This window comes from Choloepus didactylus, chromosome 12 (genome assembly GCF_015220235.1).
Source record: "Choloepus didactylus isolate mChoDid1 chromosome 12, mChoDid1.pri, whole genome shotgun sequence".
Lineage (NCBI taxonomy): Eukaryota > Metazoa > Chordata > Mammalia > Pilosa > Megalonychidae > Choloepus > Choloepus didactylus.
Genome location: NC_051318.1, coordinates 74308040 through 74884755, shown reverse-complemented (window position 1 = coordinate 74884755; position 576716 = coordinate 74308040). Strand labels below are relative to the sequence as shown.

At 34.8% G+C, this 576716-nt stretch overlaps 2 long non-coding RNA genes and 1 pseudogene across 2 annotated transcripts; 1 reads left to right on the top strand and 2 right to left on the bottom strand.

Moving 5' to 3' along the window:
• Positions 1-64491: 64491 nt before the first annotated feature.
• LOC119507394 lies at positions 64492-65500 on the bottom strand (annotated as a pseudogene).
• Positions 65501-190051: 124551 nt separating this feature from the next.
• LOC119506715 lies at positions 190052-209517 on the bottom strand. The gene is made up of 2 exons (XR_005211056.1): positions 209280-209517; positions 190052-190289 (listed from the first exon to the last, which is right to left on the bottom strand). It is a non-coding gene; the product is annotated as an uncharacterized LOC119506715 (long non-coding RNA).
• Positions 209518-209883: 366 nt separating this feature from the next.
• On the top strand, positions 209884-481074 carry LOC119506988. Its single transcript, XR_005211086.1, has 4 exons — positions 209884-210071; positions 227187-227279; positions 479068-479216; positions 479765-481074. It is a non-coding gene; the product is annotated as an uncharacterized LOC119506988 (long non-coding RNA).
• Positions 481075-576716: the final 95642 nt, after the last annotated feature.

Sequence of the window (576716 nt, the reverse complement as noted above, 5' to 3'; positions counted from 1 at the left end):
CCATAACTCTGTTTTTCATAGTGTAGGTTGTAATTTTCTGTTGTCTAGGCATGGTTTCCTTGGTTATCCAAATCAGGTTTTCCCAGACCAGAACAGGCTCAGGTCCCAGAGGGAAGAAATATTCAGCATCTGGTTTCCCTGCGGGTGTGTCTTAGAAAATTGCTCCACCCTTTGATGCCTCAGGTCACTATGCTTTTCTGCCCAGCAGGTGACGCCTGTTAGCCTATAATCCTTGACTGGTGTGAAGAGGTGTGGCCATGTTCCCCCAGGCTCTGGGGTCTGGTTCTGAATGGAAAGGGCCCCACCCCTTTCCTCCTAGAGAAGACAGACCCCTTAGGTGGAGGTCATTAGCATTTCAATGGTTTCGCTCTCTGCTTGTGCTGTCTCCACCCTTCCCTGAGTCACAGCCCTGGAAACTGAAAACGACTGGGGCTTTCTCCACTGAGCCGAAAAAGAAACAGTCCCCTTCAGACCCAGTCCAAGGTGACCCTCCGGCTCTCCCAGGTCAGTCGTCACCCAAAGCCTCTGTCTGTTTTTCGGGGATGCGTACCTTTAGTAAACAGTTCACACTCGCTACTTAAAACCCCAGTTGGAGCTCAGCTGATCTGTATTTGCTTGCTGGGAGAGAGCTTCTCTCCGGCACCACAAGGCTTTGCAGCTTGGGCTATGGGGGAGGGGGTTTCATGACTTGGATCCGCAGGTTTTACTTACAGATTTTATGCTGTGTTCTCAGGCATTCCTCCCAATTCATGTTGGTGTATGATGAGTGGATGGTCTTGTTTGTCCCCCTGCAGTTATTCTGGATTATTTACTAGTTGTTTCTGTTTTTTTGTAGTTCCAGGGGGACTACTTAGTATCCACTCCTCTCTATGCCACCATCTTGCCCGAGACCTGATTGTATACTGTGGATGGATTATATGGTGTGTGAATATATCTCAATAACTTTGCATTAAAAAAAACAGCAGCATGATGCAGTTGAAGAAGTCTTGGTCGCACATCAAATTAGAAACATGCAACTTCCTCCAATCAGTTGTGGAATTTGAGCAGTCACTTCTCCACTCTCAGCCTCAGTTTTCTTACCAATGAGAGGAGGAAGACATGTGAGATGATCTCAACAGTCTCTTCCATCAATGAGTTGTTTGTTTCTTTTTTCTATTTTTATCAGCTATCATGCAATCTAATGAATCATGTGACCAACTGAGGCCAGAAATTACAGCCATCAGAAAATCAAGAGGCTCCACACTCTGCTTAGTTTCCCACAGCAATGGTTTAAATATAATGGGGATTTTTCCCAATACCAGGCATGATACTGAATATTTTACGTAGATTTCTCATACAACCATTTTAAAACTGTGATTTAATATGATTATCATCTCCATTTTATAAACAAGTAGAGTAGGCTTTAAGTAATGTTAACAACTTTCCCAAATGTTTTTTTGCCAATAGTAAGAGAGTCTCCTGGACTTTGAACTCTGGTAATCCTGACTCCCATCTTTTGTGATGAATTCCAAATGTCAGTTTATTTTATATGTTCAATGGGACTCTGGACAACCATCTCACCCCACTAGAGGAAGAGGTGAAAACAGAAAGAGAATTTTCTTCCAATTCAGAACCACCTGGGTTTGAATTACCTATCTACTATTTAAATTGTTTAATCTCTTTATTTGTGAAACAGAAACTTGTATTTTTACCATATTTATGAGAGGGCAGTGAGGAGAATTAATGATAAATAAATATATAATTTTAGGAGCAAGAATTAGATAAAATAGACACTATAAAATGGCAGCAAAAGGAAGAATCAGTTCAGTCCATCACCTATTACCTATCAGTGCCTTAACAATTTCCTGGAGCACAGCTGCTCTTTCAAAGAATGAATAAACAATTAAATTGAAATGCCAAAATTAGAGAGGTATTATTTTGGTGGGACCAATGTAATCTGCTGCATTATCAATCTTATTTTAAAATAATAATATTCATTTTGTCAATTAGCTGTTTAATTGAGAAAATAGGCCTGACCCCTCCACTATTACATAAATCAATAGAACAATACCGGGATTGCTGGTTCATTGTAAATCAAGATGTTTATAAAATAGGGAAATTAGAATAAAAACCTTAAACTGATTGCTACCCTTTCATCATTTGCCATAAACTGAGAAACAAAGAGCTGACTTTATTCATAAATCTAGAATCAAACTTCTGCTTTTTGTAAGCAACAAAAATATATATTTATGATAATGAATAAATTAGTTTGAGCTTAAGGGAAGGGATTCTTGATGCTAATTTTGATTGCTCTGTATTCTTATGTTTATATGAATGGTATCTAGGAGATTTTTTTCAATGTATCTACTCAACATAAGAGGTTTTTATGCATATCATTAAGTACACAGTAATCTATTCATTATCTTAATTATTTGCATGGAATGCAAATTATAGTCTGAAGCTGTTCAATCAATGTATTTTTGAAAAAGTCATGCAGAGGATCAACATTAAACTAGTATTTGCTTTCAATTAGGAATGTGTGACTTTCTTAGAGCCGATCATCTGAAAATATAATTTGCACACTAATTGTAAATTGCAAAGTTCTCTCCCAGTTACACTGCTTCTCAGGACCTTTTTTTTTTTCTTTAGATTTTTTTATATTATAGTGTTAATTTTAACTTTTCATCTCTAGATGGTGCTCTAAGTACCTGAATTGCAGCCAGGCTTATTGATGACACCAGTATAAAAAGTGAGCAAATCAAAAGCTTAAAAATAAAAAATGCACTAGAATCAAATAAATTAACTTAGAAAAATTCTTGGAACTCTTGCTTTTAGCCAGAAAAGCATACGTTGTCAGGTGATTAAGCACAGGACAAAGTTAGTGCTCTCTTTATTAGGATTAAGAAAACAAGAACTGTATGGAAGTGTTCCAAATCTAGTTAGCAAATTCAGAATTGATATTTTCCAAAGTAACTTTTACACTTTTTCTGACATCTATGAAATGTAATGTTAAATACTTTGTAGAAAAAGAAGCTAATGTAAAAAAAAAAAACTGAATTATTTAACCAGGAAGCAACCTTACTCGCGTCCTTGGCATTAAAGCAATATATAAATGAAAAGCTGTAGCACAGCTAATTAGTTTTTTTTAATCAGTGTATCATGAGTCAAATCCAGCCCACTGCTGCCTGTTTTAATATGGCCTACAAATAAGTATGGCTTAATATTTTTAATAGTTTTTTTAAATCAAAACTATAATATTTTGAGACACATGAAAATTACAGGAAATTCAGACTTCAGAGTCTATCAGTAAAGTTTTACTGGAACACAGCCATGATCATTTGTGTAAGTATTGTCTAAGGCCACCTTCACATTACAACAGCAGAGTTGAGTTGTGCAACAGAGACAATATGGCCCGCAAAGCCTGAAATATTTGCTATCTGGCCATTTATAGAAAAAGTTTGCTGTCTTCTGGTATAAATAAAAGTTGTAGACTTGCATGATCTGGTCAGCTGGTAACAATATTATTAAATATGAAGACAGCCAAAATAAACAGACTGAGCTCTAACCCAGTTCTTTCATGACAATCAAATTTACCCTAAATTAAAATGGCACAGTCAAACCAATAGGGTAGATTTAGTATTTTTTAAATTTAGTGATTTAAGGAATCCTTATTAAAAGAAACTCTGAATCTTGTATCTACCCAGGAACAAAATAACATATTCTAAGATTTAAAATTCAGTCAAAGTCATTGCCAAAAGACAAAGAGGAGTCAAACTTGCCCGTTTAACAGCATTTTATTCAGAATATCAAAAGATTTGCTGCAGCAAGGAAGCATTTGTGAAAATGTAGCAGCTTTCAGTTTCTAGGGATGGCAAGCAATCTGTGAATCTACATGGATTTAGGGATGGCGCCACCTTACAGAGGTTATAGGGGCATTGTTTTCTATTGAGCCACGTGTAAACAAACAGAGGTTGGATTGGCTGTCTTGGTGGAGAAATTTGAATTTCAAAAGAAGAAACTTCAAGAGGAAGTAGAACATGGGTTTGGGAAATTTAACTTCTTTGTTGGTTCTGAGAAAACCCAGGAGCTATTTTTGATCATTTGTATCATCATCATTTAACATCATTAGCTAAGACGACTCCAGTGTAAATTCAAAAGAATTTTAATGCATTTGAATGGGTTATATGAATCTGCTATCTGGACCATATTTTTTTCAATGACTCTCCTCAATATGACACTTGCTAACTCATGAGAAATTAGGTCCTCCAAAACATGTTCATTTTCATCAGTTGTTCCTAAACAGTATTTTCTTTTGAAGAGAACTAAAGGAAAGTTGTATCTGTTGCTAGAAACCAGAGCCTTATCACTCCCCTCTTTTACAATTCCTTTGGCCATCTATTTGTTTAATTGTATTACTCAGTACCCTAGGTTGCAAGTGAGAGAAACACAATTCGAGACTAATATAAGGAAAGAAAAAAAAAAAAAGGAATTTGTTGGAAAGACACTCTGGCTTTCCATGTAATAGAAATGGAAGAAAGAGTAGAAGGACCAATGTTGTTCCCTCATTGTTATTGTCTCTACTTGGCATCCTTGTGCTCCCTTTTCATGCTAACGAATGCAATTTTTAGAGTGGTTAAACATCAGAAACACTAAGAAGAAAAAGTAATATTGTAAAAAAAAAAAAAAAAAGTATTCCATCCCAACCTGTCTTTTATAAAATGAGGTCTGTGTAGCACATGGAATATTAAAGAAATAATACAAATAATTGAAACTTTAGATTTGCTGTTATCTCAACTCTCCACTCCACTTTACTAATACAGGCTATTACGTTGGCATAAGTATTAGTGTTGCTTAAATTATAGAAACACTTATATTATGAAAGCTGTGATGAAAAAGAAAGTAACTGCACCAAAAAAAAACTAGAAATCATCACAACCTTAGACATTAAACTACTAAGGCTCCTTTCTTACCCTGTGCATCTCATGAACAAACAGTATTTCCTTTGAGACAGACTTTAGAAGCTAAATCTAGTAGTATTTGATTTGTAGTACAATTCTATTAGTAGAAATTTACTCCTATAACTAGGAAGTTTTACATCAGAGTAATGGATATGCTTCACAATGTTTGAGAATTGGTATATGCAGAATTTTTTAACACAGCCCATTTCTAAATAATATAAATAACCAGACCATAAAGCTTTTATTCAAGATACTCCTTTGGCTATATGGCCAATTTAGTCAGCCACATGGTCAATACAACTGATGGGTAGCAATGAATTGGCAATTAACATGGCTCCTAATACAAACAACCATGAACTAATTTTTAAAGCAGTTTTATTGAGATATATTCACATACCATACAACCCATCCAAACTGTACAATGACTTTTAGTATATTCACAGACTTGTGCTTTCATCACCAGAATCAATTTTAGAACATTTTTGTTATTCCAAAAAGAAAAACCCCATCTCTTAGCAGTCACCTATCAATCCCTCTAATCCTACCCCAGCCTACAAAACTACTAACCTATTTCTGTCTCTATAGATTTATTTATATTTACATTTTATATAAATGGAATCATACATATGTAGGGTTTGTGTCTTTCTTTCACTTGGCATAATGACTTTCTTTAAATTGTTATCATTAGTTTTTTAATTAGAGAAATAGGTTTACTGACAAGTCATGTAAAAAATACAATATTCCCCCCTACTGTTGACACTTTGCGTTAGTGTGATGTCTTTGTTGCAATTGATGAAAGAATATTAAAATTGTACTATTAGCCATAGTCTATAGTTTACATTAGGTATATTTCCCCATATACCACTTTAATGTTAACATCTTTTTATTAGTGTCACACATTTGCTATAAATCATGAAAGAACATACCTACATTAGTACTATTAACCCAAGTCCATCATCCACAACAGGAATCACTGTGTTATACAATCCCATGTTTTATCTTCTTTTATTCTAGTAACATACACAACCCAAAACTTTCCCTTTCAACCACGTTCACATATGCAATTCAGGGCTGTTAATTACACTCACAATGATGGGCTACCATCACCACCATCCATTTCCAAATCTTTACAATCAACCTAAATAAAACATCTAGATAAATTAAGCATCAGCTCCCTATTCTCTATTTCCATTCTATCTCCTGGTAACCTATATTCTAGATTCTAACTCTATGAGTTTGCTTATTATAATTAGTTCATAGCAGTGAGATCATATGATATTTGTCCTTTCGTGCCTGGCTTATTTCACTCAGCGTAATGTCTTCAAGGTTCATCCATGTTGTTGCATGCATCAGGACTTCATTCTTCTTTATGGCTGAATAATAGCCCATTGCATGTATAAACCACACTTAGCTTATCCTGTCTTCAGTTGATGGGCAGTTGTGTTGCTTGATCTTTTGATAATTGTGAATAATGCTGCTATGAACATTAGTGTTTAAATGTCTGAGTCTCTGATTTCAGTTCTTCTAGGTATATACCTTGAAGAGGGATTAATGGATCATATGGCAGTTCTACACGTAGTTTCCTGAGGAATGGTCAAAATGTCTTGCACAGTAGCTGCATCATTTTACATTCCCACCAGCAAAATACAACTGTTCCTATTTCTCCACATCCTCTCCAACATTTATAGTTTATTGTTCATTTTTTTTTTCTTTTAAATAGTGGCCATTCTGGTAGGTATGAAATGATATCTCATTGTGGTTTTTATTTGCATTTCTTTAAGAACAAGTGATGTTGAGCATCTTTCATGTGCTTTTTAGCTACTTTTATTTTCCCTCTATAGAAATATCCATTCAAATCTTTTGCTCATTTTGTCATTGGGTTGCTTGTCCTAAAAGGACAAGTGTAGGATTTCTTTAGATATTCTGGATACTAAATCCTTATTGGATATGTGGTTTCCAAATATTTTCTCCTACTGAGTAGGTTGTCTTTTCACTTTCTTGACAAATCCTTTGGTGGACAAAAGCTTTTTTAATTTTGAGGAGGTCCCATTTATCTATTCTTTTTTCATTGCTTGTGCCTTTGATGTAAAGTCTAAGAAACCATTGCCTACCACAAGACCTGAAAGATGCTTCCCTTCTCTCAGGAGTTTTATGGTCTCAGTTCTTATATTTAGGTTTTAAATCCATTTTCAGTTAATTTTGGTATATGGCGTGTTTTGATTTGCTAAAGCTGCTGGAATGCAATATACCAGAAATGGAATGGTTTTTACAATGGGATTTATTAGTTTACACATACACAGTTCTAAGGCCATGGAATTTTTCCAATTAAGGCATCAACAGGATGATACCTGGATTCTCAAGACAGGCTGCTGGCATCCAGGGTTTCTCCATTACCTGCCATTTTCTTTGATGTAATCTTGTGTGGGTAGACATATTAGTGTTGATTAGATTATAATTCTTTGATTCAGTGTTTCCATGGAGATGCAACCCACCCAACTGTGGGTGATAACTCTGATTGGATAATTTCCATGGAGGCATGGCCCTGCCCATTCGGCGTGGGCCTTGATTTGTTTACTGGAGCACTATATAAGGTCAGACAGAAGGAGCAAGCTTGCTACAGCCAAGAGGGACACTTTGAAGAACACACACGAGCTGAGAGAGGAGCCGCAGATGAGAGACAGTTTGAAGATGGCCGTTGAAAGCAGACTTTTGCTCCAGAGAAGCTAAGAGAGGGAAAATGCCCCAAGAGCGATTAAGAGCGACATTTTTGAGGAACTGCAGCCTAGAGAGGAACGTCCTGGGAGAAAGCCATTTTGAAACCAGAACTTGGAGCAGACTCCAGCCATGTGCCTTCACAGCTAATAGAGGTTTTCTGGACACCATTGGCCATCCTCCAGTGAAGGTACCTGATTGTTGATGACTTACCTTGGACACTTCATGGCCTTAAGGCTGTAACTTTGTAACCAAATAAACCCCCTTTATAAAAGTCAATCCATTTCTGGTGTTTTGGTTTCAAGCAGCATTAGCAAACTAGAACACCTGGGAAGGCAAATGGCAACATCTGCTGGTCCTTCATTCCTGGGTCTTGCTGCTTTCAGCTTCTGATTCCAGTGGCCTTCTCTATGAACTTCTGTGGGTCCTATATGAACTTTTGTGGGTCCTCTCTTAGCGTCTCTGGGGCCTTTCTCTCCAAGGTCTCTGGGTGTTTCTCTGAGCACTCTGGTTTTTTTTCTGTCCTTTATCCTCTCATAAAAAAAACTCTAGTTGAAACAACCTAATCAAAGTGTCCCACCCACAGTAGGTTCACACCCACAGGAATGGAGCAAAAGGCGAACAGATCATGGCCTTTTCTGGGGTATGTAACAGCTTCAAACCAGCATAGGGTGTGAGACAGGGGAGTTTTTCATTCTTTTGCATATGGATATCCAGTTATCACATCACTATTTGTTGAACAGGCTATTCTTCCCAAATTGACTGGACTTGGCAGCCTTGTCAAAGATCAGTTGGCCATAGATGTTAGGGTCTATTTCTGAACTCTCAATTTGATTCTATTGATTGATAGATACATCTATCTTCATCCCAGTACCATGCTGTTTTGATCACTTAGCCTTATAATATGATTTAAAGACAGGAAGTATGAGTCTTCCAACTTCGTTCTTCTTCTCCAAGATGTTTTTGGCTATTCAGGGCTCCTCACCCTTCCAAATAAATTAGATAATTGGCTTTTCTATTTCTGCAAAGTAAGTTCTTGGAATTCAATTGGGATTCTGTTGAATTTGTAAATCAATTTTGGTAGAATTGACGTCTTAACAATGTTTAATCTCTAATCCATGAACTCAGAATGTCCTGCCGTTTATTCAGGTCTTCTTTGATTTATTTTAGCAATGTTTTATATTTACCTGTGTACAAATTCTTTACATCTTGGTTAAATTTATTCTTAGATATTTGATTTTTTTTTTTTTTTTTTAGTTTCTATTGTAAGTGAATTTTTTTCTTGATTTCTTCCACACATTGCTCATTACCAGTGTAAAGAAACATTAGCAATTTTTGCATGTTGAACTTCTACCCCACCACTTTGCTGAACTTGCTTATTAGCTATAGTAGTTTTGTTGCAGATTTTTCAGGACTTTCTATCTATAGGGTCATGCCATCTGTAAATAGTGAATGTTTTACTTATTCCTTTCCAATTTAGATACCTTTATTTTCTTTTTCTTGCCTAACTACTATAGAAAAATGTCGAATAACAGTGGTGACAGTGAGTATTCTTGTCTTGTTTCTGATCTTAGAGGGAAAGTTTTCATCTTTCACCATTAAATATGAAGTTAGCTGTGTTTTTTTCATGTATTCCCTTTATAACGTTGAGGAATTTTCCTCCTATTCCTATTTTATGAAGTATTTTTATCAAGTGAGGATACTGGATTTTGTCAAATGCCTTTTCTGCATTGATCAAGATGATTAAGTATTTTTCTCCTTTGATTTGTTAATAAGGCATATTACTATAATTGATTTTCTTGTGTTGAACCATCCTTGCACAACTGGGATAAAACACACTAGATCATGGTGTATGATTCTTCCAATGTGCTGTTGGATTCAATTTGCAAGTATTTTATTGAAGAGTTTTGCGTCTATATTCATCAGAGAAATTGGTCTATAATTTTCTTTTCTTATAGTATCTTTATCTGGCTTGATATTAAGGTGATGCTGCTCCAGAAAATGAATTAGGTAGTGTTCCCTCCTCTCCAGTTTTTTGGAAGAGTTTGTGAGAATTGGTATTAATTTTTCTTGGAATGATTGGTAGAATTTTCTTTGTTGGAGGTTTGGTGACTGATTCTATCTCTTTACTTATAATTGGTATATCGAGGTCTTCTGTGTCTTCTAGAATCAATGTATGTTGTTTATGCATTTCTAGGAATTTGTCCATTTCAAATAATGGAATTGTTGGCATATAGCTATTCACAGTATCCTCTTATGATCCCTTTTATTTCTGTGGGGTCAGTAGTAATGTCCTCCCTCTCATTTCTGATTTTACTTATTTACATCTTCTCTCTTTTTTTCTTTCTCAGTCTAGCTAGAGGCTTGTCAATTTTATTGAACTTATCAAAGGGCCAATTTCTGGTTTTGTTAATTCTCTCCATTGTTTTCTTTAATTATAAACTTCATTTATTTCTGCTACAATTTTTACTCCTTCTTTCTTTCTTCTTGCTTTGGGATTAGTTTTCTGTTCTTTTTCTAGTTCCTGCAGGTGTGCAGTTAGATCTTTGATTTTTGCTCTTTCTTCTTTGCTAATATAAGCATTTAGGGCAATAAATTTCATTCTCAGCACTGCCTTTGCTGGATCCCATAAGTTTTGATATGTTGTGTTCTCATTTTCATTCATCATGAGATATTTACTGATTTCCCTTGCAATTTCTTCTTGATGGACTGATTGTTTAAGATTGCATTGTTTAAGTTCCTTTTTTTTTTTTTTTTTTTTTTTTTTAGTTTTCCAGTTCTCCAGTTGTTATTGATTTATGGCCTCAATCCATTATGGTCAGAGAATGTGCTTTGTATAATTTTGATCTTTTTAAATTTATTGAGACTTTTTTTTTTATAACTGAACATTGGTCTATCTTGGAGAAGGATTCATAAGCACCTGAGAAAAATTTATATTCTGCTGTTTTGAGGTGAACTGTTCTGTTAGGTCTTGTTCATTTATATTATTCAAGTTTTCTGTTTCTCTATTGCTTCTCTGTCAAGATGTTCTGTCTATTGATGAGAGTGGTGTATTGAAATCCCCAAATATTATTGTAGAGATAGTCTGATAATCTTCATTTATAAACTCCATGTCAAGCCTCTCTGTCATGTCCTTTTCCTTTCAGCCTGCAGAACTCCCTTTAGTATTTCTTGTAGGATATGTCTCTTATCAATGAACTCTCAGTTTCTGTTTGTCTGTGAATATTGTAAATTCTCCCTTATTTTTGAAGGACAGTTTTACTGGATAAATAATTCTTGGCTAGCAGTTTTTCTCTTTCAGTGCCTTAAATATATCATACTACTGCCTTCTTGCCTCAATGGTTCCTGCTGAGGAATTTTCACTTAGTCTTATTGTGCTTCCCTTATATGTGACAAATTGCTGCTTTCAGGATTCTCTCCTTATCTTTGGCATTTGACGTTCTGATTAGTATGTCAGAGTAGGTCTATTAGGACTTAATCTGTATGGAGTATGCTGCACTTCTTGGACATGTGTATTTCTGTTTTTCATAAGATTTGGAAATTTTTTGGCCATTATTCTTAAGTATTCTTTCTACCCCTTTTACCATCTCTTCTACTTCTGGGACACCCATGATGCATATGTTTGTGCATTTCATGATGTTATTCAAATCCCTGAGACTTTACTCATTTTTTTTCCCATTCCTTTATCTATCTGTTATTCTAGACCTTTAGAATAGTCCATGTTTAACCAATCAGAGTTTTTCAGCTTTTCTTCATCTGATGGTTGCCCTGAATATGTGGTATAAGTTTTAAGATTGCTCTATTTGTGCAATTGTTTAATCCCTAGGAGAAAGCTTCCTTTCCTCTGTTTCTGTTTCTTCTCTGGGAATCTGGATCTGTTTGTTTTAGTTTTGCATCTATAGTTTTTTGTTTTTAATTTTTTGTTTTGTTTTGTTTTAATAGTCCTTTCATTTTCATAGCTGCTTTTGCCTGGAAGGCAAATTCTGGATGAAGGTTCACCCCAGAGGGGACTTTCTCAGGTCAGTATTTCCCAGCCAAAACAGGTCCAGGGACCTATGAAGGGGATGCAGACTGGCTCCAAAGTGCCCTGTGGAGGTGGTGAGCAAAGATGCCAAAAATTCCTTTTTGACAACTCCCAGAAGCTGTACTTCCCTGACGTGCTCAGCAGATGGCACCCTTCAGAAAGTGGTTCTCCACAGCCTTAAGGAAGCACTTGTGTCTTTAAACTTCCATTGCCTCCAACCCTGCTGCTTTTGTCCAGGACAGGTTGAAACAGTAGCTCAGAGTTGGGAACCCAGTGATCCAAATTTTCCAATCAAAAGCCATGTGCTTGCATATGCCCTTCCCCTGCACACAGGGGATTTTTATGCCCTTTTCTGTCCACCACAGCTAGCCGGCCACTGGATCCCAAGGCAGTCAACAGATAGTGAGGGATGGGAGCTGGTAGCCACCATGCAGAAAAACTAAATACAGTTCTTTACCAGTTTATCTCTCTCTTCCATCCTCTCTTCCCTGGATGCTGTACAGAGTTTTTCTGGCTTCTGGAATCACAGAACAGTTGTTTCAGACAGTTCTGCCTGTTCACTAACAGTTTCATCATTGCCACCATGAACTAATTTGCTGTACAAGTACAGAAATGACCATGGGTCTGAACATGTTTTCAGGTAGAAATGTATAATTCATAAAGAATATAACTCATAATATATAAAATCATAGTTATTTTCATGCAGTTTTTACCAAGTACTTCTGATTTAATCTCGATATTATGAAATGTCTAAACTTGAGATATTATATTTCCTTGATTCTTCTCATTCCCAGACTAAAAACCTCAATTTTTAGGCCAAGTCCTATTATAACATGATTTCCTTCACCATTTTCATTATCTGCTATAGAAATACTAGTTTGTCTATGTCTCTTTACATGTGGTGCCCAGAAATTAAACTGCAGATGGGCTATCAATGACTCATCCTAGATACTGCAAATCTATTAATACTGTACTTTTGGCAACTCCATTATACTTTCTCCACACACTTACTACATAGCCAGTTCAATTTTCAAACTTTGTTTCCCACTTGATTCAATTAAATACTGAATTGCCCTTCCTCATTTCTACGGTTTTCACTACAGAAGAAACTACCATAAGGAAAGAAAGTGATCTCTGAATATGAGGCTCTAAAAATGTGATTTTATTTTATGTACTGCTATATACACTTTGAATATTATATTTACTTTAGTTGGATAATTAACTGGGAATAAGCCTTTGTAAAATTATTGTGTACTTTACTTAACTATAATGACTTGAAGCCATATTGCGACTACTGTGTTTACTTTCTGTGCAAAGCACTGTTAGATTTTACTTTAAAAAAAATGAAAAGTAATCAAACATCAAATGGTCGGTGAAAGCACGCCTAAATGTTTTCCAAAAATTTTACAGAAATGACTTGATACAATCTTCATCATGAAGTGTGACATGGTATAAACAGTATAGACAATAGATGAGAAAATAAGCATCATTCTAAACATGTCAATTTACTATCTGGAAACTGCAGACAAATTATTTAACTCATTAATTTCTTTTGTCACATATGGGAAAAGAAATATTGCTTTACTTGCCATTTTCCAGATAGGTCATGGGCATCCAAATCTTCTTAAAATTTCTCACACTGTGACTTTGATCTGAAAGGCTCTTAATTTACAACTCTACTTAACACATTCCTCTGTGTGCTTCAAATCCCCCATAACAATTTTCCCATATGCCCTCTCTGACACACACAGGCCAAAACAATTATATCATGCCGTTTTCAAACACACATGAACTCTGAGCCAGAAAATGAAGAAGGATATGATATACAGCAGGCAAAGATGTTTGTGTACTGATCGTCTGTGCTTAGCAGTACAGATGTACTTAGATGTACAAATGGGAGGGCAAATGGACAGTGTGAGCCATCACCAGAAGAAAAGCCCTTTGAAGATTATTCACTTGTATTGAAAATAAATCATTATAATTGTTTTTAGTGATACCGGTCAAATAATTTTCACTTTTAATGAAAAAATTACTTGAAAATGTGTTGTTTTGAAGAGGTCTCTTGGGTATTTGGAAAGCTCTTCAGTTTTTAGAGAAACAAACCATAGCTGCCGTCTTCACAGCTCAGCTCTCTTGGGCAAACTTTTATAAAATATTTTGCTGCTGTTATATCCACAAAATTTCCCAGTAGCTACCATTTGCATAATATTTATGTTTGTCACGTTTTATGTCTTAATCATGCCTAACCCCAAGACAACCAGATGCCAGAGGGAGCATTCTATTTAGGTAACACAATTTAGCACTCCTGCTTGACTTTTAATGTGCCTGCAATACTCTACTTTAGTGGTCCCATCACACGGCCCTAGAAGAAACATACATAACATATGAATTGTGGAGGTATTAATTCAGGTAGATTAAACATATGGCAATGCTGTTTTTTATTTTTATTTTATTTTACTTTGACATTTAAATTATTTTATGACTGTGTGTATCAGTCATCACACTGCACTCATTACCAAAAGGCAACATTTTGGTCCTACCTAGATCATCTCCTCATTTGCTGAATAATCTTAAAAAAAATTCCTCCAATAGTTTTATGCTTAATGACCTTGAACACCCCTACCCACCTTCCTGAGAGTTCCACACATTAATTTCCTTATCTGTGAAGTGAGTTGCTTGAACCAGACCATTTCTAAAGTATAATTTGAGTTTACCTGAGGTTGATTATGGACTTTATTCAGCATTTCCCAAATTATACTTTCAATGTGGTCAGTTCATTTACAATTAAAAGCCAAAATTCAAACAGCATAAGTGCAAGCATTAAAACCATTCAAATATTATAACAAAAGTTGAAGGCTAAAAGCAAATGCCTCTTCCGAAACAGAAAGGAAAAGCTGTTTGTTTTTCATTTAATAAAGGTAATGCAATACCTTTTAAGTTGTATGCTTGTAAACTGAAAATTAATTCTGCATCTCTGGTGGGAAGAATACGTTATTTAATGCAAAAGTTTTGATTAAATGAGGTTTCTATAATTTCTGTACTCTTAATAGAGTGAAAACACTCTTGTTCTGAACATAATTCCACCAGATCTGCAAAATTACACTGAGTGATGTGGAGAGAAATGGAGGGAGCATGGTGTTGGCATTGACTGAAGAGTACACGCTGTGCTAGAAACCTTATCAACAGTGGCATTGGCTCTCTCCTGCCACAAGAAAACCACCGTTCCAAGGGTCAAATTGCTGGTTCAAAGGCACAAATTAAATAATTGGAAGGGTCTGCTTTGACTTGCTAGGTGTTCAGCCCCCATATTCTGTGTTTCTTCCCCTAAAAGATTTTGGATTTCAGAAGCACGTGTAATTCTAACTCCATTCCTGTAGCTCAAATAATTGGAAACTGTTCTTGAAAGAAGAAAAAGAATTGCAACACATTCTTTATTAATGAATAATGTACTAAGATCTTATTTAAAACAATTTACAAAGTTGGAAGAAACAGTAAAGTCTATTACCACTCAAAACATTAAAAAAGCTGTTTTAAATAAGGTGATCGGGATATATCACATGAAAACAATTGCTTAAAGTAGTTCTTCAAGTGTGATTACTGACACATTTCAGAACAGAGTCTGAATTCATTTGCTGAAAACACTAGTTCCACAAATTATTATTCTGACTAAAGAAAAATAAAAATGTATCACTGAAGAGCATGACCAAAAATTCGAAATACTGTCAGAGACCATCATTTTCATCCCAATAGGAGTCGTTTTTCCAGTGATTTTGATTGGCATTTTGAAATGTGCTTGTGAATAAACAGAAAGAAAATGGCATACCTCACATTCAAATGCCCACACAGAGATAATAATGGAGGCAATGATTTATGGGTCATTGAGGAAGGCAATCCCCTGTGCATGTTTGTTCCTGGGAATGATAAGAGTGACTATTCTTATGCATCATATAACCCAGGGTAGAAGCAAGTCTGGTGGATGGTGATTGATTTAATACAAAAAGGCTGAGGAACTGAGGGTGGAGGAAATGAAATGAGAAAAAATAATTAGCAGAAGTTATTCTGGATTCTTTGGAATCGTGATAAATTCAAAGACACAAAATCCTGAACCCAGTCCTAAGGACAAATCTATAACTTTATCTTCTCTTCTACACTTAGGTAAGAATTATAGAGCAAAGGGAGACACAATTTTCAGAGAGACAGTTTTGTTTCTTTTTTTACCTGACTAGAATAAGCGCTTCCTCCTAAACTTTCCAGAACAGATGGTTATCTATTCTAGGATGAAAGATTACCAGTGAAGGAAATTCCCCAACCTTGCTCAAGAGCATACAGTCTGTGCTTGCAGAGAGTAATCAGAAATAAAATGCCCCTCTTGAAGCAATGTTTTCAAGAAAGCTTGAGTTTGTGAGGTAGAGTGGTAAAGAGAATTCTCCTTTTTCTTACGATTCTTCCCTTCCCTCTGCAGCCCCTGAAAACTTCTTCTCAACCCACCCCCCACCAATAGTTTCCATTAAGGCAGGAAATATATTTGCTTGTAAATCTTTCTATTTTTCAGACATCTCCTGTAAAAATATAATTTCTTTAGATTATCATGTACAGAGTGCAAAAATGACAATCTGTATACAACAGTTGTAGATGAAATCATCTGATTCTTAATTTTTTGCAAGTAATGGAGGAGGAATTATGCATAATCTTATGTTCTGAGGTTAGTAAATATTGTTGTCCATCACTGGGAATGGATAGGGGTGACAATTGTTTGTTAATGAGATTATATGTATCAGAGCTGCATTGAAGGTGAACAGGGGTTGTTTAAAGGCATGTATCCCACAGATCAGCACTATAAATACAGATTAGGTGCTTGCATGATATACTTCTAAGCTATGACACTGGCACAGAGAGCTGACAACAAAGTGGTATATGGGAAAAATCTACCTATTGCATACTAGGGATTATAATTAATAGGAATAAAAAAACAAACAAAACATGGCTGTAGGTGATTTTATTGGATAAAAAGTTTTGATGGGACTTTAAAATTGAGTGATATGTTCATCTGACTTAAGGATTAAGGTGCCTTGTTTTATTACATTTCTAATTCAACCTCTATAGCAAGGGTTTCCATACTAACAATTAAAGCTTTATCAGTTACTTTTGATTATACATTTAGTATAGATAATAAGTAAGTATTAAGTATTCAGATTTTTTGTGCTTTTGAACATATGCCTGGGAACAGAGAAGACCTCAAAATAAAATAATAAATAACAATATGAGTGATACATGGGCTATAAAAGGGGATTTCTGCTAGGCTTAACAGTATAAAGAAAGATGGGCCAGGACGTGGGCAATTGGTCAAATAAGAATACAAACAAAAATGCTTTTCTGTACCCCAGAGATAATTAATATTATGTTCTGATGCTCTGTATTCAATAAAGATGTTTTATCTGCATGATAAGATGAGTTTGGAAGACAGAAATCTAGGCTTTTGGAAAAAAGAGCATGAAAGCCAGGGAAGCATCTTTTCTTGGTTGGAGAGGCTGTGCTTCCCACTATTACACCAGGGGTGAGCCGGAATAGCAGTTTTGACAATATTATGTCATTGTATTATAATTACCATGCCATTCTGTTTTATTTTGTCTTTTTAAATTTATTTTTTGGGCATCCAGAAAATTAGACTAATCACTCTAGGAGAATAAGCAATGTAACACTAATATCAGTGTGACCTGTCTGTACATTTCACAATGATTCCGAAGTGCCATATTTTAATTTTCTTTTCCTGATGTAATAGTGCATACATTCAGTAAAGCATGTAGAAGTAAACTGGTAGTAAGTTTAATTTATAACATATTTAAAACACTGAATGATATTTTTATTAATTCTAACGCCTGGTCTTCTTTACTTTAGAGTCAATAATTGGAAGCTATGATATGCTTTGTCATGCATTACATTTCCTGATTTATAATTTATTTCCAGTACTACACCTCTTCCCCACAGCCTCTTAAAATCATTAAAAATGTGTGTACTTCAAAGCCATATCAATGCCTGACTCTAAACGTTATGCTCTATTTTATTAATACTTTGGACAATCCAGCAAAATCTGAGGAGACAAGGGATTTATTGGCATTTAGTTAGAATAATGACTTGGTTAACTATTTTATATTCATGAATAAAATATTTTTACCCTTTTACTAGATTTTGGTTGAATTATTTAGTTGGAGATATGTACCACTTCCCAGTCATATCGAGCCACATGCTACCCTTTAGCATAACTATAAGGAAAAAGCAGAAAATAATTTCTTAAGGGTATGGTTTTCAAATTATCATGGTTAAGTTGAGAAAACAACACAAAACAAAATAAAAAACAAAATCCAGAGATAATATGAAAGATAAGAGGTCATGAAAGCTAATTATTACTTTTTTCTGCCAAAAAAAAATGCAAGGAATGCAAGGAAAATGAAAGCAAGGTAGTGTACAAAACATAAAGGGGTGGCAAATAACCATGCTACTTTTCTTAATTTTTGAAAATCCTCAAACCTGAAGTATTTGCTGAGTAGACTTTCATTTGCAGTTTCTTCAGCTGTTCATTTATAGTTGTTGTATTATACAAACAGTTCAAATTTGAGACAGCTTTACTTTGCACCTGTTCAAATGGAAATTACTGACCAACTGGAATTCTCTATTTTGCATGTTTAACTGGCTCTGAGTCAAATTGAAAGAAAAAAAAAAAAAAGCTAACTCTCATTCTTCCTTAGCAAGATAAATATAATTCACTTATTTATATATCTGACCAAACACAATCAATAAAAATGAATGATCCTTACTTTTTGAGCTTCCACAGTCCATGGGAGGAATGTCAATGAAACAATAACAAGAACTTTACACATTCAGTACTCTAATCAAGATTAAAATGCCAAAGAAGCACTATTGCTTCATCAAGCCAAAGAGCTCAGTGTTTTTTCCCTGGATTTTATCTATCTCTAAAGATAAATAATGTCTACCTGTGGGAGACACTGTGAGAAATGTATAGAAAGTCCTTAAGACAATAGCAGAGGGTACTTAGAATATTTCTTGGACATTTTTTAATTTAAATATTGCACATTTTTCCTTTTTCATTCTAATTATTAAAAAATGTGCTTGTGTAAAACAAAGCCCATCATTCCACAAGCCACATGTTCTAAGAATTGGCTTTGACAGTACTCCCATCGGGGTGGGAGGGTAAATGTTCTGTGTCCCTTCTTCTTGAATCTGGGAAGTCCTGTGATTCACTCTCATTTAATAGAATGCAGCATAAGTGACATTGTATGATTTCTAAGGTGAGGTCATTAGAGTCAACGAAGTTTCTCTCTGGTTCCTGGAACACATACATGCACTTGGAGCCCTCAGATACCATTTAAACCACTGATTGCCCTGAAGTCACCATTTTATGAGGAGGCCCAACAAGCCCATAGACAAAGAACACAGGAAGAAGCCCTGGGAGGACATGAAGAGAAAGAGAGACAGGCTAGTCCCAAGCTGCTCAGGAATCCTCTGTTCCAGCTCTGGCCACTGACCACAACTTCAGGACATAACTGGAAACAAAACCATTTAGTTCACCTTTCCGAATTCCTGAAAGACAGATTGTTGCTGCTTTAGCCGACTACATTTTGGGGTGATTAGTAACACAGCAATAGAAACCAGTAACAGATGTAATCTTTATAAATGGGCACTTAGAGGGATAGGGAAGTCTAATTCCTGGATAGAATTGAAATGGGGTTTGCATTTTTAAAATCTCACGATTTTAACTGTTTCTCCCTACATTTAACATCTTTATATGTTTAGTTATTTTATTTGCCAATAGCGTTAATTGTCTCTCTGATGAAATTTAAACTACTGAAAACTTAGATAGAATTTGATTTTAAAGAATGGCTTTAAAATACATATTGAATTGATTATGCAGTTTTCTGTTTTTATAGATCACTACAGTGGCAGGGCTGAGAATGTATTACATGTGCATGGTGCCTAATAAACTAAGATATTATGTTAGTTTATCAAAAAGTAAAATAAATGTATTTACTCGGAGCAATAATGTCAGATTCTGTACTAAGCTCTAAGATGATTATGCTATGTGCTTCATGGGCCATAAAATCAGTCAATTCTGACAAAAAAAAAAAAAACACATATATATGCAGTAAAGTCAGGTAAGCTTTAACATAGAAAGGGAGCAAAGAAGCACCTCAGAACATGGGGATTTGTGGGGAAGGCTGACCACTCTAGAAATCAGAGCCTTGCTAAAATAAGAGGAAAATAATTTAGAAAAAGTGTTGGCACAGCTCTCAGAACAAACATCATTTGCTTTAGAAATTGTTCTAGACCTGGTCTCTCACCTCTGAATGGTCTTGATTTTAACTGCTATTGAAATTAATAGCAACTTACAGTGTCTGATTACATGGATTTGCGTTAACTTATTTGCTTTCATTTTTCCTCTTTTTAAGTCCAGCACATTTAGCTTGACAGTTCATGTTCAGCCAAGCCCAAGTGAGCTTCCAAATTGAATGTAAAACTGGTGAATTTCAGCCAACTCTTTTGGGTTCACCAGGTTTTGACAAGTATTGTCATGTTTTACAAAGAAACCTGGTGATAAACTCAAATGGAATCACAAAACCTCGTTGATTCTCAAGGATTTACTGTAAAAACTGGACAGCCGAATTAAATTGAAACAGTGAACCTAGGTCTCAGCTAATCCAGAAAAAATGAAACACTTCATTTAGAAACCTGACCAAGGTCTAGACAAACTTGACTTTTTCTAAAGTTGAACTCCCAAATTGCTGAGTTTGCATGCTAGTGGATTTGAAATGAAATCTCACTTTGATGTTTACTGATACTGAAAGCATGGATTTAAAAAAAAAGCCATAAGAAGAGAAAAAGAGGTATTTCCTAATTGGCTTATTAATTACTAAAGGGAATGTCAAAAACATTTTCCAAGGCATTAAAACTCAGTTCATCTTTGGAGTAAACACAGCAACACATTCTTTGATATTCTTTCCATGGGTTCTATTTCTCCTCCATTTAAAGATGGGCAGCTGGTGACTAAAGATAGAGAATGGTGGAGGTGATGCTATACCAGTTCAAGCAGACCCAGCCTTTACAAGGATTGGCAGGTTCTGCTTCCTCCATTTGTAGCATCCACTTTTGGAGCTGTGGGCTGTCATAGAAGTAGTATACTACCTTAATAGAGGGACCATTAGAAAGGTCCTGAAAATAAGCATGGAGGAAAAGGGACTTGGACGAACTTGCCCTCTAGGTGTCACTGCGAGGGACTTCACATGTGAGTGAAAATGCTCTCCCATCTCTAGATCAGCCCAGAAACCAGCTAAATAGCTTGAGTGGCAATAGGTACCACCACACAGAGAAGTATTGCCTGGTCAAATGGCCTAAATTGCTAACTCAGATTGTTGTTTTAAACAACTATTTTTTTTTTAATTCAGCAGAGGCAGGCAAACCTAACTATTAAATTAGCCTCATTATTTACTCTCTATAATGGAATATCTTGATTTCTAATAATCAATGGAATATCTTGATTTTTAATAATGGCTGTTTTCAAACATAGTTTTCCAGAGCTGCTATGACAAATACTACACATTGGGCAGGTTTCAGCAACAAGAATTTGTTGGCTCACAGTTTGGAGGCTAGAAATCCAAAATCAAGATGTTGGCAGGGCTGTTCTTTCCCCTGGAGTCAGTAGCTTTCTGGTGATACAGTACCTCAGTCACACGGCAATATCCTTGTCTCCTCCTGTGAATTTTTCTGACTGTGTCTGAATTTTCTTTCTTTATAAAGCCTCCAGTAATATGAATTTTTTTCCTTCCCCATTCTGTTTGGTCACACCTAAATAGGATCCTCAAAGATCCTACTCACACATGAGTCTGCGCCTTAACTAATTTATAACTTCTTCAAAGATCTGATCTATTAATGGGTTCACACCAGCAGGAATGTGGATTAAGACTTGAACATGCTTTTGTTTTTTTTGTGAAAGTTACAGGATTCGATCCCCACAATATCCCAGAAGTAATTTGATCAGCTTTATGTGGCTTGTACTCTAAATGTGAGTTTCTTTCAAGGAAGTAATGAATAATGCTGCTAAGCAATAATTTTTTTTCCAAACTAAATAACCCCTTATACATAATCCTACTATATAGCATCTAAGATATGATTTCAGAATTTGTTTAAAAATTACATTAAAAATGAAACAATAATACAAATAAAAATATATGTGGTACTTTAATTATTCTTTAGAATTTATTCTAGATGTTATAAAAAGTGCTACCTTAATATAATATGAGTTCTTTCACAAGACTAACAGTCATAGAATCAGCTGTTTTCCAGTTGATTGTTATTTTTGCAATATAAATGACTAATTTCTGTGCCATTGATCCAACTAGTCATGCAGTCAATAGCACAACTGAAAACAACATGAAGAACAGACTGTTTTTAAATGTTTTTACTGTTAAAACTTAGCAATAGTTTTTAAGTATGTAAACAATATTGATGTTTATGCTTTTATAAGATAATTGTCTAAGTCTTTGAGAATAATGTTTTAAGAACAATTTTAATATCCCAATTGAGAAATTGCCTTAAAATATTTTTGCTTATTTCTAAGGAAAAATTATTTGAGACACTGTAAAAATAAGTGCTAATGCAGAGCAATACATCACAAAGGAGCCAAAGAACAGAGAGAAAACAAATGTAAATGAAATAATGAATAAATTATTATTCCTACATAATACTTATTTACAGAATTTTAAAGACACAACAGCAAAAGTTTGAATCAGTCTTTATTCCATTTAATTATTCTGAAATAATTTATTTCAATACTTAAATAATAATAGTAAACAAATTCCTTGGTATTCTACAATTTCTACAAGTTCAAATCACGAAACTTAGAAGGTTTCATTTTCTTTCGTCTCTATCGTCTACAATTTTCAGCTCTGTAAATACTATTCCTTCGATATTTTTAACTTTATTTTTCATGGAATTCATAGGGTATTAGGTTTGAATATGTCTGAGACTTTCATTTTAATCCCTTTTCTATGCTTCAATCATTTTTACAGCAACCCTGAGAAGAGTTTGTGCAGATAAAGTTTAAACATTTTCTCCTTGTGGACAGCTCTGAATGTTGAAATGTTCATCTTTATAGTGAGAGAAATGCATTTTGCCTTCACTTCCATTTGCTCCCACTTTAACACTTGGGATCATATAGAATATTATATCCATCTTCATGGATATTTGAAGATATCAATCATATGCTTAGTATCAGGACATCTTTCTGATGAAGATCATAAAATCCTCCAGCCATTCCTCATATAACATAAGATCCTTTACCATCCTGATATGGCTATTCTGAATGTGATTTTCTTGAAACACACAGTTTGGAAGTAAGGATAGTATATTAACTATGTCCCAAATAGAATAGGGTAGACCGAAACCACTCCACTCTAATATATTACAGTACTGTGTTCAATTAATTCATATAATCAACATCTATTGAGCACTTACTCTTGCCATAAATTTTGAGACTGAAGATAGAATAATTTAAAGTAAAAGACAAACAATGAAAGTTCTGATTTTATTATGTACACATTTAGTGTGTATGTATTTTTGTGTGTGTGCACATGCACATGTGCTTACATGGGGGGCAAATGTTGCAGAGAGAATACAACAAATGTAATGCATGAGGGAATTATATATTGTGCTAGGAAATGAAATGTGCTGTCCAAAGAATACAGCAGGATAAGAGAGGTAGAAAATTATTAGCATGGTGAATTCTACTTTTAAAAGGGTTATTATAGGAGGCTTCTATGATAAGGAGAAATTTGAACAAAGTAAGAGGATGACAGAGGATGGACTGGGGGATATAGCAACAAATACAAAGAAGGGAGAGTTTGGCCTGTTGGAAAAATGGCATGATATCAGCAAGTTCAACATGCCTGCACAAGAGTTTCTATTATATTTCTTAATACTCTGTCCCATGAGTCCTCATTTTCTTTCAGCTTGTACATTTGGCCCTTCACTACAAATATCATCCAATAAATTTGATATTCCTCTCAGGTTTTTATCATTTGTAAATTTGGTGTTCTCTAGGTTTTGATTCAGATCATTGATTAGATTGCTAAACAGAATAAAGTTCAGGGCATTAGAATAGGGCATTAGAAAACTTTCTACTGACTAAGTCATATTTTCAAATTTATCACATTTTGGGCATGGAAAAAAATGCCTTTTTTTTTTTTTTTTTTTTTTTAGTTTATTGAGCCTCCCTTTCCTTCAGATACTGGTTCTGTGCAATCCTGACATAAATCGCTTTTTGATCTTACTGAAATGATTCTTTTAAAAATATTTTTTTTAAAAACCTGGCTTTTACATACTGTTCCAGTTTGCTAAAGCTGCCAAAATGCAATCTACCAGAAATGGATTGACTTTTATAAAGGGAATTTATTAGGTTACAAATGTACATTTCTAAGTCCATAAAAGTGTCCAAACTAAGGCATCAACAAGAGGATACCTTCTGAAGAAAGGCCGATGGCATCTGGAACACCTCTGTCAGCTGGAAAGCAGGTGGCTGGCATCTGCTGGTCCTTTGCTCCCAGGTTGCATTGCTTTCAACTTCTGATCCCAGTGGCTTTCTTTTTAAGTGTCTGTAGGTTCTCAGTTAGCTTCTCTGGGGCAAACTCTGGGCTTCATCTCTTAGCTTAGCATCTCCAAACATCTTTCTGTCTGCATTTCCAAGCATCTGCGTCTGTGTCAGCTCTGAGCTCTCTTTCTTTCCCTGAGCTCTCCTAAGGACTCCAGTAAACTAATTAAGACCCACCTTGAATGGATGGGGTCACATCTCCATGGAAACAACATAATCAAAAGATCCCACCCATAATAGCTCTGCCCCCACAAAAGAAGATTAAAAGAACATTAAAAGAACAGACTTTTATGAGGTACATAACAGACTCAAACCAGCACCAATACTTTATTTTACTTATCCTTCATAGCACTTAAAATAATTGTATTTGTGGAATTATTTGTTGGTCTATCTCCCTATTAGTTTTATAAATGCCATTGGAAAATTACATGAAATTTTTTGAGCCCTTTATTTCCCATCACCCCACCACATAGAAATTCTTTGATAATAGATGAAATATTTAAAGGATTAGTCAATTGTGACATGATTATTTCCTCAGAAGGATCTCTTGTTATCACTGTTCAAAACATCACCTTTTTGCTGATAAAAATAATGTTTGTTGTATGAATTTTCACATTTATACAATACTGCATAGTATACTATACTGCAAGTACCTCAATATAATGCAACATGTTTTTTTTTTAAACTTAGTGTTAAAACTGAGGTAAAAGTTTAACAAACATATGTTCAATGAAGGAACCTAATCCAACAATTAGCTTGTATAAAATTAATCATTAAACATATTTTGAAAAGCAGATACAATGTAAATTCAGGTTCAATTGCACGTCTCAAAAATCCTAGATGTTGAGTAAAGTAATTAATTTTTTAGTAGTCAGTACACACAAAGTATACCACCTTATGTGTCCTAAGGAAGTCAAAGACCAACCGCACAGGATTGTTTTTCCTTATGAGGTTATGTATTCATTGCAAGGGCATTACAACCTGAAAAAGCAATTAGAAAGTTTTGCAAAGTACCATGACACTGTGAAATGATTTTTCTAGAGTTAAGGATATGCAGAAAAATTTGGAAAATGTAGTTATCAAAATTACAGAGATGGGAAAAATTCACTGCCAATCTCAATGGAAAAGAGGAGATTAATGTCATAAATTTGGGATGAAATGAAAATTATAATCCTTAAAGACCAAAGTTTGCAACTGTCTCTAGGTTTCAGTAGATACCTAAGAAAAATGTTAGACAAATTAATTAATTGGCCGAATTAATTAATTTTGGTTAAAGTGAAAGTCAAAAGATGAAATGTAATGAGGATAAAATTAAATTTCTAGGTAGATAAAACATAAAACTGAGCATGTATGCAATCATGAAGACTATTGGAGTTTAAAATAAGAAATACCTAGGGAATCTTAATTTCCTGTGTGCTTTGTGTCCAAGTGTGTGACATGCCAGCCTGGACAGCTAATGCTACTTTGAACTTCATTATTCTAAACAGAACAAACAGTTCAAGAAGTTTACAGTCTGTCTGGGTATCTGTCCGGCATCCTCTGGTATACTAGGTACAGTATTTCTTCTTCAGAAACATCTCTCTATATCTTGCAGGATAAAATCTAGATGCATGCTTAAGATCCTTTTTAATTTACCTCCAACCTCTCTTTGGAGGCTCATCATCAGCTGCTCCCCACTCCCACTCCCATATCTGAAAATACCATCAATGGTTTCTTAGGCAAAAGCCAACAGGGGTCAAAATGCTAAAGAGAAAGAGGAGAAGTTCGTGATGAACAGAGAGTAAGGCTTCATCTAAAGACAGCTGCTTTTACCGGGTGCCTCAGAGACAGCCTACCAGATACCATTTGCAAAGAATCCACCCAGTGGTTGTCATCATTCCAGAAACTTTCTTGTATTCACTCATCTTCTGATTTTGTTTACAGTTCTCTCTTACATGGATTTTATTGATTCCCTTTCATCCATTGTTGGAGTTCCCATAAAAATAACAGCTGTCCGAATGAATTGTCTGTGTCTCAGTCAGCAATGTCTTTCCTTATACCTTGTTACCAAGGAAGTTCACAGATATCTTTCTTAAAGGATCATATCATATTACATTAATTTTACTATTTATAACTTTAAAAATTATTTTTACCACAGTGGCACATACACATATAAACCAAATCAAACTCATTAATCAGTTTTAAAAATTTAAAGTGCAAGCATTTATTATAAACCAATTGTGAACAACCAACATATTTATGGGAAAATAAAAAAGATTACTTTAGATTTGGAAATGAAGTTGGCCCTCTTTCCAGTAAGTCATATGCTATATCCCAAGGTTAAGAGATATTGTAGATAACATATGGGTCTAACCCTTTATTAGAATTTTTCTTAAAAATACCCTTGAAGAACACAAGTAGGATTGAGTTCAGAGTAATGAGAAGAGAGCTTGTGAAAGGATCCACCACAATACCTGCTGATTAAAAAAGGCATCTGGGGTGTATAGACTTTGAAGGATAAAATAACCTGAGTGAAAGGCAGAGGCAGTCAGAGTGAAGTTAATTAAGGATACTCTGGAAAAATAGAAGTTTATGATTACAGAGATAAAGCTTTGAGGTAAATGAATTTTTATTTACCACAGAGCAATTGCAAATAGTAGTAACATCTGGGACGGTGCCTTGGCTCTGGAAAGGAAAGGAGAAATACAGAGAAAGACATACCAAGTTGAAGATCAGAAATTCTGAGATTCTAATTTTGTATCAGTCATTCACACAAACAGCGTCATCAACAAGAGGGGATGGTATGTCTTGATGTAAGGTGGAAATGATGAGCTAGGTCCCAGGGAATTCAATCAATACCTGGGAGTGATAAGAGTCTGGTACATTACGGTAGGGATGAGGGGCAGTAAGTAATTGAGCCAGTTATTTCGAGCCTTGAATGAGCAAGTGATTTTACACATGAGTGGAATAAAGAGTGCAGATGTTTCAAAGGGGAGTCAGATGAATTCTGACCCACCCATAAGCCCGTGTTACGTGGGACATGGGAAAACAAACACATTTTATTTGACAACACTTGAGTGGACGCAGTATCCAGGGACCGAAGCGGATTTCTTTCAGTAGAGCCAAGGATCAGAAAGTCAGAATTTATAAAGGTTGAGGTTGTAAGCAAAACTGTTCAGTGTGAAATGGTTATTCTAGAATGTGCAGTTTTGCCATTTGGTGTGGGGGTATAGGAAGAAACGGCCATTATAATTTTAGTAAAAATCCAAAAACATTATGAGGATAAAAGTACTAAAAAGGAGAGAGGAGCAGGGGCCTTTACATCTATAGTAGTAATAGGAATGCAATGCAAACATGCCCATTGACATTAGCTGGACCTCAAATTTCAAGAAAAGTTCAAATTATGATACTATCTAAAAGAACAGGCTTTCTTAAATCTGGGTAGGAAGGTTAGGATGCTGTGTTTTTTTAACAGACTCTCAGTAGAAAGTTTCTTTATTATTCTCAATGTTCGCCACACCAGTTGAGCCAGTTTTAGTAAGTGGTTTCACACTTGAAATACTTTTATACTTTTTCTTATGCATGACTATAGCAAGATATTATCTTGAAACATTTTTCTTCTCCAAAGACCTTTATATGTGATAATTTCACTATTTATTCAGAGACATGCATATGGCCTTGAGATAAAATAGGTTGCTTTTAATAGGAATGCAAAGAAAAAGAAACAATGTCTACTTTTGGACCTCCAAATTAAGCTCTTGAAGCCCATGTCAAAAGTAATCATTCTGAAAACTAAAGATTGTGATTTGCATGGCTGGATATTATGAAGTAAAGGAAAGTCACCAGAGTCTATCATTTGGGAGTTAAAAGGGGAGATCATATAAGTATCCTTACATTGACAGGGAAAAGGAGTGGGGAGTAGCAATAAGTATACACAGGGAGAGCACTTTGGGACCTGGGAGAAGGGGCCAGATCTGGAACATCCCATATGGAATTGAGTGGATCTAGAGTAGAGAGGCTACAGAGCATCTCTAATTTGCCAAAGTAAACACATGGAAGGGATGTAAAGATAATGAGCCACCTGTGATGAGGAGACACATGAGTTGTGTGTGTGTGTTTTATCCCCATTGCTCTTTGGTCAGGACTTCTGAATATATTTCCCCTGACATTTCCAGCATGAAATATCTAGCGGCATTGACTCATGCCCCACAATCATCTGCCCAAACTATACTGGCTTTATTTTCAATGGTCTGGGATGTTCATAAATAGGATGTCCATCTAATACATTTACAATCTCAGTTTCCATCAGTTATATTATCTTGCACTTTCAAATGTGACCCAGTTTAGACAGTAAATTTTATGGTCAGCCTACTCATAAGATTCTCTGTCCCCAATCCTTCTGCTCTCGAAAGAGGGTCAAATTCTTAACATATAGGCGTAATGATGAGGAAGGAGCTACGCTTGGGGGAACTAGATTGTAGTAAGTCCTGCCTTCAATGTAAACAGGTACTAACAGAAAAATATATATTATTCTTTATTAGAAAACAGAGAGATTAAGTTTCTTCATGACTATCCTTACTTTTTCTTCTTCTTTGACATCTCCTCCTTTTCCTCCTCCTTCTCTTTCTCCTCTTAATGACTGCCTAGTATTTCCTTGTGCATGAGTGCCATCATTTATACAAGCAATCTCATGTTAATGGATGATTTGTTTTGTTTTTCAAACAAAGTCACAATGAATTTTGTTTTGCATATGCAACTTCACACATCTGAGTATATCTGGTATAAAAATCCCTAGAAGTGAAATTGCCAAAGGAAATAAATATTTACACTTTTTACTTGTCTCCATAGAGTACAGTTTGTACTAATTCACACCCCTACTAATTTCTCTGAGTCTTTGTCAATGTAGCATCTAATCAAATATCTTACCTTTTGCCCATCTGATAAAGAAAAATGAGTTTTCATTTTAGTTTTAATTTATCTTATGATGAGTCAAATTGAACATCTTTTCATATGTTTAAGATTCAGTTTTGTTATTTTCCCTGTATAGTTTCTGGTCATGTGCTTTGCCCATTTTTCTAATTGTTTTAGACTTTTTCTTATTCATTTTCACAACTCTTTCTATAATAAAGTCAGTTGGTAATCTTTTGGCTTTGTTTTTAAGCATTAAAAATAACAATTATCAGTTTTTAAAGTGCTCTTGGGTTTTCTGTCATGCTAAGGAAAGCATTATCTTGTCAAATATTAGTTTATAAATATACTGCCACTTTTTCTAATATAATCCATCATATATTTTAATTTTAAATTTAAATTCTTGATCAATCTCAAATTTGTTTTTGTGTAAAGTGTGAAGTTAGGATGAAACTTTTTTTCTACATAGAATTGCACGAATGTCTGAAAACATTTCCTAAGTGAACTGTCTTTTCCTCAATAGCTTTGTTAATTAAATATTTCATCCTATTCAGCAGTTGCTTTTCATTTTCACCACTTCTTGGGTATTGAATCCTGTGGCCCATAAAGGCATTTCAAGTCCTAATCCCCAGTCCTGAGGATATGAACCCATTTGAAAATGGGACCTTTGAAGACGTTATTCGATAAGTTGTGCCCAAACCGAAGGAACGTGGGCCTTAGTCCAATATGGCTGATGCCCTTACAAGCAAAGGAAATTGGACACGGAAGAAGAAGCCAGGAAAGGATAGCAGCCATCATGTTACAGAGATAGAAATGCATCTACAAGCCAAGGAATCCTAAGTTTGCCAGCAAGCTGGGACCAGAATGCTACAGAATCTGGGAGAAAGTGTGGCCTGCCAATACCTTGACGTTAGACATCTAGCCTCCAAACTGTGAGTCCATAAATACCTGTTGTTTAATCCAACTAGTTTGTGCTATTTGTCATAGCAGCCCTTGAAACTAAGAGTCTACCATAGTCTTTCAGTGAAGAATATGGTAAATTGGTAAAAACAAAAAAAACAAGGTGCTAAACAGATTTGTTTAGCCCTGAGCACCTCTCTGATTATCATTGTTTTCTCCTTAAATTGTGGATGATATTGGTTACCATTACTTATTAGCATTTTGCAGACTTAGATGTCATATTTTAAGCTGCTTTATATCTGGGATTTAATAGTCTCTTTATAAGTGTTATTTCCTCCTTTCTCATTTTCTACGTTACCTATCCACTTATCAGTGTGGTCTTGGACAAGTAGCATCAGTATCACCTGAGAACTCCTTAGAAATTAAAATGCAGTGACTCCAACCCAGACCTACAGAGCTGCTAGGGCCCAGCAATCTTTATTTTTTTAACCAAACCATACAGTTGTCCTGATGCAAGTAAAATTTGGAAACCACTGTTCTATACCACTAAATTGAATTAATTGATAGCTACCTATAGAAAGGAGCCTACTTACAGAAGAAATGTATATGTGGTTCCCAGAGAAAGACTCTGTTACTAGTTGTAAGCAAATACCTAAAATGTTTTCCTGCTTCATAATTTTGTTTAGGGCTACTGTATTTACATCAGTGTTTTCACTAAAGAGGGGTTTTTGCAAGATGGGAAAGTTTCACATGGGTTGTAGAGGATTTGCATGATGAAGTAGGTCTATCTTCCCTGCAGTGCTGATAGCCAGATATAAATGAGCCTCAGCACTAGCTATTAATCTTGGCTAACTTAATTGGGTTATGTATTATTAGTCACTTCTTGTTTACAAGTCTAAATTTGCTCATTGATTATATCTGTGTATCCCCACGTATTTGATACCATGCTGTTTATTCAAATGTCAGGGTTTTATATTCTAATTATTTAAACACAAGCATTTATATAGTTTAAAATAGACCCACTGTAGCAGTACAAGCTTAGTTGTATTATATGTACAACAAAGCAATTTTTAACAATATAAGCTGACATCATCATCTCGTCTTCCACCTTATTACTGCGATACAGTGACCTTTAAATTATAGCTTTGGAGTTGTTATAATGTAGGTGTTGGAATCACTGATAAAATTCTCAAAATGTTTAATGTCAATTCTCCCCCTTAAGGAATAAACTCTGTATGAGGAAAACAGTAAGGGTTAGACTAGAGGTCAAAGCATTAAGTATATCATCTCAGTCATACTAATAAATTCATACACTGTTAGCTGATAAATAATGGGCAAGAATAGGTGAAACTGGGGAAATGTGTATGTTCAATTATTGGGCTGAATTATATCCCAGATGCTTCATCTGATTTATTCTTTAACCTGCATTTGCACTGATTAAAAATCAGCAAGTATATTTTACTTATTCTTACACAAGCCAAAATCAGGATCATTCTAATATCTGTTAAGTATCAAACATAGATCCAACTACTTCAAAGACTATATATTTTTAGTATTACATAAATAAGATGCTTGTTTTGTCAGCAAATATAAAGAAAAATATTACATCTAACAACAATAAACTCAGTGTGCCAGTTTGAATATATTGTGTCCCCCAAACGCCATTATCTTTGATGTAATCTTGTGTGGGCAGACGTTATCCATGTTGATTAGATTGTAATTCTTTGAGTGTTTCTGTGGAGATGCACCCCACCCGACTGTGGGCGATGACTCTAATTGGATAATTTCCATGGAGTGTTAGCCCGCACATTGGGTGGGCCTTGATCAGTGGAGCCATATAAATGAGCTGACAAACAGAAGGAACTCAGTGCAGCTGAGAGTGATGTTTTGGAGAGGAGCTACAGCCAAGAAGGACACTTTGAAGAAAGCACGGGAGCTGCAGATGAGAAAGCAGACTCTTCTCCAGAGAAGCTGAGAGGACAAATTTCCCAAGTGCAACTATGAGTAACATTTTTGAGGAACTGCAGCCTAGAGAGGAACGTCTTGGGAGAAAGCCATTTTGAAAACAGAACTTTGGAGCAGACGCCAGCCACGTGCCTTCCCAGCTAACAGAGGTTTTCCAGACACCACTGGCCATCCTCCAGTGAAGGTACCCGATTGCTGATGTGTTACCTTGGACACTTTATGGCCTTAAGACTGTAACTGTGTAATCAGATAAACCCCCCTTTTATAAACGCCCATCCATCTGTGGTGTTTTGCATTCTGGCAGCATTAGCAAACTAGAAAATCAGGGAAAGAATAAATGAAAGAAAAAACTTCACATATTCTGGATATTGCTGTACCCTAGCAATTAGAATGGTATCTAGAATATGACAGATAAAAAATAATAAATAATAAATTTCTGTTTTTCCATTTTTTCTATACAATTTTAGCTGATGTTAGCAATGAAGGGTAGAAAGAGGTTATTGGTTGAGGATGGTGTGTTCTTGAATAAATAACCATGGCAGGAATGGAGATAAGAAATGCAGGTACAAGAGAAGAAAAGAGAGGAAAGGAAACAGAGGAAGACACTTTTTTTTTCCTGAAATGCACATTTTCTTGCAACTTGAGAAAGTCTTTGACTTGGAAAGACTTAAACTGTGACAAAGCTGACTTGAAAAGATGAGCTTATGGTTGCTGTCAACAGCAACAATAACAAAAAATTAAAGTGGAAGTTGAACAATGACATCAAGTTAAAACAAGCCCATCTGGACTAGGACTGACACTGCTGCATTTGACTTTGGCCATTCTTGACCAGTAGTTATGAGGCCAAAATCAGTGTCATGACGGCTTCAGAAAAACAGAAGTAGAATCTGGAAAACTAGAAGATAGTGTCGGTTGCTAGGAGAGAGAAAAGGGAAGTATGCCATCACTCAAAAAAGAAAAGATTTTTTTATAAACTAAAAGTATAGCAAAAGAACAGCCTCATTGTTCAAGTTCAACTTAAAAAAATCCCTCCAGAAAGACTGGATTTATCAATAATGCTTAGTGTTATTCTGATAGATAGAACTTGCTTTTATAATAAAAAAAAATGATATACCAAGTTATATCAATATCAACTACAAAGCTATAACAGTGGAAACCCCTTATGAATCTAAAGGAGATACAAGTCATTGATCTTTAAACCTCTTCCACCAAGCTTAACTTAACTCAGAGGAGGTTTTTATACTTAAAGAGCATTCTTTGCTCAAAAAATGAGTAATTTATACAAATAATTTATTGTATCCGAGTGTGTGGATTTTGGAAGATCAGACTGTCAATAAAATCCATTACATAAAAGTTCATTAGTCTATGATTGTAGAACTAAAATTAATTTGTTCCAAGAGTACAAGATAATGTCTTTACATTTTTCCTTCATGTAGTTTTTTTCATAGCATTTAATTAATCTTTTCAAATACATGTAATAAGATGAAAAAATGTCGTTAATTCTCTTTACCAGTAAAATTCAAAGAAACTTGTGCTAATGTATAATTGAATCTTATCAAACTAAGCATAGATTGCAAGAGTTTCTCTTGACTTGAAAGCCAAGAAAAGTCATTCAAAAAGATAACAAAAGATAACAACAAAACAGAAATATACCAGAGTCTATTGGTTCTCCTTTGTTCTTTTCATCACATTTTGGTTGCAAAGTAGATAAATAGCTGAATTAGGACCATCCCCTCTTGAGATTAATATTTCCATATACCAAAATAAGAACCAAACAAACAAAAAAATTAAGTAACATTTAAAAATGATTAAAATCTTAAAATTCAGATTTTAGGTTTCAGAGGATAGATAGCATTAGTTTTATAATTGATCACTTATTCACTACACTTCTTGGTATGATAACCCTTTAACGGAAATCAGCAAATGTTGTAGATTAAATGACTAGGCTAATTTTTGGCAAAAAAAAAAAAAAAAAAAAAAAGGAATACACTCTTGATAAAGTAATTTTAACCAATTTGAATCAGAGAGAAATTTACTGCCAAAGAAAATATTGTTTTTGGTACCAGTTCTTTTATATTTATTGCTAGGGTCACAAAGGATCCCATTTCTATAATGTTGTCAGCTATTAATCGCTTATATATTTTAAATTAGAAAAACACATAGTAACCTCAAGCAGGACACGTATTCCTCTTTCACATTCTTCTTACAGTTAACATTAACATTTACACATTTTACACATTACATTACAGTTTACACATTACATCACATTTTACATTACTGTTAAATTTTTAAAAAACTGTTATTAGAAAATATTTATCATAGTGCACTATTTAGCACATCAGTTAAAACTCTTCTCTCAAGACATTTAAAACAGTCCTCTTTGGCTCAATGGCTCTACAAAGAAAAGTCCCTTAATCCATGTCTGTTTTAGGAATGAGGTCTGGTGTTTGTGATGAGGCACTGACAATTTCCTTAGCAATAGTCTGAGTAGCCCTTGCATTAGACAAAAGGTTGGGCATACTATGTGTTATAGCAGTCAAGTACAAGTGTTTTCATTTACCGTGAGTTCCTGCTAATATTTTTCTTTAGTTTAGGCAGAGTTGGCCCAAATGGGTGCTTTACATAATATGATATAGAAGAAGGATGGAAGATATTTTGGACTGAGGACTCACGGAGTCCATCACTACTGCTTTCAAGATCACAGAGAACTTGTTCTATGGCTGCAACCATGCCTTGCACACAGGTAGCTTCCCCTCTCCATTGAAAACTGACAATACACTAAAAAATCCAGTAACTCTTGGTGACTTAAAATGATACACGATGAACTCTCAAACACAGGATATCCTGAGTGAGGAAAGACTTCTGGGAAGATATGCCTTTTGAGTTATAAATGAAGAGCGGGTATTAGTCACATAAAGTTAGGAAATCTGGGTTGAGGGAACATCCTTAACAAAGCTCGCATATTAAAAAACAAAACAAAACAAAACAAAAACTCAGGGAGTGTCTTGAGAGTTGATTAGGCTTCAAGACCATGAGTGGTGAGATGAGACAGGCAATGCAGGCAGGTGTCAGAATGCAAAATTTGGAAGAACATCTCTGTCAGTTTAAGGAACTGAGATTTTATCCTAGATAAGAAAGGATTGCAGAGCTTTACCTAGGATGTGCCAGAATTGGATTTTTTTTTTAGGCAGTTTACTCGGCAGCTGTAAAGAAAGGCTATGTAATGGAAATAATACTTCAAGCAAAAAAGAAAATTGTTGAGACTTTTTGCAGTCATCCAGCTTTAAAAAAAAAGTAAATGTCCTCAACTAGAGCAGCAATAGAAATATAAAGGTGCTGTGAATTTAGAAGAATTTTTAAATTTATTGAATGCTGTAAATATAGTAGTGGGAAGAGTCTAAAATGAGTGTCATTTCTCTTTCTTGATTAACTGGGTGCCAAGAAGGACAATGAAGAAGTGAAGATGAAAATGAATTTTACAGAGTTGATTTTAAGGTGCTCATGGAAAATTCAGATATAGATATTGTGAAGCCAGACAAATGTGTTCTGTGGTTCAGGAAAAGGTTATGGGTTGGAATACTGAATTGAGACATATTAGAGTGTAGTTGGTGGTGGAAATTAACGAGAGCAGATGAGATACATTGCATAACAAGAATAATAAACTAAGGTTCCAAATCTGAGTAATAACACTTTGTAAGAAATATAATGAGACAGAAGGGTTAAATTTATTTCTTAAGCCATTTGTAAAAATGTGAAAAGAAAAGAGAAAAGTCTTAAAAATATGCTGGAGAAAAAACTAACCTCTTTGTTTTTGGAATGTAAAAGCTAGTGAGATATTTTTCTTCATAAAAGTAGGAAAAATATTACATAAATAAATATATAAATATTTAACAGAACAATTGATATGTTCTATTCAAGTTTAACTGGTAGCCTCATATCTGTTCACAGTCCTTCCACTCCTGACTGCACTAACACCTGTTCTACTCAATTCTGAAATAAAATGCACATCAGATTTTCTCAGTGGATTATAAACATGTTCAAAGGCAGTTCAGGGTGAGGATGTGTTCGTGGTGCAAATTACTTGTTAATATTTCTAGACATATAAGCCTTCCCTCAGCCATCCTCCTCACACAACTTCATATTAACCTAATGATCTTATTATAACAAATCGTCCAACTGCATTTTGCTGCCAAACTGTTTTACAGTTAAGCTGTTGCTTTGTGGTTGCCCCTTTTCATTCAGCCAAATAATTTGCTACTCAGCTCCATGGCATAGTAAAAAGTGATGTGCAGGGATTTGAAATGGATGTAATCATGTACACAGCAAGACAAATACCATCAATTTATTTCCAATGTATTCTACTATGCATGTTTTGTATTTTGTAGTAGAATTATAGTTTTGTTGAGAAAACATCATATAGAGAGATTTATTTTATAGTTGCTTACCATTCAAAAATAATATTCATTAGTATATCATGATAATTCACAATAATAAATATTAAATGGCATTTTCTCTGTTCAAGAAATGTTTTATAATTCTTAATTCCACTGTTAGAGGAACAGCTTATAATTTTGTAGTAATAATGGTTGTCTTCTATGTATCAAAAGTTTAATTTTTAACTCTGATTTAAGTGGCATTTGATCACTAAAAAATATATACTATTCTTCCTCTGAAAGGAACACTTTAATCCACAGACACAATCTTACTGTTGCCCAATAAAACACCAGCAGACAATTACCTGAACTTTTGTTGTTGTTGTTGTTTTTGGCTGCAACCTTTGTTTTATGAATTTCTTATTCTTAAGGTTATTATGGCAATTTAATGAGTCTATATTTCATTCAATATTATCTTATTTCCAGCATTTAACTACCTAGTAGTTCACATTAACTGACTTAAGTTCAAAGTATGCCAACTACTCTTATTTGCCCTTATAATTATCATGATCCACAGAGAGCTTTTAAAAATATATGTTTTCTGTAAATTTTCCAAATAATTATGATGAGATTGAATTGGCTGGTTACAGCTTCTTGACTTGTGTGACATCTGACAAGTCTGCATCAGAAAATACAGTAGCAGGGAGCTTATCATGTCATTCATTTCTTTGGTAAATAAATTTTACTGAATGGTTGATTTGTTTGAGGCACTGATTTAGGCACTCTACATACAAAAATTAAAATGCCTTGTTCTCAAGGTGCTAATTCTTAAGAAAAAGCTCTAATCAGGCACAGAAACTCTTTGGGATACAATAGATGCCCCTCTCCCTTCAAACATATATTACATGATAATAACATGAATAAAATACATTAATAATAATATTTAATGGGAAATAGGAGAGATAATCTTAATAAGAATAAAAATTTATAAACAACAGATCTACCACCTCCAATTCTGTTAGCTTATGAGAAGTTTTTTCTTACTCTTAAGGGCAAAAATTCAGGCAGTCTTGAGGCTAAGGTCTTTTTGAGAGCTCTTTGATAGAATATGACCAGACTGCTACTGCAATTAGTTTTCCCCCTCATCAGTAGTTTTCCTGGCTAGTGAGTTCACAATTCATTGGCTAATCAGAAAATTCCATGACATTTCTTCATTTTCTTTCACTTCATCCTCTGCAACATTGACAATATTGACAAAACTTCACTCAATCAAACTCCCTTCTCTTCACATGGATGGCCTTGCACTAGCCTTATTTGATTTCTCCCCCTCTTTGATTATCTTATTCTTCCCCTCAGTTAGTTGTTCAGTCAGTCTAGCAGTAACAAGGAATAATCAGAAATAAGTTTTGGTCTGAAGGGATTCAAAGAACAATTTTCTATAATCTTTCTCCTTCTATATAAATTATTTAGTGGGAACACGTAAATTTTTACAGCTTCAAATTCTTAGAATATGCTCAACACTTCTTTCTAGTTTCAACTTCTATCCCAAGTTCCTATGTGTTCACAACCCTTGACTTTTCACAAAAGCTTTAAGAACATGAGACATGAGTAATGTCCCAGTCTTTTGATTGAGGGCTTATTCAAATCCCTTAATATTTTAGTCCTTTTTCTTTTGGTCCTCTAATAATGGGACTGAACTAGCTTATGATTGAGATCCTTTTGATTTTAACATTCTATAATGCTATGAATAAGTTGTAGCTAGTTGACTATCTTTCACCCCCAATCCACTTCCCCTCCTGAATTGTCTGTGTGCTTAGGTTATATATGGTAAATATAAAATTTTACCATAATTTGCTTCTTAACAGTTCCTGTTTCCTAATCTTGAAATCTAATTAGTTGCCAGACTGAACAATGGGGGATTTTATTATATTTACTGTTTTTCCTGTAATTCAAGGTGTCATTCAAGATATGAAACAAAAATACATTTATTCAGTGATATGTGGAAGCTTCCAGGTTAGGGTTGTATGGAATATGTTACAATGTGCAAGGAATCTAAATGGGCATATTGGATTCACTTATCCAGAGGAAAATTAGGTTTTGGGGTTCAAGTTTCAAGTTTCTTTCAACCACATGAGTCTATAGTTCAGTGTGAAAAATAAGTTTTACTGTGGAAAGAAAGGAGTGACAATAAATGAGGTTGGAGAATCATGCAGAAGCAAGGTCCCGAAGGGTCTTATGAATCATTTTAAGGGATCTGAATTTTACCTGTAAGTCAAGGGAAATACTGAACTAATTTACAAAGAACCATGACATGATGATTTTCATTTGAAGACCAACTTTTACACCATCTAAAAGAAGAATTGAGGAGACAAGATGGCACAGAGGACTATTTAGAAGGCTTTTGCTGACACTCAAATATAAGATGATGAAGTGCTGGCCCATGGCAATGTTGAGAGAAGTGGACAACAAGACAGCATTGGAGAAATTTAAAAGATCTAAATGACAGGGAACCTTTTCTTTTATAACAAATCACATGTAGGGAAAGAGGCAGGCAGGAGTGAAGAATGATAATAAGTATTATGATTTAGACAATGTGGTGAATGGTGTGCTACTCAGAGAGCTGGGGGGTAAATGGAGAGGAGACATTATTTTGGGAAAATGATTAGCTTGTAGAGTTTGAGATACCTATGAAACATGTAAATAGAGGGCAAGAACAGATAATTGGCATATGATATTCTATATTTTGACTCAAATTTATACAGGGGTAATGGAGAGGCTAAAAGGTCTGGATTGAGGCTCTCACTTCAATAAGAGGAACTCCATTTTTATATGTTAGATTTCCATGAAGTGTCACATATATACAAAGGTTCCCAAGGCTTTAAGAGAATGCAGATGAGTTGTGGCTATACTGCATATACACATTTTCTTATTAATAGAGGAAAGAATAAAAATGAGGTTTTCTGATTTCTTGTCCAGTAATTTAAACTAGTCCACACATATTTATAAGCACTAGATGCCCACACCTAATAGATACGATGGAACTTTCAGAAATATCCCATCACCAAAAGAAGATATACTATGTCAGAGTTGACAAACTTTTTCTGTAAATTGTCAAATAGTAAATATTTTAGATTTTGCTGCAGTTTGTTGGGCAAAACAGTCACAGATGATACATTAACAAACAGGTGTGGTTGTGTTCCAATAAAATTTTATTTTTTGGAGCACATATAGCACCTAAAGTTTTTTTTTTTCTGTTTACAAGAACAAGTTTCCCACCAGATTTTCCCATGAACTATGTACTGCTAACCCCTGTTTTATATGACCCATTAATTATAGAATCACAGATGCTGTATGACTCACTTGAGAGTTATTTCGTGGGTGATAGGAGATACTTAACAGTAACACAAACACAACTCTATCTTAATCTAGAGATTACTAGAATGTAAAATCATGATAAAACCACAAAAAGAGATCTGCTTTTACAAAGTAGAAAGTGTGCGTTAGGGGAGAAAGGAAGATACTGTTATTTGGTCCTCTGATGCTTCCTAATCCTACAGAAAAAGTCTATCAGATTCTGTGAGAGCTATTATACCTTGGTTCACAATTTTTTGGAAGGATAAAGAGAGAATTATTGTCTATAGGCAACTAGTTTAGGAAAAAGAAAATAAGTTTATCTTAAGAGAAAATAGAATTGCATTCTATTCTTATATATGAGCAGGGCAAAGGAAGTCATCTGTGATTGTATTTTTCAGAAAAAAAATGCCTTGAATTCATGAAAATTAAAATTATTTTTGACACTACAATGAGAGTATTTTGTGTTCTTTACTATAGTGCAGAGAACTTTAAGTATGTTTGACCACACAGTTCTTATTAAAATTGAGCACAAGGTACTTAGCATTCTGTTCTTCCACAATAGAGCTATTATTCAAAGAAAAGAAATATGAGGAGGTTGAGGGATCTCTTCTACGCACTTTTTCATAGTTTTTCTTGCCAGAGAAGTGATTCCTTGGACCCTCTTTAATTGGCTTGCTGGCTCCTTTCTGATTCCATTTCAGGGCAATGAATAATGTGTGAAAGTGTGAAGTGCATATGAACTGAACCCCAAAAAGACAATTATTAACATTCAGTTGTTTCAATTTGCATCATATTTATTTGATTGGAAGGGGAAGGGGACATTCAGAATTTGGTTCATATCCATGTTTCAATATTTTTATACTTAATGCTCTAACATTCTAGACATTTCATTAGGAATAAAAATGCAAATATTTTTTAAACAAGGAAAAAATTTCTTTTTTACATATTCCACTAAAAATAATCAAGATAAGTTGTCTTTAAGAATTAAGACAAGGAGGCGGGGCAAGATGGCAGACTGGTGAGCTGTATGTTTTAGTTACTCTTCCAGGAAAGTAGGTAAAAAGCCAGGAACTGCGTGGACTGGACACCACAGAGCAATCTGTCTTTGGGCATACTTCATACAACACTCATGAAAACGTGGAACTGCTGAGATCAGCGAAATCTGTAAGTTTTTGCGGCCAGGGGACCCGCGCCCCTCCCTGCCAGGCTCAGTCCCGGGGGAGGAGGGGCTGTCAGCTCCAGGAAGGAGAAGGGAGAATTGCAGTGGCTGCTCTTACCGGAAACTCATTCTACTGATTCAAACTCCAACCATAGATAGACTGAGGCCAGACACCAGAGACTCTGAGAGCAGCCAGCCCAGCAGAGAGGAGACAGGCATAGAACAAAAACAACACGAAAAACTCCAAAATAAAAGCAGAGGATTTTTGGAGTTCTGGTGAACACAGAAAGGGGAAGGGCGGAGATCAGGCCTTGAGGCGCATATGCAAATCCCGAAGCAAGGCTGATCTCTCTGCCCTGGGCACCTTTCCTTAATGGCCCTGGTTGCTTTGTCTATTAGCATTTCAATAACCCATTAAATCTCTGAGGAGGACCGTTTTTTTTTTTTTTTTTTTTTTTTTCTTAAATCCTTTTTGCTTTTTCTAAAACAATTACTCTAAGAAGCTCAATACAGAAAGCTTCAAAGAATTGAAATTTGGGCACATCAAGTCAAGAGCAGAACTAAGAGAGCTCTGAGACAAAAGGCAATAATCCAGTGGCTGAGAAAATTCACTAAACAACACAACTTCCCAAGAAAAGGGGGGTGTCCGCTCACAGCCACCATCCTGGTGGACAGGAAACACTCCTGCCCATCGCCAGCCCCATAGCCCAGAGCTGTCCCAGACAACCCAGTGTGACGGAAGTGCTTCAAATAACAGGCACACACCACAAAACTGGGCGTGGACATTAGCCTTCCCTGCAACCTCAGCTGAATGTCCCAGAGCTGGGAAGGGGGAGCAGTGTGAATTAACAGAGCCCCATTCAGCCATCATTTGAGCAGACTGGGAGCCTCCCAACACAGCCCAGCAGCCCAGAAACTGCCCTGGGGGGACGGCACTCACCTGTGACATAGCACAGTCATCCCTCAACAGAGGACCCGGGGTGCACAGCCTGGAAGAGGGGCCCACTTGCAAGTCTCAGGAGCCATACGCCAATACCAAAGACTTGTGGGTCAGTGGCAGAGACAAACTGTGGCAGGACTGAACTGAAGGATTAGACTATTGCAGTAGCTTTAAAACTCTAGGATCATCAGGGAGATTTGATTGTTAGGGCCACCCCCCCTCCCCGACTGCCCAGAAACACGCCCCACATACAGGGCAGGCAACACCAACTACACACGCAAGCTTGGGACACCAATTGGGCCCCACAAGACTCACTCCCCCACTCACCAAAAAGGCTAAGCAGGGGAGATCTGGCTTGTGGAGAACAGGTGGCTCGTGGACGCCACCTGCTGGTTAGTTAGAGAAAGTGTACTCCACGAAGCTGTAGATCTGATAAATTAGAGATAAGGACTTCAACTGGTCTACAAACCCTAAAAGAACCCTATCAAGGTCAGCAAATGCCACGAGGCCAAAAACAACAGAAAATTATAAAGCATATGAAAAAACCAGACGATATGGATAACCCAAGCCCAAGCACCCAAATCAAAAGACCAGAAGAGACACATCTAGAGCAGCTACTCAAAGAACTAAAGATGAACAATGAGACCCTAGTACGGGATATGAAGGAAATCAAGAAGACCCTAGAAGAGCATAAAGAAGACATTGCAAGACTAAATAAAAAAATGGATGATCTTATGGAAATTAAAGAAACTGTTGACCAAATTAAAACGATTCTGGACACTCATAGTACAAGACTAGAGGAAGTTGAACAACGAATCAGTGACCTGGAAGATGACAGAATGGAAAATGAAAGCATAAAAGAAAGAATGGGGAAAAAAATTGAAAAACTCGAAATGGACCTCAGGGATATGATAGATAATATGAAACGTCCGAATATAAGACTCATTGGTGTCCCAGAAGGGGAAGAAAAGGGTAAAGGTCTAGGAAGAGTATTCAAAGAAATTGTTGGGGAAAACTTCCCAAATCTTCTAAACAACATAAATACACAAATCATAAATGCTCAGCGAACTCCAAATAGAATAAATCCAAAAAAACCCACTCCGAGACATATACTGATCACACTGTCAAACATAGAAGAGAAGGAGCAAGTTCTGAAAGCAGCAAGAGAAAAGCAATTCACCACATACAAAGGAAACAGCATAAGACTAAGTAGTGACTACTCAGCAGCCACCATGGAGGCGAGAAGGCAGTGGCACGATATATTTAAAATTCTGAGTGAGAGGAATTTCCAGCCAAGAATACTCTATCCAGCAAAGCTCTCCTTCAAATTTGAGGGAGAGCTTAAATTTTTCACAGACAAAGAAATGCTGAGAGAATTTGCTAACAAGAGACCTGCCCTACTGGAGATACTAAAGGGAGCCCTACAGACAGAGAAACAAAGACAGGACAGAGAGACTTGGAGAAAGGTTCAGTACTAAAGAGATTCGGTATGGGTACAATAAAGGATATTAATAGAGAGGGGGAAAAATATGGCAAACATAATCCAAAGGATAAGATGGCCGATTCAAGAAATGCCTTCACGGTTTTAACGTTGAATGTAAATGGATTAAACTCCCCAATTAAAAGATATAGATTCGCAGAATGGATCAAAAAAAATGAACCATCAATATGTTGCATACAAGAGACTCATCTTAGACACAGGGACACAAAGAAACTGAAAGTGAAAGGATGGAAAAAAATATTTCATGCAAGCTACAGCCAAAAGAAAGCAGGTGTAGCAACATTAATCTCAGATAAAATAGACTTCAAATGCAGGGATGTTTTGAGAGACAAAGAAGGCCACTACATACTAATAAAAGGGGCAATTCAGCAAGAAGAAATAACAATCGTAAATGTCTATGCACCCAATCAAGGTGCCACAAAATACATGAGAGAAACATTGGCAAAACTAAAGGAAGCAATTGATGTTTCCACAATAATTGTGGGAGACTTCAACACATCACTCTCTCCTATAGATAGATCAACCAGACAGAAGACCAATAAGGAAATTGAAAACCTAAACAATCTGATAAATGAATTAGATTTAACAGACATCTACAGGACATTACATCCCAAATCAACAGGATACACATACTTTTCTAGTGCTCACGGAACTTTCTCCAGAATAGATCATATGCTGGGACATAAAACAAGCCTCAATAAATTTAAAAAGATTGAAATTATTCAAAGCACATTCTCTGACCACAATGGAATACAATTAGAAGTCAATAACCATCAGAGACTTAGAAAATTCACAAATACCTGGAGGTTAAACAACACACTCCTAAACAATCAGTGGGTTAAAGAAGAAATAGCAAGAGAAATTGCTAAATATATAGAGACGAATGAAATGAGAACACAACATACCAAAACCTATGGGATGCAGCAAAAGCAGTGCTAAGGGGGAAATTTATAGCACTAAACGCATATATTAAAAGGAAGAAAGAGCCAAAATCAAAGAACTAATGGATCAACTGAAGAAGCTAGAAAATGAACAGCAAACCAATCCTAAACCAAGTAGAAGAAAAGAAATAACAAGGATTAAAGCAGAAATAAATGACATAGAGAACAAAAAAACAATAGAAAGGATAAATATCACCAAAAGTTGGTTCTTTGAGAAGATCAACAAGATTGACAAGCCCCTAGCTAGACTGACAAAATCAAAAAGAGAGAAGACCCATATAAACAAAATAATGAATGAAAAAGGTGACATAACTGCAGATCCTGAAGAAATTAAAAAAATTATAAGAGGATATTATGAACAACTGTATGGCAACAAACTGGATAATGTAGAAGAAATGGACAATTTCCTGGAAACATATGAACAACCTAGACTGACCAGAGAAGAAATAGAAGACCTCAACCAACCCATCACAAGCAAAGAGATCCAATCAGTCATCAAAAATCTTCCCACAAATAAATGCCCAGGGCCAGATGGCTTCACAGGGGAATTCTACCAAACTTTCCAGAAAGAACTGACACCAATTACTCAAACTCTTTCAAAACATTGAAAAAAATGGAACACTACCTAACTCATTTTATGAAGCTAACATCAATCTAATACCAAAACCAGGCAAAGATGCTACAAAAAAGGAAAACTACCGGCCAATCTCCCTAATGAATATAGATGCAAAAATCCTCAACAAAATACTTGCAAATCGAATCCAAAGACACATCAAAAAAATCATACACCATGACCAAGTGGGGTTCATTCCAGGCATGCAAGGATGGTTCAACATAAGAAAAACAATCAATGTATTACAACACATTAAAAACTCGAAAGGGAAAAATCAATTGATCATCTCAATAGATGCTGAAAAAGCATTTGACAAAATCCAACATCCGTTTTTGATAAAAACACTTCAAAAGGTAGGAATTGAAGGAAACTTCCTCAACATGATAAAGAGCATATATGAAAAACCCACAGCCAGCATAGTACTCAATGGTGAGAGACTGAAAGCCTTCCCTCTAAGATCAGGAACAAGACAAGGATGCCCGCTGTCACCACTGTTATTCAACATTGTGCTGGAAGTGCTAGCCAGGGCAATCCGGCAAGACAAAGAAATAAAAGGCATCCAAATTGGAAAAGAAGAAGTAAAACTGTCATTGTTTGCAGATGATATGATCTTATATCTAGAAAACCCTGAGAAATCAACGATACACCTACTAGAGCTAATAAACAAATTTAGCAAAGTAGCGGGATACAAGATTAATGCACATAAGTCAGTAATGTTTCTATATGCTAGAAATGAACAAACTGAAGAGACACTCAAGAAAAAGATACCATTTTCAATAGCAACTAAAAAAATCAAGTACCTAGGAATAAACTTAACCAAAGATGTAAAAGACCTATACAAAGAAAACTACATAACTCTACTAAAAGAAATAGAAGGGGACCTTAAAAGATGGAAAAATATTCCATGTTCATGGATAGGAAGGCTAAATGTCATTAAGATGTCAATTCTACCCAAACTCATCTACAGATTCAATGCAATCCCAATCAAAATTCCAACAACCTAATTTGCAGACTTGGAAAAGCTAGTTATCAAATTTATTTGGAAAGGGAAGATGCCTCGAATTGCTAAAGACACTTTAAAAAAGAAAAACGAAGTGGGAGGACTTACACTCCCTGACTTTGAAGCTTATTATAAAGCCACAGTTGCCAAAACAGCATGGTACTGGCACAAAGATAGACATATAGATCAATGGAATCGAATTGAGAATTCAGAGATAGACCCTCAGATCTATGGCCGACTGATCTTTGATAAGGCCCCCAAAGTCACCGAACTGAGCCATAATGGTCTTTTCAACAAATGGGGCTGGGAGAGTTGGATATCCATATCCAAAAGAATGAAAGAGGACCCCTACCTCACACCCTACACAAAAATTAACTCAAAATGGACCAAAGATCTCAATATAAAAGAAAGTACCATTAAACTCCTAGAAGATAATGTAGGAAAACATCTTCAAGACCTTGTATTAGGAGGCCACTTCCTAGACTTTACACCCAAAGCACAAGCAACAAAAGAGAAAATAGATAAATGGGAACTCCTCAAGCTTAGAAGTTTCTGCACCTCAAAGGAATTTCTCAAAAAGGTAAAGAGGCAGCCAACTCAATGGGAAAAAATTTTTGGAAACCATGTATCTGACAAAAGACTGATATCTTGCATATACAAGGAAATCCTACAACTCAATGACAATAGTACAGACAGCCCAATTATAAAATGGGCAAAAGATATGAAACGACAGTTCTCTGAAGAGGAAATACAAATGGCCAAGAAACACATGAAAAAATGTTCAGCTTCACTAGCTATTAGAGAGATGCAAATTAAGACCACAATGAGATACCATCTAACACCGGTTAGAATGGCTGCCATTAAACAAACAGGAAACTACAAATGCTGGAGGGGATGTGGAGAAATTGGAACTCTTATTCATTGTTGGTGGGACTGTATAATGGTTCAGCCACTCTGGAAGTCAGTCTGGCAGTTCCTTAGAAAACTAGAGATAGAGCTACCATTCGATCCAGCGATTGCACTTCTCGGGATATACCCGGAAGATCGGAAAGCAGTGACACGAACAGATATCTGCACGCCAATGTTCATAGCAGCATTATTCACAATTGCCAAGAGATGGAAACAACCCAAATGTCCATCAACAGATGAGTGGATAAATAAAATGTGGTATATACACACGATGGAATACTACGCGGCAGTAAGAAGGAACGATCTGGTGAAACATATGACAACATGGATGAACCTTGAAGACATAATGCTGAGCGAAATAAGCCAGGCACAAAAAGAGAAATATTATATGCTACCACTAATGTGAACTTTGAAAAATGTAAAACAAATGGTTTATAATGTAGAATATAGGGGAACTAGCAGTAGAGAGCAATTAAGGAAGGGGGAACAATAATCCAAGAAGAACAGATAAGCTATTTAACGTTCTGGGGATGCCCAGAAATGACTATGGTCTGTTAATTTCTGATGGATGTAGTAGGAACAAGTTCACTGAAATGTTGCTATAGTATGTAACTTTCTTGGGGTAAAGTAGGAACATGTTGGAAGTTAAGCAGTTATCTTAGGTTAGTTGTCTTTTTCTTACTCCCTTGCTATGGTCTCTTTGAAATGTTCTTTTATTGTATGTTTGTTTTCTTTTTAACTTTTTTTTTCATACAGTTGATTTCAAAAAAGAAGGGAAAGTTAAAAAAAAAAAAAAAGAAAAAAGACAAACAAGGAAAAAAAAAAAAAAAAAAAGATGTAGTGCCCCCTTGAGGAGCCTGTGGAGAATGCAGGGGTATTCGCCTACCCCACCTCCATGGTTGCTAACATGACCACAGACATAGGGGACTGGTGGTTTGATGGGTTGAGCCCTCTACCATAAGTTTTACCCTTGGGAAGACGGTTGCTGCAAAGGAGAGGCTAGGCCTCCCTGTATTTGTGCCTAAGAGTCACCTCCTGAATGCCTCTTTGTTGCTCAGATGTGGCCCTCTCTCTCTGGCTAAGCCAACTTGAAAGGTGAAATCACTGCCCTCCCCCCTACGTGGGATCAGACACCCAGGGAAGTGAATCTCCCTGGCAACGTGGAATATGACTCCCGGGGAGGAATGTAGACCCGGCATCGTGGGATGGAGAACATCTTCTTGACCAAAAGGGGGATGTGAAAGGAAATGAAATAAGCTTCAGTGGCAGAGAGATTCCAAAACGAGCCGAGAGATCACTCTGGTGGGCACTCTTACGCACACTTTAGACAACCTTTTTTAGGTTCTAAAGAATTGGGGTAGCTGGTGGTGGATACCTGAAACTATTAAACTACAACCCAGAACCCATGAATCTCGAAGACAGTTGTATAAAAATGTAGCTTATGAGGGGGTGACAGTGGGATTGGGAATGCCATAAGGACCAAACTCCACTTTGTCTAGTTTATGGATCGATGTGTAGAAAAGTAGGGGAAGCAAACAAACAGACAAAGGTACCTAGTGTTCTTTTTTACTTCAATTGCTCTTTTTCACTCTAATTATTATTCTTGTTATTTTTGTGTGTGTGCTAATGAAGGTGTCAGGGATTGATTTAGGTGATGAATGTACAACTATGTAATGGTACTGTAAACAATCGAAAGTACAATTTGTTTTGTATGACTGCGTGGTATGTGAATATATCTCAATAAAATGATGATAAAAAAAAAAAAAGAATTAAGACAAAATGAAAATGAAAATGACACGTATGTTGTCACTTATAGTGCTTTACTTTAGGAAAAGATATAGGTTTAAAAATATTTTCTATCTTAACTAACAATGCTATTTTGAAGATTAAAAAATAGCAACTTTAATTTTTTTTCTTCTTTTCTATGTGGCTTAGCAAGTAAGACAAAACTCTGCAAAAAAAGGAAAATGTGAAAATGTCCTCATTTATCACTTGTAAGGGTAAGGTGTATCCTAGTATTATTAAATGTTTAATGTAGCTCTTGGCAGGTGTGTATAATGAGCTGTTTCAAGTCTAGGAGACTGCTAATATAACCATTTCTCATTCACCTATTGAAAACTGTGGAAATTATCCCTAATCTTTTGAAAATTCATCAGAGTATTATTTCTTTATAGTTAAGATTATTTGTTACAACATACACAGTTTTAAGATATGCACAATTATATTTGCTTTGAAAAAAATGGACATTTTCCTTTGTTAGGGAACATAAAGCTCAATGTGTGGGAGATTTTACTAGATGTAAGAAGAGTTTGAGTATTAAAGGTCAAGTGCATTGGGAGAGTTACTACTTATTTGATAAAACCTTATAGGATTTATTTAAGTCTGAGAATTTCCTCTAGTGAAGTCATATGCTGTGTTGTGTCCTATTAGATTAACTCATTTTATTTTCTACCTTATTTGGATCAACTACTTGATTTAATTCCTTCAAATGTGTATTGTTCCACTAATTCAACTAGTACTCAAATGACATTAAGTAAGTAAATATTAAGAATTAAAATTGGAATGTTTTAATATGTAAACACTGAAAATAGTAAAATATTCTGTAGACTTATGTTCTAGATTTGAGATTCTCAAATTCTAGGATTTGTAAATATAATCCACCTAGGTGGTTTAAAAAATGCACAACCCAAGGCATTGCCCCAAAAGGTTTTACTTTGTGAGACTTGACAAAACATGCATTTGGATGAAGCACTTCTTGTGCTTTTGATGCAAATGGCAATCCAACTAAACAGAAGCACAGCTAACTGTTACAAGAAACTCATACTGAATATTAATGAAATATATAAAAAAATTCTGCACACAGGAAAGGAGCATGGTATTTGCACAGAATTTGAACTGAACCAAAGATAATTCTGAAGACACATATATCTCCTGCCACAGAAATAAATATCTATGTCAATGGTATTATAACACTGATGATACACTCTCTAAAACACTTGTTGCTCTGAAGACATAAAAATAGTAGCTTGTCTCTGAAGGGAAATAAAAGAAATACTTATACCTAAAGTGGTCATACTAAATTAAGTATCAATTTCCTCAGAATTATTCTATGTTAAAAATATAATAATCACCTGTGGCACTTATTAAAAATACACAGTCTTCGGTCCCACAATTAGATTTTCAGAACGCTGTGGTGAGGCAAGGGCAATTCATTTAGAACATAATCCCATAATGTGGTCCTGATCCAAACAATTTGTGCGCCACATTCTGAGAACACCATACACAGTAACAAGATTGCAAATCATAAAATGATCCAGAATATACACCTTGTTTGAAATGTTAAAGAATAATATTGGGAATGTGTTCAAACCTAGAAGTAATTCCGTGTTTCCTCACTAAGACACTCAAAGTTGCCTGGTTAATCTATGAAGAAGAATTCCCTGTCTACTTCTTAAATATATTTAAATGAGTGCTCAATAATCATCATGAACTTTATTCAAACAAATATATCAGGTTAAAATTCAGATTGCTCTTATATAGGACCTAGGGAAAAATATGAATGAAATACAAATGAAAAGTTACTTGAGCTTAGATAATAAAAAGGAGCATATCATATATAGTATAAAATAATGCTCTGTTGGTTTCTAGTAAACCCATCTCAACAATACATCTGAACAAAAAGGTGTTTAATGTAACTCTTCATGATGTCTTATAGAACCCACGGGAAGAAAATCAACCAGGTCTCACTATGTAAACAGGAGTTATGTCCAGAGTTTCTCATTGTATCTCTAGCATTTAAGCTCATATCCTCACATCAGTTTCCATATTCACTTCTTTCTTTTCTCTTCCTGAAATTAGGTTTCTCTACACCTCTACATGAATGAGTTGAAAAACAGTTATTTGCAGCCTCTGTGCTGTCAATTTTCTTTTTCCTTCAATTTTTATGCTGTCAAGAATGACATTTACACCAAATATATTTAAGCATTATTATTTTTATCTTATATTTTGACAAGACTAAAAAGAAAATCTTTCCATAATACTCCAGATGGACATTCACATTTATTTATTCAAAAAACATATTTAGAATCAACAGCATGCATGACACTCATAATAAATTGGGAAGACAAATATAAATATGACAACTTGGAGTCAAAAGGATACACTCTAGTAGGAGGATACAGATAAATAACACATGATAAACTATAAAATATGAGGATGTAAGAACATCTTCCTGAGTCTTCTGAAGGATTATAATGAGACATCACAAAGAAGGCCATGTTTGAAAAGGAGTTTGAAGTACAAGTATGGATTTTTTACAGATGGACAAAGGAAAATAATATCTGAAGTAGAGGGAAGAGAATATATAAATGCAGGTATACACAAAATAGTGTAATTTGTGAAGGAAAGGATGAATTCTGCTTTGTGGAAAAGGCATAAGATGCAAGTATTAAAATGGCAGGATCTTGGCTAGATTAAAAGCTAAATAATAGATGTTATATTTGGCATAGACAGTATATTGTCAGAATCACACGTTATTCAACACCTTTTGTTTGTCTATCTAGTATCTGTTTTTGCCTTCCCTATGTACCACAATTTTCCTCAAAATAACCCACCTTCATATTCTTAGTCAAAAATTAGGTGAGTGTTCTCTGTGTCTATGGCCAAAATGTAACTCATATCTGGCCAGTCAGCCAATCAGAGTAAAATATTTGCCATATCATAGTGACTGGTTCAAACATTATATAATGACATAATAAAATCAAATTATGTTTATGAGATTATTTTTCTGTGACTGTTGGGAGACATAACAATAGTTCATTCCACTACCAATATTCCGCTATCTATGGCAATGCTTAACTTACTTAGGAAATGATGATTTTTATAAAGTAAGATGCCTGGCAAAACTAGTCACAATTCCTCTCTGGAGAAAAAAAAACATGTCCTTAGTTAGGACTCAAAGTTCATACAAATACTTGCATAAATAAAATTTCTGGTGCCCAGTTAAAATAACCAGCACATGAGGAGAAAAAGAGAAGCCCATGAAAATAGACTTACATAGAAACAGAGTGTCAAATTAGATGAACAGATTTCAAATTAATTGTGCCTACAAAGATCAAAGAGCTATGAGAAAAAAAAAATGAGAATTTTGGCAGTGTAACTGGAAATCATGGAGGAAAACACATAGAAGTTGTAGAACTCGAAAACAAAATAACTGGGAAATGTCTGCTTCCAACAAATAAGGAGTTACGGGGAGTACATCTACCCTTCCCCCCAAAAAAAGAAAAAAACAGAAAAAAAATTATGAAAAGATGTTCAAGAAACTGGGCAGAAAATAAAGGACTGTGATCTTTGAGAAGAAGAAAACAAATGAGGTGAGCCTAACAATTGCCCTAATGTATAGCCTTGAGAGACTTTCCAGGTGATTGATAAGAGAGGGTGGACCCAGGAGGGGTCCAGTGGACACTCTGTGTTGAGAATATGGAAGTGAGAACACAGTGAAACCAAGACAGCCAGGCTTTGCATAGCAGCATCAAAGACATAAGAGACCTGAACAGAGAAGTAACTCCAGAGATGTGCAGAAATTCCACCAGCACAAGTTTAACACTGAGTACATAACAGCACTTTGGTGTGAAGAAACTACAAAAGGCAGTGAAAGTAAACAATATAACTTCTACAGTCAGTTTGTTCAAGCACCACAATTACATGGAACTTTGAACAGGAAGTGAGATATGGTAGGTCTGTATAGGTTAGAGTGAAATAGCAACACAGCCCAAACTAATTTGGGCAGAGAATAAAGATATATATTCGGGACCTCCCTGAGGAGATGGGGGAGGATGCAGAGGTGTTGGACTTCCTTACCTGGACTGTTGCTGATGTTCCCACAAACATTGGGGATGGACAGCTTCAGTGCTGAGCCCTCTGTCTTGGGTGCTACCCTTATGAAGCTTGCAAAGGAGAGGCTAAACCTGCTTCTAATTGTGCCTAAGAGTCTCCCCCTGGGTGCCTCTTTGATGCTTAGATATGGCCTCTCTCTGTCTAACTAAGCCACCTTGGCAGGTGATCTCACTGCCCTCCCCACTACATGGGAGCTGACTCCCAGGGGTGTAAATCTCCCTGGCAATGCAGGATATGACTCCCAGGGATGAATATGGACCCAGCATCATGGGATTGAGAACATCTTCTTGACCAAAAGGGTGATGCTAAATGAAATAAAGCTTCAGTGGCTAAGAGATTTCAAATGGAGTCTAGAGGTCACTCTGGTGGACATTCTTATACACTATACAGGTAACACCTCTTAGGTTTTAATGTATCGGAATAGCTAGACATAAATACCTGAAACTACTAAACTCCAACCCAGCAGTCTGGACTCCTGAAGACAATTATATAGTAATGTAGATTACAAGGGGTGACAGTGTGATTGTGAAGACCTTGTGGATCACACTCCCTTTATCCAGTGTATGGATGGATGAGTAGAAAAATGGGGACAAAAACTAAATGAAAAATAGGGTGGGATGGGGGGATGATTTGAGTGTTCTTTTTTATTTTTATTATTTATTCTTATTCTGATTCTTTCTGGTGTAAGGAAAATATTCAAAAATAGATTGGGGTGATGAATGCACAACTATTTAATGGTACTGTGAATGGTTGATTGTACACCATGGTTGATTGTATGGTACGTGAATATATCTCAATAAAACTGAATTTTTAAAAAATGTGGCATATACATACAATGTACTATTCAGCTGCAAAAAAGAATGAAGGATGGATTCATGCTACAACATGAATGGGCCTTGAAAAAATTATGCTAAATCAAAGAAGCTAGTCACAGAAGATGAAATATAGCATGATTATATCTATATGAAATGGAGACAGAAAGTGGTTCAGTGGATTCCTAGGGCTGGGAATGGGGATCAACTGCAAACAGGCAAAAAGAAACTTGGGAATGATGGAAATGTTTGAAAACTGGATTTTGGTGATGTTTGCACAATTCTATAAACTTACTAACAACCATTGAATTGTACAGTCAGTGGATGAATGTTATGGTAAATAGATTACATCTCAGTAAAGCTGTTTAATGAAAAAAAAAAAAAAAAAGAGGTAGTGAAAGAACCCACCTGCAAGAATTGGTGGAACAGTGCCCTAGCTTACTAAAAGCCAGGAATAGTGCCTACTTCTACCAGCCAGACTGGAAACTCCATTATTCACTGAACATAGTAGAGAGTACACAAAAAGACACTGCATCAATAGTGAAGAATAAATTCACCCTAAAGTGAGCATTGATTTTGTTCCACTTAACCAACCTTAAAAGTGAGATCCAAGAGGATCATACTGTTCCTAACTAAGCTAACCAATAAAAAAAGATCAACAATATTTATAGGAAAAACAAAATACCCAACACTCGATAGTCTAAAATTCATAATGTCTGGTATTCAGTTCAAAATTAGTAGTCACATAAGGGAGGAGGCAAATACTATATATTAAGAGGAGAAAAAGCAATCAATTAAAATGGACTTAGAACTGATACAGATTAGGATTATCAGGCAAGGAAATTAGATGACTTGCTACATCTGAATCTCCTATGATAAAAATATCAGTAGACTTGAAAGATTTTAGCAGACTCAAATCAAATTCATAAATGTGAAAACTAAAATATGTAAGATGAAAGTGCACTGGAATATATTAAAACTAGATTCTATATTGAATTTTAAAAGATTGGTAAAGTTGGCATAGTAATAGGAATAATTAAAAGGGAAAAAAAGAGATTTTTTTTTTAAATGAACAAAATACTATTGAATGATGAGATAACTTCAAGTTGCATACGATATGTGCAATTTGAGTACCTGAAGAAGAGTTACAGAAAAAACTATTTGAAGAAATAATTGCCAAAAGTTTCCAAATGTATGCAAACTGTAAACCCACAAATCCAAGAAGTTCAACGAAACCCAGATTTTAGAAACATGAAGAAAATATCACCATGGCACAGCATAATCAGTGAAATTTCTCAAAATGAGTGATAAAAAGAAAATCATAAAATGGCCAGAAGAAAAAGTCACATTTTGTTCAGTAGACAAAAGATAAGAAAGAGAATATTTCTTATTGCAAAAAATGTAAACAAAAGAACGTGGAAGAACATCTTTAAAATACTGTTGATCTAGAATTCTATACCCAGTGAAAATATCTTTCAAAAATACGAATGAAATAAAGGTTTTTTTAAGACCTCCCCCCAAAGAAGAAATGTCTTTTAAGCAGCAGGTCCACATTTCAAAAAAATATTAAAGGAAGTATTGAGGCAGAAGAAAATGATACCAGATGGAAACGTAGATCTATACAAAGAAATGAAGAATATAGAAAATGGTTAACTACATAGATAAAAACAGAAGATATTTTTCTCTTATTTAATTTTCCTCACAAGATAATTGTTTAACAAAAATAATCATATAGTATGAGAATTATGACATATGTAAAAGTAAAATATATGGCCACAAAAGCACAAAGCTCAGGATGCAAGAAATGAAAATACATTGTTGCAAGGTTCTTATACATGAAGTGGTATAATATCCCTTGAAGGAAGATTATGAAAAGTTAAAGATGTAACTATAGATGCCAAAGCAAGCATCTAAATTATTAGCCAATATTCCAACAAAGGAGATAAAAAGGAATTATACAATATTTTCAATTAATCTAAAAGAAGGGAGAAAAAACAGAGGAACAAATAACAGATAGACAAATAAAATATACACAGAAAGCTGCTATATTTAGCCTAACGATATCAATAATTGCATTAAATTTAAATAATCTAAATATCCCTAGTAAAAGGAAGACATTTTCAGATTGGATGAAATCATCAAGACCCAATTATATGACACCTATAATACACAAACTTTAAATTAAAGTAAAACGAAAACAACAAATACTAAAAGTAAAAAGGAAGGGAAAAGGTAAATCATTGCTTGCATTTATCAGCTTGGTATTGGAAGTTCTAAACAGTGCAATAGAGAAAACAAAAAGATAATCATTCAGATAAAAAAGGACGAAATGAAACAGTATTTATGGAGAATGACATATTGTCTTTGTAGAAATTGATATGGAAGCTACAAAAATCTTCTAGAATACTAGAATTATAAATTAGTTTAGTAAGGTTGTAAGTTACAAGATCATTTTAAAAAATCAATTGTATTTCTATATGAAAGCAACAAAAATTAGAAATTGAAATTAAAAAGACAGTATCTTTTTAGAGAGACATCAAAAATACAAAAATCTTAGGGATAAATCAATGACACAAAGATAACTAGAAGACTCCCTTCTACTTGGGGAAAACACAAACACCTCCAAACACACTTTCTAAATAACCATGGGCCAAAGAAGAAATCACAATGGAAACCAGAAAATATTTTGAGATGAATGAGAGTAAAAATTATAGATTGCCTAATGCTTATATTATAAAAATGTCTAAAAAACAATGAGCTAATCATCCTTTTCAAGAATTAAGAAAAATATCAAAGTAAAACATCAAAAGTATAGGAAGGGAAATACCTAATTAGAGAGAAAAAAATAAATGAACCGAAATGAAAACATACAAAAGAAAAAATTTAGTCAAAAATAGGTGTTCCATAAAAACTGATGAAATGGATAAACTTCTCTCAAAACGGAACAAGACAAAATTAACCAATACCAGAAATGGAAAAGGGGACATCAATACAGAACCAAAAGGCATTAAAAATATAAACTGGACAATATGAACACATGTATGCAAACACATTGGAAAGTTTAGGAAAAAATGGATGAACTGTTAGAAAAATGCAGCATACTAAAAGAAACACAAAAAGATAGAAAATCTGTATGATGCTATTACTATTTACAGATTAAAGTAATCTGTAATAATAATACAATAATAATAATAACATTAATGGTAATGGACTTTCCTACAACAAAAACTTCGGGCCTAGATATCATAACCAGTAAATTTTACCAAACAGTTAAGATACAACTGATTCCAATCTTACATTAACTCAGAAAAGAGATAAAGAGGATTAATTACTTTTAAAGAAACTCATCTAGCATTGATATTTTAAAAAGTTGAGTAGATTATAAGAGTCAGATGCCTATCTTCCCTATGAGCTTAGATGCAAAAATCATAATCAAAATATTACCAAACAGGATCCCCAAACCAAATTGTTCCCACCCCAACACCCTAGGAAGGTTAAGATGACTTAATGATAGCAAATACATCAATAAGTTTTACCACAATGGCAGAAAAAAAGATCATATGACCTTCTCAATATATGCAAAAGAAAAAGAGCATGTGAACAAAATCAACATTTTTCACAATAAAATTTAATATTCTCAGAGCAATAATGAAATTGAGGAGAACTTCTTTAATCTGATAAGGGGTCTTTTACAAAAACTGTATAGTAAAAAGTATACTTAACAGATTAATGTGGAAAAAAATTTCTGTACATCAAATATAAGAGAAGCAAAACTAGCACTACTATTATTCAGATTATATTGAAAGTTTTTAGCAATTGCAGTGAAAAAAGAAATATTAATTTTAAAACACATAAGTATTGGGAAAAAAAACAGTATTAAACCTACCAAATAGGATTGCATATATGAAATTCCAAAATAATTTGCAAAAAAAAATTGGAATGAATAAGCATGTTCAGCAATTGCTATAGTCAATGCGCAAAATCTAATTCATCTCTGCATCACAGCCAAAAAAATTAAAAAATGGAAAACTTATAAAATATATCTTTAAAATATCATCTAAAATATTAAATACCTAGAAGAAAAAAAAAATCAACCACATAGGATCTATATTATAAAAATTGAGAAAAATAAAATATCAAAGTAAATGAAATAATAAGCCATTGTCATGAAATCAAAGACTAAATCTTTTAAAAATATGGATTCTCTTCATAGTGATCTATAATCCAATAAAATCTGGACCAAAGACCAATAGTTGTTTTTGTAGAAAGTAACAAAATGCTTCTAAAATATTTAAAAATGCAAAGGGATAAATATAACCAAGACAATTGTGGGGGGAGGGGGGAAAAGAACAATCTAGGAGGACATATTCTGCTAGATATTATGATTATTTTCAAGTTATGTTAATTAATCAGTATGTTATTGGTGCAAGAAGGGACAAATATTTCTTTGTTTTAATTTCCTAAGACTGCCATAACAAATTTGCAAAAACTAGGTGACTTACAACAGCAGAAATTTATTCTCTTACTGTTCTGGAGGCACGAAGTAAGAAATCCAGGTTTTGGCAGGGTCGGATCCTTCTGGAAGCTCTCAAGGAGAATCTGCTCCATGCCTCATTATCCTAGACTCTGATGGTGGCCAGCAGGCCTTGGCATGTGAGGCTTGTGACTGCAACTTTCCAGTCTCTACCTCTGTCATCACAAGGCCGCCTTTCCTGTGTCTGTCTCTCTGTGTGTTTTCTCTTTCTGATTTATTACAGAACATATCTCAAAAAAACTGTGTGTCATATTCTGAGGTTCCAGATAGACCTGAGTATTTGGGGAACATGATTTAACCCACTACAGTCTATGAAACAGAATATCCTCCTTTATATGTGGACCACTGATTTATGAAAAAGGAGTCCTAACAATCTGTGGGAAATGAACGTATAGATGCTCACTAAGTAGCACTTGGTCAATTGGTTACTTATATGGAATTTCTTAAAAAAAAAAAAAGAAATAAACTGTACCTCACTCTGTATCAAACTAAACACAGAAATAAACAAAACAAAACCTTGAATCCAGGAGGATTTTAGACGTATATCTGATAGTTATAACTTTTAGATAATGTGGTGGTTTAAAGCTGTGTGTACCCCAGAAAAGAATGTTCTTAAACCTAATCCATTCCTGTGGGTGTGGACCCATTGTAAGTAGGAATATTGGTGAGGCTATTTAAAGTAAGGTGTGACCCACCTGATTCAGAGTGGGTCTTAATCCTCTTAGTGGAGTCCTTTATAAGAGAATGAAATTCACACAAAGAGAAAGAAAGCCACAGAAGCAAGAAGCAGAAAGCAATGAAACCCCAAAGACAAAAGAGAGACCAGCAGATGCCGCCATGTGCCTTGCCATGTGACAGAGGAGTCCAGGATCACTGGCAGCTGGTTTTCAGGAAGAAAGCATCATCTTTATGATGCCTTGATTTGGACATTTTCACAGCTTCAAAACTATAAATTTGTAAGCTAATAAATTCCCGTAGATAAAACCAACACATTTCATAGTATCTGCTTCAAGCAGTTTAGCAAATTAAAACAGATAATAATATAGCTTTAGATAAGAATAAAGGAAAACATTTTAATGAATTTATAGTAGGAAAAGCCTTTTAAAATAGGTTCTAATAGACATAATCAAATAATAATATATAAATTTTCAACAATATGATTTTTCAATTAGGAAGTTCTGCCTATCAAATGATAGTGAAAGTGCAAGCCATAGAGTGGGAGTACATATTTTAACACATATTGTGGACAAAAGCTGGTATCCCGAAAATACATCAAAACACCAAAACCTAACAAGAAAAAGACAGACAATTCAATAAAAAATGAGCAAGAAACTTGAAAATGTTTTTCACAAAAAAGATGTCCAAATGACAGTACAAATATTAAAAAGCATTCAAACTCACTAGTAATCAGGAAAATATAAATTATATCAACTAGATACCTCTATACTCCCAACAAAATTGCTTAAATCCCCAAATGTTATCAAGCACATGGGGAACTGGACCTTTCCATACTGCTGGTAGTTGTATAAAGTGGTATAATCATTTTGCAAAGTGCTCTAGAATTATCCACAAAATTTGAATATATGCACACTACCTGAGCAAGCAATTCCATCCCTAGGCATATCCCCAACAGAAATGTATCACAGGAGACAGATGTAAGAATGTTCATAGTGATGTCTTCCTCAGTAATCTCAAAAGGAAACAATACACACATACAATGTGGTGTAGTCATGTAATAGTTCTAACGAGCAATGAATATGTATGATATACAACTATGTACCCAATATGGATGAACGTCACAAACTTAATATTGTGCAAGGGAAGTCTACACAAAAGAGTACAAAATGCCTAATTCCATTTACAGCAAATAAAAAAAAACAAAACAAGCAAAACTATGCTATAAAGTCAGATTTAAGTGACAGCTATGTAAGGAAAATCAGCAAAGAGATTATCCTTCATGTCAGGAAAATGTCTTCCTAGGGTGAGTCTTTAGGAGGGATAATGATTAAGATAGGGCACAATGTGGGGGGCTATATTTCTCAACCCGAGTTACAATTGGTTACAACTGTGTTCATTTTGTTTTGGAGTGGCAGGGGTGGGGGTGAGGGGCATGGTTCTGCGTGGGGGTTGTGCGCAGTATCATTTGCACATTTCTCTATATCATTTCTCATTTTTAAAAAGTTTAAAAATAAAATGATTTCATAATCATAAAGTATTTTTGTAAATCAGAAAAAAATGCATTGCCAAATCTCATGATTCCCAATAACTTTAATCAGGTTGTAATGAATCTTAGACTTGAAGTTTGAAAGCATATATTTAAATTTTGCACTGAAAATCCATATGCATTTTACAAAGTACTTTCATCTCTCAGTCTCAGTTTCATCTTTAGGAAGAAAACAAAAACATTAAAAGAAAAAAGGAAAACATATCTCAGAAGTTATTATGGGCATTAAATAGGGTAATGCTGATTTTGCATCAGAAATATATATATGTCAAGGTCAGCCTCTTCTGTCATTTTATTGCTACAGTCTCCTTTTACCAGAATAATTCCAAAATATGGAATTCTTTTGTTTCAACAGCATCCTCTAACATAGTTTTCTTTTTGTAAAACAAATTGATAGCATCTGTTCTCTTACTATTTTGCTTGGAACCCCTTCACTACAGGATGAAGTTCAATTTCCTGAGCATGACATAGAAGGCTGTTTTCTGATTCTACATTTCACTCCTCTCTACTCTCATTTTCCACAAATCTGCCTCATGAAACCTGTTCTTCCACCACAAGAACTCTTCAGTTACCCATGCTCCTTTTTATTCCATATATCCGAACGAAGTGGCTGAAATGCACCCACCTATCTTCTCTGTCTGTCAAATCCTTATTCATCCTTGCAGATACAACAAAAATTCCTCTCCTTTATGAAATTTTATGGGCTTCCTCTGGAATAGTCAATGTCTACTCTCAGTACTCAGTCGATGTGTCTGTGTAATTCTGGGGGAAATCTGGCCTGATCCATTAGTCTGCACCTAGATTACTTGCAAGCCAAGTTTTAGAACTTCACTGGTATTCCCATGGAAGTGATTTTTTTCTTTATTTTAATATGTTCAAGAAAAAAATAAAGAGAAAAGAAATAAGAACTGTCAGTGGTGAGGAAAGAAAGAAAAAAAGGTCAGTTTTAGAGTGTTCTTTCCCTTTTGCCTTGTGATACTCACATGATTTTATTGCTGTATCAAAGATTTCACAAGAGAAGACAGCAAAAAGTATGCCTTAGAGTTAGCTTTACTTGTGATTAGAAGAGTGGTTACTCTCAGTCAAAATATAGGCATTCTTTCTATCTCTAAGCCCAATTCAGCAAATAAATTCATTAACTTACCTGCATGGGGGACATGACTCCCAGGGGAATGAATCTCCCTGGTGACATGGGACACAACTCCCAGGAATGAGCCTGAGCCTGGCCCTGGCAGCAAGGGATTGAAAATGCCTGCCTGACAAAAAGGGGGATAAAAGAAAGGTAACAAGCTGAGGTCACAGTGGCCGAGAGATCCCAAATACAGTCAAGAGGCTACCCTGGAGGTTTCTCTTATGCAAGCTCCAACTAGACATCCCAAATGGCCACAGCATGCCATGCCCTTACCAAATGTAGGCCCCAAATAACTAGGTCCTTACTTGAGATTCTATGAAGATTCACTCTCTAAGTTTTAGCTCTCAGAAACTTAAATCCACCAGACTGTTCCTATTCCAGACAAGTCCTAAAACCCAGAGTCTTTAAGAACAACAGTCAGATGCATCCCCCTTCCCCATACTTTCGATACCCACTTTCAGTAAAAACAAGTTAGGGTAGTCACTGGAGAGATGGAAAAAGAGATTAAGTGAGAGGAAGAGGTAGCAACAAACAAGATTTAACAAAGGTCTATGAATACTGAAACTTTATATAAATATATGTGTATATACATATGTATTTTAGATGCAGGAGTGGTGGAGTAGCTGGAAGGAGGTAAATGACATAGTGGAACTATAACTTATAACATTCTTGGAAATTTGCTCTATAGCTACTCATTGAATTGTGCTTTGAAAGCCTTCACCTTTCTGTATCTACTGTATGTTGCATAATAAGGAAAGGACTGAAACTGTGGAACTGTATCCCATAACACTTTTGAAATTACCTATATATAAACTGCTTGTTGAGCTGTACATCAAAAGTTAACACCTTTCCATATGCATGTTATATTTTACAATAATGGAAATAGCTGAAATTGTGGAACTTTGACCCATGACATTCTTTGAAATTTTCTTTCTAACTACTTGTTAAATCATACTTGGAAAGTGATCACTGTTATGTATATATGTTAAAGTTCACAATAAAAAATGCATTAAAAAATACAGGCACTCATTGAATTCTAGGCAACTTGTGAAGGTGGGCAGATACCTGGAAGCTTTGTACCCAACAAAGTCTCCTGGAAGTATAGGATGGTTACCAGGGCAGAGAGGTTATCATTCACAACTTTGATAATGGTGAGCAAGAAAATGGACAATTCAAACATGAGATTGCTACAGGATGTTTAGTGAATTTAAGGTGTACACAGTTCCTCTTCTATTTTATGCCAGGAACCATGGTAGGTGATAGTTGACAGTTATTCCTAGATACTGTTTTATGTAGATTATACTCCTTTTTGAGATTCTGGGCACTTACAAGTTGGAAATGGTATTCCACTTTGACAGAAGTATAAATGCATAATTGAGATATATCACATAAAAGATGCTTTACATCAGTATAATTCCTCTGTGAAATTGTGTAAGTTTCAACTGTTGTCAGTACTATATCTGACATAGAACAGAATGTTATACTATAATTTATATTCATGGCTTTCTTCTCTATCAATTAATAAAGGTAAAACTTTTTGTATATTTTTAAATCTTTCTTTGTAGCTCAGTTCTTGGCACAGAAAGTTTGTCAAATGAATGTTCCATTGAAATATGTGTGAAACTGCTTTGAAATTTCCAACATGCTGTACACACAATTTTTATAATAGGTAGTTGTTGCAGTAGTCTCACTCTGAATTTAATATTACTGTCTGACAGTATACCACTCTTTAACTTTTATTTTAGAAAGTCATCTTCGAACATTCCATTTTTGCATAGGTGAGCACACTTTAACCTATTTTATTATTGCTTTTATAAAACTAATTATAAGCATGCTTCTTTCTATTTTTTCCATTTTTTTTTTAATTTTAAGCAGTTTTATTGATATATATTCACATATCATACAATCCATCCAAAGTGTGCAATCAGTGGCTCACAGTATCATCACATAGCTGTGCATTCATCACCACAATCAATTTTAGAACATTTTCATTACTCTAAAACAAAAACAAACAAACAAAAAACATACCAAACCCGTTATGCACAAAGAAGTAGAAATTAAATTATAGTCAATGCAAGTTAGCAGGTTTCTCCAACATAGTCCCTAGTCCACACTGTCAAACACTTATATAGAGGAGGAATCAATTCTGATGATGTTTGCTACCCAGGTCAAATCTTGTTTTATCCATACTACATTTCATTCTTGCTTAACTGAATTTTACTAAGATATATTTTCCCTCTAGAATAGTAGGCATATGCACTAATTTTAGAATACATGGCCTACTGAGTAATGCTCAGGAGAATTGGAAGGCATCCTCCCATGATAACACCACTTTCATATAAAAATTTGCCCTTGTAAGAAGCAGCTTTATCACCAACCTGTAATTTTAGTGTGAAACTGGGAAGCCTTTTAATAGATTGAGGGTTTATTTGAAACCAATGTATTTCACAATCCACCATTTTTTCTGACAATTAGCATTTCCATGGACCTTTTATTGAAGTTTGGTTTCAGCTAATTTGGAAGACAATTGTTTATTTCATATAAATACTCATCTGGGACATGCAAAGCAAATTTTGGATTCCCTGTGTCTTCCCAATCATTAGGAGACAATTCTCCACGGGTCTCTCTATTTTTGCATATCTTGAAAGAGAGTTACTGACTGCCCTTTTCCTGGGAATATATGTTGGTTTGTTTGTTTTTAATTAATAGATTTTATTTTTAGAGCTGTTAGAAGTTTGTAGAAAATTGAGCATACAGTATAGCATTTTTCTATAAGTTTTGACAAATGTATCATTTAGCCGTCATTACTGTATCATACAGAATAACTGCACTGCCTTAAAAATCTCCTGTGCTCCACTTTTTCATCCCTTTCTCCCACTCTTCAAATATCAGGCAACCATAGCAACCATGCTTGTTTTTTTTTTTTTTTTTTTTGTTTGTTTTTTTTTGTTTTATCTTCCACCTCAGTGTTTTACTGAGACCAGCACAAGGGGCACATGAAGCACAAGGACTCCAGTGCCACTCCTAGAAGCAATCCACAAGATTTTCCTTGTAGACGTCATCACTGTAGACAGTCTCGGTCCTCTTGTCCTGGTGGCAACACTTAGGGCTGTTCTGGACAGTGAGGGAGCCCCAGACAGACTTGCCAGTAGCAGCGTCCAACACGGGCTGTTTGTGGGCAATGCTGACTTTGAGCTGTACAGGCTCCACCTGGGTTCCACTGAGCGCAGCTATGGCCTGATCTGCTGACTCCATCTCTTCATAGGTGACGAAGGCACAGTTTCTGGCTGGGTCCATGGAGAGGCCAATGATGTTTCCAAAGGGGGAGACGGCCCCACAGAGGAGGGTGGGAGTTATGTCTTCTCCATACAGATAGACGGTATTCCCCTTCCGAGTGGCCGGGTATTCAGGGAACAAGTCCGACCTGCGGAAGGGGCCCTCTGGGTCTCGGTCTTGGTTCTGCTCTTGACTGTGGTCCAGACTGTGGCTTCAGGGAGGTGAAGCTGAAGAGCGGGTGCTGCCACGTTCTTCATAGCCCCAGATGAAGCTTCGTGGGGTCCATCCCCAGTCCCTGGGCCCTCTGCTTCTTCCCCATCAGGCCCCAGTTCCCAAAGCCAGTCGCTGGAAACACAAAACTCTCATATAGACATTTTCTCTGGGGACATCGGGATGACTCGTGCAGATCATTCTTCTGGAATAGCTGAAAGGCTGAAAAGTGGGGAGTGGGCCCTTCTCGGGGTCCTTTAACATCCCCTCTAAGGTTCGAGAATGTTTAAAGTCCGAGTTCTTGGTCTCGACCTTGGTGGCACTGATGGCCACTGACATCACCAGGGGCTTTGCCTGCTCTGTTGTTGTGGCTGTGTCCACCACAGGCTGCTCCAACAGTGAGTGTTTGACATTGCTCTGGGTGGCTGTGCTGCCACTACTTCAGAGCCAGCAATGCCTTTTTCTTTTTCTTGAGTTTGTTGAGTTTCTTCTGCAGAGCCTCCTCCTCCTCCTTGCTCAGTCCGGGGGGTATCACCAACATGGTACCTCTGGGGTGGGGCTGGAACCAGGCCCCTATGGTCTTGGGCAGCACCCATGCCAGTCAGCCATCATCGTTTTACTGCCTATAGAATTTTGTATTTTACAGAATATCATATAGTTGGAATCATGCGTATGTAGCCTTTTCAAGGTGGCTTCTTTCACTAAGCAATATGCATTTATGGTTTCCCCATATCTTTCCATGGCTTAATAGCTCATTTCCTTTTATCCTTGAATAATATTCTGTTGTGTGGTTGTAACACAGTTTATCCATTCACTTTTTTTTTAAGGGCTTCTTGGTTGTGTCGAGGTTTTGGCAAGTGTGAATAAAGCTGCTATAAACCTTTGTGTATTTGCATGGCTGAGTTTTCAATTCATTTGTGTAAATATCTAGGAGTGCAATCCCTAGATGATATAATAACACTATGTTTAGCTTTGTAAGAAAGTGTCAAACTGTTTTCCAAAGTGGCTGTAACATTTTGCATACTGACCAGTAATGAATTAGCGTTCCTGCTGTTCCAAATCTTTGTCAGCATTTGGTGATGTCAGTGTTTGGATTTTAGCCATTTTAAGAGATGTGTGATGGTATCTCATTGTTATTTTAATTACATTTCCCTAATGATATATGTTGTTAAGTGTTTCATAATGTGATTATTTTCTACCTGCATATCATCTTTGATGAGCTGTCTGTTCTGATCTTTTGCCTGTTTTTTTTTTTTTTTTTTTTTTTTTGTAGCAATGTAAATGGTATTGTATTTAATTCCAAATTCCAGTAGTTCATTGCTGGTATATAGGAAAGCAATTGACTTTTGTATATTAACCTTGTATTCTGCAACTTTGCTATAAACACTTACTAGTTGATATTTTGGAATTTCCGACAAGACAATCTATCATCTGTGAACAAATATAGTTTTATTACTTCCTTCCTAACCTATGTAACTTTCATGTCCTTTATTGTCTTATTGCATTAGCTAGGACTTCAAGTTTGATGTTGCATAAGAGTAGTGAGAGGTGACATCATTGCTTTGTTCCTGATCTTAGTGGGAAAACATCTAATTTCTCACCATTAAGTACGATGTTTACCTAAATATAATTTTTATTTAAAAAGATGTGGTTTATGGAAAAATCATGCAGAAAATACAGAATTCACATATACTCATCTATTATTAACACTTTGCATTAGTGATACATTTTTATAATTGGTGAAAGAATAATCTATTGTTCATAGTTTATATCAGCATTCACTGCTTGTGTTGTACATTTCTGTGGGTTTAAAATTTTTTTTTCTTTATTGTAGAAGTTGTGGGTTCACAGAACAATCAAACATAAAACACAGGATTCCCAAATATCACACTATTATTAACAGATTGCATTGGTGTGGCAGATTTGTTACAATTGATGAAAACACATTTTTAAAATTGTACTATTAACCATAGCCCGTGGTTTCACATAGGGCATACTGTATAGGCAGTTGCACAGATTTTTTTTTCATTTATTCTGTTATGTATACAACCTAAAATTTATCCTTTTAACCACATTCATATACATTCCAGGGCTGTTAATTGTATTCACAGTATTGTGCTACCATCACCACCATCACTTACCAAAATATTTCCATTGTTCCTGTTCCAGGTTGCTAATGCTGCCAGAATGCAAAACACCAGAAATGGATTGGCTTTTATAAAGCGGGTTTATTTGGTTACACAGTTACAGTCTTAAGTCCATGAAGTGTCCAAGGTAACAACACATCAGCAATCGAGTACCTTCACTGGATGATGGCCAGTGGTGTCCGGAAAACCTCTGTTAGCTCAGAAACCACGTGGCTGGCGTCTGCTCCAAGTTCTGGTTTCAAAATGGCTTTATCCCAGGACATTCCTCTCTAGGCTGCAGCTCCTCTTCAAAATGTCACTCTCAGTTGCTCTTGGGGTGTTTGTCCTCTCTTAGCTTCTCCGGAGCAAGAGTCTGCTTTCAATGGCTATCTTCAAACTGTCTCTCATCTGCAGCTCCTGTGCTTTCTTCAAAGTGTCCTTCTTGGCTGTAGCTCCTCTCCAAAACATCACTCACAGCTACACTGAGTTTCCTCTGCCTTTCAGCTCATTTATATGGCTCCACTGATCAAGGCTCACCCTGAATGGGTGAGGCCATGCCTCCATGGAAATATCTCATCAAAGTTATCACCTACAGCTGGGTGTGGTGCATTTTCATGCAAATCTAATCAGTACCAAAAAGTCTGCCCCACAAGACTGCATCAAAGAATATGACTTTCTGGGGGACATAATACATTCAAACCAGCACAGTTCCAAATAGGAACCCTGTACATTTTAAGCCTCAACTTCCCTTTTCCTATGCCCACCCCATGCCCTGGTAACCTATATTCTAGATTCTGATTCTATGAGTCCCCTTATAATTATTTCATATCAGTGAGATCATGTAATATTTGTCCTTTTGTGTCTGGGTTATTCCATACAACATGATGTCTTCAAGATTCATCCATGTTGTCCCATGTAGTAGAACTTCATTCCTTTTTATGGCTGAATAATATTCCATTGCGTTCGTGGGACGGAGAACATCTTCTTGACCAAAAGGGGGATGTGAAAGGAAATGAAATAAGCTTCAGTGGCAGAGAGATTCCAAAACGAGCCGAGAGGTCACTCTGGTGGGCACTCTTACGCACACTTTAGACAACCCTTTTTAGGTTCTAAAGAATTGGGGTAGCTGGTGGTGGATACCTGAAACTATCAAACTACAACCCAGAACCCATGAATCTCGAAGACAGTTGTATAAAAATGTAGCTTATGAGGGGTGTCAATGGGATTGGGAAAGCCATAAGGACCACACTCCACTTTGTCTAGTTTATGGATGGATGAGTAGAAAAATAGGGGAAGGAAACAAACAGACAAAGGTACCCAGTGTTCTTTTTTACTTCAATTGCTCTTTTTCACTCTAATTATTATTCTTGTTATTTTTGTGTGTGTGCTAATGAAGGTGTCAGGGATTGATTTAGGTGATGAATGTACAACTATGTAATGGTACTGTAAACAATCGAAAGTACGATTTGTTTTGTATGACTGCGTGGTATATGAATATATCTCAATAAAATGATGATTTAAAAAAAAAAAAATATTCCATTGCGTGTATATACCACATTTTCTTTATCCGTTCATCAGTTGATGGACACTTGGGTTACATCCATATTTTAGTAATTATGAATAATGCTACTATGAACATTGGTGTGCAAATATCTCTTTCAGCCCCTGCTTTCAATTCTTTTGGGTATATACCTAGCAGTGGGATTGCTGGGGCATATGGTAATTCTGTATTTAACTTTCTGAGGAACTGTCAAACTATCTTCCACAGCTGCACCATTTTACATTGCCACCAGAAATGAATGAGTGTTCCTATTTATCCACATCTTCTCCAAATCTTATTTTCCATTTTTAAATAGCAGCTATTCTAATGGATGTGAAATGGTATCTCATGTGGTTTTGGTTTTCATTTCCCTGATGACTAATGATCTTTTTGGGTGCTTTCTGGCCATTTGTATATCTTCTTGGGAGAGATGTCTATTCAACTCTTTTGCATGTAAAAAATTGGGTTGTTTACCTTTTTATTGTTAAGCTGAAAGGATTTCTTTATATATTCTTGTTGTTAAAGCTCTATTGGGTATGTGGTTTAATGATAGCTGTAGATGTTTTATAAATGCTCTTTATCAAATTGGGAAGTTTCCCTCTATTCCTAGTGTGCTGAGAGTTTTTATCATGAATGGATTTTATTAAATGGTTTTTCTGCATCTACTTATATGAACAACTTTTCTTCTTTAGATTGATTTTTGAATGTTCAATGAGCTTTAATATCTGGAATAAATCCCACCTGATCAGGCTATATAATACATTTTATAAGTTGCTTAATTTTATTTGCTGATATTTTGTTGAAAATTTTTACATCCATTTCCATGAGAGATATTGGTCTGTAGCTTTCCTTTTTTATTATGTCTTTATCTAGTTTTTGTATTAGGAAAGCTGGCCTCATAGAGTGAGCTAGGAAGTGTTCCAGCTGCTTATGTTTTCTGGAAGAAGTAATAGATAATTGGCCTAATTTTTTACGTAAATGTTTGATAGAATTTACCAGTAAAACATCTGGCCTAGTGCTTTATTTTTGCAAAGTTTATTAAATATTAATTAAGTTTCTATGAAACATATAGTCCTATTTGAACTACTGATTTTTCTTTTTATTTTTCTTTCTTTCTGAAGAACTTCTTTTAAAAGTTTTAATAAGGCGGGTCTATTACAATGAGTGCCCGCTTTTTCCCCCCCTCTGAGGAAATGCGTATTTCCCTTTCACTTTAGAAGGATAATTTTATTCAATACAAAATTCTTTTTTTTTTCCTTTGAAGACTTTAAATATTTCACTCCACTATCTAATAGAATACTTTCTGATAATAAGTCAACTGCAATTTCTATCCTTTTTTCTTTATAGATAAATTGTCTGGCCTCCCCCTGGCTTCTTGTCTTTCCTTTCTACAGTTTGAATATGATATAGTTAGGTGTAGATTTTTTGGTGTTTACCTTACTTGATGCCTTTGAGCTTCCTGGGTCTGGTTTGGTGTCTGTCATTAATTTTATAAAATCTTCAGTAATTAATACTTCAAATATTTCTTCTGCTCTTTTCTCTCTTCTCCTTATATTATCCATATTGTGTGCATATGTCTTCCTTTGTAACTATCCCATAATTTTTGAAAGTTCTTTTCTGGTTTTTTATTTTTGTTTTGATTTTGGTTTTTTATCACTTTTTTCTCTTTGCTTTTCAGTTTGAGAAGCTTCTGTTGATGTATCTTCAAGGTCACTAAATCTTTCCTCAGCCATGTTCAGTTGGCTATTGGTCCCATAAAAGGCATTCATTTCTGTTGAAATTTTTTTTTATACCTAGCATTTCCTTTGGATTTTGTGTTAAATTTCAATCTCTCTGCTTACCTTACCCATCTATTGGTACATGTTTTCCACATGTAAGAATAGATAGGTAAGGACTCTTTTCCATTGCAGTCCTTAGCAAATATAGTTACTATAGTTATTTCAAATTTTTGGTGTGATAATTCTAAATTTGCTACCATACCTTACTCTGCTTCAGTCTCTTCAGACTATTTTTTCTTTTGCCTTTTAGAATACTTTGCAATTCCTTGTTGAAACTTGGACATGATATATTGGGAAATTGGAACTGAGGTAAATAGGCCTTTATTGTGAGGGTTTATGTTTATCTGGCTAGGAGTAAGGTTGCTTTTACTGTTTGCTGTAGGTGTCTGAGCCTTCATTTTACTCCAGTGTCTTTGTTTATCTCTTCCCTGATGTCTTTGGATTTCCATAGAAACTTCTTTTCAAATATAGTCTGACCCTTGCAGTTCTTTCAGCTATAATCCTCTATTATTATCCCTATTAATGTAGCACTAAGGGGAGTAAAATCATTGTATAATCCTATGACTGTTTCATTCTCTTAGTGGGCCTGTGTCCCTGGGCACAAGTGTTTTTCCACTTTTTTTATTTCCACCCTAAATGATATAGGAAAGCTAAAGGGGGCTGGAGTTGGGGATTCCTTTCCCCCATGTCGGGCAGACTCTGGTAAAGTCATTAACTTCGAGATTTGGAAGGGAACACAATGATCTACTCATATTTTGAAAATGGTTCCTTTTTCTTTCCCCTTCCTGGCATTTTTCTCCTATTTTCACTAGCTGAACCTGGTGTAATTAATGGAGGGAAATGTCATGATACCGTGGGGAGGGAAGCACCCTAAGACTAGGCCCCCAGGAGTTTTTAGCTCTCAAGTTCATCCACACTCAACCTCCAGCAGCTTAAGTTTTGCTACCAGTCCCTGGCTGCAGTGGCTTTTGTTCCTGGAAGCGAGGATTTTCTATTTTCTCCTGTCTTTCCAGTTTTGCAGACAGTGATTTGCCCTGTGATCTCAATCCTCTGATGGATCTAATAAGAGTTGTTGATTTTCAGTTTGTTCAACTTTTTTTCTTGTTGTAAGGATGGGACCGATAACTTCTAAGTTTTGTACATTTTGGAGTGAAAGTTGGACCTGGACTATCTTTTAAAGGTGTTTGCATAGCAAGTAACCTTGGAAAATAAAGAAAATGTTTCCCCCCAGAACAAAGGGAGGGTTTGTTATAGCATTGGATATATAGTGTTTCTCTCCAGATCGAAGCACCTGCATGCTTACTATCCAGAATATTAAAAGATAATGTCCCCATCTGGAGCAATGGGTAGGCATGCTAACTGCCCATTATAAAAGATTCAGATTCCATAAGCTCAGAGTTCCTTTCCTACAACGCAATCCACTGTGTGTACAGGTGTCATCTGTCTCTCATTGGGTCATGCTGTGAGAATTTAGTGGTCAGAGAACATTACTAGTACAAACATGCTGCTACTTTGGCTAATTGTGAGTTTGCAAGCAGGGTGAAATCTCAGACCTTTCACAGTTGTTAACACAAAACATGTCTTCTAAAAATAGTGATTTTTTTTTTCAGATATTTTCAAGTGATGGCAAGATAAGAGGAAGGCAAATAATTAAAATTATTTGTATAGCCAAATCCCAATATCTAGCATAGTATAAGAGGCACAATAAATGTCATTTGATTGAATAAGTTAGTAAATGAATGTCTTTAAATTATATTGCACTGTAATAAAGGGATAATTTGGAACAACAGGAAAGAAAACGACAGTTCTGTTTGCTTTAGTTTGAAAGGACAGAAAGACAACATATTGGGATTCTGGAAAGAGTGAGTGTGATTGACTTCTGGCAGCATTCACAAACCATATATAAACATGGCCTCACTTTATTTGGACCTGAAAATGAAGCAGTAGACCTCCTGTGATGACCCACTTATTTTTATCCCTTCCTGTGTTAAGTAGCTACTGAAGAAAATAAGGCATAGTTGCATCTCCAAGTGACTAGAGTTAAATTGCAAAAACAAAAAAGATTTAAAAAAAAAAGTCTATAATTTAGCAACCTATTGAGTTATTCAGCTGATTTTTCCTCATGAATTTAAGGAGTAAATATATGAGTAATTTTAATTTTGAATTAATAATTTGTTTGTGCTGAGTAATATATCTGGATTATGCAGTGTTGACCCACAGAGCATCAGGCATTGTTAGCAAACCCCACTGGACAGCTACGAAATTGCGAAGCAGAGTAAATAACGGTAGTAGTATACAAATTGGTGCCAGGCAAACAAACAAAACAGACACCTCTAGAATTTCCATGGGAAACGAGACATTAGAAAGTAAAGTGTCATAAGCATATCAGTACAGAACTGATTTAGTGACCTTGACGATATGTGAATATAAAATGGATCCTATTAAAATCTTGCTTATCATAGGTGACTATCCATCTCAGATTTTGAATAGAAGAAAAGTTATGGATTGATTATTTCCTTGTCAAATTCTAGGCTTTGGAATCCCTTGCATCACTGCCCCCCTATATGATCCAAAGATATAATTTTCTGGTCACATATGATCACAAAAAAACATAAAATTTTATTTTTTTAAGTTAATGAAACCTTAATGATTACCATCATTAACCCAATGCTAAAGTTTATCTTTTATATGCATAAACATCTACAAAGTTCTATAAAGCAAATGTTTCTTTTTTAAAAGAACCAGCAAAGTTCAAGCCTGTCAATGCATTTAGTTCCTTACAAAGAATCTTTAAAGTGCCCTTTCTTGTTTTGATAGCATAGAATGGGTTAACTAAATGAAGCTGCCTTTGTGGAATCTTATACAATCATGGTTTCATTAATAAACTTTTTTACTATTTACTTCAATTGGTTTCATTAAATCTGCTTGTCCTCATTAAAATTTAAATTTGGAATATACAAATTGATTTATCTTCCATATTTACTGATTATATTTGTGAATGTATTACTTTTTAAGAAGCATCACATATGCTGATTACTTTAAATAATTACCCACATGAGTTAATGTCATGTTATTTGAAACAAAAATGAATTTGGAAAGATGAGTTTCCTGATATATCTGGCAATCTTTTCTAACAAATTTTTTTATTCTATTACTATTCCTACAGATTAACTTGACATATGCTGAAATCCACTTGAAAAATTTAATCTAACAATGTATGATATGATCAATTTATAGTTTAAGTTCAAGTATTAAATCTGTGTATAATTATAAATTATTATTTTCTGTAATTATGCTAACATACAAATTTAAGATAGGGCCAAAATATTTTTAAACATGCAAAGAAATATTTGAAATTTAGCTAGTCACTTAATATATTTATTTTTATTATGATAAGAATACACAGCCATACTATGAAGTCTGGAAAACAGAGAAAAGTAAATGAAAGTAAAAATCATGCTATTATTATGAATATTTTAGTACATATTCTTTCAATCTCATCTATGTTATTCACATGCGTATACACACACAAATGAGGATCACAATGAACTTGCAACATTATATTCTTTATTTTTTAATGCAATATTATAAACACTTTCTAGTATCTTTAAATATCCACCTAGAACAAAGGGCTTAATAGCCAGAACATATTTAACAGATTGTTCAGATGCAATTTAGTTAACCTGCTCTTTCCTTTGGGCATTTAGACTGTTTTCAATTTCCTATATTATTATTAATTTAATATGTGCCTAATTGTTCCAAGAATCATTGTCAATTCTGTTTCCATTAATTATCAAAAAAAAAAAAAAAAACTGCAACAACCTAGAGAATAGGCAAATTGTCTCCATTTCATACCTGAGAAACTAAAGCTCAAAAGGTTTAAATGACCTACCCAGGTATATGCATTTAGTTCATACAGGATTTAAGTTTGCTTTCCACACTGGGATTTGGCAAACTACAATTGGAGGCGAAATCCAGGAACTTGTTTTTGTAAGATCCTAGAACTGAGAATGGTTGTTACATTTTTGAGGGTTTGAAGAATTTGTGATAGAGATTTTGTGTGCCCACAGAGCCTAAAGTAGCTGACTCTTTACAGAAGTGTGTAGACTTGCACTACACCAACATACCAGTATATGTAAGTTTTATTCCTTAAGACACACTGGACAATGGAATTAACATTTTAAATAATGTATATTTGTCTTGTTAACTTAGCTCCTCAGAAAGATACAACCAGTGGTTTACTGGAGCTGACTCATACTAGCTATTGAGTACCCACAACTAAATTTTCAGGAATTTAACAAGTTAGCAATCCAGTTTCTAAACCTGGTCATTATTAAAAATTTAATTATATAAACTTACAATTAAATAAATTATATTATAAATAAAAGTAATAAATGCACAAAACTCATTGTTTTCTAATAATTTTTTATTTTACTACTATCTATGCTCATGAGGTTAGTTATATCTGTTGTATCTGTATAATGAAACTATTATATAATGGTAAGCTATTGAGCATTTCTTTTGGATTCTGCATTCATGTAGGTGCTTAAAATTGACCATGGTGAGACTATTTATACCAAGGAAACTGGCAAGTAGTAGAAATCAGAACTTCCCCACCCACCACCAGGAGATCTGATCATTAAGCTTTTACCAGTACCCCAAATGTTAAATCATGATTTACTCCCATCAGTTATATATAAGGGCATTCATTTCTACCTTCATTGCAAACCATAAAAGAAACAATTTATTCAAATGTTTCTAATAGTATACATATTCATCTTTTTTCTATTTTTTGTGAGTTTGAATGTAATTAGGTGTTTATAATTAATTTGCATTTCCCTTTAGCTGAACAAATTTCATTTTCTTTAACAACTGTTCTTTTTAATGATATTAGTCCAATTGCCTGTAGCATATTTTTCAATTTTACCTGAAGTGGGAAACCCACCTTTTATCTTGGTTTATGTTAAATTTGAGGTACAGGGATTTATTACTTTAAGTGGTCAAACCTGTCCTTTTTTAAAAATTTCGTTATTTCCTTTAGTTTTAAGATCTGAAAGGCTTTTCTTATATGGGGTATATCCTCTAACTGTATTTTGTTATAATCCTTTTATATTTTGATATGTAAATGTACTTTTTCAAGTCTTTCTGGGTTAAACATTGCACATCATGAGGCAGGCATCCCCAAATCATTCCAACAAACTCTTTTATTCCTAACCAGACCCTGAATTTGTTCAAGTGGACATCCTTCTAAGAAATTTTTCAGACAAAAAAAACTCACAACTAAGAAAGAAAAATAAGGAGACAGAGTCTCTTCTTCAACTAAGCATTGTTGTATCTGGATACAATGTCTATATCTCAGCAAATAACTTGTGTCCATAAATGGAAACAGTAGATACATAAAGCTGACACATGAGTATGAGAAAATGAACAGAGTAAGAATGTTTGCCTTCATAGCAGCTCCAGGTTGTTGGTTACATAATCCTTTGAGCCCATCTTACCTCTGGAAATCCTGTTTTATGGAGTAAAGACATATTGAAGTATCTTTACTGTTTTATTCAATTTGAGTCTGGATTTATTTTGTTTATGAATGAGAATATTCTAGGTATTATAATATAGTAATTTTTTTCCAAATATTTAGTGAATTGCCCTCCAATAAGTAGTGAATAAACCTCTTTTACCTATTGATATAATGTGCCACCTTCACAACTATATTATGGGCTTTCAAATAATTTTCAATCATGTTGCCTTTATTTTTTGAATTTCAATTCCAAAATCTAATGTGCTTTAAAATTTTAGAAGTAAATATGCTCTCATTTAAAAATATGATTTTGAATATTTTTATTCTTGAGATTGAACTACAGAAGTACTTTGTCAAGTTCCAAAAAGAATTCCATTGTGATTTTGATTTTGTTTAATTAATTCTTCACAGTAATTGGTGGAAAATTTATAACTCTACAATATTCAATTATCTTATATAGAAATACAATATATGTTTCTTTTTCAGATCTATGTTTATGATCCTTAGAAAGCTTTGTATTTTTCTCATAAATATCTAATGATTTTTTTTGTGAACTTAAAACCTCAGTGTTGCATATTCTTATTAATACTAAAAATACATATGTTGCTTCATGTATGCAATAATAGGCTATTACTGATATAGGTGAGAATATGTGTCATTATTTTGCATTTCATATATTTAGTTAGTGTCTGGCTCAAGAATTAATTCCTATATTAGGTCTTTAAACTTTCTAGATAATCCTATTTAGAATTTCTATGTAGAACCAAGTATTACATCACTTGTAAATAATTATACTTTTGCTATTTATATTATACCAAAAATCATGAATATTTTTCTTCTTCAAATGTTCTAACGTATGTAATAATTGCAGCAATTTTATATGATAGGAGTGTAGGTAGAATATTTCTTTCATCACTGGTTTCTCTGTGTCATCGGTACCAGTTTTTTAAATAAATATATTTTGACCGTTAAGTACAATGTTGACTGATAGTTTGATATAATCATTTTGTATCACAGTAAGGAAAAGCACTGTCATAGCACTCATCATAAAAGTAAAATTTCCTTGTTTACTTCTATGCTTCCCTCATTAGAATTTAAGCTCTGTGGGTAAGTTGTCATTTATCTGTTATTTTGATATATATTACATTTATAGGCAAATAATAAGCTCTCAGTATATGTGTGTAGAATGGAAGAGCTAGTCTACTATTCTTTTTTCCATATTGCTCAAAGCTAATACAAGGAGTAGATCATCAACTTTATGAAATGCATTTTATTATAAAAAAAAGAATTATTGTTATTTTTATCCACTGATTTATTTATGCAGTCCATTCTATGAACGGATTTTCTTACTTTTAAGATCCTTATTTTAAAACCTTACGTGTAAATCTTGAATTCTTAGAATAAATCTTAAATCTTAAAATTATTATGTATTATTATTGCTATGATTGAACTGCTCATTTAAAAAAAATTCTACTTATATTAATATGTGGGTGTAGACTTTAATTTATGTTGATAGGATGAGGAGTTGGCTCTCCTTCCCAGGAAAGGATATTAAGATTATGTAAGATCTGCAGGTATTTTTAAAGGTTCAATAGTTTTTATGCTCCTGCACAATTTATGTAGTAAATAATTTTAATTTTTGTACTAGCCTTTGTAGGGACTTAAATGTAAAATTACCTCTCCCAGTGTTGTTATGGGAAGTATTTCCTTGAAAATATTTCCAATTTCTCCCATTTTTATTAGTATGGTCTGATTTTCTAAATCTCCTTGAGTCACTGTTAGTAATTAATATTTTCTTGAAACTTTATACATTCATAATATTTTTCAAATTTATTTACAAAATTAAATAGTTATCCTTAAATAATTTAGTCTTCCCAATTTGTAGATCTTGTTTTTGTATTCATTTCTTTTATTAATTTGCATAGAATTTTTTTGCTATTTAAATGGACTGCCTAATAAATTCTGTGTTTTTTACAGTTTTAAAAATGTCAGTTTTGTGGGTTCCAATGAAAAATCAGCTGAGATCTTCTTAACTTTGTTAAGTCCCAATTTTCTATTTGTTTTATGAAATAGGGAAAGATTTGAAATTTATTTAAATATGGGTTTTTCAATAGATAAATTTAATTTCTACTTAATAAAATTAGGAATTAGATATTCTCACACTGTTATTTTCACCCAAATGCTATTTATAATTCATTGTTTAGTTAATGAATTCCAAGCAACTATATTATTCACCTTTAGAGAAGCAGATTCTTCAGAGAAATTTATCAATAGGCAAATCCATGGACTTAATCCAGCCAAACTTTAAAGAGGTGAGTTTAACTAAACTCCTTGTTTACAATCTACATGATTGAGAGATCAAGTCAAATTGACCTCTCCGTTCTTATCAAATAGTGTACATGATATCTATAGAATCTAAGAAAAAAATAAAATAATTTTGCTGTTCAGATCATGCTTTCATTCTATTTCTTGCTGAAACTTCTATAAATCTAATTTTCTCATAAGAAAAAGGCAAGAACTTTAAAAAGTTTTGAGATATGAGGAACAATTTCTCAAGGTTGTCCCTTCCTAGATGGCAGATGGCAAAGGACTGGCCCCACAGTGCAGTATGTCCAAAGGTACCCTGCATACCATCTTCCTACTTTTGATTTTCATTTTATTTTTATACTATTTTCACTATTTTTTTTTTAGCTGAAGAATACTTCTTTCATTTATTCAACAAATACTGTGCCAGAATCCAGGTATAAACTGGGAAACAAGAGGAATAACTGTGGTAATTATCAATTTAGACCTTGGAAACTAGTGAGAATGACAAACATTAAATGATTCCAACAAACAAATGTAAAATTACAAATGAACAAAGTGTTTTGAAAGAATTAAATATAACTTTAAAAACATCATTGACCAGTTGAATTTGATTTTGTTTGTTTGTTAGGGTGGTAAGATGTCTTTGAAGATGAAACATTTGAAAATGGATTCTAAGATAGGAGTAAACTAGAAGATGAAATGGAGTAACAATTTAATATGAGCTTTTGTCCTATCTGCAAAGTCCAGTAGCAGAAAGCAAAGACAAACAAGTACAAGATGAGGCTGGAGAGGTAGGCAGAGCCACACTGCAACAATTTAAAATCCATAGTAGGGGTGACGTCATCAACATGGCAACAGAAGATGGAAAAGTCTCTCCTCGGAAACAACCAATAAAAGAACAAACCCCACTTGTTTGGAACTCTGGAGGATGATAGAGGCGGGAGAAGGACTCCACAGATGCTGAATTTAAGAAAAAGGGGAAAAAAGGTAGGAGATCTACAATCTGGATGTGCCCATCCAGACCTCCCGCCCCCTCCAACTTGGTCACCTACGCCTTAAGAGTCACACGGAGGCAGCATGGCCAGGGGATGTCCTGCTGCAGATGCAAACTGCAGAGCCACTCACAGCAGTGAGATAGAACCCCGTGCATACCCAGGGACAGAGACCCAAGAGCACAGGGATCTAAGGCAGAACCGGAGCGCTGCTGTGCACATGCGTACAAAAGAGCTCCTAGGAAACAAGAGACCACAGATGAAGGAAGACAGGCATTCACTCATCCCAGTCTCTGATTGCTGGATCACGTGAAAACAAAACAAACAACAACAACAACAAAAACAGACCATTTGAACCTTGGCTCCACCTGGCTCCCTGGGGCTGGACACCCTAACAGGGAAATTGCCCACAGCAGACAAACCTCTTGGTGGAGGGAAAGGTAAACTGCCGTAGGGGAAGGTGAGTCCCAGGGCTGAAAAGCTTAATGAAAAGGAAGCACTGAGTGAGGCAGAGAAGTTAAACAAATCATAGGAGCTGGGGAGAAAATTCTGCACAAAACCAACAGAACAGATCAGGATTCCCAGAAAAGGAGCAGAGGAAAGGAAGCTTTAAGGAAGCTTTCTCCTGGAGGTGAAACAATTGCACAGAAAAGGACAACCTTAAAAGTTGTGCCTGGCCAGGATAGGAAATAGGTGAAGACCCTTACACCCAAAGCACAAGCAATAAAAGAAAAAATAGATAAATGGGACTTCATCAAAATTAAAAACATTATGCATCAAAGGACTTTATCATGAAAGTAAAAAGATAAATTACTCAGTGGGAGAAAATATTCAGAAACCACATATCTAATAAGGATGTATCATCCAGAATTTGTAACGAAATCCTACAACTCAACAATAAAAACACGAACAACACATTTTTAAATGGGAAAAATACTTGAATAGACATTTCTCCAAAGAAAATATACAAAAGCATATGAAAAAAAATGTTCAACATCACTAGCTATTAGGGAAATGCAAATCTAAACCACAATGAAATACCATTTCACATCCACTAGAATAGCTACTATTAAAAAAAAAAAATTACAAGTGCTGAAGAGAATGTAGAGACATAGGAACACTCATTCATTGTTAGTGGGAATGTGACATGGTACAGCTATTGTGAAAGACAGTTTGGCAGTGTCTCAGAAAATTAAGTATAGAATTACCAGATCACCAGGCAATCTCACTTCTAGTTATATACCCCAAAGATTTGAAAGCAGGGACTCAAAACAGACATTTGTACACCAATATTCATAGCAACTTCATTCAAAATTGCCCAAAGATGGAAGCAGCCAAGAGTTCATCAACCAAAGAATAGATAAATTGATATATACATACAATGAAATATTACTCAGCCATAAAAAGGAATGAAGTTCTGATAAATGTAACAACATGGATGAACCCTGAAGACACCATGTTGCATGAAATAAGCCAGACATCAAAGGACAAATATTGTATGATTCCTTGACATGAAATAATTAGAATACGCAAATGCATAGAGTAGGAATCTAGAATATAAGTTACCAGGGCCTGGGGTGGGGGTAGGAAATGACAATTAATGCTAAAAATGAGTTCCAATTTGGGTTGATTGTAAAATTTTGGTAATGGGTGATGGTAATGGTAGCATAACATTGTGAATGTAATTTACAGCATTGAATTACGTATTTGAATGTGGTTAAAAGGTGAAATTTGAGTTTGTATGTATGTTACTAGAATAAAAATTTAATAAGCAATAGCAACAGACATAGGACTGTACAACCCAGTGATTCTTATTGTAGATGATGGACTATAGCTAACAGTACCATTATAAAAATGTTCTGTCATGAATTGTAACCAATGTATCACACTAATGCAAGGTGGTAATAATTGACTGTATTTTATGTATGATTTTTCTGTAAACCCAGAAGACTTCTCTGATAAAAAATAAAAGTGCATCTGTGGCCAATAACTGCACCTATAGAATTCATTTTTTAAAAATCTGTAAGATAATGCATCAATAGGGTGGTAAATGGGAATGTTGTATTTTTACATGACTTTTCTGTAAACCTACAACTTCTCTACTTAAAAAAATAGCAATAATTTTAAAAACATTGTGCTAAGTGAGAAAAACAACACACAAAATACTACATAGTATCTGATTCCATTTGTGTAAAACGTAAATATGAATAAATCTAGAGATAGATTTAGAATAGTGTTTATGTAGGGCTTGGGAAGGATAGAGGGATTGAGAGGTGACAATTAATGGTATTGGTTTTTTTTTTCTTTTTGGATTAATGAAAATGTTTTAAAATTGATTGTGGTGATGAATATACAACTCTGTGATTATCCTAAAAGCCATTGATTTTACCTGGATAGTGAAAAGTAGATTGTAGGAGGAAGAACTTACAAATTACTATATATGGATTGTATGGTATGTTAATATATCTCAGTAAAACTGCTTTTTTGAAAAAGGTAGTGTTAGTAAACAAGTTAACAGAGTTCAAGAAAAATGACATCTAAAAAAACATGACTAAACTTTTTGGGATGATATAAATGTTCTACATCTTGATTGGGGTGATGGTGAAGTGGATATATATTTGACCAAATTCATCAAACTGTACACATAAAATGAGAGATTTTTATTGTATGTATGTAATTATACCTCAACAAAGTTGATTGAAAAGCATTAAAAATCCATGGGAGTTTACCTGAGTATATAGATTTGTTAACACTTATTGAACTGTTCTTTTAAAATGGCTGCATTTTATTGTATGTAAACTTTAAAATAAAAAAAGTACACTTGAAAAATCCATAGTAAATTATTTTCTCTTTATCTTAACCAAACAAAAAGTCATTATCACGTTTTATAGAGACTGGTGTATTAGGAACAGCGAAAATATGAGCAGGGCAATTTAAGATTTTAGGTTCTTGCAACTGTATGTAACGTGCAACAATTTTCTTAACCTTGAATTACTGGAGAGGGACTAGTTTTGGGAAATGGCACTGTGGAGAAAATCTTGAGTTTACATTTAGGTATTTTGAATTTCAGATTTTTTTGAGACAGTTAAATGGAGATTTCATGTAGACAACTGGATGTGCAAATCTGGAGCCCAGTGTGAAAATAAGATCTGAAATTATAAATTTGGTATTGTTCAGTATATAGGCAGAAATTGGTGCCATGAATAAAGGTGAACTGTATATGCAAAGAGTCTAGAAGCAAAATGAAAAGGGATTTAGAAAACAAAACAAGGGAATTCACAACTAAATGATGGATAGAGATGGATACATTTTTAAAGAATACTCAAAAAGGAATAGCCAAATGGAAAGGAGGAGAGCCAGGAGAATGACATTTGACAGTTGGTGGAAGTAGCAACTTTCCCCGAGGGGATCCAGAAACTGTTCCAAGTGTCTTATATGCTGATGGCACTGTTCCTTAGCTTCCATCATTGCCAGAATTTCTCTACGTTTTCAATATTTTAGCTTTTATTTCTAACTTTGTCGCATCCAGGGTTGAGGGTATAGAAAACAAAAATAGACGCATACAAACCCACAGCTTCCAAATTGATCCTAGGTCTGCAATTTTGCTTTGTGTTTTAAGTTTTCATGTATACTTTCTTTTGTTAATCTTTATTTCCTGCTTTCTCCTAAGTGGATTATGTTTTCTTTAATTCATATTGGTAATTTTTATGTCAGTCATTTTATTTTTATGTTAATTAATTGTTCTAGTGATTTACTACATAAATGTAAAAGTAACATGTTTGAGTCAGTTTCTTAGATGAGAAAACAGTATTTTGTTTAAGTAGGACAATGGTTTTATTCTTAAGAGATTTTACTGAAGTATTTAAGGTTTAAGTATAATGCTATTTGCAACTTATGTTTACATGGTTTGGCAAAACAAATAAAAAAGGAATATGTATAAAGGAGATAAAGCAAATGTGGCAATATTGTAGCAACTGGTAAAGCTTTGTTAAAGGCTCCATGTATGTTCATTATACAATTCTTTACAATTTTGTATAGGTTTGAAACTATAAAATAGACAAAAGATGACATATTTGATATTTTCTTTTTCTACTTATAAATATTAATAATATAATAATTTGTAAGTTCTTCCAAATTATTATGGGGCCATAGCATAATATTCTTCCTCCTACAATCTACTTTTCACTATCCAGGTCTTGAGATATAATCTGGGATCTTAAGCTGAATTTCAATTGTATTTCTCAAGTTAGTAGATTTAATACATTGTATGGGACCTTAATATGTATCAAAGCTACTTATATTTTGTGTGTGACTATATACATACAAATTAATAAATATTTGTTTTATTCTCATGTTTAATAGGTTTCAATAATTACTTCAGTTCTTTCATACTATATAATAACTTTTATTTTGATTCATCTTTTCATCAACTGGAGCAATCGCTCAAGTAATATTTCCAGGACAAGAAGTATGTAATATTTTTGATTCCTTGCACCTCTGAAAATTCATACTGTCTGTGGGTACCTCATCCAAGAGTGCTAAGAATTTGAGAAAGTTTGTATTTGCATGTAAACTTCCAACAAAATTTACAGTATGTTGATGTGGCAATTTGGATATATTATGTCCTCCAGAGAAAGCCATGTTCTTTAATGTAATCTTATGGAAGCAGATGAATTAGTCTTGATTAGGTTGGAAACTTTTGATTGGGTTGTTTCCATGGAGATGTGACTCAATCAACTGTGGGTAATAAATTTGATTGGATTATTTCCACGGAGGTTGTGGGTCTTAATTAAATCACTGGACTCCTGTAAGAAGAGCTCACAAACAGAAGGAGCTCAGAGCAGATGAGAGGGACATTTTGGAGAGAAGCTAAGAGCTGATACTGACACTTAAAGATACTTGGAGATGCAGACAGAAGGACATTTAGCTAAGAGATGAAGCCCAGAGTTTGCCCCAGTATATGCTAAGACAGGACCCCCAGGCACTTAGATAAAAACATCCTGGGAGAAAGAACCAAGAACACACAGTAGCTGAGAGAGGAGCTGGAACACAACCCAGGATCAACAGACACTAGCCACGTGCCTTCCCAGCTAACAGAGGTTTTCCAGATGCCATCTGCTGTTCTTCAGTGAAGGTATCATCTTATTGATGCCTTGGTTTGGACACTTTCATGGCCTTAGTATTGTAAATTTGTAACTTAATAAATCCCCTTTATAAAAGCCAATCCATTTCTGGTATTTTCCATAATAGCAGCTCTAGCAAACTGCAACAGTTGAGTTTGAATTTAATGAAGTCTCTATAATGTTTTTAAATACCTCTAGAATGGTACAGGTTCAGCATCTCTAATATCATTGACAATTTCTCTGCAATTCTCTGGAGAATACCATAAAACGAAGGGCATGGAAGATCATCTTTAAGCTTCCATCTGTGACTGAATATCTTGCAAGTTGCAACAACAAAAGAAAACTCAACCACTTTATATAGAAAGGAGACAGACCATGTTACGAGAATCCTGTATTACAAACGTACTCCTATTGCCAGTGTCTCAAAATGTCACATTAGACAGAATCTGATAGGTTTGATTAGACAGGGAAGGTTTTTTTGTGGGTGGTAGAAATGATGAACTATCAGAAATGGAGGATATATTCCGAGCATTGCATTTGAACACAGGAGATATGATATGTGACAGTTAACAAAAGGCAGAAACAAAAACAGCAGAGACCAAAAGATGAGAAAAAAAAGTGATTTCAGAATTGCCTGAGAGGTCCAAACTTTGAGGCCACTTCAGCTTTCATACCTTATGGTTTTTTAGTTATTGTGGCTAAGTGTCTGGTTCTTTTAAATAGAGTCTGTATATGCTATCTTGATACCTAGCAAAAAGCTGGTAAAAATGCATTTGTTTTCATAATCATTTATTCATGTATTCAACAAATATGTAAATTTCCCATGCTATATTTCATAATTCCTTCCCACACCTCTTACATTCATTTCTATTGGATTTTGATTAAATAATCCAAATAATTAAATTTTGGGTAAAAGATTACAAAACCTTATTTGCTTGAGATTGTATATATTGCAACACCATATTAGATGGCAATTTGGCTTCATAAATATTCTAGGCTTAAATTTCTTTTGCTTCAACACTTCAAAAAAATATCACTCCATTTGTGTTCTTGCAAACAGAGGTCATGTTGCAATGCCTGATACCTCAGTCAGATTATTTCCCATTGTAGATAATCTGCCCTTAACTCTTTGACTTTGATATATTTAATTTCACTATATTGTGACTAGATGGCATTCCATGAGCCTATTCTGTGAGCAGTCTTGCAATTTTTCTTTAATTCTGGGGAATTTTTCATTATTATTTCTTTAAATATCTCACCGCTCTTTTTAAAAAGAATTTCATCTTCTTTTGGCAATTTTATTATATCATGTTGGCAATTCTATTACTTCATGTCTGCTATCTTTTCTCTTACATGTTATCTCCTGATCTTTTTTGCTGCCTTCTGGGAAGTTTCTTTTACTGCGTTGTTTCACTCAAGTACACATTCTACTCATCTGTAAGCCTTTCTACTTCTTTTGGACCCTTCAGAACAATATAATATTTATCATATGCAATTGTTTGTTCCACTGTTCAAGTAATTAATTTTTTTTTTTAATTTGTATTCCTGCATCATGATACAAATGCCCTCCCTTATTTCCATGGGTGTATTTATTATGCTCACCCTGCTGGTAATGCTCTTCATGTGCTTTTATGTTGCACAGTTTGTTAGCTTTTATATAAAGTGTTTGAACCACTCTTATCTTTTTTCTTTTTTGAACACATTAGTTGTTTTCCTTTATGGGTAACATGAATTGGGAAAGAGATAAAGCTCAGACTCTTGTTTGTGTCCTTTCAGCAAGTTAAGCTAACTTAACTTTCAAATATAGCAACACTTCTATGAAATTTTATCCAAAAATGGGATAGAAAAAAGAAGATTACCAGTATATCACGTAGAACGTCTTCATGCTTAGTATTTTCTTGGTAGAGTACCTCTTGTGTACTAATACCCATACTTCAGAGATTGGACATTTTCCAAATACAATGATTTTAAGCCAAAGTTTATATAAAAATTATATTTGATTTAATACAGAATTTTTCACAAAGTTAAAATGAGTTCTGTTTAAGTAAAATTTCAAAGCCATCAGAATAACAGTGCTATTGTGTCAAAGACATGCAAATTGCATATGAACTTGCATTTAAAACAATTATTTAACAGCCATGTTTACAGATGTTCAGGAAAGATGCTTAAGCAGTTTATATCCAACATGATAGCATGTTAATTATATAAAAGTGCTTTACTATGATTTAAATTGGATATGGGTTTGTAGTTAAAGTTTTAAACATTTTTTCCCATTTAAAATAATGGGAAGTAACGTGACTCCCAGAGGTGTGAATCCTCCTGGCAACGTGGGAAATGACTCCTGGAGATGAGCCTGGACCCAGCACTGTGGTATTGAGAGGATCTTCTTGACCAAAGTGGGGAGGAGAAATGAAGTCAAGTAGGGTTCCAGTGGCTGAGAGATTTCAAACTGAGTCGAGAGATCACTCTGGATGGAATTCTTATGCCCTATATAGACATTACCTTTTAGTCTTCAGTGTGTTGGAATGGCTAGAGGGAAATACTTGAAGCTGTCGAACTGCAACCCGTTGACTCTGATTCTTGAAGATGAATGTATACTTATGTAGATTGCATAGTGTGACTGTGTGACTGTGAAAAACTTATGGCTTGTACTCCCTTTATCTAGTATATAAACAGATGAGTGGAAAAATGGGGACAAAAATTAGATGAAGAATAGGGTGGGATGGAGGGGATGGAAAGATTTAGATGTTCCTTTTTGCTTTTATTTTTATTTTGGAGTAAAGAAAAGGTTCAAAAATTGATTCTGGTGATAAGCGCACACTGTATGATGGTGCTGTGAATAATTGATTGTACACTGTGGAAGACCGTAGGGTATGTGAATATATCTCAAATAAACTATCTAAAAAAAGTAAATGAACAACGGGAGGAGGAGGTGAATGGGATATTTTGGATATTCTTTTTTATTTTAATTTTCATTTTATTTTTTGGAGTAATGAAAATGTTCAAAGTTTGATTGTGGTGATGAAAGCACAGTGACGATACTGTGAACAACTGATTTTACACTTTGAATGATTGCATGTTATGTGATCATATCTCAAAAAAATTGCATTAAAAAATAATGGGATGTAGATTCTCATTAGTATGATACAAGGCAGGGACTCCTTTATCTTAAATATCTATTTTTCTATTACTTGGCTCTTTTAAATTTGCTACCTATGTAGTTATTTGTGCTATGCCAGAGTTTCAAACTGCTCACAGTATTTCAAGAAGGAGGAAGTTTTCGCCAAAAAAAAAAGTTTTGTTTAGAAAGAAATAAAATATTGCTTCTTTCCTTCTTTCTGTTTTTCTTGCCGGTTAATTTCGATCAATATTTTATGTGATGATAGTCAATGACTGATTGATACTATGATGCATGGCCAACCAAGTTAGCCCATCATTTAAAAAATATTAATTTGAAGAATTAATTTAAAGAACAATGGTATATTTGAAAGAATCAACACTAGAAAAAATTCCCTCCCCTCTTACTGAAGCCCTTGGAAATATTTGCTTTTTGTATGTTTTGAGGAAGTTTCTATTCCTCCTGTTTCTAAAGTCAAACTCATTTTTTTGGTAGTATATGGATTTTGACAATAACAGCTACTAATTAGTCATCATTTAATTTGTAAAATCTCTGACTGGGATGAATGATAAATCATGAAGTTTTTAAGAAAAAACTAAAAAACAAATTGCTTTCTGGAAAATCATGCAAATGTTAAGTGAAGCCTAATATTTTTGGCAAAATAGAAAAATATGCACATTGCATTACTGATATGCAATCTCACTACTCCTCTTATAGAAAGTCCAGTCAAATAATCTCCCTATAAAGTGTGAAAGACAGAAGGATGGAGAATTTTAGACTGTGGCCCTTGCATGTCCTTGTCTTTTAGCAATTCTTCTCTACCCCCTCCAAAATCCAAATTACCCACGAAATGGTTGGTAATGAGCACGAAATGAGCAAGAACAATTCCTTCTTCTCTGAGAAATGTGTCTAACCTTTCCTGCTAAAGCTCTATAAAATGTTCCTACATCTTTCCAAGTCAGAATATTCTTAGAAGCTTTCTCACGTGGCGCATTTTTGAATAAAGGCTTGGGCTAATGGCGTTCTACTTGTTTTTCTTCCACAAAACATATTTCTATGAATTAACTCCCTCTTGTGAACTTCAGGTTACTTGTATAATTTTATTTTTAAATCTGAATTTTTTTGATGCAATTCTGTCATACGGTAAAATATATTACATTCGAGTATAAACGTTTTTACCTTTCCACACAGCAGACAAGGAAACGTAGAAGAAATTACTTTCAGCTACCGTTTCCAAAGATATTTTTGGCACAGTAGTCCCAAGAGGGATTTTGATCAGATAAGTTTGAGAAATGTTGTAGACTGAAGCCCAGTGATCCCCAGCTTTGCCACATAATGGCCCTTGCAGAGTATGACGCTATTTGTATATCACAGTAGCTTCAGCTGAAAGCAATAGGAAGGACAGGTCATGAGCAGCTAAAAAGAAGCCGCCCCAGGTAGAAAAGACCTCCAGACCTCAACCCACTCTATCAAGGCTTGAAAGGGTTCATAGCCAGGCTCAGGGTTTGCGAAGTTCTGATTCAGACCTTTCATAAGGAGTCACAATTTATATTAACCTACGATAGCCTAATTGTATTTATTATTGTTGTGTGTTCTGTTGTAGTTTTGTTTATTTCTTCTTAAAATTTCAGCATATGTTTACTTTTTAAGGAGACCTATTCTGGGAAAATATTTTGGAAAATGTTATTCTAATCCTTTTGAGGCACAAGTTCTTTTCTTACCAACTATGGTATCTATACAAAACAAATGGGAGAAGTAGGAAATATAAATAGGATTTCATGAAAATGTTTCCAAATTTAGGAAAATATTCCTTAATCATACCTTGTGGAAATTATTCAGATCTACAAGGGGCATGGGGCTAACTGTAATAAATTTAATTATATACAAGTAATAGTTTAGAAAACAGCCCTTTTCTTTGCAACATTCTACTATTTTCTTCCCTTTTGTAGCACTATGCTTTCTTTTCTCTAATGCATGCTTCTTATATACCTTTCCAATTTCCCATACATTTCAAATACTATGTAGGTGATAAAATGTGTTTGTGCATGTTGATGAATGCTTCATCACATTCTAGGGGAAATCATTTATTGTCTATTTACAGCATTTTAAGTTAAAATTTATGTTTTAAAGAAAATGTATGATCACCATTTAGAATTACTGAATTCTTATTTAAATATATAAAATTCCACTGTAAATATTATTAATGCAATTATATGTAATTTTGCCATTTTGTAACTAAAAATAATATGCAAACATTTATAAATGTTGTCTGTTACAAGCTTTCACTACAGTTCAGCTAAATAAACTCTTATCAACTGATCTTAAGTAGAGAATATTTTTCAACTCCGTAAATAATGCTTAAAATGTTCACAGTTCTGCTAAGATAGCCATAGAAATAATACATAAAATAGAGTGACTTGCTTTAACAGAACACTTTCAAGTGAAATAAGATTTTAAAGCAGAGTATAGCTAGAATAGTTATTAAAAGACATCGAAGCAAAACCAAATAGGAAGAATTTATGCTCTTGAGTGCTTTGCTGAAATCCTTTCAGTCATGTTGAAGAAAGATTGAGTCTGTGCTTTTCCAGTTTTGTGTGTCAGGTAAAACATAGCAGGGGGTGAAATGAATTCATCTTTCTGTCTTCAAGTAAACTAAAAGCAATTTTGGTCTTCCCATGTGGTCACTTGAGGTGCTTGTCATGTTCGAGCTAATGATATCAGGCACCCTCAGGTTGTTTAAGTATTCATGAAGTAATTAAATTCTCATTAACATATAAATAAAAGAAAACTGAAAACAAGTTTAGCAGGCACCTAACATCTGTTCTAATGCTTTTAAGTATTAAAATGTGCCACACACAGAAGGAAAAGTGCATTCTGTTCAGGGAAATATTTTGCATAGATTATTTATAGAAACTGTAATTAAAGTGATTTGGCATATTAAAGAAAGTTAACAGCAGAGCATTATTTAGATAGTTTGTTGGTCTCTGTCACCTAAATAAGGAATTAAAAATGGGAATGGGAAAAGTAAAATTACATTTTGCTTGTTTTACATTTCAGATAAAATTACAAGAATACTTGAAATGTATTTCTATTCTGAAATAAGTAGGTTACAATTGAGTCTGTACAGGCGTACGTCCAACTTGCAGCTGCAACATAAAGCCCCTTTCATTGTAAATTATAAATACTTTGGTTAGTTGTCTAAATGTTGCACTTGTAACCCATAAATTTACCTTATTCATATGTACAAATGATTTTCTTTTTTGGTGCTTTTTATATATGGATTTGTCAAATGGTAAACTGGAATGTATTGAAGAAAATCTGGCCTTTCATTATTACCCTTTCCATTTCATGCTATTTTTCCACTTAAACTAGATCTTTTCATGCCATGTACTACATTTTATAATTGCAAATTTCCCAAAACCGTTTGCTGTTTCCCAGTCTTCCCAAGCAAATTTGTTATTCAAATAAAATAAACTAATCTAACCTTTCCTGGGGTTGTCAAAATCTATGTTTGCTGAGAGTAAGAGGCCAAAAATCATAAGGTTGCAAACAAAATAGAAATCAAAACATTTAAAGGTTCTAGGCTCCTAAACAGAACACAGGAATAATTTGGAATTTAATGTAATATTAACTTTCTGTTATTTGCTCTTTTTGCATTTAAATTTTGCATTTTTATTATCATCTCCTAGAATTTGGTGTATGATTAGAGGAATATAAACCAGACATTTTGCAGGATAAAATGAGAGTAGGTCTAAGGAAAATAAAAAACAAAAAACACTTGGGTCAAATATTAAAGAATTTTACACCATGTCTACATTTTTTTTCCTCTCTTTTACAACAGAGGAAAATAAAGCAGGCTAAATGTGACAAAGTAAAATTTTAGAGGGAGGTGGTTAATGCTGCTATTTTAGTATATTTGTTTGTAGAAAGGCTTTATAGCTGTATAAGTTCTATTAACCTTAGAGGACCAGAATATTGTGTGGAATTTTAAAATCATATGATGAACTGTTGTAAACAGTAATGGCATTTTTGGAGCATTGCTTTTCTTTTGAAATTTCAGCTCTGTACTTTATAGTAAACTGTTAATGGAGCATTGCTTTTCTTTTGAAATTTCGACTGTGTACTTTCAAATAAAATGTTAATTTCTAAGGTCAAAATAAATACCTTGGAACATTGTAAAATTAATTCATCTTTATAAGTTGCCTATTTAAACATTTCATTGCAAAAAAAAAAAGTCCTTTGTGGTAATTTATTTGTATTTCCTGATAAATCAGACCTACTCATCATTCAAAGTCTAGGAAAAATATCACTTCTTTCAGGGGAGCCTTCCAATTACTTTATTCATTCATTGAATGAGCTTTTTATTCGTTCTTCCATATATCATCCTTTATCTGTTTTCTAGGACTACCATAACAAATTGCCATACTCTTGGTGGCTTCAAGCAACAAAAGTTTATGCTCTCACAGTTCTGGGGCCAGAAGTTCAAAATCAAGGGAGCAGTGCCATGCTCCCTTGGAAGGCTCCAGGGAAGAATCTTTCCTCACCTCTTCTAGCTTCTGTTGGCTCCAGACATTCCTTGGCTTGTGGCCACATCACTCTAATCCCTGCCTCTGTTTTCACACGTTCTTCCCTTCTTGTGGCTGTGTGGCTTTTCCTTTTCTTAACAAGAATATATATCATTGGATGTAAAGCCTATGTAGTTAACACACGATGATCCCATCTCAATATCATCCACTTAATTACATCTGCAAAGACTCCTTTTCTGAATAAGGTCACATTCAAGGTACTGGGGTTTAGTACTTGGATTTATTTGGGGTAGGGGTGGAGAGTTCACAATTCAACCCACTACATATACTTAGTTTTTTACATCTTTTTCTCCCAGGATGTTTTCTGAGTTCTGTGAAGATGAAGATTATTTAGTTGGCAATGTCTCTGTCCTCTACCCTGTGTAATTTAGTCCAGTTCTTTTCACAAAGAATTAATGTAGTATGTTTTCCTAATTCAAATATTCATTAAGGGGGTTTTCTTTAATTTCCAATGGATAAGTTTAATTAAATGAAACAATGATACTTCTAATAAGGAAATAATAATTTTCATTTTCAATCTTTGGATACCAAGTGTTCAAATACATAATGACAAATACTGAAATAATCTGAATAGAACATTATAACGCAATGTAAATGGCCACAAACTTCAAAATGTTTTGATCATCTCTTTTTCCATACAGTATAGGTGAAGTGTATGCTTAAAAATTTTCCATTAATTTTTTTGAAAGTATTAAAACATCCACAGATCAAATAATTTGCATCATATCATTAATACCTGAATACATGTGGAAGATTGAATCATGCCTCCCCACAAAGCCACGTTCAAGTCCTAAATCCAGGCCCTGTGACTCTGAACTTATTTGTAAATGGGACCTTAGAAGATCCTATTTGGATAGGCTAAATTGAATCAGGGTGGGCCTTAATCCAATATGGTTGAAATCCTTATAAACAGGAAGTTTGATGCAATGAGTCTGCTTTTTTGGAAAGGTGTGGAAGGTTAATGAATGAATGAGTGGGATTAGGAGAAAATGTAAAGAGAGGAATTCGAAATGGAGATCATAAACAACAGGAGTTTACATTTTTAAAAACTAGTACATTAATATGGGTCTTGTGCTAATAAAGGCATGTAATCTGTTTAGATCAGTATTCAGGTCAAAGTAGTTAGTAAATATTTGTTGACTGGGCAAATGAATAAAGGATCAACAGCTCAGCCTTGGAGGACAGATCTGTATTATCCCCTGCTAAATGGCCTAAGGTACCAGGCCAAAAAAAAGATTACTAGTTACCTAGATGGAAGGTGTATTTGAAAAGCAAGAAATTATGAGAAACTAAACCTTTTCTGACAACACAACTTCAAAAGTGTATCTGTAGTTGCTTTGGATACGTGTATGTTTTTTTCAGGCCCACACTCACCCTTCTGGGAACCGGCAAATTACATTTCTCTGACTCCATTGCAAATTCTCTGCCAGTTAAATCCTATCAATGGTAGAAGCAGCACATTTGAAGGTGCGGCCGTTGTGGCAGCATCCGCAGGCGGCTGCAAGGCCACATTGTCTACGTAGACACGGGTAGTCTGAGTAGCGGCGGTGGCAAACCGTTGGCAGTTCCAGCTTTGGCAGTAGCGGTGGTGCTTTTTGGTGATTCCATCCTGGTCTTTGTAGCGCCCTCTGGTGGTCCCAGCGTTACCATCAGCAGCTGTGCCTTCAGCAGAGAAGCCCCGAATTCAACCTTGGGAGCACCAGACCATAAACGGAAGCAGGTTCCTGATTTGGATAAAAATCCTCTTTCCCCTTTTACTCTTCCAGCAATCACTGTATTGTTGCTTTTGCTTTCCAATCATTTCAATGCATTTGTAAGCAATTCCCTGTGTTAATCACTCACCCCCATCCCATGCAATATCTAACAAAGCTTCTGTTTTCCTGATAAGAGCTAAGTGTTAAAATTGCCAACTTGTGTTTCTTCTTCATGCCTTGCCTATGTTTACCTTTCTCTAGAATATTTGTGTGTGTGTGTGTTTTCTGTCAATTCAAATTTTAGAATGCCTTCAAGCCCTCTGTCACTCTGTGTGTTTTTGTGTATATGTGTGTGTGTAAGTCTTTTTCAGGACACTCCAGGTGGATCACATGGATATTTCCTTTCTCCAAAATGACTTTCAGGGCAGTCATTGGTGGAAATAAATAACATAGCAGTTGTTTACCATACTGACTTGCAAATTAAAATACATTGCACTTGGATAACCAAAGAAAATAGTTTTGGTATTTAATAGTGATTGGATTCTCCTCAAGAATTCTCTGCAGAGGATAAAAATAAAATGTTCAATTCTGGTAAGCTTAATCTGTTATAATACTTCAAACAGTTCTTTAAGTAAAGTGCTCAGATTTCTCCCTCTTCCTAAACTCTCACTCAAAATATTATCTGGTAATTGAGGTAGCAGGTCTTAAAATAACCTTGAAGAGTTAGGAAAGAGAGTGTTCAAGTCCACACAGCATCTCTTTCTAAAATGGCCTGAGCTACTGCCTGCATGCGTAACTACAGAGTAAAGCAGATTACATTATTGGGAATTTTGCTGTCTTCTGTTTCTCAATTCTAAGGCTGGTTTGCTCCAGGAACTGGTCTCTGTTGCCCTTGGCCTGTCCTAGTTTCTCTTCCAATTCACTTAGCCCTGCCTTAGCTCTCACTGAAAACCCATCTGCTCCTTCATTTGTTCTCCATTTGGCATGAGAATGAAATAATCATAATTGCTTGTCCCTCTATAAACAATACTGAGAATAAGCAAAAGTAACTTAGCTTACTTTCTCCAGAAAATCATTGCTCTTGGACAACAAAACTGGGAACCACCTAAAATAGCTTACTTGTGAAGACTAGGAGCTTGTCAATCACAATTTGCTTCAAGTCGCTCATCTCAAGGTGTTCACCAGCTCAAAGCTATTGTGTCATAATATCTTCCCAATACCAAAAAAACACATCCCCTTCCAAATTCCCTCTTCCAAGACATTAATAAGGGTCTGTAAAGATGTGTCTTAGTTTCCTGACAGATACCAGGCTTAAGAACAGGGATTTGTTGGCTCACGTTTTCAGAGGCTAGAAGTCTTGCTTCCTTCAGGGCTGGGTATCTTCTTGCTGGCCAGCCATCACTGGGGTTCCTTAGACTTTCTGCCACATGGCAATATCCTCTCCTTCCAGAGTCTGTGGACCTCCTGTTTCTCCACATATTTCTGAGTTTCATTCTGCTTTTAAAGACCTTCAATAATCTGGATTAAAGCCCAACCTGATTCTGTTGTCCATACCTCAACTGAAAATAACATCATCCAAAGGTCCTATTTACAATGGGTTTGCACTCTCAGGTATGAACTAAGATCAAGAATATGTTTTATTCTGGGGTGGATAATTCAATCTACCACAAGGTAGTAGTTTCCCTTATTGCAGCAAGTCTGTTTAATTCAGCTATGCATGATCAATAGATTTTTTTATTTTGTTGTTTTCTAGTGGTCTTTTTTGGAATCAACATTTGACTGGTAGTTGGTCCAGTTTGGCCCTTCTTACCTGGACAAATTCCATTATATGCCAAATTCCATTATATCGCAAACTAGCCAATTTCCACAAGCCCTCTGAATGGCAGTATAAGAAATTCTAGGCCCCATAACAACACACAAGAATGGAAGAGAAATCAGGAAAGCTAAATGCTGCTCTTCCTTTGGCCGATACACTTTGCACCAACAAGCTTAATGGATGTGGCCATGCACAGATGGCTATGGGCAGCTTACTGGACTTTTCTTTTTTCCAGTGTCCCAAACATTTAGGTGGGGAAACACTTCTGTCCTTAGAAATTCTCCCAGCCCATCCAAGTCTCTTTGTTTTGGACCCAAGCTTAGAGAACAGTCACACTGAGATTCAAGCCCTTTCCTTGCAGTTTCTAAATTATTTTAACTTCTCTTCCTTGTAATCTCTATGATCAGAAACAGTGATCAATCTCTCTTCCTTCTTATCCTCTTAGATGAAATTCCACAGTTTGCCTCTCAACAACAACTTTGAGACTAATAGTTGATCAATGACTGCTTTGTCCAAGACTAGTTATTCTCAAATACAGGTGATTTTATCACCCAGGGAGTATTTGGCAAAGTCTGGAGGCATTTTGATTGTCATCACTCACGGTTTGTTACTGGCATCTGCTGCTAAACATCTTACAATGCACAGGACAGCCCCAATAAGAAAGAATTATACAGCCCAAAATGTCAACAGTACTGAGGTAAAGAAATACTGTTCTAGACATTACCCTCTTTTAAAATAGCTCATTAACACAAAAAGAAAAATTATGCATGATAACTCTTTTTACCTTAAGGGAAAAATATGAGGCACTTTATTTGTTCATTTGTGCATATATGTGTGTATATATGTATGTATGTATATAATTTGGTCTAGTACAGCTGAAACATTGTTGTATCAAAGGGACTACATTGCATTACTGTTTGCAGAAGCCTTCCCAGAGAAGTAGGTCTTAATTCAAAATTGAATTTTGTAAACATTTATTGTACATCTATTGTAGGTAAACATTCCTGGAGGACCAAAATATGTACAGATGAAAGGATCCTCAATCCAGGGGCTTAAAATCAGTGAAGCCGACTCTGATAAGAACTATTAAGGTTAAAAACACAAAATTCTTTGAAAGAAGAGGGAAAAAAAGGTTAATTGCTGCTGGGAAATTGTGGGAAGACCTTATTCAAGCAGTAGGATTTAAGCATGTAGGGAAATAATGTGGAAATATTCAAGAGAATGAACTTGTTGACAAATGGAGCAATCTAAAGTGTATGGTACAGATATAAGTTAATTCAAATCATCTTTATATGCTTCATATGGGAAGTGAGGATTAAGGAGAGATTTAAAGGATTTTTTTTTTTAAAAGATAAATAATCATCTGGGTATTGGAGATTGTCTCAAGCATATGATTTCACATGAAAATATGCCTGGGAAATTGAAGCAAACTTGGACATGCACAGATACGGACTATTTGAATTTCAGATTAGTTGTTTTACGTATTATACACTAATAAGTATTCGTTTTACATTTTTTGGGAACAGCATTTCTATTAAGCTTTTGCCTAATCAACAATATGGATGTATAAATCTTCAAATGAATATTTCCTTGCAGCACCAAGACTTGGTTTAATCACAGGTTAATGAGATGCATTCGGTTATATCCATATCTAACAATGAATTTATAGGCCTTTGGTGGAGGTACATGTTGTGAACTTCTTTTTACCTTATGTAGTAATTCTACAGAGATACAGCTAAATTGATTCATTGTAGACAATTTCTGTTTTCCATGTGTTAAACTTAGAAAAGAAGCAGGGCAAAAGCAAAATGGTCTCTTTGGGTATTATTAAAGACCAGTAAAATCCCATCAATGACTTCCTCAAAGGTCAGCAGTTTGTGTCCACAGAAGCAAATTTCAATTATCTTGGATGCACTTTTAGCAATTGCTCACAATACTTTATGTATGATACTTGAATATTCAATCTAAAAAATAATGGATTTGTGAGGTTCATTGGATTGCTCCCAGTTGTGAGAAACTATACGCTAATTTTGGCCTTGAGAAAATTTCAAGGCACATTTGTTTATTTTGTATTATATCCTTTGAAATACCTGCTTATCAACTCCAAGTAGCAATGTGAAAATTTGAACACTAATATCAAAAACATTGCTTTTTTTTTATATAGTCCTGTTTTAAAACTTATCACCTATGCTTTTTAATAATGAGATTTGAGATCTATATAAGTGATGCTGAATAATCCGTAAAAGTTTAACCACATTCTTATGAAAATAAGCTCTTTTAGCAAATACTGCATAAGTTACAATCGGTATCTTTTAAAGAGTAACAATGAATAAAACACATTGTTTTTAATAATAGCCACCAGTTTTTATTTGCCTAACATAAATTTCATATTGATTTAAATTATTTTAATGCAAAATATTTGCCAAGATTTGCCGATATTCATTCCCAAATGTTTATATAACTCTTCTAGTCTCTCTAGGAGGATATTTATCATACTGAAATGTCAGTTTCTGGAAGAATAAAAATAAGCATGAAATTTTCTCAAACATGTACGATTTGTGACACCCAAGACATTTCTATATATGGCTGGCAGAGTGGGTTCATTCATAGTCAATCCATTCATTCTCCATATTCAATGATAAATGCTGAAAACTGTAACTGCATTACTCAAGTATAATAGTTAACTGTTCATCACAGAAATAAGCAGATGTGTCCACAACATGGATATTTGTTCTGCACATATGATGTGATGTTGACATTAAAAGTACACTGGCTTTTTGGGTCACCATGTGAACATTTTTTATTTGTAGTAATATAATACTGAGTTGGTTTCTGAAAAGATAACTGCACCATGAAAAAAAAAATGACATCATTGGAAGCAGACTAACCCTTTTATGATAGCAGAACAATTTTAAGCAAACCTTTTGCACATGCAAAGGTGAGGTAGCAAATAGTGTAGTAAATAAACCTTAGTGTTTTAAAATAATCAACTTAGCACGAGATGGTAACTTGGGCCCCTTGAGTACCAGCCTCAATTGAGTGGGTTTCTGAAATTATTCACCACTTTAGCACTCGAGTTAAGAAAAGCAATTTAAATGAAATTGATCATAATGACAAAGTAGGTAAGTAAGAAAATAACGGTTTGAAATTTTAGCCTTAGTGACTCTCCATTAGAATCAGAAGCACTCGTATAATAAAGACTTTCCTCTTCACTAAGAACAGAGGGTCAACTACCCCAATCCTTTTCTGTGTGAGTCTCAAGCTTTGTTATTAGGATAACAGTTTTCATGAGAGCTCTGCAGACTCTCTGTTATCAGGCATGTTTACTAGACAATCTGAGTTCTCAACATTATAGCTCAAAGGTCACAATTTTTCTGGGCTTCATTTTAGACTAAAGCTGCTCAGCTGACAAAATAACTAAATACTTAAAGACTGCATAGCAGCATGAAATGAGGATAATAATTTCCTTTTTAAATATGCATGAATATGCAAAAGTGTGAAATATATTTTCTCTTACTGGCTAATTCTATAGAACATGTGAAAAATAACATTTTATCTATTTTCCCCTAAAATAATGCATGTGTGTATATATACACACACATGCACACACAAGCAGAAAATAGTAGATAAAACCGGTATTTGGTGATATTCGTGTTTCTGTGTTGTTCTATTTTGAATTATTTGTTTATTTGAGTAGGATAGAATGGTTCTATTCAATCCTCACATGTTCCCATCTTACCTAAAAATTATGTTAGGAGGAACTATCTATATGGACAATCATTGTCGTGTTATCTTTAATATATAATTATCATGTTTAGTAGCAGGCAAGAAACAGATGAATTGCACAAACTTCTCACCTTATCTAAATTAAAGCACTAATTCTTTTGTTCTTCCAGATAAAATATGATAAATTGGACCCAACTCTAAAAATAATCAATAACTTACAATGAATAAAATGGCATAAATATAACATTATTAAAATAAATTAGCAAAACATATTAAATGCATTTTATTTGTTATAATTTTGATTTTTAACCCATGGCAAATGAACACAATTTAAAATATCATTTATATAAAGTACATTTCTTCAGCATATTTTTTCAGAGATATATAGAAATAGTGTTGGAATATCATTGCCTCTGGCTCATATTTACTTATGAAAACTTCAAACTTCAGTGAATTTTAACAAACACAAATAATAATTCTCACGCAATAAAATGAATTCACAGATAATATGCCCAAAGCAGTTATCTGGAACTCCAGTTCATTTTCTTAGCATATTACCAAAACAAAACTCACAACAGGCCACACATAATCTTGTTGTCTTTAGTCCATGAATGACAATTTATCATATTTTGCTTTATGCTTTTGTCACATGTCCTAAGTATCTTGCTTTTGAAGTTCAAAAGTATATTTTAAATACTTTAACAATACATGGTTAAAATTATTGGCATATGTTACTGCTCATTTAAAAAATAAGTCTTTCATAGTTGAATAATCTGCATGCTTTTGGGCACTGCCTAAAGTTTTACTGGAAACTATAACGCTCATTGACTAAATTCATGAAATACGAGTTTGAATCTGACTTTTCTGTGACTAAGTAATTGTCTCAATTTGCCAGGCTGCTATGAAAAATATCACACAATGGGTTGGCTTGAACAACAAAAATTTATTGGCTCATGGTTTTGAAGTTAATGAAGTACAAAATCAGCATTGGGGCAAAGTTTGCTTTCTACTTGAAGACTGTAGTGTTCTGGTACTGGCTGTCAGCAATCCTTGTCTTTCTTGGCTTTTACTCTGCTCCCCAGCACATGGCAATGTCCTCTCCTGACTCACTTCTAAAGAGGAATTCTGAGTCTTCTTTATAAGGTCTCCAGTAATCTGGGTTGAAACTCACCCTCATTCAGTTGGGGCACACCTTAACTGAAAATAACATCTAGAAGAGATCCTAATTACAGTGAGTTCATACCCACAAGAATGAGAATTAAGATTAAGAGCATGTCTAAATCATGGTACCTAATTCAATCTACCATATTAATTTATGCATAATAGGCATAAATATATATTATATGATTTACATACATAAGGCAGTATAATTGAGTTGTCATTTGTGCAATACTGAAGTCAAGTTAACTGGGTATGAAACCTTCCTCCATTACTTACTAGTTCATTACAAGAGTAATTCCCCCCAAATATCTCCTTACCTGTAATATATGGATAACAAATGTACATGGGATTATTATGAAGAATAAATAAGATATTACATGTAAAGTATTGAAAATAGTACCTAGATGATAGTAAGCACAGAATAAATATTTTACATGTAATATCTTATTTCTTTTAATATTTAAAATTTAATTTTTCAATTGAACATCTTTAGGGTGATGTACCCAAATGGGAAATTCTGGCAAGAATTGAGCCGAGGGAGAGCCCAGATGTACTGCCAGGTGTTAAAAGTAGCTGATTAAGACAACAAGCCCCACCACTTTGAAATTTAGCTCTAGTAAGGTATGGAACATAGTATTATCTATCCAGAGAGTTAGTTAGCTAATAGTTTTTTGTCCTTGATAGTAAAACTGGTAAAGTCCAAAAAGAAACGTTGAAACCTGTATATGATAAGGGAGTTTAAACTCAACATATAGTACAGGACCTGACCTAGTCTAGGGAATCAGAACAAGTCATAAAGAGGAATTAACATTTTAATAAATAGTCACAGAGGGAGAATTTATCACACAGGAAAGGTCTCAATGAGGGAAAATCACTTGTGGAGTTCCAGGGGCAAAAGAAATCCCAAAAACTTTGGAAAACTCCAAGAAGTCCATTAGGCAATACTAAGTGTGAGAGAGAAGATGGGAACATGTTAAATCAAAGTTTATGCTATGGGATATAACTGAAATAAATTACACATGGAGGGAAATTATTAAATTTACCTTTTGGAATGATCAATCTTGTTATTTTTGAACGCATGGTAGCAAGTAGCTACTGAAGTAGTCTAAGAAGATCTGTATGTCACTTGGATGAAAGAAATGTATGGGTTCAGGAGATACTTTAGGAAGTAGAGTAGACACTACTAGATAATCGGATTTGGCATTGAAAAAGAGAAAAAAGAATTATTAGAAATGTATTGAACAAAGGTTGGAATCATACAATGCTGGAAGAGAAGTAGGTTGGCATTGAGGAATTACATGACTTCCTAGAGGATATTCCATGAGCTCCGTGGCTGTATACTGAAATATAAATCAGGAAATTATGAGCTGGGGTGATATCTTTGGAAATAATCACCAAAGAGGTACTAATTGAACCAATAGGAAGAATAAGCCAATAATAGTGAGAATCAAAATCATGGATGCATTGGTAAAACTAGGAGAGTGTAGTGTCATAGAATCCAGTGGAACAGCATGTTTAAGAAGAGATAAACATAAGACGCTTCTTCTAATTTCTTCACTTAGATTAATGATCTTATTCCTCACAACAATCCAAAATGAATGTACCAATATCCAGAAAACTTAAGTAACTTGCTCAAGGTCACAGACATTTTACATCATGCCTGGAATTAAACTTGAGGCAGTCTGACTCTGGAGCTCCAGGACTCAATCTCCATATTACACTGTCTGTCCAGAGTTTATTTCTCTCTCACACACTCACAAATTTTGTTGTAGGTATTCAAACTGGGTTGGCAAGGCAAATACACTCTAAGAATTTCTCAAAACCCCAGGTTTCTCCAAATCCTCCATATCTATAATATGATATTCATACATATGTTTTGAGATAGCATCTGAGCTTCAAGCAGAAGGGAGGAGAAAGGAATGGAGAAGACAAGAGCAAGGTCATTTTCTAGCTATCTCTTTTAAAAATGCCATTTCTACATACCTTTATGGTTACATTTAGAAAAAATGGATGCTGGAAAATTCAATCTTAATTTTAGTAGCTAAATACACAAGTGAATATTCTTTTACCCTTGGAGAGAGAATGAATGTTGGTGATACCAAGTAGCTTCAATATCCATATTTCCAAGCAACATGCTTTTCTCTTAATTTTCAATGTTAGGCATTGTATATTCACTTTCCACTATGGAAGATGAAGATTTAGCTCTCTGGCTCACCACCCCTTTCCACATCGCTCCCCTTTAAAATGAAATTCCCCTTCCCACATCTTTCTAATATGGCTTAATCTTGCATTTTGCTTATATAAGTAGTCAGTGTTTACATTAATATGATTATACCCAACAATATCTGGAGTTGATCCATGTTAAGATCAGTTACTTTATTCTGCAAAAAAAGTTAATAACTCTATCTTTGTTTGCTTGCTTAGAATCTATAGTATCTATATAGTATCTATGTCCAGTAAATCAGCCTTGAGTTTGCCAAGCAAAACGTAAACATCAGATATCCTGTCAATTTCATCTACATGGAGCCATATCTCCCAGAGCTATCAGTCTTCTGGTGCACTTAGAACAGATTGCTCTCTGGGTCTGTCGCATAGCACTGATGTTGTGATTTCCCTTTATCCGCACACTGGGGATCCCCTCAACTAATTACTAGATGGCCCTCTTGTTTTCTAGATCTCAGGAGTTTCTCTCTCTTGCTTATTCCCTTCTGAAGTAGAGTAGCTTCCTGAGAATGTATGCATATGGCTAAATACCAAAGACCTTGCCTGTTTTAAAATATCTTTATTAACCCTTAATCTTGATTAAATATTTAACAGGGTATAGAAAAAAAATTACAAACCACTTGCCCTGAGTTTGAAACAGTATTGACATTTAAGAAGTAAAATACCATTATAATCCTTCAGCCTTTGCATGTAAATATATTTTAGTTGTTCTTTTTTTTCCCCCTCTGGAAGATTTTATAGTTTTATCTTTGAAACTAGAGCTCTGAAATTTAAATTGCTGGGCTTTGATGTTAGTCTTTTTCCATCTGTTTTCCTGGGCACACTTGAAATCCTTTCAATCTGGAAAAAATATTTTATTTAATTAGTTTAAGAAATTAAAGACACAAACAATAAACTTGGGGGAAAATTGGAAAATAACTACCCACAAAAAAACAATTCTGTAATCAGTCAAGGTAAAAATCAATAGGTTTCAAGACTTACATAACAAATGATTCTTATGGGGTTTAAGCTTCTCTAGTGAATAGAACAAGATGGATGGTGTCCCAATTCTTTTTAAAAATGTTACCATCATACTGTTTTCTAAAAGTTTGCTTCAAAGATAAAAAGAACTTAGTCTTAAGCTCCTGTAAGGAAGCATAAACACTAAACCAGAAATATTAATGAATCATCTCCAACAATTTATTAAAGAAGAGGACACCAGTTTCAAGCAGGGTAATTTCCAGAAATTCAAAAAAGGGGTGTATTAATAAATATGCTACATTTAATCATTAATAGACAAAAAAGTGAAAGTAAAATGTGTTCATTCCAATGAATGCTGAATAGATAATTTGATAAATTTCACTGTTAAGACAAAAACTCCTAATAAGGTAGTCACTTTGGTAACCACAACTTCTCTAGAAGAAGTCTGGAGAACACTAGGGATTTTGTTTGTTCTCTTTCTTTAATATAATTAAAAAAAATTGAAATTAGCACCTACTATCAAACTTAGTTTTGAAACTTTGGAGGAAATTCCAATAAAATCCCAGGAAGTAGAGAAAGCAAGGATGAGAATGAGGCACAGGAGAGAATTGTTCTAGAGGCGTGGGTACCAGTACTGGATAGTGGTACCAATTGAGAGCGAGCAAGCCTCAGTCTCCTCTGACCTCTGGGAGATGCTGAGGGAGTGTCTAAAACATGAATTTAGCAGAGCCACAAGCATCCTGAGTAAATACTGAGAAGGACCAAAATACTCTTCATATTTTTTGCCAGTGACAATGACTAGCAGGTGAGTCTACCACATGATGACTAGACAAAGTAAGCACGGTTGCCAGAGTTTGATGTGATGAGGTGAAAGTTGAATGAAAAACTATTCCAATTAATTTGACTGTTTGCTTGACAGCAAGTAGATGTAGGGAGGACTTGATTTCAAGACATTGAAATCTATATAGTAACATTTAATATGAAATAAAACAAAACATTTTAAATCTATGTAGAATATGATCTAGAAAAACAAAACTTACTCTTTGGAAAAGGAAAATCACATCCTCAAATGCAAGCCATTTGCCAAAGCAAGGACTTGATAGGAAACAAAATTGTTAATGAGATGTGGAAACCATGGTTGTGCTAAAAATAAAAAATAAAAAGGTCTTTTAAAACATGACCTCCAAATTGAAAGCCTTAAAGAAAATCAGTGATAGCTTTGACTGCTGTGATAGACACTGTAGGTTGCTTACTCAACAGATATTTCTCCCACCACCTCTTCCCAGCGTAAAGGTTGAAAATTTCAGATTCTCATTATTATCTGCTCTCCTGAATCCCAGTCCTGACCAATGGTACCGGGGAAGTGGTCTGCTGCTGAGCATCTAGAAAGCTTTTAATTCTTAAAAAAAAAAAAAAAAAGGAATGTGTTCTAGTTTGCTAATGCTGCCGTAATGCAAAACACCAGAGATGGATTGACTTTTATAAAAGGTGGTTTACTTGGTTACACAGTTACAGTCTTAAGGCCATAAAGTGTCCAAGGTAACACATCAGCAATTGGGTACTTTCACTAGAGGCTGGCCAGTGGTGTCTGGAAAACCTCTGTTAGCTGGGAAGGCACGTGGTTGGCATCTGCTCCAAAGTTCTGGGTTCAAAATGGCTTTCTCCCAGGATGTTCCTCCCTAGGCTGCAGTTCCTCAAAAATGTCATTCTTAGTTGCTATTGGGGTATTTGTCCTCTCTTAGCTTCTCTGGAGCGAGAGTCTGCTTTCAATGGCTGTCTTCAAACTGTCTCTCATCTGCAGCTCCTGTGCTTTCTTCAAAGTGTCCCTCTTGGCTGTAGCTCTTCTTCAAAACATCACTCACAGCTGCACCGTGTTCCCTCTGCCCGTGAGCTCATTTATATGGCTCCACTAGTCAAGGCCCACCCTAAATGGGTGGGGCCATGCCTCCATGGAAATATCTCATCAGTTATCACCTACAGTTGGGTGGGGCATATTTCCATGCAAATCTAATCAGCACCAAAATGTCTGCCCCACAAGACTGCATCGAAGAATATGGCTTTTTCTGGGGGACATAATACATTCAAACTGGCACAGCATGGAAACAAAAAATACTGTAGATTAATGCAATTTTATGAAATCTGGAATAGCTGCAGCTGCCACCAATAAACTCAGTAACTTTGCTAGAAACCATTGTCTCCACCACTGACACCATTAATACCACTTGAAGCAATGGCTGGAAAATGGGGTTATGAATTAGTTGAATTGGTGCTTGAATCATATGCTTACAAGCTCCAATCAGTTAGTAAAGTCTAGGTCACATGCCCAGGATTCCAGGAAGGGAGGAGGAAGAGATCATCAACAACTTGTCTTCCACAATAAGAAATAGGGCAATTCTTTCTAGCCACACTCCACTCAAAGAGGAATTACCACTAAATAGAAATGGAATTGTATAATATAGCATGAAAAAATTGGTAAATAATTGCTATACATGTTTCCTAAATTCACTGTGCTTTGATTTCTTCAATGCTTAATGAAGGAAAAAGTAGTAATAGCTAGCATATATTGTGGGCTCATTATGGACTTGTTAAGGTCTTATTATGTATTAATTAGCTATTTAATATCTATTAGCTCATGTAGCAACACAGTGGGATTACTATATTAAAATTATTAAAATTCATGTTTTTTCCAAAAAATGGGTAAAACAGGGGAACTGATTATCAGCACAAACTGTTAAGCAAATGACCTTTGATATTGTACCTTTGGTACATGCTGTTATCAAGTTGAAGAGCATTTCATCACTCCAGAAGGTAACTCTTTGCCCCATCCAAGTCAATTTTACTCCATCCCTTGCCAGAGCAGTCACTGATCTCATTTCTATCACCATGGATTAGTTTACCTTATTCTAGAATTTGATATAAATGGAATCATACACTGTACAACTTTTCATGTCTGGCTTCTTTGACTCAGCAGATTTCTTTAAGATTCAATCATGTCATGTGTTTCAGGAGTTCACTTTTTTTACTGCTGAGAAGTACTAATTGTATGACTATGGAATAGTTTATCCAATTTCTAATGATTTACATCCAGGTTTTTTCTATTGTTTGACTATTATCAATAATGTTGCTATGTGGGTATGTTTTCAGTTTTCTTAGATAAATATCTAGGAGTGGAAATTCTGGGTTATAGAGTAAATGAATGTTTAAGATTTAACAAAACAGTTTTCCAAAGTGATTGTAACATTTTAGACTTTCAACGTCAATATATGAGGGTCAGAGTAGTCATTCTACATCTTTTACAGTATCTGGTGTGTCGATCTTTATATTGAGTAGTTGTGATTTGGTGCCTCCTTGTGCTTTTAAAATTTACATTTGCCTGATGAATAATGTTTTGATAACTTTTTCTTACTGTTTTCATATATTTTTTTTTGTCAAATATTCATTAAAATCTTTTGCCTGGTCTTTTTATTCAGTTATTGGTCTTTTTCTATGCATTCTTAATATATTTTGGCTACGAGTACTTTCCCAGTCCGTAGGATATCTATTCATTTCATTTATGGTTTCTTTTCATGAGGAGAAACTATTAAATTTGATGAAGTCTAATTTATCATTTTTTTTTATGGTTATTGCTTTCTTTGATCAGACTAAGAATATATTTGCCCATCTAGAGGTTATGAAGTTATTTTCCTAAAATATTGTATTTTTAGTCCTACATTTAAGACTCTGATTCATCTAAAATTGAATTAGGTGCATGGTGTGTATCAGAAATTGGCATTTTTTTTACCCTGTGTTGATATTTAGTTATTCCAGCACCATTTGGTGAAGAGATTTTCTGTTGTCCTTTGAATTGTTTGGGCAACCTTGAAAATCGATAGACCATCTATATGTGGGTCTATTTCTGGACTCTCTATTCTGCTCCATTGATCTATTTGTCTATTCTTTTGCCAATATCACACTATCTGGATTGCTGTAACTTTATAGTAAATCTTGAAGTCCTCCAAATTTGTTGTTCTTTTCTCTAAGCTATTTTGGCTCTTCTTAGTCTTTTGTCTATCCAAATAAATTTTAAAATCATCTTGTCAATTTCTAGAAAACATTAGAACTTGAAATGTTATTGCAATTGCATTGAAAGTGTAAATCAATTTGGGAAGATGTTTTAACAATACTGAATTTTCCAATTCATATTATATAATATGTTATTTCAAAATTTCTGGAGAATTTTTTTAATAAGTATTAAAAGAATGGGATATTATTACTAGAAACTTATTCTAAACAGAATAAATGTATTAATTCTAAGCAAATAATAATGCACACAATTGTATATGTACAAGGATATTTCTTAAGCATTATTCCTAATATCAATAACTTGGGACCACCTAAACTCAAAAGTAGACTTTAACTTTATTTCAAACATGAATATTATGGAATAGTGTCACATTGAGAATACAATGAATATGATAATTTTGAATGCATAAATAGAGCTAAGATATATTGATATGGAAAAAAATTAGAAAAACAATGTGTAAACTAGGTGCATTAAGATCTAATTTTTGTAAAAATGCATCTTTCAGAAAGCCTACAAAAATCTGACTACTTTGGTATTTAGATTCTGGTTATGGTTACTCTCCTACATGTGGGGTGTTGTTTTTGCATTTTATAATATTTTCAAGCTATTTAAATGCACATATGGTCTTTTTTTATTCCTCTGCTCACTAACTTTTTTTTCTTTTCCCTATCGATTATAGTAAAACAAAACTCCAAACTCCCTAAGGTGGTAAACAGACCTCCCACGCATATTCTAGGTGGCAAGCAGTTTCTAAACTAGATGTGCATTTATATCACTGCAGAAAAGTTTTTCTTTCTATTTATTTAGTGTATATGAAGATAAACATACTTTCTTTTGAACACTGCTCATTTCTTGATCAAGCAGAATTAATTGCCCCTGTTGCTTTTCATGCTATGAAAGAGCCATATGATGGTGGTTATGTATAAGAATTACAAGTAGTTTTTCAAGTCCAGTTATGGTCTAAGGTTATGAATTAGTAACAGCACCAGCCAACACACTTATGTACTTTTCTTGGTGGAACATGAAGTATCCTGGATATAGAATGGAACAATACAGTTGTATTGATTTTAGGTTAAGTTTGCTAGGAGATTCCACAAAAGGATACTGAAAATAATGGAATTGATGATATCAACAAGAGTAATTTTAATATTGGCTCATAGAGATAAGAATGGGAGAAAATGGAAAGAGGAGAAGATTTTAGAAGGATCAAAAGTATGAAGGATTCTATGTGATAAAAGATGTGTACAGAGATGAAGTTTATAGGGTTATAGTCAGAGCAAGAATTCTTCAATTTCAAGCTTCATAGATGAAGTCTTAAGGAAGAGATTTACAATGAAACCTGGATTCACGGGATCAACTGTTGAAATAGAGTGGGGATGAGCATCTGGACTTAACAAGAATTTAAGAAATTTGAATAATAGTCATCTGTATGAATATTGTAGTTATTAAGATTATTTCAATATATTAGAGGCAAAGCAGGATGGAACAGAAAGATTCAGAAGGAAACAGCAATCGGGATAGTTGTGGAAACAACTGAAAGGCACCATCTTAAGGGATGGAACACATTTTTACACATGCTGGATACACCACAAGTGTAGAAAGAGCACTGAGTTGAGAGATGGATGCTTTCTCCATCTTAGACTCCAAAGTAAATATGAGGGGTGAGGTAAAATAAAATAAGAAAGCTGCAGAAAAGATAAGACTTGTGGTAAGATCTGGGTATCACAAAGACAATACAAGGGATTATTTGAAGAAAATTATGACAATGTATGGGGGTTTTGTTTGTTTGTTTGTATTTACCTGTGGGATAGGATTTCAAAAAGAAAGCAGAGTTTGGAAGAAGACAAGATGTCAGTTAAGGATTGCCTTTGACTGCACGAAGTAAGTGACAGACAAAAGTAGCTTAAATAAACAACACTTATTTTTTCTAATATAAAAAGAAAGTCAGAACTAGGAAGCCTTGGGATGATTCATGAACTCCTTGTGAGAGTCTTCTCTCTCCTTGCTCCACTACCCATAGTGAGTGCTATAATACTCATCGTGACCTGTCTTATGGTGACCTTCAGCCTTATATACAGGCTACACACGATAGATTAAAAAGGAAGCCCCAAGGAGAAAAAGGGTGGCCCCTATATCAGAAAGCAAAACATTTCCAAATATCCTGGCTGACTTCCATTCATTTCTAGGGAGCAATCTCAGCTGCAAGGGAGGATGGAAAGAATAAAGTTTTTTATTGTTTTTGTTCTTTGCTTTGTATTTGAGCAAAGACCATTGACAGACTTACGAAAGCAGGATTCCACTAGAAAGGAGAGAAGAGCTATTGGGATGGCGATTTGTCATCTGTCCTTGAGGGGGTTTTGAATATTACCCAGGGAGTAGAAACATAGAACATGATGGCAGGTAGAAACCAGTGGGAAGAGGAAAGATGTAGGAGAGGAGTCTTTTCATTTCAGCCATTGCCCGAGAATGTGAGAAATATAAAGCCTGGTGGTATTAACTGTAAGCATTTTCTTTAAAATAGTTTAAGCAGTCCTATTCTGAATTGTTTATACTTCTGAGGAATTCTAAGTGTAAGAATCCAAATGGCTAGTATTGGGGATGGGGGTGGGGCACAAATAATTACAGTCTTGGTAATGAAATACCTCAATGTAGTGGAAAAATCCTAAAAGAACAATGTAGAGATCCAGGTAAAATCTATGTATGAGTGTAGGCATCTTATCTCCCCCTTCTCACACCCCCAAACTATTATACACTACTGAAACTTGTGGCATAATCACATGAAATTAGTAAAGGATTGTTCAATGATTAATTAAGAAAGAGAATTTGATGATATGCAAAAAGGTTCTACTATATTGTTATATTGTTAAATGATAAAAGTCTGTTACAGAACTATGTGTACTAAGCCTACTTATAATTGTGCCTACGAGTCACCCCCAGAGAACCTCTTTGTTGCTCAGATGTGGCTTCTTTCAGTGAATTCTGCAGGTAAACTCACTGCCCTCTTCCCTATGTGGGACATAAGTCCCAGCGGTGTAGGTCTCCTGGCAACATGGGACATAACTTGTGGGGATGAGGTTGGCCCTGGCATCATGGGATTGAGAAAGCCTTCTTGGACAACAGGGGGGAAGAGAAATGAAACAAAATAAAGTTTCAGTGGCTGAGAGATTTCAAATAGAGTTGACAGGTTATTCTGGAGGTTATTCATATGCATTATATAGATATCCCTTTTTAGTTTTTAATGTTTCAGAATAGCTAGAAGGAAGTACCTGAAACTGTTGAACTGCAATCCAGTATCCTTGATTCTTGAAGATGATTGTATAACTATGTAGCTTATATGGTGTGACTGTATGATTGGGAAAATGTGGCTCACATTCCCTTTATCCGGTGTATGAACATGTGAGTAGAAAAAAGGGGAAAAATTAGTATGAGATGTTTTGGGTGTTCCTTTTTACTTTTATTTTTATTTTTATTCTTATTTTTAGTTTTATTTTTTGGAGTAATGAAAATGTTAAAAAAAATGATTGTGATGAGTGCACAACTATATGATGATACTGTGAACAATTGATTCCATATTTTGGATGATCATATGGTATGTGAATAAGTCTCAAAATTGCATTAAAAAAACTATGTGTACATTATGACTATTCTTTTCTGCCCCCATAACTAGAAGGATATTTGCCCAATGGTCAACAATGTTTATACTTGGGTGGGATGATTCTTATTTCCTCCTTGCCTTCCTGTTCCTACCATATTAAACATGAATCACTATTGTAATGAGAAAAAAAATCAGCATATATGCTTTAAATGACAGTAAATAACTGAGTTTTTGCTAACGATGTTTTCTGTAAGATATTACCCCTTTCAATGGCCCAAGTCACAATCATCCTTCCCTATGTTTTTCAGAATAGGCCAGATTATTTCTCTCAATCTTGCACCTCTTCCATTCAAGATCAAATGAGGCTCTTTCTTTGGGGTCAGAGACTGGAACACATTGCTAATCTTAAGGACCATCTAAGGAAAATTGATAAATCTAGATACTTAATATTAGGAGACTGAGATAGCTCCATTGCCCCTCATTGGGAGCAATTACTTGCACTCTAAGGAAACCAAATGTCTTTGAATGTTTTATAAATAAGATAAGCCACATAATATGCTACTTTGAATTTCCAGTGTTGTTGATACTGCATAATGTGATGCAGCCTGACATTACAGAGATCAGCTTCTTTTTTGTTTGATGCTGTTTTTAAATGTTTTATTGCAAATCATTATGCAACATGTGCATTTATCTTCATATTACAGTGACAATATATTTGTAACTCACTGAAGTACCGCATTATATTTGCATTTATTTCCTTTAGTAAAACAATAGTTATATATTTTATTCTCATAATTTATACGATGTTATTCATACACACATTAACAATAACAGCAGCCACAGCAACAAAAAGCCCTAGACATTTTGTGATAACACAGCTGTAAAATTCACGAAGAGAAAGATGTGATAATTTAATGCTTTTGATATATAATGAGGATGCTCCTGAAAGAGACCCAATTGTTCACTGAATCTAAGTGTCAGTCAGGAAAAAATACTGTTTTTCAGCTTTTGCAACATTTATTCAACAAATAATCATTGAGTGCCTACTACATGCACCAGAAAAATAATACAAATAACAATAACAATAACTGCCCTCATGGAAGTTGCATTTTTAATGGAGGAAGACAAATAATATAACAGGGAAACAAGAAAATATATAAGGTGTCATATGGTAAATGTTTTGGAGAAAATAAATCAGGGCAAAAAAAATGGGAAGTGTGAATTTCCTTTTGCTATTGTGTAGTCGGGGAAGGCCTCACTGAAAAGGAGACATTAGAGAAGAAGGAGTGGACTTTGTGGCTTTCCTGGGGGTGAGCAAGTGCAAAGACCCTCACATATGGAATGTGCTGGGTTGTCTTGAGCCACTGCAAGGAGGGTGGGGCCCGACAGAGCAAAGGAGAGAGAAAGAGCGGGGGAGGGGAGAGGGAGAGACAGTAGAAGGAGGTAAGTCAAAGTTAACCTTATAGAGCAGTGCAAAGTTACTCTGTTTTAATTTGTGTGATATGAAGCTGTTGAAGGGCTTTGTATTGAAAAGTAAGGTGACCTGATTTAAGTTTCGAAAGGATTATTCTAGTTACCACATTGAACAAAGTCTGTAAAGGGTAGGTATGCAAACCAGGAGATTAGAGAGCTAATCCCACAACCCATGGTGCTCTGTGTTCTGGGGGGTGGTGATTGGGTGGTGATTTCAGGTATCAGCATCTGGATCTGTTTGAAGGTAGAGCCCACAGTATTGCATGTGTAATATGAGAGAAAAAGAGGAGTCAAAAACCACACCAGATTTTTGAGCTAGACCCAAGGGAAAAAGCAGCTATTTACCAATTGTAGAAGGAGTAAGTGTTTGAGCTGGACAGAACATGAAATGTGGCCTAATTATATATTAAACATTTTTAAAAAATCAACAAATCACACATAATCCATGTGGTGTTTGCAAATGTAAATCAGAATCAAATATAAAACCGAATCAGAAGTAATTCTCAGAAGAGAGGAATCAGCACTAGCTAAAGGATTATCAAAAGATGTTTTAGGCATTTTAGTGCAGAATAGTTTCTGGGAAATTCAACACAATCCTGGCATGGAATTTCTTATTCTGTATGTGTTCTCAAGGAGACAAGAGCTAAAATAGTTACCAGGAAGTTCCAGACATCAAATGAAAGGAATGAAAAATACTCAAAGAGACTTCAACTAAGAGGAAAATTTATAAAGGCATAGCATTACATAGCAAAAATAATAAATATCAAAGGTTTATCTGACCACCAAGACTTCCAGTGTCATCAGAAGCGTATTTGAATGACTTTTTCTATAGGAGGAACTATTCTAGAAAGAGGCAGAAGGAAGCAAAGGATCACTAAACACTTATCCAGAATTTTTTCTTGGCTCTGTGGTCAGGAACATACATATGTTAGTTGCAATTTAATAGGGGTGATAGGTGAAGATTGTTGGAGGAGTCAGTATTCTGAGAAAAAGCCACAGTTATTCATCCACAGCTTTTTACATGTTTAAATGAGTCTGTGTATGATATTTAGTATTTTCTATGCATAAACATCCACAATTATTTATTAGAGAATAATTATGTATGTTGTTCTTAAACTATTTTTAATTCAGGGATTCTCTGATTATTTGCATTGCCAGCAAACACTCACTCTAAATTCTTACACGTATAGTATTATTATGTAGTAATTTATTTTATTCTTTGTTTTAGCAAATATGCATGTTTAGCCTGTTTTGTTTGGGTTAATGGAGAGTTGAATAACCAGCCATTCTTTTTTTATTTTCCTCTTGTCACAGAGTATTCTGTCTGTCCTTTTAAAAATTAAATATTGTTAAAATTGAATGAAGTTCAAAAATTAAAATTTAAACAATACATTAAGAATGTATTTTTTAAAAGATTTGATACTTAATATGACAAAATATTTTCTTCTGATTACCTAAATAACAATTAAGTAATTAAGAAAATATGCTTGAACATTTTATGTGATTTGTTCTATTAAGTAAAGTACTATTTAAAGGATTTTTCTTACTTATTCTACAGAATACTTCCTGAAAGTCTTTACAATTTGCTAAATTGATAAACATTAAATTATATATAATATCAGTTATCATTTCTTCTCTTTGAAAATAAAAGTGTGAACCATTGAGGTTTAAAAATATTAGCTGAAATAGTAGATTTTGCTTCAGGTGGAAAATTTGAGTCTTAAAATAACAGACTAAAAATGAGATATATTCCTCACACAACTCTTGACCCATGGTTACATGTTAAGGATCAAGTACTTATTTTTATTTATAATATAGGAATGCTTAGTCATTGTTAATAAAATTTCCATTATGAATATATATGATTTGATATACTATAGGGAAAGTTGTGGTGTGTTGTGTTCCTCCAGGTATAACTCAGTACAATGTCACCAATTCTCTAAGCCTCACTTGGCTACAAAATAGAACTTTGTAACCTCATTCTCCAAACTTTCTTTCATCTTTTTCTATTATATTATTTTAATGAGGAAATAGGCTAGGCAGCAAGGAGCAGAAAAAAACACATACACATACACATACACACAGATATATATTTAAGTGGTTTCAACCAAAAAGAAAATATCTATATATACTATTACACAGAAATTCATAAGATTGGGTGAGTACCTACAGGCTTATTAGAGTCTACATTCCAATTTGCATCATTAAGGATGCAAATTCTTTCCCTTTTTATACTATATCAGCTTTGGGTATCAGCTTTAACCTTGACTGTCTCCTCTCACAGTCACAAAATAGCTGCCACAGTTTGAGGCAGTACATGAAGACACAACAATGTCCAGCATAAGCGTGTGTGTGTGTGTGTGTGTGTGTGTGTGTGTGTCGGGGGTGGTGGTGGTGGTGGTATATTGTTGTGTGTTTCTTTTCATCACTGTAGGAAACTTTTCCCAGAGGCCCCTTACAGCACCTCCCTCACACCTCATTAGCTAGAACTTTAACAACTGACTATACCCTGGCAAGGGGAATTGAACGAAGCTAATATTTAGCTGATTTGCACCAATATGAGACTGTTCCACTTGTTAAAATAGTAAAATAGTTATGGATTACTTGCCAAATAGCTGCTTACTCAAGTCCACCTAGTACCCCTGTTGTGTTATGAAATGCTATTCATGATCTTGAATCCCCAAAACTTGTAAACATGTTTTGACCACAAAATAGAATGTTAACAAATTGAGGAAAATACAGAAATATTGTAAACATATTGATGTCAACTACAATGTGAAAAACATGTTTTTGTAGTAAGTAATAGCCAGATATTTGTGCGAAGAAATGATATGGACTTTCTTTGATATCCTCCACCAGTAAATGTATTTTATACCCTGACCTGGTTATTTAGCACTAGATAACCAGCTTAATTGGAAGCTGCAATTAAGCGAGCAAATAAATTGCACTGAGCATTTAACCTTAAGTCGTGTAAGAACCTGCTTTACTTTCGATTTCGATCTGCTTTTGGTTTGTTACAACAATATTGACACAGCAGCCTCTTACCGCTCTAGGCATAGCAGCTCTTCATATGTACCTCTTCACACCTCCAGCATTCAGCCCCACATAGCAAGGGGCCTCCAGAGCTCCCCTCCAGTATTAGAGTAGGCCTCCATTTGTATTGGTGGATACCTTTGCAGTACTAGTTTCTAAATATTTTAAGGAGTATTAGAATTGCCATGCTTGATTTAGTAGAGTCCACGGATATGTTGAAGAAGTAAGTTCCCTGGTCAAAATCAGTTTTGTTGAACAAGAAGAAAGAGAAAACCAATGGTGACTAGGCCATCTGTGCCAATTTGCATATATTATGTCCCCCAGAAAAAGCTATATTCTTTGATGCAATCTTGTGGGGGCAGACGTATTAGTGTTGAGTAGGTTAGAATTCTTTGACTGAGTGTCTCCATGAAGATGTGACTCAATCAACCATGGGTGAGACATTTGATTGGATTATTTCCCTGGAGATATGGGCCCCACCCATTCAGGGTGGCTCTTGATTAGTCCACTGGAGTCCTATAAAAATTGCTCACAAACAGAGGGACAAAAGAGCAACTGAGAGTGACATTTTGGAGAAGAGCTGAAGCTAAAAGAGACATTTTGGAGAATGCCATTTTGAAACACAACCTGGGAGCAAAGGAAGAAGATGGCAGCCATGTGCCTTCCCAGCTAAGAGAGGTTTTCTGGATGCTATCAGCTATCCGTCAGTGAAGGTACCCTATTGTTGATGCCTTACCTTGGACATTTTATGGCCTTATGACTGTAACTTTGTAACCAAATTAACCCCCTTTATAAAAGCCAATCTATTTCTGGTATTTTACAAAATGGCAGCCTTAGCAAACCAGAACACCATCTAAAATATCAGCCACAATAATGACACTATATAAATCCTTATTATCTATAATAGAAATAAATCCTGCTTTTTATGTGTACCCTCCCTAAGGAATTCTCGAATGCTCTACTAACCCTCAGTGGTTTTTACTTGTAAGCCTAGCCAGCCAGCCACAATAGAAGTCTGCTCTACACTTTTCAGGTCATCACTTATTATTTACTAAATGGTGTCCTGGCTAGTGGAGTTCTCTCTGTTCCACTAAGGCTGAAAATAGTGATGTAACCCTATTAACCCTACTTAAACCCTCTGACACAGGTAAGACCAATGTTAAAGTCCAACAATACTTTATTAAGAACTTGAAGAGTACAAAAGAGGATGCAGTGCAGAAATTTTTAAGAATAACCAAAACATAAAACTGAATGTGTCTCCTAGAATCAATCAGCTACGTAGGATTTTCTATTGACCTTTCTTTTCTTTGACTCCTGGCTGTTGCTCAGTTATGGGAGTAAGTTTAAATTTACCTGAATCAGATTCTTTAATCTCGTGTTCTTATTGTGCCCAGCACTTCAAATCTCCTTTTTCTGAAAGGTGAGGAAAAAAACACCCTTCCATGCCTTGCATGACAGTATGGACTTCAACATCAATATGATCTTTCTGGAAGGAGGCAACTCTGCCCCCCAAAAAACAGTTCTAGGCATTAATACACAGAGCAATTTGCAATTGTTTCAAAGCCTGCTTTCCAGAAAAACAATGTTCTTTTTCATTCATAGAACCAAAATCACATTTATGTGATAACCACACCCCTACTTGCCCCAAAAGATGAGTCCCTAACCACCACCCTGCCCCCATGAAAGGTTGCTCCATCCTGTAAAACTTGGGAATTACATTTCCCCTAATTCTAGCCATCTATTATTCAGATATAGGGGCCCAGTCTCAGAAGACTCTAACAAATGCCTTATAAAATGCCTCTAGGGTTAGTCTTTTCAGCAGAGAGGAGCATGTATTTAATCTGAAAGATAAACAGACTGAAAAAGTCTTATATAGGCAATATTCAGTATGACTGAATATATAACCAATTTTGGTTACTCTTGGCACCAGAAACTAACTGCAATAAATAGAGAGAACTTTCCATTTCCAAACAAATATAGCTGAAGTATCTCCCCTTCTGCCTACCACCCTCCCACCCACATGCACTGGGACTAATGAAGACAACAAAATAATCTGTTGAGAATGAGAGAATAAACCTATACCTTATGAATAAATATATTTATCAGTTTCATATGTCTGAAATACAAATAAAACTTTTTTTTCTAATATATTTTGATCCTTCTTCCTCCCTTACCTATTTCAATAGCACATAAAGTGTTCTTTGACTGCCCCAGGGAAAGACATGTTAGCCTGTAGCCATCTCTTCTGACTTTTCAATTTTACATGAGTAGGCCTTGAGGAGAGTAGAAAGGATTCAGGGCATAAACAATCACCTTTTGGAGAGGTACGTGAAGAAACAGGGATTGCACTGCCCCTTCAGACTGGAGAAAATCATCTCTAAATTGATGATAAAAGAAGTGGGCATGAAAGAGGTAACAGGTAGATAGAAGCAATTCTCTGAGAAAGAAGTTTCTGTTTTCCTGTTCCATTTTTCAAGTCCAAGAGAGATGAAAATATTCCCCCAAATTTTACACATTCTCATAACAGATTAAATAGGTAGAAGTAGGAGGAGAAGGAAGGACTCTGCAACCCAAGAAAAATTGAAAGGCTGTATGATGAATCTAAGCAGATGGCCTTAAACGACATCATAGAGTTTCCTGGGCAGGAGCATAAGAATGATTTCCTTCACTGGGACTTGGAGGATTGAAATGAGGGATGATTCAGTGACAACCCATGTGCTGAGGACCAAGGATAAGACCAGATGATGAATGCTTGTGTAAACACCATCATGGACAGATGATGATGAGAGCCAGATGGCACACTTTCAGCAGCAAGTAACGAACAATCCAAATAACAATGACTAAGCAGTAAGGGCATTCTTTACCTCACTTAACAGAAGCTCAAGGGTTTCAGACTAATTTAGCAGTAACAATGATATCATCATTTATCATCAAGGACCCTGGAGCTTTCCATATTCCTCTCCCTTAACTTCAGCTTGCTGTCTTTTGTTTTCTGTCTTTTCCTCCAGGATCATAGAAATGCTAACACAGATCTTGGTATCCTCCTTACTTCACTGCTGCCAAAGAAAGGGAGGGTATTTTCTCTTTGAAAGTCTCTTTTTATTAGTGAGGGAAAACTTTGCTTAGGATTCCTAATGCAGTGTCCCGATTTGTATTCCAGATGACATTCCTACAACTAGCTGAATGCAGGCTGCAAAACTACTTCCTGGCATTATTGACCTCTGGAAACAGAAGTGAAGTCCGTCAAGAAGAAAAGATTAAGAGTTGGAGGTGCAGGGGGATGGGGGTGTATGTTTCACAGGTAAAAATGGATCTGTCACACTCACACTCATTGTTCTCCATAACACTTATAAATATGAAACCATATTTCATATTTGGGTCATGGATTAATAGAGATTCTTTTTCTTCAATGTTGGCAAGGTGATTTAAATAAAAACAAAACAAAGCAAAAAAACTTACACTGAGCTATATACTAATATAGTTATATTTCTTACAAAATTGGGTTTGTGGGGAGAGACTTGTACCCATAACAGATACAGCTAGCAAGATAGAAACATACGAAATCATACATATTTTAGAGAGGGAAGAATATGTGAAAATCTTAGGCTTAATATTAGAAAAATTGTCCACTGAGATGCTCTTTCTACATTACCTGGACAATGGTCCAGCAGGGATCGAGGCTCTTCTTTCTTTCAGCAGGAGGGGACCACACCCATCGGACTAGCACCTTGTAGTACAGTTACCACGTAAAGTATAGGTTGTCCAGTTAAATTTGCATTTCAGATAAACAATGAATAATAATTTAGGAAAAGAATGTCTCATTTATTGCGTGGTGTATATTTATACAAAAATACATTGTTTATCTGAATTTCAGTATTAACTGAGCATCTTTTAATTTTATTTGCTAAATCTGGCAAGCCTACCTTAACCAGAGGAGCTGGAAAATCCCAGGGGCCCCAAGGTCTCCAAGTGTTCCTGGGCACTTAGATTCACCAGAAAATATTTTAAAACAGCTGATACTTTAAATTCAAACTTCCTGGCATGAAGACAGTTACAGTGCAGGCTGACAATACCACTCTTCACGTTTTCCTTAAATAAGGGAAAAATGTGAGGGTGGAAGCTCCTTCCAACGCACCATGTTCAGCAGAACTTCCTGGCGCCAAATGCCACTCTCTGAGATCTGGAAGAAGGGAGCATCTCGTGCCTTCTCTCATTTTACTGATCAAACCTTATATGACTTCCCTTGCCTTCTTGCTCTTGCCCTAAAAAAGGTGATAGTCATCTCTTGCTTTTATGAGACTACTGCCGCTCTTGAACCTAGTGAAAGATTGGCTGCTTTGGCCACATGGACACATACATATCTTTTCAATCTCCATAACAGACAAAAAGACAGGGTTTTTGTGTGTTTGTTTGGTATTTTCTAGCATGGCTTTATCAGTAGTTCCTTAGACAGTGCTTGGTATATAGTAAACACTTAATAAATTTTATTGAGTGAATGAACCAATTAATTCTACTTCAGGATTGGAAATAATTCACAGATATACTATTTAGAAAAAATAGTCGTGGTATCCTCTGACTGCTTTTGAAAATCACAGGTTGACTTTTAAAGTAATTTTTTACTAGACCAACAATCTGAGTGCAGCATTTGACTAATATTTCTGATGGTGGAGTCCACAGGCTCAGCCCTCTTAGTTATTCTTCCTCATGTGTCAGCATTCTTTTTTTTAATTTCCTGATCTATTCTCATTTCAGGATAAATCATAGGAATATATATGGACTCACTTTGGGGAAAACCTAACCCAGGGCCCAGTTTTGGTATCTTGGCTAGTTCATCAAAGCACAATAATCCACATTAGTCCTTTTTCAGGTTTCAATTTTCGATTAAAATTACATCATAGGTGGATTTTAATAAGATCAATGCAGGTACGTTAATGTTTTTTTTTTTTTTAAATCTGGTCTCCTTGTATTTTCTGTCATTGTCCTGCTCTCATCCTTCTGTGTGTAATTTCTTGAACAGAGGCAAACACCTAGCAAAGAGAAGTCTAAATGGCATTGGGGAAGTTATTATATTAAAGGAAACATAATTCTAAGTTTATGCTCTCAATACAAATGTCTTGTAAATTAATAGGTATAGCAGTTTAGCGGCTTGTATTCCTTTTGCCTACAAACATTTGCTTTCCAGAGTAGAATTTCGTTTAAGATTTGCAAAAAAGGAGAAGTCTAATAAGCTTAATATTTTCCAGAACAAGAGAAAGCTTTCTCTAGCAATGAATATAGGTCTCTATTTTTTGTAATACATTGAACATCATAATTATTTAAATGACAATACTTTACAAGGTCTGTAAAATCCTAGTAACAATTCTTAAGCAAGGGTGGTGTTCAAATTGCCTGTGTTTCTTTTATATGTAGGGAAGAAAAGGAATCCCCTATCTGAAAGAAAGGCAGTAAAAGAAACTTTTCTTTGAAATCCTGCAGAGTCACAGTCTTTTCTGTGTTACTCTTCTCTTTAAAGAGAAGTAGAAGCACTCTAGGAGGTTACTAAATGAAAAGCCAGTTCTACCTTCCTAAGCAACTGGTATAGCTTGAATTAAGGTGGTTAATGGAATAGGCCTGGAGCTGGTCTAGACTGGAGAATACTATTTTATCCCAGAACATTTTCCTTTGCCTACCACTTAATCAGGGCCTCTAAGATCATCCACACTGTATTTAATGTGTAAAATCCAGAAATGGCTGGAATCTGTCACATCCTCTCTTTGTCTCTCTCTGTCTCTCTTGCTCATCTCTTTCTCCTGAAAGTTGTCTATCAGATCGCATTGTGAAAGCTGCATACGTATATCTGATAACCATTCTTCTTCCTGGAAATTCTGTTATTCTGCCTGCTTGGAATCATAGCACAGAAAGGATCCTCAACTTCAGGGGAAAATGGAAACATGACTGAGCAGTTTTATGTTAAAGTTTCCCACATCAAATTGTGTTTTTTGTTAATTTCTTTTATTTCTGATTTTGCTTTATATATTTTAAAATATAAAATAAAGACATCTAATAGCAATATGTGCAGTATCCAAATTAGTTACAGTACAAGGTTTCATTACTCCAAAGGTTAATGAAAGGAGTATGCTGTGAATTATTATAAAGTTACTGAACTTATAAAGCAGGTGATGCAGAGGAAGGATGTCAATCACCGATAATGTTTTATGACCACATATCTATTTTATACATTCTAATTTTTATGCTTTGCAGCTGTTTCCCATTTATTGCTTTCTCCTTCTATTTTTTTAATTAAATTCAGTTTTATTGAGATGTATTCACATACCATACAATCATCCACGGTATACAATCAACTGTTCACAGCAACATCATATAGTTGTGCATTCATCACCCCAATCTATTTTTGAATATTTTACTTACACCAGAAAGAATCAGAATCAGAATAAAAAATAAAAGTAAAAAAGAACACCCAAATCATCCCCCTCATCCCACCCTATTTTTCATTTAGTTTTTGTCTCCATTTTTCTACTCATGCATCCAAACACTGGATAAAGGGAGTGTGATCCACAAGGTCTTCACAGTCACACTGTCACCCCTTGTAAGCTACATTGTTATACAATCGTCTTCAAGAGTCCAGGCTACTGGGTTGGAGTTTGATAGTTTCAGGTATTTACTTCTAGCCTTTCCAATACATTAAAACCTAAAAAGTGTTGTCTATATAGTGCATAAGAACATCCACCAGACTGACCTCTCGATTCCATTTGAAATCTCTCAGCCACTGAAGCTTTGTTTCATTTTGCATCCCCTTTTTGGTCAAGAAGATGTTCTCAATCCCATGATGCCAAGTCTAGATTCTTCCCTAGGAGTCATATTCCATGTTGCCAGGGAGATTTACACACCTGGGTGTGATCCCATGTAGGGGGGAGGACAGTGAGTTCACCTGCCAAGGTGGCTTAGTGAGAGAGAGGAGAGGGCCACATCTGAGCAACAAAGAGGCACTTGGGGAGATTCAGTCACAATTATAAGCAGGTTTTGCCTCTCCTTTGCAGTGATGAGCTCCGTAAAGGCAAGCCCCAAGATACAAGGGCTCAGCACGGTCAGTCCTCAATGTTTGTGAGAACATCAGCAACAATCCAGGTCAGCGAGCCCAACACTTCCTCATTTTCTTTCTCCTTCTATTTTACCTGCTTTTTTTTTTTTTTTTTTTTTTTGGCATATATTTTGTGGGGCAAGGGTTATACAAACTTTTAATTTTCTCTTCTCTGTGTTTCCAATGCTATATACCTGGCATTATGCTTTTTCTTGCTGCTTTTAATACTTGTTTAAAAATAATAAATTTTTTTAGTAAACTTCTACACTCCACAATAAACGAGAGCTTTAACATACCCCCTCAATGTGTTTATCGTTTTTAGGTTGCTTATTGTATTTCTTCTCCAGAAATACTATAATTAGGTTGGACTTCAGGTCTCTAGGCTTAAACCAGATTTAGTAAAAACCACATGGTAATTGTAGTAGTAGAGAATGGTATCTTTGCAAGGTATCTCAAAAAGTTGTGTATTTTCAGTTCTTACTAACATCTCGAATAATCAAGCCCAAGATACAGTAGGTGGAGCTGAATGAGGTAGTTTTTCCTGAGGGGAGAGAGGTGTTTTAAATGAGGAAGTCAGTTGTGCCTTGTGGTATAAGCAGAGTGGTTAAATGCAGAATAATTGATCAATATGTTGCTATATTGTGATAATAAAAGCCATGTTTCCTGTTGTCTGAGTAGGACTTATAAAAATGGAAAGGGAAATATAGAATGGATCCTGGAGTGTTGGATTTGGATTGGAATTGGGAGTATGGATGTAAACAGATGGTTTTAAATAGATACATAGATAGATAAATATGAAAATAAATATAGATTTAATTCTCTGTGTGCAAATACGTATATATGAGTGTGTGTGTGTGTGTAAATAATTGTATTTCCTGACTAGGTCCCCTTATAAGACTTGGGAGCAGTAACATCATAATAGCAGTGAGTACATCCAACCCCCGTTTTGTTTTCTAAATTATATTCCTCAATGAAAGGAACAAGAGCTTATAGGACAAATGGCTGAATCTATGGCTAGAGCAGGGAAAATTCAAGATATGCCTCAAATATTTTGTGTCAGACAGGAAAGGAATGTTCAAAGAATGATGGGAGGTGTCAAAGAACAAGGAAGCTAACTTAAATGGGATCTTCCTGGCTAAATCTGGGAAAACTTGAGCATCAAAATAAAAAATAGTAGTAATGGATTATAATTTATTGAATACAATGTGAATCCATGTGTGCATTCTGAAATAAATATATAAAGAGAAGAGATATTTCTGTCTTACAGAATAATGCCAGTAAATATAGAAACAATGGTAAAAGTAGAAAATCTCTATTCATCAACCACAATAATGATACTTTTTCAAGCACAAAATATCACTGGATGCTATTACTAGAAGGTAAAATTTTTATGAGAAACAGGATATTTATAGGTGTCAATGTAGCTCCCTTTAAATACTTATTTATTAAAAAGTGATGAAGCACAACTCCATAGAGCAGAAACCTGGCGGGCTCAACTTTAATCAAGTGATCAAAATTAATGCCACCAGTATTGAGGAAAAATAGAAAATGGGACCCATTGGATAGGCTGCCATAAAAAGAACAAAGCATCATTTCTGTGCTCTTCCTGCCAAAAATGCATAAACTGACTCTCAAATCTAATCATGAGAAAATATTAGACAAACCCAAATGGAGAGACATTATAAAAAATAACACCCTGCAGTCTTCAAAAGCCTGAGGTATTGTCCTGACTGAATGAGACTAAAAAGACATTAAAACTAAAAGCAATGTACAGTCTTGAATTAGCTCATTTGGTTGTAAAGAGCATAATTGGGAAAACTGACTGACCTTGAATGGGCTCTAGGAGTTAGATGGTAGTGATGTCTGAATCCTAATTTCCTGATCTTGATGGTTCTACAATGGGTACAGGAGAATGTCCTTGTCTCTAGGAATAATATACTAAGTATTCGTTGATAATCGTAATTCACTGAAATTTACCTCAACATTCATCATGAGGATGTCATTTCTGCCATTTACTCTCAAAACCTTTGGGTAAAGCAGTTTATTTTACTATTTTTGTAACTTTTCTGTTGGTTTGAAATTATTAATAAATAAAAATAAAAATAAAACAAATCAACAAAAAACCAGGAGGTAACAGCCAACAGTCCTGGCAGCAAGACTTTTCTGCTGAAGTCCTCCTGGCCCTTGATATTGTCTCCTCTTAAGGGATGGGGAAAAGGAGTCATGACCTAGAGTGGGCAGGCCCACTGGAAAGGACGTGATGGTGGAGCACGCTGCCAAGAAGTTGGTACCGTGGACCCTGTTGAGAAAGGTCTTTTCTTGTAGGGTGATTGAGGAGCCATGACCAAGAGTGACTTGCTTCCCTTAGCCACAATTTGAAATTTCCTGGAGAAATGTTTACTTACTATGACTAAAATATAGGCCTGGTTCCAGGGGTGTAAATCTCCCTGGCAACGTGGGACATGACTCCCAGGGATAAGGCTGACAAGGACTTCTTGACCAAAAGGGAAAGAGAAATGATACAAAATAAAGTTTCAGTGGCTGAGAGATTTCAGATGAAGTTGAGATGTCATTCTAGAGATAACTCTTATGCATTATATAGATATCCCTTTTTAGGTTTTAGTTTATTAGAATAGCTAGGAGAAAATATCTGAAACTTTTGAACTGCAATCCAGTACCCTTGATTCTTGAAGACAATTGTATAACTCTATAGCTTATACGGTGTGACTGTGTGATTGTGAAAACCTTGTGGCTCATAATCCCTTTATCCAGTTTATAAAAAGAGGGACAAAAAGTAAAGGAAATGGGGGGGGAAAGGAGTAGGAGATGTTTTTGGTTGTTCGTTTGTACTTTTATTTTTATTCTTATTTTCATTTTTATTTTTTGGAGTAATGGAAATGTTAAATTGATTGTGGTGATGAATGCACAACTCTATGATGATACTGTGAACAACTGATTGTACACGCTGGATGACTGTATGGTATGTGAATGTATTTCAATAAAACTGCATTTAGAAATTTAAAATAAAAAATATAGGCCTGGAAATGACTGAAGTCTATTGATTATTTCTTTTTAGAAAAAAAATACTTATGTGACTAATTATGCATAGACATTCTTGGTAACATAGTTGCTTCTGGAGAGGAGAAATAGGTAGCTAAGTATCAGGAAGGAGAGGTATTTTTACTGTGGACCCTTGAATTTTGTACCATGTTCATGCATTTCCTGTTCACAATAATATGAGTTAAGTAAAAATATTCAATTATTTTAAAATATATTAACACTAAAACAGGGATGTGTTGTCCCTTTTTTTGACTTGTAGAGAAAATGGGCTTCTAAGTATTGGAATTTATAGTGAGAAAGGAAACAAATGTTCACATTTCTTCTTGCAGTTAATTGGGGCCATAAATAATTAAATTATTGGTAGACTTTTCATCACTCCAGTCCTAAAAGCCTTATGACTAGTATATATTCCTTCTGTATTCTGATACTTGGCTGCCTGTTTGTTTAAACTTAATGTGTTGTTGAGAGCTTTCTATGTCAAGAAGTCTCTATGGGTATCCTAGGGCAATACTGGATAACTATTCATCAGAGGCTTTCAGCAACCTTTTATTATACATCAAAATCACACACACACACACACAAATCCACAATATTGTAATTGCAGACTAGTTCATAGGGGTTGGGGTTATGGAAATCTTTAATGACTTTTATAAGGAACAACTCCCAAACTGTAGAATATAATTATAGAATGTTGGTAAATATGAATAGATTGACGAGTATAGAAAAAACCCATGTCTAATAAAATAACTATATTACTTTTAAATCATGTTTCAAATACAGTATAAAATACTTAGTTTCAAATAACGTAAGGCTACTCTATAAAATGTATAGTGAATACACTATATGCTGACTCATATATGAAATTCAGTTGACATTCCACTGGTGTTTTCAGGCACACTCAATCTTTTTAAATGTGAGCGATAAATAATGTTTCCTGTTATTTTGGAAATAAAGATTCATAGGATCTAGTCCCAGAACAATCACTTGATATTTTTATAAACATGGGGGTATTAATTATGACTCCTGGGGAGGAATATGGACCTGGCATCGTGAGATTGAGAATATCGTCTTGACCAAAAAAGGGAATGTGAAATGAAATAAGCTTCAGTGGCTGAGAGATTCCAAAAGGAGCCAAGAGGTCACTCTGGTGGGCACTCTTACGCACAATATAGACAACCTTTTTTTTAAGTTCTAATAAATTGGAATAGCTAGCAGTAAATACCTGAAACTATCAAACTACAACCCAGAACCCTTGAATCTTGAAGATGATTGTACAAAAATGTAGCTTATGAGGGGTGACAATGTAATCGGGAAAGCCATGTGGAACACACTCCCCTTTGTCCAGTGTATGGATGGATGAGTAGAAGAAAAGCACTCAGTGTTCTTTTTTTCTTTAATTGTTCTTTTTCACTTTAATTTTTATTCTTACTACTTTTGTGTGTGTGGTAATGAAAATGTTCAAAAATCAATTTTGGTGATGGACGCACTGCTATATGGTGGTGCTATGAACAAGTGATTGTATGCTTTGTATGACTGCATGGTATGTGAATATATCTCAATAAAATTGAATTAATAAAAATAACAGGGCAGCCTAATTTACAGGATGTAGTGACACAAAAATGCATATCACGTGTAATTTTGCAAAAGTATTTTGCAAATCATTTCATTGTATGAATATATAGAGTGATAAAAAAATATAAAGCTATGTAATGGAAGAGTTTGCAGAGATTGCAAACTGAAAATTAGTGTTAGAAAAAATTATTTTCAGTTCTTAGAATATTTTCTCAAAGTTTTAGAATTTACACATGTACATCTCAAGATTTGCTGCTGAGCCTCACTCATTTTCTTGTTTTTATTCAAATTCTCCTTTCTTCTGAATTCTGATAAATTGTATATTTGAAGAGTTTTAGCAGATATGACCAATGATTTCTCTCTTTTTATTTATTATGAGAGGTATTGGTCAGTGTATAACTTACTGAAAATATTTTCATGGCTTTTTTTTATTGCTTGCTTTTGGAATATTTCACTACATATTCATATGAGATGGTATGAATTTGAAAAAATATAATGTTTCAAATTGAGTAGCAAATATGGCTAAAATTGGATTTTTAAATATTATGTGATGTTAAAAGTATTGACATTATGAATTTTTTCCTCAATGGCAATAGCATTATTTTTATTATTATAAAATTATATGCATGACCTTTATAAAACATAAATAAACATGAAATGTATTAAAGAATGTGAATATCACTCATAATCTCAACACCTAAAGATAAACTGTTTAGTTACATAGCTCCATATTTTTCATTTAACAATATGTCTAGACATTGTTTCCATGTCAACCAATAGAAATACTTATCTTGATTCATGATGAAGGCAGAGTGTTTATTGTATGGATATACAATTATACAATTCCTTTGTTGAGTCACACTTGCTTTCTCTCCAGTCTTTACTAATATGAGATGCTATTGCATGTATCTTTGTACACTTGTTTATTTAGTTGCTTAGGAAAATTAATAGAGGTGGACTGTCAGAGTCAAAGGGTATACACATTTAAAATTTCAATATACATTAACAAATTACAGTTCTGAAAGTTCCCATCAGTTTACTTTCTCAATTTGAAAGTTATGAGAGTACGTAACTTTCCTACACCCACCCCAATGCATATCAACTATTTTGACTGTTGAAAAATAATCATTGTTGTTTGAATATACATTTACTTATTTACTATTGATTTTTAACATATTTTCATAAATTTTAGTGTCTTTTCTACTCTTGTACATATTAAATGTTCCTTACCTTTGACAGCATTTTCTTAAATGGAGTTTTTTTTTTCTCATTTAATTAAGAAAGGACTTAATCTTTTGTCTTCAAATATTCATCTCCTATTTGTAATTTGTATTTTACATTAAACCACTTTTTGAATTTTCTTTTAATTCTATCAGCATTTTTTTTCATTCAAGATTTTTAATTTTGTTCCCAGGTTTAGATACCCATTAACAGCCCATGTTCTAATAACTAAGTGGTATTTTCTTCTAGTTTTCTATGATTGAAATTCTTACATTTATATTTTCTGTCTGGAATTTTTTTGGTGAGAAATGTTTAGTAGCTTGTCACAACACCAACTATTGGCAAATAATCTATTTCTTTTCCTGATTTAAGGTGCTTTCTTTCCTTTAATATCAAATCACAATATATATTTGGGTCTATTTCTGCATTTTGGATTCTGATTCAGTTATATACATAACTGTCAAAACCATTAATTACTACAGCTTTATAATACATTTTAACATCACACAATATTTCTAACCTCATTATTCTGTCTATATATATATACACACATGTATGTGTATAGACAGCTCCATAATTATGTATACATACAGTTTTATATATATAGGGAAAGTTTTATAATTTTATCCATAAAAGTGCTCACATTTAATTTTATTCTACATCTATTTCTTGTGTTCTATTGCAACTGTGATTGGTATTATGTTGTTGCTGTTGTTACATTTTCTAATTGGCTATTTAAGGAAACTATTAATCCTTGCTTATTGACTTGATAATTTTTAATGGGTTCTCATTCATTTTTCCATATTTGAAATCTGTTCATCTGCAATAATTTGCAAAATTTTTCAATAGTTGGTTTTACTTCTTTCTGCCTTACAGTTTTAAATGTGATGCTAGCTGATAATTATTACAGAAAACACATTGCTTTTTGGGGTGAAACATCTGAAATCAATATTCAACTTGATCATTTGATCATACATTTTTTCAACATGTATCAAACACTTTTTTTTTCACTTTGGAATATTAGGATGACAAATTATGTTTGTATATATTCCAATATTGAGCCATCTTATATTCCTGAAATTTGGACTGCACAGGATTTCAATCATTCCAAGTTAGTTTAGTTATTTTCTCCTTTAGATATTTTTACTTATACTAATAATTAAGATTGATAGTCAGTTTTTGTTCCAGTTTGCTAAAGCTGCTGTTATGCAAAATATCAGAAGTGGATTGGCTCTTATAAAGGGGATATATTAGGTTACAAATTTACAGTTTTAAAGCCATAAAAGTGTCCAAATTAAGGCATCAACAAGAGGATACCTTCACTGAAGAAAGGCCAATGGCGTCCAGAACACCTCTGTCAGCTGGGAATTTACATGGCTGGCATTCGCTGAATCTTTGCTCCCAGGTTGTGTTTCAAAATGGCTTTCTCCAAAATGTCTCTGGGCTTCTGTCTCTCAGCTCCTCTCATCTCTCTGCTTGGTTCTCCTGGAGTGGTTCTCTCTAAGCATCTGGGAATCCTCTCTTAGCTTCTCCAGGGACAACACTGGGCTTCGTCTCTTAGCTTAGCATCTCCAAATGTCCTTCTGTCTGTATCTCCAAGCATCTCCAAGCATCTGGGTCTGTGTTGGCTCATAGCTTCTCCCAGAGGCAAACTCTGAATTACATATCTTAGCTTCTCTCCAAAATGTCTCTCTCAGATTCTCTGAGTATCTTCTCTCTATTGAACTCTCTTGAAGAACTCTAGAGATCTAATCAAGACTCACCCTGAATGGGAGGGGCCCACACCTCCCTGGAAATAATTTAATCAAAAGGTCTCACCAAAGTTGGGTGGGTCACATCTCCATGGAAACCCTCAATCCAAAGGTTCCACCCAAGAAGATTGGATTAAAAGATTATGGCTCTACTGGGGAACAGTTTCAAACTGGCACAGTTATTATTTCCAAAATCTTTGTCAGGTTTTGGTATCAGGTTATTCTGTGTACTGATAGAATTTTCAGAAGCAAACCAAAAACCCACTGTATCCAGTTTGAGCAGAAAATGATATATTGGCAGATATCAGGTAACAAATGTTACTGAAGACAGCCATTTGGAGGTATTGGAACACTAGATGATTCGGTAAGATTCTTGTTTGTCAGAGACTATGAGATTATCCAAAAAATTTAGAGTAGGGGCTGTCAAAGTATTGGAGTTTCTAGAGATCCAGAAGCCTTGGGAATGTAGAAAAAGGAAGTTAAGTCAAGAGCTGGAATGATAGAGAAATAACAGCTTGGCCCTCTGATAAATCTGAAACAATCAAATCCTCGGTGGACTGACTACTTTCCAAATTTTATTACAAAAGAAAGAAAAAATAAAATGCTCATCTTTCTAAACACCTTAAGTTTTTATTTTGTTGTTTTGCTGTTATTTGCAGCTGAGCTTTTTACATTGTAACATGGTTTAAATTGCTACAGACTTTATACCAATACTCTGGCTGTTTCATTTTTCCTGATTGCAAAATTTGAATAAATAAGCTTTGAACCTGGCAGAATCCCACATCAGCAGGAAAAGCCAAGTGGAAACAATTAGAACTTGTCCTGTTTACTAAAACAACAATCCAACAGGAATAATGCATGCCTGTGGTAATTGTAGAGACTAACTCCATGGTTAAAGTTTTCAATAATGCAGCTATGGAGATGCTTATCGTGTACCCATTTATTCCCCTGGTTTGAACTATGGAAAATAATAATAGATTATAAGAAAATTAATCAGTACTGACTCCAATTGTAGCTGCTATTCCAAATGTGCTCTCTTTTCTTGGATAATGTGATAAACCTCTGGCATTTGGGAAGCAGTTTTGTGCCCATAAACTTGTTTTTGCATCCTTTAAAAAAAATCCCCTGCATTCTAGCAAAAAGATACCAGAAATTAATCTTTACATTCTTCTTTAAGGATAGATGACATTTCGTATCTGTGACGTAGTATGATCTTGAAAGTAATTGACAACTTCATCATCTCCAAGGCCATCATGCTAAGATACCACACTGTAACTTTATTGTGAGCAGAATATGATAGAACCAGCAGATCAAGAAGAAAATTCCAAAGTGACGATGGCAAGACACATATGTGTCAGAGTGAAGAATAAATCCAAGGAATATTAAAGCCCTGCCTTTCTTTGAAATAATTGGGGATTGATATATCTGGGCAATACTAGAATTTTCCCTCAAAGCAAAGAACATTGTTCCTCATTTTTCTCTCTCTTTCTTAGTCTAGGTACTTGCTGACCCTTAAATGAAAAAAAAAAAAAGAGCAGTATTTAATAAACAAACTATTTCTAGATTTCTGGAAGGCATGGTTAAGCAAACCCAACAAATGATAGGAAGATGGCCTAGGAAAACAAAGATAGGGAGTTATTATCACTTGAGATTAGAAGGAGCAAAAGTGAGTAAGTACCTGCCCAAATCCTGAGAAAGTAGCTGTTCCTACAGGAAAGGAAATCTTAATAGGAGCTATGCGGCCTTTATCATATGGGGCAACCACCACAAGGTACGCAATGGAATATAAATCCTAACTTTTATCTCCTCCCTCCCTTCATCTTTCACTAAGCTTGATTGTCAACCACTATCTTTAGCTTCAAGGGTGTTCCTTTAATCATATGGGTGTGGCTCACATAAAATAATGGTATTACTTCTAAGGAGCTAAGCTTAATTGGAAAAAAAGAAACCATGAAGTTAATAGTGTGTATGGAATAAATCCTTTGAACCAGTGAAGAATGTATGGTGCTGCCTCTCTAATTCAGTGTGTGTGCATGTGTGTATATGTGTGTTAATACAGGAGACATAATATTTATGTAATGTAGGAGCACTTTTAATTGTGTCTAGTTTGAAAGTTTGCAAGTGTGTGAGTGTACCCACTTAGTAGATGAAGGGTGAGTTTTATTCTTACTTTCCTTTTCCTTCTTAACATCCTCTGTATTTATCTGAGTAATGACACCATGAGAGCTGCATTTTCCCCATTCTACGAAGTCCTATTGAGACTGTCAATCACCATGTCTCAACTGCCACCTATTTTCCCTTACTAAAGGATGAACTATCATTTAATCTGGTCAGAATCTCTCACTTCTGGGCATTTGAATCTGGAGTGGAGTTGTTACAGAATGCACATAATTCAGGACTGAGTAGTTCTGATGACAGTGGCCCAAAAGAAGTTTCCATAAGTCTTTGCAGCTATTTTTTTCTTGTCTTCATTTTATATTTTCCTTTGATTCTGTGAACAGTCAAGTTATCTTTCAATAAATTTCTATTTTGTTTATATTCACTAGGGTCAATTCATGTTGTTTATAATCAAAGAGCCACAGCTTGTATTGTTGACCTTTCTTCACCATATGAATTAGGAATTATCTTCAGCTGTAAGTAACAGAGACCTCCCTAAAGTGGCTTAAACATACAGTGGTTAATTCTCTCATCTAAAATAATACTGGAGATTGAGATTTCAGGGTAGGATGGTAGTTCCACAGTTATTAAGGAACTTTCAGTTTTTCTACTCCATAGTACTGGAATCAGATCTGAATTTCCCTGATATATAACATGGTTGCTAGAGTTTCATGTATGATTTCTGTAATACAGCAAGAAGAGAGAATAAAATAATAAAATAAAATAAAATAGAAAGACAAAATATAGTACTTTCCAGCAAAGTCACCTTCTTTAACAACTTTTACCACACAGTAGTTCCTGGTATATCTGGGCTATAGGTTCACTCCTAGTTGTAAAGGAAGCTGGGAAACATTTATTGACCTTTATTGTGACCAAAAATGGGCTCCACTAAAAACCAACAGTCTGTTACTAATGGCTATTTGAATGATCATATTTCTGCATTCTTCACTGTGAAATCTTTTCCAATTTGTTTTTTTGCCTTTTAATTATGCCTGAAATGCTTTGGTGTTTAAAAACTCTCATTGCACACTTCAGAGTATTCTGGCTCAGGCATCCAGACTAAGTTACACTTTGGTTTTTGAATAATGACGTGCAGAATTCCTAAGGCAGCCATCTTACTTGGAATATGTTTTGTGAGAAAAGACAACAGAACAATCATTGTTTTGGGAACTTGGAGATAATTCTTGATGGTTCTGTTGATTATATTTTGGTGAAAAACATTGAAACACATTTAATTTTCTTTGTATTATGCAAAATCTTATCTGTATGTTACTACTTAGAAATTTGATAATTTGACCATATTTTTTTTTCTTTTCTAAAGAATGTTTACCTGAAAAATAGCTTATTTTTGATAGAAAATTATAAAATACCATAAACTGTATTCATAAACTATATTCTAAATAAAAGTCTCCCAGAATCTCATGTCTCTGAATTATCCTTTTAGGATGTTTATTTTCTTCTGATAAATTGTTTAAATCTATGCTAGCATGTACACACTAAATCTAACCTACACATAGAAATATTCTGATGAATGTATAATTGATTAATAGCTGCTAATATTAATTCCCTAGGGAAGGGAAGGCCTAACAAGGTTTACTTCCAAACTCTTTTTCTGTTGATTGGCCAAGAATGTAGACAATAGTCATCAGAATGTAAAAAAGGAGGCATTTGTGGTTGGAATGAGTAGTTCTGTCTGACTAGGGCTCTGAGATATTTGGAAAATTGAGAAAAGCTTTCCTACACAGTTTATCCTACAAGCTCATCTGGTCGATACAGTGCTTTTCATTTGCTATTTTATTAGAAACTTGCCTCCATCCCTCCCTCATTTCTACCTGTTGAACTTCTCATTGTGGTCTGTCTAGAACATTTTTGCCCTGTGACTTTCTCTTTTCTTTTCCCCTCCATGATAGCCACCTGGATTTTTAACCTGTTTGCTATTCCTCCACCCATCCAATTGCCAATCTTTCATTTTGGTTTGATTCCTCTTTGGTAAAACTAAAGACACTAAGTCTTCTAACTGGAGGGAAGAGGGGAGAAAGAAGCTGGTATTCTGGTACAGCTTGAAAATGGATTATTTTCACATTTCATAGGGCAAGTATTATAAATTCTACCCTATTTCCTGTATGTTACTATACAAGAAGACTTTGCCTACTCTAACTTTAGTTAAATAACTTTAGTGTGTGATAAACTGCCTTGTAAGTAGGGGATGAGGGCTAAAACAAAACAAAACAACTCTATTCTAAAATATGCAATATTGGTTATATTGTTTTTTTTCTGTTTATTAAAGTTTTAAGCAAGAGGAACCTAAGATGATGGCTAGGTGAGACAGGGCAAGAAAAACACCTCCATGGAAAATACTAGATAAAAATCAGAAAGTGACCCAGAACATCAGTTCCAGCGATGCACCAGCTGGACAAGGTCTGCTAAATCCACAGGGACCGTACATTTGGTAAAACCAGGAGTCTGCATTCTGAAACGAGTAAGTGAACCGGCTGAAAGTCCGGTGGCCATGCTGTGGTGTGGGGAAACCATGGGTTGGCGTTTGGAGATCGACTAGCTCTTTTTAAAAGAAAAACCCGGGAGCAGCTGCGGATACGACAGGGAGAACCTCATAGTGAAGCATGGCAGGAGCAGGCTGCACTAATGCCTCGGTATCTGGCATGGAGGATAGCCCTTCCCACACCTGCTGCTGATTGTCTCCGGGCCAGGGGGGCAGAGGGAAGCCAAAAGGAGAAAGAAACTGCACCCCTTGCAGCCATCTCCCAGAGGGCTGGGGACGCTCCTGCCCAGGGCAGGACCCACAGCCCAGAGCCACACCAAGAAACCCAGTGTGATGGGGACTGTTTCCCACAGCACCATGCACATGCCACAATATTGGCCATGGACAGTGGCCTTTAGTGCACCCACAGCTAATTGTCCCGAAGCTGGGAAGGTGGAGCTGTGTGAAAAGGGGGAAATTAACATGCCCCATTCAACCATCTTTACTTCAGGCTAGGAATGCCCCCGCAAGGCCTGGTGGCCCAGGTCTTCCCTGGAGGGCCGGTGCGCACTTGTGATGTGGCACAGCCTTCCTTCAGCAGAGGTCCTGGAAGAGAAAGGCTGAGAAGGGGGACTCACTCAGAAATCCCAGGGACCCTACGCCAATACCAAGGACTTGTGGGTCAGCGGCAGAGACAATCTGTGGCAAGACCAAAATGAAGGCTTAGACTCTTGCAACAGCCATAAATCTCCAGGAACACGTGGGAGGTTTGATTATTAAAGCTGCCCTGCCTCCCTAAACACCCAGACACACGCCCCACATTCAGGTTGGACAGCACCAAAAACACACCCAAACTTAGTGCACCAATTGAACCCCACAGGAATCAGATCTCCACACACCACAAAGACAAAGTCAGGGAGAACTGAACTGAGGGGAACAGGTGACTCGCAGATGCCCTCTGATGGTTAGTTAGAGAAAGTGTATGCCACCAAGCTGTAGATCTGACAAATTAGAGATTGGTCTTTTTTATACACTGAAAGAACCCTTCCAAGTAAAGCAAATGCCAAGAGGCCAAAAACAACAGAAAATCTTAAAGCATATGATAAAATCAGATGAAATGGAGAACCCAATCAAAACACCCAAATCAAAGATCAAAAGAGACACAGTACTTGGCACAATCAAAGAACTAAAGACAAACAACAAGAGCATGGCACAGGATATAAAGGACATGAAGAAGAGCATGGCACAAGATATAAAGGACATAAATAAGACCCTAGAAGAGCATAAATAAGAAATTGCAAGAGAAAATAAAAAAATAGAAGACCTTATGGAAATAAAAGAAACTTGGCCAAATTAAAAATACTCTGGATACTCACAGTACAAGATTAGAGGAAGTTGAACAACAACTCAGTGTTCTCGAGGACCAACAGAATGGAAAATGAAAGAACAAAAGAAAGAATGGGGAAAAAGAAAAAAATTGAAATGGATCTCAGGATATGATAGATAAAATAAAACATCCAAATTTAAGACCCATTGGTGTCCCAGAAGGGGAAGAGAAGGGTAAAGGTCTAGAAAGAGTATTCGAAGAAATTGTTGGGGAAAACTTCCCAAACCTTCTACACAATATAAATACACAAAGCATAAATGCCCAGACAACTCCAAATAGAATAAATCCAAAGAAACCCACTCCAAGACATATTCTGATCAGACTGTCAAATACTGAAGAGAAGGGGCAAGTTCTGAAAGCAGCAAGAGAAAAGCAAATCACCACATACAAAGGAAACAACATAAGGCTAAGTAGTGATTACTCAGCGGCCACCATGGAGGCGAGAAGGCAGTGGCATGACATATTTAAAATTCTGAGAGAGGAAAATTTCCAACCAAGAATACTTTATCCAGCAAAACTCTCCTTCAAATTTGAGGGAGAGCTTATATTTTTCACAGACAAACAAATGCTGAGAGATTTTGCTAATGAAAGACCTGCCCTACTTTAGATACTAAAGGGAGCCCTACTGACAGAGAAACAATGAAATGAGAGAGAGAGAGAGAGAGAGAGAGAGAGAGAGAGAGAGAGAGAGAGAGAGAGAGAGAGAGAAATTTAACAGACATATATAGAACATTACATCCCAAATCACCAGGACACACATTCTTCTCTAGAGATCATGGATCTTTCTCCAGAATAGACCGTAGACTGGTATATAAAACAAGCCTCAATAAATTTTAAAATCTCTGACCACAATGGAATACAAATAGAAGTCAATAACCATCAGAGACTTGGAGAATTCACAAACACCTGGAGGGTAAAAATGAGGGGGAGATGAAAACATTCCTGGATAATCAAAAGCTGAGGGACTTCATCAACAGTAGATCAGTCCTATAAGAAATGCTAAAGGGAGTTGAGCAGGCTGAAAGGAAGGGACACTAAACAATTGACTGACACTACATGAAGAAATAAAGATTTCCAGTAAAGATCATATGGTAAATATAAATACCAATACTACTGTATTTTTGATTTGTAACTCCACTATTTACTTCCTACAGGATCTAAAATACATAAAATGTAATGATAAATCAGTGGTTTTGGACTCAATGCAAAATAAGTAATTTTTGACAAGAACTACATAAAGGTGGGGGAATGGAGGAGTATAGGGACATAGTTTATGCGTCCTACTGCAGTTAAGCTGGTCTCAAAGAAAAACAAGATTATTATAGATTTAAGACATTAAGTTTAAGCCCCATGGTAAGCACAAAGAAAGTATCAGAGAACGTGACCATAGAGATGAAAAGTAGAGTATGGGTTACGAGAAGTGGGGGAAGGGGCAATGGGGAGTTAAAAAATGAGTGTAGGGTTTGTGTTTGGGGTGAAGGGAAATTTCTAGTAATGGATGGTGGGAAGGTGATAGCATTGCAACATTCTAAATGTAATTAATCCCACTAATGGAATGCTAGGGATGGGTTGGATTGGGAAGATTTAGGCTGTATATATGTTTCCACAATTGCAAAAAAAAAAAAAAGATTGTCTAAATAGATGACAATTAAATGCAAAGGATGATCCTGGATGGGATCTGAGGATGGAGGAGAAGAGGCTCCAAGGGACACAGATGGGACATAAGAAAAAAAAAAAAAGAAATACCGAATACAAGCTTTATATCAATGTTGAATTTCTTGAACTTCTTAGCTGTGCTTAATGGGATTGCATAAAAGAATGTTCTTGTTCATGGGAAATGTATATGTGAATTATGTTGTTTCTTCAAGAATGTGTGCAGCTTGCTCTCATATGTTCAGAAGACAGCAATAGATGATGGATGATAGATAAGGAGGGAGGGAGGGAAAGAAAGAAATGGTGGTGTGACAGGATGTGAAAGTTGGTGAATCGGGGTATTGGGGGGGGGGGTCAGGGTATGCTGGAGCTCTGTGTGTGGGGTTTGTATTGTTTTTTGCAACTGTTCCTGTAAGTTTGAATTTATTTTAAAATAAATTTTAAAAAAAAGTTTTAAGCAAACCTTTTACAAGCATATTAATACAGATGAATCCACTGCAGATATGCTTTTGTGTGTCATCTTTACTGTAGAATTTGTGCTTAAAGAAGTGAAGAGGTTGGCCATTTAAATTTCACTTGAGTTAAATGAAAAGGTGGTTAATGACTAACAAAATTTATGAAAGTATTAATGAATGCAATTTGAATATTTCATTTACGTATGTGGATATTAAGCCTAAAAACTATGCATATATTTAATCTGTTGTAGTCATACATAAACTGCACTCAAATGAGAGTTTAGAAACCTATGGAAAATATCCTAATGAGTTACTCATTTAAATATTTAAAATACCAAAATACATTCCTTGGCTTTCTTTATATGTACTCATCCTTTCAAATTGTGAAGTTGTGGTTTCATGGTAACCAATTTGTCAAGAAAACATGTTCCCCTCTTTTTAAAACAGGTCTAAAATGCAATAATATTTCTTCTCTATGAAGTGGTATGCAATTTTTTTTGTAGAAAATATTTCAAAGCATCTGAGAATTTATATTTTGCATGGAGCAATTGAATTATATTATAATTGCAACTTAAAAAAATAAAGAGGAGGAAGATAAAAGTACTCTTACAGAATTTCTCAAATTCTACAGGAATATATCTTGCCATTTTTCCTCATGACTGAGTTTTCATATTGGCAATCAAACTGCAATTATTATTAATTAAACAGGTTATGTCTAAAAATTAATAAAACCAATTAAAGTAAATAAACTTTTATTTATGCAAAATATGCCTCTTTGTTTCAATGGGAATTTCAGACATTCAGTTAGAATAACTCAGACTTTTGTAGGAAGAGAATTCGTTTCTGGGGTTCACTAAAGGTTAACTATGCCTGTAAATTTGCTTTGAAACTCATACAGCAAATTGTCTACAGTTACAGAGTATCACTCTTTTTCCTACTGAGCTTTAAGAATAATGAAGAGCTCAAAATCCCAAATTTATTCTCACATCTTATATGTACGATTAACTTTAACTTCTAGATTATATTCCAAGAATATATGTAATATATTTTGTAGACAGTGAAATTCTTTTCCCAAATGATCATTGGATAGTGAACAAAATAATCTTGTTTCTCTAAAGATATATCTTCATGCATAAATTTAAAACATGTATTCATAAGATCGTAACCAGATTCTAACCATAGTTCTTTAATTTAAAATTGAGGCAGATTGAATGGGCGGGGGGAGTGATAATCCACGCAAGTTCCAAAAAATCATAGTAGCTCCTTTAAAAAAGAAATTAAATTTGAGACATTTCCAGAGTTTTAAAATTCCCCAGCTTCTTTTGGGGTTGAACCAATTTAATATAAATCAGAGTCATTTCATGAAGAAATAATGGGCATTTTTGTGCAACTGCATTAGTTTCCATGGAAGCATATAGCAAATATTCTTTATCCTATTTCTTTTAGTAGAATGTATTATGAATTATTTTTAAAATTACTTTGCATGACTTAGATGTTATATCGCTAATAGAAATATACCATTGGATTTCATAATAGATAACTACAGCCTGTAAATATAGCAAATAATGAAATTCTTATAAACAGTCTCTCAAACTTAAAAACATGCCTTTAGATTTGGATTTTTTTTCTTGAACTTCAGCAAGAAAAGCTAATTTTTAACAAGAAAATTCTACTCTGTTTCATGGCTAACTCTTTAAGGCTGGCTAAGAATGGATTCAGTGGAGTGAGAAATCACATCATGACACTTGAACTTTCATAAGCTAAATAAAAATGTTTGTGGTGATCCCTTCAAAACTTTATCTGACACTCAATACTAGCTGAAGTGGAAAAACCATGGCTCAAAATTCTATAATGCTGTAAAGAAGAAATTGGATCATATTGGCCAGGGTTAGTGAAGGCATGATTAAAAAGCTGAACAGGAGCACACTTTGACTGTGGTGAAATCTCGCTAAGCTGTTAGGTCAAAGCTGTGCTGACAGAGAGCTGTACCAAGAACTGGACAGGAATTTAGAATTGTACTGTGGGAGGGAATTGTGGGAAGATGGTGGAGTAAGAAGCTAGGGGAATCAGTCCCTCCACCAGAGCAACTACTAAACAGGCAGGAACTGTCTGAATCAACTATTAAAAAACTCTGGAGTCCAGTGGAACACTGTAGAACATTCAGGGAAGAGTGGGAGAAAGAGGCTGGTAAATTACAGTAAATACCAGTAAATTATTGTCTCTACACAGTGGTTACCACCCCCCATTCCCCACTCTTGCAGCAGGCAGCAGTGGGGTCTAGCCCCTGGTGTAGCTTGCTGGTACAAGAAAGGGAAATAAAAATCCGCTTCCCTGAGTTGGGGGTGGAGGGCATGTGATGATTGCTGATCACTGCTTCTGATTAGGTACTTTGGATTGCTGGGGTTCCCAGATCTGAAGATGGACATTGCTCCAACCTGCCCCAAACAAAGGTGGTGGAGGAGACTTAAAGAGAGTAAACTCCCTCAGAGACACAGAGGACAGTTGAAGAGCTGCATTTGCCCAGCAAGGGCAGACTCAAGAGATCACAGTTTTGGGGAACAATGCAAGAAGCTCCTGGTGCTCTTCCTGGCCTCTCCCTCAACTGGAGAGCAGTTTGGAGCCAGCCAGCTGTCCCATTGTGGGCCCCTGGCCTTGTTCCCACTGGGAAAGACTGGCTTGGGAAACTCCTCTCCAGCATGCTCCCTCCTCCCAGAATGTGCCCACCAGTTAAAAGCAGCTGGAACTACAAAAGCAGAATAAGAGAAAATTGAGGCAGATGACTGCGACAAAGGCATACTTGCTTTAAAACCTTCAGTGGAACAACCAGGAGAGGGGTTTATTCCTTGAAATGTTTGTTTACTGAGTTTGTAATCAGCTGGTAATATAACAGGATTTTCATGAGTGTCAGGATCTAGCAATCTCAAGCAAACCTAAGGAAGAAGCACCTGTCACTATCTTTGCAAATTGCCTTTGTGTTGACTCGTTCTCTCAGTCAGAGTTCAGCCCTCCTATCTGAAAATCAGCCCAAGGCAAATGTAAGGTGCAGGATCCTCCATATGTCTTTTCCAGGACTTTTTTTTTTTTTTTTTGTCTTGGGTTTGTGCTTGCTGTTGACCTTGTGAGTGCCCCTATATATAAGTTTCAATACTCCCTCTACTTCCAGGAAACAGATCTTCTCCCTTTTCTGGTAATGTCAATTATAAATCTCCAAGAGGAAATAACCAATGAAAACATCTCCTAAACTTGTTCTTCCCAGAACTCACATTTTCTCCCATAGCATATTTCAAACTTATTTTCTACAGTAGACTGAAATGTATTTGAGGGATAGGGACATCCATATTAGCACAAAGAATAATACATTTTAGTCTAGCAGTTGGTATAATATCCCTATAAGATTAAGAACACATTTACTCAAAGTTGGCTGCAATACAAACTTCTGGGGTAACATCATATGCATATTTAATATATGTAAATTAAATTACCACTGTCTGGCAAAAAGGAAATAAAAATATTAAAATTAAAGAGGAACAAAAAGAAAATTTGGATATTGTAATATTTTCCTTCTTAAAGTGAGGCTCCAAAGTAAACATGAAGTGAGAGGCATCTGTTCCTACACTGAAGAGAGAGACTGTGTTGAACTTACTTTGATACAATCTGTTTGATAGTATCTTTTATGGTTGATTGTTGGGATTATTTATGAATAATTTCAGGTATATATGAGTAAATTCAGTGCTTCTGGGTACTGAATTTAACATCTATGGTTCATACAAATTACAACTTGGTGGTTACACTTGATTAATCTCCTGATAAGTGGACTTGGTGCTCTGAAAGACTTGGCCACAGGTGAAGGTGGGAAGTGGACACAGACTGTTCTTGGAAAATAGGTCTTCTATGGCATAGCACATTTCTGTTTTGTAATTTTCAGCATACAGAATTTAAACAATTTTGTTAGATTGATTCATAACTATTCATGGTTTTTTTTGGTGCTATTGTAAACACAACTTTTCTGAATATAAATTTCCATTTCTATTGGTAGTCCACAGAATATCTACTGATGTTTCTTTTTTTATGCTGTATCCTGCAACCTGTCTAAACTCACTTATTAGAAATAGTAACTTTATTATAGATACGTGGGGTTTTGCATGTAGGCAATCATGTCCTCTGCACCAAAAGACAGTTTTACTTCTTCCTTTCCAATCTGTAAGTATTTTATTTCTTTTTCTTAGCTTATAGCACTGGCTAGTACATCCACTATGATGTTGAATGGGAATCATAAATGTAGTAGTACCGTTGCCTTGTTCCCAGCATGGGTGAAGTGGATATTGTATGATGCAGTGGGTATTGTATAATGTTAGATGTTTTTTCATTCTTCTCATTGATACTTTTAATAGGTTGTGGGCAATTTTGTACACAGGATACAAAAATATAAACCATAAAGTAAAAAATTTTGATAAATTGAACTTCATCAAAATTTTAAACTTGTGCTTTTTTGAAAGAAATTAAAAAAAAAACAGGTTATAAACAAGGCAAAAACATTTGAAAAACACACATCTGCTGAAGGAATGTTATCCAGAATATATAAAGAATTATCATATCTATAACAAGAAAATATTGATTTCATCTACACAGTTCTCTAACCACCATGCCCCCTTAGAGTACAATTACTCTACCAATCCCACTCCAAATATTATTTCTATTAATTAGAATCTCTGGTTCCATTGCCTCTATCACTTTTATTTAATCAATTATTTCTTTCATGTTTTCACTTCCATACTTACCATGGTTGGATTCTATGATCAGCTGTTATATTCATGTTGTTGTCGTCACCAGCATCTCAAATGCCTTCTGTCCTTTCATTTTATTGACTTTCATATTAACAATCAAGTAGGTCTAAGTACCATTCAAAAATCACACAACCAAGAATAAACACAAATCTCAACTGTAGATTCAATATTATACTTAGTGATTCTATTTCCATCACCACTTTAGCTGATGAGTTCCATGTTACCATTTCCAGGGATGGCCTCTGCTCTAACTTCACATAATCTTTCCACTGACTTCCCAGGTCGTGAACATATTTTTCTCTATAATTCTTGGATTCTATTGATCCTTGGCAGTCTTTTTTTATTACAATAAATTATTGCTTGTTTTTTTTTTTTTTTCATTTCCGTCTTGTCTTTTGGGTACCCCTAACTCCAATTAATCACCAACTAATGCCTGCTCAGTAGTGAGTTCTGAATCCTCAGTCCACAGACTTTCTCTGTTGTCTCTTCCAGTAATATGGCTTTACATCCCATTCATATGCCAGTGATTTCAAAATTTGAATATTCTTCCCTGATTCCACATTGAGGCCCAGAATAATAAGTCCAATCATGTGATTATAACCTTGATTTGAATACATAATTGACCTCTGAAACTTAAAATGTCTAAGTAAAAACCCTCAATCTCAAGTATCAAAACAGATTCCTACTTTGCTTTCCTCCATCTATGTAAATGATTCATTCTCCACATAGTCACTGTCAGAGCAGAATTCTATAAGTCAGTCCTGGTATCTCCCTTTCCTTCTCCACTCAGCCCTTTTAATCTGTCAGCACATTCTATGGGCTCTAACTTCCTAGTGGGTCCTGAATTCATTCTGTTCTCAATATCTCCTTTGATACCGGCTTAACCCAATTCACCATCAAATCACACCTAGGCTATTTCAATAACATTCTAAATGATCTCCCTGCTTCTCTGCTGTTCCTTAATATCCATTCTTTATAAAGCTGTTACAGTAACCATTCTGAAGCACAAACGTTCCACTTAAAAATCAATTGAGGAGTAAATTCCTCACTTGGGTCTACTGGGGCCCACATTCATCTGAATCTTGTTTAACACTCTACCATTGCTCACTTTGTTTATAAAACATTGATCTCTTTTATGTTCTTCAAAAATGCAAACCTTATTTCTTCCTCTATTTACCTCTGTCTCCAATACCCATAAGAGCTAATGCCTGCCTATTACTCAGGTGTTACCCACTCCTAGAGCCCTTGCCTGGAGACTCAAACTACAGAAGCAGTTTATTTTGTTCTTGTGCTTTCCTTCAGTGGACTTTTTATAATGACCTTTAACTGCATATATTCTTTTTATATTTGGTAACCATTAGTGACATGATCAGGAATCTGTATACATATAAGAAAAATGAATTTTAGGCAACAAGAATCATTGTATGCAAAAATGACTAATTTCATAAAATTCCAAAGTCACTGTCACTAACTACTTTTTTATACTATAAGCTAACTTAGAGAAGGCTTTTTGTTTGTTTTGTTTTGTTTTGTGTTTTTTAATATAAAATATAAGATGGAAAAAAATATAGTCTCGTGGCATAGAAAATTCAGTTCCTGGGTCAAAACACCTCAAGGCAATACAAGGCCATTTACCAAAGCAGCTATGTGTTTTAGAGCTAAATTGTTCATGCTGGTGGTGTACTTCTGTGAGATGAGTAACGGAAGGAATGTGTTTATCTGAGAATGGTTAGATTTTTCCTAAGCAAGCGTGATTGGCCAACTGTTTATAAATACATAGGTTTAAATCACAATACCAAGGCAGAAAGTACATCCAGGACTCATGAACCAGGAATGGAAACTAAAATTGGGACACAAGGCAGCTTCTCTCTCAGGACCTCCCCAGAAAGGCCCAATCTTGCCTCCTTTCTCAGCTTTTTGCCCTAAACCTGTGTGTCTTCGCTAACTGGCTCTCTTTACTTCTTTATTTGCATATAACCTAACATCTCAACCCACAGACATACAAATACTAAGCTTTAGTTATCAGTTCAGCCCAGTTCCAAATTCCTAGGAGGGAGCATTAAGGTGGCCCAGTTTGGATCAATTTCCTAATCCCAGTCTGTCTGCCCTGGCCAGAGGCCGCATTAAGTAGAACAAGTGTGGCTCCAAAAGCAAAGTCATTTAGAAGGAGAGGTTCTTACAGAGTAGTTGGTATAGACGAGGCAACAACAGCTAAAGATCTTCATTATATAGGAAAGTTGAAAAAATTTTTTTAATTTTACTTTGGTTTTATATTTAAATGTATCAAACTTTCAAAGTAATATTTTAAAAATAATTTTACTTTCAATTATCCACCATGTTGGTTTGGAGCTATGTCCTCCATACCAGAAAAACATGTCCTTAAACTTAATCCATTCCAGTGGGTGGGAACTCGTGTAAATAGTTCCTTTTGATGAGGTTACTTCAGATAAGATATGGCCAAGTATAGGTCTTAATCCTATTAATGAAGGCATATAGGGAGGGTCACAGGAGGAGGAAAACACACAGAGGGAAGAATCAGAGGCTTAAAGTCATCGGACCCTGGAAGAGAAGGGAGAGACCAGAAGAGGCTGCCGTGTGCATTGATATATGGAGCCCGGGACCAAGGATCACCAGCAGCCAGCCCCAGATTGCCCAGTTCTTTAGGGAGAAGACATTGCCTTAATGACACCTTGATATCAACATTTTTTTTAACTAAAATAAGATAAGGAGACTGAATATTAGGGGAGGCTTAGTCTTTTCTGTCATTCCAATTATTTTTTATAAGAATTCTTATTCTTATAAGATTTTTTTATTTTGAGTAATACTTTGGTCAGCTGTATTTTATTTTCCATTAGTTTTTTCAGCAATATCTATAAAATATCTTTTTGTTATCATCTTACAGGTAAGTCAAATTAACTTGTTATAGGAAGTATTGAAATCACATTTTTCCATTTTGAGACTCAGTTTTCTGGAGAATTTTAACACTTTGTATTTATTCCTGGAATCTTAATATAATTTTATTATTCTCCTTGGGTGTTGCATGTTATATTTTTATTCATCCTTGAAATGACATAAAATAACATTAGAGGTATTTCGCAAGCCATGGATCTCAAGTCAATAATTTTGTCTGGACAAAAAAGAGAATACAAAAAATAAAGGTAAAATAAAATTAATAGGCTAGGTGAGATGTCAGACATTCTATGGTCTTAGGATATTCAGGAAAATGTTTTATAAAGGAAGTGGCAGCAGTGTTCACTAGCTCCTGACTAGTGAAAGGAGAGAAGTGTGATGTTCAAGTTATCAATACCAACAGAACCACATGTCACATGGTGGCAAAGGGGGTGGGGGTTGAAATATGGGATGAGAGATCAGAGAATAATATTATTGGAGACAGCTAGTGGACATCATTCTTTGGGTATATTTTTTATAGTAACATGAAGAAACTTGTGGAGAATGAAGAGTGTGAAGCTTGTTTTTCAAGTGAAGGTTTATGTGGGTATAACTAAAGGAATCTGAATATATTTTGTAGGAAAAGTTATCTCACAAATGACAGTAAAGAAAGTACATTTAAACTCATTAGGGACACAATAATTATCGGCACACCTCTCCTAAAACTCATAAACTCAGTTCCATCAGGAAGAACCTCTGAAAAAAACAAACAAACAAACAAACAAAAACCCAATTTGGGTAATACATTATCTAAAGGATGGTTCAGCAGTTTTCCAGTTTATCCAGCTGAAGGAAATAATTGACATGTATTCAGATGAAAGAGAATAAATATACCTGATAAAGAATTGCCAAAAAAAAAAAAAATAAATAAACTCATTATATGCAGTAAATTATTCATGGAGACTGTAACCTATTAGATAACAGGAACTATACCTGTCACATTTCCCTCCTCAGAACACAGCAGAGCCTGTTACCTAATAGATTTATAATAGTTATTTGTTGAATAAATGAGTAGATGAATGAGACAAATCCAAAAAAAAGGAATATATTTAATTTTCTTGAATGATCAATGTGTGCCAAGTAATGGACTGAGAAATTTTCAAAGTTTATCTCATTTTATTTAATATTTGCAAAAAATATTTTTATCGCCATTTTCTAGATCAAAAGACAGGAAAAACATTATGTAAGTTTCTCAAGGTAGCACAGTAATGTATAAATTAGACATAGTGTTCTTAAATTAAGGTCAAACTGATTCCAAAGCCCCAGCTTTTGGTTTTCATCGTTTTGCTGTTTGTTGTTACCTTCCACGCTTCCAGAGCTCCAATCCAACCACTCACCAGATGCTTCAGCCAACTCTAATCATACTCCCACGTTTTCATCTATACTAATGTATCAGTAAAGCAAAGAGGATTAGATCAGGAACACTGCCTCAGATAGAGCATGGTTTGAGTCCTACTTCTGTATTTTAGTAGTTGTGTGGTCGATTTAACTTTTCCAAGTCTTAGATTCATCATAAACTGTAACAAATAACAGCACCTACCTGGTGGGATTGTTTTGAGGGGAAAATCATACAAAGTGCCTCTCATTAAACTAGCTCATAGCAAGCACTCAATGTTTATAAGTGTTAATAGGTTGGCATTGCCCTTTTGAGGAACTTCATTTTTGCCAAGCATCTTCTGTTAAAAGAAAGTGCATTATATTAAAACAAAATCCGTTTCAAGTTTTCCCTTTTGGCTTTAGAAATAATTCTGTCTCTCCTAACAACTGTCTTCTAAAAGTATGAAGAAAGTTATTAATTTCTTCATAAATCATATCCTTTCAGGGTATCTTTTGTGATCATTATTCTAGAGTGAATGAAACAACCTGGAAACACAAAATAAGTCAGTGCATCTATTACTTTCAATTAACTTAATTCCTAGATTTGTCCCAATCTTGCAAAGGTAATTCATTCCTAAATTTCCATTTACTTAAAAAAAAAAAATCTGTTCTTTGTCTTGTAGGTGTTTCTTCTCTGGCTCCACTCCCCAGCCATCCCATGAATTTCCAAATATTCACTGTTTTGCATTCTTCATGAATTCTATAACCACTGTAGTGCAATATTATTTATTTGCTTGCTTATTTCTTTTCTATTATCCTCCATTAAAATTTATGCTTTAGCCAACAGGTTATTCTGTCTTACCCACAACTCTGTCACTCATATCTTGAATTGGGCCTGGCATATACTTCTTGTTAAATTTTAGTGACTTTGGTCTAAATACCTGCAACAAACACTTTTTCCTTTGGTCTCCACCTTTGCATATGTCTGCACCTCTCTCAAAGTAGTTTCCTAAATGAAATCAATTTTCTAGCTAAAAGGATAACATGATTTTCATATGCCTCTCCCTAAATATTATGTAACTATAAATGCATCTAAAGTTTACATTAGCATTTTTGATTGACATCACATATGTACAAGGGACCCATGGATCAGGAGAAATTGAATATTTAAGAGAGAAAAGAGGAAATTAACCGAGTATGATCCAAAAGAGGTGAGAGGTAGAACTGGCAACGCAGGTGGTGGGGTTAGAAAGACACAGGGCACTTCTTTCTCTGAGGCAGATGGAAAACAGAGAACATGAAAAATTAAAAGAATAATTAGACAAAGAAGAGGGTAAAGCAGGCTGCATTTTAATACCTTATTTTATTGCTATTAAACTCTTAATGAGTATATGCATTTTTTACCTTCTTCTGTTGCATTGCAAATATTTTTATAGTTCATGTAATAACATAAAAACCACAACAGCGACTCCAACATTATGAAAAACATTATTGATATTAGCTAACACTTTTGAGCATTCAGTATGTACCAGGCATTCTCCCATGAAATTTAAATGATTTAGATCAATCCTCATGATAACGCTATGGTTTAGTTATTATAGTCCTTAAATATTTATTTGTCTTTGTGGCACTAAGGTTTTGCATATGAAGGGCTTCCAATCTTTGTTTAGTATAGGTCTTTTATATTTAAATAAATTGTAAATTACCTGCCATTTTGTAACAACCTGGATCTAGAATTACTATTTTTTCTGCACCAGTTAATTATTCCATAGATTCCTGTTTTTTGATTGTTTTCCTCCACAAACTGCCTTACTCTTTACTCAACACATCTTAAGAAAAATGCATGATTTAAAAAAAAATGGGAAGTTAATTTTTCCAGTTCTTATTCCCCTGTTCTGAGCATACCAATATTATGCTTTATACTGTAATTATTATCTTATTTTCAGCTTCTCTATGCAATTAGATATTATTAAAATGCTTATAGATCAGAATTTAACAACAGAGCTTTCTGAAACTGGTGCTAATAACTCACACTCTTTCAGGTAATTTTTATTTTTTTATTGAAACTTTCAGCGATTCTGAACTGGTTTCAGTTTGAAATAATGCCAGGGAAAAGTGAATGCTCTATTTCCTTTTTCTTATTCCATTTTATTGTGCTTAGATCCCTTTAAAAAAATCAATAACATTTCTATGAAGATTCTAAGGTAATTTACAGAAAATATAATGATACCTCTTACATAAAAAAATACTTTTAAGAACCATTACTCTTACTAAGTATAGTGAAGTGGTAGTTCCTAAAGAGACAGCAATAATACTATTCACTGGATGCACTTTGTTTTCATCATTGCTCCTATACTTCCAATATATTTAGGTTGTCACCTCCAGTTCTAATGGCTCATTGATTTTGGAAGTTGAAGTAGTTTCTTATTTTACATTTCTGTCAAGATAGTTGTGTAGGACGATAAAATCAGAGTGCCTTAAATGAAGTATTTTAATTTCCATATAGGAGACGTTTTCTCAGAAGACTTTGAGTCTCCTACTGAAACTTGGGCAGTAGAACTAGGAATATAAATCCACATGATTGTGTTATTGGGTTTAAGAGTTTAAGAAACAGATTTCTTTTATTTATTAATTTTCTAAATTGCAGAGTAATTCTTTCTCCTTGCATGTCTTGGAGATCCACATTGTTTTGCAACTGCTGGTTGTTACCCTTTTGATACTCTGCAATAATTAATAGTTGAGTTTCTATTCAAACTCTAGATTTGAAACTGGAATTTTAAATTTATTTGCCATTTCATTATGTATTTATAATTCATAATATTTGATCATTTATTTATTTTATTATTTTAACATAAAAATCACAGAGTTTAAGATGTAACACCACATGCCAAATTTTGTTTTGCCAACGGGCTAAATGTCCTTTTTAATACATCCACCAGTGAGAAACTATTAGAAATAGCTGGGGACTGATGGCTACTCAGCAGAGGAATAACCCATTCTCACTTTCATCACCAAACTTTGCCCAGTAATATTCTCTCAGTTTTTCACCTTGTTGTGAAAATAATAAATCTATCATACAGTATCTAATATTGAAGTAGAATTAGAGCACAGGGAGAAAAAGTTAGAATCTGCAGGCCTCCCATATCCTCTTGAAGCTCCTCAAAGTAGATTAGCAGTGCCCAGCTATATATTTGCATAATAGCTTTTCCTTTTCTTTTTTGTTACCCCAACTGATTGCTTGAGAACACTACCTCTGTTTCATTATTCCCCTGATAGGAACAAACTGCCTGCTATGTAAAATTCATGTAATTTGCTGCTTTAAAGAACACTGTCCAAACTATGAGCTTTGGTTTTCCTCCTAAAATATCAAAGGAGACAAGGCCCTTGACGAGGTTTTATAGGGAATTTCTTCCTTTCTTTTGACATTGGTGTAGATGCTTATAAATCTTTGTCACTTATAAAATCTAATAGCTGATCTCTGTAAATCATTGTTTCACTCTTCTGGTATTAGCATCAATATTGATCATGAAATATCCTGAAATTCTGCTGGTTAAAATTTTTGCTTTCTTGAAATTAGTCCAGGAATCCCTAAAGGCCATGGCTTAGGTTTGGTTGAGTATGAAAAACAAAGATGGTGTACACCACTCTGAGATACAATGAATGCAGCTCAGTATTCTCCAGTACTATGATCAGGCTTTGTAGATATCATACTGTTAATGTAATACATGTTACTTCAGTGTCTATTTTGTATAGGAGATTACCTGAGACTCTGAGAGATGAAAGAAAAAGCTCCAGTTCCTTATTCAAGCGAGTTAGCGAAAGAGTAAGAAAAATAAGACAAAGAGATTACTAATTACAATATCAGGCTAATGGTGCTTAGGTATTAGGAGAGCAGTATGTCATTGAGGAAGGTAGCAGAATAGACTGTTTCTAGTTAGGCAAATATGTGAATATTTCATGAATGTAATGGTATCTAAATTTTATGAAATCCTTAGGATTTCAAGGTAGAGGTGGATGTCAGCACAATAAAGAATAAAGGATACATAAAATACAGTCAGAAATGGTAAAGGTATTTTTGGAAATCAGATGTGGGTCTAGTTCTTGGGAAATATAAAGTATATTAGAAAGAGAGAGGCTAGAGCCAAGAAGCCTGGACTGTTAGGCCAAGGGTTTGCTATGGACAAAAGGAAATTGCAAAGATTTTTAAGTTGAGAAATGACGTTCTAGGATCTAGGCCAGATTAACATATCTGTAATCCAGTGAAATATTAAGAGTGGGATTATGGTGCTGAGAATTGAACAAGGGGTTAGAATTAGGGAATGAGGGATGAGTTCATGAATTTAAAAAAGACTGAAGAATAGAAAAAAGATCTGCTGACAACTTATGATAGAATTGAAAAACATTTTATTTTAAAAATGGGCATGATTTCATAACTAATTATAAAAACTGAAAAGAAGTAAAAGGTATCATCAAAAGTGTGCATTATTATTTTATAATTTTTTCAAGATAGCTTTTGACTGACAGAATTGATGCAAGAATTTTCTGTATGTTATTATATGAAAGACCACAGAGCACAAGGGATCATGGATATAATGATGGTTTGTCATCCACTGTTATGCATTCTCAGAGTAGAATACCAAACACTTTACTGCTCTTTCTGTGGGCTCATTTCCTGCAGACTTGCCTTTATTGCCACACAGTCAAAGCATCACTTTCGTTTAAATAGAGCTGTCTTATCTCCTAATGCCTCATGTCAGCACACTGTGCCTGCTGTCATTTTCCAGCCGTGAGAACCAATAGTTTGTGGATTCCAATTGTGCAGTAACATCTTCTTTAATGTGTGTAGAACACTTTGTTATTTATGTGTTAGTATATGTATTTGTGTTTACCCTGCCTTGTTCCAGAAAGGAATGTAAACTGTCTTATAATATGCTAAATAACATATTGAAAAAATAAAAAAAACACTGCCTAGGAATATAAAAAATAAAATATCAGAAGGAATTAGATGAATGCAAAATATGCATTTCATGAAAATCTATATATTTAGAGTTGTCTAAGTTGTGTTAATATATTTTCTATTAGCTAAAAAAACAAAACAAAACAAAAAAACCCAAAAACCTACTCAGTTACAGGATTCACAGAAAATAAGCGATCAATGCCATAGAAGTAAAATTATTCTTGATCTTAAGCACAATAGCTATTTTAAAGTCTGATAAAAATGACACTGATTTATGAATCATTTCCATATTTATTTGACAGTACAATCACTGAACTTTTATTGTAATGGCATGTACTTTCAAAGATGAAAAAAGAAAGATTGTTGTATTATAGTTAATGGAAGGCACCACTACTGTGTGGGAAAAAAGTTAAAGGTATTGAGAGGTTTTGTTATTTTAAAAAAATTTACCAGTAATCAGGGTTCATACTTGCCCTATAGTTAATATTTTATGTACTTTAAAATGGCACTTAGATAATTCATATTTTCAAATTTAAAAATATGTTATTTCTCCATGACATAATTTTATATTTAAGGAAGCTGTGTCATTCTGGGTTTCTCTTAAAACACATTACATCAATTCAAAACCCCCTATATGCCTGGCAACTGTGCTTAGTAAGGGTGGTGAAATGATGAACAAAAATAGACAAGCCTTGTTGTCCTTCAGGAGATTATAGTCTACAAAAGGAAACAAATCTTAATTTTAAAATCTCCTTAATGAATTTAGAAACAAGTTATTGGTTGTGAAGGGAACAAAAAAGCTTTTATGTTTCTATACAAGCTTAAACCAAAAGGTCATGACTTAGGCTAATAATTCAGAAATCAGTCCTCTAAGAATGTCTACTTGTGTTGCTAGAAATAACGTAGGTTACAAGGAAAATTGTCAAAAAGGAATAGCCTGTGTAATGTCCCTCTAGTAGGAGACAACATCAGTAATTGAAGAACAGTAAAAGTCAGCGTGATTGCCACCTTGAGATCAGTAAGAAGCACAATGTGATGAAGGTAGAGAAGGAGGGGGCACAGAGCATGAAAGAACCTGCCTGATTTTTTTTTTCTTTATCCTCTGACCATTGACAAGTAAACAGAAAACTAAATAGCTCAGTGAAAAATCAGTCTTTTATTTTGAAAAATAAATATTAGTTCCAGTAGGTAAATTTATTCGACTTGGGTTATACTTGTTTGGTCTTAAATTTGTTGAGTTTGATGTGCTTTGGAGATACATAAGTGCCAATATCAAGAGGATATTTGGATTGACAACTCACCTGGTAATATTAATTTGGAAATCAATAAAATTATTAAATATCATATTATTATTGTTTGTTGAACAAATAAATGAAAGTGTCAAGTGAGATGAGAGACGGGTCTATAACTGATTGATGATTTATTCTAGCATTACTGGCTTGGTTAAAGATGTTGAGTCTGAAAGAAGACAGAAAAAAAATGGCTATATATATATACTATTTTGCTGGATCCTTTGCTGTCTCATACTGGACCATTGTCCTGTAGTAAGAGAAATGGTGAATTAGTATTAGATTGTTAACTGACATTGTCTGTTACAAAGTTTGTGTTTATTTGGTACCACTGCATCCAAAATGACTAGTGTGCACAGCATTAAACATTGCTGACTGGTCTCTGCCCTTAAGGCTGTCACAGCTGGGGTTGCTTCTAAAATCTTTTTCACATATGCGTGTTCCTGTCATCTGTCCTATATCCATTATTCCTGCAGGAAAGGCTAATGGTAGAGCTGAACTTGGAATGGTGTCTTGAAAGAAGATTAGGGATTCATTGAGTGGATGAGCAAACTGAGCAAATTACCTGTACAATGTCACAGGTGTGAAAGGGCTTTCAGGCAGCAGTGAATGTTCAAAGTTTTTGATGTTTAGGACACATACAGACAGGCTTCCAAACACGAGTTTGGAATAAAACGGTTGGAGAAAGAATGTAGAAGACAGTGTAAACTCTTTTAGGGGGTAAACATTATCTTATAGGTGAATGAGAAGCTAGGGAGTCTCCAGAGATGCCTAAGTAGCTACACAGGTTTCAAACTACTGTTTATTTTGTTCTTGGAGCAAGATATTTAAACTCTTGGCCAAAAATCATATCTCCCATGATCTGTATTACTTTCTGAGTATGCATTCAGAAGTTTCCTAATGCTTAAAATTGCAGAGCCATAATTTGTATTCTACTTTAGTAGGTTTAATCCAACCTCTACATTTTGGCAGTACCATTATTCTGTTCCCTTCCCAATCCACTCATCTTAGCCTTAATTTACTTATACACTTAACTGCAGTTTCAATTCTTTCAAGCATTTCTGCATTTAATGTATATGGAACACCCATATTGTGCCGGGGTTTATGGTAAATGCTATGAAGAAACTGAGAAAAATGAAGTGTTATTTCTTTTCTTGAACAATTTATTCTAATTTTGAATTACTAAGTTAATTTCTTTTATTAATTCATTTATTTGTTCAAGAAATAATAATATGATATTTAATAATTTTATTGAAGCTAACATGTAACTGCCTAGGACCATGATGGAGGTGCCATTTTAAGTTCTTTGTAAATTTAATGCATTTTATCCTCATAAATACTCTATGAAAAAGCTATGCTATTATCCTCAATTTACCAAAGAGACTGAGAAATTAACTCAGAGTTACAGAGCTAGAAAGTAGAAGAATCAGACTAAAACCCAGGCACTCTATTTGCCAAACCTACAACCTTAGTAGTTATTATATTATTCTGCCTCACAGTGTAATAAAGAATAAATAATACATATGTATGTATGTATGCATGTACATACATAAATACACATATATTAAAACATATATAGCATGCTCCTAATATAGAATAAACCTAGCATATGCATAATATGTAAATACAATCTAAGTGCAAATACAGAAAAACAACCACTCTGCTGAGTTTTGAATTTCCATTCCCCTAGGCCAGGTTGGTAGTGTAGATTAATATATGGACTAGAATAATATATGGACACTATAATATTACTAGTTGGAATGACAGACCTTTGGCTTGGAAGTGGAAAGGGAAAGATAAGAAACAGAAATGGCTGATAAATAAATGGATACATAGATTTTGTTTGGCGTTGTGAAATAGCCCTTAGTTTTCCAGGGCTCCTATGACAAATACCACACAATGGGTTGGGTTGAAGAAGAGGAATTTATTATTTCACAGATTTGGAGGCTTGAAGTCCAAACTCAGGTGTCAACAGATCCTACTTTCTCCTAGAGCCTGCAGTTTCTGGGTGCTGGCTTGCCACGGTCCTTGGGATTCCTTGACTTCCATTTCTGCCCCTGTCATATGGAGATTTATCTCCTTGGTTTACTCAGCTGGCTTTTTCTAACTGACTTCTAGTTTCTACTAACTGACAGCTTCCAAAAATCCTTTGTTTGTAAGGCCTTTAGTCATATTGGTTAGATTTGGCCTCATCTAAATAGGATCTTCAAATATCGTATTCACAAATGAATCCATACCTTTAATTACATCTTCAAAGGTCCTATTTACAAATGGGATCACATGCCCAGGAACAGAGATTAAGGCTTGAACATGTCTTTTTGGGGTTTATGATTCAATCCCTAACAGACACAGATATGATATCAAGAGATATAAACTGGCACGTCCATTTGAGATTAAAGAATTAATGCCTTGCTAATTGTTGAAACAGAGAAGGTGTGATTGGTGTGCCGAATAGCTAAATCAATTACGTTAAAGTGAAAACAGTTCCATTAGAACACTCTAAAGTCATGAAAACTAAAGAAGGAGGGTGAAAACAATGACTAGAAATGAAAATGTCAGGGAACTGAGAAGACAGGATTTCCTGAATCATTTGAAATTTACAATCATGTAGGATGATTGAAGACCTAGAACTCTGTGTATATTGTTAGTTTTTTCTAGTGTCTATCAGTAACTTTTTATATAACTTTTTATGCAAATATAATATTGGAAATTAAAAAAATTGAAAGGGCTTATCAGAACATTTAACATTGCAAAAGGAAAGATTGTGAACTTGAGGACAAGAAAATTGAAACTATTAAAACTGTAACTCAGCAAGATAAAAGCATAAAAAAATGAACAGTTTCAGTGACCTGTTTGACAATATCATTGTCTCCAATCTGTCTAATTGTAGTCCCAGGGGAATAGGGGAGGAACTATTTGAAAAAAATATATATTTGGGAAAAGCTAGTAGTAGGATTTCTTCAGGGTTTGTTGTATCAGTGGCTTAGCTATAAGATCAAGGAAGGGGAAATTAGATCTCTTTCCTGTGCTATCTTAGTATGTTCAACTCAGACTAACTATTCTCATAGCTAAAGAATGGTTTTCTCAGCTCCATGCATCAAGGTAGATTTGAAAATGTCTCGTTGGCCAGAGCTAAGTCATAAGCCCATCCCTAACTCAATCTGTCATTGCAAGGGGACTGCCTGTGGCCTATGCGAGAGCATACATAATGAGACAAAATTAGAGCCTTGACATCACTGAAAGAGAAGAAAATGGTTCTGGAGCAGGCTAACTAGAGTGCCTGCCATATTCTGTTTCCTCTGCTGTTAGGTCATCTCTGAGTTTATACACAGCCTACCTTAAATGATCATCTGCAGGTTTGTTTCAGTCTTTGCTCTCCTGTTAATGTCTTCTTTCTTGACCTTTCATTTTTTTTTCCTCCTGTCAACACTTTCGACTCTAATCTGTTTTTATTTTATTTTTTCCTGCCAAGAGAATGATATCAGATACATGATGTACTGTGTATCATTGATGGTTATTTTTAAGACATTAATATACTTTGGAATCAATGAAATAAATAGAAGATCTCCATTCACTTGCTAACATTTACTACCACTCATTGTATAACTTCATTCACCTTAAGTCATAAGAAATGCTCCAGACTGAACAGTGGAATCTGGGAGAGGAAGAAAATAGTATGAAACTAAATCTCAAAAAAGGAAAAATGAATGAGGAATGAATGCTTACATTTTGCATGGGAGGCAAATGTCAGGTTGCAAATTTGTAAGACAATTTCGCTTGGAACTTGGGGATATGTCAACAAATAATTATATTGCAATGCGTCAGAGGTTATAAGGTAATTGGGGAGAATAATGGAGGGTTTTAAAGGCCTTCCCTGGAAGACAAATTAAAGAGTACATTATCGGGGTGAAATTTCCATTCATTCTTTAAAAATTAGAATTCACCAGGAAGAAAAAGAGATGCAAGTACACTTCTGGGTCAAAGAAAAAAAAGTTGTTGCAAATGCCAATATATATGCCAGATTTTCACTGATGTTGATATGGTGACTTTATAAAAAAGTATAGTCTAGTTTGGAGAAGAGGTAGATGATGAAACCGGAAAAGTAAACTAAACAATAATGTTGAACTGCTACTTCCAACCATACTCATAAGATATTTACATTTCTGTTAGTAATGTGGGACCTCTTTTAATATTATTAATTATTTATTGTTAATATTTTCTTTTCCTGTTGTTAGCTGCCCTGGTGCTTAACAAAATATGGTTCTGAACCCACCAGAACTGTTATAAAAATTAGAAAAAAAAAGGGGGGGAACCATATGTCTCTTACAGGTGAATAAGATATAAGAGTATTTAGTAAGTGTGTAAGGATCACATGTAACATTTTGCCTCTGTTGGCAGAGAGACAGTTTACTTGTAAAGGTCATTTTTACAAGATGGCAATGGCTAGTTGTACATTAAGCTAATGTATTCAGAAGTGAGCCTGATACCAATTTTGTATTCATTACATGCTGTGGAAAGAAACTGCACTTTGGTAAAGATGATGGGAGAAGGCCTTTGGAAAATGTGAACTTTAATTTGATTTGGCACATAGCAGTGTTCTAATCTTTGGTACGCTTGCAAAAATTAATTTAATATGTACATTTAAAATAAGAATGCTTGTGGATAGAATCCCAGATGGGGATTACATGCACTCATTCGTGTGCTTCTACACATACAAGCACACACATACTCAGATTTAATATTGAATTTACGCATTTAAAATTCAAACATTCCACTCAGGCCAACTCGTACTTTTATTGCACAGTATCACTTTGTAGATTGTCAGTTCCACCTAGCTTAGGTCCTTATCTTTTTGGGAATATAATAGTCTCTGGGTGATTTTCTTCTTTTCCTCAGTAAAGCTTGAAGGTTTTCTTTAGTTTTAACAGAACAAAAACTGTGGAAAAGAATTGTGATACACACTAAATGGTTTACGAAACAGGTAATATACAAGAAAAATGTAAATTTTAGAGAACAAAACTATTAAAGCCACATTTATACCTAGAGTCTTTTACCTTTGTATGTTACACTTTATTTTTCAATTTTGTATTTGTATTTATTTTTTTCAGTAATCTTGCAATGTGACTATTGTTAAATATATTTTAAATTTGTACGTTAATTCAGAGCACATAAAATCAGCTTTGTGATGTTTAACTGTAGCAAAAACCTACAAAGTTTTAACATAGTTTCAATAGAGGTTATCTATGCAATTAATGAGCCATATTATGTTGCATATGAGAATTTAAGAGATTACCTGTACATGTCATCCAAACCAAATTATGATATATGTATTTTGTTAAAAAACTATTTTGGATTCATTCTCATTGGGACAAAAAGGTGCATTCTTTGTTTTAATTTAAGGTGCACTTAATGGTTATCAAACTGAGCTTCTCTTTAAAGATTATATTCATCTAATTGATGAAAGTGCTGCTTCTTGTAGTGATCACAGTATGATTCAATTTACTAGTGAAGGCAGAATGCCATTATGAAGAATTTCTCAGTGGGGTAGAAGAATTTTTCCCAAACAGTTAGTGCCTATTTTTATATCTAAGTGGGAACTGAGGGAAAAAACCTACATTTAAAGGGAACAAAAAGTTAGAAAATAAAGTAGGAAAAAGACCAATATAATTTTATATATTATGTTTATGTTGTGAATGGGTTAACTTTTGGAAAAATCTTGGCTAAATAAAGATTGATGCTAATTTCTGCTTTGAAATGAAAAATTTAATTCAAAGTATCTGTTTAATTCATTATATTAAATGTAAAATGAAAATTAAAACAATTTTATATTTAATAAACTATAGAATAAGACAGAACTTTATCATCATTAATGCTTTTTGTTTTCTGGGTCCCAAAAAACCAAAATAAAATAGATTCACTAATAGCTATCTTTATTTTCTCTCCCCTAGACAATCCCATCAAACTATCTGAAAGAGATATCAATAGACATCTATCAATTTATAAATTGGTAATACAGTTTTCTACTAAAGCAAGATAACCTAAAAGTATACCTCATATTTAAAAAAAATAGAAATAAAGGGGTGATTAGCAAATTCCAACATGCTTTAATATAGAGTTACTATACCTTCTTTACTTTCCAGTGTAAGGGCAATGCAAACATCGAAGACGAGTAATATGGAAAGTATAGGAAGAGAAATAGGGACAACTACAAGTGATTGTAGAATTTTTCAATTTTCACATAAATTTATAATTTAATGTTGGAAAATGGTATTATAAATAGTATCCAAATTTCTTTTATTCTAAAACAATCTTACTATTATTGGTTGACAGAATTGAGTCATGAAGTGTGAATAGAAACTTTTCTCCAAAAAAGAAACATCTTGCATGGGGGAGACTAAAGCAGTAAAATTTTAAGTAAATTTAAAAATTACTATCATTTTTCCCAGTATTTCAGATGGGTATGTGAGTTTTCATTAGGGATGAATGCTACTTAATGCAAAACATTATTCAGAATGACTTAAAAATGTGGGTTTGCTGTTCTGTGTCCTACTAGGATTATTTAAATAATAAAGCAATATAGGCAACTTGTTGCAAAAACAAAATGCACTTTATTTTTCATGCTAAGCCTTTGTAAACATCTCTTTGGTTGTGATTAACATTTAATATCCGTGGCTCTACCAGGGAGAATAGATTTGAATCTTGTTTTTAAAAAGACTTTGATTTGAAAAGGAATATGCAGTTACAGATTTAATAGAGCAAGATTCAACAAGCTAATGCATGTTGAAATAATTCCATGCTTTCATTTATGCATGTAACAGATGCATCCAAATGATAGGAGTGAAAGCCTTTGAACACTGTTTTGACATTAAAGAGCAACAGATTTAGCTACAATGCGTTAATTTGTTTCCACATTTGCTTCTTTGTTGTTTTTCTCATAGTAAAAAGTTTGAATGATCTTAAACTTGTGAAATTACTGAATATGCTTTTTCTTATATTTGTAAAGAAAGAGTCTTTTTCTGCTTGAATGCACATTATTACTAACTGATATTATAGCCACTTTTAATTTTGTACAGAGTAACGATTACATAAACAATTAGCTTTCAATTAAAACTGTCACACTGGTGTCTTTAAATGCTCTTATAGTAGAGAATTACAACATGATATGCTACCAAATGTTTCACCAACTTTGAACTTTCCAAGGGCAGTTGCTTTACTGTCAATTAACAGTTCAGGCACATGCAAAACTCTTCTTATACTGCCATATGTATGTAGTAAGTTACTGTTTTGCAGAGCTTTCATGATTGACTAGGGAAATGGGATTGTATGTTAATCACATCAAGAAGAAATTTATAACTTTGTATTTAAGCCTCACTAGAGAATGAGCAAAGTATTCAGTGCTTACTGAGGAAGCTTCAAATCCTTTGCTTTTCTGTGGCTCTGAGAACTAGGTCACACTAATAATCAATATCCACATACTTTGTTCATATAGATGGTGAGCTTCCTTTTTCCAGTATAATGGGCTAGGTTATTTGGGGGTCGGGGGATGTTTCCTGCTAAAAATAACCACAAGGGTTTATTATATATAATATGTAACATATAATGATATAATAAAAAAACATAAGAAATTGAGTTCAAAATTGAAGAAATATTGGTGCCCAAAGTACAAAACAATCTGAATTTGCTTTTGGTCTTGAGTGTAGGTTTTATTTATTTTTGATGGAGAAATAGGGCAAAAAGACCCAAAATCAAAGCCACAGAAGATGGTACTCTGACAGAAGACCCATTACCTAAAAAACTAGGTTCCCTCCGAGTTAAGGAAACAACTTTATTGGAGGAAACTTTGTGGAAAATTAAAGTCTAGGTTTCAACAGCCTGGGCAACCAGGGGCAGTCAAGTCTTCTCATGCATGTGGTGATTCCAGACTGGTTGTTTCTCCAGGTGAGTGGAAAAAGCAAATTTTAAGCCTCTCAAAGGAAAGCACCCTAATTTAAGTTTGCACACTTCTCCACAAATATATATATTTAAATATATATATTTGATAATATGATGAACACATAACTAGAGATAGTCAACACACCAGCAAACTAGACACCATGAGGGAGCACCAGTATTAAAAAGGAGACAAATGATGGAAGACATAATTCAAACTTTAAGAAACCCCATAGTCCCTGTTAGGATAATATAAAGGTATCCCATAAATAAACTCTTTAGGTGGAATTTCAGAAAAGAAATACTATATAGAAAATCTTAAAAGAATACAGAAAAGGGGGAATAAAGTAAAATTACTTTCAAAAGAACAACAAAATGATGACTGACTTCTCATGAACAACAATGGAAGACAGGAGACAGTGGAATAGCACCTTTCATGTGATAAACAAAATAAAGTCCACTCAAGTTTTTAATCCAGACACACTTCTTGATCCATATACCTCTCCAAGGAATTGCTTGTTTCTATAGTTAGCTCTAGTCTTATTGTCATATAGTCTTCAGCTTTCAGTGGATTCAGGGACTGCTTTAGCTGCAGAGAGCCATCTTGCCCAAGGTCATGCCTTTCCAGAGCACCCTACATCATATGAATGATTGAGACAGACGTTAAGTCCAAGATGATTTCCCATGGATTGAGTCATTTCAGGTCCACAGGTTTCTGTGGGGCTACCTGCAGCTGCTGAGCCTGTATCACTGCTCCTTTTGATCAATCTTGACATTCCATTCCCTCTCCCAGGTGTAATTTTTAAAGGACACTCCATAGTGAATATCCTAACTCTAATTTCTTTCTAAAGGCATTCTTCCCAGAGAACACAAGTTGTAACTATATATTAATAAAATACATGTTAAGGTATTTTGAGATTCATTACATACTGAGAAAGGTTTTAAGCCTCCAGGAAATTATAAAAAATGTAAAAGCTATATGCAAAAAACAACATAGTAACAATATGCATAGATCACAGAAACCAAGAATCTACAAAAATAAGTAGAAAAATCTTCAAAAAAGTGGGAGGTTTTAAAATACTTCTCTCAGTAGCAATTAGTAAAAGTAGAGAAAAGGATTATATAAATACTGAAGTTATGAACAATAGTTAAGAAAATCAAGAAAAAATATATATATAAACTGTACACAACTGATAATTTTAATTTAGCAAGTTTGAATGGAACATATTTCAAAATCGGCTGTAGACTGGATTATAAACTAAATGTTACAAAAATTTCAAAAGTTAAAATCACATACTATAGGTTTTCTGTTTACAAAATAATCAATTTATAATCAGTAATGAAAAGATTAGTTATACATATGTCCAGGGAAATAAGAAATATAGTTCTAAGTAACTCGTAAGTCAAAGAAGAAATACAAATAAACAACAAATATTTTGAACCAAACACTAATGACAATACTATATATAAAATCTTGGAGGGGGAAGGCAAAGCAGTAACTTAGGAAAAAATATAGCTCTTACTGCAGTTATAGAGAGGAATAAAAGTTAACAATCATGCACAACTCTGATTATACCAAGAGCTATTGATTGTACACTTTGGATGGATTGTAGGGTGTGTGAATAACTGTTTATTAAAAATTAATCAGTAAGATAAATTTTAAGCATTTATAAAAAAAGAAAGTAATTCTAGATAATGAATATCAAAATGACAAATATCTTAAATATAGTATTCATAAATAGGATTTTTAAAAATTAAAGTAGAAGAAAGGAAATAATGTAGAAGAAAAAATAATGGAGGAGAAAATACATAATAGAGAAAGTCAGTAGGAATAAAGCTTTTTTATATTTAGGACTAATTAAAAGAACAATCTTTTTGGGATACTAATAAGTAAACAAGAGAGAGATGAGGTTGGAAGAGAGGAAAAATGGCAAGAAGGCACAAACACAAAATATAGGAATTAAAAAGGTATGTCATTTACCTAAACTACAGACATTAATGAAGTTAATAAAGGAATACTATGGAAGACTTCAAATTTTGAATATTTTTATTAAATGTATACACTTCTGGAGAAATATTTACTGAATGGATTCAAGAAGAATTGAAAACAAGATAATCCAATATCTAAATAAAAGGAATAATTGAAAACTTTTTCCATAAAAAAGTTCAACTAAATACTTAGATCTTACCCAAAATCTTCTAGGATAGAAAGAAGAAATGCTGCCTGATTATCTGAGGTTCCCAACAGGATTAAATTAGATGCAAATTACAGGAAGATAGAAAAATCCATAAATTTATGGAAATTAAAAAAAGAAAACATTTCTAAAGAACCCATAGATCAAAGAGGAAATCACAAAAACAATTAGAAAAGCAAGATTATTATCATAAAATCAAGATAATGATATTCCCACTGAGGTGGTGGTAGATACGGATGTGATAAGGAAGGTGTACACTTGAATCTTATGAATTGCTGCAAAACTGCTTCTTGATAGAGCAGGTTCCTTAGTATACATTTCATAACTTTTCATTTTATTGTACATTTTTCTATGCCTGTGTTATATTTCATAATAAAATGGACTAAATTTTTGAAGGCAATGATGTTCAATGCTACAGTCCCTTCTCAGGAACCATGCATGTATTTTATTTGTTTATACAATTGCAGCACTTTTTTTTCTCAACTTTCCACCTTTATTTTTGGTCTTATGTATGCATTCATCCCTTTTAATAATTTTTCTTTTCTGACTGGTTCCATATCCCCCCGTTTCCTCGACAGTATTCCCTTCTCTATCCTTATGAATTGCAGCATGTTTGTAATCAATCAGTGGTAGATTTATCCAAAGCAAACCTGCAGGTAATACAGTGAAATAATTCAATGACAGGACACTGAAATCATACTGCATGATTTAAATCCTGCATAATCTTGTGGAAATTAGTTAACCTCTCTGAGTTCCAATTTGCTCTTCTATTTATTTTGTTATGTTTATTACATTAGTTAACCCATGGTAGTTAAATGTATCATGGTCAAAACTTCACTGATACTTTTCTTCCTATATTAGCCATTGTACTGGTTTGGATAGGTTATGCCCCCCCAAATAGCCATATTCTTTAATGCAATCTTGTGAGAGCAGAGTTATTAATCTTTTTGATTAGGGTGTGACCCCTTGCTTCAAAGTTTCTATGGCGATTTGACCCTGCCCATTCAGGGTAGGTCTTGATTAGTTTTACTGGAGTACTTTAAAGGGAGCCACACAGAGAGCAGAGGAATGAAAACGCCTGGGGATATGCTAAGCCGAGAGACCCAGATGCTTGCTGATGCTTAGAGAGACTTGGAGATGCAGACAGAAGGATGTTTGTAGATACTAAGCTACAAGATTAAGCCCAGAGTTTGCCCCAGAGAAGCTAAGAGAGATCCAGAGACATTTTGGAGAAGGCCATTTTGAAATACAACCCGGGAGCAAAGGAACAGCAGTTGCCAGACTTGTGCCTTCCCAGCTAACAGAGGTTTTCCAGACCAACCTTGACCATTCTTCAATGAAGAAACCCTATTGTTGATGCCTTAGTTTGGACACTTTTATGGCCTTAGGACTGTAGCTTTGTAACCAAATAAACCCCCTTTAAAAAGGCCAATTCATTTCTGGTATTTTGCATAATGGCAGCATTAGCAAACTGAAACAGCAATAAATGACTTCTAGTGATATTTAAATTTCCTGACAAAAAGGCATTTTTCTTATTTTCTCCCTCCCCTTCTGAACTTTGTTCTCTTTTTCCTTGATTTTATGTGTTTCCTACCTTTTCTCATTTTTCACACAATACTAACTTAAACAGAAAAAAAATAATTTTAGGATTTAAAGAATTTACAAAATACCCAAAATATTAAATTAAAGAAAAAGTATATCTGCTGAAAAACTAAATGATTGGGAATAAGGAAAACTTTTTCCCCATGTGACATGCAAAAAAAAAAAAAAAAAAAAAAAAAAAACACAAACAAAAAACCAGAATGTTAAAATGTATTAACCAAATCTACTTTTAAACTCTGTAAATTACAATTGTAGTCTGTCAGTTAACTAAATAATTTAACACAAATTGAGAAGAAAATTTTAGAGTACTTGAAGTCTTAGAAACTCAAATAACTGTTTTAACCCACTCTTTTCATTTTCAAGCTGCTAAAACAAATACCATGCAGTGAATTGTTTTAACAACAGAAATTCATCAGCTCAAAGTTTCAGAGGTTGTTATGCTGAAAACAGAATGAACAAACTTATTTTTTTTAAATTAAGAGATTTATTACAGGCATTAGCTCACATGACTGTGGTGATTGGCAAGTCCAAATTCTGCAGGGCAGGCCACAAGTTGGAAACTCCAATAAAAGTGAGGTTAAATATCCAGGAGGAACTGACTGGCTGAAATAGAGGTGGAGACTTTTCTTTCTGACTTCTGAAGTCCTTATTCTGGCTATAAAACCTCTGACTAGTTGGACAAAGAGACCCCCCCTTATTGCTGAGGGCAGTCTTCCTCATTGATTGAAGCTGCAATCAGCCATAGATGTAATCAATTGACAGAATGAACAACCTTTGAAAACCAAAGTACAGAAGAAATTTATTGAGCTGAAGTAGCATGAATGTGGAACAGCACCAAAAAAGAAGAGGTTACTGCCCAAAAGGGCTAGGTTTGGGAAGGCTGTTTATAAGGCTGTTTGGGACAAAGGGAGGATGTGGGGGGATAGAGAGGGGTAAGGAAGACATGAGTTGTGACGGAAGTGTGGGCTACGTGAGCTGCAAGGGGTACGTGAGTTGCCTGGAGCAGGGTGTCGTTAATTCATAGTCCATTAATCAGCAACTTGCAGAAGCAGGGTTGTTGATACAAGTTTGTGGCTTATCTGGTGAAGATTAGCAGACTTGCTGGTGCCAGTCTGACTTGTTTTATTACAGCAAGGGCAGGGATCTCTGTCAGTACCACAAGGGATCTTTGGAATGTCAGCCTGCTTTAGTTGCCCTCTGTTTCTTCTTTGTAGTTTCCTGGGTAAAATGGGAGTTCAAGCAGATCAAGATGATTAGTAAAGCTATTTACCATTCCAATATCACAGGCTAGAAACTTGACTTCCTCCGGACGTCAGTATATTTTGGCTGGCCAGCAATCTTTCAGTTACCTTGGCCTTTTTGTCACATGGAACTGCACATACCAGCCTCTTCTCCTTTCTCTTATGGGTTCTGTTGACTTCCAGCTTCTTGCTTCCCCTGTGGCTTCCTTCTCAGTCTGACTTTCACTCTATTTATAAAGGACTTCAGTAATCTGGATTAAAGCCCAGCCTGATTCAGTTGGACCACACCTAAACTGAGGTAACATCTTGAAGAGATTTTATTTGCAATGAGTTCACATCCACCAGAATGCAGAATAAGACCAATTGTCCAAACTGGTTTATACAATTCAGTTCACTTAAAACTGACTGAATCATTGTGGGAGGCATTTTCTTGCAAATTATCTTTGGAATTTTCACAGAACTCAAAATAAGAGAGTATTTTCACAATTATTTCATTGCCATGGAAGTTACAGCAGCAGACAAAAACTCTTTACTACAGGTTGGTTGGTAAGAAGCAAATGGGATTCAAATTTAGATTTCATAACTTCAAGTTCAGAGTTCTTTCTACTTGCACACAGCCTTGAGCAAAATAAGATAAACCATATTATTAATGACAGTACATTTTTCCTGATAGGACAATTACTTTTCCCCTGCAAAAAAAACATTTTTGAGATATTTCCTGAAACTCCAAGAAGTTCATTTCTTTCTAGTCTATATTCTTTTAGTACCCTCCATATCCATCAATTCTAGTAATTTTTTAAAATGGTTTTGTAGCAAATTGTTTACCAGATAATCTTTCATGTTGGATTATGAACACCTTGAGGTCTGGGATCACATTGTTTGGATCATATGCCGTTCTGGTTTGCTAAAGTTGCCAGAATGCAAAATGCCAGAAATGGATTGGTTTTTATAAAGGGGGTTTAGGAGGATGCAAATTTACAGTTCTGAGGCCATAAAAATGTTCAAATTAAGGCATCAAGGGATAGGTACATTCTCTGAAGAAAAGACAATGGCATCTAGGTTTCCTCTGTCACTTGGGAAGGCACATGGCTGGAGTCTGCTGGGCCTCTCCCTGAGTTAACGCCTGATTTCCATTGCTTTCTCCAAAATGTCTCTGGCTTTTGTTTTAGCTTCTCCCTCTCTTAGATCCTGTGCATTCTTGCTTGTTTCTCCCAGGGCGTTTCTCTCTAAGCATCTGGAGGTTGTCTCTTAGCTTCTCAAGGGCAAACTCTGGGTTTCATCTTTTAGCTTCTCTCCTGATTCTGGTCTCAATGGCTGTCTCCAAAATGTCTCGGGGCATTTTCTGTTTAAGCATCTTGTTCTGTTTGGGCTCTGAGCTCTCTCTTAACACCCACCTTGAATGGGTGGGGGTCACATCTCCATAAAAATAATTTAATCAAAAGGTCCCACCCACAATAGGTTTTCCCCCACAAGACTGAATTAAAAGAACATAGTCTTTTATGGGGTACATAACTGATTCAAACCAGCATATATTCCTACAGGACCTATCAAGAATCTGGAATAATATAATATTAATTAACATTTTAATTAAGTGACAACTTAATAAGATTGGAGAAAATAAATGACAAAGCAACTGTTTTTAATATAGGTTGCTGATTACTAAAATGCGCCTCAAAGCAAAGAAATGAGTTATTGTTCCTAAAGTAGAAACGATGGCAGAGAACAAAACATATTTTGCTTCCATTAAAAGCCAGATATGCTGTAAGTTAGGAAAAGTTTGCTATATATTTTTGGACTATCCTTGCCTTCATTATAGCCATCTTAGACTTGATCTACCCAATTGCACACATTTGTATTTCTCATTGAAATAGTTCATATTGATATGAGAGTCTAATGTCATCAGGTTGGGGCCTAAGTACAAACCTTTGAAATGAATCTACAGTGACTAGTATTAGAAATAAACATATTTTATAGCATAAAGTAAAATCTAGTTATATGTCAATGCGTTCATTTTTATGCATTACTAAAGAAAAAATACAGGAAATAATATTCATAAAATCTACTAAATAAATTTAAATAGAAAGGATTAAAATCTACCATGACATAATAATAGGAAAATTCCAAGAGATAGATTATTTTCAGGTAACTCAAATCATGTACATGAAAAGAGTCTCCACAAATACCAGTTAACCTGTTATAACTTGAGGAATTAAAGCATTCTGAAGTTGAGAAAACACTGGAAAGGTGACTTAATTATCCGATTTTCACCATGGCATCTGGCATTACATAGACATGGGCACGGAGAGCTAGCATTTCACAAGCAGCAGTGACCCATGAGCTATTCTAAAAAAGCTTATCCTCAACCTAATCTTCCTGGAATTACAAAAATTTTAGCTAATCAGTTTCTGGAAGTACTCTCATGCAAGTATATTACATCCACCCTAATACAGACTAATATATCTAGAAATTCTTACACTGTCAACAAATTCTTATCATCTAGGCCCAATCATCTGATCACTGCCATTTTACTCTAATCCTAAGTAAGTCATATTTACTAAACCTTTCAACTTTCACTATTGTATATATTTTTTAAAAACTGAATTATCATAGTTTTACATGAAGAGAAACTTTTTAAAGAATTTGCAGCTTCCACACCATCTTTAAAGGAGTGTCTTGTCACAGCTCTTCAGTAGAGATACACCATGAGGCTTTGGCAAAAGACAAAAGTACTAGACTATTTTTTCTCCCTAATAAAAGGTTTTGTAACCAAGAAATTAGGATTTAAGAAATTGTTATGTTTACTGAATCATTGTATAGATATTTACTTTTACTTTCTAGTATGTTAGAAAAGACAGAAAGTAATACCTGGAATTTCTGAACCGTAATCCAGCTGCCTTGATTTCTGATAACGACTGTGTAACTATATTGCTTTTATCTTGTGACTGTAAAAACCTTGTGATTGACTCTTACTTGTACCCCCTTATCCTGTTTCTCAACATTAGAGTCACTAAAGACATCCCCTTATGTTTATTAACGAAGAGCCTTGAGTCAGCCCAGAACTAACCCACCCCAATCCAAAACTATCTTGCCAGATGAAGCTGGATCTAACCAAAATTGGCTCACTGACATGCACAGTAGCTTAAACATTAACCTATAAGACACCTATATCTCAGTAAAATACTAAAATTCATGCCCATCATCAAATTAAGGCTGTAATTTCCTACTTGCATTCTGTGACTAAGTATGTAATCAGTCTGCTCATGCTCAATAATTAGATCATTTCTAACATCATCTTGAGCCATTGTGTTCATTATCCTTAAAACCTGCCTACCTTTAACACTATAAAATGAAAATGATCAGAGTTACTACAGTTCAGAGAGACAGATTTTTAGGCCAATAGGCCATCTGATCTCCTGCTTCACACTTCACAATAAATTCTTTCTTTGAAACCCTGGTGTCTCAAGAATTGGTCATTTGAGCACATCAGGCAGAGAACCTACTGCTTTTGATCAATATCAGTTTTAAGGGGGAAATTGCTTCTTTTAAATAAAAATATTATTTAGAGGCTTGACTATTTTTGTTAAAATAATTAAGTTGATTCTTCTATTGACATGGCTTGATTCTTTTTGCAATTAACTGATTTAATGGGCAGGAAAACTAAGGACTCAAGTATTAAATGACAAAATGGGTTTCACCTTGAAATTCTTAGCAGTATTTTGAAAATTATCTGTTCCCATTTTGTGTGGCTGCCATACCTTCTGATGTTATCGTCTTCGAAGGAAACTTTTTTAAAAGTTGAAATGATACCAATACCATTGTGGATTTTAATAAGATTTTCAGAACATATAGAATCTTGAAAATTGTTGCTTGTCTTCCACTGACAAAAAGTTCTTGGAGAAACAGGCAGTAAACTGTTTAAATTGAGAAAGGAAAATGCTATTGTTTGCCCTGTGGGTGGATTTAGCAGTAAGCAAAATCTTCAGACAATTCTAAGTAGGACTAATGTACCTAGTCTCTGGTTTCTCTGCAGGAGAGATCAGACCATCATGATTGTCTCATGCTAGAAGAATTATAAACAAAAGGACTAGAGGAAACCAATATTTTTGAGGGATTTTGACAGGCTTCTCACCGAGGAGTTCATGTACATTACATTATACCTGTCAGATGTCAGCCAGGTTAGTTCCTTTATCAGGGAAAAAAAAAAAATGCATGCTGATAACCAAAAACAGTTTTCTGAAACATGATAGATAATATTTTTGTGAATGAATTCTCAGTAGTGGACACACTGCTGAAAATCCTTGACTTGTAGGATAATAACAGATTAAATGGAAGTTTTTTGATTAGAAGAAATAAATCCCTGTGTATTCTCTGTAATATGACTGTATTGCTTCAGTTGGCCTCTAGAATGAGGAGATTCTAGGAAATGCAAAGTGATAAAACACGTCATTGGTTCACTTAGACATAATACTAGCTTAAATAGGATATGAAAAGTAGTATTTTAGATTATTCTAGATAAAGTCCCCATAGAACAATCTATATATTCCACTCTAGTAATGATACCTAAACACATGGAAAATATTCTGTCTCATGTTCTTGGTCTTAGGAAAAAGTCACACATGCATTATCCAACATGCCTTTGTGTACAGCAGCAGGCACTTACCTCATTCATTGTAAAGTAAAAGTAAAAGTTGATAGAGACATAAGAAAACTTTATCTGCACAAATGAATATAGTCAGTTCCTCTACAAGGCTAGAATGTTGATCATATAAATTCTACGAGGGCACCAGAGAAGTGAAATAATTGAGCAAGAGGCATGCTAGGAGAAACTTTTTTTTTTTAGATAATCACATGATGGTCCCTTGAGTTGCGCTATTGTGATGGAAATCAGCCAGACGCTGATGATTGAGATTTTGTAATGATACTTGCTTTTGGTGGGTTTTTAAAGAGTGTAATGTTATGGGATGTTAATTTTGGGAGTCTGTTAAATGGGATGTTGAAACTCATTTGACAACTTGAATTCCTCATGCTCACAGGAGAGATATTTGATTTCAAGTGTGCAATAGAAGAAAGATATTGGACTTTCTTGTAGTCTGCTTCATAGGCTAATGTCCAAAAGCTGAAGTTTGCATTTATAATTAAATTTTCTAAAACTTTCTGAGTGATAAGCAAATTTATTTATATATCCTGCTGTAAGGATATGCATTGTTACATAGAGAACACATCACAAAATGGGAGCACATAGATTTAACTAAATATTTGTAAATCGTAATCCCCTCCAAGTCACAATATCACTGAAGATTACCTCTGATAATTCTTAGAATAAGAAATTTATACCATGGACACCGATGTTTTGACAATGCAAACTAGAAGAGAACTGCCTCATTTTCAGGGTCTTAAACATGTTTGACCTGGACTTGTATTATGATGCAGAAAAAATGGCAGCTGAGCTAAAATCAATACTTTTACCAATTATTCACCATTCAATAAATATTTATTTAGAGTCTGGTATAACAGAATTTATAATGGATACTCATATGTTGATGAAACTATTGACAGATTGTGTTTCCACTCCCAGTGTGATCTCTATGTAGTTTTTAGGATATAAGATATTATATACTTCTCAATGCTTAGGAACTCAATAGGATGTTTTAAATGAAGTAAGCAAATATTGTCCTTTATATCATATCATCTAGATAATTCTTAGTTGATATTCTTGGCCCAAAAATGTCCCTTGGAAATGGTTGAGTGCTAAATGTAAAAATTGACAGTCATTTTTTTAAAGCTGATTTAAGAATCATTATTAAAAATGTAAGTGATTAAAAAAAAAAAAACGCTAAATAATTAGCAGCCATGACTGGCCCCTGGCTTGTTCTTAGACTTTGGAATGTTCTGCCTGATAAGCATATTTTTGTTTGCCTGAGGCCTTGGGCCATGCTGTACCTGTATAACCAAATACCTCATGCTAACAGTATGATTTAAGGTGAACTGTTTTTATTCTGGAGGTCTGGATTCTGAGCAGTTTTAGTCAGTCATGTGGGTGCTGCATGCCTTCTTGAATAACCCCCAATAAAAACTCTGAACCCCAAGGCATAGGTAAATTTCTGTTTGGCAACACTTCATAAGTGTTGTCACATATCATTGCTGGGAGAATTAACTGCATCCAGTACCACCCCACTAGAAGGGGATACCTAGAAGCTTGTGTCAAGTTTCTCCCAGACTTCACTCCATTGCTTTCTCCTGTGGCTGATTTCAATCTGTATCTTTTCACCCCATAATAACCTATAAATATAAGCATAAAAGTTTCTGAGTCCTTTATGTATAGCAAAGGCTATAATATTTACTATTTGAACAATTAAATAACAAAAAAAATTCGGACCTCTGCCTTAAAGGAAAAATAAAGGGAGGAAAGAGACACCTAAAATCATGTTACACAGGCAAAAATGGGTAAGTGCTGAGTTTCAGGTAAAAGTATAATTCTGTCATCTTTGCTTTCTCTCATTCTACCAGCTCTTTTGCCTTTTACTTTCTCTTTCTCTTCCTATCTGTGTACATTGGTTGAAATGAACAACAACAACAAAAAAAGATAGCTTTCTGGAGAAGAGGGTCTTAAGAAGGATTAAAAGCATTTTCATAAACAATTTACATATACACATGTTCTAGCATACATAGTATAAAGCAAGCTAGAGAATAGGATTGTGGAATATTTGCTTTTGTTTGTTCCATAGTTTTAGTGCAACATTGGCCCTCTTATATTAGGGAGGAATGCTGTGTATTGGAAGACACCTCAGCAAGGTGAAATGGGCCAGTGTGGTTACAAGATCTGGGATCAAGTTCTGGCTCAGTTTCTTAAAACCTATGAAAATATGCAGAGGTCAATATCCCAGCATTATGCACAACACTTAATAAGTATTTGTTAGATGAGAGAAATTGTTTCTTAACCTCATCCAACCTTAATAACTTATGAAAATTGTAATGCGGATTGAAAGAAAAAGCTAGGTGAACTCTATATCTGACATATAGCTAGGACTTAATAAGATATAGCTTTTATTTTAAAAAAAAATACTGAATTGCTTGTGTATGTGCATGTGTGTGTGTGCACATGTTTTATGTGAAATGAATAAATCAAAGTAGATGGACAAATTTCTCAGGACTTAAAGAAATCCAATGGCCAGTTTACTTAAAGAAATAAGCATTGCTAATATGTTTATTGACATTAGTAATATTCTAAGACAGTGTATATCTTTGATTTAATAAATACTTTGTAAATAATTCCTAAAAATCATTGTTAAATAAATTTAAAAAAATAATAAAGTAGAAGAAAATAAAAATGAGAAATGTAAAAAGCCAAAATTCATTATTTTGTTATTTCTAATTGCATTCATAAAACAATACTTCTGATAATATTCATAGATCTGACATTATAATGCCTCAATAAAAAATGTCAGATATTTACTAAGATGACTTTTCCTAATTTTGATTGAATCTCAATTCTATTCTTTTTGAATGGCATTTAGGGCCAAAAAATAAATCCTTTTATTTTTTAAAATTTCAAATCTACTGGAAAATATACCATAAACACATGATATTGAATATTCTTAATATTACAGAACAACATGCAATTGTAAGACAATGACTCACAGAGGCAAATGGTAGCTTTCATAATACTTTAATATCTCTAACAAATGGAATGTGAGACCAGAAATACTGAACATCTGGAATTTGCTCCAAGTGTTCTGAAACACACTATGGGAATTAGGGAATTTAGTACAGATGTCAACTCATGAGAATAGATGCTTTTTGTCTCCTTACCATATAACATATTTTCTCATCTCAGAAACTACTGTTCTCTTCTTAACTAGTAAGTATTGCAGTGCAATTAACTTCCTCCTCCTGCCTGGAGTGGCTAAACATAGATTTCCTAAGGCTAATCTTATCAAAGCATTATGGAAAGAGAGCTACTCCCATGGCCTCTTGATCTGGTTTGCTAATGCTGATGTTTTGCAAAACACCAGAAATGGATTGGCTTTTATAAAGGGGGTTTATTTGGTTACAAAGTTGCAGTCTTAAGGCTAATGCTGATGTTTTGCAAAACACCAGAAATGGATTGGCTTTTATAAAGGGGGTTTATTTGGTTACAAAGTTGCAGTCTTAAGGCCATACAGTGTCCGAGGTAAGGCATCAGCAACAGGATACCTTCACTGAAGGATGGCCTATGGTGTCCGAAAACCTCTGTTAGCTGGGGAGGCACGTGGCTTGCTCCCAGTTTGCATTTCAAAATGGAGTTCTCCAAAATGTCAGTGTCAGCTTCCATTGGCTGTCTTCTAAAAATGTGTCTCTTAGCTGCAGTTCAAAATGTCACTTTCAGTTGCTTTGAGGTCTTTCTGTCTGTGAATTCCTTATAGGACCCCAGTGATCCAATTAACACCCACCCTGAATAGGGGGGGTAACACCTCCATGGAAATTATCCAATCAAATGTTTCACTCACAGTTGATTGAGTCACATCTCCATGAAAACACTCAAAGGATTCCAATCTAATCAATACTAAGACATCTGCCCCTACAAGACTGCATCAAAAGAACATGTCATTTTGGGGGACATACATCCAAACCACCACACCTCTTAAAAACAATTTGACTCTATTTTTAAAAAAAGTGTTTTTTTTCCTATTAAGAAATCATGCATGGAATAAATTAAGATTATTTAACAATTAATAAAAATAGCCATTAACTATTTGTACCCTGCCAAATCAAATTCTGACTTTGATGTTATTCCCCAGCAGCATGTTTGAACATCATATACGTACTGCTTACTGTCAAAATCCTGAGGAGTTTTTACTAATACCAACCTAGGCACTTTTCTTTCTTTCTCATTGTCAATGTCTTATTTTATTTCTGCACTGATTTCTTGTTTTATAATTGTTTTCAGGTTTTACCCTACCAACCTGGTCTTCCTGTAAACACAATGAGATCACATGACTTCCCTGCATATATCCCTTCAATTGCTTCGTTCAACATTTGACGGTTAAGTTTAAACTGTGGCACTTGATGTGATTTAGACAGCCATCATCATTTTATCTTACTGTCTTTACATACTTTATATCCTTCTGATGGTCATTCTCTTCTTCCTCTTCATCCCCCCAAAAATGTATTTTCTAATTGCTTCTCAAAACTTACTCGAAGCATCAACTCCTTCAGAAAGTTTTCTTATGAATCACATGACTTGAGCTCTCAGGATTTTACAAGCCTCACACCATCTCCTAATTCTATTTATTTACCAGTCTTTCCCATTACCAAGTAAGTTCTTTGGGGACATGTGTTAGGAGTTACTATAGTTTTTATCTCTAAAGCCTATTTTAGTGCCTGACAAATACCTGTGCCAATAAATATTTGTTGGAATATTTCACAGTTAATGAGTGTCCATGACGAATTATAATGAAAAATGCTACTGAAACTGTGTAAATCACCCTAAATTATTCTCTAGTTTTGTTTCATCTGCCATGAATCAGTGACACTGCTCATACCCCAGTTTCTCTAGTATTGTTCCTCAGTTATAAGGAAGATTACCTGTTTTGACTAATTTATTTTCAAATGTGCTTATTATTTTTTAAAGTAGCTATTATTACAAAAAAGGGAATAATTACAACAGAATAACCCACCATTCTGACCTACTCCCTCTATTTCAGTTTCCTAGCTGCTACAAAAAATCCCATACAACTGTTTTGCTTAAGCAACAGGAATTTATTGGCTCACAGTTTTGAGGCTAGAAGACCTAAATTGAGGTGTCAGCAAGGTGATGCTTTCTCCCTGAAGACATGGCACTATGAGGCTGTCTGCTGGTGATCCTTGCTTCTTGGTTTTTCCTTGACATGGCAATACAGACGGTGGCATCTTCTCCTTTCTCTTCCAGGTTCCGTTAACTTCCAGTTTCTGATTTCTTCCTTTCTTTCTCTCTCTCTCAATCATTCCACTTATAAAAGACTAGAGCGATTTGGTTTAAAGCCCATCCTGATTCAGTTGGACCACACCATAACTGAAGGAACATCCTCAAGAGGTTTTATTTACAATATGTCCACACTCACGAGAACATGGACCAAGATCAAGAACATGTCAAAACTGAGATACACAATTCAATCCACCACACCCTCTTACAGGGTCAATGAGTGAACAAAGAGTAAAGTTTTGCATTGAAAATTTAGATAGATAGATAGGTAGATAGATGATAGATAGATAGATAGATAGATAGATAGATAGATAGATAGATACAGTCAAGTTTCCACTTGGGGAGGAAATAGGGAGGACAAGGGGCAGAGGTTTGGGTCTGTAAAAATCTGTGCTTTCATTTTATGTAGGAGACAAAATAGATTCTAACTTGTTTCCATTGCTTCTACATGTCACAAGGCCTCTTTTCACAAGTAGACTTGAAGTGATCACATTTAAGTTTTTGAAAGGGCAATTGGTGGCAAGAAGAACTTATTGTTTATATAATTATTTATTTAATGAAATCAGCAAGTTTTCATTAGGCATTGACTATACTTTGTGCAGATACTACTGTAGGTGTAATTATCCAGGCAAGAAATTGTAAGGGCATCCAAAAGGACATGGAGATGGGGAGAATGATAAATAAGAGAGTTACAAATAGAGTAAACAAGCTTGATTGCTCAATTAGTAGAAAGTGTAAGGGAAAGGAAGAAATTTAAGGTAATATCCAGGTTATTCCCATGAGTAGATTAATGTATTACAATTCTCAAGATATAAAATTTACAATTTTTCTCTAAGTTTTAGTAAAAAAAAATTAATTTAATTTTGGCCTTGTTGAGTTTGAAATATCTTTTCATAATACAGAGGAGGTGATAGCAGGCAACTGGCTATAGTTCTCCAGTGCCCCAAAGTGAGAAAAATCTGGGAGAATAATACAAACTAACAAACTGTAACAAAACTGCAAGTAATGGAATATGTTGACCTGCAAACATAGCATTTATAAATCCAGAAGATCCATTAATAATACAAAAATGATAAAAAATCATATAAATGTATTTAACTAAAAATTATAAATTCTTCATTTCTTATAATCAAAGATATGAAGATAAATAAAATAATGATAATAAATATGTTCATGCATCCAACATAAAAAGTGTACTAGCAAGAATTTCTTTTTATTTTCATGCCTTCCTGGAAACTGTGAAATAGCGCAACTAACTAAGAATGCTATTTGGTAGTTATGAATCAAAAACTTAAAATTATTTATATTATACCAAACATTTTCACTTCTAGGAATTTAATAAGAGAGATGGCTTCAAACATAATTATTTAATAGTTTTATATTTGAGGAAAAATTAGAATATACCATTATTTCCAGAATAAGGGAATGATTAAATATGTTTTGATAAATCTTTCTGATTGGATGTTATTTTGCAGTGTAAAAATTGTGATTCTAAATAATTATGACTTTTAGGAAATGGACACATTGAAAGCATCTCCTAAATGATTTATGAAAAAAATTAAGTGATATGGCAATATTCAAAGTTATCTCACTCTGAAATACACCCAATACAAAATATGTATGGATTTGCATATGCATAAACACATAGTATAGCAAACAGATGGAATTTATATGAGTGATGGAATTATGTGTGATTTTAATTTCTGTGTTCTGTAATTTTCTATCATAAATATATGCAAAGTTATTAATTTAAATTATCACATTTCTCTGATACACCATCCATGGTCTCTTTAGGTAGACTAAGAACACGGGTTAAGACTCCAAAATGTTGTAAATCAATTTATGTAGCATTGGAATCTCTTTTTTCTTGGTTGATTTTGTTTCCCTTTGATCTTCAGAGAAATGAGAGATTAATCTAAAGCACTTAGAATTTCTCTTCAAATAAACATAATTATACAAAACCTTTTATATTTAAGTGAATGGGGCTGCACTCATGCGTTCCATGATAAAAATATAATTGTTTGCACTAAATACTATCCTACCCTTTTTGAGGGAGGCTTAAATGGAATTCAATGTAATTGTCATTTATAAATTACGGTACGGTATCGTATTCTATTCATCCATTTGGGGCTTTTTCTTAAAGAGGTTGGTACTGATATAGGAAGGAAATCTCTTTACATGGTTGTTTTCTCAGGAAGAGCGACACCTTAATGTCATAGTCATATATTTCTTGTTATGTGTTTACTGAGCAGACATGTGGGACCTGCATTTCCTCCCTGAAAAAGCAATGACAATCACAAGGAATAGTGTTCTCTGCCTAAAGAAAGAGAAGTCCATTCCTTATAATTTGGTAATCATGCACATGTGACTTACAAGGCTAGAATTAAATTAATGAAGTCAGTTTGATGGAAGACCATGTATTAGTTTATTTCATGATGTCTAATTTAAGTTATCTTGCCCATTGCACACTAAGATGTACATCCTGTTTCATGAGCAGTCAATGTAAATTATTTAGGTTATGACATGTGCAACACAGTTTTATTGTCTCTATGCTGCTGTTGCTAGAAATCATTATTCACATATTTCCTATTGGAGGGTTTCAATCAACCAGATTCTCCCAAAGGCTTAGGAACTCAGTAAGGTGTTTTAGAATAATCAATGGTTAGTCAGAAGTCCAGAGATTTCACAATCCAGCAACTTGATTAGAATCACTAAAAAAAAAATTAGAAAAAACAACTATGCAATAATTGTAGGCTAAAATTGTGGTCTATTAGATGATCTGTAGAAGAATGTAAAAGTTAAATATTTGTGACCTTCTATCCCTCACTAGCTTACCTGATCTACCTATATTTCTTTCAGTAAAGCAGAGATTTTTATAATACCATTCATCTTTTAAAATTATTACATAGCTTATTCTTCAGGTTTAACAGCTAGATAACTTAAATATTAATGATATGTTCACCTTAAAATATCTGTATGTAATTAGTCTGTAAGGCCATGTAATGGTTAACATTATTATACAAAATATTTCTTCTTTTTTCCAGGATCTTATATTCTAATAAGTGGGATGAAACATACAAGAATCAGAGATGTTTAGGAAAGATGATGGCTCATTCTTTACTCCCAGTTTTCAGAGACATGCAATTCTCAGGGGTAATGCCCTAAGCTAAATTTTAATATTTATATTACTTGTATGGAAAGTAGACATGAGATTTCTGGAGTAGTAGAAGATTAATTATTACTTACAGGAACAACCACATCAATTTTCCTTTGCCCCAGTGTGATCTGATGAAGGCTGGATGGCCCACTTCACCCACTGGTATCTATACTGTAGGCAAAGAACACTAGAAATATAAATTTTATACTTTATACAGGAGAAGGACAGCTGTCCCCTTACCCCTCCTGAGAGAAGAGAAACCTTTCCTATTTAATATAAACTAATTCTCCCCTGGAAGAGAGAGGAAAGATTCTGAGTCCTTACTATTTGTAATGTAAACAAGTGTCTCCAGGGGGTAGGTAAGACAAGAATTGTAAAATTTAAAGTATGAGGTTTTGTGCTTTTGAAATGCGTACTCCTAAGAAAATACTCTCTCATTTCCTCTGCAAACCTTTTTGCTATTCTCTCATCTTTTCCATTGACCCAGGAATCTACCCTGGGTCTTCAGTGTTTGAGTTAGACAAGAGAACATGTATATCCTTTGGATGGGTGCAAATGGTTTTACCTATAAGAAAGTGAATGGCTGCAGGTCTAGTACCCATGATATGAGAAGAATGATTGTTTCCTGGAAAAATGAAAACAAACATTTTCTGTCTTCACAGCATATCAATTTCTGTAGCTCAGGAGGCCAGGACTTTGAAGGAAACACAAAAATAAATAAATAAGTAAATAAATAAATAAATAAATAAATAAATAAATAAATAAATAAAATAAAATAAAAACAAGGGAAGATTTGTTTTCCCACAATGATATAACTGGATCCAACAGAAACTTTTTGGAATGGTTGAGATTATGAACGAGGTAATCACAGGGCAGATATACTTAGGGAAGATGAGTTTGTGGTGGCCCTCAAATTAGAATCAGAACAGTCTAGTTTTCTTAGTTTTTGAGTCAATCATGACTATAGAAAATAAGGGAATCTTTCTCTTTTTGAAGAGAACATTTCACAAAGTTGTTATTTTCTCTGAAAAAAATTAAAGAATATTTCTTATTTTACTTTATATTAGTTGCAAATAATTAGAAAATAACTAACATTTTGAATGTCTTTCCTCTTACTGTAACTATGCTAATACACAAACACTGATATTTAGGAAGAATGTTAAATATTAGAAAACAGGTAAATACAATACTTAAAATTAATATAAAAGTTTTAAAAACTCAAGCATGCTTCTTTTACCCATAAACAGTTATGCTGCTTGACTCAGCACAAATTGCCAGTGCCAGAACATTTCTGTGAAAAGGCTTTTTAAAGATATAATATTGAGGTTTATGATCACAAGGGCATGTATTGTTCTTGTGGGCCTGTCAGATGATAAATGAGGATATAGCTTCCAGAAATTAATTAATTGAAAGGAATACTACCTATTTCAGTGACTTTCCATGGAAAATGTGCATTCAATTTTATGCCAAAAATATTCTCGTTTAATACCTATTAGCCAGTAATATTTTTTTTTGGATTCTATATCTGAAAGTTAATGAGCTAAGTGTTAAGCCTTCTAAAAAATGTAATTGATGTCATTTGAGTAAAAATATCATTTTGAGAATATATTTTCAAGGCTGTAAAATTTATTATTTTTGCCTTCAAAACTACCTTCCATTTGATAGTTGATGTGTAATTAAAATATTTTTATTCCTTCTGTCTTCCTAAATGTCAGGAATAGTCTAGTCTTAGTGGTTTTTAAAAATTATGTGTAAAATGCCTCTATTCCAAACTTCACCAAAGTGCTCTATCATAATCTGTCATTCATCTAGCTATCTCTTTGTCTATTCCTATACACATTTATTTATTCTGAACTTATTTTCATAAGATATGTCTACGTTATTTAATAAAAGCATTCCATTACAAAAATGTGACTTCCTCAGAATGAATATAACCAACAATAAGTAATACCTTATTTGATTAGTCTGGTATTAGATTATGTGGCATCATCTTCACATATTTGTTAAATCATTAATAAATCTTTTCTCAAAAATTCTCTATGGACCTGCTATATGACAGGGACTGTGCTAGGTAATGCTTTACAAAAAAGATGGCCCTGAAGCAGCTATATAGAATGATAATTAATTTCATTGACTTTGAAACTAAGTAGATTTGGGTGAAAATGCAACTCCATCACTTAATGACTGTATATGACAATCCAGTTGGATAATTGTGTGATTTTATTAGATTAGTTTATGAAATAAAAATAGCGATAAGACCAATAATCATTACAAAAATACAGGTTCATATGAGGATTAAATGAGAGTTTTCATGAAGCACCTAGCTCCGTACATGGAACTTAGTCTGTACCAAGATGGGAGCCATATGGTGCTGGTGGTGATGATGAAGATGATAATGATAATAATAAAGAAAACGGAGATCTCTTGAATCAATGGATAGGTGCTACTTTACCAGGAAACAACTCCAAAATCTCAGAAGTATTAATGAAACTCTCATCAGACTTGGGTTTGAAGAAAATATGTAGAAAGTGTCCACAAAAAGATGACATTTGATCTGGCATTTGAGGGATATGTGAATTTGACTAGACAGAACAAGGAGTAAAGAGCATTCTCAGCAGAAAAATGAGGATCTGTAAGCAATGGATATATTATATAGTCTGGCAGATTTGGAAAACAGTGACTATTAAGCATGCCAAAATCACTGTGTACATTTTCAAAAACTGAATCTGTAAGCTAGTGACCCTTTAAAAACATTATACATGTGATTACTTGGTTTAGATTCTAAAAGCTTAAACAATGAGTATTGGATTCCTCTTATGTCCACTAGCTATTTGCTTTAAATTATTTATTTAATTAATTATTTAATATTTTATGTTATTGGAGAGAATTTCTAGACTGCGTAACCAGCATGCTGTTATTTCATGAAAATGCATGATTTTAGATGTGATTTTGGATTAAGAAACTAGGATTAACAACGGCTAGAGATAAATGAGTGACTCTATGGATTTTTTAATATTTGAGTACTTTGTGAAATTTTCATTGTTTACTTCAGCACAGAGAGAAAGTAGTAAAACAATATATTTTGCCCATTTTCTTCATCAAAAACTTGTTTGGGTAAGAGTAAATGAGCTAAAGTCTTATGGTAATGTTGCTATTAATCTAAAGTTTTCATGAGATCAACATTGAGGACATAGGATTGACACTTTGGGGATGGCTAAAAATAAAGCAGTTTGATGTAGAAAAAACTTCCAAGACTTACATGACAAAATCCTTGTCCATATATGTAGGTATATTCAGAAACACTGAATAGATTTTCCTGTATTAGATCAGATATTTTATTAGATCAGATATTTTACTATATTTCCTTGTGAGGAAATAAGTGATAAAATATTTCTCATTATACTTTTATAAAAACTTTCAACATATAATTTCCTGATTACCAAAAATGCAGGGTCCATATCAAAATGCCCAAGATATTTATGTTTTTTTACTATACCTTATTTAAACTATATTGGCTAATTTGTTAAAATTTATACTTTGTTCTTAAACATGGATATGGTTTTTATTTATTTATCTTTATTTTGGATGATAGTTGCTTTATTGTCTAAGCAAATGACTCTAGCCTCCAAATTGTTGTTGTTTTTAAACTAAACTCTACCAGTCCCCTAATAACAGTGAAGCATGACTCACAGATCACAAGGTGATTGATGGCTGCCCATAGGTCTGATAATGACAGTGTCTGAAACGAAAATACAATTTATCGGATGTGAAAAATACAGTTGTACCTAAAGTTTTTAAAGCAACAAGGTGGACATTCAGAGGAAGTAGCAGTAGTGACTATGTTTCAAGTTTACCACAGTTAAATTTAGCCTTTGAGGCACCATTTATTATGTCTCAAGTACTTTTTTTTAATAGTATCCATAAGCAGAATTCATAGCTATCGAAGAGAGACCAAACATATAAGTTACTATATCAATTTCTAAAAGTTAACGAGCAGCCTGGGGAGTTATGATTTACTGTCAGTCCACCAAGACATGTCAGTGCCCTAGAAAAAGAGGAGGCAAGTGTCATCTAGCCAGATTTGTTAACTTTCCACTTTGCCGTCTAGTAGACAGCAAACAGAAAATTAGTCTATAAATAATTGAACTTGAAATTTTTTTTGAAAATATATCATAGAACATTAAAACCAATTTTGTTCTCAAATTAGCTCTCTACAAGTACTAAATATGTCAAAGAGCCTTTAAATAATGCAACATATGGAACAACAGATAAGAAATTTTTAATAAGAATAAGAGAAAAGGAATACTTTTAGGAATTATACTTGATATATGATTTTGTTGGTTGTATTTTCTTCTTGAGAAAATTGGAACATAAATCTGGTTTAAAAATGCCAATTAAAAGTAGCCAATTTGCATAATGATGTTTTAATATTATAGAAAAATGACACAAAATTTGTAAATAAACTATTCTAATATGATTTTCTCTACTCTATACAAAGAAGAACATATGTTTTAGCCTTCTTAAGAATCAAGATAGCATCATAAGTGACTCAAATGACACAAATGTATAAGAAAAGATGAAGGGTGAAATGTTGCTTTAAAAGCCCTTTTATGTGATTCTTTTTAAAGTGTTCTGATCCAATATCCAAATGAAAAGATACCAAGTTTTTAGAATGTTTTAGAGAACCACATTCATATTGTGAAAAGTTTTATTTTAATTTGATCCCATTTATATTGTGATACATAAAATAAGAAGAAAATGTGTAACTTAACCCTGATGTTAAAAAAACTGTACTATCAATTTATGTATTTTGCATAAAATAAAAATTTATTGCCAACAATACCTAAACATATTTTAAGAAAATAAAAATAATGTATTAGTAAGTATTCTCCAGAACTGATAAGCTATGGATAGATATAGACATAGATGCAGATCTCATGTAAATATGAGATTTATTGTAGGAATTGGCACTTGCTACCGTGGGGATTAGCAAGTCTGATTCCATATGGCAGGCTACAAGTTGGGAACTCTGATGAAGGTTTCCAATGAATTCCTCGGGAGAAGCTGGCTGGCTGAAGTAGAGATAGAAATTCTTTCTTACCGATGAAATAATGAATTCTCCCTTTAAGATCTTCAACTGATTGGATGAGAATTCCCTCACTGCTGAAGGCAATCTCCTTTGTTGATGGTAGATGCAATCATCCACAGATGCATTCAACTCACTGATTATTTAAATCCACAAAACATCCTCACACTAATAATCAGGCCAGTGCCAGCGGGACCAAACAGCTGGACACCATAACCTTCCAAGTTGACACATGAACTTAACTGTCACAAGTGATATGAAATAATATAAGTATATACAGTGTGGCATAGCAATTAATATCTACCAAAGGAAACATAAATTTGCATATTTGATTTATTTTAAAATATTTTTAATGTTAAACAATCTCAAACTTACAGAAAGTAGCAAGAATAATACAAATAACTCTTATTACTGAGAGTATGCCTTTGACATGATGCCTCATTATCCAAAAATACTTGAGTATGTATTTCTCATGAATAAGAATATTCTCTTAAATAAACGTGTACCACCACCAAAATCAGAAAATTAACATTGGTCTACTACTACTATCTAATCCTCAGACCCCACTAAAATTTCCTCAATGGCCTCAATAATTTTCTTTATACAAAAATCATCCAGTTCAGAATCACACATTGGATCTAGTTATCCTATTCCTATAGTCTCCTGCAATCTGGTGTGGAGCCTCATCTTTCCCAATTTTTTTTTTTTAATAACGTTGACGTTTTTGAAGAGCACAGGCATTTGTTTTGCAGAATACCCCTCATTTGGAACTGGTCTAATGTTACCTCGATATTAGTTTCAGGTTATGCATCTTTGTCAGAATCATCTTTTCATGTTCTTTTCATTGCATCCTTTTAGGAGACACACAATTTCTATTTGTCCCACTATTGGTAATGTTGACCCTGACCACCTGATGAAGGTAATGTCTGACATATTTCTTCACCCTAAGCTATTCTTTTTTCACTCTGTAATTAAGTATTTTGTAGGGAGGTACTTGGAAAATATGGAATTATCTCCTAACTGATTATATTTTTCAATTTATTTACTCAATTATATCAGCCCAGACTTGTAAACATTCAATTCATTTATGGATTATAATCTTTTCCAATCATATGTATTTTGATACTTAGAACTGGTCCAGATTTGGACAGTAAAAGTCTTCAAGCTAGCTTTTGTGTGACTTTGAAAAGCATGTATCATTCTGTAAGTACGCCCTTACTTTCTGGCATGCACACACATGCACACAGATACAATGTTCCAGACCCTTTTTTGATTTTCTGCCATAGGCCTGGAAAGAACCATTCCTCCAAGGAATCTTGGTTTCTTCTAGGGGACAATAGTATTTATAAGCCATTTTCTGTCCACAAAGTGTGATCTCTGCTATTGGGATATCACTGCCACTAAGCCCTCTCCGTGGACAGAGCCAAGGCATATGGGTATAGACACAAACTCATGCACATATATGTATACAACTTGGAATCCACATCAACACCCCTCCCCCTCCAGTTCCTTTCCAGTACCATAGCATCTATTTTAGTTTTCTCCCTTAATGTATTTGTAACTTTCTTCTTGGTCAGTAATAAAATTGGCTCTGATTTTCTGCAATCTATTTACTTATTTGACCAATCCAGTATATATATCAAATCTTCATTATTGCAGTGGCCTGTGCTCCTTGTGCAAACACCCTCCTCAAATAACTCAGGCTCCAATCCCCTCTATTGTGCACAATGTTTTACATGGCTTACCTACTTGATGGCTAGTAATAAGGGGATCACTGAGAAGGTAAATTATTCTGGGAAATATGGCTCGGTTGTCTGGTTCTCTAGAACAATCTCAAAGTTATCCCTGAAATCCAAACCAGAGTTCATTTCTTCAACATTCCCAGTGATGCTGTAATACATTTACTAGATATCATATATTTTTACCTTTATGCTAGAATGTAAACAGTGTGAGAATGTGAGAATAAGAATATTGTCTATTTTATTTTCTGACATGCCCCAACACCTAAAATATTGCCTGGTCCTAGGACCGAGCTTAAGAAAATAATTAAGAACCTGAACACAATCATTTGTTAACATTTTCTTTTGCTAAAATCTCCAGTACAATCAGGAATTCAGTCCCTGTCACCCTCCATGCATTACTCCTCTCACTATAGAGTCTCTCAGAGCAGGAATTTGTTCAAGCCACATGGATTCAGGTAACCAAAGTTGAATCATGGACTACCAGTACTCAATCTTCTAATGCTAATGAAAACACCTTTCATAAGAATTTAAGGCTATACCTTTGAAAATCCAGGAGCCTGGATCCTCAGAAATTTCTGGATGTTCAGTAATTTTGTTTTGTTGGGCTATTATTTCCTAAGTGCAGGGAAAGGCTAGCTGTTTTTTTTGTTTGTTTGTTTGTTTTTGTTTGTTTGGTTTTTTTTTGAGTATTGCTATAAGTCAAGAATTAATTTTGGTGCTTGAGATAAGCATTGCACAAAACAGACAAAAATTTTACCTTCATGGCTCATGATGCTTGAGAAGAAGGTAATAAATATGATCAACAGCTCAGATGGGTAATTATTGCTAGTGAGAAATGTAAATGCTGACTCTTTCATTTGCTTTGTGGTACAAGCTGTCTTTTCACCTGGATCTTATGAGCCATTAGATCCGAAGTGTTTGTGTTTGTGGCAAGTTTGGAGGGTGGTTGGCATGATAAGAACATCACAGTAAAGATCCTCTAGAGTTTGATACCAAAGTTATTTCTTCTTTGGAAAATACATATTCTCTTTATCAAAAAGTAACTCCTAGTTTTTCCTTGTTTGTTTTGCCTTGTAAAAACCTGAATACCTAATCTGAAATTACCAGGTAAATGTGCAAACTGAGCTTCCCATCCTGAACTGGATGTTACATTATCTATCAATCCATAAATATAGATGTGTGCAGTAGCAGGATTCTATTTTTACTTGGAAAGTAACTTGTAAGGTCAGGCTCTGGTGACTATTGAATGTACCAGAAATTTGCACTTATTCTTCTAGTGCCCCTATTTCTAATGCAGTGACAATCCCTCAACCCATACCAAGGACCCCAAGAGAAATTCATTATGATCTGTTACCTGAAGAAGAAATAATTGATTTTGATTTATTAATGCTCTGCATTAATATTCTGTACCAAATGGAATTAGACTTGCTATAGCATTAAAGCCTCAGTCAAGGGTGGCCTTGAAAGGTGGTGAAGAATAGAAATTTTTTCAGTAGGGTGAACTTCAAGGTGGATATCTTTGGAAGGGGAGTTAGTCAGAATTATCAATCCATAATGATTCATGGGCAGTTGATAATTGCTTGTTAAGATATTAGGAATTTGCAATAAACAAGAATGAAGAATTAATGAGAAGAAGGCTTGGGTTATGGAGATGGAACATTCAAAATAATTTTACAGAATAGCAATGCTTCCTTCTAATGTGAATGGTCACCAGTTATCTGAATTATCTGATGGATGAAGATGACCTATTTTGTGGATCATTTCATGTATTTTTTAATAATGACTTGCTATAGGCCAGACATTGTTCTACATCCTGGGATACAAGCATTGCACAAAACAGGCATAAATGCTGACCCTCATTTATCCTTCATATAATAGGAGAAAAAAGATAAGAAACATCATCTATACCAAAATATATAAAATATACAATGTTATCTGAGTAAAAGACATTCCAGCAGAAGAAAGAACAAGAACAGCATCTCTGATGGAAGGTAATTTCTGTTATGATCTAGAAACATTGAGGAGACCAGGGTGAAGTAAGCAAAATGTAACACAAGAGGACTTTACTAGGAGATAAAATGAAAGAGCAAAATGATTAGTTATGTTTTGAGGACATTGAAAGTATTTTGTGTTTTTGTCTGAATGATGCGGGAAACCAATAGAGGGTTAGAAGCAGAGAAGCAGCTCTGAGTTAACTGTAACAGGATTGCTCTGGCTACTGTGTTGAGAAAAAGGTGGAATGAGAGACACCAATTGGCAATTATCCATGTAAGAGATCATGAAGTCTTGAATCTTGATGCAGTGGACTTGGGAAGAAGTATCCAATTTTGAGATAGAACTTGAAGGTTACACCAAAAGATTTTACTGAGAAATCTCTCACTCTTCTTTTTTTTCTAACTTTTTAAAATTTTTTATTGCAAAATAACTAATGCACATTCATCCTAAATCTTATGTTAAAATGAATCAAATGCCAGGCAACAAAAGATAGAATGGCAATGAATATAATCTTTTGCTGATGAGTAATTTAACATTTATTTAGAGATTTTATTTTCTAATTAATGATACCCAGAAGTCTATGGTGAAATTGGAGGTCATTATTCCTTCCTTTTTTTTTTTAATCAGTGATCTTAAACTATTTTGCTTACATCATCATTAGAAACAAATCATATTTTATTATAGTTATGTGTTTGTGTGTTTGTCCCTTCTGTTAGACAGTGAGTTCACTGTGGGCAGGGATATATTTTATTCTCTTTTTGTTATTCATTTCTTTTTAATGCAGTTTTACTGAGATATGCTCACATACCATACAATTATCCAAAGTATACAATCAATTGTTCACAGTATGATAATATGTTATCATATGATAATATAGTTGTGCATTTATCACAGCAATCAATTTTTGAGAAATCTCTCACTTTCTCCCCATCCCCAACAAAGTGGTTCCTCAATGGGATTCCGCATATAATTGCCATAATGAAAGGGATAGTGGTTACCAATGGGCTCAACAACATGGACTTCCCTTCAAGTAGGCTGAATTGGCCAAGTCTACTGTCAAGGCCAATGCAGTGATTTGCCACCACTCTTTAGATGGAGCAGCCTGTTACTTATATTAGATCCTGGCATTAAATAGGACATGAGCTAAATCCTCACTGTAGTAGATATTTAATCTGGCTATCTATTTGTCTTCCATGCCCATCATTTTCTCCACCACCTTCATCTGGAAGCTTCCTGAATATTTTTCATGGTAACAATAAATCAAACAAAATTGCATTTAACCATTATAATTTATTTTATATCAAAATGTGTGACAGAATGGCAGATTTCCATGAGTCTCATCAACCATTTGCAGCTGCTATCAAAATATTTTGGAATGGTCTATGAAAGAATTCATTTTCTTGCACATATTTGCTAGTGTTTGGCAGGCTTCTTGGGATCAAGTTTCATTTCTTCTTGACTGTTATAGCCTCTGTCTTTGTTTTTTGATTGACACATAGTAGGTGGATCTGGAATGCAGAAGGCAATCAACAGTGGCTAATAAACAGATGCCTTTCAATGACTTACTAATCTTAATTTTTCATGTAAAATTAACTCTTCTCCAAAGATATATGCATTTTACACATCTATTATTTTAAATATTGATTTGTCCTGTAATTATATCAGTAAGAACTTTCTCAGATGTCTATGCAGAAATAGTAATAAGATTAACTTATCTTTCTTACCATAGTTAAAAATTCTTGTCTGGTTACTAAATCTGAGATTTTTTAAAAATAAAATGCTATTGAACAAAAAGCATTTCTCTGTTTGAAAAAGAATAAGACACATTGTATCAGTACTTCAAGACAGTTGTATAGCCAAAATAACTAAAATAAGAGGAAACAAATTAAATTTGATAATACAGAAAGATAAGCATCAAACATGGTTAATGTATGATATGTTACGTGTTTAAATATATTTTATGAATATTTTAAGTACTTTGATCCAGAGGTAGTGCTTGTCTCACACTTTGAAAAGAGAAAATGCATAGCCCTTGAAATTACTAACCTCTTCATTTAAATCTTTTACTCATAAAATAATAAAAAAATGTGCCATAAAATCAATTTACCAGCACCTGGAAGAGAAAAGGTTTCTCTGAAGGACAAGATTACAGCTGAGGATTGTTCATTTGCTTAGTGACCTGGAGAATAACTGTCACTTTTTGCAGTCTTCTTGGGTGTGGGGAGTAATACTCGTCTGTTCTTGACAGGAAGTTTACCTCCTGGTCAGTCAACAGGGGGATTATTTTGGCCTATTTTATGGAGGTAATTTTTCCCTGGAATTAGTTAATAGCAGCAATGGATTCATAAAATACATGTCCTATAATGTAAACTTGATCAATCAAAGGCAAGGAATAGATGCAATCTTTCTTGTTCTGAGCAGTGGTTTTGGTGTTATCATATGTAATATTTCTCAGTAAACTAGGAAAATGGGTTTCTGTTAGCCTGAATTTTAGGTGTGCACAACCCTTTGTTGGGTCTTGTCTAAAAAATGTTCATTGTCCTTTTCGCAGTAAAAGAATAATAAAAACAACACCACTAACAACAATAAAAAAGGAAGCACAGGAAAAAGTAGGAATGTTCATTATAGGTAAATTAATCCAATTTTAGTTACCAGTGATAATGCTATTATTGGTTGTATTTCCAGTCAAACTGTAACTTTACATGCATAGTATGCATTGGTAAACATTGAACCAATTAGATATGTTGGTTGTTGTAAGGAGGTTTCATCCATTCTTGCCTATGACCAGTTAAGGAGCAGACTCAAAATTTATATACCAAGATTGCTCAAGCTATTAAACTAATGCTTATTACATTCTATTCAGTCCCCTCCCCATGCATCAATTTAATCTGATACCTTTTTTTCTTTTTTTTCTGTTGAAACAAAGAAATACTGCATATTCTCAACTAATACATTTTTTGGAAGGGGTAGATAAGCACCGTTCCAGGTCACTCTGTTTACCTGTTGGCTCACTCAAATGTGTAAATAAATACAGATGGCTTTGATTGGCAAGGAAAAATATTCATTGCCTACATAAGCTTGCACTTCTTGGACCCCTTTTTCTAAGCATTTGGCTTGTTATCCAACTCTATGGTAGAAATATTCCCTTGCTAGAAACTAGATCACATCTTGAAATCTGATTTCAGAGAATCACTGTACTACATCTCAGAGTTGGAGGGGTATTTAAGATTTAAAAATTTAATTGGTCTACTATGATTGAATAACCTCTATACATTGAATTTAACTCTTTCAATTCAGTTCAATTCAAATTGTATTTATTGACTACTTCCTCTCTAGCTGGCACTGTTCTAGGCTCTGAATTTACAAGATAAGGATAAGGTCCCAGTCTTCAATCTAATTATGAGGTATAAATTTATTTTTATATACATAAATATAAATACAAATAAATATATTCCAATATAATTAATTTATTGAAAGTTTCCACATGGTATCACAGGAGCATATGGAATGGACTTCCTAACTCTGTCTGAAGAGTCAGAGAAGGCCTTCTAATAGAAGGTGAAACCTGGGCTTTGGTAAAATGGGGAAACAGGAGTTAGAGGAAAAAAAATAATGGAGGCTGGGAAATAGCTAGTTTGATAGTGTCTCATTTACATGCAATTAAAAATAGAATACCTGGAGCATAGCATGACTACCTGTATTAAATGTTCTGCCTCTTAACCCCATATTAACCTATGCATATCTCTATCATAGCACTTGCCATGTCATATCAAATTATTTTTGCCAGTTGTCTCCCCCAAAAGAAAGTACATATCTTTTCCACTTTCTGTTCTAAGTTCCCAGTGAAAAGTTTGTCAACTAGAATTTCTTAGAGAGATTCGACCTGACCTCATAAAATTGGGAAGCAAAATCATTAATAGGGTAGCTGGAGCCATAGGCTTAAATAAGATCACTTATAACATCTCTGTAGAATGAGAAGAGAAGTCATCTAATGATCTAACTTGATGGATAGCAATATTTAAAGATGAACAGAAGAGGAAAACTTATGTAAGATCATGAAAAGGAGTATTGGGATATAGTAGGAGGTGGAAGAGATATTAATGAAAAGGTAACTGTGCTGGTTTGAATATATTATGTCCCCCAGAAAAAGCCATATTCTTTGAGGCAATCTTGTGAGGCAGACATATTAGTGGGGATTAAGTTGGAACATTTGAATTAGGTTGTTTCCATGGAAATGCACCCAACCAACTGTGGATGATAACTCTGATTGGATAATTTCCATGGAAGTGTGGCCCTGCCCATTCAGTGTGGGCCTTGATTAGTTCACTGGAGCACTATATAAGCTCAGACAGAAGGAGCAGGCTTGCTACAGCCTTGAGGGACACTTTGAAGAATGTACAGAAGTCGAGAGGGTAGCTGCAGATGAGAGACAGTTTGAAGATGGTCATTGAAAGCAGACTTTTACTTCAGAGAACCGAAGAGAGGAAAAATGCCCCAAGAGCAAACAAGAGTGACATTTTTGAGGAAATGCAGCCTAGAGAGGAACGTCCTGGGAGAAAGCCATTTTGAAACGAGAACTCTGGAGTAGATGCCAGCCACGTGCCTTCCCAGCTAACAGAGGTTTTCTGGACACCATTGGCCATCCTCCAGTGAAGGTACCCGATTGCTGATGACTTACCTTGGACACTTTATGGCCTTAAGACTGTAACTTTGTAACCAAATAAACCCCCTTTATAAAAGCCAATCCATCTCTGGTGTTTTGCATTCCAGCACCATTAGCAAACTAGAACAGTAACCAATAAAGACAATTCTTTCAAGAAGAAGTGTTTTGTTACAGTGGCAGCAAAATGTCAGGTAAGTTAGATGTTTTCATTAGTTGTACTTAGTGGGAGGTAATTGAAAATAATTGGGGAGTTGCTTTCTGAGTGTTGGGGACATTGTATTTAGCTCAGGAATAATTTGATAGCATGGAATTACCTCAGAGTAGTCCAGTAAGACAGGTTCCACATGGCGCCTTATTTTACAGATGAGAGAACTAGGGTTTAGAGGGTTAAATAAACACCAGTAACCTAGCTAACTAGCTATAGTGCTGAGATATAAGTCCAGGTCTGACTGACTCATAGTGGCCTGTTTCACCTGGCCTGAGCTCTCCAGGGCCATTTATTAAAATTTCAGAAAATTTGAGAGCCAATTGTTAAAATTATTTGTAGCTTGGTATTAGCCATGGTGGGAATATTTACTCGACAAAAATTGTCAAATTCCATGTCGGAATTATATGTTTTGTTTTGTTTAATTGGAGATTCAGTATACTGGCAAATCATAGCAGGGCCCAAGTAATTAATCACTATACTATTTAATTTCAGGAGCAGATTAAATAATTAAAGGGATTTATGTATGCTCATAAGTTTAAGGTGATGCTCTAGTCAAGAAGATGTTATTATTTGGCTTCTAATTATAAGGATATTAGATATGTTCTAGATCTATCACCTTGAATCATTATTTAACATTTATTAAAAGTTTGGATAAGACAGCAATGTGGCTTATAGTTTATCTTACAATTAAATGCTAATATGCAAAATTTCATACATACAGGTATAGTCATGGCATTGCTTAATATCGAAAGAATGGATACCATCTTTCTTTAATCTTTCTTTAATACATGAAACACTATATAACTGCTAAAAAAAGAATAAAGTAGTTTAACATATTTACATGAGAATGCTCTTTAAGACATATTGTTAAGTGAATAAAACAAGGCTCACATTTCATATAATTTGCTATTTTGGGGAATAGTTATATATGCCTATATATGCACAGATTATGTATGAAAGGACATATAAGGAACTGGCAGAAGTTGCTTCCTTTTGAAATGAGTATTGGGTAGTTGAAAGAAAGTATTTGGAGGAAGACTTACTCCTAATGCAACACTTAATGTGGATTACCTGTCAAAATCCGTTACTAAAAGCATTGAGTAATGAAGGACTGCTTTGTGCATTCAAAGTACTTTCAGTTTTAGATATGTTAACATTCACCCTGTTTGAGGATTAATTCATGTGTCAGTTTGGCTAGGTTTTTGTGTGGAGTTGTTGGTCCAGCAACACTGGCCTGATTGTTAATGTAAGGGTGTTTCATGGATTTAAATCATTAGTGAGTTGATTGCACCTATGGCTGATTGCATCTACAATCAAAAAAAGGAGATTGCCTTTAGTATGAGGGAAGTCTCATGCAATCAGTTGAAGGCCTTTAAGGGAGAACTGATGACTTCAGAAGTCTGAAAGAAAATTTTTTATCTCTACTTCAGCCAGCCAGCGTCTCCTGGGGAATTTGTTAAAACCTGCATCAGAATTCCCAATTTTTGGCCTGTGTTACAGAATTCAGACTTGCCAATCCCCATGGTCTTGTGAGCCAATTCATACAATAAATCTAATAATATTTACATAAATATTTATATATGTATATCCTGTCAGTTCTGTTTCCCTGGAAATCTCAGACTAATACACCCAGATTAACACAATTTATAGAGATCTTCATACATTACTGCACTCTCCCACTCCTACCCCCACATATGCCCCTTCATTCTTTGATCTAGAAACTTTTTGACTATCATGCATTTACTGCTACAAAGAACTAAGCACTTCTTTCTATAGCATATAATCTTACTCACAGCAGCACCTTTGGTCTCTCTGATAATACCCCAAATATGATACACACCAAATCTTACTCGTCCTTCCCACAGTGACAGCTATTTCAACATTTTCTTTTTGATTCCCATTACTACTATATTAGGGGATGCTCTTGGCAATGAGAGCACGACTATTTCCTCTGTCGTTATCTTGCATCATCCCACTCTATGCTATTTTGAAGCTGTGTGTTCTAGTTTGCTAAAGCTAATGAAATGTAATATACCAGAAATGGGTTGGTTTCTACAATGAGGATTTAATAACATACAAGTTCACAGTTCTGAGATCATGAAAATGTCCAAATGAAGGCATTGACAGGTGATACCGTCTCCCTGAATACCCGTTACTAGCCACCTTGGGCTCCACTGTCAGATAGCAAGGCACATGGCAGCATCTTCTGCTCCTTCTCTCCTGGGTTTCATTGCTTTCAGTTTCTGGCTGCTCTGTCTGTGTCTTGCTTTCTGAGCTCCTGTTTGTCCTACTCTCTCAGCTTCTCTGGCTTTTCTCTCTGAGTTTCTCTTCTCTCTCTCTCTCTCTTAGCTTCTGTGGGGCTCTCTTTTGTGTCTTCTCTCTGTCTTTTATCCTCTTATAAAGACTCCAGTAAGAGGATTAAGACCCACCCTGAATGAGGTGGGTCACATCTCAAGTTAAGATCCTACTAACCAAAAGATCCTACTTACAATGACTCCATACCCATGGCGATGGATTAAATTTAAGAACATGATCTTTTCTGGGGTACATACAGCTTCAAGCCAATCTAATGTTATTAGATCCATTTTCTTAAAACAATAATTTGTTTTTATTAACCAATTAATTAAAATGTTCAGTCAATGCTGTTCATACTCTGTACAAAATAACGGACAAATACTTTAATCTCCTAGTCAAATCCCTTCACATTGTGATTCCAGAATGGTTTATTTCAGGAATTAATATGGTATGGTTGGTTATTTAGCATAGGATCAGGTAAATGAAAAGAAAGAAGACTAGACCTGGATGCACATATGGAGAACCAACGTGAGGACATAGTACAAGCAGTGTAATATATAAGAGCAAAGGTTGTGATAAAAGAAACAAATGTCATAATAAAATATAAATTTGAGTACATTAGAGTGATCCTACAAATTTAGCAAATAAGGTAATGATGTTTCCCTTTTTAACAGAAAGACGTGTTATCTTTCTCTTCACAATGCTGTGTAGCCCAAAGATACCAACAAGTGGCCAAAAAAGAAGATGTTGATATTGACTCCCTGAATGTTGTTCCAGTAGAATATGTTAAATGTTACCTTCATCCATTCGTTGTAGTCTTTGGAAATGTATGTATGGCTGAATATGCAGTGGGTTTAGAACTGGCACTGGTGAGTACTTGTGCCATAATTATGGAACCCTACATATGTATCACATAACATGAACATCATCCTTACACTTCATATTTAATGGTCTGTTTATTTGATAAGGCATGGCATTTAGAAGTCAGTTACCTGACAAGTCAGGTTCCAAAGACTTTACACTTCTCTGTCTGCTTTAATCTCTTACCTGGCTCTTACCATATTATCACATATATCTGATACTCAGACTTGGTCTACAGTACTCACATTATAGATGTATATATTTTATAATTCTTCCATTGTAAATAATATCTAGCTCATCTATTTTCACTTCTATCTGACAAGTAAAATTTGTTGATTTTTCCCCTTCTCCATTACTTTCAGATAAATTCTATATCCTGCATTTTAAATCTTTTATTTAAATATAATGTACAGAAAGAAAAGGATACAAATCATAAGTTTACAGCTGCATATATTTTCACAAATTACAACCACCTATTTGACCAGCTGTTGGGGATTGAATCATGCTCCTACTCTCTCAGCTTCTCTGGCTTTTCTCTCTGAGTTTGTCTTCTCTCTCTCTCTCTCTTAGCTTCTGTGGGGCTCTCTTTTGTGTCTTCTCTCTGTCTTTTATCCTCTTATAAAGACTCCAGTAAGAAGATTATCACATATATCTGATACTCAGACTTGGTCTACAGTACTCACATTATAGATGTATATATTTTATAATTCTTCCATTGTAAATAATATCTAGCTCATCTATTTTCACTTCTATTTGACAAGTAAAAATTGTTGGTTTTGCTCCACAAAAAAGACATGTTCTTGTCCTAACCTATGGCCCTGTGGGTGTGAACCCATTTTAGAATAGTGCCTAAAGATGTTATTAATTAATGTGAGTCCAAACTGAATTTGTGTGGGCCTTAATCCAATTTAGCTGAAGTCCTTAAAAGGAGAAGAAATTCAGATACAGAGTCAGTAAAAGCCTGAGAAGGAGCAAGAGTTTACAATGTGATGGAGACAGGCATCATCCACAAGTCAAGGAACCCCAAGGATTGCTGGCAAGCCAACACCAGAGCGTTACAAATTCCAGGAGAACGCATGGCCTGTCAACATCTTGGTTTTGGAATTCTCTACTCCAAATCTGAGACAATAAAATCCTGTTGTTAAAGTCAACCCATTCAGTGGTATTTTTCATAGAAGCCCTGGCAAACTAAGACATCGGCTAAAGAACTAGAACATAATCATCATCCTACAGGCCTCCCTTGTGCTGAGCTTCCTTCTAGTCACCAACCACAAAGATAACAGCATAGATAAGTTAACCTCTTTCCTACTTTTTTGGTTTGCATAAATGGAATCATACAGTGCACACTTTTTTGTATTAATTTTGATTAAAAGTATTGTGCCAGTTTGAATATTTTGTGTCCCCCAAACACCATTATCTTCAATGTAATCTTGTGTGGGCAGACGTTATCAGTGTTGATTAGATTGTAGTTCTTTGAGTGTTTCTTTGGAATGTGCCCCACCCAGCTGTGGTTGATGACTCTGATTGGATAATTTCCATGGAGGTGCTGCTCCGCCCATTTGGGGTGGGTCTAAATTGAGTCACTGGAGCCATATAAATGAGCTGACAGACAGAGGGAACTCAGCACAGCTGAGAGTGAACTTTTGAAGAGGAGCTACAGCCAAGAGGGACACCTTGAAGAAAGCACAGGAGCTGCAGATGAGAGACATTTTGAAGACACCGTTGAAAGCAGACTCTTGCTCCAGAGAAGTTAAGAGAGGACAAATACCCCACGTGCAACTAAGAGTGACATTTTAGAGGAACTGCGGCCTAGAGAGGATCGTCCTGGAAGAAAGCCATTTTGAAACCAGAACTTTGGAGCAGATGCCAGCCATGTGCCTTCCCGGCTAACAGAGGTTTCCCAGACACCATTGGCCATCCTCCAGTGAAGGTACCTGATTGCTGATGTGTTACCCTGGATTCTTTATGGCCTTAAGACTGTAACTGTGTAATCAAATAAACTCCTTTTTATAAGAGCCAATCCATCTCTGGTGTTTTGCATTCTGGCAGCATTAGCAAACTAGAACAAGTATGTTTTAGAGATGTGTGTGCTGGGAGATTGTTCTTTCTCATTGCTGTAGAGAATTGGACATGTGAACATGAAACATGTCACAATTAACTTGTCCATCCTGCTGGTGGACATTTGACTAGTTTTCGGCTTGGGGATATTGTGAATAATTCTAAAATGAACAAGTTGTACATATCTTCACATGTAAGCATTTTCAGATATATACCTAGGATGGAATTACTGGGTCATTGGTAATGCATGTGTTAGGCTATAATAAATGCTATCAAATAGTTTTCCAAAGTAGTTGTACCAATGTACAGTCTCACCAGTTGTGTATGAAGTTCCATGTCCTCTAAATCCTTGCCATGAATCACTTAGAATTTTTCATTTTTAGTCATTTTAGTGCATCACAGTAGAAATTCTAATTAGGCAATTGTAATGCAATGTTTGCGATAAAATGCTTCCCATTGGTCTGTGCACAAGCAGTCTACGGAATATGTTTAAAGTAAACAGTAAGTTTTCATGTCTCCTCATGAAATTTCCCTTCCAAATTTTTACTTTTCTTAAGTTTATTTGTCCAGATTTGCTTTAGAATGCATTTTATTAAAAATCTTGTTCAGATTGTACTAAACATATAAATTAATTCAAGGAAAAATAAAATATTGGCCGTATTTGGTGTTTCATCCACTATAAATATATTGCATGAACTATGTGCCCTGGAGATGAGTGATGAAGTGACCCTATTCACATCCAGGAAAATGGATGATTTGTAATTTATGTCTGAGTTTATAAGATTCTACTCAATGTTAACATTTTTGTCAAGAACCATAAAGGGTCCAAGTTTTTCTCCTACCTAAAGCTGTAATAATTTTATATTTATGCCATAATAAGTTATAACAAACTGAGAGGCTTTAAATAGCACTCTTGTTATCTCACAGTTCTACAGGTTAGAATTTCAATGTGGGTCCCACTGGTCTAAAATCAAGTTGTCTGCAAGACTGTGTGCTGTACCAGAGGCCCTGGGGGAGGATCCACTTCCAAGTGTTTTAGATTGTTGACAGAATTCAGCTCCAAATGAGTGTATGACTGAGGTCCCTGTTTCCTTACTAGCTTTTGACTGGGGTCCTTGTCAGAGTCTAGAGGCCACCAAAGTCCTTGGCTCATGGCCCCCTTTCCTTCCTCCTTATGGCCAGCAATTGTGGATCGAGTCTTTTTTACTCTTTGAATGTCCCTCACTGCCCCTTAGGTCTCATCTCTCCTGCTTTCCTCTTCTCCTGTCTCTCTGATTCCAGCCAGAGAAATTTCTCTGTTTTTAAGTCATAGAATGGGTCCACCAGAATAATCTGGGATAACTTCCCTATTTTAGGACTGTGATCTTAGTTACATATGCAAAATCCATTCACCTCAGTACATAGATTAGTGTTAAGAATCTTGGGGAACATGCTTAGAATTCTGACTACGACATAAGTTAATGAGTTATCCTGCTATTTCTCATGGATGTTGGCAGAAAACATGAGAATACTGTGTCAGACAAATGAGTTTATTACTCATGGCCCAGCAAGAAGCATGTGTGTCAGAATATTTTCTTGGGTTCTCTTGTCCCCTAGTCCCAGAGGTGCCATTCAAAGGTCCAGATGATGCCTCCACATGCAGTGGGCTGGAATGGAGATAAAGCCGTGTACACTGTAGCTAGCAGCAGGCAAGCCAGTCCTCCTCCCACAAGTGCACATGAAGTGACAAAGTCATCATGCTGTGGTTGCTTTGATCTACTTAGTTGCTTTTGTGACTAACTACAGAGATTGCTTAGTATCAGGAGCTGGATAAACTTGACAGTCTGGCAAACTCAGCAAGAACATACAAGGATGCTCAGGTCCCAAGGGTGCTCAGGGACCATGGCAGACTGCCTCACCCACAAATTTCTTCATGTAAGTGTGTTTTCTATACCATCCCCTCAGTTCCTCTTTGATATCCTTTCTCACTTATTTCCCTCTTACTTTTTCTACTCTCTAAAACTTGATGTTTTTCCAAATGGAAGCAGGTATATGCTTTCATCTTAAGGCCATTATAAGACTAGTGCTGTCCAATAGAATTTTCTGTAAGGAGGAAACTGTTATATAATCTGTAGTGTCCATATGTGGATTACTGAGCATTGGAATTCAATAAAGAAATTAAAATTTTAAATTTAAATAATATAAATTTATATAACCACTTGTGGCTAGTGGACAGCATACCTCTAGTGGTTTCATACTTGCAATGACTTTCTCTGAATATTTACATGCCTCTATCATCTTCTGAAAAGTCTTTAGTCAAATTTTACTTTGTCAGTAAACCTCCCTAAATAATGCTCCAACTACTTCCTACCTCACTTTCAACCTCCACTACCCCAGTTGCTGAAATCTTTTTTTTTTTTTTTTAATTCTATAGCACTCATCCTCTTATGACAAACTATTTGATTCTATAGTTATTGTTTTTTCCTTTATTTGAGAATTTTTGGAGATATTTCTCTTTTTTCATTTGTTTTTCCCCTTTGATATTTCTGTTTTTGTCTTCTGAAATCAAATACATTACATTTATTTTTCCATAAACACTTTCCTTCTAAGATTCTCAGGCTTATCAACTTGTTATTGTCCCTAATATTCTCTTTTAAAATTAAGCAACTAAACTGTTCTGCATGATATATGCATATGACTTTATGCATTTCTTGAAACCCATACAGAGTGAACTGTAGTGTATTCAGATTAAAAAATAAATAAACAGAAGTCAAGGATCCCAGCATGGATGCTGACTGTTACAAATGAATCTAATTTTAAGATAATTGCATTGAAGGGGACAGGAAGAAAGGTAACTTTGGAAAACTATTTTTAATGGATATTTTAAGACTAAGGAATAAAAAGAACTACCCACAATTACTGTACTCACCTAAGTAAATTTCTTTCTCACCGGGATACAGGTTAGCAACTCTGAAATTATTTTATGTGTATACTAGGGTTGAACAAATAAGTAAATAAATTGTATGTAATGGCAGCCAGGCAGAGTAAGAAATTACAAACAAGCAAGGGAGGAAGGCTATAATAAACATGGCGGAGGTAGATTAGAGTGAGAGATATCACTATGAACACATGTTTATTTTAGTATATATATTGATGGATGTGGAAATAATTGTAATTACACATACATACATGGGTTAGTGTAAATAAATATATAATAGCTCTGTCAACTGAAGCAGTGAAAACACAGTAGCAATATATTTTTAGTTATTGTATTAATTTATGAACATTGAATAAAATTATACCTAAGTTAAATGTTTCATAAACCAAGTTTAATTTTTAATACTATGTATGACTTTGTTCATTCTCAAATTAATCTATTTTTAAATTCCAAAAGCAATTTAAGGGTATTTAAGTTATTCTGATTAATGACATAGTCCATTAAACTCATTAATTTAGCTTCTTTAGTGTAAACTCAATTTATAGCTTAGATGAGCTTCAGCAGAGAGTTGGGCCTATGGGCATAATTATGGGCCATCAGAAAAAAACTTCAGAAGGATTGCCCTCAGTATATTCACCATAAAACTTATTCTGTTGTATTGGGTCTTAAGATTCTCATTATTCCATTAGTAGTGAAAGAGAGATTACCTCTAAATTGATAAGATTTTGTGTTCTACAATTACAGTAATAGTTGTTTCAAACAAATGAAATATCATTTACCCTGTGTACATGTGTGCATAAATTAAATAGTATAACCAAAATATTATATAAAGCCATCTCTATTGTAGTGGGTTGAATGGTAGCCTCCCAGAAGATGTGTCTACCTGTGAGTGTAACTTTATTTGAAAAGGGTCTTGGCAGTTGTAATTTAGTTAAGGATCAGGAGAAGAGCTGATCCTGGATAGTGTGGGCCCTAAATCCAATGACAAGTGTCCTTAGAAGAGAGGAGAAGGGGAGAACACCCAGAGGAGAATTCCATGTGAAGATGGAGGCACAGATGGGAGTTCAGCAGCCAAATGTACCAGCTGGAGCCATGGGAAACTGGAAGAGGTAAGACAGACTCCACCTTACAGCCATCAGAGGAAACGTGGCTCTGCTGACATCTTGAATTTAGAACTCTGGCTTCCAGAACTGTGAGGAAACAAATTTCTATTGCTTTAAGTCACCAAGTTTGTGACAATTTAAGGCAGCCCTAGAAAACTAAAATACCTATATTGATCAATTCTCCTTCACTACCAAAATATTGTAAACCTTAAGTGGTATAGGTAAGGAATTGCCTTTAATTTTATTTTCATTTACCTTCCCTTGATTTTGCCATACTATTGACCTGGTTTTGTGGCTCACACCAGTCATTGTGCATCAGAGACATGAGTATGAACCACAAAAATATTTGCTCTCTGTGTCTACTAGAAAGTCCAAATATCAGACTTTATTAATTAAATATGCAGTTGATTTACTTTCCTCTACTAAAGTCAACAAAATGCCTGCTTCCAGTTCCTTTTCACACCAAATGTAGTTTTTCTCTGTCTGTACAATCCTGAGGCTCTCTTTTCTTGTATAAGCTCAGAATGCTCCATATTGTTTCACACTGAAAGTGCTGAATGAAGTTTAATTTGCTTGGTACTTACTCCATCCCAAGAAAATAAAATTAACTTCAAGCTCAAGTCCAATAAAAAAATAAAATATTTATAAATGTGATGCATACAGATTCTATGATAAATCACTTGTAACCTTATTAATTACTCTTCTTGGTTCATTATTTAACCTTTTATCACATGATTTAGTTTATATCATTATATCAAAAGAATGAGTAAACTAAATTATTGCTTATTAACATTCGATATTATTTTGTGTCCTGGAATACAATTGAAGAAAATGTATCAGAGAAGATAAAGTCAAATTGTGTGAGAAATTACCATTATATTTAGCATTATGATGAACATGATAAGGTGAAATGATGGGAAAGACTATCAGCTAACAGCTAGGATAGAGAAGGAAGTTTTGAGTGCTTGAGAAAAAAAAGAAGACTTTTAAAATAATTACCTAGGACAGGGGAGAGACAGAGCTTTGCAGACATATTATGTTGCCTACTAGAATTAAATGTGCACTTGAGTTTAATCTACTTGGTCATGGAGTTTAATTTTTTGTGAATTTTTTCTTCAATCAAATTCCACTCTGTCCACTACTTGTAATTGTACTGCAACAAGGTAATTGTTTTGTGAAGTAAAACAAATGTAAAGAGTCAGTCAAGAGTTGATCTGGAGTTGTGGAGGGAACATAAGGAGGGGGAGAACATTCAGCCATGCAGGAAAAAGGAAGCTGTTAGGATAGAAGGATTGAACATCATGGTGTGGTTCAAGGAATGCTGAATCCAAATATTAGAGGGAGGAACCTGGCAGGATAAAACAAGTTGATAAGAGTGAGGGATGGACCCTACACATCCCGCAATCCAGGTTTTGTAAAAATTCATAGGAGTTGAGAACTTGCTTATATCCTTATAGCCTATAAATTATGTAAATTGCTGAATAAAATAAAATATTCTTTTTTGCAGTATTTTATTCCAAGAGCTTCAAACTAAACAGCAATTGATTCATAATGGATGCTTAAATGGTTTTTGAGAAACATATATATTCATACATGCAAATATACAGCATGTAGATTATTTATTTATGAAAAATGCTGAAAAACACACACATAAATATTATCAATTTTAAATGTGATATGGCAAATATTTATTCTGAATTGAAAAGCATGACCCCTAGCTGATGATTTCGGTAAATACAAACATTTTATTTGTATAAAATTTCTTTTTAAATATCTTCTGCTTAAAACAACTTGGAGTAGGACTTAATTTCATACATATCTTACGGACTGTAGTTAAGGCATTTCTAAGTGTTATACTAAGACAGAGATGAGTAAGTAGGGAAGAGAAATGTGGACAAGAAAAGGAAAAATGATTGGTGAGAACCTGTGGACATAGATCACCTTAGAGGGAGAGAGCAGTCACTCTTACTATTGACTGATGTCCCTAGGATAATGGTTAAATACAATTTTCTTTAAAAATCATTTTCTAGTATGCATTTTATTTCTATAGAATTAATTTGCTCTTTTTCCTTTATTTTTTTATTATTATTCTTCTTATTTTTTTTAGGTAGTTTCTGGTCTCTTGTTTTTCCTCCCCTAATATGTTTTGTAAACCTTTCATAAAAAGAGAATTTTCCTTCAACTTCATTTTATAAATCCTCTAGGGACCCATATATTGTTATACCCATGCAGTTGAAAATAAATATGTGAAGTGAATATCATTTTGTTTTTCCCAATCTTCATTTTCCAATTTTTACCTCATTTATATAATGAATAAATATATTCTCTATATTTTGGCTTAATAATAAATAGGGATTCTTTGATATATGAAGTTTTATAATGTAGATGGATACCTCTTAGCTTCAATGATACAGTGGCATTGGTTCATCTAAATGGAACTTTTAATGTCATTGTACATTTCCTGTTAAATGGCATGCAAAAAATTTTGCATATATTAAATTATTGGCATGAATTTCACATTTATTGTTATCATATATATTAATATATATGTATATGTATGCAAATATATTTTTTGACTGATTTTGCATATTTCCATGTAAAAGGAAAAATACGTAAAGATTTTCATAACAGGTTAATTAGAGGAAAGCCCAGGTACAAGCCCACTAGGACAACATTCTTATTTACTGTCTAGTTTACCTCACAGTTAACCTCAATTTTCCTCCATTTCCTTATATAAAAAAAAATCCATTTGCACTGAATAATCTTTGAACTCTCACTTATTATGATTGAAGGTTATGCATTTTTAAGGTAATGATGCTTAAAGGAAAGTTCAAAAGAAGGAAATGATATTAAAAGAATTGATTTGATAACAAAGAAACTGCTCCCATACAAAGGATTTTATATGAAAATAAATATGTCTATTATGCCAATAGTGTGCAATTTTAATTGTCATACAAAACAAAACTTTGAGTTTCTTTTGAAACTCCCTTATCTTATAATAATAAAGGTGAATGATGCATTATTAATAAGAAAAGATACATATTGACTATGATTTTTTCCAAAGTGCCTACTATACTTCAGAAACACAATTTGAGTTGACAGATATATGAGTTAAGTAACTAAATATAAAATACATGTTTGGATTGCTGTGAGACAATTCTCCATGGGCATCTCACCATTTTTGTCATCTTGTGAATGAGGCACTGCTGCCCACTGTTCTGCATTATCTTTTAAAAGATGTTTGAATGGTAAATGATCTTGGAAAATGGAGATACATGTCATTTCTCTTGGGGAAAAGGGCAGGTTTCCTTGTGGCCTCAGAATATCAAGATAGTGCCCACTCTCTGGAAAAATGGGCTGGCGTGCTTACTGTCCATCCAAAGCAAAGGTCAGGTCTACTTAAACATCAGTGTTTCTTAAGCTCAGGGTTCCTTTCTTGGATGCAACCCAATACATCTCGGCCTGCATTGCATTGCATTGCATGTGTATGATTTGCGTGAGAAGAGATTGTGATACTCATGCTGCTGCTGTGCCGTGAGTTAATACAGCCCTTTGTCTCTGACCCAGCAGTAGGAGTCTCGTGTCTTTTACCAACATCTCTGAAACCATGGCAGGCTAATATTTTAGGTTGCAGGTTGGGTTCTTAACACTTTTGCTGACATCGACTGGATGTTGACAGAGACAAGGCTTTTTTAAAAGGCAATTAACAGGATTTGAGGTATCCATGAAAATCAGCAGCCAGCAATTTGATCAATTTTATGAATAAATAGGCAAGTAATGGTCCACCAATTTGGAATTGGGGCAGTGATTACTGATTGAGGATTGGGAAATAGTTCCAAATCAGTCTTCTGAATGGTGTCCTCGTAGCTAACTCTCCTCTGGGCAGGGACACTTCCTTGCCATCTTGCAGTCAGCTCAGGTCTGCACCATTTTAGCAACATGTACTAAGATTTTTCACAGGTGGGTGGAAGTTTCTGCCACCATGGCCATCAGGCAACAGTTATAGAGATGTATACCTAAAGTAAGTTATGAAAGGAGAAAATTCATGACCTCTATGGGCAAAAATCTGAGAATTTTTTAAACTTTGGTTGGTTCATTTAGAAGATGAAAAAGGATGCATAATGCTTGCTAAGGAAGAATGATAATAGTTTGACCGTCTTACAGCTCAGCCTCTCCTATAAACTACCATGATAAACTTAGTTCAGTTCAGAGAAAACAATAAAAGGTTTGAGAGCTATTAGCAGTCACTATGAGGGAGATTTGGCCCTCTTAGGGATTCCCTTAAGACAGACATTCTTCCACATGAAACCACAGATAAAGTATTTAATATTTTGAATTTTATTGCCCCAGGTTGGATTTAAAATACCAATGAAACACACCCTCTAGAGAATTAAAAGAAACAAAAACAGATAGAGAAAAATCTGGACAAATTCTTGTGATCGGCCCTACTGATTTGATCAAAACAAACCAACAATTAAAAAACAAACAAACAAAAACACAACACTCTAGCCCTTATGCTAAAACTGGCCAGAAATGCAAAAGATACTGTCATGACAACAGGGCAGCAAATAACCTGGATAAAGAGGGACTTAAAACAAAACAAAAATGATACTGCGAGAGTCAAGCCCCCATAAGCCAAAGCATACTAACTGTGTGGTTCTAGAGCGAAAAACGATATGGCTGTGACCGACATTCAAGGGATTCCCAAAGATGAAGTTGACGGTCAGTAATAATGACCATTACCCCCAATATGCAACGTTGGGCAGATGGAAAACACTGGATGTTTGTTTAGTTGGGCATGAAGCATTCACAGTGCTGCTTGGAACTAAAAGTAAATATACCTGGCTCACTGGCTCGGAGCTATTCTCTCCCTCCATGCGCCCTTATCTCTCCCTCTCCCGTTACGGTGTTTTCAGCTTCTTTAGGGAGGAAGATGGTTAGGAGTAAGACCGAGTTCTCCCTGTCTGCAAAAGTGACCGAAGGCCAGACATACTCAGCTGAGTATCCTGGGGGAAATTTGAGAAAAGGAGAGAATGAAACTATCGTGGATTTCTTAGATTTAGGTACCAAAACATAGGATGGTGACGGTGGTGGTGGTGGGGTGCCCAAATTTAACCAATGGGTTTTGGGCAAGTTTTACAGCGGGGCAAGGAGACTAACATGAACTTGTGTTGGTCCCTTTAGGACACCACAATGCATATTGTTGTTGCTTTCATATCTGAATGTATAGTAAGAATTCATATGCTATATGCTTTTCTTGTGTTATATGCTTCTTCCCCATCCCATCAGTGCTACAGGGGATTCTCTTGATTGAAAAGAATAGATAGTACTTGTACATTTGGGGCTCCACTGCCCTAATGAGACCTCTGAGCTAAAGTCTGTTACTGATGTTTTGACAATTGAAACCCATGGCAAATGGAGGCAACCTCCATTAAGAAACACTCTGTGCAGTTTGGGACACATTGGCTACCTGATAGGTCCAGGTTTGGCTGACCAACAGGTACACTATTTTTGAAAAGCACCTGTTAGCTTGTCACTAGAACTTCATTGAAACCAAATGGCTGACCCAGGTAGTGACTCTCTGGCTTGATAGTCCCATTTTGTGGTGGTTATCTTGGATTCAATATCTGGTGAGATGGAGAGGACCAAAAAGTTTCACTTATCAAATGGAAATGGTATCTTTGAGAATGAAGCCAGACTGGCCCCAACTGCTTCTTGGTTTTACATGATAGGTTATCATGTCTATCAGTATTCCATGCCTTATTATTGATGATTAATATTCTATTGCATGGATATACCAAACATTTTTATCCATTCCTCAGTACATGAATATTTGTTAATTTCTGCTTTTTGACTTTTATGAATAATGCTGGTATACACACTCATGTATGAGTTTTATGTGGACATATGATTTCATTTCTCCTGAATATAAACCTAGAAGTAGAATTGCAGGGTCATATGGTAACTATATGTTTAAACTTTTTTGGGGAACTGCCAAAGAGTTGTCAAAAGTGGCTGCACAATTTTATATTGCCACCAGCAATGTGTAAGGGTTCCATGTTCTCTGCTTGCTCTCCAACACGTGTTATTTTCTGATTTTATTTATTTTTATTACAGCTGTACTAGTGGGTGTGAAGAGGTTTCTCATTTTGGTTTTGATTTGCATTTCACTAATGATGCCTAGCATCTTTTCACGTTTGTTAATGTTATTTGGAGAAAGATATATTCGGATCATTTGCCCCATTTTAAATTGCTTTTTTACTGCCTTTTTATTATTGAATAAAAAGAGTTCTTCATATATTCTAGAAACAAGAATCTTGTTTTAGTTTTCTGACAGAAAAAGCAAATGCCATGTAATGTGTTGGCTTAAACAATGGAAATTTATTGACTCACAGTTTTGCAGCCAGGAGAAGTCCGAAGTCAAAACTGTGGCACTCTAGCTGGCAGCTGATGTCTCTCCTGGCACTCAGTTCCATTGACTTCCAGCTTCTGGCTTCTCTTTCCGAGTCTGAATTTCATTCTGCTTACAAAGGACTCCATATTGGGATTAAGACCCATCCTGATTCAGTTGGGCCACACCTTAACTGAAGTAACTTTATCAAAAGGTCCTACTTAACCCACTCATACCCACAGAAAAAGATTAAGATTAAGAACATATTTTTCTGGAGTACATAGCTGCAAGCTACTACGTATCTTATCAGATATTTGATTTGCAAATATATTCTCTGATTCTATGGGTTTTTTTTTTTTTTTTTTAACTTACTTGATGGTATCTTTGAAGAATGAAGGTGCTTGGAAGCCACGAACATACTCGTGTCATCTTACAGACCTCACCTACCCCACCTCCCTTTTTCCCTCTTGACTGTTTGCTTGCAGGTAAATCTTAACTAGCCTCAGCTGCTTGCCAGGGTGCAAAGGGTGATAATTGGCAAGGCCCCACCCCCTGGAATGTATAAAAGCCCAGCTCTCAGGAAGTACAGGTGTCCTTCATCTCTGATGCAGAATGAGGCATGTGGAGCTGCTGAGCAGTTGGCTTCCATGGGGGCTCAGCCAAAATTGGTCCCTCCTCTCCAAAGCAGGGCTTAAGGAGCTGACATCCACTGACTCTGACCGGAGCAGTTGGCCTCCTAGGGGACTAGCCACAGTGGGATCTTTTTTCATGCTCTTTTGGACAATTTGTGATGTGTAAGTAATGAACTATCATTTGCTGTGAATCTACTGGGCCTGAGCCTGTGTTCCCACAGCACATCATATAGAAAATTGCTTCACAGAAGGTTTTTATTTTGATGAAGTTTGATTTATCCATTTTCTCTTTTGTTGCTTGTGCTTTGGGTGCCATGGATAAGAAGAATTTGTCTAACTCAAGGTCATAAAGATTTACTACTATATAGTATATATCCTGCGAAGAATTTTGTATTTCTATATCTTACATTTAGGCCTATGATCATTTTGCAATAATTTTTGTCTGTGGTGTAAGAAAAGGCAACAACATTATTCTTTTGCATGTGGATAACCAGTTGTCCCAACAGCATTTGTTGAAAAGACTGTTTTTTTCCTATTGAATTGTCTTGGCACTTTGCCCAAAATCAATTGACCAGAAATGTGAGGGTTAATTTCTAGAATCTCAATTCTGTTTTATTGATCTGTATGTCTATCTTTATGTTCATATCACAATGTCTTGATTACTGTAGCTTTGCAGTAAATTTTCAAAAGAGGAAGTATGAGTACTGCAACTATTGGTATTTTGCAAGATTTTAGCTATCCTGGAGCCTATTCATTTCCATACTACTTTTAGGATTAGCTTGACATTTTCTGCAAAAAAGCCAGCTAGGATTTTTATATGGTTTGTGTGGAGTATATCAATTAACTTAAGGAATATTGCCATCTCAACTATATTAAGACTTCAATAAGTGAAGATGTTTGCTTTTTTCCTACTTAGGTATTTAATTTCTTTCAATGTTGCTTTATTTACTTAAGCACACAAGTCTTGCAATTTTTGGCTAAATCTATTCCTGTGTTTTATGCTTTCTTATGCTTTTGTGAATGAAATTGTTTCCTCAATTTTATTTTCAGGTTTTCATTGTTAATGTGAGGTATAGATATAATATCGAGTTTTGATATTGATCTTGTATTCTGAAACAATACTAAACTCATCTATTAAATCTAATAGTTTTAGTAGTTCTTTAGGAAATTCTGTATCCAGGATTGTGTCATCTGCAAATAAAGAATATTTTACTTTTTTCCAATCTGGATGCCATTTATTTATTTCTAGTGTCTATTCTCCCTAGCTAGAACTTCCAGTAGAATTTTGAGTAAGTGGTGAGAGAGGATATCCTTGTCTTGTTCCTGATGTTATGGAGGAAGCATTCAGTCTTTCAACATTAACTGTGATGTTAGCTGTGAGTTTTTCCTTGATGTCCTTTATCATATTGAAGAAGTTTTCTTTATTCCTAGTGTTTTGAATTAGTTACATTGAATTTTAAATTTGGGTTCAGATGGAGGTCAGCTATGACACAATAGGAAACCAAGACTATGAAAAGATAGTTTGTTACTCACAAGTTCCAGAGAGAGAGGGGTACTATGAGGGTCAATGGGAAGTGCAGCTGGCTTGGATGGCTCATCTAGCAGGTGGGGAGCATACAAGCAGAACTAGAGGGACCCATGGCCTTACTTTATTGTGGTTCGGGTGTGAGGTTAGGAGTATCCCCATGGGACTCGAAGGTTGGTTAGTTTAAGCATATATGCACAAAGAGGAGAAGGGCCTTGGGGTCTGTGGATGGTGAGAATGGTTAGCTTATCATGTAGGGCCAGGTGTGGGTTTTGGGTGAGGAATGTTGGTAGTGAGGGTGGTGGCTGCATATGTAGGTTTGAGCTCTGGGGGAGTTTATGCACCAAGGATGGAAAGCTGTTCATTAACAAGGCCAAAAGTCAGTGTTGAGGCAAGTGGCTTAGCCAAAGTGAGATGATGCCAAGGCAGCAGACACAAGTTTTTCTAGTTATGACACCTAGATTGTTGAGTGTTCTATTAGGAAAGGTATTGGCTAATGTCAAAAGCTTTTTTTCTGGATCTATTGAGATGCTTATGTGGTTTTGTACTTTATTCTATTGATACAATGTATTGATAAATTAATTTTGGGATGTTGAACCAATCTTGCATTCTTGGGATAATTCCCAATTGGCCATGTTTTACAAACCTTCCCATCCATTGCTACATTTGCTTGTTAGTGTCTTTTTGAGGACTTGGTATCTTTATTAGATACATTGGTTTGCATCTTTCTTTCTTTGTGATGTCCTTATCTGGTGGTAGTATCAGGATTATACTGGCCTCATAAAATGAGTTTGGAAGTATTCTCTCCTTTTCTGTTCCTTTGGAAGGATTTGTGAATAACTGGTATTGTTTTTTCCTAAGTCTGGTAAATTTCGCCAGTAATGCAATCCGTATGAATCGGGAATTTTTTAGATTACTAATTTAATCACTGGTGATAAGTCTATTCAGATTTAGTATTGTCTCTTCCAGCAGTTTTTTTCTCTTTCTAGGAATTTGATTATCCACATTGTTGATTATATACTTGTGTATAATATTCATTTTTAACCATTTTTATTTCTGTAAGTCAGAAGTGATGACACCTATTTCATTCCTGATTTTAGTAATTTGAGTTTTCTGTATCTTTTCTTGATTAATATGGGTAAGGAATTGTCAGTTTTGTTGACCTTTTCATAATATCAAATTTTAGTTTTGTTGATTTTTCTCTATTGATTTTCTATTCACTATTTCATTAATTTACACTCTAATCTTTATTTCTTTCCTTTTCTTTATTTTAGAGTTTATTTTCTCTTCTTTTTATAGTGTATTAAGGTACAAAGTCAGGTTATTACTTTGAGATATATAGTTTTTAATGTATGCATTTACAGATACAAATTTACCTCTAAGCACTGCTTTAGCTGCAGACCAAAGTTTTGGTATGCTGTGTATTCATTTTCAGTCATCTCAAAGTACATTATAATTTCCCTTTTGATTCTTCTTTGATCATTGTTTGTTGATGTGTGAGTTGTTAATTTCATGGTATTTGTGAATTTCTCAAATTTCTTTCTGTTAATGATTGCTAATTTCATTCTATTTTGGCTTGACAATACTGCATAAGACTTCAAACATTTTAAGTTTATTAGGGCTTGCTTTATGATTTAGCCTTTGGACTATCCTGGAGAATGTTCTATGTTCACTTGAGAAGAATATAAATTCAGATTTTTTTGGACAGAATGCTCTGTAGATGCCTTCTAGGGTCTGACTGGTTTATAATGTTCAAATCTTCCATTATCTTGTATTTCTGTCTGGTTTTACTAATGATTATTGAAAGTTGGATGTTGAAGCTCCTAAGTACTATTATTGAATTGCCTATTTTCCTCTTCAATTCTGTCAATTTTTATTTCAAGTACCTCAGGGCTCTGGTAATATTTGCATATGTATTTTTAATTATATTTCTCATGAATTAATCTTCCTAATGTTATAAAAATTCCCTGATGATTTATGGAATGTTTAGAGCTGATAAGGTCCAGAACTCAGGGGTACATTGTTAATGTCAATATTGGATGTTGATCTCAGCCTACCATATGGAATCTTATTGAAAGTAGAATTAGATGTATGTTGTTGGACGAATTTCATCCTAGTCTTTTCCAGTTACATTTATCATAATGACGGTAGAGTGGTGTACTTATGGAAATTGACTAGAATCCAAGAAATTATAAAATTAGGTTGAGAATATCATTGGATCTCATGTCACTGGGTCACATCTTTTGTCTATCTTGCAAGCAAGGCACTGGCTGTCCTTTGTTCAAGACTGTCTGCTCAAGAATGTTTATACTTCCCACAATCTTAGAAGATAGAGTGCGTCTCTTCAGATCTAAGTCCAGGGATGCTTATTATCCAATATTATAAAGATAAAATCTTCCTCCAGAAGAAAGTATAGGTATATTTATTGCCCAATATAAGAGATTCAAGTTCCTGAGCTCATAGTTCCTTTTCTATAAGCTAACCTGCTGCATGTGCAGCCATCCATCTGGGTTCATATATTTTTGCCCCAATGGCACATGTGGTCAAGGAGAAACAACGCACAGGACAGCAAGATGTGTGAGCAGCAGCATGTCGGTAATAAGTCCTTTGTCTCTAGCCTATGAGTTTTGTCTTATAAGTAGAATCCAAGAAACAGCAAGCTAAATTTGTAGCTTTCAAGTAGTATAAAATCTCAGCTCCTTTACAATTTTTGGCATGAATGTAAATAATTTTAGTCATATCTCTTAAATTAAGGCAAGAGGATATGCAGACACAGTTCTAAAAGGAAAAATTTTAATGAGAATTATAGTTATATTTTTCTTGTTTTAAGGCAATTTTATCTTTATTAAACAGAAGACAATGCATTTTCTTGATTTAAAGACAAAAACTCTTGTGTTATTTACAGAATATGAAAAGTTTACTTCAGTATTTTAAAGTGATATTTAATGTATTATAAATGCTGAAAATAAAAGTAAGAAAGAAAGGCAAACTTGGGATGAATAGTGTCCAGTCTTGAATTTGTTGGTCAGAATATATTTACATATTCATTTGCAATATTTCTACATCTTAAGAAATATAATCTTCCATTGCTTGTGATTTTTCAACTCATTTTGTTATTTTATCCTACTTTCAAGAAATATAATTTTCACACACATATAAAATCAATCAAGTCTAAGTTGCATATTTGGTGGTATTCAACCTTTATCTGTTTTAAAAAAATGCTAAAATACCATTTTTTTAAGTGGCAAGATAGGCATTCTTTACTATATTTGTATTCTTAGATGCCATTTGACCGAAGGCCACCATAACAATGCTCACATCAAGCATGGAAGGAGGTACCTGCAAAGACTTACAACACTCTTCAATTACCAAGGGTAATATTTTAGGAAAGTAGTCAATTTATAATATTATGAAGCAAGTTTGTAAAAGTTCAAGAGCTGAGCAAGCACAATTCTTTTTCTCTTCCAAATATTTAAATATTAGGATAAAATAACCATATATAATCTATATTGTACATATTTTGTCTTTAACCTTTAGTCAAAATTTATTTTTATTGAATTGAGAGCCCTTGATTGAGGTCACATTTGATTACTATCTGATAAAACATCAAATCGTACAACACCAGTTTGAGCATTGTACCAGAATTCACTATGCAGATTAATTGTGACTGATTACCAGGTATGAATGTGAAAAAGCATCCTTATTGTGGAGATTCTAATAAATTTATTATTATACACAATTCTCTTATATTGTAGACAAGTTAATTTAACTGATATTTTAAACAACCAAATGAGTTCTGGAAAACATTTTGATTGCTTTATTAGAGATCTTCTAAAGATACAAATGACTTACATTGAGAATTACTAGTAAGAGTTTTAATATATTTAGAATAATATTTGCAGTTAATTATTTCAATTCATTAATTATTAAAGATGAACATGTTTTGTGCTGATGAGGAAACTGAATGAGAGAAATTTAAATAAGTTGAATAAGGCCAAGCAACTAAGGGGTGTGGTGGTGGTAAGGCTAGGATTTTAGCCTATTTAATGACACTCAAGACCCTCATCTTAAACAATATGTTATATGCCTCTCATAGATTCAAATATTAAGGAAGTATTCACTATACTAAAGATGCATAGAATCAATCACTATAATCCCAAATAAAGCTCTGTTTAGCAGTGAATTTTTTTTTTTTTTAGAAATTGAAAGCTATCATTCAAATTGTTTTATAAAGAGGTTATTTTCAAAGTTAAAAAGAGAACAAAAGTAGTCACATATTGGTAGCTGATATAATGCACATAATTTTTCACCAAGAAGCTTTGGGATTTTTAATTGTTTTCTTACAATTGTTTCTTACAATTGTTTTCAATTTAGGATTTATAGATAGAAAACAATTTTAAATATATATAAGCTATTATAGGTATGAAAAACCTACGTAAAAGACTGAGATCACACACAATACTTGCTGAGAGATAATCACTTTGATCATTTTAAATAAGAACTAAAAATAGTTTATATTCAATTATTGACATTTTGCATCTATAGTAACTACATTCAAGAATGTTGTTTCCTAAGTTGTTGTTAATACTTGGGGTCACTGAAGTTGCTCTAAAAATATATTTAGTACTTCCATTTTTAAAGCATATAATTTTACTAAACTTTCTGCATAATTCTGAAATTTCTTTATTGATGAAAGCAGTAGTAATAACATAAATTATGGCATGAAGTTATTAATTTGTTTTGGGAAATTCAACAGATTTCACAAAGAAAGATTTTCTTGAAGGGATTCAATACCAGATGAAATCCCCCCCTTTCTTTATGAATCATACAATAAGTAATGTAAAGCTCATTATTCTGCATTCTAAATATTTAATTTCTCAAACAAAAATGCTACCCTCGGGATTATATATATATATATATATATATATATATATATATATATAGTCTTCTAAAAGACGGTTTTGAAAAAATTGATATTTGTAAAAAAAAAAACTAGACACTGTAATTTCTAAAATATAATAGATATCATATAGCTCATTGATTTCAAGTGTACTCTTCAATACTTTTTTAGTAGATTGTCCAGTTGTGCAACCATAACCATTAAAAGTTTCAGGACATTTCAGTCATCCCATTAAGAGACCTCATGTCCATTAACTGTTAATCCTCTTTCTTGAATCTACTGCCCCACTGCTGGTAATCAAAAGAAACCATTACACATATTTCTTTGTAAACTTTTATCTTGAGATAATTTTGAACTTACATTAAAGTGATAGAAAAGTGATCAAAACATTGGTGTGGTACTGTTAACTGAAGTATAGAATATAGTTCCTTTTCACCACTAATGTCTTGTTCTGATCCAGGATCCAATCTAGAATCCCATATTGATTTATTTCCCAAGTCCATATGACAGGAAGAATAATGCCTCCTCTCTCCAGATATCTGTGCCCTAATCCCAAGAGCCTGTGAATATTATTTTATCTGGCATTAGGTTAATTTTGTAGATGTGATTAAGAATATAGACCCTAAGATGGAGAGATTATTCTTGGCTACCTGAGTGAGGCTAATCTATTCACATGGATCCTTAAAAGTAGAGAAACTTTCCTGGTTGTGGTAAGAGAGAGATACGAAGACAGAAGATTAGAAAGATGTGATTTTGCTGGCTTTGAAGATGGAGAAAAGTGCCAAGAGTCAAGGAAAGTGGGTGATCTCCACAACACAATGGGGTGTACATGATGCCACATGTGTTATTGGTAGTGGTAACCTTGAACCCTTGGTTAAGATAGTATCTGCTGGGATTCTGCACTGTCATTTTATTAACTTTCTCTTTATAATTGCTAAGTATTTCATGTGAGATACTTTGAAACTAGACAAACTTCCTGTTTTTGTTTAAATATTTTCCAATAATTTCAGAATTCATTGGTGGATCTTGCTTGTGGCAATTACTTTTGGTGTTATAATGGTGATCTATGTCTTATTTCTTCTACATTTTTAATTGGAACTCTTTTGTAAGGAAGAGTAATTAATTTTTCCTCCCTTCCTTCCTTCCTCCTTTCCCTCCCTCCCTCCTTCCTTCCTTCCTTTCTTTCTTCCTTCCTTCTTTCCTCCTTTCCCTCCCTCCCTCCTTCCTTCCTTCCTTTCTTTCTTCCTTCCTTCCTCCCACTGATTCTTTCTTTTGCTATAGATTAGATACCTAAGGCATTCTTTATTTCTGTTTGTTTTTCATTTCTTGCATTTCCAAAGAATACTTTCATATGGTTCTATCTCTGTGCTGCAATGCCCACTTGATCCTCCATGTGTTCTGCCTTATCTATTAGAAATTTTATTCAATCTCAGCTATTTAAAATTCTCTTTCAGAAGATTCTAATATCTTTGTCATATCTGGGTCTGATTCTGATGATTGCTTTATCTCTCTGATGTGTGTTTGTTCTAGTCTTTCTGCATGTCTTATAAGTGTGAAAGTCAGTCTTCTTGTGTTCCATATTTGAGACTGAGGTAAATAGTTTCTGAGCCTAGAAATGAATACAGCTTTCTTTCACTTAGGACTTTAGTGTGGAATTTCAAGATATTCTAGTATGAATTTGGTCTGGGTTTGAGAAGCATTTTTGCTAACATAAAGGTAACAGAGGCATTGGATTCCTTCAACAGTATTTCATGTGTAGGGTACAGATTGTTTTCCTAGAGCAATGTATTTTCAACCTGAGATTTTGGCCCTCATTTGTGCTGTGCCTCTTTGCATACTCTTCTTCCTCTTTTGTACTTCTCCCAATAGTATTCTACTGTTATTTGTTGTTTTGATCTTGATGGTTTGGAGGTGCAGTAAAAGGGGGTGATCTGTTTCTATTAGCCTAAGTCTTAAGGCTGCACCTTGTTCCTGCATCTCCACATGTGACTTTTTCAGTGCTTTTGCTCCAACCTCTGCTTTAGTCATAGAACTAGGATTTATTCCTACTACTTCCCAAAAGATAGTGTTTGTTTTTCATATTTTTTACCATCCATCTCCCATTCATTGGTTTTAACCAGTGTCTTAAAGGTGACGGTGTTGGTTACACTTGCCTCAATACTTACGTATTTTTTAGGGAGATAAGGAAAAATCTTTAGTATAGTTTCTTGCCCTTCTTCCCTATTCCTCTGGTTGCAGTTTTTTCATTCAAATTCTGAATAACAATGAACTTTTAAAAGACTTTGTTTTTGTTGTGGTAGGTGGAGGGGGGAATTACCCAAATACCCAATAGGATTTGCGGAGAAAGAGCCTGGAAGGGAGAAGAATGCTCGAATTTCTGTCCCCTATCCCCCACCCAGCCCAAGGTCTTTCCACTGTCCTGCTATCCTACCCTGGGCTTTCACTAATTTCTCAGTTATTCTAGCTAAATTCTTCCTACTGGGTTATGGTTGCGTGTATCCTCAGTAAGACAGTTCCAGTATCTTCTGCTCTCCTTGCATTTTGGACCAATTAGTTTCTCTGTGATCTCAAATCTTGAGTAGTTTTTCAAAAATATCATGATTTGAAATTAGTCAGGGTCTTTTTCATTGTAAAATTCAGAGTGAAATCTGTCTAGTTTTCCAAATCCTGGAGTAGCTTAAACTTCCACTCTGTATATTTTGAAATAGAGAAAAAAAGACTTAAAGGAGTTCATAATATACTTATGAATATACTTCAGAAACTTATTTTGAACCATAGAAAGGAAAATATTTTTCAGTAGTTTTTGTTATAGATCCCAGGATGAGCTTTGGATTAGAAATCCAGTTTATACATGTTTAATAATAGAATCAAGCTGACTTTTAGTTTTTAGTTATTTACTTTTATACTTTCCTCACTCCAAAATTTTAATTGGAAACCACAGTTCTCACTATAATGAAGAAAATATCATAAAATGGATACTCAAGCAAATAATCATTGCTGCAGATCCTTACTGATGATTATGTTTTGAAGCCAGACAAAATTATGCATGAAGTCCTAATGTAAGAGAAGTGTAGAACAAAATTAAAAGAACATATTAAAAGCTATTCCAAACAACCTTGATACACTGTTGTGCCGGTTTGAGTGTATTGTGTCCCCCAAATGCCATTATCTTTGTGGTCTTGTTTGGGGCAGAAGTTTTGGTGTTGGTTAGATTTGCTTGGAGTGTGCCCCACCTAGCTGTGGGTAATGATTCTGATGAGATGTTCCCATGGAGGCATGGCCCCGCCCATTCGGGGTGGGCCTTGATCGGTGGAGCTATATAAATGAGCTGACTCAAAGAGAGGGAACTAACTGAGTGCAGCTGGGAGTGATGTTTTGAAGAGGAGCAAGCCTGCTAGAGAGGAGTGTCCTGGGAGAAAGCCGTTTTGAGGCCAGAGCTTTGGAGCAGATGCCAGTTGCCTTCCTAGCTAGCAGAGGTTTTCTGGACGCCATTGGCCATCCTCCGGTGAAGGTACCCGATTGCTGATGTGTTACCTTGGACGCTTTGTGGCCTCAAGACTGTAACTGTGTAGTGAAATAAACCCCCGTTTTATAAAAGCCTATCCATCTCTGGTGTTTTGCATTCTGCAGCATTAGCAAACTAAGACAACTGTTGTTGGAGAAACTTAAGAATCCTGGGATTCTTTCACCATTGACCTCAAGGGCTGCCATAAACAGCCTTGCGTATGTATGTAGCACTGATCTGTGCTAGGATCCTCAGTAATTTTACTCCATTGGCAATAGGTTCTTAGGACTTTACATGTAGGAAAAATTATTATGGTGATGATATACTCAATATTTAGCTAATCTTAGAATTAATATTTATGTAATTTTAGAATTATGATACTTTATTTGAAATTAAAAATATAAGGAGTTTTGTAGGATAAACTCTTATTACTTCCAACATCACAGACATGTTTGAAAGGGATGTGAATTTTGAATTTGGGTGTTCTAAAAGTTTAAGAAAAATATCCCTAAACATTCCTTTTCTTTAGTAAGTGACACAGTATGGATAAGCTAAGAATAAGTCTTGTGAAATGAACTATTATTTTTAGCCTACACTACTTAGGGAAAAAATAAGTTCTAATTAATTCTAGAAAAAAAATTACCTCATTTCCTTATTTATCTATAGACTTGGGAGCTGAGCTTTTACAAACAACTGCATTCTTTTAAATAACTGTAATTCTAATATCCCTTAAATGCCATAACCTTAAAATAAAAATTTGCAGAAAATTCATTAAATAGATATTTTGCACATCCATATATTTTTACCTAGAATTGCTTTCAGTTAATCACTAAAATTTGGATGGTCTTGGCATTAACCAGATAACAAACATCTTTGCATTCTTTCACCGAGTAGTTAAGAAATATCTGAGAGCCTTGGTTGCACTTTTCTGATTAAAGTGCATGGATTTTGGTGTATAATCCTTATAGTATCTAAGCTAGCAGCTCAGCAATATTATTTGTTCCATACTTATTTGACCCAAATTGAACTCTTTCAAGCTTCAGTGGGTGCTCCTAATTCGAATCTACTTTTGGTTGAATTGATATGTCATGTCCTCCTGTCCAAACCCCCATTAGTTTAAAGACTTGGCCATCACAATTTCAAAAGGTTTAGTTCATTTTATTAGATAAAACAATTTTTAATCCTTTCAGCCTTTCCTCAAGAAGCGGTTGCAGTGTCTCCCTGCTACTCTATACCCAAGGTATCTTATCAGTCACAGTTCTCCAGAGTCAGGACTGATAAGAGAGACTTATTTTAAGAAATTGGCTGCAATTCTGGGGGCTGGGAAGTCTGAAATCAGTAGAGAAGGCCTGCAGACTGGAAAGTCAGGCAAGAGCTGATATTGCAGTCTTGAGTTCAAAATTCACAGGGGAGGCCAGCAGGCTGGAATGGAAGACAGAAGTAGATGGTGTTGTCTTGAAGCAGAATTTCTTCTTTTGGGAAACCTCGTTTCTCTGCTCGTATAGCGTTCAGCTGATTGGATTGGGTCCACCTGCCTTACTAAGGATAATTTCCTTTCTTAAATCAGCTAATTGTGGATATTAATCAAATCTATAAAATACCTTCCCTGTAACGTGTAGACTAGTTTGACCAAACAAGGGGTGCCCAGAGCCTAGCCAAGATGACACATAAAATTGGTCATCACAGTGACAATACAACTTATCATCTACTCAGGACAAAATTTAGGGGGTAAAATTATAATGAATCCAGGACAAATGAAAATATGGACAGTCCCAAGACACTGAGTTGGATAACTATGCTGTATGTACTCCTATTATTAATTTTAAATAACTAATTGTTTTCAAGATTAGTGCTCCATATATAGATATATGATAGTTTATGCAAGGGAACAAATTGTCTGCATTTAAAATCAGGATTTTTTGTTTGTTTGAGTGGATCCATTTTAAATATTGCGCAATATTGAGCACTGAAAGTTTGAATAAATGTTATACATCCACTGGTTATACTTTTTCATGTGCTTATGTTATCTCAAAACAAAAAATGAATGCAGAATTCCCATTATCAAAGCTACTTTTGAGCTTCTGCCATACATGCCTCAGAAAAACTTACAGAGTTGGTATGAAGTCAGATACAGAAAACTGAAATGTAAGATGCCAGGACTCAAGCTTGGAGAAGTACTGATGAAACAGGGTTAAACCCAGATCTGCTTGGCTCCAAAGGCACCATCCTTGCAGTGTGCTGATTTTCATCATAAAGTTGAATTTTGCTGCATAGATGAGGAAGAAGATCTCATGTGACTGAAATATAAATGGCATAAGAAAGGCAAATTGCATAATAAAAGAAGTCCTCAATTTGGCCACAATGAATTTCTATTATCTGGGTTGTAAATCCTGTCATATTTCCATAAAAGAAGGCAATCAATTCAGATTTGTTTTACTAACACCGTGGTGCCAAATAAAATGTGTGCATGTGTATGTGAATGAGAAGACACAATGTTATAAACAAAAAGTTAAATGAAAAATTGCTGAAAATATAGTAAATATTTTAAATATCATATGTTTTGAACTATAGAATGAGTCTTGATTACAATTTATGCCAAACTTTTTATTACACAGATTAAATAAAACCTTAATATGTAATTAGTAACTATGATCACAAGGTAAATTTGATCAAGTTCCAGATGAGAACTCACTTCCCTAATTTAGAGTAGTTCTTTTTACTTATTCCTATTTCATCCCCTATAACTTTTTATAACTTAGAGATATATGTGACATAAATGTTAGTACATGCAAAATCCAAATAATTACAAAATAAACATGACAACCATTTATCAATTCAACCTAAATGAATTAATGTGCCAACTTCAATAAATAATAAATAATTGGTATGTAATAACTCAGTTTATCTTCTCAGGGCCTAGAAATGTTTTTATTGAGATGAGCTGGATGCTTTGTATAAGTAGAAGCTCATAGAAATTTAAAATTCTTCCTTAGCTGCAAGGTGAAATTCCTATAATAACGGAATATACTGAATAAATTCTACTAAATACAATTTGACCTTATTCATAAGGATTAAATGAGCTATAATCCTTGGAATTTATTAAGTGTAGAGGCTCTGAATTAAGATATTTTCTATTACTTGCTAGCTGTGTGAACTTGGAAATATACTAAAACTCTCTCTGCCTTGGTCATTCATCTAAAAATGGGGATAATTACACTGGAGAGGCCTGTGGTACCAGTGAAAGAGTTAGTTTCTGTAAAGTACTTGAAAGACTGTTTCTCCCAAGATAGCACTCACAAAATACTGCATTTGTTGGTCCGTACCTATCTTTTTCTTTTAAATTTGACATAACATATCCTTTCTAAGACTTTTTATAGGACTTCATTAAATGTATTTTTAATGACATTTGACTACACAAAATTTGTTGACATTTTGAGTTTTGCTTCAATATTTCTGCTTCCTGCTGAAATGCTGCCATTTTCTAAAATTGTGACTGTCTTACACTGAGGAAAAATAGTGTGTTCTCCAGTGGATTATAGCATTCATGCGATCAATTGTTAGAAGAAGTGGTCTACGTGTCATTGTGAGGTGATTAAGTCAGCCCTGCCTCTAGCGATATCTACCACACATTATTTCTGCAGTTCATGTAGGTTTCTCTAGTAGAAAGCAGTTTTGTGATGTCAGATAGCAATGTTAACTCTTGGTAATATTAATTTTCTTATGTACCCTCAGAAGGTGATGTTCTTATAAGCTATTAACACATATTTCTTCATATAATAGAAAAAGCTATAACATTCATGTTTTACAGTCACCATTTCTCTACTTTTGTTTCTTGTCAAATGTGGATTTTTTGAGCAATCAACCTTGATGTGTGGCCCAAGAGGAAAGCAATAAATAGCAGTGTACTCTGTGGTCACTTCAAAATATTGTCTCCTAAAGTTCTTCCCAGTTATTCTTCAAATGCCTACCCCCAAATAATTATATATTTCCTAGACCCTATGCATAGGTTTGGCCTAAGATATCAAATTCCCCTGTAAGTAACTGAATTCAATTTCATTTTTATAAAGCATAGTCATTGCACATGTGCGATAAGCTCAGAGATCTGGAAGAATTTATTCCAGATATAAACAATGAAGAATTATATACTCCCTCTGGGCAAGAAGGCTTGAAAATAGAAAACCAGATATATTTACAAGCAATGCATTAGAAAAGATGATGAAATAAATGTGCAACTCAATACTAAAACTAAAGTCCATATGTAATTAAATGCAAGAATAAATGGAAAAATAAATAGGTACTATATGAGTTTTTAAAAGGATACTAGGGAAGTTTTCCTGAAGAGAAGTAGTGTGGACATAAGCATGTATCAAGATGCTTTCTGTATCAATTTAACTTTGATTTTAATCATGTGCTCTTTTTGATTTATCTTCTCTGACAAGGAAGTATTAATTTTATACTGACCTTTCAAAAAATGATAGATTATCCCTACTAGACTCAGGTTCAATGGTTTTTTTTTATTTTAAATGCGCAATTGAATAAGAACTAAAGACACTCAGAGGAAAGCAAATATGCATATTCCTCAGAATTATTAGTGATAAATTCTACTTACTAGATCTAATCACTACTCAGCTTACTAATTTCATTTTTTTCTTTGTCACTGCCATTGTGTGGGTTTTTAAAGAACACTTTACTTGAGCTGAATGAGTTAACCCTAGATCTGTTGTGTTAAACAAGGACTTCTTGAATGTCCTGTTTCACAGTGAGGTAATTTGAAGAGTGTCCTAGAGCCACACATCTTGTTTGTATTTCCAACAATTTTATGTATTTTCTGTTATAGGCCATGTTAATGTGCTTTTTAATTTAATATTCAAAATACCTAGATGTTTCCTGATTAAATTAATATTAAATTAATACTCATTTATTCATTGCTACCAAAATCCAATATTATTAAGTTGACACTAAAATCTGTGTGCTTTGTAGATAGTTTAATCAATGAATGTTTTTACTGTTGCTAGAAATGATATTTGATAGATAATTAAAGATGGAATATAATTTCCCCTAAATCTTCTATGTTAAAAGCTCTGTGAAAATTCATAGACCTGTTATATTTACAAGTCAACTTTCCAAACTTTTCTTAGCCAGATCTCTTTGCTATTATCCCTGCCTCTGTGTGTTAATTCATCATTCTTTTTCTGTCAGCTGTCTGCACGTTAGTTGAGGATTTCCAAAATGCCTGAAGGGTGCACTGTCAGCTGCAGATACTTGAGACAATGTGGTAGTATCAGTTGATTTCATTCTAGACAATACACATGCACACACACTCGCACACAGTATACCATGTAGAGTCACTTGGCACATTTCAAAATATTTCCTTTGATTAACATATTAAGTGCCCGAAGCAGCACAGAATTTTCCCAGTAATATTCTACTCCTCAATTATTTTTGAAATTTGGAAAGCTTTTGGAAAATGTATTCTGCAAGAGTCACGCCGAAAACTTAATTCTCATAATACTTGTATAAATTGCAAAGCCATCTGGGTTCTGCTTTGTTCCCCTTCTAAAAGCACTTCATTGAAGGAAGATGAATATATTGTTTTGGAATACATGCTCATTGCATCAAGAGTGTTATACCTTATATAAAACTGTAGTCAATTTGAGGCTTATGGAAAAAGGCGTTCTCCAATTTCTTTTGAGTAAAAAGAAGAAAAGAGATGGTAGATTGAACTGGGCACATATACAGAAGCTAAAGAGATTCAGTGTCCAAAGGCAAGTGTCACTCTGTTGGTATTCCCACTCCCCAACTCTTTTGTTTCTCTTCTTCTCTCCTAGCTGTCATATTTCCTTTGTTTGTTTGTTTGTTTGTTTGGTAAGTTTTATAAGCTGTTAAGCATGCAGTGCTAAGCATGAAGTTATCATGGACTGGCTTGCCTCTGTAGTTTTTTTACAATGAATTTCCTAGCAATGGATCAAATCAGTGTCTGAGAATATCTATATCACTCTGCAAAAAATACAACTCTGAGAATTTGGGTAACTGAGCATGTGCCATGATGTCAGTGAACTTGGTTAAATATTGCCATGGTAGGATATGCTGCTTCTCTAGCACCCATAGATCAAAGACGGTGCTTGCCCTCCTTGAGATCAGCCTTCATAGCAGAACATGTTGGAAACTACCTTAACATGGCAGAGATTGGTCATCTATTAATATATGTGAATCATTTTTGAAGTTATTTTCTGGATAAATATTTGAACAATATTTGGGAAAACCTTTGAGTAACAATTCCATGGTTGTATCCACTTCTGAATGAAGAATTACTTCTTTATATCTATTCATTTTATTCTACTTACCTATTGAAATACATGAAGTTTGGCAATTAAACTCATGTTTATACTGATTTTTTTTCTATATTTATAGTTAAAATTTCACACTTATTTGAGAGCATAGTCCTCAGTCTTTCACAGAATATGCAGAATGCACCTCTCTGGTAGATTTGCTATCAGCAGGATTTATTAGATCAGAGTACTCTGCACAGTCAAGAGGTTACCTTTAAAGTACCAGCAGAGGGAATGATTAGAAGACAGATTCTAGGTTCTATACCCCAGGTCAGAAGCACGGATTCCAGGATTTGGGTGCATTGTGGGATGATGAACACACTAGGAAAGCAAACTGGCAGCATCGTGGAGAACACCAAAAAACCAGAATCAGGTCAGAAATTCAAAGTCAAGAACAAAGGACAGGGAATCCTGTGACTATGTAGAAATCAGGGCCAGGGGAAATACCCAAACGGCAAGCTTCAGGCTCCTTTTCCAGCATGTCTGAGGCTGGTATCCAGAAGACAGGAAAGTATTTGACTATTTTATATTTTTGATTCTGACAAGTTAGGTTTTCTCCTTTTCCTAATCCTTTTTACATGTTTGTTCATAGTCAAGAACATTGTTTCTATAATCCCCAAGCAAAATGACTTATCAGAGAAATCCAACCTGTTTTAAAATCATTGCCATGAACAATATCTTATTTTCACAACCTTTAGATATAATGTGCTTATATATATGAATGTTTTATTTTAAAATGTCTCTGTATAAATTCATGCATGTATACCCGACATCCATTATCTATAATTGTTTGGATAAACATGTATTTTTATCTGATGGTATGATTTAGTTCCATAAGCAGGGGAAATAGGCAAACATGGCTTAAGCAAATAATACATTAATTCATATTTAAATACATCATGTTCAAGCACCTATGTATGACTTTTCTCATAAAATAAAATTCTTAGTTAAGAAGCTTTTATAATTCACTTTGTGAAAGTATATCACTCATTTTTAATTTTTTTTATTTTCTTTGCAGGAACTTCTGTACTTTATCTCTCAAGGTCATACAGTCTGGTATCAGATAGCAACAGAGCTGCAGCAATAACAGCAAATGCCATCTTAGATTAATGTAAGTGAATGGTTTTTCTGCAATTTTTATAGCTCTCTCCTTTGCACCCATTTTGACAGGGAACAATGTTGGGTTCAATGCCGGATGCCCTAGAGGTGCCCTAGAGTTATTTCAATGAATTCAATTTGCTTTGCTTTTCATGTAAGCAGTTTTTCTTTTTAGATTTTTTTTTTTTTTTTTTTTTTTTTTTTAGGTATAGGAGAAGCTATTTCTTACATAAAATATTTTAAAAGTTTATTCTTTATATAAACCTTCATTATAGAATCATAGAATTTTAAAACTCGAGACCGTGGAGGTCATCCCTTCAATGTTTTTCGAAGAATGATAAGGTAAAAAAGTTCTGTCTACTACTCATTTCTATTCTTATTTTCCTTCATGAATATAGTGATTTTCACCTGCTTTTCCCCACTTCTCCTGTTCCATCTTTAGGTGATCTGTGGATAAATTAACTAGTTTATTTACTTGTATATATTTCATATTTTGAAACACTGTCTTGGTTCAACTCTTTATTTCACAGTAAGGCAACAAAAGTACAAAACAGTATAGCTAATTGTCCCGGAACAAACAATTATCTAGGAGCAGAGGCAGCCCTTGAATGCCCTAATGTCCCAAGTGCAGGGCTCTTTTCCCCTTCTTCTAATCTTAACTCTACTTTCTCCCTATTATTCTTAAATCATCCCCTTCATAATTTCCTTTTGGAGAAACACTGGCTCATTCCTTTAACTCCTTTGTGTTTACCATTTTATTTTTATTTTATTTCCCTCTATCTTCTTTATTTTCAGTAACTTTCCTATATTTATAAACCCAATGCCAGGATGTATATAAAAGCTAGATCGATTATGTCATGCTCTAGAAATGATCCAGTGGTTTACGTATCATTTAATGTTCCAATACCAAATTTGATCCAAATATCCTGGGTGATTCATTCACTGACTATCAAGTAGTTGCATGTAATGTGAAAGAGCAAAAGCTATGGTTTCTTGTACAGACTCCTGGGATAAAAATCTTGTATCTACTGATTATTTGCAGAATAATCCTGAGGATGTTATTATATTGCTGTTTTCCTCAATTACCTCATCTGTAAAATGGGCATAATAATTGTACCTGCCTCATCAGACTGCTAAAATGATTAAATGAGTAAATATGTGAAATGTGTTTAAAATAGCAAGTGCTGTGTAGTAAGCTCAGTAAGATTATGCTACTTTTATCATTCCTTCTTATTGCCATCCAGATGCACTGGTCATCTCACTGTTGAACATTCCTTCTTAGGCTTTGCGCTCTTAGAATTTCGCACTTCACCCCTCTTACCAAGAGCTTCCTTTGTTTGGCACCTTCTTGACTTTGGTTTTCAGTTTAAATGTCATATCCTCATAGAGATCTCACAATGCCATATCTTCATAGAGCTCTCACCTGACTACCAAATACTTACTATCACATCATTTATTTTCTGTCACACTAACTTTTCATTTTTTTCCATATTTGTTTTTGGGCCTGCTATTTCTCATTCATTTATTTGTAAGCCCCTCTGTTTTGTATATTTATGGAGAACAATGAACAGGCATAGAGTAGTAGAAGACCCTGAAAACTGTTGTCAAATAAATGAGTTCATAATAATAATACTGTTGATTATGTGTTTCAATCTTCCTTTTTACATTTCTTCTAAATATTTTGCCTTAACAATCCTTAATTTATTAGCTATTACTCCGTATATCTCTGAAAAATGGAAGACAATAGATGAGTAATTTTTAGTCAATTTAATAATTAAGAGGTCAATTAATATAATTGTATCCCTGAAGAATTTTTTGCCCTTATTTACTCTCACTCAGTCAATACTTCTTTCTTTATGATAGCATCCGAATAGCTAGCCTTGTTTTGCATGCACTGAAGCACAGGGTAATCAAATGAACTTCCTTCAAACCCATCAGTTGAGTGTGTCTTTACTGAGAATATAAGAATAGCATCCCTAATGGAAATTTCATAATCATATGTATATACATATTAATAAGGATTAATATTGTTACTTAAAAATAACAGTGAGCTGTATATTTTGAGTTCAGTAAACATGTTGATGGAATAAAAGAATGAATACAATAGGCTAAAAATCAAAATAGATCCACTTCACCTATATAGTTTAATATTTTAAAGTATTCTTTATTTAATCCACAGTCTAAACCTCAGAAATATATTTTGTTTCTAATCTTCTAAATTGTGATCATATAAACTTTAATTTAGAATACTGTATATGTTTTAATATGATCTCTATATTTTAAAATTATGAGATTAATTTGTGTGTTGAAATGTTGCAGAGAAAAGCAAAGTGACTACCATTTTATTTTATTAATCTCTTATTTAAAAAGTTAAAATTAGGAAAACCATCACAGCAATCATCTGGAGAACTTTATGTCCCCATATTTGATATGTTAGGCTTTTTAGTTTGTTTTACTCGCATACAACACAAGGCTTAGTCACACATAATTTAGCTATTATTCCACATTGTGAAAATAATAAAATTTTGCTTTTTTTACTCACTTTCTACAGGTTTGCTCTTTTCAAATTTTCTTGTTTTACTTGTCTTAATCTTTTTAAAAAAATTTCTCTATTTGTTAAAACATATGGTACTTTGTAATTTCCCCTTCTAAAATTAGACTTTTATTTTTATAATTATCATAATTTAATCTCCCAACATGAGTAATAATTAAAAGTATTTTTGGTTTTTACATTTTTTATTGGAGTTATATTTTTAAAAGTTAGTAGCTATTTCTTTAGACAAAGTCTATAGAATGGGTATATATTGATAAAATAACCACAATTATGGGCATCATTAAAGTAATTATAACTAAATCTATAGGGAAAGCATAGTACCTCTTCATATCATACTTATTTTTATTATGATTGTAGATATTATCACTGTTTAGCCTGACTCATTTTAGACCATCTTTCTATGCAACTTGGTAAATGAAAATAAATTATGGTATATTGAAATAGCTATGACTTTTTCTCTTTGAATTTTTTGAAAAAAAATGCAGTCTAATATTTGGTATTAAAATGACTAGTTATATCCATTTCAAGAATCTCTTGATTTTGTATTTACTGTTTATTCAGCCACTGTATTCCGAGCCTGCCTTTCAATATCAGTTTCATACAAAAAAAGTAAAAACTATAGCTAGTTCAGAAAAAATCAAATAAGTTCATGAGGCAAATAATTTAAGCAAACTGCTGAGCAAATTACTCTACACTAAAATATGGCAAAAATGTTAGTTTCTCACTTCCTAAAACTCATCAGTTGTTTGCTTGTTTTTTGTTTTTGTTTGTTTGTTTGTTTTTGAGTCATAGAATTTTATTTACTTGAATGTTTTTTGAGAGGTTAAGCATAAAAAATCCTCAGAAAAACAGAAAAGACCTGGAAGACTGATGGCATTTGTGATGTGTGCACACAGAATATGGTGTCATGCAATCTTAAATATGTGCATGGTACAAAATAAAAATCAAACTGAATATTGGAGAGATCCCTGGCTCAGATTTTAGTTCTAAATTTTAGTCCTGGAGTTGTTGCTGTGTAGTTAAACTTTTGCTTATGGTTTTCAATTAATTGTCAAACAAGAAATATTTTCTATATTTCAAATTGTTTTCCCCTGTAAAATATGGAATATATGATATATATATCAACCTACTTGGGATATGGAGAAAACTAAATATCACTGATGTAAAACCTCTATTACAGTGCTTTCCCATGGTAGTCAATACATAAAACTCTATTACTTCTATTATTTGATTGTCTTCAACATCATTATTATAATCTTGAAGAATGTGATGATAATGATTATAACTTTCTTGATAATTTCTATATTCATATTTTTTTGGCATCCTAATATGTTTAGTAACTGGTTGCGCCTATGCCTTGCTTTTAAAATGTACTCTAAGGTCTCTGAGAATAGCCATTTTGTTTTACTTCTTTATATCCCCCACAAAGTATGTGAAAATAGAATGAGGATATAACTAAAAAAAAAAGTTACGTAAAGGGTAGACATAAAGGGCAGAGTCAAAGTCCCATATTTATTATCTTTTTCCCTTGAGGAAAATGTCACTGAGTTATATTTCTATGCTTTGTTTCTCATCTGAGTCAAATACTTTAGAACAATCTAAAGCTCTCTATGCTTTTCTTAATCATGTTTACTTTCAGGAACATTGTGATTTGAAGAGTTGAGGAAAAACTATTCAGTCTAAAGAAAGTTTTTTACTTTGATTCTTCTTATTTGCTCTCCATTTTTGTTTAATGGACCACTTCTGATTAACTGTGCATATAAATGAATGACTAAGTCAGTTCCTCCAATGTTAACTCATACAGATATAGGCAGAAATCTCTTTGGATTAATGGCCATTATATCTGACCTAGAATTAGTTTCTCAGAGTACCCCATTGTGTATAAAAAGTCCTCTGGAAAATGTCAGCTTCCTTTGTCAACCAAGAAATTTGTGCCTGAGAATTTTAAGCTTACCTGCACGCTAACAAGTTAGTCTGCCACAGTTTCATGGAGGCTGGGTTAGATTAAAGGAACTTTGTTGGTCAGATAAAATGAACTTTACTCTATGACTCACAGAAATAACAATAGAAAGGTTCTCTGAAACCCCCATTCCTACAGAGTAGCACCAATAGGGTCAGGAAATACCTGGCATGTAGTGGAATACATTAAGAGAGGAACTTTGATCTTAGGAAAACCTGAATCTTGTATAGCTGGCAGTAAACAAGTCCTGCCCTGTGCTCTGGGTGGAAATATTATATCCATCCTTCCAACACAATTCATTATATAAATATCCTTGAAAAATCATTCCACGAAAAAAGGCAGCCATTGCCTCCACTCTCAAAATAATCAGAAGTGCAAGAGATCCATGTACAATTGTCTCCCAATAGCCCCTTTTTACAATGAGCATCTGAGTGTAAGATCAAAATGACAGCAAGACATTTGGTTTAAATCAAGGCATCCATATCTAAATGTTCATTGTCAGCATGGCTCCTTCCATGTATCAACCTGTACTGCTGCTTCCAAGGTATCAAACCTGAATTTAATTGCTTGAAAGGATATATTCATGGAACCCCTCAGAACTTGTTTCCTACCTTTTTGTTGTTTGTTTTTCTTTGTTTTCTTTTTCTTTGCTTTTTTTTTTATCACCTCCTATTCAGATCATGATGTAACAATGCTTCATGAAATAACAATAAAGGTTACTTTAATTCTTCACCTAAAAAGGGAAATGATACTGATTTTACTGACAATTGCCTTGACCCCATGGCTTATCTTTTTCACAGACTAGAGAGTAGGATGTGGCATCTGTGCAGGGAACTAGGAGCACTAGAAAGAGACAAAGCAAGAAAAAAAAACATTCAAGGATACCAGATAAAACTACTCAAAGTGAAACATCATTGCCAGTTGTTCACTTTCTATAATTTTTGATTCCCCAAATTTAAAACAAACCTTAGGTATGGTCTTTTTTTTTTTTTTTTTTTAATTAAATTCAGTTTTATTGAAATACATTCACACACCATACAATCATCCATGGTATACAATCCACTGTCCACATATGATAACATAGTTATGTGTTCATCACCACAGGTCTATCTCTGAACATTTTCCTTACATCAGAAAGAACCAGAACAAGAAGAAAAAATAAAAGTGAAAAAAAAACACCCAAACATCCCCCCATCCCACCCCATTTGTCCCTTTAGGTTTTATCCCCATTCCTCCACTCATCCATATACTAGATAAAGGGGGTGTGATCCACAAGGTCTTCACAATCGCACTGTCACCCCTTGTAATCTACATTATTATATAATTGTCTTCAGGAGTCCAGACTGCTGGGTTGGAGTTTGGTAGTTTCAGGTATTTACTTCTAGCTATTCCAATACATTAAAGCCTAAGAGGTGTTATCTATATAGTGCATAAGAATGTCCACCAGAGTGACCTCTCAACTACATTAGGTATGGTCTTTTATATTTAAATAGTTTTGCAAACTTGTATTCTATAACCTTAGATTCAGAATAACTTGTATTAGTCAGAGTTCTCTAAGGAAACAGAACCAGCAGAATACATATATAACAAATTGGCTCACATGACTGTAGGGATGGGCATATCCAGATTCTGTAGGGCAGGTACCAAGCTGGGAACTCTGTTGAAGGTTTTTGATAAATTCCCCAGGAGAAGCTGGCTGGGTGAAGTAGAGAAGGAAATTCTTCCTTCTGACCACTGAAATGATCACTTCTTTTAAAGTCTTCAACTGACAGAATGTGACTTCTCTCACTATTGAAGGCAATCTCCTCAGTTGATTGTAGATGTAAACAATGAGAGATGAAATCAGTTTACTGATGACTTAAACCCAGGAAATACCCTCACTATAACAATCAGGTCAGTGTTTGCTTGACTAAACAACTGGAAACTGTAACCTTGCCAAGTTGACAAATGAATTTAATCATCACCAACTTGATATGATATATCCTCGCTACCTTAGCATATATAGCCACTTGTCTATTTTTAATTGTGTCCTCTTGCTCAATCTAGTTTTCTTGAGAGAATGAATTTCTTTTATATATTGCCTTAACTCCTGAACCTACAAATGCACCTGAAAGAGTAGCCAACCATGGATATTAGTTAAATAAACAAAAGAGAAATCATGACTTTTTGTTTCGGGTAATATGACATTGCATCAGACATAAAGTTTCCAAGAACCTTACATGGAGGCTATGTTTAAATTGTTCAATGTATTTAATTTTTTTCCAGCATGATAAATATATAAAAATACATATTTCAAGATTACCACTATTTAAACATGCAAAAGAAATTCAAACATTGAACAGTCTTTTAAAATGGCCCAAATCTATGCAATTAGTACCAAGACTTCTGTTGTTTCAGAAATGATGAGGTATTTGACTTAATGTTCTCCTAAATGCATACTTGTAAAATGAAGCTAAATATGTTAAGCTAGAAATATCATTAAAGCAAAGCTTTAAAATATATTATTTGAGCCTCCTTTTAAAGCAATTATGTTTCACAGGAGTGCTTAAGGAAATTCCCAGTGGTACCCTATTTTCACAGGCTAGAGAAGATCACTTACTCAGAGCTTTTTAAATCTGGAACTAGAAAAAATATTCAGGAATTTCTTCTAAGACAAATGTTAACATATTGTTGACTATTGATTCCCCCAGAAGATCACCCGAATAACCTATTGATCAAGGGAATCTACTTCACTAGTGTAAAAAACCTACTCAATTCGGCCTAGCAGTACATCGGAAAGGGATGCTCAACAGAAATATAGAAAGGGTTTTTGCATGTGGGCTCAAGTGGTCGGAAGAGGGTCATTTAAAACAGAGAACTGATTGGGATTAAGCATATTTTATAACATGGTACTTTAGAATTGGTGGACTCAGTGAGGTGAGGTTCTTAAAGTGAATCTTGATAAGTAAACTATGGCCTGAAGATGCTTACCCTGTGAACAAATGGTTTGATTTGGATTAATATAGTTTAGAAGATTTCACTGAAGAAAACAGTGAAGTTATTTATTATTTTATACCTTCCTGGACAATAATTTCATAGAACAACCATTTAGACATGTTGACCCATATGTTCTCCATCCTTAGTCCTATCAGTTAAAATATGTGAATATAGGGTATATTAGTCAAGCTTCTCCAAAGAAACAGAGCTGACATTATGTATATATGATTAAGAGATTTATCACAAGGAATTGTTTCATGCAACCATGAGGGCTGGCAAGTCTGAATTCCATAGGGCAGGTTGCAAACTGGAAACTCTGATAGAGGTGATGTTGAAATTGAATCCAAATTCTCCAAGGGAAACTAGTTGACTGAAGTTCTTCCTGATTTCTGAAATCCTCAGATCTGACTTTTAAGACTGCCAACTCATTGGATGAAGAGACTCCCCATATTTCTGAAGGAAATGTAGATTGTAGATGCAACCAGCTGTCAATTCAATCAACTTATTATAGATGCAAACCCATCTATGAAATAACCTCAAAGTGACAACCAGGCCAGTGTTTGCTTGAACAAACAACTGGGCAACATAACCTAACCAAGTTGACAACTGAAATTAACCATAACACAGGGAATCTCAATTCTCTGCTGGCTAATATAATCTATTCCAGGAATTTTAAACCTAAGAGCAGATGGAACTTTAAATAATGCAAATGTGTAACAGTTAAACTAGAAAGGTAAGCCCCGATTATATGAATAAAGGGGACCATTACTTTATAATGAATACTCAGATAATAGCACTTCAAGGGAACTAATGAAAGAAATACCCTATATAAAAAAAGTAGTATCTGTTGTGAAACTTCTTTGCTATCACGCTATTAAATAAACCATGTGACAAGACCTAAATGTCTTTTTAAATAAAATAAAATGACTGTGTCTTAACAATTTTTGGTAATAATCTTAATCTTGATGATACAAAAACAACTGTCAACTTGGAAATAGTTTCTAGAAATTCAATAGGATATCGGAAGCCTTTGGAATATGTAGAGGTTTGCTGCTGTCAGAATTTTTTATTGCAGTACATGAATGTGTGGATTATATAATTCTGAGTTAGGTAGGTGATAGAAATAGTTGGGATAGAAATCAAAAGCAGATTTTGATTTATTTATTTATTTTCCTCTTTCTGCTACTGCTATTATTTGGACAGTATAAATAAATGCAAATCACACTATAATCAGAAAAGACCTCAGAATAGCATGCATATAGTTCAAGTTATAGACAACTAAGGAAGGCTGATCATCAGCCATCATAGGCATAGTTCAAGATCTGTAGCTATTTCTGCATTTTCCAGTAGCTACTTTAAGTGGTCTAACTAGATTCTGTCGCCCACATAATTTGCAGGGGAATCATATGATTCTGGCATGTTAACAAAATTCAAGACTTAGGACCTAGATGTATTGTGATCATCCAATTTTATTCAAAAACAGAACAATTGGCTGTTTCAATAAAGCGTTCCAAAAGTCTAGTGACAAAAGCTTGCTGTGTCTTTACACCTCTCAAACTTTAAAATTACCATATCTGGAACCAGTTAAGTGTGCGCATGAGGATATATATAGTATCATTGAGGTCTGAGCTGTTAAGTTTGTTTCTCTTCAGATTTCCTTTTGTTTTTTTTTTTTTTTTTTTTTTTTTTTTTGGTTTTTTTTGTTTATTCCTGGCCAGAAGCAACACGGCCCTCAGCATGCTTTGAGAGGAAGTCAAGCTCTTCAAAGTATGTTGGACATTAAAGCACTACATTTTACATTTTAAAATACAATTTGGAATCTGCCTAGTTAAACAGACGAAATTAAAGAGGGGATTTAAGCATCTCAGGTTAGGAAGTAAGCAGCGGCCACATCAAGAGCTGGCTCTGACTCTGATTTGGATAGCCAGTGGTACACATCTGTTAAGGGGAGAGACAGCAGCTTCTCTAGACATGTGGATAGTTCTCTCAAGGCAGCTACATTATTCTGAGTTCAAATACATTTTTGATTTCTAATATAAAATGTCTGGGAAACAAAATAACACCTTAAATTTATTCTTATTTATTAAAATAGGAATAAAGAAGAATAGTGGGTGTTGGCCCAATAAGCTGGAATACAGGAAATGACTTTGTGATCTATTTTGACTGCCTGCTCAGAGATAATTTATACTTATTTGATAAGTTCTTCTTTTCTGCTGGATGTTGTTAAAAGGATGTGTATCCATGAAAACAGTGTGCATACTGGGTGTTCCCAAACGGCTGCAGCTGAATTGGGGAAAGAAAAGCATGCTGGGTAGGCAGAAAAGCTAATCCGTTTCTTCGGCTGTGCTTTTCAAGGAATTCGAGCAGGACTAGGGAACTAAGGCCAGGTTTTTCTTCACCTGACAGAAATTACAATGTAAGGATACATTTGAATTATTCCTTGTAATCAACGCATATGATTACTACAAACGGGAGAGATAATCAATACTAGGGCAAGATGAGATCATAGTCAATGGATGACTATTTATAACCTCCACTCCTTAAGATCTTTGAGTCAAGCCTCCCTCTTGGGAACTGAATGAAAAAATAAAAGAGAGAACCAGAGAGGAGAAGGTCACTGCCTCAATTTCTTCATTAATTTGCTTACCGTAAAAAGAAACAAGTGGAAATGACTGACAAATATTACCTGCAAATGCTTTAGATTTTGTTCTTATGTTGTTGTTTTGCTTTAGTTTATTTGCTTCATTAATGTCATGGTTTTATGTGACTGCTAGTTGAGTATTTGTGCACTAAAAGCCATGGGTCATGGAATATTAAGATTACCAGGATGCTGCCATTGCTTGCTATTTTATATTTATTGAGGATTAAAAAACAAAAGAAAACAAATATATTGGTCTGTTAATACCTGCTAAAAGTTATAAATATATATATATATATATATATATATATATATATATATATATATATATATATATTTATTTATTTATTATAGGGATTTGAAATTTCATTCTCTTTTATAAATATCCACACTTATGGGAACCATTAATCTGGGAGATGGATTATAGAACAATATGTTACAAACCAGATATGTTGATAGAAATCAACACATAGTGCTTAAATTTATTCGATAGGCCTAGTACCTTCAAATATATGATGTAGCTCTGATTACAGTAATGCATCTGAATGATTATAAAGGAAAAATATTTTATGGTAACCAGCACTGTAATAGCACTAGCAATTATTCAGCACTGCTAAAATATCAGTGTTGGAAAACTCAAAATAATCTGAATGACCTGTTAAACCACATGCAAGGATAAAATTATAATAAAGATAGGTATTTTTAAAGTTTTAAAATCAACATTCATTTAAACATCCACATTTTTCCCTAATGTTTTATCCCAGACACTCGCATTACTATCTGGGATGAAGAATATTATTCATTCACCATGTTCAGCTATTCCCTTGAAACTGAGAAATATCAGCATAATTGAACGTGAATTTTAGCTTTTTTTCTCATGCTCCAAGGGCCCTGAAGCTCTGTCCCATCGTTGGTTGTTCATTTCCCATGCTTCAGACCTTGCTTTCCAGGAGACGAATGAAGGCCTTCTGAGATCATTTATTTTCTCTGTCTTAGCCCTGAAGTTACAATGTGAAATGACAATCCCAAAGAGCCTTAGTGGCATATTAAAATGTTTATTCATTATTTGAAGAATAACATCATTAAAGTACAGAATAATAATATTTTGCAGTGACAGTCACCGCAATAGTGACATTTACTTTTAAGTAGTTAAGGGGAAGAACATTTATATGCATATCCAAGATTCTTATATTACTTCTGCATCACATGTTCTAACATATGTATCTTACAAAGTTGATAATTAAAACTCAAAAAAGGAGTTAAATAGCTCCCTACTTAAGTATCAGGTTCAGGGGTTCAGTATTCAAGGCCAGATCTGTAGGCTCCAAAGACTATGGGATTTCTGCTAACTTGAGACAGAGGTGACCTGAACTTAAAGTTGAAATGGCTATCAAGTAGGATGTGGCCCAATATTAAACTTGTATTATCCATATGTCTCAATTTTCCCATTGTAAGATTCTCTGAAATGGTGATTTTTAGTGTTGCACCAATGTACATGTAAGAGATAAGTTCCATGCCGTCATGTATCCATCATTAAACAAATGCCAAAGTAGATAGAAGATGAATATTAACAAAAAACAGCTTGATCAAACAGCAAGGGGTCACTCCATTAGGTCATCAGTGGAGTGGGTATGGAGAACACTATTTGCAACAATCACTCTGGTAAGCACCTTCTCTGACTCACCTCCCTTCATATGGATTTCAGGGCAAATAGCAACTGTTATCTTGGTTTTTTGTTTTTGTTTTTGTTTTGTTTTGTTTTGCATTATTTGTTTACCATCTCCTTTTAAATATACTCAATTTTCTTAAATTTATTCCTTCCAAAACCATATAGCTTTATTCTTTGCAAAATCAGAAGTACAGTAGGGCAAGTGCTCTCTTCCAAAAAGAATAAGGAAGAGATTTTTTGTTTTTTAATATTGTTTCCCTAATTGGAGGGGAATATATTTTGTTAGTTATGGTTTGGAAAATAAGTTGTGTGACCTTTCTCAGCTGAGTGCTGTATTTTTCATTATCTTGCCAATAATTTATGAAATCTTCATAGCTCATGCAAATGGTTTAAAACTGATGCTTGGAAAAGGCAAAATATATCATAAAATGCTTACATAAGGTACCAAAAACCCAACCCACCTGCCACACAGAAATATGTGTGTACAAACATGCACACAAACATACACACTCAAAGGCAAAGATACATGACACTTTGGGTATGAATTTGCTCTAGTAATATGTTGGGATTTAGAGATTTTTGGGTCATGATAGCATATTCCAGAAATAAAATTTCTTAAATATCAGTGTATCTTCACTATTTTATAAGCATTTTGAATCTTTCTAAATTACTTCTAATTATTTAATAAGGTCCAAAGATAAGACGTCTGTTATCTTGAAAATGCTAACTTCACAATTTGGTATTTGAAATGGTAACATGTAGAAAACAAGAACTAGGGCTTTAATTTTATTGCATAAGTTTGATATCTTTATCTTAAATCCTCAGAAGTTTGGTCAGGATCAGGGATTTGGTCTCTGTATAACATATACCTGCAAAACGCTGCTTTGTTTAACTAGCTTTCCAAGTATTCTAAGAAATGTTGTCATGTGTCACAGGGATTTTGTATAAATACATACCTGCCCCCATTTCCTACCTATATCTCTTCAAGGACACCAATAAACTTTAGTACCAGGGCATTTCTAACTTTCTGTTTTCAGGTTCTGTTTCCATTGAATCCTGTCATGAGTGGAACAACACAGTTTTTCCTTGCATTCTAACTATAATTCATTGCACTCATGTGATTTCTTTATAACACTTTTTCTTGATTTGCGGGAAACTCTTCAAAAGTAGACCATCAATCACTGAACGTGTACATGAAGAAATGACCTTCATGTCTGTTTCTTGCTCTACATAACTTCCCTCTCCTTGGACAAATTCTTCAAGGTAGCATTATTTATTCAGCTGGTTGTTCTGAGTTTTTGCTATGAAATTGTGCCAAGAGATACTAGGATCTTATATTTGTATGTTTATTTATATGTGTATATATACATACATGTTATATTTATGTTATACATGTAGAAAATATTTTATAAAGGCCAGACCTACCCATTTATTAGTTATTTACATTCTTTTTGTTTTCTTAATTATTTTTGTTATTTTAGGTGAGTGGACAGAAGGATGAGGAGAACACATCAAATAATAATTAGAAAATATTCATGTGTATATTTTCTGAATGCTTTGGGTGTTTAAATATCTAATTAAATGACTCAGTTAATGAATCCTTAATTACTTTAAATATAATGCTTCAAAATACTCTGATACAGGATAGAAAGTATCTTATTAAACATGGCTGGGCTTTTAAAAATTAACTTTTCAAAACATGAGGAATAAATGTCTGAGGATAGGCTTTACCCTTAGCTGGATTAGGCCACCACAATTACCCAACATCTGTGGATTAGTCAAGTTAGGCTAGATTACTCTGTGGTAACCAACAACAATTTAGTGGCTAAATACAACAGAAGTTTGTTCCTCACTCGTGCTACAAATCCCGCATGGTCTGGTAGGGGATTCAGCATCACATAGTCACCGTGAGACACTGTCAGAGGGAGATCTACTGTTAGATAGATGAACCATCTGGAAGACTTGACCTCTTCACCGCAACGAATGGTGATGAGAGCACTGGAGAGTGTTAAACTTGCAATTAAATGCCTCATTCTAGAGTGTCACCTACCATCACTTTATCATAACCACAACTCATATAATCTGTTGACCAGGACTAGTCCCCTGGCCCCACCTAGATGAAAGGAGGTAGGTTAAGTGCAATTCTGCAATGTGCCTGGAAGGAAACACATAAGAGGGATAACCAGAAGAGTCTTATTTGATACGTAAACTTATTCCAGCACATATATTCATGTGTTGTTTCTCAAAAAGCTTTAGTAAAACTTCTAAGCACTTGAAAAATTCATTATACCATTTTAAATTTAGGCATCGATAATGTTGACTAGAGTTGATTAATATTCAGATTACTTGATTTAACTTTTTGTTTTCCTCATCTTTTATTTACCAATTTGTGTTGTTTTAACTGATAGTTATAATTTTAATATGCCAATTTACTTTAATATTTTATGATGTATATGACTTGCCCAATTTGAATATTCCAGAATTACATATTTTATCTTTTTTAGACATTTTAGTATGAAGAAATTAATGCTTTATAAATATTTTAGGTTAAATAAAAAATATAATACTAAACTGTCAAAAGTTAAGAATCATCAATATATTGTCTCATTTATGTAGTGTTTTCATACCCATTATCTGTTCTTAAAAGATAGCTCATGTTCTGCTGTGTTTCCCTGTGTTAGCATAAATGACACAGTAAAGAATCCTTTAGCGTTTATAGTTTGGTCATATTTTTAATCTGTTGTATCAATGTTTCTTTATCCTTTATAACACAGCCACATAACATTATGTTCATTTATATAAACTATAGACCATTTACTCAAATTTTACCTAAAGTACTTCTGTGTGATTAACTTAGATAGTTCAGGCAACACTTTGTGAGTACCTTTTTATGCTCTAAGCAGTAATCCCTGCTGCAAGTAGTAGGTCAAAATTGATGAATATAATACAGCTGAAGAGAGAAAGCATTTATATATGCATTTGTTTTCTTGTCTTACAACTCAAGAAGGTTCATTTTCAGAATTGCATAGTAAAATAGAATTATGTTTGCATACAGGGGTAAATCTCTGTTATCTATGCATGGATTTTGGGAGTATGAATAATTCTAAAAACAAATCATATAAAACCATTTACATTTCAGTTTGGAATATTTAATATGATTTGAAGCAGTAGAATAAATAATCATCTGATATATATTTCACTTGAATTAAAGCTGGAATTGTCTGCCTTGACTGAGCAAACTTGCATTACAGACTACTACTAGGATGTTCTTTGTATACTGGAGGTTGAGAGAAGTTAGCCTAGAATTTAAAATTTAAAATAAAATATGCTCCAAAAGAATAACCACATGCAAATAAGTAGGTATTTCACTGAGTTTATAGTTTAACTGAGGAAAACACAAATTCTTAGTTTGTCTGACTTGGGTGAACTGAAAATAACCCATCTTGGAAGTGTACTGGTTAAAAAATGTCAATTTATAGATTATATCTCCTGATTTGCCATTTGCCATTATGCATGTGCTATTTATCAAAATTCTTATTTTCAGTCACAAAGCTCTTATATATAAGAAAGCTATACTCGGCCCCATTTCTAAATCTAATCCTACAAAGTAATATACTTTTCAAAGACCTAACTGTTTTACATATTTATGAATTTCTCCACAGGCCCCCTAAGGGATTCATTTCTCAATTGTGTCATAAGACACCATGGTATAATGCTTGGCTTATTTCCCCATTAAGTTCTACAGCTACACAGTGTTGCCTATTGATCATTGTCTAGAGCAGACTGAGGGAACAACCTGCAAGCCCTGTTCTCTAAGACTCATCACTGTGTGTTTCTATGTCATATCAGCAAGCTCATCTGCAGAAATACGTTCTGAGTAACCCTGAGGTAGACAATGCTTACCTCTCTATTTCAAAATCTTCCAGGAATGGAAAAATGATTCCGCTTTAAGGCATCTGCCCTGCCAGCACCCTTTTATCCTAACAGTGCTGGGGAAGTCACAGACGCGTGCTCAGCAGCCATTTCCCAGCCCTTGTCCACCTCCTGCCTCCTTTTCTATTGTTGCAATATGTTTCCATTCCAAGCCCCTGGGAGGTGTTAGGTCTAGCGAAAGGACCTGACCAGCCTTTGAACCCGAAATGCTTATCAGGGCCAGAATTCTCAGTGGCAGGGCCCTCTCCGCCTGGGTGGGGTAAGTACCCCACCCTTGGGCAGAAAGGATTTGTCTCTCTACTCTGACAGGAAGTGGAGCATGCAGAGCTGCCATGCATCGGCCCTACCATGAGAGGATCTCTTCCCCTGTTCTTTGGGACACGGTGCTAGGCAAGTAATGAAGTCGTTTGCTGAAAATTTCTATTGTGCCACAAAGCACCACATAGGAACTAGCTCCACACACAGTGTTTACTCAGTTACTAAGTTCAGATATCGTTGCACAGTTTGATAATCATTTTTGAAGCCAGCCTGGTGTATAACTTAACCCTGGTTCACAGTGTGTTTATGATCAGTTTTAACATGATCCCCTATGGATTCACATCTATCTTTTTACCTCATGTCTTTATTTTCTCTCTTTGGTCAAATATACTTTGGAAAGATGTCATTGGAGGATAAATTGTTAAATCAAAAAGCCATTTGTGTAAAATATTCTGAAACAATTTTAGTAATTACCAGTTACTAGTGTATTGAAATCAATGTATAGACTTGTAAAAAGGAACATGTAGATAGTGTGATATATATATATATACACACACACATACATATCACATACCCCCCAAAGATATATGTACATAACACACATGTTTATACATACAGAGAAATATGCCTTCTACAATGTGTGTATGAATATTAACACATACATTTCCTTAATTTCTATAAGTGACGTGGTTCTATTAAGAAATTTCATGAATTTGGTCATGCTTGCCAATGAAATAATCAAATTTACCAGTTATTTAGCATTCTGTATTCTCAGATCTATTTTGTAAGATATTCTATGAAAAAGAAAAGTCTTTAGTACAATGGAAATATTTAATGCAAATATGTTTTACTTTTATCATATTAATTTGAAATGACAGTTTATAAGCACAAAGAATAGGCAGTAGGGAATGGGTAAAAGGGCAGATTACAAATCAGAATTTCAGTATGCTTTATATCAAACTGGCTTTGAAATTATGTTATTACATATAAATTTAGGGTCCATGTTTTATCTAATATAGTATTAGCAAAACTATCTGAATTAAGAAAACATCTCCTTCTTTGTGACCATGATAAAGATTAATGATTATGATACAAATATATTTGAGTTGAATCACCTGTTTATTTAATCACTTATTTAATCATCAAGTATTTTTTCAATTCCTATTATATACCAGATACTTTCTTTAATATGTTATACTTGAAATTTTAAGCAAGTAATATCCAAATTATAAGTGTTAATTTGTTTGTTTGCTTGTCTTTTCAGCACATTTCAGGTTTGAAACTCTGAAAATCTATTGTTCAAAAAATGTTTTAGGGTTCAGATGTAATAATGGACCTAGAAAGTACTCTTTTAGAAATTGCATTTTTTATCTAGATAACGTGTGTGTGTTGGGGGGAACTTTTTCTATTCAATATATTTAGGATAGTTTTTTGTAGTCATATTCAATAAATAATTTCAACAGACTTCATATTAGATTTGAAAATTATGCCATCATTTGTGCATTTTTGGAAGATCAATATCTTTGATAATATGCATCAGTTGCTGTGAACAGTTATATTTTCTTTCTGGCTTGCTTTGCATAACAAATGAGACATATGCATCTATCTATCTATCTATGACAATTTTCTCCATTAATAAAATACATTATAGAATCATGTATTTTTAGTCTATTACAACTGAAGAATGTGCCTTTCAACTAGTCTGTATTATATACCGTTTTATTTGCAATGCTGTAATGAAAAAACACTAATCAACTACTATTTCAATACTAAATTGGGTATATCAACATTTCCAAATATTATCTTTTTTTTTTCCATTACTTAAAGTATACTTTATTTATTTTTTTTAATCATCATTTTATTGAGATATATTCACATACCACGCAGTCATACAAAACAAATTGTACATTCGATTGTTTATAGTACCATCACATAGTTGTACATTCATCACCTAAATCAATCCCTGACACCTTCATTAGCACACACACAAAAATAACAAGAATAATAATTAGAGTGAAAAAGAGCAATTGAAGTAAAAAAGAACACTGGGTACCTTTGTCTGTTTGTTTCCTTCCCCTACTTTTCTACACATCCATCCATAAACTAGACAAAGTGGAGTGTTGGTCCTTATGGCTTTCCCAATCCCATTGTCACCCCTCATAAGCTGCATTTTTATACAACTGTCTTCGAGATTCATGGGTTCTGGGTTGTAGTTTGATAGTTTCAGGTATCCACCACCAGCTACCCCAATTCTTTAGAACCTAAAAAGGGTTGTCTAAAGTGTGCGTAAGAGTGCCCACCAGAGTGATCTCTCGGCTCGTTTTGGAATCTCTCTGCCACTGAAGCTTATTTCATTTCCTTTCACATCCCCTTTTGGTCAAGAAGATGTTCTCCGTCCCACGATGCCGGGTCTACATTCCTCCCCTGGGAGTCATATTCCACGTTGCCAGGGAGATTCACTTCCCCTGGGTGTCTGATCCCACGTAGGGGGGAGGGCAGTGATTTCACCTTTCAAGTTGGCTTAGCCAGAGAGAGAGGGCCACATCTGAGCAACAAAGAGGCATTCAGGAGGAGACTCTTAGGCACAATATAGGGAGGCCTAGCCTCTCCTTTGCAGCAACCGTCTTCCCAAGGGTAAAACTTATGGTAGAGGGCTCAACCCATCAAACCACCAGTCCCCTATGTCTGTGGTCATGTTAGCAACCATGGAGGTGGGGTAGGCGAATACCCCTGCATTCTCCACAGGCTCCTCAAGGGGGCACTACATCTTTTTTTTTTTTCCTTGTTTGTTCTTTTTTCTTTTTTTTTTTTTTTAACTTTCCCTTCTTTTTTAAATCAACTGTATGAAAAAAAAGTTAAAAAGAAAACAAACATACAATAAAAGAACATTTCAAAGAGACCATAAGCAAGGGAGTAAGAAAAAGACAACTAACCTAAGATAACTGCTTAACTTCCAACATGTTCCTACTTTACCCCAAGAAAGTTACATAATATAGCAACATTTCAGTGAACTTGTTCCTACTACATCCATCAGAAATTAACAGACCATAGTCATTTCTGGGCATCCCCAGAACGTTAAATAGCTTATCTGTTCTTCTTGGATTATTGTTCCCCCTTCCTTAATTGCTCTCTACTGCTAGTTCCCCTACATTCTACATTATAAAACCATTTGTTTTACATTTTTCAAAGTTCACATTAGTGGTAGCATATAATATTTCTCTTTTTGTGCCTGGCTTATTTCGCTCAGCATTATGTCTTCAAGGTTCATCCATGTTGTCATATGTTTCACCAGATCGTTCCTTCTTACTGCCGCGTAGTATTCCATCGTGTGTATATACCACATTTTATTTATCCACTCATCTGTTGAAGGACATTTGGGTTGTTTCCATCTCTTGGCAATTGTGAATAATGCTGCTATGAACATTGGCGTGCAGATATCTGTTCGTGTCACTGCTTTCCGATCTTCCGGGTATATACCGAGAAGTGCAATCGCTGGATCGAATGGTAGCTCTATATCTAGTTTTCTAAGGAACTGCCAGACTGACTTCCAGAGTGGCTGAACCATTATACAGTCCCACCAACAATGAATAAGAGTTCCAATTTCTCCACATCCCCTCCAGCATTTGTAGTTTCCTGTTTGTTTAATGGCAGCCATTCTAACCGGTGTTAGATGGTATCTCATTGTGGTCTTAATTTGCATCTCTCTAATAGCTAGTGAAGCTGAACATTTTTTCATGTGTTTCTTGGCCATTTGTATTTCCTCTTCAGAGAACTGTCTTTTCATATCTTTTGCCCATTTTATAATTGGGCTGTCTGTACTATTGTCATTGAGTTGTAGGATTTCTTTGTATATGCAAGATATCAGTCTTTTGTCAGATACATGGTTTCCAAAAATTTTTTCCCATTGAGTTGGCTGCCTCTTTACCTTTTTGAGAAATTCCTTTGAGGTGCAGAAACTTCTAAGCTTGAGGAGTTCCCATTTATCTATTTTCTCTTTTGTTGCTTGTGCTTTGGGTGTAAAGTCTAGGAAGTGGCCTCCTAATACAAGGTCTTGAAGATGTTTTCCTACATTATCTTCTAGGAGTTTTATGGTACTTTCTTTTATATTGAGATCTTTGGTCCATTTTGAGTTAATTTTTGTGTAGGGGGTGAGGTAGGGGTCCTCTTTCATTCTTTTGGATATGGATATCCAACTCTCCCAGCCCCATTTGTTGAAAAGACCATTATGGCTCAGTTCAGTGACTTTGGGGGCCTTATCAAAGATCAGTCGGCCATAGATCTGAGGGTCTATCTCTGAATTCTCAATTCGATTCCATTGATCTATATGTCTATCTTTGTGCCAGTACCATGCTGTTTTGGCAACTGTGGCTTTATAATAAGCTTCAAAGTCAGGGAGTGTAAGTCCTCCCACTTCGTTTTTCTTTTTTAGAGTGTCTTTAGCAATTCGAGGCATCTTCCCTTTCCAAATAAATTTGATAACTAGCTTTTCCAAGTCTGCAAAGTAGGTTGTTGGAATTTTGATTGGGATTGCATTGAATCTGTAGATGAGTTTGGGTAGAATTGACATCTTAATGACATTTAGCCTTCCTATCCATGAACATGGAATATTTTTCCATCTTTTAAGGTCCCCTTCTATTTCTTTTAGTAGAGTTATGTAGTTTTCTTTGTATAGGTCTTTTACATCTTTGGTTAAGTTTATTCCTAGGTACTTGATTTTTTTAGTTGCTATTGAAAATGGTATCTTTTTCTTGAGTGTCTCTTCAGTTTGTTCATTTCTAGCATATAGAAACATTACTGACTTATGTGCATTAATCTTGTATCCCGCTACTTTGCTAAATTTGTTTATTAGCTCTAGTAGGTGTATCGTTGATTTCTCAGGGTTTTCTAGATATAAGATCATATCATCTGCAAACAATGACAGTTTTACTTCTTCTTTTCCAATTTGGATGCCTTTTATTTCTTTGTCTTGCCGGATTGCCCTGGCTAGCACTTCCAGCACAATGTTGAATAACAGTGGTGACAGCGGGCATCCTTGTCTTGTTCCTGATCTTAGAGGGAAGGCTTTCAGTCTCTCACCATTGAGTACTATGCTGGCTGTGGGTTTTTCATATATGCTCTTTATCATGTTGAGGAAGTTTCCTTCAATTCCTACCTTTTGAAGTGTTTTTATCAAAAAGGGATGTTGGATTTTGTCAAATGCTTTTTCAGCATCTATTGAGATGATCAATTGATTTTTCCCTTTCGAGTTTTTAATGTGTTGTAATACATTGATTGTTTTTCTTATGTTGAACCATCCTTGCATGCCTGGAATGAACCCCACTTGGTCATGGTGTATGATTTTTTTAATGTGTCTTTGGATTCGATTTGCAAGTATTTTGTTGAGGATTTTTGCATCTATATTCATTAGGGAGATTGGCCGGTAGTTTTCCTTTTTTGTAGCATCTTTGCCTGGTTTGGTATTAGATTGATGTTAGCTTCATAAAATGAGTTAGGTAGTGTTCCATTTTTTTCAATGTTTTGAAAGAGTTTGAGTAAGATTGGTGTCAGTTCTTTCTGGAAAGTTTGGTAGAATTCCCCTGTGAAGCCATCTGGCCCTGGGCATTTATTTGTGGGAAGATTTTTGATGACTGATTGGATCTCTTTGCTTGTGATGGGTTGGTTGAGGTCTTCTATTTCTTCTCTGGTCAGTCTAGGTTGTTCATATGTTTCCAGGAAATTGTCCATTTCTTCTACATTATCCAGTTTGTTGCCATACAGTTGTTCATAATATCCTCTTATAATTTTTTTAATTTCTTCAGGATCTGCAGTTATGTCACCTTTTTCATTCATTATTTTGTTTATATGGGTCTTCTCTCTTTTTGATTTTGTCAGTCTAGCTAGGGGCTTGTCAATCTTGTTGATCTTCTCAAAGAACCAACTTTTGGTGATATTTATCCTCTCTATTGTTTTTTTGTTCTCTATGTCATTTATTTCTGCTTTAATCCTTGTTATTTCTTTTCTTGTACTTGGTTTAGGATTGGTTTGCTGTTCATTTTCTAGCTTCTTCAGTTGATCCATTAGTTCTTTGATTTTTGCTCTTTCTTCCTTTTAATATATGCGTTTAGTGCTATAAATTTCCCCCTTAGCACTGCTTTTGCTGCATCCCATAGGTTTTGGTATGTTGTGTTCTCATTTTCATTCGTCTCTATATATTTAGCAATTTCTCTTGCTATTTCTTCTTTAACCCTCTGATTGTTTAGGAGTGTGTTGTTTAACCTCCAGGTATTTGTGAATTTTCTAAGTCTCTGATGGTTATTGACTTCTAATTGTATTCCATTGTGGTCAGAGAATGTGCTTTGAATAATTTCAATCTTTTTAAATTTATTGAGGCTTGTTTTATGTCCCAGCATATGATCTATTCTGGAGAAAGTTCCGTGAGCACTAGAAAAGTATGTGTATCCTGGTGATTTGGGATGTAATGTCCTGTATATGTCTGTTAAATCTAATTCATTTATCAGATTGTTTAGGTTTTCAATTTCCTTATTGGTCTTCTGTCTGGTTGATCTATCTATAGGAGAGAGTGATGTGTTGAAGTCTCCCACAATTATTGTGGAAACATCAATTGCTTCCTTTAGTTTTGCCAGTGTTTCTCTCATGTATTTTGTGGCACCTTGATTGGGTGCATAGACATTTACGATTGTTATTTCTTCTTGCTGAATTGCCCCTTTTATTAGTATGTAGTGGCCTTCTTTGTCTCTCAAAACATCCCTGCATTTGAAGTCTATTTTATCTGAGATTAATATTGCTACACCTGCTTTCTTTTGGCTGTAGCTTGCATGAAATATTTTTTTCCATCCTTTCACTTTCAGTTTCTTTGTGTCCCTGTGTCTAAGATGAGTCTCTTGTATGCAACATATTGATGGTTCATTTTTTTTGATCCATTCCTGCGAATCTATATCTTTTAATTGGGGAGTTTAATCCATTTACATTCAACGTTAAAACCGTGAAGGCATTTCTTGAATCGGCCATCTTATCCTTTGGATTATGTTTGCCATATTTTTCCCTCTCTCTATTAATATCCTTTATTGTACCCATACCGAATCTCTTTAGTACTGAACCTTCTCCAAGTCTCTCTGTCCTGTCTTTGTTTCTCTGTCTGTAGGGCTCCCTTTAGTATCTCCAGTAGGGCAGGTCTCTTGTTAGCAAATTCTCTCAGCATTTCTTTGTCTGTGAAAAATTTAAGCTCTCCCTCAAATTTGAAGGAGAGCTTTGCTGGATAAAGTATTCTTGGCTGGAAATTCCTCTCACTCAGAATTTAAAATATATCGTGCCACTGCCTTCTCGCCTCCATGGTGGCTGCTGAGTAGTCACTACTTAGTCTTATGCTGTTTCCTTTGTATGTGGTGAATTGCTTTTCTCTTGCTGCTTTCAGAACTTGCTCCTTCTCTTCTATGTTTGACAGTGTGATCAGTATATGTCTCGGAGTGGGTTTTTTTGGATTTATTCTATTTGGAGTTCGCTGAGCATTTATGATTTGTGTATTTATGTTGTTTAGAAGATTTGGGAAGTTTTCCCCAACAATTTCTTTGAATACTCTTCATAGACCTTTACCCTTTTCTTCCCCTTCTGGGACACCAATGAGTCTTATATTCGGGACGTTTCATATTATCTATCATATCCCTGAGGTCCATTTCGAGTTTTTCAATTTTTTTCCCCATTCTTTCTTTTATGCTTTCATTTTCCATTCTGTCATCTTCCAGGTCACTGATTCGTTGTTCAACTTCCTCTAGTCTTGTACTATGAGTGTCCAGAATCTTTTTAATTTGGTCAACAGTTTCTTTAATTTCCATAAGATCATCCATTTTTTTATTTAGTCTTGCAATGTCTTCTTTATGCTCTTCTAGAGGTCTTCTTGATTTCCTTCATATCCCGTACTATGGTCTCATTGTTCATCTTTAGTTCTTTGAGTAGCTGCTCTAGGTGCTGTGTCTCTTCTGGTCTTTTGATTTGGGTGCTTGGGCTTGGGTTATCCATATCGTCTGGTTTTTTCATATGCTTTATAATTTTCTGTTGTTTTTGGCCTCGTGGCATTTGCTGAACTTGATAGGGTTCTTTAGGGTTTGTAGACCTATTGAAGTCCTTATCTCTAATTTATCAGATCTACAGCTTCGTGGAGTACACTTTCTCTAACTAACCAGCAGGTGGCGTCCACGAGCCACCTGTTCTCCACAAGCCAGATCTCCCCTGCTTAGCCTTTTTGGTGAGTGGGGAGTGAGTCTTGTGGGGCCCAATTGGTGGTACCAAGCTTGCGTGTGTAGTTGGTGTTGCCTGCCCTGTATGTGGGGGCGTGTTTCTGGGGCAGTCGGGGAGGGGGGGTGGCCCTAACAATCAAATCTCCCTGATGATCCTAGAGTTTTAAAGCTGCTGCAATAGTCTAATCCTTCAGTTCAGTCCTGCCACAGTTTGTCTCTGCCACTGACCCACAAGTCTTTGGTATTGGCGTATGGCTCCTGAGACTTGCAAGTGGGCCCCTCTTCCAGGCTGTGCACCCCCGGGTCCTCTGTTGAGGGATGACTGTGCTATGTCACAGGTGAGTGCCGTCCCCCCAGGGCAGTTCTGGGCTGCTGGGCTGTGTAGGGAGGCTCCAGTCTGCTCAAATGATGGCTGAATGGGGCTTTGTTAATTCACACTGCTCCACCTTCCCAGCTCTGGGACATTCAGCTGAGGTTGCAGGGAAGGCTAATGTCCACGCCCAGTTTTGTGGTGTGTGCTGTTATTTGAAGCACTTCCGTCACAACTGGGTTGTCTGGGGCAGCTCTGGGCTATGGGGGCTGTGCGATGGGGCAGGGAGTGTTTCCTGTCCACCAGGATGGTGGCTGTGAGCGGACACCCCCTTTTCTTGGGAAGTTGTGGTGTTTAGTGAATTTTCCTCAGCCACTGGATTATTGCCTTTTGTCTCAGAGCTCTCTTAGTTCTGCTCTTTACTTGACGTGCCCAAATTGCAATTCTTTGAAGCTTTCTGTATTGGGCTTATTATTTTAATTGTTTTATAAAAATAAAAAAGGATTAAAAAAAAAAAAAAAAAAAAAAACGGGCCCTCCTCAGAGATCTAATGGGTTATTGAAATGCTAATAGACAAAGCAACCAGGGCCATTAAGGAAAGGTCCACAGGGCAGAGAGATCAGCTTTGCTTCGGGATTTGCATATTGCCTTCAAGGGCCTGAGCTCCGCCCTTCCCCTTTCTGTTTTCACCAGAACTCCAAAAATCCTCTGCTTTTATTTGGAGTTTTTCGTGTTGTTTTTTTTCTATGCCTGTCTCCTCTCTGCTGGGCTGGCTGCTCTCAGAGTCTCTGGTGTCTGGTCTCAGTCTATCTAGGGTTGGAGTTGGAATCAGTAGAATGAGTTTCCGATAAGAGCAGCCACTGCAGTTCTCCCTTCTCCTTCCCGGAGCTGACAGCCCCTCCTCCCACGGGACTGAGCCTGGCAGGGAGGGGCGCGGGTCCCCTGGCCGCAAAACTTACAGATTTCGCGATCTCAGCAGTTCCACACTTTTTCATTGAGTGTTGTATGAAGTATGCCCAAAGAACAGATTGCTCTGTGGTGTCCAGTCCACGCAGTTCCTGGCTTTTTACCTACTTTCCGGGAGGAGTAACTAAAACTTACAGCTCACCAGTCTGCCATCTTGCCCCGCCTCTCCCAAGTATTATATCTTAAATAAATTTTGAATTAAGTGAAAATACAAAATGGCATACATTTTAATTCAAACTGGATGAAATAGGCAATAGATTAAATGACTATATTATTAAAATTATAAAGAATATCAGTTAATTCTAAATGTGAATTTTAGGGCAAGATGAACTTTTAGTATTCACATAGTTCTACCCCCTAACCTTATAGGAGGACAGTTTAGACACTTAAAATGTGAGTATTTTATTCTGAGAATAATAGATGGCATTATTTGTAAATATACTGAGTCAATAGGAATAAACTAGTACCGTCTTGAACAAATTGACAGGCATAAGCACTCAATTCCAAAAGTAAAATGACTTACTTTTACTTGGCATCATGGTTTCAAGGTCCATCCATGTTTAACATTTACAGTAGTTCATTCATTTTTATTGCTGTGTAGTATGTGATTGTACAGATATGTTACACTGTGTTTATCCACTCATTGGTTAACAATTTGGGCTGTTTCCTCCTTTTGGGTATTATGAATAAACACTTCAGTGAACATTCATGCACAAGTATTTGTGTGGGCGTATGGTTTTCTTTTTCTTGGGTATATATACCCAGGGCTGAAATTGATGGGTCATGTGAAAACTCTATTTTTCTTTAGAATTTACTTTTTATTATTTTTTTACTAGAGAAGTTGTGGGTTTGCATAACAATCATGCATAAAATACAGGAGTCCCAAGTACCAGCCTATTATTACCACCATGCGTTGGTATGGTATATTTGTTACAATTCATGAAAGCACTTTTCTTTAACTGTGCTATTAACTATAGTCCATGGTTTAACTGTAAGCATTCATGGATATAAATTTCCCTCCCAGCACTTCCTTCACTGCATCCCCTAAGTTTTGATATATTGAGTACTCATTTTCATTTGTCTCCAGATACTTACTGATTCTCCTTGTAAATTCTTCTTTTTATACTTTCAAATTCTTCTTTATGCTCACACATTGCCTTCTTAATATCCTTTAGCTCTATATCCATATTTTCCTTCATCCCTTCAATTGATCTAGGGGTTTTACGTGAACTTCTTTGACTAATTGTTCCAAATTCTGCATCTCTTCTGAAGGTTTTATTTGTTCCTTGACTAGGCCATATCTCCCTGTATGGCTTGTAATTTGCTGTTAATATTTGGGATCTGGTTATTTTAATTAACACTGAAGTTCGGTTTCTCCCTCTTGCCTATGGTTTTATTGTTGATTGGCTTTGTGTAAAGGCTCTTCTTTGATGCTTGGTCTAACTTACTCTGAACCATTAGGGTAGAATACGCTTAACTGTTCAGATTTTCTCAGTTCTTCTTTATCTGTTTCTCACCCTGGATGTGTAGCGCAATTTTTAAGATTGCACTTTTTAATGCAATTGTTTCATCTCCAGTGGAAAGCTGCCTTTCCTCTGTTCCTTGTCTGGAAATCTTTATCTGTTCTATTTGTTTTGTGCAGAATTTTCTCCTCAGTCCCCATGATTTGTTTAAATTCCCTCCATCACTCAATGCCACCTTTTCCTTACACTTTTCAGTTCTGGGACCTGCTCTGTCTTGTAGCAACTCAGTTTCCCCCTCCATTTTTTTTTCATTCTGTGAGGCTTTTATGCCTCTGGTTTCTTCTCCATTAGAGTACCCTGCCCTGGACACGAGATGGGGTCAATAGCAAAGGTATGCCAATACAGAAAGTTCCATTTTGAGTTTATGTGGTCGAACCAGCCTAGATTGGATTGACTGTGCACACCTCTCTCTCTCTCTTTCTTTTGTATTTGTTTTTTGGTCCTCTAGGAGCCCTCTTTGCATGCAGCACTCCTCAGCAGCTTGTGTTCCCCGTGTGCCCAGATATGTGTGAAGCTCTAACTCACTCCTGTGAGTGGCTCTGTGATCTGCATCCACAGCAGGAGGGCCCTGGGCGGTGCTGCCTCTGTGTGACTCCCAAAACCACGTGAGTGGGAGGAGTCTAGATTGTCACATCTGAGAGGGAAATAGACCTGATCTTGAAGATTATTTTTCTTTTTCTTTGATTCAGCCTCTGTGGAGTCCTTCTCCAGTCCCTATCATCCTCCAGAGTTCTAAGCAAGTGGGATTTGTGTACAAGTCCTTAACATTCTTGGTTGGATTTATTCCTAGATATGTGATTCATTTAGTTGCTATTGTAAATGGAATTTTCATGATTTCTTCTCCCAATTGTTCATTGCTTGTGTATAGACACACTCCTGATTTCGGGTGTTATAATCTTATAGCCTGCACCTTGTTGAATTTATTTATTAGCTTAGGTGCTTTCTTGTAGAGTTTTTAGGATTTTCTGTATGTAGGATTATGTCAATTACAAATAGGGAAAATTTTACTTCTTCCTTTCCTATTTGGATGTTGTTTATTTCTTTCTGTTGCCTAATTGCTCTGGCTAGAACTTCTCGTGCAATGTTCAATAACAGTGGTGACAAGAGGCATCATTGTCTTATTCCTGATCTTAGAGGAAAAGCTTATATTCTTATATAACCAGATGTTAGCTGTTGGTTTTTTCATATATAACCTTTTAACATGTTGAGGAGGTTTCCATTTATTCCTAGTTTACTAATTGTTTTAATCAAGCAAGGGTGCTGGATTTTGTCAAATGACTTTTCTGCATCAATTGAGGATGACCATGTGATTCTTTTTCCTTCATTCTGTAATGTGGTTTATTACTTACAGATAGTTGTCTTAGGTTAACCACTCTTTCATACTAGGGATAAATCCCACTTAATCATGGTGGATAATTTTTTTAATGTGCCATTAGATTTGGTTGCTAGGTATTTTGTTGTTGAAGATTTTTGCATCTATGTTCATAGAGATATTGGTCTGTAATTTTATTTTGCTTGTGATATCTTATTTGTCTTCAATATAAGGGTATACTGACCTCATAGAATGAATTAGGGGAATATTTCCTCCTCTTTCAATTTTTTGGAAGAGTTTGAGCAAGACTGGTGTTAGTTCTTATGGAATATTTGGCAAAATCCCCCCTGTGAAGCCATCTGGTACTGGGCTTTCCTTTGTTGGGAGGCTTTTGATTACTGACTCAATCTCTTTACTAGTTATTGGTTTGTTGAGATTTCATTCTTTTTGAGTCACTGTAGGTTGCTTGCGTGTTTTCTAAGAATTTGACGATTTAATTAAGGTTTTCCAATTTGTTGGTGTACAGGTGTTCATGGTATACTCTTTCAGTAATTTTTATTTTAATAGAACCAGTAGTAATATTCCCTTTTTCATTACTGATTTTACTTATTTGTGTCCTCCTCTTTTTTCTTGGTCATTCTAGCTAAAGATCCGTCAATTTATAGATCTTTTCAAAGAACCAACTTTTAGTTTGTTTATTTTCTCTATTGTTTTTTTTTTTTTCATTCTCTGCTTCATTTATCTCTACTTTAGTCTTTGTTATTTGCTTCCTTCTGCTAGCTCTGGGTTTAGTTTCACTTCTTTTTCTAGATCTTCCAGTTTTGATGTTAGCTCTCTGATTTGAAATTTTCCTCTTTTTTAGTATGAACATTTAGAGCTATAAATTTCCCTCTCAGAACTGCTTTTGCTGTATCCCATAAGTTTTGGTATGTTATATTTTCATTTGCTCTAAAATATTTCCTAATTTAACTTGTGATTTCCTCTTTAACTCTTTGGTTGTCTAAGTATGTTGTTTAATGTTCACATGTTAGTGTATTCTCCTTTTTTCCCCCTATTATTGATTTCTAGCTTCCTTCCATTGTGGTTGGAGAAGATTCATTGTATGATTTAAGTATTTTTGAATTTACTGAGACTTGTTTTGTGATCTAAGACATGGTCTACCCTGTAGAATGATACATGTGCTCCAGAGAAGAATGTGTATTCCATTGTTTATGGGTGAAGTGCACTATATATATACACATATATATGTGTGTGTGTATATATATATATATGTTAAGTCTAATTGGTTTAGAGTATTGTTCAACTCTTGTGTTTCCTTCTTGATATTCTGTGTAGATGTTGACCATTATGGCAAGTGGTATATTAAAATTTCATATTAATATAGAACTGTCAATTTCTCCATTCGTATCTGTTGTTATTTGCTTCATATATTTTGGGGTTCTGCTGTTAGGTTTATATATGTTTATAATTGTTACATCTTCTTGTTGAATTTACCCCTTTATTGGTATAGAATGACTGTCTTCTTCCCTCAAAACAGTTTTTGACTTAGTCTATTTTATCTGATATTAGTATAGGTAATCAACTTACTTTTTTCACTATTTGCATGATATATTATTTTCCATTGTTTCACTCTCAACCTGCTTGTACCTTTGAATTTAAGATGAGTCTCTTGCAGAGAGCATATAGCTGGGTCATGCTTTTTTATCCATTTCTTCTGATCTCTGCTTTTGATTTGGATAACTGAATCCATTTATATTTAATTTTGCTACTGCTAATGTAGGGCTTTCTTCTGCCATCTTGCATATTTAGTATTTGAAAGTCTTATACCTTTTTGGATCTCATTCTTCTATTAATTCCTACTTATTATGTTTATTTGATTTTTTGTGTTGTGCATATTGCATGCCTCTCATTTCTATCTGGACATATTTTCCCTCTTTTTTCCTTGTGGTTACCACAGGGTTAAAATTTAGCATCCTGCATATATAACAATCATTTAATTTGATACCAGCTTGTCTTGAATAGCATACACATACACTTTTCCTATACTTTTCTGTCCTTCCACCTTTTTTTGTACTTATTACCAGTAGATTTAATTGTACACTGTATATTGCATACCAAAACTATAGATTTATCTTTACTTTTTATGCACTTAATTTTATCACTTTTAGGAAATAAGCAGTGGAATTACATACCAAAAAGTAAATTACAATAGTTTACTGGCATTTATAATTACCCAAGTGGTTATCTTTACAGCAGGTCTTTAATTCTTTACACTGCTTTAGACCACTGTCTAGTGTCCTTTCTTTTCATTTTGAAGAACTCTGTTTAGCATTGCTTGTAGGGCAGCTCTAGTGGTGATGAACTCCCTCAGCTTTTATCTGGGAATGTCTTAATCTCTCCCTCATTTTTTGACATTTAATGTCACTATATATAAAATTCTTAGTTGTCAGTTGTTTTCTTTCAGCACTTTAAGCATTGAAACCCATTGCCTTCTTGCCTCCATGGCTTCTGATGAGAAATTGGTAATCTATTGGGACTCCCTTGTACATAACTTGTTGCTTTTCTCTTGCACCTTTCAGAACTCTCTCATCTTTTATATTCAGCAGTATGATGAATATGTGACAGGTTGTAATTTTCTTCATGTCTATCCAGTTTGGTGCTCTCTGGGCTTCTTAGATGTTGATATTCATGTCTATTCCTAAGCTGGGGAAATTTTCTGTCACTATTTCTTTGAATATTCCTTCTGCCCTTTTCTCTCTTTCTTCACCTTCTAGGACTACCATAATGTAATATATTGGTATGCTTGATGGTGATCCAGAGGTCTCTTAGACTATTGTAGCTTTTTGTAATTCTTTTTCTTTTTGCTCCTCAGCATGACTCATTTCAGTTGTCTTGTCTTCAATTTCATTAATTCTTTGTTCTGCCAACTCCAATCTGCTCTTGAAATCCTCCTGGGAATTTTTCATTTCAGTTACAGTGGTCTTCAACTCCTTTAGATCTATTTACTTCCTTTTCAAAATTTCGATCTGTATACTAAGATTCTCATATTGCTCATTCATTATTTTTCTGCTATCCTTTTATTTTTTTCTCAGTATTTACCTTCATCTTTTTGAGCATTTTTAAGATTTTTTTTTTTTAAGTATTTTTTTGGCATGTCCATAGCCTGGTGTTCTTCATTGGGGTTTTCTGGATTTTTAGCCTCTTTCCCTGGATGGACCAATATTTCCCAGTTCTTTGTCTTATAATATTTTGTAGCACACTGTGCATCTTAGTATTTTAAAATGTTAACTCTGGGATTTTATTTATTCCCTAGTTGTCTGTTTTCTTGGTTTTGTAATCAGCTAGTGATATAACAGATATTTTGACTGTCAGACCTGTCAGGAAGTCCACCCAAGGGGGAGGTAAAGTGGAGAGCTCGCCCTGTCTCTTCTAGGCTTGGATGTTGTCCTGTGCTTCTTGCTTGCTGGTTGCTTTGTTCCTCAGGAGATGGACCTTCTTCTCAGTGGTATTTGAAGCAGGTAAGCCTTTGCCCCAGGCTGTCTGCTCAATAGTTTATTACACTGCTTTCATTGTCTCAACCTGCTTTTGCCTGGAGGGCAAATTCTGGGAGGGAGGCATGCCAGCAAGGAATTTCCCAAGTCATTTTTTTCCCAAGCAGAACAAGGTGAGTGACCAAGGAAGGGGCACAGACAGGCTCCATAATGCCCTGGGGAGACCTTGGCTTCCTGCACCACTGCTGCCCAGAAAATGCAACCCTTCAGCTGTCCCCCATAGTCCTGAGAAGGCCTGGCATCTTTAAGTCTCATCAGAATCCATTGTTTAGAGCAGGCTGAAACAATAGCCATCCTCAGAGCTGGGCCTCCAGCAATCTGAAGTTTCTATTCAAAATCAAAAGCCTTGATTTGTGATCCACCATGGCCCTTGCTCTCCCAATTAGGACATGAATTTTTATGTCCCTTTCTGTCACTGCCAAATTAACCAGGGGCCCTATTCCATGGTGGCCTGCTATGAGAGTGGGGACAAGCACTGATAACCGCCCTGCTGAGAGAAACTTTTACTAGCTTTTGCTGTAGTTTACCAGTTTCTTCCTCCCCGTCTTCCCTGGATGCTCTACAGTGATCTACTGGACTCCAGAGTTTTGTAAAAGTTGTTTCAGACAGTTCCTTCCCATTTAATAGTTGTTCTGGTGGAGAGACAGAATCTCAGGGCTTCCTACTTTGCCATCTTCCCACAATCATCATAACTCTGTGTTTAACATTTGAAAAATTTCTAAACTGTTTTCAAAAGTGGCTATGATTTTATAATCCCACCAGCAATGTAGGAAGGTTCCAATTTCTCCACATCCCTGTTGATATTTGTTATGGTCTACTTTTTTAATTACTCATCTTGGTGGGTGTGAAGTGGTCTCTCATGTGGTTTTGATTTGTATTCCCCTAATAAGTAATGATATCGAGCATCTTTTCATGTCCTCGTTGGCCATTTGGTATACTCTACGGAAAAACGTCTATTAAAAATTAATTGCCCCTTTTTTTTTCATTGGGTTGTATGTCTCCTTATATTTGAGTTGTAAGTGTTCTTTATTCTGTATACAAGCCCCTTTTGAACATATGATATGCAAATATTTTTTCCTTTTCCGTGGATTGTCTTTTCATTGTTTGTATCTTTGCAGCGCATACATATTGAATTTGGATTCTGTCCAATTCTTTTGTTGTGCTATTTGTTCTTTTGGTGTCTCTGGTGATTTGGCACTGTGTGTACCTCAGAAAATCATGTTATTAAAGTTAATCCATTCCTGTGGGTATCAACTCATTGTAAGTAGGATCTTTTGATGAGGCTACTTCAGTTAAGGTATGAGCCACCTCATTCAGGATGGGTCTTAATCCTTTTATGGAGTCCTTTATAAATGGGATGAATACAGGGAGAGAAACCTACAAAAGCAAGAAGCTGAGGGCTATCAAACCCAGAAAAAAAGAGAGAAACTAGCAGACACTGTCAAGTATCTTGTCAAGTCAAGGATTGCCAACAGCTGGTCTTTTGGAGGAAAACATCACCTTTGATGATGCCTTGATTTGGATGTTTTCCTCAGCCTCAAAACTATAAACTTATAAATACCCATTATTAAGCTAACTCATTTCATGGTACCTGCTTTTAGCTGCCTGGGAAATTGAAACAGCATCATATCTGAGAAATCATTGCCTAAACCAAGGTAATAAAGAATTTCTCCTATATTTTCTTCCAAGAGTTTTGTTATTTAAGCTTTTATGTTTATATTTTTCACCAGTTTTGAGATAATTTTTGTATATTGTATGGATAGGAGTCCAACGTCATTCTTTTGCAGGTAGATATCTAGTTGATTTAGCACCATTTACTTGTAAAACTGTTCTTTACCCATAAAATTATCTTGGCACCATGGTAGAAAATCAACTGATCATTAATGTATGAAATTTTTTCTGGAAATATTTATCCTATTCCACTTATCTTTACTTCTTTCCTTATGCTAGTATAACACTGTAGCTGTTATATAATTACTGTAGCTGTCTAGTGAGTTCTAAAATAGAGAATTGGAGTCTTACAACTTTTTCTGTTTCAAGATTGTTTTGGTTATTATGGGTCCCTTGTATTTCCATAAGAACTTCATAATTGGTGTACCTATTTCTGCAAGAACACCAGTTGGAATTTTTATATGGATAGCCTTGAATCTGCAGATCAAGTTGAATGATATTTTCAGCTTAACAGTGGATTAAATCTTCTGATCCATGATCATGGAATGTCTTTCGATTTATTTGGATCTTCATTCATATCTTTAAATAATGTTTTGTAGTTTTCAGAGTACAATTTTTTCACTTGTTCAATTTAATGATTCGAATTTCATTTTTTGTGTTGCTATTATAAATAGAGTTGTTTCGTTAATGTTTCGTTTTCATCCTCCTCATTGTAAGTGTGTATAAATACAACTGAGTTTTTATATTGGTCTTGAATTCTGCAACCTTGACCTCATTTATGAATTCTAATATATTTTTAATGGATACCATGGAATTTTTTAAAAAATATACAAAATCAGATCAACTATGAGAAGAGATCCTTTTACTTCTTCCTTTCAAAACTGGATTCCCAGTATTTTAGAATTATACCACAGACTACTTTGGAAATACTTGACTCTAAGAAGTTCAAAGGATATTCTTCTTTAGAAAGTCATTTGAAGAATTAACAAAATTTAGGAAGTCAACATTTCACATTAATTTTTGTAATCTATCATGTAGTTATCTTCACATTTTGGTTCTAGTTACTAGGTAGAGTTGTTAGATAAAGTCCAGGAAATTCAGATAAACAACAAATAAATATTTAAGTAAAAATATATCCCAATACTTTCATGGCATGTGCTCATCTTAAATATATTTACTTTTTAAAATGTAATATTCTAATTTATCTAAGCATTGTTTATCTTTGTTGGCTCGTTATGGCAAACTTATTAGCAAAGAACATGAAAAAGGATGAATAATTTTAAAACTAGAAAATACTGAGAACCAATTAACCTAGATTCTAGTGTCAGTTTTGCAAATGTCCTGTGAGTTATTTAGCTTCACTTAGCTGCCTTTACATCTATGGCAAATGAGGATAATAATTCCTGACCTCACTTTCTTTGCAAGAATGTTGTTAGAATAAATGAGGCAATGTACATGTAAACACAGAGCATCTTGGAGACAAATCCTCTATAAAACTGTAGTAGCATAATTATTATTACTATTGTTATATTATATGGAGAAATTCTGAAAAGTCAGCTGGCTGAATATATCATAGTAATCTCCTACAAAAGAATAAATAAAAACATCACTACAATATAGATTTAAAGGATTTGTCTTCCATTTTATTCAGCACAGCATAAGAACATAGCTGTCCCAGCTTTGGATTATTACGAAAGTGCATTGTTTTCCATTTCATGTTAACTTTATGCCCTCTTAATTGAATCTCACAATTTGTATATTATTTCCCTAACTTCTCTCTTCATTTCTAAAAATCACTGAAGCCTGAATAGTCACAGGGGCCAGATGTTTTAGATTATATCTTGAGTCTTGTGAGTGGGTGTGCAAGTGTGTATGTATGTGTGTGTGTGTGTGTGCATTCAAATATGATTGAAGTATGCTGAGTATTTAAGGCAGGGGAGAAGAGTGAAGAAAGAGACTCAAATCTAGGACCAATTCATAGAATATATCTGCATGTTAAAAATATATATAGTACACACATATGTATATATATATACACACACACACCTATATATCCATATGTGTATATATACACACATATGTACATATGGATATATATATATATAAATGAATTTCTAAACAAAATTATAATTAGACCAAACTTCCATTTTCTAAAGTAATTAAACCTGTGTGATGCCACTAGTTTAAAAATCTGTTTTTATTTTCCCTTTAGTTTTTCTGTTAATTCCTACAAAGTATTCTCTTTAGTATGCAATTCATGAAGTAAAGTGCATATCAAAGTAAGGCTAAAAAAATTATGTTCGAAAAACAAGACAATTATGAATTTTTATCCCAGAATTATATTAGATTTAAAAGACTCTTGATTTCTATTTGTGAATTTGTTTTTTAGTTAATATTAGTTTGTTCTAAATACCATATTTTAATTTAGTTTTCTTCTAGTATTTTCCTTAAAAATGGAACCTAGAGTAAATATATTGTAATGAGGGTCTATCTGTTTATGACTTATAATTGATAAAAACTAAAGGGACCCTTGGCTTTGATCATGAAGATGTCTTAAGTTTACTTTCTTCAAGCCATTAAAAACAGGTATTTTATTTTTATTTTCATCTACCAACTAAGACATTTAATGTTTTGAAGCTAATGTGTGATATTTGTCTGCCCTTGTCATATTACATCAATCACATTCCTTTCAGTGAGACATAATCTGATTTTGGTTCAAGAGTATAACTTGATTTGAGATACTAGATCCTGATCTTATATTAAAGGTCAGAGAAATTCAAAGTAAAGTGAAAATTTTAAGATTAAAACCAACCAAGAAATCCATTGTCTTGGAGGAATTAGAATATACTACAGAAGATTCATTTATTAATTCTCCTTTTAGTCTTGCTTTAAGTTTTATTTATATATGAATGTATAAATTCAAAAGAGGCAAATTTACAGTAAAGTCACTGAAGCACAGATGCGATTATGGCTGTTTAATGTGCAAAATGCATTGACAAATACGAAAACTTTTTTTTTTTTAGTAAAGGCATTTTGTTTAATCTTTGATGATATTGTAATGAACATGTAAACAACATTTGTCTCTGCCAGCATGTTTCAAAAGGCTGTGCTTTATTGTGTTTCCCTTTTACTGCAGATTCTAAAGTCTTTCCAACCATATGGTGTCAAAGATTCTCTTAGACTCTTTGATTGCTATTACACCTTACCATTTCCACCCTTGTTAGTCCCTCTTTTTACTCTTACATTTTGATGCTTACATTTTATTGTTACTAAATAAAATATTCCTGTAACCAACAGGAAACAAAGTTTAAGTACTCATAAATTTGTACTCATAAATTATATTATCGCTGAATTCAGATAAGGTAAACAAGAAAGCAAAAATAGAAGTAATGAAATATCATGGTCTTGAATTATTCAATAAATATGCTTTTTCAATTCAGCTAGCATGCATGGAACATACTATGCCACTGCTTTCATGGAATATCCTGATTATTCATTTTGAATTTTTTTTTAACTTTTAGATTTGACTAAATTAATAGATCACTGTTTGTTATATCCCTTCCATATTGTGACCAATAAAAACTAATTTAGTAATATTAGGGAAATTGAGAAATTAATAGAAATCATTGTAAAAGAAGTCATTGTCTTAGGAACAGTACAATAATATAAACCATAATAGTCCCTGAGTTTCAAATAACAGAGTTCTGAAATAATTTAGTGCTTCATTAATGGTCATGATGGCAGGTAAAACAGTCACAAATTCACATATTTTAAATATTTTTTCTGTTTTTATAATAGAACTAAAAACAGCACATTGAAGCAAATAATATTTTAAAGATTAGTAACTTCTATGAACACCAGTAAATGGATTTTCAAACCTAATATTCTTGGTAGTTTGACTTATAGCTTTGTAAGATTTATATTTACAAGTAACTAATTAAAATTATATTATTATTTTATGAACAATTCTACTTTTAGACTAATTTAAAGATACAAGGGGCAATATTTTGTCTGATCTTTTCTAATTTAAATAATCAAGGAGTCTAAAAAAAAAGTGGAAGGTAAGATCTGGTATTTGAAACCTAAAAGTAACAACTCTGGTACTTTGCCATATACTCAGAAAGATTCACAGGTTTGGGGTGCTCGTTATCCGAGGGAGATAATCCATTCTTCAGAGTTCTGTGAGGCTGGGAATTAAAGGTATCTAGTTTTTTCTTTAATTTTATCTTTCTTCCCAATCGCAGCTAAAGAAAGTTAAATGTAAAGGGCTAGCCAAGGCAGAAGAGAATTTAGCACGCTTGATCAAGGCAGTGAAGATTAGATCCCAGCAAAGAAGAGAGAGTAGAAAAAAGCTCTGGGGAGAGGAGAGAGAAAGTGCTTACCTGCCTGAGGGAGAAGGAAGGAAGGCTGCATTTATTTCACATTTGGGTAATGTTTGTTACATCAGATGCAGTTGAGCTGCTTTACTACGTGGAAGTAGCCGTTGTCATTTCAGTGGATCAGTCTTGAGGCAAGACAGAAGTTTATCAGATGGTGGTTCAAATGTTTCAGAGAAACCAGTATTAATAGATGGTATATAAAAATATTTTGTGAGACTTGGGATAGTTAAAAATGGTAAATTAATAAAATGCATATATATACACAATCATATACACATGCATACATATATACATACAAATATGTGTACATTTAAAATAACTCCATGTTTCAACTTACTTGTACTTTTTTTTAATTGTGTAGAAAGCACCTTCAATGACAAACACAGCATTAATAAATGTTCTACAGCACTTTGGCAAATGTAGTACTTATCAGATTTTGCCAAAGTAAATCTGAATCATTTTGCCTTGGATCATTTGGCTTGGTCTAATTCTCTTCTACTCAGAGCCCTTTTTACATCTTTGCCTAACAAAGAAAATTTTTAATTTTCTCACCTGTAAATATACATTTTTATTCTGTAAATATGTTACCTTCCTCCCTCTTCATATAGCATTCTCTTCATTTTACTTTATTTTTTTCCTCATTTCACATTATTAGATAAAATACTTAACACCAAATTAAAGTATTTCACCTGGATCATTTTACCACTGTTTGAAGCTGTGCCAAGGAATTGGGCACTTACTTGATGTAGAGGCTAAATGATCAAGAGGGCTCATGAGTTAAACCTTTCCACACTAAAGCTTCTCCACCCAGAGAGGCAAAATAAATACATTTATATCAGCGGTAAGATAGACATTTTCACCTTGCAAAGTTATGAGTTATGCATTAGGGCGATCAACCACTATGGTTTGCTCATGACTGAGAAATTTCTCTGGACAGAATTTTGAGAGTTAAAGTCAGGAAAATCCTGAACAAAAAGGGTGAAGTTAGTCACCCTATCTCAGAGCATCCAAACTCATAAATGGAGAAAAAATTAAATGTTAAAAACAGGATCTTTATGTCTCTGATTATTTTCATTTCACTGGAACAGAATTTCAACTGAATTCTAAATACCTTGAAGTCTTAGATAAATAAAATTGTAAAGACCATCAAAATAATTGAGTCAGGGCTGTCCTGTTGGTTCAGAACATGAGATCTGTGAATGGGTTACTACTTTAGGTTGGGCTTTGGTTCTGATCACTTTTGCTAAAAATGAACAATGCACTGCAAATTCAGCAAAGGACCCTAGATTATCTCTATAACTTCAACACTCCATTTATTTAGTGCAACCCCTTAGAAGAAAAGATTTATTTCTGCATATTAATTTCAAACATAAAACAGAAATAATAAAATGCAACTTTAATGATGATAAAGGGGCTTACCTTGATTTTTTTATGGGAACATGCTAATTGCGCTCAGAAACAAAGGATGGTTACTTTACTGTTCCTTAGTTTCTTTAAAATGAAGAGAGACTCATGCAATATCTCTTCCTGAAGACCATTCCAGTAAGAGTAAACAGGGAATGCAAAGTTGTCCGAAGGCTTGTTTGGTGTGATGTGTTGGAGGAATAGCAACCAGGGCTGTGTAGTTGGACACCATTACGAATATTATATAAATTTCCAGTTGCCCTGAATTGGGTTTCAATATGGATTTTGCCAAGGGGTCCCAAACTTGGATCCAAATTGCAACAACCTGGGGATCATTAAAAATACTAACCTTTGTAATCCACACCTAACCATTCTGGTTAAGTGATATGGGGTGCAACTTTAGTGTCTGGATTTTCAAATGTTTCCCAGGTACTACAATGTGCACCAAAGTCTGGGAGCTATTGGCCTTAGCTAGGTTCTAACTTATCTTTGGGTTATTAGATGCACAAGTGTCAAATTACTTAATGTAACAGAGAAGTACCTTCATCATCAGGCTTCAATTTCTCCTCAATTGTATCTGCCACTATATATTTTGCTATATTTTTAATCAGATTTGCCAAGCCCTTTCTACTCTTGCTTCTACTCCTGCTATGCTATATGCCATCTGTTTCCTTTCCTGTTTCTTCTTTCCCCTACCCCACCAACCCCCTCTCTTTCCGAGTAGTTCCCAATGGAAGACTTAATTCATAGGTTCCTTGAGTAGCCTTTCATCTCAACCAGGCAAATTAAGGCCATTATCCCAGTTTTTCCAGCACAATTTCTATGTATCATTATTGATTCAGCATAATTATCAATAATAACTCCCATTTTACTCCCCAGAGAGTACCAGTTTGCACCATAATTTATGTAGTCACCCTCTAATATGTGCTCCCACAGTTCACATAATACTGTTTGTCATTTGTAATAATGCACCATGATTTTTAATTAACTTGAGTATATCCTTTACTACATTGTGAACTCCTTAAGAGTAGGAACAGACTGTATTCTTTTTTGTAACCCCCATGAGCAAAACACTGCCTAATATAAAATAGATATTCACATAAATTGTTGAATTGCTTTAATGGATAGTAATGTATATGAGCAATGATGTAGTATTTGTATAAATCAGGCACAAACATTTTAATTTTTAATTTAAAAATTATTTTAATTCTTACTCTAAAACCAGTCTTCCATTTGCTGTCTAGAATATTGTAGATTAAATTTACACATATCCAGTTAAGGCCACTTCTGCAACACAGTGACAATGATTTTACCAATATAGTCTGAAACAAATTGAGGTCAGTGTATATTTTCTCATAGCCTTGCTCTCAGCTTTCTTCTGTGAACTGCAGAAGGTTTCAATTTACTGAAGCACCAAGGTAGGTAAGATCCAATCAAAGTAAAAGCAGAATCAATAAATGCTAACCTTGAAGGGCTAAATAGTAGTGACATCAGTCATGAAGAAAAGTTGTTTGCAGGTTTGAAATACTATTGTTCTCTAATGGTAAGAGAATAAAAATGTGACTGTGGGCACTTGTAAAATTTGTTTACCCTAATACAGTTAACACGTAGACAAAAAATAACAAGGTAAATTCCATTGTATGGATAAACTAGTGCTCAAAAATGAAATTCCAAACTCCTTAATAATATGAAAATATTTTGATTGTGGCACATTTTTGATAATATATTCTAAAAAAAGAATCACCTAGAAAACTTCTTAAAAGTTTATGGTAACATATATATAAATTGTTATTTCTCCCAAAATTACTGTTAAGGCACGTGTAAAAATTTACATGGATTTTACACCTGGAGCAAAAATGTCCCAAATGTAAAAGGAGGGTGGGAGACTAAGGCTGAAATATGTATAAAATGGTTAGTATCGTATGTGTTTGCATCACAACTCTGCCATTTCCTGCTGCATGATCAAGTGATTAAACTTTATTAATCCTGTTTTCATATTTGTAGCACATTACTACATATAACATTTAATATTTTATTTTGAATATTTATCAGGGCAAGAACATAGTAGGTGCTTATTAAATATTTATTGAATAAATGAATGAATGATAGCATGCAGTAGTAATCAGTAAAGCAGTAGAGCTATTACAGCATGCTTGAGGAAGACTCTGATTTCCCATCAATGAGTTTTTGGAAAGTAAATGAGCCAGCTTATTTAAGAGTGCTAATTATAGCCTATGAAACAATTTCTTTTCAATTTTGATACTGAAATTCATTTCTCCTCATTGATTCATGAGTCATTAGCTTGAACCATAGGAAATTGCTATATTTGGCCATTTTATATTTTTATACGTTTTATATTCAAGCAAATAGTTTCTTTCCTCATACAACTGTCCTCATACAACTCAAATTCTTAAGAAGAAGATCATCTCATGTGAATTTGTTCAGTCTCTGTAAAGAAAACCAAGGTAAAAGAAAATATGCATGCACTTTATGATTACTATCGCAATGAAAGCTATAATCCTGAACTCAACACAACATTTTAAAAGGTTTCCTGCATTACTCTATCATGCAGTTTATTGTTCCTTATCCAGTAGAGGGACCATTACACTCTCATTTATATTTAGGTTATTGTTTTAGTGCTTCCACAATGTTATTACAATACCCGACCTTTAAAGTAAAAGACCTCATAGTATGGCATAGATATATCTCCAGAATGAAAAGGTTCATTGTATTGCAATCAAGCATGCTGTTTTTTCAGCAGTCTGGTTTTCCCAGAGAAGGATATCATTCATCCAAAAAGTATTTGGGGTTTCTAGGCAGGGTACTGAAACTAAGAAGATGAGGTTTAGATAACTTTGCTTATGCAGAGTTAAGGTCATCACAGAAAATAAGGCCCTGCCACATTAGTCAGGTTGGGGGCCATGTGAATTGCCTTCTCTTACTTTTTTCCTTTTGTCATCACCTAAGGCCTAATAAAATTTTGATTTAATGTCTAGTCTGATCTCATCTCTTCCAGGTGGAACAGATAATAGGGTCAAGTAGACAAGTGTATTAAAGAGAAAGTAGGGCTCCTTGAAGACCGTTTATTAACATGTTAACTGAGTAGAGATCCCAAGGGTAAGATAAACAGTAGGGAAACCAGAATGTGGTCTAATGAAGTCCAGCTGCACTTTTACACTTGAATATTTCCTCTTCTTTGACAATTTGGGTGATTTGACCTTGGGTTTGATTTGAATTACAAAAATGTGTGCTTTCCTTTTCAAGTGATGAAAAAATAATTGGAGAGAAACATATATTGATTTTTTTTTTTACAATTTAAAAAAGCAAAACAACTACTTTTATTATTCCTTTGATCATAATATTTTATTAAACTAGTCAGGTTTTTCAATCTGGAAAATAATTCAGGGATATGATTAATAAATTTTGATCTCTGAAATTGACTTATAGGTAGGATGAATACAAACCGTACTGCCTGAGACAAGCCAGAACTCAATATTTGATGCTAGAAAGCCCAAATAGTTGGGGAAGGGCAACTGGTAGATCTCTGTGGCTGGAGCTAGCACTAGAGTGATGAATTCATTTTGATCAACTGAAATCAAAGGAGTGAATGAAACAGTAATGGCAAACTAAGCCAAGAATAGAGAATAAATCAAAGTCCAAGAAATTAATTGGGACATCTAGATATTTTTTAAGTTAAAGGCTGGAAACAAATATCAGCAATATTATGCAGCTGGAATCCAAGAAAGAAGCAAGAACTGAAGAAATCTATTCATTCTGTTGAGTGAATGAATAGATTAATTAAGTTAAAAATAAATGAGGAGAGTTTATGCAGCTTGCCAAAAGCTGCAAATCTTTTTGTAGGTATCCAGTTACTACTCTTCAATTGCCCAATTAGATTTGCAATTTTGGTAGGTCCATTTTTTGTCTCTGGAAAGTAGTGTCCAGGTTGTGAACCTATGCACTCTTTTCCTGCTCCTGGAAAATGCTGCTTACAAGCAGGTGATGTTGTAGAGAAACTCTTTTTAAAGGAATGTTAAACTGACATAAAGTTAACTACTTAGCTTTTATATCATTTTAAATTTGTTACTCAAGGCAGTCTTTAGAGATCTTTGTGGTACTGATCTCTGTGGAAATAATGCCTCATTGTGTCAATCCACAAGGTCACAGAGTATATAATTCTCAAACTCTTTTCAAATACAATTAACTTCTTTTCTGGTTCAAACTCCCTGAGTTAAAGCAATATTTCTAGCCATGAAAGCCAAAAATTCATCCCCATGTGTTTGAATGATCCGGGTACATTACAGCTGTATAGATCACTGGTTATATAGTGTGTATGTCAAGTAAAGAAGATCTTCAGTTCCATGATAATAAGTCTTGGTTCACTTGGTTTTCAAGTATCCTGTCAATTTTGGTTAAATATTGATAACTTTGCACAGGAGAATGCAGAATGTTCATTTTCTGGGTAGATAACAGACAGCTGGTGGAGTGAATCTTTTTATATTCTGTGAAAGTGAAGAAGTCATATACCATGTTGACATAACAAAATCCCATTATAAAGAGGCTTGTACCAAGAGTACAAATGATGATAATGTCCTGCACATAAAGTCATGGGGTTAAATCAGACATTCTGATCCCTAATAAGTAGATGAATAAAATTGTCCTAAAATAAATTTTTTATGATGCCTCTGAGACTTGAAAGACTTTCAGTATATCTTAAAAGAGCAGAATTTACTTTACTCAGAGAAATTCTGGAAAATCAAGGAAGACTAGATATATTATTAATCATTACTACCTATCAGAATCACAGAGATAATATTAGCCTTTTAAATTAAAAAAAAATTTCAGTGATGTAAATGCATATTCATAAGGTATTCAGATTTCTTCAAGCTTACAAAGATTAACTAAATTAGTCTGTACCTTCACCTTATAAAAATATATGTCATTTGCTTTAGAATTTACCATTTTAATTATTTCAGTAGTTTATTACAGTTATTAAGAGTTGAGTTAGATGATTTTTTGAAGTTAAACTATGTTTTATATAATGGTAGAGAATTTTTTTTAAACAGTTCATGGGGAAGACTGTTAGAGTAAAAGTGATATTGTTGATCCTTATTCAGTTTTTCTTGCAAAAATATTATTGAGCAAAAATATTTTTGTAGCATACTCTCTTCTAGGTGCCAGCACACTATAGCAGTGAACAGGCAGAACATAGTTTCATAGAAATAGAGGGGAAAAACATAAAACTTAATTATTTAATAGGGATTTTAGAAAAACAGTGCATTGTCTTTTGCATACCATTTCATATCTTCTAGGCTTCATCCTTATTCCAACCACTGTTGTAATTATCTAGTTCCACACAGGTTTTATTTTATTTACTTATTTTTTCTGAAGGTATATTTTTATTAGTCCTTCTTTTAATGACATACAATTTTAAAAGAACCACATGAATTCTTTTTTTAACTTGCATAAAAGCCTGCAGTTATTTTTTAAAAAGCAATAATCATTTATTATTGGTTACAATACTACAGATTGGCTGAACAGCTATTCTGCTCTCAGCCGGATGCATGCATGGATCTGCAGCACAGGTTTTAAACAGCATCTTTGTATAGGTGCCACCTGGTTGTGTCTTGCTTTAGCCCTTGGCAACCACATCTTGCTCATCTTTTTGTCATCTCAGGTACAGAAAAACACTTGGCACATATATATGCACAACTCAGAGGTGCAGGGGAAATAAGGCACAGTGGGCAACATTGGGTTAACCATTGGTGGGTGGGAATGTGAGCTGTTGAATAAATACTCCCCTTTCTCCATCCCCTGCCCTGCTCCACTGCTGCTCTTTGGGATAACATTTACAGATATACTCCTCACACATGAGTCTTTATCTTGGGTTCTTTTCTAGGGGAAAACCCAGCCTATGATAGTGAATACCATTAGTAACTCTAAATAAGTGACATAGGATTAAGATTAGGATGTGATTGTGTGCTGAATTACCCACCAAACAGTGATAATAATCCCTGGATGTAGTGATGCTCCCTGGTATGAAGCATCATCATAATTATACATACTGTCACTTGTGGTTGATTTGGATGAACTACAGATAAGAGGTGAAGTGTTGGATTATGCAGTGGCTAGGGTACTTGATCAATATGGAGAAAATGATATTACAAGAATTCAGGGGTGGTCAGACATTTGCTTTACTGGTTTGAAAGCCTTTATAAATCAAAACCACAAGATATCCTAATTATTATGAAATGTATAAACACTCCAAAGCAGTCAGCCTGATAAAATAGTGGAATAACTTGTTGATGGTTTGGCTAAAAGCAGCTTGGGGACAACGGTCTGTCAGGTTGAGGAAAGACATGTCCTTCAGGATGGAAAATATTTGTGACTCAGTGGCCAATGTCTGTTCTAGACTACAGCATGGTGCTGAAGAAACAGTAACACAGCGGAGGTTAGTGAATGAGGAAGCAGGCAGATGATGCAGGGCTTTATGATAAGGAGTTTAGAGTTATCTCCACCACTACCATCTCACAACATTTGGAAATAATATAATGTTTAAGTCTGAGAGGAATATGCTCAGAGATTATTGGAAAACAAAACAAACACAAACAATAACAAATAGAAGAGTAAGGAGTTTATGAAACCAAGAAAATAAAGAGCATTTCAGAAAGAATGGGTTTATAAGATAAGGAGTAAACTGTGTCCATGGGAAAAAACTGATGGTTTCAATGAGTGTGGTTTTGCTGATGGAAATAGAATGAAGTAATCATTTTTTTTTCATTCAACAATTATTTATTGAACAACTGCCATGTGCCAGGAAGTTTTCTGTCACTGAGAAACATCAAAGAACAAAAACAGTGCAGAACGTCTATCTCCTCATGTGGATAGACAATAAAAAAAAAAACATATTAATTAAATGAATAAGTCATTGAATATAAGTCCAAGAGGGGCAGGAAGTGGATCTCTGTAAGGGACCCAGATTGCTGGAGTCAGTGTCGCTGGGCTGCTATTTTCAAGATAGGCTTCATTAAGAAGGGGGCATTTGAGCGGAGACTTGAAGGAGGAGGAGTTAGCATAATAAAAGAGCCAATGCAAAGACCCCAAGGTGGGAGAGTGTCTTGTGTATCCTGGAATATGGCTGGAAGAAATGAGTGAAAAAACTGGTAGAAGGAGATGAGGCCAAATAGGGAAGCCAAAGCACTTACAGCCTTACAGACCTTTCACTTTTACTGTAAGTAAAATGGGGAGCCAGTAGAGGGTTTTTCAGAGAGGTGTGACATGATCTGGTTTAAGTTTTTAGATTACTCTAGCTGCTATCTTGTAAGAAGACTCTAAAGGTGGAAGGATATAAGCTGGAACACTTTTCTATAGCCTACAGTTCAAAATTGCCTGTTTTAGTAAGGTTTATCAGCTAAGAAAGTTTTTTACAGTTGATGTTGGCAATTAATTTGCAAGAGACAGGAAATGCTAACATTGTTAAACTCCGGAAAAAAGAATTCCAATTTTCTCTTTATTAGACATGGATCACAAAAAAAATTGTACAGGCATACCTTGGAGATATTGTGGGTTCAGTTCCAGACACCAGAATAAAACAAATATCTTAATAAAACATCTCTCATGATTTTTTGGTTTGCCAGTGCATATAAAAATTATGTTTACAATGTAGTCTAAGTGTGCAATAGCATTATGTCTAAAAAGCAATGTACATACCTTAATTAAAATGTGACACAAAGACACAGTGTGAGCACCTGCCGTTGGAAAAACAGCGCCGATAGACTTGCTTGATGCAGGGTTGCCACAAACCTTCGATTTGTAAACAATACAATTATCTGTGAAGTGCGGTAGCGTAAAGCATGATGAAACAAGCTATGCCTGTATTCAATAGTTATATTTTTAATTTCATTAATAAAACTTTTGTTTTCTCTTGTTATGTAAGTACCTAGGTGTCATAGATTTGCAGGGCTGTTTTACAAAGTACCACAAGCTGGATGGCTTAAAACAACAGAAATTCGTTTTCTTCTGGTTCTGGAGGCTAGACATCTGAAATCAAGGTGTCAACACGGCCATTCTTCCTCTGAAGTCTTTAGGGTTTTGTCAGGGACTTGCTGGCAATCTGTGGTATTTCTTTGGTTTATGGCAGAGCTCAATCTCTGCCTCTGGCACTTGACCATCTTCTCTCTCTGTCTGTGTCCAATTTCCTCATCTTCTAAGCACCAGTCATTTGGATTAAGGGCCACCCTAATGCAGTTTGGCTCCACCTTAACTAATAACATCTTCAAAGATCCTATTTGAAAATAAATCACATTTATAGGACTGGAGTTGGGATTTGAACAATTCAAAACATTATATAATATCCTGTTTTTTTTCCTCTTGTCCCACAAAGCATACATAGTTACCATCTGGCTCTTAGCAAAAATATGTTCCAACTCTGAGTTAAAAGACTACTGAGTTAATCCAGCCAAGACACAATGGTGTCCTACACCTGAGTGTTAACAATGGAATTGGCAAGAAGTTACAGAATTCTAGATGTACTTTAAGAGTAGGGAGAACAAAATTTGCTGATGGATAAGACATGGAGTGAGAAAATGACAGGGGGAATGATGACATCAAGGTTTTTAGCATGTGCAGTTGGAAAAATGGAGTTGTCAACTCTAAAATGTGGAATGCTATAGCTGGGGCAGGTTTGAATTGTAAGATCGGTAATTCAGATATGAAATGTTGAGAATAAGTGGTCTGTTAATTATAAAAGTGGAAATTTTGAATAGAGAGTTAGATATAAACAGGACTGGTGTTGATGAGAGTTATATATGGGGGGTGAGGAGATGGAAATACTGAATGTAGATGCTTTTCTGGAGAGTCATGGCTTTGAAGAGGAGGTGGGAGTTGAGGCAGCAAATAGGAATGAAAAGTTCAAAATATTATTTTTTATTTTATTTTGTTTTGAACAGGGAGGAAATTAAAGCATGTAAACTGCTGGTGGATTGGAACCAACATATTCGGGGAGGTTCACATTAGAGAAAAGAACTACAATAAATAATCATAATTATAATTGATATGTTTAATAAGCATGACTCAAGGGTAGTAGTATGGCCATTACTTGAATCTCCCACTGCCTTCTGAAATTTATTCAGTGAGGCAATACTTCTCTGCCATTAGATGAGAAGTTAGTCACATTTCAGTACTTCTGATTATTCTTAAAAATGGAAATTCCTAAGATCTTATACTTCAAACACAGTCTGAATTCAGTAATTAAGATTTCCAAATAATAGGAAATAATCAAGATTGTGAAGCTAATTTTATGTCAAATATTTCCCTCTTTCTCACCTGAAGTTCTCTGAAGTTCAGTCTAGGAAGGCAGAGCAACTATGGGCTAGAAGTTCTTACGTGAATTTTATAAGATGGCATCTTTCTTTCTGGACATGGACACATAGTTAACAGTTTGTCCCGTCTTTTCATCATCCAAGATTCAGGCAGTGCCTCTATTAGAGGGCAGCTCCCTTCCCCTCTTTGGCTTTCTGTCTTTCCACACTTAACATTTGGAGTTTCATTCCTTTCTCCATGTGTTCTTTTTGTGCTGTATATACATTGGCCTCCGAAAGGAATACTTTGCTATGATATCATTAGAAACATGCCTGAAACTTTGGCCCCTGGTCAGAGGGAAGTAATATTATGTTCCACACCCAGTAAAGACCCACCTTTTTTATGCTTCCCAATCACCTCAGCCACCTGTGATATCCATGCACTTCAGGTTTCCTGGGAGGGGTCCAAACTCAATCCTTTGGGTCTGCCAAGTACTAGGAGACATAATCAAATGTTCGGTTTCTTCCCATCAAAATCTTCTCCTTCTCTCTTGGTAGTAGGGATGAAACCCTCACACAGGAGTAGCTCACTCCCAGTAAACGTCTCCACAGTTCTCTTCCAGAAGCTCCCGTTTCTCCACTCTTTATATTCTTGAATTGGGTGATGGGTTCAAGAATTTTGAAATTTGTTCTATAAGTTCTTTGCAGTTTCTACCTTCAGGTGTATCATCATATATTAGAATGACATATCTATTGAATCCTGGTGACTCAAATCTAACCTTCACATTTAACATTCTGTTACATGTGTATTTACTGGGAAGACGGTAAAATGGGAAGTGTTTTGGAAAATATCCCAATATAAATTTATATGACAGTCAGCCAGCATGGATTTAATCAGAAATATTTCAGAATCTTTACAAAGCACAAATGAGGCTTGTCATAACATTGTTCTGAGTGGAGTTTATGAAAACCAGTCTTAAATACATGGTTTATTGGACATGTATTGATTATTGATTATTTGCAATTCAGTTGGGTGGTTTCACTTTTCAAATCACAATGAGTGGCTCCATGGATACAGTGGATTCTCTATTAGCCAGACCATGATCAGGACTTCATTTTTTTACCTGGTCCCTTAGGTCATCTTTTTATTTTTTTAATACATGAATCAATCCTCAGGAGAACTTTCTATGATTACATACTTTAAGTGTCAGAAAATGGCTAAAATAGGCAGTTATCAGAGATTTTTAGAATAAAAAATTTATTTTTAGAAATAATGTTAAGAAAATGATGTTAAGTAATTTATAATTTTCATCCACACTTAAATAGTTTCTCTTCACAAGGGATGGAATCCATCAAACATTTAGAAATAGCAGGGTTTTTTTGGGGTAGGGACTGCCTCCAATATAGCAAGGATGAAGGAGAAAAAAATAGGCACAAACACTAATGTCTGGTAGGCATACAGATTTTGTGACTACTGAATTAGAGAAGCCTTCCCAGAAGAGATGCTGCCTGAGTTGAAAGTTGAAGCCAGATGGAAAAGGAATTGTAAGATTGAAAGCATAAGCTGCAAATAATGCCTCATGGAGGGATGAGAAATGGGGATGAAACAGCAATTAGGAACTAGATAATGAGGGATCTTATATGGCACACTAAGAAGCCTTTTATTCTATAGGAAAAGGAGAGTCATTGAAAAATCTTCATTAATGTGAAAACTCATGCTGGTAGTATGCAGGTGTATTAGTTATAAGTCAGGACTCTCCAGAAAGACAGAGCTGAAAGGTACTGAAAGAAATATATATATATATGTGCATACACACACATACACATACACTTATACATATGTAAATCTTAAGAGATTTATTATAGGAATTTACTCACATGACCAAGTCCAGACTCTGTAGGGTAGACCACAAGTTGGAAACGTGATAAAGGTGAAGTTAAATTCCCCGCAGAAGCTGGCAGGCTGAACTAGAGATGGACAGTCTTCTTCCCGAATGCTGACACCCTCAGTTCTTGCCTTAAGGCCACCAGCTGATTGTTTGAGTAGACTTCTCTCATTGCCAAAGGCAATCTTCTTTGTTGATTGTAGTTGTAAACAGCCGTAGATGCAATAAACTACTAATGGTTTAAATTCATCTATGAAATACCCTCACATTAACAATCAGGCTAGTGCTTGCTTAACTGAACAAGGGGACACCATAACCTAGCCAAATTGACAAATGAAATTAACCATCAGGGCAGGTAAAGGACTTAAAGTGGATAAAGAGCCAGAAGAAAGTGGTTAACCGAGAGTTCAGTTTAGAGATAATAAGAGGATATAATATTCCCTTAGTATGAGGGAGAGAAAAAAGGGGAGAGATTTAATTAATATCAGGAGGCAAATAGACTGTACTTGGTGAGTAGTTAGATGTAGAATATGAGAAAGAGCCCAAAGAAAAAATAAGAGTCAAACTTTTGTAGAAAAAGAAGGATTGCATTTGGGATGGGGATGGGTAGGCAGTAACAAAGATGAAGAAATAATCAATTCAGTTTTTTAAACATCGATTTCGAGAAGTCTATTATATATTCAGGTGGAGATATAAGGTAGAGAGTTGTGTATTGAAGTCTGAAGCTCAGGTAGAAGTGTGAGCAAGTTAAACTGATTTGGTATTCATCAAAAGATAAGTATGTGTTGAAATTTTGAGAGTAGATGAGATTATCCAGATATAACCAACTTTATGCTATTGTTTCTATAGAAGTTATATTATTTTTGCAACTTATAGAAGATGAAAAAAAGATTTTTTGGTCTTTTATTTGTATATGTTATTGGATTTTCCTTTTAAATAAAAAATCAATACATTCTCACTGCAATAAACTGAGCTGCTTTCTAAAATTCTTTCTAAGTTGATTGTGAATAATTTCACTGGTGTTATCTTCTTCTGAATCTTCAGGATGCCTTTTCATTTCCATCTCTTGGTAGTATTATTTTGTGAATCTCATTTTGCTATGGTTTTTTTCTGTTTATTCATTCAGGAATAAAAGAGATCTATAGAAACCCTGTATTTCATAAAGTACAGTAGCTTGCCTCTGGGCATGCTTACTGTCTACATGAGCATTCATAGATGAATTCTTTAGGAGATGTTAAGATGGAGGGTGTTTCAGTGTGACTGTGTGATTGTGAAAACCTTATGACTCAAACTCCCTTTATCTAGTGTATGGACAGATGAGTAGAAAAATGGGGACAAAATTAAATGAATAATGGGGGGTGGGGCTGGGGGTTGGAGGTTTGGGTGTTCTTTTTACTTGTATTTTTATCCTTATTTTTAATTTTTTTTTCTGAATAATGAAAATGTTCAAAAATTGTGATGATGAATGCACAACTACGTGATGGTACTGTGGGCAGTTGATTGGACACTGGATGATTGTATGGTGTGTGAACATATCTCAATAAAACTGAATTTAAAAAAAAGATGGAGGATGTTTTTGGCTGAGGTCCCTGGAAAAAATTCTGGGTTAAATTTGCACGGGATGCTTATTGTGCTCTTGGGAAAAAATGAGTGAGGGAAGCAAGACTGGGCAGAGCCTGAAGTAAATTGTGATGCAATGGCAACAAAACCTTCGGGTGATCCCCAGGACTGAGTTATCCTAAATTGAGTCAAGGGACCTGGGCCTTTGCACCCAATCATCAACCATTCATTCAATGCTGGTTGAGTTCAGCCAAAGGCAGTTTCAGGAGAAAGACTCAATTGTGAGTTGTCAGTAGACAATGCACACAGCAGGATGGCAATGACTGCCTTCATCTTAAAGCGGGGTGCACCACAGCACCTAGGAGCCCCACTTTGCTCCATTTGATCTGCTTGTTTCTCATAGTAAGTTAACCCCATCTGGTTCAGCTTCTCCAGAATGCATGTTAGTGGGATGATTACAGCCCCTCTCCTCTGATTGCAGCTGGTTTCCAGGCTATAAATGATATCAGTTTCTCTTTTGTCTATGCCCTTTCTAGATTCCCCTGACCTGGCTAGTGCCCATGTTTTTCTGGGTCACTTATCTGGTTGGTGAAACCAGACTTTTACCCTTCAGGAAGGATCTTCTTAGTCTGTGGTTGATGCCCTTATCCATGTGTCATTAAAATTGAGTGTAGGGCATACTTAGGGAAGTCTCAGTGAATTACTGAGTACCAAATTTATTCTTTCTTGCCACCTGTGGTGGTTTGAAACTGTATGTACCCCAGAAAAACCATGTTCTTAAATCTAATCCATTCCTGTGTGTGTGAACCATTGAAAGTAGGATCTTTTGATGAGTCTACTTCAGTTAAGGTGTGTTCTACCTCATTCAGGACAGGATTTAATCCTATTACTGGAGTCCTTTAATAACTGAATGAATACAGAGAGAGAAAGAGAGAAGTTCACAGAAGCAAGGAGCTGGAATCAACAAAACCTGGAAGAGAATGGAGAGACCAACAGACGCTGGCTGTGTGCCTTGCCCTGTGGCAGAGGAGCCAAGAATTGCGGGCAGCTGGTCTTTGGGAAGAAAGCATCACCTTGATGATGCCTTGATTTGTACATTTTCTTGTCCTCAAACCGTAGGCTAATAAATTCCCATTGTTTAAACCATCATGTTTTGTAATATTTGTAGGCAGCCTAGGAAATTAAAACACCACCATTTTATTAAAATGCCTCTACAATTTGCTGATTTTAGGGTCAATTATCTTACCAGTATTTTGATTTCTTTACTAGCAGATCTCTGTGCACATGGAGCCTGAAATGATCAGATTGCAGTTGTGATGGTTTGAAGCTGTGTATAACCCAGAGGTTCTTTTAATCCATTCCTGTGGGTACAGACCTATTGTGGGTAGGACATTTTGATTAGATTATTTCAGTTGAGAAGTGACCCAGCGTGGGTCTTAATCCTCTTACTGGAGTCCTTTATAGGAAGATGAAAGACAGAGACAAGACACAGAAAAAAAGCCCGAGAAGAAATCCTGAGAGAATCTGAGAGAGAAAAGGACACAGAAGCTCAGAAAGAACCACACAGATGGTGTAGCCAGAAACTGAAAGCAAAGAAACCTGGGAGAGAAGAACCAGCAGATGCTGCCATGTGCCTTCCCCTGTGACAGAGGAACTGAGGATGCTGACAGCCTGTCTTCAGAATCCAGGTATGTTCTTGATGATGCCTTGATTTAAACATTTTCATGGCCTCAGAATTGTAAATTTATAAATTAATAAATTCCCATTATAAAAGCCAACCCATTTCTGGTATAATGCATTTTGTCGCTTTAGCAAACTAAAACAGCAGCCATGGTTAAGTTTCAATGAGTCTTATTGTATCCTCTAGTGGAAATGTTCTTCCTTTGGGAATTAGGACCTCTAAATGTACAGAGACTAAGTTGTTGGAATGGGAAACACAGGTTCCCCTAATATGTCACTGGAGGGAGGGTCAACAGGATTACACCTAATTAGCCTCCTTGGTTTCCAGACCTGTGTGTTCTACCCATTTGGGGGAAAGAATCACATAATGGTCGGTGATTTAGTGTATTTACCATATCCTGGACAATGATGCCCCATTCTCACAGAGCACTAAATCCAAGCTTGCACCTCAGCTGATACTTGAAGAGGCCATTCCACTGATCTATCAAGTCAGTGGTTTATGGGATTGTAGTACCTGATAGATCTAGTGGATCCTATCCTGATGTGCCCATTGCCACACCTCCTTTACTGTAAGTTGTTATCCTGGCTGGAGGCAGTGTTATGAAGGATCCACTGTTTGTGGAGCAGATACTCTCTGAGCTCTTGAGAATGGTGAAGGTGAGCCCGGTGAGCAGGTAAGGCAAAACTCAGAATATTCACCAATTCCCTGAAAGATGGATTTTGATCACTTAGAGGATGTAAAATGTTCAATGTCATTAACTTACTAACAAGTGGCTGGTTGGTTGCTAACTAACATGATATCATCAACATGGAATCAATGAGCTATTTTGAAAAATGTTCAACTGTTCAAGGTAAAAGAGTGCATTTTCTAGATCAATGGCAACATACCATGTACCTGAGGCTATGCTGATCTGCTCTAGCAAAACACATCTGTCAAGGTACCTGCAACTGGGGCTAAATATGATTAAGTTTGTTGCAGTAAATTCTCATTCCCCAGGTTCATGTGGTTTTGGCAGGGGACATACTGTAACATTCATCGATAGGTAATGGTAATCACTACCCTACATCTTTAAGGGTGGTACCAATCTCTGCCATTCCCTTCTAGATCCGATATTATTTTGGATTTTGTCTCTTGGCAGGCAAAGATGGGCAGGTTCAGAGTCTTCCTTTTGACCGTCCCCACCATGATAGGTATTACCCCATAGACCAGTAATTGGTGTGAAGTTTCTGCCAGCTGCTTGTCAAGACTCATGAAGGTTCTGAGTCTCTGCCATACATGCAAGCTGACAATCTAGCCTGCTACAGAAGATATAAGGCTCCTGGATCCAAGACAAAGGACTTGATGGTTCACGGTATATACCAAGTAGCAGGAGCTTTATGTTTGTATTAGTTCCCATTGCTCTCAGAATTTCACAGTGGTAACACATAGTGGCCCAGATGAATGCTACATACACAGTGGGTTTGTATCACAGTTGAGGGGTATCAAGCTTGAGGAACCTAGATCTTTGATAATGGGCAGTAAGCCCACCTCTGCTTTGTGTTGGAGGAAGACATTTTTTCATTATACTAGACAGTAAACAAATCTTCCCTTTGCTTTGATGGGAGGTACTATCTCATTCTTCCAAGGCTATTTGCTGTACAACCATCCTTGATAAAATAGCCCAGTAAAAGGCAGCAAATGTTTCTGCTCCCAAGGCATGTAGAAATGTGGGAGACCCATGACAGTTGTCTCTCAGCACTGCCAAGTAGGTATAATACGGTTATCCTTTGGAGGATCAGAAAAATCAACAGTGAGTAGCTCCATGGACACAGTGATCCACCAACTATTCACCAGACATGAGCCAAGACTCCATTTTTTAAAAAATCTGGCTCATATTAGCCTTCACTTTGAAAGGTGGCTATAATGATGCATTCAGTCCTTGGGTATTTTTTTTTTTTTTTAATCATCATTTTATTGAGATATATTCACATACCACGCAGTCATACAAAACAAATCGTACTTTCGATTGTTCACAGTACCATTACATAGTTGTACATTCATCACCTAAATCAATCCCTGACACCTTCATTAGCACACACACAAAAATAACAAGAATAATAATTAGAGTGAAAAAGAGCAATTGAAGTAAAAAAGAACACTGGGTACCTTTGTCTGTTTGTTTCCTTCCCCTACTTTTCTACACATCCATCCATAAACTAGACAAAGTGGAGTGTGGTCCTTATGGCTTTCCCAATCCCATTGTCACCCCTCATAAGCTACATTTTTATACAACTGTCTTCGAGATTCATGGGTTCTGGGTTGTAGTTTAATAGTTTCAGGTATCCACCACCAGCTACCCCAATTCTTTAGAACCTAAAAAAGGTTGTCTAAAGTGTGCGTAAGAGTGCCCACCAGAGTGATCTCTCGGCTCCTTTTGGAATCTCTCTGCCACTGAAGCTTATTTCATTTCCTTTCACATCCCCCTTTTGGTCAAGAAGATGTTCTCCATCCCACGATGCCGGGTCTACATTCCTCCCCGGGAGTCATATTCCACGTTGCCAGGGAGATTCACTCCCCTGGGTGTCTGATCCCACGTAGGGGGGAGGGCAGTGATTTCACCTTTCAAGTTGGCTTAGCCAGAGAGAGAGGGCCACATCTGAGCAACAAAGAGGCATTCAGGAGGAGACTCTTAGGCACAAATACAGGGAGGCCTAGCCTCTCCTTTGCAGCAACCGTCTTCCCAAGTCCTTGGGTATTAATGTCAGTGCTCAAAGTGTCTTTGTATTCCCTCTTCCATGGTATATGGTTATCCCAGTGATCTTCCATAGGTCCTTTTGGGCAAATCTGGGAAAATCATTACTGTAAATACTTACTGTGGTACTGCAGTGTCTTTCCTCCTAGGGGCATTGTTTCTCCCTTAGGCAAGTCTGAAATTTGGTTTATGTTTCCATCTGAGATGCAAATCATCATTTCCCACTGACCCAGCTGCTCTCATCTGTCTGATCATCCATCATTGATTTTTTGATTTTATAAATTAAACTACTTCTGTTGCCTATTGATTTACCTTGCCCTTAGCAATATGATGTTTTAATAATCTCTCAAAAGGATTCTTTTTTTCCCCCTGGTTTCCACACTGGACTTATCACTCATCATAATAACTTCACTCACCATGTTTCTGAAGTTTAAATGCTCTCAAGTGGCCTTTATTGTTTCAAGTTCCTAACCCTCTTATTGCTAGGCAGCTCAGTTCTAAAATAGCATCTATTATCATCATCTCTGTCTTGCAATAAACAATCATACAAACTTCTTGGCTATCCTGGTGCCCCTCTCACCAGAGAATTCCTTTTGATGCTTTGGTAAATGGCATGCCCTCTGGGTCTTTCCCTAGAAAGTTGTCTGACAGTGAACTTTCTGATGATACAGAGTATATCCATTCTACTATGCCAAATTCTCTGTGCCTTTTGATTCTTTCTTCTACTCTGGCATTTCTATGTCTTTTATAATACATCACTGCTTTATCTAAACTTCTAAATCCCATATAGCCCCCAGGATCTTTACTAGAGTGTTAAATCCTAAGTCCTGGGAGAGTGTTCCATGTGGATAAATTCTCCCATATCTGACTTAATATTTTGCTCCCCTTGATCCATTATCCTCAAAACCATTCTTATACATGTTCTCTTAGATCCTGATGAAACATGTTTGGTAGTTGGGTGGCTCTTATGGCAACTAGCCTTTCTTTCCCTAGTAGAATCAACCATTACCCGACATAGCTATGTTGGTTATTTGTCTGGTGGCTATGAGAGAAAATGGGATAAGTCCTGAGAGGGCACGTTGCTTTTCACAGCAGATGACTCTTCAGCAGTTTCAAGCTTTGGAAGAGTGCTAGTCTTTACCAGGGAAGAGTGAGCCACTTTAGCACTTCAATAGGCTTCAGGAAGACCTGGGATTTTATTATGCTGAAATGAACTCAGTCCAATTCGAGGATCCCATTTCTTCCCAATCAGGACCCTGATCTTGGTGTCAGAGACTTGCTTAGGCTGAGAATGCAAAAATCACCAGAGCTCTGCTAGCCTTATGTTTAAGGTCTGTATATGGTCCCCAGATCTTTCTGTACTTTGAATTCAGGAGAAGATTAGCTTTGTAAGTTGACAACAGGTCCCACTGATTTTTCCCACTTCACATTAAATTGGTAATTAATCACTCTCAACCATTCCTTGTATTCCATGGTACGTGGATAGCAACCACCAGTATCTATATGATTCTATAGTTCTTACAATGACTACTTCCCTCATACTTCTCAAATCTGTAAAATATTGAAGCAGCCAGTACATTCTCTTCTGTAGGTATCCCATCCAAGTTCAACATCAGTGAAAGTTTTAATAATTGCCCTGCAATTAGGGCTACCAGCACTCTGCTTACTGTGGGTGATTGGATACTCAAAACCAGATGGTTGGCAAGTAGTCTAGCCATAAAATCTCCCATTTTGAATCTGCTTTCTGGAATCATTTTGGGATCACCTGTCTTAGATTGGGGTCCATGGCAACAGATTCTGAGATATTTGCATGCAATTTTACTGGGCTGTGCACTTAGGAATGATATCTCTAAGGAAGTGAATGAAGCAAGATTGAGTAGAGGGGAAAGTCAAAAAAGGATCCAGTTACAACAGGGTACTCAGTCCATCCTTTGGGGAGATCTAGACTTGGCATGGCCCTTCAGAGTTGTGCTGAATTGAGACAACAGGGCCAAGTCTTTGATCAACCATATAACATGGAATTTAGATGCAGGCTGCCCCTGCAAAAGGGGCATAACTTTGGGTGAGATGACACCCTTCAGTAGATGGGAAATTCCAGAGAGGAACACTCCATCCATGCTTAGAGTCCTATTCTTTTTCAGGAAGAAGCTCAGATATCAAATATCAAGATTAAAGCCTTGAGACCTGTTCTAGTTTGCTAATGCTGCAGAATGCAAAACACCAGAGATGGATTGGCTTTTATAAAAAGAGGGTTTATTTGGCTATACAGTTACAGTCTCAAGGCCATAAAGTGTCCAAGATAACACATCAGTAATCAAGTACCTTCACTGGAGGATGGCCAATGGCGTCCGGAAAACCTTTGTTAGCTGGGAAGGCACGTGGCTGGCATCTGCTCCAAAGTTCTGGTTTCAAAATGGCTTTCTCCCAGGACATTCCTCTCTAGCAAGCTTGCTCCTCTTCAAAACGTCACTCACAGCTGCACTCCGTTCAGTCTCTTTGAGTCAGCATGTTTATATGGCTCCACTGATCAAGGCCCACCCTGAATGGGTGGGGTCACACCTCCATGGGAGTATCCCACCAAAGTCACCACCCACAGCTGGGTGGGGCACATTCCAAGCAAATCTAACCAGCACCAAAACGTCTGTCCCACAAGACTACATCAAAGATAATGGCATTTGGGGGACAAAATGCATTCAAACCAGCACAAGACCTGAAGGATTTACTTGAATCAATGGTTGTAATAAGACAGTATTTGACCAACAGGAAGTCAGCCTATGGAAGTAGTTGAGCTATTTCCATAGCAGGGTAACAGAAAGACTCTGGAAAGTTTAGTTAGAAAAGCAAGAAATAACAATTGTGTGTATTCTATTTCCCCCTCTGGGCCAGGAGAATTGAAACAGATGACTTGATGAAAGTTAAAAAACAATGGATAAATACTAGAGAAATTAGAGAAGCATCATATCTACAATGGCTACTGTGATAGAAATAGACTGACAGTGGCTGAAGTTGTGGCCTCAGTGGAGAAATTGCTGGAAGTAAAAACCTGGCTCCTTCAAGTCTCTCTGTGCTCCTGGAAGGTATAGGAAAGATCCAGAAGCACAGGATGTTCCTGTGGGGTCAGAAAAGCTTAGTACGGAGTCATTGAGGCTGCCATGTGGCTGTTTGGTGAGGGGCACAAAGGAGTCTGCAGTGTGTACTGCCACAGCCAAGTGCAAGATCCAGGTGACTGAGATGGGGCCAAGACACCAAAGGAGGATTTTCACCAAGAATAGACCACAAGTTTGCCAACTGCATCCCTTGGCAACAGTGCAACAGGATACCCAGAAATCAGACAAAGTGTGCTCCTAAAGAGTCCAGTGAAGACTCAGAATAGCGAAAAAGCCCTGCCTCATCATATTACCTTTCCTATATATTCACATTCCATTATGGAAAAGCGCAGGCAGAATGGGAAAAGCCTAGAAAAGCTGAACATTTTTACAACAAAAAAGGGTTTAAAGTCAAATGAGACTCTTTAAAACCACAAGACACATAGATAACTTTTATTTTGTAAGTTTAGTTTGTTTCCCCTCCCCTCTTTCCCACTTCTACTGTCCATGTGGTACAAGCTTATGCATGAGGAAGTTTAAAAATTGTAATATGTAAAGAGGTTATATATATATATAAAATATGTACATATATACTCATATATATATATATATATATATATATATAAAATTTCCCCTCTAAATGGTGTGTTGCATTTTCACCCACATCTAAGATACTAGTGAAATTATGCATGGTATTGTATCTTTTGGGGCATATTTGATATCACTTTTCACTACAAAAACGATTTTGTTTTTGTTTTGATATTGTGAACTATTCTAGTGAAAGTATTTTAATAAAATGTAATTCAACAGTTAACTTTTCACGTATCTAGATCGAATGTCACAATTAAATTATTGCACTTTTCTTTAGCTAGGTTTGTTTTTCATTAAATAGATGTAAAATCCCTTAAACATCTACAGGTGTGCTTCTCTGATCTTTTGTATCGTCACCTACCCTTGGAAGTAGACAGAAGCCTGGTTGATATGTAAGTTTAACACAATCAGAAAGATAGCAAAAAATTCAGAGACCATGCAGCCTTTCACCCTATTTAATTCTGCTTCATCCAGTTAATCTATGAAACAGCAAATCTTCAGTCCACATTTTTGCTTTAAATCCATAATCTTCAGTCAGTGTTCTAAAGAGTATCAAGGTTGTTCTTTTCAGACAGTCCCAGGGACTGGGATGGTGCTGAATGAGTGATGTCTTGGACTTCTGCCCTGATTCATACCGAGTTGCCTGGCTTTCATCTGTTGTACATATTTGGCATCTGAAGAATGTTTGTTTGTTTTAAAGAAAGTGTTCTCAACATAAAAGGAGAAGGAGGAAGAGGAAAAAAAAAGCAGAAAGAGAGATAAGGAATGAACAAGGAAAGGAAAGAGAAAGGAGGGAAGAAGATAGGATAGAAGGAAACAAAAGTAGAGTGTGAGAGGAATGGTTCTGTTTGTCATTTTCTTCATATTAAGTCACAAAGGTTCCAAACTTTTTATCTGGAACATTCTAGCATTTATCTCTGTAGAAGTTGAGAATGTCCTTATAATCCACCTGAACCACCTGAACTATTTCCTCTGCTAAATTTCGATTTTCTCATGCAGACTTCTTTATGCCTTTTATGGGAAAATGAGAGAGAGGGACAGAGAGAGAGAGAGAGGGAGAGAAGAGGGAGGGGAGAAAGGCATCCTCACTTGAAGGTCAAGCTTCATTTTTCTTAGTGTCTTTAGTAAAGATTGCCTAATATCTCTTGGTATTGTTATGGACATAGAGTCACCAAGTACTTTCTGCAGTCATTGGTGAATGGTGGTAGGTCTTTGGGTCCTGCAGTGAGGAAGTCTATTACTGCCATCTTCTTCAGATGACTGTCCCATTTGGCAAGTGTTCTGCATGACTGCTACTGAGTCTCCATCTGTCATAGCTCAATGCAGTGTCTAGGACAGGCACTTCAAAAGGGCAATTGCTCCACTCTCTATTGGACTTAGACAAAAATAAAAAGGAGATAGTACTGTAAGTGTTTAAAACAAAACAAAACAGGGGCTCATTTATTGAATACTTTTTATAGGCCAAGCACTTGCTAGTTTCCCTTTTACTTAATGCACAAATCCTATAAATTAGCCATTGATTGGTGAGGGATATCAGGCTTATAAATTAATAAATTTCACATGGAATTCAAGCTTCAAACTATTTCATTTAAAAACTTGACTATTCATTTAAGGTCACTGATTTTCATACTCTGAAGATTTAATGCAATTATTAGGAGATATAAAAATATTTTCATTTAAAGTGTCAATTTCATATCTAAATATCTATATTGAAATCATCTCCCTAGACTTTGTTCACCCTTTTTATTATAGACTATTTCATTCAGTTATCAAATGGCCTGATCCCATTAAAAAAAAAATCCAGATTTCCTCTAGGTATATACAGTTTTTCTTTTTGCTCTAAACTCTTTCTATAATTCTTACCCCATATAGGAAAATGCACAAAATTAATTCACATACACTGAAGGCCATCTGGATAGAATGCAGTTCTACCTTCCAGTTTTTCCTTTCATCACAATAAATAAGCATCTTATCCAACTATAAGGGATGTATGGTCACATGGCCTCATGCTGTACCTACTCGATGGGATGCTGTATTCCGCTCTTTATCTCTTCTTTACTATTCCAGAAGAAAAAAAGGATATTCCTTTCCATCTTACCTGATGGATTGATTACTACTTATCTTTCAAGACACATAAGAAGTATTCTCCCATCTGTATATCTTTTTCTTATCATCTGAGGTCCCTAATATTGTTCTTATTTCTTTGCTGTGTTTCGACCATGTCTTTATAAAATAACTCAGCACATTCCTTTGTTACATTTTCATGTCTTTCTCTTCCATTAGACTAAAACCCTTGAATGCAAGTACTGTGTCATACTCACTGTTATAGTCCCACAGCCTAGCTATATACAAATAACACAAAGTTTCTCAATAATTATCATTTAAATAAAGAAAATAATTTATTTCCAGCATTTTTAAAACCACTTTGAAAAGTCTTGTACTCTGTATATTCATGATTTAGGAAATGAGATTTATTCACAGGTTTAATTTCCTTACTTAAAATAATACAATTTTTGGAGAAATAAAAGATAAAGTTTTATGTTGTTAATTTTTAAATTTATTACATGGAATGATTTCTAAAATATTTTATTTCAAAAATATATATAATATATATAGCATTTCTTTTCTAAAAAGTATAAACTGGTATTTAGAATAATATTATAAAATCTTTCATAGATAACCACAATTATCAAAGCACTTCTTAAAAATTAAATATAAATGACCATAAAACTGAAAAAAACCTGATTTTACTATTAAGGAAAGCTAACATTTTCCTGACAATATAAATGTGTTTCCTGAAAAATAAAAGTGCACTGTCTAATTAAGTTTATATAAATTATTTTCATTAGTGAAGTGTTTGCAGATGAAATACAGAACTGATAAATGACATAAGGAAAGTTTTGTAGAATATAAATAGTACGAAATAAAATGTGTAAAAAGCATTTTGTAGGGGAAATTGAGACTGTATTCCATTTAACCCAAAGCTCTGTTTAGCAAAACTTTCTTTTATTACCATGCAATCCACCAAGCATGAGTAATTTCCACATCAATTCTTTTATCCAGTGGCAACATAAACACTCACACTTGCTGAAATAAAGGAGAAGGAGTATTATAGTTGCTCCATTGAAGCAGCTATCGTTAAGGTTGTGTCAGCATTTCCATTACATACCCAGTTTCTTGAAGTTTATAACTTGCAGTAAAAACTAACCCTTGGGTTGAATCTTTACTTACAGAGGTATTTTTCAGTGCAACTTATGGAGATATAGCTGCAAGACACCCCATTTCTGTTAATAGAAGCCAGGTCATGAATCCCTTCCTGGCACATTGAACAGATTTATCCTGTGACTTCCCTACTGGGAGAAAATTATTTTTATCAAAATGTGAGAAATATTTTGGTTTGATCTCAGTAAAGTTATAAAGTGTATTACCTATCCCATGTAGGATTTTCGATTGTTTTTCTATACTTATGGCAAAATGCACTTTTCTTCCAAAAGTGACCTTGGCAAAGTATAAATTGTTTGTTCTACTCATGAGTAATTAAAAGGAAGCTCATTTTTTTTCTTCAGAAAATACTGAAACATTATCATTCTTTGGCATGTCACCTAAAGCTAGAAAAAAATTTTTTTTAATTTCAAAATAAAGTAAGATAAGAATTCTGAATAGCATCACACTTTTACTTATAGTACCTAAAAGTGTTGCATTTGCAGCCCAAGGTTATTTGCTGTTAATTATTATTAATACAAAATGTAATAAATGCCACAAAATTCTGACATTTATGAAAACTTAAAAAGATACATCACAAAACAGATTACTGCAGAAATTAAACACTTGCATGCTATCATTCAAATAAGCGAAATTAATATCAAATTGAAGTTTAAAATATAATTGGATCCTTATTTTAAATTTTTTAACACATATACTCTTGTCATTTTTCAATACATAAAATTCCCAAATTCTGTAAGAATTAGATAGCATGTATTCTGAAAAAATAAAAGAAGTGTTAAAATCAATTTAATCAATGATCCTTGAGCTAATGACAGGCTATAGGAATAAACTGTAATGAACCAAATCTCAGTAAGTTCCAAAATCTACCATAAAAACTCATAAAATATAGTATAGATGACAATTCATAATAGAAAGTTAAAGGCAGTTAATAAATTAAAAATAAAAATGAATGCAATTAAAGCATGTTTAAATATTGTTTGACAAAAATATTCATCCATATTTAATACTTATGTCATTATAATCAAACTGTATTTTTGTTCAATTAATACATCTAAAGAAATTAAATGATTTATATCTAGTTTTTCTTTTAGTTGTCACTATCATAGAATCCACCATCTGGCCCTTTTAATTTAAGCATTCCAAATGCAGGGCACATTTGGGATTTTTACTTTGGAAGGATATTGAATATTTTGCTTTTTATATGAACATTATATGCATCTATATTTTACATAAATTTTGCAGATAAATGGAAACTTGATTTAAATATGGGCTTGACATACCTTTTTATCATTGTATAAGAGAATGATATGAAAAAGGAGAGAGACATTTATTAACATTAGGAAATATGGACCATCTTTTTAAATTTAAAATACAGTTTACTCAGATTTGGCAGAATTTCTCTAATATATTTCCTAAGCCAATTTAAAAATTCACAATCCTGTGTAAAAGGTAATATTGACTTGCAAACTACATTGAGGTTTAACTTACCTCTTTGCTCAAACAAGTTTGCTGATGTCAGAAAAGAGAGAGGTAATGCTAAGAGAAGAGTACATGTTTAGACATGAAAAAATGAAGAGCAGACATTGAAATTTTCCCTTGTTTTACATCTTGAAATTTTAATGCTCCTCTCTACTTCTCATCACAATTTTTGTTTATTTACTTTTAGGGAAATTCCTATTGTGAATAATAGTTTCAGAAAATGCAATAACAAATAAGAGCAACTATAAATATGCAAGTTCACTAGAAGCCAGAGGAGACTATTAAGAATGTCACATAGTTCCAAATCTTCAAACTAAGTACTAGATTTTAGAACAATTTAATTATAATAGGTTACAGTGGAGGATTCTCAAAGTTAAATAATATGCCAAGTAACTCACAGCCTAATGTAGATGTAAGATAAGTCAATGGTGCTCTAAATTTCTTCAAAACGGTTTTGATCCAATTTATTTAATGATATTATGACTCTATAACAAGTGTCTTTGAATGTTTGCTCTTAAAGACTGCTTTAAATATTATCATTATGGTGTCTTCATAATATGTCAAATTGGATAGACTAACATGATTTCTCAGAACTCCCCTCCTTGAATGTTTTTGGTTGGGGGGTGCCACAGAAATATTTTGCATGAGATTTGAAGAGCAAAGGTTAAGCTGCAGCCATATTGATTTTATACTTGGAAGGTTGGTACATGGTCACCAGATGCTCTTGCAGATCATACATGTTGGAATTTATCTACTGGCCCACCTCGTTGGCATGTAGCCCTCCTGGGATTGCAGCTGTTCCACTTTCCCCTGGATCCTCCTTCAGATTCTGTGATTCCTGGGCCAGATCATGTGTATAGCTCTTTGATAGAGTGCTCCAGACCTTCCTGCAAGAAACTGCCATCATTGAATTCAGAGGTAATAAGAGACTGTTACATGTGGTTTCTCACGGGTTCAAGCTCCCTCAGGTTGCATATGTCTTCCCTTCTCAACTGCCTGTGTTGCAGGCTTCAAGCTTCAGCACCAGACAAAAAGACAATAGCTTTAGAAAAACTGGTTAGCCATTTCCCACAATTGTGTAAGTTCAAAATTTCTGTAATAAATCATATATTGTATCTGCATGTAGATATAAATATATATATTTAATTATATATATGTATGTATGTATGTATATGTGTGTATATATATATATATATATATATATATATCTGTTAGTGGTTCTTCTCTCTGATTGAACCTTGATTGATACAATTATAAATGATACTGAAAAGGCAGTACTAACCAAAAGACTTTCAGTAAAAGTCTTATAAATTATGATTGGTGTTTCATTGACATGGCAATATTTATTCTAAAAGTGGTTAGTTCTCAAAATTGTAAATAACTATAAATGAGTTCAGCAGTGTGACAGAAATATGATCAATTATATTTCTATACACCAGCAATGAAAAATTGAAAATGAAATTAAGAAAACAACCACCTTTATAGTAGCAAAAAGAATAAAGTGCTTAGGAAAAAAGTTAACAAAAGAAGTGTACAACTTGTATCCTAAAATATGAAAACATTGGTGAAAGAAATGAAAGAAGATCTAAAAAATGGAAAGACAATCCATATTCTTAGACTGGAAGACTTAGCATTTTTAGAACAGCAATATTACCCAAATTGATCTGTGGATTCAATGCAAACCCTACCACAATCCTAGGTCTTTTTGTTTGTTTGTTTTGTTTTGTTTTTTATGGAAATTGGAACGCCAATTCTAAAATTCACTTGCAAATGCAAGGGGCCCAAAATAGGCAATACAGTCTAGCAAAAGAAGAAAAAAGTTGGAGAATGTACACTTCCCATATTCCCAACATACAACAAAGCTATATTTATCAAGATAGTGTGATACTGGCATAAGGTCAGGCAAATAGAAAAATGAATTGAGGGTCCAGAAATAAGCCTACACATTTAGATTCATTTGATTTTTGATAAGGATGCCAACATAATTCAACAGAGTGAATTTTTGCCCCATATATGCCATCATACATAAATTTTAATCAAAATGGATCATAGACTTGTATGTAAGAGCTAAAACTGTAAATATACTTAAAAAATAGGAATATATCTACATGAACTTAGTGTAAGCAATTTGTGCCAGTTTGAATGTATTGTGTCCCCCAAATGCCATTATCTTTGATGTAGTCTTGTGGGGCAGATGTTTTGGTGCTAATTAGATTTGCTTGGAATGTGCCCCACCCAGCTGTGGGTGATGACTTTGATGAGATGTTCCCATGGAGGCATGGCCCCACCCATTCAGGGTGGGCCTTGATCAGTGGAGCCATATAAATGAGCTGACTCAAAGAGAAGGAACTCAGTGCAGCTGTGAGTGACGTTTTGAAGAGGAGCAAGCTTGCTAGAGAGGAACGTCCTGGGAGAAAGCCATTTTGAAACCAGAACTCTGGAGCAGACACCAGCCACGTGCCTTCCCAGCTAACAGAAGTTTTCTGGACACCATTGGCCATCCTCCAGTGAAGGTACCCAATTGCTGATGTGTTACCTTGGACACTTGATGGCCTTAAGACTGTAACTGTGTAACCAAATAAACCCCTTTTTATAAAAGCCAGCCCATCTCTGGTGTTTTGCATTCCAGCAGCATTAGCAAACTAGAACACAATTTTTCTTAGATATGGCACCAAAAGCACAGTGGCAAAACAAAGAAAGTAAATTGTAAGTCATCAAAATTTAAAAACTCGTATGTGTCAAAGGACATCATCAAGAAAGTGAAAAGACAACCCACAAAATGGGAGAAATATTTGCCTATCATCTATCTAATTAGGAACTCAGAATATATAAAAACTGTTAAACTCAAAATGATAAAAACTAATTTAAAAATGGGAAAAATATTTGATTAGATGATATCCAAATTGTAATAAACACATCATTATGTTAAGAGAATGCAAATCAAAGCCACAATGAGATGCCACCTCATGCCCACTATGATGGCTATCATCAAAAAGAAAGACGTTAAATGTTGGCAAGGATGTGGAGAAATTGGAACTCCTATACATTGCTTGTGAGATTGTAAAATGATGCACCTGCTTTGGAAAACAGTGACAATTCCTCCAAATGATGAATGCCAACCCAAGAATTCGACTCTAAGGTATATGCCCAAGAAAAATGAAAATTTATGTCCACATAAAAACTTTCATAGCATTATTTATAATACTTACAATGTTATTTGTGATAGCTAAAAGTGCAAACAACCTAAATTCCAACAACTGATGAATGGATAAACAACCTGTGGTATATTCATGCAATGGAATATTATTTGGCAATAAAAATGATGTACTGATAAATGCTATAGCATGCATGGGCCTTCAAAACATTCTGGGTCAATGAAACCAGTCAGAAAAGACCACATATTGTATGGTTCCATTTATGTGAAATGTCCTGAAAAAGCAAATCCATATAGACCAAAAGCAGATTAGTGGTTGCCTAAAACCAGTGTAGAGATGGGGCAGTGAGAATGGGAAATAACTGCTGATGTGTGTGGGGTTTCCTGTGTGTGTGGGGATGGGGGGTGGGGGGATGGTGGTTATCAACATATTCTAGTATTAGATTGTAACCATGGTTGCACAACTCAGTGACTAATTATCCCTGAACTGTGTACTTTAAATGGTTTGATTTTGTTATGTGAGATATATCTGAATAAAGCTGTAAAACATTGTATATACCTGCATAAATCCAAAATAAATATGCTAAATTGAAAAAGCCAGACCAAAAATCTACCAACAGTATACTAATCTTTTAATCCATAGTGACAGAAAGATGGTCAGTGATTGCCTGAGGGTAGGGGCAGGCAGGAAGGAGTGGGAAGAAGGGATTATAGAGGGCACGAGGACATTTTGGAAGTAGTGGATATATTTACTCTTTGTATTGTGGAGAACATTCCTCAAGTGTATGCATATGTCAAAATGCATATAGTATAGTTTGTTGTATGTGCCTCAAAAAGGTGTTAAAAGTGTGTTATTTTAATTGGAATACTGCATTTGCCAACTCCAACAAAATCATCTTTTTTGACATAGAAAGTTGAAAAATACACACACTTAGAAATGTGTGTGTTTGCAAGGACAGAATATAAATAGGTGGAAAAAACCACGTATACTATATATATCATATGTTATATATAATTCTACATTCATTTTGGATTGTCAACACTCACTGATACCAATATACTACTTGACAGAGAGGCATAATACCAAATGTAAGTTTACTTTAAAAACACTTTGTGATTTAAACCTAATCTGATTTATTAACCCGTCACTCCTGGGCCCCCCAACTTTACGTCCACACTTTATCTTTATCATTCACTCTGCGAGTTTGTATCATTAAAAGAATTCTCTCTACTCTCTATGTCCTTCTTAACCTTCCCTGTCCTGCTTGCTCTATTCTTTTCCTTTTACACTTTGTGATTCAAGGGAACGCTATAAATTAGCCTGTCTTCTACAACCAAGTTCTGGATCAATTTAGAATACTAAAAAATAAAGCACATGAAGATCTGCCTTATCTGATAAGGAGAATATTAGAAAACATGGCTTGTATTTGTGGGAAAGTGGATTCAAAATACTGGACTTGAGATTTAGAAAACTCAACTTATACCAGCAGTTCTAGAAAACTTATGCTGAAGGCTTATTGCACAGCTAAAAGCAGTCAAGGACACATGTTTTCTTTAGGAATGCCGGTTTCCAAGAGAAAGGAGAGGGGAAGAATAAAGGATATACCAAGCATCTCCTCTCTCCCCTTCCAATCTCACTGCAGTTGCTTCCTCGGGACATGTGTGAGCAGGGAGAAAGAGTCCAGCAGTTTTGCCTGCATAGCCAAACTATGCACACTATCCTCCACACTGAAGAAAAGATTAGGATGGAAGAAAAACAAGAGCTAAAATCCCATGCCCCGTGAATAGAATTCCTCCCTTTAAAAAGCTTCAACTTTTTGTTTCCTTTATCTCACAATGGTAATGGCCTAAAATGAAACAAAACACTTCTCACCCACCTGCTTCTCTCTTTGTTCAGCCCTTAGAACAGCTCAATATAGCACTGCCTGACAATTTACTGCATCCGAGTCAATTACTCTCCCACTCTCCAAGATGACTAACTCATATTTTCTCCTTTCTTTCAACCTCCAACAGGCCTCCCACTCTCAAATGATTAGCACAGTTTTTTTTTCTTTACTGAGAACGTATAAATAATCAGAAGCAAATGACTTCATCTCCCCACTACCACTTTTTCCAACCTTCTTTAAATTGTACTCATGCATACTGTATTTTGTCTCTAGTTTTCATGGCTGAACTTTGTTGCTTCAATCTAAGGCCAAACCTTCATATTTTGCAATGTAGCCCATTACCTCTGGCAGTTATCTCTCTTTTCTTTCCTAATCTAATATCTCTTTTCTTGTTTTACTCCTGTGTTGGTCCCACATGTCCCTTCTGCTTTTATCTGCTTCTCTTAAAGAAAACAAACTCTGTCAAAATTTGAGCTTATATGTTTGTAGAAGTCATTTCCTTGCAGTTGTAGAACTCACAGTGACTTGTTTCTTCAGGCCAGCAGGAGCGTGTCCCTGTTGCAAGTCTCTCCTTCTAGACCCTCTTTTGAAGGATGTCCTGTTGGGGTCAGGCTCATGTAAGATAATCTCCTTTTTGATTTAGTCAAAGTCTACACATTAGGGACCTTCAGGATGTCTGCAAAAATCCCTTCCTTTGCCATTTGGGGCATCCTAATCACAGGAGGACATCCATCACATTACTGGGCCCACCTGCAAAGGGAGGGGGTTATTCAGGATATATACTAAGGGGCAGGGATCTTGGGGGTCATTGTAAAGTTTTGCCTACCATTGATGTAAAGTACTTACCATCACCCTTGAAAAACTCTTCAGATGGACCTCTTATCACTTCCCTCAGTACATATTGATCTGCTATTCTTTCTGCTTCTCTCTGTATGTCTCAGAACTTCATTCCTTCTTACAGCTGAATAAATTTCAATTGTGTTATTTACCACATTTTTTGATCTGTTGATGAACATTTGAGTTGTTTCCACCTTTTGGCTGTTGTGAATAATGCTAATATGCACATTGATGCTCAAATATCTTTTTGAGTCTCTGTCCTCAGTTTCTTTATGTATATACCTAGAAGTGGAATTGCTAGGTCATATGATAATATTATATTTAACTTTGTTGTGGAATAGCCATATTGCTTTCTATAGCGACTACATAATTTTACATTCCCACAGGCAATGCACAAAAGTCCAATTTCTCCTCCTCTTCTCAAACACTTGCCATTTTCTGTTCTTTTAATGATAGCTATCCTTGTGGGTGCAAAGTGAAATCACATTGTGGTTTTGACTTGCATTTCCCTAATGTCTAATGATGTTAAGTATATCTTCATGTAATTATTGGCCATTTGTGTATCCTCTTTGGAAAAATGTCTGCAAAAGTCCTTTGCACATTTTAAAATTGAGTCATCTTTTTGTTGTTGTGTTGTAAAAGTTCCTTATACATTCTGGCTATTAAGCCCCTGCCATATTGGTGCTTTGCAACTACTTTTTCCTGGTATGTAAGTTGTCTTTTCACTTTCTTGGTAATGGCCTTTGATGCACAAAAGCTTTTAATTTTAATGAAATTGAATTTATTGATTGTTTCTTTTGTTGCTTATACTTTTATTGTCATATCTGAAAAGCCACTGCTAAATCCAAGGTCATGAAGAATTACCCCTATGTTATCTTTTAAGAGTTTTATGGCTTTAGCTCTTACATGTAGATCCTTAATCCACTATTATTTATTTTTGTATATGGTGTGCTGCAGGGGTCCAACGTTATTTTTTTTACGCATGGATACCCAGTTTTCCCAACACCATTTAAAAAACAGATTATTCTTTCCCCATTTTATATACCTGGCACCCTTACTGAAAATTGGTTTACCATAGATGTGTGGATCTCTCTCTGTGCTTTCAGTTCTACCGTATTGGTCTATTTGTCTATCCTGAAGCCAGTACCACACTGTTTTAATTTCCATAGCTTTGTAGTGAGTTTTGAAATTTGGATATATTGAAATAGTTTTGGCTATTCAGAGTCCCTTGCAATTCCATATAAATTTGAAGTTCAGCTTTTCCATTTCTGCAAAAAATTAAAAAAAAGCTGCTGGACTTTTGATAGGGATTGCAATGAATCTGTAAATTGCCTTAAGTAGTATTGATATTTTAACAATATAAAGTTTTCTAATTAATGAACATGAGATTTCTATCCATTTATTTAGGTCTTCTTTAATTTCATTCATCAGTGTTATATCGATTTCAGTGTACAAGTCTTTCATATTCTTGGCTAAGTATTTTCCCTGATATTTTATCCTCTTAGCTGCTATTTTAATTACAATTGTTTTCTTAATTTCCTCTTTAGATTGTTCATTTCTAGTGTATAAAATTGCACTAGATTTTTGCTGAATTAATTTATTAATTTATTAGCTCTAGAAGTTTTCTTGTTGTATTCTTTTGGATTTTCCATGGATAAGATCATGTTGTCTGCAAATTGAGTTGGTTTTGTTTCTTCCTTTCCAATTTGATACTTTTTGTTTCTTCCTCTTGCCTAATTGCTCTGGCTGGAACTTCTAGGACAATATTGGGAAAAAAATTGGTGAAAGAGGGCATCTTTATCTTGTTTCTGATCTTAACTGGAGAATTTTCAGTCTTTCACTATTATGTATGATGTTAGCTGTGGTTTTTTCATAAATGACCTTTATTCTGTTGACAAAGTTCCTTACTATTCCTAGTTTACCAAGTGTTTTAATCATGAAAGGATGTTGGATTTTGTCCAATGCCTTTTCTGCATGAATTGAGGTAATTATGTGGTTTTTATTTCATTGTATTTATGTGGTATATGGTGTATTACCTTGATTGATTTTTGTTTGTTAAACCACCCTTGTGTTCCTGGGATAAATTTGGTGATAGTATATAATCTTTGTAAGATGCTGTGGTTTTCAGTTTGATAGTATTTTGTTAAGGATTTTTGCCTGTATATTAATAAGGGAAATGGGTCTGTAATTTCTTTACCTTCTGATTCTTTATTAGGCTTTGGTAATACTGGCCTGATAGAATGAATTAGGAAGTGTTCCTTAATTATGAAGTGTTGCTTCTCTTGAAATCTTTGAAAGAGTTTGAGAAGGACTGGGTGTCAACTCATCTTTAAAGGTTTGGTAGAATTCACCAGGATTTTTGCTGGAATTTTTCTTGCTCCAGAGATTTAGAAACCAACATTTTGATGACTGATCATTGATCACTATCTCCAAAGATAATATTTTCTTATGAAACCTGTTTTTTCCTCATTAATTTTTACCTATTTTCCTGGTTTTCTCACTTCACTTTCTTTGCTATCCATCCTGAACTTATTGATAAGCTATTTCAACTATACTTTCATAGCACCGTTTATTCCTTCGGCTTTCTCATCTTCCCACTGAATATGCCTAAGACATTTCATGTGGTGAAACTAATCATCTGCTTTCTCTGCGCCTGACCCAAGTTCTTGGGGCATGTTGGAGAAAATTACATTACTGGACTGATTAGTGTCAAAGCATATTCCTTGTTTCAAACTCCAAATTCATGTGAAAATCTACACTGTTCACCAATTATATCACTTATTCCTATTCAGTTTCTTTTCTCAGCAATGTGTAGTATTTTGAAATTTCTTCTCATTTTCTATAACCTAATTCTTCTCACAGTTCAATAGATAGTTTGCTTCACAGCGAACACAGAACAGCACATAAGAGCTGATACCCCTGTCATCCCTTCTTGAATATTTAATTATCAGTTGCCTCCATTCCAATTCCTATCTTTGGTACAGGTTTTCAACCTACTCAATTCATCCCTTAATCTTTCCTCTCCCTCATGTTTGCTTTATGATTTTCGTTCCCTTTATTATCAAATTTCTTAAAAAGTTAGTTCATGCTCACTACATATATTTTCTTAACTTCTTTTTCTTCTTCAACCTGTGAAAAATACATTGAACTCTATTGTATGGGGTTCTTATGAAGTTCATCAATAATCTACTCTATCTAGCATTAATCTGGTAGTCTTAAATCAGATGTGTAGAATTATATTACTTTATTATTATTATAATTAAAATCAAACATTTTTATATATCTTACATCAGATATTCTCACATGTATGCATGCACACACATACACTGTTTTAGAGTTGCCTATTGTGGGTAGTAGAAAAAAATACACATACATGTGCATGTACATGTAGAAATATGCGCATTTGGAAAACATATATTCAAAATCAGGTATTAGCTAGTAAGTAACTTTTTGCAATGCTTGTTCCAATTTTCTGCTCTTGTGCATGCTCTTCCTCTTCTATCTTCCATATCCTGCTTCTAATCTTACAGCACGAAACAGAAAGGGAAGTTGAATGACATTCACAATTCGGAAGACATTGGAGTGGGTTATTCTGCCCCGCCCCCCACTCTTTTGTTTTGTTCTGTAGGAAATCCTGCAAAGCTGTGGGGTCCTGTTGCTGATCTAACTCATGACTCTTTTTTCTTATGTGTATAAGAATCAATATAAGCTTTGAGGACAGCGGATTGGGTGGCTCTGTGGGCTCTGTACAGTTGATAGTGTCCTTTTCCCGTATGTGATCCCATGAAGTAAGATAGGTTTTCCCACGACTTCTAGAATCATTTCCATTCCATTCTGCTGGGGAGGGAGTAGTCACTTTGCTTTCAGGAGAGGGCTTTTGTCAGGGCTGGCAAGCTGCCCTGTATGCTTCCATAATTGTAATTTCTTCTTGACCCACAAGAAGATTTTAATGCAGATTTTTGGAATACCAAACTTGCATCTCATGAAACTGGATGCAATCTTTTATCTCTCCTAATTCACTGTACTTGTTATTACATTCTCTTCTCCTTTCACAAGATAGAAAAAATGGGGCATGGCTATGAGCTGTCAGGAAATTCCCCACAAAAGATATATGTCAGCCTTATGTTCCAAATCTCCCCCATACACCAATACTTGTATCATTTATAGTCATCCTTTCTCCTTATTTGTGAGCCCTGCTCTAATTCAGGCTTTCACCATCTTTCATGTAAACCATTGAAATGATTTTCTAATGATATTGCTGTTTCTAATTTTTTTTCAATTTATATTCCCACTGCTGTCAGGGTCATGTTTCAAAATACAACATTTAAAGTTGTAATGCAGTGATTTAAATTTTTGATAATAAAATGATCAAAATAAAACACATATTTGAGTACTTAAAAAAATGGCAGGCTGTGTTCTAAGTGTCTCTGGTGGTTATCTAGGAACCTTTATTTTAAATTTCTTCACAAAATTTCTTTCCAGCTTGCTATAGTTATTTCTTCCAAGAAAAATGACACTTTCTTTGTATCATTTCTATAGCTGTCTAGAATATTCTCTCCCACTTTTACTTGATAAACTCTTTTCTTCCAAAGTATATTTGAAGTATATCTTTCTGTGAAACTTTCCCTAATCCTCTTGGCACAATTTGTTACTCTTTCTTTAATGATACCACAGCACTTTTGTACATAAGGGAGAAATCTATTCTTGACTCACTGTCTAACAGAATATACTGAATTTTATCCCTAGGAATCTTCCTGTCTCACTTTCAATTTTGATAACAACATGATAGCTAAAAAAGTGAGTGTGTGACAGAGTGCTTTTAGCAAAATTGATGAAGAATATATGCTAGAACCAATTCAAGGACCCTCTAAGCTCTTCTGAGAGATATGTGAGAGAGAGAGGATTTAAAGGGAATTTTTATGAATAAATACATGCTATGAGTCTCATCTCTTCCTCCAAATAGCTCCAGGGGTGAACTGTACCATATATTAACTCCTTCATATATTAACTCCTTCACATCTAGTCTAGGGATTGTCATTTTAGACAGGCCCACGAGGAGAATTTGATATCTGCTTCCCAATTTAAGAGTACTGTGGACTGGTGCCTGGCATACACCTAAGTGTAAATGACTTGTAGCCAGAAAGAATTAGTGAGAGAGATTAGAGGGCTACACTTGAGAAATAGCTATATAACCAACACAAGTTAGTCAATGAATTGGTGAATTTGTTTTATCTAGTAGAGGAGAGTTTAATAAGCTGGAAGCTGCCAGTGTGGGGTCATTTTGGATGCAGGCTGAAAGGGCTATCTAGATGAAAGCTCTGCACAGGAGAAGTTGGAGCTGTACTGCCATATTTCTCTTAGCCATAGAGGGAGTAGGGTAGGAAACTGATATTTATGTTTATTACTGTTTGGATTTTGCATGTGTATATGACCTGATATCTATTAATACTGATTCAACTATTTACTGTTTTTTTTTAATTCTGAAAGACACCAGAAACTATTTTTTTCAGTTAATATTTGCAGTTATCAGCATTGTCCATTCAGCTTCTCAGCTTATTTATTGAATTTTTAAAACATCAATTGTATTTAAGTGTAATTAATGAATGTTCTGGTTTGCTAAAGCTGCCAAAAGGCAATATAACAGGAATCGATTGACTTTTCAATGGGGGTGTATTAATTGTAAGGCCATGTAAATATCCCAATTAAGGCATCAACAGGATGATACTTATCTGAAAAAAGGCTGATGGCTTCTGGTTTGGGTTCCTCTGTCACATGGGAAGACCCATGGCTGGAGTCTGCTTGTCCTCTCCTGGGTTAACTTATGGCTTCTGTGGCTCTCTCCAAAATATCTCTGGGCTTCTCTCTTAGCTTCTCCTGGGGGCAAACCCTGGATTACATATTTTAGCTTCTCTCCAAAATGTCTCCCTCAGCTTCTCTCAGCAACTGTGTGTCCTCCTTGCTTCTCCCAGGGGCTTCTCTCTTAGCATCTACAAACGTCTTTCTCTCTGCATCTCCAAGCGTCTGGTCTGTGTCGGCTCTGAGCTCTCTCTCTCTCCCTGAGCCTCTCTTAACAACTCCAGTAAACTAATTAAGACCCACCTTGATTGGGAGGGGTCACATCTCCATGGAAACAATCTAATCAACAGATCCTACCCACAAGAGGTCTGCCCCCACAAGAGTGGATTAAAAGAACATAGTCTTTTATGGAGTACATAACAGATTCAAACAAGCACAGTGAACAATATTGTTAACCCATTTTTAGTGCTCAGTTTGGAATTTTGACAAATATATTTACCCAAGTAACAATCACCACAATTAAGGTAGAGACTATTTTCATCACTTCCAAAAAGTTACCTGTTACCCTTCCCTGTCAATTCCAACTTCCACACCTTCTCAGCAAATGCTGATAATGATGTCTGTCATTATAGATTAGGTTTGTCTTTTCCTGGGTTCTCACTCTGTCTTTTTTTTCCTCACTCTCATTCAAATTTTTCTCTTACCCAGTTTGGATTTACACCTACTTTTAAAATTCTTTTTGGGGTTATTTTTAATGTATACTCAATTTAAGAAAGATTAAAATTCCAGTCCTTCTTCCCAAACAATAGAACTTAAGTTCATTTAACATGGCATTCCACACTTCGAATGTAGATATTAGGTTGTGTTTTTTACATCTTATTTTGTTGAACCTACAGATTAGGTATAATTATTACTACAGGTACTATTTTTATTGTTATTATCATTGTTATTATTGCCAGTTGTGCTGTTGTTGTCATTATTATTATGGTTTTATATTTAGTAAAGTTATATTTCCTAAATACTTTTCATTTTATTTTATCTTCATTCTTTCTTGTTTCTCAAACCTTCCTTCTGAGATCAATTTCTTCTTGCCTAAATCACTTCCTTTAGAATTCCTTATAGTTTTGGCCTTTTGGTAAAAACACTTTCCATTTCCCTTTTCTGATTTCTTTTAAAAAATTTATCATTATTAAAAAAAATATTCAGGATGGCATATGATTCTGGGTTGACAGTTATGTTCTCTGTAAATTAAAGACATTATTTCATTGTCTTCTAGCTTCCATTGCTGATATTGAGGAAATAGCCTTCCATAAAGTTGCTTTTTCTTTTATAGAAAATCTGTTCTCTGCTCTCTGGGTATTTTCATGATTTTGGCCTGCAATTTCCTATGAAGTGTGAATGTCTTCTAATTTTGCTGGTTCAGTGTCATTGGCCTTCCTGACTATGAAGATTAAACATCTTTTATCAATTCGAATAGATGCTTAGTGTTTCCTAGAAATTCAGTTAGATGTATTTTGGATCTTCTTACCTGGATCCTTTGTGTCTTACCAACTGCATTCCTTTACTGGTCTGTCCTGCATTTTGAATACTCTTGTCAGTTCGAACTACTAGTTCATTATTTCTTTATTCCTCTGCATCTAAAATAATGTTTTTACCCATCTTCTAAGTTTTTAATTTCAATACTATATTTCTAGGAGCTCTAGTCAATTCCTTTTTGAGATCTGCCTACTAAATTTTATTGTGCCTCACTCTTTACTTCTTTTTCCATTCTCTTTTTATTTCCTTAGCTATAGTTAAGCATTTATTCTATATTCTGTTTCTGATAATTCCAATAGTAAAAATCCTTTTTGTCTGATTGTCTGCTCTCTTGTCTTCCTTCCCTGTGACATTTTATTTTTCTATTTTGTTATGTTGGAATTTATTTTACTTGGAACAGTATCAGAGTTGAAGGAGCATACCTCTACACAGGATTCTTATTTAATTCAGCCTGTAACTGCAGATTACTGAAAAATAAAATTTCAGTTTGAAGTTATTTGGACCATTATAGAAGTGTGAATTTAGGCCTCAAATATGCATAGGAGCTTGCTTTGATAATGATTTTCGGAAGGGACACTCTTCTTATGATTCAGCAACGAGATTTAAGCTAAAACACATCTTGATATCCAGGTCATTCTCACATGATGGTCCATTGGATCCCAGCTTTATACAGGGTATTTCTTAGATTCCCCACATTGAGTAAGACCTCAGTGTTGTCTTTCCCACCTGCACTTTAGCCATCAAAAGGGAATCTCAGTATCATCAGTGCTGGCACATGTCTCCAGGCCTAATACTGCTTTGCAATTTGCTTAAATCTCTGGGTCTCTGGATTAATACTCTTATTTGGTATATGGTCTTTGAGAATTTCTTGCTTTCTTATCTTCTTGGTTTTTCAGTAAAAACAGTTTAACAATACTTTTTAACACCATTTTTAGTTGTTCTGTCAGAAGGGTGATCAGAGAGTCTGATATAAAATGAGTGCAGCAAATACTCCAACCCTTCAGGTTTCATAAAAATAACTCAGTCAAATACAGTTTTTCACTGAATTTTCATTTCAATGTTCTCTCATTCAAATTAGAGAAAAGAAAATCAAACCCTTTGGAATGTTTCAGCCTGGTAGACACATATCTTTGCAAGAAGATGTGGCCTTCGAAAAATTATTTCAGAGAAAAGGTGGCCCTTTTGGGAGTGCAGCACCACATAGCTTCACAAGCAGACTGATTACTAAAGCCCTTGCCTGGGCATCCTTGTGCAGAGAGCAACTTGTACAACTTGGACATACTTCTCCCTCCTTGGGTGGTCTGGTGCAGTTAAGAGATATCAGTGTACATATCATACCTAATTTGGTAAAATGCCTTAGATTATCTGAAATATATTATAAATCTATACCTATACAAAATACAATAAATTTTTAATAGTGAACATACTTACAATACATACAATCTATAGCTATCTATGTCCTTATCTATACATACATTTTTATTCTAATTTTCAACTCTGGAGAAGGCACATTTTTAGTGATTTTCTAACCATAATAAATAATTGAAAGATTATCTTATTGGTGCTTGTGTTCACTTATAGAAACACTGAAAATAAATCTCACTTTAGATATTATGTGGATATGCTAAACTTGTTTCATTTCAGTTAGGAAGTATGGTTTAATTAGTCATCATTACATAATATATAAAGCAGGCATTTTATTTCATTTTTCTTGGTGTAATCTTGATATCACAACTATTTTTCTGACAATATTTACTATAATTATTATAGTATAATAGTTTTGCTACTTTAGAGTTCATAAATTCTTCATGCCTTAGATTTTTTATCTATAAAGATTTGGTTAAAACCTCATATTGTTATTTTGAGAATTAAATTATTACATATAAATAATCTTTGACAGTGTGATACCTGAAAAGAACTCAATTTTATTTTTCCTTTTCTTCTTTCTTATTTACTGTGCCATCTTGCATTCCAGTGAAGAAGTAAATAGGTTTCTCTTTGTGTGCACTAATTCCAATCCATTTTTCCTCAAGTGGGCAACATCTTTCAAGTAGAGAATAAAGTAATTTAGCTTAGGCATTTAGAACTGGCCCTAAAAGCATGCTATTTCTCTCCTAAGAACTGGACCGTTTTGCATGCAGAGAAAATATGACTTAAGGCCTAAACCAACATCTAGGTACACAGTTTTTTGGATACAGCCGGTGCTGGACAAAGAAGAAATGACCATTGTTGGAATGAGAAGGTGGAACTGAGTAGGTCTCCTAAGCCTGTAGATAAAACTAATTTAAAGCAATAGGAAGAGTTAAGTTCCTAGTTATGAGTAGAATTGTAATGAAGAGTTGAAAATAATTCTGGTAACAAGGATCAGCTAGGTTACTTCTTATTTATCTTTTAATTTTGAACATCACCGGGGATTAAGACTTTCATTATTTTATCTGAAATTAGCCCAAGATGGTTATGACACATATTATTTTTATAAAAAGCACAATTTCCTTTCATTTCATTAGACTTAACTTGATTATAGAAAAATAATGTTTGTGCGTTTTAAATGTTCATAATTGCTTTCACTTTCCACAACTAGAAAGGCTTTATTTTACTAGATAGAAACAAAAATGTTGAGTCTTTTCTGTAACATGTATGATGGTCCCATGATATTTTTATACTAATTAACATCTAATAGTCTGAATTTGGGTATAAACCCCAGACTTTTCACCCAGTAATCTCATTTTAAATAAATACCTGGAAATAGATTACAGACAGCACTAAAGTTAACTTCAGACTAGGAAAAAAAGAAGTTTAAAATAATAATAACAAAAATAACACATGACACAGGGAAGAAGGAACAGCCCAACCAGGTCAAAAACAAATGAAATACTATATGGAATTTGACCTTAGCAAAGGACTTATCACAATACTTATTACTGTTGAGTTATCATAATTCTCATAATCATAGTACTAATTATTAAAATAATTCAGTAATGTAAATTTTATTTACAATACTCTATTTTGTTGAATGCCAAGCAAAATAGATTGTCTACCTAAAACTTGCCTAAGGTAATTTGTAATATCTTTAAGATAATTGTAATATCTTTAAATTATATTATTTAAAAGCTTTATGGTTGACTACAATAATAAAATGTAAGAGAAAAACATCCTCAGAGGACTCCACTGTAAAAATATGTTTCCATTTTTGTTAAATTTTGTATAGTTATAATGGGAGCTTATAGTCAATTTGGTATCCTGATTTAATTATCTTATTTTGCTGATTGCCTGCAAAACAGACTCTGAGACAGAAACTGCATGCAAAAAAATGAATTAGTGATAAAAATACTTAGAAGGGAATGCAGAATTGGGAATTGGGTATAGAAGTTAAACTACAAAGCATTTGCCCCAGAGGCCTCCACCATTCTAACGGGGCCTGGTAGATGGGATATCCTTCAGAGGTGGATGGCCAGGAATTTGTACCCTCACATCACCCAGTCATTGAATTTAGACTTTGCTGAACATGAGTGTAGCATTTAGTTAGGCAGCTCTGTTCAGGCAAGGGAAGTTCCTTGGCAGGGTGGCTCCTGTGGTCTGCAGACAGCCAACACCCCCAGCAGCTGGAGGAAGGAAGATGAATCATGGACAGGGGGTGTGGAAAGAGCAAAACTGAAGATACACCTTTATAGCAGTGACATTTGTCATAGTGCATAATATTCAATAACAGATATTGCTAAAAGCTGCATCGTATTTCACTGAGAAGAGTTTAAAAAAATTACTTATCCATTGCTCTATTTCTTTAGATGTGGGTTGTTTCCAAGTTCCTTAATGGACATTTTGTTGGAATTATTATTTTATATTAATCTTTCTTTCCCTTCCTTCCTTTTTCCTTCCTTCTTTCATTCTTCTTTAATGTCTTTCTCTCCTTCCTATCTTTTGCTTTTATTTTATTCTTTGGTAATTGTCATCACATTAAACTCATAGAAGTATTAACTGTTTAAGTGGTGGTAAATATTAATAATAGTTATTATCTCCCTTGGATAATCATAGAATTATATAAAATGAGATATCTCAGAGGAGTATAAGACCTTATTTGACAATTGAGTTTGTAGGATCCTGGGGCATGTAATTCAATACCATCAAATATATCAACACCAACTAAACCCACTTTTGGCTTAAGAAGTACTCGTCAGTACTGCCGACCTAATCATGATACCAATTAAAATGTAACTTTCATACTTTTATAACATCCTAACCTATAATATGTTTCAGAGAATGAAGCAGATATTACCTAACATATAAGGGAATGGAAATTTGCATATGAAATTGGTTCTTAATCATTATATATTGCTTAATGCTGTATACTTCACATATCCTTCATAGTTAATTTTTTCAGAAATTTTTTCTATGCACTTAATGGCTCCTCCCTAAAACTTTTGTCTTTTCAAGAATAGTTTTCAATTTTTAATTACATATCTTTGTCTCATGTGGGAAGCCTTGTCTTTTCAATGTTTATCCACTGATACCATATGTTATTAATCCCATCAATACATCTTCATTACTGTGGACTTAAGATATTTGGGAAACGTTAATAAATTAACATTTCCAAATCTGCTCTACTATTTTATATACCACCACTAAATCAATCAGAGTGGCTATTTAATCATAACTTGTCAGGCCATGGATATCATTCTTGTTAAATTCTGTGAATGTTATAAGTATAAAATTGTAAGGCATTCAGAGTTTAACTTGCATGTATTGAATAGGGAATTTGTTTTCAGGATATAGTTCATCTGCTTTCATAATTATAGAGAGTCACTTCTGCATCACAGAAGGTAATATTGAAGGAATGCTGTGTTACGAGAGTGTACTAGGCTCGAATCAAAAGAGTTTCTTCTTCTCTGGTATCGTTCTCACCCCAAGTCCTCATCTAATTGCATCAACTGATATGCAAATTTTTCCCTGTTAAAACAAAGATATTAAATGATCTCTGATCTTTCTTTTCATTTTATAATTGAGTACTGCTTAAAAAGAGCAAAACTGCACATAAAAAGCAGTTTATTTTCAAAATAACTGTAAAGGTGACAATACTAAGTCATTTTTATAGATGGGAATTTTTAGGCCAAAAGTCCATGTTCACATTTAGGTCTGCTGACTCAAAATGCAGTGCTCTTTTGATGAGGTTATGCTACTCCCAGAATGCTGAACTTGGCAAATGAGTCTGCTGTTTCCAGACCTGAATGCATTCAAACAGCATTTTTTTGGATACAGCAGCATTTTGCATTTAAGTGCATTTTCTGGTATCCCTTTCTCTTTTAATAAAAGTAATGTATAATACTGGTGACTTCTATCAAAGTTATATTTTCTCAACTAATTTGTTCTCACAATGTGGCACCACTGAATAGCGATCATTCTCTAAATTTTCGTTTAAGTCAACCTACAATCAAGATGCTTAATAGTGTATCATAAGGGATTTATATTACTAATGAGATATGTTCTCTTAGAGTTCAAACATTTAAGGATAATTAGTCTTTATATTTCTTTGTTGATAATCAAAAATTATAAATTTAATTTTTCACTGGGTCTTTCTCTGCACTATTTAAATGAGGTAAAATTAGGTTTAGAATGGTCCTTCCTAAAAGCAAATTATTTAGTATATTTAATGTATACTTAATATATTTAATTTTATATTGCCATTTAATCCTTAGAAACACTGCTTCTTAAATTAATTTTTATAAATGTTTTGTAATTCATAAATTTTCTTAACTTGCACTTCAAGTGCAACTACACAACATAATTAGTTTCAGAAAATAAAATACCACTTCTTTAAAAAGAAAAGAATAGAAACTTTTCACATAAGTAGATGGATTAATACAAATATTTAGGTCCTCCTTTTCTAAGATGAATTTCTATGCAAAATCTGATTCATAAGAATAGACTCTGCAGCTGTAAAAATGAATACATAAAGAAATGACAAGACGGACAGCCTGTCATAGTAGCAGCTGCTACAGTCTGTACAAGAGACATGGAAGAGAATGAACAACCCGTCTGGTTTCTTGCTGCTCTGAGTGGAATGAGCTGCTAAGGAGATCATGGCCTTAGGCTTGTCTATGTGTATGCTACTTAATTGGAAAGTGAAATATGTGAATTTTCCTAAGTTAAAAAAGAATTCCAAATGAAAGTCTTAGAGTTGAAAATGCACATTCACTACATAATCTACCTTTAAAGATTATTTGATTTAATTGATTTTATCTATTGAAATTTCCCCTTCATGTAACCTGAATATTTGTTGAGTAAAATTTTTTAAAAATTGGTCAATTTATAACTAAAATCCCTCATGTTCACTTTCTCTAGAGATTCCTAATTCACCTTATATTTTTTAAAAAATTAAAGCATGATTTGCATTTTTTAAACTATCAAAATTTTGCTGAAAATTATTTGCATGCCATTCATTCATTCAAAATAAAATGAATTAATATTTCTGTAGCATATAATATTGTAAAATACTATGCAGAAATTAAGAGCTGTAATTTAAGCAAAAGTGTCATACCACACTTTGAAATAAGAATCACAGACATAATCCATCTATAAATAATATCATTGAAGTCAAGTTTACAAATGCACTAAAGTACATTACTTTTTCAATGATGATAAGGTATGTTACTAACACATGCATTTCTTTCTAAATACATGCAAGTACACACATACTTTATTAAATTTGTTCTACCCTTTCTTAACAAAGAGTAGAATAAACATCTAAATATTAAAATGATGTTACAGAAAAGATTGTTCTCCTCATCCAAATTTACCTTGACCTTTATCACAGCTGAAATATTGTCCTGAACACAGACACAAATGTATACCTCCTAACACACACACACACACACACACACACACACACACCCTGGTATATTCTTCTTTACAGAAATTTGATTTCATACATGAGAATGCTAACTTTCTATGCAGATTGGAAATAGATCAATGAGGTAATTGCAAATATTTGACATCAGTTTGTGTACTTACATGATATTTTATTAAAATTGTCTTATAAAGTGGCAATAGAGGAACCCACATCTGTATTTCACCACCTCCAATTTTGTTGTCATGGTGCCTTGCAGGAAATTCTGGTACCCTTTACCACAGAGCTACATACACTACATAAAAACAAGATCAACAAAGAAGCAGATCAGCAACAAAGTTCAGGAGATGCCACAGTATCAGGAGCCCTGTCCTAACCCTCTAAGCATAAAAATTGTTCTGCTTTCACTTCAAAAATGCACAAATTTCACTAGTGACTAAACCTAACCTCAGACCATATAGGGAAGGGAATTCTGGAATACATAGTTCCATCTTTAAGCTAAACTGATATAACACAAAACCACCACAGTAAGTGATGAATGCATTACTCTGATTTGAGAGTGTTCTGGAGAAAATAGTAGGAGATAATTTGGAGAGAGTGAGTTTAGGCAATAATGTTGAGGAATTTTGCCATGAAGCAAAGGAGAGAAATGGGGTGATAACTTGAAGGGGTTTTGAATACAAGCTAAGGATTTTTATGTATAAAGATGAAGTTAATCCAAATATATTTGTGCTACTAGAAAACATCCTGTAGAGAGGGAGAATCTGACACAGGAGAGAAAGAAATTAATTCCTGGATTAAGTCCTAAAATAATGAAGAGGACATGCTGCCAAGTATGTAAGTAGAAGGATTGGTCTTTGCTAGGAACATGAGACGTTCATCCACAATATTAAGAACAAAAGAGTAAGGTATGGCTACAGATATAGGTAGGTAAGTAATTTAGTTGTTGGGAGAGGATATCAGTGATATTCTAATTGACTCTATTTAGAAAAATAATCATTGAAGAGTGAGATTAAGAATGAGAGGGATTGGTGGTTCAAAGAGATAGGAGAAGGTATGAAGCTGTCATCTTGGAGAATGTGGGAGAGAAAATCCTATGGAAATAGTGTATGCCTGCTGGTAAGCATTTTTGGTCTTCTTGGGGCTTGTAATAATGCATATAAAATGAGTCCAGTAATTGTGTTTATGAGTTTTACGTAGCCATTTTTCAGGGACAAAGGTAAGATTTAGAGCAGGCAGAAAACTAGATTAGATTTCACCAAGGTTGCATCCTGAGAGAAATGAGAGAGAAGCAACCAAGTGCAGGGAGTAGGCAAGGGAGATATATTAATTAAATATTGAATTTAGCTAATTAAGGAGGTGGGTGAGAGAGAGGGTAAAGATGACTAGATCAATAGATTGTAGGTCCTGTAGGAGACCAAGGATTGTTGGAAGCATTTCTACGGTGAGTGAGCTTGAAAGATAGTAGGCACTGGTTTTAGAGAAGGCTACTTAAAATCGACATTAGGAAGAGATTCAAATTAGTTGGAATATCAATATCTGTTATATGACTATAGGAGAGGTGAGCAACTGAGTCTGCAAGACAACATGCCTTGTAGAAGTTAGAATGAACAACAACATCAATAAAATCACTATAATTATGTTGGGCATAGTGTTTGAGAGAATGAAAGTGATCCCAGAGCTACAACCTTCAAAAGTAACTAGTAATGGTCTCAAGATCTACAGGTGACTATGAAGAGAAGAGACAGTAATGAGTGTAGGCTGATGGTTTGCTGGATTGGTAGGGAAGAGGAAGGGAGAAAGTTCTGGGAGCAGTTTTAGTTAGAAAGGAAGACACACCACCCACTTGCAGGTCTATTGGTACAAAGGATATGGAAGCAAAACACACCACCATTTGAAGGGGAGTACTGGGAAATAGTGCCTCAGAAAAGAGCCAGATTTTAAAACAAGATAGTGAAGGGAATATTGAGAGAAAAATTTGAGGAAGAGGAGAATTTTGCACAAACTGAACATGAATTTCAGTGAGCTGTTTCAGTAGAGTGGGGAGGTGGAATTAGAAAAAGTTGCATAGACCATTATTAGGAAAAGAATTTGTGGGATTAGATATTGCTGGGAGTTCCTAAACAGCATTAAATATGAATAAAGAGCAAGCTGTGATTATTGCTAATGATCACGAGGCAGATAGTAGTGGCTAATCTGATAGTACTGGAGAGGAAGAAAAGAATGGAGTTCTTTCAAGAAGCAAGATTATGTGACTCAGACCTCACTCATGCTGGAAACATGGAGACCGGCTGACTGGTCTGGTGGTTTACTCTTAGCTTCTTCCCAGTTGGAGGCACCTGGAACCCCTCGACACAACCAAAGAAAGCATGGAGGACAGGGGAGAGTCTGTCTTTCTCCAAGCATGTGGTCTGGGCCAGCTGCCCAATTTGTGGAGGCCAGTGAAAAATGAAAATGAAGAACCCTTTGTTCAAAAAGCAGGAGAAAAGTGCTTCTTAAAGATAATACAATGTAAAGGATTTTCCCCTTCTTCCATGTTCTGTCTCGATTGGTTATTGTGTTTTTGTAATTGTAATTTAATATCTTTCTAAGTAATGAAAAATTAAAATTGTGAATAATCTAACATGGATTTTGTCATTCATCTCTATGATGTGCAAGGCCAGATTTAAATTTAAATATAAGTCCATCCATGTCAAATACATAATCATTGAAATTACAAAACTTGTACTTTGTATCTCCCATGGCTTTGTATTTTGTTTTTACCAGAACGTAGAAACACTGCACAAAACTATACCAGTTGCTTTTCATCTCTTGGTCCTTGTAGATTTTAGCACCGTTCTCTACCTTTGGCTTTTTGAGCAGCAAGGAAGAACTAAGAGGAAAGGGAAATATGGGTTGCCTTATATTTTTCTTTCCTTCTATGTCATGATTTTCAGTGATTGGCTGATACAAGGAGAAAAACAAGTAATAAATGGTATCATAGGGTTCCTTGATTTTTTGTGTTCTCAGAACACCATTCCCTTCTTTCTGGATCTTAGGCAAACTCTGGTTTTATTGGAAAGTGTGGCCTCTGAGAGCTGTCAATACCTCTGCTTCATCTATTCAGCCAAGCATATCATATGCTTTCTTTGTACTCACGTTGAGTCTCATGAGTCTACTGGAAACCTGTGCCATGGGCATCACCCATTCTATATGCAAATGAGGCAGCAAGGAACTGAAACAGACATATATACTAAATCTCTCTCTTCTTTTCACATGCTGGTCCTTGTCCCTTTGGGCTTACAACACATAAGTCCAAGATAAAAGTATCTGAATCTGTGGTCTTCAACCTTTCCATGATTCCAAGCTGCCTTCAAACTGTTTGTACCAGTAAAATGTTAGTTTTTTTTAAAATTCAATTTTATTGAGATGTATTCACAAGCCAATCATCCAATCAGTTGCTCAATTACCATTCTATAGTTATGCATTCATCACCACAATCAATTTTTGAACATTTTCATTACCACACCAAAAAAAGAATAAGGACAAAAATTAAAGTAAAAAAGAACATTCAAAGCATCCCATTCCCTCCCATCTCTTCCTATTATTCATTTACTTTTTGTCCTCATTTTTCTGCTCATCTGTCCATACACTGGATAAAGGGAATGTGAGCCACAAGGTTTTCACAATCACATGGTCACACAGTGTTAAGCTATATAGTTATACAATCGTCATCAAGAAGCAAGGCTACTGGGTTGCAGTTCAACAGTTTCAGCTGTTTCCTTCTAGCTATTCCAATACACTAAAAACTAAAAAGCCATATCTATATAATGCATAAGAATGACCTCCAGAATGACCTCTCAACTCTATTTAAAATCTCTCAGCCACTGAAACTTTATTATGTTTTGTTTCTCTTCCCCTTTTTGGTCCAAGAAGTCTTTCTCAATCCCACAATGCTAGGGCCAAGCTCATCGCTGTGAGTCATGTTCCATGTTGCCAGGGAGATTTGTACCCCTGGAAGTCATATCTCACATAGAGGGGAAGGCAGTGAGTTTACATGCTAAGTTGGCTTAGAAAGAGAGGCCACATCTGAGTAACAAAAGAGATTCTCTGGGGGTGACACATAGGCACAATTATAAGCAGGCTTAGCCTCTCCTTTGCAGTAACTGACTTCATAAGGGCAAAATCCAAGCTCGAGGGTTCGGCCTTCTACATTGGTAGTCCCCAATGCTTGTGAGAATATCAGTAATTCCCCAGGTGGGGAAGTTTAATGTTTTCACTTTTCCTCCCACTCCCTAAAGGGGCTTTGCAAATACATTTTTATTCTCTGCCCAAATTACTCTTGGATGTATCCAGGCTTCACAGTAACCTGTACAAATCAACCAGATTTTATACACCATTCAAAGTTGCTTGTAATTATGGTGTTTGAATAAACTGACCACACAAGTTAAGTTATATAATGCATTACAAAAAATATAGATTTTGCACCTGATAAACATATTTTCCTTTGGTTTCCCACAGAAGCTGAAGTTTTAAAACACTGTCAATATTGTCATTTACCCTTTAGTCTGATTTACCTTAGTCCTAACGAAGTCCATTTCGTTCTTATCTCTAATTGAATTCTGATCTCTTTTTCAGACTCTTACATTTGCTATATGGGGTAATGCTGACATTCAGAGCTGCTACACTCTGGCTCTGAGTCTCAGGTGTCACACAGACACCCAAAGTTTCAGGGACTGACAAGGTTATACACAAAGAGCTCAGCATCTCAGAATTTAGAAATAGCCATCACAACTCAGGAATAGATGTAACTTCTGTAAGAGCTTTCAATCTAGGAACTTTTACAATAACCTTCCCCTTATAACCTCTGCTCTCAGAGTCAATTCTCAGTGTTTGCACATTATAGTTAGTCCATATTAGTGAGGCATTTTAATGTTTGTCTTTTCATTTCTGGTTTATGTCACTCAACATAGTGTCCTCAATGTCCATGTACCTAGTTGCATTCCTCTCAACGTCATTCCTTTTTGTAGCAGTTCAATATTCCATTGCAAGTATACACCACACTTCGCCATTCCATTCATCCGTTGATGTATTCTTAGGCCACCTCCATCCACTGTGAATCGTGAACACTGCCATTATCCCTCCAGATGGGCTGCACCATTCTACTTCCCCACCAATGGTGTTGAGGTACATCCCTCTCTCTACATTTTCTCCAGCACATGTATCCCCTGTTTATTTTTTAGACAGTTTTATTCATACAACATACATTCCCTCCTAAGTAAACAATCAATGGTTCCCTGTATAATCACATTGTTTTGCATTTATCGCAACTATCGATATGAGGACATTTCCATTTCTTCCACAAAGAAAGAGGAAGAGGAGAAAAAAGAAAAAAGAAAAAATGACAACTAAAAAGCAACAAAAGGAAAAATAAAGTAAAATACAATAAAAAGGTCAGAGAACAACACCAATGCCAAAAGTACCATACCCTTCCCTCATATCCTCCTCTTATAGACATTTAGGTCTAATGTATTGTCTTTGTTACAATTAATGGAAGCATATTATAATGTTACTGTTAACTATAGACTCTAGTTTGCATTGATTGTATTTTTTTCCCCAATACCATCCCATTTTCAGCACCTTGCAAAGGTGATATTCATATGTTCTCCCTCATGTAAAAACATTCATATATTTTTTCTTTAATCACAATCATTGACCACTCTAGGTTTCACTAAATGATACGGTCCCAGTCTTTATCTTCAATCATTTCTTCTGGTGTCCTGCATGCCCGTAGCCTTCCTCTTTCAACCATACCCAGAGTCATCTTTGTTCAGTATACTTACAATATTGTGCTACCATCACCAAAGTATTATGGTATCCATTTCTGGATTTATACATTCAATCCTGTTGAACATTCTATATTCCTTCAGTATCAAATGCCTGATCTTTATCCTCTTTCTATCTCCTGGTATCTTCATTTCTACACTCTTCTCTAAACCTCTCTCTCTCTTGTTTTTTCCTATTTGTCTGTAACACTCCCTTTAGCATTTCTTGTAGAGGAGGTCTTCTGTTCATGAACACTCTCAGTGTCTATTATCTGTAAATATTTTAAACTCTCCCTCATTTTTAAAGGACAGTTTTTCTGGATATAGGTTCTTGTTTGGCAGTTTTTCTCTTTCAGTATTTTGAATATACCATACCACTGCCTTCTCACCTCCACGGTTTCTGCTGAGAAATCCACACTTAGTCTTATTGAGCTTCCCTTGTTTGTGATGGATCGCTTTTCTCTTGCTGCTTTCAGAACTCTCTCTTTGTCTTTGACATTTGACAATCTGATTAGTTGTCTTGGAGTAGGCCTATTTGTATCAATTCTGTTTTGGGTATGCTGCACTTCTTGGACCTGTAATTTTCTGTCTTTAATAAGAGTTGGGAAATTTTCATTGATTATTTCCTCTATTATTCTTTCTGCCCTCTTTCTCTTCTCTACTCCTTCTGTGATACCTATGTCATGTATATTTGTGCACGTTATGTTGTCACTCTCAGTTCCCTGAGCTGCTGCTCATATTTTTCCATTCTTTTCTCTGTCTGTTCTTTTGTATGTAGGACTTCAGATATCAGATTTCTAGTTCACTGATCCCTTCTTCTGCTTCTCCGAGTCTGCTGTTTTATGTCTCCATTGTGTTTTTCATCTCTTCTATTGTGCCTTTCAATCCCATAAGTTCTGCCATATGTTTTTTCAAGCTTACGAATTCTTCCTTATGATCACCAAGTATCTTCTTTATATCCTTCATCTCTTTTGTCACAATCATTGATTTGATTTAGAAGATTTGTTTGAACATCTTTAATTAGTTGTTTCAACTCTTGAATCTCAGTTGAGGTGTTAATTTGTTCCTTTGGGCAATATCTTCATGTTTCCTGTTGTGGCTCATGGTTTTTTTTCTGTCTGGGTATCTGATTTTCTTGATTAGTTTATTCTGGAGGTTGTTTCCTCCCTTTTGTCTTTGGTTTTCTTGCTGTTGGTGTTGTTTTTGATCTCTAAATTTCATTGTTTCTCTCACTAGCCAGTTGTCTTATTAGCTCTGCCCCCAGTCTTCCCCCCAAATCAGGCACCCACCGTGGCCTGCCACAGGGGTGGGAGGTAGGCACTGGGCACCCCAGCAAATTCACTGTGTGTGGTAATATAGATCTGCTGGCTTACAGTGGTGTTCTGTTTCCTGCTTGTCAGCCAAACCTGGGTTTGTTTCAGAACCCTCCTTTGACAGTTGGGTTGTCCATATCTCTCAGTCAAAACTGTACTACGTTTCTCTGCAGGGCATGTAGACCAGCTCCTGTGGTCCTAATAAAGGGTCTGAAGCATCTTTTTAAAAAGGCTTCTATTCCCTTGAACTTTCTGAAATGTCCAGCAGATGGCACTGTTCAGTAACTTAATCACCAGAGGCTGCTTTGCCTCCAAGCCCAGGCTGCATCTACACAGGTAAGCTGAAACTGCAGCTTACCTCACTTTGCTGGCCAAAATCCGGTTTGATGTTGTACTCCCTCCACTGACCCAGTACCCCAGTCATCCCCAAGGCCAGGAAATGGCTGCCGGCTGCTGCTTCCACCAAGGTTATGTCTCAATGCTGTGAGAGATTTTACAATCTGTGTCCCTAGTGGGAGGGTTCCCATCTGCTGATTATATGCCTTTCCCATACTGAGTCTGGGTAATAGGGAGGGGAGAGGACTGGCTGGTCTGATACAGAAGATTCCTACCTGTTATTTCATCTCTTTCTTCAATTCTGCATCTGCAGTGTCCTTCTTTAGTCCATATCCTCCTCAGGGTTTCAAACAATTCAGGATTGTCTTTTTTTTTTGCTGAATTTCTGGAGAGGATTTTTAAGTAGCTGTTTACATTGACATATTGATGATGTCACTCAAAAGATTAGTTTCTAATTAACTTTTTTCTTATCGGGATATACAAAAGTTTAAAATAAATAGTTCTAAGAAAATGCATTTGGGAGGGTGTCTTTTACTATGCAAATTAGTCAAATATTTATACATGAAAATTATTCCTGACTCAGCTTTTGAAAGAATATCAGCAAAATCAATGAGAGTAGAAACATTCTCTTGGCTGTTTAGATCTAAGTATCTTAATGGAAAACCTATATTTTTCTATATTTCCTGAACTATGAACTACTTGGTGACATGAAGAATACTGCTACCCTTCCTGAAACTTCCCTTTTCTTACACTCCACCTTGCTCTCTGCCCCATCACCTGATTTTGAAAAGGTAAGAAACCTCAAGTCTATGTAAAGTAATTCCGATTATTTCAGACCAGGTCGCACATTTTAAACTACAGGAGGTTGTTCTTTTTTTTCACATATTATTTCGCTAAAGCTATTTGTTTCAGGAAAGAATTTTTGTTTTTAAATGCCAGCAGCCATGTCAGTATTTGCAGAACATTTTACAAAAAATATATTGAATAGTAAACTATGGATACTTCTTAAGCATTTATTGAAATGTAAAATTATTATAAGACAAGAAGTTATGAATATGTGATGAGGGCTTTCAGTTCTTTTTCTGTTGTTTCTTTAGTTCTCCACAAAGGTATTTGATTACCTCATTTTATTTCATTAACTTTGTTAATCTACACAAGCTTTCATTGTTCTGCATTTATCCTTCCAAGCATGTTCAGACCGATCACCTCACATAATTCTGTCTATAACCAGACAAGTAAGAAGGGCAGGGCAGCTGCTTGAAAGTCTCATCACCCATCTCTCTCTTTCACAAATCCCATGTTCAATCTGGATTTCTCATTTAAAATATAATAATAATAATAATAATAATAACAACAAAAACAGCAACCCAATTATCTTAAATCTGGTTTGTTGTAAATGAGTATATTTTAGCACTTTACTTGCATGTAAGAAGTACTGAAATTTTTTAATAAGTGAATCCTTTCATCAAATAGGTCAAAGAGTTCTTTATTTGAGAAAGAAGCAAGGAAATACCCAAGACTGTAATTATTCCAACATGTTATATAAATGTTCATGTCGAAGTATTAACCAAAGTTAATTTAGAACTGTTTTCTCATAAATATAGTTGGGTTTAACTTAAGTACTTTACATAAATATTTTGCTCATTGCTTTTCTCAATTATAAATTTAAATCAGATTTTACTCCAAGTTGTGTTTCTTTTTTGATAAAAGTGGGGCATTTAACAGACAGGCAATGATATATTTTTTTATGTGTATGCCATTGTAGCTAAGCATAAAATCAAATATGTACGTTATTGTAAGGGAACAGTAAAACCATAAAATAAGATTCATGTACCCACTTAACCCATATAATGCTGCTATAATTATTAATTCCAAAACATCTTCATTGATAGTAATGAGCACAAGGAATGTGCATTTCCAGTTCGCCATTGTTATCATCATTTATTCTCATAGCATACATACCTTAAGGAAACACAGTTATGCTTATTTTTATGATTTCTACAAACCTTACAGATGCCAATTGATTATTGCTGGATTAAAAGAAATAGCAATGAAGTACCCTGATCATTAAATTAAGCTTTTTTTCTCAAAGATACTGTGTAAAATTATTTTTAAACTTTGTTTAATGCACTGAATATATGCATATTTAATTATCATCCCTCTTAAGCAAATGGCAAACTTTAAGATAGTATCAATGTGGTAGAGTAAGAAAAAGTATTCTTATATTTTTTCACTATGTAAAGAGAGGGAGAAGATACATACACAAATCTACAGACATATGCATATGCTCACCTAGCACATCACTTGATGATTATGGTTTGCCATTCTTTTAAACTTTTTTTTTTAGGGGCTCATGATCACTGTATATTTTCTCCTGTATTGGCTTGAGTTAGAAAAAGTAAATTTATTGCTACATAATTTGAGGTTTTTAATCCATTTAATTTATTTGTATACAGCCTTTACTTTGCTCCAGAAAAGATTTATGTTTACCAATCATTCAATATTTTTTACCCAATGACTTAAAATTTCAGACATATAAATACTGATGGCATATTTAGAATTTTGCACATATTTTAAAATCTTGATTTAGGCCACACTGCCTTACTGAACTATTTGCTATGGGAATATATAATGTGATAAATTAACTGAATAAATGGTTAATTACATAGCTTTTTAAAGTTCATGGTTATTAACATTTTTAAATTTATATTTCCCTTTCATGTCTGAAGAATAATTTTATCATAGTACTTACTTGTAGACTTTTTGCCAAACCAATCTCCTTATGAAGGCATTCAAGAAAGGATGAGGGGAAACCAGAACATGTTAAACATCTTCCACTGATGTACTGAAGAGTTAGAATAATTTAAAAAATTAACTAATTAGAACAAAAAAGAAAATATTTTCAAAAGTTAGAAGGTTCTAATCAGTGTATGCAAAATGGAGAGAAAATGCTAATTTTCATGCAGAAATTCTAAAAAACAATAGCAGGGGAAATATTTATTTGATAGGAATGATTATGAAATAAGGCAGCACGCTTTTTAGTTGTGCCCTCTGACATGCCTACTGGACTCTTATCTTCTCAATCTCATTCTCTAACAACTTGGACCTCAGAAGAGAGGAAATTGAGGCATCTAATTTCAGGAACAAAGGTAGAAGAGAATGTAGGTTCCACTTTAGTTTTTCACTCTCCAATTTTTAATGTTCCAATAAGGGGAAGGAAAAAGTTGTATATTTGGTTGGAACATCTTTTTGAATGTGTGTTTGAAGCCTGGTCTGTTTTAAACAATGGGTAGAGGAGGTTTAGAACTCTTAAAAATGTATCAAATTTGTCTTAATGCTTTTATAAAACATAATTTTATATTTTGTAATAATTCAATTTTACTGAATGTCTCTGGACAAGTAGATAGATATGCCATTGCATATCATCTCTTGTCATTGGAAATAAAGTTTAAAAAACACATTCAGGGAGCCACGAGGCTTTTTTAAAATCGATGGTATCACATTCAATATTTAAATATTTATTAAAGAAGACATTATGAGTTTTCATCATAAATCTGTTACAGTCTATAAAGCTTTCACATGGAGTAGCTGAAACTTCTTAATGCTTGAAATGAGTAAAAGAATATTTAAAGAGGACAATTAAATGGTTCTTATCTACATTAAAACACATTATTTTAAAAATTATCTCATTTTAAATGAACATGTGGCATATTATAAAGAATACAGCATATCTTACATAAGGAAAAAAAAACAAAACTATATACCAGCAAATCAGAACCTGAAGACTTCACAGCTTCAGCGCTTCACAGCAGACTGATATTACTTTAGAAAAGGAGGACAAAGGTGAGAGTAACCTAACTGCAACACCAGATATAATTTAATAATAAAATTCATAGCTATTCAAATAATGCAGTGTCAATAAATTGTCAAATAAATATTTAACATACTAATTTCAGTTCATTACAAATGTTATTTAAAGAGCTAACTTGCACCCTCAGAGGAAAAAATAAAAGCTGAAGAAGAATATCATCCAGACCAGACTTGACACTCTTCTCCAATAGCTGACTGAGTGGGTTCCCTAATTGTGTTATTATTTGGGGCACAGCACAGTGTCAGACATTTTTATATTACACGGTCAATATCAATTCAGAAACTCTTGTTTAATGCTTTTTTTTTTCAAAGAACAAAGTACATAGTCACAAATGTGCATGCCCTTGATTTGTTTTCACAGAAGCGTTAATACCAATCATTCCTGCTAAATTCTAACTGACGATTTTCTATAATAATTTACAGTTAAAACTGTAAAAATAAAAACCCTGAAAGACAAACAACACAATATGCTGTTAATTGGAGGGCAGAGGCTTAAATAATTAACTGCATTGAATTGAATTTTAAAAGCAACCACATTACTGATTTCTACCTCAGAGCCTTCACATCTTTTGTACCCTCTGCCTGGAACACTCCTTGCTGTTTGCAAACCTGGTTCTTTCTTATCTTTTGAGACTCAATTGTATTTCCACCTTCTCAGAGGATCCTTCCGAGGTCATTTAACTTAAAATAATACCACCCCGTATTTGTTTAACACAAAGTTTACCATGACTGTTTTATAAGCCCTGTGTTCTGAGTGCCTACTAAAAGGTGGATGATTGAACAAATTGTAAAATAAAAACAAATTGGAAAAAGGGAGACTTTTCTTGAAAAGACTATTTCAATGGTGGGGCAGAGACTATTACCATAGGCTGAACATTCTGACCATAAGATCTTCAAACATCTTAAAGGTCAGTCAGAAAAAAATTTTCTTTTATAGGAAGGGATAAACAAGGCTAGAAAGTCTGGGATGGAGGAGAGGGATAACTGGGTGTCCTCATCAGAAAGTTAGGAGGGAAATGTCTTTCCATGAGGTAAGCCAATTTTAGGGAATGGCCGTGAAGGAGGGGTTGTTCCACATTCTGATGGATGCAGGTAGACTGTGGGACAAATTTCAGGGTCTGGGGAAAGGGGAGAAGCTTAACTAAAGTTTGGTTGTCAAGTTAATAGGCATTCTGTCCAGACGGTTGGTGGGCACAAAGCAGTTCAGTAATTTGCTTATGAGGCAAAGAATGGGATTTTGGAGGGTCTGTGTATGGCCCTGTCGTAGTTAACCAGGGAGCAACAGAGGCATGGTTCTTTGCAGTAACCCATTTTCCATTTTCCAGAACATGAAGTATGGGGATATTTCTTAACCCTCACTGTTTCCAGGAGCATAGGGCTCACGTAAAGCTTAACATTGTCAAAGTGAATAAATTAATGTGAAATATTTGAGTGTACATATAAATCTACAATTATTCCCATATATTTTTGTATAAATTTAGATATTGACACTGCTATTTATATGTATTTTTCTGTATAAATATGATCTAATTAGTGTTTCTTAACATTTTGTACTATGAGAGACTAACCCATCCATTGTAGAATGTTTAATATTTCTGAACCCAGCCCTCTGTATGCTCATATGACCATTAAGGTGTTACAACAATTAAAAATGCCCCTACATATTTCCAAATGCTCTTTGACAGTGCAGTTCTTATTTCAGTGGAGAATTATTGGGATGCAGATACATGATTGTGTTATAGATTCCAAAAATTAATGCTACATTTGGTAATATTTTGAGATGTTAAATTGCATTTGTTAGATCCTTGAGAACCCAGAAAATGCATGTTTATTGTCTATGATCCACTCCATCATAAGTGATTTATATCATAATCATAGGCCAAAAATTCGAATTACCTTGCCAGCTCTTGGCGTCTCCTGGCAAAGAGATTACAACTGTGCCTGGGAAGCTTTTTAAAATAGATTTCTTATTTATCAATAAAAGACAAATAGATAGTAATCTTGCTTCTTATGGGCATTCTCAAAAATGAACGTAATACATGACCAAACTGCTATATCCATCTCTCTACCAGGAGTAAGCTAGCACATGGTAGAAATCAGATCCTGAGAAGCTGCAGATTAAAGAAGAAGGACTTCAATTCCCAGAATTAGCCCTTTTTCTGAAATTCTTTTCACATAAGTAAACAAGTTTACAAGTTTAAACAAGTTGTTTAAGCCAGTATGAACTGGCAATTTTGTTACTGGTAGCATCTTATGTGATACACTATATTTTTTGAAATCCAGTAAATCTCAGGTAAATGATTTTTCTCTACAAAAACTAAAAACTCACTAATGCATATTATAATCTCTCTTACACAGATAAAAAGAAAATGAATCTTTTAGCATTAATCATACAGATTTGTTATTGAGAAAATAACTGAAATGTTGACTCAATAAAAATACCCTGTTGAGGAAATTACTTACTGGAAAGAGCTGACAAAATGGCCTTATTTGAGCCAGGTCAGTGAGCCAATATAGGGTTTAAAATTTGTGAATTTGCAGTAAGTTTTCTCTGACTAAAAGTTGTTCTGGTGAATGTAAAATGTATATATATATTAGTTATTCCTTTGTGTTATACCCAGATGTGTTTTTATATTTCAACTATGTGTGAAAAAGTTAGCACAATTATGGCTTTTAAAAAATATTTTCCCAGATAAACTTCTGCACTCAAAAGTGTTACCCAGGAAATGGATCAAATATTACACTACTTTTGATTAGAGGGAGCAGCAAAGTAAATCAAGAAATATCAGGAACTGAGGGTACTGGATGGGTGACACTAATTGCTACTTAGTTGGACTTCCAGAAGGGAACATGACTCTGAATTCTGAAAATGATGATAATTATTACGAGTATTTACATGCAATAGGAGACCTTGAAGGGGATAGATTGAGTTATTCAATCAAAAACATGTCCTGCAAACCTACCATGTTCCAAACACTGTTACTGACCTAGGGATACAGTGCTTTAAAAGTCAAACATTATTTGTTCTCATATAGAACTTACATTCTTTAGGGTAAAATTTAATAACTGGACCAGAGGGCAAGGAGCTATAAAGAATCTGATAAGGGAGTCACGATGGTTAGGGATTATCATAAATCGAATAGTTAGAAAGAAAATGTACTCTGAAAGGGGGACAGGTTCGTTGGACCCTGAAATAGGAACATGAGCCAGTCACAGATATTTCTTGGAGGAACATGCTACAGGAAGAATGAATCACAATTATAAAAGCCTTGAGGCCAGACTTAGCTTGACATGTTACCCAATACAAAGAAGGCCAGCATGCCTGAGATACTTTGAGCAAGAGACTGAGGATCTAGATGGAATTGGAGATGAATGTAGAGCCCAAATAAAGAAGGTCTTCATGATAGGGAGTTTGGTTCATATTCAAATTGCAAAGGAGAAGCTACCAGAGAGATATTAGAAGTAGAGTGACAATATATGATTTGTATTTTAAAAATATCAAGCATGATGCTTTGTGGGAAACCATTAGAAAGTGGTAATGATGGAATCAATGGGACCAGTTAACAGATTATTACAGTAAACAAAGGTCTAAAATCATTTGGATGGAAAATAGACAAATTTAGGTTGTCTTTTGGAAAGAGGTCTCAAAGAATTTTTCAAGGGGGTGGATTTGGATAAAAAGGAAAATAGAAGAAAGAAGGACTTTTTTATTTCCTAGCAACAAGATGGATGCAGTTACCATTTACTAAGATGTAGTACAAAAAACTTGGAGCAGTAGCAGAATCTTCACTTCTTTCCAGGTTTAAGTATATCAATATCTACATGTATATAAAACATACAGCATTCTCTTTCAAGAAAGGTCAATTGTAAAGATGACTGAAGTTAAAAATTAAAATGTTAAAAAGGCTTTTGCGCCATGACAACCATAAGTACCTCAGTTGTCATACTTTGGGGTAGTGAATTTTAATTATCTCTAGCATCTTTCCATTCTTTCTTATTGTTTAATAGAATATCTCAGTAATTAGCTGTGCACAGCTAAGGAAGAGTCTCCCAATCTTCCTTACAGTAATGTGTGAAACGTCTGGATCTTCTCCTTAAAGATGAAATCTAATACCCTGCACTGCATTTTCCCCCAATCTTATTGGTTGAGAGATGGTAAGAGTTACAACCTTGGACTGTAAGAGGAAAGCAAACTGATGAGAAAATCAAAGTCTACCTTTAAGCTGGTTTCCTTGATAACCTTGTGGAATGGGACTGTCTCAAAATCCAGGTTCTCTATCTTATTATTATGAGAAAGATATAGGTTATTATGAGAAACAAAAATAAGCTTCTAAGCTTCTTCTATTTTTACCAAAGCACATTATTTTTTCAGACCACATTAGTCTAGTCTGTACCCTGACTAGAAAACACATATTTACTAGGGAAATTTGCTTACTATAAACTATTTTTAAAAACAAAAAAATGGGCTATTGGGGAGTGTGTGTGTGTTTGCTTGTGTGTGCATGTGGGTGTGTTATGAAATGATATTGGATAGTCAACTAAAGAATGCAGTGGAAAATAATTGTATCTACTTTTCCAAATGAGTGGCATTGGTAGTATTGTCTACATGGCTGATTTGGAAGGATTATGAAATAATGTTCGTACTCCATAAGAAAGATTGCTATAATGAATGCTGCTTACAATAGAACTGGAATGGGGAGTGGTATTATGTATGCAACGTATTTACAAATTTGAATCATTCAAACAAATGTCATAGCAAATCAACCAGGAAACAAATCGGAATCTGAAAAAATTTTGAATTAAGTACTGGCATTTCTCCTCATGCCACAGAACCTATATAATGTGTTTTAGGATTCTGTTGCATATTTCTTCAGATATATTATCCTTTCTAATGGCATTGGTAATTCTAGAATAACTTTATCCTCCAAGTTGGATATACTGCAAGTTTTAATCCTATATATATAATGCTGAAAACAGGCACTTTACTTGCTTTTGTACAGCAGCCAAATAGGAAGTATGTTTGAATAAGCAAGTTAAAATATGTATTCAGACTGTATCATTTCAAAAGAAAATGAATGTAGCAGATGCAATATGTCCTCCTTCTTCCTTTTAAAAAAATAAGCAGCTGTCAATAAAACTGCTATCTCATAATAAAAAGTTTGATCAAGGTCATACTTTTCAACTTTACATCCAAGATGTATTATTAAATTTGGTAAGATAATGATGTCTTGTAAACACCCTTACAACAATTTATTTGATTATTGCAAAGAAGATTAATTTATTTGAATGAATGAATGAGGAGAAATGGAGTTTAAACATCTTCTTTGCATTATGTTTGAATTAAACTTTCAATAGATAAAATGTGTCTTGCTGTGGAAGCGAAGACTGACTGAGCAACAGAGATTTGTGTTCCCCTTCTTTAATGTAAAGTTGTTGCCAGAAAGTGGCTGTACAAAGTGTCCATTTTCTAAACCACTGTTGGAACTATAAGTAATAACATGGTTAAGTTAGTAAGTGGAAGGACAAAAATGAAAGACAATGTGAATGATCTACAGATTAGAGAAGAGGACACTGAAATACTAATGTTTGAATTTATAATTATAATCAGTCACATAATCTTTTGCCTAGCATATTCTTGATTTATTGCATAAATTTTATTATGATACAAGGAAGAATGGGAGGTAGATACGAGGGAGGAAAGGATAGGAGAGAGGTAGGAAAGAAAGAAAGCAAAGTTGGAAATAGCACTTCTATAAATTTTCCATTCCTTTGTTACTAGAAATTGGAATGATCAGACTAGATTGATTCATGGAAGAATTTTAGCTCATTTGAGACAGTAGTTCTGACTTGAAAATAACAAAGCTTTTAGAACAAAATGATTGGAATTGAGATCTTAATACTTTGTTGGAACTTTTTTTTACACCTCCCCTGCCCCCAAAACAAACAAACAAAATCTCTCTTTTAGTTATCTTTCCAATTTTCAAATAAGTTCTTAAATTTCTCCATATGCTTGTGGTCAACTGGATCAAGTGAGGCCAAGTTCTCTTTTAGTGCCCTGGAGAATCAATTTACGACACTGAGGTGAGGACCAAACACACAGCAGATCCTAGATAAGTATTGGACTTGGAGATCTGTGGTCTCTGAAAAGAGTGATCATATAAGTTATCATTCAAGCTAAATACTTTTGGAAGATAGCAATTAAACAAATAGAAGAAAATTTCCCTGATGTGGACCTAGAGATTGTGTCCATAGAAATCAAGTTTGTAATGACAAGAAAAAAAAATCACTTTTAAATATCCTGGTAACACTATTTAGAGGGAATCTTGGAAGCTTTTAGGTAGAACAAATATGTTATCCACAAAGGAAAACAATGAAGAAATAAAAAATAAAAAAAGTAACTGCCTGACGTTCTACTTTCCTTTAAGGACACTGACAACAAACAAAGAAAGAGTAGGATATATGTTGCCAAGCAGTAAACTCTGTAACTCTCCTGAAATAAACTAACTTTTGGAAAACAATCCTGAAACTATTAAAAACTTGGTATAGATCTCTAAGATCATAGGAGCACTGCCTTTTCATTGATATCTCATTTTATGACCTGGCTTTATATTGCCAGTAAAATCTAGCTTTGTTTTTTCTTGATTCTGGCCAAAATTTTGGTTGTTTTTTCCGCCCTACTTTGAAACCAATATATATATAACCACCTCAAATCTATTTTCTGTATAAAAAGATGAAGGATGTGCATAGCCCTATGAAGGTACCCATTTTCATCTTCATTTATGAAGCAATTTAATTCAGTATGAAGAGATATTAGTTATAGATCATATTATTGACACCACAGGTTTTTCATATTACAGTTTTCTCACTTTGTAATCAATAAATGCAATTAAAACATGCATCTTCAAATTATCTTAGTTCTTTTCCTTTAAAATACAAGCAGCCATATTTACCTGCTTTTTCTATTCTGTTTTTAGAATATTTACTCAATTTCACCCAAGGTCACAGTCAGAATATAGAACAATCTTTGCAGGGCTGATACACTCATTTCTAATTATAATCTTATACTATTTAGAGAATCACGTATTTTCAGTTAAAAGCCAAGGACTGATAGTTTTTAAAACAAAGGTATTTTTAAATATTTTGTCTCATGCATGAACATGATTCTCACCACTTATTCTGCAATCTGCTGAGTGCTATTTTTCTTACTTTCATTTTTGACAGTTTTTGTATACGCTCAATGAAACTCAACAAGGCTGAGATTGAAAAAAATGTCTGTTATCATATTAGCTAACAATTTTTCCAAGTAGAAAAAAAAAGACAGACTTATGCTTTAAATGTCAAATAGTAATAAAACATGCTTGTTATGCATATGTAGGACTCAAGAAACAGGGAAAATATCTCATAATAATTCAAAAATAAAAAAGTGACAAAAATAAATGAATTACCTATGTAATAATGTTTAAAATGTTGCCATGCAAACTATGTGCTACATACAATTTTGTAACATCTGATTATACCATTAATTGTATATAAGTTATAACTTCTTGCTGGTAAAGCACTTGTGATGGCATTCATATATCTAGATAAATCTAATTTAAAGTAGAAGAGAAACAATAGAAGTATTAGGGAAAAGAAAACAATTTTTGAAATAGCAATCTATTTTCTAGGTGAAAAATATAAACTGCAACCATATATTTGACATGAGTATATATCAAAATCTTTCCTCCAATATGAACTGAAACCTGAGTTGTTACTTGCCTGCCTGATTATAGTGCCAGGAAAACCCAATAAAAATGTTAACACTATACTTGTTATTGGGCCTTCTCTCTCATAAGTATTGACATTGAAATATTGGTAAAGATTATAGCTTGTAGATATAGTACAAATGGTTATTTATATTGAAGTAAACTTGTTATCTATAATTTGCTAAAGTTATTTAATAGGGTTAATGAAACTAGACATAGCATTGATTCCTGGTTACTGTTATAATTGACATGTTGAAGATAGTTTAAAAGATGGTGGATACTCGTTTTATATGAGCTTGAGGAGAATGAACTTCGGCACATAAAGGTTATACAAATCAAGGCAACTTGTATCACCAGAGCATTGTACCTACTTAGGTCAATTCACAAACACAGTCTGCTAGTGACTGTATTACAGTAATTCATAAAGGGAATTTCCACCAATTATGGCTGCTGTGGGGACAGACTATGCTTAGCAAATTAAGAAGGGCATTGAATCGAGAAGAACCTTCATTGCCAGTGTAATAAAATGATTTCAATAGCATGTATTAGAAAAGAGAAATATTTGAAGGAGGAATGCAATCATTCTTTAATCTCCTGTGATTGCTACTGGATTATTTTATTAAATATAGGTAACAAGTATGATTTGGAAAAAAAAAAAAAGTCTTTTAATAGTAGCTAGTAATTTTTCCCAGAAAAAAATTTGAAGAAAGAGGCAGTTGTTTAAATGTCAACAAACCTTAATTGTTACGAATATATGAGGTTCCAGCAACAGTGAAAAAAACCCATAATAGATAAAAATAGAAATGCTGAGATACAGAAAACAAAAATTCATTGAGAACTTTTAAGAATGAAAACATTTTTTACAGCTAGAAAATCAAAGACATCATGAGAGGACAATGTGGTTTTAGAGATCCGCCCCCTCCCCCTGGCCCACGGTTTTACCCATGTCTTGTTCAACCAAATGCCAAATCAACATAGGTTGGTTTTCCAGCATTGTTGGTTCAAAAGCGCAAATAAGACCATGACACAGAACAGGTTAGCCCAACAAGGAAAACATATATATGTGTGTATACACACACACACACACACACACACACACACACACACACATATATAAATAACCTAATGTTAAATTTTATCATACTAATTTTAGGGAAATAAGAGTTCAAATGAGAAATTAATGTGTCCTGAAAAATCAAGAAAAGGATTAATGGATGAGAGAGAACTTTGTTCCACATGTAAGAATATATGATATTGATGGGTGAAGGAGTTATTATTCCACATTTATGGCAATCGTTTTAGCAAAACTTTCATGGTGAAGAGAAGTATTGAATATGAAGTGAATTCATTCATTCACCTATTCATTCATTTAATAAATATTTACTGAACAGTAGGCACTATTGGGAATACAACTTTGGATATGATCTGATCTTTGTTTCTAAGAATACCACATCTTTCATATACTAAACATTTACTGAATACAGACTAATTTTCTTCTACTTTTACTCAAGTCTTAACTCAGTTGCCAGGGGTCACCTCCTTTGGGAAGTCTCATCTGATTTCTCTGGGGTGGGTCTCTCGTCCTCCTGAGTGGTTAAAGAGAAGTTCTCTGTGCACCCTATTCCATAATTAAAGTTCCCTCCTATTGGATTGAGTAGATGCATAAGAAGCAAAACATGCCATTAGTTTTCAGATTAGCATCCCACTGTCAGTAAATAGAAGAGAGCAGTGTTTCTCAAATTTAAAATGCATATATGTCTCCTATGGATCTTGTAAAAATGCAGATTTTGGGTTCTGTCATCTGGGATATGGCCTGCAATTCTGCTTTTCTAATGTGATGCTGATGTTGCTGGTCTGTGGGTCACATTTTGAGGAGAAAGATAGTAGAGTTTATAAAATAATTAATCATTTATATTATCTATAAATAATTTATAAGGTACTTAATATCTTATATAAGTATGAAAGATACTTTTTTTAATTCATAAGTGAAGGGAAGATCATTTAACAGATGACTGAGATACTAAGCAGCTTGATTATGCCAAATGCCGCTAGATAAAGGCCAACGGGAACTGGTCTACGGTGAAAAAGTTAAAATTATTAGCTTGCTGCAGCAAAGGAGGATGTGTACTAGAGGGACCATTTAGAGGATCTACAGGATTTGTGCTGCTTGGAAAAAGTTGCAGCACATATTAATGCCACAACTAGAGCAGAATAAATATGAAAACTGCCTCTTGTGGTTTTTGTTGTTTTATTGTTTTGTTTGTTTGTTTTTATTTTACCCCCATTTGGAAATGCTTCATAACATTGAATTGTGTGAAATCATCTGAGCTCTCTGCAGTCTTTTGAACCTCAACACATACCCATGAAAGTGTTTGATAAGGCAGAGTATAGATTTGAGGGACAGAGGTGGGGCTCAGATTCAGGGTAGTTGAAGGAAAAACGCTATGGATTCAACTACATGCTAGTGATTCTGAATGACACGTTTCGGTGTGTTGGTATTGATGAATGAGAAAACTTTCCAGAAGCTGCTTTTGTTCTTTCTAATATCTCTAGTTATGTACTGAAATTTAGGTCTGTTATTTAGTAATTCCAATAATTATCTTTTTTGGCATTTAGTAATTCATCACAATGTTCTACATGTTCCCTCCTAATTCACTCATTATGAATCAGATTTGGCTTAATTTATTCACTAATATTTCATTACAATAAAACAAATTATTATATTTCATTAAAATGAAATGAAAAATATGAGATTTATAAAAGAACATTTTCTAATTTCATCACTTTATTAATATTTTCAAATCATTTTCCTAACACTGTTAGTTCTACTAAAATTATGTTCTGTTTTTTCACTACATTAAAAGCTTCATTTTTATTAAATGTTTTCCATCAGACATTAAATTGTAAAAATTCAAATAGGCTCTTCACTCAACAGAAAACATTAATGCAATTTATTTTTTTAAATATTTATAAAAGAAATCCTCCTGGTTTAATTTGGCCATATTTCCTGTTATTAGAGTCATATCCTAACTCATTCATATCACATATTCTGAAAACTGCAATTGAGAATAAAATGTATCTCCTATTAGGATTTTAAGGAGTTGTAATCACTTTGAAAGTTAAGAAATACATTGATGTGTGTGTGTGTGTTTCAAAGTGAGAGAACTTCAACAACATAAAATTGTTTTTATAAACATTTCATAATTTAGAAACAGATTGAAAACAGTTTTAGCATGAAGGTGAAACTAATATCATTTACATTCGAAATTTCAGTTATCAACAAAAAATAATTCTACGCTCCAGAAATACTGTCGTCTCAAACCAACCAGTATTTCCTTGAATAGTTTCAGCCATTTTTCAATAGAAGTAAGAGAATAAACCTTGGGTTAGAGAAATAGTAAATAAAAATATAACATGACAATTGACTCTAAAATATATGTATTTTTTTAAATGCAGAAGAGTTATTTAACAAATTGAAATTTTCTTAGATGCACTTTACTTAATGAGGAAAATTTACTTAAGGGAATGTTAGAGACACTAACTTTTTGACTCATTTTAATGTTGAGTCTATTAAAAATGATTTCTTACATAATATTTTTATAGAAGGTTTATTTAGAATAATAGATATAGCTTATCTCCTTAATGTTTTTTTGTTTTTTAAAGTGTAATTTATATTTGATGGCTGATGATGTTCTTTGAATTTCTTTAAATACACTCATATACTTTTAATTGATTAAAATTGATTTCAGTTCTTAGAATAACTACATATTAGAGATCAAATATTTGTTAAAAATAGAAATATTTAACATTTCAGTTTATCTGTCTTGCATTTAGAGATTGATTTAATATATTTGGCTTTCTTATAGTTTTATTGTAGACTGTGTTATTGGAAAAATTCATATTTTCTTACTGCTTTACAGCTGCAATATTCATTATTCCATTTGGAGCATGGGTAAATTTGCACACTGCTCTTCTGATTATTTGTCTCTAATTGTTCTTAACTAGCTTACAAGCCCTCCAACCATCTCTTGCAGGGAAAAAATAAATGGGCTTTCAAGATCAGTCCATCATTTCTGACGTAGAATCAGTCTGTTTTTTAATAAGAAGTGAGTCACTTCTGGGTTCAAATTCCATCAATCTAAATTTAAACTTTCTGTTAAGGAAGTTCTCATCTCTCTCCTCCTACACTTCCTTATCAAATTGGCTCCTGATCAAAAAGTGGTCTACTTTTGAGGAATGTTTATTTATACTATGTTACTGAGAAGCTGACTTCACTAATTTATGGCTTAAATAGTATCCACACTGCTTGGCCTCAGGAGTTTGCGGCTTCTTTCCTCACTGCATTTGCTGACGTAATTGACTTGGATTAGTCCTCATTATTGTGTGCTGGTGGCACTGCAGTTGCTGTCTGTCTATACCATGGATTCTAGCCTTTTTCTCTTGGTCCCACTACATTTCGAAGTAGCCTTCTTTTAAGGTCTATAATAAACCCTTAGTTAAACATACAAGACAAAACTGAAACACACACACTCAAAACAAAAACAAAAAACTTAATAATCATACCCTTTGATAGATAAAAGTGAAGAGGGGTTGGATTGGGAAAAAAAAAAAAAAAAAAGAGTAACTAAAGAGAAGTAAGCAAAAAAGATTTACATGATAGACCTGGGGATGCTTTAGTCATAGTAAAAAACAATAGAAAACAATAGAATAGGCTACTCAAAATAAACAAACAAACACACACACACACACACACACACACAAAAGAACACAAATAAATACATCATTTATTTATATCACATATCCTTCTTACCACTGGGCTACAGAAATTTTTTAACTATATAAGATATCATTCAAATGAAATATTTTTAACATATTTTAAGAAAATTCCAAGGAACGCTCTCTGTCATTGTGTCAATTAATTAATTTGTGTGACTGCACAAGTTTATTAACCTTGAATATTTATAATTGGTTCAGTACTTCTGCTCTTTCATTGAACATCTTTCCAATTGAATCTGCAGTTGGACATACACAATACATATTTAACTACTTTCTTAAGAAGTGAGTTGGAAGTTATGACAAAACTAAAACTTTACATATTTAGGCAATTTCAAGTGTCTGTTAACCAATCACTGATTATTTTATATATGTTTTAGCATTATAACAGAACATATTATTATGAGATTTTAGAATAACCCTATGGTATATGTCACATTGTTTTGCAATACTGTAATTAGGATGTTTAGAATTGTATTGTTTGAAAAAAATTCTACATTAGAATCAATGGTGAACAACATAGGTTTGAACAATTTATTGTGGAGAGCCATCTTCCAACTGTAGGATACAATGTTCAAATTCTTCCTGTTTGTTATTGCACAGCCTACAAACTAATTCATCATTTGAGCCTTAATTTTATTATAAATAAAGAAATATTCTTTGATTTGAATACTTCTTTTATCTACCAGTTTAGGAATGAATTCTGCTAAAACTTCAGAGATTTTTTTGTTTTGTTTATTTTGGGATATATATATATATGTGTGTGTGATATATACTATTTATGTATATATTTGAGATATCTATTCCTATATCTATGTATATAAAATCAATTGCTGACCAACAATAACTTGTGCTACGTATGTCATATAAGTAATGGCACTGGAAAAGGGAAGTTTTCCTTGTGAAATAATTTTATGTATTTCAAATACTGAGAAACTCTAATATTCATTGTCAGTAACTTGAAATTATATTTCTCTAGTGTTTTTTTTTGTTCCTTATGAGAACCATCTAGGTGAGATATAAGCTTCCTTATTACATATACTGTTTTAATAAATATATAATTAAATAGACTTGGTTTTATTTTAGTCCACAGCTGAATGTACTCATCTTCATACCACTGATTCTAATTTTAACAGTAATACTGGTCAGAGAGATAGAATAAATTATTTTATTGGAATTTCTTGTCATCACTATGCTAATAATCTCTTATATAGAAATTAATGTTAATTTTTCTCCAATATCAAATTGCTTACTACAATTTGAAACTATTTTAATATTACATTGGAAATAATTGTATGTTATTCTTTGATTACATAAATTTTATAACAGACCTATGACAGTAGTGGAATACCTCACTGTATTGCACATCAATTTTTTGTACTTTGCAGATATGGCATATTTTACAAATTGAAGGTTTGTGACAAACTACTCATCAAATCAGTCTATTGGCACCATTTTTCCGAAATATGTGCTCACTTCTGGTCTCAATGTCACATTTTGTTAATTCTCACATTATTTCAAACATTTTCATTATTATTATATCTGTTATGATGATCTGTGATCAGTGATTTTTTATGTTGCTATTGTGATTGTTTTGGGCTACCATGAACTATGTCCATATAAGATGGAAAACTTAATCGATAAATGTGTGTGTTCTGATTGCTTCACCAGCCAGCCTTTCCCCATCTCGCATCCTCTCCTGGGGCCTCCCTGTTTCCTGAGGCACAACTGTCTTGAAATTAAGCTGGATATTAATCTTACAATGGCCTTTAAGTATTCAAGTGAAAGAGAGAGCCACACACCTCTCACTTGGAATCAAAAGCTGGAAATGATTAAGCTTAGTGAGGAAGGCTTATGGAAAGCCAAGACAGGCGGAAAGCTAGCGTTTTATGCCAAACTGTTGACTAAGTTGCAAATGAAAAGGAAAAGTTCTGGAAGGAAATTAAAAGTGCTACTCCAGAGAGCACATGAATGATAAGAAAGCAAAACAATCTTATTACTGATTTGGAGAAAGTTTTAGTGGTCTAGAGAGATCAAACCAGCAACAACATTCTCTTAAGCCAAAACTTAATCCAGAACAAGGCCCTAATTCTTTTCAATTCTGTGGAGGCTGAGAGAAGTGAGAAAGCTGCAGAAGAAAAATTTGAAGCTAGCGGTGGTTGGATCATGAGGCTCAAAAAAGAAGCCATCTCCATAACATAGAGTGCAAAGTGAATCAAAAAGTACTGATGTAGAAGCTGCAGCAAGTTATCCAGAAGATCTAGCTAAGATAATTGATGAAGGTGGCTACACTAAACAACAAGCTTTCAATGCAGACAAAAAATCCTTCTGTTGAAACAAAATGCCATCTAGGTCTTCCATAGCTAGAGAGGAGAAGTCATTGCATGGTTTCAAAGCTTCACAGGACAGGTTGGCTCTCTTGTAAGGGGCTAATGCAGCTGATGACTTGAGATTGAAGCAAATGCTCATTTAGGATTCCAAAAATCAGAGGGCCTTTAACAATTGTGCTAAATCTACTCTGCATGTGCTTTACAAATGGAACAACAAAGCCTGGATGACAGCACATCTATTTACAATATGGTTGCCTGAATATTTTAAGCCCACTTTTGAAGCCCACTGCTCAGGAAAGAAGATTCCTTTCAAAACATTACTACTCATTGAGAGTGCACCTGGTCAACCAAGTACTCTGATGGAAAGGTACAGTGTGACAATGTTTTCATGCTTGCTAACCTCAAGTCCATTCTTGAGCCCATGGATAAAAGAGTAATTTTGTCTTTCAAGTCTTATTATTTAAGAAATACATTTTGTAAGGCTATAGCTGCCGTGGATAGTGATTGCACTGATGGATCTGGGGCAAGGTAAATTGAGAAGCTTCTGGAAAGGATTTGCCATTCTAGATACCATTAAGAACATTTCTGATTCATGAGAGGAGGCCAAAATATCAACATTAATAGGAGTTTGGAAGAAGTTGATTCCAACCCTAATGGGTGACTTTGAGGGACTTCAGCCTATAGTGGAGGAAATAACAGATGTGGTAGAAATAACAAGAGAACTAGAATTAGCAGTGAAACTTGAAGATATGAATATGACAGAATTGCACAAATTCATGGTAGATTGTAAGAGATGAGAAGTTGCTTATGGATGAGCAAAGAAAGTGATTTCCTGAGATGGAAACTACTTCATGTGAAGATGCTGTGAACATCGTTGAAATAACAAAAAAGAATTTATAATATTACCTAAATTTAGTTGATAAAGCAGTGGCAGATTTTGAGAGGATTGATTCCAATTTTGAAAGAACTACTACTGAGGTAAAGTTTGTGTGCTACACAGAAATCTTTCAGGAAAGGAAGAGTCAGTCAATGCAGCAAACTCGATTGTTGTCTTATTTTAGGAAGTTGCCACAGCAATTACCATTCTGATATGTCAACAACCACTAATATCCAGACAAAACCACCCCCCAACAAAAAGATTATGACTCACTGAAGGCTGTGATGATGGTCAGCGTTGTCCATTGCTTTTTTAGACATAATGTTATTGCATACTTAATAGACTACAGTATAATGTAAACTTTTATACGCCCTGGAAAACAAAACAATTCACATGACCCACTTCATTGCAATACTTGTTTTATGGTGGTGGTCCAGAAATGAACCCACAAAGTCTCTGAGGTATGCATATATTAAAATTTTCAAAATTGCCCTTTAACTTCTACAGTTACCTTTGCCAAACTTATCAGCATGTGTTTTTTTAAATGCCCATTTTATCTTCACAGTGTCATTGCTTCATCAGAAAACCAAAGGTGAACACAGAGTATACATTTTGTTAACACTATTGAAGATAAATCTATGAAATTCAAATTGATATAACCAATTATGTGGCCTTGTATTATTAGAAAATTCAGTACATGAAATTTTTGCAGAAATGCTTTATGATGCTTATTTGGAAAATTGATCGGGTTTTAGGCTCAATTAATTTCCATAGTTTTATTTTTATTAAATGAATTTTAGGATGATGTGAAAATATTTTTTTCATTTTTTTTTTCATTTTCACACATAGCAGTGTGTCATATCCCACACAGTGGTGTAAAATCTATGATCTGTTTCCAAATTTTGTCAAGTAAAAATATAAGAAAAATCCTTGAGGAATTAAAAAGAAAAGACTATCTTAAGTTTTTGGAATACTATTATTTAAGAACCCATTCTGAAACTGAAAACCAAGAATCTGTATGTTTTAACTGGTGTCCTCTCTTTGATGCCATTAATCCATTAATGTATCATTTAGGGAAAAACAGGCAATTAAGAATCACAGGGAATGAAATACATGTATTAAAAACTTCAAAATTATGATTTTCATAAACAGATATAATATGTTTCTTTGTACTGCAATGGACTGAACCCCAGATCAAATATTTTTAAATATAAAAGGGAAATTTTCTGAATATATAATTGGGAATAGGTATGACTGATTCTTCTTTTCCAAATTATATACTGAGGTTTCTCCTCTTTTATTCTACTATATTTCCAACTAGGCTCACTCTCATTGGCACCACAGGTGGCTACTATCAATTTCATTCTCCTCATAGCTTGTGATAGATTATATTATTCATTCAAAATATTTTGCTCCAGGATGATTTTGAATAAAAGTTGTGACACCAGGCATACTTGCTTTGTTTGCAATGATAGAGTAGATTCTATATATCTCAATAAGACAGGAAAAAGAAAATAAATTACATACATATTGTGAAAGCATAAAACTATTTGCAGATAATATGCTGTTTCACATAGAAAATCCTAAGAAATCTGCAAAACAATTACTAGAACCCATGTGTATATTTATCAAGGAATTAGGATGCACAATCAGCAAAAAATTATATAACTGCAGCATATGATTGAAAAATCAAATTTGAAATATTGAATTAACAATAGTAAGCCAAGAAACATGAAATACTTAGAAATGCATATATTCAAATATGCAACCCCTGAATCTAAAAATTATAAAACATTGCTGAGAGTTATTAAAGAAGAACTAAATAAATTGAGAGATATACTACATTTATGGATTAGAAGATACAATATTTTTAAGGACTCAATCCCCCAAATTAATATACATGAAAGTTCTAGTCATTTTCCCAATGGGATATTTTTTCAACACAATGACAAACTAATTCTAAATTTCCTGGGTAAATACAAAGACCTAGAATAACCATAATGATCTTGAAAAAGAAAGACAAAGAGAACTTACAGTACCTGAATTCAAGACCTACCATAAAATTACATAACACAGAGTGATGATACAAAGTCAAAAGGGCAACAAATACATAAGTGAAATAGAACAGAAAGCCAGACGTGTACCCAGAGCGAAGCCAGAAGTGTACCCATTTATAGAGCTATCTGTTTTGTGTTTTCTTAAAGGTACCAAAGGAACTCACTAAAGAAAAGTATTTTTTTTAGAAATTGTGCTGCAATAACTGATTGTGGGGTGAGTTGCTACATAGTTCATCATGGGGACACTGGTTCAGGCACAACAGAAACTGAGCCACTTTATTACACAGCACAAAGCATCGTAAATGGCAGGGGAAGAGATCCCATCATGGCCAGTCCTCCAGGGAGGCATACTGCTTGGATCAGGCTTGCTGGATGGCAGTTCCGCAAGCCCCACTTTGGTGGGAGAGGAGAGACATACTGCTCAAGGATAGATATTTATACCCCACCCCCACCCAGGGAGGGAGCCCTTCCAATGAGCAAAAGGCATGTATTAAGCAACATTTGTGCAGATTTCCTGCCCTGTTCATGGTTTGGTATTCAAGTTACATTTAGGCCAGTCCATTAGACCTACCATCTCCTCCAGGCTGCAAAATGGAAACATATCAAAACATCTGCTCACACAAAAAAAGGGGGTATACAAGGGCTGGGACATGGCTGTTGAGTGTGTCTGATTTCTCCAGCACTGGTATCCACATGGAAAAAAGTGAAATGCTGTTCTTACCTCCACCAAACAAAGCTAATTTGGGACAGCTCATAGACATAAGCATAACAGCTAAAGCAATAAGACTTCTATGTGAAAACTGAGGAGAAAAGTCTTCATGAATTGGAGCTGGTAAAGATTCCTTAGATAAGTCACAGAAATCAACCATCTAAAATAACCAAAGTTGGTAAATTTTACTTTACAGACATTAATAACTTCCGGTCATCAAAAGTTACTTTTAAGAAAATGAATAGGCAATTCATACATCAGGAGAAAATATTATCAAAACATATATTCAGGATATATACATAACTCCTAAATTCAATAAAAAAGAGAAACAATCCTATAAAATAGATGAAAGATTTGAAAAGGCATTTAAAAATAGAAGATAAATGAATAGCCATTAACTGTTGTAAAATAGGCTTAATATCACTAGTCATGATGGAAATGAAAATTAAAATCACAATGAGATACCACTACACTGGACTGCTAAAAAGAATGCTAACTGGAAAGCTAAAAATATAAAGAATGAATAAACCAAATTTGGCAAGAATGTGGAGCAAAAAAAGAGATCCAAGCATTTTTGGAGGAAGTGTAAAAAGATACAACCTCTTTGAAAAATGTCTCAGTTTATTAACAAACTGAAATGTACAATTCAGATCCTTGGTATAAACCCAAGATAATATTTTGCCTTATTAAGATTTGTGCAAGAATGTTTATAGCAGTTTTATGTATCATATCCAAAAATCTGACAAATCCAAAGTATATATCAAAAAGTGAATGGGTAAAATAACTGGTATTTTCACACAATGGATTTCTACTCAGCAAAGAAACAAAAGAAAAGAAAAAGAAAGAAGCCACTGATACAGGCAACACATGGATGTATCTGAAAACCATTTCGCTTAGTAAAGGATGTGTAGACAACATGATAATATATTTAATACCATTTAATGACATGTTATAACAAGCAAAAATAATGCACAGGGGAAAAATCAGAACAGCATTGGTTGAGATTGACCAGAAAGGAGCATAAGAGAGCCCTAGTGGTGATTGTAAGGATGATTTGATATGGTTGTGGATTACACAAGTATATGCATTTGTCGAATCTCAGAGAACGCACACTTAAAGTTTGTGCATTTCCTGACATTAATTTTACATAAAAAAAAAACTCAAAAAAATATCAAACTAGTTAATGATGTGTATTCTGAAGAATTTAGTGTGAAGGGTACAGATATCTGCAATTTACTTTTAAATCCATCAATAAATAAGGTGGATTGAGGAATTGATAAAGAGACAGATATGTGATAAAACAAATACAGTAAAATATTAATGGAGGAAACCAGATGCTTGGTATATAGTAATTCACAATACAGTTCCCTCAACTTTCCTTCAAAATTTACATAATAACAATAACAACAGTAATAATAATACACCTTCAAAATATTTGCTGCCACCGCTACCTGACAAACTCATTTCTGAGGAACGGTATACATTTGGTCTCAGTATTTTCAGATATAACTTTTTGGCCAATGATTTGAGAGGATGTGGTGTGTATGCCCACCAAGCACAAACTTTGTAAACCATCTTAAAGTTCTCCCATCATTATTCAGCCTCTACCACGAGAACAAGTTTTCCTGATATGGGCTGCTTCTACAGTGTTAGTTCCAGGACAAAGAGATATGAATAAAGAGCTAGTCAACTTCAAAAGATATACGAAGTGCATGATAAATAAATCTTTGTGTTTTGAATGCCATTGAGATTTGAGGTTACAATAACAATAATAATCCTTAAAATGAATCTGGCACAGCATGTGTATAATATATTGAGTAAAAAATGATCTCAGCATCAATAATCATCCTCTATTCATAATCATAATTTCATGAATGTATTGCCAAGTTATAAATAGCAGATCTCTCAGTTACATGCCTCCTCCTTGGTCAAGTCAGGGTGTGGCTTTGGATGGACAGTTATGTCATTGGTGGCTAAAATTTTTTACCAGTTAATGAATAGAAGGTATTTTCACACTTTGACAAAGAAGATTAGGGAAACAAATATATATGTATTTAGAGAAATCACTCTTTCAGTTTTAAGTTGGTGGGATCTATGCATGATTGAAATGGGAATTTTAACTAGATAATTGTGATATCTTGTGTGGAGTCATGAATCTGAGAATGAACATTATATGTTGTGCTTAATGTATGGGAATATGGAAAATAATCAAGGGAAACAATATAAGATGAGAATATAATCAGTATCAAGCCCTTAACCTGAGCATGATTAATACTGATGAAAACAGTTCAGTAGAGAAGAGAATGAAGATTTAATATAGAAGGGAATTATCCTGTAGATAATAAGAGATTGAGTATAACATAAAATGACATCAGTCCATGTGAACATTGTTTTGGGATATGAAAGACATACAATGATTTCTGTTGGATAGGACAAGGAATACCTATTATGGGGGCTTGAATCATGTCCCCAACAAAGACTTGTTCAAGTCCTAGTTCCCAGCCCTGGGAGTGTGGACTCATTTGTAAATAGTACCTTTATAAAGAGAGAGAATCTAGACAGAGATGCAGATGACTGAGCAGGAGCAGTAGAAGTCAGAGAGGAGATAGAAGGAGACAAGGGTGGAGACTGAGCCACTACAGGAACTCCACAGAATTCAGAGAAACCGTGAACCTGTTGATGCCCTGATTTTGGATTTCTAGCCTCTAAAATCTGAGACGATACATTTCTGTTGTTTAAACCAACCAATTGGTGGTATTTGTTGCAGCAGCCTTGGGAAACTAAGATTATTCCTTACGGAATTTTCAAGATATAAGAATGTAACAAGAGGTCAGAAGGAAAAGATGGATGCAGATTCAGACAGAAAATCTGGTGATGGAAAGTAGTTCATATGTAATGGTCCCGAATTTAAGAGATTTCTTCAAGTTCTAGACTTAGATTTCAGATGACATTTTTTTACATTTTCACTTGAATATATCAACACAATCTCATAAACACCATACCTCAAATATAATTCCCAAATTCTTTATTAGTTTAAGAATCCTCCCAGTTATTCAAGCCAAAACTTAGAGGACTTCATCTCTCCCTTTTTCTTACTCTGCCTCCCATAAAATCCAATAGCAAGTCTCTTCAAAATTATCTCCAAAATAGATCTTTAATTTTCCATTTTCCTTATCTTCACTTCCATCACATAAGTAAAAATTGTGATCATCTCTTTTCTGGTCTATTGAAAGCCCCTCAAACTGTTCCCTTTGCTTCTACTTTTTATGCCTATGTAAATTCATGTATCAGCAATGGTCATCATAAATGTAAAATAAATCAAGTTGCTTTAATGCTAAAACTCTTCAATAGTTTACCATTACACTAAAAATAGAACCTCTTACTCTGGTCTCCAAAGCCTTTCAATGAAGTATCTCTGCTTCCATCAAATAGTTCACCATTGTCCCTGTAAATCAATTCCTACTACCACCTTTAATTTTAATTACTCTGGCTTTCTTCAAAATTCTTAAACAAATTTAGATCCTTGAGCCTTTGGACATGCTGTTATTTATTCTTCAAATGTCCTTTCACCTACACTTCCATAACACTCTCTCTTTAGGTCACAGATTAAATATCAGTTTTCCAAACCATATACTCTGCCACCTAATTTCTAACAGGTATGTATTTTGAGATTATTCTCTACATCAGCCCAATTCTTGTTATGTTAAATTAATTTATTACAACCTGTACTTATTTTACTGATTGGCCACTTATTGCCTATCCCCAGCACCCTTTCCCATCTTAGAATAACTGATCCATGAAGAAGTATTCAATATTTTTCCTCCATCAACTCTCACAGGTATGGCATTCATAAGTAACTCAATAAATACTTGTAGAATTAAAGAAAAGTAGTTTATATTCCATGAATAGAGAATGAGAAAGTTTCAGCAGCTAAAACTAAGGAGACAGAGATGACAGGATATATTCAGAAAGTTGGAAGGTATGAAATAATTTTTCAGCATGGTATGAAATAATTAAATACTTATTTAATAAAGTTGGATGTTAATAATGATTAGTTATGTAAGTTTATTGTGTCATTTTCTTTAGGAAAACTTAGCTGGATAATTTTAGGCATAAAGTGGAAAAATGGGTGTGCATCCAGGGTTGTGTATTTTTACATGTGGAAAGGGGAGTAGAAAGGAGAAAAGAAGCTGAGGACATCTGCCAAGGGGTTATAAAAATGTTTGGCCCTGGAGTTCTAGCTAGATATGTACAAACATGAAAATAGGTGCTAAAAAATGGGAGAAAATTGAGGTATTAGATATATTTCTCAGAAGACTGGACCACTAATACAGCTTACCTCATTTGATGCCCATCTCTTGGGGATCATTGTCCTTTGTTGCATGATCCCTAATGTCCTATAAACTACTACTTTATATATTTTTCCATTTCTTTAGTTGTTCAGGTGAGAGCATAAATTTGGTCCTTGTTACTCCATTTTAACAAGAGGAAGAAGTCTCAAATATTTAAAAAATGTTGATATAAGCTTAAATTTTAGGAGATGGAGATTTGAGAGTAATATGTTTGCCATAAAGCTTTCAGAACTGCTGTGAGTTTTTTTTTTTAATGAGCAGATACTGAGTATTGTGTTGTTTTTGTTTTTTTGTTGTAGTGTTGGTGAGTAGAAGACAATTACATGTAAAATAATCATATGGTGCTGAGAGGAAAGTGAAAGAATATGTGCATTCATTCATTCTATCAAAATGCTCTTGGCACTTGTTAGGAGCCAGGTCCTGTGCTAGGTTCTGGAGAAACTAAAACCACTAAAACCAACATGTTTCCTCTGAAATTCCCAGTATATTAAGGGAAACTTTGTTCAAATAGCATTTTACAATTATCAATATCCACATCCAGAAAAATATTTGAGTGTTACAAGTTGTGGTAGATGCTTTTGGTTGCCAACCCAGTAGCCGTATAAACTTGTTGCCTTAACAGAAGAATTTAGGGTTTGTTCATGTTTGGGACTATAGGGGAACATCAGTCCCTCCCATCCTCAGAGCAAATCCTACTCCTCTTTGATAGGGATCATGTCTGTGAAGCTGGCACATGAAGAGGATTCTCTGGGAGCTTCAAAAAATACATATCATCTACAACATAAAGAGATAGGTGTTGGGGCCATACGCCTTGAAGCTGTGGTAGTCATATTAAAATTGGAAAGGTAAACCTGAGGAAAACAACAAGATTCTAAGGATAGAAGAGGGAAAGCTGAAAAGTTGCCCAGTCCTCAGAATTCTTATCATGTGAGACATACTATACATTCATTCTCTAAGCCACTTTACTTATGTGCCTGGTTATTTACTGACTAATCCAGACTGAAGTAATTATTTTATACAATCATTCTTTCTTCTTTTGAAATTTAATGGCATCAGGCATTGATTCTATAAGTTCTGTCCATAGCAGTAGGATATAGAAGCATTAGAAAAATAATTTTTCTTTCACAGATATTTCTGATGCTGGTTCAAGTACCAACTGACCAACATAATGGGTAAATTACACCCTATGGAACTTTTGATTCAAAATCATTATGGTTTTCTAGGCCAAGGAGAAGTAATAATTACCTCTCATTTATCCAGATATAATTGTAAATGTGAATACTTAATAGTGCTAATTAGAATGACTGTGTAAAAATATTTTAGTTTTTTAAACAACATTTAGTGTAACATTTTACCTTTTTAAAATTTCCTCTGTCTCTCACTGGTAAAGTACATGAAATTTACATAATATTCAGAAGTGTTTGAAATTTTGTATAAAGCAATATTTAGTTTTTAAGAATGTTAACCTGAATGTGTATTTTTATATCATAAACTCAAAGTGATAATATGCAATCATCGCATCTCTACCTAGGAAAATGGTAGATTTATGTAGAATTAAGAGTAATTTTTACCTTGAAATCCTAAAAGTGCTTTAGTATAAAATCAGCATCTAGTCCCCAAATCTTGCTTCCCTTTCCTAGTTCTGTACCCTTGAGAATAACTTGTCCATTTGCCTGGTCACCAGCTCCAGAAAATTAGAAGCCATACAAAATATGGTTTTATTTTTCATTATAAAGCCCCTAACCAATCGGTCAATTACATAGGTTTTGCCACTTTTGTACTTTTTATATCCTCCTCTCTTTCTATTCCCTATGGATACCAACTAATTATTGTGAATATTGTTTCTCACATGTATTATTGTAATAACTTCCTAAACTATCTCCTTAATTCTAATTTATTCTCTTTCCAGTCTACCTTCTAAACAATGCCATGTTTTTTTTTCTAGAATGTTAATATGACTATATGATTAATTTGCTGAAAACACCCTAATAACCTTAAGAATAGATTTTGAATTCTTTACCTCAGTGACTAATGTTCTTTACAATCTGATCCTTAGCTCTATTTTTCTCTGTTCCTCCATAAAGCACTTCAGTAATAGGCAACGGCTGAATTCCCAACCTGCATCAGGATTTGTGATACTACAAGAATGTGTAATTTCTATTCTCTCTGCTCTGAATGATTTTCCATTCTCCAGATATAGCTATCCCCTTCTGATACTTCTAACTGAGTTCCAACAAAAGTATCTCTGTGTACTTTTCTCTGACCTCCCAATAAGGTAGATATTTATTTTATTTTACCATCCCAACTTATGCACATAATTCCTTGCATTATTCAACTTTTATGATTGCTGCCCAACACACTACTCAGAATATACAAGAAGCACAAAAAAAGCACAGTAAAGATGAATGGTTTACTTCCTTGATTTATTCTTGCCTTTTATATATGTCACATAGGCTGCTATTTTAAAAAGCAATTTACAGCTACTGATTTCATACACCTTTTGTTCAAAGTTGCTTATATGGGAAAATACTTGTCAATATGTATTATAAATACAAAATAGAACAAATGATACTGCAAGTATGACAAAACACACAGTGGAAATTTGACTACCTTTAGAATTATGACATAGCTTTCCTTTATCATCTTAAAAATTATTTCTATATTTATATAATATCAAAACATTTATTGTTTCTGAAAACACACTACATCTTCCTAAATAACTTATTCTTTGCCATGCACAAAATGTGTAGAGAAACTAATTTTCTCATAACATTGGCTTTAAGAATACAATTCGTATTTCATATTCAATATCAGAGACTCATAAGGAAATTAAATACCTTATCATAGAAGTAAAAAAGTATATTTCCATTTTCAATAGCAGACAAATGAGGTACAGTGGAGATAAATGATTTTCTCATGCAACATCGGTTTCGGTTTTTTAGATAGAGATATATTATGAAGAGGGAACTTTTTAAGTTTTGGTGGCTCAATTTTCTCCTCCAAACATTAGCATGAAATCTGCTTATTACATCATGCTAGTTTCACATAACTGTAAAGCCACAGTATAGAAAACATAACATAATTTTAACTTTTTTGAGACTAAGCCACGTGATGTTTTCAGCAAGTCCATAAATGTTATATTCTCAATATTAAGATAAATCACACAATTAGAACAGTCTTGCATATAAGGAATTTGTATTAATAGTTTCTTACTCATTTGGGTTTGCTCTCTTTATTATATTTTTAACAATAAATATATTTTCTCAAATTTGTATATGATGGGAAATTAAACTTGATTAGAATCTGCATCATAAAGTGAAATTCTTTAATTATAAGATAAATTTCATTTAAAAAAGTCCTTAGGTCAGTATGCAATTTTAATAGGATAAGTGCAAATTGACATAATTCACTAGTACAATATATTTTGTATCTGAAATAAAAAAATATATAAGCTAAAACAGAACAGCTATTTGCTTAAAACAACGATATAGCAAAATGTTTAGTATTGTGGAGGAAAACTACTACAATATATATTTCTGAAAAAATTATGACTTTTGTGATATCAAAGATTTGACACTTTTCTGAATAATTCTGCATTAATCAAAGCCATAAATCTAGGTTATGCATCTAGGTTTCAGTAACATCCTTTAAAAATACACTTGAGCATATTGATCCCCAAGAGTTTAAAAAGGTAAGCAATAGAATAGTGAAGGATGAAATATGGGAGTTATCATAGATTTTTTTTTTTAAGCTAAGGTTAAGTCACGATACAAGTTTTTTTTTTTTAAATGATCATTCTCTGTAGTCATTTTCTCTTTTTATGTAAATGAGCAATAGGGAATAAAAGAAGAAAATAGATGGTAGGTCATAATAAAGATCATTTTCTCTTTTAGTTTCTGCATTATCAAAATGTTATATTTTGGGAAGCCATAAATGATCTCTTTCAGGAGAAGTAATATATGTTTCTTCCAAATGACATTTAATTGTGCCTGTGTCAAAAGAAAGGATTATATATTTCCTTACTTAAAAAAAATACTAATTGAAATTAAGTTACATATCAACAATTCTTTCTGGCTATGGAAATAAATAAAAAGGATGGCCTCCAATGTTAAGGTGTTAGTTGGGAATGATACAATACAGCAGGACAATTGGTTTAATGACAGTGTATATCTCAAAGTGCCATGAGAAAACAGAAGCAGCCTCAAAATGTCATCGAGCTTTCCAGAAAAGGCTTTGCAAATGAGATGAAACTGAAGCTATGTTCTCAAAGAAGCATAAGAATTTGCCATGGGAGAGGAAAGCATGGTAGGGCTAGTGACTAGTGATGTGCAAAAGTAAAGGAAGGGTTTGAACTATTCACAGATTGTTTATAGTGGCACTAAGGATGCAAGTGGCAATTGCCGATAGAAAAGACACTGGAAAGCCTGAAGGGTCTCACATCTGGAACAGGCAATATTCAAATTGGTTTGGATTTCATCCAGTCATATTTAGGAGCCATTGGGTTGTTTTAGACCATGTGATTATATGTGTTTTGCTTTTCTTGGATGCTCAAGCAAATACCATGACTGGGTTAAAAGTATTGCATGTGTTAGGCTATATAAATACCACCAAACAGTTTTCCAATTTGAAGATCCACCAGCAGCATATGAACATTCCATGTGCTCTAAATCCTTGCCGTCAGTCACTTAAAATTTTTCAGTTTTTGTTATTTTAGTGGGTCACAGTAGAAATTCTAAGAAGACAATTGTAATACAACATTTATGATAAATTTCTTCCCACTGGTCTATGGACAAGCAGTGTACTGAATATGTTAAACATGTTAAACTAAACAGCAAGTTTTCATGCCTATTCATCAACTCCCCCCCAAACTGTTACTTTTCTTAAATGTTTATTTGTGCAAGTATGTGTTAGAATAAATTTTACTAGAAATTTTGTTGAGATTGCACTGATCACATAAATTAACTCAAGGAAAAATAAAATGTTTGCCATAGTTAGTATTTCCTATAGGATTAATATGTGGCATGAGCTCCATGCCTTGGAGTTGGTCAATGAGATAGCCCTGTTCACATCCAGGGAAATGGATGATTTGTCATTTATTTCTGTGTTCTCAAGATCCTCAGTGGATTTTATCATTTTTGTCAAGAACCATGAAGGATCTAAGTTTTTATTCTACTTAAAAGATGCATTCATTTTATATCAATGCTGGTTTTAATTTCCTTGGATGCTCAAGCAAATACCATGCAATAGGGTGGCTTAAACAGAGGGAATTTATTAACTCATGGTTTTTGAGGCTGAAAGAAAATCCAAATCAAGGCGTCATCAAGGCAATGTTTTCTTCCTGAAGGCTGGCGTTCTGGGGCTCGCTGCTGGTGATCCTTGGTCCTGGGCTCCTCCTTCAGGTGGCAATGCACGTGGCAGCCCCCCCTGGCCTCTCCCTTCTCTTCGGGGTTCCCTTGATTTCAGCCTTTCTCTGTGGCTTTCTCTGTGGCTGCTTTCTCTGTGGCTTTCTCTCTGTGTGTCTAAATTTCATTCTGCTTATAAAGAACTCCAATAATAGGGTTAAGACCCACCCTATAGTGCAACATTGTGAATGTGATTAATCTCTCAGAATGGTATGCTTGAGGGGAGAGTGGATATGGGAAAGTTTATGTGGTATATACGTTTCCACAATTTAAAAAAAAAGGGAGCAATGAAAGAGAAAATGACAATTAAACGCAATACCTAATTCTGGATTGGATCTAATAATGGAGGAAAAAGGACCCAAAAGGACATTGTGAGAACATATGGGGAAAAATGGAATATATATTATAAGCTTTATGTCAATATTAATTTTCTTGAACAAAGATGGTTACATAAATGAGTACATATTATAAGCTTTATGTCAATATTAATTTTCTTGAACTAAGATGGTTACATAAATGAATATCCTTGTTCTTAGGATATGTACATGGCAGTATTAAGTATTCAAGGAGCATGGTGTATACAATCTACTTTCAAATGTTTAGAAGGTAGAGAAATGATAGATAAGATAGACAGATGATACACAGATAGATGGAATCACACAGCAAATGTGGCAAAATGTTAAAAGTTGGTGGATCTAGCTTCTGGGTGAGGTTATATTGGGAAATCTCTGTATGGGTTTTGTATTATATTTGCAACTGTCCTGAAAGTTTGAAATTATTCAAAAATTAAAAGTTTTTAAAAAATAAAATAAAGGCCCACATTAGAAGCCAAAAAAATGAAAGAACCACCCTAATTGAGTTGGGCCACACCTCAACTGAAGTGACCTCATCAAAAAGTCCTATTTATAATGGGTTCACGTTCACAGAATGGATTAAGTTGAAGAACATACTTTTGGGGATACATAATTCCAAATACCATAATGTTGAAGCTTTTACATTTCAGAAACATGACCTTGGATTTGGGAATCATTATATGAAAAGAGTTGAGATGCAGTGAGAACAGTGAAGAAGGTATTTCAGTATGCCAAGTGACATAACTGATGGTCAAATGAAGAGGCCAAGGGAGAGAGTGAAAGGGGTGACTGGAGAATGTAAAGCAGCAGATTTTACCATTTTACTAGTGCTCTAAAAATGTTCTCAGAAAGTATAGGCTAATTGTATGTGGATACTACACATATGATATGCACATAATCTACATGAAGTTGTATATCAGAAAAATTACAATATAGATTCAGAAAAGAGACTCATTGTAAGCATGAAAGACTAAGGGGTTACAATGTTAAATTTACCCAAGCCCTATGCTCCTGGAAAACAGAGACTTAAGAAGTGTCCCTATCCTTTTCTATTCCACGAAACAGTTTAGTGCATAAAACCACCCTTCTCTCTTTTACTTAGATAAGACTAATGGATGCCCTCCTCCGTTTCACCAACGACAAGGCCAGATACAGACTCCCTAAATTCCCATTCTTTGCCTCATAAATGAGTAGCTTAACTGCCAATGACAAATCAGAACATGTGATTTGACCACAATTTAGTAAGGTTTTCCTTTGTCCCCTAGATACCAGAACTTTAGCCCACCCTCAGACTGAGCCAGAAAGTATCAGAATGTGGAACAACTCCCTAGAATTGGCTACCCATAAGAAAGACATTTCTTGATCAGCTCTCTGGTCAAGATTCTTTCTAGCCTTATTTGTTCCTCTCTATAAAAGAACAGCTCTTTTCTGTCCAATCTTTGAGGTGCTTGCGGATCACATGGCTGGAGAATTCTCTCTATTTCAGTAGCTTCCATTGCCTATTGTGGTAGTCCCCCTTTGTTGCAGTAATCCTTTCTCTCCTTACCTAAATTCGAGTTTGTTTTTATTTGACACAGGAAGAGCAAGGAATGTTTATGTATATAAATTAACATTAAACATATATAAGCTTTAACCATTAGAAATGTCATTGTTAGCAATTTAGTTTAACACTGTTGGAGGAGGGGAAAGAAAGAATAATTTGTCGGAAAATATGGTTTTAATTGAAGAATATAATGGCCAAATTTGTGCTACATTAAATACAATCTAAGACATGGATGCTCATTTTAATATGCCAGATATGTATACATGAAAAATAATCTAACTAGGTCATTTCTTACACTCTCCAGTTGTCCCTTATTAGTTTCCTGATTCAGATTCAAATAGTGAGAACTGATTCAAAAGGGTGATGAGCTGTATTTTCTCTTCTGGGGTAAAATCCATTTAACCTGTCCTGATTACCTAACCACCTGTGAATTCTCACTGAGTTGCAAATTCATTTCAGTACAACAGAATGGCTACAAGCTCACCCCTCCTAAAGCAGGGACTAATCAAGACTCAACTATTTAAATTCAGTTTTTAAAATATACAATAAAAAAAGAAAAAAATTCCAGAAACAAAGATATATCACTGGTACAACCTGCAGGAAATGTTGCTTATGGAAAATAGTTTCTAAAGTATGTTTTGACCTAGGGGGAGGTTTGAGCAGGCAGGATGGAGGCACTGAGAGATTGTGGTCCATCAGATTCATGACCCTCAGTTGCAATTAAGTCCTCTAAAATATCTCATATATCTCAGCTGAAGCAGCTTCACTCCTCCATGACATATATTGCCCTTTACATTTTGCCTTCCTAGGGATTCCTTTCACACAAAGTGATTGCAAAGGAATATTTCATTATTGAGCAATATATATATTTTGGCACTTGAAATGGGTTTCATTGGCTTCTAAGGGTCCTGTTGCCATAAAAACTGTCTTGTTTGGAGTGATAAGCATTTGTGAAATCTATGTCATTGTTTGCTATACCACTTTGTTGCACATAATTGTCAACATATATGATAAAATAGCTTTGGAAGTGCAAAGGTCCATCATGCTTCATTGTGCAGCACAGGATTTTGCAGCTATAATATAGAGGCAAGGCTAGGTCACTCATAACCTTTAAAATGGATGCATCAAATGTCTAATAATCTCAGAAGTATTTAATATGATTGAAATCATAATAATTTTCATTTAACAGATCTGACAACTGGAAATGAAAGGATTATGTAACAATCAACTGCATAAATAACTCATGTAACAGTACAATTGTTCAAATAACTTACTCTCGATGACTGTATATTCTAAAATATTTTCCATGATTATGTAAAAAAGTATCTCTGAACTAAAATAAATCCAAACTTTCTTCTAAACTCAGATTAATCAGATGACTTTCAATTCAACATCTATTAAAAGATGAGCTTAGAAAATTATCTAAAAGTTGGAATATAGATATTGTTCCTCTTAAATGAAGGCAATAAGAAGAAAGAGTTGCCAACACTTATATAGTTATGAGTTTTTTATCTTCTCATTCCACATCCAGTTAGTTTCTTTTAAAAACTGTACCAAATCTCATCAACAACATCATTTAATTGGTGACATAATGATAATTAATCCTTTTAAGTTTAGTGTATTAGGAAATGTATTACACAGCTGTGTGAGAAATAATTTCAGCAGAGAATAAGATTAAATGGGAAATAAGGCAGTTAAAAGCTAAAAGCTTGATCTGCTAGAGGTGCATATTAAAAGAATAAAATGATAAAATGATAGCAGAAAGAATAGGAACTGAGGGCTAACTCCCACACCCAGGTCTAATAGATTTCTTTTGCATAAGTGATCACTGATGTCCATTTTGGGTGAGTGTTAATATATGGAAATAATTGCCACAAAAGAAGAGGTTATATTTAACCACTATACAGCTGTATTTGATAAAATATTGATACTAATGATAAAGGAAGATAGTGGGATAAAAGGGCGTGAGATGTTGTGGAGAATCATCTAAGTGCTAATATTATTTGACCCTTAAGGAACTTTATGAGATAGACTATTAGTATATTCTGCATTTTGCATCTGGAGATTTCAGGACATAAATTGTTCAAAGAAATTTTCTAAGGTAACAGGTTAATAAGTATGGGGGCCAAGAACAGAGTTTTTGTGACTGCTAATCTATGCTACTAAGAATTACAATTCGGTTTTTCTTCCCTTGGCACTGAGATCCAATATCTAGAAAGCCCTCCTGGTGTCACCTCCTAAGCTCCATAGATATCTCTGTTTTACATGAAAACATTACGGCACTGGCACCAAACATCCTTATATCATTACTTGTTTCCTCTTTCATTTGGGTTATATAACTTCAGGACTAAAGTGTTACCAAATTTTATTAAATGAAGCACCTAAGAGGATTAATCCACCTCAGTCAGTTTAAGAATCATCTGAAAAGCTTAAAAATACAGATATCTGGAGGAGATTATGATTCACTAGTTTAAAAGTTAGTTTCATGAATCTGCATGTTTAAATGATAAAGGGTAATTCTGAGGCAGATGGACGACACCTTAAGAAACAGGACCACCATAATGATTTAGAAACATCATTATAGATTTCTTATCTTCCCAACTGAATTTAAACATTCTTTCACTTAGCGCTTTGCCTTTAAACAATGTCACAATATAAAGATAAAATTGATACAGACATATTTATTTCCGATGTAACATAGACTTTTAAGATCCTACATTTGTTCTTCTGAGTCATTGGTGGAAGGGAGAGGGAATCAAAAGATTTCTTGCCCTCAAATATTTTCAGATGTAAAAATTATATAAGGTACATGTATTAACTGTCAATCGTTAGAGACAGTACACTCTCTCCACAGTTGGCAATGCTGCAGTTGGTGAACCTAGGTCCTTGGAAAAAATCCACTATAAAAACAATTGGTGGAGAGAAACTAAGATGGAAGCTAGGTGAGACAGAGCAAAAAAACACCTCCATGAAAAACACTAGATAAAAACCGGAAAGTGACCCAGAATACTAGTTACAGTGATGCGCCAGCTGGACGAGTTCTGCTACTTCCACAGGGGCTGTATACTTGGTGAAACCGGGAGTCTGCATTCTGAAATGAGTGAGTAAGCTGGCTGGAAGACCCGCAGCCGCGCAGCGGTCTGGGGAAGCCAGGGTTTGGCGTTTGGAGACCGACTGGCTCTTTTAAAGAAAAAAAAAAAAAGGAAAAAAACCCAGGAGTGGCTGCAGTTGCAATAGTGAGAACCACGCAGTAACACACAGCAAGAGGGGGCTGGGCCAGCCTCTCAGTGTCTGGCCCGGAAGATAGCCCGCTGCAGATACCCTCGGGGCCAGGGGAATGGAGGGGAGAGCCGAAAGCAGAAAGAAACCCCGCAGCTAGCAGCTGGCTCCCCAGAGGGCTGGATAAACTCCTGCCCGGGGCCATGCCCACAGCCCAGAGCTCCGCCAGTTGTCCTGGAGCTGGGAAGGAGGAACTGTGTGAGGAGGGGGGTGTGGAGACACCCCATTCGGCCATCTTTGCATCAGGCCTAAAGCGCCCTGGCATGGCCCGGCGGCCCGGGGCTTCCCTTGAGGGACAGTGTGCACTGGTGACATAGCACGACATTCCCTTGGCTGAGCTCCTGGAGGATCACGGCTGGGTGGGGGGACCCGCTCGGAGAACCCAGGGACACTACACCAAGTCCAGTGGTTTGTGGGTCAGCGAGAGAGAGGTCTGGGGCTGAAATGAAATGAAGGCTTAGACTCTTGCAGCGGCCTTGAATCTCCGGGAACCTGGGGGATTTGAATATTAAAGCTGTCCTTCCTCCCTGGCCACCCGTACACACGCCCCACATTCAGGGCAGACGGCTCCAGCAACACACACAAACTGAGTTCTCCAACTGAACCCCACAAGAATCATTTCCCCACACACCATGGGGACAAGGTGGAGAACTGACTTGAGGGGTATAGGTGACTCACAGATGCCATCTGCTGGTTAGTTAGAGAAAGTGTATGCCACCAAACTCTGTTTCTGAAAAATTATAAACAAATTAAATGTACACCTACTGAGGCATCCTTAAATTATGATAATAATAGGCTATGAATTAGTGTGCATTATTTATCAAACATGAAACAGATTTGTGTATTCTAAAATTGAAAGATAATGATCATGATATATTTTAAATGGGAAAGAATAATATAGACTACTCGGTGTGGTATTGTATAATTAACTGTGTACCTGAATACGCTTCAAAAGCATTGCAAAAGATCTGACCAGATGTATTATACTCTAAAGAGTGTTTACTTCTCAGTACTCGATTGAGTGTCATTCAGGAAAGGGAAACAGTTTTACTTTATGCATATCAGTATTTTTTTAAAATTTACAAGCATGTATAATTTTGAAATTAAAACTGATGGTTCATTGTTTACAATAGTGTTCACTGTGTTATGCAGTCCTATGTTTTTTAAAATAGTACAATTATAAAAATGTTCTTTCATCAGTTGCAACAAATGTACCACAGCAATGCATGGTGTTAATAACAGGGTGATATATGGGATCTCTGTATTCTATGCGTGATTTTCTGTAAACCTACAACTTCTGTAATAAAAAAGTTAAAATCTATAATATTTTCTCTACATTGTATTCTAAATTACATTATATTTTCTCTGATTATAGAAACTACATGTTTTACTTCCTTTTTTTTTTTAGCCCCTACAGTACCTAGGAGACCACTTAACATACTGTTGGGAACATAAAGAATTCTGAATAAATATTCCTTGAACTCCCTAGCAGTGATGACCTTATAGCTTATGCATGCTTTTTTGTGATGTATTATGGTGATACTATTTTCATCACCATTTACTTATTTCATTTTATTGAATAATAGTGTGTTGTGAAACCACGTGCTATTGCAGGATTCAATATATTTAGCCTTCAACATACATTTTCCGTTTCTACTTTTGTCGAAACTTTCTTCTATCTGTTCTAATAAGTTGTAATTATGTGTCATATTATAGTACATAAGGCTTTGTATTTATGTGACTTTTAAAATAGCATATCTAAAGTTATATTTGCATATATAAGTAGATGGATAGATAGATGGAGAGAGAGAGAGAGAGAAAGAATGTTAAGGATTAAAATTCCTTAACTCCTTCCAAAGCAATATGTAACATAAATATTAGTACATTATAACCACACCTCTTAACCATCATGTGTCATTCGTAGTGAATATCCATTTGTATTTTCCTTCTTTTACATAATTAAGGATCTGACTAAAATGCCATCACCTAGTCATCCCACAGTGGATAAATTTTCTTTGCTGTGTTGTGGTGTAGGGACTTTCAACACTGTCTAATAGACTGCTTTTGTGTTTATTACACCAGAAAAAAGATTACAGATGAAAATGTGTTGATATCCAATAAACCTTATAAGCAGACAAAATACATCAAATCTTGGGAAGATTTTCCAAAGACTCCTAAGTTTGTATATGGCTATCATTGCTTCAAATTTTATAGAATATAGAATAGAAGAACTTGGATCTTTTAAGGAAAGATTCTCTTTTGTTCAGAAGGTGTTCCATATCCCATTATTCATGCCTTTGAAGTGAAGTTTCCTATGAGAGAGAGTGAAAGAGAGAGAGCCAAAGAACCTGCTCTCTTCCAGCTTGAATCTCTTCAATCTGGCACCCATGGCCTTCAGGTTTTCATCAGGGGAAGGGAGAAAGAAGGGGCAAGCGAGCTAGTAAATTCCACAGACCAGAAGTTGACACATATCATTATGACTGTATTTCATTGACCATCACGAGTCTCATAACATCAATCTAATCATAAGGGAGACTGACAAGTAGAAACTCATATATATTAGGTCAGAATTTACTATTTTTGCCATACTGTGGCACTAAAGAAAGAAAACTGTGACAAAGAACATTAACATCTAAATTGTAAATTACTGCCAAGTGGTTACATATGTTATTGTTGGGGGAAAACATGGACAGCACCTGTGTTACTACCACTTACAGTGTTGTGAGTCACACAGACAATTAATCAAGCAAATGCAATAAAAATGTCGTTATAGTGGAGGAACAGGCTGCATAGAAACTTAGTTTACCATTTCCATTGCTCGTCCAGCTTGTCTCCCTTTCTGGGTTCTTTTTCTTTCCTCCTGAGGAACTCCCTTTCCTATTCCTAATATAGATAATTTCTTTCAGTTTTCTTTTGTTTTGAAATTATTTTTGTTTTTTCTTTTTTTTCATGACTAATTTTACTGAGCAGAGAATCTTATTTTTCATTCTCACAACTTTGATTAGTTCAACCTGTGATGGTCTTCTAGCTTTCCTTGTTTCCATTCAGATTTCAGTCATCAGTCTCACTACTGTTCCTTTAAAGGTAACGTGTGCTTTCCTCAATGCTTTTGGATTTTTTTGGTTGTCTTGGTTTTCAGTAATTTCCCTATAGTATGCTTAGGTATAGCTCTTCCTTCCTTCCTTCCTTCTTTCCTCTCCCCCTCCCTCCTTCACTCCCTTCCTTCCTTCCTCCTGCCTGCCTGCTATCCTGCATTCCTTCTTTCCTTCCTCAATTCTCTCTCTCTCTTTCTTGTTCCCTCTCTTGTTCTCTTTAGTCCTCTCTCTTTCTCTCTCTCTCTCTTTCCATCTCTCTTTTCTCTGTCTCTCTCCTCTTTCTTTTTTTCTTTTGCTATTTCTTTCTTTCTTTCATTCTTTCCTTCCTGCCTTCCTTCTTTCCTTCCTTCTTTTCTTTCTCTTTTTTTCCTGTTTTTTTTTTTTTTTTTTTTTAATATTTTAACTGATTCCATGTGGGTTTGCAGGGTTCTTTAAATCTTTGGATTGATATACTTCATCATGGAAAATTCTATCATCTATCTTATTTAGCTCTGTGAGACCACCAAATGTTTGACTTGTTTCTTTTCACCATAGGATTGTTTCTCCATCTAACACTTTCCCCAAGTCTTCAGCTTTTTGTCACCTGCCCAGAATCAGTAAATGTCCAGGGGAGGGGAAAAAAAAAAAACAACCCAAAACAGCAGAATGTTGCACACCTCACTCTTTTTTCAATTCTGGTTGCCTTGGAAACTTTTCCTTAAAAAAAAAATTGTTCTACCCTCTGCCCCATTTTTAATAAGCTTTGTATTTTATAATTTTTAGATTGATGGAAAAATTGCAAAAATTGTGAAATTTTTATAATACAAAAAGTTCTCATGTACTCCACCGTCTGTTTTTCCTATTATTTACATGTTACATTACCAGAGTGTACTTGTCACTATTAATGCATATTGCCATTATAATCTGAAGTCTATAATTTATTCCTAATGTCTTTTATTTGCTAGTCTTCCGTCTAGGATAACATGTTGCAGGTATTAATAATAACTTCTTAAGCATCTCTTGGCTGTGACAGATCCTTAGCAGCATTTCAATTCTTCCAAACATAAAAGTACATAATGTACAAAAACTTTGTGAATTTCTTCTAATTGTTGTTGGCAATGGCATTGATCTGCTACAAGATATTCTAAAATACCATAACCAGAAGTGGGAGCATGCTAGAACAGTGCTTTGATAGGACTACAATAATAAATAACTCTTCAGTAATATTCTAGGATGTGTCACTGAAACTCCTTATCATATGCCAGGCATGGTACAACTTTCCTTTTGTAACTGACTTAATGCTCACAATAACCCCATTAGTGTTTATTCAGTTATATCCCCATTTTATTGGCATGAAAACTGTAGTGTAACATTTCCAACTAGTAAGGGGTAGATCCTAGAAAAGAATCTAGACATGATATTTTCAGAAGTTGAGTAGAATAATTTATGCAAATCTTCCGGTGACAAATTTGGTAATAAATATCAAACTTTCAAAGCTTAAACTCTTTAGACCAGAAATCCTACTGACAGAGGTTTATCCTCCCAATAATCTTACAAAAGTATATGTGTAATATTCACAGTACAAACTTTGTTTGCAATGAGAAAATCCTGGAATTGACCTAAATACACATCACTGGGGAATGTTTATATGATTCTTAGTCCAACTATTCAATAGAGGACTCTGAAGGGCTTAGGTATCAATTTCTCCAAGATAAATTATGAAGTCAAGATATCAAGATACAAGGCAGTGTACATAGTATGAATCCCATGTTTGTAAAGATTAAGTATGCTGCCAGAAGCATAAAATTTTTGTAAGATTATACATATGTTCTTTAAAAATAATGACTCCAGGAAAGTGATGGGGGATACACATAGGCACATGGAAAAAAATCTAAGAATATGCTGTTATTGAGGAGTGTACACATTATGCAAATAGAGTGTGCAGGGTTTTCCTGTCTTTCTAGGCCTGTGTCTTGTTCTGGGTTTTTGCTTGCTAGTTGTTTTGGAGTTCCCTTGTTCACAGGAGTTTAGTTGTCCCCTCTATTTCCCAGGAGACAGAACTCCTCCTTCCAGGTGTTTGAAACCAGCAAGCCCCTGCCCCAGATTGTCTGCCTCTACAACAGCTTACACTCCTTTCATTATCTCAGGCTGCTTTTGCCTTAAGGGCAAATTCTGGAAGAAGGAGCACGCCAGAGAGGACTTTCCTGAGTCAGTCTTTCCCAGCCAAAACAGGACAGGGCCCCATGAAGGGAGTGTAGCCTAGCCTGATAGTTCCCTGGGGAAGGGATCAGGAAGTGGCAAGAGTTTCTTCCATGGCTCCCCAAGGCTCAGCTTTCTTGGTCTGCCCAGCAAATGCAGCCCTTCAACTATGTCCCTCTCAGCCCTGAATAAGCATAGCATCTTTAAGTCTCATCTGCTATGACCTTTATCCATAGTAGGTAGAAACAGTGGCCATCCTCAGAGGCAGGGCTCCAGTGATCCAAAGTCACCAATTAAATGCTGAGATCTGTGATCTACTGTGTTCACTCCCAGTCTTAGGCAAGTGGGTTTTTATGCCCCTTTCTGTCACCAATGAGCTAGCCAGGGCTGGAGCCCAAGACAGCCTGCAGTGAGGTTGCGGGATGGGCACCAGTAGCCTCCACGTAGTGAGAGCAATTTACTGTTCTTTACTGTAATTTGTCAGCTTCTTCCTTCTGCTGTTCCCTGTATGCTTTACAGTGTTCTTCTGTTCTTTGGAGTTTCAAAATAGTTGTTTTAGACCCATGCTTTTAATAGTTGTTCTGGTGGAAAGACTGAGTTCTGGAGCTCCCTACTCCACCATTTTTGTGCAATCCCAATATTCATTTGGTTTTATAAAGTTCTCTCCAGCTGATAAACTGGACTAAATTGCAATTAGTTCCACTTGTGTTCTGGAGCCAGTTTGCATTAACTCTGGAGATCCATTGTGATCTGTTGGTAGCTTAAAATTGACCATGGTAGGGACATTTATACCACAGTAATTGAGAAATGCTAGAAATCTGAACTCCCCGCTTACCCACTGAAGAGTTGTTTGTTAACCATTTATCTGCTCACCACTGATTAGAACCATGATAGAAGATGAAATTTGGAGTCACAGACTTGGGCTTGAGTCCATGTTTGCCCACTTACAACCTAGGTGGCCTCTGCCAAATCTCCTAACACTTGTGAGTCTCCATATCCTTAATGGGAACAGTCTAGCATACTGGCCTCTCTGGGCTGTTGCAGGCATTCAATGAAGTAACATGCAGTGTGCCATTAGGTCAGTGTTTGCCACATAGTAATTGGTGAATAAAATTTTGTTTTTTTACTCTTTATTTTCTCTCTCTTCCCATATTTAGTCTGCATATCATTTTGTTTTTCTATCACGATAATACTTGGGAATAATCTTAACAACAATGAGTAGAAGTAGAATGAATGGAGCACTCAATATCTGAAAAGTAATACTCACACCCAGTAACTACTGAAAATGTCACCTTATACATCAATCAGGACAACTTGCTTCTTTGCAAATCATGTTTGCCAAAAGGGGAAAAGATATTTCAATTCCTTTCAGTTACTATTAGTAATTTTTGTCCACTTTATATCTCTAGAGTTATATATTGCAATTATTAGGTATGGGTTGCTCCTATGCAATATTTAGCTAATGAAGTACTAAAATGAAGATATGTTTATCCATGGTTTATTTACTCTCTCTGGTTTAGGAGAGGGCTGGAATGGTGACCCAGCAGTGGACAGGGAGCTTTGAATCCAAGTATTAGAGGAAAGGGTGGGATTGAAAAATAAATGAATACCAGGGAAAAAATCATTATATTTGTTAAAAATTGATATTAAATATATGCTATATAAATTTATGTTAAAGTTGTTTTATAATATTAATATATTTATCACCACTAATAATCTAAAATTATAATCATTTTAGTGAAAAAAATATTTATAATCATTCATTGAAGACCATATTTCAATTTTTTAAAAATATGATGGTCTTTGGTAAAATAAATTTTGGGGGAAACAAGTTTGCAATTAAAATCATATTCTGATTACATTTCAATGATATCAGAAATGTACACCTTTTGATTGATTTTTTCAGATATTCTATCCACAAAATCAGAATTTTGCCTTCCATACAGAAGTCCTTAATTCTTATTCCATATAAATTATGAAATACCCCTCTCCCCCATTATTTAATAAGATAGAAAATCAAATTACTAAATTCTGGCAGTATTCTTATAGAAAAGGATTAATGTAACTAATATTCTTCCTCACTCTCCCCTCCACTTTACATTCCTCTACAGAGCGAACAACTGTGCTACACAAAGGACATGTTTAACAGATAAAGGACACAGATGCCAAGGTCTGGAATAAATTTTTTAGCATTAACATCTGTGTCTGTGCAGAGCTCTTGGCTGCTTTCTTAGTTTGATGCTTGGATGGTGCTTTAGGTCCGTCGACTCTGCTGCAAAATGTGCTAAGGTCTGCATATCAGTTTCTAGTGACCTGCCTAGAGAATCAGACACTGATAAGCTGTTTGAAAAGTCCTATTCCTGGAAATTTGTCTTCTTTGTTCCCTTGTGCAACCTATATTCACAAGAATTTTACCCTGTCTTACAAGAAGCACTCTGAAGTAAAATCATCCACATGTCCCATGTAGGAATACAGAATGGATGCAAAACACTTCCCTAGGGCAACATATCTCAAATCAATTCTCTATTTTTGGATGATTCTTTTCACATTCCTTCAAAAATAAATAGCTATATAACAAAATTGATTTCAATATTGGAAAACTATCTAACTCATAATTCCCTAACTGAATGCCATGAAATTAATTTCAAAAAGGTTTTTATTTTCAATAATATTAGAAAATCAAGCATTTCAAGTTTCCAAGATTCAGGAAATATAAATGAAAATGTGCAACAAACCCCAAACATTGAATCAATTCAGCTGATTATATCATATTATAGGGATGTTTTAACAGGCCCTAAAATCCAATGATTCTCATACAGTAAAAATTAGCTTTTAGATACATTTACAGAGATGGATACACACTGAGAATATTAATCCTACTAGAATGTGGTCATTTAAGCAAATGTTTCCATGAAATACAAATAAATAAACATTTCTTAAAACTCAGGTACTTACAAAATTATGTGGAAAGCACTGTGAGCTATGTAAATATAAATATCAAAAGGTCCCACCCCCAGCAAAAATGAGAAATTGGAAGTCAGTTTGCTAAGTCACAGTTCTGAAGAAGTAATTTGCTCTTGTATATTTAATGCTATCTGGTCTTTGTACTCAAAATAAATAAAAACCTCATTCCATGTTTCTGTTCAGGCCTATATTTTCTTTCATGATACACATTCCCTTTTCATTTTCTAGTTTCTTACTTTTAAATATTAAACTGAATTTCACAGATTTAAGTAGATTTTTGGAATAATAATCATAAAATATAAACAAAACAAAAAAGACAACACATACAAATTTACACCTAAATGTATGTGCATGCACACAGACAAATACACACTTGTTCAGAGAAATTCCCTAATAAAGCTCTCACTTTGATTTTGTTGTTATACCCCCAGGTGAAACAGCACTGTAAAATAATTTTATTCACTTTGAAGATTGTTATGAACACACACTAGGTTCTAAACATGCATCCCTGTCATAATTTCAGTTAAAATATGTGTAAAATGTTATTTTTCAAATATAAAAAAAAATGCAATTATTAGGATGCACTTTATACACCTTAATCTATTCTCCAAAGGCTAATTATGATCTAGTTTTAGTGTTATCCCAGTGGGTTTTTGTGTGCTTTGTCATTTCAAAATATTGTCTTCCAAAGTGTGGAGGAATCATTTGGATGACATTGTAAGTTCCTGATGCCAAGCTGGGAAATTTTCTTCCAAAGACAGCATCTGGTTCTTTGGCAAAATTCATTGGTAGTTTTTCTGCACCTCCAGGTCTGTTATATGGTTGGCTGCTTTTGAGGACCATTTTCTAGTTCACTGAAATGAAGGTCTATATAAATCACTGAGACCTTCTGTGATGTTGATTTAACTACTAGTTCAGAAACTCTTCATACATGAGATAAGCATGACACTGGTGTCTGTATGCTGATATACTCCCATAAACATCTGTTTTTGCAAATGCTTGTGACTGCCTAAATATGCAAAATGAATAAGCATGTGTTCAAAAAATATCTGAGAATCATTGATATTGTTTGAAAATTTATTCTTCACACATTAAGAAATTAATTAATTGAGAAGTACCAAACAGAAATGTGTTGTTCAGAATCTGCTGTTTCTTCTGGTAAAGCTATTGATAAAGTGCAAAGAAAAATATTCCCTGTGATGTGAAGTAATACTAGCACTTTAGCATATTTCTGTTTTTCCAAAAACATCATATGCTAATAATAACTCTTTAGAATACAGAATTCATAATCAAAAAAGCAGTTTTAAACCAGGATTATTTTCCATCTGAATAATTAATACCAGTGTGATTCACTAACTTCTGACATAATATTAGATACAATGGTACCCAAAATAAAGGGTAATTCGTTAGTACATTTCATCATTATTTTTGGTAACTAACTCATACCTGAGTTAAAAATAAAATAGAAATTAATGTAAAAGTATATGAGCTTAGTTGCTGGAGATATTTTCATTGTGATAGTTTACTTCACTCACATTTCTGGTTGCTGAGCTTTTCCTCTACAGGAACAACTTCTGATGTTCCTTTATTAATTCATTTATCCAGCATTTCTTCAGTGTAGTCTGAATGCGATAAATCATTGTTAAGTCCTGGGGATAAAAACTCCAACATCATGAAGGCCCCAAATTAAAGGAACTTGTAGTGTGGTTACAACAGTGATATATGGTATGAGAAAAGAAGGAACTGGTAGAGAGGATAGCTACAAAGTGAAGTCATAGCATAATATTTTAAGTACAGAGGTAGAGTTTGATTTTTGTGGAAACAAAGATGATCAGCATTTTTCCTTAGTAAGTCAGGGAGAGTTTTAGTGAGGAGGTGTTATTGGACCTTGGTCAATAATGAAAAGTCTTCAAGAAAAAGAGGTATGACAGAATATTCCAAAAGGTTGGAAAATATGTGTAAAAAGAATGAGTTTTTAAAATACGTAGTGTTTGTAGAGAAACTCTGTATTTCTTGGATACACACACATACACATATACAATCTTTCATGGAAAGATTAGGAGTTCTCAGTGGAAAAGTTGGTGGATGGCACAGAAATATGAACTTAAAATGGAGAAGATCAGAAGCCTCAGCTTCACCTGCTGACATCTAATGGAGTTTATAATTTAATGTAAATTAAATTTAATATTGAATATCCCTGTGGGAAACAAATAGGTGTCTAACTAAATTTCCCTATTATCACTGGTTGCCTTCTCTGATCTCAATTGTATATAGTTGTCACATTTCCTGTCCTCTGAAAGGACTCATTTCCCCTGAGAATCTCGAAGGCATATTTTCCAAGTTCAAAGACACATTCCTATTTACTAACAGTGTGAACTTAACTAAGGTTTTTAAATCCTCTAGGCTGCAGCTTTGAAATTTGTAAAGTTAGCATAATAGTATTAGTTCATGGGGATGTTATAAGAATTGAATGAGTTGTTATGTGTAAAAACATTTTTAACATAGACAATATTCAATAAATGTTATTGATTACTTTTAATACCATCCAAATCTATTTCAGGGGTTCTACCCTATCACACGTTTGGCTTTGGTTTTTGTATCTCTTCTGTTCCAATGGATGATCCATTGTCATCTCTATAGTCTGCCATCTTGGATTTTTTAATCTATGGATCAAGCCAAAATTCATTTCTTAGTGCGTAGTGGCTACCACTCCTTACCTTCCAGATCCACTAACCAGGCTTCTTCTAGGTTAGTCACAGATTCTCACATTAGCCATTCAAATTCAATGGTGGCCCAATAACAGGAAATAATATTTTAAAATTTAGCAGTCATTTATAAAATTGAACAAAGTCTTAGCAAAACAAAAGAATAAATAGGGCATATAATGGGTAAATAATTCAATATGAATTGGATTATGACAACAAGAAAATGAGAATAACCAGGAAGTTAAAATGTGTTGCATCTGCATGAAGCATACTGTAAAACTATACAAAGGAAAAGAAAGGTGACTTAAATAGGCATTTCGAGCAATTCATTGAATAAAAACTGAAAAACAATAATGTGAAGATGTGAATCAGTATATAAAATTTATGGAACCCTCAGTTGTATCCAACCAGTTTTTGTACGAGTATATAATTTGGCTAACTACTTTTCTGGTTCATCTGAAAAAAATTATGTGAAGATTTTTTTTAAAATAAGAGAATTTGGCCCTAAATATATATGGATTTGCATGTGGGAGCATCTTTGTCATACTCTATCCAATTCTTTACCCCTACCTGTATCCCTGTACTTTATCATGTACCTTTGTAGGAGCCTTTGTATTCTGACACTGGGCCCACCTAGCAATGAATTGTTTTAGCCAATCTATTATTAAAAGATGTGGCAAACCTTAGGCTTGAGAAAGTAGTTGCAGGTTTCTGTTTGCATTTTTGTGCATGTGAAATCACCAAAAGATCATGCCTGTACTAACTTACTAGAAGATGAGAGATATGTGGAGACAAGCCAAGTAACCCAATTCCTTGTAGAAAAGCCAAAATTCAGCACTACTGACTGTATGAGTAAGCTCAGATGAAACCAGAAAAATCTACTCAACCAAGTCCTGCTTATATTGCTGAACAGACTTTTGAGTTAAATCTTTTATTGTCTGCATTGAGGTATTATTTTTGTCACTTAAGTTTGTCATGCAACATGATCGTTATTCAGATATTTCTACTAAGGATGGGGTGCTGTTGTAGTAAAAATATTAATTATGGATTTGGGGGTGGTGAGAGAAATTATTGTAGAAACATGGAAAAATGGTAAATAAAGTATTTTAGAAGTCTGAAGAAAGAGGAAGGAAAGTGCTCTATAAGGACAAGAAAATGGAGACCTATATTATATAGTCACAAAATTTTTGGTAAAACTTATAGAAGTAAAATGTTACATGAACAAGGGGATTTAAAGAAATAATTTTAAAAGCATTGCATGACACTAGTACCTGCATATGAAAAGTAACTACAAGAAAGAGATGAACCCAGGAAATAAGTCAACAATTTACAAACAGAACTTAAAGGCAGTAGAAGGAAGCTGGACTTTACCAGGTTGGAAAATCAAAATACTCTCATATCTACTAGCAAAAGCACTAAGATTCTTAAATTAAGATTTGTCATAAAGATAAAAATCAAATTTTGGGTGTGGTTGTGAGGTCCTTTGTTATGACTTCTGAAGGGATAAGCTGGCTCCTAGTAGACCTTCTCTGTTAGACTAAAGGATAAATATAAGTCTCGAAAGCATATCCCTTCAAGCCTGTTGTGCCACAAGAATAGTGATGGATAGATAGATAGATAGATAGATAGATAGATAGATAGATAGATAGATAGATAAAGACCTATGTTGAAAGAATTGTGGATATGACTTTGGGTGTATGTAGTGGACTCAAATTAGATACATAGTCTTCCTACAGAGTTTTTGAAGAAGCTGTCCTGACAAAATTACTGCCTGTCTGGAATAAAAGGGATTGAGACTGTTGAAAACATAAAAAGTCCTCTGGGTCTTCAACTTAATACTCAAAGGCTGTATTTTCCAATACTGTCTTCAGAAGTGGCTAGGGAGATGGATGAAAAAGGAGATGAGGCACCATTCCCAGGAGCAGAACTGGCTGTAATCAAGGAATATTCTCCAACCACAAACTGAGGGACCTAGAATTGTTTGCCTAGAGAGATTCCAAAGGTGCAGAATCAGTGACTATTACAGTTTTCCATTCTTCCCATTTTATAAAAAAAGTATATATTGTGGTCATCCTATCCCTTCTCCATTATTGGGTGTTTGTGGAGAGAGATATAACTTGATTTTTGCTTTGTTTGTTTAGATGTTTCTATTTGTGGGTCCATAGGGCAAGAAAAGCCTTTACCTCACATGGACCACAAGTCTTGAACATTGATCAAGATGCTGTGATTAGATCAAATTTGGGGGTTCCCAGGTTGGGAGTGAACATATTTTGCAAATGAGAAGACATAAATAAAATTGGAACAAGAGTCCAAACTGTGATAAATTGATTGTGTTAATGGCCTCAATTCCTCATCCTACCTGGAATTGAGGCCCTTTGTCTTCTACTCACACTCAGTTCCTCCTGCCAAGTGACTTCTCATTTGGTGTTAGCAGAGATGACAAAGCAGAAACTAGAAAAAGTGTTTGCATTTTTTTTAACTTGCACTTTGTGCCTCTACACTTCTGATAAATATATGCCCAGGCTAACCTTCTGCAGGATGGAACATGTGGGAAAGATTTCTCTGCTGAAGCCATCCTATACCAGCCAACAGTCAATTATCAGAGCAGAAAAGCTCACCATGAGAGCCAGGCCTAAATTGTCTTTTAAAGTCTTGTGACAAATAAGTATTAATTTTTAGTATGTCATTGAGGTTCTGTGGTTGTTTTTAATGCATTATTTTTGTAGTGAGAGGTAACTGATAGAGAAAAACACACTAACTATATACTAAAGTATATATATATATGTGTGTGTATTTGTATGTATGTATACACATGTATTCTATCTTTCTATCATCTATCTATCTACATATGTTTAAATTTCTGAGGTATGTGTATGATCAGTTGAAGAAGTTAGGGCATTGAAGTTAGAAGAACTGAGTTTGAATCCTGAATTCATCCATAAAGTTGTGAACCCTGGGCATATAAAATTTTGGCACTATTAATTCAAGGCTCAAATGTGCACAATAATGTTTATAACTTTCAGAAGCTGTGCATTTAATTCAGAATTATATCAATTTTGGGGAATGTACTAATATTCCTATAGATGTTAGAATGAATATATAGATGGGTTCTTAAGGTAGAAGGATACATGTATAGATAAGTAGAGAAGCATTATAATTCCCTGTAGGGACAGAATCAAATAATATGAAGTCATTTGAACAGTAACTAGTCTGATGATTTTCCAATCAAAGACCTACAACTCACCTAAAATAATAAGAACCTGTAATGTTTCCTTTAGTTGAACAACAAGTTGTGTTGACAAATCCATATTGTGCCAGCAATAATTACTTTTGTGTTGGAATTTCTCTTCAGTTGGAAAGGCTTCAAAATTCAGAATGTAGACAATTATAATGAGATAAAGAAAATTTAAGTATATTTGCAACCCTAAACCATTAATAACTTTCCAAATAATTTTAAACAAACGGTCGTTTTGATTGTGCGATCAATGCAGAAACATTTATAAAGATATTTATAAAGATCAATTCATTTGGATTTGTAAATATTATCTGAAAAGAACCTAAGTGAAAGAAGAACCTGGCAAGTCTATCTAAATCTCATTTTAGAATTTGATATTTATTTAAGGGGAAATAATTTTAAATATGACAGGAAAAAGAATTAAAAAATGAATTAATTTAGAAAAGAATATTCTTGATACACTGAAATATGCTTTCAAATATCCTTTTGATATACATATGCTTTCTGTTTAAATACCAACAAACATCATTCTTCTAGTGTATGTATATAGCATGAACAACTTCAAGTATGAATGTGATTTGTTTTATTTCTGCTAGTCATTGAGAGTACCAGAGTAAAATAAATACATTTTATATTTTGCATGTCATACCAATACTTTCCAAATTCCTTCATGAAATGTCCTTTAATTTAATAAAATTGTTTTACCTTGAGACATATGAAGTACCCCTAATATTAGTGTATTTGACAAGTCAAATTCAAGATTCTTGTGGATTCTCTTAGTAGCATATTCAAGAGCATTGACTTGTTAAGTCTACTTAATATAAAATATTTTAAATGTATCCATTTAATGAAAAATTATTCATGATTGCTAGAATGCTTATGTATATGAACACTCATTTAATCCTCCTAATAGCCTGATGAAGTAGGTACTGTTACTTAATCCACATTTTATACAATGTGTGAAGTTCATACATTTAAAAAGAACAGAGCATGGATAAACCCTATCAGTCTAAATCCAGAGCCCTGCTCTTTACATTTATATTATGTTACTTACTGATAAATTACAAATAACCACTCAATGCTGTCTGCATGACAGAAGACCGAGTTTCGGAAAAGCTGATTTGGAAAATATTTGTAAGTTGGGAAGAATTCTTTTTTAATCAGTAAAAACTTTGTCCTGAAAGATTCACTTCACTTTTGAAACACAGATAATATTCAACAATACATGAAAATCCCAAATTAAAAAAACATGAGTTATCAGTCCTATGCTCCTGAGTTTGTTCCTTTTTTAGTATATGGAATTTCTTACTTTGTATGTGTCTTCTAATTGTTCAAGAGAGAATAATGATTTTTAATCCTTCTGCATTCACTGATTTGGAAAAGATGAATGAAGTAATTGACTTGGAAAGTTATTTAGAAAGTCACATAGTTAGTGTCTTATTGGTTTTCTTAGTGATTTTCTTTGCATGTATTCATAAATAAGTGTAAACTTTAGAGTAAAGGGGTGATAAAGTAGCTCTTTAAAACAACTCTCAAAATACATGCAACATGATTGTGGAATGGCAAAAATTGATCAGGGGAGTAGGATTGTGCAATCTTATCTCTTAGAAAAATAAAGAAAAATAAAATTGCATTAAAATTTCATAGTTTTTAGTTGAGGATTCTATTCTACAGGAGTTTTGAAACCACTCTTTCTTAATTTAAATCATTCTTATTTTTTCTGTCCTTTGTAAAGAAACAATAATTCTTCGGTTTTAACCTTGCCAAAATTCTGAAATCTTGGAGAATTTAAATTTAAGTATAAATTCGGAACTGTCAAACCATCCTACCTTCTACTTTATATTAAGCAGCCTGAAGATGGAATAAATGTCCTTATAGGAAAGTTTTAATTGTTTGATTTATTTATTTTTGTTGGGGGTGGTACTACATAAAAGAGAGCATTTTACTGATGCGTCATGTAACATCTCAACATCTAGGTTAGCCTGTGATTGATTTTGGTATATAAATATCTGCAGTTTAACACAGCAAAAGGTAATGCTTTGTGAAATGTAGATGGCATCATCAGCTTGAGGGTTCCCCAATCTCCATGGCACATATTGTTAAAATTCATTCTTCACATTTATCTTTATTATGGGAGTCAGTACTTTATAATTTTGCCTCTCCAGAGTGCATGCAGATTTAAGTACCTACTAATAGTATTACAATGATGTGTCTCAGAGAATGTTAAGGGAATTGACTTTGACACCTTATAATTGGCAGAATGTCAGAATCCATGCCCTCATTGCAAACAAACCTCTGGTTTCATTTATCTGCAAGGGTCCTTTAGCAGATAACAGGATTTCTCGGATTTACTGAAATATTTTTGCATTTTAGTAGGTTTTGCTTTTTTAAAAATTTTGTTATTTTGAAATGAAGGAAAATGCAAAAACAACAATGGCTTTTTTTTTTAACACATTCAGGTTCTAAATCTGAGGATAAAAACATGATTTCTTTGCTTTATATAATTCTGATAACCTCACTAATACAAGGTAGAATAAATACAGTTCTAAATTATCGATATTGATTCATCAGTGAACTATCTTCTTTTCATCATTTAAAAATATTAGAAATACAAATAAATGTGTGATGATTTATAAATTTATTGATATTTATTGGTTCATCACAATTAAAATGATAAAAAAAAATAAAGCACCCAATCAAGAAACATTGCTAAACTAAATATGTTAAGATTATTTATATGGCATTATCATTATTTTCATAGCTAAGTGTGTATCAATGGAGACAAAGTCTTTAGAAACTAGAAAATAATTGTAATTATTTTTTTAAATCATGCCAACTCCCCACCTGCAAATCTAAGGAAGACTTCCTTGTCTACTCTCAGTTAGAGTTATATCCATATATTTGAAAGTGCCTTTAATGTCACTTTAAATATTTATTGAAATTATCTCTTTAGTTATCATTGACTCCCACTCACCAGTCACACACACATACATGCCCTGAGACTATGATGAGAGAACGTGCAATCCTTATTCAACAAATTTAATACATGGCACTTCACGTCAAAAATCTTTGTTGAGATCATGCTTTAAAGATAAACTAAGCTCAACCAGAAATAGCTTTAAATATGTAAAACCTCAGTGATCAGCTCATAAATCTCAGGAAGAATTAATGATGAATAATGCTAGATTTCTGTTAGTGGTGCTGCTTGTGTCTTTGCTAAAGTAACTCTCTGATATAGACACCCCAAATTTCATGAAAGATTCAGACCTTCTTCCTATATCTGTGAAGTAGATACAGAATTCTACAATGACTTTAAGCTTTCCAAAAATGTTAGGTAAAATAAAACCTTGTATTCCTGTTTAAATTTTTAGAAAAGTTCAATTCCTTACTATGCTACCCTTTCCTAAGTAAGATTAATGAAGTTTATAATGTTAGATGGATATTTGTATAGGATGTTTAATCTGTTAATATATTTTGACCAGTTTTGATATAGCTTACCTAGAGGAATAAAAGCAAGAAAAGGCAGTGAAAGGGTGGGGTTGGTGACAGAAAATTGAGAGATCAGGGTAGGCATAATTTAGTGAAAATAATTAGGCTTAAGAAGCAAGTATCAGGTGTATGCTATCACTCCAAAATTTACTAGCTGTCTGAGTTTAAACAGTAACAATATTTGAATCATATATATGTTGATGGCTTGGAAGGAAAATAGATAATTTTATATTTATAGCTGCTGAATAATTATAACCAGGGTAATTGTATAACCCTGATTACCTAATGTGGAGATGGCAATAGAAAGGCATTAGCAGCCATTGCTTCGAAATCGATGTATAAAATACACCCACAACTCAATTTGCATGGTTTCTTGGAAAATTAAATATCCATTAACAAAAACTCACTGGTGCACAGTCTTCTGTTTTTCTTTCCTTGTATAAATTTTGCCTTGTCTTTTACTTCTGTTGGTTGACAATCTAACCATGGGGGATTAATTTCATTCATATGTAAGTAAATTTCAGCAGAATTCTCATCTAAAGAAATATTTCTGTGTTATTCTCTGAAAGTTGTTTCTGAAAGTTTCATGGAGATCTTTCCACATGAGTCTTTCTGTTAGAATCAACAGAAACAGGTAGTTTGAGTGTACATTCCATCCACTTATCTTATGCCAGGCGATGCCTTACCTTGACCACCTGTTGAGCCTGTTTTTATGTGGTGATAAAATTCTTTGCCTTTCATTGCTGAATCTGGTTTTGTCCATGTCCTCTTTATTGTCCTGTGGCTGGCAACAAAGATAGCAAACTAGTTTGATAATCTGGCTACCTGATCTCTGTCAGGTGGAATAAGACAGGAAATGAATTCTCTGTAGGCAGGCAATCAAGACAAAACATTTTTTGTCATTTTGTTTGTTTTGTCTTGAAGATTCCTGGAATGGAGTTAGTTACCCATTGCTGGGCTTCTGGGTCCTAAGACAATAGTTTAGTTGGTCTGTTTGCTATTCTCAGCTCTGGGTTGAGAATTTACTGATGTCACTTTCTGAGATGTCTTCTTGATAATGTATAGGACCCTCCACATTTTTTGTCTTCTGGTATTTATTTATTTTGTTTATTTTCTCATTGAATATGTATCCATCAATCTAAAGGAAAATTAATTAACATTTTCAATGCCATGTTTTTAATTGTGGTCCTTTAATGTCTATGGAGAGTTCCTTAGGAATACTTATGGAAATTAATCAACCATAAGAATTTGTCAAATCTGCACACTATAAGGACATCTAATCCAAGTAGATTTTCTGTTAAAAGGGAGAGAAACTCATAGAAATTTAAAAATTGAAACTGATTTTGTAAAACCTGAAACAAGAGAATTTTGATTATTTGTTTAACAAATGTACAATGAGCCTAAATATCTGTTGGAATGAGAAAGGCAATGTAATGGAAATGGGATGGAAAGGATTGCTTCTGGCTTGACCTGTGATTTTTTTTTTTTATCAGCTCTATTGAGATAAAATCATCTTACCATACAACTCACCATTTATAACATTCAATTTAATGGCTTTTAGTATCATCAGAGTTGGGCATCTGTTTTAGTTTTCTAGGCTGCTTAAAGCAGATACCATGAAATGAGTTGGATTAAACCATGGGAATTCACTAGTTTACAGTTTGAGGCCAAGAAAATGTCCAAATCAAGGCATCAGCAAGATGATGCTTTCTTCCTGAAGACCAGCTGCCAGCTCCTCTGCCACATGGCAAGGCACATGGTGGTGCTTGCTGATCTCTCCCTTCTCTTCCAGGTTTTGTTGATTTCTGCTTCTTGCTTCTTTCTCTCTCTCTCTCTCTCAATTCATTCCATCTTTAAAGGATTCCAGTAACAGGACTAAGTCCCATCCTGAATAAGGTGGGTCATACCTTAACTAAAGTAGCTTCACATCAAAAGTTCTTACTTACAATTGGTCTACGCCCACAAGAATGGATTAGATTTAAGAACATGTTTTTCTGGGGTACATACAGCTTCAAACTGCCACACTATCCATCACCACAATCAATTTTAGAACACTTCCATTTCCATTTCTCCCAAAAGAAACCCTACATCTCTTTGCCATTACCCCCTCACAAAATCCCCCATCCCTCCTGTTCTAGGCAACCACCAACCTGCTTGCTTTTTCTATAGATATGCCTAATCTAGACATTTTGTATAAATGGCATCATACAATATGTAGTCTTTTGTGAATGGCTTTATTCAATTAGCACACAGTTTTCAAGGTTCATATATGTTGTAGCATTTCTTTTTGTTGAAAAATAATATTGTATTGATATACCACATTTTACGTATCCATTCATCAGTTGCTGAACATTTTCATTATTTCTGCTTTTTGTCTTTTATGAATAATTCTACTATGAACATATTTGTGCAATTTTTAATGCAGATTTATATTTTCATTTCTCTTGGGTATATACCCACAAGTTAAACTGCTGAATCATCTGGTAACTCTTTGTTTAACCGTTCAAGGAACTGCCAGATAGTTTTCCAAAGTTGTAGCACTATATTACATTCCTAATGGAAGTGTATGAGGGTTCTAATTTCTGCACATCCTTTGCCAACTCTTCTCAGTATCTGTCTTTTTTATTATAGCTATCCTGGTGGATGTGAAGTGGTATCTCACTGTAGTTTTCATTTGCAGATTGGAGATTCTTAATATCTCAGAAATCAGAAGAATTTTGAATACATATTGTTTTTTCCCCTCTCTTTTCTCAGAAAAATATAGGGAAGTCCCATAGAAATACATTCAAATGGGCCTCTTCAATAACTGAGGGAAAGCTCTGTGTGTCAGCAAACCTCAAATGTCAGCACCTGCTGGCCCACGATTTGATTATATGAGTACTATAGAAAACAGAATTTGATGGAATATATGTAAAATCCTCCATAGTGCCCAATTTTCCCAACAGATTTACAAATTTCTACTTACAAAATCTTTTCTAAACTAAGCAATTTGTTTACATTTCTCCATATCCAGATTATGAAGTGTCAATATTAAAATAATCCCTATTCTGAATGCCTACTAAATTTCATATATATATATATATTAAATTATAATATTCTCAGAAATAAAAAAGATTCATTTCTAGTTTTTAAAAATGATAGCTCTTTGAAAAATTTTCAAGCACTTACTGAAGTTCTAACTCAAAGGAAAAAATATATATACACATAAATATGTCAATATGTATATATACACACACGCAAACATACATATCTGTATGTATATGCATATATATGTACAAAATGTGTATTAATTATATAACTTTGGTTGCTAAGTTACAGATAAGAAGCAAAAAACAAATCAAGTTAGGCAAACAAATAGAAGAAAATAGTAGTAGAAAGCTTGTCTACTTTTAAACAAAATTTGAAAAGTTTTTAATTGATATATAAATAGAGAAAAACACAGCGATTAGTTCAGGTCATTTTTCAATCAGTATGAATAATTTAATATTAACCACTTAAACATGCTTTATTTATAAGCAGTTATGTGTGTTTTCAGAGTAAAAAATAACGTTCTGATAATATTGTAGCTTATGCAAGATTTGGTTTTATATTTTCATAGAAAACCTTTTTAAAAGGAACTTTCAGAGGTGGGGTAAGATGGCAGACTGGTGAGCTGTATGTTTTAGTTACTCCTCCAGGAAAGGAGGTAGAAAGCCAGGAACTGCGTGGACTAGACACCACAGAGCAATCTGACTTTGGGCATACTTCATACAACACTCATGAAAACGTGGAACTGCTGAGATCAGTGAAATCTGTCAGTTTTTGCGGCCAGGGGACCCGCGCCCCTCCCTGCCAGGCTCAGTCCCGTGGGAGGAGGGGCTGTCAGCTCCGGGAAGGAGAAGGGAGAACTGCAGTGGCAGCCCTTATCGGAAACTCATTCTGCTGATCCAAACTCCAACCATAGATAGACTGAGACCAGACACCAGAGAATCTGAGAGCAGCCAGCCCAGCAGAGAGGAGACAGGCATAGAAAAAAAACAACACGAAAAACTCCAAAATTAAAGTGGAGGATTTTTGGAGTTCTGGTGAGCGTGGAAGGGGGAAGGGCAGAGCTCAGGCCCGAGCTCGGGCCCTGAGGCGCATTTGCAAATCCTGAAGAAAAGCTGATCTCTCTGCCCTGTGGACCTTTCCTTAATGGCCCTGGTTGCTTTGTCTCTTAGCACTTCAATAACCTATTAGATCTCTGAGGAGGGCCCTTTTTTTTTTGTTTTTTTTTTTAATCCTTTTTTCTTTTTCTAAAACAATTACTCTAAGAAGCCCAATACAGAAAGCTTCAAAGACCTGCAATTTGGGCAGGTCAAGTCAAGAGCAGAACTAGGAGAGCTCTGAGACAAAAGGCAATAATCCAGTGGCTGAGAAAATTCACTAAACACCACAACTTCCCAAGAAAAGGGGGGTGTCCGCTCACAGCCATCATCCTAGTGGACAGGAAACACTCCTGCCCATCGCCAACCCCATAGCCCAGAACGGCCCCAGACAACCCAGTGTGACGGAAGTGCTTCAGATAACAGGCACACACCACAAAACTGGGCGTGGACATTAGCCTTCCCTGCAACCTCAGCTGATTGTCCCAGAGTTGGGAAGGTAGAGCAGTGTGAATTAACAAAGCCCCATTCAGCCATCATTTGAACAGACTGGGAGCCTCCCTACACAGCCCAGCAGCCCAGAACTGCCCTGGGGAGATGGCACTCACCTGTGACATATCACAGTCATCCCTCAACAAAGGACCAGAGGTGCACGGCCTGGAAGAGGGGCCCACTTGCAAGTCTCAGGAGCCATACGCCAATACCAAGGACTTGTGGGTCAGTGGCAGAGACAAACTGTGGCAGGACTGAACTGAAGGATTAGACTATTGCAGCAGCCTTAAAACTCTAGGATCACCAGGGAGATTTGATTGTTAGAGCCACCCCCCCCCCCGACTGCCCAGAAACATGCCCCATATACAGGGCAGGCAACACCAACTACACACGCAAGCTTGGTACACCAATTGGACCCCACAAGACTCACTCCCCCACTCACCAAAAAGGCTAAGCAGGGGAGAACTGGCTTGTGGAGAACAGGTGGCTCGTAGACGCCACCTGCTGGTTAGTTAGAGAAAGTGTACTCCACGGAGCTGTAGATCTGATAAATTAGAGATAAGGACTTCAATTGGTTTACAAATCCTAAAAGAACCCTATCAAGTTCAGCAAATGCCACGAGGCCAAAAACAACAGAAAATTATAAAGCATATGAAAAAACCAGACGATATGGATAACCCAAGCCCAAGCACCCAAATCAAAAGACCAGAAGAGACACAGCACCTAGAGCAGCTACTCAAAGAACTAAAGATGAACAATGAGACCATAGTACGGGAGACAAAGGAAATCAAGAAGACCCTAGAAGAGCATAAAGAAGACATTGCAAGACTAAATAAAAAAATGGATGATCTTATGGAAATTAAAGAAACTGTTGACCAAATTAAAAAGATTCTGAACACTCATAGTACAAGACTAGAGGAAGTTGAACAACGAATCAGTGACCTTGAAGATGACAGAAGGGAAAATGAAAGCATAAAAGAAACAATGGGGAAAAAAATTGAAAAAATCGAAATGGACCTCAGGGATATGATAGATAATATGAAACGTCCAAATATAAGACTCATTGGTGTCCCAGAAGGGGAAGAAAAGGGTAAAGGCCTAGGAAGAGTATTCAAAGAAATTGTTGGGGAAAACTTCCCAAATCTTCTAAACAACATAAATACACAAATCATAAATGCTCAGCGAACCCCAAATAGAATAAATCCAAATAAACCCACTCCGAGACATATACTGATCACACTGTCAAACACAGAAGAGAAGGAGCAAGTTCTGAAAGCAGCAAGAGAAAAGCCATTCACCACATACAAAGGAAACAGCATAAGACTAAGTAGTGACTACTCAGCAGCCACCATGGAGGCGAGAAGGCAGTGGCACGATATATTTAAAATTCTGAGTGAGAAAAATTTCCAGTCAAGAATACTTTATCCAGCAAATCTCCTTCAAATTTGAGGGAGAGCTTAAATTTTTCACAGACAAACAAATGCTGAGAGAATTTGCTAACAAGAGACCTGCCCTACTGGAGATACTAAAGAGAGCCCTACAGACAGAGAAACAAAGAAAGGACAGAGAGACTTGGAGAAAGGTTCAGTACTAAAGAGATTCGGTATGGGTACAATAAAGGATATTAATAGACAGAGGGGAAAAATATGACAAACATAAACCAAAGGATAAGATGGCTGATTCAAGAAATGCCTTCACGGTTATAACGTTGAATGTAAATGGATTAAACTCCCCAATTAAAAGATATAGATTCGCAGAATGGATCAAAAAAAATGAACCATCAATATGTTGCATACAAGAGACTCATCTTAGACACAGGGACACAAAGAAACTGAAAGTGAAAGGATGGAAAAAAATATTTCATGCAAGCTACAGCCAAAAGAAAGTAGGTGTAGCAATATTAATCTCAGATAAAATAGACTTCAAATACAGGGATGTTTTGAGAGACAAAGAAGGCCACTACATACTAATAAAAGGGGCAATTCAGCAAGAAGAAATAACAATCGTAAATGTCTATGCACCCAATCAAGGTGCCACAAAATACATGAGAGAAACACTGGCAAAACTAAAGGAAGCAATTGATGTTTCCACAATAATTGTGGGAGACTTCAACACATCACTCTCTCCTATAGATAGATCAACCAGACAGAAGACCAATAAGGAAATTGAAAACCTAAACAATCTGATAAATGAAATAGATTTAACAGATATATACAGGACATTACATCCCAAATCACCAGGATACACATACTTTTCTAGTGCTCACGGAACTTTCTCCAGAATAGATCATATGCTGGGACATAAAACAAGCCTCAATAAATTTAAAAAGATTGAAAGTATTCAAAGCACATTCTCTGACCACAATGGAATACAATTAGAAGTCAATAACCATCAGAGACTTAGAAAATTCACAAATACCTGGAGGTTAAACAACACACTCCTAAACAATCGGTGGGTTAAAGAAGAAATAGCAAGAGAAATTGCTAAATATATAGAGACAAATGAAAATGAGAACACAACATACCAAAACCTATGGGATGCAGCAAAAGCAGTGCTAAGGGGGAAATTTATAGCACTAAACGCATATATTAAAAAGGAAGAAAGAGCCAAAATCAAAGAACTAATGGATCAACTGAAGAAGCTAGAAAATGAACAGCAAACCAATCCTGAACCAAGTACAAGAAAAGAAATAACAAGGATTAAAGCAGAAATAAATGACATAGAGAACAAAAAAACAATAGAGAGGATAAATATCACCAAAAGTTGGTTCTTTGAGAAGATCAACAAGATTGACAAGCCTCTAGCTAGACTGACAAAATCAAAAAGAGAGAAGACCCATATAAACAAAATAATGAATGAAAAAGGTGACATAACTGCAGATCCTGAAGAAATTAAAAAAATTATAAGAGGATACTATGAACAACTGTATGGCAACAAACTGGATAATATAGAGGAAATGGACAATTTCCTGGAAACATATGAACAACCTAGACTGATCAGAGAAGAAAGAGAAGACCTCAACCAACCCATCACAAGCAAAGAGATCCAATCAGTCATCAAAAATCTTCCCACAAATAAATGCCCAGGGCCAGATGGCTTCACAGGGGAATTCTACCAAACTTTCCAGAAAGAACTGACACCAATCTTACTCAAACTCTTTCAGAACATTGAAGAAAATGGAACATTACCTAACTCATTTTATGAAGCTAACATCAATCTAATACCAAAACCAGGCAAAGATGCTACAAAAAAGGAAAACTACCGGCCAATCTCCCTAATGAAGATAGATGCAAAAATCCTCAACAAAATACTTGCAAATCGAATCCAAAGACACATTAAAAAAATCATACACCATGACCAAGTGGGGTTTATTCCAGACATGCAAGGATGGTTCAACATAAGAAAATCAATCAATGTATTACAACACATTAACAAGTCAAAAGGGAAAAATCAATTGATCATCTCAATAGATGCTGAAAAAGCATTTGACAAAATCCAACATCCGTTTTTGATAAAAACTCTTCAAAAGGTAGGAATTGAAGGAAACTTCCTCAACATGATAAAGAGCATATATGAAAAACCCACAGCCAGCTTAGTACTCAATGGTGAGAGACTGAAAGCCTTCCCTCTAAGATCAGGAACAAGACAAGGATGACCGCTGTCACCACTGTTATTCAACATTGTGCTGGAAGTGCTAGCCAGGGCAATCCAGCAAGACAAAGAAATAAAAGGCATCCAAATTGGAAAAGAAGAAGTAAAACTGTCATTGTTTGCAGATGATATGATATTATATCTAGAAAACCCTGAGAAATCGACGATACAGCTTCTAGAGCTAATAAACAAATTTAGCAAAGTAGCGGGATACAAGGTTAATGCACATAAGTCAGTAATGTTTCTGTATGCTAGAAATGAACAAACTGAAGAGACACTCAAGAAAAAGATACCGTTTTCAATAGCAACTAAAAAGATCAAGTACCTAGGAATAAACTTAACCAAAGATGTAAAAGACCTATACAAAGAAAACTACATAACTCTACTAAAAGAAATAGAAGGGGACCTTAAAAGATGGAAAAATATTCCATGTTCATGGATAGGAAGGCTAAATGTCATTAAGATGTCAATTCTACCCAAACTCATCTACAGATTCAATGCAATCCCAATCAAAATTCCAACAACCTACTTTGCAGACTTGGAAAAGCTAGTTATCAAATTTATTTGGAAAGGGAAGATGCCTCGAATTGCTAAAGACACTCTAAAAAAGAAAAACGAAGTGGGAGGACTTACACTCCCTGACTTTGAAGCTTATTATAAATCCACAGTTGCCAAAACAGCATGGTACTGGCACAAAGATAGACATATAGATCAATGGAGTCGAATTGAGAATTCGGAGATAGACCCTCAGATCTATGGCCGACTGATCTTTGATAAGGCCCCCAAAGTCACTGAACTGAGTCATAATGGTCTTTTCAACAAATGGGGCTGGTAGAGTTGGATATCCATATCCAAAAGAATGAAAGAGGACCCCTACCTCACCCCCTACACAAAAATTAACTCAAAATGGACCAAAGATCTCAATATAAAAGAAAGTACCATAAAACTCCTAGAAGATAATGTAGGAAAACATCTTCAAGACCTTGTATTAGGCGGCCACTTCCTAGACTTTACACCCAAAGCACAAGCAACAAAAGAAAAAATAGATAAATGGGAACTCCTCAAGCTTAGAAGTTTCTGCACCTCAAAGGAATTCTCAAAAAGGTAAAGAGGCAGCCAACTCAATGGGAAAAAATTTTTGGAAACCATGTATCTGACAAAAGACTGATATCTTGCATATATAAAGAAATCCTACAACTCAATGACAATAGTACAGTCGGCCCAATTATAAAATGGGCAAAAGATATGAAAAGACAGTTCTCTGAAGAGGAAATACAAATGGCCAAGAAACACATGAAAAAATGTTCAGCTTCATTAGCTATTAGAGAGATGCAAATTAAGACCACAATGAGATACCATCTAACACCGGTTAGAATGGCTGCCATTAAACAAACAGGAAACTACAAATGCTGGAGGGGATGTGGAGAAATTGGAACTCTTATTCATTGTTGGTGGGACTGTATAATGGTTCAGCCACTCTGGAAGTCAGTCTGGCAGTTCCTTAGAAAACTAGATATAGAGTTACCATTCGATCCAGCGATTGCACTTCTCGGTATATACCCGGAAGGTCGGAAAGCGGTGACACGAACAGATATCTGCACGCCAATGTTCATAGCAGCATTATTCACAATTGCCAAAAGATGGAAACAACCCAAATGTCCTTCAACAGATGAGTGGATAAATAAAATGTGGTATATACACACGATGGAATACTACGCGGCAGTAAGAAGGAACGATCTCGTGAAACATATGACAATATATATGAACCTTGAAGACATAATGCTGAGCGAAATAAGCCAGGCACAAAAAGAGAAATATTATATGCTACCACTAATGTGAACTTTGAAAAATGTAAAACAAATGGTTTATAATGTAGGATGTAGGGGAACTAGCAATAGAGAGCAATTAAGGAAGGGGGAACAATAATCCAAGAAGAACAGATAAGCTATTTAACGTTCTGGGGATGCCCAGGAATGACTATGGTCTGTTAATTTCTGATGGATATAGTAGGAGCAAGTTCACAGAAATGTTGCTATATTAGGTAACTTTCTTGGGGTAAAGTAGGAACATGTTGAAAGTTAAGCAGTTATCTTAGGTTAGTTGTCTTTTTCTTACTCCCTTGTTATGGTCTCTTTGAAATTTTCTTTTATTGTATGCTTTCTTTTTAACTTTTTTTTTCAAACAGTTGATTTAAAAAAGAAGGGAAAGTTAAAAAAAAAAAAAAAAGAAAAGAAAAACAAGGAAAAAAAAAAGATGTAGTGCCCCCTTGAGGAGCCTGTGGAGAATGCAGGGGTATTCGCCTACCCCACCTCCATGGTTGCTAACATGACCACAGACATAGGGGACTGGTGGTTTGATGGGTTGAGCCCTCTACCACAGGTTTTACCCTTGGGAAGATGGTTGCTGCAAAGGAGAGGCTAGGCCTCCCTATGGTTGTGCCTAAGAGCCTCCTCCCGAATGCCTCTTTGTTGCTCAGATGTGGCCCTGTCTCTCTAGCTAAGCCAACTTGAAAGGTGAAATCACTGCCCTCCCCCCTACGTGGGATCAGACACCCAGGGGAGTGAATCTCCCTGGCAACGTGGAATACGACTCCCGGGGAGGAATGTAGACCTGGCATCGTGGGACGGAGAACATCTTCTTGACCAAAAGGGGGATGTGAAAGGAAATGAAATAAGCTTCAGTGGCAGAGAGATTCCAAAAGGAGCCAAGAGGTCACTCTGGTGGGCACTCTTATGCACACTTTAGACAACCCTTTTTAGGTTCTAAAGAATTGGGGTAGCTGGTGGTGAATACCTGAAACTATCAAACTACAACCCAGAACCCATGAATCTCGAAGACAGTTGTATAAAAATGTAGCTTATGAGGGGTGACAATGGGATTGGGAAAGCCATAAGGACCACACTCCACTTTGTCTAGTTTATGGATGGATGAGTAGAAAAATAGGGGAAGGAAACAAACAGACAAAGGTACCCAGTGTTCTTTTTTACTTCAATTGCTCTTTTTCACTCTAATTATTATTCTTGTTATTTTTGTGTGTGTGCTAATGAAGGTGTCAGGGATTGATTTGGGTGATGAATGTACCACTATGTAATGGTACTGTAAACAATTGGAAGTACGATTTGTTTTGTATGACAGCGTGGTATGTGAATATATCTCAATAAAATGAAGATAAAAAAAAAAAAGGAACTTTCAAACTTTCTTGTAGTGCTTTTACTGGTCAGCTCAACTATTTCCATTAAATATTTAATTTAATGTTAAATATTTAAATTAAATATTTAAAATTATAAAAATGCAAAAATTAAGAATTCATCTAAATTAAAATGTCATGTGTTTTAAAAAAGATGAGCTTTTATATATTTCATTTACTGCTACAAAACATACAGACTTAGTTATTCCATTTGCACAGTCTGTGCAATATTTTAAATGTTATCTCTCTAAGAACACATTCAGATCAGCTGTGAATGTGTTCCTTTTCAATGCCAATCTTAGACATAATTTCAGGATCACCAATTGATTATTTGACCTTGGATATATTAAGTAATGGATATATTAAATAAAGGATAGTTTTGAATACCTGGATGAATTCTAAGTAGATATAAATACATTAATAGCAGATGTGAACAACCAGCCTTATATTTAATCATCCCATTGCTTCTTGGTTTTACTGGCTATTTTTATTTTATCAGCCAGCAGATAATATACTGAAAAGGATGTGGGAATATCTTGACTCTTATTAGTAACATGTACATTTCTGCAATAGAAAAATATTTAAAGGGATATGTATCAAGTGCTCATGAGACACAACTAGTCTTTGTTGTCACCTTGTGGGTCTGTCAGGGACAACAGACAGCTCGTTGTCACTTCCCTCCCAATTACACTGTGCGTCTGAAGGAACAGAAGGAAATTATTCAACTAAATGTCATAATTTATATTGGTGAAACCACAGTAACAAAAAGATACACGTATTCAAGTGGACTAAGGAGCTTTGTTTGTGTAATAATCAAGAAAATTCTCACAGTTCCCTAAAGTGGTAAATTCAAAGTAGTGGGTTCAATGTCTTATCTAATGTGCTGATAAGGACAATCTATTTTAAAGTAAAAGCTATAAATCTAATAATTATTTTATATATAGTTATATATATAGTTATTAACTTTGTTATATGCACTGTAACGTGTGCTATTTGTGATTTTAAATTTTTGATGTATATAGAATGATATATTAAATTAACAAGAGAGTTCATAAATGATTAAAAAAGAAATAATTGAACAAATTATTGAGCTTTGAGTGTACTGGTTTTTTTTCATGCTAAAATATATATTAGTGAATGTTTGTCGTTTATAGAAAAGAACCTTTCTATTAGTCAATTCAGTAATACAATTATTAATATGAAAGGTCAGATAATAATACTTTTGAAGCTTAAAGAAATGCCCCAGAGTCTACACGAATAGGGTATTGTTTATTGCTATTGCATTTATTTTAAATGTTGTTACCCTGAGCCATATCTGTATTGATATGCTTTTCTAAATTTCACAATAAGAAAACTCTTAAGATATCATTGGTAATTTTGGTGATCCGCAAATGGCCATATAGCCTCAAGTTTTACTTCCTCCTCTTATGCAATGAGAGATCCTGAAAATAAGTATGAATGTTTGGTATTCTCCGTATATTAAGAAGTTCAACCACTATATGAACTCACTGAAATAGATAACCAGGAGCCCTTTCTTGGTCTCCAAACTTCAAATAAGTCTATTCCTCTCCTAGGCAGATAGTACAGCTCCATTCTTTGGACTTTCTTAATAATATTAAACTGTTTCTCACTATTTGCATATCAATGAGAAGGTTGCACTTTACATGTCTTTATTCAAAACCTGCAAACCCAGTAATTTCACTTCTTAATTTAGAATTTCTTTTTACTCTATACCTAGAGATTATGGATCTTATTTGCATATAATAATGGTGACAGCTAAATTAATTGAAGCCTTAGCAGATTTTCAGCCTCACCTTTCATTCTGTAATAACACCAGTTAAATTAGCTTTTTCTTTCCACAATAATACTCAGTATTGCTTGGTCAAATGAAATACTACCATTAAATTTGTTTATTGTCTTCTTCCCACATAACTGTAAATCTTGTTCCAACTTAAGTCCAACAACTTTTGATTTGCCTTCTAATAAAGGTCAGTTCTCTGTTTAACAGCTGTGCAAACTCTAGCCCTATCCTATAATATGTTGACTATTGTTCTTATATGACTCTGATATATTATCTATTGATGACTCATATATTAAAAATAATTGAGGAATATTTTTCTGGATGTGCATTTAGACTCTGCTTTTGGATCAGCCATATGAAACTTCTGTTGGGTTTGCTATGAATAAAGAATAGTTCTAATTTCCTTGACACTGTAACCAAAAACATAAAATAAATTAATGCCTTATTAGAAGAAATCCAATACCTTAGAAATTCTCAACTATTACTATTAAAGCCCATGTAAATATAAAATCCTTGAAGCTGATAGGACTGTCTTAGAGTCTACTAACAAGTGGGGATTTTTCCCTATCCATACTATAACGACTTACATACAATCTGATATCATAAACCTAGGAGGAATTTTTTTAAATATAACATTTGAGTCTATGAAACAGAAAATATATTTCTATTTCAAAAGTTTCTTATGTATAGTAATAAATTTTGGCATTACCAAAATAACTGCTTAAGGACATCAAAGTCAATCTCTAGTTTGTTAGTGTTCATGTTACATTAAATCCTCAATTTACAAAAATATCAATGGAGAAATTTCACCAGAGAAAGCTGAGCAGGTGCCTGAATCTTGTGTTATCTTTAAGTATATTATCCAGGAAAAATAAATAAATAATAACTAATTTTGAAATCCCCACATAAAGGACTATGGGGAGAATTTACTCATTTGTTTAAATTTACAAACCTTAACTATGTTTTAGCAATTAGAGTCTAAATTTTTTGGTTAGTTTCAACTTTTCCTTTGTCAGAAAATTGCTGTGTTTCTCTGGGAAAATATTTTATGGATTATGTCTTTCTCAATTTGAAAATGCCTTCAATATTCAGTAGAGTTTAGGAAAACTCTCCTTACATATGACATATGTAATAACTATACAAGATCCTCTGATTAAACAGAAATTATTGCCAATATTACCCTCTAAGTCTAAAGAAATAGTATGAAGTATGTGTATTTTATAATCAGACCTTTCCAAAACCCTCATAAGTGTTTTTTTCTCCCTTGTTTGAAAGTTCTAGTGGTAATGGAATCTACTCCATAAAATCTCCACAATTTGCTAATATATAAAGTTGTTACAGGAATATATATCTGACAAGATGAGAATGTAAAAAGTAGAGTCAATCAACAGAGGAGATATTCAAGCTTGTATATGTATTAGTTCTTACTAATAGAACTAGAATGGCTTGGCATTTTCTTGTTGGGAGGGAGGGGGTAGGGAGGGGATGGTTGTTTTAACTTTGAAATGCTTGATAGCATATTAGAGTATTTTGGATTTACTATTTTGGCTGATCAGTTTTGATACATTTTTTCTTTTTTTCCCTAAATTTAAAAATGTATTGTCTAAAATGTTTCATAATATTTTTCTGTAATATATATTTTTTATTTTACTATTGTCTTAAAAGTGTCATAGTATTTTCCTGTAATATCTTTTTTAAATTTCACTCTATCTGGAATTGTAAAACCTTTTCATTAGTAATATTATTCATTTTTTATTTCATATGATCATTCAGGTCATTTTAATTATATAGTTCCATAGAATACAATCTCTTAATATTTTGTTCTGTGCATATCAATTTATAAGTTCTCTAAAGTACCAGGCCTTCAGCATTGAAAAATTAGACAAGGAGCATCCCTTAACATTGTTGCCTTAAAAATTTATATTTCCATTCAGATAGGCCATATATTAAACTTACTGATAATGGGACCTTTCCAAATAGATGAGAATACTGTGAGAATACTGTTTAGGTTAAGTGTATATTAGTATAGCATCACCCCTCTATTAATCCCCAATGCCTTTTACTTACTTTGCTGCTGTCCCTTTTTAAATAATTCTTGCAATATTTTTCTGCACTATAATCCATGAAATTGCTATATCAATGTTTCTTTGAGTCAGCCTTGATCTTTGCCTCTCCCTCATTCTCTGTATTCAACTGGTGATCAAGCCCTGTTGATTTTATTTCCTGAATACATCCAGTCTCTGACTTCTCTCTGGCATGGGCCTCTGTTACAGCCCACCACTGCCCTTGCAGCACCAACTTTGACCCTTCTGTGACCCATGATAGCCAGTGATGCAAAAAGCATTCTTTAAGAGAAAAACATATCACCTAATTCCTTCACTTAAAACACTGCAATGTATTCTCTTTTATCTTTATTTAAAGGACAATATACTTTAAATGGACCATGATGTTGCCCTGTATAATATGTATTCTTTCCATCTTCTGACCCCCTTAAGCCCCTGTGCCTCCTCTCTGTGATTCAGACATTGATTTTCATTTCCATAGACTGACATCATCTCTCCCCATTCTTCTTTATGTTTCTTCTTATTTTTTTGGGTTCCCAGCTCAATGTCATTTTTTTAAGGCAGTCTTAGGACTAGAGGGGGCTTTCTTCAAAGCACTTACCTCCTTCTAATCTCTAATCTCACTCCACACTAATCTTAGCGTGCAGTTGTTTTTAATAGTGTGACACTAAGCTGCTACTCTAGACTCTTTCCTGTAAGTGAAAATTTCATGTATACCTTATAATTAGCACAGTGGTCATTCTATAGCAGCTATTTGATAAACATGCTTGAATGAATGAGAGAGTGGATGAATTAATGCTTTATTTCTTTCAAATACTTGAACTTTAATGAGTGCAGTACTTAATTTCTTGATGGTTACTTGGGAATAAGGTTTAGTACTCAGAGAGAGCATTAATATTCTTGAAACCATACTTCTGTGGAAAAAATGTAGGCCACAAACAATAGTTGTAACAACATAATATTGATGGAGGGGTGGTAATAAGCAGTGAGAGATCCAGTGATAATATGATATGTGCAGTTTTAAAGAGTGGTTAGTTTAAACCATATCAACAGCAGTGATTTTATCCTGTTCAGATTTACATTCAGAACTCCCTGTGTCATCATGAATAAATTAGCATGAATAAGTGAGGAAAAGACTGGTAGAAATTGCCCCATTATCATTATTTAAGAAAAAAAAGAAGATGAAAATGAAAAATGCCAAAAACAAAAAGAAAAACAAAAGCAAAAACCATGAGTCAAGGATCCCATAGTCAAATTATATTCACTGTATAAATCACATGATTTAGTTCTTGTGCATAATTGTTCCAGCATTTTTTTTAACTTATGGCAGATGTGTTCTTGAAAGATTATGTCTGTTGTAGCAAATTTAGAAAGAGTCCTAGAACACCCAATTATGCAAGAGTTATAGCTCATATAAGGGACACCTACTGTTTTAAAGGGGAACATGGGATTTATAAATTTTCCACAAAGGAAGTTCTGTCTGAAAGATTTAATGAGACTGGGATTTGAACAAAAGATATTTGCTCTGTCTTTTGTTTTTCTGACACCCATTTTGTCAACATCAATTAATTATTAAGTGCCACAGCGGTTTGGAATCCCAGTGTAAACATTTTACTCACACCTTCTGAATATACCTGATGTACAGTCTAAGTAGAAATTCATGAAGGATTGGGAATGTTGCCAGATGTTTATCTATCCCTGTCAATTTTTCAATACTTGGAAAAGTGCCCAATTTTAATGTAAATTTTCTTTTTTCCAAAAAATCCATTTCCTGTTTTCAAGATTAAACCAATTTTGAAAAATACTGGCATAGTATATCATATCATTCCTGGTAATTAGTTTATTTTGCTTTCATTTGAGTAGAAGAATTTTACTAAATGCACCAGGGGATGATATTCAACCCTGCTAAGTAATATCTCCATACCCCTAAAGTAATATTTGTTATAATTGGAAAGCCCATGGCATTATTTTATAGTAACCGGTCAGCATAATTGGCTTGAATTAGATTAAAGGCTGTTGAATAGTTTAGAATCAAGTTACAATTAACCACAATTTATACCATACCATGTTGAGACTATTTTACTGAGTATATAATGAATATACTGCAAGTTTGAAATAACTATTTATTTGTATAAAGCTAGATTTTTAGAAGGAAATTATCAACTCCTTAAGATCATAAAGGATTTCATTAACTAGTTCACTACTAAAGGGCATTTTAAAATCATTTTTCTCTTGTTTAATAATATGTTTGGAATTGGTATGTTATACTAACGTCTATATCAGAGTGTAAGATTGATTTTTAGCATGAGAGCTGCTAGCTCTTAAGCTTAGGCATACTGTTACATATGCTTTATATTTATTATTACCAGTTTTCCATCAGCATGCATATCTTCCTTTTATAAATTTTATTCACTGAGGTTTGGAAAGTTAGGTAATTCAGTCAACATCACTTGGTTAATACATCAATGATCTGCGATCAATCTGAATCATGTTCCTTTTTTAGACACTAAAAAAATGCTGCTTTGGGATATTTTCATTAATTCTTAATAAATTTATAATAAATTTACATATTATAAATTATATGTGATAAATTTAAATGCTATATTTCAATAAGTGGAGTTTATGTGTCATTTTACTATCATAAAGTTAAAGGTGCAAACATAATTTAAATAATAAAAAAGATACCAATATAAAAGAGAAAATGAGTTGCAATTTCAAGTAACAGTAATAATAACAATAATAGACAGAAAAAGAGGAAGAGGAAAGGTGATTGGGAGGGAGGAAGAAGAGAGGAAGAAGGAATTAGAAGAAGATAAAAGGTAAAGAATGGAAAAGAATAATAGTAAGTGTAAGGCTGTTAAAATATAGTAAAAACTGGTTTCTAGCAATCAGAAATCTATATTTAAAATGATTTTTCTTTACATAAAATGTGAGAATAAATGATGTTTGTGACGATGATATCTATGAGCTTAAAACCCCAAATTGCTATTTCAGTCATTATCACACATTTCCCAGAATGCCCCTTTAACTCACTTGCCCTTATAAATCCTGATTCTTTCCCTGAACACACTGCTTTATCTGTAATTCTCTCAGTTGCACGTCCTTGGGACTAATTATTTCTCTACAACCTAAGTATTTTAAGGCCACAATTTGAAAGCTTGTCTTTTATCTCTCTTCTGCTAAACCCAGATATTTTTTTTTCTTTACTATACGTAAGAATAGTCCACTTATTTGAAACATATTCCATTTGGCAATTCTATCCTTGGAGCCTTCTTATTCTTTATTATCTTACAAAATATTTATCAATCATATTTCTGTTCTAATTAGTTTGTGGATAAACTTTCTCTATCTTTCTTTCCTTTTCTTTCTTTTCTTTGCCTTTTCTGTTTTTTACCTGTCGGTAGGTTCTGTAATCATGCATAATGATTTCAATGAAGTTATATACTGCCCATCTTTCATTCCGACTGTTTGGTACAATAACCTCTATATGACCTTTTCACTTCACTCATTGACTTGATTTCTCTCTGAAATGTTTAAACCCATTTGCAGTCCTAAATGCAAACTTGTATTCCAAATATGAACTCTTATTGTTTTGACTCTTGTACAAACTTTCCCAATACAATTCCTCAATTTACTATTGAAAATTGATAATTAATGAAAAAGAAAACTGAAATGTAGATATGATTGTTACATCAGTATGAATTTGATATCTGCCTCATTTATTAGGAAGACTGAGTAAAATAGTGCATAAAGTGAGATATTTCTTTTTCACCAACAAATCTGAAAACATTTTTGTTGTTTAGGATTAGTGAAATAGTTCTATTTCATGAAATTCTCAGTCTGCAGGTTGAAGGAAAAAATAATGAAAAAGGAAGCAAGAGATCAGTTAGTCACCTAACCACATCTCTCTATAAGCCAAACTGGAACATGTGCTCATTATTCTGAGTAGTCATGTGTCCAGGTAAATATTCATTTAAAATGAAAATGATTAAAAACAGTTTAAAAATGAAAGTCAAAATAAATTTAGGAATACCAGACAAAGGAATACTTAATATCATTTAAAAGAATGAAATGATGAAATACAAGTATCAAAAATAAAAACTTTAGTATAAAAAATAATTATAAACATCCTGAGTGAAAATATCATCACTTAAACTATATTAAACCTTGAAACAGAGTAAATATTTGACTGCACTCAGTGGACAATAAGGGTTAAAAAATATGAACAAACAATAATGTGATATGGAGAAGATATCTGAGAGATTTCAAAAATGAAGAAATTAAAACATTCTCAGATCAACAAAAGAGGATGTCTATCACTAACAGACCTCATCAAGATATTTTAAAAGGAAGTCTTTCAGGTGCAAATGAAATAACATTAGAAAGAAACTCAAAGTCAAATAACAAAATAAAGAACAGTGGGAAAGGTATCTATAGAGGTAAATACAAAAGCCAGTAATACTGCAGTTTTGATTTACAGTTCCCCCTTTTCTCCTTTAGGACTTAAATAAGTGCATAAAAATTATAAATGCATGTCAGTGGACATAAAAAGTATGAAAAAAATAATTTGAAAGCAGTATAAATATGAAGGAATGCAGCTATATAGGAGATTTTTTGTAAACTATTGAATTAAGGTGATATTGATTCAAAATGAAATGTTGGAAGCTTAAGAATATAATTGTACTTCCCAGGGTAACCACTGAGAAGATAACTAAACAAGACAAAATGAAGCAGAACAAAACAAAACAAAACAAAGCAGAAAAGGAAATGATAATGGAATCAAAATTATACACTGTAAAACAAAAATTAAACACAAAAGAAGTCCATAGTGGAGGAACCGAGGAACAAAAAGATATAAAACACATAGACAGCAAATAGAAGTCCTGCTTTACAACAATTATTTTAAGTGTAAAAGGATTACACTCTCAAATTAAAATGCAGAGATTGGCAGAATGGATATGAAAACAGTAGCCAACTATACGCTGTTACTACAGACTCACTTTAGATCAAAAGCCACAAATAGGTTGAAGGTGAAAGGATGTAAAATACTAGCAAAATAACAAAAGAGCTGATGTGGCTATACTAATATCATACAAAATAAACTTTAAAACAAAATCATTAAAAGAGGCAAAGTAGGCCATTATATATGATTAAAATTCAATTTATCAAGAAAATATAACAATTACAAATATATAACACAAAAGAACAGAGTCCTAAAATATATGAGGCAGGCATTGACAGGCTTGAAAGGAGAAATAGAGAGTTCTACCATAATAGACAGAAACATCAATAATCCCCAGTAATGGCTAGAACAACAGGACAGAAGATCAGTAAGAAAGCAGAGACTTGAACAAGGCTATAAGCCAACTGGATAAACCTAACTGACTCATACAGAATACTCCACCCCAAAACATGTTACACATTTTCCCCGAGTGCACATAGAACATTCTCCAGGATAGACCATATATTAGGTCAACAACGAGTCTTAAGAATTTTTAAAAGACTGAAAACCTCCAAAATATCTTCTCCTATCATAATAGAAATCAGTAACAGAAGAAAACTGAAAAATTCACAAATATGTGGAAATTAAGCAGCACACTATTTAACAGTCAATGAACCAAATAAAAAAATCAAAACAGAAATTTGAAAATACTTTGTGATGAATTAAAATGAAAACACAACATGCCAAAACTTAAGGGACACTGTGAAAACAATGCTTAGCAGAAATCCTATATTTGTAAATGCCTGAATTTATTTAAAAAAGAGGAAGATTTTAAGTCAATAACCTAACTTTGCACTTTAAATAACTAGAGAAAGAAGAGCAAATTAAACCCAAAGCCATCACAGAAAAACAACAGAGAATATCCGTAAAATCAGAAGTTGGTTCTTAGGAAAGACCAATAAAATTAAACATTGAGCTCAATTGACTAAGAAAAAAAGTGAGAAGACTCAATTTGCTGTATTCAGAAATGAAATTGGGGACATTACTATTGACCTCATGGAGAGAGAAAGGATTATAAGAGAATACAGTGAGCTATAGTATACCAAAAATTAGATAACCCAGATGAAATGGAAAAATTCTTAGAGTTAATAACTAAGAAGAAATAGAAAATCAGAACAGACTTATAACAAGTAAAGAAGTTGAATCAGTAGTCAAAAACTTCCCCCAAAAGAAAAGTTGGGAACCAGATGACTTCACTGATGAATTCTACCAATTATTTAAAGAAGAATTGATACCAACCTTTCTCAGGTTCTTCCAAAAAATAGAAGAGGGGAGACAATTTCTCAAACCATTCTGTGAGTCCAGTAATATCCTGGATATGAAATATCCAGAAGAGTTGAATCCATAGATGCTGAAAGAATGGTGGTTGCCAGGGCCTGGGGATGGGGAAAGTGAATGGGGAGTGACTGATTGAATGGTACTGGGTTTTGTTTTAGGGTGGTAAAAAGGTTTGGGAACTTGATATAAGTGTTGGTTGCACAACATTTGAAGGTACTAAATGTCACTGAACTGTACACTTTAAAGTTGTTAGTTTTATGTTATATGAATATCATCTCAATAAAAACAACTTTATAATTATTTAACAAAATTTATTGTTACTTGTGCTCTTGAGATCCATTTGTGTCTGTGGGTGCACACACAATAAAATGGTGTTCTGCTGTGCATTTCTTGCTAACTTTGCATATAGTGACATCACATTGGTAGATTCAAGTGATCATGGTGGGAACCCTCACACCTTAGAAACTGGCAAAGCGACAAATTAGGACATTATTGTTTTGTGCATTTTCCAAGCTTAAGAAAGTAATAGCAAAATATTAATAAAATGGATTAAAATTAACAGTTCATCTTGTTTTTAGTTGTTATATTTTGAATACCACAAAAAAGTGAGAAACAATTCTTCTGGTATTCAAAACTATTAACCAATTCAAGAAAGGAGTTGCTTACGTTATTGAAAAAATAACTGAAGATCCAGCATACCTTTTCATTGTTTCACTTTTGTCTTACTATTTAATGTTGAAGAAAATATCAAGCAGTCTTCATGTTGGAACTACTTTAATGAAAAAATTGTAATCTCAGTTTAGTTAAAGATGCAAATATTTGGCAAAAATTAATGAAATAATTCTGTGACAGTCAATTACACGGGATTCACAGTAAAGACTATTATATATTTATTATTTTTAAATTGTGTGGTGCACATCTTTATTTCAGAAAATATATACTAAACATGTATATATGCATATAAACAAATATATATATAGAGAGAGAGAGGGAGACAGACAGACTGAGAGAGAGGGAGAGAGAGAGACTTTTTACAAAGAGCCAGTTGTTAAGCATTTGTGGGCATACACTGACTCTGAGCATTCAAATTGGTTTTACTATAATTCCCACACATAAAAGAAAGTTCTGATGTGAATAAACTTCCTTCAAAAAATGTGTTAGGTTCATGCATGTGTGTGTTAATGTTAGCTGCTGATTGCCTTTCATGTGTATGTTCCTTTCTGCCGTGTTCTTTGACTTTTGAATAGTGTTTCATTCATTTGATTTTTCAAACAACATAATTATCAATTGCAAGAAAGTGCATCTGCCAGACTGTATATTCCAGACAGTTCAGTTGATCTTTTCAGATGTTCAGCAATGCCCACTTTATAACGTAAAAACATAAACAGACTGCCCCTGGGGCCTCTTTTTTTGATAATGCATCAAGGTGAGTGATAGTGGAACACTTTCTCTCAAAGCTTGTGGAAAAGTAGAGGTGTAAAAAGATTCTGTCATTGTTCTTGTTCAAAAGCTATGCTAAAGAATTTTCCTAAAAATCCTTCTCTCACTGATTAGGAAAACAAGGAATATGGAATCAAACCTGTGAATAACACACCTGTAATATCACTTTTGTAACTATGCATTTCGGGTCTGTGGGTAAGTATTTAATATCTGTTCCTCAGGTTTGACAGTTGTTCTTTCAGTAGATGTTTAGATAGTAAATAAACCATCCTTTTTAAGCTGAATGTAAAATGGGAGTCACATACATGTATAGAGTATGCTTTCACTGCTCTATGTTTTTTATTTCTTTATTTGAAATTGTAATCACCTTTTAGTAGGCTTGTTCTGTCAATACCATATCGTGATGCATTTTGATTGTTTAAACCTAAAAATATTCAGTCAGGGACTGCTGTAAAAAAACCTTAGCAGATACTCTGCAAGTGGTTCTGAATAACTGCTGAGACAAAGAAAACTTACAGAATGATATGCATCTATTATAATCAGTGACCATAAGTGCCCTACATCATAGTTTCATATTTTTGTTATTTTTATGCTATCTGGTATGTCTCTCACTCATAAATCTTCAGAGATTTTAAATATTATCTTCCCGATCAACTACAAATGATCTATGCATAATTACTAGATTCCACTCTATTTATTTTATTTCAATTACTCATTGTTCTATCTGATTCCTTCACAGTAGACCCTCTTAATTTTTTAAGTTTATCATGGCTATACCCAGGTCTGTATGGTGCTTAATATTTTTTTTCTTTATCCGAAGGGTACTCTAACATATATTCATAAGATCCTCTATCAATAGGCATTCTTCTCTCCCTTCCAAGGAATTTATGGAAAATGTCATGGCCCTCAAGAATATCACATCTCCTTAGCTTCAAAATTTCTCTATTTTCAATTTTTTATTTTCTACTCTTTAGTCCAAGGGGAAGTGCTGATGTTTTTCTAACTATACTCTTCCATTCATGGACTCCAAACTGCAAGCATTTACATGCCAATGGCAAGGGAGGAAATATCATAGGGAAGAGAATATCTGGATTGCTTTGGGGGTTAAATGCCTCAGAGGATGCTGGAAGTGTCTTTTCTTGGGATAAGAGTGATTGGCATTTGGGAGAGTGTAGAAACAGATGGTGACTCTGAGAAAAAGGACAAGATAATGTCTCCTTCCCTTCATGAAATAAGCATCAATCTGCATCAAATCCATAGGGTTAGCAACAAGGATAGTCAGTCATTCCCCAAGTATTGGTGTGCAGTAAGTACAGACCAAGCTCTTAATTTCAGAAGGGTAGAAAACATAGACACCAGCTGAAGTTTCCTTTGTTAGAGAAGTTAGACAGAAATAAAAGTGTACTTAGGGCCTTAAAGGAAAGATGATTCACAACTCACTCTCAGGAATGCAAAACAATAAACATGCACAAAATTTGGGAATTTTATATAAGAACAGAGTTTAAAATAATTAATTACAAAATAGTGATATATATTATTTTTCTTTTAAACTTCTTATCATCACTCCATGGAAGCCTGATACTATAACATATAAAACCAGAAGAGAATTATACAAGGTGTATTTCTTACCAAGTTGTCATTTTAAGAAGCAAATCCTTGATGATAATCATAAAATGGTTTAGACCTGATACAAATATATATGCACACATGCAAATTATGTGTGTATAACATGTATGCATACATGTTATTTAACCCTTGGCTATATGAGCAAGAAAAATTTCTTTGTTGAACATGACTAAAATTAATTCACACTTTTCAATAGGATTTTATAGAGATTAATTTGCTTATTTATTACAAAATAGTTGTATATCAAATTCCAGTTTTGATCAAGTTATTCTTAAAGAGCTAAACAACAATATTAACAATGGAGAATAAGCAAATAATTTATATCCAGTGAATTTTTTTTTTGTTTAACATTATTCTAGGCCAAGATTTTCTTTGGTTTTTCTTGCTTCTTGAGCCTTATTAAGAATTAGTCCGGTGATTCTCAAACTTGAGACCACTGGTAAGTGAACTTCATTGTTAATATCAATAATTTCTGTTATGTGAATTAACTATGTGAAAATTAAAAATAGCTAATACCTTCCTTAAAATTATATTCTTTTTAACTTTAAATCAAATTTACAAATTTAATGCAAGCCAAATAAAGCCTATTAAATTCTAATGAACACATTAATTTATTATAAAAAGGCCACAGTCATTAAAATTTCTTCCCCAATATTAGGTTTAATAATAAACATATAAATATGTGTTTGATGTTATAATATATCTCATATTCATTTTTAATCTCATCATGCTGGCCCATTATTTGAATTAGTGTCACTATCATTGCCAGTATATTTCCTTTTCTACGAGGGATTTGCTGATATAAAGAAAATTTAATAGTGCACCCTAAATCTAGACAAAAATTTTAAATGCCATTCAAAATGTTTCTTTGAGTATTTAATATTAAAATTATGTTTAAGAGCTCTTATGAACAGGTAATATGAAAATGGCATACATATCCATTTACATCATGAATTAGTCACGTATTACAAAGAAATATCGTTGCTTGTTACAAATTTAAAGGCAAATTAAGCTGAATAGTTACCGTTAAGATTAATTTTTATAAATTTAGAACTTAGTTTAGCCTATTCAGTTTTAATGTATGCCCCCTTCTGGGGCATTCTCCATCACATTATAAGAATAATAAATTATCTATGGTTGTTATTTTGAATTATACTACACAATTGAAGGATTTACTTAAGATAAAACATTAGGATTTAGATTTTTTCCCAAAGCAAAACCAAATACTATGTCTTTGTGTTACTTAATTATGTGGAGAAATAAAGTTCTTTGAGTGATATTATTACTAGTCAAAGAATTTGAAAAAAATATTAATAGTACAGAGTGTTTTAGTCTCCACCGCTACTCTCTCCCCTTTTATTATACCCATTTCCAAGATAAAAAATACTTTTAACAGTTTCTGGTTTTATGTCATAAGAAGTTTGCCATCAGAACTTCAAGTTGTATGTTTATATTTCAATACATTTACCTATCAAGTTTACATAATATCTATTTTCCTCAGTAAGAAATATTAGTATCCTTTTGTGCTGGATTGAAGCTGTTATGTATGCCCAGAAAAGGCCAGTTCTTTTAATCCATTCCTGTGGGTGCAGACCTGTTGTCGGTGGGACCTCTTGGTTAGGTTATTTCAATTGATATGTGACCTAACCCATTCAAGGTGGGTCTTAATCCTTTGCTAGAGCTTTTTATGAGGATAAAAGAAAGAAAAATCCCAGCGAGCTCAGAGAGAACCAGCTAGAGAGACTGAGAGAGAAACAACAGAGAAGTCTAGAGAGCTTGAAGAAAAAAAGCCCTCCAAGGAGCTGAGAGAGAAACCATGGAAGCAGACGCTAAAAGCAATGAAACCAGGAAAGACGGACCAGCAGAGGCCAGCCATGTGCTTTTCCATGTGACAGAGGTGTCCCAGATGCTGACAGCCTTTCTTCAGAGAAGGTATTGTCCTGTTGATGCCTTAATTTGGACATTTTCATAGCCTAAGTGCACTGGGTTGAATGTATTATGTCCCCTCAAATGCTATTATCTTTGATGTAATCTTGTGTGGGTAGATGTATCAGTTTTGATCAGACTGTGATTCTTTGAGTGTTTCCATGGAGATGTGCCCCAACCTACTGTGGGTGATGACTCTAATTAGATCATTTCCATGGAGGCGTGGCCCCACCCATTTAGGGTGGGCCTGGATCAGTGGAGCCATATAAATGAGCTGACAAACAGAAGGAACTCAGTGCAGCTGAGAGTAACATTTTGAAGGGGAGAACAGCCAAGAGGGACACTTTGAAGAAAGCACAGGAGATGCAGACGAGAGACAGTTTGAAGATGGCCGTTGAAAGCAGACTCTTGCTCCAGAGAAGCTAATAGAGGACAAATTCCCAAGTGCAACTAAGAGTGACATTTGTGAGGAACTGCAGCCTAGAGAGGAACATCCTGGGAGAAAGCCATTTTGAAACCAGAACTTTGAAGCAGACACCAGCCACGTGCCTTCCCAGCTAACAGAGGTTTTCCAGACACCATTGGGCATCCTCCAGTGAAGACACCTGATTGCTGATGTGTTACCTTGGACAATTTATGGCCTTAAGACTGTAATTGTGTAACCAAATAAACCCCCTTTATAAAAGCCAATCCATTTCTGGTGTTTTGCATTCTGGCAGCATTAGCAAACCAGAACACTAAGGAACTGTGAAATTTAAGTTAATAAATCCCCATTGTAAAAGCTAATCCATTTCTTGTATATTGCATTCTGGCAGCCTTAGCAAACCAAAACACCTTAATTCTTATGCTATTCCTGATCTTTCCTCTCCCCACTTGATCCAATATTTTAAAACAAATAGCTGTTGTTGTTATTGTTTTGTCTCTAATGGTTACATTTGAACTTTGCAGCATTACTTTTAGCTTCTGTTTGAAATTCTATAAAATTTGGCAGTGTCTATTAACTATATGAAAGGAGAATATCATTTCCACTATATTTCTACCCATACTGCTTACCCCAATTCCACATCCCCAAGCGTTGTATCTATTGGTTTAAATTTACATTTTTTACACTCACTGTATTAGTTAGGGTTATCTAGGGAAACTGAATCAACAAGAGATACCCGTAAATACAAGATTTTATAAAAGTGTCTCATGCAACTGTGGGGTTGTATGAGTCCAACTTCCATAGGTCAGGGAACGAACTGGCAACTCCAATAAAGGCGTTCAATGAACAACTCAGGCAGCGAACTGGCAACTCTGACAAAGATGTTTGATGAACTCCTCAGGAAACGCTTTGCTGGCTAGTCGAAGAGGAAAAATGAAGGTCCCCTCTCTCCCTTCCTTGCAAGTCTTCAACTGATTGGATTAAATCCAGCTAAGTGAATTCTCTCACTGTGGAAGACACACCCTTCATTGATGTACTCAGTCACAGCTGCAGTCAATTGACTGATGATTTAATAAACCAGCCTTCTGGTTTATTAACCAGCCACAAATGTCCTTGCAGTAATGGTTAGGCCAGTGCTTGCTTGATCCGACAACTGGACACAATCACCCAGCCAAGTTGTCACATAAGCCTAACTGTCACACTCACTATTTAGGTATTTATTTAAGCCATTGGTTGATCCTAAAAGTTGACAACAAAATAAATGTATTCAAATTCTATTGACTATGTAAATATTGCTCAAGGCAGTGTAGAATGTCATGTGTCCTGTGCCATTTATGTGAGAATATAGCCATTGTCAAAGTATAATGAATTTTTTTACTCTTCTCTTTTAATTTTAACATCATGTGCTATTGAGGTCTACTTCATATTTTAATCATATATATTATAAAATAGCTGATTGGTTTTCAAGTGTATCAAGTGCCTTCCTTTTCAGTCAAAATTATAATTTACCTAAATAATTACATCCTCTCATGCATCCTATTCATTCTTTTACTCTATTTGTTCCAGATAGATTTTTCCCACAAGAATGAATTTCCTTCTATTCCATTTTAGAATGCTTGTTGCTAACCCTTTTACACGATTAATAACACTGCTGTTTTAGAACTACCACATCAGCTTCTCAAGTCTCACTTTCTTGATTTTTTTCAAACCCTATTTTTCTGAACTGCGTACCCAAATATCCTCAGTAAAGGACAGGTTTATACTTTTCCAGCTTATTCACAGCTGAAAATGTCCTTAGTTTGCCCTCATAATTTGTCAGCACATAAATCTAGGTTCAAAATAATGTTCTGTCTGTACTATGAAGATTTTTTTCTCATGAACAGTCTGAGACCAAATTGATTCTCCTGTCTTTACAGATTCTCTGTTGTTGTTTTTATTGTTTGTTTCTTTGAGAAGAAAATTGACCTGAAGAGTCTAGTTTGGTATCTCCTTTCTTTCACACTGATTGACATATTAAAAAACCCTAAATGTTACTCAGCTTTTAGTGATTTTAGTCTATTATTTCTCTGATAATTTCTCCTACACATACCTCATTTTGTTTTTGTTTATTCAGTTCATTTTTATATCGAAGCTCTCTGTTATTTAAACATTTGATCATCTCAATTTATTCTATTTATATTGTGTATTTTCTCAAATGTTTTCTATCAATTTGCTCTATCTTCTAAGAAATTCATTTATGTGTTCATTATAGGCATTCTACAGTCTTTATCATTGTGGAAATTAATATTTTTATTTCCAATAGATGTTTCCTCTTTTCCTTGTCCTCCTCATCTTCCTTGTCATCATTATCATCATTGTCCTCCCTCTCTATCTTATTCCTCTTCCTCTCCTGTTGATTTTTATGGGATATCTTCAAAAATCTCTATAGGTAAGATAAATGTTTTCTTCTTCATTTTCTTCTTCTTGGTTGTCTTCTAGCAATTTTTTGGCTTGTCTCTGTTTTTCTCTTTCAGGTTGCCACTTTTTCTTGCATACCTAGTAATCAGTGGTATTTACATTTAAATTTTAAAAAATATGGAGAATTAGATTGATGCTATTGATTTATTTTACTCTTTTATGAGAAGGATTGCTTCTCTAATAGGTCTTCCACTGAAGTAAAAGGCCACTCATTTTATTCATTTTAAATAATACTTCATATCCCACAATAAATTCTGTCCCATTCAGTTTCTTTAATATTAGTTATCTATTGTAATACAGGATCTACCAGCATCTCACTTTAAAAAGTAGCTCTCTTAATAGCTTTCTATTATTGCTCCTTACATTTAATAACCATTTTGAAAAATCCAGAAGACTTCTCTTATCCACTTTGAGGTTGTTATTAAGCTTGTATCTTGCATTGAACTTTGACTAGATTTCAATAGGTCCCTCTAAGCTCCACAAAACAGGCCTAAGGTGTGAGTGAGCATATAAATTTTTATGAAAATTTTACCCAGTGAACTATGAGATAAAATTTATCATCACTGAGGCAAAGCAGATGACATAAAATGTAGGGGCTTGAAACAGACAGGTTATGGAGTAAAATTTCTATAAGCTGTCTACTAGAGGAATGTGGTAGGCGAAGCCACCAAAAGAGAACTGCCCTGTAATTTGTATCAGCTGTAGTAATATCAAGTACCCTCTTTTTATAAAAATTATTTCATAGTATATTTTATTTATTATATAAAATTTAAATTTCTTTAAATATTAAATATATTGTTCAATATTTTAGGTAATAAGCAAACTTGAAAATATTTTAAGATAAAAATGTATTTTAAGATAAAAATTATTTCCCATTAATTTTGAAGCATTTTACTGCATTATTGTTCACAATTGTACATCATTGTAAATAAGCAGATAGAAAAGGAAAAAGTAAACACTCCATAAGAAAGAGATGGTGCTGTGATTTGCTGCTGAATTGGGATGGCAGAGCAGTGCAATGTGTAATGTGCATTTTATTGTAAGTTTGCCAAGAAAGCAGAATATTTATTAGGATTTAAAAATTTTTACTATCAATTATTTCATATAAATGAGATTGCTCAAATGATCTATTATGAAATAGACATCTTTAAATTATTGAAATAAAATCATAGATAAGGATATAAGGTAATGAGGTCAAAACAAGTATGGATTTTAAAGCCTCTTTTTCAAAATGCTTTCAATGGAATGCAGTTATGAATTTAATAAACTATTCATTGTTTACATTTTCTATATTCTAAATTATGTCTCTCTTATTGGTTGTTAAAACAGGAGCTATGAAATAATATAATATTATGGTTGGAAATTTCTTAACAACAAACTGCCTCCTAATGCTGAAATGCCACCTACAGCCTCTAAAACATCATCCTAATGAGTAAAATACATTTGTATTTTTCATTTATTACATGTGACTTTGAAATTTGACTAAGTAAAATTATGTTTTATTCAAACTATTTTATCAAAACATAATTTTACTGTAAGATTCATATGAGGAGTATCTTTACTTATTGACTTCTGTGCCTCAGCATCTAGAACTGTTCCTGCTACACAACAAAATTATGACAAGTATATAAAGACACACATGTATTAGGAGGTATAGCACGCTGCTAAAAATACTTGGAAAATCTGCACTTGCTATTTTCTTCATGATATTTTGTCAATAATAAATTCTTATTTATAGGAACTAGTAAGTTATGCCCTTTTATTAGGGTTGCAGATATCATATACCATGGTTGATTTGACATGTATGAAGGAGACCAATCTCCCGTAATTAAAGACAATGAAAACCACAACCCAATCCAGGCAGGACTAATTATGGCACAGACCTTTCAAGAATAATATTTTGGTTCACCTCACCAGGCAAAGAACCATGACCAGCTGAGGTGCTCGCTGATGGTAAAGGGGACATGGAATGGATTTATAAATAGCAGGTATTACTGCCATGACCAGTTGCAGGAAAGAGGACTGTAATTTTTATGAGTTGCAGATTTTCTAATCCCATGCTTATTTTGTTGAATATGTTGGTGCATTTGTATATAGCGAATATCTTTGTTTCTCTTCTTTCCTTATAATATAACATAAGATATATTAACAATAAACTTTACATCATAGTATTTAAGTCACAGGCTATCAAAGAGGAGAGTGAACATCACCCAAGGACTTGGCAACTTCTTCTGAGGAAAGGGTTAGTGAATTTTTGGTTGTACAGAGGATTATTGTATCATGATAGGTAGATATAAGACTTTATATTTTCTTTATTTTGGAGAGTAAGTATGGTATGAGATGTGCGTGAGTGCCAAGTTGACAGGAGGTAGACTGTGATGGCTATCTTACATGTCAACTTGGCTAGGTTATTATTAGCCAAGTTACTTAATCAAACTCTAATCTAGATGTTGCTGTAAAAATATTTTGTACATGTGGTTAACATCTACAGTCAGTTGACTTTAAGAAAAGGAGAATACCCTAGATAATGTGGGGTTGGCCTTAGTCATTCAGTTGAAGGTTTTATGAGCAAAAAACTAGGGTTTCCCACAGAAAAGTGGCAGTTTCCCATTTGCTATTCTGCCCTGTGTAATTTGGTTTCAAGATTGCAACATCAACACCTCTCTGTGTTTCCAGCCGATCAGACTGCCCTACACACTTTAGACTTGCAGACCCACCATTTAATTTTAAGTGACTAATTTAATGATTACTTTTTAATTGTTGTGAGGAAACATCTTATCAAATTCACTATGGATTTTCTGGAAAATGCTTCTTAATATTGTGCACTTTATTATCTTTAAAACATTTTTATACAAATTAATAGTATTTTTTTCTATTTGCTTCACTGCAGCAGATTGCAGTGGCTATACATTGTGAAATCTGGAACAATTATTCCTCCGTTATCTTTATTCTTTACTGTTCTAGTGGTAGTACTAGCTTCCATTGTTTCATTCAGTTATGACAGTAGTGTGCCTTAGTTTAAATTTTTTAAGTGTATAATTATTTTTTAATTAGAAAAGTGTTTTAAATATTTCTGAATTAAAATAATAAATATTTCAATGTAATTAGTAATTACTATTTACATAGGTAACACTTTAACACATGTTTTCTGTATAGAATATTCAAATCAACACATCATAATTTTATATTGTCCAATAGCAAAAAAGTCCTTTAAATGGCATCAGTCTATTGACACAATATAGATGTTCAAGTGTTTATGTATAATACTTGATAATGATGCATGGGACCAGAAAATGCACCAGCATGCAACAGTGATATACAATGTAAGGGTTACAGTGAAATATATAGTTCTACCAAAACAATATAGTTGTGTTAAATAAAGAATATTTACTTTGCTTTCATTTTTAAATTTAAATTTAAATATAAACTGTGGAAGAGTTCAGTAGCGTAGTTGAGATGTTGAGGCTTTAAGATGTAGTACAGTAGTGAGATATTGTTGTTAACAGATAAACTGGTAAAATCAGATATCAGGCAGTTAATGAGGATGCCAAGAAGGTGAAACACTCCAGAATTTTTCACTCATGGAATATTGCATGTAAACACACTTCTTTTTGATTCTTTTGGCCTCATGGTTTTAAAATGGCAGCAGCAGCCCCAAGAATTATATTCTCACAGAAAATTGTGCAAAAACAGGAAATAAGCTATGTAGAGTTCTCCTCACACATTTTTCTCATATTGGGGTGGAAACCTGAGAAACCTCCTCAGGATTCTCTCTCTCTGTTCTGGTTTGCTAATGCTGCCATTATGCAAAATACCTATTAGATGGCTTTTATAAAGAGGGTTTATTAGGCTACAAAGTTACAGTTCAAAGGCCATAAAAGTTTCTGAACTAAGGCATCAACAAAAGGATACCTTCACTGAAGAATGGCAGATGGCCTCCAGAATATCCCTGTCAGCTGGAAGGCACATGGCTGGCATCTGCTAGTCCTTTGCTCCAGGGTTGCGTTTCAAAATGGCTTTCTCCAAAATGTCTGGGCTTGTCTCTCTTAGCTTCTCAGAGGAAAGTCTGCCTAGCATCTCAAAGCATCAGCAAGCATCTGGGTCTCCTGGCTTAGCATATCCCAAGGCATTTTCATCTCTCTGCTCCCCGTGAGAACTCTCTTTAAAGGATTCCGGTAAACTGATCAAGTCACACCCTAAGTGGGTGGGGCCAAATCTCCATGGAAACATTCAATCAAGAGATCACACCCTAATCAAAAAGATTAATAACTCTGCCCCCACAAGATTGCACTAAAGAATATGCCTTTTTGGGGAACATAATATATCCAAACTGGCACACTCCCTTATCTTTTGGTTGAATTTTATTGAGTCAAATTCACACATTATGTGAAAGGAAGGCTGTTCCTATGAGGAGGAGTCAATTCCTACAGCAAAATAGAAAGGGGAAAGGGAGGAATATTAAATAGGCAACTGACAATTAAAGGATTTGCAACAGTTCTGCCATATATTTCCTTCTTTCCCAGAGAATCTTGGGAAATAAAGTGATGAAAAGGTCAATTTCTTTTGTGAGCTTAAACATGCTAATAACAAATTTACTGCTAAACTCACTAATGGTCTTTACTGGCAGAAAATTCCTTATTTGTGAAGTGCTTTAGTAAAATGTACCTAGTCTGTTCAGGCTGCTTGCTGTAAATAAACTTAGAATTTGTGGATTTGTGTGGTATAGCTCATGAAATGTCATGTAGACTGTGTGATTAATAAGAATAAAATTGAGGTGATCCACAATTAGGTAGCTTCTTTAGTGCAAGTGACACCTTGCAACCATTACATTGACCTGCATGTGTTAAATCTGAACTAGATAACTCAGAAGGACCTGGGGCAGTATACTGATGGTTTCAGAATTCTCTATGCGTCACCTGTGTTTCATAATTGCCTGCATACTCGACTAATCAATACAGTTTGATAATGGGTGATATCTCTAATGCTTGTGAGATGGATTGTACAATCTGATACTATTTATCAAGACAGTCTTTGAGTGTGCCAGTATCTTCATTGGCTCTTTCGTATGCAAGTTGGTCTGGGGGCAAAAATGGATTTTATTTCTTCTCACAATAAAAAATGACAATCATGGCTTGGAAAGCTCTGGGATTGAAAGTTGGAAAGGGCAAGGTGACTTAGAATAGTGGCTTATTGGTTTCTTGAGGCTTTTATGGTGTATGGACATAACCATTATAGAGATAGTACCATTATAAGGTAAAAAACAAAACTAGCATTGATTACCATATGGCCATACATAATAAACACTGAAAATTATTCATTGTGCTGCTTTTAATTTAAAAGCTCTGTCATTTTCATTTGCTTGTACTTGTATATCCAGGTCTTGGATCACATAAGTGGAGATTTATTAAACCATACCTCTTGATATCAGACTTCATGGTAAAAGTATTTTTAGAATTGATTTTATTATTCATTCAGTCATTTATTCAACACACAGTTATTGAACATTGGTTAGGTCCAAATCTGTTTTAGGCATGCAAACAAGCAATTGCTACCTATAATAACAAAGTTATCCTGTACTTTCTGCTTTATAGTATGACCAAGACTGCTTAAATATGAATATAAAGTTTATTACATTGGTGTAATAATGGAAAAGTTTAAGATATTAAAATACAGAATTTGAAATTTTAGATATTAACAATGCTTGCAACTCTGACTTATTAATAGTGTGGTTGCATTGGTGTATTTGCGTTAGATTTATCTCAGATATCATCAGGATAAAGAAACCCTGATTCAATTCATGTCTTTTTTGACTTGGTAAATATCACTACTATCCATTTAGTACCTTAGATTAGAAACTCTTTTTGTATCATATTCAGCTCTTCATTCTTAAAATATTCAAAATTTTGAATCCTGACTGCCAAATATATTTTGAGGTACTCCTTCCGTATGTCCAATGAGAATTAATTAGAGAATTTAATGCATGCAAGAGGCAGCTCAGCACAATGTTCAAAACTGCCCATATAGATCAATGAAAATGGGCACTAATTGCCAGGTGATACATACTATCATCCCAAAAGAGAGAGGGGAGATGCTTCTTAATTGGGTACAGTGGACAAACAAGGAAGTGTCCAAAGAGCTGCTTTCGCTCTGACTCTTAAAGACATTTATGATCAGAGTTGTGACAGAAGGGAGGTGCCTAAAGGCAAAGGTGAAGCAACTGACCCTTTGTGGTTGTTTGAAGCTGTATGTACACCAGAAAAGCTTATGAAATTAAAGATACATGAGCTTAAATTGACAAAGAATGTGATGAATTTCCTTTATTCTATTGGGGGTAAATGGGAAAAGAAAAGTGGAGAGTTACAATAACTCTCCATTTACCCCCAACAGAATAAAGGAAATTCATCACATTCTTTGTCAATTTAAACTCATGTATCTTTAATTTCATTTTTCCTTTCCTCAGTGCATTTTATATTCTTTAAGTACTCTTGCACTTTTTATATGTGTTTTGGTTAAGGGAATAAAATGCTCTGATTCTAGAAATAGAGAAAATATAATTATGATTAAAATGAGAAAGTGAAAATTACACACAATCATATGCAATGTTGACATGATTTTGCTCCATCTGTAATCACACATTTAGATTTAATTTGATCTTATTTAAATTACTCAGCAGATATCATTTTCCTAAACCACTTCTTCATAATCCTTTTACTTATACACAACTATTTGTATAGTGCAATTTAGTTGAAAGTGTACCATACATAATATTATAATCTCTTATTATATATAAACTTCATACTAGCCTTCTAACCACTCAGTTAAGTTTTTACATAATAAGATTAAGTCTCACTTTTACCATTTTCATTTTCATCCATTCATTCATTGATTCATTCATTCTGAAAATATTGATGGAGTCTAGGCTCTGGGGATCAAGAGAGATAGAAGTGGCCATTATAAATTTGACAAGCAAGATACGGAAACATAAAATAGTAATTAATGGGGATTTTATTTCTTGTTCCTATTTACAATATTTTTCTCCAAATTTTAACTTTGCCTTTATCATACATTAAGTACTCTGGAATCATTACTTCTCTTATTTTTAAAGAGAGGGAAACAGAAGCAGAAACAGTGTGATGTTTGGGGCAGGGAGTCATTATTTCAGACAAAGTCATTGTCTACACAACTGCTTCTGATGAAATAAATGCTGATCATGACACTGCCTACAACTCAGAAACCTGGTTTGTTGGTTTTGCCAGTGCTGATTTTACACTCAAATTCTAGAAGCCAGGCATCGTATCCATAACGTGCTTCAGCCCATGCCATGCAGTACATCTTTTTTTTTAAATGAAAGATGGATATGGGAGCTGTCATCTTGGAAACTTTTTTAATGGAAAAGTTTATTTTTTACATTCTGTAATAACTCAGTAACAACTGGAAATATGTCCTTAACTGGAAAAAAAAATCAACCTGCAGGCTAAGTCTACGCATACAAATTTTATCCCAAATGGTATCTATTTAAAAAATGTCTGATTGACTGGAAACAATGTCCTATAATGAAAGATGTCTCACAAACTTCACTTTTACATTTCCTACCACAAAGAATGAAATACACATTGCAGGTTTAGAACAGTTATTTGTGTAATATGATAGAGTTTGCAATATAAGATTATTGACATTGATTTATTAATATTGATTTCCAAGTTGTACAACATAGACGATGCTGTTTTCTTTTGCTTTTTCTTCCTAAGATCAAAGAAAAAATAGTGGAATATGGATTTGGGGCTGTCTTGATTTTTGATAAAAGATCAACAGAGTGACTTGCATTGCTTTAAAAGTGTGTATGACAATAAAAATTATTGAATGATTTTACATTTAAGAACATACTTATTGTGCCAGTTTGGATATATTATGTCCTTCCAAAAGCCATATTCTTTAATGCAATCTTGTGAGGGCAGATATTAATGTTTGGATTAAGTTGTTTCCATGGAGATGTGACTCACGCAACTGTAGGCAACACTTGTTATTAGATTACCCACCCATTCAGCAAAGGTCTTGATTAGTTTACTGGAGTCCTTTAAAAGAGCTGGCTCAGACACAGACTCTGCTGATGCTTTGAGATGCTAATCCAAAGTTTGATCCAGAGAAGCTTAGAGAGGACAAAATGCCCCAAGAGCAGCTGAGAGAGACTTTTGGAGAGATGCTTAGGAGCTGACATTTAGAAATGCTTGGAGACGTTTGAAGATGCTAAACCAGAGATATTTTGGAGAAAGCCATTTTGAAACCAGAACCCCAGACTAAAGGATCAGCAGCTGCCAGTCATGTGCCTTCCCAGCTGACAGAGGTGTTCCAGATGCTGTCGGCCATTCTTCAGTGAAGGTATCCTCTTGCTGACGCCTTAGTTTGGACACTTTCATGGCCTTAGGACTGTAAACTTGTAACCAAATGAGCCCCCTTTGAAAAAGCCAATCCATTTCTGGTATTTTGCATAACAGCAGCATTAGCAAACCAGAATAGTTATATTAAGAAGAAATAAAATATGAAAGTGAAAGTTGTATAACGTACCTTGCATACATGTTTTTATTTGTATTTTCAACACTGGAAATTTAGATGTAGCATAATTAAAATGGTAGAATTGTTTTCCATCATCCTGGACTTGCTACTAAAATATTAAGCCAATCTAATATTTGTCTTTTTTATTCCAATCAATTTTATCCCTTGGGTAAAAGGAAATTTTTAATTTATTTTTCTATCCCTTGTAACATTTTAAGAGAGAGACAATTATATGAGCATTGCTATATCTTCAAAAATTTTGCAAAGAAGTATTGCATCTAACAATTGATAATAAATTCATCACTAGATATAAGGTTAAATACTTTAAAAATGATTGGTAGCTATAGAATTATACATTTGTAAATTACTCAGAATATTTTAGTAATATAGTATGTAGAATTATGAAAAATATAAAATATTTCATCATGCTAATAATTTAATAACCAGGCTTATAGTTACCTGGAAATAAGATCCATCCCAGATGAAAATGCATTGTTATGACCAGCCAGTATCTCTAAGTTATTTCAGTGCTTTCCCTCCCTACCACAACTGACCATTTTTTCAAAATCTATACCTTCATTGAAGATTTCATTAATTTGTTCAATTAAGACTTATTTTCCTATATTACCTTGCTTTATCCTGGCTGCCTAATTTTCTATTCCACTCAATCTTCTTTTATGGGTGATACTTAAGTCTTTAACAATTTTCCAAACTTCTCTCAATTCAAAATATGTTGTGTCACATTTTTATCAAGACTTGTATTCTATTGATAAAAATAGCTAACCATATTACTCATTGTCACATCAGTGCTATGGTCTGCTAGGTGTTAAACTTTTTAAGGCGAATAAATTATCTTTTTATCTTTCACTCACTGTTACTTAGTGTAGTCAATCCCTCATAGGCAGAGTTCTCTAAATATGTAATGGTATTAAGGCAACATTTGCTTTTTTCCTAAATGTTATACCTAAATTTGAAAAGGTATGTCTGAGGAGAAAGACTTTTTTCCTATTAATACTAATGATAAGAACATCAGCTTACTCATATTTGTCTCTCCTTTCCATAATTCCCTCAGCATCTACCAATATATCTGATTTTCATACTATTGCTATTTTCATCATTACACATAAATATGGATCAATCTCTCCAAATAAGCATCATTAATATGTCACTATGTAAATTATTTCAGTAACTTGGCTTTTAGAAGGGTGACTTCAAGGGGTTCACATATTAATATGTCTGAAAACAAGATAAGATATCAGCTGTAAATAGTTTTTGCAAGAAGCCTTTAGATTATGTACAATAATTTTAAACTTATCTGGTGCTATGCAGCTGGATAGATTGACTGTTTGAAGATCTATCACCAAGAAATTAATTGGATGCTGCATAGTTACTCATAGTTGCTCTACTTATGTCATTAAGTCAACCAAAATTACTGGACCACAAAATGAACATACTGGTTATTTGAGCAGACTCATCTGAATGGAAATGATTATGCATTGATCAAATCAGGTTCTCTAGGGATTGGCTGTTATGAGGATTGAAATGCTTGAACTCATCACATTTTTTTGTTGACTCATTAACTCTCAATCTTGTTCTCTGTAATGCAGAATTCAATGGCTGAAAATTATTTTCAGAAGCAATATTTGTACATTTTTGTCTGTGTCATTAGACTTTACCCTGCAAACGTAAAGATGTCAATATAGTATTGTTGTAATTTTCAGGCTGCAAAAACTTCAGAAATGTCAGCATCATATGTAACAACAGTTTAAAATTCTTCAAACAAAAAGAAACCACACTGATTTATATACCACCACTTAAATATGAACCAGTATTTAAATAATTGTCTTTGCTATAGCTTTTGAAGAAAATCACATGGAAAAATGTGTGTGTGTGTGTGTGTGTGTGTGTGTATTTGTGAGTTAATTTTCATTTGCAATAGTTTTCTTTAATATTACTCTTAGCAGCTATATATGTTATATGTGCTTCTAGAGGACTGAATTACCAACTTTATTTACACCAATTGGAACTGACTATTTTCCCAGGCAGATATTTTGGAAAAATAAAAGGTAGAAATTAAATACTTTTACAATGCAGTTACACAAGGATATTTTAACTTAATTTAAATTCCATTTCTGACTTTTCGATATAACAGTACTGTAGGTTCATTTTAAAAGATTCATAAATATAACATTGAAATCTTACAGTTTACTAAGTAAAGTTCATTCTTTACTGTGACCGTTAAAAAATTCTATGCAGTAGTTAAGAAAATAACAACAGTAATGTGCAGGTCTTCAAAAGAAGTCATCACAAATTTAAAGCTGGTGTAGAATCAAATGACTTAGAAAACTATTTAGTATTTCTATTCACACAAAACAAAGGATAGAAAAGTTAAAAGTAAACATAATTTTTCTTTAAACTGATTTGTTTTATTTGCCCTAAATTTTTATACTCTATCACATTCAAAAAAGGATGAGAAAACTATTGAAATCCTGTATATACTGTGAAATAAGTACAAAAATAAATGAAAAAACAAAACTGTTCTTGGAATATAAGCAATGCCAAGGCAAGCAAAAATATACTGTTATAATATATTGCATGGATTGTAGTTAAGAGATTTGTGCTTTACATTTGGCACTGATACGGGTGCCAAAGCAAGCAAAAAAACTCAATTAGTTACAAGATTCAAATTATGTATAAGACAAAAAGAAACAGCTATTCAGTGGAAGCAGTCCCTTGTTTGAATTTATTTTGTTTGTTCCCAATATTCAGAAAGTAGAAAAAGTATTCTTATGAAAATTTTATAAAGCATATAGCACTGTTAAAATCTTGGGTCAAACCATCTGCATAATAAAATTACACACAATGCAGGGAAATTTGCCTTCAAATGGTGGAAGATGCTGCCCTAGATCTAGGCCCCAGAGCTGTCACTTCTGCCCCAGGACAAATGGGTTCCCCACCATCACGACACAACTATATTTTGGTTCCTTCCCCAATAGGGGGACCCAACAATCAAGGCACTAACCCCCCTCCTTTACCCTGTTCACCCCTACTGGCCATCGGTGTCCAAGGGGGTGGCAAACACCTAGCAGTTTGAACTCCTTGGGGGAAAGAAGATGGAAAACCAAACATAAATATCTGGCAATTCTGAATGCAAAAACATTCTGAATGTAAAAACATTCTGAATGTTTTCATCTTTTAAATATCAGGACCTAGCGATGTCCCTGACTTACTAAATATTCAAAAGAGTTATTGAATTTATGGATTAATCCATGGCTTTCTTACAGAAATCCAAGGGCAAAAGTCAAATAACAATTCAATAATAATAATTTTACAAAGATCTAAGATAGTGGGGTTCAGATATGTGGCAAGGTCTAAGTATGAAAATTGAAATATCTAATCAATTTAACCATAAAGTTTATACCTGGGAAGGAAAGGGAGAGAGCACCTGAGTACATGGCAAAGATGACAAATTCCAGCTGCTTTGTCTTTGAGGAAACCTAGGCTTTTTAATTTAAAGAAAATCCCAATTACACACACACAAAATGGTGACTCATGGAAAAATTGTACTTCTAAAATTATTTTCAAGTCATTTTCTTCATGTCCTAAAAATGCTTAGAAAGGTCATATCTTCTAGAGTGTAAGAGTTCCATGCTGTAGGAGGACAAAAGTTAGAGAAAGTTGGCTGGAAAAAGTAAACATAATAATGCAGTGCATTTTTTAAACTTGTGAAATAACTGCCATTGATCAAAACTAACTGGGGGAAACTAAATTGGTGAACTTAACCAGGTTACACATAATCCATGGGCAAATCACAAAAGATTAACATTGAAGCAAAGATTATACATGTGTTTTTGTCCTGTTGTCCATGCCACAATCAAAGACCATTTACTTTGAGCTACTTTGGTTTCCCTGGTTGCTTTCTGCTTTGGCTTTGCCAATGTCAGCTGCCAACATCTATGGCTCAGTGGAACATATTATCACATTTAAACTTCAGAAGTTCATGGTGATTTCTATTTGGACCAAATTTCCACTATTTTCAAAGAACTTATCAAGCAAGACTAGACTACAATGCCACTCATCCTTGTTTTTATCAATCATTGTTTAAAATACAATCTCCAAACTTTAATTATTCTCCATGCTTCTGCAATTCTGACTCTGCTTTGGCTATCCAGAGCTCCCACATGTTCCACAATTCTGATCTCTGTAGCAACTAACTGACCCATGGTAAAGAAGCTACGTTTTCCCTGAATGTCTTAAAATCTTCGTCTTAACTGTAAACTGAATATCTTCTGAGCCTGCTTATCATTTCTTATTCCATGTAACTCAAAGACCCAATTGCTTCTGATTATAAATTCCAAAGTAGTACTCCTCCATGATTTAATATATAAAGTCAAGCTCCATTGACCATTGTGCCAACTGGCTCTTCCCCCCCTCTCCATTATTCTCATGTAATTAAATCTTGAAAGTTTGCTTACTTTATGACAATACTTTGTCAGTATTCCTTTCCACACCTGTCATTGTCATAGGTAATTTTTTTCTGAGATTGTAGTCATTGACAGGTTAAGTTTAATAAATTCTATTATTTATTCTAATACTATTTGATTGTCAATTACATAAATAACTAATGGTAACACAAATGGAACATTGACTTGATAAGCTATAATAGGACAGACTATGTATATTTTTCTAGAATGATGTTTTTTATTCAATAATTTAATATAAACCTAAAAGTCAAATTTTTCCAATAAGTGTATGAAAGTTTTCCCCATTGAGTAAGAATCAGAGAAATTTAACAATAGAAAATCAGAGAACAACATTTTATTTGAATTTGAAATACCTAAGATTCATTTTGTCTTCAATAAATGAGCACACCAAAATTTTTATTTGTAAAATAATACAGTGTCACTGGGGGGCACTCCTGGTTATTTATGTATCTAATTTGTAAATAAGCTTAACTGATCAAAATTAAACTAATATGACTATATCTGAGGGAGTCATTTGTTTGTGTGCTTAGATATGGATATAAATGTCTGTATTGTTTATAATATTTATAACTTGTAAAAAACTTGTAAACATGATCGAATTAAAATGTATACAAACAGCAAAACCTTTTGCAGACATTGAAAATCATGTTTGTAAAGAAATGCAATGTTATGGTAAATTATTTATGATACAATATTAGTTGAAAAGAGCATAAGTAATGCTTATGGTTCAAATACAGATATAGATATTTTCATTTATATATTCTTCCTTATATTCAAATTTGTATATTTAGATAAGATTCTGCATATAGATAGATAGCTGATATAAATATAGATATAGACATAGACATATATAGAGAGAGAGATAGATACAAATATATACTCACATATATAGAGGTACATGGAAGGCTTGAAGAAATGAAATATTATTTTAGAGTGGTTCTTACCAAAAGATGAAATGATAGGAGATTTGTATTTATTTAAAGAAAACTTTAAAAATAACTCAAAATTCTCTATACTATTACCCTTATAATTAGAAAAGCAGTTAATATATAAGTTTAAACTTAGAATGGTGATTTGCATTTCTATTATATTCCTAGAACATAATCCATTAATATAATCTCAAAGAGAGGCAAAGTAAATGATTATTTCAGTGACACAGTGGTAAAACCCTAAAGAAAAACAAAAGAATGGCATATACATAATTCAGGATACTGGTTATGCCTCAGAAGGAAGGGAGAGGATTGAGTTCTATGAATGTCATTTGGGTAATTCAAAGATATTGGTAATGTTTTAATTTTTCATCTGCATAGCAGGTTCTTAAGCATATATTTAATTGTTATTATTTAGATTAGTAAGTATACATAAATATTTATATATACATATTTAATACACCTAATGTGACATTTTATGCAATAATTTTTAAAGAGTTCATTTGTACACATATAAATTTTGGCATGCCTATTCATCTAGTAGAGTGGCCATATAATTTACTGTCCAAATCAGGACACGTTGGAAAGGAAATGGAGCACTGTTAATAATTGCCATGGACTAACAAGAGTAAACTGGACTGTTCAGGGCCAGGAAAATGGGATTTATTATATATCCATGTCAAAATGTTGAGTAGGCAGATGGATGTAAGAATCCACAGTGCAAGATGAAGTTTCAAGGTGACATTATATATTCTTGAGTCATAGGAATAGTGATCTCATAGTTGGATAATAGAGCAACATGCCAGAGAAGCCCAAGTCCCTGACAGTGTTGTGGAGGTGCCTCACCAACCCCAATGGCTCACCAACCCTGGGCCAACATTAATGACTTCTCCTGTCTGGACTTCTCCCAATCTGTGAGAAAGATCAATTCCTATCACGGTCAAACCACTTGTCTTAAGGTTCACCTTTCTAACACACAAATGCAATTCCTAAGTGATGCAACCATATAAACATCTGTCTCTTTCTGGACTACCTATTCAATTTCCTTTATCTAAATTTATATTTCAAAAATAATACAAAACTCTTATTAACTATAAATGTGTAGACCTTTACATATGAGCAAGAGATTTGCCTTTTAATTGTGTTTATTTTCCAAACTTAATTGACTCTTCTGGTATATTTTCTATTTCTTATAAACTTCAGAACTTGTCAAATTCTATTAAAATTTATTTTGAGATGTTAATTGAGATTGCATTAATTTTATTGACTAAGTTATTATCAATATATATTATATATGATAAATTATAATCAATATATATTTATATGATATATAAATGATATAAATATGATATATCAATATATTGTTATATAAAGAATATATTAAGACTCCTCATTCAGTAATTTTATGCTTAAATTAAATTTTATCTTATTTCTTTGATGTTACATGTTCTTTCAATTATTTTGCCTTCTGCTATAAAATATATTATTAGGAGCATTTAAATGTATTTTTGTTATTGTAAATGGAAAATTTCTCATATTTAATAGTTTATTGCTGATTTGCGAGGGAAAATATATTGATTTTTGTTTGTTGACATTTTTCCCTTGTGGAACTCCCATATTACAACTAATCTCTTTCTAGGTGATTGCTTTGTTTCCACTGGTTAGAAAAGCCAAACTTCTGCAAATAACGAAATGTCCCTACACACCCCCACACAGCTACTTCTATGAAATCTGTAGGAACAGCCACACAGGAAGCATTTGATTATACTGCACTGTGTGTACTCTGCCAGAGGAAACCAACTTTTACTCTGCTGTACCCCATGTGAATTCTTAGGATCAAAGCAGTGGGCCCAAGTGACCATCCCTTCCTACACAGGCACTAAGAACAGCCTGACTCATTGCCCTGCTAATCTTAGCCCATCTTGCCATCATCATACTTCATGCCTCTTTGCTTGTCCACTTGGTTCATGGTCCTCTTCCCTCTGTGTATCCAAGCTCAACTAAATTCTTGCATTTTGCCTTCTAAAGCACCTGCTCCGTGATCATCAAATACCCATATATCCTTGCCTTGTTTTCAGAATGCATATTCCTTTTCTTCTTTGGTGGAAACTGGCTAATCCCCCAAAATTTCTTACATTGAGACATCTGAATTTTGAGTATTCGCTAATCTAAATACAATCTCTTCACTAGTCACTCTTATGTTTCTTTCATTGTACTTTTTACAGTTTGTGATCTACATTAATGACTGCAGTTGTGTCTATTTGTTAGATTCTCTCCTTAAATTAGATCCTATAGATCTAGGATGGCAAGGATCAATGATCATCTGTTTATTTCATCACTTTATTCACAGAGCCTAGTAAAGGGAAAATATGTTTTGTTTATCTTATTTTATCTTACTTTTTAATTTACTCACATTTGTCATTTAAATGTCTTACCTTCTATTAAATGTACAAAAAGTATGTCCATAGCAAACATAAACTTAATTAAGATCATTATTATAATTTTGGATATCTAATATTAGTTTTTTATATAGCTTTTAATGTGTATTTTGAATATCAGTATACTTAGTCATAGATTAAATTGTTTCTCAGAAGTAACCATTATTCTGAAATTCAATAGATATCTCCTTTCTATATAAGTTTTCACTTTATAGTACTTGAGTGCAGGACAAAACAGAATAGTGCTTGATTTTAGACTTAGATAAATAGTAGAAAACTGCATTAACAGTTAGAAATTGAATTATTTTTAATAATAATTTGGATAGGGCTTAATTCTGGGAAACTGTTTACAATTATATTTTAAATATGAAAAAAATAACATCAACAGGGAAATATGGAAGAAAATACAGAGAACAATTTGTGGAAATAGGGTACCAGGTTTAGAACTCTATCAGGGGAAAGTAGATAAAATAAATAATCTAGAAATAGTCAGTCATTATCATCCACATAGACGTTCACAAAAGAGGCGATGAGTTTATTATTTCTGGTTAATAAACCCCTTTCTGTAATGATATTTTTCTTTCTGAGAAGCTAAAAAATATTTTAACCAACCACTTGTCAATATATCAACCTCTACCATTCTTGTCCAAGCCACCGTCATTCCTCACCTAAAACCCTGAAATACCCTCCAACGCCTGCTTTGTTTTTTTGCTTTCAGAGTCAATTCTTTAAGCATTAAGAGTGATCCTTTTCAAAAGGAAAATCAAATTGTCTTGTTCCCTGCTCAAAAACCAGGCTGCCCATAACACTTGAAATGCTATGTGAGTCTTTATCATGGTCCGCAGGACTTTATATTTGATGACTCTTGGGTAACTTTCCACCATCATTTTCTATCAGTCTTTGCTCTGTTCTCCCTGCCCCAGCTTACCCTATATAAAAAGGCAACTCCCCTTCTCAGTGTCACCGCATCCTCTACTGAAGTAATATGCTTCATTTTTTTAAAGCACTTGTCATTATCTGGTATTGTAATAAAGACGTGTGATTCACTAAATTAAAAGCTTCAGGACTTGGCTCAACCTTTTGATTCACTGTACTATTCCCAGCTTTTGGATCAGCATCTGGAGTAGAAAGATGCCTAACAATTATGGGCTGAATGAATGAGTGGCTAAATAAACCTTCACAGCTTAGCTCAGTAGCAAACTATATTACAGACTAAGTATATTAGATTTTCTCTTAAATTTTAACTTGATAAAAATGAATTAATCAATGTGGGTAATATTAAGGAGTGAAATTCTAATGTTGAAAGTAGAAATAGAGAAATAAGCAATGAATTTTTAAGGACAGGTGGATAAAATTGGAAGGGGAGAAAGTAAATATAACCTTTGCCTAATTATGATGAACGATAGCTTAAATGTACAAGTGGATAATATAGGATATGCAGGAAAAAATGCCAGGTTTTTATTATTGCTTGGTTTTTTTTTTTTGTTTTTTTTGGTCTGTATTTTTTTATCAAGGTTACCTTAAAGGGATCTCACAGATTTCATTATAATATAATCCACTAACTCTTAAGTTCAAAATACCTCCTTTAATATTTATGCATTCACCTTTGATTTCTAATATAAAATTAATATATTTTTATTCATTTTTTTGAGATATATTCACATACCTTACAGTCATACAAAACAAAGCGTACATTCAGTTGTTCACAGTACCACCACATAGTTGTGCTTTCACCACCAAAATCAATCCCTGACACCTTCATTACCACACCCACAAAAATAACAAGAATAAAAATAAAAGTGAAAAAGAGCAATTAAAGTAAAAAAAAACACTGGGTGCCTTTTCTTTGTTGTTTGTTTGTTTTTTTTGTTTCCCCCATTTTTCTACTCATCCATCCATAAACTAGACAAAGGGGAGTGTGGTCCATATGGCTTTCCCAATTAGATTGTCACCCCTCATAAGCTACATTTTTATACAATCGTCTTCAAGATTCATGGGTTCTGGGTTGTAGTTTGATAGGTATTTACTGCTAGCTACCCCAACTCTTCAGAACCTAAAAAGGGTTGTCTAAATTGTGCATAGGAGTGCCCACCAGAGTGACCTCTCGGCTCTTTTTGGAATCTCTCTGCCACTGAAGCCTATTTCATTTCCTTTCACAACCCCCTTTTGATCAAGAAGACGTTCTCCATCCCATGATGACGAGTCTACATTCCTCCTCAGGAGCCATATTCCATGTTGCCAGGGAGATTCACTCCCCTGGGTGTCTGATCCCACGTAGGGGGGAGGGCAGTGATTTCACCTGCCACGTTGGCTTAGCTAGAGAGACAGGGCCACATCTGAGCAACAAAGAGGCATTCGGGAGGAGGCTCTTAGGCACAATTATAGGGAGGCCTAGCCTCTCCTTTTCAGCAACAGTCTTCCCAAGGACAAATCCTGTGGTAGAGGGCTCAACCCATCAAACCACCAGTCCCCTATGTCTGTGAGCACATCAGCAACCATTGAGGTAGGGAAACCCAATACCCTGCATTCTCCACCAGCTCCTCAAGGGGATTCTGCATATTTTTTTTCCTTATTTGTTTTTTTTTTAATTAACTTTTTTTTTAAATCAACTGTATAAAAAATAATAATAATAATAAAACATACAATAAAAAAACATTTCAAACAAACCATAACAAGGGAGTAAGAAAAAGACAACTAACCTAAGATAAGCACTTTACTTCCAACATGTTCCTACTCTACCCCAAGAAAATAACCTAATATAGCAACATTTCTGTGAACTTGGTCCTACCATACCCATCAGAAATTAACAGACCATAGTCATTCCTGGGCATTCCCAGAAAGTTAAATTTACCCACGATAGCTTATCTATTCTTATTGGGTTATCATTCCCCCTTCCTTAATTGCTCTCTATCACTAGTTCCCCTACATTCTACATTATAAACCATTTGTTTTACATTTTTCAATGTTCACATTAGTGGTTGCATATAATATTTCTCTTTTTTGCGCCTGGCTTATTTCGCTCATCATTATGTCTTCAAGGTTCATCCATGTTGTCATATGTTTCATGACATCGTTCCCTCTTACTGCTGCGTATATTCCATCGTGTGTATATACCACATTTTATTTATCCACTCATCTGTCTAAGGACATTTGGGTTGTTTCCATCTCTTGGCAATTGTGGATAATGCTGCTATGAACATTGGCTTGCAGATATCTGTTTGTGTCACTGCTTTCAGATCTTCTGAGTATATACCGAGAAATGCAATAGCTGGATCAAAGGGTAACTCTATATCTAGTTTTCTAAGGAACTGCCAGACTGACTTCCAGAGTGGCTGAACCATTATACATGGACATATGTTTTTAAAGCAGCAGAAGTAAAAAGTAAAAACTTACAAGTTTTTACAAATATAATATTAAAAAATGCCAGATAATATCATGAAGATATAAAGTCATGGGGAATTATTTAAAATACCCAAAAAAAGTATAAAGAAGTTTATGCTTAGTAGATTAAGCTTGGCCATGTCCATTTTCAGATTATTTTCTTTTCTTAATAGCTCATTCATTTAGGTAGCCAAGCTAAATAAATACTTTGTGGAAAGGATTCTGATTAAATTCCTTAAATCATTTCTGCTCCAACACACTTGATAACTAGTTTTGCAATTTAGTGTCTATCTTGGTTATGTTCCCAGCAGGTTATTAACAATTAATTAGCAATACTTCTCAAATGCTATCTGTGTTAGTCTACTAATTGCAGGGCTGGAAAATGGAATTTCCCTTTGTAAACAAATTGCAATCATGCTCATTTGTTTTAGATAAAGCAATACAAATTTTCTTCATATTTTTGTTGTAACTTTGATTTAAGCCAGAAGCATAAATGTTATTTATGAATGCTAGATGAAGTTGCTTATATAAGTTATATAATATATGTTAGAACAATTTTTTTGGACATCACCATCTCATTTTTACCCCTGCTGGCATCATATTCCTTAGTAAAATAAATGTGTGTGTGAGTGTGTGCATTTTAAATCTGTGACTTGCAAGGGAAACTTGGCAAAACATGTTTAGAATAGCAATTATGATTCCAGGATAAGCATAACTTTCATATTTTCTATCAAAAGTCTTAATGGTTTCTTTAAAAATCAATTTGCTCTTGTTTTTAGGATTCTAAGTTAAATGTGTAGTCAATAATTACACATATTTTCATATTTATAGTCTTCAATGTTTTCTTTGGTACTTGGTGTGCTTGACTTGTTCAATTCCTAGCTGTGATGATGATCTACTATTCTTTTACATGCTACTTATATTCATAGAATGATTTAACTGGCATTAATCTTTGGTATTTTCTAGTCCAGCTACCTAATTTTATAGTTGAGAAAACTTAGGGGCAAGGGAAGATTATTTGAATTTCTAAAGGTCTCTGTAACAGGTATCATAGATTGACTCACTCAAATGTATTCCAAACTCTTTATAGTGTGCCTTTTTAGAGAGCAAAGCCTGGGAAGCTAAAAGCAAATCTGCACTACAGCAGCATAAATCACATAAATCATCAGATGCACCCAGATGTGACTTGCACTTGGATCTGAGTAGGTCCAGAAAGAGCTGTGCACAGCCCACCTATTTTAATGGTGTAGATTGTAGCAGGTACTGCACCATCCTGGAAACAAAATCATTGTGGTGACTACTTGATCCCCACATTGTGGTCATGGGTACATTTAATTCCTCTGTTAAATCTTCTTCTCCTTAAACTATGGAGAATGATTTCTGTTATCTGAATCTGAGACGTGACTGATGTAGTAACACAGCGAGTTAACATGCCTTGGAAGAGAACCAGGAACTCCTACCTCATCCACAGTTAATAGAAAGTAGAAAAACAAGGAATTGGAAATCCATAGGAGAACAGAAGGAGGTCAGTTGATTACCTGAATAGAAACAGTCTATGTATTGTCATATAGGGAAACTAAGTGTTCTGCATTTCTGTCGGATCAGGAAGGTAACGCTAATAAATGGACAAAAGAGGCAGATGGAGATACTAAGTTTATTGCGATATGATCTAAAGTTAAAATGAGCAAAATGAAGGCCATGTATATTTAGGAGACAGTTCAAATAATAATCCTGGATGTATGCACAATAAGTAAGAAAGTCAAGGTCAACAAAGTTTCTGCCACATTTACTGAGATTTCTTTTAGCCCTTGGTGATCTAATAGAGATCATACACGATTTCATACAACATAAACATCAGACAAGCTCACTCTGCAATCCCGAATGGATAAAGATAGTAGCTGCTCCGTAATCTTGTTTAAACAAAAACAACAATGACAAAAACATAATCATAGTGCAAACCATGAATGATCCCCCATCCCAGCTAATATTTCGTTATTTTTCCTTCCCAATTACATATTTAGTCTGCTTCACTTCTCTAACTTATGGATAAGTTTAATTATATATATATATATATAAAATGTGCCTCTCTTATGTGTGTTTTTAGATAGACCTCAAATAATAAAGGTATTCTGTATTCATTTGTAGTGCTCTTCCTCATTTTTTTGGTACTCTTGAAAACACACCAGCATGGCCACTGGGCTGCTAACGTATACATGCCTCTCAGTGTCCCTTGGCAATTCAGAAATTGTGTCACTATCAGTCAGGAAGGAGAAGAAACTCAAAGGGTGATCTCTAGTTTTCTAGTAAGCATATTTTATATCTTTTGCTCTTTATATGACTTATGATGATGATTACTTATAAACCTGAAATACTTGAAAGAGAGGGAGACAGAGAAAGTAAACATAAGGGGAACATGATATAAGATGTTTCTAATCAGGGACCTCAAAACAAAGAAAAATTTGTTTGTGTTATCTTCCTGTCAGTGGGAGCTTATATGTAGGTATAACACAGGTACTTACCCCAAAATTTGTCTTTCTTCTTTACTTGAAGTACCATTCAGACTAAGTCTGTGCGAGTAGATAGACCTAATTCACATCTCTTTTCACATATTTTGTCTCACACCCTCTAAAAGTGTTATGCACTTAAAACTAAAAGTGAGACAGTAATTATACAAAGCAGATATATAATAGCACCTCAGATAATTTGAAATATTATCCAGTGCACATAAAAGATGGAGTGATTGAATTTGAGAACAATTTGTAAGATGAGGTAATGAAAAAACACATCCAAACCCCAAAAAAGCCGTTTAGCCTTGGATTATTTTCAAGAATAAGATTTTTCTTTTCTTTTCTTTTCTTTTTTGCATTTTATGAAAGTTGGAAAACTTGAATTTTATTTAAAAACAGTTTCAAAGTATATCATAACATGTTCAGGTAAAATATGTCCAAGCAGTGAAATTTTACATGATGCGACAATTGCTAGGATAGTTGATAAATTCAGCCATTAAATTTTGTTTTGTCTGCCAGAACATAGCAGAAACATATGCAAAACATAATTGTACTTATTTTGCATATATGCATATATATATGGAATTTAGTATCTCTTTTCTTGTCAGTTTGTTTTGGTAAATTTGCAGTCATTTTTCAAACTTTTATTTGCCTCCTGTTTATTTTTCTTAATTTTTAATAAACAAGGAATATATGGCTTCATTATCCACTACTTTCCTCATTGTGTTATGTTATATATAATAATATATTAATTAGTTTTCTGCCTTGAGTATTAAAACCTCTAGTTTCCTTTCAAAGACAGTCTGTAGCTGATAAATTTCTGAGTCTTTGTATGTATGAAAATTTCTGAATTGAAATTTCCATAGAAGTATCTGTCAAATTTTTGCCCATAAAGCTAATTCTTAATTTTCTTTTGAAACTATTGGTACTAAGAAAAGTATGATATCAACCCTCTTCTTTTTCTGTAGGTAGTTTGATTTTTTTTTTTTTTACTTGGTGGTCTTTATTATTGGTTATTCAAGCATAATATTGAAGACTTCACTATGAGGTTTACGTGCAAGCATGATTTAACACCCCTGACTGGGAATGGTTAGTCTTTTATTGTGAAGAATGCTTTTTAAATCTTTGTTATGGGAAATTCCAAATTATTATTCCTTCAAATATTTGCTTCTGATCTTTTTCCTCTATCATATTTTAAGTCTTTTTCCCTTGATTGTCTTAGATGGATCTTGGAATTTACAAATGTATTCTCAGTGTCACAGCTGTTATTTCAGACGGCATTCTGGAAGTAGTCCTAGCTCAACTTCCCATTTACTGATTTACTCTTCAGCTGTGTTCTTGTTTCTATTCAATCCAGACATTACATATTTCAATAATTTTATGCATATGTTTTCTTTTAATATCCAAGATATGATCCTAATGTGCATCTACAATATGACCATCATGTGAGGATCCTCCCCATTTCTAGAAGGTAGACAGCCAGATAGGATTGAGTCTTTTCCTTTCATGTCAAATCCCCACACCCTCAATGCTCCCCTGGAGGCAGAAACTGGGGTTGCTGTGGGTCGGCCTGAGGAAGAAAAATGCTCAGACCTGGCTGTTTCATGGCAGTGCCTGAAATAATTGTCTTTCTGTTTGCTGATTTTCATTTTCCTAAAGCTTCTTCCCACTGTAGTCTGTAGCCCTGCCTTGCTCTTCAATTTGTTCTCTCTGCAGTTGTGGCTGTCTTCTCAATCTTACAGAGAATTCTCAGACTCTTTGGTATACCAAGAGTTGTTTGCAGTATTTTTTAGAGCAAGTAAATACTTTTTATCATTTTAATTTTTGATAAGAATTTTTTATTATATTAAGCAATTTGATGTGGGGAGAGAAGAATGTGGAATAGGTCTAGCCAACCCACTTGAAACTGGACATTTTGCTAAAAATTCTTTTGATAATTGATAATTAAATTCCATCAAATTTTCTTGAGTCATATGAAAATTTATTTCTACATCAAAAATTTAGACCATATTAGAAGTTAAGTACCTTCAAATAATTTATGAAGGACACTTGTGTGGGTTAAAACATTGTATGTTGGTTTTCTCTCATTCAGCTGGACAATACTGCAAGAAATGAGTAAAATCACAGTATATATCATAATATAATTTTTGGATGTAACCAAGGAAAAAATATGAAAAATAAATAAGTTGCAGCAAATGTCAATACTGTATTTATATCTTTAGTAAATGAATAGTGGAACCAATAAAAGTTTATTTAATAAAATTTTCAAACCAAAACTTCAGCTATCTACATGTTCAAAGGCTGTGTATAGGCAGTGTCAAAAAGCTGGAGAATAGAATCATATTTCCTATGAAACTGAAGTCTGTCGAAGTCTCTGCAGTCTAAGGCAGTAATAACATATATAATGAATAAAATAGCATTTATTTTACACATACTTTGAAAACCTCCAAAATATGATTAAATTTTTAAAAATTTTAAAAATAAATGTTCAAATAAGTATTTAGTTCAGTGATCACTTGTAATTTATGAAACATCTGCAATTGTCTAAAAATTAACATTTTGCAAACTCATCATAAATAGAACCATATTCAATGTATTTATTTATATACCAATAATGCTGTGCTTTATTTCCCATTATCTTTTCATGCTTATTTTTATGATGGCTTATTATAAAATGTTTTGTATGAAGATTATGCAAATACAAATATCAATTCAGAAAGTCTTTGGAACTATCTACCTCTGGACATTTAATTAGAAACTGATGGGACATTTACGTCAACTCTATTCCATTGTCTTAATATTCTACACACTTTATTAAACAACTTTTGCATTATTAAGATTGTTAAAAAATGCTTCAACAATGACCTTTAGGCTGCATACAGACACTTTTCTCCAAACTGATATGCACATTTGGACACACCTTTCAGAAATGGAAGAACATATATCTGGCCACAAGACTAGAAAACAGATAAATGTGCTATAAGAGGTAGATATATTGTTGAAAAGTGGAATGCAAAGGAGTTATTTTAAAATTTTATATTATTGAATTTTATTTGAAAGTTATTCATCAAAATTGTTTGGCATTTGGAAATAAAAGAAAATATGTTTTAATCAGCAACAAAATAATATAATTCATTGCACAGAATTAAATTTTTTTGCAGTTGTTCCCAATATAATTTCTATTAGTCGTTCTCATAGCTAAGATTATACTCTATATGTTATATGTGGCCTATTTATATTGATGGTCTTAAAGTTAATTCATTCCTGTGGGTGTGATCCCATTGTAAGTAGGAACTTTCAATGAGGCTACTTCATTTAAGGTGTGACCCACCTCATTCAGGATGGGTCTTAATCCTATTACTGGAGTCCTTTATAAGGGAATAAAATTCAGACACAGAGAGAGAAAGTCGCAGAAAGCAAGAAGCTGAGACGAAACCCAGAGGAGAAATAAGAGACCAGTAGCCACCACCATGTGCCTTCTTATGTGACAAGCTAAGGACAGAGGGTTGCCAGCAGACAGACTCAGAAAGCCAAAGTGTTGGGAAGAAAGCATTGCTTTGATGATGCCTTGATTTGGATATTTTCCCAGCTTCAAAACTGTAAGCTAATAAACTCCCGTTGTTTAAGCAAATTTATTTCATGGTATTTGCTGGAGCCTAAGAAACTAAAACAATGGGCAATTGTGATTTTCCATACTTCACATGGTGGATATAAAGGTTAAAAACAGGTGATTTATATCCCAGAGTAATTTGGGCAGATAATAAAAAATATATTTACAGCCTACCCCTGCCCAGCTCTGAGGATCTGGGGGAAGGTGCGGATGTGTTGGACATCCTCACCTGGACTGCTGTTGATGTTGTCACAAACACTGGGACTGGTGGTTTGATATGCTGAGCCCTTGATCATGGGACTTGCCCTTATGAAGCTCGCTACCACAAAGGAGAGTCTAAACTTGCATGTAATTTTGCCTAAGAGTCTCCCCCTGAGTACCTCTTTGTTGCTCGGATGTGGCCCTCTCTCTCTCTAACTAAGCCAACTTGGCAGGTGAACTCGCTGCCCTCTCCTCTACGTGGGACCCGACTCCCAGGGTTGTAAATCTCCCTACCAATGCAGAATATGACTCCCGGGGATGAATGTGGACCTGGCATCGTGGGACTGAGAGTATCTTCTTGACCAAAAGGGGGATGCAAAATGAGACGAAATAGTTTCAGTGGCTGAGAGATTTCAAATGGAGTCGAGAGGTCACTCTGGTGGACACTCTTATGCACTATATAGATAACACCTCTTAGGCTTTAATGTATTGGAATAGCTAGAAGTAAAAACCTGAAACTACCAAACTCCAACCCAGCAGTCTGGACTCCTGAAGACAATTATATAATAATGTAGATTACAAGGGGTGACAGTGTGATTGTGAAGACCTTGTGGATCACACCCCCTTTATCTAGTGTATGGATGAGTGGAGAAATGGGGATAAAAACTAAAGGACAGGTGTGGTGGGATGGGGGGATGATTTGGGTGTTCTTTTTTCACTTTTGTTTTTTATTCTTGTTCTGGTTCTTTCTGATGTAAGGAAAATGTTCAGATAGATTGTGGTGATGAACGCATAACTATGTTATCATACTGTGGACAGTGGATTGTATACCATGGATGATTGTATGGTGTGTGAATGTATTTCAATAAAACTGAATTTAATAAAAAAACACAAAAACTGGTGATTAGCTGAGCTAACTCACTATACAATACATAGTAGGCAGCCAAAACCTATTCGCTATTATAATTATCATTATTATTTTACATTTGTCCCATCAACTCTTCTACAATGCCAAAAAAAAAAGCTATGGCCTGCCATTTCATTTATTACCTACATAAGCCCCAATTAATTTCTTGTATACCACTCTTTCTAATATTATTTAGACATTGATCTGTGTTGCCTTTTCCACTCAAAGCAATGATAAAAATGATGATGAAAATCCCTAAAGGCTCAAAGAAATAAAACTCTAATAGTGGTATTATAGGCACTGAGATATATTGAACAGAGGCTGTTGCATTAGTGTGTTACCTTTGTTACAACTGATGAAAGAATATTATAATTGTACTATTTGCTATAGTCCATAGTTTTACATTCGGGTGTATTTTTTCCCTTATACCACCTTATTATTAATGCTTTGCCTTAGTGCGGTACATTTGTTATAATTCATGAAACAACATTTTTATAACTGTATTAACTATAGTCCTTCATTTACAATAGAGTTCACTGTATTGTAGAGTCCTATGTTTTATCTTTCACTTCTACTCTCACATTTTGAGTGTAATTAACAGCACTGAATTATATAAGTGAAAATAGTTAAAAGAGGAAATTTTAGGTCATATACATTAGTAGAAGAAAAAAATAATACATAACTTTTTGAGGAAATGCCAAACAGCTTTCCACAGCAACTGCACTATTTTACATTCCCACAAATAATGAATGAGCATTCCTATTTCTCCACATCCTCTCCAACATGTATTATTTCCAGTTTTTTTCTTAATAGAAGACATTTTAATGAGTATGAATTGGTATTTCCTGGTAGTATTGATTTGCATTTCCCTAATGACTAATGATTTGAACATCTTGTCAAATGCTTTTCCACCATTTGTATATATTTGGAGAAGTGTCTATTCAAGTATTTTGCCAAGTTTTAATGGGGTTGTTACCTTTTTCTCATTAAGTTGTAGGATGTCTTTATATATTCTGTATTTTAAACCATCATCAGATATGAGGTTTCCAAGTATTTTTGATGATTCTATAGATTTTCTATATACTTTCATGATGAAGTTATTTGATGCACAAAAGTTTAATTGTGATGAAGCCTCACTTACAAGTTTTTTCTTTATTGTTTTTGCTTTTGATATATGATATGAGAAACTATATCCTTATACAAGGTCCTGAAGATGCTTCCCTATGTTTTCTTATAGGAAGTTCATAGTTTTGTTGTTTATATTTAGGTCCCTGATTCATTTTGAATTAATTTTTGTTTGTGGGGGGGGAGGTAGGGGTTCACCTCCACTAATTTTTATATGTAAATCTAGTTTCCATTTGTTGAAGAGACTATTCCTTCACCATTAAGTGGACTTGGCAACCTTGTCAAAAATCAACTCACCAAAGATGTAAGGATTTATTTTTGAACTCTCAATTTCATTCCATTGGTCTACATGTCTCTCCTTCTGCCTATATATCAGGCTGTTTTGATTACTGTAGATTTGTAATAATTTTAAAATTGGGAATGTGAGTCCTTCAACTTCATTCTTCTTTTTCAAGATGACTTTTGCTATTTAGGGCCCTTTCCCTTCCCTATCAATTTGATTGGCATTTACATTTCTGCAAAGAAGGCTAAAGAAATTTTGATTGCAATTGGATTGAATCTGTAGATTACTTTTGGTAAAATTAACATTTTAACAATATCAGTCTTCCAATCTGTGATGATGGAATATCCTTCCATTTATTTAGGCCTTTGATTTCTATTAGCAATATAAATCCTTTACATCCTTGGTTAAATTCAATCCTAGATATTTGAACCTTTGGTTGCTGTTTTAAATGGAATAGTATTCATGGTTCCTCTTCTGGTTTTTCATTATTGTTGTATAGAAACACTAGTGAATTTTAAGTGTTGCTCTTGTACTCTGCCACTTTACTGAATTTGTTTATTGGCTGTAGTAGCTTTGTTGTGGATGTTTCAGGATTTTTATATGTAAAATCATGTCATCTGAAAATAGGGAATGTTTTAGTTCTTCCTTTCCAATTTGGATGACCTTTATTTTTCTTGCCTTATTTTTCTTGCTAGAGCTTCCAGTGCAATGTTGAATAAGTTGAATAACAGTACTGAGAGTGGACATCCTTGTCTTATTCCTGATATGATTTGGAAAGCTTTGGTGTTTCCCCATTGAGGATGATGCAAGCTGTGGGTTTTTCAGATATACCCTTTATGATGCTGAGGATGTTTCCTTCTATTCCTGGTTTTCTAAGTGCTTTTATCTAGAACTGGTGCTGGATTCAGTCTAATGATTCTTCTGCATCAATAAAATGATCATGTGGTTTTTTTTTTCCCTTCCTTTTATTTACATACTTTATTATGTAATTGATTTTTGTGTGTTGACCACTCTTCCATACTTAGGATACATCCTAATTGATCATGTTGTCTCATTCCTTTAATGTACTATTGGATTTGGTTTGCTAGTATTGAGTATTTTTGCATCTATGTTCATAAGGGATATTACTCTTTAACTTTCTCTTCTTTTGGTATCTTTATCCGGCTTTGGTATTGGGTTATGTTGGCTAATAGAGTGAGTTAGGAAGTATTTCCTCCTCTTCAATTTTTTGGAAAGGTTTGAGAAGACTGGTGTTAGTTCTTTGAATGTCTGGTAAAATTCACCACTTCAACCATCTCATCATGAGCATTTCTTTGATGGGAGGTTTGTGTTGACTGATTCAATCTCTTTACTGTTTTGGTGTGTTGAGATTTTCTATTTCTCCTTGAGTCAGTGTCGGCATTTTGTGCTTTCTAGGAATTTGTCCCTATCATCTAGGTTATCTATTTTGTTGTGATATAGTTATTCATAGCAACATGTTAAAATTATTTTTATTATTTTACAGGATTGGTAGTATTTTCTCCCCCTTTCAACTATGGTTTTAGTTATTTGAGTCCTCTCTCTTTTTATTTTTGTTGGTCTAGCTAAGGGTTTGTCAATTTTATTGGTCTTTTCAAAGAACCAACTTTTAGTTTCATCATTCTCTCTCTTGTTTATTTATTCATCCAGGCTGCCACCTGACAGATTGGCACTGTCATACAGGCATCCCAGTGTGTGTAGAGGGATTACTCTCCTCCAGGACAGGGCCAGGGACACACAGTGAAAGCAAAGGCTGGCTCTGTTCTGCACAGAGGAGGAGGAGATTGGAGAAGGGCTGGGCTGGAAAGGGCACTGCAAGCTTCTCCTACCATTTTTAAATCTGCTTTTTCTTCATTCAGCATTTTCCCAGTTACTGCAGACATTTTACTATTTTCCAGAGTTTCAAGGAAGATTTTTCTGCCAGTTTTTGCCAGTTATTCAAAGATTCTGTGGGAGGACAACACCCTGTAGTGTCTTACACTGCAATCTTGGTTGACTGGACTCAACAAAATGTTTTTGAGATATGCCAATGCTTTTAATGTGTCAAAAGTACATTATTTTTATCAAAGTATATTTTTTCATATATTTTATTGTATGAATATACTGAATATAAAACAATTCCTTTCATCTATTTTCTTGTAGATGGAGATCTGGATTTATGTTAATAATTTAAATCATGAAAGAAAAACTGACTTTTAAAATAACATGTAATTCTGAAATGAACTTGATATATTAGTCATTGTAAAACTTGTATTTTTTTCTATAATGTATACATAGTTTTAATCAATTGATTAATGTACTTTCAGGATATGTCTTCGTTTTGATTTTGCCATTTGAAAAAAAATACAGCAAAGTTCACATTTGTTTAGTTTGAACTAAACATTTGTTGTTACTGGTAAATGTCATTGTAACAATTATAGTATATCAGTTTATGCATGTATTAAAATCATTGCTAATGCAGAGGGAAAAACAAAAGGACAAATGAGTCAAATTTTAAATAAATCATGATAAGTCACTAATAAACTGTATTTTATCACCTAAACAAGGAGCTAAAAGATTAAGGAAGGGTAATTAAGGGATAGTGATAAAAATGAATTATAAAGTCATAATGTAGATAATAATATATATTTGAAGCATTCAAAGTATGTAATTATTTTCATCTCTATGAAGGTAGTGCCTTAGTAAAATCTCTGTATAGTTATATCAAAGCAAAAATAATAATAACATATATGTGGGTGGAAGATTCTTGGGTTAAGAATAGGAAATTATATTTTTCCACAAAAGGTACATGTGCAATAAAAAATGTACAAGGAGAGAAAATATGTTACTAAATATTGTACATAGTGGTATTCATCCTGAAATTTTTCCAGAGTAAAAATATAGTGCTTTTATTAAAATTCAAGTATTTTCAAAGTAACCTGTTTTTAAATATTATTTTGGAGAACTAGAAACTTTTCATATTGTGACAATAGTCTCTGTAAATATACATGAATAAATTGCTTCTATTTTAGAAACGTGCCCACTCAATATGCTTGGGCATATTTATTATGTAAAACAGAAAGAGAGAACGATATTTTTTAAATCTTAAGGTTAAAGCAAAATGAGTTTAACAGTTATCCTAAGAACTTTCTATTATTTATTATTACAGTTATAATATAAAAAAAACTTCTTAATTAATTCTTCCTGTCTTAATCAGGGGTCTGCAAATATTTTCTGTAAATGGGCAGATAGTAAATATTTTACACTTTGTGGGCCATAGGATTTCTATCAAAAATATTCTGATCTACCTTTAGAAGGAACACAGTCATAGGCAATATATAAACAAACAGGTGTAACTGTGCTCCAATAAAACTTGGTTTACAAACACAGATGGCCAGTTAAATTGCACCTGCAGGCTGGTGTTTGGCAATTCCTGATTTTAATAATGGGACAATGGGAAATGTATAATGTTTATCCAATGAGAACTAGATAAGGGGAGGGTGTGGAAGAGGACAGATGGGAGAAATAAATAGCAAGATTGTACTCTTAAACCCAAATTTACATTTAGAAAATTCTATAAATGTTAATGGTCTAATCAGTTAAATAAAAATCCAAAGTATGAGACTGGATTAAAAAAGCAAAACAAAAGTGTATGCAGCCAACTTACAACATAGAAATAGAATAGGTTAAAGTAAAATGTTTGCAAAAGAGAAAATACGCAGTAGTAATCCTAAGAAATCTCTAATGGCTTATTTTAATAAGAAAATGTGTACTTCAAGAGAATTACCAGAATTAAAGATATAAATTTCATAATGAAAGAAGGGGCAATTAATCAAGAAGATATGACAGCCTTAAATATGAATATTTCTAATGCTAGAGCTTAAAAGTACAAGAAGCAAAAACTGACAAAACTGAAACACACAAACAAACAAAAAATAACTAGGTAAATCCACAAATAGAAGTGGAGATTCCAATAAACTTCTCTCAGTAGTTGTTGGAAGAAACATAGGAAATCAATAAGGCTGTAGAAGATTTAAACAGTATTAACATATAATGTAACCTAATTTATATTTATAAAATTTTCCACTTAAGTGCAGAATACATATTCTTCTCATCAGCACATGCAACATTCACCAAAATTGACCAAATTCTGGGTTACAAAATAAGTCTTAATAAATTTAAATAATTTAAATCATAAACATTGTGCTCTGTGAACACAACAGAATTAATTTTGATTACAAAAAAAGACATCTTAAAAATAACCAAATATTTAGATATCAAATAACTCATGCCTAAATAATCAATGATACAAAGACGTTAAAGAAAAATTAAAACATATTTTTCTCTGAGCAAAAATGAAAATTCAATTAATTCATATATGTATGATGCTACTCAATTAGTGCTTAGAGTGAAATTATAGCTTTAAGTCCATTCATTATAAAGAGAGAAAAATCTAAAATTTAGTATCCAAAGCTTCAATCTTAATAAATTGGAAAAAGAAGAGAAAAATAAACCAAAGAATCCTGAATTGTTAAAATAGTATGAATGATTAAAATAGTAAATGTAGTAGCAAACATCAATAAAATGGAAAATGGAATAAAATAAAAAAATCTATAAAACCAAAAGTAGTTCCTTGGTAAGAAAAAAAAAAGAGAGAAATGTTTAACTGGATTGATCAAGAAAGAAAAAATAGAAAGAAAAAACATAATTTACCAATATTCAAAATGAAAGAGAAAGTATCATCTAAGATCATAGAGATTTTAAAAGGATATTAAATAATATACCTGAATAATATAGATGAAACAGAAAAACCACTTGAATGATATGAATTATCAAATTGATTCAAGAAGAATTAGACAAATCTTTTTTTTCTTTATCAGAGAAGTTGTGAAATATCATGTTTAATAAAGCGGGATTCCCATATACCACCCTATTATTAACACCTAGAATTGGTATGGAATATTTGCTACAGTTGTTGATAGCACATTTTTAATGCAATTTTATTGAGATATATTCACATAGCATAGACACCACCCAAAGTATACAATCACTAGTTCACAGTATCATCACTGGTTGTGCATACAGCCCCATGATCAAATTTAGAACATTTTCATTACTTCAGAAAATAAATAAAAAGTAAGAAGAAAAAGAAAACCCTAATCCTCCCATACTCCTTATCCCTCCATATTATTGACCCATTATATTGATGTAGAACATTTGTTACTGTTGATGAAAGATTATTAAAATACTACTATTAACTATAGTCCATAGTTTGCAATAGGTACATTCCCCATATACATCCCCTCCCCATTTTAACTCTTCATAATAATGTCATAAATCTGCTCTAGTTCATGAAAGAACTTTTTTATATTTGTACAGTTAATCATAGACACTGTCCAACCCAAGATTCACTGTTATACATTCCCATGTTTTAAACACCAGCTTTCCTTCTGATGACATACCAGCCTCTAAACTTCCCCTTTCCACCACACTTACACACCATTCTGCACTGTTAATTATTCTCACAATAAGATGCTACCATCAACTCTGTCCATTTCCAAACATTGAAGTTCACCCTAGTTAAACATTCTTCACATATTAAGCAACTGCTCCACATTCTTTAGCCTCATTCTATATACTGGTAACCTATATTCTATATTATGTGTCTATGAGTTTGTATTTTATAATTGGTTCATTCAGTGAGATCATAAAGTATTTGTCCTTTTGTGTCTGACTTATTTCACTTAGCATAATGTCCTCAAGGTTTATCCATGTTGTTGCATGCTTCAGAACGTCATTCTTTCTTACTACTGAATAATATTCCATTGTATGTATACATCACATTTTTTAATCCATTCATCTGTTGATGGACACTGGGTTGTTTCCATCTTTTGGCAATTGTGAATAATGCCACTATGAACATTGGTGTGCCAATGTCTATTTGCATCCCTGCTTTCAGATCTTCTGGGTATATCCCTAGTAGCGGGCTTGCCAGGTCGTAAGGCAACTTTATACTTTGCTTCCTGAGGAGCCGCTAAACTGTCCTCCACAGTAGCTGTGCCATTTTACATTCCCACCAGCAGTGAATATCTCCTCTCTAACACTTATAGTTGACTGTTTAATAGCAGCCATTCTAGTAGGTGTGAGAAGATATCTCATTGTGGTTTTGATTTGCATTTCCCTAAGAGCCATTGAAGCTGAACATCTTTTCATGTGCCTCTGAGCTATCTGTATTTCCTATTTGGAAAAATGTCTATTCATGTCCTTTGCCCATTTTTTAATTGGGTTGTTTGTCTTTTTATTGTTGAATTTTAGAATTTCTCTCTATATACTGGATATCAAAACCTTATCAGATACGTAGTTTCCAAATACTGTCTCCCATTGAGTCCGTTGTCCTTTCACCCTTTTGACAGAGTCCCTTGAAGAACTGAAATATTTGATTTTGAGGAGTTCCCATTTATCTATTTTTTCTTTCATTGCTTGTGCTTTAGGTGTAAAGTCTAAGAAACTACTACCTATCATTAGACCTTGAAGATGTTTCCCTACATTTTCTTCTAGGAGTTTTATGTTACTGCTTCTTATATTTAGGTCTTTGGTCCATTTTGAGTTAATTTTTGAATAGGATGTGAGATAGGTGTCCTTTTTCGTTCTTCTGGTTGTGGATATCCAGTTCTCACAACACCATTTGAAGAGACAGTTCTGTCCCAGTTGAGTGGACTTGGGAGCCTTTTCAAAAATCAATTGACCATAGATCTGAGGCTCCATTTCTGAGCTCTGAAATCAATTCCATTGATCAATATGTCTATTTTTATGCCAGTACCATGCTGTTTTGACAACTGTGCCTTTATAATAGGCTTTAAAGTCAGAAAATGTGATGCCTCCCACTTCATTCTTTATTTTTAAGTTGTTTTTGGCTATTCTAGGCCCTTTACCCTTCCAAATAAAATTGATAATTAGCATTTCCAATTCTGCAAAGTAGTCTATTGGAATTTTGATTAGTATTGCATTGAATCTGTAGATCAAATTGAATAGAATTAACATCTTAATGATACAGGATGTCTTTCCATTTATTCAGGTCTTCTTTGATATCTTTTGGCAATGTTTTGTAGTTTTCTGTGTACAACTCCTTTACATCCTTGGTTAGGTTTATTCCTAGATATTGTATTCCTTTAGGTACTACTGTACATGGAATTTTTTTCTTGGTTACTTCTTCAGATAACTTATTTCTAGAGTTTAGAAATACCACTGATTTTGGGGTATTGATCTTATATCCCACCACTTTGCAGAACTCGCTAATTAGCTCAAGTAGCTTAGCTGTCATTTTTTCTGGATTTTCTAAATATAGGATCATGTCATCTGCAAATAGTGACAGTTTTACTTCTTACTTTCCAATTTGGATGTCTTTTATTTTTTTTTCTTACCTAATTGCTCTAGCTAGAACTTCTAGGACAATGTTGAATGACAGTGGTGACAGCAGAACTGACTTATTCCCTATCTTAGATGGAAAACTTTCAATCTCTCACCATTGAATATGCTGTGAACTGTGGGTTTTTCATATATGCCCTTTATCATGTTGAGAAAGTTTCTTTAGATTCCTAACTTTGGAGATGTTTTTATCATGAAAGGATACCTTTTCAAATACCTTTTCTGCAACAGTCAAGATGATCATGTGTTTTTTCCCTTTTAATTTGTTAATGTGTTTTATTACATTAATTGTCTTGTGTTGAACCACTCTTGCACATCTGGAATAAAACCTACTTGGTCATGGTGTGTAATTCTTTTAATATGCTGTTGGATTCTGTTTGCAAATATATTGTTGAGAATTTTTGCATCTGTTCATTAGAAAAATTAGTCTGAAGTTTTCTTTGTAATATCTTTATCTGGCTTTAGTATTCAGTTAGGTTGGCTTCACAGAATGAGTTAGGTAGTGTTCCCTCTTCCTCAATTTTTGTGGAAGAGTTTGAGCAGGATTTGTATAATTCTTCTTGGAATGCAGGTAAAACTTGCCTGTGAAGCTGTCCAGTCCTGGGCTTCTCTTTGTTGGTAGGTTTTTGATGACTGATTTGATCCCTTTTTTGTGATTGGTTTGTTGAGGTCTTACATTTCTTCTCAAGTCACTATATGTTGTTCATGTGTTTGTAGGAATTTGTCAATTTCATCTAAGTGCTCTAGCTTGTTGGCACACAGATGTTCATAGTAGCCACTTATCATCTTTATTATTTCTCTGGTGTCCATGGTAATGGCCCTCCTCTTGTTTCTGATTTTTTGCAACTTCTCTCTTTTTGTCTTTGTCAGTCTAGCTAAGGGTTTGTAGATTCTATTGATTTTCTCAAAGAACTAACTTTTCATTTTATTGATTGTCTCTATTGTTTTTTTTTATTCTCCATTTCATTACTTTCTACTCTAATCTTTGTTATTTCTTTCCTTCTGCTGTTTTGGGATGCATTGTTCTGTTATGTCTGTTAGGTCTAATTCATTTATATTATTTACATTCTCTGTTTATTGATCTTCTGTTTGGTTGTTCTGTCTATTGGAGAGAATGGTTTGTTGAAGTCTCCCACTATAACTGTGGAGTTGTCTATTACACCTTTCAGTTTTGCCAGTGTTTGCCTCATATACTTTGGGAATCTTGATTAGCAGCATAGATATTTATGATTGTTATTTTTTCCTGTTGAATTTCCCCTTTTATTACTGTATAGTGTCTTTCTTTATCTCTTGTAACATTTTTCATTTAAAATTTACTTTTTCTGATATTAGTATAGCTACCCCAGCTTTCTTTTGGTTACTACTTGCATGGAATATCTTTTTTCCATCCTTTCACTTTCAACTTATTTGCTTCTTTGGATCTAAGATGAGTTTCTTGTAAACAGCATATAGAAGGAATATATTTTCTAATCCATTATGCCAATCTTTTGTTAATCCATTAACATTCAAAGTTATTACTGTAAAGACAGTTCTTGATTCAACCATCTTATCCTTTGGTTTTTATTTGTCAGATTTATTTTTTGTCTCTCTCTTTTTATCATTTCAGTTACCCTTACTAATATTCTTCATATTCTGTACCCTCCTCCAGATCTCTCTCTCCTGTCTTTTCTTTTCATCTGGCAGGATTCCCTTTAGTAGTTCTTGCAGGGTCAGTATTTTATTACCTAACTCTCTCAGCTTCTGTTTATCTGTGAATAATTTAATCTCTCTTTCATTTTTGAAGGACAGCTTTGCTGGATAGAGAATTCCTGGCTGGCAACTTTTGTCTTTCAGTATCTTAAATATATCATACAACTGCCTTCTCACCTCCGCAGTGTCTGATGAAAAATCAGCACCCAGTCTTATTTGGCTTTCCTTGTATGTGGTGAATTGCTTTTCTCTTGCTGCTTTCAGAATTTTCTCCTTCTTTTCTGCATTTGACAGTCTCATTACTATGTGTTTTGGAATGGGTCTATTTGGATTTATTCTGGAGTACCTTGGGCTTCTTGGATTTACATATTTATGTCTTTTATAAGGGTTGGGAAATTTTCAGCATTATTTCTTCAGTCTTCCTGACCCTTTCCATTCTGTTCTCTTTCTGGAACATCTGTCATGCATGTATTTGTGCACTTTGTGTTGTCAATCATTTTCCTGAGGCCCTGCCCAAATTTTCCATTTTTCCCTCCATTTGTTTTTTTGTCTGGTCAAATTAGGTTGATCTATCTTCTAGCTCACTGATTCCTCTGCCCTTTAAATGTGGTGTTGTGTGTCTCCAGTATATTTTTTATTTCATCTACAGTGTCTTTTATTTCCATAATATATGTTATTTTTCTATGTATTCTTTTAGATTCATCTTTGTATTCTTCCAATGTCTTCTTAATATCTTTTATCTCTTTATACACATTTTCCTTCATTTCTCTGAATTGATTCAGGAGATTTGTTTGATTGGTTGTTCCAGATTTTGTATCTCCTCTGGCTTTTTGATCTGTTCCTTTGACTGGGCCATTTCTTCTTGAGTTTTATTATGCCATGTGATTTTTTGCTGATATCTGGTCATCTGAATATTTTGATGGATATATTTTGAAGGTCAATTTCTCTCATTTGTCTAGGGTTTATTTGTTGCCTGTGTTTGTATTAGGGCACTGCTTTGACTGTTGAGTTGTCTGTATTTCTCAGCCTTAACAGGGCTGGGTACCCATGCGAGGGGTGTACAGCTCTGATGGGCCTGGAATAGAGTCTCTGAAAAGCCCTGAAGTTTCCCTGCACTTCCTGCCTGCCCAACAAGTGGCACTGTTTACTGAAGAATTGTAATCAGAAGTTGTTTTCCTCTGGAGCCCTGGCAGCATCTGAACAGGCAGGGCTGAAACTATGGGGTGCCTGTGCACTCACTTCACTGGCCAAGATCTGGCTCATTGTGGGGCCATAACCCCCACGTTATTTGTGGCAGAGAATTCCCCTAGCTGCCCCAGTCTGTAGCCATCCCCCAGGCAAGGATCAGTCCTCTAGCTGCCATTTTCTTCAAGGATGGGGGGATGGGAACCAGGATCCAGGATTGGAAACATATTCTCCATCCACATTTTCTCAGACGCTCATCCCTCACTGACTCAGGCCTTAAAATGTCCTCTGCTGTCCCCCAGGAGGTCTCCAAACAGTTGATTTGGGTAGTTTCTGCCTATTTGCTGCTTTTAGAGAAGATTTTGTAGTTACCTCTCTGATCCTCCATTTTGGAACTCCTCCTTCTTGACCATTTGTATTCCATCCTCCCCTGCAGTTTAATCCCTGCATGGGTACCTGTGGGCTTGGTCCTCTGTTGCCTGGATATAGGTGGGGTCTGTCTCGCTGCTGTGAGAGAACTTACGGTCTGTATCCCTGGTGGGAGTTGGGAGGGATCCCAGCTGCTGCCTCTTGGCACTTCCTGAGCTGTGTGGGACCAAGTGAGGGGAAGTGGAGAGGACCAGCTTATCCAGGACGGGCGTTTCCTACCTAATGTATTTCTCTTTCTTTGATTCAGCGTTTGTTGGATTCTTCTCCAGTCTTCACCTTCCTACAGAGTTCTGAATAAATGAGAATTGTCCTTTTATTTGCCAAATCTCTGGGGAGTGGTTTTCAGTAGCTCTTTACACTGCCATGTGATGATATCACCCTGATAGCACATTTTTATAATTGTACTATTAACTATAGCTCATGGTTCAACTTAGGATTCACTTTTGTGTAGTGGATTTTTTTTAAAATGTTATTCATAACATAGTCCACACTGTTCAAATGTGGAAGCAACCCAAGTGTCCATCAATCAATGAATGGATACACAAAATGTGGTGTATACATAAAATGGAATATTATTCAGCCATAAAAAATGAAGTCTTGATACATGCAACAAAATAGATCAACCTTAAAATCATCATGTTGAATGAAATAAGCCAGACACAAAAGAACAAATATTGTATAATCTCAAGATATGAAATAATTAGAATAAGCAAACTCAGAGAGTTAGAATCTAGAAATAGGTTATGAGGGGATGGAGTGTGGCTAGATAATGGAAAGTTAAATCTTACAATATACAGGGTACCTATTTGGAAAGACGGTAATGTTTTGGTAATGGATGGTGGTGACGGTAGCACAACATTGTGAACATAATTAACAGTACTGAAATACATATCTGAATGAGATTAAAAGAAGAAATGTTAGATTGTATATATGGTAACAGAATAAATTTTTTTAAAAAAAGAGAAAAATATGATTATTTAAAGACATTGAAAACATAGTTTAAAATTTTACCATAAAAAAGCTCCAGCCCAAGATGACTTCAGAGGTGATTTCTATCATATATTTAAGGAAGGCATAATAATGATTTTCTATGAACTCTTTCAGAAACTAGAGAAGGGGAGACATGTCATAACCAGTTTTAATAAAAAGGCACTGTACTAACATCTATGAGAAAAAAATCTAATCAACATCATATTCAGTGGTGAAAGAATAAAGTCTTTCAACCTAAGATCACAGAAAAAATAATGATGCCTATTCTCAACATGTCTTTGCAACTCTTTCCAATATTGTTCTGAAGGTCCTAAACAGTGTAATGATGCAAGAAAAATGTATAAGGAACAAACAAACTGGAAAGAAAAAACTAAAATTGTCTATATGTTCAGATGTTATAGTAATACATGTGGAAAAGCTTACGATGTCTGAAAGAAATATCTGTCAGAAATTGTAAATGAATTTAGCAAGGCTATAAGATAAAAGTCAAAACACAAAATAAGATATATATATATATATAGAAATACATATGCATATTGAGATGTTTATATCTAGCAATTAATAAGGAATAGCATTTACAGTCATTAAAATTGAAATATTTCAGAATGGATTAAATAAAATATAGTAAGACATGTTATACTGAAATTCAAATCTTGCTGAGAGATTCAAAGACCTAAATGATTAAAGAGATACACCATATTCACATATAGAAGTCTATATTGTTGAGATATCCTTTCTCCCAAAGTTGATCTGTAACATCAATACAGTTCCAATCAAAATTTAAGACTTTTGTTTTAGAAATTAACAAGGTGCTTCTAAAATGTAAATGGAATGCAAAGGATCTCAATAGACAAATTGATTATGGAAAAAAATTAGAAAGCTGGAGGATTTAGTATGATTTCAAGTCTAGCAAGATACAGTAGTTGAGACAACATGGTAATGATCTAATTATATTATGTATCAATTGAGCAAAAGCAGTACCACTGGTCTGACAACAAAAACATTTAATAAATTTTATAGTGTTTTAGGATATTGCAGTTCTGCATATTACAAATAACCATAGTTATTTTGTCCTCTTTGGCCAACTGTAAATAGTTTGGATAAAACGGAAAACATAGAAGGAGATGAAGTAATAATAAAACAAACTTGAGAAATTATTGCCTCAAATAATGCTGTATATTCAAGAAAATAACTCCAGTCAAATAGTTTTGGAGTTTATAATGTTAAGTATGTCACAGTATGATATAAACTTTGTCCTCTCAGTAATTATTCTTGCCCATATTCAATGATTGATTATTTCCTTTTTAAGTAAAAATTTTGAAATTATGTTTAGATATTTAACTTGCTAATGTTTCCCTTATCTGCTGCCATATTTAAGAGTGGGACTAATGGATATGCAATATACAATAAATTAATCAAGCAAGGAAAGTCAAGATGATGCTTTAAATTTGTAAAGGTGAATTTTACAAGTGCAGGTTTTTAATAGTCTTAAAAATATATTCATTGTATTCATTGTCATGATTCTTCGTGTTGTATTTAACATTTGTACAATGATTTTTTCCTCTTGGATGTTTGTAACATTTCCAATTTTGCTCTTGTAATTTTAAGAAAGAATAGATGATGACAAAAGAAATACAAAGCTTTTTGTATGAATATATTTTCTCTATCCATTTTAATTAAATGTGCCTGTGATGGTTGGGTTCATGTGTCAACTTGGCTAGGTGGCCTAGCTGTCTGGTCAAGCGGGCACTGGCCTGACGATTCCTGTGAGGCTATTTGAGGCTGGTTGGTTTGTCGGATCATCAGTCAATTGACTGCAGCTGACTGATGATTCATCAAGGGGCGTGCTTCTACAGTGAGAGAATGTAATTGGCTGGATTTGGTCCGGGTGATCAGTTGGAGGCTTATAAGCCGGACAGTTAGAGAACCTTCACTTCTTCTTCAGCTGCTCAGTGAAGCTTTTCCTGGGGAGCTCGTCGAAGTTGCCAGTTCGTTTCCTGAGGAGTTCGTCAAAGTTGTCGGTTCGTTTCCTGAGTTCTTCAAAGTTGCCGGTTCGTTTCCTGAGGAGTTCGTCAAAGTTGTCGGTTCGTTTCCCGAGGAGTTTGTCGGACGTCTTCCTTGGAGTTGACAGCTTGTTGACGGCTCTGCAGAATTTGGACTCGTGCGCTCCCGCAGTTGCGTGAGTCACTTTTACAATTTGATAATAAGAGACATCTCTCATTGATTCTGTTTCCAAGGAGAACCCTAACTAATACAACTTGGTACCGGAAGTGGTTCTTGAGAAACGGAATCTTAAAATGGGCTTTTACAACTTGTTTTCTACTCTGATTAGATTCAGAGGCACTAATGACTCTATTTCCAATAATCAAGAGGGTACTAAGAGTCCATGGCAGGAGTTGGCAAAGGAAATACGCAAAATAGCACCATTTGATTCTCCTAATTGTGCTCTAGTACGAAGCGAGGCTCTGGGTGACAGCGTTTTCGACACTTTCACAGAGTTTTGCAGTATTAAGAAGTATAATGATGTTGGCTGGCTGCTCTTAGATACTTTGGATACAGTTGTAAGAGAAAGGGATGAGCTAAAGGCTTCAAATTCAAAACTTGAATGCCGTATGACAGATGTAAAGAGTTCCATCTGTGCCCTGAAAGAAAATCTTATTTCCTGTGCCCGCAGACTGGAGGTTTCTGAAAATCAGACGCAGTCTCTTATTGTGCGAGTAGCACATTTACAGCGTAAACTAAAATCTCAACCTCTCAGGGTGTCTGCTGTTAAAGTAAAGGCATTGATTGGAAAAGAATGGGACCCAGAAACTTGGGATGGAGACATATGGATTGATAATAATGACAGTGAGGACATTGGAACCCTGGATTCTGCTGGGTCATTGTTAGATTTACCTGTAGAGGGCTGTCCTGGGGAAACAGCTTCTCTGCCTCCAGTCTGCCCTAAGGAGCCTGCCACGCAACTCCCACCTAAGGAGATTGACCCTTCAATGCCTGCTAATCTTGTAATCACCTCCCCTGAGGAAGCAGCCCTCACTCTTTCGTCTGGAGAGACTAATCCTGTTTTAAGAGATGAAAATGCAACAGAGTGCCCTGAGGTGAATGGCTTGAGAGATAATTCTAACTCTTTTCATGACCCACCCCCACCACCAGTTTTTGCTTCAAGACCTATAACTAGGCTCAAGTCCCAACAAGCCCCAAAGGGTGAGGTACAAAGTGTGACCCATGAGGAAGTACGCTATACTCCAAAAGAACTGTATGAGTTTTCCAACTTATACAGACAGAAACCAGGGGAATATGTGTGGGAATGGATATTGAGAGTGTGGGATAATGGTGGAAGGAATATAAGGTTGGATCAGGCTGAATTTACTGATATGGGCCCACTAAGCAGAGATTCTGCATTCAATGTTGTAGCTCGAGGGGTTAGAAAGGGTGTTAACAGTTTGTTTGGGTGGCTGGCTGAAACATGGATCAAAAGGTGGCCGGCATTACCAGAAGTTGAAATGCCAGAACTGCCCTGGTATAATGTGGAGGAGGGGATTCAAAGGCTTAGAGAGATTGGAATGTTAGAGTGGATTTATCATGGAAAACCTGCTCACACAGTCCTGGAATGTCCAGAGGACACACCTTTTACCAGGACTGTAAGGAATAAATTTGTGAAACTAGCTCCATCATCCCTGAAGAGCTCTGTAGTCGCCCTTCTCTGTAGGTCAGATATTACTGTAGGAACTGCTGTCACTGAGCTGGAATCCTTAAACACAATGGGGATAATCGGGTCCCGAGTCAGCAGAAGCCAAGTGGCTGCAGTTAATTGCCACAGACAAGGTGGACAGGGCTACCATAATGTAAAACAGGCTCAAAGTAGCAATCAAAATAATATGACTCGCAGAGACTTATGGCGTTGGCTAGTGGATCATGGAGTACCAAGTAGTAAAATAGATGGGCAATCGACTAAATTCCTGTTTGAACTATATAAGCAGAAGAATTCTAGGCCACGTGAACAAAAATCTCCCTTGAATTACAAAAACAGAGAGTCACGGCCCCTTAATCAATTCCCAGACTTGAGACAGTTTACAGATCCAGAGCCTCTTGAATGAAGGGAAGGCCGGGTACCCTTGGAGAAGGACCCTGTCACACTGCCAAAAATTTACACTGTTAATCTTCCTCCCAGCCTTCCCCAGGGGGACCTACGGCCTTTTACCAGGGTGACTGTGCATTGGGGAAAAGGAAATGATCAGATATTTCGTGGATTATTAGACACTGGGTCAGAAGTGACATTAATTCCCGGAGACCCAAAACGTCACTCTGGTCCACCAGTCAGAGTTGGGGCTTATGGAGGTCAGATGATTGATGGAGTTTTAGCCCAGGTCCGTCTCACAGTGGGTCCAGTGGGTCCCCGGACCCATTCTGTGGTTATTTCCCCAGTGCCGGAATGCATAATTGGAATAGACATACTCAGCAACTGGCAGAATCCTCACATTGGTTCCCTGACTCCTGGAGTGAGGGCTATTATGGTGGGAAAGGCCAAGTGGAAGCCACTAGAGCTGCCTCTGCCTAGCAAAGTAGTGAACCAGAAGCAATACCGGATTCCTGGAGGGATTGCAGAGATTAATGCCACTCTTAAGGACTTGAAGGATGCAGGGGTGGTGATTCCCACCACATCCCCATTCAACTCTCCTATTTGGCCTGTGCAGAAAACAGATGGGTCTTGGAGGATGACTGTGGATTATCGTAAGCTTAACCAGGTGGTGACTCCAATTGCAGCTGCTGTCCCAGATGTGGTATCATTGCTTGAGCAAATCAACACATCCCCCGGTACCTGGTATGCAGCTATTGATCTGGCAAATGCTTTTTTCTCAATTGCTGTCAGCAAGGACCACCAGAAACAGTTTGCATTTAGCTGGCAAGGCCAGCAGTTTACATTCACCGTGCTACCTCAGGGTTATATCAACTCTCCAGCCCTATGTCATAATATTGTCCGCAGGGATCTTGATCATTTCTGCCTCCCACAAGACATCACACTGGTCCATTATATTGATGATATCATGTTGATTGGACCTAGTGAGCAAGAAGTAGCAACTACTCTAGATTTGTTGGTAAGGTATTTGCGTGGCAGAGGATGGGAGATAAATCCAACAAAAATACAAGGCCCTTCCACCTCAGTAAAATTTCTGGGTGTTCAGTGGTGTGGGGCCTGTCGAGATATTCCTTCTAAGGTGAAGGATAAGCTGCTGCATCTGGCCCCTCCTACAACCAAAAAAGAGGCACAACGTTTAGTTGGCCTCTTTGGGTTTTGGAGACAACATATTCCTCATTTAGGTGTGCTACTCCGGCCCATTTACCGAGTGACTAGAAAAGCTTCTAGTTTTGAGTGGGGACTGGAGCAAGATGAGGCTCTGCAACAGGTCCAGGCTGCTGTGCAAGCTGCTCTGCCACTTGGACCATATGATCCAGCTGATCCAATGGTGCTGGAAGTGTCAGTGGCAAATAGAGATGCTGTTTGGAGCCTTTGGCAGGCTCCTATAGGAGAATCACAACGCAGGCCCTTAGGATTTTGGAGTAAAGCTTTACCATCCTCTGCAGACAACTACTCTCCATTTGAGAAACAACTGTTGGCCTGCTACTGGGCCTTAGTAGAGACAGAACGCTTAACCATGGGCCACCAAGTTACCATGAGACCTGAGTTACCTATCATGAGCTGGGTGTTATCTGACCCACCAAGCCATAAAGTTGGGCGTGCACAGCAGCACTCCATCATAAAATGGAAATGGTATATACGAGATAGAGCTCGAGCAGGTCCTGAAGGTACAAGTAAGTTACATGAGGAAGTGGCCCAAATGCCCATGGCCCCCACTCCTTCCACCTTACCTTTTCTTGCCCAGCCCACAGCTATGGCATCTTGGGGAGTTCCTTACAGTCAGTTGACTGAGGAAGAGAAGACTCGGGCCTGGTTTACAGATGGTTCTGCACGATATGCAGGTACCACCCGAAAGTGGACAGCTGCAGCACTGCAGCCCCTTTCTGGGATATCCCTGAAGGACAGTGGTGAGGGGAAATCCTCCCAGTGGGCAGAACTTCGAGCAGTGCACCTGGTTGTTCACTTTGCTTGGAAAGAGAACTGGCCAGAGGTGCGTCTGTATACTGATTCCTGGGCTGTTGCTAATGGTTTGGCTGGATGGTCAGGGACTTGGAAGGAACATGATTGGAAGATTGGTGACAAAGAAGTCTGGGGAAGGGGTATGTGGATAGACCTTTCTGAGTGGGCAAACAACATGAAGATATTTGTGTCCCATGTGAATGCTCACCAGAGGGTGACTTCAGCAGAAGAAGGTTTTAATAACCAAGTGGATAAAATGACCCGTTTGGTGGATACCAATCAGCCTCTTTCCCCAGCAACTCCTGTCATTGCCCAATGGGCTCATGAACAAAGTGGTCATGGTGGTAGGGATGGAGGTTATGCATGGGCTCAGCAACATGGGCTTCCACTCACCAAGGCTGACCTGGCCACAGCCACTGCTGAGTGTCCAATTTGCCAGCAGCAGAGACCCACACTCAGTCCCCGATATGGCACCATTCCTCGGGGTGATCAGCCTGCTACCTGGTGGCAGGTTGATTACATCGGACCACTTCCATCATGGAAAGGGCAGCGATTTGTTCTTACTGGAATAGACACATACTCCGGATATGGGTTTGCCTTCCCTGCACGACATGCTTCTGCCAAAACTATGATACGTGGACTTACAGAATGCCTCATCCACCGTCATGGTATTCCACACAGCATTGGTTCGGACCAAGGAACCCACTTCACAGCAAATGAAGTGAGGGGATGGGCACATGCTCATGGAATTCTGTGGTCTTACCATGTTCCCCATCATCCAGAAGCAGCTGGGTTGATAGAACGGTGGAATGGCCTATTGAAGACTCAATTACGGCGCCAACTAGGTGGCAATACCTTGCAGGGCTGGGGCAGTGTTCTCCAGGAGGCTGTGTATGCTCTGAATCAGCGTCCACTCTATGGTGCTGTTTCTCCCATAGCCAGGATTCATGGGTCCAGGAATCAAGGGGTGGAAACAGGAGTAGCACCACTCACTATCACTCCTAGTGATCCACTAGGGAAATTTTTGCTTCCTGTCCCTGCAAGTTTAAGCTCTGCTGGTCTACAGGTCTTGGTTCCAAAAGGAGGAGTGCTTCCACCAGGAAACACAACAATAATCCCATTGAACTGGAAGTTAAGGCTGCCACCTGGCCACTTTGGGCTTCTTATGCCTCTGAATCAACAGGCAAGTAAGGGGATTACTGTACTGGCTGGGGTGATTGATCCTGACTATCAAGGGGAAATAGCACTGCAACTACACAATGGAAGTAAAGAAGAGTTTTCCTGGCATACAGGAGATCCCCTGGGGCGTCTCTTAGTACTACCATGCCCCGTGATTCAAGTCAATGGAAAACTGCAACAACCCAATCCAGGCAGGACTACCAATGGCCAAGAAACTTCAGGAATGAAGGTTTGGGTCACCCCACCAGGCAAAGAACCACGGCCAGCTGAAGTGCTTGCTGAGGGTAAAGGGAACATGGAATGGGTAGTGGAAGAAGGTCGTGATAAATATGAACTACGGCCACGTGACCAGTTACAGAAACGAGGACTATGATGATATGAATATTTCCTCCTCGTTTTGTGATGATTATGTTTGTATTTGTCTGTGAAGAAAATATTTTTGCTTTCTTCTCTGTCTTATCCCCTTATCATATGGCATAAGCTGTAACGTTCATTTTGAAGATATGGTTTTAGGTGATGTGTACGACTGCCAAGTTGACAAGGGGTGGACTGTGATGGTTGGGTTCATGTGTCAACTTGGCTAGGTGGCCTAGCTGTCTGGTCAAGCGGGCACTGGCCTGACGATTCCTGTGAGGCTATTTGAGGCTGGTTGGTTTGTCGGATCATCAGTCAATTGACTGCAGCTGACTGATGATTCATCAAGGGGCGTGCTTCCACAGTGAGAGAATGTAATTGGCTGGATTTGGTCCGGGTGATCAGTTGGAGGCTTATAAGCCGGACAGTTAGAGAACCTTCACTTCTTCTTCAGCTGCTCAGTGAAGCTTTTCCTGGGGAGCTCGTCGAAGTTGCCAGTTCGTTTCCTGAGGAGTTCGTCAAAGTTGTCGGTTCGTTTCCTGAGTTCTTCAAAGTTGCCGGTTCGTTTCCTGAGGAGTTCGTCAAAGTTGTCGGTTCGTTTCCCGAGGAGTTTGTCGGACGTCTTCCTTGGAGTTGACAGCTTGTTGACGGCTCTGCAGAATTTGGACTCGTGCGCTCCCGCAGTTGCGTGAGTCACTTTTACAATTTGATAATAAGAGACATCTCTCATTGATTCTGTTTCCAAGGAGAACCCTAACTAATACAGTGCCTGAAATGTGATAAACATTTTGGTATGTATACTCAGATCATTTTCAGCTCATGAAATGTATTCTTAAGATATACGTTTAATTCTGGATCTGTTTCAAATCCCTCTATGGATTGCTCACAATTAAATGCCTTCAATGTCTATCTGTTTTTCTCTCTGCATTTTCATCTAGTCATCCTGCTCTTCTAGTTCTTTTGCCATATCAAATTCTCCACCACATTGCTAATTAATATTCCATTAAAACTTTACTCTCTCATACTGTCATTTGAATTTCAAGTCTATTATTGTAATTTTAATTTCTTTTCCATCCATTTTAGTTTACCTAGATTCATTATCATCTAGTAAAATTGCTTCTACTTTCATGACTGCTTTTCCTTTTCTTATTTATTTCAGAAGTGAGACAAATGGGTTTTTCCCCCAAACTTATTTTTCTGACTCTAATGAATCATATTCAGAGTTACTCTGGTTTCTGGATAAACCTAACTGAATTTAGTGTTTTTCCACTGTTAAGTTATTTTTGATTCCCAGTTCTTTTCATTGCCTGTCTTTGATCCAGATTTACAGCTGAAGTCTGGGTTGAAGTGCATATATTCTGTCCCAGTGTCCAATGACTGGCACATATATTTTTGTTGAAGTGCTGGTAGATGTAGTAGAATGAATTTAAACCCAACAGTTTGATTTCTGGAGACTACTAATCAATAGAATATATAGAGACCTATGTTTGAAAATCAGGACTTTTCCCCAGTTATTCTTATACACACCATTTCACTGCTTTATTTATGGTAATTACATGCTTCTCAGAACACAGTCATTGTAAATTACTCCTTATTTCTACTATGTTCTCGTATGTGACCATCCCTAAAAGATTGGTTTGTGGTTACTGACATTTGAAATCAGTTTTCTAGACATTATAACCATCACAGTTGAACCTCAGTTCTATACTGCAAGAAATTTCATTCTACCACCAGCGCGCTCCCCATGGCTTCTTCATTTTGATTAATCTCTTGGTTGTCTGGATTTCATTTAAATAGTTTCCTGCATGATTGAATATGTCTGCCAATTCTCTTTATAGTTGAATAATAATTTAGATGACTTTAACATTTTTTCCTTTTTAAATTTTAAAATACTACTCTACCACTTTTATTGAAATCTGAGGCCATCTCTACCACACTTACTTGAAATTACTTGTGACATGTTCTTATTAATTAAGCAACAGAATATATAATTCATATTATTTTAATATAATATAAAAAAGAAATAAAGGCATTTTTATGTTTCACAAATGTCATTTATTGTGTGCATATCGTAGAAAGTTGCTAATTTAATGTTTGCTAATGGTATACACTTTTGAATAAATAATATAGATTGTTTAGTATCACTTTCTCCTTTTATTTTTATTCAGCAAAGAAAGAGATGTTTAGAGGCCAAAAAGGAACTACAAACTACATTTTTTAGTTTAATTTCCAAACTAACTCAAATGCATAAGCTTGAATTTAATGTTTATCTTTAAAAAATGCTTAACTTATAGTGTCAATAATATAAAACTTTATACTATCGTCTATTTAATCATGGTTAAAACATAAACAATGAATTGACTATTAAAATATATTAAATATATATTGTTTGGAACAGGTAAAGTGAATTATTTGTTAATGAAAACTGAATTATGTTGGCTAAACTAAATAGAACATACATACCCACAGTTGAGCTAAGGTAACATTTCATTTATTTTGATTCTGATTCTAATGGCTAAATCTGTGTATGGCTAAAGTTTGATAGCATATATTTCCAAAATTTATATATCTCTGATGAAATGGTTTAAATGACTTCAAATAAAACTGACAAATAGCATGTGCAGTAAAACTACCCAGTTAACATTACCCGTAGGATAGAAAGTGTAATAATATGCGTACATGAGCTGAATCTTTATTTTAAAATGTCATTCTGTAGTTAAACTCTGCCATATTAGTTTCAAATTCATAAAAATTATCATAAATTGATTTGTAATGTCTGAGTTAGTGATGGAAAAATTAAAAATCCTATTAGTAAGAATCACTGTATTGAAAATGTAAATTGCTACACTGCATTTAAAAGAACAGTATAGTTAATTGTAAACTCAGTTGAGTTAGTTAAAAAAATAAAAAAAGGTGCATTAGCATTATAAAAGAGGTTTATGTCATTGGATATTATAGTGCTATTTATTCTGTCATGTTAAATACATAGCAATGAGGTATAATTACAAAAATACATATTAATGCAATTAAATTTAAAGACATAATGTTATAATTTTTATACATTTTATTTTAAATAATGTCAACTCTATCCTGTTATATTCTAGGGTTTCCTCTGAGAAAGAGATGATGGAACATGATCACTCTAATTTAAACAAGCAACTAAAGGCTAAATAGTATTTCATTCTACGTATGTTACCACATTTTATTGTCAATATATTTAATAATGTAAATTTCCTCCATAAATTGAGGCCTTTTAACCTATTAATTAGTAGTAAGGTTTAAATGGAGTTTAAACTTTGTTCTAAATCATTCTGAAACTGCTATTGTAAGATGTAGTCTAAGTTGTACCAGAAGCTTAATGTTAATAAATTATTATTTCATGAGGTTAGAAAAGTATCAAATGATTTGAAAACTGAGTGCAGTCTGTCATTTACACTGGCATGTGTGTATGTTTGTATACACACACACACACACATATTTTAAAGCACTTCAAACTTTTTCTTCTGCATTCAAACTGTGTTTATGTTCAAATCTGTACTTGTGCCTTCAAAACGTGTTTATTTGAGTTCTGTTATTTTTATTTCATGCACTGTTCACAACACATTCAGTCCTCTAATGTGACTTTGACCAATAGAGAAAATGTTGAAAGCAGTTTCCTTTAAGTAAGCTTTTTTTTTTCTTTTTAGGTAGATGCATAATTCACATACTTAATACTAATAATTTTGAGCCATTTTACTCAATTATGAATAAGATGTTTGGGGGGAAGACTTATAAAACTGTATTGGTGCTTTAAACTTAAATATTGGGTATGCAGTTGGGTCAACTTAGACACCCACATAGAAGTGAAATAATATATGCCTTACATTGTGGTTCTCTCTACTTTATGTAGGTAGTTTTAGTGTTATGCTGATGTATAACTTTGAACGAAATATGTTCTTTGCAATATCAGTTCTCATAGACAAACTGAGCAATTTTCACTTTGATATTTCTCTATAAAAGCATACACCTATCTCATTCCATGTAATCATTTTTTTATTAATTAAATCAGATTTGGAGAGGAGAACCTAAGATGGCAGCTAGGAAAGACAGGGCAAAAATAACACCTCTGTGAAAAATACTAGATAAAATCCAGAAACTGACCCAGAACACCAGTTCCAGTGATGCACCAACTGGACAAGGTCTGCTAAATCCACAGGGACCAGGCACTTGGTGAAATCGGAGTCTGCATTCTGAAATGAGTGAGTGAGCCTGCTGAATGTCTGACAGCCATGCTGCGGGGTGGGGAAACCATGGGTTGGCGTTTGGAGGCAGACTAGTACTTTTTTAAAAAAACCCAAAAGCGGCTGCAGATACGGCAGAGAAAACCGCACCATGAAGCATGGCAGGAATGAGCTGTGCAAATGCCTCAATATCTGGTGTGGAAGATAGCCTTTCACGCACTGCTGCTAATCATCTTGGAGCAAGGAAGGCAGAGGTGAGCCAAAAGGGGAAAATAACAATGCCCCTTGCAGCCATCTTCCTGGTGGGCTAGGAACACTCCAGACACCACAGGCCAGAGCCGTGGCAAAAAACCAAGTGTGACAGGAAGTGTTTCCAGCATCACGGCACATGCCGCAATATCGGGTATGGACAATAGCCTTTCGCACACCCACAGCTAATTGTCCCGGAGCTGGGAAGGTGGAGCTGTGCAAAAAGGGGGAAATTAACATGCCCCATTCAGCCATCCTTACAACAGGCTGGGAACTCCCCTGCACTTCCTGGTGGCCCAGAACTTCCCTGGCATGCACCTGTGATGCAGCACAACCTTCCCTCAGCAGAGGCCTGAGAAGGGCATGGCTTGCAAGAGGGATCCACTCGGAAATCCCAGAGACCATACACCAATACCAAGGACGTGTGGGTCAGCGGCAGAGACAATCTGTGGCAAGACTGAAATGAAGTCTTAGACTCTTGCAACAGCCTTAAATCTCCAGGAACACCTGGGAGGTTTCATTATTAAAGCTGCCCTCCTTCCCTAACCACTCAGACACAGCCCCACATTCAGGGTGGATAACACCAACAACACACCCAAACTTGGTGCACAAATTGGACCCCACAAGAACCATACCCCCACACACCACAAAGACAAAGTTGGGGAGAACTGACTTGAGGGGAATAGGTGACTCGTGGATGCCATCTGCTGGTTAGTTAGAGAAAGTGTACGCCACCAAGCTATAGATCTAACAAATTAGAGATTAGACTTTGAATAATCCTACATATCCTAAAAGAACCTCATCAAGTAAAGCAAATGCCAAGAGGCCAAAAACAACAGAAAATTTTACAGCATATGATAAAACCAGATGACATGGAGAACCCAAACCCAAACACCCAAATCAAGAGGACAGAGGAGACACAGTACTTGGAGCGATTAATCAAAGAGCTAAAGACAAACAATGAGACCATGGCACAGGATATAAAGGACATGAAGAAGAGCATGGCACAGGATATAAATGACATAAAGAAGACCCTAGAAGAGCATAAAGAAGAAATTGCAAGAGTAAATAAAAAAAGATGATCTTATGGAAATTAAAGAAACTGTTGACCAAATTAAAAAAGATTCTGGATACTCATAGTACAAGACTAGAGGAAGCTGAACAACAAATCAGCAACCTCAAGGGCCACAGAATGGAAAATGAAAGAACAAAAAGAAAGAATGGGGAAAAAATGGAAAAAATTGAAATGGACCTCAGGGATATGATAGATAAAATAAAACCTCCAAATATAAGACTCCTTGGTGTCCCAGAAGGGGAAGAGAAGGGTAAAGGTCTAGAAAGAGTATTCGAAGAAATTGTTGGGGAAAACTTCCCAAACCTTCTACACAATATAAATACACAAAGCATAAATGCCCAGTGAACTCCAAATAGAATAAATCCAAATAAACCCGTGCCAAGACATATTCTAATCAGACTGTCAAATACTGAAGAGAAGGAGCAAGTTCTGAAAGCAGCAAGAGAAAAGCAATTCACCACATACAAAGGAAACAACATAAGACTAAGTAGTGACTACTCAGCAGCCACCATGGATGCGAGAAGGCAGTAGCATGACATATTTAAAATTCTGAGAGACAAAAATTTCCAACCGAGAATCCTTTATCCAGCAAAGCTCTCCTTCAAATTTGAGGGAGTGCTTAAATTTTTCACAAATGCTGAGAGATTTTGCTAATAAAAGACCTGTCCTACTTCAGATACTAAAGAGAGCACTACCGACTGAGAAACAAAGAAAGGAGAGAGAGATATAGACAAAGGTTCAGTACTAAAGAGATTCAATATTGGTTCATTAAAGGACATTAAGAAAGAGGGGAAAAAATATATCTGACAAACATAAACCAAAGGATAGGATGGCTGATTCAAGAAATGCCTTCACAGTAATAACATTGAATGTAAATGGATTAAACTCCCCAATTAAAAGATATAGATTGGCAGAATGGATAAAAAAATATGAACCATCAATATGCTGCATGCAAGAGACTTATTCTAGATACAGGGACACAAAGAAATTGAAAGTGAAAGGATGGAAAAAATATTTCATGCAAGCTACAGCCGAAAGAAAGCAGGAGTAGCTATATTAATCTCAGATAAAATAGACTTTAAATGCAAGGATGTTATGAGAGACAAAGAAGGCCACTACATTCTAATAAAAGGGCAATACAACAAGAAGAAATAACAATCATAAATGTTTATGCACCCAGTCATGGTGCCACAAAATACATGTGACAAACACTGGCAAAACTAAAGGAAGGAATGGATGTTTCTGCAATAATTGTGGGAGACTTCAACACATCAGTCTCTCCTATAGATAGATCAACCAGACAGAAGACCAATAAGGTAACTGAAAACCTAAACAATCTGATAAATGAATTTGATTTAACAGACATATATAGAACATTACATCCCAAATCACCAGGATACACATTCTTCGCTAGTGCTCATGGAACTTTCTCCAGAATAGACCATATGCTGGGACATAAAACAAGCCTCAATAAATTTAAAAAAAATTGAAATTAGTCAAAACGCATTCTCTGACCACAATGGAATACAATTAGAAGTCAATAACCTTCAGAGACTTAGAAAATTCACAAACACCTGGAGGCTAAAAATGAGAGGGGATGAAAACATTCCCGGATAATCAAAAACTGAGGGACTTCATCACCAGTAGATCAGTCCTATAAGAAATGCTAAAGGGAAATGTGCAGGCTGAGAGGAAGGTACACTAAACAATTGACTGAAACCACATGAAGAAATAAAGATTTCCAGGAAAGATCACATGGTAAATATAAATACTGATACTACTGTATTTTTGGTTTGCAACTCCACTATTTACTTCCTACAAGATCCAAAATACATAGTGTAGTGATAAATCAGTGGTTTTGGACTCAATGTAAAATATGTAATTTTTGACAAGAACTACAGAAAGTTGGGGGAAAGGAGGAATATCGGAACATAGTTTATGTGTCCTGTTAAAGTTAAGTTGGTATCAAAGAAAACAAGATTGTTATAGATTTAGGATGTTAGATTAAAGCCCCATGGTAAACACAAAGAAAGTATCAGAGAATATGATCATAGAGATGAAAAGTAGAGTATGAGTTATGAGAAGTGGGGTAAGGGGCAAGGGGGAGTTTAATAAGAAATGAGTGTAGGGTTTCAGTTTGGGGTGAAGGGAAATTTCTAGTAATGGATGGTGAGAAGGTGATGGCATTGCAACATTGTGAATGTGATTAATCCCCCTAAATAGAATGCTTAGGAGTGGCTGGAATGGGAAGATTTATGCTGTATATATGTTTCCACAAATGAAAAAAAAAGACAGTCTAAATAGATAATGACAGTTAAATGCCATAGATGATCCTGGATGAGATCTAAGAATAGAGGAGAAAAGGCTCAAAAGGGCACAATTAGAACATAAGAAAAAATGAAATATAGAATGTAAACTTTATATCAATGTTAAATTTCTTGAACTTCTTAACTACACTTAATGTGATTACATAAAGGAATATTCTTGTTCATAGGAAATGTATATGTGAATTATTTGTTCAAGGATGTGTGTAACTTGCTCTCATATGTTCAGAAGACAGAGCAATAGATGATGGATGATAGGGAGGGAAAGAAAGAAATGGTAAAGTGACAAAATATTAAAGTTGGTAGATCTGGGTATCTGTGGAGGGGCGTTGGGGTATGCTGGAGTTCTGTGTACGGGGTTTGTATTATTTTTGAAACTGTTCCTGTAAGTTTGAATTTATTTCAAAATAAAAAGTAAAAAAAAAAAAATCAGGATTGTTCAGTGCTGACAAATTTAATGGTGAAAAAGAGGCTTCTACAGGTAAATTTTCTTTGTGACTTGTAAAGTATACATTCTTATAGTGTCATACCAAAAAAAAGAGACTCCTTTTCTGCCTGCCTCCTAGCCTTTTTATTTTTAAACAATTCTCATGACCCAAGGCACTACAAAGCTCTTATCAGCCCTTAATCATTTGTCCCTAGTATTTGTGTGGTACTAGTAATCTATTCCTACTAATTATATTCCCTAGTATGCGATAGGTAGTTTTTCCCATATACCATTCTTTTGTTAACTCTTTGTACCAGTGTCATATTTTAGAAGTATGTCATGTAAGCATTTATTTATATTTGTAGTGATAATCTGTGGGATACATGCCTTTAAACAATCCCTTTCCCTCCTAGCCTTTTGAGAACTTAGTTTTACTTTGAGTTACACAACATATCATTGTGTTATAATTACTAGTTTACTTAAGTATATTTCATATCAGAGTATAAGATTCATGACATTAAGAATTTATGTTGACTTCTAAGTGCCTACAATATTATGCCACACATACAATAAGTTATTAATTAATGCTTCATACATGAGTGAAAATATGTGTGATTAGTATTATTTCTGAGCATTTTTATGTCTATAAGCATCTTTTATCAATCTATGACTTTCTGTACAATAGTCCCTTTGCATAACTTCCTAATAGGTACTCAAAATTTGGAAGATTTTTCTCCCCAGATTGACATCTATCTTGCCTATTGTCCCGATGAAATACTCCAGTATTTATCATCTGATTTAATTTGGCCTCAGGAGACTATAATTAAGTGCAATTACCTCATTTTACAACCCTAAACCCATTGATCATCAGGGAAATAAAATGATTTGTCCACCACGTATTGCACATGTAGCAAAGACAAGATTAGAATGCAAGATTGGAGTGCTTTGGACATCTGCTCTAAACTCCCAAGTCCTGTTTCCTCCATGGGAGCTAAATCAGAATTTAATGGCACCATGTCACCTGCCATTATCATAGGGAACCTGATCCCTGGCTGCCTCTACTGGGGCTGGGTGAAGATCTTCCTTAGGAACCTAGGCCCAGAGCCTCAGTAATCAGTCCTTGGGGAATACTATCTTCATCAGCAAACCTATCCCACAAGTCCCAAGACATATTTGTATGTGGGTGTGTGCATAGTAGGGCCACCACAATGTCTAAGAAACCAAACTAAAAATGGAGGTGTCAACCTTATTTTCTTCTTGCTTGCTTTATTCCATTCTTTTTCCCTTTCCCAGGCCCCCAATCCCTGTGTAGCCCCAACTCCCAACATAATCCATTCTGCATCTTCATTATCATCTCTATACATGAGAGGTAATATGCATTGCCCACTTTGGTAAATAGTTACAAAGGGGTCACATTACCTGGATTTGAGTTCTGGCTCCGCCACTTCCTCATATTAACCTTACCTCCTTAAGCCATGTTTTCCCACGTAAATAAAATGATCCTTTCTCAAAGACTGCTTGCTGTGAGATTCAATGAACTGATGTCTGCAGAGCACTCAGGGCAGTTCCTGACTCAATAAATATGGGATATCATGATCAGCATTTTGTGCAGGCTGTTACATTTGTGTGGCAATCCCTACACCCAAACTACTTGTCTTTTAGTTCTTAGGATGAGTTTCCTACTCCAGAAGCCTTTTTAAGTCTGGTTTACTGGAGAGTAAAGACTAATAGATAAGATCAAACTAGGTGAGCCAGCTAGTTGTGTGTTGGTAGATTTCCATTTTGCATTTGTTTCTAGCAAATAACTCCCCAAATCAGAAACCCCACTAAGAAAGTAGATGAGGAACCAGGCAGTTTCCCAGCAATTTGCACCCTTGGTGGTACCACAATCATACAATCCCAATTTCCCACTTCTAATTTCTTCTTTCCCTTCCTTTATTCACTTCTTTTGGCAACGAATAAATAATTTGGAGGTTATATCTACTAATTTTTCACTTTAGTTATTACTCTAGATATCTAGCATATATATTTAAAATAGCAAAATTTATGTTATTCAAGACCCTTTTAAAGGTGATTAGAAGACATTAACTTCTTTAAAGCACTCCTTCCCTACTTGGATATTATTGCTCTTTACTTTTATTTACTTTTATTTAATATCCAAGTAGTACTTTTACTTCTTGGATATTATTGCTCTTTACTTTTACTTTTACTTTTTTCAATCTAAAATACCAAATTAGGTGTTATTATTTTTACATCCTATTCTGTTTTTATACTTGCACTATCTTCTTTTCTCATCACTCCCTACCCTGCTAAATTCCCTACTCTCCCAAGCAATCTACCCATCCTCCTTATTTCAGAACTGTTTCCTGGAATCCATTTCTTTCTTCCATATAATTTAGAAGTAAATTTACTGATGATGTATTGGTATATTGATAATAAATACTTCATTTGTTCTTGAAAACATCTTTAATTTCCCCCTCACAATTAAAATACATCCTCTCTTTGTATGTAGTTTATATTTGCTAAGGACATTCTCCCACTGCTGTTTCTTGACTTCCATTGTTGCTGATGGGAAGTCAGCTATCACTCCAATCTTTGTGTCTGTTAGTGTTCTTTTCTGTCTGACTGATGTTTTGAGATGAACTGTGAGCTCACATTCCTTGAATGTTTCTGGGGAAAGTAATTGAGTCCTTAGGTAAGGGTGTGAATCAACAGAGAGGATTTTCATTTGCTTCTGCCAGGCAACTGGGGGTACCAAAACACTGGACTGTTTTAAAAGTCAAATTTCACTTTGGATTTTGGGCTGCACAGGAAGTGTGGATTTTCCAGGGGAGACTCTACCCCTTTACCAAGAGTAAAGATTGACAATACAAGTTTTCTTATTTTTCTCTTTTAGGATGGCCTCTTTCAATTTTGTACACTGTGGGCATGGTCATGCTTTATGCAAACCCTCATATAATTTCTGACATTGCTTGAACCTAATTTTATTTTTTCTCCTCCCCCAATTCCAAGTCTGTTAAAACTGAAGTTCTGGCATATCATGGATTAGCATTTGTTCCTAGGGAAGCTGCTGGGCATACCTTCAAGGTATATTCCATTTTCTTTGCCTCCACTGCCCCAACCTCAGTGCTTGGTTCTTGCAGAGGGGTATTAGAGCCTCCACTATAAAGCATAGATCAGAAGCCCTCGCTCAGGTTGCCTGGGAGAGAGGACCATGACCTACCCACAATCCCTTTCCACCAGCAGCCATTAGGCTTGTTTCATATTCATTGCTTCGCTCAATGTCCAGCCAGAGATTTGAGGCATTAAGCCTTGGATCCAGTCATGAGTCAGAGCCTCTATGTGCCCCAGCCAGAGCTCAAGATTGTAAACAGCCCAGACAGAAGGAAGGTTTTACCCTTTCAGTTCACTCAGCTCTATTTATTTATTTTTTCCTCCCCCATCCACACCTTTTAGGTCAACAGTAAAGCAAATAAATATCCTCTCAAGGAAGTTCTCAGAATTCTTCATTCCTTCCTGCTAACTCCTGTCTTACTGTACCTTTCTTTTCTAAGAATAGAAAGATATATAATTGATAGACATTAAATAGCATTAAAATGTTGCTTATTTTGGGGATTTTGGCTTAAGTTATACTTTTAGGCTGAAAATTTCTACTTGATTTCTTAACAGTTAAATTATGCACTAAACACATACACATATATATACACACATACATACCATATTTGCATGTTTAATATACTACATGTCTTTGTAATACATATAGTACAGATAAATTTTACATTTTATTCATGATTTTTAAGTTTTTAGAATGAAAGTTTTTCAAGTTATTTAGACTGCAGCATTTCTTTAATCTCTAGCAATTCTCTTTTTACTTATGGCTATCCTTCCTCTACACTTCCTTTTTTTCTGTCATTGCATTATTTCAAACTGCAAATAATCATCTGTGCATTTCTTTTTAAAATGTCTTTTACATTTCTTTAAAACAGGCAAAATGAATTATTCATATTCTCTCCTCTAAAGTTAGATAGAGAATATAGTATTTGGCTTATAAAGGATGGTTGAATTAGTAAATTATTATATAAAATTTGGTTTGCAGTGTTAATAATTCACTAAACTGTTTGCCCATGTCTATAAAATGTTTTTTATAATCCACAGTTCTGCTTTGCAGGGGTAGTGGTCATTAAAAAACAAAAAACAAACAAACAAACAAAAAAAACAAAAAACAAATGAAGAAAAATATTAAAATGTTTCTCTTTAAAAGAATAATGTAGATTTGCTGATACAGTTTCCAATGATGCTTTACAAAATAAGCCACATAACAGTGTCCCCTATATGTACTAATATTTTGGCCTGTATCTGATTGGACCATATATAAGTGGATCTGAAATAAAATAACACTAGTAAAATTGAACCGTAGAATCTTATAAAGATGAAGAGAGGACCTAAAGAGAATGCTTGAAGGGAACTTAACCAAAAATAAGTGAGTTATTACATAAATATAGCCTTAAATTAATGTTTATTATTAAACTTAACACTATTTTATGCAAGAATAAAAGTTTCCTCAAAACCACTGCACACCTGAGGCACTAGCTGTAATAGAAATGGCATCTACCCACCTAGAGAAACAGACTTGAGATCTTTTGTAGCAAACACCTTTCCATTCTGCAAATATATATATATGTATGGCATGTGTGTGTGTCTGTGTGTGTAAGTGTTTTCATATATCGCACAATTCCATTAGCTTTAGCAAGAGGAGAAGTTAAAATGGTAGCTGATTTTAAGAGAAAGCTTTCTGTTTTGTTTTCCATATCAAAGACAAAGTGCTTTATAAGTCGAGCAGGAATTCTGAAAGCATACATGACACTTGCCTCATGGGACTGGAATTATAGGTATGGGTAATGACTGCCCATTTACATCACTGCCACAAGCCATTTTATTCTTTTCTGAGACTATGGAGGCAGCTCTAAGGATTCACCAGAAAGCCAAACTTTTACTGAAGCTGGCCTAGATCAAAATCAGCCTTTGGGAGTGAAATGTGGAATAACATAAACCTGCACATTTACATGACTTTCCTTGTTAGACAATGAAATCATCTTTAAAACTATCTAAGGTTCTATTTGGGATGAAACAAACTACAGTTTTATGAAGTAACCTTAGGGTCAGACTTCCAGCAAATGTTACCTTCTGGAACACAGCCACCACTTAATTTCATAAAGTAGCTCTTTGCTTACACTAATAACTATCACAAACCCAGGTATTTTTAAACTTAGATGTCATTCTTCATTTATTAATTTTGAAAGTCTAGTACTTCCAAGGCATGTAATACACCTTAACTCAAATTCTTATTATAGTGTTTTATTATATTTCTAGGCCACAATATATCAGAAACAGAAACTGAAAGAGGGAGTCACAATAGTCTTAATAGCAGACCACTGACTCTAGAATTGTTGGTTAAAATCAGGGCAATGAACAAGAGAGAAGAAAATTATGAAACAAAATAAATATATTTGAACACCATAAAAACACATTATTTGATATATTTTGGTATTCTCTCTTTTTTTGCTTATGTTTTATGTGATATTTATGTCTATGGGTTTTGTATATGTATTTTATATAGCACATATGTTGCATGTATGTATATAACTTTGTATTAAAACAGGTATAATTTTTAAATGTGTTGCTGCTTAATACTGCAGCCATATATCAATACAAAATTCCTTAAATAAAAAAACCTTCTTAGCTGACACTATGTAATATTTGAGATATTACTATAGAAAAACAAAAAGGGGGGATAATTAGGTGAATATAAACCTGGAACTTATGTAAAATATTTGCAATTTGCTTTTATGAACTACTTCATATACTTGGTTATGGTATTCTGTTTGGTACATATATATGTGAAGTATGTAAACTTAACTTGGATTTAAAGACAAAGCTTATTTTAAAAATAATATTGGATATCATTTTTTATTTTTGCCTATACCTGAAAATATAAGAAGCAAATATATGCATGGAATTATACAAAAAGGAAGCTGATAACCAGCTTTTCTAATCTTTTGAGAAGCTTAAGTAGGCCAATTATTCATTCTTTCAGTAAGTCTATTTTCATGGTATCCAAGAGGATAGAATATTTATATATATTTTTAACAATAGTATCAAACCAAGGATAGAGTAGTTTAAATAAAACATTTGAAATAAATTTATAATATCTGAACCCCACTATGAGAATGATATAATAGATTTGGCTAAAATTATTTTCCAGTAACCACCAAAAATTTAGGGGAAAGCGCATACAAAAAAGAATTTATTGACAAGAAATACTGAGTTAATTATATCCCCATAGTAAAAATAATTTACTTAAAAATATTTTAATCTTTAAGTTCAGATTTATTCATAGTAAGCTTTCCCAGTTGGTATTATCAGAGGACTTTGCTTTTACTTGACACAGTAACATTAAATTTTTCTCTAAGAATTAGCAGTCAGGATTTTAAATCAAGCAAAACCTTTCCACTAAAGAATGCAAGCAAATGCCTGGTTTTATAACTTTGGGTTAAATCTAGTCTTTTATTACAATCAGTTTTTGACTCACATTTTGTTCCTATGGTTAAACTTCTTAAAAGAAACTTCTTCAAAGAAACTTCTTCCTCAACTTACGAGGGTATATGTATATTACTTGAGTTTTAAAATAAATATATGTATATGTAAATATAAAGAAAACTAAAAGTAAATAATGGCTTATTTAATCTTATTGATTAAAAAAAATTATCCAGGATTTAGAAATGAGACAAGATGTTGACAGCAAGTCCCTTCAGTGTCATTTGGGACTTGTAGGCCTCCCACATATCTGACTTTGTGAGGGACAGGCAACTTTGACATGTTATTTATAATTAAATAAGTGGCAGACATTTTACAACTTTGTAGAAAAGTGAGTAGAAAAATGAAGAGATGCCAAGGATTTTCAGATTTTTTAAAATTCAACTCTTATTTGCCTAAAAGAGAAGAAAATCCAAAAAGTTATAGTTTATTTTTCTATACACTAGCCAGATCTGTATCAAATTTAGCAATCTTACCTCAGAATTGTTTTTTTTTTTTTTTTGGCTGCTTCTTTCTGCTGTATCATCCTGCCATTCTGTTCATTGATTTAAGCATAACTTTGGCATGTTCTTAGTATGTATTTGTATGGAACTATGTATTTAACATTAACAGAATTTTCTTTTGACAGGATAAAAAAAGGATCATTTCATCCTTGAAATGTAGGAAGACACAAACTTGAAATATTGGTTCGATCTAGACAAGTTTCTCAAAATTGTCTGATGATACGAATCATATACGGTGCTTGATAGAGTCATGAATTCTCTCTTCTGCCATAGATATTCATAATCTCCAGCAAGAGACCTGTAAATCTTTATTTTAAACAATAGTCCCTGGTGTCTTTAATCTTTATCACCAACTATCTGGGCAGAATCCAGATCAAGGACACTGGTTCAAAAAATGTCAATAGTCCACAAATTGCTTCAGGATGTCATAACATTGGGACCCTGTAACTCTCTCCAATTGACTGCTTGTCCCAGGAAAAGTAACAAAACACAACATAACAAAATAAAACAAAGGCATAAGAAAATTGCTTTACTTTGAAGGAAATCATGTATGCCATATTGAAAACAGTGGATTTTGCTAAAATATAAATACTAAAGCTGTATGTTGATAACAGTGACTTAGAGGAAAGTAACTTCTTGAATATTTGCAATCTAAAAGATTAAGTATATGGAAGAAAATAATCTATACATGTTTTATATAATTCTGTATATTGAAAAATCATTAAATGGTACAGCTAACTGTATGTTCCCCTAAGTCACTTTAGCTATTATGTACTGTGCTTTCAAATTGAGGAATTATAATAGATTGTTTTAAAAAAACCTGCTATGTATTACATATATCTCAATTTGGCATATTGAATTCACTAATTAATAATAATAATAATAGCAGTAAATTTACAGTGTCTATAGAGTGCTGGGTACTATTCTACATTCTTCTTATATATGATTTGCATTTAATCTTCACAACAACCCTATGCTATATTTGCAATACCTGTGCTGACTCTTCTAATTATTACAAACTTGTAAGTTAGGGCTACTGACTCCATTTACATTTGAGAAAATTGCATTTCATAGATTTTAAACTTGGTTAATTTCATCTAGCCAGTAAGTGAGGGCCTCCTGAGCTCTTGCTATTCCACGCTTAACATTCACAAATTATCACAAAGTAATTCTTTAATAGACTATTAAAGGTAGAATTTCATGGCCACAGAGTTTAATTACATATTTGTGTCTTAAATGACCACAAATAGGTGACATACAAACTATTCATCAAAAAGAGAAAACTCATTACATTTGAAAATAACCTTTTTGAGTTTGGAAACCTTCCACCTCCCTGCCTAACATATAAATTATATAATAATAATAATATATAAGAATATAATTATTATATTCTTAATTATTATATATTATATATATAATTATTACACAATTAATATGTGTAGTAAATTGGATTCCTTCCCTGCCATGTTTCAGCCTTACATCACTCTGCCAAATTCACTGTAATTGTTCTTCATGTAGGCTTGTTTTTATTCTCTTAAATTTCCTCATGCTCTCTTCAAATATATCCCATTATGTCATTATATACATATATTGCATATGTATTCATCCTATATCCCTATTATTGTAATGCTCACATTAAAAGTAATCTGGCCATATGTTTCGTATTATAAGAATTTCCTCAACATCTTATGTTATTTCTTTGTCCTTATTAGCATTTTTCTCTACCTTCCCCTTTAACACCATCTTTGAGTTTCCTGACTTTGCATTTACTCTCCCTTCACAATAATTAGTATATTAAATAAGACTAATGCAACACTAATCCTTGTTATGTCCCCAGTTGTTTATTTCCAATTTTTGTATTCTCACATATTAATATACTAATCATATACTAATAAACCTGTTTACAGGTTCTTAGAATATTTGCAGTATGTGTTGTGAGCCAAATTCAACTGAATTCAATGGTTTTCTATTGGGCATGTTGTAAGCTCATCCTAAAATTGAATAATTAATTGTACAACTTCATGTATCTTTAACTAATTATCTTCTCATTTCATTGGCTTTACCTATGTTTTAATCATTGATTCTTTAGCAGTTTCAGTTAAAACAAGACATGCAAAATTAATTGTTCTCTAAAGATGTGTTTTTCTGAATTCATATGATATGTCTGGAAATTATTTGGATTGATAAATTATATATTTAAACCTATCTCATGAGTTACTAACAGAAAAATATCACACAGCACAATGTATCACATCAAGGAAATAATGATTTGTTATTGATGTTTATGAAGGAGAAGACATGAATGACATTGGCGAGAAGCATTCTGTGTAAAGTATGGTAGAATGCTTAAAATTTAATCTCAATACACAGGTCTTCTATGTTTTATACTTTCTCCTGTATAATTGAAAGTAATTTCCTCACAGTCTCTGAAGGACTTGGTAGGATATTTGGACCATATTGGTAGAATGAGAGAGCCGCCAGTGACTTTAAGGTTACTTTCAAAGTAATTCAGTCTTTCAAGTTGGTGTTTTTTGTTTAATTCCCATCACTGCACTGTTTTCCTGTGTGCTGAAAATAGAGCCTTGCAGTAAACATTGTCTCTGCTCTGGCAACATTATATACCAGTAGTGGGGTTCTGACAATAAATAAAAAGGAGATACATACCAGTGGGAAAAAGTGCTAAGAAACAGAAATAAGATAAAACCCTATTTTAGATAGGGTTGTAATGAAAAATGTCTTTGTTAGGTATCATTTCAGCAGAGACTTGAACAAAGTGGAAAGGGATCAAAGACAAAAGCTGGGGGAAGAATGCTGAAAGCAGAGGGAGCTACTCGTGCAAAGACCCTGTGGTGGGCTTTGTGTCCGCCATATTTGAGGTACAGCAAAAAGCCACACTATATCTGAAGATGGGTCAGGGAAACAGATTATGTAGGGCACTGTGGGTTTGGGGCTTTATTTTGAATTAGATGGTAAATAACTGGAGGTTTTTTTAGAAAGAATAATTTGATCTGGCATATATTTTAAACTCATGTGGACATGAAACTGTAGGGAGGTGAGGATGCATGTGTGGAAATGAATTAGGATGCTATGAGAACCAAGGTGATGGTGGTAGAAGTGGCGAGAAATATTTGTATTCTGGATTTAGTAATAATTTGATATTATTCTTTTAGTATTACAAAATCATTTTAAGGCCTATTCTGACCCACCATTCTCCACTGGTTACTATACTGTCTCAGCCATTTCATAAGAAAATTGCATGAAAAATGGTCTCTGGTCACTTAATCAACTTCCTAGCACCCATTCACCTCTTACTTCAACAGCCCGTCTCAAACGTATTGAAATTTCTCTTTCTGAGAACTCTAATAGCCAATTCTGTTAAATCCAATTTGAACATGAGCTTATGTAAACATTTTCCTTAACATATTAGTCCATTGTTTTTACTTTAACTTCCATATAGAGCCCTTTTAGAAAGCATTCAAGTAGATATAGCTTTGTTATGCAATGTGGATTTCTTCTCCTATAGTTAGAAATTTTGTTTCCTCCAGTGTGCCCTGCTCTTTCTCATCTCAGTGCCTATATCTGCGATGATCACTCAACCTTCTGTGCTTTCTCACTCTACTTGCTTCAGATCTCAGGTCCAATGCCACCCAAATCAGGAAAGCTCTCCTTTGCCTGCAGAATCAGATCCTCTGTTACATACTTTTATTTCATTAGTTTTATTGTAGCTGTGATCTCACATTTTTTCTGTGACTATTTGATTTACATTTGCCTCCTCCCATCTTGCTGGTGCCCAAGGTTGGTGGAATGGACTTGTCACATAATAGGAGCTATAAAAATATTTATTGATAAAAGATTGAAAAGTATTACCTAACCCATTATAATTTAATTCCATACTGCTTTCCCAATTCTCATGTTTTGCTTAGCTGATTTTTTATATATGCTTCCTTTTATTGTTTTTCTCAGTTTGATTTGAAGGAATACATTCTGACTATATTTCTACTAATGGTTCTCTTTGTATTTCAAAATGCTATTGAGGAGAAACTAAGATGGCGGCTAGCTGAGACAGGGCGAAAAAAATGCCTCCATGAAAAACACTAGCTAAAAACCAGAAAGTGACTTAGAATACCGGTTACAGCGGTACGCCAGCTAGATGAAGGCTCCTAGCTCCAGAGGGGCCATATACTTGGTGAAACCGGGAGTCAGCATTCTGAAAAGAGTGAGTAAGCTGGCTGGAAGACCCGCAGCCACACGGCGGGCTGGGGAAGCCAGGGTTGAGCATATGGAGATCAGTTGGCTCTTTCAGAAAAAAAAAAAAAAGGAGTGGCTGCAGCTGCGATTGTGGGAAACACACAGGAAAACACAGCAAGAGGGGGCTGGGCCAGCCTCTCAGTCTCTGGCCGGGAAGATAGACCACTGCAGATACCCTTGGGTTCAGGGGAAAGGAGGGGAGAGCCGGAAGCAGAAAGAAAGCCCACAGCTCGCAGCTGGCCCCCCAGAGGGCTGGATAAACTCCTGCCCGGGGCCATGCCCACAGCGCAGAGCTCCGCCAGTTGTCCCGTAGCAGGGAAGGAGGAATGGTGGGAGGAGGAGGGGGCTGAGACGCCCCGTTAGGCCATTTTTGTTTCGGGATGGGAGTGCGCCGCCGCACGGCCCGGTGGCCTGGGGCTTCCCTTGTGGGATGGCGCGCACTGGTGATGTAGCAAAGCATTCCCTCAGCTGAGCTCCTGGAGGAGCACGGCTGGGAGGGGGGATCCGTTCGGAGAACCCAGAGATGCTATGCCAAGTCCAGTGGTTTATGGATCAGCGAGAGAGAGGGTCTGGGGCTGAAATGAAATGAAGGCTTAGACTCTTGTGGTGGCCTTGAATCTCCAGGATCCTGAGGGATTTGAGCATTAGAACTGCCCTTCATCCCTGGCCACCCGCACACATGGCCCACATTCAAGGCGGACAGCTCCAGCAACACACCCAAACTGAGTTCTCCAACTGAACCCACAAGAATCATTTCCACAAACACCGTGGGGACAAGGTGGAGAACTGACTTCAGAGATATAGGTGACTCACAGACACCATCTGCTGGTTAGTTAGAGAAAGTGTACGTCACCAAACTGTGTTCCTAAAAAATTAGATCGATATCCCTTTTTCTTTACAACTTGAAAGAGCTCTATCAAGCAAAACAAATGCCAAGGGGCCAAAAACAACAGAAAATATTAATGCATATGATAAAACCAGAAGATATGGAGAATCCAACGCCAAACACACAAACCAAAATATCGGAAGATACAGTATACCTCGCAAAATTAATCAAAGAACTTCAATTGAGGAACAAAAACATGGCAAAGGATTTAAAGTTCATCAAGAAGATCATGGCCCAGGATATAAGTGACATAAAGAAGACCCTTGAAGAGCATAAAGAAGACATTGCAAGAGTAAATAAAAAAATAGAAGATCTTATGGAAATAAAAGAAACCATTGGCCAAATTAAAGACTCTGGATACTCATAATACAAGATTAGAGGAAGGTGAACAACAACTCAGCCTCCTCGAGGACCACAGAACAGAAATGAAAGAACAAAAGAAAGAATGGGCAAAAAAATCGAAATGGATCTCAGAGATATGATAGATAAAATAAAATGTCCAAATTTAAGACTCATTGGTGTCCCAGAATGGGAAGAGAAGGGTAAAGGTCTAGAAAGAGTATTCAAAGAAATTGTTGGGGAAAACTTCCCCAACCTTCTACACAATATAAATACACAAAGCATAAATGCCCAGCGAGCTCCAAATAGAATAAATCCAAATGAACCCACTCCAAGACATATTCTGATCAGACTGTCAAATACTGAAGAGAAGGCGCAAGTTCTGAAAGCAGCAAGAGAAAAGCAATTCACCACACACAAAGGAAACAACATAAGATTAAGTAGTGACTACTCAGCAGCAACCATGGAGGTGAAAAGGCAGTGGCATGACATATTTAGAATTCTGAGAGAGAAAATTTTCCAACCAAGAATACTTTATCCAGCAAAACTCTCCTTCAAATTTGAGGGAGAGCTTAAATTTTTCACAGACAAACAAATGCTGAGCGACTTTGCCGATGAAAGACCTGCCCTACTTCAGATTCTGAGGGGAGCCCTGCTGGTAGAGAGACAGAGAAAGAAGAAAGAGATATAGAGAATTTTAACAGACATATATAGTACCTTACATCCCAAATCACCAGGACACTCACTTTTCTCTAGTGATCACAGATCTTTCTTGAGAAGGGACCATAAGCTGGGACATAAAACAAGCCTCAAGAAGTTAAAAAAAAAAAAAAATTGAATATACTCCAAACACATTCTCCAACCACAATGGAATACAAATAGAAATCAATAATTTTTGAACTGTAATTCCACTAGTTACTTCATACATGATATAAAATACACAAACTAAGGACAAATCAGTGGTTTTGAACTCAATGTAAAATATGTAATTTTAGACAACTATGTAAAGGTGGGGGAATGAAGGAGTATAGGAACATAGTTTATGTGTCCTATTGAAGTGAAGGTGGTATCAAAGAAAAACAAGATTGATATGGATTTAAGAGGTTAATTTTAAGCCCCACAGTAAACACAAAGAAATTATCAGAGAATATAGCCATAGAGATGAAAAGTAGGGTTTGTGTTAAGAGAAATGGGGGGAAGGGGCAATAGGGAGTTAAGAAATGAGTGTAGGGTTGCTGTTTGAGGTGAAGGGAAATTTCTAGTAATGGATGGTGGGAAAGAGCACTACAACATTCTAAACATGATTAATCCCACTAATGAAAGGCTAGGGAGGGAGTGGAATGGGAAGATTTAGGCTGTATATATGTTTCCACAACTGGAAAAAAAAAAAAAAAAGAGTCTAACTAGGTGACAATTGAATGCTAAGGATGAACTTGGATGGGACTGGAGGATGGAGGACAGGTGGCTCAAAGGGACACAGTTGAGACATAAGGAAAAGGAAATATAGAATGTAAGCTTTGTATCATTGTTGAATCTCTTGCACTTCTTAGCTGCGCTTAATGGGATTGCATAAAAGAATGTTCTTGTTCATGGGAAGTGTATATGTGAATTATAGTGAATGCTCAAGGATGTGTGCAGCTAGCTCTCATAAGTTCAGAAGACGGAGCATTAGATGATGGATGATAGGGAGGGAGGGAAAGAAATAGCAATGTGACAGCATGTTAAAGTTGGTGGATTGGGCTATCGGGGGAGGGGGGTCAGGGTATGATGGAATTCTGTGTATGGGGCTAGTATTGTTTTTGCAACTGTTCATATAACTGAATTTATTTCAAAATAAAATAAATAAATAAATTTAAAAAAAAAGAGAAAAAAAATGCTATTGAATCTATATCTGCATCAAAAATCTTTCTTCTCTTGTTTTACTCCCTAATCTTTGCAACCTGGCAGATTCAGATTTATCCCACACTCCATTTACACTTTAGGTTTTTAGTTGTTATTGGAATTGTTATTTTAGTATAATTTGGAATTTATAGATACTTCATTTTAAGTCATATATTATACATTTTCTATTGCAATAATAATTTAAAGTACTAGCATTGATTTTACTACTATATTTATAGTAACCATTTGTGGGTAGACAAATATTTGCAAGGCTTACTGCTCACTCTTTTATACTCTAATTTCTTCATTTACCATTTAGGAGGTTTTTTCTTAATTTTTAAAATTCTAATTTCCTTTCTCAAAGTGTATCTTTGATTAAGAAGTATTTCAGTAATTTTCAAAAGAAGCAACCACATGTAATTTAATCGAGTTGGCAGATAATGTACAGGAGGCTCAGTGAAAATAGAATCTCAAATCAACAACAAATACTTTTTAGTGGTAAGTTTTCATAGGTATTTGTATGTCTCATACAAAGAGAAACTGTAAGTGGATATAGTTTTGTTATGTAATGCTAATTCTGGCAACCAGCATTGTTGATACAAAAAACCTCTCACAAACGCCTCAGCTATTACATCATGGCATTTTGCGATATATCAGATTATATGGACTACCTTAGCTTCTTCCTTATGCAAAAATTTTATTTCTTCAGATATAAATATTTGCATAAGAGTACATATTTTATACATTCAATATGTCAGTCAATTCCAAAATTTGTTTGCTCATTTTTGAAACTTTGAATTCATTTTGAAAATTATTATTATCATTATCATTATTATTATTTTCAATGCAGAAGACAGTGGATCTTAGGCTTCTTTCAATATTTTTGATTATTCCTTCTCTACAATTTGTTTTGGGCTCCATTTGTAATTATGTATTATGTATTCTGGCCTTCATATTTGTCATATTTCTAATCATTTTATTATTCTCATGTGCATTTCTCCCTAAATTCAGGAAAACTTGTAAAACTTGTCTTTTAGATTACAGATGTAGATCACAGAGCAGTATCTGCATTATTTTCTTCCTTTTACTGTTTCTAATGCTATTTTAAATTCTATTTTTCTATTATGTATCTTTATATTATTTCTTTTTCTCAGCCAGATATTTCTTAATCTCATATATCTTTCTTATGTTATTTTTCATATCTTGTTTCATGAAATCAATATATCTTTTTTTATTGAAAACACAAAGCAGATGCTGTCTAAAGCGTATTATTTTTTTCCTGGTGTAAATCTTCCTTCCATCTCAAAGCTATTCTCTTCCTTTGTTTCTGGAGGGTGAAGACCTTGTTTTATCCAATCTTCAGAATGATTTCACAGCCATCATTATTGTGGTTGTTCCATATTTATTTCTCTTTGAATGAGAAGAGTTTTATTTTTAATTTCCCTGTCCACCTTAATGCAGTTAAAACCTTCCTCTCTTAATTGAACTGCTCGATTGGTCAACATAAGGATTCCCTTTAAAAATGCTATCAATCCTCATTTCAGGGTCGTGCATGACAATATTTTCACCCTGTCTGCGGTCGCGGTTACTGCTTCTGGGGGGAGTGGCGGCCGGTAGCTGAGCCCTCAGCTCTCAGGGCTGCTTAAAGGGTACCGGCGGCGGGGGCTCTTTCCCGGAGGCGAGGGCGAGGCGGAGGACTTGGCCGGGTCCTCGGCAAGAGGCGTGCAAGGTGTGGAGGGCGGCGATAAGGACAAGACACTCTTCATCCAGTAGGAGTATGCGCCAAAGAGATTTATTCAGGGGTGATTACAGGTTATATAGGCTGGTAAGAAGGGCAGGGCTGGAAAGGAGGTGAAGCAGCCTTAAATGGCAATACTGAAGGGATAGGGGCTAGGATTGGTTCTGAGAGAACGCAGGAGCCGTTGCAGCGGGGCGGGGGTTGTTCTGGCCACGGTGCATGCGCGCTGGCGGTGGCAGGAGTGGCCTTGGCACCAGGGAGTGAGTGGGTAAGATAAGGAAGTGGGGAAAGGGCAGTTGGGAGAAAGGCGGTTTCCTCCGGCAAACCTCCCCTGCCAGTGACATTTTGGGTGAGGAAAAGGGAGCTGCCCTGACCTCGCTCCCCAGGCTCGGGGGGGCTGCAGAGGGCACTCACGCCCGTACCTACTACCCTCCCCAGGGGGTGATATCAGGTCCCCTGGCCCAGGCCTGGTAAGTCGAGGTACAAGCTCAGTCACCCGCACTGTCAGTGAAATCTACTGTCAAATCTCATCTACTGGTTTTGTAGTGTTATTCAGAGTATTTTGGCTTCCAAACTCTGCACTTTATATATGTTTATATAATTGATTATTTCAGAGACACATTTTGTTTAGCTGAACCTAGGACTTAAAGAATATCATGTAGACTATCTTTCTCCCTTCTTCAAACTCTTTATTTCCCGGGTCTCCTTAGTTTTGCTTCCCTTTGTGTGGTGGACACATTATCTTTCATTGAAATAGATTATCTTCCGCATGCCAGGATTGAGAGGCACCAGCAGCCTCAGCAAAATAAAAGGCTTCTTTCTCAAGAAAATTATGGAGAAAATCTAATAGACCTGTTTGGGAAACTTGGACAAAAGTTGTTTTCAGGAGGTTGAGGTTCTCTGACTGTTGAAGACAATGTCATGCATAAAGCATGTGCCTGTGATACAAGTGGCCTATGTGGTGAATTAATTCAATTGCCTCCTGCCTTACCACAGAGCCACATGGATTAATAGAAGTATGTTAGAAAATAAATCCTTATATTGAAAGCATTTTACTCATTGTCTTAGCCTTCCTGGGTGTGTGTATATATAATTTTCTTATCATACATGCAATTTTAAGAATCCATAAATCTAAATAATGCTATTATCAGATATAAAACCAATAATGAATCCACCTTCGTTCCCAAAGGAAACAGCTCAAGTAATTGCAAGATCCCAGGGTGCTATTTATATCCAATTAGTCAAATCAGGATGTAAGTTCTGATTTAGCCATCTATGTTTCAATCAACCTTTCCACTTGTAAAATATTTAGGGCTAGGGAAGGTGGAGCAGGCTAACAGTAATGGAAAATGCCTATTTGGAAAGGGAGAAAGGGAAGTGGGCTTAGCCAGTAGTGCTGTTCACAAATGCATCTTGGTCTCTGTTCTTGTTTGCTAATGCAGCCTTTTTGCAAAATACCAGAAATGGATTGGTTTTGATAAAGGGGGTTTATTCAGTTACAAAGTTACAGACCTAAGGCCATAAAAGTGTCCAAACTAAGGCATCAACAAGATACCTTCACTGCAGAATGGCCAATGGCATCTGGAACACCTCAGTCAGCTGGGAAGGCACGTGGCTGGTGTCTGCTGGTCCCAGATTGTTTCAGCTCCTCTTTTCCAGCTCCTGTATGTCCTTCCTTCTTTCTCCCACAGCATTTCTCTCTAAGCATCTGGAGGTCCTCTCTTAGTTTCTCCAGGGCAATCTGGGTTAGCATCTCAAAGAGACAGCAAGCATCTGCTTTTAACGGCCAAAATGTCTCTCTCAGCTGCTCTCCAAAATGTCCCTCTCTGATAGGACTCCAGTGATTTAAGATCCACCCTAAATGGGTGGGGTCCATGCATCCATGGAAATAATTTAATCAAATGGTTAGCACACAGTTGATTGAGTCATAGCTCCATGGAAACACTCAGTGAAAAGATTCCAACCTAATTAACACTAATACATCTGCCCCCACAAGACTGCATTAAACAATATGACTTTTGGGGGGTATATAATATATCCAAACTGGCACACTGTCCTTCCTGGCATAAGACGGGATTACAGTTCACTACCTTCTTGAAGTTCCACATGGTCATATGAAATGCTTTCACCAATGAATCGTGAGTTGAAATCAGGTATGAGGCTGACAGACAATAGCATTTACTGGGCAATGTGAAACTCTCAGTCCATGGTGGTTGTGACGGTGCATATCCATGTGGAGGTGGAAGATTGAGTCATCAGTTGGATGAGATACCCAAATCAGCAGTGAACTTTATGTAAATTAAAAATAAAATTTGTCCCTGAAGCCACTGAAATTCCCAGGATGTTTTCTTCTGCACTTAACTTAGGTTACCCTGAAAAATACAGGAAACAACATAGAGTTCTCACCAGTTATGTTAGTAGTTGCTAAAAGCTTACACTGAAGTCAGAAAGAGTGACTATTCCTGTCAGGTGGCATAGTGAATTCTTTGATGAGTCAATGTGGACAAATCTGCTTCTGTAGATGAGAGGACACCAGTGTCAGAGGCTTTGAACTTATGCCTTAGTGGTTGCATATTTAAAGGGTTGGACTTTATCCAGCAATAAATTTCCACAGAATAATAAACAAATTGTGTTTTAAATTTCTAATAATGAAAAATTAAATAAACTAGCAACCCAGACCAGGTATGTTTCTGGTTCATGCTGAGTATTGGTCTTTAAGTCTGAACCTTGTCTCTGTGTTTTTTTGTCTTTTAGCTGCAGGTCTCTAAACTCTGCTTTAAGCTTGACTTCAGTTTGATTGCTTCCTTGGCCTTTGTTCTGAAACAATAAACTGAGATGGAGATATATAGATAATCTGGCTCCTGCCCCCAGGCTGCATGCTCATGGAGGATGCTGTAGCACAGGTGAGGCATATAGAGACAGATTTCTCCCTAGCTAAGGCAGGATTGCAGCAAGAAACATTTCAGTGGAGTTTAGGCATTCAAGTTTCTTCCATTTCAATAAATCCTCTTCAATATCAATAATATTTCCTCATTTTCTTCCTGACTCCCTGAATTTGAGCAATGACTTTAGTTTGGAAAAGTTAACTTTTTCAGTTCAGCAAGGCATAGGATTATCTGCTAATTTAGCAATCTTGGATGATTGACTTTAGATTTAAAAGACAAACAAAATTTTCACATATAGCAGATTGGAGTTTACTGAAGTCCACAAAAAGTCACCAAAACACTCCCTCAAGTTTTACTCTTAACAGGCATGAGATCTAAATTGCCACTAGGACAATCCACAAATATCAAAGATAAAGGAATGGTAGGAACTGTGACATGCCTCGTTCAAGGGAATAGAGCTTCTTGGCTACAATAAGTTGTTAACATGCATAAATGCTGTCTCAGTTTTCCAGGTATTCTAATTTTTCTGAGACAAATGGGAATTCTCAAAATGTTAATATTTCCAGGTGATTCAAAAGAAATAAAAAACAGAAACAAGTTTTCATGTCAAATGAAACGTATTTGTGAGCCAAATGTGATCCATGAGCTACTAAATTGAAACTTCAGAAGTACCAGCAAATCCATTTAACTTTCATCAATGAATCAATGAACAAATGGATGAAAAAATAAGTTTCTCAAGTAAGTTGGCCTCAAGAATAAAGTGCAAGGGGAACGTATAATACTATCATCAAAATAAAATCAAATGTATGGTTGTATAATCAAAGTGCCTGGTGCTATCATTTATGAGAAGTCTGTACTTGGACAAATTATATATAACTTCTCTAACCTCATTTTCCTCATGTAAAATGGACAAACAATAATACCTCATAAGATTGTTAAAAGTATTCAGTGATTTCACCTATGTAAAGGCAAGTAATCCAGTGCTAGGAACCTAAGTGCTCAAGAAGGTTTTGCTGTAGAGCAGATGGAAATTGTTGAAGATTTTATGAAATAAGAGAATTACTCAGTTTGGAAATTTAATTGTAAAAAGTCAAAGATGACTCCAAGATGTATTTCAGCAATTAAACATACCTAAGTATTCTCTAGCTGATCAGCTCAAATTTCACACAAATATTCATATCAACAGTATTTAGCACTAGAATCACCTGAATATTGAAACTGGACTGTAAGGAAAATGGACCTTGATGTCTTCATTGTCCACCAAACATTTCTTCTGCTGTCAAAAATTCACCTGTTAAAAGTCCTATGGAATATACAACATTTCCATTCTAATTCTCCTATGAGGAATATTTGGTCCTTTTTGTAGAGGATTGAGAGAAAAGGGTAATTACTAAATAATATTAATGTATTCAGCAACTACAATAATAAATGGAATGTAAACAAAAGGAAATGCTGGGAGGAAAGAGTATAGATTTACCATCCCTCTGTGTGTGCTAAACTGTGCACATTCTTTTGGCAGCATTTTCCTTCAATAGCATTAATTTCCTGTGCGTGTTCAAAAATAACTTTGTGGAATTCCAACACTTTCAGAGAGCAATCTCAGCTTTAAAGGAGCACTAATGAGCTGTGTATTGAATCCAAAATTCTAACTTTTCATCCAAAATGAATTGCTTGTGCAACTTGTTTTTAAAAGGCAGTTTATTTGTTTTCAAATGACAGCAAAGTGTGAATAGTATCTGAAAGTTCAAAGCTAAAAGCTACTGACATGAGGAAAAAACATATTGTAAGATGTAGAAAAAAATTATAATCATTATTTTGAGTTTATCTTCTTACTGTATATCATCCTTAAAATCATGATTTATTTTCTGGAACATATTTTCTGTGATTGTTGCTAGCTAAAACCTGAAACTGCATCGTAATATGCATTTGTAAAAATATTAAAGTACATATTGGGAGCAATTTTTTTCTGTCATATATTGGTGACTTATTTGCAAGTATTCTTACTCTGTGATGACTTAAGATCTTTGCGATTCTTAAAATTTAAATTGTAAATAATTAGCTGTTAATTATGATGCTACCGTAATTTTTAAAAATGATAAACTGTATTTCCTAAATTAATGCATCAGACAAGATGAAATTTAAGAATTTGTTCTGTATCTCATTTATTTTAGGACAGTGATTTAGAAGACAATGTTAATAGGATTTGCACTTTTCTACTTATAGCATCTAACAGTGGGTCATATTTACCATGGTGTATAATTTGACTTGGCATTTGACCATGATGGGGGCATTTAACAATTCCTGCTTCCAACAGTCATTATAATTGGTGTTGAAAGTTCCACATAAACAGTGTTCCACCCAAAGCTACCTAAGATTATGCCTGCAAGAGTAAGCGAGATTACCAGTATTTTGATTTAGCTACCAAAGAATAAATCCTGAAAGAAAAAAAAGAAAAGGGGGATGTGGAGAGAGAGAGATAGAGATAGAGATAGAGATGATAGAGACAGAGACAGAGACAGAGACAGAGATAGAGATAGAGATAGAGGAGGGAGGGAGGGAGGGAGGGAGGAAGGAAGGAAGGGCCAAGTTAGCTATTTTTCAAAACACCAAACAAATATCCTAGAAGCAATGACAGATTCCAAAACCCTTTCTACTTATGATCATTTATCTACATTTAAAGTGGCTGGCATTATTCAATAGTACTGTATTGTGACAAATTCTATCCCCAATAGATTCAATATTGATTATCCCTATGTGTCTGCAAAGCTCCTCAAATTGTTCACTATTATTGACTGCCATGTATCCCAAACTTTCAGAATATTCTCTTTTTCCAGGCCTCACTACAAATCTATCTATAGATTTTTTATACTTCATTCAAGCCTTTAAAACTCCGGAATACAGTGAGATTTGTCTCTTTATCATTCACCCCCTGCAAAACCCTATTCAATCTTGTTAGGCAAGGACTGAATAGGTACCAAAATAGTGAGCTGGGACAGGAAGGCAGAGACAAAAAGCAATGGTAGATTCATAACTGGATATCGCAGGTAGATTTCTGATGTCCGGAAAAAAAGCTGATGCACAAATATCAAAAGGAAGGTAAGAATTAAAACTGGACAAATGTGAGAGGAAAAAAAATGTAGTATAGCTCATGGAGGTAACTGAGTATCAACAGTGAAGAAAAACCGTCAAGGTACCAGGAGAAAAAATAATAAAAACCTCAAATTATCAAACTATTTCTTCTGGCCACTGTATGTTTGAAAAAGCTGCATAACATCCGTTATCACTGCATATGCCACCAGAGCTCCTCATTCAGGTCAGCACATACTCTAAAGAATTGTATTTATTTTCTTCCCATTCCATTAACAAAACATTTCTCTAGAATACACAGCAAGGATGCACACCATTTAAATCCTTTGCAACACATTTTAAAATAATTTTATACTAAGCTCTTAAAATGTGTTAATGCTACTAGGCATTCAAAAAAGTTCCAGTAAATGAACTCAGTAGTTTCACAAGAAGGAAAAAGTAAATGAATGTAAAAGAAACTTCTTTATAGCAATTTAATGTACCCCATCATCTGGTATTATCCAACCTCCAATAGTCACTTGAGTTCTACTCAAACATTTCTTATGTTTCCCCAGGCAGGTTGTTCTCATTCGTTCTCCTGGTGTTTTCATTACCAAATGAGGAATCTCAACATTTTTCTCTCTTCTTTGCATCTGTTTTCTGAATATTTTACCTTTTGGCTATGCATAGGCTTCCAAGAGTGCTTTTTCTTGTGTCCCTGTGTGTGTGCCTGTTGTGTGTGTGTTAAGGGGTGGATATTGTTTCCTTTCCTTCCTCCCTCCTTTCCTTTCTTCCTCTCTTCTCCTCTTCCTCTCCCTCCCTCTCTCCCTCCCTTCCGAGTTTGCTTTTTTCTTGTATAATTTATATTTCTTTTTTTTTCAGTTTAGATCTTTTTTCTTATGTTCTTTATGACTCTCAATGAAATGATGATAAACAAAATTGAAAAAATAAAACTGTATTAACTACTTGGAAAATTATGCTCTTTCTTCTTATTCACTCTAGGAAATTGCTATTCACAATGTGATCTGGGGACCAGTGCTTGTCCTCAAACTCTTTCTAAGTGGCTCACAATGAAAGAAATAGAAATAATTTTGAGTAATCGTTTAGAGATTTCATTGGAATTTTCCATCGCATAACATGCAAGCCTGGTATCAGTGACTTTGTCTTATTGTAGACGGGATAAGCCAGTCTGGATAATGTTAAATTTGACAGATGAGTGTGATGCTAAGTACATGCTAGTCGTCATGTTACATGTGATGTTTAAAGGCTGGTTTGTCATCTGAAAACCAAAGGATACAGATAACACTCTGATAAAACACAAGCATTGAAAATACAGCTTCACTTGCTTCATCTGGGATCAAAATTATAAAGGAATATCCCAATGTTGTTATACTTAAAATATCTTTTTTATTCTCACAAGATACTTCCATTAGACCAGTTCTTTTAATGAGTGCTATTAATACCCGCTGTAAGTTATATTTTTGTCATTATCACCTAGGATATTTAATTCAAAAGACAAAAGCAACCTTACTTTTGTTTTAATATTGTTATGCACAGTGTTTGTTCAAAGTATGCATATTGACAAAAAATTATAGAATGAAAACTATAAGTAATATAATATTAATTATCTATATAAATCACCTATATGCACACTGTCAATGAGCAATGTGTTGAGTTTACTTCTTTGTTTTTCTATTTGATGATTACTCTTCATACATATATACTAAATTGTAATTTGATGTGTGCTAAACCTAATATAAATGGGAGGTTTATATTCTGTAGCTTTTTAATTTCATTTTAGATTAATTTAAGTTTTATTATATATTCCTATGACTGATTGGATATAAAAAATACAAAGACAGCAACAACAACAAAACAAGTACAACAAAGATAATTTGAAGAGCACTGTTTTGGTAAACAATATTCTTCATTTCTATAAGATTTGCTTAAGTTTCCTAAAACAAAACCAATTTCTCTTAAAACAAAAGAAAAACCCACTAGGTCAGATATTTCTCAGAATAAGTGTTATCTTCCACTCAGATTTGAAAAAAAAAAATTATATTGTCAATGCTTTTTCAATGTATTTTCAATGTATTTTCAATGCTTGTGTTTTCTAGATAAGTGAAGATGTGAACAGATAAGGAAAAATTAGGAGAAAGTGGACTTTGTTCCATTATCAACTATTTGAATTTGATCAATCTAATCTCTCCTCTTTAGGCCTCAATTCTGTATTTCTCAATTGGATAAAATAGCATATATGTCTTTTTTCATTTTTGTAGTATGTAAAGCATTTACCAAACATGCTGGAGTTGGTAAGGTGAAAGCAGAAAGCTACTTTAACCTCTGTGTTTGTTGATTTCTCCCTGATACTTGCTGTGTTTTGGGCTCCTGCTGTGGGCAGAAAGGTGGGAGAAGAGTTTGGGGAAAGGAGAAGTCTTAGCTGACTTTTTCAGTTTTTAGCTTTGATGCCTCTGGATTTTGAAAATACACAAATACGTTTCTGTCTTTCTCTCATGGGACACTTCGGTCTCTCAGAGATCTCTAGACCCGAGGATATCTTACATACAATTCTCTTGCTCAGGCATTGTCCCTTTTACCTGGTTGCCCTTCAACACATGATTCCCAGGGGTTCTCCCCACAGTTAGGTTTACTTTGCCAGACCATGTGATACACTAAGGTGAAGGCTTCTCAAAAGCCTTTGGTGAGATCCAATATAGCACAAGGGAAATGGGCAGACAGTCTTGAAATAAATAGGTGCTATCTTTTAATAGTCATCCTGAAATGTATTAGTTTTAACTTTTCATGATTAACATTTAGCTATGCTTATCTACCATAATACTATAGATACTGAATTAATTTTTGTTCTAAAACTTAGAAAAATATATTAATGGATTTTATTTTTAGAATAGTTTTAGATTTACAGAAAAATTAAGAAGAGAGTTCTCCATACCTTTGTTCTATTTACTCTTCAGAAACAGAATGTGCTCCCACCCAAAATTTCATTCTATATAAAGTCTGATGATGACCTACACACATGCACCAAAAGGTTTGAAAAGGTTTATTATTTGTATACGAGGCTTTCAAGGGACAGCAGGGAGGCTCCCAAGCAGGTTCAAAAATGTCCTGAGACAGCAGGAAAAGGCAGCTGCCTTCCGGTTGTTATGTTGGTTTGGGGGTGGTGCTGAGGCGAGGTTTCCCATGATAGTTTGAACTTCCCACCTACACCAAAAGAGGGAACACTCAGGCTATCTAACCAGGTTGCCCAGATGTGGGACAAAAGGAAAAAGGAACAGGTGAGGCTTAAAAGATGTCAGCTGTCAAATGTCACAAATAAAGTCAGACTCTTAATTATAATCCCACACCTAGTTCTTCCTGTTATTAATCTCTTGCATTAGTATGGTACAATTCTTAAAATTAACAAACCAATATTGACAGATTATTAAGTTATAACCATTCTTAGTCCAGATTTCCTTGGCTTTTGCCTAGTAAACTTTCTTTTGTTGCGTGGATGTAAGTTTGCAAATCGTTTGGTAAATACATAGGAGCACAATTGTTGGGTCGTAAGACAATATTTAGTATTTTATGAAGCTGACAAACTCTCTTCCAGAGTAGCTGTTCCATTTTGGATTCCCACCAGCAATGAATAAGATTTTCTGGTGCTCCACATCCTCACCAGTGTTTTATATGGATTTTTTTTCTTTTTAATTTAGCCTATTAATAGGTGTGTAGTGGTTTCTTACTGTTGTATAAATTTGCAATTCTCTAATTACAAGTGATGATCATATTTTCATATGTTTATTATTTTACTGTCTGTATCTTCTTTGGTGAGGTGTTGTTCAGAAGTTTTGCCCATTTTTAAATGAGTTCTTTGTTTTTTATTATTGAATTTTAAAGGTTCTAGATGTACTTTGGATTCAAGTCCTTTACAGGACTGAGGCTTTTCTTTTCATTCTGTTAAGAGTATCTTTCATTGAGCAAATATTTTAAATACTAATAAAGCCCCCCTTATTTTTTTCTTTCTTTCATGGATTGTCCTCTTGGTGTTCTATCTGAAAACTTATCACTAAACCCGAGGTCTCCTACCTTTTCTCCTATGTTTTCTTCTAGAAGTTTTATAGGTTTACATCTTCCATTTAAGACTGTGACCCACTTTGAGTTTTTTTTTGTGTGTGTGAAAGGTGTAAGGTCTGCGTCTAGATTAATTGCTTATTGATTATTTTTGCTTATGTGGACCCAATTGTTTCCACACCAATTTTTGCTGAAGACTTTTTTCTCTATTGTATTGCTTTTGGTAATTTGTAAAAGATCAATTGAGTATGCTTCTGAGTCCTCTATTCTGTTGATGTATGTGTCAAACATTTGCTGATACCAGGATGTCACTTAATAGTAAGTCTTAAAGTCAGATAGAATGGGCCCACTGAGTATTTTCTTCTTCTTTACAGTTGCATTGACTATCTTAGGTTATTTGCCTTACCAAATAAACCTTAGAAATAATTTGTGAATATCTACAAAATATCTTATTGGGATTCGGATTAGGATTGTGTCGCGCCTGTAGATCCATTGGGACAACTAACATGAACAATTTTGAATCTTCCAGTCCAAGAACATGGAATAAATCTCCATTTATTTAGATCTTGAATTATTTCATCAGTGTTTTATAATTTTCTGTATATAGATTCTGAACATATTTTATTGGATTTTGCCTAAGTATTTCACTATTGTTGGTGCTATTGTAAATGGTATTGTTTTATTAATCTCAAGAATCAAAAGTCACTGCGCTTACATAGGAAATCAATTGATTTTTGTATATTAAGCTTGTATTCTACAACCTTACTACACTTTCCTTTTTTGTTCCTGATTTTTTGTGGATTTGGGGGGAATTTTTACATAGATAGTCAAGTCATCTGTGAACAAAGAAAGTGTTATTCCTTATCTGTGTACCTTTCAATTCCTGTTTTTGTCTTCTCATATAGCCTATGTCTTCCAATATTATGAGGATTAGAAATGGTTGTTGGAACATCCTTGCCTTGTTCTTGATCTTAGTGTCCAGTTTCTCACCATTAAGTATGATGCTGGCTGAGGGTTTTTTGGTAGAAGTCTTCATGAAGTTGAAGAAATCCCCTTCCATTCTTATTTTTTGAGAGTATCATAATGAAGGGATGCTGAATTTTGTCAGATGATTTTTCTGCAAGTATTGTTATGATCATATGATTTTTCTGTTTTAGCCAGTGAATGTGATGGATCACATTAATTGATTTTCAAATATTGAACAAGTCTTGCACACCTAGAATAAATCTCCCTTATCCAAGTGTATGATTCTTTTTATAAATGTTAGATTAGATTTTGTATTATTTGGTTGGATATTTTTACATTTATGTTCATGAGAGATACTGATCAGTAGTTTTCCTTTTTTGTAATGTCTGTTTTTATCACATGAATGCATAGAATGAGTTAGGAAGTGTTCACACTGCTTCTATTTTGGGAATGCATTTGAAAATTCGTAGTGAATTCTTCTTTAAATGTTTGGTAGAATTCTCCAGTAAAACCTTCCAGGCTGAGTGCTTTACTTTTTGGAAAATTATCCATTATTGATTTAGTTTCTTTTAAGATGATCTCTTTCTCCTCAGGTGAGTTTTGGCAGTCTGTATCTTTCAAGGAATTAGTCTATGTTGTCTATAATATCAAATTTGGGGTTTAGAGTAGTCCTTAATATTTTATCGTCATTTTAATGTCCATGGGATAGGTAGGTAAGTGTTGATCAGTATCTCATTTCTGGTGTTGGTAATTTGTGTTTTGCCTGTTAGCATGTCTGTAATTTTTTTGTTGAAAGCCAGGCATAGTTTTATGGGTAATAGGAACTGAAGATTACGAATTTCATGTCCATTTACCTAGGAGTTGAGCTGTGTTTAGTATTTGATGTAGCTATGGATGTCAAAACTTCAAATTCCTTTTGTTTTTGTCTCCCTTGATTTCTTTTGCTTGCCCTAAGAATTCTTCCTTAAATAGAATTCGTGTCTTGCAGTCTTTCGGCTGTAATTTATTGTTACCATACTGAAGACTTTTTGATGTGGTATTAAGATATTGGGGAAGGAGAGCATCCTATAACCTTATGGTTAAATTTTAGTGTTTTAGAAGGCCTAAGTCTTTGTACTCTTACATTCACAGGTGTTGCTTAGCGTTGTTTTCTCCCTTGGTTGAGATAGGAAAACCAGAGTAGTCCAGATTTGGGTAAATGTGCCACCCTGTATATGGGGTAAGACTCTGGCAAGTTATTTTTCTGTGGAGAATAGAAAAGACTTTGGATATACTTCAAAATGGTTGCTTATCTCCTCCCCTACCAGAGCCATGAGGGTTGTTTTCCTTAACTCTTCATGTGAAACTCATGGTGTTCCTAGAGGTAAAACCCACAAAAGTGTGGGATTCCCCTAAGTCTGCAGCTCCCCATGAGTTTCTCACCTTCACACTAGTCCATACTCAGCTTTTAGCAATTCATCAAAATTACCAATTATGTTTTCCTACCAGTTTATAAAGCTAGTTTCTACCATTCAAAGTAGCTAATTTAGGCTGAATTTCTCTGAATTCTCTTGTCTCTCCAGGTTTTGGGGTGGTGATTTGCCCTATGACTTCAAATCTCTGTTGAGTTCAAGAAAAGTCATTGATTTTAAATGTGTTCATCTTTTTTTTTTGTTTTATGGTTGGAAATGATGACTTTCAAGCTCTTTACATGTCAGAACTGAAACTGAAAGTTAAAAAAATGTTATTTTTTTAAAAGATACAACATGACATTCAAAGACATTTCCAGTCTACACTGTCACTTTAATGCATTGTGCCTCCGTCAGGATAATAATAATACACTTAGTTATCTCTAACATGAAATTCTCAGTGCTTTGAAGCAGCAAAGGTCTAGTTCTTGCTCCTGTTACAGGACTGACTTCATCTTCATTATCCTAGAATCCAGGTTAAAGTAATAGCCCCTCACTGTGACATGGTTTGTCTCGAGGTAAAAAGGGGAAAGAAGTGGCAAGGCCACATTATTTTAAAAATTCTGCTTAGAAGTGGCACACGTCACTTTCACATATCATTAGTTCAAGTAAATCACATGGACAAGTTTGTTGTCGATAGTGAGGGAAATGCTCCCACCCACCCATCACTGAGGGGACACATAGGAAGTGTTTCCGAATATTCTGAACAGAAGCTCAATATAACACTGGTAGGGAAATAGATGTTCATATACTGCAAAGAAGAATGAGACTGACTCCTCATAGCTGTGTCGTATTTGAACCACTTTAAAATTTCTTAAATATTCTTACAATAGATAACTGAGAATACACTATCTTATGTTTCCTCAGTCTGTTGGATCCAGCCACCTTATGGTTTGCTCTTTCTTCATGCTTTATTCTTTCATTATTTTTCCTTTGTTATTAGGAAATCAACCAGTGTCATTCAAAGATATGATTGTTTTGTTTGAAGTAGCCAAAGAAACTACTTCACTAATTTTATATTTGTATACTAACTTGAAAATTGGATGAAGTGAAATCTTTGGTGTTTGCTTTCATATTACATCATAGCATAAGACTACCCTATATACAAAGGGATAAGGATATACTGAATATTCAAACAGTAGTTGTTGTTATTTTATTTATGTATTTGTTTGTTTTTATTTCTCTTATTTTCTGTGTCTCCACCACTCACACCCTCCAATTGCATATTGTGTTATTCTGGGAAAAACATGAGAACAACTTTTTGGAGTGTTTTGTACTTCAAAGATGGTGTTTGTGGAGGTGGTTTTATGTATAAAGATACTGTATGTCAAAATTTAAAAAGCAAAAATATAGTAATAATCTCTTGGCCAATCTACCTGCCAAGACCATTTATAATTGAGCCAACCTCATGGATGCATTACAAGCAGAGAGTACAAAGACTTATATTTGTGTATAAGCTATATTGAGAAAAGTATCCTTGGTCTTAATCATCACCGTAGGAGACATTTTATTGTGTTTTACATGTTCTCTTTTCAAAGTAATGCTTGCTTAATTAACTCCACCCTTACATAACCAAAGATTAGTTTACAAAGCAATATTAAAAGAAATTCTAAAGGGAGCGTTTGTTGAAATAACTTGGTTAGCCATTACAGCAAGAACAACTTTGTGCCTACTAATGATTGGATTTATAACTGATGTCTACTACTTTTAATGTTACACTATATTTTCCTAAGTGTTTTTCAGCACAGTAGCTAGATGCAAATAAAAGAAAAGTTCTCCTACTTTCCATTTTCTTTGTAATTTACAAATGCAATAAAAGACTAGTTCATTAATGCAAAGGACAAATATGGGCAATACTTACAGCTATGTACACTCATATACAAACACAAGCATGCAAATTATTGTGGCAATAAATATAAAATATGGGAGTTTGTGGAAAGTACAAATTCCCCTTCTTATTAGAAAATCTTTGTTCTGCATTTTTAGTGCCAAAACTAGTCAAAGCCTCCCAACCAAATTCATGGTGGTAACATAATAATATAAGATTAACAAGTAACGGTAATTCCAATTAATGTGTGCATCTTAATGCAACCCCTTTCAAGGAAATGTATTAAATGAGGCAGTGTTTCTCTTGGTTAGTGCAGCCATAATCTGAATTATCCTCGATTACACAGCAAGGGATCAAATAAATGTAAAGTATCATATAGACAGTGTCCTGGCAAATTTTTTTCACTCATCAAAGATGATAAATGTGAGCTGTCAAAGATTTGCAGTATGTAAGGAAAGAGGAATTTTGTTGGCGAGAAAATATTTAACAAAGATTTCCATAGCCTAGGTTTTCATGGAACAGAAAGAAATGCTTCAGGAGGATACCAGGTCATTAAAAGAAGAGGGGACTTCATTGACTTTGGGAATTGAGTATTAACTTAATGGATAACAAAATATTTCTCTAAAATTTAGATAGATCACAATATCCATCAGTGTTGCATGGGCACAATGCACAGGGATGGCCATCATCTTTTTTTGGGCTTCACATTTGTTTCATTTTTTCCTCAGTGTCCTCCCCTCTTAAAATTTTATTGATAGTGATTATATTTAAAGAGCTATTGTTGCTAGGATTAGCACTAGAATGACTTACAAGGCTCTGAATGAATCAGGCATTGTCTTCAAAGATGCATTTGGTAAAGTTTCAATGTATGATTTGTTAAAGTTTAATAGCATATCTAACAGATTGTGCATTTGGATATATTTATTAATATGATTTCAATATTTCATAGCTTACCACCTCTTTGTGATTAATGAATTAACAGGCTTCTTTGCTTTTAGCTGGTGTGGAGGGTCAGAGAAGTCTAGTGTTAAAAACAAAAAAGAAAACTGTGAAGGGTTTCTCTTTAGCAATATTTAAGATGATTTTAATTTTCAAGGAAAGAAAAATATCTTTCTGGTTGAATAGTAATTATCCCTCAATTATTGCTTTCATCATATTTTTACATTATAAAACATTATAATGTAAAACAAATCATAACTTTTGTCAAATCTGAAGTTACTTATATGAAATTAATAACTGAATTCTAAGTAATAAATTAGGTAATATTTTTTACTTCTCAGTAACTACTTATTTTCCTAATTAGGAATATTTTTAAAATAGAACCTTGAGAAAATATACAATCAAAATTGAAAATATATATTTAGATTTTCACACAGACCATTCCTGTTTAAATATGATGATGGATCAAATAAAATGTTACATTGCAAAATTTATGTGCACTTTACAATATCATAATGGAAAATGTTGGAATGAATAGAGTCAAAAATAGTTAGGGATATGGGAAAAATGAAAATGGTTATGACAAAGTACTAAAAATAGGATTGATTCCCATTTCACTAAATTTCCTTTCATGTTATTAAATGGAGTTTTTGTTATATATGAATAGAAGAGTATTCTTAGTGATTAATGTTTTAAATCCAGGTATTTCTATTTAATGTTTCATTTTCCTGTTAGAAATATTAACATTCTGTGATGGTTTGGGGGCTTTACGGGCCCAAGTAAAGTATGTTCTTAAATTAATCCATTCCTATAAGTGTGGACCCTTTGTAAATAAGATTTTTGGTGAGTAGGATCTTAAGTTAAGATGTGACCCGCTTCATTCAGAGTGGATTTTATTCCTCTTACTGGAGTCTTTTATAAGAGAATGAAATTCAGGCAAGCAGAGTTGGAAAACCACAGAAGCTGAGAAAGAAAGGCCCAGAAGCCAGAAACTGGAAGCAGTGAAACCTGGAAGAGAAGGGAGAGACCCCAGCCGCTGCCTTGTGCCTCACCACGTGACAGAGGAGTCCAGGATCACCAGCAGCCAGTCTTCAGGAAGAAGGTATGGTCTTGATGATGCCTTGATTTGGACATTTTCACAGCCTCAGAACTGTAAGCCTGTAAGTTAATAAATCCCCATTGTTAAAAGGAAGCCCATTTCTGGTATATTGCATTTCAGCAGCTGTAGCAGATTAAAATACATTTGTTTTTAAAAGTCTAAGTTTAGACTCCCATAAACCTTAGTTTGTGTCCCATTTCCACCACCACTTACTGTTTGTAGAGTGAGTTGCCTCAGTGTTAAAAATGGGTAAAACAGCTCTATAGATTGGTATGAGGTTGATGTGAGGTAATGCATGTGAGGCGCATAGGAGACGGTCCAGTACATGTTAAATTATAGTAATTCTAAAAAACTTGGTGTGATGGTTAGGTTTGTGTGTCAACTTGGCCGGGTGATGGTGCCCCATTGTCTGGTCAAGCAAACACTGGCCTGACCACTACTGCAAGGACATTTAGTGGCTGTTAATCAACTAGAGGCTGGTTTATTAAAATCATCAGTCAATTGATTGCATCTGTGGCTGACTACAACTACTCAGCTAAGGAGTGTCTTCTGCAATGAGAGAATACAATCACTTGAATTTAATCCAATCACTTGAAGACTTTTAAGGGTGAAGAGAGAACTTTACTTCTTCTCAGCCAGCCAGCCTGTCCTGGAGAATTCACTGAAGGCCTTTATCAGAGTTGCCATCTCTATGGAATTTAGACTCACGCAGGCTGCCCTGCAGAATTTGGACTCATGCATCCCCACAGTTGCATGAGACATTGTTATAAAAGCTCATAAATACAGATATCTCCTGTTGGTTCTGTTTTCCTAGAGAACTCTGACTAATATTCTTGGTAAACTAACACACATGATGTGTAACTAAGTAATACAATAATTATTATAGTAACTTTTTTCTAAAAGTATGGTACTCCAAAGAGTTAATCTTATTCTCTATGGACCAAATATTATATGAAAAGAATACTTTACACTTGTTTTTATTTGTATTGCTTTCTTTTAAATATTTTTAAAAGTAATCATTTTACCCCTGTCCTCTACTGCTACACACACACATACACACACACAGAAGATTAAATATACAAACAAGCGTTGGACAAAATAGCTAATAATTGTTTTTAAATAAACCCATTGATCGCACTTATTGCTTGACTCCCACAAAAATATATTTTGTATATGATTATTTGTGCTATTGATCTCCTTTCTTCATATTTTTCTTTTTCAACTTTCCCCTTCTGTTCATTCTCATGTAATCCTTTACTCTGCTTTCCTAGTATGGGAAAGTATGGAATTTCAGGGAGTAGAGGAGTTTGTAATATGATTTTCTAATAGAGAGTAACTACATAATTGTCATTTAGCTAAGATATTTTTGAAAGAGAAAATAACTGTGTAATCTATCCTTTCTCACAAAAAGCAGAGTCTGGGTAATTCATTCCCACACATATGGTAATGGGACAGATTTTCATTATGTGGAATTGTGGAGCAGTGCTCTAGGGGAAAAAAAAGGAACATAGAAACAGAGAAAATAGATGCTATGATCTATGGATAAGACAAAGAAATATTAAAAGAGCAATAATAAAATAAAATGCATGTATGGTATTACAGTAGCAGCAGCTGTGGCAGCATAAGTAGTGCTAAATTATACATGATTTTGCTCAAAGAATAATTATGTTGTTCATCAATAATAAGTAATTAACTGAAAAAATTATGTCACATGTGAGCACATTTGTAAAAAAATAAAAGCACATATGTCACTATAAAGATGTTTAAATACCATTTACCACTGTTATTTTTACCAGATCTGATGCAGTTTTCAAACTCCATGCTCTGCTGTGTGTGCAGTTTCTTATTTGACAATTTGTCACAAAGGAAATTAATTTACTTTTACAATTTTGGAAACTAAAAATAGTTGCCCATTACTTTTGTTTCTGAAACTGTTCAATGTCCAGGTGAAAAACAGGCTCCAAATCACATAAAACAAAACATCCTGTTTTAAGCTAACTGGAACATTCTCCAGTTATTCAGCTTGCCAGCCATGAGCTGACAGTTAAAAGACGAGAAATAGTTGGAACCAAACTTAAGTACCATCCCTTATTCTTCCATGCCTGTGATTAAACTCCACATACAGTTCTATAGAATAAATTTTGCATTCACTATGTAATTATATATAGGTCAGATGATAAACTTCCTATTATTACTTTTCATGTTTCCTGTCAATTTATTTTCTCCTCCAGTACTTTTCAAAGGGTTTGGTTGTTGATGGAAATAAATATTCTGCCACAGATAATAAGTCTTAACACCAAACAGTTCTTTAATAGCACCTGAATCAGAGACACATTTTTTTCCCACCTGGGGATGCCATAGGATCATTTCACATTCAAGAGTTATACCCAGAAAATATTATATAATCTTCCCAAAATTTATTAGTCACTGACACATTGTTAATTGGTAACAAGGTGTGACCTATTTAAACTGTAGATATAGCAGAGTAAATAGCTTATCACATTTTTAACCTTACCTATATGCATCAAATATTAATATATTGTACTGAATTAATTTACAAATGCAATAGCAATTCAGAAAGACTTGGAAAAATATATTTTTGAATTTCTTAAGGGTAACTCCTTTAGAGGGAAGTCTGACTTGAATCAAAATTGAAAAAACACAATCCGTGAATGATTTCTCAGACATGAGCCAGTTCAAAGAGCTAAAATCCCGTGAATGAAGGAGAGACTAGGTTTCTTATGGAAGAACCATGGCACACAGCAAGCATTTATACTGTAAATTTCATCGTAAACAGATTTTGTCTCTGCATATGAGTATGAATGTGCTAACAAACTGTAGTTGCATGTTTGATATCACATTATTTAAATTTTACTCTTTAATTATTGAGGGAATCAAAAATGACAAGTTAAAGGGAGAGGAGAACATAAGAATAGAGAAAATACAAATTATGGATTAGGAAGAATAAAGCAAAAGCTGGAGAGAAATACTTTAGAGGAAAGAAGAGTTAATTCAATGAATGCTAAAATGAATGTTAATTTGATGTCGAATGTTCACAATACCATTACCTTACAATGTTGTTTCTATTATTCTTTGAAATTTGAGTTAGAATCACAGAATGTTAGACCTAAAAAGGAAAAATACAGGTTTACTCTACATTTTTTCACAAGAATATGTTCAATTTGGAAAAAATTTGTCTAAAATTATTGGTTAACTAGTGGCAGAGAATGTATGGGGTTGACCAAAAGCCAAATAATGTGTAAGGGCTTAAGATGAAGGCAGTAATGGTTGTTCCACAGCCCCCTACTGCTGGTTAACAAATTTGCAATGTTAGGTTTCTTCAGGCTGAATATTCTAAACACGCTAACCCAACCATAAACCACAATGAAAAAGTAATCTTTCCACTGGAGGTGGTTTCAGTCCCAATGGCAAAAGTGATAACAATTTGCATATTACTCAATTTGGGCTAAAATTGGTATCTGGTTAGTGGTGTAAAGCTATCTTGCCCGTCTAATCTTTGTGTCTTCCTCAGATTTGATTAACCATTAAAATGTTCACAAGTCATGGTCCATTAATAAGAAATATAAGACTATTTCAAAATGTAAAAATAAATTATTTACTAATGTGTGATACCAATATTTTATTTACCACAACTAAATATAACATATCAAATTAGCAGACAACTAGGACAGAGTTCATACTATAGTCATACAAAATTATATCAAACACCTTCATCATCTGATATTCCCTCAACTATTACATTTTTCATGAGTAAAAAATAAGCCTTTAGTTAAATGCATAGGTAAAAATATAATTAAGGGTGTTAATAGAGAAATAAGAAAGAAAGTTGTTATTAAGTTTTATTCCTGCAGACTCCTCAATTCTTTAAGTTTTGTATACATTTATGGACATAAATATATTTGGCATATATAGAACTACATGTAGTGTAATATCTCTCTTACAGGCATACAATACACACACTGACACACACGCATAGAGCATACACATTATTTGAAAGGTTACTCCCAATGTACATAGCAACTTTATTTTTTAAAGTTTTAATTGCCATGGTAAATAGAATCTATGGGATTTCCAACCCCACAAACCAACACAATTGTTATGTTGTGCTACATCCCACACAATTTCTTAGCTAATAATTTGACTTGTTTACCAAAAAAAAAAAAAAAATAGAAAAAGAAAAAGCCAAAACAAACTAAGAAGGAAAGCTTAATAGAAACTATAAGATGAAAAGAGGAAAAGAACATGACCAACAGGTCAAAGAAAGACACACATTGCAAAAGCAATTTTCTAAGAATAATCCAGGATTCCAGAAAAATACTTTGTCAGTTTCAGAGAAATTGATGACATAAATTTTCTTGAAAAAAGTTCAAAGAATAAAAGCGTGTTTTTGAATGAAAGATTATAAAACCACAGAGAAGGCAAAAAGAAATCTAGTATTTTTAGTAATTGTTGGAAGTTAAAATAATTTAAAAACAAAAACAAACATATTAAAAATCTAAGATAAGCTTGAATAAACACAAAGTCTTGGCCAGACAATATGTTTGAAAACATTGGAAAAGATGAAATAAAAATATCAAAGATAGATGAATTATTATGCCATACACCATAGATATGCAAGATAGAGGTGATAGCATTATTGCTGTTTTCCAAATAAATATAAGCAATAGAAGACAAAAAATATTCACGTATGTTGGAAGGAAACCCCTCTGCAGATTGAAAGGACAGATTATATTTTAAGAACAATACATAATATATGGGAATTAAAAATAATACCCAGTATGTTATGGGGTCTCAGAATGGCATGCAGACTGTGGCAAAAGAATTGAATTGTTACACATGTATGACATAACCTCATTGAAGGGGGTGAGGAAAAAAAGGATGTTTACCTAAGTTACACTGGAAAATAGTGTTTGGTTTGGAAACTGTAAGTCTTAAGATGAAAGGAAGTGTACATATATGCCATACACTATTTGGTAACATAATTTCTCACTGGGGAAGAGTTAATTCTGAAACTGCTCTATGTCTGTTTTGGGATTGAACAAATAAGTAAGCGAGTGACCGATGGTGCAAGCCAGTGTTCTCATTGCTGGAAAGTTTGTGTCCAGATGAGCAAGAAGTGTATATTTTCTCATCTTTCAGAACACTGAAGTGATATTTTACATTGAAATATATACTAAACATAATATGAATCCAAATGTCATGTTGTTTAGTGTCTATTTTTAGTTACATGCACTAAACATTTTTAAAGTATACCCTCTCACAGTGGAAAAAAACACTTTTCTCAAGGTCAGATATCCCTTGTTTTTCACTTCAAATTATTTTTCTTCTGTTAAATACAAGGAAATTTTTATAACATTGTAGTTGTCAAAATGCATACATGGTGTGGGTTCCATATTTGCAAAACTTTTTTGTATATTTGGCTATATATCAGTTTGATATTGTGTTATATATATATATATATCATATGGATTTCAATTTATCAATTTTCTTAGACTTACACATATATGACTATAGAAAGAAAATGATACACCAAAGCTGCTAATATGTTTATTTCTTGACAGTGGAATATTGTATGAGGATTTAATTTTCTCTTCAAAATAGAGTGTGTCATTCTTTCTGCCATGCTTCCTGACTTTAAAGCATATTACAAAGCTACAGCGGTAAAAATGGCATGGTATTGGCATAAGGATAGATATATTGAGCAATGGAATTGAATTTAGAGTTCAGAAATAGACCCTCACATCTATGGCCAATTGATTTTTGACAAGGCTGCCAAGTCTACTCAATTGGGAAAGAATGGTCTATTCAATGAATGGTGCTGGGTGAATTGGATATCCACATGCAAAAGAATGAAAAAGGACTGCTGTCTCACATTATATACAACAATTAACTCAAAATGGATCAAAGACCTAAATGTAAGAGCCAAGACTATGAAACTCCCTAAAAGAAAATGTATGGAAGCATCTTCAGGATCTTGTGTTAAGCAATGGTTTCTTAGACTTTATACCCAAAGCACAAGCAACAAAAGAAAAAATAAGTAAACAGGACCTCCTCAAAACTAAAATCTTTTGTGCATCAAAAAACCTTGTCATGAAAAGACAACAAACACAATGGGAGAAAATATTTGGAAACCACATGTTCAATAAGGGTTTAGTATCCCAAATATATAAAGAAATCCTACAACTCAGCAATAAAAAGACAACCCAATTTAAAAATAGGCAAAAGACTTGAATAGACATTTCTCCAAAGAGGATACACAAATGGCTAAAAAGCACCTGAGAAGATGCTCAACATCATTAGCTATTAGGGAATGCAAATTAAAACCACAATGAGATATCATTTCACACCCACTAGAATGGCTGCTATAAAAAAAAAAAACAACCCACAAAATATAACAAGTGTTGGAGAGGATGTGGAGAAATAGGAACACTCATTCTTAGCTGGTGCGATGTAAAATGGGGCAGCCACTGTGGAAGACATTTTGGCAGTTTCTCAAGAAGCTAAGTGTAGAATTACCATATGATGTGACAATACTGCTACTAGTTATATACCTGGAAAAACTGAATGCAGGGACTCAAACAGATATTTGCTCACTGAGGTTCATAGCAGCATTATTTGCAGTTGTCAGAAGATGGAAACAACCCAAGTGCCCGTTAACTAATGAATGTATAAACAAAATGTGGTATATGCATACAGGGGAATTTTTTTCAGCTGTAAAAAGAAATGAAGTCCTAATGCACGTGACAACAAAGTTAACCCTTGAGGATATTATGCTGAGTGAAATAAGCTGGACACAAAAGGACAAATATCGTATGATCTCACTGATAGGAACTAATTATAATAAACCGACTTGTAGCATTAGAGTCTGGAATATAGGTTACCAAGGGATAAGCTGGGGGTAAAAATGGGGACCTGATGCTTAATTTGTACAGAATTTCTATTTAGGTTGATTGTAAAGTTTGGAAATGAATGGTGGTGATGGTAGCCCATTATTGTGAGTGTAATTAACAGTACCGAATTGTATAGGTGAATATGGTTAATAGAAACTTTAGGTCATATAGGTTACTAGAATAAAAATTAAAAGATAAAATATAGGATTATATAATACAGTGAACCCTACTGTAGACAATGGACTATAGTTAATAGTACAAGAATATTTTTTCATGAATTATAACAAATGTATGACATTTATACAAGGTGTTAATAATAGGGTGGTATATATGAAAAAAATTCACCTAATGTTAACTATGGATGATAGTTAATAGTACTAGTTTAATAATCTTTCATCAATTGTAACAATGGTAATTTTTGTTAAAACAAAAAATAGTGCAATTACAAAAATTTTCTATCATCAATTGTAACAAATATTCCACACCAATGCAAGGTGGTGGTGGTGGGGCAGTATATGAGAATCCTTATTTTATGCATGATTGTTCTGTAAACCCATAACTTCTCTAATAAAAAAAATTTTTTTAAAGGAAAAAAAAATAGAGCGTTCTACTGGATTAGTGTTACTATGGTAATGCACTTATATCACTTCTACAGAAAAACTAGTATTATCATTCTAAGAAAATTTATTAGAGATAGTAACAGGTCATTTACACATTAAAAATGTTTCTCAAATGTTGAATATATAAAAATATGTAGATTGAAAATATTATTTACATATTTAATATAGCCTTCTGTAAAATTAATGGATTCTATCCCAATTTAATCCAGATCTAATCCAGTTCCCATTAAGTACAATATATTTTCAGAATCCTAAACTAAAAATCACTGCAAGTTTCTATAATGGAAGATGAGTTATGAAATTTAAGAACAGCTAATCACCATTTGTGACTTTTTTAAAATGTTTGTGCTAGTAAATATTATTAATTGATAAATACATAATTTTGTTTTCACATTACAGAAAGCCCAGCTATAACTTCTTTTTAAAAAATAAAGTAAAGTGAATGGCTGAGGTGGCTGAATAATACTAAAATAGAGTAAATTCTGTCAGGCTTAAAGCACTATCTGATGAGGGCTTCATTTACATTTGTCTGTGATTCCCTTAGTTAGGACCTCCTCAGTGTTCTTTTTCATCACCTGACTTCCTCTTCTTGGCGTTCAGAGAATGTATGCCAGCAACAACAGTGATATTTTTTACATGTCTGGTCCAGCTGGAAAGAAAAGGCCTCAGCCATTGATAAATATCCTCAGATTCCCATTGACTGGATCAGATTACATCATATGTCCATTCCTGATCCAATCACTGTAGCCAGGGAAGTGGCATTATATTGGTTAGTTTATGCCTGTGTCATTCCTGCATCAGTCAAATGTGTAAAATTTACGACATTGCAGCGATTGTTTTAAGGCAATCAGGACTAGTTCTTGGAATTAGGGCTGTGGTCAGTTCCAACTTAAAAACATAGAAGGGAAATTAAAGGGTTTGTAGGTAGGAACAAAGAATAAATGAAAACTGGCTCTGGAACCAAAACTGCCTATTATACTCTATTTCTAAAATCCAGTCTTTTTAATAAAATGGCCATGGTTTAGTCAAATTAATATTAGGCAACACAGAGCTTTGTTGCTGTTGTTAAAGTTTAAACTTGTTTTTCTATCTCTAAGATAATTTGTGCACATTAAATTACTGTGCACATTAAATTACCTGTTATCCTTACTTGGACAGACACCTTGAAGTAAGGACATCTGGCTAATCATTCTTGCAATCTGCCACTTTACTTCCCTCTCCATAAAATGATCTTTTGATCTCTGTTATCCCTTCAGAGCCATGTCCTTATGAGTCGATCCATCAAATGACAAACTCCTGACCTTACTAATATTTTTTGACAGACAGGCATTGCTTGACCGTGCTAGCCTACCCAGAATCCTCATTGTAATATTTTTTCTTGTTTCTGGATGAATCATTGTTCCAAACAACAATATGTCTTTCATATATGCATCTAAACTCAAGTATCTGCTTAATACCAGTTCAGAGGAAACACACTCAGATTCTTATTGTTAATGTATAGCTGGTATGGGTAGAAACTTTGTTATTATATGAATTGCAAAGTAATAATCAAAATGTTCCTATTTCTTTATCTGCGTTACTTGCCACAACCCTGCCATCCATAGTATCCACTGACTTAGCCAGACTGAATCACCTGCAGTTCTCAAAGTGTACCACATTCTGTTTAATCTTTCTATGCCTTCTTCCTTTTTTTTTCTTGTCTGACTAACTCTTCATTTACTAGAAATCAAGTCAATGGTAGACCCCTGGAAGCTTCCCTCATTTTTCTAGTGTGGTGTTTCCTCTTATTTGTTTCCCTCTTAAATCCATACCAGAACTTGATAACATTGTGAGTGTGGGTTCTAGGGTTAGAGTGACTGAATTTAATGCTGGCCCACTCACTTATTAGCTGCATAACTTGGGAAGTTATTTATCCTCTTTTGAACATTGGGATCACATCTATAAATGTAGAAAGTTATAATACCCATCTCACAGGCTTCCTTTCTTTACTTTTCCTTTAATTTGAAATTACATGGAAGAGCAAAAATCTGCTAGCATTTTTATTATGCCACTCAGATGTTGGGCTGTTATCACTGATTTATCTTTCTGTTTCCTTTTCCAAGCTGTAAGTGACATTAGAGTAAGAACAAATTTTATGTTCTTTGGTTACCCCTTGTGTGGTTTATATAGTATTTATTATTAAATGCTTGTTGATAGCAAGTTCAATTACTGAAGTTTTATATTCCCACTTATATAAAATGTGTTTTCAAAATATACCAATATATGAGAAACTAAGATGGTGGCTAGCTGAGACAGGGCGAAAAAAAAAACGCCTCAGTGAAAAATACTAGCTAAAAACCAGAAAGTGACCTAGGATACTGGTTACAGCGATATGCCAGCTGGATGAGGGCTCCTAGCTCCAGAGGGGCCATATATTTGGTGAAACCAGGAGTCAGCATTCTGAAACGAGTGAGTAAGCTGGCTGGAAGACCCGCAGCTGCGCAGCGGGCTGGAGAAGCCAGGGTTCAGCGTATGGAGACCAGCTGGCTGTTTTAAAGAAAAAAAAAAAGAAGTGGCTCCAGTAGCAATTGTGGGAACCACGCAGTAAAACACAGCAAGAGGGGGCTGGGCTGGCCTCTTGCTGTCTGGCCGGGAAGATAGCCCATAGCAGATACCCTTGGGTTGGGGGAACGGAGGGAAGAGCCGGAAGCAGAAAGAAACCCCGCGGCTCGCAACTGGCCCCTGGAGGGCTGGATAAACTCCTGCCCAGGGCCGTGCCCACAGCCCAAAGCCCTGCCAGTTGTCCCGGAGCTTGGAAGGAGGAACTGTGCGAGGAGGAGGGGGCTGAGATGCCCTGCTCAGCCTTTTTTGCTTCTGGCTGGGAGTGCACCGCCACACGGCCCGGCGACCCGGGGCTTCCCTTGTGGGACGGCGTGCACTGGTGATGTAGGCACGGCATTCCCTTGGCTGAGCTCCTGGAGGAGCGTGGCTGGGATGGGAGATCTGCTCAGAGAACCCAGGGATGCTACGCCAAGTCTGGTGGTTTATGGATCAGCGAGAGAGAGGGTCTGGGGCTGAAATGAAATGAAGGCTTAGACTCATGTGGCGGCCTTGAATCTCCGGGATCCTGGGGAATTTGAACATTAGAACTGCCCTTCCTCCCTGGCCACCCATACACACGCCCCACATTCAGGGCAGACAGCTCCAGCAACACACCCAAACTGAGTTCTCCAACTGAACCCACAAGAATCATTTCCCCACACAACGCGCGGAAAAAAGGTTGAGAACTGACTTGAGGGATATAGGTGACTCACAGACGCCATCTGCTGGTTAGTTAGAGAAAGTGTACATCACCAAACTGTGTTCCTGAAAAACTGGATCAACATTCCTTTTTCTTTACAACTTGAAAGATCTCTATCAAGCAAAACAAATGCCAAGGGGCCAAAAACAACAGAAAATATTAATACATATAATAAAACCAGAAGATATGGAGAATCCAACTCCAAACACACAAACCAAAATATAAGAAGATACAGTATACCTCACAAAGTTAATCAAAGATCTACAATTGAGGAACGAAAACATGGCAAAGGATTTAAAGGACATCAAGAAGACCATGGCCCAGGATATAAGCTACATAAAGAAGACCCTAGAAGAGCATAAAGAAGACATTGCAAGAGTAAATAAAAAAATAGAAGATCTTATGGAAATAAAAGAAGCTGTTGGCCAAATTAAAAAGACTCTGGATATTCACAATACAAGATTAGAGGAAGCCGAACAACATCTCAGAAGCCCACGGAACAGAAAATGAAAGAACAAAATGAAGAATGGAGAAAAAAATAAAAAAAATCAAAATGGATCTCAGGGATATGATAGATAAAATAAAACGTCCAAACTTAAGACTCATGGGTATCCCAGAAGGGGAAGAGAAGGGTAAAGGTCTAGAAAGAGTATTCAAAGAAATTGTTGGGGAAAACTTCCCCAACCTTCTACACAATATAAATACACAAAGCACAAATGCCCAGCGAGCTCCAAATAGAATAAATCCAAATAAACCCACTCCAAGACATATTCTGATCAGACTCTCAGATAATGAAGAGAAGGCGCAAGTTCTGAAAGCAGCAAGAGAAAAGCAATTCACCACATACAAAGGAAACAACATAAGACTAAGTAGTGAGTACTCAGCAGCAACCATGGAGGTGAGAATGCAGTGGCATGACATATTTAAAACTCTGAGAGAGAAAAATTTCCAACCAGGAATGCTTTATCCAGCAAAACTCTCCTTCAAATTTGAGGGAGAGCTTAAATTTTTCACAGACAAACAAATGCTGAGAGACTTTGCCAATGAAAGACCTGCCCTACTTCAGATTCTGAGGGGAGTCCTGCTGGTGGAGAGACAGGGAAAGGAGAAAGAGATATAGAGAATTTTAACAGACATATATAGTACCTTACATCCCAAATCACCAGGACACTCACTTTTCTCTAGTGATCACAGATCTTTCTCCAAAAGGGACCATAAGCTGGGACATAAAACAAGCCTCAAGAAATTAAAAAAAAAAAAAAATTGAATATACTCAAAGCACATTCTCCAACCACAATGGAATACAAATAGAAGTCAATAATTTTTGAACTGTAATTCCACTAGTTACTTCCTACATGATATAAAATACACAAACTCTAAGGACAAATCAGTGGGTTTGAACTCAATGTAAAATATGTAATTTTAGACAACTATATAAAGGTGGGGGAATGAAGGAGTATAGGAACATAGTTTATTTGTCCTATTGAAGTGAAGGTGGTATCAAAGAAAAACAAGATTGATATGGATTTAAGAGGTTAATTTTAAGCCCCACAGTAAACACAAAGAAATTATCAGAGAATATAGCCATAGAGATGAAAAGTAGGGTTTGTATTAAGAGAAATGGGGGGGAAGGGGCAATAGGGAGTTAAGAAATGAGTGTAAGGTTGCTGTTTGAGGTGAAGGGAAATTTCTAGTAATGGATGGTGGGAAAGAGCACTACAACATTCTAAACATGATTAATCCCACTAATGAAAGGCTAGGGAGGGAGTGGAATGGGAAGATTTAGGCTGTATATGTTTCCACAACTGGAAAAAAAAAAAAAAAAAGAGAGTCTAACTAGGTGACAATTGAATGCTAAGGATGAACTTGGATGGGACAGGAGGATAGAGGACAGGTGGCTCAAAGGGACACAGTTGAGACATAAGGAAAAGGAAATATAGAATGTAAGCTTTGCATCATTGTTGAATCTATTGTACTTCTTAGCTGCGCTTAATGGGATTTCATGAAACAATGTTATATAGTGATTATAGTGAATGCTCAAGAATATGCGCAGCTAACTCTCATATGTTCAGATGACAGAGCAATAGATGATGGATGATAGGGAGGGAGGGAGGGAGGGAAAGAAATGCAATGTGACAGCATGTTAAAGTTGGTGGATTGAGCTATCAGGGAAGGGGGGTCAAGGGTATGATGGAATTCTGTGTATGGGGCTAGTATTGTTTTTGCAACTGTTCATATAACTGAATTTATTTCAAAATGTATATATATATACCAATATAATTATTGTTTAAATGGATATAATTGTAATGACCTTGGTATGAAATTTATGTAAGATTTTTATGATAGCTAATGTGTTACTAAAAATTCCACTTCATTTTTTTGTTTGTGTGTTTATATTTACTTAAATAATTTTGTTTTAAAACATGAATTTAGAAAGTAATATTTTTAATCATCTGATATGAAAATATAGAATATGTAAACATGAAAAAGAAAAATAAGGACTGAGTAGATCATTGAAAAGAGAAAATACTCTCAAATAAATGAATTATTTTTTTTTTATTGCTAAGCTGAAGTTTGGTTGATAAAGGAATAAAATGTCATTGTTTTGCACTGTATCAGTTAGGGAATCTTAAATGACTGTCAGTCTAATTACTGCTAACATGGACTATTCACAGACATAGATATTCCCTAAGGGCAGGGGTTGTTCCCATGGTATCTATAACCAAAATATATGCTGGAGAAAGATAATTGGTAACTCTAGAGTAGAAAGCAGGCCAAACAGCATCTTGACTCCTTATGAATCATTTAAAAAACCAGGAAAAGTGGAGTTTATATTGTAGGATTGCCTATAGTTTTGGCATCACCACAAGCCTCTCAGATTGCTAGATTACTCAAGCAAAATAATATTGTAGAGCAAATAAGTGCGGTACACTTATGCTAATTGAAGTTAGAACAAAAAAACTACTTGGATATAGTGTAACTAGAGGAGGTAGAAAAAAGACAGCTTTTTTTTTTGCATGAAATATCTTTGTGATATTTACAGAGAGATGTAGTTGGGGGAATATAAGGATACTAATTAAATTATTCTAGAAGCTGAAAAAAATTAAGTCAAATTTTATAATTCTAAGTTTGATCACAAAAGTAGATATAAGACTTTAATGGATAGTTATTTAGGAGAAAATATATTATGGTTAATTTGATCAAAACAATATAATGTAGGAAAATATGAAGAACGGAATAATGAAGCATGGCAAATAGGAAATACGAAATTTGATATGAGAACTGAAATCAGGTATCAGTAATCACACAAATATGAATGGATTATCCACAAAAGACAGAGACTGTCTATTGGTCATAAATATAATAAAAACTATTTTTGTTATTTTCAAGTGTTTTTAGTATGTTTTAAAAAGAAAGCAAAATATATGCAAGAAAGATTTACTAAAAGTGTAAATTAGTCAAATATGAGTTTCTCTGTTTCTCTCATATCCTGATTCCTAGGATTCTGTGTCCCAGAGGCAACCACTATTATCAGTTAATTTCTTTCTAAAGGTAACTTATGCATATAAAAGCACACATGTGAATAGTGATAAGCCAATTAATAGAGAAACACTCAAAACAAGATTAACAAATATTTAGAAAATGAAGAACTAAAAAATGCATGGTTCTTTTCTATTTTTAAAACCACTGAAAATTGATTGCACACTGTAAAAATCTGTAAACAAGACATTTCTATGTAAAACTGTAATATGGATGACTTTAGTTTATAAACTAATCTCTGTTCAGAGGTGATCTGTAGTCTTCAAAAATGTCTTTCTCAATGAAATATTTTTGATGTAATTATTTTTATTTTTATTTATTTTTAATTCATTTAATTGAGATATATTCACATACCATGCAGTCATACAAAACAAACTGTACATTCGATTGTTCACAGTACCATCACATAGCTGTGCATTCATCACCAAAATCAATCCCTGACACCTTCATTACCATACCCACAAAAATAACAAGATAATAATTAAAGTGAAAAAGAGCAATTAAAGTAAAAAAAGAACACTGGGCGCCCTTGTCTGTTTGTTTGTTTCCTTCCCCCACCTTTCCACTCATCCATCCACAAACTAGACAAACGGGAGTGTGATCCCCATGGCCCCCCCAATCCCACTGTCTCCCCTCATAAGCCACATTTTTATACAATTGTCTTCAAGATTCATGGGTTCTGGGTTGTAGTCTGATAGTTTCAGGTATCCACCACCAGCTACCCCAGTTCTTTGGAACCTAAAAAGGGTTGTCTAAAGTGTGCGTAAGAGTGCCCACCAGAGTGACCTCTCGGCTCCTTTTGGAATCTGTCTGCCACTGACGCTTATTTCATTTCCTTTCAATTCCACCTTTTGGTCAAGAAGATGTTCTCCATCCCACAATGCTGGGTCTACATCCCTCCCCAGGAGTCATATTCCATATTGCCAGGGAGATTCACTCCTCTGGGTGTCTGATCCCACGTAGGGGGAGGGCAGTGATTTCACCAGCCAAGTTGGCTTAGCTAGAGAGAGAGGGCCACATCTGAGCAACAAAGAGGCATTCGGGAGGAGGCTCTTAGGCACAATTATAGGGAGGCCTAGCCTCTCCTTTGCAACAACCGTCTTCTCAAGGGCAAGTCCTGTGGTAGAGGGCTCAGCCCATCAAACCACCAGTCCCCTGTGTCTGTGAGCACATTATAGCAACCATCGAGGTGGGGAAGCCCAACACCCCTGCATTCTCCACCAGCTCCTCAAGGGGGCTCTGCATATTTTTTCCTTGTTTTTTTTTTTTTTTAATTAACTTTTTTTTTTAAACAACTATATAAAAAAATTAAAAAAATTAAAAAATTTAAAAAAAAAATTTCCAACAAACCATAACAAGAGAGTAAGAAAAAGACAACTAACCTAACTTTACTTCCAACATGTCTCTACTCTACCCCAGGAAAGTAACCTAATATAGTAACATTTCTGTGAACTTGTTCCTGTTATACCCATCAGAAATTAGCAGACCATAGTCATTCCTGGGCATTCCCAGGAAGTTAAATTTTCCCACGATAGCTTATCTGTTCTTCTTAGATTATCGTTCCCCCTTCCTTAATTGCTCTCTATCACTAGTTCCCCTACATTCTTCATTATAAACCATTTGTTTTACATTTTTCAAAGTTCACATTAGTGGTAGCATATAACATTTCTCTTTTTGTGCCTGGCTTATTTCGCTCAGCATTATGTCTTCAAGGTTCACTCATGTTGTCAAATGTTTCATGACATCGTTCCTTCTTACAGCTGTGTCGTATTCCATCGTGTGTATATACCACATTTTATTTATCTACTCATCTCTGGAAGGACATTTGGGTTGTTTCCATCTCTTGGCAATTGTGAATAATGCTGCTATGAACATTGGCATGCAGATATCTGTTCGTGTCACTGCTTTCCGATCTTCCGGGTATATACCGAGAAGTGCAACCGCTGGATCGAAGGGTAGCTCTATATCTAGTTTTCTAAGGAACTGCCAGACTGACTTCCAGAGTGGCTGAACAGGTATACAGTCCCACCAACAATGAAGAAGAGTTCCAATTTCTCCACATCCTCTCCAACATTTGTAGTTTCCTGTTTGTTTAACGGCAGCCATTCTAATTGGTGTGAAATGGTAACTCACTGTGGTCTTAATTTGCATCTCTCAAATAGCTAGTGAAGCTGAACATTTTTTCATGTGTTTCTTGTCCATTTGTATTTCCTCTTCAGAGAACTGTCTTTTCATATCTTTTGCCCATTTTATAATTGGGCTGTCTGTACTATCGTCATTGAGTTGTAGGATTTCTTTATATATGCAAGATATCAGTCTTTTGTCAGATACATGGTTTCCAAAAATTTTTCCCATTGAGTTGGCTGCCTCTTTACCTTTTTGAGAAATTCCTTTGAGGTACAGAAAGTTCTAAGCTTGAGGAGTTCCCATGTATCTATTTTTTCTTTTGTTGCTTGTGCTTTGGGTGTAAAGTCTAAGAAGTGGCCGCCTAATACAAGGTCTTGAAGATGTTTCCCTACATTATCTTCTGGGAGTTTTACTGTCTTTTATATTGAGATCTTTGATCAATTTTGAGTTAATTTTTGTGTAGGGTGTGAGGTAGGGGTCCTCTTTCATTCTTTTGGATATGGATATCCAACTCTACCAGACCCATTTGTTGAACAGACTGTTATGACTCAGTTCAGTGACTTTGGGGCCTTATCAAAGATCAGTCGACCATAGATCTGGGGGTCTATCTCCAAATTCTCAATTTCATTCCATTGATCAATATATCTATCTTTGTGCCAGTACCATGCTGTTTTGACAACTGTGGATTTATAATAAGCTTCAAAGTCAGGGAGTGTAAGGCCTCCCACTTCGTTTTTCTTTTTTAGAGTGTTTAGCAATTTGAGGCATTTTCCCTTTCCAAATAAATTTGATTGCTAGCTTTTCAAAGTCTGCAAAGTAAGTTGTTGGAATTTTGATTGGGATCGCATTGAATCTGTAGATGAGTTTGGGTAGAATTGACATCTTAATGACATTTAGCCTTCCTATCCATGAACATGGAATATTTTTCTATATTTTAAGATCCCCTTCTATTTCTTTTAGTAGAGTTATGTAGTTTTCTTTGTATAGGTCTTTTGCATCTTTGGTTAAGTTTATTCCTAGGTACTTGATTTTTTTAGTTGCTATTGAAAATGGTATCTTTTTCTTAAGTGTCTCTTCAGTTTGTTCATTTCTAGCATATAGAAACATTACTGACTTATATGCATTAATCTTGTATCCTGCTACTTTGCTAAATTTGTTTATTAGCTCTAGTAGCTGTATCATTGATTTCTCAGGGTTTTCCAGATGTAAGATCATATCATCTGCAAACAATGACAGTTTTACTTCTTCCTTTCCAATTTGGATGCCTTTTATTTCTTTGTCTTGCCGGACTGCCCTGGCTAGCACTTCCAGCACAATGTTGAATAACAGTGGTGACAGCGGGCATCCTTGTCTTGTTCCTGATCTTAGAGGGAAGGCTTTCAGTCTCTCACCATTGAGTACTATGCTGGCTGTGGGTTTTTTATGTATGCTCTTTATCATATTGAGGTAGTTTCCTTCAATTCCTACCTTTTGAAGTGTTTTTATCAAAAACGGATGTTGGATTTTGTCAAATTCTTTTTCAGCATCTACAGAGATGATCATTTGATTTTTCCCTTTTGATTTATTAATGTGTTGTAATGCATTGATTGATTTTCTTATGTTGAACCATCCTTGCATGCCTGGAATGAACCCCACTTGATCATGGTGTATGATATTTTTAATGTGTCTTTGGATTCAATTTGCAAGTATTTTGTTGAGAATTTTTGCATCTATATTCATTAGGGAAATAGGCCGGTAGTTTTCCTTTTTTGTAGCATCTTTGCCTTGTTTTGGTATTAGATTGATGTTAGTGTCATAAAATCAATTAGGTAGTGTTCCATTTTCTTCAATGTTTTGAAAGAGTTTAAGTAAGATTGGTGTCAGTTCTTTCTGGAAAGTTTGGTAGAATTCCCCTGTGTAGCCATCTGGCCCTGGGCATTTATTTGTGGGAAGTTTTTTGATGACTGATTGGATCTCTTTGCTTGTGGTTGGTTGGTTGAGGTCTTCTGTTTCTTCTCTGGTTAGTCTAGGTTGTTCATATGTTTCCAGGAAATTGTCCATTTCCTCTACATTATCCAGTTTGGTGGCATACAGTTGTTCATACTATCCTCTTATAAATTTTTAAATTTCTTTGGGATCTGCAGTAAAGTCACCTTTCTCATTCATTATTTTGTTTATATGGATCTTCTCTCTTTTTGATTTTGTCAGTCTAGCTAGGGGCTTCTTAATCTTGTTGATCTTCTCAAAGAACCAAATTTGGTGTTATTTATCCTCTCTATTATTTTTTTGTTTCTCTATGTCATTTATTTCTGCTTTAATCCTTGTTATTTCTTTTCTTTCTACTTGGTTAGGATTGGTTTCTGTTAATTTTCTAGCTTCTTCAGTTGATCCATTAGTTCTTTGATTTTGGCTCTTTCTGCCTTTTTAATATATGCATTTAGTGCTATAAATTCCCCCCTCAGTACTGTTTTTGCTGCATCCCATAGGTTTTGTTATGTTTTGTTCTCATTTTCATTCATCTCTACATATTTAGCAATTTCTCTTGCTATTTCTTCTTTAACCCACTGATTGTTTAGGAGCGTGTTGTTTAACCTCCAGGTATTTCTGAATTTTCTAAGTCTCTGAAGGTTATTGACTTCTAATTTTATTCCACTGTGTTCAGAGAATGTGCTTTGAATAATTTCATTTTTTTTTTTAATTTATTGAGGCTCGTTTTATGTCCCAGCATATGGTCTATTGTGGAGAAAGTTCCATGAGCACCAGCGAAGAATGTGTATCCTGGTGATTTGGGATGTAATGTTCTATATATGTCTGTTAAATCAAATTCATTTATCAGATTATTTAGGTTTTCAATTTCCTTATTGGTCTTCTGTCTGGTTGATCTATCTATAGGAGAGAGTGATGTGTTGAAGTCTCCCACAATTACTGTGGAAACATCAATTGCTTCCTTTAGTTTTGCCAGTGTTTGTCTCGTGAATTTTGTGGCACCTTGATTGGGTGCATAAACATTTATGATTGTTATTTCTTCTTGTTGAATTGCCCCTTTTATCAGTATGTAGTGGCCTTCTTTGTCTCTCATAACATCCTTGCATTTAAAGTCCATTTTATCTGAGATTAATATTGCTGCTCCTGCTTTCTTTTGGCTGTAGCTTGCATGAAATATTTTTTTCAACTTTTCACTTTCAATTTCTTTATGTCCCTGTGTCTAAGATGAGTCTCTTGTATGCAGCATATTTATGGTTCATTTTTTTTAATCTATTCTGCAAATCTATATCTTTTAATTAGGGAGTTTATTTCATTTACATTCAACATTATAACCATGAAGTCATTTCTTGAATCAGCCATCTTACCCTTTGGTTTATGTTTGTCAGATATATTTTTCCCTCTCTCTATTAATGTCCTTTAATGTACCCATACTGAATCATTTTACTACTGAACCTTTCTCCATCTCTCTCTCTCATTTCTTTGTTTCTCTGTTGGTAGGGCCCCCTTTAGTATCTCCAGTAGGGCAGGTCTCTTGTTAGCAAATTCTCTCAGCATTTGTTTGTCTGTGAAAAATTCAAGCTCTCCCTCAAATTTGAAGGAGAGCTTTGCTGGATATAAAATTCTTGGTTGGCAATTTTTCTTGCTTAGAATTTTAAATATGTCATGCCACTGCCTACTCGCCTCCATGGTGGCTACTGAGTAGTCACTACTTAGTCTTATGCTGTTTGCTTTGTATGTGGTGAATTGCCTTTCTCTTGCTGCTTTCAGAACTTGCTCCTTCTCTTCAGTATTTGACAGTGTGATTAGAATATGTCTCGAATTGGGTTTATTTGGATTTATTCTGTTTGGAGTTAGCTGGGCATTTATGATTTGTGTATTTATGGTGTTTAGAAGATTTGGGAAGTTTTCCCCAGCAATTTCTTTGAATACTCTTCCTAGACCTTTACACATCTCTTCCCCTTCTGGAACACCAATGAATCTTATATTTGGACATTTTATATTATCTATCATATCCCTGAGTTCCATTTCGATTTTTTCCCTTTTTTTCCCCATTCTTTCTTTTGTTCTTTCATTTTCCATTCTGTCATCTTCCAGGTCACTGATTCATTGTTCAACTTCCTGTAGTTGTGTACTATGAGTATCCAGAATCTTTTTAATTTGGTCAACAGTTTCTTTAATTTCCATAAGATTGTCTATTTTTTTATTTACTCTTGGAATTTCTTCTTTATGCTCTTCTGGGGTCTTCTTTATGTCCTTTATGTCCTGTGCCATTGTCTCATTGTTCATCTTTAGTTCTTTGATTAAGTGCTCCAAGTACTGTGTGTCCTCTGATTTTTTGATTTGGGTGCTTAGGCTTGGGTTAACCATATCTTCTGGTTTTTTCATATGCTTTAAAATTTTCTGTTGTTTTTGGTCTCTTGGCATTTGCTTAACTTGATAGGGTTCTTTTAGGATTTGTAGACCGCTTAAAACCCTTATCTCTAATTTGTCAGATCTACAGCTTTGTGGAGTAAACTTTCTCTAACTAACCAGCAGGTGGCAACTGCGAGCAACCTATTCCCCTCAAGCCAGTTCTCCCCCGCTTTGTCTTTGTGGTGAGTGGGGGTGTGAGTCTTGTGGGGTCAAATTGGTGTACCAAGCTTGTGTATGTAGTTGGTGTTGCCCACCCTGTATATGGGGCCTGTGTCTGGGTGGTCAGGGAGGGGGGGCGGCTCTAACAATCAAATTTCCCTGGTGTTCCTGGAGATTTAAAGCTACTGCAATAGTCTAATCCTTCAGTTCAGTCCTGCCACAGTTTGTCTCTGCCACTGACCCACAAGTCCTTGATATTGGCATGTGGCCCCTGAGACTTGCGAGTGTGTTCCTCTTCGAGGCTGTCCACCCCCAGGTCCTCTGTTGAGGGATGACTGGGCTCTGTCACAGGTGAGCACTGTCCCCCCAGGGTGGTTCTGTGCTGCAAGGCTGTGTAGGGAGACTCCCAGTCTGCTGAAAGGATAGCTGAATGGGACATGTTAATTCACACTGCTCCACCTTCCCAACTCTGGGACAACCAACTGAGGGTGTAGGGAAGGCTAATGTCCATGCCCAATTTTCTGGTGTGTGTATGTGTTATTGGAAACACTTCCCATCACATTGGATTGTCTGGGGCAGCTCTGAGCTATGGGGCCAGTGACAGGCAGGAGTGTTCCCTGTCCACTGGGAAGATGGCTGTGAGAGGATGCCCCCCTTTTCTTTGGAAGTTGTGGTGTTTATTGAATTTTCTCAGCCACTGGGCTTATTGCCTTGTGTCTCAGAGCTCTCTTAGTTCTGCTACTGTCTTGACTTGCCCAAATTGCAAGTCTTTGAGGCTTTCTGTATTGAGCTTCTTAGAGTAATTGTTTTAGAAAAAGAGAAAAAGATTAAAAAAAAAAAAAAAAGGGAAAGGCCCTCCTTGCAGATCTAATGGGTTATTGAAATGCTAAGAGACAAGGCAATTAGGACCATTAGGAACAGTCCAGGGGGCAGAGAAACCAGTTTTTCTTCTGGATTTGCATATGAGCCTGACTCTGCCTGAGCTCTGCCCTTCCCCTTTCTCTGTTCACCAGAACTCCAAAAAACCTCCACTTTTATTTTTGTTTTTTCTTGCTGTTTTTGCTATCTCTATCTCCTCTCCGCTGGGCTCCCGGATTCTGTGGTGTCTGGTCTCAGTCTATGTATGTTTGGAGTTTGGATCAGTAGAGTGAGTTTCCAATAAGAGCCACAACTGCAGTTCTCCCTCCTCATTCCCAGCGCTGACGGCCCCTCCTCCCACAGGACTGAGCCTGGGAGGGAGGTGTGTGGGTCCCCTGGCCGTGAAAACTTACAGATTTCGCTGATTTCAGCTGTTCCACGTTTTCATGAGTGTTGCATGAAGTATGCCCAAAGTCAAATTGTTCTGCAGTGTCTGGTCCACACAGTTCCTGGCTTTCTACCTACTTCCCTGGAGGAGTAACTAAAACGTATACCTCACCACTCCACCATCTTGCCCCACCCTCTGATGTAATATTTTTAAAACCTTGTTGGTTTTATTTCAAATGTAGCATAGTAAGATTTTTGCATGTGTGTAAAAATCATGGTTTATGTTTTGGTATTCTGTCTTAACTTTTGCTGAATGAGAATTTTAATGTCAAAAGGATACTTAAGAAGTCCCAATCTAATATATTCATCTAGAATAAGGTATTTAGTATCGAAATTGTTTATTACCAGAAAGTATAGAAGTTGAAGCCAGTTAATACTAAACTTGCTTGAAGAATAAAGTATCCTAATGACAGAATTAAAGCAGTCTTTTCTTAAAGCATCACATGGTTTTCAACTCTGTGGAAGTGGAGTTGTAGAGGCTTAGAAATGACATGAAAAGTTTAAGTTCCAACCCAACTTTTCTACATTCAAGTCACATTATACTAGAAAGGCACATTTTCTGGCCCCAACTTACTGTTCTTGAGAGGAAGCTTTGGTGTCTGTCTGAGGAGAGAAAACAAGAAAACTGCAGCCAAGGAAATTGGAGCTGCTGAAGAGTGGGGGAAATAGCAAGGAAAATAGATAAAGATGGGATCTCCAAATTCTATCTACCAAAATCCTGGCTGGCTCCTGAAGTCTGCATGTATAAAACAGTTTCAAAGCAAATAAACTTAAAGCAAAAGGCATGAATGGACAGCAGAGCTGTGGCTAGAGAAACAGAGTTTCAAGTTCAAGTCTAGTCAAGATAATTTTCTGTGAATACAAAAGAAACCACCTTCATCAGAGAACCATAACAGAATCTAGAATATATTAAACTTAACAGTCATAATGTCTAGAATATAATTCAAAATTACCCATTATAGGAAGAACCAACAAAATAAAACATGTCCTCAAGGGAAAAGAAAATCAGCCGATACTGACCTTAAGATATCCTCTATGTTAAAAATGGCAGTCAAAAATTTCAAAGCAACTATTACAATTCTCTCAAAGTAATAAAAAAAAAAAGTGTTCATAATGAATTTTAAAAATGTAAAAAGTCATCACAATAGAAAACAAGAAATCCTTTAAAAAAAGAACCCAAAGTAAATTTTGGAGCTGAAAAATACAATATCTGAATTTTAAAATCTACTAAATGGATGTAGCAGCATAATGGACAGGGCAGAGGAAAGAGTAAGTGAATTTGAGGAGAGAACAATATAGGTTATCCAATGTGAAGAACAGAAGGAAAAAGATTTTTAAAAAAGCAAGAGTCTCAAGTATTTTTAAATAACACCAAGTGATCAAATGTGTAATTGGTGACACAGAAATAGGAAAAGATAATGGGGCGGAAAAAATATTGAAGAAATAATGGCCAAAAATTTCCAAATTTGTTGAAAGCTATATATTTATAATTCCAACTTACTTAATATATTAATATTTTAACTTCACCCTCAAAAGTGTCCTACTTTGGATAATAAATTATATAGTCACCTAGATATTATACAAAAATTTGCCTGGAGTCAAGCTTACACCGGATATCCCTTAAATTTTCCCAAAATTGAAATATACACAAAGCTTAGAATGTGATGAGTATGTAAATGTCTAATATACAAATTATGTTAATTATATAGTAACCACCACATTTATTAGGCTGAATTGTCTCCACATAAACTACCCCTCGCTGACTTTGAATGAACAGAGTTTTACACATCCTGACAGAATTTTTTAATGATATGATGCCATTAGAAGGGCAGATTTAAGGTTCATTCGTTTTGCCTACCTATAATATGAATATTCCTTCAATCTTCACTAGTCTTTTTACTTTGCTTGGCACTTAAGCAGATTTGGAACACTAATGGACAGGAATTAAATAATTACTCACTTTCAAAACTTGATGACACAGATGCTAACTACCTTGTGACTATGCTTCCAAGAAAAAACTGGGGATTGAAAGTCCAACACAGCTAATTTTGCTCCTAGCAATGATAAATTATGTCTTCCTTGGTTGAGCACCAGATGAATTAGGTGACTTAAATTTTGTGTCCTTGTTATATTGCTATTTTTTTTTTCTTTAAACCCTAGTCTTAGAACCAGTATGATGCATACTTATTGGGATTGGCTAAAGAAATAGCAGATCCTCCTGTCCTGTATGACATTCACTTAGGGACATATGTACACTGATTAGAGTAACAGGTAAAATAAACAACACACTATCGATCATTCTCTGTCTCTCTCTGGGTGTCTCTTTCTCTGTCACTCTCTCATTATTTGCTGAGTACACATACCTGAAATACTGAAAGACTGTGCAACTCCAGTAATTAAAAGGAATATTCATTTAATAGTACCTTCTGCAATTGAAAATGGTCTCATATATAGTGATGTTGATGGTAAGAAAATGGAAAACGATTAACACTCTTCTTCTAACTAGTTTCTAAACCTAAGAGCAAGGCAATGAACAAAGTTTGATAGAGTACATAGTCAATAAGGGACAATCTGATTAAAAATGAAACTTCCTTTTTATATAATTAGTGGAAATAAATTTAGCGCATTATGCATCCATTTTTTTTTTTTTGCTTAATAAAGTTTACAATGCAGAGCATGAAGTTGTTTCTAAAATATGTCTTATGGAAGAGAGACAAGAAAAACTGCAATTAGTAAAAAATTAATAGAATGTCTAAATATCATTCTAAAATGAAAATCTAAAGATTTCATACATACATTTTTCAAAAGCAGTACTCATATGTTACTTGGGAATAGATCTAACTACAGTTGTGCAGTACCTTTGTGAAGAAAATTATATATCATTATTAGAAGGCATAAGTTTGAAAGACATTATTGAAAGACAATAGTTTGATATAATTGGAGGGATCCATGTTCTTAGATGGGAAGACAGTATTGCAAAGTGAACAATTATCCACAAATTGCCCTACTAATTGAAAACAATCCCAATTATATCCTGAGCATAGTCTTTTATGACACTAAATAACTGTATCTTAACATTATTTGAAGCAATAAAAGACTAAATATAGTCAAGATATTTGTGAAGAAAAGTAGTAATCAGAGGAAACTCCTTTTTAAATTTTGCAATAATTAAAAAACTTGTTACTGCAGAGTTCAATAGATAGATGAATGGGACACAATAGTTAGCCCCAATATAAATCAATATATAAATAGGAATTTTGCATATGAGACAAGCAGCAATCTAAAAATCAGTGGGGGTAGGACTGACTACTCAATATGATACTTGGACAATACAGAGGAAAACAAACAAACAAATTCTCTATCTTATAGCATAAACAAACATATAAGGAAGATAGAAACTAGATCTAAAATGAAAACATAGTACAAAATTTAGATATAGGAGACTGTCATCATAGTATCAGAATAAAGGAAGATACAGAAATCAACCAATCTAAAATATTAGTAAATATGACCATATAGTATTTTTTTTAAAGTGTATTTTTAACTAAAGGAACTATCATGACAAGTAAGGGCATTTTTTTGTTTGTTTGGTTGGTTGGTTAGTTTTTTGTCCTTTTAGTTTCTTCTTTCTTTATTTGCTTCCCTTTTGGACCTAAAAGCCTTAAACCTGTTTGTTGATCAAAGGTCCAGTGGAAAGGGTAAGCAAGAACTCATTTGCAAAAGATAAGAAAGGAAACAAAAATCCAGAGAATTTGATGGGAAATTGCAAATATCATAATATACACTGATTTCAGTAGAAATGGTCTAATAGAAGATAAGTAGGGTTAACTAAGAATGTTAAACTTTTTCTTTAAACTGACTTTTAAAAATATACAACATTATAAAATTATACTTAAAATATATAAAATTAGTATAGGACTATACTATTGCAATATTAGCCTGCAAGACACATCTTATGGAACCCTTTTTGGGGAATTAATATTTTGAAAATATTTGTAGGTAGGAATAATAAATGCTACCTATCATTGATATATGTTGTCTCAGTATTTGGGAGATAAAAACCAAACAAGTTATTTTCACTCAACATTTAATCCCATCCTTTTGTAGATTATATTATGGACTCTGTGTTATGAGTATGAGATTGTAGAAAATAAATTTACTGGTATCTTTCTCATATTTATCTCTGATATGGGCTGCTATGTTTGTGGAAGATAATAGGGTAAAAAAAATAATTCTTTCAAAAGTAATTTATAATATGATGGTTAATTGGGCACTGTAACTAGTGCCTCTCCTTGAGCTCCTTAGAAAAGATAAAGGCAGAAATTTACTGACAATGGTCTATTGGTATGTACAGACCCATGGAATCAAAAGAGAGGCAAATAAGCATGAGACAGAAGAATGCAGAGAGCCAACTCAAGATACTCCATCAGCAGGCATATTGCTTATTGCTTCTGCAGTAACAAAACTTGCAGCAGCATTACACAATACTTGTGCTTAGAGGTCACAGGAAACCATACAATCTCAAAAAACTCTCTGGAGAAGAGGAAAAAAAAGAATTTTTTTTGCTACTTCCTTTCCACCTCTTGTCTTTTGGTTAAGTCTGCCTTATTGGGTTTTATTTGCCTTTCATGCAAGAATGAGAATCTATCCTTTTCCATAGGTTCCGCAGTGAAGACCCTGTTAAGTCTATGACAGTAGCTGTGATCAGACTTTAATGCTTGCAGGAACAGCAGGACACTCAGACTAAGAATCAGGCAAGCAGCTGAGCCTGGAGTCAGGGTGGGAAGGAGGAAAGCACCAGGGACACACCTATCTGGGATAGGACATAAATTGAATCAGTACTGCTTATGCACTTTTGGTAGGTGGATCTCACATGGGAAGATCGCTTATCCATAGAGGCACGGAGGTAACTTCCATCCTGCAATTGATGATCAGCTGCAATCTTCTAAAATGATGGAAAGGGGGTAATGATCCAAGGTACATGTTTTAATGCTGCAGTTGACCCTGGGTGGTAATTGGCATTCACCAGCTCCCTCTTTCACCAACCATAGATTTGGTCTGCCGTTCACCTGGTGTGTAACTTATCTGGTGAGGTGACCCAGTCCTTCATTCTTAAGGGGTCTGAGCCCTAATATGAAACATAAAATTAAAAAAAAAAAATCTGGTTAATTTGAAAGCACTTAAACCATTTCAGACAGATTTTGGTAGTAGGAGTCTAAGCTGATGACTTTCGTAAGCTTTGCTTTCCTCTTTAATTTGGCCTTTTCTTTTTTGCAATTTTGCTTTCTGAATAGTTAAATATAAACATGATTTTCAGTCTTGTCTCTATATAGTTGTACTTCCAGATTAGGTGGGACACCTCACATTATTAAAACGTCCTTGGGCATTATTTTTATTTCTACCTTTGTATGTTCCAGATGAATTTCATTAATGTTTACAGCCCAGCCTAATTTTTTAAGGCAGAAGGAAAATGACAAGCCACTAAGCAATTCAGATACAGTGAATCTTACAGAGCACAACAATTTAGATCCACAAACTGTGAATTTTAATAGTGGATATACAGAACCATATTAGTCTTTGGATAGGAATTCAGAGTAATTAAATAGCTAAAAAAAGAATTCATTCATATTGTAACTCATTGTAAATATACTGTAATGTTAAAAGTTAATATTAGAGACATGCTATGAAAAATTACATATTTATGGGATATTTAATCAGGAAACATACAAACTTTTAGCACAATACTAATTATTAACAATAAATAACTGTATTCATGTTTAAAAGTATTTCAAATATTTATATAGTCAGGCAGCAAAGTAATATAATTGTCTACCATTTTGCTTCCCAAATATGTAATCTTAAAAAATGTTGGTAGGTGAACACAATAATACTTAATATTTATTGAGTGCTGGGATCTCAGGTGTGATGCTGATACATACATTAACTCCATTTCACAGGTGAGAAGTAGTGGCTCAGAAATATTGGTATATGTCCACTAGCAAATAGTCAATAACTCAGAATTAAAACTAGGTTTTTTTGACTCCAAATTTAATACAATTTCTCTTGTGTTACTTTGTTTAATATGATCATATGCTTTCTATGATATAACCAATATTCTAATTTTTCTTATTAGTACTCAACATTGCTTTCCTTTGAAATGATTAGGAAAATGCATTTAGTGGATTAGTTGAACATAAAACAATTATTTAATTTTCAGTTTCAGCCTCAAATTGTTTGTCCATAGCAATTACTCACCACATTCAGGGAGCAGTTTCAGAGAAACTTGGGTTCCATTTCCAACATGATCACTTATTGAACAAGCTAACTTGCACTGGTGAAGCCTCAGTTTCCTTTGCTGAGACATAAGACCTGATAATGTTATAAGCATTACATAAGATGATAGAAAAGTAAGATTGGAATGAAGCTGAATCACAAATAATCTCTCTACAAAAATTTAGGGAAATGGATAAAATTAAACACACACATATAAACACAATGTGGTGACAGCACAATGGAAAGGACAAACTTAGTGCCACGATCTTGTTGAACAGTAGCAGTCTAAACTGAGGCAACTCCACTGTGGGGCTAATGAAGTTTCAACAAAAGAACACCCCACATTAAATACATAGAAAGTTACAAGTGCTGGAAAAAAAAGTGGAGAGAGGAATGTACCTATCTATTGTTGGTGGGGAAGTAAAATGGTGCAGCCCCTCTGAAGGGCAGTGTAGTGGTTCCACAGGAGGCTAAGTATAGGGTTGCTATATGATCCTGCAACCACATTATTGGGTATGTACTTGGAAGAACTGAAAGCAAGGACACAAATGGACATTTGCTCACTGGTGTTTATGGCGGCAGTATTCATGATTTGCAATGGATGGAGGTGGCCTAAAGGTACATTGACTGATGAATGGAAGGGTGAACCATGGTGTATGCATACAGTAGAATATTGAGTGGCTGCACAAAGGAATGAAGTTGTGTAGCATGCAACAAGGTGAATGAATCTTGAAGACAGTACATTGAATGAAATAAGCCAGAAGTGAACAGACAAATATTATAAATATTTACATGTATTGTGATGCCTCAAGAATGGGGACTAAATATAAAGTGCAAACTCTGAGAATTGAATTTGAGAGCATAGGTTATCAGGGGAAGGCTTATTATAAAAGTCCCTAGACTGTAAGCTCTTATAGCATTTGAGTTGTTTTTGATTATTTCTAAATTCTGAGATGCTGAGCTCTTTGTGTATTAACTGGTCATTCCCTGGAACTTCAGGTATCTGTATGGCACCTGAGACTCAGAGCAAGAGTTCTGCAGCTATGAAAGTCAACATGACCCCATACAGTGACTATCATAAAAAGCTGAAAAAGAGATCAGACTTCAATTAGAGATATGAATGAAGCTGCTCTGATTAGGACTAAGACAAATCAGACAAAAGGGTAAGTAACAATATTGACTGTGTTTTAAAACTTCAACTTCTGTGTGAGACCAAAGGAAGAGATGTTTATTTGGTGCAAAATTTATATTTTGTGCAGCACACCATCTAATTTAACTTATATGGTCAGTTTATTCAAACACCATAATTATATGGAAACTTGTGTAAGGAGTGAGATCTTGTTGGTTTTACAGGTTAGTGTGGTGCCCCAATACATTCTAGTGGTATTTGGGCAAAGAAATAAAAAGTATTTGCAAAACCCCTTTGAGGGACTGAGTGAAAATGTGTAAATATTAAACTTCCCCACTTGGGGAATTCCTGATATTCTAGCAAGTATTAGGGACTACCAATTTAATAGGCCAAGACCTTGATCTTGGGACTTGCCCCTATGAAATGTATTCCTGCAAAGGAGACGCTAAGCCTGCTTATAATTATGCCTAAGAGTCACCCCAAGAGAACCTCTTTTGTTGCTCAGATGTGGCCTCTCTCTCTAAGCCAACTCGGTAGGTAAACTCACTGCTCTGACCCCATATGTGGGACATGACTCACAGGGATGAGCCTAGCCCTGACATCATGGGTTTAAGAAAGCCTTCTTTGACCAAAAGGGGAAAGAGAAATGAAACAAAATAAAGTTTCGGTGGCTGAGAGTTTTCAAATAGAGTCGAGAAGTCAGTCATTCTGGAAGCTATTCTTATGCCGTATATAGATATCCTTTTTCAGTTTTTAGTGTTTTAGCATAGCTAGAAGGAAATACCTGAAACTGTTGAACCTAATCCTTGATTCTTGATGATGATTGTATGACTATACATCTTTTACAGTGTGAATGTGTGATTGTGAGCACCTTGTGATTGACACTCCCTTTAACCAGTGTATGGACAGAGAGTAAGAAAAGAAAGACCAAAAAAAGAAAAGAAAACCCCACATTGTCAGCATCTTCCAATGCCCTCTCTCTGTCTAATTACACAAGTGTAGTTTTGTATCCTATGTTTTAAATAGGGTTCCCATTCTGCATAAATTTCAAAATAGGCAAAACCTGGATATCCTCTTCAGCCAAAGGTAGAAACAGAAAGTTCTGGAGTTTGGCTGAGGGCTTCTAACCTCCTTGCCACCCACCACAATCTCCTGTAAACTTCCCATGAATGCTTTTATAACCTCAACAGAAGGGTGCAATTGTAGGAAATTTGTATTTCCTTTCCTTGATAGTTAACTGAATAGACAGATGAAGCAAAGGAAATGAACGATGAAGGCTGACGGCTCTCTCTAACAGAACTATAATTTCTAGATTCCAGGTTGAACTGGAGAATGACATTAGAGGGAATTCACCCTTTAGGTTACATTCCCTGACAGCAGGAGGAAGCAATCTTAGGGCATACTGAACAATTCTGAAGGTGAGCCAGTGCTGAGATTTCCTTCATAAGAACCACATAGAAATCAGGGGAGCATTGTGTCTCCATCTTCACACCTTCTCTGTCCGTTGCCTCTTTCCTTCCTCTCCGCTGGACCTTGATATTTTCAGACTGATTCATGTTAAGTAGAATGTGAAACAGAGCTCGAAACATAGCTCAAAACAAAACCCTTCTCAGATGAAGTGGGAAAGGAGTAAAAGCTAAGACACAGTTTTCATAAAGATAAAATATTTTGATGAGGGTTGCCCCTAATGCATGAGAAGTTAAAGAGCATCAGGTTGACAAGAATGTGGACATGTTATAGAAGACAATAAAACAAAATGAAGGCATGTAGTGAGCAAAACAGAAACTACAGAAGTAAAAGTAATTTAAGACAAGATAATTCTTCATAACATATTATATACAACTTTATAAAGACATGATTAATTAAAAATCACCATTAAAGTAGTTGTAGGTGAAAATGCCAAAACATTGAGATAAATACCATTAATATTTTTGCTTCATAAATTTCTTTTAGTTTTTACTCTAACATATACTGAATCATAAGATTTTCTTTACTCAATGCTGATTTTTTTAAAAGATATTTCAACATTAAGATACATAATAGGGATGAAAATAGCATCTCTACAGTTGTAGTAAATACATTATAAATGCCAAGTAACAGAAAGAGAGAAGTTAATATAGTCAGTGAACTAGCTGAAATATTTGAAGCAGAGAACCCATTAATGAAAGAGGAAAAGTATTCAAAACTATAATAAAAGAAAAAAAAGTTAGGAAATTAAAAGGAATTTCCAATAGAAAAACTACAGTGTGTGTGCCTGTGATTAGGCAATGGACAATGATACTTGACTCTCTCTCTTTCTCTGCTTCTCTCTCTCTCTCTCTCTCTCTCTCTCTCTCTCTCTCTATATATATATATATATATATATATGAAATATAAATTTATTGTTGAAATGACAAATTAAGAAAATGTATTCAATTATACAATGAGGAGAAACAACTCACTTATAAGGATGGAGGGGTTCACTGGGTTTGTCTCATACTTATTCACAATGTCATTTAAACCTGAAGAGAGAGGGTGCATTAATGTTTACAAAATGTTGAGAGTTCCTATGATCCAAAAGTATTTTACCTAGCCATGAGTCATTCAATTAGAAATAACAACAAAAATAGATATTCAAACATGAAATAACTCAAAGAGTAGAGCACTCATGAACAGTTGTTAGGAAAAAAATGAAAAAAAGATGTAATTCAATTATTTTAGAAATACATCAAAATTAATTTTGAAAAAGGACATATAGGAATGTCCATTAACATTCACTCCATTGAAGTTTGGAATTAATATTAAACAATTGGTGGAGTGTTATTTAAAGAATTGAATGTATTTTTCATTATTCATGATAATTTAAAGGAATAAAATTTTGGGAGGTTGAATATAGAATGAAAGAAGGTATTATCAAGAATTACAATACAAATTTTTCTTCTTTTATAATAGGGGAACAATATACACCATTATATATATGTGTGTGTGTGTGTGTGAGTGTGAGAGTGTATACATTTATGATACCAAATACCCGTCTCTTAATGTTTCATATATTCTATTTCTTTTCTTAATCACAAAGAACTAGGGCTATTTTAGGAAATAACATCTTCCTAGTTAATACTTTTTCACTTTTCTGAATCACAAATTCTATGTAATAAGTATCTTTCATGATTAAACAAATGTACAGTAACATACTGCTACATGAAAACAAGTTACATAAGTATGTACAATTTTACTTTCACAAATATATAATATTGAATCCACTTACTGAATTAGAATAAGCTCAATTGTTCTGAAAATAATTTTTTAAAGTGCTAAATTAGAAAATCATAAAAATGGCATTCTATATATATATAAAGTAATGCAAGTGAACATTCACAAGTTATTTACTGTAAAGCTGACTTTTCTCTTTGAGTCCATTGGTTGTGGAGTCACGTAATCCTAATGGCATAACATATATCCTTACTGATTTTTAATTTCAGATATTTAACTTTGAATAAAATTGAAAAGAAATTTATGAAGCATTCTGAGCAAAACATTAATGATATTCATCCCAATTGTTACTATTATTTCATCCGTACCTTTTTTGATAGACTTTTGATTAATTCTATTAATAATATACTTGAAAAGTAAATAGTTTTTACATGTAAAAACTTCTCACTTGTTTCATATGCTTATGTAATATTTGATTAGATAGTTACATTAACATTTAAAGTGTAGCAGATAAGAAAAAATGCAACAGTTTCAATTTACATACTTAGAAGTACACAAGTGATATAGAAAGTGGTTTCAAGTTCTCATTCTGCCAATATATCATTTTGTATGACTTACAGAGTTACTTGAGACTACTGGTTATTTATATAATCTATCAAAGTTACAGAATAAACAGCTTATTTATGTGTGTGTGTGTGTGTGTAAATTTCACAGTAAAATATTAATTTTGGTTTTCTATGAGTGGTGTCATTGTGGGTGATTTTATTTGCCTGTTTTTGTTTATTTTAATTATTCTCTGTTTTTTACATTTTTGTATTATGCAGATATTTCTTTAGAGTTGGAAATAAATAATTATTATTTCTTAAATATAAATTACAATTGCACAATTGGAATACTATATATTTTCTTTTTCTTTCTGAGACATGCTGAATTAGTATTTATTCAGTTTTTGCTGAATTTTATTTACATTTTCAAGAAGACAACGATTAGGTTTAAAACCTTGTATATATTCAATATATCTCACAAATATTGTACATTGTAGGGCAACATGAATCAATATGCAATTAGACATTAAATATGGGTGCCAATGACTGCAATTAGTAATATTTCCATATTTCACTGAGTAACAATAAAATAGATGAAAAGAAAAGAGATTCTAAGATAAAGTGTGGGATGCTCTAATATTAAAGATCTGAAACAGAAATTCATATTTGCTCAAAGCACAAAAGTTATGTTATTTGAATACTTTTAGTTATAAAAAGGAAACATCCTTATCTAGAAATCTACATTTGGATATATTTTATATTCTCTTTTAAGATTAGAAATTAGCAAAAATAAAAATTGTGTACCACTGATCATGTGTTTTAAAGCACAGGCTTCACTATGATTTTAAGTCACTTGAAGGATGAGGCCCCCATTTAAAATATTAAGGTCTACACTAGGTGCTGAGCTTGTACATCTAGGTTGCTGAATCAGGATCATGCATTCTGGCTGATTGATGGATCATATCTGTAGGTGGCTGGGTTAGAAAAATGAAGCTATCATTCATGTGCCAAAGTGCTGGGGACACACCCTAGATCTTCTTTACTATTTTGCCAAAATAACTTTTGCTCACTTATGAGATTAAAAGACACAGTGGACAATTCTCAAAAATATGTATATTCCATGGAACTTGGATGGTTTTATAAAATAAGTGGCTCACTAAATTCTTATATATATATAACTTATATTCATATTTATATATATAAAACAATCCTGAAATTTTATTTAAAAATAGATTGCTATTTCTCAAAAAAAAATCTGAAGGAAATTTAGATTTTTCAATATGGAAACAATGAGTATTTTTAAAGTACAGATCAAGAATCAGAGACAGGTAAATACTCCAGGAGGAACTAAGGTATTCTCAGTTTTCTTGCACCTGCCAACAGAATAGCTACCCTTACAAATTCAAATATGATAAAAGACTGTTTGTTGCTTTAGATTGCCATGGATTAAATGATAAAACATGAGGGGTTCCATTAAAAGTAAGTTTTCGATGAAAGGGTGGAAAATCCCTTAACTAGGATAAAAGGATACATCTTCTCTTTTCACAAGAACTCCTGTGGGAGGAGTTGAAGTACTCATTTTCACACTGAAGCACCTATATATAAGAGTCTAAGGAGCATTCTTTCTAATCCTTCTGGGATGGCAGAGAGTGAGAAAGAAAATATTCTGTGTAAGAATGTAGAGTGTTTTCCAGTAAAACTCACAAGTCTTATGTCAAAAATAATGACTCAGAAGTTTTACTTCTGTTAATACTGTAATTCAAATGCATTATACATTGACTTCATTTTTGAGAGATCATATAAATCTCAGAAATCAACTGATTTACAAAAATAGTGTTATGGTATTATACATTCATTGAAAAAAGAATATGTTTCTTGAACTATGAACTTTCATGGAACTTGCAGTTAACTGGGTGAGATAAACATTTTATTTGAAAATATAGATATGTGTCATGTAGAATTGTAAAAAAATTTGAAGGAAAAGAGAATAACTAATGCATAACTAAATATCTATGTGTTCTAAAGTATGGATTTTTTAAATGCAGTTTTCTTGAGATACATTCACACACCATAAAATCCATCCAAAATATACAACCAAAGGCTCACAGTAACATCACATAGTTCTGCATTCATTACCACAATCAATTTTAGAACATTTTCATTACTCCTAAAAAAGAAATAAAAAAGAAAACCCAAAACATCTCATACCTCTTATCCCCCTCTATTATTTTCTGAACAGTTTTATTCACACATCATACAATCCATCCTAAGTGTACAATCAATGGCTCTTGGTATAATCACATAGTTATTCATTTGCCACTACAGTTAATATGAGAATGTTCTCATTTCTTCCAATGAAAAAAATCCCATACCCCTTATATTCTCCTATTATTGGCATTAACTTTGGTATAGTACCATTGTTACAATTAATGCAAGAATATTACAGTGTTACTGTTAACTATAGACCTTAGTTCACATTAATTGTATTTTTCTCCATCTACCAACTATTATAAACAACTTGTAATAGTGACGTATATTTGTTCTTGTTCATGTAAGAACTTTCTTATATTCATTCAATTAACCACCATCATTGTCCACTCTAAGTTTCGCTAATGCAGTCCTACCTTTTGTCCTCTAACTCACCTTCTGGTGACATAAATAACTCTAGCCTTCCTCTTTCAACCATACTCATACTCACCTTAGTTAGTTACGCTTATGTAAGTATTGTGCTATCATCACACAGTATTGTGCTATCCATTTCTGAAACTTTATAATCAACCTTATTGAACATTCTATACTCCTTAACCATTAATTTCTCAATCTCTGCCTTCTTTCTATCTCATGATAACCTTGCTTTCTACTTTAATTCTCAGAGTTTGCTCATTACAGTTAGTTCATATTAGTGAGACCACACAATATTTGTCCTTTCATTTCTGGCTTGTTTTGCTCAATATAATATCCTTGAGGTTGAGTCACATCATTGCATGCCTCATGACATCATTCACTTCTGCAGCCACCCAATATTCCATTGTATGTGTACATCACAGTTTGCCCTTCTGCTCATCAGTTGCTTATACTTTGGGGTCGCCTCCATCCATGGGCAATTGTGAATAATGCTACCATATACACAGGTGTGCAAATGTCCATTCAGGTCCCTGCTTTAGGTCCTTCCGAGTATATACCTAGTAACAGAATTGCTAGATACAATGGCAATTCTACACATAGCTTCCCCTAGGAACTGACACTCTGCCCTCTAGAGGGGTTGCACGATGCTCCTTCCTACCAACAGTGAAGAGGAAGACTCTTCTCTGCATAGCCTTCAGCACTTGTAGTTTTCTGTTTATTTTTGAAAACAGTTTTATTCACACACCAAACAATCCATCCTAAGTGTACAATCAGTAGTTCTTGGTATATCACATAGATGTACATTAACTACCACAATCTACATAAGAACATTTCCATTTCTTCTAAAAAGAAAAAAAAAATCCCATACCCCTCCCTATAGCCCCCTCTTATTTCCATTTAGCTTTGGTATATTTCCTTTGTTACAATTAATGAAAGAATATTACAGTGTTACTGTTAACGATAGACCTTAGTTTGCAGTAATTGTACTTTTTCCATATACATCTCATTTTTAACACCTTGTAACAGTGACATAAGTTTGTTCTAGTTCATGTAAGAACTTTCTTATATTTGTACAATTAACAACCGTCATTGCTAAGTTATACAGTCCCAGTTCTTACCTTCTGGCTTAAGTTCTGGAGAGATACATGACTCTAGTCTTCCTTTTTCAACCATATTCACAAGCAGCTCTGTTAATTACACTTACAGTATTGTGCTACCATCACACAGAATTGTGCTATCCATTTATGAACCTCTACAATCGACCTTATTGCACCTTCTGTACTCCTTAAGCATCAATTGCCCAATCTCTGCCCTCTTTCAAGCATCGATTTTTAAAACAACAAAGTATATATGTTAGAGAAAAAACAGTAATGTTTTTCCTTAGTATTTTTCCTATTACTTAATGCCTATTCAAGTCAAAGCTTCATATTATACCAGTAATTAGTTACTAATGGCATTTTGTTCCTTCTTAATAGATAGATTTACATCATTGCAAGAACCGTAAATTATCATATATTCCTATCTCTCTTTTTCACACATTTGGCAACTAATACCCAGTCATTTACATTATATATCACTATATTTAACAGTTTGCAATATAGTTGGAAAGAAATCACACTTGCATGAAATATATATATGTATATTTATGTATGTATGTACTATAGAAAGGATGATAAAGCAATAAACTGAAAGCTTCAATATTATACAATTAGACAAAATATCACAAATTTTTGTTGTGATTTTATTCATAAACTAACAACAGAATGTGAGAATAGAAAATTAAGATGCCAGGTTTGTTATTAGCAGCTTCATAGATTAAAAAAGAATTCAAGGAAGAGTGAATGTGTCTTCATCCTGATTTTGACATCTCACCAAATGCTAAAGCTTTCTGGAATAAGACAAATGCCATTTAAAATTATTCAGTTAAATAATTAGCTAATGTCTTGAGATTTTCACAATGGAGTGTTTTAACTTAGTCTAGAGGACATCCATCTGCCATTTCCAATCCTAATGGAATGAAGCAGGTTTAAATTAAAAGAAAAGGTGTTTTTCTAAAAATGTATTTCTACAACTCTGCTTATTAAGATAGCAAGAACTATTATATTGAAAAAATTCTCAAACTTTATTATCTTTTTCTAAGGTATATGAGTAGTGACAATGATTACATATAGCAGAAAAAGCTCTGGACTTAAATTCATTAGAACTAGGGTTGAGTATCACCTTAAATCAATTACTGCTAATGCTACTTTAGACAATTTAAGTGTTAGAGTTTCTAAACACCTTGGGAAAAATTCTCACTAGTGGTATAATTATTGTAAAGCTAATATAAGACTTTATGTTATGTAGAGAACTACAGGAAAAGTACAATATTAATGTGATCCATATAATATGTTGAAAAGTGTCTAATTATTGTATAGACAAAGAAACAAGAAACAAGTGAAGAATACAAAAAATTTAAAGAAATGAATATTGACTTGAGATTTACTTCCTTTACTATTCCTGATATAGTTTTTGATCATATTTGTTATACTAACTCACTAACTTTAGAAGTATTTCCTAAATTATTAAAGTATTTATAATCTGTAGGATTAAGTGTATGTGCACACTATTAATGGGATATCATTCTCCTGAGTGTTCTTATAATTTAAACCAATTTACACATAATTTTTTATACTTTTTAGTTCAATATATTTTACTGTGGAAATGTAATTAGGGTTTTACAAATTGCCTACCATATAATACTATTATATATGATTTTGTGCATTTTTTGAATATATAATAGCATATTTTGATATAATGAAAATTCATAGGGAACTTAAGTTTGCATGTCTTCTGTGTTTTAGATAATCAAATAGTAAATATTGAAAGCAGATACTATTTAGGCTCAATGTGTAAGCATGAAAATGTAAAAAATCAGATTACCTCCGAGTTCCTCAGAAAGTCATGTTGATTTGTAGTTAATTATATTTGAAAGAGAATGATTGTATTTATTTCTAGCTGTCCACTTAGAAATTTTTTTTAAGAATTGGTACAAAATATGCATTACACCTTTTACATTCATTAAGCAGTGGCATATACATATATATAATTTATAAGGTTATGGGTTATACAGCTATGCAGTTTAAATTCTCAGGTCTTTGATTGCCAAATTGAGCAATATATTGACTGTCACAGATTTTTGTTTATAGTCATATTTGAGACCTTAGGAAAATGAAAATGGTTTAAATATTTTTTTCTTTTGTAAATTTTGATAATTTAGTGGATATTTTTTAGTGATGCAATTGTCTACTTGGTAATCAGTAACAAAAATAATAGTGATAATATAAAATATTTGGAACTTCTGGCCCATAATTATTTGAAATATGAAGACAAACATGTACCTATAGATAATGATGTTATTCAAATATTTTATTCCCATGGGCACCAAACAATCAAAAAATGTTACTAAGCAGTCAATGCAATGCTAGCCTTGAACAACTGGCGTAGTTGTTCAGGAACGTAGAACATACTGCTTATGCTAAAAGCTCTCTGACTAGATGATAAATGCCTCATTTATAATGGATGTGTCTCTGGACCATATATGATTAGGTCTGAAACAGATTTAAGAGATTAAACTTAAAGCTTAAGAGGGAAATGAGACAGGCATGCTACTGTGATCAAGGAATCATTTCCTTTGTCTCTGTTAAGACTCTTTTCTCCTTCAAACTCACCCCATCTCCCCCTGCTACTTTTGTACTCATCTAGGCAGCTTCATCCACATAAGTGAGGCCAAAAACTCATTCATTGTGGTAGACTCTCTTCTTTACTTACACAGTGGAAAAATGATCCTCTGAAGTTAAAGAAATTCTATTTTCACAATTTTTTGCTTCTCTGTGTTTTCTCAATGCTATCAGTTATTTGGTTGATTTAGATATTTAAGAATTATTGAAGTTAACAATTTCAATGTTATAGAACTCAAAATGAAATTTTGTGCAGTATTTTACAGATTCTTACCGAAAGCAACTGAAATCCCCACCCTCAACCCTTATCCTGGACTTCCTAGTGCATTAACAAATACTTTGTATTCATTTTTGTTAAGAATGCATATATCTCCATCTCTATTTCTTTATATCTATCTATCTATCTATCTATCTATCTATCTATCCATCTATCTGTAAATTTCAAATTGAGCCAATCTTTCTCAAGAATGTATAATTTTAAGAAGTTTTTCATTATTAAAATGTAGCACTTTTCATTGATTTTTGTGTTCTTTTTACAGATTTTGATATTCTGAAATTTTATATCCTGGAAATTTAAGTAGAAAACTGAACTTTTCACACCCCATATTTTATTACATAGTATCATTTAATATTGTTTCATAAGAAAAAATATAGGGAGATGCGTATATTTTTACATGAATTCACACAAACACTGATGAATTGGGGCATGAGTTTGTTTTGCTCACCCAGTTGCAATAGAATTTCCTGTTTAGCTCTCAGAAATATTAAATTCCATGTTTTCCAGCTGGTTTGAATCATAATCAAATCAAGGAAAGTAAAATTCAACTCAGATTAGTAAGAATACATTACATTTTAGGGCCTCTTCAAGGCTCAACATGTTTCTTCACCAAATATATTTTTTTATGATTCATTACTTCATCTGCCTATTGAATCTGCTATTGGCCCTACTTCTTCACAGACTGGTTTTTGCCAAATTAACCAGTGACCTCTGTGTGGCTAACTGAAAGTTTCAACTCAATTCATAGTCTATAAATCTCTTTTCTTTTAATCAGTATTTGAAAATCTTTAGCTATATCCCCTTCCCTAAAGATTTCTCTTCCTTGGTTGCTTTTATTAAAATATCTTACCCTCCCGGGTTCCTTCCCACCTCCATGGATAAACTTAAATTATTCCTCTCTATGTATTATGTTCCTATCTTGTGCCAGCACAATTTGCCTGATTGTTCAATCCTGAAATCTGAGAGCCATACCTGATTCTGGGCTTTCTACGATTACCCACCCCCACGCTATCATCAGTTTAGTCATGTTGCATTTACTTATTAAACAACTTTCTGTGCTTCACTATTCATCATATTGCATATAATCTATCATCAAAATTTGTTGAGGTGTCTCCTGTGTATTTTGAAATGATACATTGCTTTTTATCCCCACGTATCGTATCTTTATTGTATCTTAACTATAGTATATCTCTCTAGACCTTGTGACATGCATTGCTGTTTGTTGTGTTGTGGAAACACACGCTCAAGCACAACAGAAACTTTTAGAAAATGACTGCTTTATTAATTACACAGCACAGAGGGCCCAAAAGAGCAGGGGAAGAGATCCCATCATGTCTGGTGCCCACGGAAGGCCAACTACTTGGGTCAGGGGCATGCCTCACTTTGCATCAGAGAGGAGGGACATCTGTGATGCTCATACTTAGACTTTTTACACTCCAGAGGGAAGGGATGCCACTGAGCAAGAAGCACATGTCAAGCAAACTTTGTGCAGAGTCCCTGCCCTGGTAAGCAGCTGGGGCTGCTCACTCCCAGTTTTGTATTCAAGGTATGGTCAGGCCTTTCTATTAGATATAAGTTCTCTCCCAGGCTGTGAAATGGAAACATACTGAAACACAAAGAAAAGGAAGGAATTAGAAAAGGGGCTGGGAGATGGCCACTAAGTGCATCCATGACTTCCCCAGCAGACCTTATTATTCATCCCTACAATGTGTATTCCATTCTATAACCAACATCATCATTTAAAATCATAAAGCAGAACACATAGCTCCCTTATTTAAAAAATTCTTCAGCGGCTTTCCATTGTCTTTGCTGTACCTCATCCTCACAATCTGGCACATACCTTGCTCCCTGGCCTTGTGTCTCACCTTTTTCACACCACTCAATTCATTCCATCAAAACACAGGCTGTTACTTTTTAGAATATGCTGAATTTTCTCTATACTATGAACCTTCACATGGTTTCCTTTGCAAGGCATTATTTTTCACCCACACCTTTAAAATAAATTCAGTAACTGACTGCTACTCATCCCTTTCATCTCAGCTTAATGGTTAGTTTTTGGATTATAAATTAGTTCCTCCACACTAGCTTAGCTCCTAAATGCTTGATTTTTCCAGCAGACTGTAAGATCCATGAGGGCATGAACTGTGTATTTCCTTCCCTGATAAATTTGCAGCACTAAATGTGTGTCTAGTAAATAAAAGGCACTTAAAAAGTAGGCATTGAATAAATCAATAAATCATAATTCATCTACTAATAATATTCTGCAGAGATAAGGAACAGATTATCTGCACAAGTATAACTTGTGCAAAACAGGCTAAATGATCTTTTCTTAGGTTAAGGATCTAATTCAGTAATTTGCTAATTTAGAATCAGTATTCTATCATATTACAAGGTTTCAGAGCCCTGATCACAAAGAATACAAAGTACATAATAATAGATATGGAAATGACCCTCTTTAGTTAAGAAATGCATAAATACAAAACTATGTTTTATTGACTTTTAAATCTCTTCTATTTTCACAGTTTCCCAAATTCAGTGAATATATTGCTTCACCACAAAGTGAATTCGTAAAATCACTCTGATTTACAGAAATATTTCCTCCTTAGAAATTTTTGTCATCAGTGCAGCTAATTAATTATTGAAAGGTTGAAATTAAGTTCTGCTAAATAAAAAGGATCATCCATTGAAACATTCAATTAGAAAATGAACAGTACGTAATATATCACTTAGCTAGAGATTTCTCCTTCTCCTGTAAAAGTTGAATATTATTCTTTGCAATAAATGTGAAGAATAAATTGCATTAATTAATACAGACAACTCAGACTCAGTTATATATTAAGTAATAAAAATACAGTGGAAATTAATACCATTCATTGCGGAAGTGTTTTAATTTGGTAAATTATGTATGAAACTTTTGATTTAAAAAGATACCTTTCAGCATTCTCAATAACAGGAATCAAATATTTCATCAACATGAGCATCCTGAAGGGCCCTGAAGTCAGACATTTTTTCATGAATAAATGATCTGAAGAAGTGAAAAAGAAAATAATTAGGTATACATTTCTCCCACCTGTGAAATTAGTGGCTTGGAGTAGATGGCACATAAAGTGCCTCTTAGGCAGAAAGTTCCATGATTTGATGATGTATACATACTCCTTCTGTCATCAGGGCCGATGATTATACAGGGAAATGAGCATCTGCCCATCTGCTGTCATCCCTGGAAATCCCTTCCTACCAAAGATGACATCCTTTAAAGTGAGTCATTTTCCCTATAGCTCTTTGAGTACCACACACATTTAACAGAATATTTAGTGTCATCTAATTTGAAGTAAGATCACAGTGGAATAGAGAAAGAATAATTACATTTTTGTATGGGGAGGCAGGGAGAGATAAAGTCTGCAAATATTTGCAGCATAAGACAAACCTAAAATGGCTATAAGTTCTGAAGCTGATAGAGAATGCTCTGTGATGTGAAGTGAAAATAAAGTAAAAACAGAAAAATGTCTAACTCAATTAACGTCTTTAAGTTTGTTTACTTAGTAATGAGCAAAATATCCCCAACCGTTCTTCATAGCATCATGTCATAAAACTAAGAATAAAGAAAGGTTTATAAAAGCTTCCAGAGAAAAGTCAAAAAAGAAAAAAAAAATTATTCTGTAGAGTGGAACAAGGCTCATAATGGTATCAGACTGCTCAAGAACAATGTCACTTTCTAGAACAAGGAATTAGACATTAAAGCTCTGAATAAAATTTATTTTTACTCTAGAATTCTAAAGGCCACCAAACTTTCATTCTGCAAAGATTCAGAAAGACCTACTTTCCCTGCAGTCTTTCTGAGGAAGAAATATATTCCAGAAAGATGAGGATGAAATCTAGAGGAAGACTTGAGATGTATTAAATGGTACAATAAGCCATGAGTAGAAAGAAAAGCTGCAGGATAATCTATGTACAACAGTCCAAGCAAACAACTAGTCTATGGCTGCATGAAGCCAGTGGGCTCAAGGAAGAATGCCTTAAACCAGTGCTTCTCAGTATTTAATGTGAAAAAGAATAATAACTAGGGCGTCTTTAACTGTAGATTTTTTTTTATTTTTTTTATTGAGATTGCTCAGATACCATACAACTATCCAAAGATCCAAAGTGTACAATCAATTGCCCACAGCACCACCATACAGCTATGTATCCATCAACACAATTATTTTTTTTCAATTTTTAGAATATTTTCACTACTCCAGAAAAGAAACAAAGACAAAAAAAAGGAAACTCACATCCTCCCATACCCCTAACCACGCCCCCCCCTCCATTATTGATTCATAGTTTTAGTATAGTACATTTGTTACTGTTGATGAAAGAATGTTAAAATACTATTAACTGTAGTATATATTTTGCAATAGGTATATATTTTCTCCCTATATGCCTCTCTATTAACCTCTAGTTATAGTGACATACATTTGTTCTAGTTTGTGAGAGAGATTTCTAATATTTGTATGGTTAATCACAGACATTGTCCACCACAGGATTCACTGTTTTATACATTTCCATCTTTTAACCTCCAACTTTCCTTCTGGTGACATGTGTGACTCTGAGCTTACCCTTTCCACCACCTTCACACAACCATTCAGCACTGTTAGTTATTCTCACAATGTACTACTGTCATCTCTGTCCATTTCCAAACGTTTAAGTTCATCCTAGTTGAACATTCTGCTCATAATAAGCAACCGCTCCCCATTCTTTAGCCACATTCTATATCCTGGTAACTTATATTTCATGTCTATGAGTTTACATATTATAATTAGTTCATATCAGGGAGACCCTGCAATATTTGCCTTTATATGTCTGTCTTATTTCACTCAATATAGTGCCCTCAAGGTTTCTTCATCAACCCATTTCTTTTAAGATGGTTTTGTTCAAACACTATACATTCCGTCCTAAGTAAACAATTGTTGATTCCCTGTATAGTCACGTATTTATGTATTGAGCACCATCGCCACTCTCTATATAAGGACATCTCCATTTCTTCCACAAAGACAGAGAAAGAGTCAAAGAAGGCAGAGAGGCAAAAGAAAAAGGCAAGAGAAAGAGAGAAAAACAAACAAACAAAAAAACTTGATAGCTAGAAGGTGACAAAAGGAAAGCTAGCATTAACCTAAAGTAGAATAGAGTCAGACAACATCATCAATGCCAGGAGTCCCATACCCTTCCCCTATACCCCACCCCCCCATATGCATTTAGCTTTGGTATATCGCTTTTGTTACAATAAAGGAAGCATAATACAATGTTTCTGTTAATTCTAGCCTCTAGTTTGCATTGATTGTATTTCCCCCCCAATCCTACCCTATTTTTAACAGCTTGCAATGTTGACATTCATTTGTTCTACCTCATGTAAAAACATATTTGTACCTTTTATTACAATCATTGAGCATCCTAGGTTTCCCTGAGTTACACAGTCCCAGTCTTTATCATTTGTTTTTTGTTCTGGTGTCCCACATGATCCCAGCCTTCCTCTTTCAACCATATTAACAGTCATCTTTCTTCAGTGTACTTACATTGCTGTGCTACTCTCTCCCAAAATTGTTTTCCAAACCTCTCACTCCTGCCCTTTCCTTTCTGTCTGTAGTGCTTCCTTTAGTGTTTCCTGTAGAACAGGTTTCTTGTTCACAAACTTGGTCGTTGTCTGTTTGTCAGAGAATATTTTAAGCTTTCCCTCCTATCTGAAGGATAGTTTTGCTGGATATAGGATTCTTGGTTGGTGGTTTTTCTCTTTCAGTATCTTAAATATATCACCCCACTTCCTTCTTGCCTCCATGGTTTCTATTGAGAAATCCACACATAGTCTTATCAAGCTTCCTTTGCATATGATAGATCGTTTCTCTCGCTGCTTTCAGGATTCTCTCTTTATCTTTGATGTTTGATAATCTGATTGTTAAGTGTCTTGGTGTAGGCCTATTCAGATCTATTCTATTTGGGGTACGCTGAGCTTCTTGGATCCGTAATTTTATGTCTTTCATAAGAGATGGGAAATTTTCATTGATTATTTCCTCTATTATTGCTTCTGCCCCTTTTCCCTTCTCTTCTCCTTCTGGGACACCAATGACACATAAATTCTTGCTTTTTGTTTTGTCTTTAAGTTCCCGGAGATGATGTTTGTATTTTTCCATTCTTTTCTCTATCTGTTCTTTTGTGTGTAGGCTTTCAGGTGCCTTGTTCTCCAGTTCCTGAGTGTTTTCTTTTGCCTCTTGAGCTCTGCTGTTGTATGCTTCCAGTGTGTCTTTCATCTCTTGTGTTGTGTCTTTCATTTCCATAGATTCTGCCAGTTGGTTTTTTGAACTTTCAATTTCTACCTTATGTACATCCTGTGTTTTCATTATACGGTTCATCTCTTTTGCCATATCTTCCCTAAACTTTTTGAGTTCAGTTATGATTAGTTGTTTCAATTCCTGCATCACAGTTGAAGTACAAGATTGTTCTCCTGACCAGGCCATAACCTCATTTTTCTTGTTGTTGGTTGTAGTTTTCTGTTGCCTAGGCATGGTTTCTTTGGTTACCCCAATCAGGCCTCCCCAGACCAGAATGGGCTAAGGTCCCAGAAGGAAGAAATATGCAGTATCCGGTTTCCCTGAGGGTGTGTCTTAGAAAATTGGTACACCCTCTAATGCCTCAGGTCACTGTGCTTTTCTGCCCAGCAGGTGACGCCTGTTAGCCTACAATTCTTGACTGGTGTAAGTTCTGAATGAAAGGCAGGTAGTAGAGCTGGTCCCCACCCCTTTCCTCTTAGAGAAGATAGACACCCTAGGGGGAGGTCATTAGCATTTCAGTGGTCTCTCTCTGCCTGTGCTATACCCTTGTCTGGGTCACAGAACTGGGAACTGAAAATGGCTGAGGCTTTCTCCACTGAATTGAAAAAGGAACAGAGCTAGTCCAAGGCTACCCTCTGGCTCTCCAAGGTCAGTAGTCACCCAAAGCCTCTGTCTGCTTGTTGGGGATTCGTACCTTGTAGTGAGCAGTTCACACTTGCTAATTAAAACCCAGTTGCAATTCAGCTGAGCTATATTCACTTGCTGGGAGAGAGCTTCTCTCTGGCACCACGAGGTTTATAGCTCAGGCTGTTGCGGAGGGGTCTCTTGATTTGGATCCACAGTTTTTACTTACAGATTTTATGCTGTGATCTCGGGCATTCCTCCCAATTCAGGTTGGTGTATGATGAGTGGATGGTCACATTTGTCCCCCTGCAGTTATTCCAGATTACTTACTGGTTATTTCTGTTTTTTTTTTTAGTTGTTGCTGGGGACTACCTAGCTTCCACTCCTCTCTATGCCACCATCTTAGATCCTCCTTTAACTGTAGATTTTGATCCAGTGGGTCAATGGTGGAGTCAAAGATTCTGCATACCTAACAAGTTCCCAGTTGATGTAGATGGACTGCCTTTTGAGCAGCGAGGTTTGCCAGTTAGCAGCAATTCAGTCCCTTGTGATGTAAATTGGTTTATGTGACTTATTTTATTAGAATCAGTCACAGTGCTTTTAGAATTAAATGTGCCTCCTTCCATGGCTCTCAATGATCTTCATTGTAATGATTCTACATACTATGTATTCATTCAGTTCTCACTGGCAGGCTTTCAAGAATGCTTTAACCTCAGGGCATTTGCAGTCGCTATTGCCACCACCTAGAAGTTCTTTTCCTATCTTGTAATGCTTCAGAAAAACATTAAATATCACTTTTTCTTAAAACATTTTAATTGCAAAGCTATTACTTTTTTCTTTATAGCACTTTGTTTCCATTGCAGTGCTTAATAGGAAGTCATTTTAAAGCATTTTTTACCTACTTTCTTTTCCAGATGTAAACATGATGAGTACATAGCTACATTATTCACAGTTATTATCTGCAGTTCCTCCCCAAACACTTGGCACTTATTAGGCATTAAATTAATACTTAATGAAGAAATATATAGCAAGCCTCAAGGCAGGGAATGATATTGGGATTAGCAGAATAATGAGAGACTGAACAGGGAATGAACAAGGTATGGTATGTACAGAGGAAAAGGAACATCCTTAGTAAATCATCATAAAAGTTTACTTTTCATCCACCTTCAGACATTGCATTACTTACTTCCATCTTTTGGGACAGTAATGTTTAGGGTTCTGTATCCCCAACTTCTTTCTTTTGTTTTTCCTCTGTTATCTGGTACATGTTAGATGTTAAAGCAATAGTGGCCATCATTCAATTCCCAAAACAAATCTTTACAATGTAAGAGAATCCCCATTAGTTAGAAAGATCAGCCCATCTTTTTTCCCATCCAAGGATGGAGCAAGGCAAGAATTTGTGGAAAATATAACTGGTTTCATTGTACTGCTATGGAGTATGAGCCTAAACTGCAAGTTAAAGTTATCAAGGAGCTATAAAATATAAATAATAGTACAAGGCATGATGGTTTACTTGTTCACAGCATCCATAATATAAAATGCCATTAAATATAAAATTTATCTTTTTAATTGCAGACACCAGTCATTTTCAATGATAATAACATATTAGGGAAACTTCTAAAAATTCTACCATTTCATGCATACTAAATGGATATAAACATGGCTGTACTTACTACAACTAGAAATTAAAATTATACAGAAGAACTGAAGTATTTGTATACTTTATGAATTAAACTAATTTTTCATTTGTGGTCCAGTAATTTCTTTCCAATATTGTTTTTCCGTATATTTGCTCAGTAAGCTGAAAATTTCCTTAACTGTCCTAGAGGTTCTTACCTCAGTCTTGGCATCGTTGACTTTCTAAAACTATTGGTGTGGGTATTCAAAGAAATTGACTGTGCATTAAGTTTAAATTAGCTGTCATTATTATTCACAAAATAATGAGACTGAGAGCAAATCATGCCATTAGGAAGAGCTTTTACATCAGTATCATATTTTCTCCCCTGTTTACTGCTAAATGTGCAATTTACCTAAAGATGGAGTGCAAGGGAACAATGAGACAAGAACTGAGTGAACATTTATGATGGCTGTTCTCTATTCCAGGAAAGGTAAAATGAGAAATAAAAACACCCATTAAGAGAGTGCTGTCTATAAAAAAAAAAAAAATACATGTACACAAAATGCCAAATATGCAGACATTTGCCCAGAGAAAGAGATGAACAGCAAGTATCATTAATAATTTCTAGTGATGTGTCTTAATATTGAATCTCAATCTAAATATTTTTGAGGAGTAACAATTAAGTTACTGAGTATAAAACTTAAGAAAATTTTAGGAGAAACTTAAGAAATTTGTAGGGGAAATCAGTGGATGTCCCCTGAAATAGTTTCTGTACTTAATTAGCCATTCTCTCCTTCTCTGATGAATGTTTTCCAGCATCCTGAGTTTTTATTTGTTGCTATCCATGTTTTTCAACCTCAAATATGGGCCTCTTTAACTTGCTATATTTTATTATGTTCTTACATCTAATGGCTCTGCTATGAAGCATTGAAAAGGGTATACATTTTGAAATTAGTGACATTTGAATCATAGCTCTAAAAGCTCTATGCACTTAGACAAGTTTATCAATCAGTCTTTAATTCAGAATTCTTTATTTAAAGTGAGATAATTCTTCACAGCCTAGTTAGAATCACCAAATGAGACGGGATAAGTATGTTAATGTACTTCAATTTTACCTGACATAAACTAGGTGCTAATTAGAAATTATTTTACTTTCCTTCTATCTTTGCTTGGACATCAGACAACACTGTGGCACTCATTGTTTTAACACACATGTTCACACATTCCAAACCAACTTGATTCCTTGACATGTTTAGAACATTTTTTTAACCCTTTTCACCCACTGACAGTGTTTCCATTTCCCTCATATCTATTTCAGTTTCCATGCCTCTGATCTTTCTCCTTTCCATAATTTTATACTGGAAGAGTAGTTGACTTGTTGGAGAGGAATACTTTAGGTAAATATTTTAGGGAAGTTAAATTAGGAACTACTGAGACGCTGTTGAGTTTGAAAATGATAAATCAGTATGGGAGCAATAACATGAGGCTACCTTGAATTATACAGGTATTTGATTAAACCAAAGAGGTTTCCTACATACAATTTTACTGGTCCTTAGCAATAGCTCCTTGGACTATTGAAAGCTCTTAATCCACAATATCACAACCCATTTAGTCACAGACATTAACTTGACAACTTGAGTCTTGAGACAGAGATTCTAATTTGTTTTGATATAAAAATATTAGAAAGAACTATTTTGAATATCTGTAAGGGTATCCCTGGTTCCTACACTTCCTGAGAACTGCTGGCCTGATTTTACTTCTTTGTAGTCCATAAAATTGAATGAGATCCATTTTTATTGTGTTAAATTACTCTTGTTTCTGTTGCTTACAATAAAACTTTATCTAAGACAAACTTAGACTTGTGCTAGTATAAAAAATTGATTCAAAATTCTATGTAGTGGAATTTATAATTTATATTTTACTGCATGTTTATATGTTCTTCATATTTCTCTCATCCAGCTGTGTCCCACCCAGCAGGATGAAACAGAGCTCCAGTCAAAACAGAATGTATTGAACCCAGTGGGTGCTTGAATATGGGAATTTCTGATTACTTACTTGCTTTTGCTATACTGTATTAGATTGCTTATAATAAATATCCAATATGATAGAAATCTATACATTGCATGTTTTCTAGAGGTAAGTTGAGAACATGAGTAATTCATAAAATTATACTGATGAAGCCTTCAGTCTGTTCAATGTTTCCTTCATTGATTTTTCCTCTTACATGACAATATGATGGGAGTAATTAACTATACTGTGTCTACTTTCAGCACTTCACAAATTAGAATTATGTTGACAAAGTGGATCAACATAAGGACATTACATAACTACTGATATTTTGAACAAAAAAAACCTAATTAATATCTTGAATTTGTACATATATATAAATGCAATTTTACTTAATTTGCTTCACAAAAAAAACCCAAGACATTCATATATATTATAGATGTTATTAACTAAAATACTAAAACATTAAAACATATCTTATAAAATATGAGAATTATTTATCACAAACACATGGAATACATTAATAAACTTTCATTTTATGTATCATACATATAACATATATTTGGTTAAATCATGAACATTTTAAAATATTAAAATTCATTGGTTTATTTTAATCTTATAATTTTAATAAATAAAGCAAAGATTTTTTATTGCTTTGAAGGAAATAAATGATAATGAAAACCCACTATTAATTAAAGTGGAATAGAAACTTTATTATGTCTCCAAGGTGACTGTGATTCTAAATTCAATTTTTTAGCTCATCTTAGAAAAGAAGAATGAAGATAAATTTTGTCAATTAAGATGTAATGAAGTCCTTGAAAGAATTTTTAAAAGGAAGTGAATTTAAACATTCTATCTACATGTTAATAGATCCAGATGTCAAGGAAATCAGCTTTTAAAATAATTCTTAGAAATTGAATCCTGAATACCATCATTAAAGATTAGTTAGATCCTTGCCCCTTGTTTGGGGGGAGGAGGTAACCCAGTTTATTTCTCTTAAGTGGATGGGACTCCTGATTGCTCTGTTGTTTTAACAAGACTTAAACACATCGTGAGATTATCCCCAGGACTTTGCTGAACATCTTATACCTTTTTACCTTAAACTAGGAGAGGGAAGTGTACCGGTAACAGAGTAACCGAACCCTGGGAGAATGAGCATCAGTAATCAGAACATGTTTATATCTCTGAAACTAATCTTTTCATAGGCATTGTTTCTGGATTGTTGGGTCTCAGGTATTTGAAAAGGATCTAAGCTATTACCTTTAATCATGTGGCTGTTCAATTTATTAAAGCATGCATGGAATTGTCATATTTATATTTCTAGTGTCTACATACAAATTTAATTGTACACATTTCCAAATACTATGTTTAGGGATTAAGAAAGCAAATGAAGAGGGTCTTTGGTTTCAAGGACATTATAGGCCACTTTGATAAGACATTCTTCCAGGGAAAATCTACGTAAAAATCCTGGTCCATCTTCCAACCAGTGTGGAAACACAATTCAGTGAATTCATTAGCACTGAGGAAGTTTAAGATGAAAATCTTTGTTTTATGTATTTACTACTTATAGAAAAAAGTAAATGTTGACTTAGAACATAAATAAAGAATATATATCAATACCTGAGACTCTTCACGCATTCACAGTTGTCCTTTATGTGCACCCACACATACACACGCCTTGTCAAGCAGGTGTCTATGAGACAGGCAGAAGATGGATTAGTGCTTTAGACAGTTGTAAAAGATAACATGTGCTGCCAATTTTTCCTTCTGAATGAAGGAATTATTCCCCCAACTTGCTTGTAGAGCCGCAGGCAGGTAGCTGCCAGCTATCAATTTTTATATCAAATTGCCTGAGATTAGTTCTGTTCCCAGAGTAGCATACATGCAGGGTATGAAGGTCTGGATGTCTTGTCCCAAATTGGGACAGCTCCAAAGAGCCATTGTCAGTTTCAGAACTCCTCAATGGGGTGACTCTGGTTTCACTGAGACTGTACATTTAGAGGCTTTTTTCTCTGCCTCATCCTGATTTTTCCTTTTTATTGTTTTCCCATTTCCATTACACAGGTTAATCTCATCCCTAATAAACTTCCCACACTCTCATCTAACCCAGAGTCTCCTTCCTGGTAAACTTAACCTGAAGCAATGGTTGATTTCCTGGTTGAAGTATTTGGATATGATTTAAAAGGAAATTGGGGATTATATATGAATTACATAGATAACATTTTATGTTATAAAGAAAGTAACATTTTATGAAGTCTGTCTTATCAATGTGAATTTAACTCTAATTATGGAAGAACCCAGAATTTACTTTTTAAATTTGAAGTTATAAAAATAATCCAAGTAACTTAATTTGGGAAGATAACCAAGAGTTCCGTTCATGTGGTCTAGGTGTGTAAGAGTGGGAAACTTCAGTATTATTGAAGTTCTGGTTAAGATACCTACTGTTGTGCACATATACCCAGGTGCACATGCACTGTGCCACACATGCTGATTTTGACATGTATGGAAACATATGGTCTCGATTGTTGTTGGTGATCCATTGGAGGAAAATGACAGCTATCATTTGATGAGCATACGGGAATGATGGAAAGAACATGAGTCCTAAGTGATGATTATGATTACTGAATCATTATATAGATGTTCCTTTTTACTTTCTGTTATATTAGAATAGACAGGGAAATATCTGAAATCTTTGAACTGTAATCCAACTGCCTTGATCTCTGATAATGACTGGATAGCCTTTATCTTGTGCCCCTGTGATTGTAAAAACCTTCTGACTGACTTTACTTGTACCCATTTTATCTGATTTCTTGACTTCAGAGTCTTATGATCATTAAAGACAACCGCTAATATTTCTTAATAAATAAAGGGCTTTGGGTCAGCCCAGAACTAACCCATCCCAATTCCAAAGTTATCTTGACAACCAAAACTAGATCTAACCAAAAAGGGCCCACCTGACATGCAGAGTAGCTTAGACTTTAACAAATAAGTTGACCAATAGTGACTTATACCTCATCATAATACTATAAATCCTGCTCATCATCCTATTAAGGCCGCCATTTTCTTACATACATTCTGTAACAGTATATAATCAATCTGCGCATGCTCAATAATTAGGTCATCTCTAATTACATCATTTGGAGCTATTGTGCTCATTATCCTAAAACCTGCTCATCTTTTGATACTATAAAACTGTTAGAATTACTGCAGTTTGGGGAGACAAATTTTTTGGCCAATGGGCCATCTGGTCTCCTGCTTTACACCTATCAATAAAACTCTTTCTCGCTTCAAAACACCAGTGTCTCAGGGATTGGTCATTTGAGCACACTGGGCAGAGAATCTACCACCTTTGTCCAGTATCACTATCAATGTGTGAATGAACTCTTATTAACCCAAAATCTCAGGCAATCATATAAAATAGTGTAATGCATGCCAATATATTTTCACATTGTTTAAACTTCTTTGAGTTCAGTCACTACAGAAAAGAGAAAGAGTGTGCAGGACTTGAGAGATGAGGGAGGTGACATTGTAAATAGCATCTGGGAGGAATTTTAAGTACAATTGACAGAATTATTTTTGCACACAATGGAATTAAATGTGTCTTTATTATAAATTGGGAACTTGTGCCAGTTTGGATGTATTATGTCCCCCAAAATACCATGTTCTTTAACAAAATCTTGTGGGGGCAGTCATTTTAGTGTTGATCAGGTTGGAATTTTTGAATTAGGTTGTTTCCATGGATATGTGACCCACCCAACCATGGGTAATACCTTTGATTAGATTATTTCCCTGGAAGTGTGGCCCCACCCATTCAATGTGGGTCTTGATTCAATCATTGGAGTCCTATATAAGGGCTCATACAGAAGAACCTCAGTGCTGCTGCAGCTTAGAGAGACATTTTGAAGATGGCCATTGGAAGCTGATACTGACATTTTGGAGAACACCATTTTTAAATACAACCTGGGAGCAAGCAGATGCCAGCCATGCTAGCTAACAGGTTTTCCAGATGACAATGACCTTTCTCCAGTGAAGGTATCCTATTGTTGATGCCTTACCTTGTTCACTTTATGGCCTTAAGACTGTAACTTTGTAACCAAATAAATGCCCTTTTTAAAAGCCAATCCATTTCTGGTGTTTTGCAAAATGGCAGCATTGACAAACTGGAACAGAACTCAAAAGGCTCACCAGTTTGGAGGGGCAATAATGAGTTTTGTTCCCTTTTTCCCTTTTTTTTTTAAATTTGAGGTTAGAGCCAGAATCCAAGTTATATAATTTTGGATGATGATATCACTGATCTTTATTGGAAGGAAATATGTGGGAGGCAGAAATGGAGATAGGGCAAGAAAGAGAGAAAATTAAACAGGCATTTTGTAAAAGAAAAAAGTTAAAGCTTTTAAGGAATGTGATGTTTAAGAAAATATAATTTGAGAAAAGAACATTTAAAACAGAACAGGCCAATGGTCATGAAGTGGATGAACATCAGTGAAATAATTTAAATCAAGTTACAGACAGTTGCTGAGTTACAAAATAAATGATTGGCAGAAAAATGCAAGCATAAGTTACAGGCCACTTGATTAAAGAGTTTGCTTATGGAAGAATATAAATGTGATTTATATTATGTAATTTTTAATCAGCTATATTTCCTGTCACCAAAGAGTAACAGAATACAAAATGAAAATTCCTGAGTTTAATTAGTTGAGCAGAATGATACAGGAAAATTAAGTCCTAAAGAGTTAGTTCTTGCTGAAAAATTTTTATTTTGAAATATTTTAGATGAAGAAAATATTTTTTTAATTTAGATAAACATATTTATACCCATTAGTCAGTTTTAGAAATAATTAATTGCATGCACATATTAACAAGTATTAAAACTTTGTCTGATATGATGTTTACCTCTTACATTGAATTTTAATATTAATAATTATAAATTTTGTAACAAGGAATGCAGCAAATTTTTCTTAAATCCTTCTCATCATTTTTGATAATCTTATCCTGTCTCATTTTTAAAATCCCTGCTGTATTAATGAGTTGTACTATATTATCTAACAGCCTTTTCCAAATAATGTTTTATAGGAAATTCTTTATTGACTAATTGTGCTATTTTTTAATTTCTTATTCACATTTAATTACAGTGTACACAATTTTATTTTAGTAACATTAGCTAGTGAGCTCATTGTCTGTCATTTGAAGTCCTTTATATCCTGGATTGTTCTTTTCAGTAGTTTTACATTTGCTTCGTCAATGACCTTAGGAGCATTTGCAGCCTTCACTCAAGTTTTATATAAATTTTTTAATTAGCAACTTCTCAGATCATTTTGACCTTTAAATTGTGAATTGAAACCTACATGAGGGTGAATCCCTGAGAAGACTTACATTTTGATTTGTGTTTAAAAAAAACTCTGGGGAAGAATAATTAGCTGACTTTTAATTTTATTGTTCTGATACACATTATTATTTTCTCATCATCCCTCTTGTCAAGTGTGTAGCCTTTGGGTACAATCACTTTATGTGCAAGTTCCATCTCTCTGATTTATGAGGGAGTGAGGGTTGTCTCCTCTCCTCTTCGAGCTTGTTTGCCTAATTCCTTCTGTTGCCTCTTTTTTTTCCCCATCATTATTAATATTTCTTAATTAATGGCCATCTCAGTTATCCCTTTATTTGTTCCTTGGTTATATTTGATCCATTATTTCTAGGCATTTGCTGGCATATTGCCAGAAATAGATGTCCATCACTGGAAATTTCCAATACTGATTGCAAGACAGGGAAGATTTCTAGGGCTGGGATGGAATGTATCCACTGATCTTTCAGTGTGGTCTTCTTGAACATTACAGAAAGGTGTTTACTTTCTAAGTCCTGTCATTGTTCAAAATCAATAAAAATTTTTTTCTTTTTTAAGCCAGTAACCAATTCCTTTGGAGTCATTCTTATAAAGGATATATTTACTACATTCATCTAATTGATTGATTCTTACCCTCCCTATCTCATGCTTAATAAATTTGTACTCTCATAAATTTATTCTTTTTTGCTTGCAGCTACTCATTTTCACAGCAATTTTATTTGTAGAATTATTTCAGGTCGTGCATGCACATGGGTTCTTTCAGAGTTAGTTGTCATTTGCTTCCTCAAGGCACTTTGCAGTGCTATGAGTCCAAGATGTCTCTAAATTATATTCTAATCTTAAGATTCAAAGGCCATTCAGGTACTACAAATCAACACTATTATCCCCCAAATGGTCTTAAATGAGGTCCTAAATTCCTAGCAATGATTCTCTTTCACTCCTAGATTATTCACCAATGCAATATTGAATTTTCCTGGCAGTTCTATGTGGGTTAGGAGGTTAGTTCTTGTTTACCCTCACAATTGTTCTCAATCCTCAATTTTGTAAAAAAAGATTGTTAAAGTGTTTTATTCAGATTTTTTTTTTATTGTTTACCTCAGAGGCATCTGTCCCACTGTCTTAGTTTGCTAATGCTGCAGAATGCAAAACACCAGAGATGGATAGGCTTTTATAAAACAGGGGTTTATTTCACTACACAGTTACAGTCTTAAGGCCACAAAACGTCCAAGGTAACACATCAGCAATCGGGTACCTTTACCGGAGGATGGCCAATGGCGTCCGGAAAACCTCTGTTAGCTGGGAAGGCATGTGGCTGGCGTCTGCTCCAAAGTTCTGGTTTCAAAATGGCTTTCTCCCAGGACGTTCCTCTCTAGCAAGCTTGCTCTTCTTCAAAACGTCACTCACAGCTGCACTCTATCCGGTCTCTTTGAGTCAGCATGTTTTATATGGCTCAGCTGATCAAGGCCCACCCTGAATGGGTGGGGTCACACCTCCATAGGAGTATCCCACCAAAGTCACCACCCGCAGCTGGGTGGGGCACATTCCAAGCAAATCTAACCAGCACCAAAACGTCTGTCCCACAAGACCACAAAGATAATGGCATTTGGGGGACACAATACATTCAAACCGGCACACCCACCATTATACCAGAAATCTTTTTTCTTTCCTGAACTCAATTGAATCAAGTTTTCATGACCACCAGTCAATGGATTGGCAATGGCTTTCACATGTATAAAACCAAAGGCTAATTCTCAGTTCTCATTTTTTTGGGGGGGCAGGGATCATAAGCTTTTGACAAAATTATTTACTCTCTTCCTTAAAACACTTTCACTACTTGGCTCCCAGCACACTTCACTATTCCTGTTTTCCCACCTGCCTCATTGGCATCTGCTTATCAGTCTGCATTCTTGACTCCTCCTTATCATTACCAAATTCTGTGCTATTATGTCCAGGGTTAGTCCTGGACCTTTTGTGCTCCTGTATGTCTACTTCTTTGTTGACCTCATTAGGTCCAGGGGTTGATGTTTACCTATCCAGCCTAGATCTATCACCCATATCAAAAATGTCTTTCCCATCTCAATAAATGAAAATTACGTTCTTCCAATTGCTCATACTAAAAACTTGACTCTCCTCATTCCACATTCAATTCAACAGTGAATCTCTTAACTTACTTCAATAAATATAACAGTATCTGAGACTTTATCAATGTATCAACGTCTGTCCCTCTAGTCCAGTCCACTGAAGGTGACCCTCAACCACTCTCCTTCCCTCAATCGTGCTGCCCAAAGTCAGTGCAGGAATTCACATTACCCTTTGGAACTGCCCATATTACTCCTCTGCACCAAAGTCCCCAAGCTTTTTATATATTTATAGGATATTTCACCCCTATTTACTCTCTAAAGTCTTCTTCTCTTATGTCTCTCTGGCATAATCCACTCTGACTGCACTGAACTCCAATGTGTTTCTCAATTTAACAAGACATGTTCCCACCTCAGGGACTTAACACTTGCCCTTCTCTCTACATGATATACTCCTTTCATAAGATCCCTTCCTCTCCACAGGTTTTTATAGAAACATTACGTTTTCAGTCTATGATCAATATATATAAAATTGAATACTCCTGCAGAGGCAATATCTAATCATCCTTCATTACTTCAAGATTTTACTATTGAATTCTTCACTCTCTGAATTTTATATGTTTTAATTATTCATGTACTTAACATCTGTCTTTCCCAACATGAGCAAAAGCTTCATGAATGCAGGAACTGTTTTTTTTTTTTTTGCTGTTGTTGTTGTTTTGTTTTTTTGTTTCTGTTTTTTTTTGTTTGTTTAGTTCTTTTCTGTGTTTATGTTTTCTGGAAAAGTGACTAGCATGTAGCAAGTACTCAGTAAATGTTTGTTAGCTAAATTAATTAAGTAATCTTCTCACAAGATTGCTTGATGTCTGAAAACCTATTGACTAGAGAACAAAGAATGGAGATATAGTTTCTAGTAGATAATTGGATAGTTAGAATTTTAATTGATTAAAGGACAAAACAGAAGAATCATCACCAATAGATGGCCAAAGGAAAGTACTGTTATCATTATTTAAAATAAAATATAGGAGGGCATACAGGAAGACCAAAAGGATCATAGAGACCACTGAACAGTTGCTAGTCTTAAACAGCCATCTATACTATATACTAATTGATCATTCTTTGTAATAACAGGTTTGTTGTAGTGAGTAAATGGGAAAACTTTCATTAAAAATTATTGAAAGAGAGGCGGGGCAAGATGGCAGACTGGTGAGCTGTATGTTTTAGTTACTCCTCCAGGAAAGTAGGTAAAAAGCCAGGAACTGCGTGGACTGGACACCACAGAGCAATCTGTCTTTGGGCATACTTCATACAACACTCATGAAAACGTGGAACTGCTGAGATCAGCGAAATCTGTAAGTTTTTGCGGCCAGGGGACCCGCGCCCCTCCCTGCCAGGCTCAGTCCCGGGGGAGGAGGGGCTGTCAGCTCCAGGAAGGAGAAGGGAGAATTGCAGTGGCTGCTCTCATCGGAAACTCATTCTACTGATTCAAACTCCAACCATAGATAGACTGAGGCCAGACACCAGAGACTCTGAGAGCAGCCAGCCCAGCAGAGAGGAGACGGGCATAGAAGGAAAACAACACGAGAAGCTCCAAAGTAAAAGCAGAGGATTTTTGGAGTTCTGGTGAACACAGAAAGGGGAAGGGCGGAGATCAGGCCTTGAGGCGCATATGCAAATCCCGAAGCAAGGCTGATCTCTCTGCCCAGGGCACCTTTCCTTAATGGCCCTGGTTGCTTTGTCTATTAGCATTTCAATAACCCATTAGATCTCTGAGGAGGGCCTTTTTGTTTTTTTTGTTTTTTTTGTTTTTTTTTTGTTTTTTTTTTTTTTAAATCCTTTTTGCTTTTTCTAAAACAATTACTCTAAGAAGCTCAATACAGAAAGCTTCAAAGAATTGAAATTTGGGCACGTCAAGTCAAAAGCAGAAATAAGAGAGCTCTGAGACAAAAGGCAATAATCCAGTGGCTGAGAAAATTCACTAAACAACACAACTTCCCAAGAAAAGGGGGGTGTCCGCTCACAGCCACCATCCTGGTGGACAGGAAACACTCCTGCCCATCGCCAGCCCCATAGCCCAGAGCTGCCCCAGACAACCCAGTGTGACGGAAGTGCTTCAAATAACAGGCACACACCACAAAACAGGGCGTGGACATTAGCCTTCCCTGCAACCTCAGCTGAATGTCCCAGAGCTGGGAAGGGGGAGCAGTGTGAATTAACAGAGCCCCATTCAGCCATCATTTGAGCAGACTGGGAGCCTCCCAACACAGCCCAGCAGCCCAGAACTGCCCTGGGGGGACGGCACTCACCTGTGACATAGCACAGTCATCCCTCAACAGAGGACCCGGGGTGCACAGCCTGGAAGAGGGGCCCACTTGCAAGTCTCAGGAGCCATACGCCAATACCAAAGACTTGTGGGTCAGTGGCAGAGACAAACTGTGGCAGGACTGAACTGAAGGATTAGACTATTGCAGTAGCTTTAAAACTCTAGGATCATCAGGGAGATTTGATTGTTAGGGCCACCCCCCCTCCCCGACTGCCCAGAAACACGCCCCACATACAGGGCAGGCAACACCAACTACACACGCAAGCTTGGGACACCAATTGGGCCCCACAAGACTCACTCCCCCACTCACCAAAAAGGCTAAGCAGGGGAGATCTGGCTTGTGGAGAACAGGTGGCTCGTGGACGCCACCTGCTGGTTAGTTAGAGAAAGTGTACTCCACGAAGCTGTAGATCTGATAAATTAGAGATAAGGACTTCAACTGGTCTACAAACCCTAAAAGAACCCTATCAAGGACAGCAAATGCCACGAGGCCAAAAACAACAGAAAATTATAAAGCATATGAAAAAACCAGACGATATGGATAACCCAAGCCCAAGCACCCAAATCAAAAGACCAGAAGAGACACACCTAGAGCAGCTACTCAAAGAACTAAAGATGAACAATGAGACCCTAGTACGGGATATGAAGGAAATCAAGAAGACCCTAGAAGAGCATAAAGAAGACATTGCAAGACTAAATAAAAAAATGGATGATCTTATGGAAATTAAAGAAACTGTTGACCAAATTAAAAAGATTCTGGACACTCATAGTACAAGACTAGAGGAAGTTGAACAACGAATCAGTGACCTGGAAGATGACAGAATGGAAAATGAAAGCATAAAAGAAAGAATGGGGAAAAAAATTGAAAAAATCGAAATGGACCTCAGGGATATGATAGATAATATGAAGCGTCCGAATATAAGACTCATTGGTGTCCCAGAAGGGGAAGAAAAGGGTAAAGGTCTAGGAAGAGTATTCAAAGAAATTGTTGGGGAAAACTTCCCAAATCTTCTAAACAACATAAATACACAAATCATAAATGCTCAGCGAACTCCAAATAGAATAAATCCAAAAAAACCCACTCCGAGACATATACTGATCACACTGTCAAACATAGAAGAGAAGGAGCAAGTTCTGAAAGCAGCAAGAGAAAAGCAATTCACCACATACAAAGGAAACAGCATAAGACTAAGTAGTGACTACTCAGCAGCCACCATGGAGGCGAGAAGGCAATGGCACGATATATTTAAAATTCTGAGAGAGAGGAATTTCCAGCCAAGAATACTTTATCCAGCAAAGCTCTCCTTCAAATTTGAGGGAGAGCTTAAATTTTTCACAGACAAAGAAATGCTGAGAGAATTTGCTAACAAGAGACCTGCCCTACTGGAGATACTAAAGGGAGCCCTACAGACAGAGAAACAAAGACAGGACAGAGAGACTTGGAGAAAGGTTCAGTACTAAAGAGATTCGGTATGGGTACAATAAAGGATATTAATAGAGAGAGGGAAAAATATGGCAAACATAACCCAAAGGATAAGATGGCCGATTCAAGAAATGCCTTCACGGTTTTAACGTTGAATGTAAATGGATTAAACTCCCCAATTAAAAGATATAGATTCGCAGAATGGATCAAAAAAAATGAACCATCAATATGTTGCATACAAGAGACTCATCTTAGACACAGGGACACAAAGAAATTGAAAGTGAAAGGATGGAAAAAAATATTTCATGCAAGCTACAGCCAAAAGAAAGCAGGTGTAGCAATATTAATCTCAGATAAAATAGACTTCAAATGCAGGGATGTTTTGAGAGACAAAGAAGGCCACTACATACTAATAAAAGGGGCAATTCAGCAAGAAGAAATAACAATCGTAAATGTCTATGCACCCAATCAAGGTGCCACAAAATACATGAGAGAAACATTGGCAAAACTAAAGGAAGCAATTGATGTTTCCACAATAATTGTGGGAGACTTCAACACATCACTCTCTCCTATAGATAGATCAACCAGACAGAAGACCAATAAGGAAATTGAAAACCTAAACAATCTGATAAATGAATTAGATTTAACAGACATCTACAGGACATTACATCCCAAATCACCAGGATACACATACTTTTCTAGTGCTCACGGAACTTTCTCCAGAATAGATCATATGCTGGGACATAAAACAAGCCTCAATAAATTTAAAAAGATTGAAATTATTCAAAGCACATTCTCTGACCACAATGGAATACAATTAGAAGTCAATAACCATCAGAGACTTAGAAAATTCACAAATACCTGGAGGTTAAACAACACACTCCTAAACAATCAGTGGGTTAAAGAAGAAATAGCAAGAGAAATTGCTAAATATATAGAGACGAATGAAAATGAGAACACAACATACCAAAACCTATGGGATGCAGCAAAAGCAGTGCTAAGGGGGAAATTTATAGCACTAAACGCATATATTAAAAAGGAAGAAAGAGCCAAAATCAAAGAACTAATGGATCAACTGAAGAAGCTAGAAAATGAACAGCAAACCAATCCTAAACCAAGTAGAAGAAAAGAAATAACAAGGATTAAAGCAGAAATAAATGACATAGAGAACAAAAAAACAATAGAAAGGATAAATATCACCAAAAGTTGGTTCTTTGAGAAGATCAACAAGATTGACAAGCCCCTAGCTAGACTGACAAAATCAAAAAGAGAGAAGACCCATATAAACAAAATAATGAATGAAAAAGGTGACATAACTGCAGATCCTGAAGAAATTAAAAAAATTATAAGAGGATATTATGAACAACTGTATGGCAACAAACTGGATAATGTAGAAGAAATGGACAATTTCCTGGAAACATATGAACAACCTAGACTGACCAGAGAAGAAATAGAAGACCTCAACCAACCCATCACAAGCAAAGAGATCCAATCAGTCATCAAAAATCTTCCCACAAATAAATGCCCAGGGCCAGATGGCTTCACAGGGGAATTCTACCAAACTTTCCAGAAAGAACTGACACCAATCTTACTCAAACTCTTTCAAAACATTGAAAAAAATGGAACACTACCTAACTCATTTTATGAAGCTAACATCAATCTAATACCAAAACCAGGCAAAGATGCTACAAAAAAGGAAAACTACCGGCCAATCTCCCTAATGAATATAGATGCAAAAATCCTCAACAAAATACTTGCAAATCGAATCCAAAGACACATTAAAAAAATCATACACCATGACCAAGTGGGGTTCATTCCAGGCATGCAAGGATGGTTCAACATCAGAAAAACAATCAATGTATTACAACACATTAAAAACTCGAAAGGGAAAAATCAATTGATCATCTCAATAGATGCTGAAAAAGCATTTGACAAAATCCAACATCCCTTTTTGATAAAAACACTTCAAAAGGTAGGAATTGAAGGAAACTTCCTCAACATGATAAAGAGCATATACGAAAAACCCACAGCCAGCATAGTACTCAATGGTGAGAGACTGAAAGCCTTCCCTCTAAGATCAGGAACAAGACAAGGATGCCCGCTGTCACCACTGTTATTCAACATTGTGCTGGAAGTGCTAGCCAGGGCAATCCGGCAAGACAAAGAAATAAAAGGCATCCAAATTGGAAAAGAAGAAGTAAAACTGTCATTGTTTGCAGATGATATGATCTTATATCTAGAAAACCCTGAGAAATCAACGATACACCTACTAGAGCTAATAAACAAATTTAGCAAAGTAGCGGGATACAAGATTAATGCACATAAGTCAGTAATGTTTCTATATGCTAGAAATGAACAAACTGAAGAGACACTCAAGAAAAAGATACCATTTTCAATAGCAACTAAAAAAATCAAGTACCTAGGAATCAACTTAACCAAAGATGTAAAAGACCTATACAAAGAAAACTACATAACTCTACTAAAAGAAATAGAAGGGGACCTTAAAAGATGGAAAAATATTCCATGTTCATGGATAGGAAGGCTAAATGTCATTAAGATGTCAATTCTACCCAAACTCATCTACAGATTCAATGCAATCCCAATCAAAATTCCAACAACCTACTTTGCAGACTTGGAAAAGCTAGTTATCAAATTTATTTGGAAAGGGAAGATGCCTCGAATTGCTAAAGACACTCTAAAAAAGAAAAACGAAGTGGGAGGACTTACACTCCCTGACTTTGAAGCTTATTATAAAGCCACAGTTGCCAAGACAGCATGGTACTGGCACAAAGATAGACATATAGATCAATGGAATCGAATTGAGAATTCAGAGATAGACCCTCAGATCTATGGCCGACTGATCTTTGATAAGGCCCCCAAAGTCACCGAACTGAGCCATAATGGTCTTTTCAACAAATGGGGCTGGGAGAGTTGGATATCCATATCCAAAAGAATGAAAGAGGACCCCTACCTCACCCCCTACACAAAAATTAACTCAAAATGGACCAAAGATCTCAATATAAAAGAAAGTACCATAAAACTCCTAGAAGATAATGTAGGAAAACATCTTCAAGACCTTGTATTAGGAGGCCACTTCCTAGACTTTACACCCAAAGCACAAGCAACAAAAGAGAAAATAGATAAATGGGAACTCCTCAAGCTTAGAAGTTTCTGCACCTCAAAGGAATTTCTCAAAAAGGTAAAGAGGCAGCCAACTCAATGGGAAAAAATTTTTGGAAACCATGTATCTGACAAAAGACTGATATCTTGCATATACAAAGAAATCCTACAACTCAATGACAATAGTACAGACAGCCCAATTATAAAATGGGCAAAAGATATGAAAAGACAGTTCTCTGAAGAGGAAATACAAATGACCAAGAAACACATGAAAAAATGTTCAGCTTCACTAGCTATTAGAGAGATGCAAATTAAGACCACAATGAGATACCATCTAACACCGGTTAGAATGGCTGCCATTAAACAAACAGGAAACTACAAATGCTGGAGGGGATGTGGAGAAATTGGAACTCTTATTCATTGTTGGTGGGACTGTATAATGGTTCAGCCACTCTGGAAGTCAGTCTGGCAGTTCCTTAGAAAACTAGATATAGAGCTACCATTCGATCCAGCGATTGCACTCCTCGGTATATACCCGGAAGATCGGAAAGCAGTGACACGAACAGATATCTGCACGCCAATGTTCATAGCAGCATTATTCACAATTGCCAAGAGATGGAAACAACCCAAATGTCCTTCAACAGATGAGTGGATAAATAAAATGTGGTATATACACACGATGGAATACTACGCGGCAGTAAGAAGGAACGATCTGGTGAAACATATGACAACATGGATGAACCTTGAAGACATAATGCTGAGCGAAATAAGCCAGGCACAAAAAGAGAAATATTATATGCTACCACTAATGTGAACTTTGAAAAATGTAAAACAAATGGTTTATAATGTAGAATGTAGGGGAACTAGCAGTAGAGAGCAATTAAGGAAGGGGGAACAATAATCCAGGAAGAACAGATAAGCTATTTAACGTTCTGGGGATGCCCAGAAATGACTATGGTCTGTTAATTTCTGATGGTTGTAGTAGGAACAAGTTCACTGAAATGTTGCTATATTATGTAACTTTCTTGGGGTAAAGTAGGAACATGTTGGAAGTTAAGCAGTTATCTTAGGTTAGTTGTCTTTTTCTTACTCCCTTGCTATGGTCTCTTTGAAATGCTCTTTTATTGTATGTTTGTTTTCTTTTTAACTTTTTTTTTCATACAGGTGATTTGAAAAAAGAAGGGAAAGTTAAAAAAAAAAAAAAAAAAAAAAGAAAAAAGACAAACAAGGGGAAAAAAAAAAAAAAAAAAAAAAGATGTAGTGCCCCCTTGAGGAGCCTGTGGAGAATGCAGGGGTATTCGCCTACCCCACCTCCATGGTTGCTAACATGACCACAGACATAGGGGACTGGTGGTTTGATGGGTTGAGCCCTCTACCATAAGTTTTACCCTTGGGAAGACGGTTGCTGCAAAGGAGAGGCTAGGCCTCCCTGTATTTGTGCCTAAGAGTCTCCTCCTGAATGCCTCTTTGTTGCTCAGATGTGGCCCTCTCTCTCTGGCTAAGCCAACTTGAAAGGTGAAATCACTGCCCTCCCCCCTACGTGGGATCAGACACCCAGGGAAGTGAATCTCCCTGGCAACGTGGAATATGACTCCCAGGGAGGAATGTAGACCTGGCACCGTGGGACGGAGAACATCTTCTTGACCAAAAGGGGGATGTGAAAGGAAATGAAATAAGCTTCAGTGGCAGAGAGATTCCAAAAGGAGCCGAGAGGTCACTCTGGTGGGCACTCTTATGCACACTTTAGACAACCCTTTTTAGGTTCTAAAGAATTGGGGTAGCTGGTGGTGGATACCTGAAACTATCAAACTACAACCCAGAACCCATGAATCTCGAAGACAGTTGTATAAAAATGTAGCTTATGAGGGGTGACAATGGGATTGGGAAAGCCATAAGGACCAAACACCACTTTGTCTAGTTTATGGATGGATGTGTAGAAAAGTAGGGGAAGGAAACAAACAGACAAAGGTACCCAGTGTTCTTTTTTACTTCAATTGCTCTTTTTCACTCTAATTATTATTCTTGTTATTTTTGTGTGTGTGCTAATGAAGGTGTCAGGGATTGATTTAGGTGATGAATGTACAACTATGTAATGGTACTGTAAACAATCGAAAGTACAATTTGTTTTGTATGACTGCGTGGTATGTGAATATATCTCAATAAAATGATGATTTAAAAAAAAAAAAAAAAAAAAAATTATTGAAAGAACTTATAATCCAACTGTCAATCACACTTCATTTCTCAGTGTGAATGAAAAAATTACTCCCATAACATATTACTTGGTTAAAAAAAATTAAGTACCATATACAAACCCTGATTAAGTAGAACAATTTTTATAACATTAAAACTGCAAAATGACCAGTTATTCTTTATTATCAATGCATATCCAAACATTGCCTTCTAAATTAAAAAAAAAAAAGGAAAATAGGCCTTTTATATCTTTGTGCTTTACATTTAAAAACATATAACTTGATAAATGTCCCAGATTCTTGCAATATTTTCATGCTTCCAAATGCTGATAGATCGTAGGCATTCACCCTGTATTAGTTTCCACTTGTAACACTACTCAACATACCACCAATTTCCCACCTTTGTGTTTCTTCCAAATAGCTGTCAAAATATTTGTCCTCTGAGCAAATTTTGGAAGACTTACCAAGGCCATGGGTAATAATATTTGTAACTGGTTACAATTTGGCACATCTCCTCATGTCTTCTCAGATGCCAAGCAAATCATTTTTTATTACATAGGAAAAAAAAAAGAGAGAGAGACAACAAAACATCATTGCCTTCTTACTTTTATCCAAGAAATCAAGAGACAGGGTTGATTTTCTTTGGATATTTGTTTAAACGAAGTGCTCCTATTTTCTTCCATTTCTCTTCTATCCAGCAGTCTCCAACTTGCTGCGATTATTGTTGGTTGTTATTTTTTTGGATGTATTTTGTTTTGCTTATAAATCTTATGCCATTAGATATGTAAATTGAAAAATTTTTGAAATAAAAAATTGACTTTTACAAATATGTTACAGAGAAAATTTCATATTAATATTGCACAAATTTAATGTTGCAAACTAAAGAATCAAGTAGCACTACTTCAATTAAGATAAACCTATCAGAGCCTATCAGAATTAAGCTCATAATTCAAAGCTCAGATAAGAATATGTAAGTTTGTGTTATTTATTATTAACTTGCATTTTGGTTTCTTATTGAAACAATGAGTAATGCCTGGGTACTCCTTAATTTCAACTAATTCTAAAGGCAAAACTGTTACCAGCACCAATAATTAAAAAAAAAAAAAAAAGTCTTGATATCATTCCTGAAAAAGAGACTGGTGAGTCTTCATGATATATTATATTCTTTAGGTTTCCAGGGGCCATATTATTTGTTTAGAAAGCCTCCAAAGAGTGCAGAAGTTTGTAATAAAGATTCTCTTCCTTCTGTACTTAAGAAGCAAGATGTACATGGTTCTGTGGTGTGAAGGAAATATATAAGCAGAGTTTTTCAAATATGTTTTATAAGCTTTGGGGAAATAATGTCCCTTTGGGTTAGAAGAAGGTGTAATTGCCATCACCAGAAACAAAAGTAAAGGCCAATTTCTAATGAAAAATATTTGAGTGTGTTTTCAGTATTTAATTTCTCAGACTGGTGTGTTCAAATATTGGTGATTCATTTGAAAAGGGATAAGGTGAGGTGAGGGTTTAATCTGTTTCCAAAAATACATTTTTATGTTATATTGACTATATTCTTACTGCCTGTTATAAAACAACTATTTAATTATTATCTAGTGAAATATAATTTGCAAAATTCATGGATAGGGTACCAGAGGAACTTGGTATAAGAATAATCAGTAACATAATTCATATAACTATTAATTTTAATTTTTAAATAACCATTTTTAACATGCATATAAATGAAGAGGTAATTCTAAGTGCCTATATAAATATTTACATCTCATAAACTTTATGAAGAGCACAAAAATCTTTTTACTCATGTTTCATTTGAGAAATAATTTTGCTTCTCTCTAGTATGCAGTTTGTTCCAATTGTATATAAACACAATGTAATTATTTTATCATGTATTCCTCTTTTCCTCTGGTCCTTCTATTCTAAGAGAAACTCTATGGTTTCTCATAGTAAGCATTTTCTTATTAACTTTACATCAGGCTTAATATTATCTGTTCATTTCCTCATCTATATTAATTTGTATCCAACTGCATTAGGTGTGAGCAAATGAACTGAAGCCTTTTCCAACACCTCCTCCTCCCCTACATTTCTATCTGGGTGATACTTATCCCAGTGAGGTGCATGTTTTTGTTTTGTTTTTTATGCATTCAGAAAATCATCCGCTTTTCCCTCTGTTGGAAAGACTGAGTGAACTTGGAACACCAAAAGGAAAGCTCTCCAGAATAACAAAGCTGGGCAAAAGGACATTGATGCTTGAGTTTGCAATAAATAGAAGACTATGCCTAGGAAGGAAAAATAGTCCTCTCATGAAGATAGTGCTGTAAACTCTCGGTTTCAGATGAAAGCAGAAGCAAGTGAAAAAGCAGGGCATTGTTCTTCTTGAAGACTAGGGTTTTTAAGGCAATGCCCTGCATAGTAAAAGAGAAACTACTATAAATTAAGATTCATTCTCTGGGAACTCTCTAGTGTCTTCATAAATAAATCTATAGAGTCATTCTGCCCATAGTGAGTGCCATTTCTCCAGATGTCCACATGGCTCACTCTCTCACTTCCTTTATGTCTTTGCCCGGGGGTTACCTCTTAATGAGTCTCCCACTGACTACCTATTAAAATCACAAACCAGTCCATCCCCTCATACCTCTTAATATACTGTATTTCTTTTGAATGTCATTTGAAACCTTTCAAAATGCTCTGAATACTCTTTATTATACTTTTTTATTAGGCTTATTACTTATTGTCTTTCTCGCTCTGCTAAAATGTTAGTTTTTGATATCTGAGGTATAGGCCTGTTTTGTTCATTGATATAGCCCAAATTCCAGTACCTTACAGTAATAGATACTCAGTAAGAATTTGTGTCTAAAAATAAATAAGATTTAAAAAAAAAAAAAAACTATTGATGCAAGATATATTTAAGAGATGGATTGTGATTGTCCCAATCACTGTCTATGTTTGAGGGAATTTGCAAGTAGTCTGGTTGAGGAGTTGAATGTGGGAGAGACAAGCTGAAATTGAGCAACAAACAACATTAGGCAAGAGTGGTGTTTAGTTTCCTGGGCTTCTTAAGCAAATACTATAAAATGGGTAAGGTTAAACAATGGCAATTTATTTGCTCATGGTTTTGAGGCTCAAAGCAGGTTGAAATCAAGGCATCATCAAGGTGTTGCTTTCTTCTGAAAGACTGGAGTTCAGGGGCTGCCTGCCTGTGCTGCTTGGTTCTTTTTCCCATGATCCTCTGTCACATGGCAATATGTATGGTAGCCTCTCTGAGCTCTTCTGGGTGCAACTGAATTTCAGCTTCTGGCAGCTCCCTGTGGCTGGCTGGCTGGCTCTCTCTCTGTCTCTCTCTCTCTGTCTCTCTGTCTCTCTCTCTCTCTCTCTTTTGCATTCTGCTTATAAGAACTCAAGAAATAGGAGTAAGACCCATCCTGATTGACATGTGTCACACTTTAACTGAATTAACCTCATCAAAAGATCCTGCTTTCAATGGGTTCACACTAATAGGAATGGATTTACTTAAAGAACATGTTTTTCTGAGATACATATAGCTTCAAACCACCACAGTTGGTCTCTGGTAAGCAGAAATGGAGGGCCTAACTATTCCTCAGTAAGCAGCTTCTCTCCAGATCCATGACACCGGAGTGCTAAATACCCTGAATATCGGTGCATGAGCATGGATCATCCCTTTACAGGGAAAAATGTGGGTCCCTGCCAAAGCCAAGTAGGGTGTATATTACTGTCTCCATAATATTGAAGTGGATGGTTTAGAAATGTAATTGAATCACCATTAAGATATAAAATTTATATACATGTCTCAAAATATAATGGTTACTAAATATATAGATGTCAAATGAATGGGGAATTGGGGGCAGAAACCTTACAATAGTCCTTAAAATTATTTATTATCAATTCGTTATTGAAGATAAAGATGTAATGATGATTGGAGGTGTTTCAAGTTCAAAATTTCTAATTCATTGATTTAATTGACAGGTAGTTCTTGAACATTTATTATGGTCAAGTTTCCTGGAATACATCAGTGATTAACACAGGCCAAAATCTGCTCTGGAGAGGCTTACATTCTATAAGGTAAAGAGAGACAGTACACAATAAACATTTAAAAGTAGCAAACTGTAAAATACTTTAAAAAGTATAATTTTTTTATTAAAAAAAACTTTGTTGTAAGAGGAATTGTGATTGAAGTTGAGAGTTAAGTCAATTAGTGCCCAATAAACTGGTTCTCTGAGAGGTTAATAGGTATGACAAGAAAAAGAATTCCATGGTCCCACATATTTGGGCTAAATAAGTTTGAAGAAATTTCTTTTTATTTCTTACTGTCCTGTGTTTTCCCTTTTCATTTTTATTCTAGTAGCATATAAGCAACCTAAAATTTTCCCTTTTAACCACATTAGCATATGTAATTCAGTACTGTTAATTACATTCAAAATATTGGGCTACCATCAACACCATCCATTTCCAAAACACTGCGAGCAACCCAAATAGAAATTCTGTACCATTTAAGCACTAACTCCCCATTCAATCATCCCAGCACAGCCCCTGGGACCTATCTTACAGATTCTGACTCTGAGTTTGCTTCTTCTATTCATATCAGTGAAGTTATACAGTACTTGTCCTTTTGTGTCTGGTTTATTTCACTCAACATGATGTCTTCAGTGTTCACCAGTGTTTTCACATGAGTAAGAACTTCTTTCCTTTTTAATGTTAAATAATATTCTGTTGAAGGTATATATTGCATTCTGTTTATCCATTAATCAGTTGTTGGAAACTTGTGTTGCTTCCATCTTTTGGCAATTGTGAATAATGCCACTATGAACCTCTTGTGCAAATATCTGTTTAAGTCTCTGCTTTCAATTCTTCTGGGTATATATTTAGTAGTGGGATTGCCGAGTCATATGGTAATTCTATACTTAGCTTTCTGAGGAACTGTCAAACTGTCTTCCACAGCAGCTGCACCATTTTACATTCCCACCAGCAATGAAGGTGTGTTCGTCTTTATCCACATCATCTCCAGCATTAAAGTGTTGTTTTTTTTAAATAGTAGTCATGATAATAGGTGTGAAATGGTATCTCATTTGATTTGTATTTCCCTGATATCTTATGATGTTGAGTATCTTTTCATGTGCTCTTTAGTCATCTGTACATCCTCTTTGGAGAAAGGTCTATTCAAATATTTTGTCCATTTTTAAATTGAGTTTTTCCTTTTATTGATGAGTTGTAGCGTTTCTTTATATATTCTGGATATTAAACCCATATCAGATATGTGGTTTCCAAATATTTTATCCCATTGAGTAGGTTGTCTTTTCATTTTCATGATAAAGTCCTTTGATTCACAAAAGTTTTTAAAATTTTGATGATGTCTCATTTTCTCTATTATTCCTTTGTTGCCTATGCTTTGGGTATAAAGTTTAAGAAACTATTGCCTAACACAAGATCCTGAAAATGCTTCCTTATTTTTTCTTCTAGGTGTTTTATAGTTCTGGGTCTTATATTTAGGTCTTTGATCCATTTTGAATTAATTTTTGTTTATGGTATAAGATAGGGGTCCTCTTTCATTCTTTTGCATATGGATATTCAGTTCTCCCGGCACCATTTGTTGAAGAGATTATTCTTTCCCAATTGAGTAGAACTGGCAGTCTTGTCAAAAATCAATTGGCCATAGATGTGAGGGTCTATTTCTGTACTCCTATTTTGATTCCATTAGAGATTACTCATCTTATCCTTGTGAGAGTATCATGCTGTTTGGACCCTTATAGCTTTGTAATAAGTTTTAAAGTTAGGAAGGGTGAGTCCTCCAACTTCATTCTTTTTTTTTTTTTTCAAGATGCTTTTGGCTATTTGGGACCCCTTGCCCTTCCAAATAAATTTGATGATTGACTTTTCCATTTCTGTCAAGTAGGCTGTTGGAATTTTGATTGGAATTGCATTGAATCTGTAAATCATTTCGCATATTACGGTCCTTTTTACAATATTTAGTCTTCCACTCGATGAGCATGGAATATCCTTCCAATTATTCAGATCTGCTTTGATTTCTTTTAGCAATGTTTTGTAGTTTTCCATGTGATTTTTTTTTTTTTTCTGATATCTGGGTATCTGATTATTTTGATATGTTAACTCTGAAGGTCAGTTTCCTCCCTCTTGCCCAGGGTTTTCTTGCTGATTGGCTCTTCTTTGACTCCTCTTCCAAATTATTCTGGATCTTTGGGGTAGCCGTGTGTAACTGTTCAGATTTTCTCAGCTATTTGATTATTGCCCTAGATATGCAGTGTAATTTTTAAGATTGCAATTTTTGTGCAAATGTTTTACCTCCAGGAGAAATCTTCCTTTCCTCTATTCCTTCTCAAGGAATTTTGAACTATTCCATTTGTTTCATCTTTTTCAAAATTTTCTTCCAGCTCCTGTGAATTGCTTAAATTCTCTCAATCATTCAGTGTCCCCTTTTTTTAGACTTTTCAGTTCTGGAACCCATCCTGTGTTACAGCTGTTAAGTCTGACCATTCCCCCCCACCCCCACCCCCACTCCCTTTCTTTTTCCAGGAGCCTTTTCTGCCTCTGGTTTCTTCCTCATTATGGGAAACCAGACAGGGTCAGTCCAGAAAGGTCAATTTTTCATGTAGGTGGTCTCACAAACGGAAGCTGAATTGAGTGTGTGCACTTCTTATTAACAGTTCTGCTATGTTCTCTTTTTCTTTAATTCAGTTTTATTGAATTACATTCACATACCGTACAATCATCCATGGTATACAATCAACTGTTCACAGTACGATCATATAGTTATGCATTCATCACCACAATCTATTTCTGAACATTTTCCTTACATCAGAAAGAATCAGAATAAGAATAAAAAATAAAAGTAAAAAAACAACACCCAAACCATCCCCCCCATCCCACCCTATTTGTCATTTAGTTTTTGTCCTCACTTTTCTACCCATCCATCCACACACTAGACAAAGGGAGTGTGATCCACAAGGCCTTCACAATCACACTGTCACCCCTTGTAATCTACATTATTATACAATTGTCTTCAGGAGTCCAGACTACTGGGTTGGAGTTTGGTAGTTTCAGGTATTTGCTTCTAGCTATTATAATACATTAAAACCTAAGAGGTGTTATCTATATAGTGCATAAGAATGTCCACCAGAGTGACCTCTCGACTCCATTTGAAATCTCTCAGCCACTGAAAGTATTTCATCTCATTTTGCATCCCTCTTTTGGTCAAGAAGATATTCTCAATCCTGCAGTGCTGGGTCCAGATTCATCCCTGGGAGTCATAGCCTACATTGCCAGGGAGATTTACGCCCCTGGGAGTCGGGTCCCACGTAGGGAGGGCAGTGAGTTCACCTGCTGAGGTGGCTCAGTTAAAGAGAGAGAGGGCCACATCTGAGCAACAAAGAGGTACTCAGGGGGAGACTCTTAGGCACAATTATATGCAAGTTTAGCCTCTCCTTTGCAGTAACGAGCCCCATAAGGGCAAGTCCCACAATCAAGGGCTCGGCACATCAAACCGCCAGTCCCAGTGTTTGTGACAACATCAACACCAGTCCAGGTGAGGAAGTCCAACACTTCTGCACCTTCCCCCAGCTCCTCGGGCCAGGGGTGGGGGTGGGGGCTTTAAATATATTTTTTATTCTCTGCCCAAATTACTTTGGGATGTGTCACTATTTCACTCTAACCTATACCAACCCACTGTATATCACTTCCTAGTCAAAGTTCCATGCAGTCGTGGTGTTTGAACAAACCAACTGTAGAGTTATACTGTTTAGAAAATACAGATCCTGCAACAAACAGACATCTCTTCCCTTGGTCTCACATGGAAGTTGAAGTTTTAAAACACAGTCAGTTTTGACCTTTACCCTTTGGCCCGATTTGCCCTAGTCTTAACCAGATCTGCTTCATTCATATCACTAATTGAAGTCTGGGCTCTTTTTAGCTTTTTTATTTAACAGTGGCTGTCCTAGTTTGCTAATGCTGCAGAATGCAAAACACCAGAGATGGATTGGCTTTTATAAAACGGGGATTTATTTCGCTACACAGTTACAGTCTTAAGGCCACAAAGCGTCCAAGGCAACACATCAGCAATCGGGTACCCTCACCGGAGGATGGACAATGGCCTCCGGAAAACCTCTGTTAGCTAGGAAGGCAGCTGGCATCTGCTCCAAAGCTCCGGCCTCAAAACAGCTTTCTCCCAGGACGTTCCTCTCTAGCAAGCTTGCTCCTCTTCAAAACATCACTCCCAGCTGCACTCTCTTTCCTCTTTGAGTCAGCTCATTTATATAGCTCCACGGATCAAGGCTCACCCCGAATGGGTGGGGCCACACCTCCGTGGGAACATCTCATCAAAATTATCTCCCACAGCTGGGTGGGGCACACTCCAAGAAAATCCAACCAGCACCAAAACTTCTGCCCCACACAAGACCATAAAGATAATGGCATTTGGGGACACAGTACACTCAAACCGGCACAGTGGCTGTATGCACTAATACTTACATTCATATCTGCCGAGCTCTAGCTCTGAGTTTCAGGTGTCTCAGAGATACGCATTGTTCCAGAGACCCATCAGATTATACACTAAGGGATCAGCATCTCAAAGTTTAGAAATAGGCATTACAATTCAGGAATAGAGTTGACTGCTATAAGAGCTTACAACCTAGGGACCATTACAATAATCAAGTCTATGTTCTAAGATTCAATTCTGAGTTTACACATTGTAGTTAGTCCATGTTGACAAGGCATTATAGTGCCTCTGCCGTGTTCTATTTTACCCCTGGAGGCACTTTTGTATCTGGCATTCCACAGCTGCTTGTGTTCCAGGCTGGGTCTCTGCAGCTTTGGGTCCCTCTGCCTGTATATGCATAGGGTTCTAACTTGCTGCTGTAAGTTACTCTATAGTCTGCATCCATGGCAGGAGGGACCCAGGCCATGTGGTCTCATTGTGACTTTTAAGTTGTGCAGGACCTAGTGAGTAGGAGGGGTCCAGAATGGTGGCTCCATGATGTGTATCTCCTATCTGATTTTTAATTTTTTTTCTTTTCTTTGATTCTTCATTTGTGGAATCATTCTTCAGTCTGTATCATACAGAGTTTCAAACAAGTGGAATCTGTCCTTTTATTAGTTGATTCTGAGGGAACTTCCCAGGGGATATCTTACATAGCCATGTTGATGACATCATGTTGAAGATATTTCTTAATTGATGGAATCCTCACTTCCTAAAACTTCTCTCATGTGTTCTATGTTTGTCCAAGAGGATATTGAAGTCTCAAATTTACTAACGATGTTTCACTTTTGAACATAGTTTTCAGTGAACAACAGGAAAGTAGCATTTGATATGCATCATACTCCCTGAGAAACTGATTCCTCCTTTTCTATTTGTATTATACATTATTAGCATCATTCCTCTTATGGGAATATGTATCACATTTTGCTTCAATCTGTTTCTTAACTCACTCCTCCAATAAATCAAGTCATCTAAATATTTTTCCTAGTTTTTTTGGTTCTGTAATTTTGACTGCTGTACATTATTTCATTGAAGAAAATACTAAAATTTACTTATCTTTTATCCTGTAAATCAATGGTCATTTGGTTAATTTCCAGCTTTTTAATAAGACTGTTGTTGTAAATATCTTCATATATGTTTTATACTCTTAGTAATGTGTGCAAGAGTTTTGCCAAAGTATATATCTAGGAGTGGATTAGTTGAACAATTGTGTATGTACACCTTCAAATCTTTAGGTAATTACAAATTATTTTCCAAAGTGGCTGTAACAATTTACCCTATCATTAATACTGTAAGAATTTTTAATTTTTGCCGAAGGTCTTTTATATATTACCATGGTGAAATTTCACAAAAGTAGTGTTGAGTGAAAACTGTAAGTTTTAAAAATATAAATACTATGACACCATTTATATAAAATTCAAAAACTAAATATAATGAAAATATAATTTAAGATTATATACATAATTAATCTTTGTGCAAAGCAAATGAATGGTAAACACACCTTTTAGGAAATACATTATCTCTGCCAGTAGAGAGGAGGATATACTTTGGTGGAATAAAGGTTTGGTTAAGTTCTAATTATTTAGCTGTGTTATGGAATTATTATTTTTACACCATATAACTAGTATATCTAAAATACTTCAATGGTTTGTCTTTAGTTTTGGCATAAAATTCTAATTTTTTAACATACAAAGCAGGATATGATCTATGCACACTTGTCTTACTCTTCTTCAATGAGCAATATTGAGGGACTTCCAGTTTCCCAAATACAGTAAGCAGTTCCAGGTAGCTTCTACCCAACACATGTTCTTCTGTGCTTTGTGTCCCTCCTACTCATGCAAAATCCTCTTTACCTTTCAAGCCCTACTCAGATGTCATATTGTAAACCTTTCTTTCCCCACCTCCCCACCGGCTTCCAGACAGTTAAATCTCTTTAATGTATGATTTCTTTACACTATACAAATATAAGGAAAAAAATATTTTTATTTGCTAAATAAATGAATGAATGAGTAATAAAAAAAATACATTTGCTAAATAAATGAATGAATGATTAATAAAAAAAATCAATGGCAGTAAAATAGGCCATTTGCTCATAGATGGCAAAAATCACTACTTTGGTTTCTTGGAAATCTCTTTAGAATTGAGTCAGATATTGTTTTTGTTAGTTAAACTTATGAAGGAGGTCTGATGTATGTATTTACTAAATATCTGATCATTACCAGGTACCACCACAGGTGATTTTATATGCATTTTATTATTTAATCTTCACAGAATTATTCTGTTTTAATATTCATTTTATGGATGAAGAAATTGAGGCATATAATATTTATGTCACACCGATAATGAAAAGGCATCATCAAAGTTAATAACCATCTGGTATTATTTGTAAAAGCCTTTTAGGTACCAAAGAATAAGCTTTAGGAGAGGTGTCAGAAAGCTCAATAGAGATCTAATCCTTTGAGGCTTTTAATTTATTTATAGCAAATTATATTTGCAATCAGGTTTTACTTAACTAAAACCAAACTTTGATAGCAATATTTAAAATTAGCCAACTAAATTTTTATTGCAATCATGTTTTACTTGCTCTAGTTTATGAAAAAAATGAAAATGAAGAAAGAGAGACTCTATAGCTAAACTTTATAGATAACCTTAAGCATTAACTGTTTTGTACTTGTATATAGTATACTCTAGCTGGATTTTTTTGTTTGTTTGTTATACCTTAAGCTTTTCAAGTTAAATGTATCTATTTTGACCTTTATTTAAGCTCCCATTGAAAGCAACATTTTATTGGTTTTAACTATATTGATTTTTTCAGTTGAAGATAACATTCCACTCCCATGAAAGTTCATTTGTTACAGCTTTCTATTTGTAAGCTCTTGTGTCTGGGTTTAACGTTATTTTCTTGCAGAAACTAAAGTCTGTAGGTCAGTCTGAAGAATGAGTATAACCACAAATATAGCAGATGCCTCATAAAATTATCTTCTACTGCTTTCCTGTGACCTCTGTCAAGGAAATAACACTCAAATCCGCGTCGGCATGAACAGCTGTGGAAGCTGCTGTTAGATAGCCGTGACCTGTCCTCCCAAGGGTAGTGCCCAGCCAAGAGGGAATGGTGATTTTCACAGAGTCAATGTTATTAACGCCACCATAAATCAGGAAGCACTGCCTCAAATCTAAAAATTATATGCCACAGTTCATAAAAAGAAGCAAACTTCTCTTACAATAAATCAAACTGAGATCTACACAGACATTTATGGAAATGATAATGACAATTGTATAAATAGTTTTATATCCCTCAAAACTTCATTTAAAATAAATTTAAAAATGGGCTTGTGAATTGCACATTTCTTTACAGAGAAGTACATTAGAAATCATACTTTTTTTAGCTGAAAGAGCTTAAGCAGAATAATTGTACAGGGTGGAGGGAGGTAGGACTAAACATTACAGCCATTTTTGTTAAGTTTTACTGCTATCTGCAACCTATCTTGCTACACCAATTTTTAATTAATGAGGAAGACGCAAAAACAGCAATTTGATTCATACACCAAATACTTTTTAAATAAAATTTTCCACATTATAATCATTCCACTTGATCAATTGTCCTTTCTATTCTCATTGTCCTCCTCTGAGCTCCTACAATTTCTCCTTTATTTTCTAACAACATACATAAACCAACACACACACTCACACACACACATACACATGCATGCTTACACCCACAAGCACTTGAATACACTGGTTTATCTGGTTTAAAATTCTCTAATTGCCTCTCCTTAGCTTATAGCTGGTACTAAATGACTGGTCCGATAAACTGTACCCTAATGAAGCACTTACTGAAAAGAAAATGATGTATATATTTGATCAGCACATTTGTGTTTCAGTTTAGGCATGTGAAATGCCATAGTTTTCCATGAGCTCAGGAAAATAAGTAAGAATAACCAATATCTTTGCCTATCAAAATATTTCCTCCTCTGGAAGAAATCTTGTGGCTGTTATCACACTGAAATCAAAAGAAGTTTTGGCAAATCTTTTGAATTAGTGATTTCATGAAATGCAGTCTTAAACTATCCTGAAGTTCCTATAACAGATTTTGTTCACCAGACATATCTGAGTCCAGGAAACCACAGGGTCTCTTCAGTGATTATATTTAAATGAAAAACAATGTGGGAGGAACGTACATTCTTTCTAAAATTATTTTTTGGTGAACCATGCAAAGATATAAGTGTCGATCATTTCACAAGTTGGGGGAGGTTGAGGGAGAAGATGCTCATCTAACAACATGTACAACGTTCGTTCATTCACCAGAGACTTTATAATTTTCTCTTCTATACCAAGGACGAGAATAAAGCAGTGAAAAACAGACAAAGCCACCACTGTCATGATTCTTAAAATCTAGTGAGGAGCAATAGACAATGAACAAATGTTCTACTATTTAACATAAGGGGTAATATTTTGCAAAGAAAAAAATCAGATATGATAAAGAGATTGTGATAGTTGAAATTTTAGATATAATTGGCAGGAAGTTTCTTTCTCAATGAGGAAACCCTCTCAACATGTGGGATCTAGAAGTATCAGTATTTTAGAGGGTAAGTTCTATGCCTCAGATGTGTTTGCACAGTGTATTTGAAGAATAGCAGAGGCCAGGGAAGCTGCCATGGAGAGGGCAAGAGGACAGGGGCAAGAAATGAGGTGAGAGAAGGAGCACGGTGGCCTTTCAGCCTGTATTAAGGAATCTGGCTTATGTTCTAGGTGAGATGGGAAACCCTTGGAGAGTCCAAGGCAGAGAGGTGGCACGGAATTATTAGGTTTGTAAGAATCATTTCTGCTACTCTGGGGAAAATAAATGACAAGGGAGCAAAAGTACCAGCAGAATGAGCAGTTGGGAGGCTTCTGCAATAAGCCGGGTAAAGACAAGGGCTGAGTAATGGAAGTGCAGGTGGGAGAAGTCAAACCCTGAATGTATTTTGAAGGTAGAGCTGACGTCATGTGCAATAGGTTTGATGTGGGGAGGTAAAGTACAATACCTTAATAATGCTTTCTTTCCCCACAGTCTATTTATCCTCTAATACCTGTTTTTCACTCAAACTTTTGCTGCCTGAAACCTGTAACTCATTTGAAGCAACAATGTACTAGAGACAAAGAGTCATGCTGAGTTCACATTGAAAATAAAATGCAATATGGTATCTGTTCTCTGTGTATTCTATTTCTTTTCACAATTAATTCAAGATGTCCATAAAAATGGTTTAATAGATTGCTGTTCATGAATTCTGAGAAGAATGCCTTTTGTTTTTTGATATTACTCCGTCTTCTTTCAAGCCATCATTACGTTTGAATTCTCCCCTTTCCCTAAAGGAATGGAGCCCTTTATCCGTCTCTGGCTGCCCACAGTCTCCTCTTCTAAGTCACTCTGTTTTTCCCCTTCTACTGGATAGGCAGTTACAATATATTTATTAAGCATTATTATCTACCAGATACTCTTCTGCTTACTTTGCATTTAACCCTCATTAGAGCCATATAAGTTAGGTTCTATTTTATCCATATTTTACAGATGAGAAAGCTAAACAAAAGAGAGGGTGATTTGCTCAATATGACAAACCTAGTGAAAAATAGAGCAAGATTTCCATTCTGACAACCCAGCTCTGGAACTTGTTCTCTCAGCTTCCAGGCTACAGCGCCTCATCCATACCCCTTCCCCACCACCAGTAAAATTTACTGTCTGTAAATTCCTCCAAGTCCTAGTTTTCTCCAGGAACGCAAGACTGGTGATGCTTTTTATTAGGAAAATTACCCGAAGCCAATTTATTCTCTACTTAAAAAGCAAATAAACAAAAAGAAATGTTAAGAATAAAACAAAAAGGTCTGTAAAGCACCAATGCACCTTAATCTAATGGAAATGGACACACTGTCAAAACTCCATTCTACTTAGCAATTCCAAGGGCTATTGAATATCTCTTCTTTTGATTAGATGACAAGGTTGGTTGGTTGCTTGCAAGAAACGAGAGCTCTTTAACTTTAGCAAAACATGGGACTTTATTAAAACTTTGAACATACTTTTTGAGAAAACTGAGTAATGGAAATGTGCCCAGACTTTCTGTCAGCCCTTCAGCGGAAATCCTAGAGAGCCTCTCTCTCAATTAATTTCTCTCCTTAGCATGACTTCTGGACTTGGTTCCTTTTGCTATTCAGCATTCTATTTTTATCACATTCTCTCTCTCAGAAGCTTGAAATTTTCTTTTTCAACATGGGACATAGCCATTAATATCCACCTATGAATTCATGAGTTTATGTGATCTCAGTACAAATACCAGCAGAAATTAATTACAGTATATAAATCTCATTTTCATGTCTTTAGAAGAAAAATATATGTAATCTCCAGCTTGAGTCAGGAGCCTACATGTAACATCATGTTATATCAACATTATTGCCAATCCCCTTCAGCGTGAGGTATTTCTCAGATGAGCCTGGCAGGTAATGAAAAAAATATATATATTGAAGACATCTAATGAGTCCTTTATTCCACATCCAGTCTCACCATATGAATGAACCTTTGCATAAGAAGAGGTTTCTTTTAATTATTGTTGTTTGTTTCTTCATTTGCTTTTGATGCTTCTATTCAACTGAATTTTCTTTTAAGCCCATTTCATTGGTATACTCTTATTAGAGTATTTGATTCATGACTATAGCTATTTAGAGAATGAACTATGACCTCATTAATTTTAGTTAGGTGATTTTCACAGAAACAACCATATTAACAGTATCAAACAAGGAAACAAAGTTTGCATTTATGGAACAAACATAATTTTTAAATGATGGTCATTTGAACTCATATTGCAGTACTTATTCTTTGACTCTAAATTTATTTCAAAATGTTCAGAATGGAGCTCAGCTTCATAAAATGATATTTTTACAAGCACCCCTCTGTCCAGGCACCAATTTGTTTATTCATATTCTTGCTTTATGATAGAGTACATGATCTGTTACCAAGAGGGCAGGGTCACATACTAGAAACAAAGGTATTCTGGCTCATAAAGTTTCTCATTTGCCCTCACTGGTTCCTAGATTTCTGTTATCTGGGATCCATTCTTTGGTAAGACTTAAAATCACTGATCAATATTTAAGTGTGAATATGACAAACATAGATAAGGCAATAATTAAATATGTTAATTCATTAACTTGAATCATGTTATCTGAAATGAGTAAATCATCTCCACTGAGTATAACTTTAAGTGGATGGCCCAGATGACCAAGAGGTTTATGAAGCTGGTTAACGGAAATCAATTGCAATTTTTAACCAATATGATAGCATATATTATCACCCTATTCAAAAAGTGCTTGATCTCGAAATGCAGTGATTTCTGTTATATGCAGGTATTTGACTATACATACTGAGAGATAAGGGTACTCACATTTTAGCTATATGCCAATGTATCTTTTTCATTTTCAAGGAATACATGTTTTTTAAAAAAACTATTCATGTGTTTATTCAAAGAGGTGACCCTAGGAGTTTAATATTGAGTGAACTCTTATTGCTATGTTCTTGTGCTGTTTCCTTGCTCACACTTCTCCTTTCCTCAAAATGCCCTATTTTCTTCTTTTTCTATTCAAATCTAACCTTGTATAAGTCTTACTACACTGTAATGCCTTCTCTTGACAACCTCACTTTACATTATAACATTAAACATAATGTTAAATGAATAGAACCTTGCAGTTTCCTTTACACTTGGCAGGAATTCAATAATTATTTGATAAATTAATAAATTGTGATACTAAATAATAAATGTTTCTCTATCCTTGAATTTCCATGCCATCATCTCCACTTTACTTCATTTATTCAGGACTTTATTATCAACCTTATCAGAATGAGGAGAAAATGATATTCAAATGGCACTTTTCTTCTAGGTGTTCTCATTTTTCCTAAGGGTAGCTTCTCAGATGATTCAAAATCAAGGTAGTATTTTTCATAGAGGTGCCAAAAATCTTGTATATAAAGGATTATTCCAAAATACCAACTATTGCTTTATCCATTGTAGGTAGGATTATTCATTAATTTCAACAAAATCATAGCCATAGTTAGGCTATAGTATCTTTATGTAAATATAGTCTTATAACTGTTCCTTTTATCAGCCTATAAATCCATTATTATCCCTTAGGATGATTTCATAATAAGAAATATTGTGTCTGGTAATGGGAAATTCAATCCCATCTCTCTTTTTTAGTTCCTATTTCATTTACATAATTTCTCATCCCTTTATTTTCAAAATCAATTTTCATTGAAAGACTCTTTTAGATAATATATTTCTGGATGTTTCCTGTGTGTACTTGTGTGTCTATGTATGAATGTATGTGATGTGTGTGTGCATTTCAAAACAATTTGAGAACCTCAGCTTTTATTAATTTATCTTTACCATGATTATTATTACATTTATAAAGATTTTAACCATTTTATCCCATTTCTATTGTTAATAATTTCTCTTTTATTTTTTCCTTCTTTCTTCAGTTTCATAATTTTAAA